The following is a 567,236-nucleotide window of genomic DNA, read 5'->3' as shown; positions in this document are numbered from 1 at the left end:
GTCCGGATGTGCAGGTGGTGTTTGCGTACGTATGATTTGAGGGCGGCATGGTTGCTTTCTGTTTGCTCTTGCCGCCAGATCTTCTCGGCTTTCCGGCATTCCCTCTTGGAGGCTTGAAGGACTGCGGTGAACCAGAGAGTTTTCTTTCTGGTGCGGGTGTTGGTGTTTTTTCTGAGTGGAGCGAGGGTGTTGGCGCAGTCGTTGAGCCATTGCTTGAGGTTGAGGGCAGCGGTGTTGGGGTCGCTGGTGTGGGGTGATTATGTCATCTGCATAAAGTAGACAGCATAGCAATCGCCCTCCTAATTTGGGGGCAACGCCCTCACACCGAGTTAAGTGTGCTCGTAAATCCGCAAGAAACAGGGAAAATAACAGTGGAGCCAACATAGATCCTTGTTTTAGGCCCGTTTTTGGTTGAAATGACATGAGATAGACCTTGTTCACCCCCTAGCAAAACTCTGCACCAGGTGGAGGAATGAAGAGCTACCACAGGGTCAGAGAAAACACTGGGCATGCCTAGTCTTAGGAGCTTCTTCCATAACAAAACACGGTCTACCTTATCAAATGTTGTGGAGAAATCTATGAAGGCTGCGTAGATCACTTTCCCCTTCAGAGAGACATACTTTTCATTAATTACTTGCAAAACAGAGATATTGTCAATTGTGCCATGATTTCTCCTGAAGCCGACTGCTCTAAGGGGATCATTTTGTACCTTTCTGCCCAATCATTAATCTGTGACAACAAGAATTTGGTGAAGATTTTTCCGACTGCATCCAAAAGTGCAATCTGGCGGTAATTCCTAGGATAATTTTGATCCCCTTTTTTTATACAAAGGGACAATGACACTACCATTCCAGGATTGAGGAACATTCCTGGCTTCATAGCAGTGCTGAAACACCGGGAATCCTACACCAGGATATATTCTGTTTTATTAGCAGTATTGGGATTTCATCTGGTCCCATCACGGCAGAACAACGCATTCCTTTTTTAGCAGCCTCAATTTCTTTTAGGGTGGGATATGAATATGAGAAATCTAATCTAGTTTGAGGGAATTCCACTATAGTCCCATTAAAAGCATAAAGGTCAGACAGAAAAGTCGACCAGCTTAATTCGCTGACGGATGTTAGGAGGGGCCTGGTTCTTGTACCACACCCCTCTGCAATCAAGGACCAAAACCGCCTAGTGTGGCCGGAAGAGGCTGCTTCTCTTACTGCAACCCAGAATCTATCTGTGGCATCCTTTTTTGGCGCACTCTTTACCTCCTTCTCCTTTTTAAGATGTCTAGCTGGGTTGCCTCACAGATGTATAATTCCAATACTGTTTTCGAATAAGAGCATTCATTTGTCTATTCAATAAAAGAGAACAGGGTTTTGTTATATGTTTATTCTGAGGCTTTTGATGGGGGATTGAAACAACCAGTTGCATGAAACTAGTAAACTCTCCATTACCTTTCCTACCCAGCTACCAAGATCATTCAGGGTACTTTCTAGGATACATTTGAGCCCCTCAAAACTACTCAGGGACCAATATGTTCTTCCATTTTTAACATTTAGCTGGGGGTGCTGCCCTGCTAAACGCCATGAATCAGTGAGTTGCGCCTTCAAATCAAGAGATACTACCAAAACATTATGATACCAAAGGGTAGTCTGTAATACTATTATGTCCTTTAACAAAGAAAAAGACTGATAGCTTGGGACCACGTAGTCCAGGATTGCAGCACCCCTGGGCCATTTATGAGTAGAATGGGCTGGGGAGTCAGAGTACAATCATTCTCTCTCAAGTATTCGAGAAAAAGCTTCCCGTGCTTATGAAGCCTTAGTTTGTGAGGAAAAATACAGGGAGGTAGTCCAAATGCTTCCTCCTTTTCCTCATCCCAGAAGGATGCAAGCCCCGGGTTAGAAATCTTACAATTTAGATCTCCTACCATGACGATTTGGGTTCCTGGATCCCTGTCACAGAGTTCCTTGATGTAAAGAAATACCTTGACTAAGAGATTATTAAAAGGGACGCCAGGAGGAACATAAGAGTTAATCAAAGTAAGGGAGGTTACCTTGTCTCTCACTCCAGTGTAGTGTAAATTTACTGCTAAAAACAAATTACTGGGATCCCTAAAGCATTCATGCTGCCAGTGCAGTCTATTCAACAGCAAACACACGGCCTTACAGCAAAAGGAATAATAATTTTTAAATTGCAACTCCCAAATAGACCAGGTTTCTTGGAGACAAATTATATCAGGATTGAAGGAGTTCAGAAAATCAATTTTTTCCCCTTTAGATTTTATACCTGCCGCATTCCAAGACATAAGGGTAAGCTCATTGCTACATTCATGGTGCTGTTAGCCTGGAGGTTGTGGTAGAACTACTTAATACTGCTGGTAGCCAATTCCAAGAATGTGGATTGATGCTCAGATCAGTGAGCGGACAAACAGGGGAGTCCCTAAATAATACTTCTCGGCCATAAGCCCCCAGGTGAATTTTTAAATCCTGATAAGTGTGAAAATTTGTGTCATGTGTACCAAAGAGATGACTGGGGAAAAGGTTTCCACACCTTATCAGAAGATTGGAGGTCACACTCGGTTAACCTTAAACCCGTCTCGCTCAAGACAGGAACTACATCAATACCTTTACATTGTAAAGACTCAAAATTTCTTAAGATTATGTTGACAGTTAATTTAGAGAAAAACGATACACGAGACATGGGACCAAAGTCAGCGACCCTCAAAGAGACCAAATGTATATCTCTACTTTCATTCTAAGGGGTTCAATATCAGAAAAGCATTTTAACAATTGGGATCTGTTAAAAAAGAGATCATTGTCAAATAAAAGCATAAAATCTAAAGTTAAGGTATCCTCTGGATAACAACCCTGTCCTCTTCTGATAAATTGCAGCCACGTCTGAGCAGGTATAAATCCTGTGGTGGCTTCAAAGGATTGTGCAGAGGGATTTAAGGATGACCTAATTGGTTGAGAGATAGTTGGCTCACAAGTCGAAATTAGGTTGACCATTTCAGGGTTGCTGATGGGTGGATGGAGTTCGTACTTTGACAGAGAGACGGCAGATACAAGGCGAGAATGTAAAACTGGAGCCTCCTGGTTTAAGGAATCTTGCAGGCCAGATTGATCTTTGGAGAATCGTATCTTTCGCGGACCCTTTTTGGGATGTCTCCGGATTGATTTTTTGGACCCTTTGACTTTTTTCCTTTTATATATTGGAGGCTGTACAGGAGTACCCAAGGTACTAGTCAAGATATTTGCCTTTGGTCGATCTTTAAAAATTGGAAACAACTGTCAGAGTTTTGGCAGACTGGTTCCAGGTCTGTCTCTGTTGTAAAGTCTCTTAATACGAATCTAATGGAATTGACTGGGCTCTCAATTGGTGTAAGATTCATAGGGGATAGTCCCACCTGTGGTGTCCCAGCCTGAGAGCAAAAGTCAGTACCAAGGGGTGTTTAGTTGTTTATGATAGTGTGATGCCGTGCTAAGAGGTCATTGTAATACTGCGTGAAAAATCCAGGATTTACTTCATTGCCATTTGCCAATTTTGTTAAAATGGTTGTTACGGAGTCAAGAATACAATCAGATCCACCAACAAATTTTTCTAAAAGGTTCAAAATAGAAGATAAAAGACGCTCTAAGTTTAGGAGCGAAGAGGAGACCAAAACATTTTGATCAGGGTTACTGTTTGAAGGGTTAATGTTTAGACTCAGGTTGGGTGTTGTTGAAAGATGAGAACAAAGAGAGGAATGGTTGGAGGGTGTGCTACTAAAGAGCTGCAGTCCCGTGTATGGAGGTAGAAGCGATGGCGGGGGAGATTTTGCTAAGTTCTAAGTCGTATCAGGGAGGGTGAAGTCCCCAGGAATATTCTCCAGGTCGGTACATGGAAAAGGAGCGTCAATGCAAGGTTCAAGAGATGAAGTTTCCTTTACAGAGGCCAGACTGGTTACGTCATGATTTAATGGTGGAATTGTACTTGGAGAGGGCAAAGAAGCTTTGCAGAAGGCTGAAGGCTCAAGAATAAAGGAAGATGTGTGAGACAAGGCTGGACTCATGTTTGGATCTGCAAAGACTTGAGGAAGGGCTGGTTCCTTTGAATAAGGACAAGAGGAAAGGGGTTCTTCCGATAAAGGAAAACCCTTACGATCTGAAGAACCAGGCTTTAAAAGATTAGAGGGGGCCTTCTCTTTGTCCCATAGGGAAAAAAAATGATTTCGGCACTTTAGGCCTAAAGTATATGCGGCTTTGTTGTGCAAGGGATTAGACTTTGTTTTAGAACAGGATCTCCCCAAAAGCAATGGACCGGATCTTAATTGTTTTGCAGTCATTGCGCCCCATGATGCAATGCTTGATGTTTCACTTGTTTTAAGATGGAAAATGTTCTATATGGTAATGCTATCTTCCATGTAGAGCAAAAAGATAGCCATTTGAGAGGAGAAAACTAATTGGGAGTTTTTTTTAAAAATCAACAGTACCATGTGGCTCCCACGGCGTCCCTGCAATCTCTCTGGGTGCCAAATTCTGTTAAAATATGAGGCCTTCTGTGGATAATTAAAGCAAATAGGGTGACCATGTGGGAGGAAGAAATAGTTGAAGTGGAATTTAAGAAGACCAACAGTACCTCGTAGCTCCCGCTGCATTTCTAAAACCTTTGTGGGTGCCTGGCGACTCAACTCTTGCAAAGCAGTCTCAAAGAAACTCTCAGCCCGGCTGACCAGTTGGAGAAAAAGGCACCTGCTCCAACTCCTCGAAGATGTAAGATCAATGAACGTGATCAGGGATTTGAGGGGCCAATGGTGGACAGGTGAGTCCTATGGTGGAACAACAGGTCTGCCTCCAACCCCCTGTGGAGTGTCCTGCAGATGTCACCAGTTCTTCTTTTCGGCCACCAGTGGGTGGATCCTGCTGCAGTAAGGAGAGGTCGGTACCTGCACGTTGCACCCCAGCCCTCTCAGTGCCGCGCCACCAGCGCCTCTCCCGTGGCCTCCATGGCTCTTAATACTGGAGGGTCCGAGTGGCTCCAGTTCACCGCGCCATGTTGTCAGTGTATCGCCCACAGCCTCTGTGAATTCCTGGCAGTTTTCTTTAACCGTGGCAAGGCGGGGCGATGGAAGTAAATGCGGCAGTTCACTGCAATCATGGTCACCAGCGTTCGTGGGTCGCTAGGCTGCGATCCTCGCTCCTCAAAGCGCAATGTGGCGTGGCATAGCACCAAAACACCACTCTGATCCATGGCAGAACGCAAGGCGGTGTGACAACTGCAGATGCAGCAGTTCGCCACGCTTGTGGACGTGCCTCGCTAACAGCGCTTCCCCACAGCCTTTGCGGCCCCCTCCTCAGGACCATAGCGGGCTCCTTGCCCGCAGCGGAGCAACAAGGCGGCAAGACCGGGCAGAGAGACAGCCGCCAGCTGGGAGCAGTAACTCGCTGCACTCACAGACCCGACCGCCGGCCTGCAGCCCTCGTGATCCTGCAGCGCAACTTGTCGTGGCGTCAGACGCAAGACTCCAAAAGCAGCTCAAAGACCCTGAAGCAGCTGTGTTGCTCAAGCTCAGAGCAGAGTAAGAGCAATCAAAGGTAACCACATAAACCACAATAATAAATCTATGGTCTTTTGCTACAGCTTCAAGTGTATAAAAAATGGCAGAGATAAGGTCCAGGTACGCATAGATGAAAGAGGAGAGGAAGGAAGGGAATCAGCAGAAATATATGTATGTTACAGCAGCTGGGTTGCAGGCAGTATGGGAACAAGTGACAGAGGAGAGCACGATTTCTGGCTCTAGGCCCTCTACAGACCGTACCATGGCCAAGGTGCACTATAAGAAGGTAGAATATGCAGACAATATTGTTAACCATTTACTCTTCGCCTGCATGCCAGGGCTTGATGCCAGTGAAGGCGAGGTTAAGACTGATGATGTTTTAAGAAGCTATCTGCAAGTGGGTGTGCTACTAGTAGATTTGCTATCTTGTTTTCACATTTCAAAAGTTAGCTAGTGAACTTTCGGTGATTCATTGCTGTAAGCCGACATTAAACAGGCAAGAAAGAGGTGAAAATGTTTGTAATGCATTTTAATGACCCAAACTGATAGACTGAGGAGTGACTTATGTCTGCAGCATTACAAAAAGTTTTCATATTTTAAAGTAATCAGCCAGGATGAAAATAAAGAGACCTTTGTCACCAAAATGTTGTTTGTCATTATTGGTAGTAATTAATATTGGGCCACAGGCAAGGGCCTTCGAAGGGCAGTTTTTTTAAAGACTGTGCCCATTTTTCTTTTTAAAACCTTTTTAATTGTTTTATTCATTCAGCGTAGCTTCACTTCTTTTCATATAGGTTTGTTTGGCAATGACATTCTTCAAACACCTATATTACCTACACAATCTATATATTTGAACTCCTTGAGGGAGAATCAACGAAATGCGTTTGGTTCAATAAAGGAATAGTGGTGTTGACAATCTGCACAGCCTTATTGAAATGGCAGATAAACGAAAATGCACTGACAAATTGCATAGTGCAAGTGATAGCTACATATATACTAAGAACCAGTAACAGAAAACCCAATGTCCGCACAATTCTGGCATAAATGAGGTCTCCTGTTCAGGAAGTTATCAATAAACTTGTTGTAGGAAGTTGGCTCTGTATGTGCTATTTCAAAGTAAGGAATAGCATGCACAGAGTCCAAGGGTTCCCCTTAGAGGTAAAACAGTGGTAAAAATAGATAATACTAATGCTCTATTTTGTGGTAGTGTGGTCGAGCAGTAGGCTTATCCAAGGAGTAGTGTTAAGCATTTGTTGTACATACACATAGACAATAAATGAGGTACACACACTCAGAGACAAATCCAGCCAATAGGTTTTTATATAGAAAAATATATTTTCTTAGTTTATTTTAAGAACCACAGGTTCAAATTCTACATGTAATATTTCATTCGAAAGGTATTGCAGGTAAGTACTTTAGGAACTTCAAATCACCAAAATTGCATGTATACTTTTCAAGTTATTCACAAATAGCTGTTTTAAAAGTGGACACTTAGTGCAATTTTCACAGTTCCTAGGGGAGGTAAGTATTTGTTAGGTTAACCAGGTAAGTAAGACACTTACAGGGCTTAGTTCTTGGTCCAAGGTAGCCCACCGTTGGGGGTTCAGAGCAACCCCAAAGTCACCACACCAGCAGCTCAGGGCCGGTCAGGTGCAGAGTTCAAAGTGGTGCCCAAAACACATAGGCTAGAATGGAGAGAAGGGGGTGCCCCGGTTCCGGTCTGCTTGCAGGTAAGTACCCGCGTCTTCGGAGGGCAGACCAGGGGGGTTTTGTAGGGCACCGGGGGGGGCACAAGCCCACACAGAAATTTCACCCTCAGCAGCGCGGGGGCGGCCGGGTGCAGTGTAGAAACAAGCGTCGGGTTTGTAATGGAAGTCAATGGGAGATCTAGGGATCTCTTCAGCGCTGCAGGCAGGCAAGGGGGGGGTTCCTCGGGGAAACCTCCACTTGGGCAAGGGAGAGGGACTCCTGGGGGTCACTCCTCCAGTGAAAGTCCGGTCCTTCAGGTCCTGGGGGCTGCGGGTGCAGGGTCTCTCCCAGGTGTCGGGACTTTGGATTCAAAGAGTCGCGGTCAGGGGAAGCCTCGGGATTCCCTCTGCAGGCGGCGCTGTGGGGGCTCAGGGGGGACAGGTTTTTGTACTCACAGTCTTAGAGTAGTCCTGGGGTCCCTCCTGAGGTGTTGGATCGCCACCAACCGAGTCGGGGTCGCCGGGTGCAGTGTTGCAAGTCTCACGCCTTTTGCGGGGAGCTTGCAGGGTTCTTTAAAGCTGCTGGAAACAAAGTTGCAGCTTTTCTTTGGAGCAGGTCCGCTGTCCTCGGGAGTTTCTTGTCTTTTCGAAGCAGGGGCAGTCCTCAGAGGATGTCGAGGTCGCTGGTCCCTTTGGAAGGCGTCGCTGGAGCAGGATCTTTGGAAGGCAGGAGACAGGCCGGTGAGTTTCTGGAGCCAAGGCAGTTGTCGTCTTCTGGTCTTCCTCTGCAGGGGTTTTTCAGCTAGGCAGTCCTTCTTCTTGTAGTTGCAGGAATCTAATTTTCTAGGGTTCAGGGTAGCCCTTAAATACTAAATTTAAGGGCGTGTTTAGGTCTGGGGGGTTAGTAGCCAATGGCCACTAGCCCTGAGGGTGGGTACACCCTCTTTGTGCCTCCTCCCAAGGGGAGGGGGTCACAATCCTAACCCTATTGGGGGAATCCTCCATCTGCAAGATGGAGGATTTCTAAAAGTTAGAGTCACTTCAGCTCAGGACACCTTAGGGGCTGTCCTGACTGGCCAGTGGCTCCTCCTTGTTTTTCTCATTATTTTCTCCGGCCTTGCCGCCAAAAGTGGGGCCTGGCCGGAGGGGGCGGGCAACTCCACTAGCTGGAGTGTCCTGCTGGTTTGGCACAAAGGAGGTGAGCCTTTGAGGCTCACCGCCAGGTGTGACAATTCCTGCCTGGGGGAGGTGTTAGCATCTCCACCCAGTGCAGGCTTTGTTACTGGCCTCAGAGTGACAAAGGCACTCTCCCCATGGGGCCAGCAACATGTCTCGGTTTGTGGCAGGCTGCTAAAACTAGTCAGCCTACACAGATAGTCGGTTAAGTTTCAGGGGGCACCTCTAAGGTGCCCTCTGGGGTGTATTTTACAATAAAATGTACACTGGCATCAGTGTGCATTTATTGTGCTGAGAAGTTTGATACCAAACTTCCCAGTTTTCAGTGTAGCCATTATGGTGCTGTGGAGTTCGTGTTTGACAGACTCCCAGACCATATACTCTTATGGCTACCCTGCACTTACAATGTCTAAGGTTTTGTTTAGACACTGTAGGGGTACCATGCTCATGCACTGGTATCCTCACCTATGGTATAGTGCACCCTGCCTTAGGGCTGTAAGGCCTGCTAGAGGGGTGTCTTACCTATACTGCATAGGCAGTGAGAGGCTGGCATGGCACCCTGAGGGGAGTGCCATGTCGACTTACTCGTTTTGTCCTCACTAGCACACACAAGCTGGTAAGCAGTGTGTCTGTGCTGAGTGAGAGGTCTCCAGGGTGGCATAAGACATGCTGCAGCCCTTAGGGACCTTCCTTGGCATCAGGGCCCTTGGTACTAGAAGTACCAGTTACAAGGGACTTATCTGGATGCCAGGGTCTGCCAATTGTGGATACAAAAGTACAGGTTAGGGAAAGAACACTGGTGCTGGGGCCTGGTTAGCAGGCCTCAGCACACTTTCAATTGTAAACATAGCATCAGCAAAGGCAAAAAGTCAGGGGGCAACCATGCCAAGGAGGCATTTCCTTACACTTGTGGATTCAGCAACAATAAGAAAAGAATGATATAAAACAAGAGAAACAAAGAACTAAACATGAAGCCCATTCCTGTCGTCCCCCCAACTCCACCGCCCAGGGGCCTCCCATTGTGGCTGCGTTGCTTTATCACCACCTGTGTCCAAAGCATGACAGATAAATGGGCTAATGTCAATTTAGCTGAAACGCTAGGACCCTATGTGAGAAAGTATGCCATTAATTGACCAAGTAGCAATTGTAGCATATAAATTGACTAAGCCAGTACTAGCTCGGTATCATGTGGAACTGCATCGTCAGTGTCTAGGCCATGCTCCCCTCTATGCAAATGTGTCAACATCTCATCCCAGCTAGCAGACGGGATATTTACGCATGCCTATAGCATCTTCGCGTCGCAGTGCAACCCCCTCTGCCTCCACCCATATCACAAAGGAGTGTTTCTGGGCAAGCACTAACGGGGGTTCAGTGGCTTTCTATCTTTTAGTGATAAGTCGCTTGGCTGTCAGAAGTCCTAAGTCCAGGAATCTTGTGGATGCTTTTCGCTTTTTGGTTCTTGAGGAGAGACCCAGGAGACAGGAGCCTCAACCCAACAGCAATGGACTTGATGTGTATTTTGATAGGGATGATGTGACTCCATGCCAGTAAATGAAGACCAGAGCGTGTGAAGGAAGTCCGCCCCCATCAAGTTGCAGTGAGGGCAAGCGGCGTCCACACAAAATATTTGTTAATGGGGCTGATAAACTGACGCCCTTCATTTAGGCACGTTGGATCAGAAAGTAGTGACTTGTCAAATTGCCATCATGGCCTCTTTACCTCCCCAGATAACCTCCAGCTGAACCATTGAATGGTTTGAGAAGGAATTTGCATAGGTCTCAACTTTACCACTTTTCAACCTCCATGATAGTAAGAAAAGGTCTCTACCGGAGGCAGACCGAAACCTGGCGGAGTACCATGTATATTGAGTGAAATCCGGATGTTTAAGGTGCCATGGATCTGCCAATGCCACATCCTGCTTGATTATATTCAAGATCCTAGCCATTTTTGGCATGAGCTGTCTCTTATCTTTATTGGAGGTGTCTAAGGACAAGTCTTGTATAAAATTAGAGTTGCCACCAAGAAAGAATAATCCCTCTGCCTTAAGAGCGAGGTTATGTATTTGCTTCAAGGCTTCAGTCTCATCTATAATCGGACCATAATAGTTGCAGAAATCCAGAGACCTTCCAGCTAATTTGGCTTCTAGCCATATCCACCTGCCTTTATTATCCCCATTGACCTCTTTCATCTCCCAATCCAAGGTGTTAGAGAACAGTATCGTCATCCCCTCCCCCGCATTGCCATTCCTGCTAAGGCATAGAATGCTCCTATGTGCTTGGCAGGAATAGAAACCCTCAGAGCATTAGTCTTAAAGCGAGTCTCCTGTACAAAAAATAACTTCTCGGTTAAGTGAAGCAATACATTTTAACAATCCACCACATTTTTGTTTGTTCAGGAGGTATTAGAAATGAGGTTTCTACATGGCAGGGGTATACACTCTTGTCCAAGTAGGGACTACAATCTTAGTCAGGGTAAGTCACACACAATCCAAATTATCCTGTGCCCACCCTCTGGTAGCTTGGCACTGAGCAGTCAGGCTTAACAGGCAATGTGTAAAATATTTGTGCAATAAATCATACAGTAACACGGTGCAAACACCACAAAAATACACCACACAGGTTTAGAAAACAAGATAATATTTATTTGAATTAAATACGGCCAAAACAACAAAAATCCAATAAGCACAAGTTGAAATATCATTTTTAAATGGTTTAAAGGAGTCTTAATCCTTAGAAATAACCAGTTGTCTCTTTGTTTCATACAGTACTTGGTATGCGTCAAAAATAATGATGCATGGGGACCGCACAGGAGGAGATGCGTGGAAAAATAGGGTGTTGCATAAAATTTTCTGGTGTGACACAGACAATGCGTCATTTCTTTCCATGCTGCATGGGGTTTGCGTCATTTTTTGGCACGCAGTCTTGGTTCCTCACTGCGGTGCGGGGATATTTAGATGCCCAGGGATGAGGCGGGAAAAATCCTTGACGTGCTGGAAAAAGACATGAGTGTTGCGTTGATCCGGTAGGCGATAAGTCAAATTTTCCATTGCAAGGCAGGTGCTTCATCAAAGTTCCTGTTGGGAAGTCGGGGCTGCGTCGTTCCGGTTGGCTGCACAACGATTTTTTTTCAGTCGCAATACAGGCTTTGCGTTGATTTCAGCAGGCAGCACATCGATTTTCGACGCACTAGGTGTTTCCAGAAGCAATGAAGTCTTTTTCGCCCTGAGACTACAGAAAACAGGAGGCAAGCTCAATCCAAGCCCGTGGAGAGCACATTTGGGGAAGGCACAGTCCTTATCAGCAAAGTCGGAGGCCACCAGGGCAACAGCAGGGCAGCAGTCCTTCTCAGCAAAGCAGTCCAGATGAGTCCTTTGCACAGCCAGGCAGTTCCTCTTGACAGGATGCAGGTGTAGGTCCAGAAGTGTCTGGTTTGGTGGGGTCAGAGACCCAGTTTATATACCCAAAATGCCTTTGAAGTGGGGGAGACTTCAAAGAGTGGTTTTGAAGTGCACAAGTTCCCCTTTCAGTTCAGTCCTGTCTGCCGGGATACCAGTAAGGGATTTGGCAGTCCATTGTGTGAGGGCAGGTTACTTGCCTTTGAAATGTAAGTGTCATGCCAGCCACTCTTCCAGCCCAGGAAGACCCATTCAAAATGGAGATGAGGGCAGGTGTGGCTAAGTGTCCTGTGTTGGAGGTTGTCTAGGTGAAATGCACAAGGGAGCTGTCAACCAGCCCAGCCCAGATGTTGACTGGAAACAGGCTGTAAGGCACAGATGGTTTTTAAGTGCATAGAAATGCTCATTTTCTGAAAGTTGCATTTCTAAAATAGTAATATAAAATCCAACCTCACCCATAAGCAGGATTTTCTATTACCATTCTGGCCATACTAAATATGACCTGGTTACCCCTTTCAGATCAGAATATGCCACTCAAAAAGTCTATGAGAGCAGTCCTAATGCTAGCCTATGAAAGGAGCAGGCCTCACAGTAGTGGAAAACGAATGTAGGAGTTTTTCACTACCAGGATATATAAAACACATATGTGCATGTCCTGCATTTTACCTAGATAGCAACCTGCCCTATGGGTTACCTAGGGCCTACCTTAGGGGTGACTTATATGTAGAAAAGGGGGAGTTTAAGGCTTGGCAAGTACCTTTAAATGCCAAGTCGAAGTGGCAGTGAAACTGCACACACAGGCCTTTCAATGGCAGGTCTGGGACATGGTTAAAGGGTTACTCATGTAGGTGACACAATTAGTGCTGCATGCCCACTAGTAGCATTTAATGTACATGCCCTGGGTCAATGTAGTGCACTTTACTAGGGACATATACATAAATCAAATATACCAATTGGGGATAAACCAATATAACCATGTTTAAGGGAGAGAGCATATGCACTTTAGCACTGGTTAGCAGTGGTAAAGTGTGAAGAGTCCTAAAACCAGAAAGAACAGTGTCAGAAAAGTGGAGGGAGGCAGGCAAAAAGTTGGGGGATGTCCACTCTAAGGATGTCAGGTCTAACAGGAGGCCATTCCAGCTACAGGTAATATTTTTTATCTGCAGCATTTTAACCCCAAAAAATCAAACCTCACCCCTAAACGCTCTCACAAATCTTCCTTGGGCCAACTAAAATCCCCCTCTAATGTCACCAAATATGCACAATGACTGGCTGTAGTTGTCCAAGTCTGTAGAACCATACACAGCACCTTCGTTGACCCATATTTGCCACTCTGCCCTGCTAATTTTCGATAAGCAAACTACCCCTGCACCCCCCTCCCACCCAAATCCCCCTTCCCAAAGCCACCTCCACTGACCCCACACTGAAAGGAAGGAGTGCCCACCTTCCTCCCGTCCCATTCCAGCACAAATTGGGGGTCCTGTAAACGCACCTGACTGCGCTCCGCAGCCTGCCTTGACCCCTCCCACAAAAAATATCTGCCACCCAAACCCAAAAATTGCCAGACATACAATGCTACATACATTTTAAACAATAAGCATATTTTGGAAGAAATTGGCGAAAAGCGAGGAGTAGAGAAGTGCCTAGCCCTCTCTGACATCTCATCATCATCCTCCTGCTTTCCCTGTAAGCTGGTGGCCTGGTAAGCCAACTTGGAAACTTAAGAATACAGTGCATCCTGAACCATATCAGCCATTTGACCCCTAAAAAAATAGGGAGGTACAGCATGCAACTATATCATGTATAAGTCTTTTAAGCAACTGCCTGATGTAGCAGGGATTGTGCTTTTTGCAAAGTAGTATACACATGAAATTTTCCTTTTACCAACACTTTTAACTATGGGTGCTGAACGAGCGAGGCCTGGACGCCAGCAGATTTAAACTGACTAATTAATCCCCAAAAATCTCTCCTCTTGCGGGCTGCTGAGGCTGGCATATCAGAAAAAATACAGAGTTGATCCCCCATCAGGTAATACAAAACTTTGCTTCTGAATAGCTCTGGTAAGAATGCTTTCCTTGATACAATAGTTGTCAAAATTCACAATAATGGCACAATGATATTTGGAATTGGGGAGGCGTTGGCTTGGGACCCTGTGCGCCCTCATAATGGTGAGATTGGGAGGAGAATCTTTGAGAATGTGTGTTCTTATTAAGTGCGACGTTTTGTCATCCTTCCCCGATTCTTCAATGCCTTCGGGGACCCCAATCAAATGTAGATGAGACCTCCGTGCATAATTTTCCAAATCATCAACTTTGTTCTGTGAAATCGTTAGTTTTGTTTTGCAGGTTTGCTTGCTCCTTGAGTGAGCGGTCCTCTAGTTCAGAAAATCCCTGCTCAGCTGCCCAACAGTCGCTCAGGCATTTGCAAAACCAGCTCTTCAATTTTGTCCAGTCTCAAATAAAGTGTTGCGATTTCGGCAGCATGTGAGGTTTTGAGTTCTCAAATCTTAGTTAAGACAGAGGCCGGAGCAAACCTGAATTCACCATAGTGCTTACCTGATTGACCAGAACAGAGAAGGTAGAGCTCTCAGGCAACTGTTGCTCCCGTCCTATTTGTGCTGGTACATTGCATTGTTCCATCTGTCCAGAATCCCAGACTTCACCCAAGGATGAAGTTGAAGTACCTGACGAAGAAGGGAAAACCCCATCTGCTGGCTGTTGGAGTTGACTGGAAGCGGGTGACGATGGAGAGTGAGTGGGTGTGTCTATTTCTTGCACTGACTTAGGCTTTGATTTTGAGGCCCCCAGTCCATGTAGACCACCCGAGCCCTATCTCACAGTTTTCAAGCATTTTTTTTTCTAACCACATTTTTATACAAAGTCTCATTTATCACACAACAAGGATAATATAGCTGTATATATAACTGTGTTTCCAGCATGTCCAGCCACGCCCAACAGTCCCTAGAAGCGAGGTACATATGTAGTATATTAGTACACATGTATAACAGATCTACAGGTTGGCTACCACATCTGTTACTTGGTTGCCAGTCCATTTAGACCAGATTCTACTGTGTTTCTGCAGGCATCCTCGCGCCTCATAAACAGGTTTCTCCATTTGGGCACACCAGTCCACGCTCCTCCTCCATTGCACAATCATAGGGGGACTGGTCTTCAACCAATTTCTTTCTTTGCTACCAGAATGGCTGTGCTCACCAGCTCCTTATCTGCTCAGGAGCCTCCCATCCCCTCCATCACTCCCAACAGGCCCATCTCCGGAGACAGCTCCAGAGTTTGTCCCACCACCGTTGCGAGTTCTGACAACACCTGTTGTACAATAATGGGACAAGACCATGCCATATGAAAGAAGTCTGCTGGTAATCCATCACAAAGCCCACACCAGGGCGTGACCCTAAGCCCTGCTCAGCGCATTCGAATTGGTGTTAGGTAAGCATAGTGTAGGTATTACAGTTGCACCAGTCTCAGTTTAGCTGATATTGCAGTCACTCATGGTGCCATCAAAGCATCCCTCCAGTCCTCCTCATCCATCGGTCCCACCCAGGCTACCCACTTAAATGTAAGGGAATGAAGTGACTCAGAGGCATTTAACAGAATCGAACTGTAGATTTGGGAGATTCTCCTTTTGCCCAATGCTCCCATCATCACCTTCGCTTCCCTGGGGCTGAATTCAGGGATTGAGGTGGCCTCAGGAATGTGGGATCTGAGGGCATGCCACAATTCCAAATATTTATGGAACTGCATGTGTGACAACCTATACCCTTGCTGAAGTTCCTGGAAGGACTGCATATGATCCGAAGTCCACACATCCCCAAGCACAGTTATGCCGATCGCATCCCATCATGAAAATCCCTCTAATGCGCTTACCTCACCCAACCATGTCCCCCGCCACAACCAAGTTTGGTGTGTTAGTTTCTTCCACCACCCAGTGCGATGCTGTGCCTCCCTCCATCCCGGAAACCCCATCTTAGTCACCTCTGGGACGATCCGTGATAATGGTCCACCCTATATAAGATCCACAAAGCGTGTCAACCCCAGAGCTTCTACCTCCAACTGATAAGCCGGGTCCGCCCATCTGTCCATGAGCCAGTCATACAGCACAAGAGCCTGAGTTGCCAGATAGTAATAAAGTATGTTGGACATACCCATCCCTCCCTTATACGTGCTTAGCTGGCAGATGTGCCTACTGAGGCACTTTCTCTTATTCTGCCTGAGGAAGGAGTTGGCCAATGTGTCCATCTCTCTGAGCCACTGGGCCAGTAATTGTATGGGGAGATTTTTAAGAATGTAAAGGAAACTGGGCAACACCAGCACTTAAAGAGAGTAATACGTCCTAAAATATTTAGGGGTAGCACTTGCCACCTCTTCAAGTCTCCTTTAACTCTATGAACAAGCGGCATGATGTTGAGCGCACATACAAGTGGTAGTTCCAATGCTATCTTTTTTCCCAAGTAAGTGAAGCTAAGGCGTCTTATGGGTAATTCAGACTGACACTCAGTTGCCTCTCGGGACCCATCCAGTGGCACCAGAAGTGATTTCTGTGGATTTAGTACCAACCCGGACGCATCTGCAAACAGGCGCAGGAGCTAGGGACATTTGGACCCGCTCTCCACCGGATTGGACAAATACAACAACACATCATCTGCATATATTGCTATACAATCTTCGTCCCCTCTAGGACAGCACCAACCCGTCATGGAGGGGTCTCCCCGGAGCATGCACACCAGTGGTTTAATGACCAGAGCAAAAAGGAGCAGGGACGATGCAGATAGGAAACACTTCCGACATCGTCCCATTGACCAATACTCTGGCCGTCGGGTTACGATATAGTAGCTCCACCATGCTCCAAAACCTCTAATCCAAGCCCGCTTTAATGAGCACCTGTCCTAAATAACTCCAATCAACGGTGTCAAACTCTTTCTTATAGTCCATTAACATCAGCACTAGAGGGCCTAGAAGGTTGTGTCTATACACCAGTGCCATGTTCAATCCTTATACAATGCCTAGTACTGTAGTTGGGCATAAACCCACACTAACCCAGGTGAACTAAACCTCCCAGAACTTTTAGCAGACTATTTGCCAATACTGTCGCAAAAATATTCAGCTCCCTGTTGATCTGCGATATCGGCCTGTAATCGGCACATGACGAGGAAGGTGGCTTTGTCTTTGGTAGGACCACTATGGTAGCTTGGTCTTAATTATCCAGGAAGGCTCCCACTTCCAGTGCTTCCTCAAACAGATCAAACAGCTGAGGCACTAAGAGATCTTTAAACCTAGAATAAAACTCTGTAGGGTATCCATCCGGACCCGGCGTCTTCCCCGTCCTTAAGGCTGAGATGGCGTCTCCTATCTCTTCCAGGGACAGAGGTTGATCTTGCACGTCTCACTCCTTCTATAGAATTCTCTGCAGGGTCAGCTCATTTAACAGTGGCTCCTCTAGTTCCACCTGGGGCCTAGGGGATGCAGCATACAGCGTTGCATCATATTGTGCAAATGTGGACGCTATCCCAGCCGGAGACGTGTGGGAGACCCCCTCTGCATCCGCCACCTCTGGGATCACCCTTTCCTCCATTGGTTTTGTGGCCAACCAGTATAGCAGTTTACTATTCTTGTCTCCCCATCCATATATCCTCGCGTGGGATGCCCACCATATCTGTTTTGCTGTCTCTAACGACTGTGCCCTTATTTCCTCCATCACTAGGCTCAACGCACGCTCATCTGCTGTCTGTTCATCCTACTCCATGCTCTTTTCCAGTTGGAGTGCCTGAGTCTCCAGCCGGGCAACATGAGCTTGCCCGTCTCTCTCCTTAGCTCGGAGAAGAGCTTTAGCTCAGCCTCTTATCATGGCTTTCCCACCCTCCAACAGTATTGCTTTCATATGTACTGTTCCGTCATTAAGCTCAAAATATTGAGCAATCTCCTCCCTCAAGTTTGCAGCATAATCCCCCTTTTGTAATAGCCAGGCATTAATGCGCCACATGGGGTGCTGCGCCTGGACAGCTGAACCGATGACCATGAGGACTGGGGCATGGTCCGATATACCCTGAGCAAGGATCTGGATCTGCTGAACCTTGGGGAGATCGGCCGCTGGCATAAAGACCATGTCAATACGTGCCTGTGTATGGTAGGCTGCAGAAGTATGGGTGTACTGCTTGGAACGAGGGTTCCAGGCTCTCCAGACCTCACACAACCCCAGATTTGCCACCCATTGACCTAGGAGTACTGAGCGCCTATGCCTGTCCCCTGAGACCACTCCTGTAGTGTCTACCGCTGGATCTAGTACTACATTCATGTTGCCTCCTATAATTCTGCATCCAGGAGGCATCTGAAGCACCACCTCCGTCAACTCTTCTAGGAATTGTTGAAGTGCCACGAGAGGAGCATAGAGACACAAGTTCAAGGGGTATCCCCCTACCATCCCTGCCAATGCTACATATCAGCCCTGTGTGTCCCGCCTCATCTGATACACAATCATAGGAAATCTCCTGAGGAGCAGTATTGCCACCCCCTCCCCCATGATACACTCAATCGTACCCATAATGAGCCAAGAAGCTACAGGACGTGCCCAGTAAATGTGTCTCCTGCACAAATAGAACAGATGGATGAAGCCCTTCCATGTGGGGGAGTACCGCCACCCGTTTGATTCTAGCTATCAACCCGTTTACATTTCAGGAGATCACCTTAACCGTCGCCATGTGGAGAGTCTGTAAGTCCAATGTTCTGCCCCTTAATATACCTTGTTTCACTGCGGACTAACCAGGGGTCCCTCTGATATCTCTGTGAATTTCTGTTTGTGTGACTTAAGAAACAAATAAATCTTAACCGCATTTCAACAGTCTTGCATACAAACCTCATCCCACCCTCCCCAACATCCCCCTACCCTATACTCCCTCCCAAACAGAAGAAGCATATGTCTGTTGCTATAGGCCAGTACCTAAAAGGCTCTGGTAGCTGTGGGAATTGTAATGACAATAAATAAAAAGTCAATAGATAAGGCCCGCTGCCAAATAAGCCAAGGATGGAGGGAGGGGCTGCAGCCATGACAAAGTTTAAACAGACCTGGTTTCCTAAAAGACGTCAGCTCTCACCCCCTATTGATCCTGACAAGTCCTAGTACTGCTGAATTGACACGTCGCCCTGCCGCCAAACAATGTCACCCTGCATGCTCTGAGCAGAATTTGCAGCTAGTTTCAGCTGTCTTGACCAAAGTCCATGATTTCCTCAGCGGACTCTCCTTCTTCCTCTTCTCACGACCTGTGGCTACTAGGGCATGTGAAACTTCGGAAGCCATGGGTCATTGCGCCATTGCAGGAAGGGGCAGAACGGAGCGCACTAGCAGCTGCGCATGTAGGCTGGCCCTGCTCAAATAATCTATACTCACAGACTACAACGAACAATCCAATTATGGAATTTAAACAGTATGAATTTACTATTTTGCAATTTACCAAAACCATTTCTGAAATTCCAAATAAAGTCTAGATGGACACATTATGGCAAAGTAAGCCTACTGATTTACTACAGAAAAAGAAGACAGAGTAGCTTGGTGGAAATTTGCTATTGATCATATTGTGGAAAACAGATAGAATGTTTGTGGTGATTAAATCGTATATTATTATTGCCTTGGGAAACTAGATCATTTATCTTTCACATGCAATTCATAATAATTTGGAGATTTACCCTATGGCTTTCAAATTACAAAATTTAAATGTATATGAAAGTATAGTAATTTGAACATTTACATCCATTCCAAGCTATTATTAGAATGCAACCTAAATCAGGAAATTTCAACCACAAGAATCAGTCTATGCACTAAAAAAAGGTTGTTTTTCTGCCGTTAGATTTAAAAAAACATTGAAACTGTAAGAGTAGAGCACATTTTGGGAAAATCTCTAGTTGTATTAGTTAATGGAGTGCCAACAAAAGATAAAACGATTGGCAAGAATTAATAAAAATTTGTAAAACATAAGATGCTATTTCATACCTATTACAAAATAACATGCACTACCAAAATTTCAAAATGAATGACTTCATAGATGCCACTGGCTTGGCATTTACAGATAAAAGTGACGTTGGCAAATTCAATAAAATGGCTTAAGAACACTCAGAAGATATATATGAGCACTATAGTATACACCCACTGTATTTTAAAGAATTAATGTGTGATGTCTTAGAACTGTATAAAATGAGAGAGGCTACAGGAGATCCAGTTAGTATCTGGGATAAAAGTTTAGAGGCTAGAAGTTATCCACTTTTATTTCTGAAAAAGAGGACAATTTGATGATTGTCCTGTTAAAATGGCTGCATTGGAATATCGTCCACAAGACTGTATACAAAAGATTCACATTTTAGGCAAAATATACCTTATATTTTTACTTTATTATATGAAAGTGAATTATCCATGACCTCTTACGCTGTTGTGCATGTGATAAGGAACTGGAACAGGATTTAATAACTTAAAAGCTAAAGATTTCTTAAACAAGGTGGAAAGCAATGATGAAAACCTGGATTATAACTTAATAAATATTAATAAAATTAATTAAAAAAAAATATGGACAATTTATAAATATTTATTGTTAATAAATATTGATGGCATGTCAGCGAGGTACAAATGAATACTGGTTGTGAAGACATGGAGATCTATGATGTATGTTGAGGAATTTGGAACCACGTACTTGTTTTTTTTTACTTTGAGTGATGCAAAATACATATGTGATGATTTATATAGTTTAATATTTGAAGCTAACAATAATCTCACAGATTACTATTTGTTCAGAACACATGGGGAATTATGTTCTTTAGATACAGCAAGTGTTTGCAGATTTTTTTAAATTCCAAATTCCAAACCATGCTTAAGTTCTTAACAAATAAAAAGCAAAATCCACTAGGAGAGGTTGTTGATTTCTTTTGGAAAAAAAGAGTGCCAAGCGAGAGGTGCACCTCATATTCAAACCTTATTATGTTATACAATGCACCCAAATTTGGGTATGACTAAGATAACTCTATCCTTAGGTTTATTGAGCAGTATGTTACTTGTGACACAGTACATCACCAAACACAAGCAAACGTTGGCAGGGCAACACCAACCATAGAGGGGAACCTAGGGCAGTACAAATGTCATACACTTGAAGCATAATACATAATTTACATCCCCATAGGTACCGCAGCCAATGTCAGTGGAGAAGAGGTGCCACCACTATCCAGTCCCCCAACAGAAGAGGCCCCCAGTGATGACAGTAACTCTGGACTTCTGGATCTGGAGGACCTACCTGGTCCATCAGGGACCTCTGGACAGCCGGTCACCCAAGCCCACTCACAGACCACCACAGAGCCTCCCCCATCAGGAACCAACACCACAGCACCCACCCAGCGTACCCAAACCTCTGTCCACAGGACACGTCAATCAGCAATGTGCCCACCTGTACAGGGATCCCAGGCCACACCTCTCCCCCAACACAATCAGGGACCTGGGGTCAGTGCCAGTGGGCACACCATTCAGGGGACAAGGGCACAGGTCCACAGGGAAACTGGGAGGACTGCTGTGTGGCAGCGGGAGGGCAGGAGCAGGGAACCGACTCTCCAGGAGGCACTCTCCGAGATCCTGGGAGCATACCAACATTCCCAGGAGACGATGGGCCAGATCCTAGACAGCATGCAGGAGAACTGGCGGCTGCAGAAAGGACAGTATCAGGGGTTCAGGGAGGACTTGCAGTCCATCAAAACCACCCTGATCTCCATAGACATGGCTAACATCATGAGGGAGGCAACAGCACATCAGTGGGCCCCTACCACTAGCCAGTCAACTGAACAGCCCTCCACTTCCACTGCCGCTAGTGGCCAGGAGGCCCCGCCACAGGACCCACAGGCCAAAAGCGCCCGTCCCCCTGCTGAAGGTAAACCACCACGCAAACGTACCCTGCGACCCAGACAGAAGCCAGAGACACTTGCCAAGACCACCACCAGGAAATGAGACTCTCCTGATTGTCTCCCTTGTATCCCACTCAGTCACCTTGTCCACCTTGAACTGCCGTTGCTCCCCTTCCTATGGCCCCTTGGACACTGCATCTGTGCTACAAACTGACTGGAACAATACCCTGGACTTTCCTCCATCATAACCCCATTCCATTGCACTTTCCCCTCTTCTTCTTAGCACTACAATAAACACCCTTGGATAAAACTCGACTACTAGTATTTCATGTATTGCAAATTTGGATTGCTAGAAAGAGCTACATACATTGCTAATGAACTGTACATAGTGAGAGCATAGAATGAGTGACCTGTTGCTGACTGTAGTGATCATATCAGGACATTGTTGTCATATCACCAACATCTGTAGAATGAAAATCCATAGGTGACAGTACGTAGAGGTAACAAGTGGGTAATGACAGCATGCCAGTGCCACACAGAATACAATAGTCATAGATACGTGAAGTTGCACTGTCTCACCTGTGTGTCATTGGAAGTACTGACGGATCAATGATGTTCTGTTGTCCACATCCTCGTCATCTGCCTCCGCATCCTCACTGTCCTCAGGGTCCACTGCTGCCACCGGGGCATCTCCAGTCTCCTCCTCCTACAGAAAAGGCACATGGCATCTGAGGGCCAGGTTGTGCAACATGCAGAATGCCACTACTATCTGGCAGACCTTCTCGGGTGAGTAGCACAGAAATCCACCTGTCAGATGGAGGCACCTGAACCTGGCCTTCAGGAGGCCGAAGGTCCTCTCAATGATTCTTCTGGTTCACCCATGTGCCTCATTATACCATTCTTCAGCCCTTGTCCTGGCATTCCTCATAGGGGTCAGCAGCCACAATAGGTTTAGGTAGCCAGAGTCACCTGCAAGTATTGAGGGACAACATTTAGCCACACACTATCCTATTTGGTTAACAGCAGAGGCATACACTAACATGCACTGGGTGGGGACCAAGGCTCACCTATAAGCCACACGCTGTGCCTCTGTAGTTGGCCCATCACATTTGGGATGCTGCTATTCCTCAGAACGAAGGCATTATGCACCAACCCAGGATATTTAGCATTGACGTGGGAGATGTACTGGTCCGCCAGGCACACCATCTGCACATTCATGGAGTGGAAACTCTTACGATTCCTGTACACCTGTTCATTCTGTTGGGGGGGACAAACACAATATGTGTTCTGTCAATTGCACCAATAATATTGGGGATATGTCCCATTGCATAGAATCCATCCTTCACTGTGGCCAAATCTTCCACCTGGGGGAAAGTAATGTAGCTGCACATGTGTTTTACCAGGCCAGACAAGACTCTTGCCAGCACGACTGAGAACATTGGCTGTGACATTCCTGCTGCCAAGCCTACTGTCACTTGAAAATAACCTGTTGCCAGGTAATGGAGCACTGATAGAACCTGCTCAAGAGGGGGGATCCCAGTCGGATGACAGATAGCTGAGATCAGGTCAGCCTCCATCTAGGCACACAGCTCTGTGATTGTGGCTCTGTCCAGTCTATAGGTGAGTATAATGTGCCTGTCCTCCAGTGTAGTTAAGTCCACCAGGGGTCTGTACACCGGGGTATGTCTCCATCTCCTATTCATCCACAGCGGTAGGTATCTAAGGGGCACAAGAGTATGCTGTCACAATTTGAACAACTATACCACAACTATACCACAACAGCAGTCCACATCATGCAATTATGTATTGGGACAGTGTAATTTTCAAAGTATGTGCCTATTCATCCCGTGATGCAGCAATTATCGATAGGCCTGTTCACCACCCCCCTGAAATGGTGACCGTCTGTCCTGTGTGGAGGGACAGGTGGAAGTAAGGTAATTCCGCCGACATTGGGCGTTGTGGCGGTAGGCGGTCGTGAACCGCTGTGGAATTCCTCATTGGATAATATTGGGCCCTATGGGTTACAGTGGCCAATGGGGATGTACGCCGGCGGTGACGGGGTACTCCGCGCGGACGTGACCACCATTTTCTCAATTATTCCTCTCTTGTTTCCTGACCTTCCACAGGAGAAATCCTACACTGCAGGTGCTGCTGTGACCTGTGTCTGGAACCTACCATGGCCCGTGTGACCGGGGAAAGGGCCCCAGCCTTCACTTTGGAGGAGCTGGAGTGACTGGTGGCTGGGGTCCTTTCCCAGTATGGACTACTGTATGGGCCTCCAGATCAACAGGTGAGTACACTGTGGGCACCATGCATGTGGCATGGATGCAAGGGGGTGTGTGTGAAGGCATTTTGTGAGGGGGGTGATTATCTGTTGGTGGTGTACATGTCGTGCGCTGGTCAATGTGTGTGCCAATGGTGATGGAATTGGGCATGGTGGGCCATGTGTGTGACAGCCTGGACTGTCAGTTTAATTGTGTTTTCCTGTTTTTATTGCTTCTGCAGGTCAGCACCTATCAAAAGAAGGGAATATGGTGTGCCATCGCCAAGGAGGTGCGGACCCTGGGGGTCTGTGGCATATGGAGCACCCACTGTTGGAAACGGTGGGAGGACCTCAGATGCTGGGTATGGAAGACCGCGGAGGCCCAGCTGGGGATGGCCTCCCAACGAGGAAGGGATGCCCATCAGACCCTGACCTCCCTGATGGCCCGCATACTAGTGGTGGCCTACCCTGAGCTGGATGGGCACTTGAGGGAATCACAGCAGCCACAAGGGGTTGAGTACCTTGGGTATCATTACAACTTTTGGCTGGTGGGGTGGTATCCGGGAGGTGGTTGTGTTTTAGTGGGTGCCCCGAAGGCCAGGCCAGACATTGCAATGTGGGTCCTGTGAAGGGTAATGGTAGCATGGCAAATACAGGAAACCTAACTTGTTAGTAGTCACTTCTAGGCAGGGCTGCGTGGGTCCCAGGTGTGCTGCATTTGGCGGTGTGTGCTCCTCCTCATGCCTTGGTGACTAGCCATTTCACTGGTAGTGCAATGCATAGTGCGTAGGCCTGTTCCCTGTGTGTGAGGGTGCTGTGTACAGCAACGGTGGTGTTGGTGCAGTCATTGAACCAGTGTATCCTTTGTCTCTTTCCCCCTTTCTTGTTTTGTCATCCTGTCCTTGTGTTCATTAGCATCACCTGGTGGAGGAGCAAGGGCAGGGCGACAGAGGGAGCTGCATTCTCATGACCCTGGAGGCAGAGTCCACCGACACTGAGGGAACTAGTGGGACGGAGAACGAGGGGAGCACCACGGCGGAGACAGGAGGAGACAACACCGACTCAGATACCTCCTCCAATGGGAGCTCCCTGGTGGTGACGGATATCTCTCTGATCACCCCAGCTGCAGGTATAGCTGCCACCCCCGTACCATCACAGCCCCTCCAGTAGCCCCTCAGCGAGTTGCCCATGCCCGCTCACTCAGGAGGGTGGGCATCTCCTTCGCCCCAGGCACCTCAGGCCCTGCCCCAGTGAGCCCTGCTGCCCTCAGTGAGGAGGCTATTGACCTCCTGAGATCCATCTCTGTAGGGCAGTCAACGATTGTGAATGCCATCCAGGGGCTGGCATCCCAGATGCAGCAATGCAATGCATTCCTGGAGGGCATTCATGGTGGATAGGCAGCCCAACAGAGATCAATTCAGGCTCTGGCCTCCTCTCTGATGGCAGCCATTGTCCCTGTTTCTACCATCCCCCCTCCATCTTCCACTTCCCAGTCCTCAACCCCAACCCATCCCAAGCACACATACAGACGAGCATGCACACAAGACAACACACAAGAGTGGCACAGGCAAACACAAGCACCACACTTCATCCCACAGGCACTCACACAAACACCATACCGTTGCAGACACAACAACATCCACTCCACTGTCCCCGCTCCTCCTCCTGCTACTCCACCTCCCTCCCAGTCACGTCCACACTCAGACCTGCATGCACTACATCTACATCCACTATCAGCATCACCACACCAAGCAGAACACACACCTCACTAGCAGACACCTCCACATCAGCCATGTATGCGTCCCCTGGGTCCTCTCCCACCGTGTCTGTCCCTCCTCCCCAAAGGACACAAACCCAAGCACTCTGACATCCAACAGCCATCCACCTCACACAGCATACAGCCCACGCACCTGCACCCAGATCCAGCAGACATACACCTCCAACAACCACTCCCTCATCCTCCACACCCATTATTCCTCCCTCCTCCTGCCCAAATGTCCCTAAAAAGCTTTTCCTTTCCCAACTTGACCAGCACCTTAGCCAAACAGTCCACGGGGACAGTGATAGCACCACCTACTCATGGCGGTAAGGATACCAGACCTACAACACAGAAGGGCTAGGAGCCAGCACCACCAGGGAAGAAAGAGAAGAGTCCAGCACCAGCTGTGAAGAAGGGGAAGGGGCCTGCACTAGCTGTGAAGAAGGGGAAAGAGCCTGCACTAGCTGTGAAGAAGTGGAAGGAGCCTGCACCAGCTGTGAAGAAGGGGAAGGAGCCTGCACCACCAGGCAGAGAGGGGAAGAGCCCATCTACCCCTGCCAGGAAGTGTAAGTGATCCACGACCCATGGACAGAAGGAGACGAGGCACTACACCACAATTTATTAGCAATCCCTCACTAGGAAATCAACCCCTTATTAATCAATAATGAGTACAAACACCTTCATTTTGATAAAAAGACAGAACTCTCTCTTTAACACCCTTCCCCCAGTACACTCTTAGCACGTTCTCCATAGCAACCCACAACAACCAATAGGTCACAAATTCAACACATTCTAGAAGGGGACTACTAATTACAAAATGAGCTGCAGCAGGTATGGTTTATTGTATCAGTTGAAAAGCATATTCAAATCTGTATTACAATTCTTTATTTGTTCCAGTCAATCATAGATCAACTTACTAAACCTTTGAAGAGACTACCTAATTTTATTCACCAGCACATTCACAGCACCCGATCAAATATGTTTTGTTTTCAACCTGAACCACACCTCCATTTAAACTGCCTTCTATTATCAGCCCCAGTCTTCTCCTGTCTGCTACTGCTGCTTCACTTCAAAATGGCTAGAGCGTGGGTTGTAGGCCACAGCTATGTCTTTTGGGCTAGGGTGGCTGCTGGAAAGAGTGGTATTGACAGAGACCCGGGTTTGGCTAATGTGGATATAAATTGGATTTGCCAGAGAAGGTTAAAATAGCTTCAACTGCTACCTTTGGTTCATATCATAGGGATTGCCAACCCACTGACCTCATGATTGTGCACTGTGGTGGAAGTGACCTGGGCACACTGACTGTGGTAGGACTGGAAATCCTAATGAAGGATAACGTTGCACAACTGATGTCACTTTTTCTTCACACTGTCTTGGTGTACTCTAACATATGCCAAAGACAGAAGTGGAAGAGGTCCACAGATTGACAAAACCAGAAAACATGTTAATAAAACTGTTTCTGCATTCCTCAGAGACCATTACATGGGCTGCATCTACAACAACACCCTGCGCTTTGAAATAGATGGTATCTATAGAGGTGACACTGTGCACTTCACAGACAAAGGCAACAAGGTGTTTCTTTCCAATCTGAAACTATACATTCGGTCTTACATGTAGCTGTCACATACTCACAATGAACACAAAGCCTCTTCTCAGGGCCACCCTATTGTCCAAACCTTTTTGTTAATTTTCTTCAGTATAATATTTAAAAAAAAAAGTTTTTAAATATTGTGAACTTCACGACAAATACAGTACTACACAAAACAAAAGTAGGCTTTCAATAGACATCAGCCCATTCAAAATTGATATAAGAAATAGTTTACATCACACTAAGGACATACGTTTCTAAATAACTATAAACACATCTATGACTACCTGAGTGTGCCTCTGACTGTGTTTATAAGAGTTAAAGTGTGTCTGTGAGTGGGCATGTCACACTGTATGACTGACACTGTAAATGAGTCTCTGAGTGGATCTCTCATTGGGTGCATGACTGTGAGTGGGTCTATGAGTGTCTAAGTAGGTCTGTGAGAGGGTCTGAGTGAGTGCGTGAGGGTCTTAGTGGGCCTGTGATTGGCTGCATGAGGGTCTGAGTGGGTCTGTGAGTGGGTATATGAGAGTCTCAGTGGATCTCTGACAGGGTGCATGAAGGTCTGAGTGAGTCTGTCCTGGGGAGTGCAAGGCCACAGTCTCTGGGGTGGGTGACATGCCCACTGGTTCTGGAGGGGACAACATGCCCATTGCTTTGTCCTGGGGAGTGCAAGGAGAGCTATGTATGTTTTTGGACAGCCGTTGCTGACTTCCACAGTATCAAATAGTGAAAAGTTTAAAAGAGTGTCATTCATGGTTTCTTTGCATGAGAGTGATATGTCATTCTTATGCTTAATTTTTGCAATTGCTGAGCATATTGAATCTAATAAGAGCAACAAAAACTATTAAAAAATGATAAAAAATATATGTCTATGTGAGATTGTTAAAAGAGTACAAAATATATTGAAAATTACTGAAAGTACCTGAGATGATCGATAGGTGACTAAGGTGCAATTTATAAATTTATCAATAGGTGACTAAGCTGCAATTTCTCTGAGATGGAGACTAGGTGTGTGAGAGGCTGATTCACAAACTGTTGCCATGGAACTTTATATTGCACATGTGCTGCTTTACTGCATGGTCTAATTGCTAGAAAAACAACTGTACGCTAAGGGTTAAACTTTTACTTAATGTATTAGTAGATGTGAAAGTTTTACATGACTGCACATGATGTGCTGTTCAGAACAATTGTTTTTCTTTAAATTCCGGGAGTTGTAGTCCTATTTATTCCAATTTAAAAGAGGATTACAAGACTCAATATTGAAAGGGAAAACATGCACTGTAGGTGTTTATGAAGCATGAGCGTGTGAAAGGTGAGAACAATGTATTAGATACTCTTTAGGGAAAGTATTAGTACATTAAAAGGCAGGTTTGTATGTGCTTAGATGGTAAGATGTATTATTTAAACTAATACTGAGTTACACGTGTAGTACAAGACTGCTAACCATTCTTAAATATGCAGTGTGTAAATATGGGTGAGCCCTAGTAGGGTAGACCTGGTCTATGGTGTCATACAGGCAGCCTCCTATGGTATGTACAAGGTGTTTGTTAGATGTAAAACCTGTATTTTAGTACCCATTATTCATTTCAGAAATATGCTGTTGGTATGTCATAGACTATGGTGCTTTGTGTTTAAAAGAAGAAAGAGTTGCTTTTGAGATGAAAAGGTTACTTATGCGCTTGCACACCCCCCTGCCAAGTACTACATAGAGAGCAGCATCCATGAAGGAATAAGTAACACATGGACTCGCAGGCCCCAAAACCAAGCACTACATACAGTACACCATCTATAAAGCAAGTGACATACATATTCACAAAAGCATAGAGCCCATATCACACCCAGTGAGTCAGCTACATTCAGGCACATACTCAGAAACTACTTATGTATGCAACAGTATCAAAGGCAGTTCAAGCCACACCCACATACTCCTCTGTTCCCTAACACAGGTACTAAGGTATTTGTTCAGGAATTTACCAATTTAAAAAGCCATAGAGGTATTAAAAAAGAGTCACATACCGGCACATTTACTGTAATATTTCATAGCACTTCTGTAGGTGCTCTCCTACATTCAGTGAGAAGTATAGGGAAGCAGTGACATAATCTTGTTATGTATGCAGAAACATACTGCTTTAATCACGGGTGATGCCTACTACTGCAAAGCCTGTGGGTACACTGTCACTGCCCAGTCAAGTTGGCCTCTAAAACCCCTTTGTCAAGTCTTAAACCCATGTTTTAGTACAAATAAGACACCTCTGAGACATGCCGTAGGTATTCCGTGAAGCATGCTGGTCTGTGCTTAAGTGGTTGAGTGACATTACCCAACCACTTAAGCACAAAGCAGCATGCTTCACGGAATACCTACAGCATGTCTCAGAGGTGTCTTATTTGTACTAAAACATGGGTTTAAGACTTGACAAATTTTAGAAACTCACTCATGCACTAGCAATCTCCTAAGCCAAGCCCTACATAGACTGTAACTCTCATAAAGGAACTAACATACATGTTTACAAAGCATAGATCCTCTGTCTCACCCACTCACTCAGCGACACAGAGACATCTACATTTACTCACATACTCAGAAAGTACTTGTTTGTGCAGCATTATCAAATGCAATTGGAGACATAACCGCATACCCCTGTATTCTCTAACACAGGCCCTAAGGTATTTGTTCAGCCACTTACATACCCATTTAGAAAGCCATAGAGATACTAAAACAAAGTCACATACCAGCCCATTTACTGTAACAACTCATAGCACTTCTGTAGGTGCTCTCCTACTTCCAGTGAGAAATATGGGGAAGTAGTGACATAATCTTGTTATATATGTAGATAAGTACTGCTTTAATCAACCACTGCTGCAGAGCCTGTGTGTACACTCTCACTGCTCATTCAAGTTGTTCCCTAAAGGCTCTTTGTCATGTCTAAAACCCACATTTTAGTAGAAATAACTCACCTGTAAAATATGTTGTAGGTATGCCATCAAGCACGGTGCTTTGTGCTTAAGTAATTGAGAGATGTCCTTTTCAATTTTAGAATCTTACTCATTCACTTGCAGACTGTAGGTGGTTGGCTCTCTATATAGTGTATGGAAATGATGTGCGCTGTGCAGAGAGTCCAAGCAGCTGCATCTTGGTGTCCAGAGGTAAAAATAGATCACCTACTGCTCTATTTTTGTGGTAGTGTGGGCGAGCAGTCAGGCTAAACCAGGAGTTGTGAGAAGCATTTGTTGTACTCACAGTATCAATAAATGGAGACACACACTCAACGGAATAACTCCAGACCAATTTACAAAAATGATATAGATTTTTATGAACTTTTTTTAAGACCAAGAACTTCATTACAAGGTAAGTACTTTTTTTATTGTGAAATTTTAAAGTTCGTAAAAATGCATTGTTTTATGCATAATTACGCACCATAGGAATCAAAGGGAGAAAATAGAAAAATTCACATAAAATCAGGCAATGCTCTCATAAGTGTCACCTTCTATTTTTAGGTCGAGGTTGTGGACAGATTCAATGGTCCAGCAGTAGAAGTCTGGGTGGTTCCCAGTTCGAGCTGAGCAGCGGCTGAAGATCCTGGACCTGGCGAGCAAAGGAGAAGAGGGCCATGTGGAAACACACTGCACAGGGGAACTTAAAGATAAGTCCGAAGGGTCTCCTTGGAGGGAGGAGGTTGCAAGGGCTTGGGAACTGTGGGAGCACAGCTGGTTGGTCAGTGCAGGGGCCAGGGAGGTCTTGTTCAGTGTAGATAGGTCAGTCAGGTATTGTGCGTCTTGGAGTCCTCGCGGTCAGGAGCAGTCAGTTTTGAGAGCAGATTGCAGATTAGCTGGGCCGCTCAGGAGGTGGATCTCAGGTATCCTGAAGTGCCTCGACTGGTGCTTGCATCTGTGCTTTTAGGAGTCCGGAATGGACTCTGCTTCTGGGTGTCCGGCGTTGGAAGTCCACTTTACAGGTTCCTTGCATGCAGAAGAGTGATACCTTCACTCTGAGGGAGGTTCCTGGCAATTTTTAAAAGGTTGGAGGTGCTCTGGGATTTTGTAGAGTTCTTCAGGTTTCCAGGCAACACCGCAGCATCAACTGTCGAGTCCTTGGAGCAGCAGGCAGTGTTTGGCACCTCTTTCTTTGTGCAGCAGTGCTTCAGTTCTCGTGCTTTGGGTCTTCTTTGTCCTGGTCTTCTTGTGTCCGTTGAATCTAAGGTCTTGGTCAGGGAATGGCACCTAAATACTGTATTTATGGGGTATTAGAGAGATTACCTGGTAGTAACCAATGGGCTACCTACCTTAGGGTGGCTACACCTACCAAGTGACCACGTTTTGTGGGAAGGGGACACAACCCTGGCCCTAATTCACTATTTTTCCTACCATCCAAGATGGAGGAAAATAAAATGGAACGGTCACCCCGCCTGCCACACCTGAGGAATGGTGAAGGCTGAGGGTGGCCACTCCCCCTGTTCTTTCTAAGTTTCCAGCTGGTTTTCCCACCTAAGGTGGGGACAGAACTGGTGGGCTGCCTTCTGCTGGTAGCAACAGAGGCTGGAGTCATATTTCAAAGGCAGCAAGGCCTTTGAAGCTGACTGCTGGAACAGGGTGCCTCCCTGGGGGAGGAGGTTTTTACCCAAGGATTCCAGAATCATGTCTGATGGTGGAAGTCTGGCTAAGACCAATCAGCAACCATGTCAGGACTGTTAGGTTTTGCTGGGGGCACCTCTAAGGTGCTCTTTGGGTATATTGTATAATAAATCCCACACTGGCATCAGTGTAGATTTATTATTCTGAGTTGTTTGATACCACACATCCCAGGGTTCAGAGAGGCCATCATGTAGCTGGGAAACTCACAGTGACCAGTGTCCAGCAAATGCATTTACTATGGCTTCCCTGTACACTTACTATGTCTAAGAATTAACAAAGACACAGTAGGGGCATACCTGCTCATGCACATATGCCCTCACATGCATTATAGTGCACCCTGCCTTAGGGCTGTAAGGCCTGCTAGAGTGGTGACTTATCTATATTACATGCAGTGTTAGTGGACTTGGTACCCAGGGAGAGTGTCACGTTGAGTTTGCAATTTAGTGGACACCTTGTTGTGCAGCTTGCAATAGCAGTTTGGATGAGGCTGGTGTGGGGCCTCTACGAATGGCACACTTGGTGCTGCAGCTTTGGGAGGCCCCTCTTCAGTACCCATGCCCTAGATACCATGGGTACCATTTACTAGGGACTTACAAAAGTGGCTGAAATGCCAGTCACAGTACAGTTTTGGGGAGAGAGATCTGGCCCTGAGAACCTGCTTAGCAGGTACCCAAAGCACTTACAATTCGAAACCACATCATGTTCCAGGCGAACAGTGGGGCTAACCATGTAAAAAAAGGCACTTTCTCACACCAGGGCCAAAAATGGCCAGGGGAGGAGGGCTGTGTGCCCGTCCCCCAAAACAATGTAGAAGGCCAGGCCCTGGGAAATGGGGTCCCCGGGGCAAAAATTGTCAGGGAGAGGGGGACCATGTGGACCGGTGGCCAACTCCCACTGCACATGGTCAAAGGTTGTGCACAGCATGAGGTTGGGTGGTTAGGGGGTTGGCAGCAGGGATTGGCTGCAGGCCAGGCCCAACGTGGCTGGATTATCTTATAGTAATGAAAATTACTTTACGTTAAAAAAAACATAGAAGTTCACTGAAAAAGCCAAAGGTTACTGGGAGATTATAGTTAGGATTACATTTTAAATGTACAAAACCATAGTAACTATAACTCATGCACTGCTAATTACCCCACAAATTATGGCACTCATGAAATCTTTGATATCATCATTGATAATATCAATGTAATATTTACAGTAAACTTTTTGACAAATAAACTATGCATGGTGGGGGTGCAAGTTATAGTTTCCTTAGGACACGAATTATAGTTACTTGAGATAACTATAACATGGAAGTTCTTTGGTTTTGTACATTTAAAATGTGAGCCTACCTATAAAGTCCCTTTAACATTTGTTTTTTTAAGTGAAAGAAAAAGAAAAAAAAAAAATATATATATATATATATGTATGTATATATATATATGTATGTATGTATATATATATATGTATGTATATATATATATATATATATATATATATATATATATACATATATTAAAACAACACCCATTCAGTGTTAAAGTGACCCATAAATTATGCAAAACAGAAGAGAGAACTCTGGGTAGTTTCCAAGTGTAGGTGAAGAGCAGCTCCGGTAAGGAGCACCCTGCAACACCAGCGACACTCTAGTTCCAAAGAAATATATATACCGCACTCCACGAAGTTCAATTATACCGTCTTTATTTAAAGTTTCACAGCCACCAACGCATTTCAACTCGTATAGAGTCTTGATCACGGTCAGTGAGTCCTTCTTTACTTTCCTTTATATACAATCACTCCATTTTGCCAGCAATTAAGCAGTTTGGATGATGTAGTGTACAAATAAATCTATACAAAGTAAAAATGGACATTAATTCTGTGGTTCATAATCTACTGTTAAATATGATTAATATACATGCTTTCCCCTTTATGTGATTGGCACCAAGACAAAGGAGTTTGCCAATTGATTACAATTAAGTGGTGGTCAATATATCAGATTTTGAGCTCAGTGCTTATTTACCCATTTTTATCACATGGATCCATACTGAGCACCACATTCCTCTTACAATTTGTTATTATTTGCTAAGTGCAATTTATTCTAAAATGAATGTATATAGAGTGCATCCCAGCATTGACATTTAAATAATGATTAATCAATCTGGTTTCCCATCCTTTCAGTTTGCTATTTACTTTTCTAAAGAAGAATTGTGGGACTCAGACCACTGGTCACATATAGGAAATCACGTTCTATTAAAGACATACTTGTGAAAAGTCATTATGTTGCACCAACCATAAAGAACTGGTTAAGTAATGAAAATACAGGCTTTCATAAACACGGTGGTGGTTGAGAAACTCTAAATAAAGATGTTATAATTGGACTTTATGGAGTGCAGTGAATATATTTCTTTGTAACTTATAAATACGAGGGTGGTCTTTTCAGTCACCGTCAGTTGAGTGCGCTGCCCGGCATATATATATATCTTTCAAAATTATAAGGTTCCACTCGTCATACAGCTGCCCACAGCTAAGATCCGCAGTTTTTGTCATACAGCAGGAAAGATAGCCAATGTTCATATTTGTCCATAATCACATCTTTTATTACCAATAATGTGCTGCTCCCAAACAAAACAAAGTGTCAATTCGTTTCAGCTGATGCCTTCTACTGAACATTCCCCACATCAACAGGGCTATCTCAAATACTACGTTAGTCCTCTATTTTTACAGCTACACACTTGAGACTACTGGTGCCACCATCTTGTAGTGTGAAAAGTATAGGGTTAACAATCATTGTGTGCCACATCCTCTGGTATTCCTAATAGTCCCATTGATTAAAATCCATACTTTTCAAGAGCTCCGCGGTGTTTAGCACCCTGCGTCGATATGCCCCATCAATGGTTTTGTTACAAGAGACTCATCTCCTCGGCACTAATTGTCCCATGCTGGCGCGAGGGGGTTATGACCAGGTTTATTATGCGGGATTCTCACGGGGCTCCAGAGGGGTGGCCATCTTGCTCCATCGCACATTACCTATGGTGGTCACGACCACACACTCGGATCCACAGGGTAGATTCGTGGTTGTGACTGGAATGCTGCATGGCCTACCGTTTAATGTCGTGAGTGCTTATGCCCCCCCCAGCCGGACTTGACGCCTTTCTACTTACGCTCCGCCGGATCCTGACTGACCTCCCTCAGGGTACCACACTAATAGGAGGGGACTTTAACTCCGTCTTGGACCCCAGACTGGATGTCTCTGGGCCCATATCTACCACTCGGTCCAGGAGAGCATCGAGCTTGAACGGATGGGCAGCCGGGCTGGGTCTATGTGAGGTGTGGAGGGCCTGGCACCCCAGGGCGCGACAATACACGCACACCTCGGCTGCCCACCACTCCCAGGCCAGAATTGACCTTGTGTTCATGCCTGCACTAGATGTCTCTAGGGTCACCAATGCTGAACTACTACCACGTGGGGTCTCGGACCACTCCTCTGTACGAATCCGAATGGGAGGTATTTACCCGACCCAGCGCCCGATGTGGCGCATGAACGCTGTAGGAGGCTGGACTGGCTTGTAGTGAGTACCAAAGGGTACTTGCACCTTGCACCAGGCCCAGTTATCCCTTATTAGTGTATAGGGTATCTAGCAGCTTAGGCTGATAGATAATGGTAGCTTAGCAGAGCAGCTTAGGCTGAACTAGGAGACGTGTGAAGCTACTACAGTACCACAAGTGTCACTTGCACAATATCATAAGAAAACACAATACGCAGTTATACTAAAAATAAAGGTACTTTATTTTTATGACAATATGCCAAAGTATCTTAGAGTGTACCCTCAGTGAGAGGATAGGAAATATATACAATAAAAAATATGCAGTATAGTCTTAGAAAACAGTGCAAACAATGTATAGTTACAATAGGATGCAATAGGGACACATAGGGATAGGGGCAACACAAACCATATACTCCAAAAGTGGAATGCGAACCACGAATGGACCCCAAACCTATGTGACCTTGTAGAGGGTCGCTGGGACTATTAGAAAATAGTGAGAGTTAGAAAATTAGCCCTCCCCAAGACCCTGAAAAGTGAGTGCAAAGTGCACTAAAGTTCCCCAAAAGACAAAGAAGTCGTGATAGAGGAATAATGCAGGAAAGACACAAACCAACAATGCAACAGCTGTGGATTTCCAATCTAGGGTACCTGTGGAACAAGGGGACCAAGTCCAAAAGTCACAAGCAAGTCGGAGATGGGCATATGCCCAGGAAATGCCAGCTGTGGATGCAAAGAAGCTTCTACTGGACGGAAGAAGCTGAGGTTTCTGCAGGAACGAAAAGGGCTAGAGACTTCCCCTTTGGTGGATGGATCCCTCTCGCCGTGGAGAGTCGTGCAGAGGTGTTTTCCCGCCGAAAGAACGGCAACAAGCCTTGCTAGCTGCAAATCGTGTGGTTAGCGTTTTTGGACGCTGCTGTGGCCCAGGAGGGACCAGGAGGTCGCAAATTGGACCAGGAGGTAGAGGGGATGTCGAGCAAGACAAGGAGCCCTCTCAGCAGCAGGTAGCACCCGGAGAAGTGCCAGAAAAAGGCACTACGAGGATGCGTGAAACGGTGCTCACCCGAAGTTACACAAAGGAGTCCCACGTCGCCGGAGACCAACTTAGAAAGTCGTGCAATGCAGGTTAGAGTGCCGTGGACCCAGGCTTGGCTGTGCACAAAGGATTTCCGCCGGAAGTGCACAGGGGCCGGAGTAGCTGCAAAAGTCGCTGTTCCCAGCAATGCAGTCTAGCGAGGTGAGGCAAGGACTTACCTCCACCAAACTTGGACTGAAGAGTCACTGGACTGTGGGAGTCACTTGGACAGAGTTGCTGGATTCGAGGGACCTCGCTCGTCGTGCTGAGAGGAGACCCAAGGGACCAGTAATGCAGCTTTTTGGTGCCTGCGGTTGCAGGGGGAAGATTCCGTCGACCCACGGGAGATTTCTTCGGAGCTTCTAGTGTAGAGAGGAGGCAGACTACCCCCACAGCATGCACCACCAGGAAAACAGTCGAGAAGGCGGCAGGATCAGCGTTACAGAGTTGCAGTAGTCGTCTTTGCTACTTTGTTGCAGTGTTGCAGGCTTCCAGCGCGGTCAGCAGTCGATTCCTTGGCAGAAGGTGAAGAGAGAGATGCAGAGGAACTCTGATGAGCTCTTGCATTCGTTATCTAAAGTTTCCCCAGAGACAGAGACCCTAAATAGCCAGAAAAGAGGGTTTGGCTACTTAGGAGAGAGGATAGGCTACTAACACCTGAAGGAGCCTATCAGAAGGAGTCTCTGACGTCACCTGGTGGCACTGGCCACTCAGAGCAGTCCAGTGTGCCAGCAGCACCTCTGTTTCCAAGATGGCAGAGGTCTGGAGCACACTGGAGGAGCTCTGGACACCTCCCAGGGGAGGTGCAGGTCAGGGGAGTGGTCACTCCCCTTCCCTTTGTCCAGTTTCGCGCCAGAGCAGGGCTAAGGGGTCCCTGAACCGGTGTAGACTGGCTTATGCAGAATTGGGCACATCTGTGCCCAAGAAAGCATTTCCAGAGGCTGGGGGAGGCTACTCCTCCCCTGCCTTCACACCATTTTCCAAAGGGAGAGGGTGTAACACCCTCTCTCAGAGGAAGTCCTTTGTTCTGCCATCCTGGGACAAGCCTGGCTTGACCCCAGGGGGGCAGAAACCTGTCTGAGGGGTTGGCAGCAGCAGCAGCTGCAGTGAAACCCCAGGAAAGGCAGTTTGGCAGTACCAGGGTCTGTGCTACAGACCACTGGGATCATGGAATTGTGCCAACAATGCCAGGATGGCATAGAGGGGGCAATTCCATGATCTTAGACATGTTACATGGCCATATTCGGAGTTACCATTGTGAAGCTACATATAGGTAGTGACCTATATGTAGTGCACGCGTGTAATGGTGTCCCCGCACTCACAAAGTCCGGGGAATTGGCCCTGAACAATGTGGGGGCACCTTGGCTAGTGCCAGGGTGCCCTCACACTAAGTAACTTTGCACCTAACCTTTACCAGGTAAAGGTTAGACATATAGGTGACTTATAAGTTACTTAAGTGCAGTGTAAAATGGCTGTGAAATAACGTGGACGTTATTTCACTCAGGCTGCAGTGGCAGGCCTGTGTAAGAATTGTCAGAGCTCCCTATGGGTGGCAAAAGAAATGCTGCAGCCCATAGGGATCTCCTGGAACCCCAATACCCTGGGTACCTCAGTACCATATACTAGGGAATTATAAGGGTGTTCCAGTAAGCCAATGTAAATTGGTAAAATTGGTCACTAGCCTGTTAGTGACAATTTTAAAGCAATGAGAGAGCATAACCACTGAGGTTCTGATTAGCAGAGCCTCAGTGAGACAGTTAGTCACTACACAGGTAACACATTCAGGCACACTTATGAGCACTGGGGCCCTGGTGAACAGGGTCCCAGTGACACATACAACTAAAACAACATATATACAGTGAAAAATGGGGGTAACATGCCAGGCAAGATGGTACTTTCCTACAAACGCTTTGCACCTACAAGAAGAGGAGTACACACTCGAGATTAGAGACCACCTCACTCAATACTTTGACCAGAACCTAGGGTCCGTACAATCTCCGGGCGCGATCTGGGCTGCAGGTAAAGCCTCAATTAGAAGCTACACCAAACACCTCGTCCCGCATTAGGGAACGCGCCCGCGACTCACGGGTGGAGAAGCTTGAAGCCAAGGCATTGTACCTTGAATGGCTTGACACTACAACCGCCTCAGCATCCACCCTGAGGCGCCTCACCATAGTCGGGGAAGAGATAAAGCAATTAGTACTGGAATCTGCAAAACTGTCCTGGAGGGCGTCTATGACCCGTGTGTACGGCTGGGGGGACAAAAATTGTAAACTTCTACACTGGTTGGCCTCACGGCCACTAGCGGATAGAATCATCCCCGAAATTATGGACGAAACGGGCTCACTTGCGAAAACACCTGGTGAAATCGCTAAGAGTTTCGCCTCTTATTATGCGCAGTTATATACTGAACGCCCCCGTCCGCAGGTGGAGAGGGACTCCCCCCTTCTAGAAGACATCGCCCTCCCTAAAGTCTCGCAAACAATCAGGGAAAACTTAGACGAAGCCATAACACTCGCTGAAATTACAGCAGCAATATCCAGCTTATCAGCGGGCAAAACACCCGGACCAGATGGCTTCCCATCAGAACTGTATAACAGGTGTGGGGATATTCTGAGTCCCCACCTGCTTAATATGTATGAGGAAGCCGAAGAGAAAGGCTAGTTCCCCTCTGGGATTGATCAAGCCACAATAGTGGTGATCCCGAAAACCCAGCCTCTGTCTCGCAACCGCTCAGCATACAGGCCTATCTCTCTCCTGAATGCCGAGATTAAGGTGCTGTCGACCATACTCGCTGCTAGGTTGAGGGTTGCGCTCCCGTCACTGGTACACCCAGACCAGTGCGGTTTTATTCCATTGCGTAGTACTAGACACTGCATCAGACGACTACATGTCGCCCTGGTACATCGAAGGACCCTGACTCGATCTCCCTTGGCCCTCTTTTTGCTCGACTTTGAGAAGGCTTTGATATGGTAGACTGGTCCTACCTGGATCACGTCCTACAGTGCAACGGCATCAGGCCTAAATTCTGTGGTCTCGTAAAATTATTATATTCCAACCCAACTGCGTGGGTTCAGGTGAATGGTGTAGTTTCTGAACCATTCCCCATCCGTCGTGGAACCCGGCAGGGATGCCCATTGTCCCCGCTACTATTCGCACTAGCGAAAGAACCACTAGCGAGGTTGATAAAGGATGACCCCCTGCTGGAGGGCTGGTCATGGCCCGCAGGTCCAGAGGACCGGGTAGCACTGTATGCGGTCGATGTTCTTATTTACTTCTCTAACCCTGCCACGAGTGGCCCGCGAACCCTACAACTGCTAGACCTTTTCTCACAGGCCTCCGGCCTGACCTTAAATCCGGGTACGTCCTTGTTGGTCCCCTTGCACCCCTCTAGAGACTGTGTCGACTGGCAACAAAATATTCGGATCCGCCGCAATAGCTTTAAATATCTGGGAGTACACATTGCCCTATTACCGGAATGGGAATTAAATATCACCCCGCTTATTAGGAAAGTTAGAGACGATCTCCAACGATCTACCCTTAATTTGCTGGGTAGGATAGCACTTTATAAAATGATGATACTTCCCAGGTTCCTATACCAGCTACAGAACTTCCCATACCCAGTCCCCCGAAAATGGTTCAAAGAAGTGGAGTCAACAACGCGCCAATTTTTGTGGCACGGCTCCCGCCCCAAACTATCCCTGGCAATCTGTCAGAGAGACATCCAGGAGGGAGGGCTGGGAATGTCCAACATCTACTTCTATTACCTGGCAACACACTTACTAGTAATTAATGATTGGTTGGGGGGTGCTGGACGGACCCGACATATAGACTGGAACTCCAAACAACATGCTATAGGGGGATTTTGGATGCGCTTATGGAGGCCCAATTTCACGGGATACCCCGGAGGTAACTAAGATCACCCTTACAGGGTGGCGAGCAGCTCAGAAGGCGTCGGGCTGGTGGAGTCGGCTCACGCAGCAGACTCCTCTCTGGTGGGGAAGGTGGTTGCCGGAGGTCTCCGCACTGGAGGGATTTCAGAAATGGGACACTATTGGAATCTCCACTTTGGGAGATGTTTGGGGAGGGTCACACATGCGATCATTTGGGGAACTCCAAGATATCTATTCACTAAACAATACCCAATTCCATAAATACTTACAACTTAGACATGCCTTGCTAACACACGTGCGGCCAGGGGACAATATTCCGGACACAGCCCACTAGAGGCGAAGGTCCTGATGGGAGGCTTGGGGAAAGGTGGAATTTCCCAGTTATACCGCTCCATACTTACTAACACCTCTCCACCTCTTGTGGGACTCCGCTTAAAGTGGGAGGGCTGGGTGGGCCCTATGGATGAGTCTCATTGGAGGGAAGCATTGATGGCCCTGCGATCATTAGCCATCTCCTCCCGATTTCAAATGCTACAAATCCTCTACCTGCACGCAGCATACCTCACCCCCAAAAGACTCTTTAAAGCAGGCCTCCAGCCCACAGCTAACTGCCCCCCGTTGCCCCAATCCGGAGGCCGACTTCTTCCATATGGTTGGGTCTTGTCCAATCATAGAGATATACTGGAAGGCAATCATAGCTGAGATTTCAATGGTCCTACAATCTGAGGTGGAGGCATCTCCTGTGCAGCTCCTGCTGGGTGCCATGGGGGAAACGGGACTAACTAGGGCAAATCGAACTTTCCTAGGATTAGCTTGCTTGGTGGCAAAGAGAGACATTATGGCGGATTGGAAGGCCGACACAGCACCGGCCCTGGCCAAGTGGAGGCGAGGGATGGACTGGTGCGCACAATGAGAAAAGCCCATATATGAAGCAAGGGGTTGCCCAGACAAACACAACAGAGTGTGGGGGAAATGGGAAAATGCGCTAAACAACTAACCTGTATATTACCATGTCTGACTAAATATCTCAGTTTCTGGCCCGGAGCCTCTGTGGCGAGGGAACTGCAGCTTAAGAACACACATTTATTATGTTAGCCACCGCATCACGGTGATCCACATATACACAATCAATGCTTGGGAGCTCTAAAGAGACCAAAAGGTCAGACGAGGGACTTGGGTTTAATGGTGCCAGTTTATTTGCTTTTGTGTTTGTATTCTCTCCTTTTGTTCATTTTCTTAAAATCAATAAAAGCTCTTTATCAAAAAAAATCCATACATTTCATTGAATACAAATCATTAAGACCATATACAAGGATAAGAAAAATGAACCTAATACACTTTCAACAACCCGTAATACATATCTCCAAATATATATACACATACGGATCCATTTACCCTGTATGATATGTATGTATACATTATGTATCCTGTTGAAATGAAGTGACGTGTGCACACATATATTTTTAATAAGTTTAAAATGTTATGACCAAAAGAATTGGTCCATAAATATTTCGACTTATGAATTTTTAAACTGAGACCATGTGGATTGTCCATAGTTAAAACATATATGTTGCAATTTATTGAATGGAGTTAAATTTGTAGATCTCATAACTGATGCTCCAAGGCACGTAGCCAATTACTAAATAAATAATGTACAACATATTTACCTTAAAAGTGTACATGCCACAATTGTCACTTTATGTGAAACATTTGAGTAAAGTGACACTGTTCTTCTGTTCATAATTCAAAATGATAAACCCAGTCAGAAAGGTACTGAGACTCCTATATGTGCGTAAAGGGAACATCAATCAATAAACCTATACATGGTGTCCTGATTGTAATTCTAGAGACCTATACTATATGGCACAGACCATAATATAATGACTAATCCATATGGGTAATAATGTCCCCATGGTGCTATATAGTGCCGACATATATATATATGTGTATATATATATATAAAAGCAAAGGTTAAAGCTCATGCTCATTTATAGTTAGGAAAATGAAATTTCTCTATACAAACCAAGTTTCAACTACACAAACTTTAAAAATTCTAAAGCTACAGTTAGAACTTTCATTCACAATTTATCAACCACCTTCAAATTATTGTAAGTACTGGACCTCGTTAACACTTTAACTCGCCCACTACCATGCACTGTGTTGTGACAAAATAATGTAATTTGAGAAGTTATAAGTGTTAATATGAATGCTATGATTTCACATTCCTTAGTGATGGTAGTATGCAAGGGGTATGAACAGTACATCGAAAAGGCACGAGTTATAGTTAAAGTAGTGTGGCGAGAGAGGTGACAAGACTGTGTTCCGAGGTGTGCAGCTTATAGGCATTTGAAAGTGGTGCATAAATTATAAAGTGAAGTTCATATTTATAACCTTACAATTGTTAATCTTTGTGTATCTTTATCGTAAAGAACAAAGACAAAGGAGGGAGACTGGTCATCAACCTAAAATAATTCAGTGGTTGGCTAGTTTACCACCACTTCAAGATAGAGAGCATACATTTTTTGAGTGACTTACTGAGACAGGGGGATGAGTTGATCAGGTTAGACCTCAAGGATGCCTATCTGTCCATCCCAATTTTACCCCTCATAGTCATTTTCTACAATTCCTTTTGAAGATGAGGTATGTTAATTCAAAGTACTTCCCTTTGGCCTTTCCTCCACCCTGTAGTGCTTCATGAAGCTTTTCAAGACGGTTGTGGCTTGGCTGAGGATGCATGGTCACCACCTCATTATATATCTAGACAACATCATTCTCATGGCACAAAACAAGGGTACTCTGTTGTGACAAGCACAAGTGACAATATCCTTGTTGGATTGCCTAAGATTTGTGATCAATCAATCCTAGTCGGATTTGACTCTCAAACAGAGATTGGAATTTCTGGGCTTCATGATAGACTCAGTCAAGGTGACACTGGAGCTTCCAATCAGAAACTGAAGAGAATCAAGGAGGAATTGAGGAGCTTGATATCAGCGGATCTTGTTTTGTTGAGACAGCTGGCCTTCATTGTGGACTTTTGGCATCATCAATTCAGGCAATCTTCCCGGGTCCTTTCCACTTCAGGGCTGTGCTATGTCTGAACATCAGACACCTCCATAAGGGACTCTTCTATAAGAAGGCGGTACCGTTAGCGGACGAGGCTCGAACAGAATTGAGTTGGTGGTTGACCCACATGGAAGCATGGAACAGCCGGGCAATTTCTGGCTACTTTCTGGAGATCATCATAGATTCGGATGCCAGCCTTTGGGGGCCTGGGGAGCCAGGTGTGCAGAGATATCCACGGTAGGGAGATGGTCACCAGAGAAGCTCAAGTTACTGGCAGGGTCTTTCGCCATTCGCAGTCTAGCAAAGGACAGAACAAAACGTTCCATCTTGCTGAATATGGACAAATGTTTCAGCTGTTCAGTATGCCAACAAGCCGGGGGGACAAAGTCTAGACTGCTAGCAGAGATAGGCAAGGACTTCTGGCATTACTGTCTGGAGAATAAACTCTAGGTGGTGGAAGTTCATCTGCCGGGGACATCCAATAGCATAGTACACTGGAATTCACGGTGCCATACAGATGCCAGCGACTGAAGAGTGGTTTCTCTGGTGTACCACATTCTTTCTCAGAGGTGTGGACACAGTATACACATCTGTTTGCTTCGAGGTTGAGAGCACAGATACTGCATTTTTCCAGATGGTCACCGGACCCAGAAGCGGCTCAAGTGGATGCCTTTCTAAGATTTGGGAAACTTTTCTCAACTATGCCTTCCTTCCGTTCATCATGTTATCTAGAGGGCAACACAGGCCAGAATGCAACAGGTGGAGCTGATCTAGTGAATCCTCTTTGGAGGTCACAGGCCTGGTTTCCGACACGTCTCAAGATGTCGTACAACTATCCAGTGCAGCTTCAGAATTTCCCAACCATAGTATAGGGCCTCGCAGGGGAACATCATCTGATGATTCGGGAGAAGACTCTGCACCCCATGGCTTGAAGAATATCAGGATCCCCTAGTAAGTGTCAGGAATTTCAAAATCAGCTTCAGCTTACATGGTGGAGGCATGGGTGTCAGGCACCCATAAGCGACATTGATTCGAATGGGCAGTTTGGAATCGTTGATGTTTGGAAAAAGGTGTTGATCCCATGGGGGCAGAAGTTACTTTCACTTAAAATTTTCTAGCTCACATGCCAGAGACAGGTAAGGCTTATTCAACGGTTCTTTCAGGTCTGCCATTTTGGCAGGAGATTTGCCTGTGATGGGGAAACTGGTGGGGTCCTATCTCTTGGTATGCACTCTTATGAAGGATATTAGGTAGTAAAATCCTCCACAACCTACATACACATTCTCTTTGGATGGCGATATGGTTTTAAACCTCTTCACTCTATGGCCAGAGCATGCAATTATTTGGAGAGAGCAGCTTTTTGCCAAATTGACCATGTTGCTTTGTCTTATCTCATGTAAGAGTGTTGGAGATGTGAGAACTCTGGACTTAAACAGGTGCTTTTTTCCCCAGAGGGTGTGCTATTTACTATTTTTCATAGAACTAAGTCTAATACCAGATCAATATTTTATTTAGCCTTTCCTGACAAACCCAGACTGTGTGTGCTGAATTGCTTAAGATAGTATGAGCAAGTGTCTGCACCTCATAGACCAGCAGGAGCATCTCAGTTGTTGGATCTCCATTACTAAGCCTCACAAACCAGTTTTGTTTGGGTCTTGCAAGAGGCTGGTATCGACACTTCTATTTTTGGAGTTCACTTGACCAGAGGTGCAATGTTCTTGAAAGCTCTCACGCAAGGGGTATATTTGGAAGAAATAGTGAGAACCAACGATTGGTCATTTGATTCTGCTTTTAAAAGGATTTAATTCAAACCGACTCCACAGTTGGCTTCCATTGTGGTAAGTCAGCTTTGAACCAGCCTAATCAGAGCCTCCAGTCCTACCATAGAATTAAAAAAATCCTAGCAAACAAAGGAAAATTTCACTTATATGGAGGCAAAGATTATCCCACCCTTTATTCTTTAGATTAATATCCCTCCCTGTAAGTTTCCAATGTTCAAATCTACATTTGGTATAAGTATTCTGCACAGGTTTTACATATTGTTTTTATTTATTAAAATTTGACACATTTTGAAAGAAATGTTTTGTACTCAAAGTTGTTGTAATGTGCCAGATAGGATTGGAACAAGACATTAATATTCTTGTCCATATACTTCTAGCAATGGAAAAAAATTTATGCAGTCTGGGTGATTTACTGAAAAAGTTGCCGAGCAGACAGCCTTCACACAAAGAAAGACGACAAGAATAGAATATAGGGGGTTATTACAACTTTGGAGGAGGTGTTAATCCGTCCGAAAAGTGACGGTAAAGTGACGGATATACCTCCAGCCGTATTACGAGTTCCATAGGATATAATGGACTCGTAATACGGCTGGTGGTATATCCGTCACTTTACCGTCACTTTTGGGACGGATTAACACCTCCTCCAAAGTTGTAATAACCCCCATAGTGTATTGTCATACCATGAAGGACATTATGAGAGGGTTATGTGCGTCATGTCATTGATGACATATTAATGGTATTCTTGGGAGTTTTATTTTTTATTTTTTTGCTACTGCTGTGAGTTTCAAGTAAAGAAGGAAAAGCATAATCTTGGCCTCCGTGTCCTTAAAAGAATTGAAATCTACCTTTATGTTTGGAAATGTTTCATTTTTCATCTTGTTGCACATGAATTGCATAGGAGAAATTTGTTTTTTTGGCTTGTTGGGACACTTTTATTTTGTGAGCCAGACAGCATGCAAAGAAAACTTATGTAGATTGAGATATATTCTATTTGTTTTGTATCTGTTTATAGTTTTCCATTAGCACCTGACCATAAATGGATCATACAGTTGTTCATATAGCAAATTTGAAACTTTACCTATGCAGTCTGGTTTATTTTTTCGACTTCTTTGCTACTTCTAGTAGAATTGTGCTACATATGAAGGCCAAAGTGAATGAAAGACAATCATTCTTAGTGTTATAAAAATTAAGATTTTTTTTTTTCTTTTTTCTGGTGGCTAATTATCATGTCCTCCAACTAGTAATGTGTGTGGCGCACTGCTAGAGTAATTTTTCATCTTGTTGCACAGGGATTGCGTAAGATAGATGTTTTTTGTCTGGTTTGTTGGGACACTTTTATTTTGTGAGTCAGAGATCATGCAAAGAAAACGTATGTACATTGATATATTTTATTTGTTATGTATTTCTTTATAGGTTTCCATTAGCATGTGACCACAAATGGGTCTTTCAGTTGTTCATATAGTAAATTTGAAACTTTACATATTCAATCTAATTTATTTTTTGGGTTTCCTTCTCCTTTTAGTTGAATTGTGCTAAATATGAAGGCCAAAGTGAATGAAAGGCAATCATTGTTATTGTTATGAAAATTAAGGTTATTATTTCTTCCTAGTGGCTGATTATCATGTGTAGCCAATTACCATGTCCTTCAAATAGTAGTTTGTGTGGCTCCCTGCTAGGTACATTCTTCATTCTGTTGCCCAGGGGTGCATAAGCAAGGTAATTGTTGTTTGGCTTGTTGGGGCAGTTTTAGTTTGTGAGCCAGAGAGCATGCGAAGAAAACTTATGTAGATTAAGATGTATTCTATTAGTTACTTGTTTTTAGGTTTCTATTAGCATATGACCATAAATGGGTCTTTCATTTGTTCTTGTAGCAAATCTGAAACTTTACATATGCAGTCAAGTTTATTTTATGGGCTTCCTTGACACTTTTAATAGTATTGCACTACAAGATATTACTAAGTTGAAAAACCTTATAACTTAAGAAATACTTGTTCTACTTATGTGCAGCACCCAAAAGAATCATCTGCGCACCCTAATATCTAGTCCAGCCAAAAGTCAGTTTTCACACTACGGGAAATACAAAGGTCTATGTAAAATGCACTGGATTTTAAGCCCGTTTTGGGACCCCCCCCTTTTTTCTTTGCACCGTTTTGACCAAACACTGCAAAACGTTCAGTACTTTGACAAGGAAACAGGGGCAGCAGGTTTTCAAAGTTTTGCAGACATTAATCAATCCTGATCTCTGGCCACCCTAACTATAACTACAGAGTGTCTACCTCTATTCTGTTTTATATCAAAATATATATATATATATATATATGAACAAAGGTTACAGATAGGTTATAGTTAAGAAAACTTTACGTACCCTTTCCATACAAATCATACTTAAACTACACAAACATTACAAACTCCAAAGATATAGTTATAATTGTTATTTTACAATTGTCACACCACCTTCACATTACTATGTCGTCCACCTATGTACACAGTGTTACTTATAACTTCCATTTTAACTTAACACACCACCTTGAAATTACTGTAAGTCTCCCAGCTTAGTACACACTGTTCTCACCTCACTTGTCATACTACATAATCTATAACTCATGCCTTCTGAATGAACTGGTTATACCTTTGCACATAACATTCATTATACCAGGTGAAAACATAGCTTTCATAACAACACATGACCTCTCAATTGCGATGATATTTTAGAACACAGCACATGATAGATTAGTCAGGTATTGTTTATGTAGTATGACGAGTGAGCTGAGAACACTGTGTACGAAGCCTCACGGCAGTACCACAGTACTACCTCGAAACTACCTCAGCCACAGATATAGCTAAAATCCTTATTTGTTAAGTTTTAATGAGTGTACTTGCCTGCACTACCCCAAAGAAGCAGCTACAACCCCTACTATATAATACTGCCAAATTTCAGAAAACTCCTGCTGGTGGTTTTTGCAATGCACAAAAGTACAAAAGTCTACGAAAAATGCATGTGATAACAAGACCGTTTTGCGTCCCCTCCCTTTTTGTGTTTACACCCTGTTAGAAATTGGATCTCTAGTTGGCAGAGGTATGCGCCCTATCCAATTAGGGACCACAATCCTAGTCAGAGTAAGTCAGATACACTCCCTAAATTAACCTTTGCTCACCCTCTGGTAGCGTATCAAAGAACAGTCAGGCTTAACTTAGGAGGCAACGTGTAAAGTATTTGTGCAACACTTAAATTATGGTAAAGCAAGACCACAACAAAAACAATCCAATAAGTAGAACACAAGTAATGAATTTGTTTATGAATAAATTGCAATGTAGTGCTTTACAGTCAATAGCACTAAAAGTTTACTTGAGGTTGCACTAGATCAGGGTAAATCCAAATTTCAGGCTGACCACGATGGAGGGCAGGCCGGATACAGTGCCTGTGCAGGGTCAGTTGAAAAAGTACCTTGGATGGAGTAAGCATCCGCACTGAAGACTTAGGGGGTCATTCTTACTTTGGCGGGCGGCGGAGGCCGCCCGCCAAAGTAACCCCGTCAGAACACCGCACCGCGGTCGAAAGACCGCTGCAGTGATTCTGAGATTTGCCCTGGGCTGGCGGGCGGCCGCCAAAAGGCCGCCCGCCAGCCCAGGGCAAATCAACCTTCCCACGAGGACGCCGGCTCAGAATTGAGCCGGCGTAGTGGGAAGGTGCGACGGGTGCAGTGGCACCCGTCACGTATTTCAGTGTCTGCATAGCAGACACTGAAATACTTTGCGGGGCCCTCTTACGGGGGCCCCTGCAGTGCCCATGCCATTGGCATGGGCACTGCAGGGGCCCCCAGGGGCCCCGCGGCACCCCCTACCGCCATCCTGTTCATGGCGGGTTTCCCGCCATGAACAGGATGGCGGTAGGGGGTGCCTGAATCCCCATGGCGGCGGAGCGTGCTCCGCCGCCATGGAGGATTCAGAAGGGCAGCGGTCACCCGCCGGTTTACCCTTTCTGACCGCGGCTGAACCGCCGCGGTCAGAATGCCCTTCGGAGCACCGCCGGTCTGTCGGCGGTGCTCCCGTGGCCGGTGACCCTGGCGGTCACCGGCCGCCAGGGTCAGAATGAGGCCCTTAATGTGTCAGTTCCGTTCAATGCAGTCGGATAGATGCATCTTTGAACCTCGCAGTCGGGCTCCGTGTCAAAACCCTCTCAATGCAGGTGATGGGTTGTCGTGGAGCTATGCAGTGATGTCCTTGGATCACGCTGCATCATTGAACCTCGCAGCCGGGTCACGCATGGCCATCGAATGTGCACTGCACTGGCATCAAGTTACACTGCTGCGGTTTCAAGCTGCGCAACGGCCTCATTGCTTCAGTTTTTTAATTTAATAAAAGCAGCTACAGAGTACCCTCTCAAGGCTTAGGACTTGGTTGGCCCCTTTTGGCAAAGCAGGACTCACAATGTCAAAGTCCAGCAGCTGAAGCAGAGTTGAGGGAAATTTTTGATGGCCTGAGACATCCAGAACAGGAGGCAAGCCACCAAGCCATTGGCGTCAATTGGTTCTGCAGAGGATGTGGAGAGCAAAGTCCAATTCTTCTCACTCCCAGGCAAGGCCAGCAGGCCAACACAGCAATGCTGTAGAGTAGAGTGACAGTCCCTCCTGGCAGCACAGCAGTCATTCTACCTGGAAGAAAGTGTACTAATGTGGTGGGGTTTGGGGTCCAGTACTTGCGCCCAGTTGAGTCTTTGAAGTGGGGAGATGGCAAAGAGAGGCTTTTGAAGTGCACATAGTCACTGCCCTTCCTTCCCCGTCTCCAGATACTCTACAGGGAGCTATGCAACTCTTTTTGTGAGGACAGGCACAGGCCTATTCAGATGAGTCAGTTCCTCCCTCCCATCTAGCCCAGGAAGGCCCATCAGCATGGTGATGGGCCATCTAGATGCAAATGTCACACCCCTGCTCCCTTTGCATGTGACTGTCTAGAGAGAATGCACAAAGCCCAGCTGCCACCCACCCCAGACATATATTCAGAGACAGGTAGAAGCACAAAATGGTTAAAGTAAGAAAATTTCAACTTTCTAAAAGTGGCATTTTCAGACCTATAATTTAAGATCCAACCTCACCATACATTGTAGTTTTAAATTGTGAGTCCAGAGGCATCAAACTCCAATAGTTTTTCACTACCAGGACATATTAAACTTAAAAGCACATCTCAAACTTTTTAAATACACTGCACCCTACCTTTGAGGCGAACTAGGGCCTACCTTAGGAGTGACATGTCACATCTCACCTTGGTTTTCTGCAGGAGCGATAAGATCATCATGAAGTGTATTCCGAAATTTCCCTACCATCCAGACAGCCCAACCATGTCAAAGCTTTTTCTGGGTAATTAGGGGAAGAGAGAATGGAAGAAAAAGAAACACTGGTCCAGTAAATTCCAAACAGGTTTACATGTGTTATCCAGTTCTTTTCTCTTTGGCTTCCTGACTGAGAAATAAAGAAATTAGAATCTATTAATTTAGAAAAAAATAAAGACGTGTAAAAATATCTGATAACTTTGTTTAGAATACCTGGGTAAATCCCCCCTTCCTGTTTGGCGAATATGAGGTTGATGGACAAGAGTGTGCAGGATCTAGAAAATACATTAAAACAACGGGTATTAAAGAGGAAAATGTATGTATCCTAGATGTACCTATTTGCAATTACTAGGATTTAAAGAATACTATGTTTCTTTTGAATAACATGCTTGGAAAGAGATTAAGTAATTTAAACTTGTAACCAACTTATGAAGTCCTTGTACTTATATCTTGGCCAATGCAGACTAAGTACTAAATATATATCCTGTTGTATATTCACAGGATGACTTCTATTGTGAACAAACTCAAAATGTCCCCAGAAACTGAGTGCTAACTTCAGGTAAGCAATTGTATACAACATTCATGAATTTGCAACATGTTTTTCCCAACTGAAATATAGAAACGTGTCTGATTCTAAAAGTGTATTTCTTTTCTTTGCAGGAATTAAGGTTAAGGGGTGACATTGGCGTAGCAGTCATTGAAATCCCTGGAGAGAATCATCGCTTAGATAAGTATATGAATCAATATAAATCACGTTATCTGCGCAGCACGTTTTACCGCTATGTAGATATTGTAGGTAGTGATACTCTAAAGTTCTTGCTCTTCCTTTGTTTTTTTCACAAAATCAGGAGCTTAGCAGGAGCAGCATCCAAGTAATATAGACAACATGAAAGAAGCGGACACAAAGCGATGACAAAGATGCCAAGAGCAGCATTTGACCCGGAAGCAGAAAGGTGAGCAAACCATTGGCAGGAAACTGCAGACACGAAACACTTGAACACCAAGCAGTTTCTTGCCAGATGGAAGCAGTTTTATACCTGCCCTGTTCCCCTTTCGCTGCACCATGGAATCGACTGTGGAATTGATGTAGTAAATGAGGGCCATGGAGGTAACCAGCAGGTTCTCATGTAAGGTCTTCAGAACACTAACCCTTCCAGTGGACCAGGTATTGGAGTCTCCCTCGCATGCTTCAAGAGTGCAAAATTGCTTCCACTTCAAACTCTGGTGCATCATGTACCATTACAGATAAAGTTTTCAAAGGATACTGGATGCCAGATGATAAAGGCTTCAACAGATAAACAGGGTGTATCCGTAGAGTTGCAGGTAGCTCCAATTTCAGAGCAACAGGATTGATCTTCTTTATGACTTTATATGGGCCAATGAAACGGAGTTTGAAATTCTGTGAGTCTTTCAAAGCAATGTTGCTAGTGGATAACCATACCATATCTCCAACAAAGTACTCAGGACTGGGACGTCGATTAAAGTATGCGTTACGTTTGTAATCTGCTTTATTTTTATCAATATTGCTTGAACAGTTTTCTATATATCATGTATGTGATCCCCTAACTCCTGGGCAGCAAAAATAGAGGAAGTGGAAAAGGAGTATAAAAGCAGGAAATGGGGGTGAAAGCCATAAGTACTATAGAAAGGAGAGAATGTGGTAGAAGAGTGCATGCCATTATTGAAAGCAATTTCAGCAGCTCATAGGTAAGTATCCCAATCAAAAACATAATTTAGTAACTGTCACCTTAAATATTGCTCAAGACACTGATTGACTTTTAGTTTGACCATGTTTGTGGGTGGTGGCTGGAAGACAAGTGAATGTCAACCTGTAATAGGTTACCGAACCCCCTCCAGAATTTGGAAACCACAATCTGAAACAACGATGGATGGTAGACCATGTAAACGTACTATTGTTTAAATATATTGGCCAGATCTTTAGAAGCAGATTGGACTTTCAAGGGTATAAAATGAGAAATTGTGATCAAGTCAACCATCACAAAAATAGTAGTAACCCTCTGTGCTGCCTTTGGCAGTTCTACAATAAAATCCATTGAAATTGTGTGCCATGGAGCAGGAGGAGTGGGTAGAGGTGTTAACAGTCTTGCAGGTGCTTGATGTACACTTTTGCTCTGTGCACATATGTGACATTTTTGGATATATTGTTTTGTATCTGTAGAAAGTGTGGGACACCAAAAATGTCTTCTAAGGAGATCTAAAATTGTTTTTCCCGGGATGACCTGAGAGCAAATGAGAATTACACCACTCTACAGTCTGTTGTTGAAAAGGTATAGTGGGAACAAATAACCCCCCCCTTGAATGTATAACAAATAATGTACTTTGTGTGCATTATGTTTTTGTACCACACATACTGTATTTCTTGGTCTTGTTAAGCTCACAACAGCTCTGTAATGAATTTTCCCTCAGAATACAAGGCCCCACAAATACTCTCCTTAGAAATTATAGGTGGATGTTCAATAGGTGTTTCAGGTGAATCTTACCTCATGCGTGAAAGAACATCTGCCTTCCCATGCTGCCTACCCACCTGGAACTGGATGACAAAGTCTAGGTAACTGAAAAAGTGGGTCCAGCGCAGGTGTCTCATAGATAAAGCAAGGCCGACTTCAAAAATTGCAAATGCCTGTGATCTGTGAGGACTGTAACAGTATGCAACGCTCCTAATAAATAGTGTCACCATTCCTCAAAAGCTTTCTTTATAGCCAGCAACTCCTTCTCCCCAACTGAATAATTATGTTCTGTAGGGCTCAATTTGTGAGAAAAGAATGTGACAGGATGTATTAAACCAGACTCTTGTCCCTTTGAGACAACACCCCTCCTACCACTACCTGAGATGCATCTCCCTCTACAATGAAAGGTTGGGTGAGGTCTGGGTGTTTGAGTATGGGTGCACTGGTAAAAGCACTCTTTAGTTGTTGAAAAGGGTGTTCTGCCTCTGGGGTCCAGGAAAACTTCACTCCCTTGCACAGAAGCTTAGTAATGGGAGAGTCCACAGTAGAAAAGTTATCAATAAAACGCCTATGAAAATTAGCAAAACCTAGGAAGTTTTGCACCTCTTTGACTGATTTCGGTACCCTCCACTGACAGATAACAGATACTTTCTATGGACCCATGCTTACTCCCTTTGTGGACAACACAACCCTAAAAAGGAGGCAGAAGACACATGTAATTCACATTTCTCTAACTTCACAGTTTATCCTTTAGTTTCTCCAAAATGGTCCTGACGTGTCTTGTATGTTCAGCTTCAGAAGAGCAAAAGATAAGGATATCATTGATATATGCAATGGCACAGACATCCAGGTATTCCCTCATAACTTCATTAATGACATACTGGAAGGCATCAGGTGCATTGCACAGACAGAAGGGTATAATCAAGTACTCATATAATCCAAACTTGGTACAAAAAGCAGCCTCTCATTTATCGCCTTCTTGTACTCGTATTAAGTGAAATGCCCCTATTAAATCATATCTGGTAAAGATTTTGGCATGTTTCTCTTGATCAAGTAGGGTCGGCATTAAGGATAATGGACACCTGTTTTTGATGGTTACATCATTGAGGGTTCTATAATCTATACAAGCACAAAGGCCTCCTTCCTTCTTGGGAATAAAAAACAGAGGTGAAGAAGCAAGTGAATGAGAGGGCCTAATAAATCCAATACTCAACATTTAGTCTAGATAGTCCCTTAAATATATGTTTTCCTTTTCTGACAAAGCATATATCCAACTACATGGAATGTAGGCTGCGGGTACCAAATCTATTTGACAATCACAGAGTCGATGAGGAGGGAGGGTGGAAACCTTGACCTTACTAAACATCTCTGCAAAGTCATTGTACCATGATGGCAATGAGGGTATAGGTTTTTTGTTAGCAACCATCATCTCTTGTTGGTTAACCTTCATTTGCATTCAATGTATATTACGAAGGGCAGAACGAAAGGTGAGAGTGTGTTTCGTGCAATCAATGTTAGGATAATATTTCATGAGCCATGGGATACCTAAAATTGTTTGGACCTGAGGGGCCTGATTTAAGTCAAACTGAACAACTTCCACAAGATACTCCTGCATAGTGAGACAAATGTTGGTGGTAGAATGGGTGATGGGACCTGATTTGATGGAGCTACCGTCAATGGTCTTTACTTTGTCTATGCAATCTTTTGGACAGAGAGGAATACCCAAGTACTTAGCTAGCTGTTGATCCATAAAATTCCCCCAGCACCTGAATCAATCATGATATATATGTCTGTAGACTCACCCTCCCACTGGATCTAGGTATACACAAAGAGGTGACAGTAGGCTGAAAAGAAATTGGAGCTAATTTTTGTGAGACTATGAGACCTGAACTACCCAAAGCACTTGTCTCAGTAGGCTTTGGGGGCATTAGTTTCCTGAATCCTCTCTTTTCTACGTTTCACAGGACAATCCAGCAAGAAAGTTCCTTCCTTTACGCAATATAAGCACAGTCCTTTTTCTCGGCGTCTATGTCTTTCTTGATTACTTAAAGGTCCTCGAATGCTACCAATTTGCATTGGCTCTGGTTCCTCTACTAGTTTCTCAGCCTCAGGCCTTCTTTCTTTATACAAGAATACTATAGTGTCTGAATGCCCTTTCTCCCTGCGTCTTTAACTGAATCTGTGATCTAGTTTTATCACTAGACTACTAACTTTGCTGCACGATTCAGGAGGATCCCCAACTTGGGCCAGTAAGTCCTTTAGCTCATCTTTTAGTTGTCTAGTAAGCAAAGCACTACATTTAGCTTCTGGCCGACCAACTTCTGCCACTAATCGGTTAACATTAGAAATATGTCATGAGATCCTTTCTACCCTGTTTTAAATGTAACAACTCAGTATCCACTGACTGCATGAATGAATGTCTAAAATTGAATTAAAGAGACTTTTCAATAAAGGCATCATAATCATACAATTAAGGATCATTGTGTTCCACCAATGGGATAGACCATGTTGCCGCAGTACCCCGTAGGTACGACAATACAAAAGGTACTTTTGCCTATTCAGTAGGGATACAAAAAGCTTTGCACGAGAAGTGCAGATGACAATAATTGATGAATCTAGTACATTTTGCGGGGTCCTCTGTAAACCATTCAAGTGGTACCAAAGGAATAGATGAAGGAGTAGAGACATGGACCACAGGGGTAGGAAACCTAGAAAAAGTAACTTGAGAAATGTGGTCCCAGAGGCTCTCTGACTAATCTCAGGGTTAGGATTAGAAGCTTCTTTGTGTTGTAATGCATCTACACTAAGAGTAAGTGCTGGTGTGTCTTTTTTTCAAATTTCCAATCATGCTTTCCAAATTAGCTAAAGTAACAGTATGTTCCTCCATATCACTTGGGCAGAATGTTTATATGGGCTTGGCATTCTGTCAGATCTCACCCTCGTTTTTTGCAGGAGTGATAGGATGATCACGAAGTGTACTCCAAACTTTCCCTACCATCCAGACAGCCCAACCATGTCAAAGCTAATTCTGGGTAATTAGGGGAACAGGCGATGGAAGAAAAAGAACACTGGCCCCATTAAGTCAATACAGGTTTATATTCGCTGCCAAGTTGTTTTCTGTAAGGCTTCCTGAGTGATAAAGAAAATAAATTAGAATCTATTAATTTAGTAGAAAATAATAAAGATGTGTAAAGATATCTTATAAGTATATTTAGAATACCTGGGTAAATCCCCCCTTCATGTTTAGCGAATATGTGGTTGATGGACAAGAGATGTGCAGGATCTAGAAAATACATTAAAACAAAGGGTATTAAAGAGGACAATGTATGTGTCCTAGATGTACCTATTTGCAATTACTAGGATTTAAAGCATATCTTTTTCCTTCTGAATAGTGTGCTTGGAAAAAGAGCTAGTAGTTTAAACTTGTAACCAACTTATAAAGTCCTTGTACTTATATCTTGGCCAATTCAGACTAAGTACTAAAAGTACTAAATATATACCCTGCTGTATGTTCACAGTATGACTTCTATTGTGAACAAACTCAAAATGTCCCCAGAAACTGAGACTTCAGGTAAGCAATTGTATGTAATGTGCATGAATTCACAGCATTCTTTTTCCAACTGAAATATGGAAAGTTGTCTGAGTCTAAAAGTTTGTTTCTTTTCTTTGCCAGAATTAAGGTTAAGCGGTGACATTGGCGTAACAGTCATTCAAATCCCTGGAGAGAATCGCTGCTTAGATAAGTATATGAATCACTATAGATCACGTTAGCTGTACAGCACGCTTTACCGCTATGTAGACATTGTAGGTAGCAATACTCTAAAGTTCTTGCCCTTCCTTTGTTTTTTTCACAGGTTCGAAAATCAGGAGCTTAGCAGGAGCAGCATCCAAGTAATCTGGACAACATGAAAGAAGATGACATGAAGTGACGAAGAAGATTCGAAGAGCGGTGTGTGACCCATAAGCAGAAAGGTGAGCAAACCATCTGCAGGAAACTGAAGGCACACAACCCTGGAACTCCACGCAGTTTCCTGCCAGACGGAGGCGGTTTTATACCTGCTGCACTCCGCTTCCGCTGCAGCCTGCAACATGTTCCCGGCAGGCACAACAACTTATATGTAATAGAAATGAAGGTTTGGGCCTGGCAATTGGGTGCACTTGCCAGGTAGAATTAGCACTTTAAAACTATACACACTGGCTCTGCAGTGGCAGGCCTGAGACATGTTTTAAGGGCTACAGTAGTGGGCTGCACAATCAGTGCCTCCTGGCCTGCTAGTAACATTTGATTTACAGGCCCAGGGCACGTGTACTTTTCTAGGGACTTACAAGTAAATTAATTATGCCAATTGTGGTAGAGCCAATGTCGAAATTTTCAGAGTACAGAGCACCTGCACTTTAGCACTGGTTAGCAGTGGTAAAGTGCACAGAATCCTAAAGCCACCAAAAACTGTCAGAACAACAGGTGGTCAGAAGGCAAAAAGTTAGCGGAAAACAACACCAACAATGCCAAGTCTAACACACCCCCTTCACAAAATGTTGCAAACCTTTAAGGACTCCAGTAATGAAATGGGGGGAACAGGTCTGCAACGTTTTATGGACATTCGTCAAACGGGTGCAAAGTTATTAAAGGACAAAATCCCCAAATTCTGTATCTCCGATCACCCTAAATATAACTATAGGTGGCTACTGCCACTCTGTAACGTACATATGTGAGAAAGTGCCTCTTTTGACATGGCTAGCCCCCCACTTTTGCCTGGAACATGATGTGGTTTGAACTGTAAGTGCCATGGGCCCCTGCTAAACAGGTTCCCGGGGCCAGATCTCTTTTCCCAAAGCAGTACTGTGATTGGCACTTCAGCAACCCTTGTAAGTCCCTAGTAAATGGTACCCCTGGTACATAGGGCATGGGTACTGAAGAGCCCACCGAAAGCTGCAACACAAATTGTGCTACTCTGAGAGGCCCCACACCAGCCTCATGCAAATTGTCATTGCAAGTTGCATGACAAGGTGTCCCCTGAATTGCAAACTTCACATGGCACTCACCCTGGGTGGCATGCAATATAGATAAGTCACCCCTCTAGCAGGCCTTACAGCCCTGAAGGTAGGGAGCACTATAATGCATGGAGGGCATATGCCCCTACTGTGTCTTTGCTTATTCTTAGCCACAGTAAGTGTACCAGGAAGCCATGATAAATGTGCTAGACACTGGTCACTACGAGTTCCCCAGCTACATGATGGCCTCTCTGATCCCTGGGTTGTTTGGTATCAAACAACTCAGAATAATAAATCCACACTGATGCCAGTGTGGGATTTATTATGAAATGAACCCAGAGGGCACCTTAGAGGTACCCCTGCAAAATCTAACAGCCCTGGCATGGTGGCTGACTGGTCTTAGCTAACCTGCCACCACCAGACATGATTCTGGACTCCTGGGGTGAGAGCCTTTGCTCTCAGGAGCCAGAAGATAAAGCTTTTCCTGGGCAGAGGTCACACCTCCTCCCCCAGGCAGGCACCTTGCTCCAGCGGTCAGCTTCGAAGGCCTTGACACCTTTGAAATCTGACCCCAGCCTCAGCTGCTAGCAGCAGAAGGCAACCCACCAGCTTTACCCCCACTTTAGTTGGGAAAACCAGTGGGAAACCTAGGAAGAATAGGGGGAGTGGCCACCCTCAGCCTGCACCACCCCTCAGGAGTGGCAGGTGAGGTGACCACTCCATTTCACTTTCCTCCATCTGGGATGGTAGGAAAAATAGCCAATTAGGGTCATGGTTGTGTCCCCTTCCCACAGAAAGTGGTCCTCTAGTGGGTGTAGCCACCTTAAGGTAGGTGGCCCATTGGCTACTACAAGTACTACCTTAACTCCCTCTAAATACAATATTTAGTTGCCATCCCCTGACCAAGATGTCAGATTCAATGGATACAAGAAGACCAGGACAAAGAAGACCCAAGGCACGAGAACTGGAGCCCTGCTGCACAAAGAAAAAGGCGCCAAACACTGTATGCTGCTCCAAGGACTTGACAATCGTTGCTGCAGTGTCACCTGGAAACCTGAATGACTCTACAAAATCACTCTCCTGCACCCTGCAGGCAAGGAATCTGTGCTGTCCGATTTACTGACCGGCTGCTGATCAACGACTCCAACACATCAGCCAACTCAAACCCGTACAACAGCTCCAGAGGACCCGACGTGCCTCCCTGCCAACTTTGGTGGCACTAGGAACTTCCAGGGCTGTGGCATACCAGTACAGGCGGTACGGGACCCCAACGGCGGACACCCAGAAGCAAAGTCCATTCCGGACTCCCTCACAGATAGAGTCTAGCAGCACCAGGAGAGTTGCAAGCAGCCTTTGATGTCCCTCAGAGTGCAGAAGAACAGGGGACAAGCCAGCAAGCCCTTAGAGACACTCTGATTTAGCAGGATGGATCCAGTCCTTGTCCTCAACAGGGCAGAGATCAGCAGGCAGCAGGGCAGCTCAGCAAAGCAGAGAAGCAGTCCTTTGGAACAGTCATTTCAGACAGAGTAGCAATCCTTACAGCATAGCCATCTTTACTCCAGCAGAGTTCTTTAGAAGACTAGCAGTGATCTGATTGCTAGGGTGAGAGCCCCAGTACTTACACCCAAAACTGCCTTTGAAGTGGGGGTGATTTGATAGTAGCTCCTTGAAGTGCGCAGGTCCCCCTTTCATTGCAGCCCTGGCTCCAGGTTATCAGTTGGGGGTAATAAGCCCTTTGTGTGAGGATCAGGCCACTACCCTTTGAAGTGTAAGTTTGAGCCCTTCCCATCCTCCCTGCCCAGGAAGGCCAATTAGTATGCAGATGAATGCAGATGCAGTTGAGGGTGTCTGAAGGGAATGCACAAATATAGATGTCACCCAGACCAGACGTGTGTTGGAGATAGGCTGTCAGGCACACACAGCAGTGATAGTAGAGAAATGCCCACTTTGTAAAGGTGGTATTTCTAAAATAGTAATCATAAATCCTACTTCACCAGTAAAAAGAAGTTATTATTACCATTTCAGTGATATGAAACATGATGCAGCTACTCCTTTCTGATCAGGAATTACAGCTTAAAGGTTTATTAAGGAATTCCTAATGCTGGCCTATGAGAGGAGCAGACCTCACTTTAATGAAAAACGACTTTGGCAGTTGTTCATTACCAGGGCATGTAAAACTTAAAAGTACACGTCCTGCCTTTTACTTACATGTCACAGGCTACCAAGAGCCTACTTTAGGGTTGACTTATATGTAAGAAAAGGGGAGCGTAAGGCTTGTCAAGAGGGTTTAAATGCCAAGTCAAAGTGGCAGTGAAACTGCACAGACAGGATCTGGAATGGCAGGCCTGAGACATGTTTTAGGGGCTACTGAAGTGGGTGGCACAATTAGTGCTGCAGGCCCACTGGTAGCATTTGACTTACTGGCCCTAGATACAGGGTATACCACTTTACAAGAGACTTACAAGTAAATTAAATATGCCCATTGTGGATACATCAATGTTACCATTTTTAGTGGAGAAGCACATACACTTTAGCACTGGTTAGCAGTGGTAGACTGCTCAGAGTCCTAAGGTCAACAAAAAGATATAGCGAAACACAGGGGGTGAAAGGCAAAAAGTCTGGAGTAAGACCACCCTAAGGCTGCCAGGTCTAACACGAGTTAGCTTCCCTTTAAACTCAAATTCAATCCTAGCCCTCACTTCCCTCATCCTCTGCACCCCATGTATTCTGAATAGGGTGAGAAAGCTCTTCAGTCTGAATTGGACCAATCCTTTCTGATGAGAAACTTCGGGTGGGTAGGTCACATTCCTGCACCTTTAAGCAAATTCTTAAGACAAATCTCTCACTTTCTTATTAATGTACTGTTTAGTAATGGAAAAATCACAGTTGCTAAGTGTTATTTTTAAAATAGTTTGGACTGCTGTGTTTTATTTAGTACAATCATACAGTGTCTAGATACTTGGCCCAAACAATGACGATTGGAAATATCTACAACAGAATATGAGACAATGTTATTTTCAAGGAGAAATCTTAATTATCAATTAGATTAGATTCTACAATGGCAGCATGAACAGGAAATAAAATGCTTTAAATATACTCAAATACATAGAGACCAACTAAATTGTAAGAATCAATTGGACAGTATAATCAATTCATGTGAAACCAGACTGAATATAATTCTGGCAGTGACAAGAGTAGAGTATGAAGCAATCAAGAGAGATAACATGATGGATAGTTAGGATGTAACAAAGAGGTAAATGACTATGGAGTCAAAAGAAGAAAATACAAGAATATGTGAGGAATGATGATATATTCTTTAGTTGGATCAGTTCAACAGGAAAGGTGCACATATTTTCAACTAGCATTTTGCACCGGGAGCACCTGTATGAGACAGGTGTTGTGAAGAGTCATATGTGATACCTTTAGTAAATCCTAAGGTTTTGCTCAGCAATATTTAACTTGTTAGGGGTTTTATTTCCATAGTTATAATGGTAAAACCAAAACTACAAGGTCATATGTACAAAGTTATGTTAGCAAAAAAGTAGGAACTGTCTGAAAGTAGTCATTTTCCAATATGGGCCACTTTCCAGGTATTGGGGTATGTCGGTGGAAAAAAACTCTAAAAATACATTTCCTTCCTCTGTGATATTAAATTGGCATTAAGATTTGCACTGCTGTACAATAATGAAGAAATGTATTGTGCAAATATGAGGACTCATACCTAAAGTAGAGAGGTTGAAAGAGGGTGCTTGGGTGCGGAAGCACCCGCATCAGTGGTGTAACAAAGCCCTCCACAGCCTCTGCGATGCAAGGGGGGGTAAGCTCCAAAAGGACCCCTCAGCACAGTACCCTGGCCTGCAAGTTCCTGGGTGATTTCGGGAGGGAGACCCTCCATGTACTTTGCAGGGGGGGCTCAAGTTTTATTACACCAGTGACCCGCATACACATTTGATCGAGAAATAACAATAAAGAGACCTTTATTTATTACTCTTCAAGCTGAGTGTTTAAGTTCAAAACCTTATAACCCCAGTACCTTTGTGTGACGTGGTGCAAATTATTTTAAGATATATCTGCTTTCCCATTCTTTAACTACATGCTTGTAATTGAGCAACTGACAGTCTTACAGGGGTACATGTGAAAATAGGAGACCACGGTACTGCAGACTTTTTCCAACTCGTTTATTAAGGCAATTATTCACATTTAAGCTGGAGCTATTGGCATTGTAAATTTATAATTGGACTTCTTTTGCCACATTAATTGGTCAACCCTGCAGCATGGTCCTTTCAACCACATAATTCCAGGGGTTTTGCATATAACTAAAGGGTTAGTAGGCCTACTGGAGTATTTTATTCAAACAAGGCCCTTAAAACACAAAATACTCCAAGGGCAAAAAAAAAAGTCCCATTCATAAAAGAGCTTACAAATACACTGAATGGTGGGATGGGTTATTATTTTGGAGTCCCTAATAACCTAGTGTGGGGAGAAAGAACATGATATGGTGAACACATTTTGAAGGTGGACCCGTTGTCCTAGGACCACCACAGGCTAAGTTATGAGCAAAAAAGTTTTGTAAAATGAATGCCCTGCAAAGAATTACAGGATGAGTTTCCGAGTGCTGTGAATATTGTAATATGTTGACTGTAATGCTCAGAACAGCCCTGTCAACATCAGGGCAGTGCGCGCTCTACGGGCGACTAAAATGCAAAAACCCAGCCTTTATGCAAGAGCATAATTCATGCATTGTGTTTATATGTAGTATGTTAACCTTTTGCATTGTTGACTTGTCATGACCACTCAAACTTGCCAAATCAAATCAAAGAAATGCTTGAGAAAAGCAAAGAGATATCCTCAGGGGAGACAGCAAAGCCCAAACTGGAAGAAGGTCCGCAGAGTAATCTTGCGCTTATTTCCAAGAAAGAATCAAGAAGAGAAGATTCAAGATGGCCGTCGTGTGTCCTGAAAGTTAGTTACAGTTCTAGTCTTGCAATCGGTTGGTTGCTAGGTTACGAGCTCACCAGCTGGAGGTCTGACAGGAATCAGCTGTGTGGAGAGAGAGCGCGCTTCAGAGCAGAAACTCCTGTGAGGTAAAATTACACTTGAAGACTATTTTATAGAAAACGTGATAAATATTGTCCAGGTTTATTTGAGGAGTTTGATAGTAGACCGTTCCAGTGGAGGTTTGGCAAGGCTACAGAGTTTAATGTATTAATCAACCTTATGTTTACAAGGTTCCTGTTTAAGATACCAAAGTCAAAAGAAAAACGAACTTTAACAAGCAAGTATTTACAAATACCAAGGTTATAAACGAAGGCCAAGTTTAACGGAGAAATGAATGTTGACAAGTAAGCATTTACAAATGCAACGGTAATAAACCAAAGTAGAGTTTAAAAGAGAAACAAACTTTAATAAACAAGCATTTACAAATACAAGTTATCGACAGATGTCGAAGTAAGAAAGGAGAAACTAACTTTAATAAACAAGCATTTACAAATACAAGTTATCAACACATGTCGAAGTAAGAAAGAAGAAGCAAACTTTAATAAATTTTAATACTTTTACAAATACAAGTATTGACAGAAGTCAAAATAAGACAGGAGAAACAAACTTTCACAAGCAAGAATTACCAATGTAATAAACGTAATTGCACTCTCTAATGTAAAGTAGAAACCAACTAACATCAGCTGATTTGGAGAACGCATTATCACCAACTATATATATATATATATATATATATAGCAACATAACACCAATCTCTAACAAAGGTTGAGAAGTTCTTCCAGAATCAGTAATAAGCATTTTTAAGAAGAGCTTATCATTCATAGAGAGAAGCAAGGCTACAGAGAACTCAGGGTGAGTGAAGAAATAATAGAATTAAAGAGAACGAAGTGTTAAGAGTAGAAAGTGTAAAACTGATGTTGTATGTCACTAGTAATTGCGACTGTGACTCTTGCAGGTGCTGCATCCAATCTTAGACGTGAAGAGGCAGACTGAGTACTGACGTTCATCATCTCTGTGGCAGTCTCTCTACAATCCCATTCCCCCTCCGGGGTACTCAGCACGAAGGATTCAAATTTGTTGTGAGTAGATCGAGTCGGGACTGAGGAGTTATCTTCTGCTTCTGAGGAAATCGAATTGAAGTATCCTGACAGATTGAAGTGCCATCACCCTAATTTTAGGGAAAAAACAGATTTCCTCCTGAGCAGAATGGCAGAAGGAATTGATATAAAAGCATTAGCCACCATTTTGGAAGGGTTACAGAAACAATTAAATAACACCATAGAAGAAACAGTCCAAATAAAACAGCGAATAAATGAGTTAGGGAACACCGCTAAATCAAATGAATCTGTGTTTTCACAAATCCCTAGCCCTTCACAGTCTGCAGGTATAGCCACTCAAGTAATTCATGCGGTTTCCCCTATTATTCCTATGGCTCAACCCGAGCGCTTCGGTGGGGATCCAAATAAGGCCCAGATTTTTCTGACCCAATGCTCATTGCATTTTTTATGTAGACCAGTAATTTTTTCCGAAGACCAGTCCAAAGTGGCATTTATATTGTCTTATCTGACAGGTGATGCGGCCGCATGGTCCATGCCAATAAGAACCTGTTTTATATAATTTCCAAAATTTCAAGGAAGAATTCTTAAGAATATTTGATCGGCGAACTGCAGCTCAAGCCACTGACAATGAACTATTGGAAATCAGGCAAGGTAATAAAGATCTAGTAGCCTATCTGGCTCATTTCAATAAACTCATTGTAGAGACTGCCTGGCCGGAGTCAAAAAGAGCCGCCATATTTCATCGTGGACTGAGAGATGAATTGAAAGATGCCTTAGCACATGTTCCAAATAGACCCACCAAAATTTCGGAGTTAATTGATTTTGTGTTACAGATTGACCACCGGTTAACCGAATGAAGAGCAGAAAAGAGAAGAGAATATCGACCATTTCTCCTGAGAATTGATCGTGTAAGAAATTATCATACGAGAGCCAGAGAAGGGATAACGATAGAAGAACCAATGCAAATTGGTTCCATCCGAGGTCCTTTATCTAAGGAAGAAAAAGAGAAAAGAAGAGTGAAACAACTATGTTTATACTGTGGTGCATCTGGGCATTTTGTTGAAAACGGTCCCAAGAAACCCAAAGCTCTTCAGTCGGGCAAAGGCCAGCTTCATCAGTAGAGGGAGTTGTCCTGATGAAAGCAGAACCCAAGACAACTCCTTTAGATGAACGAGTGGCAAATACCTTACAAACCGCAGCACCACATTTGGTACAAACAGTATCAGTTAAGACCCTTGAGAAGGAAATTCAAGGGATCTCAGTTATGATAGACTCTGGAGCTAAGGGCAACTTCAGTGATATCAAATACGCTCGTAAAATGGGTATTCGATTTATCAAGAAATCTACTTTGGAAGTAGTAAGAGCTGTGGATGGAACCAATCTTTCTTCAGGACCCATTTCCCATGAGACTAAACCAATTCAGATGCAAGGTTTTGGTGGGCATCAGGAGCAGATAATCTTTAATTTGATAGATGCTCCACAATTTCAACTCATTTTGGGACTGCCCTGGTTTACAGAACATAATCCACAAATTGATTGGAGCAAGAGAACGATCAAGATGAATTCCTCCTACTGCAAAGAGAATTGCTTTCATGATGGAGTGGAAGTGTCCACCAAGTCCCAAGCGGCCTGTTTATCATCACACTCTTCAATGATCTGTGCACTAAAAACAACAGAAATCCCAAAAGAATATGAGGATTTAGTCGCCGTTTTTGATGAAAAGGAGGCTGAGAAATTGCCGCCACATCGACCCTACGACTGCTAAATTGAACTGGAGCCAGGTGCGATATTGCCATGTAGCAGAATATACGCATTGACCGAAGCAGAGAACCAACATTTAAAGGAGTATTTGGATCAACATCTTGCTAATGGTTTTATTCGTCCTTCTGAATCCCCAGAGTCATCCCCAGTGTCATCCCCACCATTTTTCATACCAAAGAAGGATGGGGGTCTTCGAACTTTCATTGATTATCGAGCCCTCAATCAGGTTACCATCAAGAATCGATACCCACTGCCTTTAGTGTCAGTTTTATTAGATCAAGTAAAGAATGCTAGAATCTACACCAAATTGGACCTGCGAGGAGCATATCATTTGATACAAGTGGCTTCAGGGGATGAATGGAAAACCGCTTTTCGGACTCAATATGGATTATTTGAATATCAAGTGATGCCTTATGGGTTATGCAATGCTCTCGCTGCTTTCCAGCATTTCGTTAATGATATATTACGAGAATTCCTCGACCGGATTGCCGTGGTTTATATAGATGACATTTTAATCTTTTCCGACAATCTACAGGAGCACATTTGCCATGTTCGATCCATCCTCACAAGGTTGCAAGAAAACCATCTCTGTGTAAAATTGGAGAAGTGTGCATTTCATGTAGAACGAGTTGAGTTATTAGGATTCATTTTGTCACCAAAAGGAGTTAGTATGGATCCTACCAAGATAAAGACAGTGCAAAATTGGCCTTCTCCTTGCAATGTCAAAGATCCAGAGTTTCTTGGGGTCTGCTAATTTTTATCGAAGATTCATATCCAATTTTTCTCAAACAGTTACACCCATTACTCGATTGTTGAAGAAAGGAGTGAAGTTTGAGTGGACAAAAGAAGCTGAAAATGCTTTAAATTTTTTCAAGAATTCCTTCATCTCAGCTCCAATCTTGCTCCACCCCAATCCAGATGAGCCATATTATGTGGAGGCAGATGCTTCAGATGTTGCCATAGGAGGTATCCTTTCCCAGCATCATAAAGATACAGGTCAATTACACCCAGTGGCCTATTTCTCTCGAAAATTAACACCACCAGAGATAAATTATTTAATTGCAGATAAGGAGCTATTGGCAGTCAAAGAAACTTTTCGTGAGTGGAGGCTTTACATTTTGGGAGCTAAGCATGAAGTGACCGTTTACACGGACCACCGAAATTTACAGTTTTTAAAATCAGCTCTAACTCTAACAGCTAGGTAACTGCGTTGGTCCCTATATTTTGCAGACTTTGATTTTGTTATCACTTTCAGACCAGGAAAAGTAAATGGTAAGGCAGATGCTCTATCTCGAATTGATACCGGTGCAGTTAAAGAGCCTCCAGAAAAAGAATTGATTATTCCACAAGAGAAGTTCATATCTGCCATATTGTATGAAGATTTAACTAAAGAAATTCAAGAAAACTTAACATTCGAAGGAATGCTGAAGTGGTCCAAAGAAGGCCAAGGAAGAGAAATCAAAAATGGTTTGCCATACTTTAAAGGTGCACTGTATGTTCCGACTGTGGAGCTGCAAGATTCTTCGGGCTTATCATGATGATCAATTGGCTGGACACAAAGGAATTAAAAAAACTCAAAATCTGATACGAGACTTTTGGTGGCCAAAAATTAAAACTCAGATGAGACAATATGTGTCAACTTGTGACAAATGTCAAAGAGGGAAATCAAATAGAACAGCTTCACAAGGTCTGTTAAGACCTTTGCCCACTGCACCCCATGCTTGGCATACTGTTACTATGGATCTTATAGTGGACCTCCCTAGTACCCAAGGTTTTAACACTATCCTAGTTTTTGTAGACACTTTCACTAAAATGGCGCATTTCATTCCTTTGAAAGAAATCCCTCGAGCCCCACAGGTTTCACAGTTGTTTATACAACACATAGTACGCGCCCATGGTATCCCAAAAATGCTAGTTTCAGACAGGGGGTCGCAATTTGTTTCTCGCTTTTGGAAGGCTTTTAGTAAAAGATTAGGAACTGATTCTCGTTACTCTACCAGTTACCATCCTGAAACCGATGGGCAAACAGAGAGAGTGAATCAAGAGTTAGAACAGTATTTAAGACTCAATTTATTTGATCAAGAGAAGGAATGGCCCGAGTTGATGTGGGCAGCTGAATTTGCTTACAATAATGCTGTTCATTCCACCACTGGATTCACCCCCTTTTATCTGAACCATGGTAGACATCCTAATGTAATGTTGGGCAAAGAAGATGATTCAGTGCCTGCAGTAGAAGAGATGGTGATGGATTTGCAGACCACGTTAGTTGAAGCTAGAAAAAACATCATTCAAGCAAAAGATTCATATAAGACTCAGGCTGATAGAAAAAGAAGAGAGAGCCCCATTTATTCGAAAGGAGACAAAGTTTGGTTATCCACTCGTCATTTACGTGTCAAAGGAAATCGCAAATTTTAGCCACGATTTATAGGCCCATTTAAAGTTGACAAGATGATCAATCCAGTGGCAGTTAAATTGCAGTTGCTAGCTCATCTAAAGATACATCCTGTTTTCCATGTCGCCTTGTTAAACAACCGTCCTCCAAATTTACGTCAAAACTCCCCTCCAAGTCCTATCCAGATTAGCTCTGCAGAAGAGTATGAGGTCAATCAAATCTTAGATTCCAAAATCCATAATGGTAAGCTTTATTATCTAATTGACTGGAAAGGTTATGGTCCAGAGGAACGGTCCTGGGAGCCACACGAGAATGGACCTGCTTCAAGATTAGTGAGAAACTTTCATAGAACCTACCCAAGCAAACCTAAATTGGAGAACTGTTCCTTGAGGGGGAGTACTGTCCTGACCGCACAAACTTGCCAAATCAAATCAAAGAAATGCTTGAGAAAAGCAAAGAGATATCCTCAGTGGAGACAGCAAAGCCCAAACTGGAAGAAGGTTTACAGAGTAATCTTGCGCATATTTCAAAGGAAGAATCAAGAAGAGAAGATTTAAGATGGCCTTTGTGTGTCCTGAAGGTTAGTTACAGTTCTAGTCTTGCAATCGGTTGGTTGCTAGGTTACGATCTCACCAGCTGGAAGCTTGGCACTTCAACTGAGGTCTGACAGGAATCAGCTGTGTGGAGAGAGAGCACGCTTCAGAGCAGAAACTCCTGTGAGGTAAAATTACACTTGAAGACTATTTTACAGAAAACGTGATAAATATTGTCCAGGTTTATTTGAGGAGTTCGATAGTAGACCGTTCCAGTGGAGGTTTGGCAAGGCTACAGAGTTTAATGTATGAATAAACCTTATGTTTACAAGGTTCCTGTTTAAGATACCAAAGTCAAAAGAAAAACGAACTTTAACAAGCAAGTATTTACAAATACCAAGGTTATAAACAAAGGCCAAGTTTAACAGAGAAATGAATGTTAACAAGTAAGCATTTACAAATGCAACGGTAATAAACCAAAGTAGAGTTTAAAAGAGAAACAGACTTTAATAAACAAGCATTTACAAATACAAGTTATCGCCAGATGTCGAAGTAAGAAAGGAGAAACTAACTTTAATAAACAAGCATTTACAAATACAAGTTATCGACAGATGTTGAAGTAAGAAAGAAGAAGCAAACTTTAATAAACAAGCATTTACAAATACAAGTATTGACAGAAGTCAAAATAAGACAGGAGAAACAAACTTTCACAAGCAAGAATTACCAATGTAATAAACGTAATTGAATTCTCTAATGTAAAGTAGAAACCAACTAACATCAGCTGATTTGGAGAACGCACTATCACCAACTATATATATATATATATATATACATATATATATATATATATATATAAACATAAAACCAATCTCTAACAAAGGTTGAGAAGTTCTTCCAGAATCAGTAATAAGCATTTTTAAGAAGAGCTTTTCATTCATAGAGAGAAGCAAGGCTACAGAGAACTCAGGGTGAGTGAAGAAATAATAGAATTAAAGAGAATTAAGTGTTAAGAGTAGAAAGTGTAAAACTGATGTTGTATGTCCCTAGTAATTGTGACTGTGACTCTTGCAGGTGCTGCATCCAATCTTAGACGTGAAGAGGCAGACTGAGTACTGACGTTCATCATCTTTGTGGCAGTCTCTCTACAATCCCATTCCCCTTTCCCCCTCCGGGGTACTCAGCACGAAGGATTAAAATTTGTTGTGAGTAGCTCGGGTCGGGACTGAGGAGTTATCTTCTGCCTCTGAGGAAATCGAATTGAAGTATCCTGACAAGACTTTAACCTTGAAAAACACTATTAATGATGTTTTAAATAACTGTTCTTTTGCAATGTATTGCTGCAGACTTACGGAGTGTGTTAGGGTGTGGTCCCTTTCTAGGACCTTCCAGAAGTTTTCCCTGCAGCATGACTGGGTGTGACTGTGGGCTGGGCCAGACTCTATTTAAGGTAGCCAGCCCAGCTCCACTTACTCACTATTCAGAGGTCCCGGTGCAGAGCAGCAGCATTTTCCTGAGCACCTGTTCCGGAGGCCTACCTTGACGTTCCAGGCCTGCCCCGCATTCTTTTGGTGATCCTTGAGCAGGGTGATAAGGCGGAGGTCGGGCTGGGCCCCGACCCCGTTCTAAGAGACTCTTGAGTTTTGGGGCCTACTCTTGAAAATTTTCAGAGTACGCAAAACATTGCTCTGATGCAGATCTTGGTGTTCAGATCGGCAGAGACTTGCGCTATCATTTCATGGCATTTGCATATTCTTTTTTTAATCGGCACTGTGCGCGATTCATTTACCGCATTTAAACCTTGATGTTCAGATCTCTTACAGAGTGTGCAATCATTTCATGGCATTTGTATACTCTTGTTGGGATCGGCAGCGTGCGCGATTAATTCCCGCATTTAAACCTTGATGTTCAGATCGCTTACAGAGTGCGCGATCATTTCATGGCATTTGCATATTCTTGTTGGGATCGGCAGTGTGCGTGATTCATTCCCGCATTTAAACCTTGATGTTCAGATCGCTTACAGAGTACCCGATCATTTCATGGCATTTGCATATTCTTGTTGGGATCGGCAGTGTGCGCGATTCATTCCCGCATTTAAACCTTGATGTACAGATCGCTTACAGAGTGCGCGATCATTCCATGGCATTTGTATATTCTTGTTGGGGTCGGCAGTGTGCGCGATTCATTCTCGCATTTAAACCTTGTTGTTCAGATCGCTTACAGAGTGCGCGATCATTTCATGGCATTTGCATATACTTTTTGGAATCAGCAGTGTGCGCGATTGATTTCCCGCATTTAAACCTAGGTGTTCAGATTGCTTACAGTGTGCGCGATCATTTCATGGCAATTAAAACTTTGATGTGTAGTGTTTCCTGAAGTGCACACAATTATCCAGGGCCTTTGAATTTTCTGCAAAAGGTGTTAAATTCAAGATGTTACATTATTTGTGCATATTAAGTCCTTAGTACAATTCCTATTGTTTTCCAGGGAATGTTCAGATTACCTTTTATCCTCATGTAAAGATGCAATATTTGTTCTGAAGCATTATTCTAGAAGGTTCTTATATTCCTAAACAGTATGTGACATTTCATGAAAAGTTGATATGAAACATTATATTAACCATTCTTGATTCCTTCCCAGGTACTCAGACGTCTTGAGGTCTAGTTATAATCCTTTCTTAAATTATCCATGGTTACAGTATGACAACGCTTAGAATCATAGTCTAGTGAAAATCAATGTGATAATATCTTGATATAGTGTTGTTTAACCTTTTGCTTCCTAGAGGTCTCCTTCTCAGCTGCTCCCTTCCTAATCCCCTTTTCCCCACGTGGACCCTCTCAGTCTCTGTGATATTTCTATCAGAGTTTTGGAGGTGTTTAGTGGTGGACATGTTGGAAGCGTACGCAGGCCCAAGGATCTGGTCTCCCTGACAAGCCCCTCGAGAACACCACAATATAAATAGCATTTCTAAGAAACATGGTCATGCAACCATATAGTTAGCCCCAGGAAAGCATAACCACATGAAAACAGAATGGCAGAAACTAATGCAGTGCAATCATATATTTATCTCCTAGATGGTGTAGTGCATTACACATTCTCAAGGCTAGCAGGCCTACTACAATGATATTACAAACAAGACCATTAAAGATGGGCATGAGATGGGCATGGTTAAAAGCCCAGAGAATACTTACAACAGGTCAAAAAGCGCTTGCATGGTCAACCTAAAAGGATAGTTCGCCCATTTTGAAGAATATCGGCAATTGTGCAATAATCCATGTAACAAGGCCAGACAGCAAGGCGGTAACAAAACTGCCTCTAGGCGGGACAAACGTAAAGCATTTACCAATGACATCAAGGGTCTTTTTCAAAGGCAAGCCCAGAGAACGAGTGAAAGTGATGGGTGTGAGATAGGTGTGGTTAAAAGCCCTCAGAATACTTACAACAGGTCAAAAAGCGTTTGCATTCTTGACCTAAACAAGCATTTGCAATGCAATGGGTCTTGCATTTGCTTGAGTTAGAGCTTGCTAGCGCGTTAGTCCTTAATAAGTAAACTTACAAGGGGACGCGAATAGGTCAATGAACCTTTTGACTTGTTTCAGATGTTCTTGCCATAGCTCCAGTTCATAATCAATAATCAATACACAATAATCAATAATCATTAGTAATCAGTCAAATCAATAATCAATGGAGTCAGTAAATATCACTCACCATGACCTTTCAGTCATGAATAACCACACCTTTAGTAAAGTTTAGTAAGTTTATTTCCCTTATAATAACAATGCTAAAGTCAGATAGATTAATCTCAAAATCAAATGAAACATATATAAGAACAATACTGGTTGTCCAAAACGACGGAAGAAACGCATCTAATCAAAGCTTGAATCACAACACATTCTAAAGTTATGGTACATATCAATAGCAGAGTAAGTTGCAATGAAGTAATCACGTACATAGAATTCAGCATGATAACTCGTCAATCACTTGTCCCTGTAATTCGTCAGTCATTTTGTGAATTCCCTCAACTAACTTCAGATTAACATCAGCATGTTGGGCTTCATGCAAAACAATTTAGAAAACAAATTTCAGAAAAACATCTAGCTATGGATCTTGTCAAAACAGCGCAGTTGGTATCTAGAAAGAAAAGGCATAAAAATGCATTACAGCCACATTGACATATCTACCTATCCATGGTATGGGTCAGCAAGCAGAATCAGTCTTTGTCCTCAGGTCATCAATCGCTCAGCAAGGCATCAGGCTTTCAGTCAGAGAGTATGAGCCCAATGACAGAATCTCAAGTCTCTTCTTCTTTAAAAATCTGGGAAAAATCTGAATAAGCCTCCTCAGTTGCGTTGTTATATCAAAGTCACCTAAACTATCCCCTAATTCCCTATTGGTCAGTTAATCGTACATTTATACACTACCCAATAATATTTCTATGCCAAATCTATAAATTCTAATATTTCGCTCTTCTCATGAAGTTGATTGGCCCACTTTAAGATGTCAGGTAACAATATTGTTGCATCTTCTGCTCCAGTGTCTTCATTGTTCTCGTCCTGGGAAAGTACATGTGACCGGATGGTAGGGGATGAAACACTGCGACAGAGCTCCAGTTGTGACAACAAAGAAGTTTTATTTTGAGTAATAGATGTGAACAAGTGCAGGTACGTATTTATTTGTCTTTAACTGCTGGGTATAGGGTGGTGGTGTGTTTTCTGTGGTCTGGTCTTCACTCTCCTCTCTTCTGTTCCTTTTCCATAGGGTGTTCCCCGGGAGGCACATGTGGAAAGAAGAGAACAGGAGCGGTAAGTGGATTAGGCACTTCTGTCTATTTGCTCTTACTGTAAGTCTTTCTTTTGTTTCTGTCTTACCTCACTATACTTTTCAAGGTACTAGTTCTCCGAGTGATTCTTATGGTTAATCATATATGCTTTCTGTGTTTTTATTCCTTCTATAGTGCTCGTTATCCTGTGCGCGGTGTCTTCGGTGACTTATACTACTATTGTGTTCTACAGTGTTCAGTGGTAAGTTTTCTGACCCTCCCCCTCCCCTTCGATCCCGATCCTTTCCCTCCCCTTCCCCTCTCTTGTGTTGTGCTTGTGCCCCTTATTTGTCTCTCTCTCTCTCTCTCCACTCTTTCACTCGGTTTCAGGGTCGTGGTCCCACGCACCTGTACTGCCACGCTTCTCCGGAAGCGTGGCGGGATGCAGCGGCTCGTCCTCCCGGTTGCTGGGCTTCGGGGCATCCGATGCTCGTCTCCAGCCGTCTCTTCCAGGATACGAATTCTTCAACTGCCTCCGGTTATTACTTTGGCTCCGTCCTCTGCTTTCGGCGTCCGTCCTCTTTTCTCAAGACTCCTCCTTTGGGACATGGTCCACGGTTCCTCTCTCGCCTTCAACTCCTTCCTCACAAAACCCGAACGCCGTACGCTCGGGTAGCGGCGATTTTGACTTCCTGACATCCCGCCACTCCAGAGCGTCCAGCCAATCACGGGAAGGTAAACTGGGCTGCCGGGGCCCACCAGTGCCAGTATCAGCACAAGCAAAGTCCGAGTGCGGGCGAACAGATTCCACCCCGTCACAGTACATCTCACACATATTACACACAAATTGTTACACTGCTAGGAACATCATCTCCTGTGAGTTGGTTCTCACAAAAGACTTCTGTTAAGCACTTTTAACAAGACAATGGACATTTCACAGTTTAGTTCACTCTGTCAGCATTTTTATTAAACGCTAAGGAATACAGCTTCTGCATGAGGCCTGGCAAAACTAGGCCAAGACGCTTGCTAAGTTAAGGTCTACAATTAATAAGCTAAAGCATACTTCATAACCCTTAATATGACATATTACTACATTAATCTAATACATTTTCAATATTTCATAAGCATTAATCATTAATTAAACATTTCGTGAACATTCGCCGAGGTCACATTTCCCAAATGCGTGCATTATTTTCTACGTTATTCATTTTCTACATAATTCAATTATTCAAACTACATAAACACTCATTAATCATTTCTAGTTAAGATACCTGCTTCAGCAATCCTTCCTCTGATGACTAAATGTGTCATCACACTAATTTCCACCCACAATTTTTATAATTTGATTTCTTCAAAATATTGTCTTCTCCTTGAATTTTCCCTGTAAAGTCTTTCCCTTTTCTTTTCTTCCCGCCTCGGATTATTCTTAGACTTCTTCAATTTAATTATTTTACACAATTTACATACTCCCCATATCCCCAATAGACTACCCACGACAATTAATGTTCCCTGTAACATTTTCAATAGTACCCTATTGAGCCAATTTCCCACTGAAGCAAACTCCTTGCCAACCTTTTCTCAAACACATGGTTCTTTTAATTCTTTCAAAGCACTACTCGCATTAATCAGATTAGTAAGTAAGTCTCTTATCTCTTTACTACTATCAGGAATGTACGAGCAACAATGCCTAGAGTTAATCATTTTACAGACTCCGTCATCCTTCGCTAAAAGAATGTCTAGAGCAAGACGATTTTGAAGAGTCATAGCTCTAGCCACAGCTAATTCAGTATCTATCAGGAGTCTAGCCCCTGAAAAATTTGTCAGCATTTTATCCAGAATAGTAGATAACTTTCAGATCTTGATTGAATTCAGGATGACTCCCACTGAAGGAATCACCGCACCAAATATATCTCCCACTATCGCTTAAGAGGACTCCCTCCTCTGTCTCTTGTGATGTAATTCAGTCACTTTCGGAAACTTTTTCAAATCCTCCATCTGGTAAATCTTTGGGAAAACTATCCCCAAATAACATGTACCATACCATCCCCTTGGAAGACAGTAATAAGCATTAAGGCCACAAATATAATATATCCCCGGAAATGCAGGGTCCCGCCCATTCAACATAAATGTCCATTTACTCTGAAACAAAAGCACATGTGTAGGAAGTTGGCTCTGTATATACTATTTCAAAGTAAGAAATAGTGTGCACAGAGTCCAAGGGTTCCCCTTAGAGGTAAGATAGTGGCAAAAGTAGATCATTCTAATGCTCTGTTTTGTGGTAGTGTGGTTGAGCAGTAGGCTTATCAGATGGTAGTGTTAAGCATTTGTTGTACACACACAGGCAATAAATGAGGAAAACACACTCAAAGTCTTACTCCAGGCCAATAGGTTTTTATATTGAAAAATATATTTTCTTAGTTTATTTTAAGAACCACAGGTTCAAGATTTACATCAAACACTTTAAATGTAAGGTACTTCACTTAGATACTTTAGGAACTTTGAATGAAAACAATATCATGTACAGTCTTTGTAAAAATGGCAATAAGCTATTTTCAAAGTGGACACTGCAAAAATCAACAGTTTCTGGGGGAGGTAAGTAAAGGTTAGATTAGGAGGTAAGTAAAACACTTACAAGTCTCAGTTCTGGGGCATAGGCAGCCCACCGTTGGGGGTTCAAGGCAACCCCAAAGTTACCACACCAGCAGCTCAGGGCCGGTCAGGTGCAGAGGTCAAAGAGGTGCCCAAAACACATAGGCGCCTATGGAGAACAGGGGTGCTCCGGTTCCAGTCTGCCAGCAGGTAAGTACCTGCGTCCTCGGGGGCAGACCAGGGGGGTTTTGTAGAGCACTGGGGGAGCACAAGTAGGCACACAAAACACACCCTCAGCGGCACAGAGGCGGCCGGGTGCAGTGTGCAAAGCAGGCGTTGGGTTTCAGATAGGAAACAATGGAGTGACCCGGTGGTCACTCTAGCGGTGCAGGCAGGCACAGGGGGGGCTTCTCGGGACAGCCACCACCTGGGCAAGGCAGAGGGTCGCCTGGGGGTCACTCCTGCATTGAAGTTCGGTTCCTTCAGGTCCTGGGGGGTGCGGGTGCGGTGTTGGTTCCAGGCGTTGGGTCCCTTGTTACAGGCAGTCGCGGTCAGGGGGAGCCTCTGGATTCTCTCTGCAGGCGTCGCTGTGAGGGCTCAGGGGGGTCGTCTCTGGTTACTCACGGGCTCGCAGTCGCCGGGGAGTCCTCCCTGAGGTGTTTGTTCTCTGGATCTTGAGCCGGGGGGATCGGGTACAGAGTGTGAAGTCTCACGCTTCCGGCGGGAAACGTGCAGTCTTTGAAAGTTGCTTCTTTGTTGCAAAGAAGTAGCTGGTTTTGAACAGGGCCGCTGTTCACAGGAGTTTCTTGGTCCTTTAGACCAGGGCAGTCCTCTGAGGCTTCAGAGGTTGCTGGTCCCTATCAGATGCGTCGCTGGAGCAGGTTTTTGAAGTTGGAGACAGGCCGGTAGGGCTGGGGCCAAAGCAGTAGTCGTCTTCCTCCTTCTCTGCAGGCCAGCATCCTTCTTGTTTCTTCAGGTTGCAGGAGTCTGATTTCCTGGGATCTGGGGAGACCCTAAATACTGAATTTAGGGGTGTGTTTAGGTCTGGGAGGGCAGTAGCCAATGGCTAATGTCCTTGAGGGTGGCTATACCCTCTTTGTGCCTCCTCCCTGTGAGGAGGGGGGCACATCCCTAATCCTATTGGGGGAATCCTCCAAACTCAAGATGGAGAATTTCTCAAGGCAGGGGTCACCTCAGCTCAGGACACCTTAGGGGCTGTCCTGACTGGTGGGTGACTCCTCCTTGTTTTTCTCATTATCTCCTCCGGCCTTGCAGCCAAAAGTGAGGGCAGTGGCCGGAGGAGCGGGCATCTCCACTAGCTGGGATGCCCTGGGGTGCTGTAACAAAGGGGTGAGGTTTTGAGGCTCACCGCCAGGTGTTACAGTTCCTGCAGGGGGAGGTGAGAAGCACCTCCACCCAGTACAGGATTTGTTCCTGGCCACAGAGTGACAAAGGCACTCTCCCCATGTGGTCAGCAACATGTCTGGTGTGTGGCAGGCTGACAGAAACTGGTCAGCCTACACTAGAAGTCGGGTAGGTATTCAGGGGGCATCTCTAAGATGCCCTCTGGGTGTATGTTACAATAAATTGCACACTGGCATCAGTGTGCATTTATTGTGCTGAGGAGTGTGATACCAAACTTCCCAGTTTTCAGTGTAGCCATTATGGAACTGTGGAGTTCGTGTTTGACAAACTCCCAGACCATATACTCTTATGGCTACCCTGCACTTACAATGTCTAAGGTTTTGCTTAGACACTGTAGGGGCATAGTGCTCATGCACATATGCCCTCACCTGTGGTATAGAGCACCCTGCCTTAGGGCTGTAAGGCCTGCTAGAGGGGTGACTTACCTATGCCACAGGCAGTGTGAGGTTGGTATAGCACTCTGAGGGGAGTGCCATGTCGACTTAGTAATTTTCTCCCCACCAGCACACACAAGCTGAGAGGCAGTGTGTATGTGCTGAGTGAGGGGTCCCCAGGGTGGCATACAACATGCTGCAGCCCTTAGAGACCTTCCCTGGCATCAGGGCCCTTGGTACCAGGGGTACCAGTTACAAGGGACTTACCCGAGTGCCAGGGTTGTGCCAATTGTGGAGACAATGGTACAGTTTAGGGAAAGAACACTGGTGCTGGGGCCTGGTTAGCAGGGTCCCAGCACACTTTCAAATCATAACTTAGTATCAGCAAAGGCAAAAAGTTAGGGGGTAACCATGCCAAGGAGGCATTTCCTTACAACATGCCTACATTCACTCGTACCCACAAATAAAGTGTCAGTGTGCGACTTTTGCCTATATATACAAAGCTTCCCTAAGTGTAGTGCATCTAAAGCTAATTTCCCTTGTGTTTTAATTGCAGTATAAGCATAATCATTCTTGTAAGTCCTTTTCTCTAAGTCTTTTTCTAATTTTTCTTTTAACGCCTTTCTCCTGTCACCTGTATGATCTAAGAAGCTCTTCTCTAAAGGTGTAAGCAAGTATGTTAGGTTGTTTTTATGCGCATATGCTGTAACAAACATCAATGTAGGTTCAAAGAATCCTCTAACTAACACTATGTCATTATCCTTAGCTATTTTACTCAAATATCTAATTATAGGAACAAACGATAAAACAAGATCATAGTTAGAGTAGAAATACTGCATATAGTGCTGGTCATAAAACCTTGTTAGTAATGGACTACAACTTATTCCATATGTTAACGGTAAGCTACGATAGATGACTCCTTCCTCGACTGATGAAGGAATCTGCGTAAACACAAGACAATTCTTCGCATCCATCGTCTCAACATACTCACTCATTAATCGATAGAAAACGTTAGAAGAAAGTTCTCCCTGCGCATTAGTATAATCATGTAAATACTTCTCATCTAACTTAACCTTCTCTAATGCCGTTAGTGCAGTAGTCGTCTCAAAAGCAGAAGTATGGGTGCCTCCTTTCACATCAAGAACAGACATACTAACAATCAACACTACAAACAATATCCCACACATAATTGCCAAACCAATGCTCATATATTTCCAGCGCCTAGCATCTCTAACCTGCTTATCAAAATCAGCCATGATCTGTAAAGAATCAGAAAGCAGAAGTAACTTAGAAAAACTTGCACCAAAACCAAATTAGACAACTCTTCTTTTCAGCAGTTCAGTTTCACTTCCAAGAACCAAGCTTCCTTTGTCAAACTCAGGTTAGCAGCTTGTCAAAATCAAGTTTCAAAAGTCAAATCAGGTTATCAATGTCTTTTCCGGTTACTTTCAACAGTCTCTTTCTCAAAAATGATTGTCAAATTGTTTCAACCGTTTAGTTCATCAATCTTCTTCAATTCACCTCAAAATATTGACTTGGAACCTCTTTATCAAAACAAAAAGACATAGGGGGTCATTCTGACCTCGGCGGTAAAAGGCCTATACCGCCGGTCAGAACTCCGCCATACTACCGCCGCAGCCGCGGTAAACCGCCACCGTCATTCTGACCACCAACTGTGAATCCGCCAAAAACCCAAGGAAGGCCGCCTCATCAGCGGGCCGCGGAAAACTGGAGATGACCAAACCTCCACCGCCACGCCAACACAAACACGCCCATGCCATTCTGACCCACGAATCCACGCGGCGGTCTTTCAACCGCGGTATTTCATTGGCGGTACACATGCCGCGCTCAAAATACACACACAGCTCCAAAACACTGCCACATTGGACAATTTGAAATACCCACACCTGACACACATACAAACAACACTCCCACACATCCAATCAACTATAAAACACACACCCACATAACCCACAAACCCCTACGACCGAAGATCAGAGACGAAGGAGAGAGAGACACATCACAGAATAGAGAGCTACATCACACAGAGGCACACTACACCATCACACACACCACAAAGAAGCACAAAGCAACACACACCAACACACTCATCACCATATACACCACCCCACACCTCATCCACACCACCCCATGGCACCCCAAAGGCACCCACGCTTTTCGGACCAAGAACTCCGGGTCATGGTGGAGGAAATCATAAGAGTTGAACCCCAGCTCTTCGGCTCACAGGTGCAGCACACCACTATAGCCAGGAAGGCGGAGCTATGGCAGCGGATCGTGGACAGGGTCAACGCGGTGGGACAGCATCCCAGAAATTGAGACGACATCCGCAAACGCTGGAACGACTTACGGGGAAAGGTGCGCTCGATGGTCTCGCGACACAACTTCGCAGTGCAGAAGACTGGCGGGGGACCCCCACCCACTCCACCCGAATTCACAGCATGGGAGCAAGAGGTACTAAACATCCTGCATCCTGATGGCCTCGCTGGAGTACACGGAGGAATGGACTCTGGTAAGTACAATCTCAACTACTTCACCCCCCCCCCAGCATGCTAGCCCCCACCACCACCCTCACCCCCAACCCCCCATCACACATCCTCCCTGAGAATGTCTCTCCAGCACAACCCACCCAACACCAACCCCTGCATGCCACCACAAACTATGGACACCCATCACCTAAGCATGACGACTGCACATACCCCCCCCCCCCCCAAAACACCCTCACAACACCTCTCCCCCAAGGGAATGACAGCACTGGGGGACAAGGGCACCCATAAATCGCACGCAATAGCACACACAGAAACAATAACCATACTCTCTTACCCCATGCAGGACCCGAACGCCAACACACCGGTCAGGAGGGTCCAGAAATGTCAATCCCCCCCCCGGAAGAGGCCCCCAGTGATGACAGCAGCTCTGTCGACCTGGAACCTGATGACCAGCCCGGACCATCGGGGACCTCTGGACAGTCGGTTCCCCACACACAGGCCACAGCAGACCCAACCCCCTCTGGGAACAACAGCACAGCTCCCACCCAGCGGGCCCATGCCTCTGTCTCTAGGACAGGTCAATCAGCGGTGTGTCTGCTACTACAGGGCACCCAGGCTAACCCACCACCCCAACAACAACAGGGACCTGGGGCAGTGGTAGTGGGCACACCGTCCAGGGGACAGAGGCCCAGGGAAACAGGGCAACTCGGAGGGCTGCTGTGCGACAGGGGGGGGAGGAGAGGCCCAGGGAACCCATTCTCCAAGAGGCCCTCACCACCATCATGGCAGCCTACCACCACTCCCAAGAGACGATGGCGACGGTACTGGCCAGGTTCCAGGAGATCCAGGCACAGCAGGAGGAACGCTACATGGGGTTCACCAATCAACTCACCAACATCTCTACCGCTATGGGGAGCATAGTCCAGGCCCTCAACCGGATAGAAGACACGTTGCGGGACCATGTGGCACCACACAGGGCCCCTGTCACTAGTCCGGACCAGGAACAGCCTACCACCTCTGCCGGCGCTAGTGGACAGGAGGCCCCACCACAACGACAGGCCACCAGAACCCCACCTCCTGCTGAAGAACAACCACCCCGCAAGAGGAGCCTGAGATCAAAAAAATAGACAGAGTAGGATGTCAAGACCCCCGCCAGCATGAGATACCCCCTGAAGTCATCCCACTGTCCCACATTGCCACCCTGTCCAACCTTGAACTGCCCCTGCTCCATCCTTCCACAGGCATATGGACAATGCACCTGTGAGACTGAGAACTGGACTCTGCCATGGACATTACTCCACCCCCACCCATCACCGTGTTAATATCATGTACCATTATCTAGCACAAAAAATAAATCACCAATGCACTGAAATCAATCAGGAGTCAGGCTGTATTATTTACAAATATATAACACATTACAGATCAATTATGTTCTGTTAACTTTGTGCTGAACACATACCGAGATCAATAAGCATTAGTCCATGGGCTAACCAAGCAGATGTCACGCAGTGGGTCATACAGCACTGAAAAGGGAAGGGAAAATCAAACATCAGTTTAAAAGAACTGGGGGGTCATAGACAAAGTTGAGAAGCAGGAGGCTTTCAGGAAAAGTAAAATGGCGTGGGTGATTCTTACCTGTGTGCTACTGAAAATACTGTTGGATAACTCTGTCCCTGTTGTCTGTGTCGTCCTCTGAGTCTTCCTCCTCTTCACTCTCCGCAGGCTCCACAGCTGCTTCAACACCACCATCTGGACCATCCTCCTGCAGGAAAGGCACCTGACGTCGCAATGCCAGATTGTGAAGCATACAGCAGGCCACGATGATCTGGCACACCTTCTTTGGTGAGTACATCAGGGATCCCCCTGTCATATGCAGGCACCTAAACCTGGCCTTCAGGAGGCCAAAGGTCCTTTCTATGATCCTCCTAGTTCGCCCATGGGCCTCATTGTACCGTTCCTCAGCCCTGGTCCGGGGATTCCTCACTGGGGTCAATAGCCAAGGCAGGTTGGGGTAACCAGAGTCACCTATTAGCCACACACGTTGTCTCTGTAGCTGTTCCATCACATAAGGGATGCTGCTATTACGCATCACATACGCGTCATGCACTGAACCAGGGAACATGGCATTCACATGGGAGATGTACTGGTCAGCCAAACAGACCACCTGGACGATCATAGAATGGTAACTTTTCCTGTTTCTGTACACCTGCTCATCGTCTTTTGGGGGGACTAAGGCTACATGGGTCCCATCAATGGCACCAATGATGTTGGGAATATGTCCAAGGGCATAAAAATCACCCTTCACAGTGGCCAAATCAACCTCCTCAGGGAATATAATGTAACTCCGCATGTGTTTCGTCAGGGCAGACAACACTCTAGACAAACCTTTTGAAAACATTGGCTGAGACATTCCAGATGACATGGCCACTGTTGTCTGGAATGAGCCACTTGCAAGAAAATGGAGGACTGACAGCACCTGCACCAGAGGGGGAATTCCTGTGGGTTGGCGGATGGGGGACATCAGGGCTGGCTCCAGCTGGGCACACAGTTCATGGATAGTGGCACGGTCAAGTCGGTATCGTAGTATGATGTGGCGTTCTTCCATTGTCGACAGGTCCACCAGCGGTCGGTACACGCGAGGATTCATCCTTCTCCTCGCAAGTCCCAGCGGACGGTGCCTAGGAATGACAACATGGAGCACAGAGTCAAGCTAATCACTGGTACGTTCACCACAGCTTGCATAGCACACGGTTATCTATGTATTGAAAGGCGTGTATGTGTGGCAATGCAAGGCCTAGGCCTGTGTGTCGCAGTAGAAATTATGCCATGTGGGCCCTTGAAATGGCGGCTGCCTGACCTGTGAAGTGGGACAATGGGATGTGAGGTCAATGCGCTGGCAGAGCACACCGTGGCGGTAGGTGGTCGAAGACCGCTATACGAAGCCGCATTGGTTAACATTGAAGCCTATGGGTTTCAGGAGCCAATGACGATGTGCGCCGGCGGTCGCAGTATGCACCGCGGCGGTACGCACCGCCGCGGGCGTGACCACCATTTTCTATCTGCTTAATCACTCGAGACCTGATCATCCACAGGAGAGGACCTATACTGCAAGTGCTGCTGTGACCTCAGTCTGGAAGAGACAATGGCTGCTGCGACTGGGGAAAGGAACCCCTGCCTTCACGTCTGAAGAGTTGGAGAAGCTCGTGGATGGGGTCCTCCCCCAGTATGCGTTACTCTACGGTCCTCCAGACCAACAGGTAAGTACACCAGGTGCACATGGAATGGGCGATGCCTGTGTGGAGTGGGGTGGATGTAAGTTGGTGGGGGGCGAATGAGGAGTGCAACGCACGACAGATGAGAGCATGTGCCATATGGCAAGGTTGGGGAGGGGGGGCCAATCACATCTAACATGCAGTAAGTTGATGAATGTTTCCTTCCCACCCTGTACATGTCACATAGGTCAGCGCCCATCAGAAAGTCGAGATTTGGCGTGCCATCGCCAAGGAAGTCCGGGCCCTGGGGGTCCACGTCAGACAGGGCACCCACTGCCGCAAGAGGTGGGAGGACATCCACCGCGGAACCAGGAAGACCGCCGAGTCACTGCTGGGGATGGCCTCCCAACCTAGGAGGGGTGCCAGTCGTACCCTGACCCCCCTGATGTCCCGGATCCTGGCGGTGGCCTACCCTGATTTGGATGGGCGCTTCAGAGCATCACAGCAGACACAAGGGGGTGAGTATCAGCACATTCTGCTATCTTTCTGCGCAGTGGAGGCGTCTGGGTGGGGGAGGAGGGTTGTGGGTGACATTAGGCCAGGGCGCTTTCTGTAGTGTAGTCCTCTCCCTTAGGCATGGCCCTGTGCTCCCGGCCCCCACCTCTGTAGGGTGACAAGTACAGCTATTGATGGTCCAGCCTCACACATGTGCGCGTTTGTCGTCTCTTGACCTGTTGTCTTAGTCAGAAGTACTGAGTAGTGTACCCCGAATGCGCGGCTTAGTGCATGAGGCTCCTGTGTCTGTCCTCTCCGCCAACGGTGTTGACATTGCATGCACTCAACCTGGTCTTCTTTTTTCTCCCCCCACCCTTCTTCTTCATCTTCTTGTGCATGTGTGCATTAGCATCATCAGGCGGAGGAGATTTGGCATCGGAGCACGAGGGAGCTGCAAGTCACAAGGCCCCGGTGGGACCAGGAACAGACACTGAGGGCACCAGTGATCCGGAGGGCGAGGGGAGCACCACAACGGGGACCGGTGGTGAGACCAGCGACACAGACACGTCCTCGGATGGGTGCTCCCTAGCGGTGGCGGCAACATCTGGGCCCCCCGCCTCTACAGGTACAGCCACCACCCAGAGCACCAGCCCCGCCCTCCCTGCAGCCCCTCAGCCTACGCTCTGTGCCCGCTCGCCCAGGAAGGCGGGCGTCTCCTTCGCCCCAGGCACCTCAGCCCCTGCCCCTGTCACCCCTGCTGCCCTCAGTGCGGAGCTCATTGACCTTGTGAGGACGCTCATTGTTGGGCAGACTACCCTTTTGAATGCCATCCAGGGGGTAGAAAGGGAGGTGCATCGGAGCAATGCCTACCTGGAGGGCATTCATTCGGTCAGGCTGCCCATCAACGATCGTTCACTGCTCTGGCCTCAGCACTGACGGCAGCCATTGTCCCTGTTTCCAGCCTCCCTCTTCTGACTGCCTCCACCCTGTCTCTGTCTCCTGTTCCTCAGCCTATCCACACCATCTGACCAGCCTGCACACACCTCAACACCCAAGGGCAGCTCATCCAGACACAAGCACCACAGATCCCACAAACACTCACCCAAGCAACACCCAGATGCAGACATTCCAACAGTCACTACCACCCCTGTGTCCCCCTCCTCCTCGTCTCCCTCCTCCCTCCCTGTGACGTCTACACTCACACCTGCATGCACACCAACATCAGCCAGTGCTTCCATCACCACCACACCCTCCTGTACAGTCCGCACGCGTGCAGTCACCACCCCCACTGCCATTTACACGTCCCCTGTGTCCTCTCCCACTGTGTCTGTCACCCCCTCTTCCAAGACACACAAACGCAGGCAGCCACCCACCCAACAGCCATCCACCTCCCGACAGCCTACAGCACCAGCACCTTCACCCAATGACAGCACACCTGACTCTCCTACAACCACATCCTCTTCCTCCACTCCCATCACCACTTCTCCTACCCTTTACCTTGGCCCTAAAAAACTTTTCCTGGCTAATATTGACCTCTTTCCCTCCGATGACCTACCCCCTCCATCTGCAAAGAGTCCCAAGAGCACCACAGCCACCACCAGCCCAGCTTCGGGTGTCACTGTTGTGCATGGGTTCTGGAGTCCACCCTTTGCCAGCAGTGACACCTCAATCAGCAGCAAGGACACATCCAGCCCCCCCCCCGGCAAGAGGACCAGGAAACACAAGGGCCGCCGTGCGAGGACTGACACGGCTGCCCCCAAGGAGCAAAGTTCCCCCACTTCACCAGCCACAACATCTAGGGGAGGCAAGGGCCCGAGAGCCCCATCTAAGGAGCGTAAGGGCAGCAGGGCGGAGAAGTCAGGCAGCAGGAGCGCGGAGCAGGTGGGCCCCACATGCCACATCCCAGCTGTAAAGGAGGACACCAAAGGGCCCAGGACTCCGTCCCCGAAGGGTCCAGACACATCACGGTCGGAGGGCGACTGAGCAGGGAGTCCAGCCCAGGTCTGGCTCCCTTGACCTACTGGATGTGCACCGCTGAACAGGGCCCGCCGTGAAGATAGGCACCGCTGAACAGGGCCCCGCCGTAAAGATAGGCACCACTGAACAGGGCCCGCCGTGCAGAAGAGCACCGCTGAAGAGGGCCCCGCCGTGCAGAAGAGCACCGCTGAACAGGGCCCCGCCGTGAAGATAGGCACCGCTGAACAGGGCCCGCCGTGCAGAAGAGCACCGCTGAACAGGGCCCCGCCGTGAAGATAGGCACCGCTGAACAGGGCCCGCCGTGCAGAAGAGCACCGCTGAACAGGGCCCCGCCGTGCAGAAGAGCACCGCTGAACAGGGCCCCGCCGTGCAGAAGAGCACCGCTGAACAGGGCCCCGCCGTGAAGATAGGCACCGCTGAACAGGGCCCGCCGTGCAGTAGAGCACCGCTGAACAGGGCCCCGCCGTGCAGAAGAGCACCGCTGAACAGGGCCCGCCGTGCAGAAGAGCACCGCTGAACAGGGCCCCGCCGTGAAGATAGGCACCGCTGAACAGGGCCCGCCGTGAAGATAGGCACCGCTGAACAGGGCCCCGCCGTGAAGATAGGCACCACTGAACAGGGCCCCGCCGTGCAGAAGAGCACCGCTGAACAGGGCCCTGCCATGCAGAAGAGCACCGCTGAACAGGGCCCCGCCGTGAAGATAGGCACCGCTGAACAGGGCCCGCCGTGCAGAAGAGCACCGCTGAACAGGGCCCCGCCGTGCAGAAGAGCACCGCTGAACAGGGCCCCGCCGTGCAGAAGAGCACCGCTGAACAGGGTCCCGCCGTGAAGATAGGCACCGCTGAACAGGGCCCGCCGTGCAGAAGAGCACCGCTGAACAGGGCCCCGCCGTGCAGAAGAGCACCGCTGAAGAGGGCCCCGCCGTGAAGATAGGCACCGCTGAACAGGGCCCGCCGTGCAGAAGAGCACCGCTGAACAGGGCCCCGCCGTGAAGATAGGCACCGCTGAACAGGGCCCGCCGTCTCAAGCACCGCTCCGCTCGGCCCTTCCTGTCAAGCACCGCTCCGCTGGGCACCGCCGTCTCAAGCACCGCTCCGCTGGGCCCTTCCTGTCAAGCACCGCTCCGCTGGGCCCCGCCGTCTCAAGCACCGCTCCGCTGGGCCCTTCCTGTCAAGCACCGCTCCGCTGGGCCCCGCCGTCTCAAGCACCGCTCCGCTGGGCCCTTCCTGTCAAGCACCGCTCCGCTGGGCCCCGCCGTCTCAAGCACCGCTCCGCTGGGCCCTTCCTGTCAAGCACCGCTCCGCTGGGCCCCGCCATCTCAAGCACCGCTCCGCTGGGCCCTTCCTGTCAAGCACCGCTCCGCTGGGCCCTTCATCTCAAGCACCGCTCCGCTGGGCCCTTCCTGTCAAGCACCGCTCCGCTGGGCCCTTCATCTCAAGCACCGCTCCGCTGGGCCCTTCCTGTCAAGCACCGCTCCGCTGGGCCCCGCCGTCTCAAGCATCGCTCCGCTGGGCCCTTCCTGTCAAGCACCGCTCCGCTGGGCCCCGCCGTCTCAAGCACCGCTCCGCTGGGCCCTTCCTGTCAAGCACCGCTCCGCTGGGCCCTTCATCTCAAGCACCGCTCCGCTGGGCCCTTCCTGTCAAGCACCGCTCCGCTGGGCCCTTCATCTCAAGCACCGCTCCGCTGGGCCCTTCCTGTCAAGCACCGCTCCGCTGGGCCCCGCCGTCTCAAGCACCGCTCCGCTGGGCCCTTCCTGTCAAGCACCGCTCCGCTGGGCCCCGCCGTCTCAAGCACCGCTCCGCTGGGCCCTTCCTGTCAAGCACCGCTCCGCTGGGCCCCGCCGTCTCAAGCACTGCTCCGCTGGGCCCTTCCTGTCAAGCACCGCTCCGCTGGGCCCTTCATCTCAAGCACCGCTCCGCTGGGCCCTTCCTGTCAAGCACCGCTCTGCTGGGCCCCGCCGTCTCAAGCACCGCTCCGCTGGGCCCTTCCTGTCAAGCACCGCTCCGCTGGGCCCCGCCGTCTCAAGCACCGCTCCGCTGGGCCCTTCCCGTCAAGCACCGCTCCGCTGGGCCCTTCATCTCAAGCACCGCTCCGCTGGGCCCTTCCTGTCAAGCACCGCTCCGCTGGGCCCCGCCGTCTCAAGCACCGCTCCGCTGGGCCCTTTCTGTCAAGCACCGCTCCGCTGGGCCCCGCCGTCTCAAGCACCGCTCCGCTGGGCCCTTCCTGTCAAGCACCGCTCCGCTGGGCCCTTCATCTCAAGCACCGCTCCGCTGGGCCCTTCCTGTCAAGCACCGCTCCGCTGGGCCCTTCATCTCAAGCACCGCTCCGCTGGGCCCTTCCTGTCAAGCACCGCTCCGCTGGGCCCCGCCGTCTCAAGCACCGCTCCGCTTGTCCCTTCCTGTCAAGCACCGCTCCGCTGGGCCCTTCCTGTCAAGCACCGCTCCGCTGGGCCCCGCCGTCTCAAGCACCGCTCCGCTGGGCACCGCCGTCTCAAGCACCGCTCCGCTGGGCCCTTCCTGTCAAGCACTGTTTATGGTTCACTGTGCTCACCATGCCTCCTCCTTGACCAGTGGAGACTGTCATCCACCTGATGGACTGTGGCTTTGCACTCCCCAGGATGGTAAAGTGGGCAACCCACCCACTGTAGAGACTTGTGAGACTGTGGCTTTGCACTCCCCAGGATGCAGCAGTGGGCAACCCACCCACTGTAGAGACTTGAGAGACTGTGGCTTTGCACTCCCCAGGATGAAGCAGTGGGCAAGCCACCCACTGTAGAGACTTGAGAGACTGTGGCTTTGCACTCCCCAGGATGAAGCAGTGGGCAAGCCACCCACTGTAGAGACTTGAGAGACTGTGGCTTTGCACTCCCCAGGATGGCCCAGTGGGCAAGCCACCCACTGTAGAGACTTGAGAGACTGTGGCTTTGCACTCCCCAGGATGGCCCAGTGGGCAATCCACCCACTGTAGAGACTTGAGAGACTGTGGCTTTGCACTCCCCAGGATGGTAAAGTGGGCAACCCACCCACTGTAGAGACTTGAGAGACTGTGGCTTTGCACTCCCCAGGATACATCAATGGGCATGGTGGCCCCTTCGTGGATCTGGCGTCGTGGACTCATGTGGCTGTGGTGCCCCCCCCCTTCCCTTCCCCCTGAGGTGCCTGTAGTTTTTTCATCAGATGCCCCTGCAGTGTTCTCTCCAAAGGACTCAGGTCTCCTGTGTGGGCTTTGCCCTTGTGTCGCTACACTGTAGCCCACGGACTGTTCTATTTAACTGTGATGTAGAGGACTAATTGCCTCGGTTCTCCATGGCAGTGTATATAGTATCATTTTGTTATGGATATTTTGCATAGTTGACCGATACATATCAGAGTCTATTTTTTATATAAAATTTTCTTCACAATTTAATTATGTCTTTGCATTTTTCAGGGGGGTTTGGGTGGTGCCACTGTGCATTGTTGCTCTGCATTGGTGTGTACATAGTTTGGGGGGTGGGGGTCGCATTTGTGTGTGCCGTAAGCTTCCCTCCTCCCGTGTGTCGTAGGTGCAGTACTCACCGTTGTCGTCTGCGCCGCCGTTCGTACTCGTGTTAGATGAGAAGGTAGACGAGAGCAGGTAGGATGTTTAATTCGGGTTCCATGCTGTCCTCCGTACTCGTGGAGTGTGTTTTGGTGAGCGTTTTCCCGTCCGTAGTCTGTTTCCGCCGTGTTTTTATCGGCGGGGCTCCCGCCCCGGAAAAGGTGGCGGATTGGTGAGTTGGAATACTGTGGGCGGTACATTGTCTGCCGCCTGCCTGTTGGCGGTGACCGCCGCGCTGTTTGTCTGTCCCGCCGTGGCGGTCGGAGTGTTAATGTGGCGGGCTGTGTTGGCGGTTGCCGCCAGGGTCAGAATTCCTTTTTTTCGACCGCCGGCCTGTTGGCGGGTTGGCCGCCGCTTTATCACCGACCGCCAGGGTTAGAATCACCCCCATAAACTCTTGTTGGCATTAGTTTGTAGTTGCATACGCCCATTCAGGACCTGCGTATCTCCGACTTGCTATTCTCTTTCTCTTCAACTTTCGGTTGCCATTCAGCTATCCTTCACTTAGTTCCTCTTTTCTCGTAGTATCTACTTCTTCTTCTATGGTTGGTTCGACAACCACCTCTTTCCTCTTCTCCACTTGCAATTTCAACCACTTATCTCCCTTCAGTGAACCCTCTGTCAGTAATCTCTTCAAGATTGAACTTGAACTCTTTTCTTTTTCTGTGGTGTTTTCTCTTGACAGACCTGCAACCAATTCAGGAGGAGTTGGATTACTTTGACTTTGATCCACCCCAACTCCTTCCCCTTCTGGGTCTGGCAATTGATCTGCTTGTCTCTCGGAATCGTCTGCTTCTGGGAGAGCCCTGTCTTGACTAGACTCTCCTGTCGCTTCAGTTGAGATAGGTTCTCTGATAGTCTCTTGGAGGTCTCCACCCTCGTCTCTCACAGGAGTAACAGAACCGTCCTCAACAAGCTCAGATTCAGTCTCAGTTTCTCTTTGTTCTTTTTCCGGTGCTGTGATTTGTCTTACTGTTGTTGGTACTCTCAACAACACTTCCTCATAATCCAGTGGACATGCCACTTTTTTTGTGTGACTCGTGTGAATCCAGTTCGGGATCCCAGCACACTTCACACCTGGCGCAGTTGTCAGGACCACCTGGTACGGTCCCTACCAACGAGACTCTATATACGTCTTTCTCACATGCTTTCGGACAACAACCCAGTCTCCAGCTCTCAGGTTGTGCCCTGGATCATGGATCATGGCAGTGTGGTAGCCTCCACCTGCTGAGAAAAAGAGCGGACTACATCAGCCAGACCCTTGCAGTAATCCAACACCATATCATCTATAATGTTGACAATTGCATTTGCTGGTATGGCTGGCAATCTCATTGCTCTCCCCATGAGGATCTCATGAGGCGACAGTCCTGTCTTCCTATCAGGTGTGTTTCTCATTGATATCAGCACCAAAGGCAATGCATTGGGCCATTTCAAATTCGTAGCTGCACACATTTTTGCAGTTCTTGACTTCAAGGTACCATTCATCTGCTCCACTAGTCCTGATGCTTCAGGGCGGTAACTACAATGCAAATTCTGCTAAATGTTCAATGCTGCACACAGTAGTTTAATTACTTCATTGTTAAAGTAACTTCCCCTATCTGATTCTAAAGAGATCGGGAACCCGAAGCATGGTATCAGTTCTCTAAGCAGCAGTTTCGCTACTGTGAGACTATTGTTTCTATGTGGCTCAAATTAACCACTGTCCCTTTCCTCGCATTTCGTTGCTGACAAATGACACAACAATGGCAAACTGCTTCAGTTGCTTAACTTAGGATTGAACCAATCAATTTTGAACAGCTGAACCATGGCATCCCTTCCAATGTGTGCCTGACCATGATAGTACCTTGCCATTTGAGACAACAGGCTATTTGGCAGAACCAATTGACCCTCCTCAGAAGCCCACAATTCATCTTTTCTTTGAACATTTCATTTTACTCCATGAACGTTTCTCCTCTTTGTCAACATTACTCTGCAAAGATTTTAACTCTTCCAAAGTGCCAATCACTTTTAATGCATAACTCGTACATGTTGTGTATTTTTCAGGTAACAATTCCCACTTGTCCTTGTCTGAAATACAGTTCAAGGCGCAAAACCTTGCGACTTGATCCGCATATCGATTTCCCAATGACACGTAGGCCTGCAAATTTAAATGTGCACTGCATTTTACCATGGCAATTTCTTCAGGTAATTGAATTGCATATAACAGCTCCTTTATTCTCTCACCATTTCTGACTGATGATCCAGAAGAGGTCAGGAAACCTCTCTGCGACCACAATTGACCAAAATCATGAACTATTCCGAATCCATATTGACTATATTGACATATTGATAGTGACCCTCAATTGAGCAGAAACATGGCACGCTCTAGTAAGAGCGACCAATTCCGCTGCCTGAGCAGAATACACTCCTCAAATCCAGGAAGCTTCCAAGGTAACTGTGATTGTGCACACAACATATCCTGCTCTCATTGTCCATGTATTGTCTCTCAGACAAGAATCATCAACAAAAATGATTTAATAATTTTCCTCCATTCGGGTATCTCTAATGTCAGGTCTCGGTTTTGTGCAGAGCTCAGTTACTTTGAGACAGTCATGTTCAATATCTTGCTCTTTTTCAATTTCAGCAGTATCACTTGGAAGTAAATTTGCTAGGTTCAGCACCTCACATCTTTTCAATGTCACATTTGGTGCTCCCAAAATACTCGTCTCAGTTAACCTAGCGCTAGCCAAGTATTGGATTTTCGTCCTTGTCAGTAAAATCTCAACCGAGTGAGGGACCATTACAGTCAGGGGATATCCCATCACCACCCCTTCACACTGTGAACGACTCTGACCAACTGCGGCAACTGCACGCAAACAACCTGGTAAAGCTGCTGCAACTGGGTCCAAAGTAGCTGAAAAATATGCTACTGGGCGATGAGCACCTCCTTGGACCTGTGTCAAGATAGACAATGAACATGCATCACACTCATGACAAAACGATGTGAAAGGCTTCTTGTAGTCAGGCATACCCAACGCTGGAGCTCTGCACAAACTCTCTCTCAACTCATTGAATGCTCTCATTTCATCCTGATCTAACACTATGGGATCCGTAACTTCCTTATGAGTCAGCTTCTGCAATGGTCTTGGAATTCCTGAAAAATTTGGGATCTATTGGCGACAATTGCCCACCATTCCTAGGAATTCTGACATCTCTCTGTGTAGTCGGGGGACTTATCTGCAGTATCACTGTAATCCCCTCTCTGGATATTTTCCTCAACCCTTTCTCAATCTGGTGACCCAAATACTTCACTACCTTCTGACAATACTGCAATTTCAGAGGTTACATTTTATGACCATATTTTCCCAAATGGTTCAACAGGGCAATCGAGTCATATTTACACTCATCCCTTGTCTTGGACGCAATCAATAAGTCATCAATGTACTGCACCAGAGTCGATTGGAAAGGCAATTGTAATGAAGATCTGTTTGAACAAGGAAGGTGATTCTGTGTACCCTTGAGGAAGCCTTCACCAGCAATAGGCCTTATCCAGAAATTTGAAACAAAAGAGAAATTGGCTATCATCATGAAGGGGCACAGAAAAGAACGCTTATGACAAATCAACAACTGTAAACCACTCTGCATCACATGGAATCTGGAACATTATCACAGCTGGATTGGGCACTATGGAACAACACTTGACCACAATCTCATTTATTTTTCTCAAATCCTGAACAATTCGAACCTTCCCACATGGCTTCTTCAACCCCATTATGAGTGAATTACATGGACTGCTCAACATTCCCTTCAAAACGCCCTGCTTCACAAAATCTGCAAATATCTGAGCTTCTTTTATCAGGAAATCTTGTGTCATGTTGTACTATGGAAGTTGGGGAAAAACTGCATTCGGCTTTGAGGGAACTTTAATTTGCTCCATTCCTTTGATAAGACCTACTTCTTTCCCTGTCAAATCCCACATGTTCTCTTGTACTGTTCCCTGCAAATCAGAATTAAGCTCTTTTACTGTGAACATAGGGAAAAACTCAGTCAAGGGGTACTCCTCATTTGTAGTTTCACACTCTGTTTCTGGAGCTTGGTCTTCCTCATCATTGCTATTTGTCTGGATATCAATTCCATCAACTGAGCAAGTAATCATACATTTTGTCTTACATAACAAGTCCCTTCCCTGTAGGGATACCGGGCTCAAATCGCATTCTACAAACTTATGCAGTCCCTGAAAAGTGCCAATCTCAACTTGCACTGGATCTGTGATCTGGTTTGTCAGATACTGATTTGTTACCCCCACAACCTGAACTGTTCTTCCTGAAAGGGACAAATTCGGAAACTCTGCACTTCTCATTGTAGAGCGTGTAGCTCCTGTGTCCACCAAGAATGAAACTCTATGACCCATCACTTTTCCCCTCACATAGGGTCCCCTCTGATCTACTTCAAAAGAAGTCCCAAGCACATATGGCTCCTCATCTGAACTGTCACCCATCCATTCACCATTTATTCCATTCTCACTATGTAACAGAAATTCTGTCTTGTCTCTGACCTGTGACCTGTTGAGTAAGCATCATCTGTTGCTACTCCATCAGGCTTGTGGTATCTGCATTTGCTGTCTAGGTACCATGGGAACCCGCTGCTGCATCGACTGCAACTGTGACACTTGGGCACAGGGCATTCGCACCTGTTGCATAGGCTGAAAATTCTGCACTTGAGTCACATTATTCTGGAAATTTGCATTAGGACCCCTAAATCCTGGTCCTCTCACATTCTGGAATGTGTTGATGTCATTACCTTGCTGAACAACACCTTCCTGCACCATCATCGGACACTCCCGCTTCCAATGTCCACCGGCTCCGCAAATGTGACATGGCAATAGCTTCTTCATTCCCTGCACATCATTCTGAACCACAACAGTATTCAAATCTGGACCACGATTCATATTGCCTCTATGACTCCTACCTCTCATCTGTGGCAGGAACATGACATTTCCCTGCGGCTGCGGTATCTGCTGCATAAAATGTAGTTGCACTCCTGTTTGGGCTGCCTTAATCTGCATCACCATTGCCTTCTCTTTCAACTTCTTCTGCTTCAACTCAATCACATCACTACAGTATTTTGCATACTACAACACTTCATCAATCGGCTTCGCTTGCCAGCAAATCAAATGACTCTTAATCATCTGACCTATTTCAGATCTCAGTCCTGAACATAAAATGCAACATGTCTTTCGGTTCAATACCTTCTTGCCAACTATACTCCTTAAACGCCTTCAACAGTCTCTCATAGTATGCGTGTATCGACTCCTTTGCTTCCTGCACTGTCCTATCAATCCTTTTTAGGCGAAATCCTTGTTTTCAGAAACTCGATCACCTTATAATAATATTTCATTACCTCAGGAGATGGTGCACCTGTATTCTTATCTCCCTCCGGTTCACTTGTTGGTCAATCTACAGTTCTCTTACACTTGACCCATAAAATAGCTGGAACCACTATCTCTAGTAATGTGTTCAAGTCCTCCTACAGACACTTCGCAAGTTTCATGAACTTGTCTGTCTGCTGATACCACTCTACTGGCTTCTCCCTCAATTTCGGATAGTCTTCCGTAAATGATAGAATGTCACTCCTACTCCAAGTAACATGAACAAAATTTCCCCCTGGGATTTCCCTCATTGGCAAAATCTTCACTGGATCCTTGTCCTGTTGTACATTCTCAGTCACCTCCAGAGACTCTCTTTTCTTTTTGTCTCTTTTCTTTACCCATCTGCCTTCCCACTTCTCTAATGCTCCCCAAACCTGAGCATTCTGCAATAGTTCTTTAAGGTGCGCCTTCATTCTGGCTGACCTCATGTGTTCAAAATCCTTTGCCTCAAATCTAATCCGCAGGTTCTTTTCAAATGTTTTGTTTTCTCAATTTCTATGCCACGTTTCTCTGCCAAATCTGCTAATCTCTGATGTATCTTGCCCACCTCTCTGGTAATCCTTGGGCATAAGTATCTCAACTCTGCTTCTGTGTAGGACTCTAATCTATTCACCGCCATTGTTCACTCAAGTAATTCACCCGCTTCCATGCTTAGTCTGACACAATTCAATTTCTCCTCTCCCTTAGAAGCATTCTGTGGGGTATTCAGCGTGTCTAACCATTCAGTTAACTGATGTGCTGTCAGTCCCTGTAACAAAATGTTACTCGTTTGAACCGGTGGCACGTGCTGTACCACTGCACTCTGAGTTTGTGGTGTCAATAATTTCAGGCTCTGACCTGCACCGGAAGTGCAACAAGTGGACTAAGATCTAACAATGATCTTGATCCATTAAAAGTCTGACCCATGGAAGAGACTACTTGAACTTGTTCACTTGGTCCCCTCCTCATTAAATTCTGAGACATTGCTCCCCGTTTGCTCGTAATTGGTTTCTTTTGCACAAATAATGGTATTGCTGAACCAACAGAAATCGGCAGCCATATTGCACCCGGGGCTGCTCTGGCACCTACAACACTCTGTGGGAGACTAACTCCCATACTCTGATTCATTACCGGAGTCAAGTCTGACTGTGTCCCTGTCATTGGTGTAAATCACTGCATTACCTGCTGCTGCACTTGGGGCAATAAAATCGGAGTCGGCTCAGTCTGGACCAGCAGTGGTCTCTGAACCACCTGCTCCGTAGGCACCACTAAGTTCGAAGTCATCTCTAAAATAGACACATCATGATAAATTCTCTGTATCTGTGGCGGCTGCATCTGTGTCTGTACTACGGGAGTAGTCAGCACATTAGGACTGACCTTTCACCACATTCAGTGTCATGTTAGCATTAACCTGCACCGGACTCACTGTCCCCTTTACCTGTGCTGGTGCTGTTGGATCAGCACTAGTACTCGAACCACTCTCATGCACTGCATATGGTGGTGGTCGGTCTCTCATTATCTGCGTAACAAGATCTTCAGCATCTGATTCCTCCTCTACTATGGAAGGCCTTCTAGCTTCCTTACTCTCAGACAGACTTCTATTAGTCTTCCTAGACGGCTTTTTTCCTTCTGTCTCATCCTCCTGCGTATTAGCTGGAAACAACTTAACATCCTGCAAAGTCACTGATCTCCATTTCTTCTGTTCCCAATCCCATCTTGCTTCCGCTAAAGTCTTTTCCACCCTTCTCATTCTCTTCTCAAATTTCAATTGCTGTTGCTGTCTAGCTACCAGCTCCCAAACTGCTAATGCCTCAAACTGTGCTGGTCTCGAAAGGGGCTTTGATTCATATAGAGCAGTCTGTAATTGCTCCAAAATCCTCAAATTAAATGTCCTATTTTCAGGAAACGCTAAACTCCCATTTTTCTCTGTCAACCTGCACCATTGCTTTAACCAAAGACATGGGACAACACCTCTCTCCCCCATTACAATGTAAGCTGGCGTAATCTCTGGTGGTATAGGCTCCCCCACACTCACTCTAATGTACGTATCTCCCCTTAGGGCACTTTTCAACACTTTGAAAAACTTAATTTTTCTATCTTTTGTTTATTCAAAATCAAATCAGGAAATGACTTTTACTCCCAAGATTGCTTTTACCTACGTTCTCAACCAATTGCCTTTCACGGACGGCTGCCAATCCGTGCGCGACCCTTCTCACTAACCAACCTATCCCAGCGCGGCTTCAACACCTACACGTACTGCGGCTGTTCCTCCTAAACTTCAATCCACACAAAACGAATGCAAAATATTGCGAGCACTAATCAAAAAACAAAAAACAAAGCAAATCTGCTGGTTTACTACAGGAAAGGTAACACAATCCCTTCAGAAACCTTACGGATTTTCACTGATGGCTCTTTCGCTCATACAGCTATTCCTCTTTCGCAGTCTCCCAGATTCGCTAGTGAAATTCGACCCGCAAATTTTACTCTCAGCTGATCAATGGGTCTGTCTTGGTGCACATAGGACTCGCCAAATCTCAATCAAAATTTTCCTCTGGCCCACTTCAACTCACACACTGACTTGGTGACCATGCCGATCAACCTACTAAACCAGACAGGTTACAACATATAACCAAGTGTCTCATACACTTTTCAATATACTCCGGCGTCTTGGGCCATGCATCAACAACCACGTGGACAATTTTAGAGCACAAAGCGCCACACACACGTGAAGTTCAACGACTTCCCTACTCTCACACTGCGGAGTACACACACTCCTACTAAAACTTCATTTGGAGTACACAAACTCCCTAATGCGTCACAATTCACCAGTGATTTGCATAACATGTGCAAGCACGATCTATTTCTCTCACTCTATCACTAGAACACTAGGAACATAACCAACACCACTAGCAGGATCCAGGATCTGGGAAAGTCATTTCTGGGCTTAAGGGAACATCATTTCTCTCCAATTATCATTCTGAAAACAAAATCCAAATCTAAAAAATACTGAATCTTCAAAAGAACCAACTTCAAACTACTACCATAACCGTAACCATCTATCACTCTGCTCGGGACACCTATGACAAGCTCCTAAAGAGACTAACCATCAGTCTGCTACCATAACTGCTAGCGCGTCAGACCTTAATAAGTAAACTTACAAGGGGACGCAAATAGGTCGATGAACATTTTGACTTGTTTAAGATGCTCTTGCCATAGCTCCAGTGCATAATCAATAATTGTAAGGAAATGCCTCCTTGGCATGGTTACCCCTTAACTTTTTGCCTTGGCTGATGCTAAGTTATGATTTGAAAGTGTGCTGGGACCCTGCTAACCAGGCCCCAGCACCAGTGTTCTTTCCCTAAACTGTACTTTTGTCTCCACAATTGGCACAACCCTGGCACTCAGGTAAGTCCCTTGTAACTGGTACCCCTGGTACCAAGGGCCCTGATGCCAGGGAAGGTCTCTAAGGGCTGCAGCATGTCTTATACCACCCTGGGGACCCCTCACTCAGCACATGCACCCTGCCTTAGGGCTGTAAGGCCTGCTAGAGGGGTGACTTACCTATGCCATAGGCAGTGTGAGGTTGGCATGGCACTCTGAGGGGAGTGCCATGTCGACTTAGTCATTTTCTCCCCAACAGCACACACAAGCTAAGTCGACATGGCACTCCCCTCAGAGTGCCATGCCAACCTCACACTGCCTATGGCATAGGTAAGTCACCCCTCTAGCAGGCCTTACAGCCCTAAGGCAGGGTGCACTATACCACAGGTGAAGGCATATGTGCATGAACACTATGGGCCAGATGTAGCAAAGTTTTACGAGTCGCAAATGGCCCTAATCGCTATTTGCGACTGCGCAAAATCGGAAATGGGATGCAAAAATCCAATTTCCGACTCGCAAAAAGCGATGCGAGCCGTTACCGACTCGCAAAATGTGCGACCCCATTTTGCGACCCGCAAATAGGAAGTCGCAATTTGCGAGTCGCAAACTATATGCATTTGCAACTCGCAAATTGCGACTAGTCGCAAAAATCCCAGTTTGCATGTCCCATTTACCACTAACTCAGAGCAGGTGGTAATCATTACCAAAGTATAAAAGGAGACCCAGAAGGCATCTGGGTTACTCAAGATGGCGGAGATATACCTGATAGCAGTGAGGAGGAGAGTCCACGCAGCCCAGCAGAGGAGGAGGAGGAGGAGGAGGAGCCAGAGACAGGAGAAGATTTACAGAACAAGGCAGACTCTTTTTCAGCAAACTGAGGAAGAGATCTTTGACAAATACCGCCTTAGCAGCGCAGCCATACTAGAATTAATTGAATTACTAAAACCACAGCTAGAACGCCAGACTCTGCACGGCTGCGCCATCCCTACGCATGTGCAAGTGCTATGCTCACTGCACCTCTTGGCCTCGGGAGCTATCAGGGGGTCATTGCTGTGGCAGGTGGGGTATCTCAAAGTGCACTATCAAGGTTCCTCAGGGCATTCCTAGATGCCATACTCACACACACATGTCTCACTTCATATACCTACGCAGTAATGAGGCAGAAATTAACAGCACCAAGCTGGACTTTTACTGGATTGCCAACTTTCCCCATGTCATAGGGTGTGTAGATGGGACTCATATTCAAATATGCCCCCCTGCTAACCTGGAATATCTGTTCCGCAACAGAAAGTGTACCCACTCACTGAATATTCAGGTTGTTTGTGACACTCATTATGTCATCACTGACATTGTCGCAAAATTTCCAGGCAGTACCCATGACTCATACATTTTTAGGCACAGTGGGATACACCAACGCCTGGAACGTGGGGAGTTTGGAGACGGATACCTCCTAGGTAGAGCTGCATACACCTCGTAAACATACACACAGATCAATGTGCACACCAACCAGGACTTTCTAACAGTGTAATTTTTGTGCCCAACAGGTGACAGTGCATATGCACTACGGCCATGGATAATGACTCCGTTCTTAACACCCAGCAATGATTCCGAGAGGCGATACAACAGTGCACATAAGAGGACCAGGAACATGATTGAACGCACCTTCGGATTGCTGAAAGCAAGGTTCAGATGCAGGATGAAGAGCAGGAGCAACCACATCACCATCATGGGGATCGGAGCATCGCAAATCAAGGCAGACTGAGACGGGAACACATTGCAACACAATACTTTGGAAGGTACGTGTCAACTTCAAACATATCCACCTATTGACCAAAAACTCCATTTGTTAAGTGGAACAAAAAAACTATTTTGCAGAAATTGAACTATTTACAATGACAAACTGTTCATGTACTTCAAAAAGCCAACCATGCATGGGACACATTGCCGTCATGTGCCCCAACATCAGGGACAGGGTTTAGTCTATTACCTACGGCGGCCTCTGCCAGCCTGGCTGGTCCCAGGTTGTTCTGCAGTGCTCTGCCTGGTACTCCCACTCCGGAGCACCCTAGTGTCACTGGCAGAGACACTGCTCACAGTGGAGCCCTCTTCGCTGTCCTGGGGGGTGTCCCCTGGACCCCTGGACACATGCCGTGCCTCCATTAAATCGATCACGTGTGATCCGGCCCAGGCCTCTTGCCACATCCCCTGCAAAGTGGCCCATTTCCACTTGGAGGCCGATTGTCCTGGACAGGCCAGTGGTGTTGACTGCCAGTCTGCCAATTGATGAGGCCATCCTGTCCAGCCTCTGGAGCAGCTGGCGGTCCCTGCGCCGCCCACCCTCGCTCTGTGACAGTAGTCCAGCCACCAGTTCCCGCATGGACAGGGCTAGGTCCCCAGTGTTTGTGCCAATGACGTCCAATTGGGCATGGAGCTGCTGCATGCTGGTCTCATTGTTCCTCACAAAGTGGTGCAGAACCCCACTAATTCTCCCTAACGTTTGGTTCTGCAGGCGCTGACCACGGAGCAGTTGTGCCTCGGTCATGGTGGTGGATGGACGCCCGGACTCAGCCTGCAGCCCTGCTCTCCTCAACCTGCGTCGCCTGCAAAGCGGTGGATGCCCTGTGAGCTGTACCGTGGCACTCTTGGCTGTTGCTGGCGCAGCCTCTTGAACCACTGTTGCAGCAGGTGTAGACATCAAGGGGATGGTGTTGGTGGTGCAGGTGGGAGTGGTGGCAGCTCCTGTGCTTTCATCATGGGGCTGGCTGACTGTTGGCACCTGGCTGCTGTGGCTTGTGGTGGTGTCTTGTGGGAGACCTGTGGGACATGGGGAACAGACTGTCAGTGTCTACTATCTGTTGCACACTTCCTAATAAAAATGTGCCTATTGACTGCCTACTTGACTACATTGCCCATAATGCATCATTCTGGTGTTTGCTACCCTGAAATGGAGCTATCTTGGTTGTGCATGCCCCTGTGTACATGGTGGGTGGGGGTATGGCATTGATGGGGGTACAGGCATATCACATGGTACTCACCGGTTGATGTAGTGGGCTCAGAGGTGTCCAGATCTCCAAATCCTGTCACTGCCTCCTTTCCTCCAGGGGTGTGGGCGGTGGTACGGATGATGGTCCCCCTCCTGTGCCTCTCATCTCCCGGAGCCTTTCTGCCACCCTCTCCTTGGTCCGGGAGCGGGGTCATACCACCTCTTCTTGATCTCATCCACACTCCTGTGGCTGACCCCCAGGGAGTTCACTTTTTCCTGAATTTCCAGCCAGAGTTGTTTTTTTGTTGAGTCAGGCACATTGAGGGCTGCCTTTCCAAAAAGATCATCATAGTGCTGACAGCATTCTTCTGTCAGCACCCCCAGCTCCTTCTCAGAAAATTTCAGTTTTCTCTTTCTGGGTGTTTCTGCCATTGTAGCTGCTGTTCCTCCTGTTGGCTGTTCAGCAGTTTAAAATGGGTGTGGTCCTCCCTCCTCCCAGGTGTATTAGTAAACTTCCTGGCTGTGATGTCATCATCATGTGCCAGGAAGTGTTTCCAGAGAGTTCTGGAGTGGTTTCTGGAGTGTTCCGCAGCACCTGCAATCAATTTACATGGTACTCGCAATTTGCGACACCCACTCGCAAATTGCGAGTCCGTTTTTTGCGCGGTCGCAAACAGCGGACTCGCTATCTGCATTGCGACTCCGGGTGCGAGTCGCAATTTGAACACGGACATTGTACCTGCATTCCTATTAGCGAGTCGCACATGCTCGCAAATTGCGAGTCGCTAATTGTTTTGTACCTACATCTGGCCCTATGTCCCTACAGTGTCTAAGCAAAACCTTAGACATTGTAAGTGCAGGGTAGCCATAAGAGTATATGGTCTGGGAGTTTGTCAAACACAAACTCCACAGTTCCATAATGGCTACACTGAAAACTGGGAAGTTTGGTATCAAACTTCTCAGCACAATAAATGCACACTGATGCCAGTGTGCAATTTATTGTAACATAAACCCAGAGGGCATCTTAGAGATGCCCCCTGAATACCTACCTGACTTCTAGTGTAGGCTGACCAGTTCCTGCCAGCCTGCCACACACCAGACATGTTGCTGGCCACATGGGGAGAGTACCTTTGTCACTCTGTGGCCAGGAACAAAGCCTGTACTGGGTGGAGGTGCTTCTCACCTCCCCCTGCAGGAACTATAACACCTGACAGTGAGCCTCAAAGGCTCACCCCTTTGGTTACAGCGCCCCAGGGCATCCCAGCTAGTGGAGATGCCAACCCCTCCGGCCACTGCCCCCACTTTTGGCAGCAAGGCTGGAGGAGATAATGAGAAAAACAAGGAGTCACCCGCCAGTCAGGACAGTCCCTAAAGTGTCCTGAGCTGAGGTGACCCCTGCCTTGAGAAATCTTCCATCTTGAGTTTGGAGTATTCCCCCAGTAGGATTAGGGATGTGCCCCCTCCCCACATGGAGGAGGCACAAAGAGGGTGTAGCCACCCTCAAGGACAGTAGCCATTGGCTACTGCCCCCCCAGACCTAAACACACCCCTAAATTCAGTATTTAGGGGCTCCCCAGATCCCAGGAAATCAGATTCCTGCAACCTGAAGAAAGAAGAAGGACTGCTGACCTACAAGCCTGCAAAGAAGGAGAAGAGCGACAACTGCTTTGGCCCCAGCCCTACCGGCCTGTCTCCAACTTCGAAAACCTGCTCCAGCGACGAATCAGACAGGGACCAGCGACCTCTGAAGCCTCAGAGGACTCTCCTGGACTACAGGACCAAGAAACTCCAGTGAATAACGGCCCTGTTCAAACCCAGCTACTTCTTTGCAACAAAGAACCAACTTCCAAGGATGTCACGTTTCCCGCCGGAAGCGTGAGACTCTACACTCTGCACCCGACGCCCCCGGCTCGACCTGCAGAAAACCAACACCTCAGGGAGGACTCCCAGGCGACTGCGAGCCCGTGAGTAACCAGAGACGACCCCCCTGAGCCCCCACAGCAATGCCTGCAGAGAGAATCCAGAGGCTCCCCCTGACCGCGACTGCCTCTAACAAGGGACCCGACGCCTGGAACCAACACTGCACCCGCAGCCCCCAGGACCTGAAGGAACTGAACTTCGACGCAGGAGTGACCCCCAGACGACCCTCTGCCTTGCCCAGGTGGTGGCTGTCCCGAGAAGCCCCCCCTGTGCCTGCCTGCACTGCTAGAGTGACCCTGGGTCCCTCCATTGTTTCCTACCTGAAACCCGACGCCTGCTTTGAACACTGCACCCGCCCGCCCCTGTGCCACTGAGGGTGTGTTTTGTGTGCCTACTTGTGTCCCCTCCCCCCCCCAGTGCTCTACAAAACCCCCCTGGTCTGCCCCCCCCGAGGACGCAGGTACTTACCTGCTGGCAGACTGGACGGGAGCACCCCTGTTCTCCATAGACGCCTATGTGTTTCGGGCACCTCTTTGACCTCTGCACCTGACCGGCCCTGAGCTGCTGGTGTTGTAACTTTGGGGTTGCCTTGAACCCCCAACGGTGGGCTGCCTATGCCCCAGGACTGAGACTTGTAAGTGTTTTACTTACCTCCTAATCTAACCTTTACTTACCTCCCCCAGGAACTGTTGATTTTTACACTGTGTCCACTTTGAAAATAGCTTATTGCCATTTTTACAAAGACTGTACATGATATTGTTTTCATTCAAAGTTCCTGAAGTATCTAAGTGAAGTACCTTACATTTAAAGTATTAACTGTAAATCTTAAACCAGTGGTTCTTAAAATAAACTAATAAAAGATATTTTTCAATTAAAAAACCTACTGGCCTGGAGTAAGTCTTTGAGTGTGTGTTCCTTATTTATTGCCTGTGTGTGTACAACAAATGCTTAAGGCTACCCTCTGATAAGCCTACTGCTCGACCACACTACCACAAAATAGAGCACTAGAATTATCTACTTTTGCCACTATCTTACCTCTAAGGGGAACCCTTAGACTCTGTGCACACTATTTCTTACTTTGAAATAGTATGTACAGAGCCAACTTCCTACAATAATCAATAAACAATAATCAATAATCATTAGTGATAAGCAAAATCAATAATCAATGGAGTCAGTAAATATCACTCACCATGACCTTTCAGTCATGAATAACCACACCTTTAGTAAAGTTTAGTAAGTTTATTTCCCATATAATAACAATGCTAAAGTCATGAAGATTAATCTCAAAATCAAATGAAACACATATAACAACAATACTGGCTGTCCAAAACGACGGAAGAAACGCAATCTAATCAAAGCTTGAATCACAACACATTCTAAAGTTACGGTACATATCAATAGCAGAGTCAGTTGCAACGAAGTAATCACGTACATAGAATTCAGCAAGATAACTTGCCATCACTAGTCCCTGTAATTCATCAGTCATTTTGTGAATTCCCTCAACTAACTTCAGATTAGCATCAGCATGTTGGGCTTCATGCAAAACAATTTAGAACACAAATTTAGGAAAAACATCTAGCTAAGGATCTTCTCAAAATAGCGCAGTTGTTACCTAGAAAAAAAAGGCATAAAAATCCATTACAGTCACATTGTCATATCTACCTATCCACGGTATGGGTCAGCAAGCAGAATCAGTCTTCGTCCTCAGGTCGTCAATCACTCTGCAAAGCATCAGGCTCTCAGTCAGAGAGTATGAGCCCAATGACAGAATCTCAAGCCTCTTCTTTTCTCAAAATCTGGGAAAATTCTGAATGTCTCCTCTGTTACGTTGTTATATCAAAGTCAGATAAACTATCCCCTAATTCCCTATTGGTCAGTTAATCGTACGATTATACACTACCCAATAATATTTCTATACAAAATATATGAATTCCAATATTTCGCTCTTCTCATGAAGTTGATTGGCCCACTTTACGATGTCAGGTAACAATATTGTTGCATCTTCAGCTCCAGTGTCTTCATTGTTCTCATCCTGGTAAAGTACATCCCACACTTATTATACACAAATGCTTACACTGCTAGGAACATCATCTCCTGTTAGTTGGTCCTCACGAAAGGCTTCTGTTAAGCACTATTAACAAGACAATGGACATTTCACAGTTTAGTTCACTCTGTCAGCATTTTTATGAAATGCTGAAGAATACAGCTTCTGCATGAGGCCTGGCAAGACTATGCCAAGACGCTCGCTAAGTTAAGGCCTACAATTAATAAGATAAAGCATACTTCATAACCCTTAAAATGACTTATTACTATATTAATCTAATACATTTTCAATATTTCATAAGCATTATTAATTAATTAGTACATTTTGTGAACATTGGTGGCCATTATCCGAGGTCACATTTCTGAAACGCATGCATTATTTTCTACGTTATTTATTTTCTACATAATTCAATTATTCGAACTTCATAAAACACTCATGAATACTTTCTAGTTAAGCCACCTGCTTCAGCCAGCTATTAGCATTGTAAATTCCTAACTGGAGATTTCTTGTCACATAAATTGAAAAAAAAAAAAGTAAAACAGTTTACATATGAGCGGATTCAAAGCACCACACCCACCAGAAGCGGGAAGGAGAGACACAAAGGGAAAAAGAAGTTTGCCCACAGTCACACATATGGGCAATCATGTAATTACCCATGTTACAGGGTCAGGGTCCAAGGCGGTAACAAAACAGCCCTAAGGAGGGACAAACGGAAAGCATTTACCAATGATGATAAAGGATTTTTAAATGGCTAGCCCACAAACGAAAGTGGTGGGCAAGAAGCGGGCGTGGTTAAAAGCCCACAACATTTACAAGTCAAAGCGTTTGCGAGCTCGACCTGAAAACGACTAGGTTGTTAAAGTAAAGCACAAACCTCTCAAAAATATGCACCGCCAGCGTGAACATAACAAAGAAAGCTGAAATATGGAGAAGTGACAGGTAGGTGGGAAAAAAACACACAAATCACGAAACGAACGAACGGATTGGGTCGCAAAACACTTAAGGAACCGCTGCCCGGTGGCGGCTTTGCCGGGTCTCCCTCTCCAGCCGCAGCTGCCCAGCGCCCTGTCCCAGCGAGCGCTCGGTCCTCCGGACGGCAGGGGGCGCAGCGCTGCGGCTCGACGGGAGTTTGGCGCGGCCCTGCTGGTGACAGGCTGAGGCAGACAGACAGCGGCGGCTGCTGTGCGGCCTGTGTTCATGCCTCGGACCCCGGCGTGTCGCAGAGGCGCTGCGCGTGCTCTTCTCTGCTCGGTACCCGTGCTGCTGACCCTGGGGCCTGCCAGCTGACCGGCGGAGACCGCGGCAGAGCCCCTAGGGACGGATGTCGGACTGCTTTGACCGGGCCCCGGGGGCGGGCCGTAGCCTGGGGCGGGGCCGCGCGCATCTCTCGCCGGGAGGCCGGGCAGGGCCCCTGGGAAGCAGCCTGGGTCGGGCAGCCTCGCCAGAGGGCGGTCGCGGCCGGGCGGTGCCTCCGCTGGAAAGCGGTCGGGGCCCGGGTAGCCGGCCCTCGAGCGGCGACCAGAAGCCGGGACCCCAGCAGCAGCAGGAGCCCCTCCGGCCGCCCAGGACCACCCCGCCAGTGGCGGCAGAGTGCGCGCCAGGTACGGCTACCGCGGCTGGTGACCTGCGCGCGAGGGGCGCGCGCTACGGGCGGCTCCTCAGTCTGCCAGAGACTCTGGTGATGTGCAGCAGCGCGAGTGCCGTGAGCGTGCCGACAAGCTTCACCAGGGCAAAGTTGCAAGTTTGAAAAGTTGACGTCCTGTGATGGTACTGAGGGGTGTCAAGAAAAGTAGAACCAGGCACAGGCTTTAAAGATTGCCATTTGAGGCCAGGAGCAACGTTGTCAGGGTTGGCCCTCAAAAGTACATTTCTTTATTGTTCGATCTCACTCAAGCTTTCGTTGCTTCAAGATTACTCATCCAACGGTCTGTAGTATAGTAGAATCACGAGGCTATTTTTAATGCTAAGTTACTGGCAATTGCACAGTCGAGCAACCGCAGAAAGCTCGTATAGAGAAGCAGAGGCACTTGGACATCTATACTTGTGTGTAAAATATAAAGATCACTCTGAGATAAAGTGCAGTGTCCTAGGCTTTTAGTTTCCATAAAGTTCTTTTTCAGATGCCTGTAGTTTCAAGTTGTTTGCGGTCAGACGTTCACTGGCCGCTATAGTTACCATAAAACCTAGCTAGACACGTCATTTTTTATGTCTCTTGGTTTTGAATTGTCCTTTTGTTAATTTGGAATCCATAAAAAATGATTTGTTATTAGAACGCCCGGACCGACCAAGTTGTGTCCTGTAAACATTAGAGCCCCTTGTAAACCTAAGCAAGGCACCATCATAACCTAGGGTTAGCCCCTTGAAACTATGGTATAGTCTAAAGTTGATCTGGTTGCCAGACGTCATACGATTGACCAGAATAGCGAGTTAAAGCTGTTTCATTTATTGAAGGTAATGCTGGACTTACGGGAGAAATACCCCAAACTTTTAAAAAGTATGTCTTGAAGAAAGAATTGTCACCACGTTATTTTTCAGGTGATTAAAGACAGGTTTGTTTAACAGTCTTATGTCTAGTTATGTTGTGTATGTTACTGTTACAGGCCAGTATTTTCCCCCGTATATTTTTAGGAGGCCCGGTTATGAGCAAAGACGTATTTTAAATTTGATTCAATGTTCCCTAAAAAGTTTGCGCTTCAGAGCATGGCTGCCTAAATGTTTATTGCATGGAAGGCAGTCGGAATTCATGCTCCATCCAGGTGAAAATGATAGGAACGGAGCATCTGAATGAAAAATAACATTTGATTTCACTGGAGTCATGATGAATGAAACTGTTGGGTTTCTAATGACTGAATTTCCTCGCCCACGGCTCTTTTCCATATGGTGTTTTTTTATTAGTCTATGAGCACAGTGACTGCTTTAAAATTTGCCACGGTTTCTTATCTTGTTTCACACATTTGGTTAAGAGTCTCATTTTCCTACTGCCTCTTCGTTAATTTACAAGTTTTTTAAAAAAATGTATTTTTATTTTTCATTGACAACATAGAATAGACCAAGGGCGTCCAATCTTATCTGTAATAGGAGCTACTTGTGCTCAGTGAAAAACATTGCGAGTTACTAATATTAGTATTGTAATAATTACCACATGAAATACGATTATATTAAAGGCCATCATAGGTAAAATTATTAGCAGTGATCACACAGGGTTTCTCGCAGTAAAATAAAATAGGCTTTGTCAATTTGGAATACCTCTATGCATAATAGAAAGCAGCTGCAATGCCCCTGACACAGATGTAATGATAATAATAATAAGTTACCCCAAATGATTTATCACTCAGAAATCAGCTTTAATATATTTTGGATATCACGTCATTTTTCTCAAAACATCGGCTCATGAGTTCTGAAAATACACATTTGTGTTTTGCATAAATAATTTTGATATAAACAGCCAAGAAAAGGGTTCTAATTTAGTAGTCTGGGCTGCAACCGAGAGCTACTTACAAGTACCTGGAGAGCTACCAGTAGCTCACAAACTACTTGTTGGAGAAGCCTGGCATAGACAAATGATATACCACAGGTCTGTAAGTCAACCCCATTGTCCTTATGTGTATAACAGTAACCATTAGCAACCCATAACACCTTCCACCCCCTTACCCCCAACACAACAGAACAACATTACCATAAACAAGTTAACTGGTGAGAGAGAATACCAAGTGATGAACAAAGACTACAATAGATAAAAACACATTTCCTGCCACCAAATCCCGCCCAACTCTATGGCCCACCATTGTCCAGTAATTCTAGAGAATAATAGTCTGTCCCTTTCCCTCATACTTTACAAAATGTGCGGGGACAACCCCTGCTGGCGTATGGCTTTTTCAGCTGCCATGTTACAAGTTCATAATCATACTTCTTTTCCATTTCTGTAGTGTGGGACGCTCCCCGACCCCCAGTAGTGAGCTACTTCTCTCTTAGCCACCACAGGGCATAGACAGAAAAACAGAAGTTGGGCCCGGGGTAGATCAGTGTAATTGGGGATCCACAGGAGGAGAAAGGGTCTAATGGAATTTGTACCTTGAACATGTCGCTAAGTTCCTCAGTGATTTCACTCCCGAAAGTCTGTATTGGGGGGCAGTACCAGATAGTATGGAAGAAGAAGCCCTCATTAACTTTACATCTCAAACAGTGTGGGTTTTGAGCCCTCCCTATGGCGTGAGGCAATGCCTATCATAGGACACACGGTGTAAGATTTTGAATTGGACCAGTCACAGCTGTGTTTTTATAGCTACCTCCCTAGGGTTCATTTGGGCTGCCTCCCCGTTAATATTTTCCATGTCCCCCAAATCCTCCACCAATTTTTCTTGCAGACCACGCAGGGTATCAGGCATATTGTTAATAAGAGTTTTATATGTGAAATAAATCACACCCCTTCCCTATTCCTCCATTGTAACCTCCCTTCCAACGGGGCAAAATATGGGGTACCCTCTGCCCTCCACATATGTCACACTTGTGCATACTCTAGGAATTGATTCTCTTGCATTCTGTACTTTCACCGAAGCGAGGAGAACAGCATAATGTTACCACTTTCAATCAGATCTCCCACTTTGGAGATCCCTGTCAGATCCCAAGCCCCAAATACCACTCAACATTCGTAGTTCAGGAAGCCAGCGCCTCTCCCACAATGGCTTTTTTTTCGGGGGTTTATCATACGACCAGATGGATTTCATAGCTCTATCCCAGGCCGCATTCACTACCTAAGTGGCTAGAAGAAGAAGTTTGAGACCCCTGACCTCCTTATAGATAGACAAGACCTTGATTCCCATTATGACAGTTCCAGTCTAAATGTTGAGTAATGGGGTTAAAAAACAGTCATTAACATTTATGAGGTGGGACGCCCAGTAATGAGCACGCACATCTGGCAGAGCTATTCTCCCACTGTATTGATTACGCTGCAGAGTTTTTAGGGCTAGTCTAGGGTGTTTCCCATCCCACAGCAAGGTTCGCTTTCTCTTTCTATTGTGGTGAAAGCCTCCGGGGGGATCGGACAGTACATATTCTGCAGGACATAAAGTAACTTAGGAAATGACAGCATCTTAAACATGGCTGCTCTCCTTAGCAGTGTGATATGCTGTCCTCTCCATTTCACCGCAGGCTCACATCACTGTCCCAAGATTACGTTCAAAGCATATCTCCTTTTGTGGTGTCATAAATATGCCTAAATATTTAAATCCAAGGGTGGCGTGTGGCAGATGATGGGTGAAGAGGTGGTATCTTGATCTCACTCTGAGGATGGTAAAGTATCGACTGTTCCCGAATAATGTGGTAGCCTGAATAGCTCCTGTAGTCTCTCAACCAGTTGTAAAAGCAGGGGGAAGGACAGGGAGGGCACTGGGATATAAAGAATGTCTTCCGCTTAAAGTTAGACCTTCTCCTTCAAGGCAGTCTCACGCAAGATACGAAAACCCCAGGTCCTATGGTGATCGGGACCCTACATGTCAGTGGCCCTATAGTAAGGGTAAACAGGAGAGGAGACGGGGGGAACCCTACCTTATAGCCCTACTTATCAGAAACTGCAAGGACATCACCCCGTTCACTTTGATGGAGGCTGCTTGGGCTTGGTACAGCAATTTAATCCATTTCCTACAGCGATGCCCAAACCCAAATTTCACCACTGAATGTTCAAGGAAGTGGCAATGCATAGCATCAACCTCCTCTTCAGCGTCTAACGTGTCGTTCCATTCAATCTTTTAGTTCATTTAACTAGTTATGCATGCGTCTAAGATTATGTTGTGTGGACCTACCGGGCATAAAGCCGACTCGTCGCAGTGTATCACTGGTGCAATAACTTGTATAAGTCTAGTGGCTAAGATAGTAGTCAGTATTTTCATCTCAGTATTAAGCAGGAATCTCTGACCATATGAACCACAGTGTTCCCTGGGTTTACAGTCTTCGTGTATCACTGCTATAGTTGTTCGCCTAAGGTCCGGGTGGAAGAGTCCCCTGCAGATGAGCCTCCGAAAACAAATGATGGGGTTGTAGAAGAGCCATGTATGGCTTGTAGAATTCCATTGGGACACATGTTTTTATTGGAGTTGAGCTTAGACATGGTGACTCAGACTCCCACCAATGTTATCTCCATCTCGAGTGATTCTCGAGCCTCTTCATCTAGTACAAGAGACGTCAACAACTCTAAACAAGATGCTGTCTGGGTGGTGCTTGGAGCGATCTGGCTCTATCTTGGTCCTCGTAATAGCGAGTGAAGGCGCCAGAATTTATACCATTTTCAACATAAAATATACAGGTAACAAACAGGAAGACAGGCATGAGTATGTCAAACAGTTATTTTTTTATTTTTTTTATTTTTCAAATGTTATTGGTATACAACCAGTACATAATCAAGCAGACCATACCTCACCCCTTCCCCTCCACAGGAGTCAAAATCAGACATATGATACAGTGTGCAAACACTTATACAAACACTGAATTCGTAAACAACTAGAACAGGATACTTTTCTTATGTGGTCCTACATTATTATACATCACATATGTACATAAGTGAGAGAGCCACTTTCCAAACTCTTAAATTCAGCATGTCACTGGATTGATAGTCGTGGCTCATTCCATTAGTGTTTTTTTACTTTGTGCAAATTTCTTGATTCATAATCCGACGTAATTTATTTTGTAGTCACTAATTGCAACAAAGCAGATTTTAAAACAGGGTTACGTTTTGTAATGCCGATGCTTGAATTTCTAAATTTATTTGAATTTTTCTATTATTAATCCGGTATGATGTAAATATAGAATTTTTGTCATGGACTTACTGGTATATATGAATAGGAAGAACTTTTGTCATCAGTCTGTTCTGGTATAACAGTGAAATCTTTTTTTGTACCTTAGGCGGTAAATAAGCATTCAACAAGACTTCCAGTAGCGGGCATGCAAAACGAAACCTAAATGCCTTGAGTTTGGTAGAAGAGGAAAGCTACAGTTTGCTAGTAGTCCGTCCTTTCGAAATAAGTCATTGCCATAGTACTATTTTTCCGAACTAAATAATGAAACCTTTTTCAAGTGCTGTATGCAATAGATCATTTTCAGGACCCAGATGCCCTACTACGCACTCGTTGTTGATTTGTCTCTTGGCCTTGGACCCTATGTAGCTCTCCGTTTTCCTTCCGTTAGGTTTGCGCTATATAAATACAGCATATACAAATCGGCATACGATGTGGTCCCTATTTGTGAAGTGCAGCTATTTATTGATTGAGTTTGAGACCTGTAGATGTATAACTACATTGGTATCATGGTTTGTGCACATTGTTTGTATCCACTGGGATAATAACTAAATATATTTTACGTTGTTTGCCTTTAAAGCATCCCATTCTCAGTATCTGTTGCATACGAGGATAAAATAGAGATAATGAAAATGCCATGACCTGCTCACGTAAGCCTGTATATTGCCATTGAGTGTTCTCATGAACATTTGCTACACATGAGCACATTTTTTGGATGTAACTTTGTTTTTTGATTTGTAAGTGAAAAAGAGCTATGTTGGAGTTTGGAAGGATTTTTTTTTTTTTATACAGTTGTAGGAAAACTTAATTGTTTCAGCAACATAATTCAGTTTGTGATGACAGAATTGCTTTGATTATCATGGAATCCAAAACGTTTACTACAAATGTAAGACATTTTTACACCAGGGCAGGTGTAATTTTCTGCTAATGTTATAGGAATTAACAGAAGCTCTGCTTCGGCTATCAGTAACACTTTAATGATCTATTTTGTTACATATTGCTTATATTTCACACAGCATTTGCTACTGTTTTGTGCCCATATTATTGTCTTTTATTGACAAGCCTTCATTTGCTATCAAACTGATGAATGAATGTGGGCTTCAGTGGTAGTTACAATGTAAATGTGGTCCTATTTAATTTTTGTGGCCTATTTAAAACGTTTGTCCATTAATTTAATATTTAAGATATCATATTCGAGTCTAAACCTTTATTCATTTTAAGAACCATAATATCTGCAGAGAGAAACAATCTTTACTTCCGGCGAATTTGAATAGGGGTGTCCCAAACTTGGATGCAACTTTGGCTTTTCTGGTTAAATTGCGAAAATGAATAATTCCCCAGGTACAAGCCAAAATCCCTCTTTCAGTTATGGGGTACAGTTTCTCAGTAGGAGTCTTTTAAGCAAAAGAGTTGGTAGTTTCACCCCCACAATATGTTTGTAAAAGATTAGCGTCCAGATTGTTACATCTGGTGTCCACAGGTATGACAGTTGTAGTATACAGTATTGAAGTTATGTTTTCTCTGGGTTTTGTCACTCGAGAGGGTGAGCATTTTTTTGCTGCATTTTTCATTCTTGATTAAGGCTATAACTGTATTACTTATCTTTGAATTTGTCAGTTGTTAAGGTCGCTGCTGTGGCACATCCTGTTGTGGGTGGACTCTGCCATAAATTAACCTGTTTACCTTTGCTTCTGTACACTTACCTTATTAGTTTATATCTTGGAATCAAAACCTTGGAAAGAAAGGCCTAGTATCGTGCTGAAGGACTGTTGCAGTTTGTCAGAAAAGACGCAGCATCTTAAATTGCAATACATCATTGGCAACCAGTATGTCCACTGACCCTCCAGATCAATCAGTAATCTGTGTATAAATGGTAACTTCCTTCAGATATTTGGCACGGAAGGTGTATTAACCCAAACGTCGTACCTACAATCCCTAGTGAGTCCTTTTATGACTAAAACCAGTGGATCTAACCATAGAAAATTATTTTACTGACCTGATGACACTATGTTACACACAGTTTTTGATTTCTCAAGTAGTGTTATTAGATAAATTGAATCATGCACTTTTTTTGGAAATCTTCCTATTTTATTTTTAGCTCAAGTTAAAAATCTTTTTTGAGCTTTTCAATCAAATTACTGAAAAAAGAAGCACGGCTTAGATGTTTTGTAAGTGCTTCTTCAGATACTTTTTCCTGCCTCAATCAGTGATTTTTGGTGGGTGGTGAAAATCAGAGCAATTAAGAAAGTTGCATTTGTTCTGTGTTTAATTCGTCACATTTGCTGGTGATTCAAATGCAGAGGTCAAATGTCAGGTTACGTTATTGTTTTAACATGGGGATTAGCGTTTACTTATCTTTCTCTGACTGCAAAGAGCCAGGAATATTTTAAGTGCATTTTTGTGACAATGTAGGATGTTTTTTTGCAATACACAAAAAAAAATACCTGTAAATCAACTGTATACATCCAGCAGTTAGGAGTGCAAAAATGAAGCACACTTTTTTTGTAATTCTAAAGTGTGCTGGAAACAGAAATTTTAATAGCATCAAAACAAATTACGCAACTTCCTTGATGATGCACAAATAATAAATATTCACAGAAACCTGTTGTCCAAATATTAGCATTTGTGGGCTATACAGTTTTTAATCAGTAAAACTGTATGTCTGTGCAGATATAGTGTCTTTCAGCGGAAAACGTGCTGTCTGTAAATGACAGTGGGGTATCACAAGATGCATTAGTTAGATTAAAAAGAAAGAAAAAAAATCACCTGCCTCCTGTCCATTAAAGATAGGTGTTTTGCAAAAGTTGTTTGTTATGAAAAGTGGGTAATGGTTCTAAACAGTTGGGATCCACTGGTCTAGATCCAAATTGATCTGCAGACGTCTTTGTTTATCCCGATCTAGAGCTAATCAACGGGTGCTTGACACTAAGTTGTCCTCTATGAATTATAACCCCATAATATCAGTTTATAACTTTGAATCCTGGATAAATATTGTCAAACTATGTGAGTAAGGTGCACTGGGATACTGAAGCTCAATTCAATGTTTTACCTCTAATTTACATTTATTTTGCCTCCCCTGTAATATCTTTCACTATGTCAAGGCCAGTCTGAACTTCACCAGAACCTGCTTTTAGAGTAGTTGCTTCTTACATCACAAAAGGCCATTATCTCAATTATGGCCATATGAGCCATTTGCACACTTGGAGTGATAGGGGCAATAGAGCCTTTAAATTGAAGCGTCTCTTTGCATTAAAAATGATGACACTATTAGTGAGAGAGGCTCAAACACTTAGAATGTGTTAAGATGGTGTTCTGGAAAATATAAAATGTCAGTTCAGCAATGGGGAGGTGTGTTGCGATTTTTTTTTTTTTTAATTCAAAACATCACTAGCTGTAATGGCACATAGGTATTACAGAGGAGTTGCCTCCTAGTTCTAAGATTCATACAGTGGCTGAACGGTGTGTTAAGCATTTAACACTCGTATGCACTGAAGTCACCTCTTGTTACCCTTGTTATCTTGTTAGCCTAAGTTTTGCACTCCTGCAGTGTAATTTAATTGAGATCCCATTGATGTTCTCCGATGACAAAGCAATGAATGCCATATTGAGCCAAAAATGTGGCATAGTACCTGGCCTCAACTAGGTATCAGTTGATCGCTACAAATCTAAACCAAAGGTCTGAAGCCTTTTTTTTTTTGCTATTGGCCCGTGTCCTGAAACCTTAAGAAAAATAAAGCATAAAGGGGAAGGGTAGCGGTACTCTGACCCCATGGGGGCTTACTTAGAATACACAAAAATTGGGTTGCAACAATCTTGCAAGAGTCCTGCGGGATCATAAAACCTTTAAAAACAAAAAAAAAGACATTGGACATGAGTGGCTGTCGTGGGTTGGCCGCATATGGGAGATTGGCCTTGCGGTAAACAATGCTGTGCACAGCCATAAATCTTGCGTGGCAGGAGGTGGCTGCCCCATGCTGTGTACAGTGTGATGGGGTTTTTGTTGCTCTGGGGATTGGGAGCAGGACCTGCAGCCAACCCCACATCGCGCACAAAGGCCAGGCACGGCAGGGGTTGGGTCTCTGGAGGGTTGGTTGGCTAGGCCCTTTGTCAAAAGGCCATCTATGGTGGAGGGAAGGGTTGTCTTTTAGATCGCTTTTACTTTGTGTGGCTTTTAACATCAGATATTTAATTACGTTTAATCGGTCCCTGCCTATGCGTTCTGATTAGCTGTTTGTGTGAGTTTCCGCTCTCTCTAATCTTGTGCAAAGGATTATTGATTTTTAAGGCGCCTTCTGTGCTGCGATTTTCCTGTTGATTAGTATATTTTCCTATTTAGAAAAAGGAGTGTGGGCCTGTTAGAGCCCTCGTCTTTTGAACTAGGGTAACGTCCATTTTGAGGAAATTCAGGTCAGCGGTCGAGCTGCTGACCTGTGGTCACGTGCTATTTGAGCCTGCTGTTCTTATTCAGGGGAAGATGCGGCCACGCGCCAATGGTGTGCTGAAAGCGCGTCTAAGGCAAGCCTGTCTGCACCTGTCCGCGCTCGTTTGGGTCCAGGGGCCGGAGGTTCTGTCCCTTTTTGGCCCATCCTGGTCCTTTACTCCTCTCACACCCTCCTCTCATTAGTAGGAGTCCCCTCAGAAAACCTAGAAGGTTGGAGCTGTAAATATTGCAATTGGTCACCTAGTACATACTGCAATTGGTCACCCAGGACACCTTCTAATACCACCTTTCCTCATATTACCACACAGGTGGTGTGAGAAAGCCACAAAAACATACAGGCTGTCGCTACTAATTCCTTGATTTGTGACCTGATCAGTGCTCATTCTCTAGTCAAACATATGACCTAGATGGAAGCTCTGATCATCTGTCATAATTTAGATTGCCTTTTTATTACTGAAACCTGTGCTAGAGAGGACTCTAGTCCTGATTTTATAGCAGCTACTCCATTTGGTTACTCATTTCGAAGACTGGATAGAATCACAGGTAGAGGAGGTGGGTTGGCGATTATTTTTGAGTCCATTTTCTCCTGTCAGTGGAGAGCCATAAATGTTGCATCGGAGATTTGTGAGGTGTCTGCTTCAAAATGTATCAGAAAAACACTATGCTTTTTGAAGGATTGTTGGTCTATCGACCCCAGGGATCTTATTCTACTTTTCTGCATTACTGGCCATCCATTATTGAGCCAATAACTATGATTTCTAAATGTATTGTAATGGGCAACTTCAACATTAACTTTGATAGGACCCACATATTAATAAATTCCTAAATCTTATCACGAATTTTGTCTGGAATTTACACGTCACGACAGCCACTCATAGGGCAGGCCACCCACTCGATGGGTTATTTACCCATCAGAATGATCTTGTTTTGTTACAAAATAGAGCTTTGGACTGGACTGACCACTATCTCCTTATCTTTAGACTGACAAATCTATCACTCCCAGCCCGCCCCCAGGATGTCAATCCTTCTTTGAAACCAGGTAGACATTGGAACGGTAATCAGGAACAACAATTAAGACCAGCGCTGGTTTCAGGCTGGGAAGCAGCAAAGAAACTCTTTATCAGCTATAGATAGGTTCAATCAGGGGGTCAAAATAGCTATTGATTAGGTGGCCCCACTTAGAACTCCTCGATTTTCAGGGAAGACAAAGGTTAGCTGCCCCTGGTTCACCGATAACCTCAAGAATTTGCAGAGAAAATACCGCCAACAAGAACCGAGGTGGAAACTAGATTCCCACGCTAAGGAGAAAGGAAAGCTTAAAGCTACCCTTTGTTTCTACAAAGACGCGATTAATAAAGCCGAAACAGAGTTCTGTTCACGGAAAATTAAGGAAGCATCAAATGCTCCTAGAGAACTCTAAAGTAGTACGTTCTCTCACGATTCCTACTATACCTCCAGAGTTGGAGAATTCTCAAGGATTCTGCAATAAGGTTGTCACTTTAAAAAAAAAAATAAAGTTTAGCAAATTCAAGCCAGCTTTATTCAATCTGCAGAGGCACTGGATCCATATGAGTCTTTGAACAACTCCATAGATTAGGACAGCCCCATGCTGACTAATTTTCAGCCATTAAGGTTGGAGAGGATTAAAGAGCTTATGATGGGCATTAAATCTGGCTCTCCTAGGGACGCCTGTCCTCCTTACGTATTACAGCTCGTTCCTCACTTAGTTTTCACAGCTCTTGGTCTGATATTTCAGGAGGCCCTGATTACGGAAGCTTTTCCCCCTTTATGGGAGGAAGCGATGGTGGTGCCTCTAAAAAAGAAATTAGGTGGAGCAGCAGATGATTTTAAGAATCTTCGACCTATCGCCTTGCTGCCTTTTTCAAACCAAAAATCTTTGAAAAACATTAATGAAGAACTCGCTAAATTTCTTCATGATTCTGGCGGCTTAGACTCCACTCAACATGGTTTCAGTAAAGCCCACAGAACGGAATCCGCCCTCATTACCACATTTGATAGTATCCGGAGATTAGTTGAGGGGCTTGGACCCATTTTAGTGCTATTATATTTATCAGCAGATTTTGATGCCATCCCTCCACACATCATGGCACACAGTCTTCATCAAGCAGGTGTTAGAGGTACAGCGTTGAATACTCTGAAGTCTTTTCTAGAGGAAAGATCTACTACAGTAAGCTGTGGAGATTTTAGAGCTCCCGCTTATCAATTACAATGTGGGGTCCCTCAAGGCTCCTCACTTACCTCCACTGTATTCAATCTGTATGAAGCACCCATTGCCAGACTTATTTGATCTTTTCTTTTTCTAGCCACTTCTTAAGCAGACGCTACCCAACTAATTATTCCCGTCCATAAGAATTGGGAGGAGGCTGCTGATAAATTTCACTGCTGCATGAGTGAGATAAATAGATGGGTGGGTCTGAACTGGCTTAAGATGAATGGCGAAAAAACAGAGATTTTGCTCTTTGGCTCGAGTAGGGAGCTGTGGAGCTCACGCTGGTGGCCATCCCCCATTAGTTCCACTAGAAATCTGGGGATTATTTTTGACATTGGCCTATCATTTAAGTCTCAAGTTAATTCCATCACCAAAGCCTACTTCTGGACCCTAACAATTTTGATAAAAGTTTTTCCATATCTACAAAAGGAGCTCAGAATTACGGGATCCCTTGCACTGGTGATTTCCAAAATAGACTATTGTAATGCTTTAATGCTTAATATTGACAAAACCTTGCTCAGTATACTTCATTTGATTCAGAATACAGAAGCTCGTTTAATATCCTGTTCAGCTTTGGTCAGTGAAAGTCTGAGACAGCTACATTGGTTACCTGTCAAGAAGTGCATTATTTTTAAGACGATATGTCTGACACATAAGTCCTTGTATATGTGCGGCTCTGAATACCTGTCATCTAAATTACGAAGGTATGTCCCAAGTCGTCAGCTTAGATCAACAGGATCCTATCTGGTTAATGTCCCTCGCACTTGTAAGGCCAGATGGGACGATAAAGCATTTATAGTGGCTGCTGACAAACACTGGAATATGCTACCTCTGACGATTATGAGGAACATAATTATCTGGCCTTTAGAAAGCAGCTAAAGACTTGGCTTTTTCCTCAATAATCTTATCCTTTTCTCTTTCTATTTTTTCCCTTGGTCACTTTACTCACTGTTGCCTAGCACTTCAATGCCACGGCCGGAATGCGCTTTACAGATACAAATTGTCTCCCTGCCGGAGGTTGAGAGCATTGCCCACCTGATGCACCCCCTCCCCCCACCCCCATGCATGTGAGGGAACTCACTCTAATGATAGCACTAGTGCTATCCGTATTACAGAAGGGGCCGCACAAACATCTGTGGCCCCTTCTTTGATAGCAGAGTGCCCCAGGGGTGCCTGTTGTGCCTCCAGAGCACTTTATGTAATACAGCCCCAGGGTGGCCTTTGGCTTTCATCGTTCTCCACAGTACATAGATTTTTCTTTAAGGCCATTGAATGAAGTATTGTATGACATCATGAAAAGACTTTGTGATATGGCTGGCATGTTGTAGTTTCTGGTTGCTGTAGGACAGAACACATTTTTGAGGCATTCATTTTTTTTCGAAAATGAACCAAATTTCTATAATGTTAACTTAAATTGGCAGACTCTCTTTCAAGGGTTATCCCACCGCTAGCAAATGTTTGATTAATGTTCGCACCCCCTACAAAAATATCACATTTGAAGAGAAATAGTAAAATTGTATTTGTTTAACCAAAGATTGAACCGCATACGGTACTGCGGATGCACACATTGAACAAAAAAAATAAGCTTTTAACTCGGTGCATAAAATGCAAATATAAATTGAACAATTAGAAAAAAGTCTACAGTAAAATCAATCCCAACTGCAGGGGTGTGGAATTACTATAGCCTGACTCCCTGGACATATTGTTTGGGGTACTTTGGACATGTAGGCCCAACCTCCTGCAGCACAAACCCTTTGTCTGCCAGATTTGAGTACTATATTATGGAGCAGGGAAAGGAATTGTCTGCAGTTGAGTTAATATTTCAGTCCATATGTTAATGCTATTCAAAACTTGTATTTATGGTTCGTTAATGCAAAGCCTTTATTATGAGGGTTAACGTTCTAAATAAATGGTGTAAGCCCGGACTGCACTACTGACTGGTTGCAGTAAAAAAAAAAATGTGTACACCATTTGGAAAGTTGAACAATGTGATGCTATGTAAAACCCTCCCAGAACGCTCCGGTTAAATGCAAATATTTGCTGCAGAAGATTGACAGCAAGATTGTTGATTCTTTGCTTTCAAAACAAAAGCTTCACAAAAGAATGCAGCAAGGAAAAAGTTTTACTAAACCTTGACATTTTATGTACCATTTCTTTGAAGCATCATTAAGTAAAATGTGTTGATGTATGGAAACATTTAAAAAATATTCATAATGAAAAGTCAATGTAACCAGTTTCAACAAAATCATGAGAAACAGGAAAATAAACAATTATTGTTAAAGCCAATAGGTCTGGCATTGGTGGTCAGTCCTTTGATTTTGTCAGTGTGTGTCTTGTTTTGACATGGCTTTTGTAAAGCTTTGTTGTTGAGAGCTGCTGGGCCCTCACTATTGTAACAAACAAAGGCAAAAAGCAAAAATAATCTTTGGTCTCAAAAAGCACGCATTACCATAGTAGTTCATGGGACAGAACACAGCTACTGAATTCTTAGTCACAAAAATGTATTCATGGTATTGGTCTTTGCATTAGTACAGATATACGTATCTCATGAATTCACAATGGTTTACAGAAGTAGACAAGAAAATCGTACTCCTAGAAAATATTTGTAAACTATAATTTAGCACAAGCAAATACACATGTGTAGATTTGCTCATGCGAAAATCTGTTGACTATTCATTTTCCCTCCATCCACTTCTTTCCCCAACCCTGGAAGAAGTTTTACTTCTGAACCGATTCAGAGGTAAATTTCCAACCTTTCTTGGAAAACATTAGAAAAGAGCTGGTGAAAACCTTTAAAACACACAAGTTAGTTGGTTTGTCAACACAATACATGGCACCAATAGGACAAGTAGATGTTCGACAGGGCAAGTAGATTTATGAAGCAACCTGTCCCATTGACAGGTAGATATTTTAATAAATTCCACACCCTTGCAATTTGGAACATAAAATTCAATTACTTCTTTCTTCCTGCTTCTCATTCATGATTTTGTCAAAGCATGAAACTTTCTTGCTGATTGCGACCCGCAGGTCTGCCTGTGGATTCAGTCCTAGATTTTGACTTGATGGACAATAAAGAACGGAATCCAGATTCGTGCAAGTATGTAATTGCAAATGGAATGAGAACACTGAGTGCTTTTTCCACCAAGACTTGGGAAATATATCCAGTGCTGAACACCAAAACTCTTCCAAAGTCTTTCTTTTCAAGTTGAATTTCAAGAGCTTGATTTGTCCATAAATAAGATCTTCCTTCAGCACTTAATCATCTGACATTTTCTGCAAATTGTAGGAATAGGGATTCATGATCCATTCTTCGGGTCTCCAGCAGCAAAATATCTTTCAAATGATTCTGACAGCATTTCCAAATAAGTCACAATTTCTTCACGCACAGTAGGAGTTATGAATCCAACATCATCAGCCACCTCTTCAGGTGAAGGAAAATTTGAGAGATTGCCTCTTTCAATCCTTTGACGCCAAAGAGATAACTTTTCTTTGAAGGATTTTAACTTTTTGAAAGTCTTCAATAAGTTTATCCCTTTTCCTTGAAGAGAAACACTCGGATAATTTATACAAGTGAAAATGTCAACCAAGTAAGCCAGTATGTGGGTGAATTCCTGTTATTCCAATAGCCCAACCCTAATCACATTCACTCTCCTCCAGAAAAACTTGGATTTCTTCCTGCAGTTCAAAGAAGCGCATTAAAGCTAGTCTTTGTGACGACCAACAGACTACTGTATATAAAAGCAAAACTGAATGCTGACTTCCTTGATTTTCACAACATGATTTGAAGATGCCGTGGTTCAAAACACACCCTCTGATCCAGTTGATGATCTTCATACCGGTATCAAGGACTTTCTTCAAATTTGGAGGCAATGTTTTTATGCCAAAGCATGCAGAGTAGAAAGCAGTGCGTAACTTGCAAGTATGGAATCTCCTTTTTTGTCAGTGCAGCAAAGACAGATTTATTTTCAAGCATTGCTGGTGCCCTGTCAGTGCACACAGAACCAATTACTTTTATATTTAAATCATGTTTGGCAAAAAAGTCCTTCACCTGCTGCATCACATCTGTGGGAGGATGGGTCTGCACTTACCCACCACTGGGAGCCACAAACCCCATTGTAGCACTTGACTCTCACAGTGTAACATAGCAGAGCAGTCCAAGGCTTACTCAAATGAGGTGGTGTGGGTTAGTAATCCTCATTCACGAGCACAAGAATAACACTCAGTGAATGATTGTCCAGTCTGTGCTTTTCCTTTTGATAAAGCAAAAATATATTATCTCTCTCTCTCTCACACACCTCAGTACTATGCAACAATTTACAATTATACACCAGCTGATGGAATTACTTTTTGGTGACGTTGCGTAGCCATTGTTTTCTCTCCCAATGAGAGAATTAACCCAATAGCCTACATGGCAGAACATTTACTTGTACTTGTAGTCTAATACAATATTTGACTGTAACTTGACAATGAGAGCACCTGATATTTGCATTAACGTATATCGACTTGGATCTCTGGTGGCTGTCAGACTAATTACTCAAATAAGCATCAACAAGGAACATGTTTAAGCAGGCTGGAGTGGTTGGCGTTGCTAGGATTGCTCTCAGCACGATCTACGCAGTCTACCCACACCTCTAAAGGGTGTGGGCCAAAGTTAATTCTAACCTACATTGAAATATTCACGATAAAAATGACGCACCACTGACACAGCCCCGAAAGGACATAACTTGGTTGTTAATCAGAATGTAAATCCATCTTTCACCCCGTGAGGTTGTATTTCCATTTTAAAACATATTTAGCATTGTATGCTACCATTTTAGCTATAGTCTCGAAGGGATTTAATTACTGTAAACACACCTGCAGGGGTGTGGAATTTATTAAAATATCTACTTGTCCAGGGGACAGGTTGATTCTCAAATCTACTTGTCCTGTAAAAAGATCTACTTGTCCCTTTGGTGCCATGTAGTGTGGCGACAAATTATGGCAGCAATTAATAGCCTCTCTGATTATGCCAGGGCTACTACCATAGTAGGGCTTGAATACTTGGAGTTTCAATCCCTACTGTAGCAATTTCCTTATTTTGCCACCTTTCTGCAGATCTGCATACTGGGGCTGGAGGAAGCAGTAAGCAATAGTTCCAGGGCTGGAATGCCTTTGAGTCTGCAAACCTACTAACCTGCATGTTTTAAAGATTTTTACCAGCTTCTCTCTAATATTTTCCCATAATAAAAAAGGTTGGACATTTACTCCTGACAATGGCAGAATTATAACTTCTTCCAGGGTTGGGAAGAAAGTGGCTGGAGGGAAAATGAACTTGCAAATGCTCAATAGATTTTCACATGAGCAAATCTACACATCGTATTTACCCATGCTAAAATACAGTTCACAAATATTTTATAGGGGTACGACATATACCATGGGTGCACTTTTGTGACTTTCTTTAAGAATTTGGGGCCACATGAAGGTAGGTTCAGATTTGTAACCTGCAAATTGCGAGTCGCAAATCCGAATGTAGGATGGTGTCCTTGACACCATCTGTGATTCGCAAGGGCTTTGCAAATGCCCACCTCATGAATAATCATGAGGTGGGTCGCAATTTGCGACCCCCCTCGTGAATGGTGGCCTGCTGGAGACAGCAGACCACCATGTCTGTGACTGCTTTTCAATAAAGCAGTTTTTTTTTGTTTTTTTTTGTAATGCAGCCCGTTTTCCTTAAAGGAAAACGAGATGCATAACAAAAACGAAAAATGAAACATTTTCGTTTCATTTTTTCAGAGCAGGCTGTGGTCCGCAGGACCACTGCCTGCTCTGAAAAAATGTTTACAGTGACATTCACAATGGGGAAGGGGTCCCATGGGGATCCCTTCCTTTTTGCGAAAGTGTTAGCACCCATTTGAAATGGGTGCAAACTGCGATTGGTTTGCGCCCGCGTTCGCGGTCACAAAACAATCCTACATTGCAATGCGAGTTGCAATTAGGAAGGGAACACCCCTTACTAATTGCGAGTCGCAAACCCGTTTTGTGATTCGGTAACCAGGTTACTGAATCGCAAAACTGGGTTTGTGCATTGCAATGTGCTTTTTGCACATCGCAAACAGCGAAAGTCGCTGTTTGCGACATGCAAAAAGCTACCTACATGTGGGTCTTGGTCCCTAATTAGGTCTGGTGTTAACAAAGACATTTTGTTTTTATTAAACTTCTATTTCTCTCTCTTTCGGCTGGCTTTACTGTGAGTGATCGCATTCTGCTCTTCCACAAGGAGCATATTGCCACACAAAGTAGTTTTGTTCAGTGTCAGGAACTACAGTGGCAATCAGTGACGTAACGAAATTGGAGGGTGCCCCTTTGGAAAGAACATGGAGGAGCCCCCTCTCCAGACTCACTCAGGGCAGGTGCTGTGCTGAAGGGGCCCTCTGGAGGGCGGCTGCGGGGCCTTTGTTATGCCGCTGGTGGCAACGTGTGCTTTAAGAGTTCAAAAACTTTTTTGGGGGGGGGTTTGCCAATGTTTGTTACAATGTTGAGGGCCTGGTAGCTCCCACAACAATAAAGTGTTACAAAAGCCATGTCAAAACAAGACACGCATTGATGAAACTAAAAGACTTATCAAAATATGTCAGATCAGTTGGCTTTGTCAGTGTTTGTTTATTTTCATGCTTCCCATAATCGTGTTGAAAATGGTTACACTGATTTTCCATTAGAAATATTTTTGGGAAATACTAGCATGCATCAACACATTTTACTAAATGACACTTCATTTGTATATAATCAGAGAGCATTCTGGGAGCATTATACTTAGCCTCTTAGCCTAAACTTTTCAAACATGTGTGTACACGTTTTTTTTTTTTTGTACTGGAACCAACGTCAGTAGTGAAGTGTGACCTTAAAACATTTATTTACAGCACTCACCCTAATAATGAAGGCTTTCACATAATGAACCATAAATACAAGTTCGGACAGCATTATCTTTTGGAAACACATTACCTCAACTGCAGAGAATTCCACTCTCTGTAAACAGGCTGCCAAAGGGTTTGTGCTGCAGGGGGTTGGGCTCACTTGTCCCAAGGACAAAGTAAACATAAAAACTTGTTGCCCTTGACCCCAAACAAGATGTCCCGGGCGTCGGGCGATAGGAATTCCACAACCCTGACCTGTTTTTACAGCATTTCACCCTAGGTGGTGTTCATCATTGTAACAATCCTGTTAATACCATTCAGGCCACAGGAACTGCAGCCATGATCTTTGTCCCTAAGGTCGCCGTTTCATCACCCTTAAACAAAAGTTCCATCTGGGACTCGGTTAAATACATGTTGGAACTCTTGGGGGGTTATCATTTTCAAGTCCCACCCAACCTAGGGTGGGGACACAAAACTTACGGTTGGGGGGAGGCTGCGCTGCTCCTGCAGCTTCCTGTCCATTGACTTTCTGTTGGTGGTGACCTGGGGCCACCACAAGCTGAGGAAAACCACTTTCTCGGGGTGAACACGTTGTGCCTCAAGGCAATATGGGGAGCTCCCTCGTGGAGTGTACATATTTAATTAGCATCTGCCCTGCTGCACTGGGGAGAGCTGTGCTGCTGCTGAATAGCTATCACCGCCTCGGGTGTCTGGTCCCATCTGGACACCCCGCCACAAGGTGAGTGCTTCACTGTTGGGGAAGTGGCATGGGGAGCCCACGTTGGCTGCTCTTGCCGGCTCACCGCCTGCCAGCACCACAGGGTAACATTTGAATCGGCAGCGGAGCCTCGCGCATTTGCTGTGGGTCCTCCTTGGGGGTCAAAGGCTACATACATTTCTCCTGGGGGTATCTGGGCCCTCTTTGGCTGGTTTTGACAATCTTGGTGTCTATATGCTCCTGGTGGCAAGCCCTTGCCATCAAGAGCACTTTCTTTAGGCCTCCTGGAAGGTCCCAAATTGGTAGGGAACCAGTCTCACTGACTCCCTGCATCAGCCTTTCCTTTGGGTGCCTTCCTTTCTTCTGGTCAGTGCGCTCCTCTTGGGCCCAAGCCCAGTTTTTCCCCCAACTGATCCTCAGGAGGTGCGAGGGGGCAACTCTCCTGGCCCTGCAGTGTGCCCCCCTGGGTCTGTAGTCATTCAGGGGCAAAGTCCTTTCCCCAGTGGGCAGTCAGTTGGTTCTTCCGTCCAGATGTCCATAACGCTAGTCTTCAGTCCCAGTGTTCTGCAGCGAAGCACAGCCAAGAGAGAAAGCCCTGTGCAAGACCTTTCAAGTGGGTGTTCAAGTGTCCAGCAGGGCTGCGTCTCTGGCCTATCCTGATGTGCCACATCACTTCTCTGCCCCAACCTTCCTGCACGGTTTTCTGGGATAGCTCAAAATGGTGTCGTCCAGGAATTAGTTGACACATGTGCTCTGAGAGTCTCAGCCCCTCCTCCCTGACATTCTTGCCAGGGCGTCTCAGGGCCTGGTCCCTGGCACTGAGTGACAGCTGGCTTATTGATGCAAGGCCCTGCTCGGGCCGCTGGACAGAGCAGTAATTGGCCCTAATCCTGAGCTGAGTCAGAGAAAATGACATTCCTGGATGACCCATAAGCTGCACAAATGCGCTTTTGTGACCTACTGCATTATTCTTTACAGGTGACAAAGTACATTGGTGCAACTCTGGAGTCTGTGGACACTAGGGAACTAGAGTTGTGCCCTAGGTCAGCCTTTATCCATTGGCATATAATGATGTGGCACTACAGTGAAAACAGTAAAGCATACTCACTATCCCTCACATGTGTACACCTATCTCATAAGGCCTACTCCAGGTAACCACCCTCTCTGCATAGTCCTTTCTACGCCAGGCTACTCAAACACAGTTCTTGGGCTGCCTACACCAGTAGTCCTCCCCACGCAGCTCTCACAGGGGTGCACACATGATCACGTGTAACCAGGCCTGGGCTTCCTACCCTTGCTGTTTCACAGCAGCCTTTGCTTAACAAGGAGGCCCTGGCGGTAAACACGCACAGTCCATTTTACCATAAGTTGACTGTGGGTGGGTCTCAAACTGAAGCTCCTTCACAGTAAAAGGTAAAAAAACAGGTGATCCACATGTGAAAAATCAGGGCGGACCAGATGGTCAAAACTGTCCTCTCACAACATCCTTTGCATTTGTGTTTTTTTTTTCAGATCTTCACAAAACATGAAATCTTCCTTCACAGCACCATCATTTCCATACCTCACTAATGTCATGAATTGACTACAACTGGAGAAATTGGTCGTCTCAACCAGCTGAATAGAGATTTTCAGAGCACTAGCCGTTGCATCTGAGATAAACTGGCCCAGAATATCTTCACTCAAATCACTGATTCCATTGTGAATTACACAATTTGATAGAGGCACTAGTTCAAATTATTTTTCTCGCTTCTTTGCCTAGGATATTTGTTGCCATTTCCAGGGCACATGCCTCAATAAGATCTTCTGCAATTGTATGGGGCTTCTTGGATTTGGCAGGTTTATATGCCACTTGGTATGAAGCAAGAAGTAGTGGTTGTTCAACAGAAACAAAACCCAACTTTGGAAGATTTTCTCCAGAATTAACCAAGCTCTTTCGATTTTCAATGACCCACTATCATGTCCTTCAACATCATGCTTGTTCTTGAAGTGCTCTTAAAGCTTGTATGGCTTCAGATTTGAGTTTGGAAAAACATTGCTACAAAGAATGCACAGGATTTTTGCTAGTCCTTTCTTGTTGTACAGGTGAAACCAAAGCGCACAGTCATCATTCCATTTACTCCTTTTTAACGTGATGAAGAGTTAGTCTGAGAAACAGAAAGCGTAAAATATGAGCTAATTTACCCATAGTCAGACAGTGCACCTCACTCTTATACATCCAAATGCATACTAAACCACAGTTTATGATCAGTTATGCAATTGGATTGATCATATTGCAACAATTTGTAATGTATTATCCATTCTTGTAAGAAATCAGAATTTACATTTTGAAATAACTAACGAAAATAATGGAAAACATTTTGTAATATTTCATTTCAGCATCTCCATGAAAATAAGATCGTGAGACAAAAGTTTCTGTGCAATAGAGCTTATAATTGCAGGGATCGTTTTTACATACATATCGAAGAAAGCACCACAAAAAGAAAAACATGCTGACTGCAATGACAATCCCACGTACCAGCAATCAAGATGCAGAAGGAGAGGGGGAGGATCACTGACATAGCCACAGTGCGTGTGTGTTGGTGGCAGCGAGTGTGAGCGGTGGTTAGACATACCTGCAACTATTCTAGCTGAATTCCTATAACGCATACAGTGCATACTTTCCCTGTTTGTTTCACCCCCTGAAATGCCATCTCGCATCCCTTTGGGGTGCAGGCACCACAGATTGGGAACTCCTGGAATAGCTGGTGTGTCCTTTATCTGTTTTCTAGGCAAATGTCTGTGCAACTATAGAGGGGGCAAAACCAACCCACGGCATAAATATATGTAAATGATTGTTCTAACGAAAGCTGAATATTTCACTTAGCCTGCTCTTAATATAAACAATACAAGAAATGAACCTAAATTTCTAAACGTTTGCCTCCAAGATTATTCAACTAGATAAATACATTTAAAACCCTTGTTTGTCAACCAACCAAATTCAGCACGTCATTGATACTCTACACAACCTGATTTCTCCTGTGCCATGAAATAAAAGATGTGTGGCGTTCCTGAATGTAGGAGATCAACTTTAATTAAACTACTTCCTATGTTATAAATAAATGTAGGGGTAAATTTGTATTGGAATAAAGTGATTTCAGTGCTATGGAGTAGAGATTTATAGGAGCAATATTGGGAATACTGCATCGAGACTGGATTATAATGCAAATTGTAAATGAATGTTAAAATTCACTGTAGGTACTCAGTAGGAATTAAACTTTCCCCAGCTATCCTAACAGAAAGTTTCACGTTTATTAAGGACTCGAAGGCAAGGTTTATGCCATGCTTTCTTCGTTTAACTAACAGCAGCCACATCCACATGTCCGCCAAAACGTAATTTCCCATAACCACATTGAAACGTTAAGTCACAAATAAGTCTATAACCAGTGAGGTTCCTTGAGTGTCTCTAAAGGGTGCCCTCTTTCTTCCTGCAACAAAGCAGATTGTGGAAGATGTCACTCCTGCAAAGAGGACTCCGTTCCTAAAAATAAGAGAGGGTATGCTAACTGCATGATAACTCAAAGGAGAAGTAACAGCTGCATGACTTTGAACAAGCAAACGTGGGTTTGTAACTGTATGACCAAAGGTCCATCACATTATTGACCATTGATGGGAAAACATGCATTACCTGCATCCATAATCAGAGTTCATATCCTGGGTGGGTTATGATTCATCAGAGGGTGGGCTAATCCTCGCCTCCGAGTCCTTAATAGAATTGAAACTTTCTGTTACAGTAGCTAGGAAATTTTTAAGCACCCAGAGGCGAGGATTATCCCAATTTAAATTCCCCACCAGAGCTGCTATGTGGGAGACTGGTTTGAAATAGAACCTCTTGAAGGTTGAATCCGAGGACCAGTCTGCTGCGTTCAAAGGCTTTTGAGGCCGTTGCTCCTCGGTTAGTGTGTGCTTCAAATTTTTTGATATCAATACCCGCTTCCTGCATTATCCATTGCACCCTTCTAGCGATGGTTGGTGATGAAACTGCTCGAAACGGTTTCCTAAGGACAATCAACAGCTGCCTCGCCATAGAGACAGAGCTCCTCGGTCATGGTCTCGTAAGCCTTAATACATCGTAGCACTCACAACTTGGGTGAGTCCGGAAAAGCTGAATAGGAAATCAATCGCAAATTACACTTTGTCCATCAAGGTACATGAAACGTGACCCCCCCATCGGGTGTAAGTGTAATTCCTTTGACGTCTAAAGCTCTGACATCTGATACTCTTCTACAAAAGATCAAGCACAACATAATGGCCAGCTTAGCAGACAACTGTTTATTTGAGAGATATGTTACTTGGCCACAAGGAACGACCTTATTCGCATTTCAGAACGTGGCGTCCCTAGGTTCTGGTGGAATGGACAATCCAGTGCCACAAAGCAATTATTTAACCAGGTGATATTCTCCCACCAAATGTGTTGACCAGCCTGTAAGCTAAGCCTTCCGTTGCCAAGGAGGCAAGGAAATTTAGGATGTAAACCATGTCTGCCTCCACTTGATCCAAACTCTGCTGCAGGCGCCAACCCATCCAACAGGCCCAGGCCGATCGATTACTCTTGACCATACCACCAGCTCATGTGAGGGGTTCTGCAGTGTCTCTCAAAAAGCCAGGGACTTTCCATTGATGATTGTAATCCTCCATGCCGTAAGGTGGAGGTTGCTGCTCATCACAAGGTGATGGGGATTCCTGGAGGGATTGCTCAGGAGAGGGGGACTGTGGCATGGACGGATTGTAGAAGTCCAGGAAAGTTTAATCAGAACTGGAACCAAGAATTGAGACTTCTACACAGGTGTGATCACCACCAGGTCCACCCCTTGTCTGCCCACCTGAGCTGTCAGCCTCTTGTTCATCGTGAAGGGGAGAAAGCTGTATACCTGCTCTGTTGACCAGTCCTGGAGAAAAGCATTGGTCGCCATTGATCCCGGATGTGGCCTCCAACTGAAGTAACGGGGAAGCTGATGGTCGAGCCTTGACGCAAACAAGTCGTTCTAGAAAGGGCCCCAAAGGGCGGGCAAGGTCCGAAACTTCGCTGAGAACAGTGCCCCTTGCTCAAGTCTCAAAGATGTTGATGCTGCCGGTCTGCAACTTGATTGCAGACCCGGAAGGTGTTCTGCTGTTAAAGAAATGTGGTGTTCTAGACAGGGCTCTGGACCGTGCCCCTCCCCCCCCCACCTCAGATTGTAGATATATCAGACTGCTGCTACCACGCTCTCCTCACTTTGTGACATATTGTGGCCTCTTCCCGGAAGGAAGGCTCAGAGTGATTTCCGCTGAGTCAATTATGAACCAGAGGAACATGTTGGATCAGGAAAGGGAGAAGCTTGATTTCTCTTGGTTGATTACAAATCTTAGGCACTGGAGTAACATTACTGCTGTTGCTACATGGCTTGACAAGGTGAGAGGGCACTGATCCAAGAACAGCATGTCATCCATATACACGATCATGCAGACCCGAACGCCCTCAGATGTTCTATCACCAGCTTGAGCACCTTGGTGAAACACCAAGGCGCTGAATAAAGAACGAAAAGAATAGAGGTGAATTTGAAAGTTTGGCCCTGCCATTGGAACGGAAGAAATCTGCAATGGGTTGGGAAGATCAGGACCATGAGGTAAGCGTCCTTGAAGTCCAACCGGACCATCCAGTCCCTAGGTTGGAGAAGTTTGCGAAGGAGGTGGATGCCCTCCATTTTTAAGTGGCAGTAAACCAGCCACTTGTTTAATTCCCGTAGATTTATCACTGGTTGTTGGTCACCATCTTGTTTCTGACCAGGAACAGATTGCTTATAACACCCAACAGATGTGGACTGGCAAAGCAAATTGTCCCTTTTGATAAGAGTTCCTGTACCTCCCGCCTGAACCAGTACAGCTTTCTGTCCTGAGAAAAGAAGGGGGCTGGGAGGAAACGGTTGGACCGGAATTGTAAGATTCTATGTGAAATCCCAATACCGTTTGGTGCATCCATGCCTTGGATGTGCGATTCCTCCAGTTGTCTACAAAACATGCTAATCACCTCCACCTCCCCTGCTGGCTGCAGGAAATGCAAGAAAGACTCACCATGGGAATTGGAGTTAACGCCTCCACCTGTGGATCCGTTGCGGAAGCTTTGCTGACAAGACCGTCCTCTTGTGGGTTAAAAGCTCCAGAAGTGTGAGTAGTCCTGCCATTGTCCTCTCTGAGGTGGTTGGCCCCTACCGAAGGCAGAATAATGGGAATGGCCAGCCCACCCCCCCCTGCTGTGTCTGACCCCAGTGAAAACTGGTGCATTAAAAATGCGCTTGACCATTGATTGGGCCTTGTCCAGTGAGTTGAAGGTTGATACAAATTGGCCTAGCTCCTTCACGAACGGGTCTCCAAAGAGCCCACTTTGTGCCACTGGCCCTAGCTCTGATTTTGCCAGATCCTTTAATTTGGGGTAAGTCTTTGTGAGCAAGGATCTGTGCCTCTCGGTAGAGATGGTGCAGTTCGCATTACCCAGAAATATAATTGCTCTTTGGGCCCAGCTGCGAGCACCTCCTGGGGAATTGGCTCCAGACGCCTCGCGTCTACTGCCATATCAAATATTTTCACTGTGAGGCGTGTAACATCCAAGAGCTTGTCCTGGCATGACCTCTAGGAGTGGTCAGTACCCTTCCTAGGGTCCTGAATGTACTTGGCCAGGAAGGGTGTCATTCGGGATTCTATTTCTGGTGTGGTGGCTGCTTTCCCATTCAACGACAAATAGGGGCATTCCACCCGAAGTCTCTGTGAATTATGGAGGAGTCTATTGTGTCACAGAACTGCTCTGTAATGTGGAGGTATGCAACATCCTCCTCCTTCTCATAATAGTCCTCAAAATTCTCCATGAGGTCTGCTATTTAAGTGCCTTTGATAGACTAGGTAATTAGCTATATAATATAGGATGGTGGGCACCCACCAGGTAAGAGGGAATCTAGACAGGTATAAATGGTCGTCTACTACATCGGTATTGTGAGAAGGAATGTAGTAGGAAACAAGCTGCAATGGCCAAGCAGATTACAGGCCTTAGAGGGCCTCAGTGATCAGAGAAGGGCCTAGGCCCTGTTACACACTTTGCCCTTATCTTAAATTGGCATGTTATGGGGAAACACCACTGGCAGCCTGGGCCGTGTGTGCTCTTAAATAGGAGTGTCTGTGTGGTTCTACCCTGTAGGGTGTTCTGGCTCCAGGATGATGGGGCCAAATTCTTTTTGCGGTTGTGGTCGGGGGCGCTCAGTTTCTCTCGTTCTTCGGAAACTGACACATGCTCCCTGGATCAAAGAGCAAATGGAGCGTCCAAGAGCAGATTCGCACTCACTAGTGACAGCAGACGGCCATGCGCCCCGGCCCCTGCTCCGCGACCGCGAAGGAGCGTTAAGGCGTTCCTGTGGTCAGTGAATAAAAGGTAAGGTAAACTTCATACTTGTAAAGCGCACTTCGACCCGAAGATACCAAGGCGCTGAAAACATACCGCTGTGGAACCCCTCCTGGCTTTTCCCTGTGAGGTGCCCACCCCTGGGCAACCCCTAAGTTGAAGCCAGGCATCTAGGCGCTGTTGGGGCCGTTGTGGAGATTTCGCAAGCTATTGCCCAGAGTTGCAGAGTGAGACCCATGAATTATATTAGGCACCAAGGTGAGAAATAACCTGTCCAGGGAAATTGAGCCCAAGAACCGCTGAGGCGGGAATTGAACCCTGGTCCCGGGCTAGATCACTGTATCAGTGTCTGCCTCTCTAACAATTATACCACACTTCTCCACTAAAACAATGCGCAGGTGCTTTACATATGGCCTGAAAGAAGGACAAATCAGCACACAGGCATAAAATAACAAGGGGACCGAAGTCCCAACACTTAACTGACATGGGCTGCTAGCAGCGAAGAAAGAGGGTGATAGAGGAGGGACAGTATCCTTTAGAGGCATTCAGGGAGCCTGATTAGCTATAGACATGTATATTTGTGACTTCATGTTTTCCCTGTGGTTGTGGGAAATTAAGTATTTTTTGGGGGGATTTATTTATTTATTTTTTCTGACATGTTGATGTGGCTCCTCTTGAAATAAACAAAAAGCATGGCATAATCCTCGCTTCTGAGTCCTGCCTGAGAATTGTAATTGAAACCCTTTAATATATATTCTATTAATGTTAAGACATTGTATAATTTGCATTACAGTGTACTCTGTTAAAAAAGCAGCCCTTCCACAAGCTGCAGCAAATAAAAATGTTATAGTTATTGCAACCTAACAAAACAGTATATTTTTAGGGAGGAACCAAACAGCATTAACATTTTACTGCATTTCTTTTTTAGATCGTTTGAGGTCGCCGAAATCGCCTCCACCAGGAGACAGTATGTTTGTAACGCAGAATTCACAACCAAGCCCTCTACCCCCAACTCAGGATATATTTGTAGCGCAGAATTCTGGCGGTTCAGCACGGTCTAAATCTCAAATGATAAATTCTACTGCAATAGCTTCCCAGTTGTCGGTGAACGCGCCTGAGTTCTATCCCCTAGGATATGACAGTGCCTCAGCAGTAAGTAGCAACACTTTGCCCGTTAATTTATTTAATCTCTTGGTTCACCTGTAATTTGTGGCAAATTTAATGCATATAAATATTTTGCAGGCCTATTGCATACTTTTCATATCTAAATAATAATAAGCAGCCAATCAATACTTCAAATATCTGCGTCGGTACCAGTGCTTTGTCAAATGTATGTTGCTGCATTGATTTGTTGTTCAGTGAACCCAATGTGGCCCCTCCAGTGTGTTGTTAATTTGTGTTTTAAAGCACCATTGTTTGAGCTCAAGGAAGTTAATCTCCGACGCTTAAAGATAAAATTGTTGACTGGAATTGAAGGAAGTAGTGCAGTGAAGATCTATGCATGTTTATTTTTCTGAACATTTTTCTGGAGCTTTGATACTGGACTACATTTTTGATACAGTGCTAAGTAAAGAAATATTTTTTATTCATGTCAGCTTTTAATCCAACCAAACATCAAAATAGTCAGCACTGCAGAAGGAATCACAACTACTAGCTACTCCGGATTTAACACGCAAAGCCCATGAAACATACACCATCTCAACTCAGAAGAATTGTGAAAAACGCACCATGGTCCAAGGCCACATCCCTAAATAGCATACTTCATGATGTCTACCTTAATCCCACAACAGTGAGTGGGCTTTCTTACAAAAGGCTTACACCAAATATAATACAGTGCAAGTTACAAATACAACACCCACCTTCTTTACAAGACTAATGAGGACACCAACTTTGCAAGCTACGGGACTCTTACACGATGAGTGGCGCAGGAGTGGTCACAATTTCAAGACCTTGCCTCAAAGTAGAGGGAAATCACTCATCATTGAACAAAATCAAAGGCTTTACCTATAAGGATGGGTTAAGCAGCATAATAAATCACAATAAAGACATGGAATACAATTCCCTTTTCACAACTGTTCTTTTTTTATTTATTTTGGTCACTTTAAAGCAGATTCATAAAACACAACAGTCTTTAAGGAAGATATTAATGCCACTCCTGATACATTGCTTAAGCCCCTGAATTGCAACCATATAAAGAATGATATAGGATTCTAAGCTACCCCAAAGGCTATATTACTGAAACAACCCTATAATAAGCAGGCCAGTAACATTTGTTAGTTGTTAGGATAAATGTAGCACATTTGGCTGAAACATTTTTTGACATTTATATGCAGCTCTTTCTTATTCTCGGTATGTAGGTATCCTGTTTACATGAGAGAAGACCATAAACTGCTCTACAGCCGCTTTAAGACAGCTTCATGCATCATTGCAACAGTGTATGCAGTACGCCTCCATTCTTGCATGTTTATTTTTTAAAACTTGTTTTTATTTTAGGAATAAACAAAGGGACATAACAGAAACAAATACAGGTGTAGACATTTGACAGGACAACATTCAGTGGAGGTGACTTCTTGTATTGAGTAGAGTCTGCTACATAATATCCAGTATCATCTCAAAATGTGACACCACACTGAGGGCCTAATTTAGATGTTGGCGAACGGGTTACTCCGTCACACCAGTGATGGATATCCAGTCCGGGAAAATCTAAATCCCATTATTTGATATGGTATTTAGATTTTGGCAGAGAGGATATCTGTCACCATTGTGATGGAGTAACCTGTCTGCCAACATCTAAATCAGGCCCATTGTTCATCTTCTCATCTTGGAGTACCCACTAAGCGGTTCTTTACACCATCACAAGCCATATCCACCACATCCTATTGAACTTTATGGGCACCCATGTGCATTGCATACCGCACGCTCTAACATAGCACATCTGTCTATGCCCAGTTTCCATTCACACACTAGGTGGAGCTTGTGCTCTCTTTATTTGCTATGTCTCTTTCAGCTACCAGAAACCTCAGACCAATGGATATGCTTTTTGCTCTACCGCTGCCCATTTTGTACAGGAGTCCGAATGGGGCCACTTTGGGAGTTAGATTTAATGGTAGCCCAGTGAGATTCCTCAGTCACATGCATATATGTGCTCCGTTCTCTGTGGCATCTGGTGCAGTGTGGAGGAATCCCTGATTTAATGGTGGCTAGCATTTCAGGAGTGTAGTAAATCCTTTGAAAATGGTGAGGCAGAATGAGCTGGAGGTGAAAGGCGATTGCCAGTATGGGGGAGCTATATTGACTTCTCTCTACTTGTGTATCATCCAAATCCAATTACTGTCTTCCAGTAATTTTGCAGTTCAACCAGTGGGTGTGGAGTGTTTGCCACCAAAGTAAGGTACACTCTAGAGATGCCAGTGTTTTCCCCCAGTTGTTCCATCATTAGTTTGGTCTCTAAGGGACTGTTTAGGGATGTAGCATTGGTTCCAGTATATGCCTAAATTGAAGTAATCTGAGCACAAACTTGGATTTGTGTTGGTGGAGTTTGTTACACAGGTCCGTGAATGTTTTCGTAGTGCTTGCTTCCCATGTTGTTTAATGTGGAAATTCCCTTAAGATCTAAAGTCCTGAATTATAGTGCTGTTGTGGTTGGCACAAGTCAACTTAGGAGTTTCTAGTGCACATGTTTTGTCAGAAAAATAACAATATTCAGTTTGTATGTTGGATCGTCCCTGTCTTTAAGCATCCCGTCATTAACGGCTTTGAGTTGGACTGCCCCGTAAATTACGTTGGATGTCCCCATACTTCATTTTCCGTCATATGTTGCCTGCATAGATTTGGCCCAAGCTATCCCTAATTTTTTACCAACCCACCGAAATTTCCATACAGTGAGTTTAAGTTTGTTAAAAAAGGATTGTGGAATATTCTTGGGGAGGTTTTGTAGAATATATAAGAATTTGGAAAGAACAGCTATTTTAAAACGGCCTGTTATGTTGCGTATTGACAAGGCAAGCATTTCCCATTTACGGATGTTGTGTTCGATTTGTGCCAACCAGTGAGAGATGCATAGGCTCTGGTAAGAATGCACTGTAATATGTATCCCTGGATATTTGAAACTACCTTTGTGTATCTGGAGTTAGAGATATGCAAGAGCGTCCCCACATCTGCTTGGCTAATAAGTACCAATAGGGATTTATTCCAGTTAACCTCTATTCCAGTTGTGTTAGTGTGGAGACTTAGGAGTTGTATACTGTTTGCACAAATAGAGGAGCATGTCAGATAATGATAGACTGTCTTCTGGGTGATCAGCCCATCTAAATCCCTCCACTAAAGCGGCTGTCCTAATCAGATCGGCCAGAGTGTTGATTGCCAATGCAAACAAGAGTGGGAGCAGGGAAAGCCTTGTCTGGTGCCTCTCGATCGGAAAGGGGTTAGAGAGGGTCCAGTTCACCCTTACTTGAGACCAAGGTAGTGAATACAAGTTCCTAGTGCATGCCATATATTGAGGTCCAAACTTCATCTTGTGAAGAACCTACAGCAGAAACCTAGAGCCTATGGAATCAAAGGCTTTGTTGAAATAGAGTGCCAGGACCAATAAGGCCATGATCAGATGTCTCCGGAGGCACTGCTAGTGCTGTGTCCGGTCACATAGCCTTTCAGGTCTCTGTGTGTTAATGTTGTAAATACCCTTGGCAAGCCAATTAATGAGTATGTTCACTAAAATAGTGGTTCCTGTTTTGAGGAGTGGGATTGGTCGATGGGGTGAACCATGCTTGGACATTTTACTGGGCTTTGGGATAACCACAATTGTTAAGCAAAACACAAATGATGGACGGAATGCGGAACCAATCAAACATTCAGCCCCAGTCACAGATCTGGGTTTAATCCATCGTTCTTTTGCTCACCATTCCACCCCATTTTAGACCCAGCCATATGCAAATCAGTCTTGACCCTGCTCCTCACGGGAACAGTCCAGCCCGAACTGCCAGGCCAGGTCCTCCCTGGACCGGAAACAAGCATCCTGGGACCGGTTTCAGGGTTTCACCCTTCATCAGCCAGACTAGCTTGAATCCAGTGGCACAGTGAGTAAGGGACCCACGTCTGGGCATACCCTTCCTTTCCACTTAGGGCAACTTTAGCAACACAAATGGATGATGGACGGACTGTTGAAACATGGGCAGCAAAAAAGCAATGGATTTAGGCCCATATCTCTGTACTGGGGGTGAATGTTTGATATTGTTCAGCATTCCGTCCATCACTTGTTCTTTTTGCATAACCACAGTTGTTGCCCAACATAGATCTAGTGGCATTTGGCCGGCCTTAATTACTTGGTCATACAGAGAGTTCTAGTTAGGATTGATCTGTGACATGAACAGTTTAAAGAATTCATCTAGAAAACCGTTTGGACTTGCAATCTCCCTAAGTGTAGCAGTGGAATTGCCTCTCAAATTTTGACATTTGTTATGGGTGCGTGTGGATCTGCTTGATGTGTGTGATGAAGAAATTTCACCAGAAGGTCATCTGTGAGTGGATTGGCCTGCTCAGCTTTGGATGGAATACAGCATGCACATAGGGACTGGTAAAACTGCTGTATTCCTTGCTTTTTTAAAGTATATTGACATCTCCATCTATCATATGTGTGATTGTGTTTCATGTGTAACAGACCAGTGTATTAGTGTCACAGGTTTGTCCTCGGAATCATATAATGTACCTTGGCAGACAATCCAGATTTAGTGGACTTTGTCAATGGACATATCTCTGAGTTGGGCCCTTGAGAGCTCAAGTTGCCTAAGATAAAGGGTGAGGTTGGGACCAGCCACCGTATGCTCAAGCTTAAGCACCTGTGTCTCTAGGACAGCCATCTGTGGCTCTTGATAACATTTAGGACCTGTCTCCTTATCACAGTCTTGAAGGCCTCAGAACAGTGATAGGGTGATCCTGGTTAATTGCTTAATTCTTCTTATTGGCATGTCACCAGGTCTCCGTTCGTAATCTGCTTTGGGCTGAACCGCCAGTATGCCCCTAGAGAGAAAGTCGCTGATATCTTGTGTTTTTGTGTGGGACAAATATATATTCCAGACTGGAGAAAGAATTGTACTGTGGAATGATATGTATATGGGCTCCAGTCTGAATGCCATACTCTGCAAATGTCATTGGGACCAATGGAACTTACCCTGTCACATATTTTTGGATAGCATCTTGTATTCGTTGGTTCAATATGTCTAATATCCAGACTACTGTGCACAACTGCATTAAAGTATTATAAGTTTACATGGGGGTATGTTGACCATTAGTTGGTCAGGGAGTACATTGTATTGACCCAGAGAGGTGGGGCGGGCGGGTACATAAACACTCATCAGTGACCTTTGATGTTGGTTAACAGTCCTGTCGCCATAGTGTGTCTCACAAAGGGACCCAGTTGAGAGTTGTCTATTGAAATGAATAATGATTTATATATTAATATCGCTATACCGCATGAGCCAGTCATAAACCCAGTGTGTATCAATTCTGTTAAAGCCATAGCCGCCAAGGTACCTGCAATAATTGCATGTTAAGGGAGTCTCTCGCAAGAGGAGAAGGGCTGGGATGTGTTGTTTAACAAACTATATAACTGCACCCCTCTTTATCTTGTTATTAAGCCTGTTCATGTTCCAATGACATGATTTTGTGCATTGTGGGGTAGAATGAGGTATTGTCTGGTCATTGTGTTCTAGTAGCAAGACGCTGTAGTGTTGTCCTGCCTGTCTCTTCTCTTGATAACATTCATTGAACGCAGTAAACTGACCCCCTGCCCTTTCTTAACTCTGGCCACCATCCAGTTAAAGTCCAGAAGCATTTGTCTCCCATTATTATTAAACCTAACAAAGTAAGAAAAAGAAAAAAGGCAATGGTAATTTCAAGGTAGTGTCATCGTCCTTCTGGTCTAATGAGGGTTAATGTAGCAAAGGGGTCCTATTAAGCTAGGTTGTTTCCTGTCATCTGGAGCATTGCCATTGATTATGTATCAGAATGATGGATATGTCTTTGGTTCTCTGTTGCTTCTTCATTGGATTCGGATTGGTTGTCTTTCTGTGACCTATGCCATGGTTGGTTCTCTGAGCCTTTTTTATTATTCCATGGTTGGTGCCCCTCTTTCCCCTGTCAACCCTCGCCTCTACGCCCTCGCCTCTATGTAGGAGATCTAACAAGGGAACACAGTGGGTGACTGCGGTCTCATAATAATCTACTGTATTTGTGGCCGGTCCCAAACACTTTCAGGGTTGTTGAAGTGTGATTTGCAATCTTTTATGGCTTTCATCCGGGCGGTAATAGTAGCATATGTCATGTTCATGGCTTTGAGCTTTTGTTTGGCTTCTAAGAATGATTGGCACTACTTGTGCACCTTTAAAATGTAATCTGGAAACACCTTCGCGGAATTCGGCCCTAAGGATGGGACTCTGTTCTAGCAGTTTGCAAAATTACATCCTGATCTCTGATAGTAAGAGATAGTAAGATGAGTAGCCTAAGCGGAGTGCCCAGATCGGTCTAGCCATCTGGGAACGGTGGACTCCCTCAGCTATGAAACATTGTGACAATGTTCTTCCGGTATCCTTGCAGTTACACATATGGTCATAAATTGGGTATGGTTCAATCCTTTCATCCTCTCTGTATCCTGACTGTGCACACTTGATTACGCCTGGAGCAGTCCTCTGCATCTTTGGCTTGATCCTCTAGTTCTCTGGTGGTAAGTTGTGCTACTTACTTCTAGAGTGTCTCTATGGTTGCTTCTGCTGCAGATATTTTACCTTCAGTCTCTCACCATGTCCATGACATTTTGAAGATCTTGTTGAAGAAGTGTGGGATCAACACTCACCTCACTGAATTTAGTTTCCAGGGAAGTGTGCATGTCGTTGATGTCAATGGTGGCTTGCCCTCCTGATGCTCCCACCCTCCCCATATCTGAAGGAGGGAAATGGAGTAAGACTTGTCTGTCTCTGGGAGGATCAACTAGTATTGAGTGAAAAAGAAGAGCAATGATTCAAGGCGATACTGGCTCATTTACAGTAAACGTATCCAGCAAAGCCTGCCTGATGCTCACGCTGGCTGTAAGGCATGAGCAGCTCTGGCCCATCTTCAGTTGTTCATATCCACATGTTGGGCAATTGGACCAAAACCGTGTCCCAAGCCAAGCAGTGTTGATTAGTAGCTTTCACATATGTTGAGATGGATCAGTCTGGTCAGGTGGCGAGAAACACGTTGCCATCGCCCAGCGACTTGACAACTTTGTTTCAGCTGAGTACTATAGGGAGATCAATTTTCCATGTTTCAATTATATATACATTCTTACACCAGCTGGCGTTATAGCTGTTTTTGAATCCCTTCCTAGATTTAAGTGCACATCTGTTTCTTCTTCAAGGATGCAAAAGCTGCTTTAATTAGTGGGAAGGGGTTCTCTGATAACACCAAAGAGAAGCCTGCAGCCTCCAAAGGCAACACCTGGTATCACTCACTGATGCTTACCAAATTTATGGTACGTAGATAAGATTTTGAGAAATATGGAATCAGATTGAGACGTAATGACCTGAATTTATGCGATTGGGAACTTTGTCTATACTGGAATCCCTATATCACCTGTTATATTGAATAGTATATAAGAATAGATTGCTTGAGGACTTAACGCCCTGAGGAAGTTCGATGTTCAAAGGAAACACGTTGGCTGAGGCTGTGATTGTATTGATCTGTGTGCAATCAAAAACTTTTGAAAAAAAGAAATACAGAAGATACTAGAAAATCTTTGAATCAAATTGGGTTTGGACTGATATCATTTAGATGCACCTCTCTGTTTGGAAATAAATGTTGATCTGCTCTTCAATAGTACCTCTTAGCAGCTGGTACATGATAAGGTGTGCACCATACTTCTTTGAGATTTGGAAGGGAGGTGCGAGTTGAAGGACCTGGCTGCACCAAGAGTGTTTGTTTAGATAAATCTAATTGTTTTGTTGCTCGTTCCCACCATCCCTTCCTTTCAGATTGGCTAGCCTGTGCCCCACAACTTTGCCATGAAGCCATTTGCTACATGTCATTGGCTTTTTGGAGTAGCTGACCCCATAACTGCTGTCTTCGGCTTGGGAGAACAGTCATCCTGTGCATACCAGCACTTTTTGTGACCACGGGTACAACATTTTTCTAGAACTGACTGACTTATAGGCAAAATAAGAGTTCACTTATCACTCGGAAACTGTGTTTCATCAAGAGGTAAGTGCATGATCTTGGCCACTGAGTTAGATTTTGAATACTTTCCTACTGATGAGGTGCCCAAAACAGGAATTCCCCCCCTCCTTTGTGAATGCTACCCGACCATTTAAGTTCAAGTGGTTAGTTACATTGCTCCTAAATTGTCATGAAAATAAAATGTATGTTCTGCTGCTCAAACTTTAAATCTCTATCCTCCCATTGACTAGGGTTGAAGTTTAGTGTTTGGTGTTTTACTTGAATTAAATGTAAAGGTTCTTTTTTCAGCCATTTATCAAACTATGCCCTCTTTCGGGCGTAACTTACTTATACATTTAATAAATATGCATACGATGCACCAATAATGACTTACATTTTGTTCCAACTTTGACATAAAACTCACAGCTGTTAACAGATACAGATATTTCACACATCTCCAGTCATCGTTGTTTGATAATATCAGGGAATCAACCCTATTCGTGCTTACTATTTTTATAATTTGTATGTTACCTTCTGTAGGTCTTCATCCTTATTGTTTTTCAGTCTCTGTTCTTTGTGTCAGTTTTCCCCTCTTTTGCACAGTCCACAACTTACTCCTGACTATCTTGTGATTCTGTATCCTGCGTGTTCCTTCCATTCACCATCTTCCGCTCCTGTGCTGCTCATCCTCTCCAGAAATGCCACCCAGGCTTCCAAATCTTTCTCTAATTTATCATCTCTGCAAGTATGTTTCATTTTTACTTCCTCTGCTGTAGCCCATTCCGTCACACCTCTGTGCCATAGCTCAATAGAGGGTAACCTCACTCCTAGCCAGCGGCTATCTTCCTTTTTGTCAATACCATTGCCAGTTGCAAAACATTTTCACCTAATCTGGCCTCTTTTGGCATTCTTATGGCTCCCAATAGGCACACCTAAGGGGATGGCTCTAGGGCATCGGCGTCACCTTTTAGTTGGCCCATAACCTATTGCCAGTATTGTTGGAGCGCCTGACAGATACATGCCATATTCAGGAATGTGGCCCCATCTTCACCACATCTAGAGCAACATGCCCCCCTGCCCACATACATACTCCTGAGTTTGGTGTTATATATGTGCGGTACAAGCAATTAAAGTGGATTAATTTAAATTGTGCGTTGCAGGACGCACGTTTTGACTAGCTGGCACTCTGCATTCCAGTTGGAGTCTGTAAGGGGGTTTGTCAGCTCTCCCTCCCATGCTGTTCTGACAGTTGATTCCTTCCGCACTCCTTCTGCAGTGTCTTACATAGGTGTGCTACCATGTGTCTCATCGCTCCTGACTTTAACATTAATTGCAATGTAATTGGTACTTTCAGGAGCATCTGGGCAGTCGGGTTAGATTTCTCATGCCAGAATCATTAGTTTAGCATATTGAAGAAATTGCCCCCTTCCTGCCCCAAACGCTGTTTGTGCTTCACCAAATGATATGAACACCTCTCCCGGGCACAAGTCACCCAGTGTTGTGCACCCTCCTTTCCTCCATCTGACCATAGCCATGACCTGTTGTATATGGCAGAACGGGAGCAGCATCCATACGTCTAGGTCCCTGGCAAAGGGTGGTTTTTGAACACCCTTGTGACCACTCGTTAACATATTTCTGCAGTCTGCAGTATCAAGTATGGGGTATCTGGCGGAACCCGTGCTCGCGCATTAGCAACTCCATCAAGGAGAGCGTTCCATATGTACCCCGTAGGAGTGTCATCTGTTTTCCTCCCCCGTTGCCCAATGTGCAACATATTGCAGCTTAGAGGCGTAGTAATACAGTTCCAAGTTTGGAAGATTCCGGCCCCTGTTTTACAGGTTTCTCTTTAGCTGAGTGAGTGCGACCCTACTTCTCTTACTCGCCCAGACCAGCAATGTCAGAAGACTATCCAGCTGCTGGAAAAAGCTACAGGGCCGGGTATACAGTGCATTTTGAAGAGTGTATAGGCATCCAGGGAGGAATACTATTTTTGTCACTGCTACTCTCCCCATCGTGGAGAGCAGTAGTATGTTCCAGAAGCAGATCGACTTGGTCACCAAGGGGTCGGTACACAGGTGTTGTTGATCCTCCAGACTGTGGCCCACCCTAATGCCTAGTTATCTGAAAGACAACGTTTCCCAATGGAGGCCCAATGGCTCCAGCTCTGTCTCTGGGACCCTCACTAGCTGTCCCAGGAGGAATACTAGCAACTTTGGTCTATTAACACAAAGACCTGTTATCTCCCCAAATTTATCCAGTTGATGTAGTAGTTGCGGTACTGTTTACGCTGGTCTCTGCAAGTAGAAGAGTGCATTGTCTGCCTATAGGGATATCAAGTGTGTTGTCTCCCCAACTCTTATCCCTGCGTCCAGCTGCCAGCATGAACAATGGTGGTGAAAGTGGACAGCCGTGCTTCATGCTTTTTTACCACTTCCCAGTCTTCCGGCATCATTCCCCCACTGTGGACCCTGGCCCTGCGTAATGTATGTAGTATGTTAACCCAATGTCGGAATTGCGGGCCATATCCCAAGTGTTGAAGCACTTTTTGTAGATAGTGCCATTCATTAATTTTGAATGCCTTCGTAATGTCTATTGATACCAGTGTCAGGTCCTCATCCCTCCCTCTCGCAACATGCATTACATGTGCGAGTTGTTGTAGGTTTAATGCTGTGCTGCGTCTTGGTATAAAACCACATTGATCGTGTACCACTGTCCCAACAACTGCCAGAATTTTGGACAGCACCTTCACATCCATATTAAGCATTGTGAGGAGTCTGAACGCAGGCGGGACCATTGCATCCTGTCCAGGCTTGTGTACCATGCCACCATCCCTTCCCTAAGAGTCTGGAACAGTTCCCCTCTCTCCTTAGCCTCCTTCTACACTTTCAGTAGTGAACCTGCCAACTGTACTGCATACACCTGGTAGAACGCAGCCAGGAAGCCATCTCCCCCTGGCGCTTTATCCTCTGTTCAGCTTCTTAATTGTTTCTCTAACTTCCTCCAGTATTATGTCTCCCTCCAGTTCTTCCCAGTGTGAGTCAGTCAGCCCCGCTCTCTCCAAATACTCAGCTGGCTCCTGTTCCTCTAACCCCCTACCCCCTGATTATGAATCCTGCAAATGTTCTTGCAGTGTATTGTTAATCTGTTGTTGGGTGTTGACATCCGACCCATCTCGTCTACGTAACATGACTATATGATTTCTGACCGATTCTTGTTTAAATAGCCATCCTGACATTCTGCTAGGCTTGTCCACGTCCTCCTCCCCACCCCCCAGGTAGCCTCTCTTGGTATTCCCTTCTCACAAACTTGTCCAATCTATCCCATGTATCTTCCTTCCAACCTTCGCTTAATGTGTACTACAGTGCCCCCTCCAGCCATGCATCTTCTCCCTGCACCTGGGCCTCTGACAAATCACTTTCCAGGTCTCCTAGCTTAGTCTCCAGTTTTCGTTGCATACCACATACTTTACTCATGCATTCTCCTCTACTAACTGCCTTTAATACTTCCCATTCCATGCCCTTACTATTCGCTGTGTCCTAGTTGTTCTCCATGTATGCTGTGATTTTCTCACCCAGTGCCTGGCTAAATGGGGTATCTAGCAGTGCCTCTGTTTTGCATGCGCCAGTACCTCCCTCTAATCTCGATTTGATTGCCACTCCACTCCAACACCAGGGGAGTGATCAGAGAGATATCTACCCAGGTATCCCACCTTGTGTATTTCTACCCTCACATTGCCCGAGCCCAGTGCTCTGTCCAACCTACTGTATGTATTATATGTGGCCGAATAACAGGAGTACTCTCTGCGTGTCTGGTATTGTTCCCTCCACACATCTCTACATTCCAAGTTTTGCATGATTCAGCCAGCATTCTCACCATTCCTGGCTTATTCGTAGGGCCCGAGGGCTGCCTATCCATATTTTCATTCAACACACAGTTAAAATCTCCCAACTACAGCAGTCTGTCCATCATGTTACTCATTCACAGTGTTTGCATTTTTGTGGAAAATTCTGTTGATCACATTCTGCGCATATACGTTGAGTATAGTTATGTCTATTCCATCTAGTGCCCCTTGTAGCAATACATATCAGCCATGTGGATCAGCCTCTAAATAGGTCATCTGAAATGGGACCTTTAGTGCCACCCATATCGATACTCCCCAGATGTAGGAAGAGAAGGTTGACGTGTGTAGTTGCCCCCTCCCTTTTGTTTTAAATTTTACTTCTTCCTCCGGTAGGTGTTTGTCCTGCAGGCAGGCAATGCTCACCCAATACAAATATATCCTGTACCACTTAACGTAGCTGCCGAACCCCCTGATGTTCCATGATATCATCTTACAGTGTTGTCATATTGTCGGTATTGTGTCCTGTTCCCCCTTCTCGCAATTCTTTCTCCTACCTGGAAGGCACTGTGTTTCGCCCCACTTTTCCATAACCCTGTGCTTCTTAGTCTGCCCTGGTGTGTGTTGTGATGTATCCTAACCGAACAAGTAGCAGCTATAACTTTATTCCCCCACCCATCCCGCCCCAGACAATCATACGAAAACCATAACTGTAACATTTGAGATCGCCCACCACCCTGTGTAGTTTATACACAGGTTATCCCACCCGCTTTCTAATAAACTGTACAATAGTATTGTGCATCCCAACTGGGTTCCCATATTAGATCCCACACCGTGCAGAGTTGAGTATGGCCAGTGGTTCACCTGCCCTGTAAGAGCTGGGGGTCCATGCCGGGTCTCGCCTCAGCTGTCCTGACCAATCTCTACGATGGTGTTCATATAAGTTATTAGTAGTCCATGTCCTATAGAGCTAGAATATTTGCGCATAAGAGCGTCCCCACTCAGTTTAAAAAAAAATTATATTACCCTTCCCTTAACCCCCCATTACCATATTTGTAAGGAAACCATTGGCAACAGATGGTTGGCAGTCTTAGTTTTCAGTCTTCGAATCTTTATTCCCGAGAGCGGTGCGATTAGTTCTTCTCTGTCACTGTGTTCATTGTTCAAGTTATTCTTACGCCACACTTCCATCAGCGTACCATCTTCCTGGATCTCAGTTTGTGGTGTTTTGAAACACTTTTTTCTTTTCATGCTTATTCTTTTTCTTTTTTTCAGACACAGTGTGTTTAAACTACATTTTCAAGCTACAGTAATTTAAAGCTAATAGTAACATACTTTCTTTTTGATTTTGTGACGTAGGCCAGCGTTAAAAAAATAATAATAAAAAGTAGCACCAGCTTACCAAGGCCAGCACTATTTGATTAAGCCAGTGATTGTTACATTAGTGCCCCATATAACTCATATCATCAAGGAAGAGGAAACATGGAGATGGTATGTTGTCTTTTGGGGTGGAAGGTCTGTACAAAGTCCGAATATCCACATTCGAGTGATAACGAGTAAACAAATCGTTATATACACAATACACTTTAGTACAGCTGATGGGAAATTCAGGCCTAAGTTGAAAAACACGATCATTACCAAATATACTCTTATGCAAATGTACAGAGTGGGCCTAAAATACGAGTCCTTGTTGAGTGATCTGATACGGTCATCAATTGTGGTTAGGATTAGACCAGTGCTACTAGATAGTCATTCACAGTAATCATTTGCTGTATAAGCATCAATTCCTTTATAGATAGGAGCCAAATGTTCTACTGCTGTCACACTGCCCCTCATTGTCATGTAAATTAAATGTTTATCCAGGACGAAGCCTAGTGTAAGAAATCTAATCTGTGGTTGAGCTTCCTTTTATTGATGCCAGTCACAAGAGACCAACCTGGGCGATTTGATCTGGCGCCATCCCAAGAAGCTAGACTAATGGTTAACCACAGAGTGCCAGCATTGGGAAGTTACTGCACATTCCCTTTCTTGTGCCAGAACTCCCTCTGTATCAAAGTGCTGGGTGTAGTCGGAGGAGAAATTAGGATTTATGTTTCAGATATTGCAAGTTGTAAATCTGCTTTTGCTAAACCTATTTTAAGTGTTCACAAACTCCACCACATTCCGTATCTTTGTTTGCGTCACCAAGTCTGTCTCCTACTTTGCTCATACCCTCCAGAGTACTATGGTCATGGGTGGGCTATTTCATTATCATAGTGTGGAAATTGGTTTCTCCCTCCGTGCTTCCCCACTACCATTGAGTGTAAGGCTACATAAAGTGTGAATTGCTGGGATCATTGGGAAGCCTGCCGAGGAGTTCCTGGTCCCCACAGCAAAATACGTAACACATAAAAAACGCATACGTTGGTCTATATGGCAGAACCAGGCTAACATCCTTAAACATAACTGTCACCCTGGCTGTGCTTTGAAAGTAAAACGAAGTGCAACCTGGTAAGTAATCGAGTTGTTTGTAAAAGTTGCCTCACCGCATTTCGAAACACCAGTTGTTCAGGCACCCCAAGCGAGCCACTTAACTCGGTATTTTACTGACATTGGCAAAGCCAGTAGTTCTGGCTTTGGCCATCAGTCTTTTCGGCTCTGTCATTACTCGTTTTGTTGTCATGATTTGCAAAACTTAATTCTTAGAGAGTCTGCCAGACTCATCAGTCCGGAAAAAAAAATAAAAAAATTTGCTTAAAGCAAAATTCAACTATTTGGTCTCAAAAAGAGTGCATTGCCATAGCAGTCCCTAGCACTAAAGGGTAATAATTTGTGTGTGTATGTTGTCCTTGCGAGAGGGCAGAAGGTCTTTACTCACAGTAAGGTCAGCCACAAGCTGAAAGGGATGACCCGTTGGCCCGTGCTGTATGCTTTGTTGGGCGGAATTAAAATGCGAATGACATAGTAAACTGCCAGTAATTGTATTTGTAAATGTATTTATATAGCACTTGCAACCCATGACAAGGCATTGGAGTAGATAAATTGGGCTGTCTGAACGGCCCTCTAAGTACTGTATATTTCAGTAAAATCAAAAGGTCTTGGCTTATGTCAGAACTTAAGAGACCTTATTCTGAATGCACTCTCATCACATCATCACTCTTTACTAGCATATTTATGCCATAAGATAATAATGTTTCAATAACATTAGACTTTCTAGTTATATAAAATATCAATCAAAACTCGGTAAAAACAATACCGATTGGGTAAGGCTGTAGTTAATCAGTAGCTGTAGTAAGGGGAAACGCCCTTAAGGCCGACTCTGGAACAACGAAGTCCTGGTTAACGAAAGATGAACAACGTTTTCCTTAACCACGACTTAGTTGTTTTGTGCCTTAACCACGCATGTGCTGAACAACGCACGTGTGTGGTTAAGGCACAAACAAGGGAGTCGGCTGAGGAGGACGACGCGACGAGGCAACGACTCAGGTAAGTGGGGTGGGGGTTCGGGGTATTTTCAGTTTTAGGGTTGGGGGGGTTGGGGTTTTAGGTTCAGGGCCGGGGGTAGGGGGGTCGGGGTATTTTCTGGTTTAGGGGCGGGGGGGGTCGGGGTTTTAGGTTTAGGGCCGGGGGTGGGGGGTTGGGGTATTTTCTGGTTTAGGGGCGGGGGGTCAGGGTTTTAGGTTTAGGGCCCGGGGTGGGGGGTCGGGTATTGTCTGTTTTGGCGGTTGGGAGGGGGGTTTAGGTTTAGGGCTGGGGGGTCGGGGTATTTTCTGTTTTAGGGGCGGGGGTCGGGGTTTTAAGTTTGGGGGTCGGGGTATTTTCTGGTTTAGGGGCGGGGGTGGGGTGTTAGGTTTAGGGCAGGGGGGTCGGGTTTTAGGTTTAGGGCCGGGGGGGGTGTATTTTCTGGTTTAGGGGCGGGGTGGGGGGTTGAAGGTTTTAGGGGTAGGGGGTCGGGGTATTTTCAGTTTTTGGGGCGGGGTGGGGGGTGGGGGGCTCGGAGTAGTTTTAGGGGTGGGGGTTGGGGTACTTTAGGTTTAAGGGATGTTGGGGTTGTTTTAGGTTTTGGGGGTAGGGTGGGGGTCAGTTTTAGGGGTGGGTTGGGGGGTTTAGGGGCAGGGTGGGGGGCTCGGAGTAGTTTTACGGGTGGGGGTACTTTAGGTTTCAGGGATGGGGTTGTTTTCAGGTTTTGGGGGTATGTTGGGGGGCAGTTTTAGGGGCAGGGCGGGGGTAGTTTTAGGGGCAAGGGTGGGGGGTTGGTGTGGTTTTAGGGGGGGTGGGGAGGAGTGAGAATTTTTAGGGGTGGAGGTGGGAGGGCCAGGGGGGACGCATGCAGGAACAACGGATGCCTATCACTAATGCCTTTACCAGGAATGCCTTTACAACGAAAAATAATTAAGGCATTCGTGGTAAAGGCATTAGTGGTATCAACGAGGTCGTTGTTCCGACCTCGTTGTTCAGGCATTCGTTGTTCCGGCAGGCGTCGTTCCGACATACATCCCGTAGTAAGCCTTTCTATGCCCTTCTTGTTTTGAATCATGCTTCCATAATATAACTGGACATAGGCTTTTAGACGTTTGTTATTTATGATCTGGCACAAAGTGCTAGTGCTTCTCTGCAAGATGCGATCTAAAATTGTTTGAGCAGTGTTATAAACCATCTAGTGCTTATATCAGTGTTAGTCTTAGTGCAAAATAGCATAAAGTGCATTATTGACTCCTCACCCACTTTACAATAACAGAGCTCAGAGTTGATGTGGCTGTTACAGAATTTGACAGTATACGTTTTAATGGGCAAAGTGCCTCTGCAAAATTTTAGGCATGAAATGCAGCATGCCTCGGAACTAATGTCATTCAGATATTGCTCAATGCTCCGTGTATGCTTTGTGTGCAGGTAGTTGCAAGTTAAAATAGACAAGCCAATACGAACCTTGAGTTTAGTGTGCAAAAATGCTTCTTTGACTATAACAGCAGTGGTACTGGGAATGTAGGCTGGCCCTGACTAAAGATGTTTAAGACCAAGATTTTGGAGGCAGTTTCTTACGTAGCTTGCCCACGGTTTATCATGGATTTTCCCAACAGGCGGCACTTTGAGCATTGCTCTCAGATAGGACTATGCGGCATTGGGGTTTAAGCTTAGTCAGTACAAGACCGGGCAAGAGCAATGGGCTTGCAACTGGTGACCAGGCCCTTTTCCAGATACAAGGGAAGAAGCAGATGTAATAGAGATGTCAAGAAAGCACTTTCATATTGTGAAGCTACTTAATGTTGCTATACCCACATAGTTCTGCACCAAAGCTTGCTGCTGCCACTGCTTTTTGCGTGTATACTTGGCGGATGACTCTCAGTGAGTGGCTGGGAATCTTAATCTTGAGCCTCAGGATTGCATTGACCGCCCACTATAAAGTGGCATCTGCCTTATCAACATGGGCATCGTAGGACAACTTGTTGTTGAAGGAGATCCCCAGATAATTGTAGACCTTAACATTTTCTAGTACCTTGCCAGCAATTCTTTGTGGTTTTATCAGCATTGAAGATAGTACCAGCAGCATTACTTTTAGTCTTATGCATGTTATTAACAAGGTATTTTTGGCTGTCGTAGCTTTTGAAACTCCCCAACCTCCTGCGTAGCTCATTTTGTGTGCGAGATAAAATTACTCTGTCATCCGCAAAGAGGACAATAACTTTTTTTTTTTTTTTGCCCAGAATTAGAAATGGGGCTTTGGTTGGCAGTCAGGTTACCCCTTGTCCAAGCACGGACCCTCACTCTAGTCAGGTTAAAGGAGAATTCCACTCCATTAACCCCTGCTCACCCCCCTTGGTTGCTTGGCAGGCAGGCAGGCAGGCAGGCAGGCTTTACTTCAGAAGCAATGTGTAAAGTATTTGTACCAACACACCACACACAGTAAAACATTGAAAACACTACAAAATGGACACCACACCAGTTTAGAAAAAAAGAGAAAATGTATCTTAATCAAACAAGCAAAATTACAAATTCAACACACACAAGTTAAAATATGAATTTTCTAAAGAATGAGTATTACTCCATAGAAAACAATGGAAATGATGATTTTGCACAAAGTACCTGGTTAGTGTAAAATTTAAAGCCGCACGGGCGAGCGTGCTTCAGAAAAGGCAGCCATGTGTTGATTCCTTCCTTGCAAGGGAGACCGTGTGTTGTTTCTTCACCGGTCCGCGATGTGTTGTTTTTCTCCCACGCAAGAGAGCAATGCGTTGATTTCCGGAGGGAGCACCACGAATCCATGCAGGTTCACAATGACTTTCACACCCAGGGACAATGCATGGAAAATCCTGTCGCACGGTGTCAGAAAACCGTGCTGCGTGGGGTTTGTGTCATTATCAGCAGCCGCAAGTGGGTGTTGCATGTTGTTTCTCCAGCCGCGATGCGTCGATCTCCCAGCCGCAATGCGCCGATCCCCCAGCCGCAATGCAGGTGGAGCTCCGATTTTAGCCACAGAGACTTCAACATAGGAGGCAAGCTCAGTTCAAGCCCTTGGAGATTCTTCTAGAGTAGGAATGCACAACAAAGTCCAGTCTTGGTCCCCTTTCCTAGGCAGAAGCATCAACTGCAGGATAGTCCAAGGAAGCACAGTCACAGGCAGGGGAAGCACTTTTCAGCTCTTCTCCTTGGCAGAAGTTCCACTTGAATCCAGAAGTGATATAATTTTCAGAGATTTTGGATCCAATACTCATACCCCTTTAGCCTTTGAAGTAGGCCTACTTCAGAGGAAAGTCTCTGTTGTTCACAAGGTCCTGCCTTGCCAAGGCGAAGCCCCAGACACACACCAGGGGGTTATAGACTGCATTGTAAGAGGGCAGGCACAGGCCATTCAGGTGTGAGTGACCACTCCTCCCTAACACAGATGGCTCATCGGGATATGGGGGATAGACCACAGCTCCCATTGTCGCACTGTCCTGAGGGTATTCACAAACAGCCCAACTGTCAAACTGACCCAGACAGGCAATCCACAAACGGGCAGGGTCACAGAATGGTTTAAGCAAGAAAATGCCTACTTTCTAAAAGGGGCATTTTCAAACTAACAATCTAAAAACCAACTCCACTAAAAGATGTATTTTTAAATTGTGATTTCAGAGACCCTAAACTCCATATTTCTATCTGCTCTCTATTCAAAGGCAGCCCCCATGTTAACGTATTTTAGAGATAGTCCTTGTAACAGTGAAGACTGAATTTAGCAGTATTTCACTGTTACGACATGTAACACACATCAGTACATGTCCCACCTTTAACATACACTGCACCCTGCCCATGGGGCTACATAATGCCTACTTTAGGTGTGCCTTACATGTATGAAAAGGGAAGGTTTAGGCCTGACAAGTGGGTACACTTGCCAAGTCGAATTGCCAGTCCAAGACTGCACACACAGACACTTCATTGGCAGGTCTGAGACATGTTCACAGGGCTACCCATGCAGGTGGTACAATCAGTGCTGCAGGCCCACTAGTAGCATTTGATTTACAGGCCCTGGGCACCTCTAGTACACTTTACAGAGGACTTACTAGTAAATCAAATTTACCAATCATGGATAAGCCAATTGCACAAACATTTTACATAGGAGCTCTTGCACTTTGCACTGGTTAGCAGTGGTAAAGTTCCCAGAGTATCAAAAACAGCAAAAACGGAGTCCAGCACACATCAGCAACCTGGGAAGCAGAGACAAAAATTTAGGGGACCCCACGCCAAGGATGGCAAGTTAACACCCAGCTTTTGTGCATATTTGTGTCCCCCCCCACCCCCCTCGCGTGGGAATTCTTTGGAGTCATTCAAGAGGAGGGAGAACAACAGTGGGGCAAGGACACATCCCTGGCCCACCCCTGAACAGATGTCAAAATAGAGAGTATATTCTTCTCTACTTCAATAGAGAACACAAGCTCGCTTGTCTTTGCGCTGTATATAGATAACATGCAAGAGATCTTTTTCATCTCTTTGTTTTCTAAGCGTTTCCCACAATTTGGTACTATTTACCAGTTCTAAGGCCGATTTGAGATCAATAAAGGACAAATAGGGTGCTTATGCAACATTGTATATTTCATGCATATCGTGAATAGTTTATGGCTTGGCCTATAGTACTGATGCCCTTGCAAAACCCCGTCTGAGCACTGTATTCTTGTTCACCCAGGCCTGAAGTCTGTTCAAAAGGATACACCCAATGATTTTCCCAGTACTGTACTTAAGCAATATTGGCCTATACTGACACGGTAGCAACTTGTTTCCTTTTTTGTGGAAGGGGGACTATAATGGTGGATCTGCAGGAGCGTGGAACATTATTTGATCTCAGGATCGCATTAAACATCTTAGTCATAGCCAAAGACCAAGCCTTGTAGTATAGACCTCACATATCGACTGGTAAGCAATCTAAGCTGGGTTCTTTGTTGGCCTTCTGGTCCAAGATTGCTCTTTTTCTTTTGGGTGCAGAATGTTTAGCTGCTCCATTGGCAGGGGGTAACTGCAATTGACCAGAGCCGGTTGTACGGTCGCCACAGTAATATAGTCTGATAATGGTCTACCCAGGTCTGCTCTGGAATGTAGTTTTCCAGAGATCCTAGACCTTCTCTGAATATTTCTGTAACTTCCCTACAAAAGGATTTACTATCCTTTTCTTATGCTTCCTTGATCAGGTCTTGCCACACTTCTCGCTGGTATTTCAGTTTCTTGCCCTGAGTAGCACTTTATATTCTTCCTTTATGGCCCTAAAGGATTTCTCTTTTCCTTGAGAGCTATGCCACTCGTTGTACCCCTGTTTCAGTTTATTCTTGGCTACTGTACACTTGTTTTCTAACCATCTTTTGTCTGGTTTCCTGCTTTTGCTTCTTGATATCCATGGTACAGACCAGTGCTGCATAAGTTCCTTTGACGGTTTGATATAGTGTGTTAGTATTGCCTCGTGCTCTTCGCTATCCATGGTGCTGGATAGAAAGTGTTCCAGGCTCGCCTTTAGTGAGGTCTCATTGTTCAAGTAGTTCTCTGTACCATTTTACTGCTCAGCTGCTGTTATTTGTGGGCAGTGCTAGCGGGGAAACATCCAACCTTTTTCTGCTTAGTCATGGCTGCACACTTAAAGCCTAGAGGGTCGTGGTCGCCCTCTGGTCTTTGAGGTGCTTTAGTGTCCAACACCAAATCCAAGCTTTCGTTGGGAAAGAGAATGCAGCCAATTAAGCTAGATCTTCTACTGTTCCGGAATATAGGCATTTTGAAAAGTTTTATCTGTGATTTGGTAAGACAATCGCTGAATAATCTGCCTTTATTACACCTGCTAAGGGGAAGAGAACTAGTCATTTCAGGTGACGGGATACCCCAACTATTCTCCACGTATTTCGTGATCTCCCTTGGATCGTCTTGTGGATGATGTTAAAGGGTCCACAGATAAGGAGATAATGCTTGCAGTTACTGAGGGACTTATCCTTTATGCAGCAAACAATTGATTTTTAAGGGTGCAAGTTGATCCTCAAACTTAATGTATTTGCTGGAATTTAAGTACACGGTTAGGACGTCCAGTGTAATGTTAAATTTCCTCTGGTGTTTGACAAATATGATGAGCAGTGTGTTAAGTGGGGATGCAGTTGAAGAAATTTGATTTGCTGTGCAGTCTAGCTTCATTGCAATCCTTGTAGTTAGGGCCTCCTGTTCTCCCTCTTAGTTTGCTACCCTCGATGGGAAACCCTTAAAGTCCAGGGATGTTTGCAGAGCGCTAAAAGTGTTTGCTGCCCACGTCTCCTGGAAGCAACATATCTCCTTTGTGCTCAAAAGTTTTATTTGATCGATATCCTCCAGTTTTTGGTTGCAACCCGGCTATGTTCTAGGACAGGATAGTAATCCCATTTGTCCTGCCCTGGGCATTATCGCTGTCTGTCTGCTTGTGGACATAACCAGGAAATGGGGCTTTCTTTCTGTTAACGGCATGTAGGAGAAGGTGTCAGCCCGCGGCCAGATTTTGTCCAGCTGCTAAGAGCTGTTGGCAACCATTACCAATTGGCTTCCTCTATTCGGTGAGCAGACCTCTTACGTGAGGTAGAGGGAAAGCTCTTGCACAAGGACTTAATGGTACTGAGCACAGAAGAGGGGCATCCCTGGTTTCCTCCATGGAAAGGGCTGGAGTTCTTTGATCCATCGCAGTTAAGGTAAATGTTTCTTGCACAGCAGTACAGTTTGCGCTCACACCTAATGGAGGACAGCTGTTTTCACAGCCTCTGTTCTATTTTAATACATGCCTTGGGACTGTTTTGATTCCTTTCTTTTTCCTCGTGGGGCTATTTTCTGTTGTGGGATGTTCTACACTTCCTCATCCACTGCCGTTGGAGCCTTATGAATTTGTTCAGTAAATTTCCAGAATATTGGGTATAGCCGTTTTTCCCCTAGATCTTTTGTAGTAAGTTCTGCAAAAAGATTGTATACTTTATTGCACTTAGTCATTAATTGTTCAAACTGAATTAACCCCTTGGGTGCCGTGGACGTAATGGTTATGTCCTCGGCAGCACTGCTCGGGTGCCGAGGATGTAACAGTTACGTCCTGCACCCGGCCCACAGACACCACTAAGCCACTAGACATCTGGTATAATTTTGTTTTTAGGATTTTTACATGTGGTGAGCGACCCCTTAGGCAAGGGTCGCTCCCCTGGGTGCAAATTGCTTTTAGGCCATTTCTGCCTATTTTAATTAGGCTGATCTGATTGCCCCACTTGGGACCAGGGATTGGTGTGTGTGTCTGTGTGGGGCGCAGCCCCTTAGGCAAGGGTCGCTCCCCATGGAGGCACATTACTGTTGGCCATTTCAACCCCCTTTGGGGGCAGATCGGTCTATTTTTATAAGGCTCATCTGCCCTCAAGGGAGCCAGAAAGGCCACCAGACACCAGGGAAGACTTTTTTCCAAAAAAAGGGGTTGGGTGTATGTCCATACCACCACCCCAAATAAATGGGGACGAAGTTGTTCTGTCCACCGGTGGACAGATGGGGCATTTATCCCGATCCACTCCCCATTGAATGAATAATACAAATACAAATAAATTGTGGTGTGGTGACACCCATACTGGTTGGTAATGGGTATTTCTCCACGCCAACTGAACAAGGTAACAGTCTTTCAGATCTCCCCTGCACACTAAAAGATGTTATCCCAACGGCAAGCAAGAGGACATTTGATTATTTTGGGTTTTGGTTTTACGTTTGAGCTATGAGAGCTTGGCTAACTCTCATAATCGTCTCACTTGGAATGGTGAGTGCTGCACTTTTTGGACTTTGGGACTCTGACATGTAGAAAAATCTACGAGACCTAGAAACATCTGAAAACTAAATATCTGGGTTGAGTCTACGGTGGTGTGCTTCACATGCACCCCACACCATTTTCTTACCCCATTTTCTTAACCACAATGTGCTGCAAACCTCAAACTTTGCCTGAAATCAAAACACTTTCTCACATTTTTGTGATGAACCTTCCGGAATCTGCAGAAATCCACAAAATTCCTACCACCCAGCATTGTTGCATCCATACCGATAACCATTCTTCCCCACTTGTCAGTCTAAAAATGTTTATTTTTTTCCCCCAAACTGCCCTTTTGGTTCCCCTTTAATTGCGACATGTTTTTGGCTCTTTCCTGTCACTTGACTTGGCCCACCTACACAAGTGAGGTATCATTTTCATGGGGAGACTGAGGAGAACGTTGGGTGGTAGGAAATATGTGCTGGTGCGGTGAGCCCACACAGAAATGTGGGAAAAATGTCATTTTCAAGCTAAATTTGAGGTTTGGTGAGGATTCTGGTTAAGAAAACACTGGGGGATCCACGCAAGTCAAACCTCCCTGAACTCTCTCGGTGTCTAGCTTTCAGAAAGGTCTGGGTTTGCTAGGTTTCCCTAGATGGCTGCTGAGCCAAGGACCAAAAAAACAGGTGCCCCCTGCCTTCGCAATAACAGGTAGTTATGTATTTTATATTTTTTGTGTGTCCATGTAGTGTTTTGGGGCACTACCTGTTGTGGGCACTAGGCTCACCCACACAAGTGCGGTCCCATTTTTATCAGAAGACCTGGGGGAATGCTTGGTGGAAGGAACTTTGTGGCTCCCCTCAGATTCTAGAACTTTGCAACATCGAAATGTGAGGGATTTTTTTTTGCCACATTTTAATGTTTGCAAAGGATTCTGGGTAACAGAACCTGGTGACAGAGCCACAACTTACCCTATCCTGGGTTCCCCTACGTGTCTAGTTTTATAAAATGCACAGGTTTGGTAGGTTTTCCCAGGTGGGGCTGAGTTAGACTAAAATCCACAGCTAGGCACTTTCTAAAAAAAAAAAAAACACGTCTGTTGTCAATGTAAACATTTGATGTGTCCATGTTCCGTTTTGGGGCGTTTCCTGTCGCGGGCACTAGGCCTACCAATGCATGTGAGGTACCATTTGTAGGAAAGTACCATCTTGCCTGGCATGTTACCCCCATTTTCACTGTATGTATGTTTGTTTTAGCCCTCGTGTCACTGGGATCCTGCCAGGCATGACCCCAGTGCTCATAGTATGTGCCCTGTATGTGTTCCCTGTGTGGTGCCTAACTGTATCACTGAGGCTCTGCTAACCAGAACCTCAGTGTTTATGCTCTCTCTGCTTTCTAAATGTGTCTCTGCAGGCTAGTGACTAAATTCACCAATTCTCATTGGCACACTGGTGAACCCATATAATCCCCTTGTATATGGTACTTAAGTACCCAGGGTATTGGGGTTCCAGGAGATCCCTATGGGCTGCAGCATTTCTTTTGCCACCTACAGGGAGCTCAGACAATTCTTACACAGGCCTGCCACTGCTGCCTGAGTGAAATAACATCCACGGTATTGCACAGCCATTTTTCACTGCACATAACTAACTTATAAGTCAACTATATGTGTAACCCTCACTTAGTGAAGGTTGGGTGCCAAGTTACTTAGTGTGTCGGCAACCTGGCACTAGCCAAGGTGCCCCCACATGGTTCAGGGCAAATTCCCCGAACTTTGTGAGTGCGGGGACACCATTACACGCGTGCACTATACATAGGTCACTACCTATGTATAGCGTCACAATGGTAACTCCGAACATGGCCATGTAACGTGTCTAAGATCATGGAATTGTCCCCCCAATACCATTATGGTATTGGGGAGACAATTCCATGATCCCCGTGTCTCTAGCACAGAACCCAGGTGCTGCCAAACTGCCTTTCCCGGGGTTTCCACTGCAGCTGCTGCCAGCCCCTCAGACAGGATTCTGCCCTCCTGGGGTCTGGGCAGCACTAGCCCAGGAAGGCAGAACAAAGGATTTCCTCTGAGAGAGGGTGTTACACCCTCTCCCTTTATAAATAGGTGTGAAGGGCTGGGGAGGAGTAGCCTCACCTTCCTCTGGAAATGCTTTGATGGGCACAGATGGTGCCCATCTCTGCATAACCCAGTCTACACCGGTTGAGGGATCCCCCAGCCCTGCTCTGGTGCGAAACTGGACAAAGGAAAGGGGAGTGACCACTCCCCTAACCAGTACCTCCCAGGGGAGGTGCCCAGAGCTCCTCCAGTGTGTCCCAGACCTCTGCCATCTTGGATTCAGAGGTGCTGGGGGTCACTGGACTGCTCTGAGTGGCCAGTGCCAGCAGGTGACGTTAGAGACCCCCTCTGATAGGCTCTTACCTTTTTTGGTAGACGATCCTCCTTTCTTGGTAGCCAAACCTCCTTTTCTGGCTATTTAGGGTCTCTCCTCTGGACTGTTCCTCAGATAACGAATGCAAGAGCTCACCAGAGTTCCTCTGCACTTCCCTTTTCGACTTCTGCCAAGGATCGACCGCTTACTGCTCCAGGACGCCTGCAAAACTGCAACAAAGTAGCAAGACGACTACCAGCAACATTGTAGCGCCTCATCCTGCCGGCTTTCTTTACCGTTTCCTGGTGGTGCATGCTCTGGGGTCTGTCTGCCTTCACCCTGCACTGGAAGCCAAGAAGAAATCTCCCGTGGGTCGATGGAATCTTCCCCCTGCTAACGCAGGCACCAAAAGACTGCATCACCGGTCCTCTGGGTCCCCTCTCATCCTGACGAGCGTGGTCCCTGGAACACAGGAGCTAGATCCAAGTGACCCCCACAGTCCAGTGATCCTTCAGTCCAAGTTTGGTGGAGGTAAGTCCTTGCCTCCCCATGCTAGACTGCAAACCTGTGTACTGCGTGATTTGCAGCTGCTCCGGCTTCTGTGTACTTCTCTAAGGATTCCTTCGTGCGCAGCCTAGCCTGGGTCACCAGCACTCCGTCCTGCAGTACTCAACCATCTAAGTTGGACACCGACGTTGTGGGACCTTCCTTTTGTGACTCCGGTTACACCAGTCTTCTAAGTGCCTGCTCCGGTACTTCTGCGGGTGCTTCCTGCTTCTGTGGGGGATCTCTGAGTTGCTGAGCGCCCCCCCCTGTTTCCTCCTCCAAGGGTCGACATCCTGGTCCTTCCTGGTCCCCAGCAGCACCCAAAAACCCCTACTGCGAGCCTTGCAGCTAGCAAGGCTTGTTTGTAGTATTTCTGCGTGGAACCACTTCTGCAACATCCAGCACACTGTGGGACATCTTCCATCCAAAGGAGAAGTTACTAGCCCTTTTCGTTGTTGCAGAATCTTTGGCTTCTTCCACCCACAGGATTCCTTCTTGCACCTTAATCCGGGGTTTCCTGGGCTTCTGCCCCTCCCCCCCCGGACACTAGTGCGACTCTTGGACTTGGATTCCTGGACCTGAGGGCCTGTAAGGCAAGGGGACCGTCTTCAGTGCTTTGCTGGTGTTTGTGATTCTTGCAGAATCCCCCTGTCACGACTATTGTGTCCTTTTGTGGTAGTAGGGGAACTTTACTCCTACTTTTCAGGGTCTTGGGGTAGGGTATTGTTTTCTTACAGTCCCAGCGACCCTCTACAAGCTCCCATAGGTCTGGGGTCCATTCGTGATTCGCATTCCACTTTTGGAGTTTATGGTTTGTGTTGCCCCTAGACCTATGTTCACCTATTGCATCCTATTGTGAGTCTACATTGTTTGCACTACTTTTCTTACTGTTACTTACCTGTTTTGGGTTTGTGTACATATAACTTGTGTATATTACTTAACTTCTAACTGAGGGTACTCTCTGAGATACTTTTGGCATATTGTCATAAAAATAAAGTACCTTTATTTTTATTAACTCTGAGTGTTGTGTTTTCTTATATTGTGCTATATGATATAAGTGGTATAGTAGGAGCTTTGCATGTCTCCTAGTTCAGCCTAAGCTGCTTTGCCATAGCTACCTTCTATCAGCCTAAGCTGCTAGAAACACCTCTATTCTACTAATAAGGGGTAACTGGACCTGGCACAAGGTGTAAGTACCATTAAGGTACCCACTATAAGCCAGGCCAGACTCCAACACCATTTTTATCGGGAGACTTGGGGGAATGCTGGGTGGAAGGAAATTTGTGGCTCCTCTCAGATTCCAGAACTTTCTATCTCCGAAATGTGAGGAAAAAGTGTATTTTTTGCCAAATTGTGAGGCTTGCAAAGGATTCTGGGTAACAGAACCTGGTCAGAGCCGCACAAGTCACCCCATTCTGGATTCCCCAAGGTTTCATGTTTTCAAAGGTACACAGGTTTGCTAGGTTTCTCTAGGTGCAGGCTGAGCTAGAGGCCAAAATCCACAGCTAGGCTCTTTCCAAAAAACATGTCAGATTTCAGTGTAAAAATGTTGTGTCTCATGTTGTGTTTCCTGTCGCGGGCATTAGGCCTACCCACACAAGTGAGGTACCATTTTTACTGGGAGACTTGGGGGAATACAGAATAGAAGAGCAAGTGTTATTACCCCTTGTCTTGCTCTACATTTTTTCCTTTCAAGTGTAAGACAGTGTGTAAAAAAGACATCTCTTTGAGAAATGCCCTGTAATTCACACGCTAGTATGGGGACCCCAGAATTCAGAAATGCGCAAATAACCACTGCTTCTCAACACCTTATCTTGTGCCCATTTTAGAAATACAAAGGTTTTCTTGATACCTATCTTTCACTCGTTATATTTCACCAAATGAATTGCTGTATACCTGGTATACAATGAAAACCCTTTGCAAGGTGCAGCTCATTTATCGGCTCTGGGTACCTAGGGTTCTTGGTGAACCTACAAGCCCTATATATCCCGGCAACCAGAAGAGTCTAACAGACATAACAGTATATTGCTTTCAAAAATCTGCTATAGCTGCCAACAATTATAGAAGAAAACGTGGATTGAAATGGTTTTTTTCACCTCAATTTCAATATTTTCTTATTTTAGCTGTTACTTTCTGTAGGGAAACCTTGAAGGATCTACAGAAATGACCCCTTGCTGAGTTCCAAATTTTGTCTACTTTTCAGAAATGTTTAGCTGTCTGGGATCCAGCATTGGTTTCACATCCATTTCTGGCACTAATTGGAAAGAGGCTGAAAGGACAAAAAAATAGTCAAAATTGAGTATGTACCAGTAAAATGCCAAAATTGTGTTTAAAAATGTGGCTTGCTGATTTAAGTCTGCCTGTTCCTGAAATCTGGGAAGATGGTTGTAGTAGCATAGCAAATCCTATGTTGATGCCATTTTCAGGTAAAAAAACACATGCTTCTGCAGCACTTTTTCCCTTTAAAAAATAAATAAAAAAATTGCTGTATTTTGGCTGATTTCTTGGTTTCCTCCCAGGAAACCCACAAACTCCTGGGTACCTCTAGAATCACTAGGATGTTTGGGGGAAAAAAGGACCCAAATTTGGCTTGGGTACCTTAAGTGGACAAAAAGTTAATAGGGCCTTAAGCGCCATCTGCCCCAAATAGCCAAAAAAAAGGCCTGGCACCTGAGGGGGAAAAGGCCTGGCAGCGAAGGGATTAATTAAAAAGTATAGAGCAAACATGCAGATTTACTGTTGCCACAAAGAAAGCAACTGTCTTTTAACATTTTATAATAGTAAACTAGTCATATATTGCCATTGAATCCCAACTGCGCATTCTTTTTACACCTCATTTTTTGTAAATAATTGAATAGCATTACAACGCTCTCCTCCTGCTTCACATGCAGAGCGTTACCTGGCTGGGCAGAGGGTTGTATAGAAAGTTGCAGGGGGGTAGGAACACATATAGGAGTGAAGGACCGTTGCAGAGTACAAGCAATCCAGGAACAAAATATTCAGGTGAAAGAGGGGAAGTGAAAGGGGGACAAGCAACAGATAAGGCTACAAACATGACCAATTGGTTAATATCAGAAGAGCTCTGGCGACAGAAAGGGTCCTGAGAAATACCGAAGACAAAGTCACTTCTAACGTAGCTGCATCATTGTAACAACAGCCGCTTTTGTGTCTTATGCATGTCCCCTACTTGTGCCCCCATTTCCTCGCTGCGCTTTTCATAGGATGCCTTATGCTCCATCTGTGGAGACAATCCACGTGTCAATCTCGCCAGTTCCCGTAGAACGTAGAGTATTCAGCAGCCCGAAACATGCCCAGTACCCTCAAGAACATATATGATCTTCAAATAGCATTTGGCATGCAAGTGCACAATTGTGTGCCAGTGGTGAATCAATAGTGGTGTATTCTTTTGGGCCTCCCAGTTGCCCATTATTGTTTGGCAGTTAGTTTTAAACTTTGGAAGGGGGTTATCTTTTTTTGTGTCGCTTCTTTGTCTCTTTCAAAAGTTCATTGTGTCATATGTTTATTTAAGAAAAGCATAAAGGAAAGGATTGAAAAAAGTGAATTAGTCTTAACCACAAGTTTGCAAAGAATTTAACCATTTCTCTGGGTCAATATGCTGTTAGAGACAGGCACCAACAATACGCAAGTCACATTAAACTTTCTGGCAGTGGCACAGCCTAGTCCAGCCTAAACCGATAGGCAATGTAATCTTTCACAGGGAACAAAAGTAAGAGCAAGCATGGCTTGACCTTGTTTGACCGATGCGGTAAGCACTTCGGATTTTTTTTTTTTTTTTTTTTTTAGGAGTTAATTCCCTTTTACTGCAGACAATAGCAATAGTGTGTGTGTTACTGTAAAATGTATAGTATGTTTGCTAGATAGTTATCATGCAATTCTTTGGAGGGTACCCAAGCACTGCAATGCAACAATGGAATTTTATACAGGGAGTGCAGAATTATTAGGCAAGTTGTATTTTTGAGGATTCATTTTATTATTGAACAACAACCATGTTCTCAATGAACCCAAAAAACTCATTAATATCAAAGCTGAATATTTTTTGAAGTAGTTTTTAGTTTGTTTTTAGTTTTAGCTATGTTAGGGGGATATCTGTGTGTGCAGGTGACTATTACTGTGCATAATTATTAGGCAACTTAACAAAAAAAAATATATACCCATTTCAATTATTTATTATTACCAGTGAAACCAATATAACATCTCAACATTCACAAATATACATTTCTGACATTCAAAAACAAATCAGTGACCAATATAGCCACCTTTCTTTGCAAGGACACTCAAAAGCCTGCCATCCATGGATTCTGTCAGTGTTTTGATCTGTTCACCATCAACATTGCGTGCAGCAGCAACCACAGCCTCCCAGACACTGTTCAGAGAGGTGTACTGTTTTCCCTCCTTGTAAATCTCACATTTGATGATGGACCACAGGTTCTCAATGGGGTTCAGATCAGGTGAACAAGGAGGCCATGTCATTAGATTTCCTTCTTTTATACCCTTTCTTGCCAGCCACGCTGTGGAGTACTTGGACGCGTGTGATGGAGCATTGTCCTGCATGAAAATCATGTTTTTCTTGAAGGATGCAGACTTCTTCCTGTACCACTGCTTGAAGAAGGTGTCTTCCAGGAACTGGCAGTAGGACTGGGAGTTGAGCTTGACTCCATCCTCAACCCGAAAAGGCCCCACAAGCTCATCTTTGATGATACCAGCCCAAACCAGTACTCCACCTCCACCTTGCTGGCGTCTGAGTCGGACTGGAGCTCTATGCCCTTTACCAATCCAGCCACGGGCCCATCCATCTGGCCCATCAAGACTCACTCTCATTTCATCAGTCCATAAAACCTTAGAAAAATCAGTCTTGAGATATTTCTTGGCCCAGTCTTGACGTTTCAGCTTGTGTGTCTTGTTCAGTGGTGGTCGTCTTTCAGCCTTTCTTACCTTGGCCATGTCTCTGAGTATTGCACACCTTGTGCTTTTGGGCACTCCAGTGATGTTGCAGCTCTGAAATATGGCCAAACTGGTGGCAAGTGGCATCGTGGCAGCTGCACGCTTGACTTTTCTCAGTTCATGGGCAGTTATTTTGCGCCTTGGTTTTTCCACACGCTGCTTGCGACCCTGTTGACTATTTTGAATAAAACGCTTGATTGTTCGATGATCACGCTTCAGAAGCTTTGCAATTTTAAGAGTGCTGCATCCCTCTGCAAGATATCTCACTATTTTTGACTTTTCTGAGCCTGTCAAGTCCTTCTTTTGACCCATTTTGCCAAAGGAAAGGAAGTTGCCTAATAATTATGCACACCTGATATAGGGTGTTGATGTCATTAGACCACACCCCTTCTCATTACAGAGATGCACATCACCTAATATGCTTAATTGGTAGTAGGCTTTCGAGCCTATACAGCTTGGAGTAAGACAACATGCATAAAGAGGATGATGTGGTCAAAATACTCATTTGCCTAATAATTCTGCACTCCCTGTACAATGTAACTGTTTAATGAAAATGTGTGATGCAAATGTTTATCAATATCTCTTGAAATACGGTCTTGAACCAATTTCAAGTCCTCTCACCATTGTTATAAAGCAATCCGTCACTCCCCACCTCTTTGTGCAACAAACATATACATGCACCCACATAGCAGAGAAAATGTACAAATACATTTTTTAATTTGTATATTATTGCAAACACTTTTATTAACCAGATAATCAACGTACTAATCCTGTTTTTAATTTTAGGACTATGGCGATGGATATGATAATGCTCCAGTATTCCCGTATTCTAACCTTGCAGAGTATGTTCAAGATTTTCTAAATCATCTAACTGAGCAACCAGGCACTTTTGAAATGGAAATCACCCAGTTTACAGAAATCCTTAATAGCTGGGTCATTACAGAAGAGACTTTACAGGATCTTGTTGAACTTCTATATCGACAGGTAGTGTATGCTTATTACGGAATAAGTTAAGTAGTCTGTTAATGAACGTCGTCTTGTCCTGTCATTCTGGGTGAAGGGAGGTTGAAGACCAAGCCTAACCTGTTGCCAGCCTGCGCTGTACCCGACTGCATGGAGATGGTTGGTTGAATCGGAGCTGGATGTGGTGTGTCATAATTAAATAAGTCATTAAAAACACTACGTGGGTAAGTTAGGTCTTCTGATCGTAAAACATTAATGTATGGTAAACATGTAGAAGCACCGTGTTAAAGTTAACTAATGATTACAAAATAAAACTGAAACACCCGCTGAGTAAATAACAGGACTTACAAGCCCAACATAGTTAAATAACATATATAAACAAAGAAATTATATTCATATTGATAATATAAATGTTGCGTGATATGTGATGTCAACAGTGATGTCGGAAGCTCCATTTGTGATATAATTTGTCAAGTGAGGTAATGAGCATTCCATTTGGGAGAGCGAGTTGTAGTTTTCAGGGCGGCAGTACGAATTATGGTTTGTTTAGCTAATCAGAACTGCCAGTGTCGGATTTTATTTTTGGTTTTATTTAATAATCATAACCGTAACTTTAATTGAACTGTGCATGATAAGATAATGAAACATGTTTTTATAGCAAGTGTACTAATCTCATGTTTTACCGTAATAGAGTTGCATCTTCTCGGTCTTCTAGACCTAGATAATAAGAACCCACATCACTCCTTCACATGAGGGCCTATACAATCAGTTTGAGTCTGCTAAAATTATTATGTTTACAACTAATGCACATAAAAGACAGGCATGGCACAAAGTATACCTGCATGGGCACAAAGGGTAAAATGCTACATATTATTAAATTTTAGGCCTCCGGGTTGCAGCGTGGCCACCTCCCCAATGCTAATAAGTGAAAAGCCTATTAAACTTTGCACATCATTATATATTTTACAGATAAAAAAACAGTAAGGGCAAACATTCACAAGGGGACTGCTGTTAAAAAAAATAAATCCGAAGGACTTTTTTCCACCTCCAAATAAGAAAACTTAAGCAAAAGCTGAACATTTCTCAAACGTTCTGTGTTGAAAACAAAAATGGCACCTTGAATATGAAATAGCTGAACACTTATAGGAAAATTAAAACTTCAATCGGGCATTGAGTTCCTACAAAAATATACTTTCCTAAAATCTTTACTAGACTTGACTGACACAGCAAACAGATAATGGTAGACAAGCACTGTTATGGGGACATGTTTTGCTCAATCAGGGCTCAAAGCAGAGTATTCCAGCAATGGATCTTACAGATATTCAGATGCTTGAATCAGTCCGTATCATTGATCTTTGAGCCACACACTATTCCATATCATTGCCACTTGATTTGCTTTTTTATTTCATGAAACGATTCCTCTTGAGGAGGGTGTTCAGTCACCCTTCACATCTAAAGCATCCTCATGTTCTTAGAAGATTCAGCTAAGGTGGCAAAATCCCCCAAAAACATGGAGTTAGACCCCAAAGCAGCAACCCTGAATAGAAGTGTCTGAAGTGATCAGTTCCTAGTGGCAGATGTTTTGAATGCTTGTTGTAGTAGAAGGGTTCTGAACAGAGCTCTGAAAGGCGCTTGCATTGAAGCAAGGAGCAGTACAAAATCATGTTTGGCGGCATACAGAGTGAACTTTCATCCTATTGGTTGGACTTCAGATTGTCTCAAATAAAGTAATTGGGCTAATAACACAAACCCTTTTTCTGTGTATTTTTATGGCAGTTTAACTTCAGCGCTAATGAATAATCACGGTGGGGCGACTTTCAGCTTGAAAAACTGGAAATGATCAAGTGTGTGAATCCGTAAAAGAAAAAAAAAGAAAAACGAATGCCTGGAGAACTGTAGCAAGTAGCATTTTCATTCACTCCATGATCATTCAAAAGCTATTCTCAGATAATAACTTTTTTGAGCATTATTGGATGAATCACTGGAAACATTAATTCTACTAATGAATGCAAAGGAAATAGAAGCACTGCAAGCATGTACTAATTCGTGAATAGAGGCACCTCTTGACCTCTATAATTACAGACTAACTTTCAGTCCCAGCTGGTTAGTGTACAGCTTCAGATACCATCTCATTTACAGCAACTCAGTTAAACAAGACTCCTTTTGGACTTGGGAAGAAGGCAGGTACCACCCACTCAATCAAATGAATGGATTTAGGTACCCATGACTCCGTAACAGCATAGGGGGCATGCTGAGGTTTTACTGGTTACAGTGGCAAGCAGCCACCTCTGACCAATGGGTTGCTCAACATGACAAAAAGCAAATGTTGAGTAGAGAAAATTAACAAACCACTTGAAGTAAAATTAAAAGAACATTGGCGGCTGCCACTTCTTGGGAACTGAACACCGTTCTTAGCTGCCTCGTGGCACCACCGTTTGAACCTATTCACAAGTCGGAGTTGCGGTTTATCTCTTTGAAAACTGCTGCTTCCTGTCTTTACTCTTAATGAAGGATGAGTTACTTGCATGCATAAGGACACCCTTCTGTTCCCCAAGAAGAAGGTGATAATGCGTCCAAATACAAATTTCATGCTAAGAAGTCCACCTTATTAAGCCAGTCATTGTCTATATCATTTGTACCCAATTGAGCCAGTTACAGTCTGTATCTTTTGTTCTAAATCCTGTCTCCAATTCCAAAAGATCTCAGTGATGTGCACAAATATCTTAAATTATACCTTACCCACTGACCAGATTTTTGTGTTCTGTTGCTACCCTGTAAGGGTCAAGTCTCGCCCTAAGTCTCAACTGTCAAGCTGGCTGTCAGTCTGCATTGTGTTCTGCCACAAAAAGGTGAGCATACTGTAGAAAGGAAAAAGTTACTGCACTTAACAAGATGTGTTTCCACATTGTATGCAGAAGTGCCTTTGCATGACATGTCTGCCGGGTACAATGAAGAGCAGCATTTATGTACCAAGCACTACTTGGATATGGATGCACTAGCAGGTTCTTCAGTTGTAAAAGTAGTTCTGTGCAACATCTTAAAATAAGGTGAGTCGGATTCTGCTTCCTAACTATTCTAATTCAAGCATATGAATAAATGAAAGATCCAGCGCTGGAGAGGAAACAAGCAACTTACCTGTAACTTCATTTCTTAAGCCTTTGTGTCTTGCATATGCCACTCGCCCACCTTCTAGTTGGAGGCTGACTTCTTGGTATCTTTCATCCTTGAGCGTTAAAAATCTGAGCTATGATGGTCTCTACAATGAATGAAATTGCTCAGTGCATTCACCTCATATTTTTAAGTTTGGGTTCTTTTGAATAAACTAATAAATAACTTATCCAAGGTTTACAGTTGTTTTGACCCTGCTTTTAAACTACTGGGGATTCCCAGCCTGACGACTGGGACTAAGTCAACCATGTAAATCTATGAAAAATATATACACCGGAGAGCTGTTGTTACAGGTACCTAATGTGTTTCGTATACACCTGCTTCGCTAGTTGGTCACCTTGAAGCAATAACCCATTCTGTCCCAGTGCAGCATCCAAGTTTTGGTCCACCACCAGTATTGAGTCAAGAGACCTTGCATCTGTCTCCCTTAACCACTTCTCAGGCTTTGTATGAGTGTATCGCTCAACAATATTAAATATTTGGGATAATATTTTGGTCCTAACACACACACTTTCGTTTTCTGTTTATATTGTAGCCGTAACGTTTTCTTTATGATAGAGACTTCTAACTGCAGATTCCTCCCTTTTTAAATATTCCCCAGGAGTCAGACTGGATCCAAAAACTTTTCCAGCAGCCTGTAGCTGGAGTGATGTGGCTCAACACTGATGCCATTCTGCTCTGGAAATAACATGTGGAGCTTTTGTAGGCAAAGTCTAAGTAAAAAACATTACAAATCCAAATGGAACTCGGCCCCTTTTCGCCTATCCCGAACTCCTGAGAAGGTGCAAGGGTGTCACCATACCTCCTAATCTCCCTTCCAAAGGAGACTGCAAAAGATCTGCAGTGGTGGCTACTGGACTAAAATTGGGTCAGCAGCAGACCCCTCTCCCTACCCCACCCAGAGCAGACAGTGGCACCTCTGAAGGAAGCTAGGCTTCTTGTTGCAGTACCCACCTCCCCACACACTTTTGGCCTGTTTTTTTTATAAAACTTTGACTGATGGTTCGTGTCCCTAATGGAAATGCTCTTTGACAGGACTCATCTTTTTGTGACGAGTGATTGTACTCCGGAGCGGTTCAAAGAAAGCATGGACACAACAGGCTTTCTTAGCTTATCTGCCCTGCCTCGACAGCTCTCCCTTTCCAATGGTGGTTTCACCAGACAGACCGCATACCGGCAGTCACTTCAGCCTCAGCAAGATGACCTGCAGTATTGATGCTGAGACCATGGCACCCACTGAACCCCTTGTCAGGGTCAATGAGCCAGTCAGCTTAGTGCTCTGAAACCCACACTGCCTCCCATCGCGGCCCCACTGGCTCTTACTGGAGCACAGTCACCCAGTTGGAAGCAGGATCAAACGATTTTTGCTGGGTTGGCAGGCTATAAAATCATACAGGTGAATCTTGCAGCTTTTTGAGTAGGGATATACCCTACCCATCATAGCTACTCCACTCCATCATCCACCAGCCCCTAGACCAATTGATGGGGGACCATCTGGCCATCTCACGGCAGGAAGTGCAAGCATTTTTTGGGCAAAGGGGCTATGGAGAGACTGCAGCGCCAGAAGACAGTCTTGGTTGTTATTCCCGCTACTTTCCGGTGCCAAAGAAGTATGGAGACCTTCGTCCTAACTTAGACTTTTACCCTTTCAGTGCCTTCCTCTGAAAGGACAAATTTGGAAAGCTCACCCTGGCCCAGGTCTGGTTTGTCCTTGACTCTGGAGATTGGATGGTGGCATGAGGTCTGTCATATGCCCATTGTCATATCTCCATCCTGCAGGCCTGATGGCAGTACCTGCCGGTTATGGTGGAACAGGAGCATTTTCAGTATGCTGTGTTCCCTTTAGATCTCACCAGCACACCTTGAGTATTCACAAACGTGGTAGTGGTGGTAGCAGGACATCTTTGGAATTAATCAGTCCCAATCTTTTCCCCCTACCTCGAGTTCTGGCTGTTGAAGACATGCTCGTCTCAGGCAGTAGTCAGCCACCTTCAGACTACAACGAACCTCCTGTCATCCTATCAACTTGCCAAAGTCACATCTGACTCCTCGCCAGAAGCTTCCCTTCATTGGAATGACACTGTTATATGCTTTAGTCGTGGAAAGGAAAGTTTGAGACATTCAAGGTATGATCTAAATCTTTCAGCCTCTGTCCTGGATTTCAGTAAGGTTGACTCTGATGATGCTGTAATTGATGGCCTCCTGTATCCTGCTGGCCAGGCACGTCAAGTGGCATATGCGAGCACTGCAGTGAGATCTGAAGCCTTGGTCGGCTCAACATCAAGGGCTCCTCTCTGACAACGTCCAAATTTCAGAGGAGACTGCAAAAGATCTGCAGTGGTGGCTACTGGACTACAATTGGGTCAGCAGCAGACCCTTCTTCCTACTCTACCTGGAGCTGCCAGTGGTGACCGAAGGGTCACTCCTGGGTTGGGACGTCAGCTTGGATAGGTGAAGATCAGAGGTCTCTGGTAGAGTTCTGGCTCCACCTTAACCCTCTGGATCGGAGGGCCATCTGCTTGACGTTGAAAGGCTTTCTACTGTCCATTTAGTGGGGCTAGTACAGGTGCTTACAGACATCACCTCCGCCATGTGGTATTGCAAAAAATAAGGCAAGGTTGTCAAGGACCTAATGTCAGGAGGCCCTGTTCATCTAGAAATGTCGGGACAATCGAGGCATGTCGGAACGGACCAACTCCGCTTTTGATGACTAGTGTATCACGAATGGGAGTTGCACCTGGAGGTGGCGCAGGGTCTCTTCCAAGAATGGCTTGATATATTTGCCTCTGTCAAGAGTGCACAATGTCAGTAGTATTGTGTGTCAGAGTTTCCAAGGCATCGGTACCTCGGAAATGCATTCCTCTTAGGGTGGAACTTGGGGCTTCTGTATGCCTTACCACTGATGGCTCTTCTGCCCCAAGTTATGAAGATTTGGGCCACTATGATGACTTGGGCCTGGTCAATCCTGATTGGGTACGGGGAGTATGGTATCCAGAGCTCCTAGATAAGAGCGTCTGACCAGGCTGCCTTTCTGGGAGCATCAGCTGTTGCAGCAACTAGGCAGGATTCTGAACCTAGGCCTTCGCAATTTCCACCTCCATGCTTGAAGATTGGAACCTTCTACTTTCCTCTGGAGCTAGTTGAGTCGACTTGGTAGCCAGGTGTGCCACGCTACAAAAACTATTTAGCCTGCCACAGAGAAATTTGTGGCTTGGTGCTGCATACAGACCCTCTCCAGACAAAGTTAGCTGATGTTTTGTTGTTTGCTTTGTTCTTTGCTGGCAAGGCTTTGCTCAAGGCACTGCTAAAGGGTATTTTTCAGCTCTTTCAACCTTTTTTCCATTGTCGGATCAGCCCTCATTATTTAAATTACCGGTTGTGCTGTGTGCTTTTTGGAAGGCCTATAAAATCTGTTTCCTCCCTAACTCTTTGCCATGCCACAGTGGGATCTTAACTTGGTCCTCGCATATTTGATGTGTCCTCCTTTTGAGCCGCTCCACAGCTGCCCTTGAGGCTTCTCACCCTCAAGACTGTTTGTCTCATCGCCATAACATTGGCGATGCATGTAAGTGAGCTTCAAGCACTGTGTTAATCTGCTGAGTAATGACACTATTCCATGTTAGTCAAACTATCACCCTGCCAGGGCTCAGCGCTCCATCTCACCCCTCTCAGGAGGAGAGACTCTGCCATTTGGACATCAAAAGAGCACTGAGCTTTTAAATCAGTCATACCATAGAGCAACAGGTCGACGATCACCCTGTTTTTCTGGTTTAATGGATCGAAAAATGTCAAGGCAATGCAGAAAGAGGCCATCTCCAGCTGGATCATGTTCTGCATTGTTCTTCTGTGCACTGGCCAAAGAGCACCATCCGGGTAGACTGCTAGTTCATTTCACTAAAACAAAGCTGCTCTTACTGCTTTGGCAAACAGTTTATGTTCTGAACATCTCCCGGGCTATGTGCGTGTTACTCCATACATTCACAAAACACTACTGTCTGGACATCCAGGTTCACCAAGGAGGGCAGTTCGCCTGCTCGGTCCTACAGGATTTATTATTTTGAGTCCATTGACTGATCATCCTACAAATAGGTACGGCTTTGGTATTTATTCAAAAGCTGAAGAATTTGTGGTTAAAAGTCTATTAGAAGAACTACTTACTTATCTTTGGGGGAGCTCTTTCTGGTAGAAAGTCTATCTAACTATAGATTACTTATTGACCTGTTCATTTTCCCCATTATGTGAACGGGAGTATACCCAATACGAAGACCCCCCAAGTTTAGGGATCTGCACACTGATCACATCCAATTGGCTTCTTGGACTCTGCATCTTGGGGCGCAGACAGCTTTGAAAGCAACTCGGTGCACCGAAGTGGCACCTATATAGGCTCCTCCTGTCATTTCCAGAGCAGAATGGTGCCAGTACAGAGCTCCATGGAGCCACCTACTGGCGCACACAGGTACTTCTGGAAAAGGTTCATGGTCCAGTTTGATGCCTGGGAAATATATAGAAGGTGAGGGATCTGTGGTTAGATAGTCTCTACCAGAAAGATTGCTACTAAAGGTAAGTCATTACATATTATGTTTTGGATTTGTAGAGCACAGGTGCCCCCGAAGGCTATCCAGGCACTAGAGTATGTATGCAGATTGCCTGCTAGGAGTTAGTTGAAGGCGAGGTCTTCAGCCTCTTGCCTCTTACCTCGGTTGGCACCCTCTAAGTGTGCCACCTGTGCTTCTACTTTTTAATCCAAAACATGTGCATCATGTTTAGGGTTAGAAAGAACAGTGTTTGGTACCAAACACAACAGAATTTGGTTAGGCCATTGCAGAGCTGGGCATCTGAGCAGTGGTCAGATTCTTGGGCTATGATTGGGGATAAGAATATGATTGAAGTCCCCCCGCCCCCCCTTAAAAGCTGAGGCCTTAAGGGAGGTGGAAGTCCTCTGACCTCGGTCATGCATAGTATGGCTAATCAAGTTGGGTGGAATAAGTAATCAGGTGATGTAGACTGCCTTCCAAGGTGCCCTCGACCACATACCATCCCATATGGTCCAGACTCATTCTGTTAAGGAGCACCACCGGTCCATGCATTTGTGTGTGTGTACTGCATTGTAGATTCTGTTGTATCCATGGTGTGCCAGGAAGGAGCAGTTGGTGCCCAGCAGATGAGCTTCCTGCTGCAGCAGGATGGCAGGGTCAAGATGTTTGGCAAAGTGGAGTACCATCACTCGCTGAATACAGTAGTTGAGGCCATTGACTTTCCATGCTATTAAAGTGAAGAAGCCCATATTAGGAAGGAGAGGGAAATTGTGTGCAGTCCACACCGATCTGCCAACAATAATAAGACATTCTGTTAGTCAAGAGTGAGATTACTCTTGGTATAGTGGTGAGTGTTGTGGTGTGTGAAATAACAAGAACTTAACTGTAATTCAAGACGGTTGAAACTGGTTAAACCCTGTTGAACATTTGTGCCCCCCCCCCAACAATCCCCCACCACACACTTCCAACGCCTCCAGAGGAGGTCAAGCTCCACTGAATGGTCTGGGGGGGAGACCTGAAGAACTAATCACCGCCCTGGGCACGGCCTGTAAGATAAGTCATCAAGGGGGACCAGGTATTGTGTGGGCAGGAGCCCTCCAGCATCAATGCCCAATATGTCACCAGCTGCTCCTGACAATATGCAGCATTAGTCAGCCACTCAGCACATCGGTGCGTTTGCCCCCGGCCCCAGCACATCGCCATCATGCGCTTTGCAAGCAGCAACAACAATCCCACCAGCCGTCTAAAAGTTGAGGGGACCTCCTTTACATACCCCAGAATCCCCATCACAGGAGTGCGTGGCTGCCCCAGTCCCGTCATCTTATCAAGCACACACAGCACCTCAGACAAATATTCACGCAGCGCCCCGCAGTCCCACGCCAAATGCAGAAAGCCCGCCTCCAACGCCGAACAGAGTTCACAGCGAGCATCCTCCTTTAAACCCATTTTCTTCAAGCGTCTAGGTGTATAATAGAGACGCTGTGAGAAATTGAAATGTATGAGGTAGAGTCTATAATTAGGGGAAGGTCCCCGCATCTGGGCGCAACAATAACGCCACTTCTCCTCTGAAATGGGAACTCCTAATCCGCCTCCCAACACGCTTGAGCCTTGGAGTCTGCAAAAGGTTCCGTATTTTGCAAACAAACATACAAAAACGTGATAAGTTGGTGGGCAGACGGCGCCCTATACAACAACTCCAGCGCCGAACAAGGCAGGGGAATCGCTCCTGCAGCAAGCCCCGCACTCCGAAAAATAATAGGCGATAAATTGCAGATTCACCGTGGTCACCCTAAGCAGTCTCCAAGGAGGCAACGGTTCCCTCTGGAAACCAAGATCCAAGTGTGGTCATATCCAACTCCCAGAGTCGCTCAGACAGCTGGCCATCTTCCAACGGGGCAGACCCGCTATGTCTCACATCAACGGCGCAAGTAGTTTTCGCAGCCCAGCCCGCTGCAGCAAACAAGTCCAGGCCCACGCCGAGCATGCCACAGTATCTATGCTATGTCGACGGGGCCAAGGTGGCCCACCGACCCCGCCACCCAATCCATCCGGCCACACCGAGTCAGATTCAGGAGCCAAATGCGGGAACGAACCGGGTGCAGCCATAAATAAACAAAATGGGCCTGTGCACAATAATAATAAAGTTCCAGATCTGGGGCCGCCAGTCCACCCCGCTCGAACCGCAAAGTCTGAGTTTCCCATACGATTCTGGGCTGTTTCCAGGCCCACACAAGGGACACAAGTAAGGAGCTGAGCCATCTCAAAAAGCTAGCAGTAAGAACAAGAGGCAGGTTAACAAAGCGGTACAAAAACTTGGGCAGTACCACCATCTTGGCTATCGGAATGCGGCCGGGCAGCGAACACCAAAACTGCTATCATTTCCTCCACCCACGTAACCGCCGTATCATAGTTAGCTGACCACAGCTCATCCACCTTCCTGCTCAGCCAGATACCACACTAGTCCGTCCGCCCAACACAGAGGGTAGCCAGAGGGGCATCGCACAGTAGCATCAGATAAGGGCAGCACTACTGATCTATACCAATTTATCGTAATCCCGGAGGTCCTGCTAAAGTGCACAACCTCATCCAGCAGAGCGTTAAGATGAAGCTGTGGATCACGGACATACAGTGCAACATCATCCGCGTAGAGAGAGATTAGAACAGGGTGCTGCCAGAGCGCTAACCCCTTTTGATTATGATGCTGACGTAAACGTGCCGCAAGGGGTTCCATAGCCACCGTAAAAAGTAGTGGTGAAAGAGGGCACCCCTGACGAGTTCCCCTAGCAATCGGAAAAGGATCCGAAAGCAACCCATTAACCCTCAGTCGAGCAGACTGCTTGGAATACAGCAACCGGATCAGCTGCAGGAATCTGGCGCTAAGTCATACCCTAGCCAGGAGAGTGAACCAGGCCAACGAGTCAAACGCCTTTGCAGCATCTAAAAAGACCGCCTCCGCACGATCCTTAGGCCTGATCATATGAGAAATCGCAAAGAATGTACGAAGATTATACGAAGTCGAGCAACCCGGCACAAAACTCGATTGGTCCGGCAGTATCAGGGAGGGAAGCAGGGGCTGCAGACTTGTGGCAATGAGTTTAGCCAATATCTTGGTGTCTGTCTGAGCGAGAGCGGGCGATAAGAGTCACACCTACTAGGGTCCTTCATGAGTTTTAAAATTGGCACTATAAGAGCTTCTTGGAGCGGAGGCGGGAGGACACCTTCAAGCACTTCAGCGTAAACCTCAAGAAGGCGAGGTGCCAGGATATCAGCATATTCCTTATAAAAGGCGGGCGTCACCACACACTTAACCACAGAAGTATCTGGTGTCCCACCCCTCAGAACAAGATAAAGCAAACTGAGATGCAAGTCTAAAAGAATACTCCACACTCAAGATGATGTCTCCTGGTCCAGAGCTTTGGTCGGCAAGTGTTTCTGTTGCCACTCAGCGGAGTCACTGGTCTGATTTCAGGTCATCTTGAGTTAGAGAAGGAACCTGGCAGCAAGGTTTGGCTGTGGCTCTCTATGATTTCCTACATTTGGTTGAAGGCTTGGCCTCATCTTGGGGAGAGTCCAGCATTTGGTTGAGGGCTTATCTTAATCTCAGATAGGGTCCCTTGATGTCCTTCAGCCCCTTACCCCGACCTCTATATGGGTGGTGGGTTGCACTGCGAAAGTCATTGTTCTAATGCCCACTCCTAAGCCAACTCGGGGGTGTCTACGAATATGGTTTTAGATTTGTGGATAACCTGAAGTCTTGCTGGGAGCATCAACACATATTGTACATTGCCTTGAGTTTCGTTTTCCAGAGTCTTTGTACACGATTGGTGTAGTCTGGGGAAAATCATTATGCAGTGCAATTGGTAGGTGATATACCCTTTTTCCCGGCTTCCTGCAGCATTATTTACCAGTCTGGTAGTTCAGGATTCTCGCAATAGTTGGGATGGGGATGGGTTACCCTGTGGAGGATTTTGCACCAAGCACCTATGAGGTGTAGGTTTGTCATAGCCCATGGGGATGCAATCGGACAGCAGTGTTGAGTAAAGATGTTGAGGCAATGCGGGTAACACTACCAGGGTGGTTTCCACGTGTCTTTACAGTTAAGTGGGGCCCGCTTGCTTCACCAGACTTTAGGTGGGTAGCATGACTAGGTATAGCACCCCACCCCCCAGGAGCACCACTGTTAAGGCCTTGCCCAGATACCAGTCGCATAAAGGGGGAGGGTGGATCCCCATACTCACTTGCGCTCCTAGTCCAGTTCTAGTGTTGGTCAGTAGTCCCCAGTCCAGGCCTTGTCCGATTGTGCCACACACTTTGGCGTCCACCATTCTGGAGTGGAGAGGGTACAGCGGAGAGGAGGTTCAAGTCAGTAGAAGCAGTTTCTCACAGTAGGTGTGCCCCTTTTCCTGGCAAGGAGCCACCCACCCCTCTCTTACTCCCCGTGACACTGCAGCAGATAGAGGCTTTCAATGAGACCATTTTGTAGATTTTTGGCACCTTTCTGGCTCCCTCTGGTGTGCCTTTTGGGCTTCACAGAGCTGAGGAGGCCCCAAGTCTGATTCTCTTTCTCAGTCATTTGTGACTCGCAAACCCAAGCTCCGGGATCTGCCCTGACTACTGATCTGACTCCTAACCATGCGCCACAGTCCACATCGGTTCCTGCCACATCAAAGCCGGAGAAAGGGCCAATGGCATTATCTGATTTCAAATTGAATCCAGCCTGACCTTGACAGAAGTCATGTCATGTGCAAGTCACAACTGAACCGGTCCAGCGTCATTTAGACTTTGAGAGGATACTACCCTGTTAGTCTATCTATAAAACCTGTTTGGATCAAACTCTGATCAAGGGCAGCATGATCTAGACCAGGGATACTCAAAGTACGGCCTGCGGGCCACATGCGGCCCCTCTGACCTTTACATGCGGCCACTCGGGCAACAGGAGCACTGGGCAGCTGTTAGCTCGACTCCACAAAAATATTAAATACACACACAATCATTTATTTCGAACTTAATTGGTGATCAAGAAAGGAAGTAACTAGGGCCTCCTGCACTTTAGAAACGCCTTCATTTTAAAAAATATTGTAGCATAAGTGTAAAACTAAGACAGTCTCTTCAAAATTAAGTGTATTTAGTTAACATGCAGAACCTTTTCGCCTTAGTACAACTTATTTTATCAGTGCATTGAGATGTATTCATTTTAAAGTGATAGTTTTCAAACATAAATTTGGAAACATTAATTATTTCCCTTACCCTGAGAACACCACCAATAGTAAATTAAAGAGGCAAGTCACTTGGTATGTGCACTTTATGGGTGGGCCGGGTTCCTATCACACATAAACAACATTATAGATTATTAAATCAAACATAGAAGCAGGTTTTGTGCAGCGCTCACCATGAATCATGTATTTCGAGGTCATCTTAAATGTGATAATGCAGAAAAAGGAGGGAAAGTGACACTAAACAATTGCCTAGGATAACAAAATTTGGAAAAGTGGGTAAGCCGGGATTAATTCCAGGTTTTCTGGTTTCCCATTGTTTATTTCACCCACTAGATGTATATCCTTTGCTTCCCCTACACTTATCTTGCCACCAATCCCCCTAGTCACCCCACCTGACCGCCCTGGCATCAATGCGGCCCCCAGGCACATCACAAACCAAAACTTTTGGCCCCTGGGCAAATGTTTGCGAGTACCCATGATCTAGACGATGACAATAGAGATGATTGGGACGAGGACCAATATTATGATGACAATCTTTGTATGGACTTGCAGAAGGCCATTGGACTGGTCACCTTCCCAGACACTGGGTTGATCCGCTCAGACCCTCAACAGAAAAATTAGCATCTTTTTCTGTGGCCATCTGGTGTGCAGCTTTGGACATATAGCTACCATCTACTGAGTTCATGATGTAACGAGCTGCAGCCTGGGCAGACATGTACAGAATTGCTTCTTCTTTTCAGTGAAGCTTTCAGAGGTGCATTCATGTGCACCTGTGTCAAAACTTGCTTTTGCCTGCTGGTAAATAGACAAGTGGTTAGAAGCCACAGCCCCCCAGGAGACCCTGCCTTCCCTACTCAACATTCTACACCCGAAGGCCTATTTGTCCAGGCATCTGTGAACAGGCTGAGCCCGAAATCTTTCTTTACAACTCCTCCTGACAGTGTATTGAAGCATTTGGTAAACTAATGTTTTCTACTGGCGGTATCGCACTTCTTTTGGTCAGTACCTGTTGCCATTTAGAAAGGTATTGGCATGTATTGTGAGATACGGTCTGCAAGATCTTGCTGACAGTGCTTGAATAATTGTGTTCCAATTTAGCACAGATCATTTAAGATCGTCCGAATTCGGTGACGTACATCATCTGCTCCAGGATGCATGCTTCTGACTGCTTATGTAGGGCAGTTGGTACCAGTGTGGTGCCTCAGTTCCACTGGTGGATGAGATCCACAGTTTTTTGTATGTTATCCAAGTGTTATTAATCATTTTTATTTAACAGCATCCGTCTTTTCTGATATGTGGGAGACTATGCTCTGGCACACTTCAAAGAAAGCTGTGCCACAGTACACTCATTAGTCTTTTCAGTGCCCAAGCAGCATTATCACCAGTAGTTGTGCCCCTTTTGAGGTTCTTAAAGGAGTTTGTGTAAAGACAGAACCAAGGCCCACCACCGCCCCAGCAATTGACTCCACAGTCCTTTTAGGGGCTGAGGTTGGAGCAGCATGCTAACTCAGCCTCTCCCCCACCTGCTTCATCTCATAAATTGCTTTAGGTGGCCACCCTGTTGTAGGTAGGATAACCTGTTAACTCCAAAGGTGGCAGTACGTTACATCTGACAAATGGTGCATGAGGGTTTTGCCCTGCCATTCCTGTCTGACCCGATGCATATACTGGCCACACCAGAAAGGCTTTCAGAGACCCATTGGGCCATTCTTCGGCAGGAAGTCTTGGCTAAAAGAGTCAGAGAGTAGGTCCTGGCATCAGAAACTAGAGACTGGAAATTACTCCCTTTGTTACATTGTACCGAATGTCAGAGGTCTTAGTCAAATTTTAGATCTTCGCCTTTGCAACTTCTTCCTAAAGAAGGATAAATTAATAATGCTCACACTGTCCCCGGTTCTATCTCCCATGGATCCAAGAGATTGGATAGGAATGCAAAATGTTGTTTTCCATGTTCCCTTCCTGCATGTGTTACTTGTGGTCCAAGATGGGTAAGAGCATTTACAGTTTTCCATTCTCCCTTTCAGCCTCACCAGTATCTCTTGGGTGTTCATGCAAGTGATGGTGGTGGTCACAGCATATCTTCAGAGATGGCTACACCAGTCTTCCCCTACCTTGACTGTTGAATGTGGGCTTGCCACAATCAGTCATAAACCAACTTTAGACAATGACAAACTTCTTAGGATCTTTGGGGTTCTCTATCAGTGCGCCACAGTAACCCCATGGCTCCTTTGCTGAGGCTTCCGTTCATCGTAGCCATTGTGGACTTGGTGCACATTCAATGTTTCCTTCTAGTTTAACTAGTCCAGGACTTTCTGGCAGTGATGCCGATGTTTTAGTCTTGGTTGAAGGTCTTGGTTGAGAGTAACTTACACTTATTGGCTACTTGGCCTCCTGCATTCTCCTTATCTAATGTACCAGCTGGAGCATGCAGACTTTATATTGAAGAGCAAAGTCTCAGTGGACACACCACCAAGTTAACCTGTCAGATTCAATCCAGGTGCCAGAGGAGGCTTCAGAAGATCTGCAGTGGTGCTTGCTTGAGTACAATTGGATTAGTGGCAGAACCTTCCTACTCTACCCAGAGCTGACAGCGGAGACCCAACTCTGCATCAACCTGTTGTAGTTGCTGGTCATTCGCTTACCATTGAAGCGTTCCAACTGTTTGCCAAAGGGAGACTGCTTCAGACCCTCACAGACAACATGACCATGTAGTACTGAAACAATCAGTAGTGAGTGAGTGGGTTCATGAATCCTGTGCCAAGGGGCCGAAAGCCTCTGCAATTGGCTGAGCCTGTCATGCTCCTCCCTGGTTTTGAACCACCTGGTGGGATCTTTAAACTCCAGGGCAAACTAACTTAGGTGATGAAGCTTAGCAGATCATGAATAGCAGTTGCACCTGAGGTGGCTCAGTGCGTCTTCCAGAAACGGGGAGGACCCTGGCTTGATCTCTTTCCAGCTGCCAAGAACATGCAATTTCAACACTTTTCTATGCTGGAGTTTCCATGAAGAGGCTCTCTGGAACGTATTTCAGTATAATGGAGCTCAGAACTTCTGCATGCCTTCCTGTCTGTGCCTCAGTTTCTGAAGAGGACCAGGAATGACCAGATTCCAGTCATCCTAATGGTTCTGTATTGGGCCTGAAGAGTGTGATCACCTCAATTTCTGTCCTTCCATCAGGCTGCCAGACCCCAGCCTGCGCAGGCTACACCTCCATGCTTGGAGATTGAGTGCTGTCAGTTGATGGTATTTCACCTATCTCCAAATTCATGGATGTTTTTCTAGCGGTCATGTATCTGTCCACAAAATCTGTCTGGGCAGGGTGCTGGGATAGGTTTGTTCCCTAATGTGGTTCATGCCTACAAGTCAGTTGTAAGCAAAGTAATTGGTTAGTGTTTTTTCTAAGTTGTCTTTAGTCCAGCAGGAACTTGCCATGGGCACTATTAGGGAATATTTGTTGGCCAGACCAGCTGTGCTTGTTTGTCACCAGTTGTGATGCGTTTTTTTTTTTTTTAAAGGTTTTCTCCTAAGCCCTTTGAAATGCCACAGTGGGATATTAATTTGTGTTAGACCTGACATGCCTTAGGGTGGTCACCCCTAACTTTTTGCCTGCCTCCCTCCACTTTTTGGACTCTGTTTTTGCTGGCATTTAGACTCTGCACACGTTGCCACTGCTAACCAGTGCTAAAGTGCATATGCTCTCTCCCTTTAAACATGGTAACTTTGGATCATACCCAATTGGACTATTTAATCTACTTATAAGTCCCTAGTAAGGTGCACTGTATGTGCCTTGGGCCTGTAGATTAAATGCTACTAGTGGGCCTGCAGCACTGGTTGTGCCATGCACTCAAGTAGCCCCTTTACCTTGTCCCAGGCCTGCCATTACAAGGCCTGTGTGTGCAGTTTCACTGCCAGTTCGACTTTGCATTTAAAAGTACTTGCCAAGCCTAAAACTCCCCTTTTTCTACACATAAGCTATCTCTAATGTGTGCCCTAGGTAACCCCTAGAGCAGGGTGCTGTGTGGGTAAAAGGCAGGACATGTACCTGTGTAGTTTACATGTCCTGGTAGTGTAAAACTCCTAAATTCGTTTTTACACTACTGTGAGGCCTGCTCCCTTCATAGGCTAACATTGGGGCTGCCCTCACACATTATTGAAGTGGTAGCTGCTGATCTGAAAGGAGCACGAAGGTCATATTTAGTATGGCCAGAATGGGAATACAAAATCCTGCTGACTGGTGAAGTTGGATTTAATATTACTATTCTAGAAATGCTACTTTTAGAAAGTGAGCATTTCTTTGCACTTAAATCTTTCTGTGCCTAACAATCCACGTCTGGCTGGGTTTGGTTGACAGCTCCTTGTGCATTCACTCAGACACACCCCAAACACAGGGTGCTCAGCCTCACTTGCATACATCTGCATTTTGAATGGGTCTTCCTGGGCTGGGAGGGTGGATGGCCTGCTCTGACACAAAGGACTGCCACACCCCCTACCGAGACCCTGGCAGACAGGATTGAACTGAAAGGGGACCTGGTGCACTTCTAAGCCACTCTTTGAAGTCTCCCCCACTTCAAAGGCACATTTGGGTATAAAACAGGGCCTCTGCCCTACCACCTCAGACACTTGCTGGAGAAGAAACCTGAACCAGAACCTGCATCCTGTCATGAAGAACTGCCTAGCTGCTCAAAGGACTCGCCTGACTGCTTTCTACAAAGGACTGCTGCTTTGCTGTTGTCCTGCTGCCTTGCTGAACTCTTGCCTTGCTGCAGAAGTGCTCTCCAAGGGCTTGGATAGAGCTTGCCTCCTGTTCCCTGAAGTCTCAGGACCAAAGAGACTTCTCTTTTCTAACTGGACTCATTGTGCGCCAAAAAATTCGACGCACAGCTTGCTCCGCGGTGAAAGACGCTGCTCGACCCCGCAAGGAAAAGATCGACGCGACGCCTGCGGTGCGACCGGAACTTCGACGCACGGCCCGCCTGGACAACGCCGCCCGACTTCCAGAGAGGACATTGCCGTGAGGGAGAAGATTCCACTCACAGACCCCGGGACATCTGGTAATCCCGCGAGCCACAGAAGGAGACCGTCCACATGCCGGAAAACGACGCACGACTTCCCCACGTGAAAAATAACGACGCAAGCCCGTGTGTGAAGGGGCGAAACAGACGCACACACCATTTTTCCACGCATCTCCTCCTCTGCGGAGGTTTTCCACTCCAAACCAGGTACTTTGTGCTTAAAAGAGACTTTGTTTGATTTTTAAAGACTTAAGACACTTTATATCACTTTTCAGTGATATCTCTACAATTTCATATTGCATCTTTTATCGTTTTGACCTGCAAATAACCAGATAAATATTATATATTTTTCTAAACACTGTGTGGTGCATTTTTGTGGTGCTATATTGTGTTATTGTATGATTTATTGCACAAATACTTTACACATTGCCTTCTAAGTTAAGCCTGACTGCTCAGTGCTAGTACCAATTACCACAGGATAATTTGGATTCTGTGTGACTTACCCTGACTAGAGTGAGGGTTCTTGCTTGGACAGGGGGTAACCTGACTGCCAACCAAAGACCCCATTTCTAACAATTTGGTTCTCACATTTCTGGTTCGCTTCCCATTTGAGCCAATGCACAGATGTCTTTTTCTAACTTTCAAGACCATCTTTCTCATTATGATAACTAACTCTTTGCATAAGGGAGCATCAAGCTTGCCTCTTCAACTCTCATACATCTCCTTGTTCCCATATAAACTGCTGTTACTGACCAGGGATGTGTTTCTGCCACCGGTTGTGATGATTTTTCATGTCGGACAAGCCATCACCCTTTCAGCATTGTTTGCTCCGCTCCACCCTTCAGAAGATAATACTCTATTGTTTGTACTCCAAAAGAGCCTTGAGCTTTTACACTGATCATATCAAGGAACATCAGGTAGTCGATCAGTTCTTTGTGTGGTTCTTTGCAGCAAACAAAAGAAAGTAAGGTAGTGCAGAAAAAAGAACCATATTGAGGTGAATAGTCCTGTGTATTAGAATCTGCTCTGCACCGGCCAAAAAGCAGCTTTCAGAGGGGCTGAGAGCTCATTAGACAAGAGCCAAGGCTGCTGCAATTGCATTAGCTGGCGGAGTGCCTGTTGTGAGCATCTGTCTGGCGTCAATAAGGACATCAGTGTGCATGTTTATGAAACACTACTGCCTTGATAACCATATCCGGTGGGAGAGCATTCTGCCCATTCTGGCCTGCAGGACTTTTTGGTTTGGCCATTCCACAGGAGGCACTGTTTTGATATCTATTCACAAGTTGAGGTCTCTGCAGTTTGAAGCTCAATCGGAAGAACAGGTTGCCTACCTTTTGTAATGCTACTTGTGGATGCTCCATCTAACCACATATTTCTCACTACTCTGTGACCGCCTCCAACTGTCTAATGGTCTCTTTTCTATCTGAAAAGGTCCCAATCTAAGAGTCCTTATGCTGTCACATTTGGTCAGTTCTTAAACTCCATGTCTGGTGGTGCAGAGGGTCAAGAAAGAAACTGACATCTGTGCACAGGAGTGGAAATTATTTATGGCTCCAGTGCCACTTCTGGGATGAGATGAAGCAGGTGAAAGGCTGCACAATGCCACCTGCTGGATAAGTACTTGGGAGAAGCACTCAAAAAAAATCTTCCCCTCAAATCTGGTGCTTGGGGGTATCTACTAGGTGAGGAATCTGCAGTTTCCAGAAAGAGCGTTACTGAAAGTTAGTACGTTTTATTGCTTGAAGGACTGCTCTTTGTCAGGTTTTCAGATTTAAAGATGGGTAAGGTGGCGCAAAAGAGGACCTATCAAGGCAGATAGTCCTCCTTATTGAGATCTGTTATCACTTTCGAAGTGACAGTCCCCTGAATGTGTGATAGACTTTTCTACTAGATCCAAGGCAACTAGCTACAAGAGGTAACTGTTCTGGACATCTGCTACAACATGATGTTGCATCTGCGCATGTGTTTATGAAGCACTGCTATCTTGACAGCCAGATCTGGTTACAAGGTTTCTGTCTGGCTGGAAGGTCACTTCGCCTGCTTTGTTCTACAGGACTTTTTCATCTGACTCCACTACCCAGACTGTTCAGACAGAAAAGTCCGTTATCTGGTGACGGACATTGACCACCACCACCATAAAAACCATAGCCCCCCCGTCTGGCACTGAGTGACCCAGCTGCAGGGTTGTCTCTCCCCTAGCTATTGATTTTTGGTCCTGGGGCAAACACAGCATTAGTGTGGACAGGCCTTTTTACCTGTGCCACTGGAGTGGTGCTGACCAGCACATTCATGTAAAGTTCCACTGCAGTGTACCCAACTCTCACTTTCACTACATGTTGACTGTGTGTAGCGTTGGGCAGCGCATGATGCTTGCATTTGTGTAATGGAATCCATGTGTGCCTTTGCGTGGTACTTAACATTGAGGCCTTAGCGCTCCATTTTTTAAGCACAGGGAAAAAAACTCTATTTGGAGGTGAAGGTTGCAACCCACAGACTGAAGATTTGAATTGCTGACTTTCGTGAGGGCTGATATGGCACCACCCAACCTGCAGGAAGGGTAGTAGCACATCTCTGTGCATGTAAAAGGTCTCTTTTATTCCATTAAGTGTTATTGGCCTGGGGGGCCTCGGCTCACTGTAAAGCAAGATATTGGGTCTGGGAAGGTTGGCACCGTTGGACCAGGAAGCCATGATAGAGGATAATGCTTAGGCCTTTGAGGCATATTTCATTGGAGGCTGACAGCCAGGTGATTCAAATTATTCTCTTGACTGCAGTTGTGGGTTGTTAGAAATATCCATCTTTTGAGTGGTATACCCCCAGATTATTTGCCTTCTTAAGTGAACCTTTTTTTGTTGGCTTTAAGTCTGCACACTTTACTCCTGCTAGCCAATGATAAATTGCTTATGCTTTCCATTTTAAACTTGATAAAATTGGCTTACTGTTAGTTTTCAAATTTGCCAGTCCCTGGTATATGGTAAAACATATACCAGGCCCTGTACATTAAAGCTGCTAGTGAACTGCAGCACTCAAAAGTGCTACCCACCAAAGTAGCACTGTAAAACATGTCTATAGGTCTGCCATTGCAGCCTGGGTGGGCAGTTTTAAACTGTAATTTCAGCTTGGCAAAATAAAGCCTTGCCGGGCCTAAACCTTCCCTTTTAATGTAGTACTTCTAAGACACCCCTAAGATAGGCCCTTAAATGTCTGTAGGGCACGATACACAATATTTAACTTACTTGACTTAAATATTTAAAACTTTATATGTCTTGGCAGTGAAAACCTATAAAGTCGTTTTTCACAGTAGCAAGACTGGCCCTCTCATTGGAAAAGCACTGGATTACATTAAAACATCTCATAATGCTAAATTTTGATTTGAGAGCAGCTAAAAAATGATTTAAGGATTTACTTCAATAGTAATTTGAAATCAAACTTTAAAGTCGGATTTTATATTACTATGTTGAAAATGACACTTTCATAATAGCTGTGGATAAATTGATGGTGGAATGGCCAATAAATGTATAGGTATCCACACAGACAGCAAACTTATTCTATTGTTTTTCAGTGAAGGTTCCTACGATGCAGAACTGACTACCACTAAGTAACCTTTTCGTACCTCTCTTGGGTGCCAGATGGATATTAGGAGAAATCCCACTCTGAAGCCCCTTTGGCCCTTTTACCCCTGCAGTGATTAGCTGCACACCATGAAAGTACCTAGAAATTGCCACTGAGCAGTTGCTAGACATTCGGCCCTCAAAAATCCCTAGCTTAGTTTACATACAATGCTGTTGCTGTGCAGAGAACACTAGATTGTGAGAAATAGCAGCAGCAAAAATGTTAGGTTTTCCTAAAGGGATATACAGCCTGAAGAGTTGCATTTTTCAAGCCAGTTATGTCTATGTGAAGAAAGACATGGATTTCAATTTACCTCTCGAAATCTCCTAATGTATACAATTATGGAAATGCAGCACTTGGTAAATCCTAACTGTTTTCCTTTTGGAGCCAGTGTTTTATAGTTGGCACAGCAATAAATGGGAGATCCAGGTTCGGCATTCTACTCTTATCTCAGACACTTTCAAACGATGTGTTTAATTTCTGGGAGTTTTCTGTTGGCGGTGCTAGACCATCTTATTTATTAGAAGTATTGTAAAAGCGCGAATTGCCATTTCTGTCTAGGTGAAGTATTATATTGTAATAATAGTTTTATTATCTGTGTGCCAGGATCCTTTGCATGGGCATAGAGTTTATTAATATTAATGGAGGTCCTGCGAGGAGACGCTAACTGCTCAGTAGACTATCATGAAACATTTACTAAAGAATCGGCATGGCACTTAATGCAGCTGACCTAGTCACTGAGGAGTCAAGAGACGTGAAGTTCAGCCAGGTATAGTGAGTGCATGGAAGACAAAGCGTCCCCCAAGCACGACGTGCTTGCTCCATCTGTGTTTTTCAAGACAATTCAGACGTTCTTGCACCGTCCAAGAACTCCCTGGTATCTGCTTTGAATCCAATCCATTAGTTTTCTGTTGACTGAGTCATGTAGCCCAAAGTCCCACTGGTGTCAGAAATGTAGAATTTTTTTCTAACTTATGAAGGAAATTCTTAATTTTATTAAAGACAAGGAGGCGAGTATTATGCTTTCTCTTTTCTATTTATTTTAAATAGCACGGTCAAAAACTACAAATCCCAAAAGGCTAAGAACAGTAGCCAATGGGAAACAAAACGTAGTCCTTAATAGTGAACCAATCAACAGCGAAAGCAACCCCTTAGTAGTTATCTTGCCTGCAAACAGCCCGCTTTTCTTGTGCGAATGATCAAAAAGTCAAATACATAGGAACAATAGATAAGATGATACAACCAGCCATTAAAACTGAAAAAGGCCTTGTAGAAAGTGCACTACTTGATGCAGGCTTTACAGGAAACGAAGAGTAGGATTATCCTTGTGATGAAGGTTGTGTCGTGGTAGATGATGCTGTTTGGCGGGGGGAAAAACAGAAGTAAATACAATGTGGGGGGATAATACTCTCTTCCGTATCTTTATTAAAATTAAGAATTTCCTCCATAAGTTACTAGGAAAATCTACATTTTATGGCAAGAACGGAGGCTCATATTATGCTTGTTTAAAGCAAATTAATCACAGAAAAAGAAGCATTTTGAACAGGTTTGCAATAAAAGCTTTAAAAAACATTATCTTTAGACCAGTCAGCCAATTTAAGAATGTCCTCCAGACGAGAATCAGCCCAAAAGGCCTTAGAAGCCATAGCTCCTGGACGAATGGGCTCCACAAGAGGAGGTAGCAATGCCAGCCAAGGAGATAACCCACTTAACCCAACGAGCAAGGGTAGTAGAGGAAACGGGCTTAAATGGTTTCTGAAAGGAGCTAAGGAGTTGGGAAGCTGAGGATGATCTCAAATCGGCTGTCTTTTGTTCATAAATCTTTAAACATTGGCCAACACATAGCTTGGGATGGTCCGGGAAATATGGATAGAACACTGTAGACAGATTAGTTTTAGTACGTCTATGGACTGAAAATAGGACGCCTGAAGGAGTAAATTGTCAAGCAGTAACATGGAGTGCTTTGACATTGGAAAGATGTTTTATAGAAACTAGGCATAACAACATAGTAAGCTTTGCAGACAACATTTTCAATGAAAGAAGTTTATTATCAGGCCATGACACAAAAAGGTTTAACACAAGATCGACATCCCACACCGAACTATACCTTGGTAAAGGAAGATTACAAAATTTTACTCCCTTTAAAAGCTGGCAGATTAAAGGATGCTCTCCTGCTAGTTTCCGTTGATGTAAGGATGAGAAGAGGAAATAGCTGATTGTAGGAAGTTGGCTCTGTATGTGCTATTTCAAAGTAAGGAATAGCATGCACAGAGTCCAAGGGTTCCCCTTAGAGGTAAAATAGTGGTAAAAATAGATAATACTAATGCTCTATTTTGTGGTAGTGTGGTCGAGCAGTAGGCTTATCCAAGGAGTAGTGTTAAGCATTTGTTGTACATACACATAGACAATAAATGAGGTACACACACTCAGAGACAAATCCAGCCAATAGGTTTTTGTATAGAAAAATATATTTTCTTAGTTTATTTTAAGAACCACAGGTTCAAATTCTACATGTAATATCTCATTCGAAAGGTATTGCAGGTAAGTACTTTAGGAACTTTCAATCATAAAAATTGCATGTATACTTTTCAAGTTATTGACAAATAGCTGTTTTAAAAGTGGACACAGTGCAATTTTCACAGTTCCTGGGGGAGGTAAGTTTTTGTTAGTTTTACCAGGTAAGTAAGACACTTACAGGGTTCAGTTCTTGGTCCAAGGTAGCCCACCGTTGGGGGTTCAGAGCAACCCCAAAGTCACCACACCAGCAGCTCAGGGCCGGTCAGGTGCAGAGTTCAAAGTGGTGCCCAAAACACATAGGCTAGAATGGAGAGAAGGGGGGTGCCCCGGTTCCGGTCTGCTTGCAGGTAAGTACCCGCGTCTTCGGAGGGCAGACCAGGGGGGTTTTGTAGGGCACCGGGGGGGACACAAGCCCACACAGAAATTTCACCCTCAGCAGCGCGGGGGCGGCCGGGTGCAGTGTAGAAACAGGCGTCGGGTTCGCAATGTTAGTCTATGAGAGATCTCGGGATCTCTTCAGCGCTGCAGGCAGGCAAGGGGGGGGTTCCTCGGGGAAACCTCCACTTGGGCAAGGGAGAGGGACTCCTGGGGGTCACTTCTCCAGTGAAAGTCCGGTCCTTCAGGTCCTGGGGGCTGCGGGTGCAGGGTCTCTCCCAGGCGTCGGGACTTAGGATTCAAAGAGTCGCGGTCAGGGGAAGCCTCGGGATTTCCCTCTGCAGGCGGCGCTGTGGGGGCTCAGGGGGGACAGGTTTTGGTACTCACAGTCTTAGAGTAGTCCTGGGGTCCCTCCTGAGGTGTTGGATCGCCACCAGCCGAGTCGGGGTCGCCGGGTGCAGTGTTGCAAGTCTCACGCTTCTTGCGGGGAGCTTGCAGGGTTCTTTCAAGGCTGCTGGAAACAAAGTTGCAGTCTTTCTTGGAGCAGGTCCGCTGTCCTCGGGAGTTTCTTGTCTTTTCGAAGCAGGGGCAGTCCTCAGAGGATGTCGAGGTCGCTGGTCCCTTTGGAAGGCGTCGCTGGAGCAGGATCTTTGGAAGGCAGGAGACAGGCCGGTGAGTTTCTGGAGCCAAGGCAGTTGTCGTCTTCTGGTCTTCCTCTGCAGGGGTTTTCAGCTAGGCAGTCCTTCTTCTTGTAGTTGCAGGAATCTAATTTTCTAGGGTTCAGGGTAGCCCTTAAATACTAATTTTAAGGGCGTGTTTAGGTCTGGGGGGTTAGTAGCCAATGGCTACTAGCCCTGAGGGTGGGTACACCCTCTTTGTGCCTCCTCCCAAGGGGAGGGGGTCACAATCCTAACCCTATTGGGGGAATCCTCCATCTGCAAGATGGAGGATTTCTAAAAGTTAGAGTCACCTCAACTCAGGACACCTTAGGGGCTGTCCTGACTGGCCAGTGACTCCTCCTTGTTATTCTCATTATTTTCTCCGGCCTTGCCGCCAAAAGTGGGGCCTGGCCGGAGGGGGCGGGCAACTCCACTAGCTGGAGTGTCCTGCTGGGTTGGCACAAAGGAGGTGAGCCTTTGAGGCTCACCGCCAGGTGTGACAATTCCTGCCTGGGGGAGGTGTTAGCATCTCCACCCAGTGCAGGCTTTGTTACTGGCCTCAGAGTGACAAAGGCACTCTCCCCATGGGGCCAGCAACATGTCTCGGTTTGTGGCAGGCTGCTAAAACTAGTCAGCCTACACAGATAGTCGGTTAAGTTTCAGGGGGCACCTCTAAGGTGCCCTCTGGGGTGTATTTTACAATAAAATGTACACTGGCATCAGTGTGCATTTATTGTGCTGAGAAGTTTGATACCAAACTTCCCAGTTTTCAGTGTAGCCATTATGGTGCTGTGGAGTTCGTGTTTGACAAACTCCCAGACCATAAACTCTTATGGCTACCCTGCACTTACAATGTCTAAGGTTTTGTTTAGACACTGTAGGGGTACCATGCTCATGCACTGGTACCCTCACCTATGGTATAGTGCACCCTGCCTTAGGGCTGTAAGGCCTGCTAGAGGGGTGTCTTACCTATACTGCATAGGCAGTGAGAGGCTGGCATGGCACCCTGAGGGGAGTGCCATGTCGACTTACTCGTTTTGTCCTCACTAGCACACACAAGCTGGCAAGCAGTGTGTCTGTGCTGAGTGAGAGGTCTCCAGGGTGGCATAAGACATGCTGCAGCCCTTAGAGACCTTCCTTGGCATCAGGGCCCTTGGTACTAGAAGTACCAGTTACAAGGGACTTATCTGGATGCCAGGGTCTGCCAATTGTGGATACAAAAGTACAGGTTAGGGAAAGAACACTGGTGCTGGGGCCTGGTTAGCAGGCCTCAGCACACTTTCAATTGTAAACATAGCATCAGCAAAGGCAAAAAGTCAGGGGGCAACCATGCCAAGGAGGCATTTCCTTACACAACCCCCCCCCAAACGAAAGAGGATGAGACTAACCTTTCCCAAGAGAGTCTTCATTTTCTAAGTGGAAGAACCTGGAAAGGCCATCTGCGTTGGCATGGGCAGTCCCAGGTCTGTGTTCCACTATAAAGTCCATTCCCTGTAGGGAGATGGACCACCTCAACAGTTTAGGATTTTCACCTTTCATTTGCATCAGCCATTTGAGAGGTCTGTGGTCAGTTTGAACTAGGAAGCGAGTCCCAAAGAGGTATGGTCTCAGCTTCTTCAGGGACCAAACCACAGCAAAGGCCTCCCTCTCAATGGCACTCCAACGCTGCTCCCTGGGGAGTAACCTCCTGCTAATGAAAGCAACAGGCTGGTCAAGGCCATCATCATTTGTTTGGGACAAAACTGCCCCTATCCCATGTTCAGAGGCATCAGTCTGCACAATGAACTGCTTAGAATAATCTGGAGCTTTGAGAACTGGTGCTGAGCACATTGCTTGTTTCAGGGTGTCAAAGGCCTGTTGGCATTCCACAGTCCAGTTCACTTTCTTGGGCATTTTCTTGGAGGTGAGTTCAGTGAGGGCTGTCACAATGGATCCATATCCCTTCACAAACCTCCTGTAATACCCAGTCAAGCCAAGGAATGCCCTGACTTGAGTCTGGGTTTTTGGAGCTACCCAGTCCAGAATAGTCTGGATCTTGGGTTGGAGTGGCTGAACTTGGCCTCCACCTACAAGGTGTCCCAAGTAAACCACAGTTCCCTGCCCTATCTGGCATTTGGATGCCTTGATAGAGAGGCCTGCAGATTGCAGAGCCTTCAAAACCTTCTTCAGGTGGACCAGGTGATCCTGCCAGGTGGAGCTAAAGACAGCAATATCATCAAGATAAGCTGTGCTAAAGGACTCCAAGCCAGCAAGGACTTGATTCACCAACCTTTGGAAGGTGGCAGGGGCATTCTTTAAACCAAAGGGCATAACAGTAAACTGATAATGCCCATCAGGTGTGGAGAATGCTGTTTTCTCTTTTGCTCCAGGTGCCATTTTTATTTGCCAGTACCCTGCTGTCAAGTCAAAGGTACTTAAGAATTTGGCAGCACCTAATTTGTCTATGAGCTCATCAGCTCTGGGAATTGGATGAGCATCTGTCTTGGTGACAGAATTGAGCCCTCTGTAGTCCACACAAAACCTCATCTCTTTCTTTCCATCTTTGGTGTGAGGTTTGGGGACTAAGACCACTGGGCTAGCCCAGGGGCTGTCAGAGCGCTCAATTACTCCCAATTCCAGCATCTTGTGGACTTCCACCTTGATGCTTTCCTTTACATGGTCAGACTGTCTAAAGATTTTGTTCTTGACAGGCATGCTGTCTCCTGTGTCCACATCATGGGTACACAGGTGTGTCTGACCAGGGGTTAAGGAGAAGAGTTCAGGAAACTGTTGTAGGACTTTCCTACAATCAGCTTGCTGTTGGCCAGAGAGGGTGTCTGAGTAGATCACTCCATCTACTGTGCCATCTTTTGGGTCTGATGACAGAAGATCAGGGAGAGGTTCACTCTCTGCCTCCTGATCCTCATCTGTTACCATCAACAGATTGACATCAGCCCTGTCATGGAAGAGCTTAAGGCGGTTCACATGGATCACCCTCTTGGGGCTCCTGCTTGTGCCCAGGTCCACCAGGTAGGTGACCTGACTCTTCCTTTCTAGTACTGGGTAAGGGCCACTCCATTTGTCCTGGAGTGCCCTGGGAGCCACAGGCTCCAGAACCCAGACTTTCTGCCCTGGTTGGAACTCAACCAGTGCAGCCTTTTGGTCATACCAAAACTTCTGGAGCTGTTGGCTGGCCTCAAGGTTTTGGGTTGCCTTTTCCATGTACTCTGCCATTCTAGAGCGAAGGCCAAGTACATAGTCCACTATGTCCTGTTTAGGCTCATGGAGAGGTCTCTCCCAGCCTTCTTTAACAAGGGCAAGCGGTCCCCTTACAGGATGACCAAACAGAAGTTCAAAGGGTGAGAATCCTACTCCCTTCTGTGGCACCTCTCTGTAAGCGAAAAGCAGACATGGCAAGAGGACATCCCATCTCCTTTTGAGCTTTTCTGGGAGCCCCATGATCATGCCTTTTAATGTCTTGTTGAATCTCTCAACCAAGCCATTAGTTTGTGGATGGTATGGTGTAGTGAATTTATAAGTCACTCCACACTCATTCCACATGTGCTTTAGGTATGCTGACATGAAGTTGGTACCTCTGTCAGACACCACCTCCTTAGGGAAACCCACTCTGGTAAAGATACCAATGAGGGCCTTGGCTACTGCAGGGGCAGTAGTCGACCTAAGGGGAATAGCTTCAGGATACCTGGTAGCATGATCCACTACTACCAGGATATACATATTTCCTGAGGCTGTGGGAGGTTCCAGTGGACCAACTATGTCCACACCCACTCTTTCAAAGGGAACCCCCACCACTGGAAGTGGAATGAGGGGGGCCTTTGGATGCCCACCTGTCTTACCACTGGCTTGACAGGTGGGGCAGGAGAGGCAAAACTCCTTAACCATGTTGGACATATTGGGCCAGTAGAAGTGGTTGACTAACCTCTCCCACGTCTTGGTTTGTCCCAAATGTCCAGCAAGGGGAATGTCATGGGCCAATGTTAGGATGAACTTCCTGAACAGCTGAGGCACTACCACTCTCCTAGTGGCACCAGGTTTGGGGTCTCTGGCCTCAGTGTACAGGAGTCCATCTTCCCAATAGACCCTATGCGTTCCATTTTTCTTGCCTTTGGACTCTTCAGCAGCTTGCTGCCTAAGGCCTTCAAGAGAGGGACAGGTTTCTTGTCCCTTACACAGCTCCTCCCTTGAGGGTCCCCCTGGGCCTAAGAGCTCAACCTGGTAAGGTTCAAGCTCCAAAGGCTCAGTTCCCTCAGAGGGCAGAACTTCTTCCTGAGAAGAGAGGTTCCCTTTCTTTTGCTGTGTTGCAGTTGGTTTCCCAACTGACTTTCCTGTTCTCTTGGTAGGCTGGGCCATTTTTCCAGACTCCAGCTCTACTTTTTCACCCTGTGCCTTGCACTGTGCTCTTGTTTTCACACACACCAGTTCAGGGATACCCAGCATTGCTGCATGGGTTTTTAGTTCTACCTCAGCCCATGCTGAGGACTCCAGGTCATTTCCAAGCAGACAGTCCACTGGGATATTTGAGGAGACCACCACCTGTTTCAGGCCATTGACCCCTCCCCATTCTAAAGTAACCATTGCCATGGGATGTACTTTTCTCTGATTGTCAGCGTTGGTGACTGTGTAAGTTTTTCCAGTCAGGTATTGGCCAGGGGAAACCAGTTTCTCTGTCACCATGGTGACACTGGCACCTGTATCCCTCAGGCCCTCTATTCTAGTCCCATTAATTAAGAGTTGCTGTCTGTATTTTTGCATGTTAGGCGGCCAGACAGCTAGTGTGGCTAAATCCACCCCACCCTCAGAAACTAGAGTAGCTTCAGTGTGGACCCTGATTTGCTCTGGGCACACTGTTGATCCCACTTGGAGACTAGCCATACCAGTGTTACCTGGATGGGAGTTTGGAGTGGAACCTTTCTTGGGACAGGCCTTGTCTCCAGTTTGGTGTCCATGCTGTTTACAGCTATGACACCAGGCCTTTTTGGGATCAAAGTTTTTACCCTTGTACCCATTGTTTTGTGAAGAGGCTCTGGGCCCACCCTCCTGTGCAGGTTTTTGGGGGCCTGTAGAAGACTCTTTACTATTTTTAGTTTTGGTTGTCTCATCACCCTTCCCCTGGGGAGTCTTTGTGACCCCTTTCTTTTGGTCACCCCCTGTTGAAGTCTTGGACACCCTTGTCTTGACCCAATGGTCCGCCTTCTTTCCCAATTCTTGGGGAGAAATTGGTCCTAGGTCTACCAGATGCTGATGCAGTTTATCATTGAAACAATTACTTAACAGGTGTTCTTTCACAAATAAATTGTACAGCCCATCATAATTACTTACACCACTGCCTTGAATCCAACCATCTAGTGTTTTCACTGAGTAGTCAACAAAGTCAACCCAGGTCTGGCTCGATGATTTTTGAGCCCCCCTGAACCTAATCCTGTACTCCTCAGTGGAGAATCCAAAGCCCTCAATCAGGGTACCCTTCATGAGGTCATAAGATTCTGCATCTTGTCCAGAGAGTGTGAGGAGTCTATCCCTACACTTTCCTGTGAACATTTCCCAAAGGAGAGCACCCCAGTGAGATCTGTTCACTTTTCTGGTTACACAAGCCCTCTCAAAAGCTGTGAACCATTTGGTGATGTCATCACCATCTTCATATTTAGTTACAATCCCTTTAGGGATTTTCAACATGTCAGGAGAATCTCTGACCCTATTTATGTTGCTGCCACCATTGATGGGTCCTAGGCCCATCTCTTGTCTTTCCCTCTCTATGGCTAGGATCTGTCTTTCCAAAGCCAATCTTTTGGCCATCCTGGCTAACTGGATGTCCTCTTCACTGGGGCTATCCTCAGTGATTTCAGAGGTGTTGGTCTCTCCTGTGAGGGAACCAGCATCTCTGACTATTATTTTTGGAGTCAGGGTTTGAGGGACCCTGTTCTCCCTAGATAGGATTGGTAGGGGGGAATTTTCCTCCAAGTCACTATCCTCTTCCTCTGAGTTGCCACCCTCAGAGGGGTTGGCCTTTTCAAACTCTGCCAAAAGCTCCTGGAGCTGTATTTTGGTAGGTTTGGGGCCCATTGTTATTTTCTTTAGTTTACAGAGTGACCTTAGCTCCCTCATCTTAAGATGGAGGTAAGGTGTGGTGTCGAGTTCCACCACAGTCACATCTGTGCTAGACATTTTGCTTCTAAAAGTTGGAATACTTTTTAAGAATCTACAACTGGTTCTAGAATCTAATTCAAACTTTTACAAACTTTTAAACTCTAAAAGAAATGCTAAACAGGATCTAACACAAGGCCCTAGCAGGTCTTTTAAGAATTTAGAAAACTTTTCAAATTGCAAAAATGAATTTCTAATGACAATTTTGGAATTTGTCGTGTGATCAGGTATTGGCTGAGTAGTCCAGCAAATGCAAAGTCTTGTACCCCACCGCTGATCCACCAATGTAGGAAGTTGGCTCTGTATGTGCTATTTCAAAGTAAGGAATAGCATGCACAGAGTCCAAGGGTTCCCCTTAGAGGTAAAATAGTGGTAAAAATAGATAATACTAATGCTCTATTTTGTGGTAGTGTGGTCGAGCAGTAGGCTTATCCAAGGAGTAGTGTTAAGCATTTGTTGTACATACATAGACAATAAATGAGGTACACACACTCAGAGACAAATCCAGCCAATAGGTTTTTGTATAGAAAAATATCTTTTCTTAGTTTATTTTAAGAACCACAGGTTCAAATTCTACATGTAATATCTCATTCGAAAGGTATTGCAGGTAAGTACTTTAGGAACTTTCAATCATAAAAATTGCATGTATACTTTTCAAGTTATTGACAAATAGCTGTTTTAAAAGTGGACACTTAGTGCAATTTTCACAGTTCCTGGGGGAGGTAAGTTTTTGTTAGTTTTACCAGGTAAGTAAGACACTTACAGGGTTCAGTTCTTGGTCCAAGGTAGCCCACCGTTGGGGGTTCAGAGCAACCCCAAAGTCACCACACCAGCAGCTCAGGGCCGGTCAGGTGCAGAGTTCAAAGTGGTGCCCAAAACACATAGGCTAGAATGGAGAGAAGGGGGGTGCCCCGGTTCCGGTCTGCTTGCAGGTAAGTACCCGCGTCTTCGGAGGGCAGACCAGGGGGGTTTTGTAGGGCACCGGGGGGGACACAAGCCCACACAGAAATTTCACCCTCAGCAGCGCGGGGGCGGCCGGGTGCAGTGTAGAAACAGGCGTCGGGTTCGCAATGTTAGTCTATGAGAGATCTCGGGATCTCTTCAGCGCTGCAGGCAGGCAAGGGGGGGGTTCCTCGGGGAAACCTCCACTTGGGCAAGGGAGAGGGACTCCTGGGGGTCACTTCTCCAGTGAAAGTCCGGTCCTTCAGGTCCTGGGGGCTGCGGGTGCAGGGTCTCTCCCAGGCGTCGGGACTTAGGATTCAAAGAGTCGCGGTCAGGGGAAGCCTCGGGATTTCCCTCTGCAGGCGGCGCTGTGGGGGCTCAGGGGGGACAGGTTTTGGTACTCAGTCTTAGAGTAGTCCTGGGGTCCCTCCTAAGGTGTTGGATCGCCACCAGCCGAGTCGGGGTCGCCGGGTGCAGTGTTGCAAGTCTCACGCTTCTTGCGGGGAGCTTGCAGGGTTCTTTCAAGGCTGCTGGAAACAAAGTTGCAGTCTTTCTTGGAGCAGGTCCGCTGTCCTCGGGAGTTTCTTGTCTTTTCGAAGCAGGGGCAGTCCTCAGAGGATGTCGAGGTCGCTGGTCCCTTTGGAAGGCGTCGCTGGAGCAGGATCTTTGGAAGGCAGGAGACAGGCCGGTGAGTTTCTGGAGCCAAGGCAGTTGTCGTCTTCTGGTCTTCCTCTGCAGGGGTTTTCAGCTAGGCAGTCCTTCTTCTTGTAGTTGCAGGAATCTAATTTTCTAGGGTTCAGGGTAGCCCTTAAATACTAATTTTAAGGGCGTGTTTAGGTCTGGGGGGTTAGTAGCCAATGGCTACTAGCCCTGAGGGTGGGTACACCCTCTTTGTGCCTCCTCCCAAGGGGAGGGGGTCACAATCCTAACCCTATTGGGGGAATCCTCCATCTGCAAGATGGAGGATTTCTAAAAGTTAGAGTCACCTCAGCTCAGGACACCTTAGGGGCTGTCCTGACTGGCCAGTGACTCCTCCTTGTTATTCTCATTATTTTCTCCGGCCTTGCCGCCAAAAGTGGGGCCTGGCCGGAGGGGGCGGGCAACTCCACTAGCTGGAGTGTCCTGCTGGGTTGGCACAAAGGAGGTGAGCCTTTGAGGCTCACCGCCAGGTGTGACAATTCCTGCCTGGGGGAGGTGTTAGCATCTCCACCCAGTGCAGGCTTTGTTACTGGCCTCAGAGTGACAAAGGCACTCTCCCCATGGGGCCAGCAACATGTCTCGGTTTGTGGCAGGCTGCTAAAACTAGTCAGCCTACACAGATAGTCGGTTAAGTTTCAGGGGGCACCTCTAAGGTGCCCTCTGGGGTGTATTTTACAATAAAATGTACACTGGCATCAGTGTGCATTTATTGTGCTGAGAAGTTTGATACCAAACTTCCCAGTTTTCAGTGTAGCCATTATGGTGCTGTGGAGTTCGTGTTTGACAAACTCCCAGACCATAAACTCTTATGGCTACCCTGCACTTACAATGTCTAAGGTTTTGTTTAGACACTGTAGGGGTACCATGCTCATGCACTGGTACCCTCACCTATGGTATAGTGCACCCTGCCTTAGGGCTGTAAGGCCTGCTAGAGGGGTGTCTTACCTATACTGCATAGGCAGTGAGAGGCTGGCATGGCACCCTGAGGGGAGTGCCATGTCGACTTACTCGTTTTGTCCTCACTAGCACACACAAGCTGGCAAGCAGTGTGTCTGTGCTGAGTGAGAGGTCTCCAGGGTGGCATAAGACATGCTGCAGCCCTTAGAGACCTTCCTTGGCATCAGGGCCCTTGGTACTAGAAGTACCAGTTACAAGGGACTTATCTGGATGCCAGGGTCTGCCAATTGTGGATACAAAAGTACAGGTTAGGAAAAGAACACTGGTGCTGGGGCCTGGTTAGCAGGCCTCAGCACACTTTCAATTGTAAACATAGCATCAGCAAAGGCAAAAAGTCAGGGGGCAACCATGCCAAGGAGGCATTTCCTTACACTGATCTATATAGGTTAATGGTACAATAGGATTTACCTTTGCTGGCTTGTGCGGCTAGAAAGTTGACTATAGTGGATACATCCGCTGAAAGGGAATCAAGGTGTTTTCCCATGCACCAGCTATCCCATAAGTACCATGCGGTTCTGGATGCTTTGTTAGTTCCTGGAGCCCATGATTGGTTAATTAAGTTTGAAGCTTCTTCTGAAATCATTGGGACTGGATGAGGATCCCTGAAATTTTCCAGGCTGAGAGTGTTAAAAGATTGTCTGTAATGAGGTTGTGAAGGAGACCTTGAGGATTCGAGGGGAGGTGAGGGAAAGAAGGGAGAAGGTACGGAGGTTCTATTGAGAGTTCTAGAAGGGTGGGGAACCACACCTGAGATTGCCAGAAAGGGGTTATGAGAACGGATATTGCTCCCTGACGTCGGACTTGGGCCAATAATCTGCTGATCATGATAAAAGGAGGGAAAGCGTAGTTGAGAGAGTTTGACCAGTCTTGAGAAAAAGAATTGGATGCTAAGGCCAATGGATCTGGGCTCAAACTGAAAAATTGAGCAAGGTGCGCATTCAGAGGGGAAGCAAAGAGATCTATTTTAAAGGGACCCCATTGTTGATGAATAGAGTTGAATATTTCAGGATGTAGTTTCCAGTCGCTCGAGTCTTGGAAATGACGTGAGTGCCAGTCCGCTACAGTGTTTAGGTCGCCCGGTAAATACTCTGCACACACCAAGATTATGTTGTGGAGGCAGAAGATCCGCCAAGGGTTTGGACTTGGTGCCTCCCAAGAGGTTGATGTAACAGACAGCAGAAATGTTGTCCATCCTGAGGAGAACAGAACAAGAGACCGTGTCTTTTGCGAGGCTTCTGATCACAAAGGAGCCGGCAGGTATCTCTAAACAATTGATATGCAACCTGGACTCCTCTAGTGACTATGTACCTCCAGTCAAAATCGGGCCACACTGGGCACCCCAAACCGAATGACTTGCATCCGATTCCAATACAAGTTCTGGGGCTGATGCAAAAATGGTTCTTCCGTTCCAAGCGTCTAAATGGTCTAGCCACCATTGCAACTCTATTTGAGATTCTTGGTCTAGGGAAATGACATCTGTAAGTGAGACCTTTCTGAAGATGTCAGATTTTGTAGTCTTTGAAGAGCTCGATAATGAAGGGGCCCTGGGAAAATAGCCTGAATTGAAGAGGAGAGGAGTCTGACTATTCTTGCTAAGGTTCTGAGAGAAAACTGGGTTGAACGTAAAATCTGGAGGATTTCTGATTTGATAGATTTTGCCTTTGCAGGGGTGAAGTGAAGAGTTGCGGAGACGGAGTCTACGAGGAAGCCTAGGAATTCTATTTGTTGCCGTGGGATTAAGGCAGATTAGGTTGATGATGAACCCGAGGTCTGAGAGGAAGAGAGCAAATTAAGTAGATTTGAGATTGGAGGGAGGAAAGATTTTGATTTATGGTAAGAATGTCGACTTTTTTTGGAGGAGGAGCATTAAAAGGATCATCGTTGTCCTCATCTGATTTGTCAGCCTCTGAGGCTGCATCACCCAACTCGTCATCAGTATCTTAGAGATGATTATAGGGGAGGAAATATGTTTAGTCTTCTTGGAACATTTGGAAGATTATTTAATATTGGAAATCCCCTCCCTTAAGGGAGGCCTGTGAGGAGCCATGTCCTCCGCCTTTTGTGAGGAAGTGTCACTAACCATCAGCGCCATTTTTGAGGAATTTTTGGGGAGAGGGCGCTTTCTGCTATCTCCCGCAGACTGGGCCAAAATCATCTTGGACACTAGGTTAAACACATATTTTTCAAGGTTCTTTGATAATTTATTCATAGAGGCAGAAACTGCCTGCTCCACTGAGGCTTGAATAGTCATTTAAATTATATTTAACAAAATCCTCCTCCTCATTTAGGTTGTCATCCGTTGGTGAACTGTCGATTTCCATTGTAAAATTATAAGCAGACAGACATTGCCTGAAAACAGTACAGAAAGGGTTAAAATCCCCATTAGCTGACAGAAGGACTGAAACTCCGCCTATGGGAGGGGAAAAGGGGAGTGACTGATACCGGAGAAAGGGAAAACCTCCCTGAAGTAAGAGAACAGCCTCAGGAGATAACGGAGGCTAAAACCGGAGCAGAGCTGAATAAAACACTCTGTTATAGCAGGTGAGGAAAGGTGCAGGGTTAGCCTCAAGCGTTGTTCTAAAATGGCGACACGTGATGAGGGGAACGCTACAACATGGTATGAAACGCTCGAGCCGAGCGCAAAAGAAAGACCGGGGTGTGCAGCTACAAGCCGTCTAGTACGAGCGCGCGGGTAAACAGAGTGTTGCGAGCAGCAAGAAAAGAGGGCTGTTCGTGGGCAAGATAACTACAAGCTTGGGTGCTTTCGCTGTTGACTGGTTTACTATTAAGGACTAAGGGCCATATGTAGCAAAGGTTTTTACCCATTCTGTGTCTATGGGAAAAAGTGTTCGTACATATGGCCCTTAGTTTCGTTTCCCATTGGCTACTGTTCTTAGCATTTTAGGATTTGTAGTTTTTGACCATACTGCTATTTAAAATAAATAGAAAAGAGAAAGCATAATATGAGCCTCCGTTCTTGCCATAAAATTAAGTGTAGCTCATTCTCCAGTGTTAGTGGTGGGTGTGTTGTGCTCACTACACATTTAGACTATTTGAACTACAAAGCGCAAGTTCTCTGACCCATTGATTCCCTAGCCCTGTACCAGCGATGCAGAACCGATTGAACCAGCTAACTACTTGCAAAGAAGTAATATAAACCTTCTCATATTTCACACACCTCTGCTCAAATCCTGTACCAGTAACAAAACTATGAGAACAATTCTTCATAAGGTAGCATTTATCATACCGCTCTGTGTCAGAAAATCTACACTCTGCGCATTCACTGTGAAAGTGAGTTAAAGGTCGAGTCTTGTCCCTACAAAGTGGTAGCACTGTTTGATTTTGTATCCTTAGTATATTTCACTGTTCTATTTTGCAAACCAATAGAGGATTAATTTCAAACATATTCCCTGCTTACAGCGTGTGGTGTTGTGGGTTACAAGCTATGCACTATCCTGCCACCTAGTTTTGAGGTTAGACTTGCTTTTTATTTGAACGTTCCCAAAAAGCCCTCACACCATTCCTCACAAGCAGATCCCTGCTCAGATCGTTTTCTCTGGCCTGAGTGAGCTCACGTGCTGTCACTTGGCCCAATCTGTTGAAAAGAAAGAAAAGAAAAAAAAAAAAGAAAATATCTGAAAAAAAGGGGCTTGGTTTGGCTTCATTGTCACTCTTGGTTTCTTCCTTTTCATTGGTAGGTGTGTGTCTGTGCATGGCAGCTTCGCTTTGTCTTTGTGTTTTTGTTCTCATTTCTAGAGCATGGAACAAGGATTGATTGATTTCTTGTTTAGTGTTCATTCATGCTGCATGTGCTGGGATTGTGGTGCCTTTTTTTGTGAGGGTGCATTGTTTGTATGTTACTTTTAAAAGTACGTACACTACCCTATCTTGTTTCTTTGGTTGCTTTTATGCCCCTTCATTTTTAGTTCGAGCGAGCATGCGCTCTGGCCTATTGTAATCTATCTGTGGGCTTTTAACCACACCCACTGCATGGCCATCACTATCACTCGTTCATGGTCTGCCTTTCAAAGATCCTTTGTTATCATTGGTAAATGCTTTACGTTTGTCTCTCCTTGGGGCAGTTTTGTTACCTGTTACATGGATAATTGAATGTTTGCTGATATGTTTGACTGCGAGCAAACTTTTTTCCTTTTGTGTTTCCTTTGCGCTCATGCTCTTGGCGGCCGTGGCGATTTGAATCAGCTTGCTTATGTCAATTGTTTTACTTTTCATTTTCAATTTGTGGCATGAAAAGTCCAGTTAGGAATTTACAGCGCTAATAGCTCTAAAACGAGCAAACACGAGACCCATTGGATTGCAAATGCTTGTTGATTTTTCGTCTTGGGTTTGCTGCTCCCCTTGCTCGGAATTAGCGTTCTAATTGTTTTCAAAACTTTTGTTTTCAGTAATCCGTTTTTCTCCTGACAGTCTTTTTGGAGCCACATAATACAGTTCATTACATTTAGTAAAGTTAGATGTTGCAGCATTCACTAAGGGTGTGTTTGTTTGACTCGTCCTCATTTTTTTCGTATTAAGTGTAATGACATCTTCTACCCAATTTGGGAAAGCATACCCAAGTTACATGTTTGTTATTTGTATCAACTAGTAATATCGACATTTGCATAAAAACAAGTGTGTGTTCTGTTAGCAGTTTACAATTTGTACACCTCAATACCATGCCATGCTGTACAATAACAAGCCATGACATACCACACTATACAATAACAGACTATAACATACTATATTATACAATAACAAACCCTACCATAAACATACAATGCTGTGCAATAAGAACCATACCATACAATACAGTGACAGTCCATACCATACAATAGCATATTATAACATACTGTACAGTAACAGACCATATCATTACATACCATACAGTAACAGCAATACCATACTATAAAATAAGACCATCCAATCCTATATTGTACGGTAACAAATTGTATCATATCATACTATCCAGTCAAGTAGCCCTCACCTCCTTCTACCTCTGGCTACCACTGAACAGTCAAATCACCCTCACCTCCCTTTACCCCTTCCTACCCCTGAGCACTCAAGTAATCCTTACCTCCTTTTACTTCTATCCCCATGAGCCCTTAAGTCACCCTCACTTACCTTTGCCCACTCTTGAGCCCTAAATTCACCCTCATGTCCCTTTACTTTTACCCTCCCCATAACCCTCAAGTCACCCTCACCTCCACCCGCGCCATACCCTGAAGTCACCCTTATTTCCATTTACCTCTACCCACCCCTGAGTCCTCAAGTCACCCTCACCTCCCCCTCCCCTTACCTCTGCACCTGAACCCACTGGCCTTCACCTCCCTTTACCTCTACCCACGCCATAACCTTCAAGTCATCCTCGCTTACCGTTGGCTCTACCCACCCCGCAACCCACAAGTCACCCTCATCTCCCTTTACCTCTGTCCATCCTTAAACCCTAATTAATTTTTTAAATAACTTAAAAAATATAGTATTCAAGAAAATACTTAACTGCACGGTAAAGTTTCAAATACATACCTGTATGCTGCTCAACTGAGAGGTAAAGGCTGTTCCCCCTCAGGAAGTGCACAAATGTTTTGGGGGCAATGTCAGTTGTTTCATGCCCTTTGTATTGGCGGGTGCCTTCACCTCTGTGCCAGTTTGCCCCCTCCCTGTTGCACACCCATACCTATACTTCAGGTCTCCTGGAGACAGAGCATGCACTGTCACTTGCAAGACATTTTATTTACTTAGGGGGCTTGATCAGCAGGTGCCAGCTTCACTTCCTCTTCATATGAGCATAACCCAAGTACTGCTTCCCTTGCTGTGTGTTCTTCAACCGCTCTCTGCTTTCAGAGATGCTTTTTTTCCCTTTCAGTTGCACTTTCTTCTTCCCGCTACCCACATTGTTGCATGTCCTGCACCCACCCTCCTGCGTTGTTGCTTCTCTAGTCCGCCCCTCCCTCTGATGCTTGCCCCTTCCACCTTCGCAATTACTGCCCTTCTTAGTCAGTGCTGGGCACGTCACAGCTCTTTTTTTTCCTTACTTTTTTAAAAACAATTGCTGCTGTACTACATGGCTAAAAGAAATTGACAAAGCCATTAGCTTTCCCATTGGCAAAACCTATTGGCTCTGCCAATGCCTGTGTACTGTGATGTGGAACTTCACGCCATGCAGGTCTTACTTTGCAAATGTAGAGGTGGACAAGCACAAAATAGATGTAAGAAACCATGATTGGATAACTGAGCAAAACAAAATAATTTAGAAAAGCACTCTGAGCCAAATGACTGCACTACCAGACCACACTAACACTGGAATTGGTGCTGTAAAAAAATGCAATAACCTGTCATTTTGTGTTAACACCAAGGATTATTTGTTTAACTTTTTATCTGGAAAACAAACTAATTGAACATCTTTATTGTATTTCTCTTCTCTCTTAATATGTTGTAAAAGGCAACAGCTCTTCCAAATTTCTCCTACATGGGAGCTCGTTTGTGCAACTATTTGTCTCATCATCTGACCATCAATCCCTCCACTGGAAACTTCAGACAGTTATTGCTGAAGAGGTGAGTTAAGCTTATGGCTTTTGAAATCTGAGTTTTGATTGCAGTTGCAGTACATTTTATTTTGTTACGTTCTAGAGAATGTTTAAATACTATGTTGATTTGTTGCATTATAGTGTTTTTCTGGAAGTTCTTTTTCTCTCTTTTGTTTGAGAAATTTCAGATCAGTAGTACTCCTGTTTTAATTGAGTATTTATTTTGTAGTCCTGGGAACGGTATAGGGCACCTCTGTGCCTACGCAGCCGCCTCCACCATTCACCTGTCTATAAATATTCTTCCCATTTTCCTTGGGCCAAAAGCCAATCTGTAATTCCCTTGGACAATTCTCCCCCACGTTCTTTACATTGCAACTATTCTCGACTGCTAGACTGGTCTTCAGATATTCTCTAACGTCATATTTTACATCAATTACATAAACGTTTCACTTTTAACAATACTTCTATGAAGGTACTGCAGAAAAACAGAGACTTGCAGGACCCATAAAATATGTGGCAGCTCTTTTATATATTTTTTTTTGTGTTAAGTGGAGGAAACTTTTGGATGGAAAGATCAGCACCTAAGCAACCTTCTCAGGTCAGTTTTTAATGTTAAACATATTTATATATTGAATTACTATGCCATTGCAGCATTAATGGAGTCTGTTATTTTATATTCCATGTTTCAATTATTAAACCAAAGACTGGTTGACAAATGTAATTGACCTAAGTCCCTAGCAAAATAGTACAACATGTACCCAGGGCTTGTAACATAGATGGTGGTAGTGGGCCTGCTGCACTTACTGTGCCACCCCCTTGAGTAGGTTTTTAAAACGTGTCTTGGGCCTGTCCCTGCAACCTGTTTCCAAATTTAAACTTCCAATTTGACCTGGCAAAATAACCTCTTTGCCAAGCCTAAACCTCCCTTTTTAGTATGCATGTCACCCCTTACAGTAGTCCCATCACATGGGGCAGGATGCATTTTATTTAGGAAGTTGGACCTGTACTTTTAAGCTTTACAAGTCCTGGTAGTTGAAAAATCCTAAATTTGTTTTTCAATACTGTGAGGCCTACCTCTCCAATTGCATAACATTGGGCTACCTTATTACTTTAATAAGTGATTACTTTTGTTTGGTAAAAATGTCATGTGTAGTCTCTAAAGACTTAAAATTTACCATCCTCTTCAATGGTAAAGTTGGATTTGAAGTCACAATTCTGAAACAATTTCCTGGTCTAACCATTTGGTGCCTGTCTCCTGGACCACATGACTATGGTTTGCATGAAAGTTGTCCTCTGTTTTTCTCCCACATAATGACACAATGAGGGATTAAGTGTTAGTAAGATGGGCCATCCTGCCAGGATTTGTAGTGTGGAGTGGTTCCCTGCCCCACTTACATTTCAAAGGAGCTTCCTTAGCACACTCACAAAGAAGTTCACACTAGCCTTTTATGACCCCTGTCGCTTAAAGCTTATTCTTGAAGGAGGGTAATTCCAGAACCTTATATAAGAGAGAGGGGGGTTGACTCCAGAAGTTTCTACCACTTAAAGCTGGCAAGGTATAAAAATAGGACCCTCAGACCCCCTCTTAAATTCACTCCTGGACATGTGAAAGCCACTTGGGAGGCCTGTCGTGCACTTCAGAGGACTGCCCAGCTGCTGGAGGACTGCCTTGCTGCTTGAACCCAGGATTACCAGAGTAACTCCAAGGGCTGGTTGGCTGGCCTCCTGTTCTGAGCTACAGGGACAAGCTCCAACAACTTGAACGCTGCACCTGGACCCTGCTTGAAGCCAGTCCTACCCTCCAAGTGGTGCTCACCCATTCCTGGACCCCGGAGAGTGCTGCTAAAAGGTGCCCAAACAACCAAAAGGGGCCTTGAGAGCCCAGAGAAGACCAGGACCTAGCTGTTCACCGATTCACCAAAAGAGCATTGCCAGCTGACTTGACTGTGCAAGTAGCTTCTGCTACGTTCTTCTCTGCAGCAGCACATTTTATTCACTGGCTCCTTGCAGGGATGTCTGGCCTCATGGAGACCTCATCAGGAACAGCCTGCAGTTTTCTCCAGCTGGAGATTTTCTAGTGTTCTATTTTTCTACATTGGTTTGGGATTTTTCTTGTGCTGTGTTCTCACATTATTTCTGTTTAAGTGCTGCTAAATACTTTACATAATGCCTTTGCGTTCAGTGTCTGTTTTTGTGCCAAGCTACCAGAGGTTTAAACATTGGTTAATTTAGTGACTTCTGTGGTTCACCCTGACAGGCATTGTGGTTGTTACTTGAGGAGGGCTCGAACCCTCATCACTCAAAAACCTGAGTATTTGGCCATGGTGCTGTTGATTAGTGTTAAATGCTTTTGTGAGCATGTTGAGACCCAGTTGTACAGAGTCCTCTTTATTGTGTCCTATAGGGGTTGTGTTGAGTGCAATTGGGGGTCACCGTTTAATGGAAATTTTGATGGATACTTCTAGCAGCACGTTTCTAACCTTAAGAATATTCCCAGGCGTCCGACTGAATCTGGAGAACTTTCTCAGAAGTGTTGCAGCATGTGGGTAGGTGGCACCTTATAGTTCCACCATGACTCTGTACTGCCCAAAGTAAGCTGCATATAAATGCCACTCTTGTAATTGATGCCAATTCCTGTCTTTTGATGTCCAACAGTGGGGGATCTGGAGCTCCACTCCCAAATTTGTTGGTTTTCAGGTGACTTCTAACGTATGTCAGTGTGCCAGAAAGATGTCTCTCCCAAAAAATGACAGGATGCAAGCTGTGCAGTGACTGCAGGAAGTAGGTGTCAGTCACACACCCAACTTAACTGTGCATTTGGTGTTTGGGCTCTGGTAACGACTCAGTTGTGTGATAAAGGCTGCCATGTATACTCCAGGGTAATCCACTAGCAATCTGGTTTGGTTCTACATCACAATAAGTAAGAAGAGGTCTTGACCAGAACCTAGATCTTGCCCCAGCTCAAAGTCAATGGGCCTTTCACTATCCTCTTCAAGGAGTTAGTCCTCCGGGAAGACCTGTTAAGATTCTAAGTCTTCCAGTAAGTTGAAGATGCACCACAAGCACAACAAAGCCAAGCGGTACTCTACTGCAGCACGCCACTCTGAATTAGGCCACAAGGCATAAGGCCTTCAGTTGGAAGATTATACCCAGCAAGTGTCTTCTGACTCAGATGTGGTCTCAAAGTTGGTCCCGGCAGAGCCTGAATTTCCTGGGCCATTGTGTACCTGCAGCAATTTACGGCCTTCAAGGACGACATGCTGCAGCTCTTTAAGGCGCTTCCAGCTCCCTTCAGGCACCATGAAACCACAAATAGCTACAGTTGAACTTCTGCTGGTAGCCTTCCTGTAACACCAGCTGACCTTGGGGGATCCTTTCCCTAGCCCATTCTATTGCTATTTCATACTTTCACTCTGGCCCAAGGATCCATTTCAGTCCCTTCTGTGCCGACTCCACCAGTGACAACCCCCATTTTCCTTGCCCCCGAACCATAAGCGGTTCACTCCAGACCCCTGCCACACTAAAAAAAAAAAATAACAAAGGTGCAAATAGTCAATTTGCAAATGTACTCTAATCCTTGCCTTTGCACGAGTGCTATGAGATGCTAGAATCTTTATTTGGCTCAGACTCTGATACCGTTCAGGGAATGCAAAATACACCACATGGCACTGATGATCATGGGGAGGCCAACAGCCTGGTCCACCGTGTTCATACTAATGATCAGCTATACCTACATTTTCAGATCAGCTGTGGGCTAGATTCATCCCTCGGCGATTGAGCTAGAATCACCACCTGGGCCACTAATGGAAGGAGGTGTCTTTTTTGCAGTATTTTTGGCAAAGGGTAAGAGAAGTACTTGATTCTTAGTTGCCTGCTGTTAAAATCAATAGAGAATTGTTAACCAACATCCTTCATTCAGGTCCAACTTATTTTGAGCCTCTTTTTCCATTCATGGAGACTCGTACCAACACCCTTATGGCCACTTGGTCCAAGCTGTGCTTGGGACGTCCGGTCAGTCAACTTTTAAACACAGACCAGCCCCTTATGATCCCCATTTTTTGATAATATATCTTACACCGAAAGCCTGGTAGTACACGCCTTTCTGACTAACTGAGCATGAATTCTTTGGTAAATAGAATAATATTTTCTTTGCACGTTTAACCTTAAAATCCTTGAACCCTGTGCCTTCATGGCAGATGTACACTTGTTTTATGGGAAATGGCCAGCACATTTTTTTTTTCTCAAAAAACATGCATGATGGCAAGGACGTGGCCAAGAATGGCTTATGTGGAGGGTTGGACACCATGGACCATGTGGGTAGAGATGTTGGCACAAATAAAGTACTTATAAGGTTCGCCTGTATGCAGTCAACAGGCATCTCTTATGAGCATGGTTCTTGATAGGTCCAGATTGTTTCAAGAGAAGGCTGATTTGACTGTTGAAAGATTTACGGACTGTTGAGCCACAGCATGATTCTTGTTGCTCTTGTCTCCCGCCAAACAGTTCCATTAACAGTACAGGATGTTTAGGGGTTATCTTGGGGGGCTGCCTAGGGAAGGTGCCTGCCTGTTCAACCTGTGCAGCAGCAACACGGTCAGTCCTTTCAGGGTAGTATTTGTGGTGGCTTCTTAGGCCATTTACACTAAACGGCTGTCCTCAAACCCCTCTTTCTGTGTTGCAGTGGCTGCAAAGGGGAAACATCCTGCCCTTTCTTTCCACCCTGAACATCAGAGTGACTGTGGACTAGTCTGCAGTCTTGCTGCAAAAAGTCAGCTATCTGAAGGTCAAGGATGCCTTCAAGTGGGTGCAGGCTTATTAGAGAGGAGAGAGTTGCTGTTCAGGCTACTTCATCAACCCAAAGGATGGAGGCTTCAAGCTTGTAGTGAAATTCAACCCACTGGAGGCATTTCCCCAGAAAGGTACATTCAAAATGCTCATCTTGTTTCAGAATTTTTGTGATCTGGACCTAGGAGACTGGATGATGTCCAGACTAGAGTACACAGCATGTGTTTAGTATATGAAGCTCCATTGACTAAGAGATGGTCTGTTATCGGCTTTCCATCATGAAGAAAGAGCCAATTAAATGATGATTATAGATTGAAATCCAGTAATGCAGTCAGCCAGAAGATTGCAAGTTCCCTGTATATTAGGTCTGCCGTCCAGCCACATGTTTTATAAAACAAAAAAAAAAAAAAAAGAAGCTCTGCCTTCTTAATACTTTGGCCTGGTTAAATGTCATTCACATCTTTCTTTCTTCGCACACTACAGCCTATCCCATGGGGCAGTGGGTCAGGCAACTTTATGTAATGGCTGTCTTCACTTTGAGTGAAGGTAGTTTGTTTTTGTGCAAGTGCGCATCCACCTGGAAGGTAGCCACTTAAGTGCCAGGGCTGGCAGGTCAGTCGTTGCTTACATTTCTGCTTTTAATTCATGTTTTTAATTTAGTTTTGAGATGTCATTTTTATTTTATTCATTTATTTTATAATCATACGCCTTTTTAGATCGCGTCCTTCTGATTTATATTCCATTTATACTTTCAATATCTATTGCATAAATTACCCAATTCTCCCTGCCTCCCCCCAAAAATACAACACACACGCGCAAAAGCCATCTATGTGGTAAAGGCGTATGTTATAACAATATGCAACCTTTTGGTGAGGTATGGGTCCCGCAGTAAAAAATCTGTGATCTGTTTCTTTGGAGTGATATATATTTGAGGAGCTGATGGTGATGTGTGGCGTTAAAGGGAGTGTAGACGTTAAGATGATCTTTAGGCCTTAAAATTATAGAATCACCTGCCCAGGTCCATATTTGAGTGACTTTCTCATTAGTTATGTGCAAGGATTTATGGTATTGAAACTGCGATCAAAAGGTCCTGTATTAAGGGATCGGCTGACTGTATATGTTTATATCTATATTTACATGTTTGCAGCACGTCCACATGCTGTGCAAATTCCTTTAACCTAGTGTTTGGTGCCGATGTTGCAAGTTGTTTTTCTTTATAGACAGGTTTTTTGATTTGAGGGGACACCTGATACCTCTTTGGGAACCCACAATGCACTAGTACAAAGACTCCACCTTTGATTTTGTTTTTCCCGTATTTGTGAGTGCAAATATGTGTACAGGTATGAAGCTGTGAAGTCTGTATTGGTCGGCGAACATATATTTCGAAAGGACAGTCTAATGTTGTACCGTGAGGTTGTATAAGGAGAGTTGGGAAGGCACATGTGAGTCTACAGCACTGCAGATTTTTACCGGTAAGTTCTGATTTCCTCTGAAGCATGTGCTGCTGTAGATCACATGCTATGCATAAACTGTAAAGGTTCACCCCGAGTCCTAAAACAGTGGCTTGCTTGAAGCAATAGTGGAAGTTTGGAGTGAAAAGTACAGTTTGCTTGACGTAGGTGAATTGCTGGCATAAATGTCCACAAAGTGATGGTTTTGTTTGTGTACAGTGGATTGTGTCACTCCTTTACAGATGCCTGCAGCTTTAGAAATGTGTGTGAGTGGGATGTTGCCTACGAAGGTCGTAGTTGGCTCCCTTCTCCAGTATTACCATTAAATAGCAGAATAGAGAAACTTTCTGTAGAAAACAGTGTTAAAGTGCATTCACTTTCAGAGCTGCATCATTAGAAAAGACCTGAAATCCAGCCAATCGAGTAACTGCACCCTTTAGAACTCTTAGCACAGAAGCTCCAGTCTCAGACTTTCTACCACACGTCATGCGAGTCGAGTCTCCCTGAGCATTAAGATGTTTAATATTTTTTTTAAAGGGGTCTTTAGATCCTGCAGATCTTGTGGGAAGAAGAAATTACATGTGGATGATCCACATAAACACTGCCTATATTGCCTTCAACCTGACCACAAACTTTGGGATTGCAAGGAATGCAGGACTTTTTCTTCAAAGACACAAAAGACAGAGAGGCAAGACTTCTTTTGTGGCTACAAAAGACCAAGCCACAAAACAATATTTCTTCAGATTAGGGGAGAGACACCTCGGCTCACTCTTACAAAAGGGCAAGATCCCAGGACCAAGGGTCCTCTAAGGTAGCCAGAAAGGCCCTAAAGACTTCTCATCTTGGGTCTCTGACAGACAATGCCAAAAAGGAGAACATTTCAAAAGTCTCCACAAAGACTCTCATCTGAGCCTACCACTTAATCTGCAAAGTCTGCTAAACATGTTTCTCTTCCAGGGGATCCTCATCAATAGTCATAAACATTAAATATTCCTACCCACATGCGGGGACCCCAGAGCATATAAAAACACAAGTGTATATATATATATGAAATATATATGAAAAATCATATTTTTGTAGAGAATTTCAATACAAATATAATATATACATGTGAAAACAGCAATGCAGCCTCTGTTAAGAAACAGGCTAAAAATGCTTTCTTTTTTTGGAGTTTTTTTTTTTTTAAACATACATTGAAATCTGTAGTCAAAGTAGAAGGCATAGAAAGTGTAAAGCAATATATTTAAAAAAAGAAAAAACTACATTGAAAATAAAGGAGCATTATTAGCCAATAGGATGCATGTAGGTTAATACAGCAGCACCCACCATGCATCAGGGGTGAGAGTGAGGTGACAGTTGGTTCACAGTTAGGTCAGTTCTTTTTTCCGGCTTCTTCTGTGAGGATCCCGGAACATTGAGCTCTAATTTTTCTGGTTATTTGGCCAGAAAAATTATCTAAAACTATTATTATTATTTTTTTTCAGCTTTACTCAATGGTTCTTCATATTTCGTGAGTAGTGATAATTTTTTCTCACAAATATGCCTTCACTTTTTGTGAAATGTCCTCCTTGTGGGAAGAAGGTCCAGTCAGACCCACACTCTGTGTGCATGGTATGTTTGCCTCAGAGTCACTGTCCGGACACCTGCAGACATTGTAAGAATCTGTCCAAAAGAACTCTCGAGGACAGAGAAAGGATTCGGTTACATGGTCTGCATGAAAGAGAGAAGACTTCTAAAGACTCTTCTGAACAGTAGCGAGCCAGTTCGACGTCGGCCCGTAGGTAAATTCCAGTCTGTTCACCGTCGACGACATCCCTTCCATCGTTGCATCACCGGGTGTCGAAGAGCACACTGCCGTCGACGGCGACTCAAACGAAGTTGAAAGACCTGATGTCGAAGACTCAACTAGTTCTCCATTGACGGCCACACACCGATCGACGTCGAGCAGGCACATCAGTGCTCACATGCCGTCGAAGGCTAGTCATCCTCCGACGTCGGGACACCCGCCGTAGAAGTCGGCCTCAAGAACTAGGTCGAGGTCCCCTCATCATGCGGCGCCGAGACACTCTTCTCCGTCTGCCCATCGTTCTACGTCAAAACACTCAACGTCGAAGCATATTCCTGCAACGGGCCACCACTCGTCGTCGAGGCATTTGATGTCGAGACCTGAGAAGACAGGGAAGTCTCGCTCAACACTATTCAGAGTGGGTCTTCGGGGGAATGAAGAGCGTCATCGGTAGGACACCTCTCACCTATAAACTTGTCTCCGAGGTGGTTGGAAAGCCTTAATAAGACATCGGCTTCTCCAGACTCTCAATATTCGCACCTTTATTCACCATTGGCGTCTTTACCTCAAACGCCTTCACCAACGATACCTGAACGCTAGCCAACTTCGGACCAGCCCAGTCCTAGACGCCAGCGCAGCCAGTCAAGGTGATCCACCAGAAGTAGGTCGCGATCCAGGCAGCGGTCTAGAACTAGATCACGGCAACGATGACTCAGGTCTCCTTCGTGGTCTACGGCATCAGAGTCGTCCATCAAAAATTATTCGCCAGCTCTGACTAACTCCCCCCAGACATGAGTATTGCCAGTTGACGATATTGCAGCCTTCAACGAGGTGTTGGTTAGAGGGGCCCAGAAGCTTAATATAGATATTCCAGAGCCAACTACTTAATTGTCTGTACTTTTTGAGACCCTACATCATCGTGCCTTGTCCAGACAGTTATTGCCACTGGTTCCTGGTCTTCTACAACTGGCTATGGACACATTTCTGACCCCTGCTAGCCTACGCTCCGCTCCAGCTAGGATACTGAAAAAGTATAAAGCCCCAGACCAGGATCCTTTGGTTCTCAGGGTTGATCCACCTCCAGACTGTGATTTTAGCTGCTGCTGGTAAGACTCATTCGGTGGCATCATCATCAACGGTCCCTCCAGATAAGGAGAGTGAACATCTAGATTCATTGGGCAGGAAAATGTGTGGCTCTTCAGGAGCATACATGAAGGTCTCCAGTGCCTCTGCACTGTTGGGAAGATACGACCGTTCTTTGTAGGACTCTCTGAACAGGTTCATAGAAAAATTACCTAGGGAAGATAGGCAAGATTTCCAAGAGATCCTTCAGGAGGGGAGTTTAGTGTCCAACCAAGTTATTAGTGCTGCTGCAGATGCAGCTCATGGCTACGCACATGGTATTTGTGCAAGGAGGTCCTCGTGGCTACGTCTTACAGGGTTAAAGCAGGAAGCACAACACAGCATCCTGAACCTGCCTTTTAATGGGAACTCATTATTTGGATCTCATACTGATGATGAGATGGTGAAAATGCAATCAGTGGTTGACACTTGTTCTCTGTCCCGAGAGTCTCAGACCATCTGGCACGGACTAATAGCGAGGGGGATGTCTCCCACAGCAGTCCACCTTCCAGGAGAACAAAACTCAAAAGAAGATTTCCTAAGTCAAAGTCTAATAGACTCCCACGACTGGGTACTTAACGACGACGTCTAAGCAGACATCTTCCAATGGTGGAGTCAGCCTCAAATAGACCTGTTTGCAGACGACGTCAACAAAAAATGCCCAGACTTCGCATCCAGGTTCTACCATCCAGGGACGAAGGGGAATGCCCTTTTGAGACTGGTCAGGGACATTTCCCCACGCTTTTCCACCGATCCCCCTGATACCTGTGGTGATCAACAAGTCTTACAGGTCCAAAACGAGAATGATACTCACAGCCCCCAATAGCCACAGCAATACTGGTACACAGACCTCCTCCAGTTGTCAGAACAACCTCCCAAGAGGCTGCCGTGCAGACCAGATCTTCTCCACAGATTAGGGGGTAGAATTCTACATCCCAACCTTCCCTCTCTGAGCTTGACAGCATGGCTGCTGAATACCTGCAAAATGGACATCTAGGGCTTTCGCAGGAATGCATTGATATTTTAAAGGAGTCTAAAAGACCATTGACACAACGCTCCTCTGCGTTCAAATGGAAAAGGTTTTACATGTGGTGCTGGCAGCATGATTACAGTCCTATTTTGGCCCGGGGGATGTTATCTTACCTTGCCTGTTAGATCTTGCGAAGTCAGGGCTGCAGTTTTCCTCCATTAAGGTACATTTAGCTGCCATTACAGCTTATCGTAAGTCGCACTCTCAAAAGTCTTTCTTTACTATGCCAGTGGTTGAAGATTTCTTAGAGGCATTGAAAAAAGTCTTTCCACCGATTCGTAAACCCTCTCCTCCATGGGAATTGAATGTGGTCTTGTCTAGGCTTATGGCCGCTCCTTTTGAGCCCATCCACAAAGCTTCTTTACAACACTTTATGTGGAAGACCGCTTTTCTGGTAGCCATTAGCTCGGCTACAAGGGTTGATGAGATTCAGGGTCTATGTTCGAGGGAACCCTTCACGGTGTTCCACGATAGTAGTTCTAAGAACCCACCCATCCTTTTTGCCTAAGGTGGTGTCTGACTTCCACATCAACCAAACGATATCACTTCCAACGTTCTTACCTAAACCTGTTACTCCGGCGGAGAAAGCCTTGCACTCCCTGGATCTTAAGAGGGTGCTCAAATTTTACCTTGATAAAACTAAGTCAGTCAGACAATCTGATCGCTTGTTTGTTAATTATGGACATATGAGGACAGGGAAGGCTTCTTCAAAACAGACTATTTCTAGATGGATAGTTTTGTGTATTCTGACTGCGTACCATTTGGATAACAAGCAATTATCAGCTAAACCTAAAGCTCACTCCCGAGAGGGAAAGCGGCGACTGCAGCCCTTCTTAAGAATGTACCCATCTCCGAGATTTGCAAAGCTGCCACATGGAAATCCGTACATACTTTTACCAGGCATTACGGTCTAGATTCGGATGCCAAAACAGACACTCAAGTGGTCAGGCTTCTCTAAGAAATATATTTGCATACGACAAGTACGTTTCCTGCACTTCTATCACTCCGTCTGCAGGGGTGTGGGATGGGCTTGCTAATCTATTCAGTGTTTGACTATTGATGAGGATCCCCTGGAAGAGAAGGATAAGTTACTTACCTGTAAATCCTAGTTCAGTTCCAGGGATATCCTCATCCAACTCATAAACAACCCACCCTCCTCCCCAGACATGATTTTTAGAAGCGCAGCACTACTCAGTTGTCTATTCTATTTCTCCTTACCACCGGAAAAAAAGTACTGACCTAACTGTGAACCAACTGTCACCTCACTCTCACCCCTGAGGCATGGTGGGATACTGGAGGTGTTCAGAGTCTTAAAGGCACGGCGCCAATTTTTGGGTTCTGCTGTATTAACCTGCATGCATACTATTGGCTAATAATGCTCCTTTATTTTCAGTTTATTTTTTTCTCTTTTAAAATATATTGCTTACACTTTCTATGCCTTCTACTTTGACTACAGAATGTTTTTAACCTTCAATTGAAGATTTCAATGTAAAAAAAAAACACTCCAAAAAATAAAGCATTTTTAGCCTATTTCTCAACATAGGCTGCATTGCTGTTTTCACATCTATATATTATTATATTTGTATTGAAATTCTCTGCAAAAATATTATTTTTCATATATATTTCATATATATACATTTGTGTTTGTATATGCTCCGGGGTCCCCGCACGTGGGCGGGAATATTCAGTGTTTATGACTTTGATGAGGATACCCCTGGAAGAGAACTAGGATTTAAAGGTAAGTAACTTATCCTTCCTCTGACCCGTCGATGACCTAAAAAATGCACATAACAACACTGTCAATGAGACACTCCTATATCCTCGACAAGGCCATCGTCTATGAGACCATCGTCATCACTACTACCGACGACGGTACCTTTGTCAATGGATCCATCGTCGACGAGACCATCATCGTTGATACCACTGCAGTCGACCGCACCATTGGCAGGTATTCCCTCGGCAGTAACACCCGTCAACCTTTGTTAGTCAGCGAACATAGTTGAAACCTCAGGGCACCTCTCCCAACAAGGTGTCAACATACCCTCCGTACACTTTCCTTGATTTAGAAGACTCTGAAGATAAAGGCCCATTTGGCCCCTTTAACAGCCCATCTAAAGTGCAAGTAAAATATCAGGAGGAGGGTGAGGAAGGAGAGGACTCCTATTATGGACAATCATATACTCCACAAGTCATTAATAGATATTCATCCTACCATACGTACACAGAGCATCCAGACGAGGAAGTGCAAGTACCTCTTTCATTGGTTCAAGACTACCGTAGAGAATCCACCACTGCCTCCTCCGCCAACAGTCTCAGCGACACCAAGGCCTATTTCTCTACCAAGAATGACACTGGCTTCTTCTGTTGCAGTGCCACCAAGGGATGACCCTTCATCATCTGACAATGACAGAGAGGAGAGTGAGATACAAGACACCCACCCACCTCAAGACGAATGGAATGATTACCTCATTCCTACTCCATTCCCTCCTGCACAACATCCCTCAGGCTCCCCTCCTGAGGACATTGTGGCTTTTCACAAATGAATGGAAAGAGCTACAGCAAGATTTGACTTGCCTATTATGGTGAAGCATTCAGATTGCTTGTTCTGAAAGACTATTCGAGCTATTCCTACAATAGATCACATCTGGGATGAAGGCCTCAAACTGATGCAAACTCCAGCAACTGTGGCGGCTGTGATTCCATGCATTGATATCAAGTATAAAGCCCCTGAGGGTTCTCCTAACTGCTGTACAGGACTTCCCAAGGAGGACTTGGCAAGCAGCACAAAAGAGCTCCAAAAATCCTTGTATTCCGATTTGATCTTCGCCTGACAAAGAGAGCTGGCGCTTTGACAACATCAGTAAGTGCTTTTCCAGTATGTCTGCCATTACAGTTTGTGCGGCAAACTCCTTAGGCATCCTGGGTTGATACGATACACAAATGTGGTCAGATATCGGCACCCTGATGGATCTCATACTTGAAGACAGGAAGTCATAAGCATGTAAAATACTACACGAGGGGCAACGCACGTCCTCAGAAGACATGGGCTTTCGACAGTTGGCAGGAGCTGCCGTTTTGCAGAGGCAAAGCTGGCTCAAATCAACATCTTTTAAGCCAGAGGTGCGATCAAAAATCCTCGACATGGCATATGATGATGAGACAATATTTGGAAATCATCATTCATGATACCCTACTTGCCATCAAAATAGATACAGACACTGCACAGTCTTTGGGCACACTTCAGTTCTGTTGATTTCCCTTTTGAGGAGCAAGTGGTTATAGGTAGAAAAACCTTTAAGGAGGTTACCAGCGCTGCCATCGGCCCTTTCAGTCCCAGTATAGATCTCCTTACCCACAGCACTTGTACTGTCCGCCACCATCAGCAGTCTACACCAAACAGGCAGGGTGACGAAAGCAATACACACAGTCCAGGGACGCCGCCTGTAAACCATGATCTCAACTGGGTGCCAACTACCACCACCTCACCACAACCAGTGGGCGCAAATATTACAAACCATCTTCATCATTGGTGGGGAAATAACTACTGACAAATGGATACTAGATCTGGTTGGCTGTGGTCATACCCTAGAATTTACACAGACTGCCAAACAATATTCACTTATTGTAGAAAGAATCTCTCACAATACTCTCCAAGGGAGCATTTGAGAAAGTACCACTCAACCAGAGAGGCACAGGTTTCTATTCTCGTTTTTCCATGTAACAAAGAAATCAGAAGAATGAAGGCCCATTTTGGACTTCGGAAAACTCAACAAAATTCCCAAAAAACAATCATTCTGCATGGTCACCTTAATGGACATATCGCGTCTCCTAAACCATGGAGTTTATATGACCACTCTCGACTTGCAAGATGCATATTTCCACGTTCCTATACATTTAAAGCATCTCAAATAGCTCTTTTTCACCATAGCTAGTACCCATTACCAGTACAAAGTCCTCCCATTCGGCCTCAAATCAGCACACCACATATTTACAAAATACCTAGCCTAAGTTGAAGTTGCCTACAGAACACATGGTCTTCAAGTGTTTTTATACCTAGATGACTGGCTGCTAACGGGGCAAGCCCTATTAAAGCGACCAGGATGACAAGAGATTGTGTGATTTTGTTCCACAGGTTGGGACTTACTTTAAACATCTGTTCCTCTACAAAAGATAAAGTTTCTGGGCTCCATCCTAGACACCAAACAGGACAAAACTTTTCTTTCCCTGGAATGACAGCCGAAAGCATCTCCACTAGGCTTCACAATTTCCAGAAAGTCCCTTTCAATCCGTCGAGACAAGTCATTACTAGGGATGGTGTCTTCTGCCATAAAGCTTATTCCCCTAACATGCCTGAAAATGATACCTTTTCAGAAGGAACTTCAAGAGCCATGGATTCAGTCAAAAGGGTCTTTCGAAGAACTCATCAAAATAACCTCAAGAAAGATTCAGGCTCTGGAATGGTGGTCTCATATCCCTCACATCTCCAAGGGCCTCACGTTCCTGCTGTTGATACCAGACTTTACCATCACAACAGATGCCTCTCTGGGAGGTTGGGGTGGTCATCTCCAAGACCTGGAAATCCAAGGCAAATGGTCTACCTCTGAACGCTCCATGCATATAAACCGCCTATAACTCAAGGCCGCCTTTTTCACTCTCCAGGCCTTCTTACCTCGCATACAAGGATCTTCAGTGCTGGTATGCACAGACAATAGGACCAGCATGCACTATATAAACAAGGAGGTACAAGGTCACTGACTGCCTCCCAAGAAGCGCAGGACTTATGGCACTGGCTGACAGCACACATTATCACTGGCTGAGCATGTGGTAGGAACAAGCAGACATGCTCAGCAGAACACTGGAGAGTTGCCACGAATGGAGGCTGAACCAAGAAGAACTAGACCTCTTTGTCACGAACGAGAACAACAAATGCCACTTCTACGCCAGTCGGCACCCACTCCCAGAATCATGGGGGAATGCCCTTTTGATAAGATCAGGGAGATAGTTGTGTACAGTTTTGTCCCCCATCCCCATGATGCCAAGAGCACTTAGAAATATGCACTGCTAATTACCCCAGATAATACAGCACGCACTACAGTATTGGGTTGTAAGGGTGTTTTCTAGGGTTTAGGGGTGGTTGAGTGTATTGGGTGGAAAGGGTAGCTTTAGGGTTTAAGGAGGGTAAGGGTATTGGGAAAGGGTATTTTTAGTGTTTAGGGATGGGTAACGGTATTGTGTTCCAAGGGTGTTTTTAGGGTTTAGGGATAGATAAGGATATTGGGTGGAAGGGATGTTTTTAGGGTTTTGGAGGTGCATTAGGATATAGGGTTGTAAGTGTTTTTTAGGGTTTAGGGGGTGGGTAGGGGTATAAGGTAGTTAAGGAATTTGGGATTTTAGGGGTGGATAGGGGCATAGGGTGGTAAGGGTAATTAATAAAGGGGGATTTGGAGGTTTTTTGTCCCAATAAGAAATAAGATATATATTTATTTTTTAATTGGGGGGGGGGAGGGTTGGTACGTTTTAGTTAGGCTAACATTTTTATAGTACAAAACAATAGAAATTCACCAGTTAGTTATCTCAAGTAACTATAACTCGTGTCCTAAGTAACTATAACTCATGCCCTCACCATGCACTGCTAATTACCCAACAAATTTTGGCACTCATTAATTTTTTTATATTATTATTGATAATATTAATCTAATATTTGCAGTAACATTATTGACAAAAAAACTGCATGGCGGGGGCACGAGTTGTAGTTACCTTAGGACACTAGTTAGTTACTTGAGAGAATTCTAACTATAAATGGTCAATTTCTGTGATTTCGTACATTTAAAATGTGAGCCTAACTATAATGTCATGTAACCTTTGTTTTTTTAAGTGAATTTCTATGTTTTTTAATATTCTGTTTCCTAACTATAACGTCCCTGTAACTTTTGTTTTTTCTGTGAATTTCTAAGGTTTTTTTTTTTTTAACATATAGTAATGAAAATTACTATATGTTAATCCAACCGCCACTGTGCATGGCCTCTGGCCGTGCGTTGCGGTGGTTGGCCTGAGGCCAGCCCTCTATAAGCACCCAGCCTTGCACCATGCATGGCCTTCACCCGTGCGCAGGGGAGGTTACCCGCAAGACCTGGCCTGCAGCCAGACCCTGCTGCCAACACCACCTAACCACCCAAACCCATGCTGCGCACAGCCCTTTGGCTGTGCGCGTCGGGGGTTGGTCACGGCTTCTCTGGTTGTGACAAAAGGGGTGAGAGGATGTTTTTGGGGTGAGAGGGCTGACAGATTGTCTGGGTGTGAGAGTGGGTACAGTGTTTTAGTGGGTGCATCAATGTGTGCGCGGATCTGTGATGGTGTCAGTGGGTCTGTGAGTGGGTGTGTGAGTGTCTGAGTGGATGTCTGACTGAGAGAAATTGATTGAAATAGAGACAGAGCAAGAAAGTGAGAGGAAAATCGTTTTCTTAGGCTTTAATATCTCATATACTTAGAATTAGAAAATTGTGTTTGATTTAAAATAAAATATTTATTTATTATTTTTGATAAGACTATAATTTTTTTATTTAAAAAAAATAAAAGGAAATGAATACAGCTGGACTCAAACCCCCAAAGCTTAGTGTGAAGGTTTTTGACCTTCACACTGAGTTATGGTTTTCTTTTTTTCTTTTAGTTTTTAGCCCTTTATAGACTATCCAGGACTGCGAGGGAACCCTCAAGGGCTCCCCTGCGGTCCCTATATCTTTATTAAGTAAATCTTTTTCGTAAATAAAAAAAAATAAAAAAAGTTTGATAAAAAGCCCTTACGGCTACCTGCCACCAGTGGTGGTCCCCAGAGCCATCAGCGGCTCCATGAGGGGGCTCTCCAACTGTGCATAGAGCCCCGGGGAGGTAGTGGTCCCTGGGGTGTAGGGAGGAGGGGGCTTTGAGTCCAATCCCCAGCCAGCCCCCCCCCCCCAATAAAATTTCAGTGTAGCGCCGGGGTGGGGGAGTGGGGGTGGTTTACAGCCTCCCCCCCCCCCCCCCCCCCCCCCCAGCCCCACAAATCCCCCTCTGCGTTAGGTACATTTATCGCCCTCTGGAGGTGGTGTTTGTCGGAGGTGCACTCCATCCCCGCATATTTAAGATTTGTCCTGGGGATGAGGTGGGTCTCTGGCCAGAAGGGGGGCATCCTGACAGCCCCCCCCCCAATATAACTCATAAGCCTTGGGTAGGTGGCAGTCCCCGGGGCAACGGGAGTGGGCCAGGAGCATTCCCCCTTGCTTATTTACACAAAAGCCTCCCGATCTTGGCCCACTCGAGGGCATTAAAGTAACAAAGCGCTGGAGACCACGCTTTGTATTTTTTTTTATTTTATGGCGAACCCACCAGCCGTAAAATAAAAACACAAAAAGCTTTTTAGCCCTGGGGGGTGGGGAGTCCCTTTGGGTCCCCACCACCAGAGCTAAGGGGTCAGTGTTCGTACCACGGTGTTCGTAACATGGCTGTCCTAAGAACACACCTTCTTTCTTGCCAAAAGTACTGTCTGAATGTCATATTAACAAATACATTTCTCTTCAGTTTTTTTCTCTAATCCTTCAATCTTGTTTTAAGTTCATTATACTCCCTAGACATTTGAAGGGTATTAAGTTTTTGTCTAGGTAAGAGGTACAAGGAAAACTACTTAACCCTTTGTCAGTTATGGTCACATCAGGCAAAATTTATCCCCTTCAAAACAATCCATTGCTAGATGGATGGTGACTTCCATTACATTGTTATCAGCTCTCAAACCTTTACCAGGGATACCTAATGCTCATTCCACAAGTTGCAAAGCAGCTACCACGGGATGGATTAGGAATGTTCCTGTTGCAGTAGCTGCTACTTGGAAATCGGGACACACATTCACTAGGCGTTTGTAGTGCCAGCTACAGGCGGCGAAATATATCCACAGTGACAATCTAGAGATAAGCAGAAGACTAGGGTGTAGACAAAGGGAAATCCATTAATTACAGTAAAGGACCCACGACTGCACCAACCACCGCCAGGCTCCAGGAACAGCAGGCAACTGACATGTGCTTGAGATTCCAGAACCCACCCAATGCCTGATGCAATCTCATTTCTAAATAGGAATGTATTACATTTCAAAACAGTATGCATTTATGGTTTAAATCTTTTATTAGGTTTTTGATACCAACAATAGCACATTATCAAATTGTGGTTACTAGCCACAAAACAGATTTGTAAACCATGCATAATTCTCTCCCCCACCCCCTTAACAAAGGGACGTTGAGCTTAGGGCAGACAGAGGGATGTAAGTGACAATAGAGATTGTCTACGTGAACACTGACTCCCTCATGGAGCTTGGATTGAAAAGTGACAGCAGTTGTAGATATTTAGGGCATGTAACTTCTCGGAATTCGCGGGACAAAAGCAAAATGAATGGTTTCCATAACTCTGCATACAAGTCACTCTGTGATGTCAGGGCCAAAGAGAGTCTTTCCATTCCCAAGATGTTCCAAAGTCTATGCAGCCAGGCCAAGTATGTGTGTACTGTTGTCATACTCCAATGTGCCAGAATCGTCTGATCGGCTACTCTCACAGCTAAACCTATATGTCTGCCCCTACAGGATTTAAGCGGATATGTCAGCTGATTGGGAAGGCCCAGAAAGGTATAAGCCGGGAACTGAGGCAACTGTGTCCGGAAATGAGTGTTAATGTCTTGTAGCACTTGGTCTAAAAAATGGGATCTTAGGACAATCCCATAAAATGTGTAGCAAAGTGCCTACCTGGCCGCACTGTCGCTAGCACTCTGCCAAAAGTGCAGGGTAGCATTTGTGTAAGCGCTGTAGGGGTACCAGTATGTGGTAATTTTGACCGCTCCTTCCATACTTGCCACGTTGCAGGCTGTGTTGCGCTCTAAATTGTATGTCTGCCCAATCTTTGTGGCTTAATTCCCTCCCCAGCTCCCTTACCCATCTTGCCTGCCCAGGGGGTTTCAGTCGTGGAAGAGCCCCGAGTAAGAAGCAATAGATATCAGAGATCTTCCCTTTGTCAGAGTGCCTTTTAATGAGCATTTGTTCAAATGCAGTTAAAGGCCTCTGGGCCCCGGTTTTATTGTAGGGTGTGACAACCAATGCCGGACCGGAAGATAGAGTAGCGTTCATTCTCTGGCAACCCAAAGTCCTCTCTAAGCTGCTTGAAAGTAAGGACCCCGTTCTCCCCGAAAAGATGGGCAACTGATTTGCACCCAGTTTCCTGCCACTTATGAAGTGCCCTGTGGTCCAGCCCAGGTGTAAAGTCTGAGTTATCAAGAATGGGGGGGATGGGAAGGTATTAAGGCCTGAGGTTGTCGCTATTGCATTCCACACCCCCAATAAAGGTTTGGTAACCGGAGAGTAGTTTAGGCTTCAGTGCCTCAGTGTTTTGTGTAAAAAGGGCTCTTTCCATAGGTGGATGCCTGCTATGGCTCTCCATAAAAAGCTACGGCTTCTCAGACTCCGTCCGCAACCATTCCTCCAGGTAGCGGGGTCTGAGTGGCTTGAAAATATAGCATAAGGTTAGGGATTCTCACTCTTCCCTCCTCTGGGGACTGAGTGCTCTGGTTATGCTGTAGGCTAGGGCGCTTATCTAACCAGACAAAGCAACTCATGTGTGTTCGAAAGCTCTGGGAGCTCTTGGCAGGGGATCCACAGGCTGCGCCTTGAAGAAGAAAAGGATCTGTGGGAGGGTTGTCATCTTAAGCGCAGCAATCTGGCGTAGCCACAACAGTGGGTATAGACGACATCTAGCAAGATGCTGTGTGATTTGTGTGTGGAGAACGCTGTCGTTTAATTTAGTAGTGAGAGCCACTGTTGTAGCTAGTTGTATTCCCAATTAGGGGATTGCGGTGGGCTCCATTGAGTTAGGAAGCTCGCCGCAAGTGCTGCTAGCGTTTGCAGGGAGGACGACTGATTCAAAGCCTGAGATATTTAGATGTTTATCCCCTACACTGCTGCAGTGCTAAATTGTTCTTCCTCCCTCGGGAACGCTGGCAGCGAATCCCGTGGGTTATTAAGGGCTAGTATGATGTCATCAGCATAGAGACAGATGGTGTGCTCCTCTTCCACAAAGCGGACTCCTGTGATGGTCGGGTTGTCCCAAACTGGTTGCGCAAATAAAAGGAGTGACATTGGGAACCCCTGCCTAGTCCCCCTACCTATAAGGAAGGGAACAGATGTCGCCCCGGGGACTCTGTTGCTTGCTGGTGTGTGTAATTCCATAAGAATCAGTTGCGGAACCTAGGCCCAAAGCCATAGTGTGTCACTGTTGCATCCAAGTAGGGCCAGTGCACCCGATCGAAAGCCTTTTCAGCATCAACTGCCAGGAGGAGTACCTCACTGTTTGAATGGCCTGCTTTGTTGATAATATGAAGGATGCATTTGGTGTTATCCCCGCACTGCCTCGACTGGATTAACCCGGACTGATCTGGACTGATAATTCCAGGCATCAGCAGGGATAAGCGTACCACCAGGATACCCGTCAGCAACTTGGCATCTACATTAAGGACGGAAATGTGTCTATAAGACACACAGTCCCATAGATCCTTGCCGGGTTTGGGGATTACGACGATGAACGTGTCCCCTCATAACTGGAGGTAACATAAGTGGGCCATCTATAGAATTGAAGACTCTAGTCAAAATGGGTGCCAGTCCGTGACAGAAGGTCTTTTAAAAGCCACCCGAGAAGCCATCTGGCCCCAGGGGTTTATGGGGCTTTAGGCAAGCAATAGCCGCAATAACCTCCTGAATGCGTATGGGTTGCTCTAAAGCTTCTGCCAGGGACCCAGACAAGAGAGTGATATTGGCACCCTGAAGGTATATCTCCACAGCCTTCAGATTTGTGGGTTGTGCAGTATATAGATCACGGTAGAAGTCCCAGGACTGGGCTTCAGTTTTCTCACCTCTGTCTATCTTGGTGCCCTCTTTCTTTATGAGATTCTTGACACCTGAGAGTAAGCACTGGACCCTTAGTCTTTTGGCTAGGAGCATCTCACACCTACATAGAATATGTGTTTAAGGAAGAAATATTTTCGCTTATATCTAATGAAAGCAACCTGGAACTCTGAGTGCTGCAGGACAAAGCGTTATCATAAGCAACATTAGCAGACAGCATAGGATTCCTAATATCCTATTACCAACATCAGTGGATAACGTAGGAGTTCTGGTATCTTTGTTACAGTACATGTGGAGGGAAGAATCTCCTTGTGAAACAGATATAGGAACCACACTGTCTGTTCCACCGTCCTTTCCCTTCCAATAGCACATAAGCTTTACCAGATTGAATTACTTTCACAGGTAGACCTAATCCTGAATGGTTTTCTAATCAAAACCCAATCATTCACATTGACTTTGACATCCCTGACCCATTCCTGTTGTCATAACTCTTCTGTGCTTGTTGTTTATGTAATACTTCACGTTTCATGAGAGTTGCATCTTTGCCTTTGGACACATTACCCATGTCCATCAAAGTTTCTGACGTCCATTCTAGTGTTAGATTAGTCCTTGGATCCCTATCCCTGAAAAGCTTGAAAGGAGTCATGTGGAGTTGGAAGAAACACCCAAATTTCATCTTGAAGAAATTGACAAACATCGATGTTAGCTGATATTGCGGTTTAAATACCTTCATTCAAAATACGATTAGCCCTCTGGACCAAACCATTGAACGAAGGACTATATAATGCCACTTGTAAATGTGTAATGTTATATGTTCTCCAAAAATCAGTCATCAGTCTAGTAACAAAATGCATACCATTGTCAGTGACATTAATGGTCTGAGAACCCTCCACCCTGAATATACTCTCCAGAAAGAAATCACTGTCTCCGAGTTGGCAGCCTCCACAATGGAATAATAAATCCATTTATTAAAATATATGTAGCTACTACAAGATACCTCTTGTTCCAGGGCAATAGGTTAAATGGCCCTGAAAAATACAAAGCTAGTTTTTCTCAAGCTTTTTCCAGAAGAGGCACAGTAAACAACGTTTGGTGTAAGTCCTCCAATGTTTGTCAGAAACAGTAGACTGAGATCACTTTCCAATGTAGTTAAATACTTGTTTGTCTAAACCAAGCCACAAATATCTTTGCCTTAATTTCTTGCAAGTGGCTGAAACACCCATATGTTCTTCATGGGCAATTCTTACAATTCTGTCTCTAAGCTCAGTAGGTGGAACAAGCACATCCCCTCTTAAACAAATATTGTTCTCACATGACAACTCCCTGGCTACTTGTCCAGAAGCATCTGAGTTCGCCAGAAAGATTCTTCACAGAATGCCAGCTTGTTTTAAATAATTGAAGCACCTTCAACAAAACATCATCCTTAGCCATAGCTATGTTCCAATCACTCTTAGTAATATGCTTTCTACAAACTGACAACACATCTACTAAAGCTACTACACATTCATTTTCCTGCTCAACATGCCACACACCATTTTAGGGCAGTTGTATCCGAGACAGGCAGTCTCCTGCCCCTTGTATATATTTAACCATTTTAATCCAAAGGACTTGTGTCTGCAAGGGTTTGAACCCCACTCTCGGTAGCAAAATGTAGCGCTGAGCTAAAGGCAGTAAAATATTTTCACAGAACCACACCAACCACCAGCAGGCTCCAGGAACAGCAGGCAGCTGACATTTGCCTGAGATTCCAGAACCCACGCAATGCCTGAGGCAATCAGTTCCAAAGAGTAATGATTTACTTGTTAAGGCAATATGCATTTAGAAAGCAGAATACAATGATGAACAATACAGTAAAGACTAACAAGATGTAGATGCTACATCATTATTGTTTAGACGCTGATAGGCTAAGTAAGACGGGTGACTCTTGGAAATCTCTTAAAATCTTTACATGTTACTTTTCTTTATGCATATACATATACCTTTAGGCGAAGTATACTGGGTTCATATAGTTTTGTAGATTTAATGGCTTGTCACTCAACCATAATACCAATGTTAAAGCAGAAAAATATAGAATTGTGTTAGTGAAAGTTGAATACACATTGACACATGCATTCAGTGCAAAATGGTCACAGTTCTGAACTGGCTATGAATGTATTTAGGGGGCAAACAAAAAGAGCTATATATTTCAAATGGATGGACGCTTTAGCCAACATATAGTGCCTGACTAACGGTATGTAATTGCTTTTTTGATTAGTGAAATCTAGTATGCCTATACAAGATAGCCCCAAGGGTATAAGAACAGCGCTAGAGTTTTTGCAGTAAGTATTATGGAGCTCTGAGTAGATCCTGATTTGTTATCATACATCTATGACATATACATCACAGACGATGACTCCAAACTGCCCCTGGATAGGGTGAACAGAATTTTGATTCACTGAACTCCATATGGATAAAATAAACTTCCGCAGTTCTGATTGTAGATCGTAAAATGATTTTCTTAGGACATGAATTAGCCAGGGAGGGTAAATGACGGGCACCATACTTCCTACAGAAATGGGCTACTTTTCCAAATAGACTGAGAAAATGGAGTTCTTCAACTTTGGAAGAGATTACTAGCCACATTATGCTGATCAATTGAAACCCTTAAATAAATGAATGATTGACATTTTCTGAAAAGAATTGGATTACCACACATCCTTCTGTTTGTGTATTGTATGCAGACATCTTAGTTATGAAACCTCTTGAGAAAAGGGGACAACAAGAAAAACCTAGTGTTCCTTGCACTCAACTTTACTCACTCTGAGAAAACAATGGTTCAGATAGCCACTCTGAAGGAGTGTCTTGTGGTGCTGGAAAGCAAAAAAATATATGTATCCCTGTATCTTCATTTGAGGCCTCTTTTAAAGTGAGTGTCCCTCATGCATATTCTTTGCACCTGCTCTGAGCTAAGTGTACCTTGAAATCAAATTCTAATGATGTAAAATTTGAATATTTTTCTATACACAGCTGAAATTCTACAATATCAGCTTGCTATCCAAAAAACGGAACATGTATTACCTTTATGGGTCTGTGCAGCCTGCAGTTACCACTATCAACATTAAATAAGAATAGGGTAACCCTTTGTTCCTCAGAACCTGGGTATCAATAAAATTTCTCATTTGGGAAGATGAAAAACATAGGGAGCTGAACAATGCAAACATTAAAATTGTAAAAAATGTAATAAGTACAGAAAGGATCTCAATCTGAAGTGTCAAACAATTACATGAGTCAAAATCAGTTCAACATATAGGAGCTATGTAGGTGATGCATAAAAATAGTGCTTGTGCAGTTCATCAAAATGAAGAATGTAATGTAACATTTGTACACCAGTTTTGTAATTTCCATTTATGCCTATTTAATCTGCGCAAATCTGTGGTTGACTGTAGATGGGCTGAATATAGTCTCTTAATTGCACATGTCCCGGAATGTATTAGTACAGGCTTGATATAAGATAGTCGACATTTCAACCCTCTGAAAAGCGTGTATTTTTATTACATCATGGTGTGCCTTCATCAGGACTAGTTATGGACACACCTGTATGTTAACATACTTTGTGTCCAACCCCATATAACAATGAATCTTGACAAATTAATCCGTGATTTAAGTCAACAATGACTGACCTTGAAATGTTAGTGATGTGGGTGAACGTGTCTCAATAACAAATAAATCCCCCCTGTATTATAAAAATAATTGCTTTGTTAGACCTGATAGCCTTAGGGTGGTTTTCCCCACAATTTGCCTACCTCCTCACTCTTCTGATCTAGTTTCTGCTGGTGTTAGGACTCTACCAGTGCTAAAGTGCTTCTGTCCTCACCCCTAAACATGGTAATATTGGTTCAACCCCAATTGAGCTACTTAACTAACTTCTAAGTCCTTACTAAAATGGTACTACAGGTATCCAGGGCCTGTAAATTAAATGCTACTAGAGGCCCTGCAATACTGATTGTGACACCCAGTTATATAGCCCTCTAACCATGTCTCAGGCCTGTCATTGCAGAGCCTTTGTGTGCAGTTTTACACTGTTATGTCAACCTGTCAAAATACCCCTCTTGCGAGCCCCAAACCTTCCCTTTTAGACATATGTCACCCCAAGGTAGGCCTTAGACAACCCAGAAGGCAAGATGCAGTGTATTTAAAAGGCAGGGAATGTACTTTTAAGATTTTATGTCCTGGTTGTGAAAAACTCCTAAATTTGTTTTTCACTACTGCAAGGCGCCTGCTTCTCCCATAGGAAAACATTGGAGTTGCAGTATTACATTTTATAACCCTCATTTCCGAATGGGAGGAAATAATTCCTTCAGGTTTGTTGTCTTTGTAATAACAATTTAAAATTCCAACTTATAGTGAAATCAGATTTTAAATTACCATTCTGAAAATGCCACCTTTAGAAAGTTGACATTTTCTTGCCTTAGACATTTGGGGCCAGATGTAGCAAAGGTTTTTACCCATTCTGTGTCTATGGGAAAAAGTGTTCGTACATATGGCCCTTGGTGTCTGCACCCTGTCTCTGGTCACATGACTGAGTGTAGTTGGTAGCTAGACTTTGTGTATTCCTCCTAGACAGTCATACACCAAGGTAGCTTAGGTGTGACTTCATGAGCCATCGTTGGCAAAATGGTGTTGCCTCCTCCCCAGCCCGAGAGCTTATGAATAACTATGCTGCATGTGGAGCTTTGTAGCATACGTCTTTATTCCTCAGCATATGACCACACTGCACTCTTATTATATCAAAACCGTTAATAACCACACCTTAACACCTCCCAGCAAATTACGTAATCCCTCTATTGAATTTGCCTAGAACCTCAAGGGTCCTAGCTCACATACTGTTAAATTGAAGTTAATCCACAGACCAGGAAGATATTTAACGGGCTTTATTCCATAAAAAAGATTCCTCTTCAAGTAACGTCCCAGCCTCTCCTTTTCATCTCCACAACGTCCTCTGCTCGCGCTCACAGCTCGCGCTCACAGCTCTCCCCCTCTATTCTAAGAACCTCTCCAGGTTCTAACTCACGGCTATTAGGATATAACACATCTCTCCCCTTTCATTGATGACCAAATAACAGTATGAGTAAAGAAAAGATACTAAAAACTTTAAGATAACAATCACTACATATATACTGAAACATTAAAAAAAATATAAGAGAAACAAAAAGCTAGCATATATATATATATATATTTTTTTACATCCTCACATAGTTTCTTAAGTGGGAAGGAGTCCTGATATTTCTCCTCGGTCTCATACACTTCCTCACATCCATAGTTTTTGAATTCCACTCCTTTGGTCCTTTTAAAACAAAGGCTTTTAAATGTGGAGGTATCTTGATGTTCCTCTCAGATCTTCTTAGTCTCATCTCATCAGCAGAACGAGAGATTTCATCTTGCGGTCCCTCCAGAGTTTCCAAATTCGCAGTGTTACTGTGAAGCTTAACAATTCTATTCAAATTCCAAATTCGACCGTCACTAAGTTTTACAGCATTAGTGAAAAGTTTCACAACCTCCATTGGAGAGGAAAGTTTCTTTCCACAACCTCTCAAAACTGGATTCTTGACCATAACCCAATCACCAACATTTACAACAGTTTTCTTCACCGAGTTCTTCTTATCAAAGTTACATTTACTCATCAAAGATTTCTCCCGTTCCCTGACTTTCCACCCTTCATCAATAAACTTCTTTCCTTTTACCCCTAAAAACTCATTAACCCAATTCGGTTCAAGAATAGTGTTCCCTCGTCTCCCACGAAATAAGACAAAAGGAGTTTGACCTGTGGTTGAATAGGGAGTATGCCTATATACAGCCACCTTTTTCATTACTTCCTGTTTCCAATTTAGATGATTGTCTTTGGCTAATGTAATAGTTTCCTTTAAAACTCGATTTAATCTCTCAATTAAACCATTACACTCAGGGTGATATAACGCACACAATTTATGTCTTATTCCACACCCTTTAAGAAATCTCTCCATCTCTCTTGAAATCAATTGTACACCATTATCAGTAAGAAGAGTGGAAGGAATACCCTCTCTACTAATGAGGTTTGTGAGGAATTCTATCACTTTCCGAGTTTCTATTCCCCTGGTAAAACAAACTTCAGGCCATCTAGAATACATGTCCATGATCACTATGACATATTCAGCTGACCCTTCGCTGTATATAGGACCTAAAATATCCAAAGCTATATCTTCCCATGGTCCTATCGGTTTGTCCCTTATAATCATAGGTTGAACCTTAGGCTTCATAGCCTTTTCACTAAGAGCGCACTAAACACACTCACGAACCACCCTCTCAACATGAGTATCCATACCAGGCCACCAATACGATGAACGTAATCTCTCCTTTGTTTTGGATATCCCCATGTGACTTTTATGTGCCTGATCTATCAGTAGCCCTCTCACACTAGAGGGTGGTATCAACCTCATCCCTCTAAGTAACAAATCCCGATCAACAGCTAGTTGATCTCTCACACTCCAGAACTCTCTGCACTCTGTACTACATTGACTTTTACTATTCCATCCAGACCGCAGCAAATTTACCAATTCTTGTAACACTCTGTCAGACTTAGTATCCTCACGCCACTTTTCCTCAGATATAATTTCAAAACTCACCTCACATACTCTATCAAATTGTTCACAATCTTCTACTTCATCAAAATTTAACAAGTTCGGTGATACTAGTCTGGATAACACATCCGCTGAGTAATTGTCAGATCCAGGAACATACTCCACAACATAATCATATTCCTGCAAAGCTACAATCCATTTAGTAATCCTGTTCGAGACAGTATCAATACCTTTAGATTTAAAAACCTCACACAAAGGTTTATGGTCAGTTTTAACTACAAAAGATCTTCCCCACAAAAACTTTTTAAGTTTCCTAACTGCCCAGTAAACCGCAAGAGCCTCTCTCTCTATTACAGAGTACTTAGTCTCAGTTTCTTTCAAACTCCTGGAGATGAAAGCAATTGTGTTCTCTGAACTACAAATACCCTGATGTAGAACCGCACCTAACCCCTTCCCACTGGCATCCGTTGTGAGAATCGACTGTAAATCAGGATCAAAATTCTTTAGTTTGTGGGCATTGCATAAGCAATTCTTTAACTCCAAGAACTCCTTCTCACACTCTTCACTCCATATGAACTCTTTCCCTTTCTTCAACAGAAGTCTCATATTATAACAAGAACTAGCAAAATCCTTAATGAATTTGTTATAATATTCCGCCATACCCAGAAATCTCATCAACTCCTCTTTGGAAGTTGGAGAAGCCAAGCTCGAAATTGTGTCAACAAGATCTTTCTTAGGAAATAAACCACCTCCAGTAATAGTGTGCCCTAGAAAGTCAATATGCTTAACTGCAAACTTGCATTTCTCTGCTTTAATAGTTAAACCATTTTCCGAAATCTTCGATAAAACTTTTCTAAGAGTGTCATTATGATCAACATTGTCTTTGCCATAGATCAGAATGTCATCTTGATAGACACGCACACCATTAATCCCTCGCAAAGTTTGTTCCATAGCCCTCTGAAACACTGATGCAGCAGAGATTAGACCAAAAGGTAGACGAATAAACCTGAAGGTGCCAAAAGGTGTAACAAAGGCCGTTAAATTCCTAGACGATTCATCCAATATTATCTGATGATATGCCGAGGTTAAATCTACAGTAGAGAAAACTTTAGCACCTGACACCATAGTTAATAATTCAGATATGTTGGGAAGTGGATATCTGTCTACCATTACACACTTATTAAGTTTGCGCAGATCAACACAAAGTCTGATATTGCCATTAGCCTTCTTAGCTATGACTATGGGAGACAACCATTCTGTACCCTCCACTTCTTCAATTATACCTTGATCTTCTAATTTTTTAAGTTCCGATCGTAACTCATCCCTCACCGCAAAGGGAACATTCCGCACTTTGCTACAGAACGGTACAGCACCTGGAAGCAATTTAATTTTATGAGAGTATCCTTTCATGCATCCTATATTCCCACAGAAAACATTGGGAAATTCTTTACGTAAATTCTCAGTGAGATCACTGATGGTTAATACACTCTCACCATCTAAATCCTGTATTGGTTTTACTATAATGGGAGGTGAATTATTAGGGTCAAGCATCACCCCAAGATCTTTTTGATGCCACCAACTTATGATGCTATCACCTCTCTTTGAAACATAGACTTTCCCTGAAGTGAAACGATTGTCATATTCAATCAACCCAACAAAATAACCATGTAAGTCAATGGGCTCACCACCATATCCACAAGGCTTAATATCAGGTTTTAAAAGATTAACCTTACCCTTTAACTCATCTTGATAAAACATATTAGAAACTATGGAAATCTTTGCGCCAGAATCAAAAAGCACTTTGGTTCTTTTTCCCTCTACAGTGATATAATCCAGAGGGCCACACAAGCTGTCATTAGAAACTTGAAGTACAATTTGACCACAAGCAAAGTCAGACTCATCATTGTTGACATGAGAATTATCATCAATCACACTCACCGACTGCTTTGTCTTTTTAAGATTACACGCAACCGAAAAGTGACCTTTCTTTTTGCAATACAAACAAAAGCTGTTAACGGCTGGACAAAGTTTACTATTTGCAAGATGGCCTCCTCTCCCACATCTAAAACATTTCTTTCCATTATTATTGGAGAACATTCCTTTGCTAGAAGGCTGAGACACTTTGAACTTATTATTACTTCCAACCACATTCACTTCCTTTGGGTCGCAGCGTTTCACCACCTCTACACACTTAAGAGAGTGCTCAATTCTCTTGGCTAATGATAAAACTTGATCAATATGAGGATCATCTAAAAGCCATAATTCATCTCTTACTTTATCGATATTGCACCCTAGCATGAATTGATCACGGATCCTCTCTTCCAACGTTGACCCAAACTTACAAGATGAGGACAAACGCCTTAACTCTGTAACATAATTTTCAACAGTTTCCCCTTCAGCTTGTTGACGTTTTCCAAAATAGTACCTCTCTAAAATTGTGCTAACTTTAGGAAGATAATGTAAATCCAGTTTCCTAATGCATACCTCATATTCACTTAAATTAATTGCTTCATTGTCCGGAAGATCAGGAAGATGGTCAAAAACTTCTTGACCTTCCGTCCCCAAACAATGAAGAAGTAGAGCAATTCTTCTTTCATTGCTCAACGAGGTACCACACACTCTGGAGTATCTCTCGAAAACCTTTTTCCACTTTGCCCATTTGATTGGGGGTTCACCAGGAGTGGAAAGAAAGAAAGGTGGGGAGGAAACATTCTGCATTTTTAGTATGTAAGATATACTGCAGTACACCAGTACTTAATGATATTTAAATATTAAAATACAGTGAGAAAAAAAAATAGTGTAAAACAAACTTAATAACATGCGAGCATATAAGTAAAAAACAACACACTACACTACATTGTGTGAAATGAACCTAGAACCTACATTTAGACTAATTTTGAAAGAAGCATAAATAAATTCTTAGAGAAAACTTAAAGATATGATATTAACAACACAACAGTGTCTGTAGGAAATTAAAAGTCAAAACAGCCGCAAAAATAATACTTTATTTTTTTTTTAAACTACTTTTTTCAAGTAGTAACAGTGTCACGCGGAAGTAATATAAACATCTCTCGTAACAGTTCCTTTGAAATTGAGAGCACAGTGAAAATTGAGAGCCGGCGTGATAATGGCGTCTCTCGGTTGCTAGGAGATAGCGTGTAAACAGCAGAAATGGTGTCTCTCAGTTGCTAGGAGAGCAACATTAATGTCACATAGACATGAAAAAAAATGATGTTTCATAAAAAAAATCAAAAAAAAATATAGAAATCACGTTATCTAGAAGAATGCCAATGAGTGGCAACAGCATCACGAGAAACGCGATCCAAATTTAGCCCAAAACTGCTCCATTGTGCTGAAACCAATGAAGGAATGTCTTCAGTTGCTAGGAGAGCAACATTAATGTCACATAGACAGGAAAAAAAATGATGTTTCATAAAAAAATAAAAAATAAAATATAGAAATCCCGTTATCTAGAAGAATGCCAATGAGAGTGGCAACAGCATCACGAGAAACGCAATCCAAATTTAGCCCAAAACTGCTCCATTGTGCTGAAACCAATGAAGGAATGTCTTGAAGAAAAAAAAAACATACAATCCGCCCAGAGTATCGAAATCCGACACAGTGTATTCTTGTCTTGGCAGAATGCCAAAAATAGCGGTGATGAAAGAAAACGAACCGCTGTTGCCAAAATCCGGAGTTGAGACATTACTGGAATTATAAACACGCAGGGTCAGCCACCTTCGTCGCCAGTGTTAAATTGAAGTTAATCCACAGACCAGGAAGATATTTAACGGGCTTTATTCCATAAAAAAGATTCCTCTTCAAGTAACGTCCCAGCCTCTCCTTTTCATCTCCACAACGTCCTCTGATCGTGCTCACAGCTCTCCCCCTCTATTCTAAGAACCTCTCCAGGTTCTAACTCACGGCTATTAGGATATAACACATACTCTCACAGCACTACAAATGGGAGGGAGGAAGTGAACCCAGCCTCAAATGCACATGAATAGGTTGTGTCCTATCCCCACACAAAGGGCTGCACGCCCCCTGTAGTTAATCTGGAGGCAGGGCAGGACATATGTAGACTTCAAAATCGCGTCTTTGATCTCTCCCTCACTACATAGGCTCACTGGATATATGAACTGGACCTCAGACACCACCACTTCAGTAAACTCCTGGACCTGAGGATCCTCTGCCAGGAGGAACTGCTGTGTTGATGGACTGCCACTCTGCTGGACTGTACTCTGCTGCACTCCTGCTTTGCTGTGTTTACTGGTGCCTGGGTGAGAAGGACTTGACCACCATCACTTAAACCCAGAGTGACAAGTACTAGTTGGCTGCCTCCTGATCTGAAGTCTCCAGGACAGAGGGCTTCCAACCATCCTGCTCCTGCACATGGAGCCTGTCATCTGTGACTCTACCCTGCCAAGTGGTGCCACGCCAGTGCTGGATCTTTGGAAGTAGGTCGAAGGTGCTTAACCAGCAGAGCGGACAAATCCTCTCTGCTGAGCAAGGCATCCCTTAGCAGAAGTCGCACATCTCCTTGGCTGAAAGGTGCATCTCAAGCAGAATCAACACATTTATGTTATTGCGTGGATTGGACCCGCCACAAAAGGCTTGCATGGTCGCTGCACCCCGCATCTTGGGTTTCTGTGTATTGCCTTCGGAACTACTGCTGTGTGATGCTTTTCCTGGTGCATGCTCCTCTCATCTCCCATCGACAGCAGCCTCAGCGACACAGCTGAAACTCCTCATTGCAACTTCACTTCTTATCTTGTAGTGACATTGTGAAAACTCACTAAGTCCAGTAGGGATGCTGTGATCATAATACTGTGGGACATTAAAGTAAGGTATTTGAAAAAGAGTTATTAAGGAATCTTTGGCCGAATTGTCAGGATATAGTGATAAAATCATACCTTGACAGAAACTGGTTCTTCCACTGAATGAGAGCATGTATGGGGAAAGGTGGCATCTCTCATGGGAAACAGAAAAAAAGATGCTTCACTTTGACGTATGCGTGCATGCTTCAGAAATGCCAGACCTACTCACAAGATGGCCACCTGGAATGGACATTCTATACATTAAGAACACAAGGACTGATGCAATATATTCTTGCATGTGTGTATATCTGATCGGCAGTGAAATACAATGGCTTTAATAAAACTTTGTGCTAAGTAGCTGCTACATTCTCTGTTTGGATCGCAGTAAAAACTAATGGAAAAAAATGTTCATCCTTACTTATGAACGGAAACATTAGTACAGTTGACATACTTAATCATTAGAAACCACAATTTTCTGCCCAAGCACTCTTTTTCACCTATAACTTATAGAGAATTTATTTGTTGAACTGTGTTGGACTCACCTAATTGCTTGACACTTCGGATTGAGATTTGTTTGGTACTTCTAAAATTCTGTCCAAATGTAATGATTGTACCCCTATGTTTTGCAACTCCCCAAATTAGAAGATGAGTTGCATAATTCCTTTCTAAAATTGAGTTCTATTGTAGATCATAAAAGGTGAATTATTCACTTTGTACTAGATTCTGTGTGTTTTGTACTACAATTGCCCTTAAGACAGAAGTATGCAACTTGTGCCTCAGTGCAGGGAGTTTTTGAAGATAGTGACTGCAAGGCACTTCGTACTGACTCTAAAATGTTAGGTGATTCCACGGTATTAATAGCTGAAATCAGTGCCGCCTTAATTACCTTCAGAATGCTGATCCAACAATTCCCACACCTAGTTTCGCATTGAGCATTCTGTGTAGGTTACAACGTGGATTTGCAACATTGGTGCCTGAATTGATTTAGACTTCAAAAGGTAAATTGATAAAGGCAAAACAGCTTTGGGTAGAGGTGGCTGCCGTATAGATGAAGCTACCCTTGGTCTACGTACAACATACAATGGCCCATAAAAGTGAAGGAGTTAATGCTAAAGGTAACTATGGAGCTGATTTACCTGTGAAGACAGCTGTGCAAACCTACAAGTTTGCTTATGTGACAAAGATCAGTGCAGACCTAATGGTGGCTATACTTGCCAAATATTCCTACAGCGTCACCAAAGATAATGTTCCTAAGGTTTTTATTCCAAAGGGTGGGCCTAGGGATATACCTAATAGAGTTAGAGTAGATTTGTTTAGGCTTGCTCATGAAGGTTTAGTCTCTGCTCATACTGGCATCAATGATACTGTACCAATGTTTTATTTTTGTGTGTGTGTGTGTGTGTGTGTGTGTGCCTGCCTGCCTGCCTGCCTGCCTGCCTGCCTGCCTGCACATGCTATGCATAGCTCTTCCGATCTAGTGTTGGGCTCGGAGTGTTACAAGTTGTTTTTCTTCAAAGAAGTCTCTTTGGAGTCACGGGATCGAGTGACTCCTCCTCTTGGTTACAGTACGCCTAGGCATCGACTCCATTGTTAGATTGTTTTCTTTCTGCTGTCTGGTTCGGATGTGTTTCCTCTTGCTCTGAGATTTCGAATCAGAAACCTTAGATAAACTCATTTAATCATCGGTATTGTTTCAATCGCGTTCCATCTAGCCTCGTACCGACAGTACCATCGGAAAACAGATTTCACCCTTCTGTGCACCTGCGCACAAATCGGGCCTACTGCGTGGAAGCCTAATGGATCGGCCTCCATTCCGATTCTGCCCTTGGTGCCATGCAAGGTTTCCCTATACAGACCAACACCTGGTTTGTAATCCGTGTCTTTCTTCGGACCACAAGAAGAGGATTGTGACGCCTGTCGATCGTTTTGATCCAAGAAGACCTTGCATGATCGGAGAGCCGGAAGGTTAGAGATGGCGTCGAAAAGTACAGAACATCTTGACGTCATGGAAGAACAACAGGCGCAGACAGCGGTCTCCATCCAAGACACCGACCTCAAGCAAGATTCGGAAGAAGGTAGGCCTATCACTGCTGGCCAGCACGTGAGTACTTCTACCCCTACGCCCACATACAAAAAACCACTGAAGGCCTTGGGTACACCACTGCCAGAAGGCTATGGTTTGACCTGAAAAAACACTATTGTCGACCGACCTTCGGGTTTGGCACCGAAAAAGGCTACTCCTCTGTCCATTTTGGAGTCGAGTAAATCTGTAAAGACTTCTGCCTCAGACTCAAGTAAGCGTCCTTACTCCTCGGAGTCAAAGCTGTGATGCCCTGCTTCGTAGCCGAAACAACCCACTCCATTTTCGGGACCGAAAAAGATCCAAACTTCGGAGTCCAAGAAAACTTCTTATACAGAGGAACAAGGACTTTGGAGCCGCCTCAAACTAAGTTAAAAGTCAGTGCAGGAATCTTACAGACCTTCTGATGAGGACACTGAGATTTAACCTATACTGGAGGTTATGGATGAGAGGCAGTCCAGAATACACATACACAAATAGACTGGTGGAATTGTAAATTGAAAACTAAAAGAAAGCTGGCTTTTCAGGAAGAATTAGACACTGTTCAACCACCAGCAAAAATGTACAAGCAAAAGGAGAAACCAGTACCTGCCCCTACTTCTTCTCCTCCTCATTCACCACAGCTTTATTTTTCTCCTCCACACACTAGTCCACCACTGTTGCCTTCACCAACGCACTCAAAGTACTCTCATGAGGATACAGTAGATCCTTGGGATTTATATGACCCGGATCCTATTCCAGATGATGATCCTGACTTATACCCCTCCAAGCCTTCTCCATCAGAGGACACTACTGTGTACACGCAGGTTGTTTCCAGGGCAGCTGCTTATCATGGGGTGCTTATGCATACTCAGCCCCTAGAGGAGGATCTCTTGTTCAACACTCTGTCGTCCACTCACTCTAGATATCGTTGCCTTCCCATGTTGCCTGGAATGGTCAAACATGCAGGCCAAATTTTTAGTGAGCCAGTCAAAGCTAAAGTAATTACTCTGCGCATTGACAACAAGTACAAACCTGCTCCTACAGTCCCAGACTACATCACACACACCAAGTTCCTCCAGATTCAGTGGTTGTGAGTGTGGCTAGAAAAAGGGCTAATAGCCAATCCTCAGGGGATGCTCCTCCTCCGGATAAGGAGAGTAGGAAATTTGATGCCGCTGGTAAGAGAGTGGCCACGCAAGCCGCCAACCAATGGCGAATTGCAAATTCACAAGCACTTCTGGACAGATATGATAGAGCCCACTGGGATGAGATGCAAGAGTTACTTCAGCACGTCCCAAAAGAGCATCAAAAGAGAGCACAACAGATCGTAGAAGAGGGACAGGCCATAAGTAGCAATCAGGTAAGGTCTGACCTCGATGCCGCTGATACAGCTGCCAGAAGGGTCAATACTGCCATTACTATAAGGAGGCATGCATGGCTAAATTCTTCTGGCTTTAAACCAGAAATACAACAGGCAATACTCAACATGCCTTTTGATAATAAACACTTATTTGGGCCTGAGCTCGATATAACCATTGAAAAGCTGAGGAAAGACTCCGACACTGCCAAGGCAATAGGAGCATTATACACAAACCGTATAGAGCCTCCTTTCGCTGGCAACAATTTAGGATAGGATTCAAACCTTAATCCTCTGAAGCCTCTACCCCCCAGGCAAAGCATGTACAACAGCAGCCACAATATCAAAGAGGGGGATTTAGAGGGTCTTATAGAGGCCAATATTTCAGAAACGGAGGCAAATTCTAAACCTCAAAACAAGCCACTACACCATCCAAACAGTGACCTATTTCCCATCCCTCAACCCCACACATCTCCTGTGGGGGGGAGGGGGGAGGGGGGGGGGGTTGCAAGACTACAGCAATTCCACTCTCATTGGCAAAATATCACCACAGACCATTGGGTATGGTCAATTATCCGCAATGGCTATTGCCTAGAATTGATCTCCACCCCTCCAAACATCCTGCCGCTTTACCACAAATTGTCCCCAGAACACAACGTTCTGTTACAGTACTGTTACAACATGAGGTACAATCGCTACTACTAAAACAAGCAATAGAATTGGTTCCACATTCTCAACAAGGAACAGGAGTATACTCACTATACTTCCTCATTCCCCAAAAAGAGGGCAGTCTAAGGCCTATCCTAGACCTCAGGTCTCTCAATCTATACATCCTGTCAGAACACTTTCACATAATAACTCTGCAGGACGCCATTCCACTACTGCAGAAACAAGATTACATGACTGCTTTAGACCTCAAAGATGCGTATTTCCATATACCCATCCATCCAGCTCACAGAAAATACCTCAGGTTCGTCATAGCAGGAAAACATTATCAGTTCAAAGTTCTGCCATTCGGCATACCAGCAGCTCCAAGAGTATTCACGAAATGTCTAGCAGTAGTAGCAGCCTACTTACGAAGACAACACATTCACTTCTTTTCAAATCTAGACGATTGGCTAATAAAATCAAGCAATTTTACACAATACCAACAACACACTCCGTATGTAATAGAAACCCTACATTCACTAGGGTTCACTCTAGGTTACCAGAAATCTCACCTTCAACCAGCACAAGTACAACCTTACCTAGGTGCTATTTTAAATACACAAAAAGCCATAGCATATCTGTAGGAAGTTGGCTCTGTATGCACTATTTCAAAGTAAGAAATAGCATGCACAGAGTCCAAGGGTTCCCCCTAGAGGTAAGATAGTGGCAAAAAGAGATAATTCTAATGCTCTATTTTGTGGTAGTGTGGGCGAGCAGTAAGCTTATCAGAGGGTAGTGTTAAGCATTTGTTGTACATACACAGGCAATAAATGGGGAACACACACTCCAGGCCAATAGGTTTATGTATAGAAAAATATTTCTTCTTAGTTTATTTTAAGTACCACAGGTTCAAGATTTACAAACAATACTTTAAATGAACGCTATTTCACTTAAGAACTTTAGGAACTTTGAATTAGCAAAATAGCATATACAATTTTCACACAAATGGCAATAAGCTATTTTAAAACTAGACAGTGCAATTTTCAACAGTTCCTGGGGGAGGTAAGTGTTTGTTAGTTTTGCAGGTAAGTAAACCACCTACAGGGTTCAACGTTGGGTCCAAGGTAGCCCACCGTTGGGGGTTCAGAGCAACCCCAAAGTTTACCACACCAGCAGCTCAGGGCCGGTCAGGTGCAGAGGTCAAAGTGGTGCCCAAAACGCATAGGCTTCAATGGAGAAGGGGGTTCCCCGGTTCCAGTCTGCCAGCAGGTAAGTACCCGCGTCTTCGGAGGGCAGACCAGGGGGGTTTTGTAGGGCATCGGGGGGGACACAAGTCAGCAGAGAACGTACACCCTCAGCGGCACGGGGGCGGCCGGGTGCAGTGTGCAAACAGGTGTCGGGTTCGCAATAGGATGCAATGGGAGACCAAGGGGTCTCTTCAGCGATGCAGGTAGGCAAGGGGGGTGCTCCTCTGGGTAGCCAGCACCTGGGCAAGGGAGAGGGCCACCTGGGGGTCGCTCCTGCACTGGAGGTCGGATCCTTCAGGTCCTGGGGGCTGCGGGTGCAGTGTCCTTACCAGGCGTCAGGTCTTTGAAGCAGGCAGTCGTGGTCAGGGGGAGCCTCTGGATTTCCTCTGCAGGCGTTGCTGTGGGGGCTCAGGGGGGTCAACTCTGGCTACTCACGGGCTCGCAGTCGCCGGGGAGTCCTCCCTGTAGTGTTGGTTCTCCACATGTCGAGCCGGGGGCGTTGGGTGCAGAGTGCCAAGTCTCATGCTTCCGGCGGGAAACGTGTTGTTTTCAAAAGTTGCTTCTTTGTTGCAAAGTTTCAGTCTTTGGGGAACAGAGCTGCTGTCCTCGGGAGTTCTTGGTCCTTTTAAATGCAGGGTAGTCCTCTGAGGCTTCAGAGGTTACTGGACCCTGTAGAACACGTTGCTGGAGCAGTTCTTGTCAAGTGGGGAGACAGGCCGGTAGAGCTGGGGCTAAAGCAGTTGGTGTCTCAGTCTTCTCTGCAGGTTTTTCAGCTCAGCAGTCCTTCTTCGTCTTAGGTTGCAGGAATCTATCTTGCTGTGTTCTGGGAGCCCCTTAATACTCGATTTAGGGGTGTGTTTAGGTCTGGGGGGTTAGTAGCCAATGGCTACTAGCCCTGAGGGTGGCTACACCCTCTTTGTGCTTCCTCCCAGAGGGGAGGGGGGCACATCCCAATCCCTATTGGGGGAATCCTCCATCTGCAAGATGGAGGATTTCTAAAAGTCAGTCACCTCAGCTCAGGACACCTTAGGGGCTGTCCTGACTGGCCAGTGACTCCTCCTTGTTTTTCTCATTATCTCCTCCGGCCTTGCCGCCAAAAGTGGGGCCGTGGCCGGAGGGGACGGGCAACTCCACTAGTTGGAGTGCCCTGGGGTGCTGTAACAAAGGGGGTGAGCCTTTGAGGCTCACCGCCAGGTGTTACAGTTCCTGCAGGGGGAGGTGAGAGGCACCTCCACCCAGTACAGGCTTTGTTACTAGCCACAGAGTGACAAAGGCACCCTCCCCATGTGGCCAGCAACATGTCTGGTGTGTGGCAGGCTGCTAAAACTAGTTAGCCCACACTGGTAGTTGGATATGGTTTCAGGGGGCATCTCTAAGATGCCCTCTGGGGTGTATTTCACAATGCAATGTACACAGGCATCAGTGTGCATTTATTGTGCTAAGAAGTTTGATACCAAACTTCCCAGTTTTCAGTGTAGCCATTTTGGTGCTGTGGAGTTCGTGTATGACAGACTCCCAGACCATATACTCTTATGGCTACCCTGCACTTACAATGTCTAAGGTTTTGCTTAGACAACTGTAGGGACATAGTGCTCATGCACTTATGCCCTCACCTATGGTATAGTGCACCCTGCCTTAGGGCTGTAAGGCCTGCTAGAGGGGTGACTTATCTATACCTGTAGGCAGTGTGAGGTTGGCATGGCACCCTGAGGGGGTCTCCAGGGTGGCATAAGACATGCTGCAGCCCTTAGAGACCTTCCCTGGCATCAGGACCCTTGGTACCAGTTACAAGGGACTTACCTGGATGCCAGGGTGTGCCAATTGTGGAAACAAAGGTACAGGTTAGGGAAAGAACACTGGTGCTGGGGCCTGGTTAGCAGGCCTCAGCACACTTTCAAATCATAACTTGGCATCAGCAAAGGCAAAAAGTCAGGGGGTAACCATGCCAAGGAGGCATTTCCTTACAATATCCAAATACACAAAGGATACAAGCCTTCCAAAATCTCATACCACACATACAGCCAAATCAACAATACACTGTAAGATTTAGCATGAAGGTTCTAGGAATGATGGCATCTTGTATAGCGATAGTTCCACATGCAAGACTCAACATGAGGCCCTTACAACAATGCCTCACAACAATGGTCTCAGGCACACGGTCAATTACAAGATCTAGTGTTGATGGACGGCCAAACGCACACGTCCCTTAAATGATGGAATCTCAGCAATCTAATGAAGGGGTGGTCATTTCAAGACCCTGTGCCTCAGACCACAATAACAGACGCATCAATGATAGGTTGGGGAGCTCATCTCGACAACCATACCATTCAAGGGGAATGGGATTCCAAACGGAAACAATTTATCATAAACCATTTAGAATTATTAGCTGTGTTTCTTGCCCTAAAAAGCATTTCAACCCCTTCTCAAACACAAGATTGTTCTGATAAAAACAACTTGTCCACCATGTATTACCTAAGAAAACAAGGCGGGACACATTCATCTCTACTGACCCTGCTAGCCCAGACAATATGGAAATGGGCAATTCACAATCACATTCATCTTTTAGCACAATACATTCCAGGAATACTCAGCCAACTGGCGGATCTCCTGAGCAGGATCCACCAACAAACACACGAATGGGAGATTCATTTTCAGGTACTTCAAAAGTACTTTCAAAAGTAGGGGAACACCAGAAATAGACTTATTTGCAACAAGCGAAAATGCAAAATGCCAAAACTTCGCATCCAGACACCCACATCCCCTATCCAAGGGCAATGCTCTATGGATCAATTGCTCAGGGATATTTGCTTACGCTTTTCCCCCTCTCTCCCAGTCCTTCCCTTTCTGGTCAACAAACTACGCCATCTGACCATGACACTCATAGCCCCAACATGGGCACGTCAACATTGGTACACAACACTCCTAGAATTGTCTGTAGTACCTCATTCCAAACTCCCAAACAGACCAGATTTGTAAACACAACACAAAGGTCAGATCGGGCACCCACACCCCAGTACTCTCAATTTAGCGATTTGGCTCCTGAAGTAATAGAATTTGGATACCTAAAACTTCCATTTGAATGTATGGAAGTGCTTAAGCAGGCTCGTAAACCTACCACTAGACAATGTTATGCTAACAAATGGAAGAGATTTGTTTACTACTGTCAATCTAAAAACACCGATCCACTTACAGCATCAATGCAAGATATTGTATGCTATCTGCTTCATTTGCTAAAATCAAATTTAGCTTTTCATCCATCACAATTCATCTTACTGCAATATCTGCATACCTACAGACTATTCAACACACTTCTCTATTCAGAGTTCCGGTTATTAAAGCCTTCATGGAAGGATCAAAACGCAGTATTCCACCTAGAACACCACCTGTTCCTACTTGGAATCTAAATATCGTACTTACCAAACTAATGGTCCCACCTTTTGAACCTATGCACTCTTGTCGAATTCAGTTTTTAACATGGCAGGTTGCCTTCCTCGTAGCTATTACTTCATTACGAAGGGTTCGTGAAATACAAGCATTCACTGTTGAAGAACCTTTTTTCCAGGTACACAAACATAAAGTTGTGCTTGGAACAAATCCCAAATTTTTCCTAAAAGTAGTATCTCCTTTTCACGTTAACCAAACAGTGGAATTGGCAGTCTTCTTTCCACAGCCTGATTCAGTTGCAGAAAGAGCCCTTCATACTCTGGATCTTAAAAGAGCTCTTATGTACTATATAGATAGAACTACAGATTTTAGGAAAACAAAACAACTTTTTCTTGCTTCTCAGCAACTGCATAAAGGCAATCGTATCTCTAAACAAGGGTTAGCAAGATGGATTGTTAGATGCATACAAACATTTTACATTAAGGCAAAAAGACAACTTTTGATCACACCTAGAGCACATTCTACAAGAAAGAAAGGTGCATCTATGGCATTTTTAGGAAACATACCAATGGCCGATATATGTAAAGCTGCCACACGGTCTACTCCTCATACATTTACAAAACATTATTGTGTAGATGTATTTTCTAAGCAACAGGCCAATGTTGGCCAAGCTGTCTTATGAACACTATTTCAAACAACTTAAACTCCTACAGGCTAGCCACCGCTATTTTTTTGGGGGGAGATTAACTGCTTTGTAGTCTATGCGTAGCATGTGTATCTGCAGCTACACATGCCATTGAACGGAAAATGTCACGCAGTGTACATCTGTTTGTGTCATGTAGTGCTGCAGATTCACATGCACTCTCTCTCCTCCCCGGAAGCCTGTAGTAGTTCAAGTTTAACATTTGTACATATTTATATACATGTACATTGACATCTCTTTGTATTCTTATACTCTCACTCCTTCCTTCACCCTTTTTGGGAAAACAATCTAACAATGGAGTCGATGCTCAAGCGCACTGTAACCAAGAGGAGTCGCCGCTCAATCCTGTGACTCCGAAAATACTTCTTCGAAGAAAAACAACTTGTAACACTCCGAGCCCAACAGTAGGTGTCGGAAGAGCTATGCATATCACGTGAATCTGCAGCACTACATGCCACAAACAGATGCACACTGGGTAAGGACATTTTATATATATATATATATATATATATATATGTTCGATGGCATGTGTAGCTGCAGATACACATGCTTTGCACATCCCGCCATCTAGTGTTGGACTCGGAGTGTAATAAGTTGTTTTTCTTCGAAGAAGTCTTTTCGAGTCACAAGATCGAGGGACTCCTCCCCTTTCGGCTCCATTGCGCATGGGCGTCGACTCCATCTTAGATTGTTTTCTTTCCGCCATTGGGTTCGGACGTGTTCCTTTTCGCTCCGCATTTCGGTTCGGAAAGATAGTTAGAATCTCAGAAAATTCGACGGTATTGTTTGCGTTCGGTATCGGGTTAGTTACAACTGATCGACACCGAATTTTGAAGAGCTCCGGTGGCCCTTCGGGGTTTTCGATCCCCCGTCGGGGCCTGGTCGGCCCGACCACGTGTCTCTTCAAGGCTAATGGAACTGACCCCATTCCGCTTCTGCCCCAAATGTCACAACAAGTATCCTTATACAGATCAGCATCTGGTCTGTAACTTGTGTTTGTCTCCAGAACACAAAAAAGATACTTGTGAAGCCTGTCGAGCGTTTCGGTCGAGGAAGACATTAAGAGACCGAAGAGCGAGAAGACTACAGATGGCGTTGGCGCCAACAGGACAGGAACACTTGGAGGAGGAAGAAGAAACCTTCTCCATCGAGGATTCGGACTCTGACGAGGTCGATCCCGAACAGATGCCGAAAACCGTGAGTAAGACGTCGACACACAAAACTCAAAGAAAGACCACTAAAGCTCAGGGGACGCCACCGCCAGCAGGCCATGGCTTAACCCGAAAAATAGGTGACCAGTCATCGGCACCGAAAAAGGGCACGCATGTGTCGAAGACATCCGACTCCGGTCGAGATACCGGCACAGAGCAGACTCGACCCCGAGACAGCGGGTCAGAGCAAGTTCGGCACGAGAGGGTGGCACCAAAACGAGTCGGCACCGAGAGACCGGAACGCCAAAAATTTAAAAAGTGTTGTCGGAGCCGAAAAAGACTGCCGAAAAAGTTTCCATTCCGAAACATCCGGCCTCGGAACCGAAAACAGGTTCCTACACAGAGGAACAGGGACTGTCCTCACAAATGCAAGGACATAGGTTCGTACAAGAACTAGAGTCAATATAGCCAGACTACACTCAGAGAAGGCTCCACATCCAAAAGGACACAGGGAAGATAAGTACTCTTCCCCCAATTAGGATGAAAAGAAGACATGCCTTTCAAGAAAAAGACAAGCAGCCACAGGCAAAGGTGGCAAGACAAGTAACACCGCCACCATCTCCACCACACTCAATGCACACATCACCGGTAGCCACTCCACCACTGATGCAGTCCCCAACTCATACTGGAATGAGTCAGGATGATCCCGACGCATGGGATCTTTATGATGCACCAGTATCAGATAACAGCCCAGACTGTTATCCAGCGAGACCGTCGCCACCTGAGGACAGTACAGCCTACACACAGGTGGTGTCAAGAGCAGCGGCGTTTCATAATGTCACCCTGCATGCAGAGCCTATTGAGGATGACTTTTTATTTAACACACTATCCTCCACACCTAGCCAATACCAAAGTCTCCCTATGCTACCTGGAATGCTAAAACACTCCAAACAGGTGTTTCAAGAGCCTGTGAAGGGCAGGGCCATAACTCCAAGGGTGGAGAAGAAATACAAGCCACCGCCAACAGACCCTGTATACATCACGCAGCAATTAACACCAGACTCTGTGGTGGTAGGGGCAGCTCGCAAGAGAGCGAACTCACACACCTCAGGAGACGCACCACCTCCAGACAAGGAGAGTCGCAAGTTCGACACTGCGGGGAAAAGGGTTGCAGCACAAGCGGCCAACCAATGGCGCATTGCCAACTCACAGGCATTTCTGGCGAGATATGATAGGGCTCATTGGGACTAAATGCAACATTTCATTGAACACTTACCCAAAGAGTTCCAAAAAAGGACACAACAGGTGGTGGAGGAAGGACAGGGTATCTCAAACAATCAGATACGCTTGGCAATGGATGCAGCAGATACAGCTGCTAGGACAGTAAATACAGCAGTGACCATAAGGAGACACGCATGGCTGCGTACATCAGGATTCAAGCCGGAAATACAACAAGCTGTGCTGAATATGCCATTTAACATACAGCAGTTGTTTGGGCCGGAGGTGGACTCTGCTATCGAAAAACTTAAAAAGGACACTGATACGGCCAAAGCCATGGGCGCACTCTACTCCCCACAGAGCAGAGGCACATTTCGTAAAACAGTTTTGAGAGGGGTTTCGAGGACAGAGCACAGAACCCTCAACCTCACAAACAAGACCCACTTATCAGAGCCAATATCAGTGGGGAAGTTTTCAGGGACAGTATAGAGGGGGCCAATTCCAAAAGATTAGAGGGAAGTTCCAAAGTCCCAAAACTCCTCAAAACAAGCAGTGACTTCCACATCACAAATCCCCAACACATAACACCTGTGGGGGGGAGACTAACCAAGTTCTACAAACATTGGGAGGAAATAACAACAGACACTTGGGTCCTAGCAATTATCCAGCATGGTTATTGCATAGAATTTCTAGAATTCCCTCCAAATGTCCCACCGAAAACACACAATATGTCAAAACAACACATGGATCTTCTAGAACTAGAAATCCAAGCGTTGTTACAAAAAGATGCAATAGAACTGGTACCAATTCATCAGAAAGGAACAGGAGTTTACTCGCTGTACTTTCTCATACCCAATAAGGACAAAACTCTAAGACCTATATTAGATCTCAGAACAATAAATACCTACATCAAATCAGATCACTTTCACATGGTGACATTACAGGACGTAATCCCATTGCTCAAACAACAAGACTACATGACAACACTAGACCTAAAGGATGCATACTTCCATATACCAATACATCCTTCACACAGAAAGTACTTAAGGTTTGTATTCCAAGGGGTACATTACCAATTCAAAGTGTTACCATTCAGAATAACAACTGCGCCAAGAGTTTTTACATAATGCCTGGCAGTAGTGGCTGCACATATCAGGAGGCAGCAAATACATGTGTTCCCGTACCTAGACGATTGGTTAATCAAAACCAACACGCAAGAACGGTGTTCACAGCACACAAAGTATGTCATAGAAACCCTCCACAAACTAGGTTTCTCACTCAACTACACAAAGTCACACCTTCAGCCGTGTCAAACACAGCAATACTTAGGAGCGACAATCAACACAACAAAAGGGATTGCCACTCCAAGTCCACAAAGGGTACAGGCATTTCACAATGTAATACAGGCCATGTATCCAAAACAGAAGATACAAGTCAAGATGGTGATGAAACTACTAGGCATGATGTCCTCATGCATAGCCATTGTCCCAAACGCAAGGTTGCACATGTGGCCCTTACAACAGTGCCTAGCATCACAATGGTCACAGGCAGAGGGTCAACTTCAAGATCTAGTGTTGATAAACCGCCAAACTTACACCTCGCTTCAATGGTGGAACAATATAAATTTAAACCAAGGGCGGCCTTTCCAAGACCTAGTGCCTCAATACGTAATAACGACAGATGCCTCCATGATAGGGTGGGGAGCATACCTCAATCAACACAGCATCCAAGGACAATGGGACACTCAGCAGAGACAGTTTCACATAAATCACTTAAAACTACTGGCAGTATTTCTAGCGTTGAAGGCATTTCAACCCATAATAAGCCACAAACACATTCTTGTCAAAACAGACAACATGACAACGATGTATTATCTGAACAAACAAGGAGGAACACACTCGACACAGTTGTGTCTCCTGGCACAGAGAATATGGCATTGGGCGATTCACAACCACATTCGCCTAATAGCACAGTTTATTCCAGGGATTCAGAATCAGTTAGCAGACAATCTCTCTCGGGATCACCAACAGATCCACGAATGGGAGATTCACCCCCAAATACTAAACACTTACTTCCAAAGATGGGGAACACCACAAATAGACCTACTTGCAACAAAAGAAAACGCAAAATGCCAAAACTTCGCATCCAGGTACCCACAAGATCAATCTCAGGGCAATGCGTTATGGATGAGCTGGTCAGGGATATTTGCATACGCTTTTCCCCCCTCTCCCACTCCTTCCGTATCTAGTAAACAAATTGAGTCAAAACAAACTCATACTAATAGCACCAACCTGGGCAAGACAACCTTGGTACACAACACTACTAGACCTCTCAGTAGTGCCTCATATCAAGCTTCCAAACAGACCAGATCTGTTAACTCAACACAAACAACAGATCAGGCATCCAAATCCAGCATCACTGAATCGAGCAATTTGGCTCCTGAAGTCTTAGAATTCGGACATCTAGACCTTACACAGGAATGTATGGAGGTCATAAAACAAGCAATGAAACCAACCACAAGACATTGCTATGCAAATAAGTGGAAAAGATTTGTTTATTATTGCCATAATAATCAAATTCAACCATTACACGCATCTGCTAAAGACATCGTAAGCTACTTACTGCATTTACAAAAGTCAAAGCTAACTTTTTCATCCATTAAAATACATCTTACCGCAATTTCAGCTTATCTGCAAATTACGCACTCAACTTCATTATTTAGGATCCCAGTCATAAAAGCATTTATGGAGGGCCTAAAGAGAATTATTCCACCAAGAACGCCACCAGTTCCTTCGTGGAACCTTAACATTGTCTTAACACGACTCATGGGTCCACCTTTTGAACCCATGCACTCATGTGAGATACAATATTTAACATGGAAAGTAGCGTTTCTCATTGCCATCACATCTCTAAGAAGAGTAAGTGAAATACAGGCATTTACCATACAAGAACCCTTTATTCAGATACACAAGCATAAAGTAGTTTTACGAACTAACCCAAAGTTCTTACCAAAAGTCATATCACCGTTTCACTTAAATCAAACAGTAGAACTACCAGTGTTCTTTCCAGAACCAGATTCTGTAGCTGAAAGAGCACTACAGACATTAGACATCAAAAGAGCTTTAATGTACTACATTGATAGAACAAAACAAATACGAAAAACAAAACAACTGTTCGTTGCTTTTCAAAAACCTCATACAGGAAATCCAATATCCAAACAAGGCATTGCCAGATGGATAGTTAAATGTATTCAAACCTGTTATCTCAAAGCAAAAAGAGAACTGCCTATAACACCAAAGGCACATTCAACTAGGAAGAAAGGTGCTACTATGGCCTTTCTAGGAAACATTCCAATGACTGAAATATGTAAGGCAGCCACATGGTCTACGCCTCATACATTCACCAAACATTACTGCGTGATTGTGTTAACAACACAGCAAGCCACAGTAGGATAAGCAGTACTACGAACTTTATTTCAAACAACTTCAACTCCTACAGGCTGAGCCACCGCTTTTGGGGAGATAACTGCTTACTAGTCTATGCAAAGCATGTGTATCTGCAGCTACACATGCCATTGAACGGAAAATGTCACTTACCCAGTGTACATCTGTTAGTGGCATGAGACGCCGCAGATTCACATGCGCCCACCCGCCTCCCCGGGAGCTTGTAGCCGTTTAGAAGTTGATCTTGAACATTTGTAAATTTGTAAATATATTACTTTAAACCACATTATGTACATACATATTTACTCCATTGCATGGGCACTATTACTATAGTACACAACTCCTACCTCACCCTCTGCGGGGAAAACAATCTAAGATGGAGTCGACACCCATGCGCAATGGAGCCGAAAGGGGAGGAGTCCCTCGATCTAGTGACTCGAAAAGACTTCTTCGAAGAAAAACAACTTGTAACACTCCGAGCCCAACACTAGATGGCGGGATGTGCAAAGCATGTGAATCTGCAGCGTCTCATGCCACGAACAGATGTACAATGGGTAAGTGACATTTTCCATATATATATATATGTATATATATATATATATGTTCAATGGCATGTGTAGCTGTAGATACACATGCTTTGCACATCCCGCCATCTAGTGTTGGGCTCGGAGTGTTACAAGTTGTTTTTCTTCGAAGAAGTCTTTTCGAGTCACGAGATCGAGGGACTCCTCCCCTTTCGGCTCTATTGCGCATGGGCGTCGACTCCATCTTAGATTGTTTTCTTTCCGCCATCGGGTTCAGACGTGTTCCTTTTCGCTCCGTGTTTCGGTTCGGAAAGTTAGTGAAAATCTCGGAAATTTTGACGGTATTGTTTACGTTCGGTATCGGGTTAGTTACAACAGATCGAGACTGAATTTTGAAGAGCTCCGGCGGCCCTTCGGGGTTTTCGATTTCCCCGGCGGGGCCTGGTTGGCCCGAGCACGTGCGTCTACAAGGCTAATGGAACGGACCCCATTCCGCTTCTGCCCCGAATGTCACAACAAGTATCCTTATACAGATCAGCATCTGGTCTGTAATTTGTGTTTGTCTCCAGAACACAAGGAGGATACTTGTGAAGCCTGTCGAGCGTTTCGGTCCAGAAAGACCTTAAGGGACCGAAGAGCAAGAAGACTACAGATGGCGTGGGTGCCGACAGGACAAAAACACATGGAGGAAGAAGAGGAAGCCTTCTCCATCGAGGATTCGGACTCGGAAGAGGTCGATCCTGAACAGACGCCGAAAACCGTGAGTAAGACGTCGATACACAAAACTCACGCAAAGACCACAAAGGCCCAGGGGACGCCACCGCTGGCAGGCCATGGCTTAACCCGAAAAATAGGTGACCGAGCATCGGCACCGAAAAAGGGCATGCATGTGTCGAAGTCATCCGACTCCGGTCGAGATACCGGCACAGAGCAGACTCGACCCCGAGACACCGTGTCAGAGCAATCTCGGCACCGAGAGAGCGGCACCGAAGCAAGTCGGCACCGAGAGATCACTAAGCCGAAGACCAAAAAAGTGTCGTCGGAACCGAAAAAGGCAGCCGAAAAGGTTTTGGTACCAAAACATCCGGCCTCGGAACCGAAAACAAGTTCCTACACAGAGGAACAAGGCCTGTCCTCACAAATGCAAACACATAGATTTGGACAGGAGCTAGAGACAATGGAGCCAGATTACACTCAAAGAAGGCTCCACATTCAAAAGGAGACAGGGAAGATCAGTACTCTCCCTCCAATAAGAATGAAACGGAAACTTGCATTCCAAGAAAAAGACAAGCAGCCACAGGCAGAAGTGGCAAAACAAGTAACCCCACCACTATCTCCACAACGCTCACCACAACCATCACCGGTAGCCACTCCACCAATGATGCAGTCCCCAACTCATACAGGGATGAGTCAGGATGATCCAGACGCGTGGGATCTTTATGATGCACCAGTGTCAGATAACAGTCCTGACTGTTACCCAGCTAGGCCGTCACCACCTGAGGACTCTACCGCATACACACAGGTGGGGTCAAGAGCAGCGGCGTTTCATAATGTCAGCCTGCATGCAGAGCCAATTGAAGATGACTTTCTATTTAACACACTGTTGTCCACACATAGCCAGTACCAGAGCCTCCCCTTGCTACCTGGAATGCTAAAACACTCCAAACAAGTGTTTGAAGAGCCTGTCAAAGGAAGGGCCATAACTCCAAGGGTGGAGAAAAAATATAAACCGCCACCAACAGACCCTGTGTACATCACACAACAGTTAACACCAGACTCGGTGGTAGTAGGTGCAGCACACAAGAGGGCGAACTCACACACCTCTGGAGATGCACCACCTCCAGACAAAGAGAGTCGCAAGTTCGACGCGGCTGGGAAAAGAGTGGCGGCACAAGCAGCCAACCAATGGCGCATTGCCAACTCACAGGCATTGTTGGCAAGGTATGACAGGGCTCATTGGGACGAAATGCAACATTTTAAAGAACATTTGCCCAAGGAGTTCCAAAAACGAGCGCAACAAGTGGTGGAGGAAGGACAGAGTATCTCGAACAATCAGATACGGTCAGCAATGGAGGCAGCAGACACAGCTGCTAGGACTGTGAATACAGCAGTAACCATACGGAGACATGCATGGCTGCGTACATCTGGATTCAAGCCAGAAATACAACAAGCTGTGCTGAATATGCCATTTAACGGAAAGCAGTTGTTTGGGCCGGAGGTGGACACTGCTATAGAAAAACTTAAAAAAGACACTTATACGGCCAAAGTCATGGGCGCACTCTACTCCCCACAGAGCAGAGGCACATTTCGAAAAACACAGTTTCGAGGGGGGTTTCGAGGACAAAGCACTGAACCCACAACCTCACAAACAAGGCCCACTTATCAGAGCCAATACCAGCGGGGAAGTTTTCTGGGACAATATAGAGGAGGACAGTTCCCAAAGAGTAGAGGGAAGTTCCAAAGTCCCAAAACTCCACAAAATAAACAGTCACTTCAATGTCACAAATCCCCAACACATAACACCAGTGGGGGGAGACTAACCAAGTTCTACAAAAACTGGGAGGAAATAACAACAGACACGTGGGTCCTAGCCATTATCCAGCATGGTTATTGCATAGAATTTCTAGAATTCCCTCCAAATGTCCCACCGAAAACACACAACATGTCAAAACAACACATAGATCTTCTACAACTAGAAGTTCAAGCATTGTTGCAAAAAGTGGTACATTACCAATTCAAAGTGTTGTCATTTGGGATAACAACTGCGCCAAGAGTTTTTACAAAATGGCTGGCAGTAGTGATATCATATCAGAAGACAGCAAATACATGTGTTCCCGTACCTAGACGATTGGTTAATAAAAACCAACACGCAGGAACGGTGCTCACAACACACAAAGTATGTCATAGAAACCCTCCACAAACTAGGTTTCTCACTCAACTACACAAAGTCACACCTTCAGCCGTGTCAAACACAGCAATACTTAAGATCGACAATCAACACAACAAAAGGGATTGCCACGGCAAGTCCACAAAGGGTACAGGCATTTCACAATGTAATACAGGCCATGTATCCAAAACAGAAGATACAAGTCAAGATGGTGATGAAACTACTAGGCATGATGTCCTCATGCATAGCCATTGTCCCAAACGCAAGATTGCACATGCGGCCCTTACAACAGTGCCTAGCATCACAATGGTCACAGGCACAGGGTCAACTTCAAGATCTAGTGTTGATAGACCGCCAAACATACACCTCGCTTCAATGGTGGAACACTATAAATTTAAACAAAGGGTGGCCTTTCCAAGACCCAGTGCCTCAATACGTAATAACAACAGATGCCTCCATGATAGGGTGGGGAGCACACCTCAAACAACACAGCATCCAAGGACAATGGGACACTCAACAGAGACAGTTTCACATAAATCACTTAGAATTACTGGCAGTATTTCTAGCCTTGAAAGCTTTTCAACCTATAATAATACACAAACACATTCTTGTCAAAACAGAGAACATGACAACGATGTATTATCTGAACAAACAGGGAGGAACACACTCAACACAGTTGTGTCTCCTGGCACAACAAATTTGGCATTGGGCGATTCACAACCACATTCGCCTAATAGCGCAGTTCATTCCAGGAATTCAGAACCAGTTAGCAGACAATCTCTCTCGGGATCACCAACAGATCTACGAATGGGAGATTCAACCGCAAATACTAAACACTTACTTCCAAAGATGGGGAACACCACAAATAGATCTATTTGCAACAAAAGAAAACGCAAAATGCCAAAACTTCGCATCCAGGTACCCACAGGATCAGTCTCAGGGCAATGCGTTATGGATGAGTTGGTCAGGGATATTTGCATACGCTTTTCCCCCTCGCCCACTCCTTCCATATCTAGTAAACAAATTGAGTCAAAACAAACTCAAACTCATACTAATAGCACCACCTTGGTCAAGACAACCTTGGGTACACAACACTACTAGACTTTTCAGTAGTGCTTCATGTCAAACTACCGAACAGACAATATCTGTTAACTCAACACAAACAACAGATCAGACACCCAAATCCAGCGTCGCTGAATCTAGCAATTTTGGCTCCTGAAGTCTTAGAATTCGGACATCTAGACCTTACACAGGAATGTATGGAGGTCATAAAACAAGCTAGAAAACCAACCACAAGACATTGCTATGCAAATAAGTGGAAAAGATTTGTTTATTACTGTCATAATACACAAATTCAACCCTTACACGCATCGGCTAAAGAAATCGTCAGCTACCTACTGCACTTACAAAAGTCAAAGCTAGCTTTCTCATCCATTAAAATACATCTCACAGCAATTTCAGCTTATCTGCAAATTACGCATTCAACTTCACTTTTTAGGATACCAGTCATAAAGGCTTTTATGGAGAGACTGAAAAGAATTATCCCACCAAGAACACCACCAGTTCCTTCGTGGAACCTCAACATAGTCTTAACACGGCTCATGGGTCCACCGTTTGAACCCATGCACTCATGTGAGATACAATATTTAACATGGAAAGTAGTATTTCTAATTGCCATCACATCTCTAAGAAGAGTAAGTGAAATACAGGCATTTACCATACAAGAACCCTTTTTTCAGATACACAAGAATAAAGAAGTCTTACGAACAAATCCAAAGTTCCTACCAAAGGTCATATCACCGTTCCACTTAAATCAAACAGTAGAACTACCAGTGTTCTTTCCTGAACCAGATTCTGTAGTTGAAAGAGCACTACATACATTAGACATCAAGAGAGCATTAATGTACTACATTGACAGAACAAAACATATTCGAAAAGCAAAACAACTATTCGTTGCTTTCCAAAAACCTCATACAGGAAATCCAATATCCAAACAAGGCATTGCCAGATAGATAGCTAAATGCATTCAAACCTGTTATCTCAAAGAAAAAAGAGAACTGCCTATCACACCAAAGGCACACTCAACTAGGAAGAAAGGTGCTACCATGGCCTTTCTAGGAAATATTCCAATGAATGAAATATGTAAGGCTGCCACATGGTCTACGCCTCATACGTTCACAAAGCATTACTGTGTGGATGTGTTAACAACACAACAAGCCACAGTAGGACAAGCAGTGCTACGAACTTTATTTCAAACAACTCCAACTCCTACAGGCTGAGCCACCGCTTTTGGGGAGATAACTGCTTACTAGTCTATGCAAAGCATGTGTATCTGCAGCTACACATGCCATTGAACGGAAAATGTCACTTACCCAGTGTACATCTGTTCGTGGCATGATACGCTGCAAATTCACATGCGCCCACCCGCCTCCCCGGGAGCCTGTAGCCGTTTGAAGTTGATCTTGAACATTTGTAAATTTGTAAATATATCGCTTTAAACCACATTATGTACATACATTTTTACTCCATTGCATGGGCACTATTAGTATAATACACAACTCCTACCTCACCCTCTGCGGGGAAAACAATCTAAGATGGAGTCGCCGCCCATGCACAATGGAGCCGAAAGGGGAGGAGTCCCTCGATCTCGTGACTCTAAAAGACTTCTTCGAAGAAAAACAACTTGTAACACTCCGAGCCCAACACTAGATGGCGGGATGTGCAAAGCATGTGAATCTGCAGCGTATCGTGCCACGAACAGATGTACACTGGGTAAGTGACATTTTCCATATATATATATATATATATATATATATATATATCAATGTAACTTATGTCAACAAACAAATCATTCTACTAGTGTCAGACAAGTGCCTCCCCCCCCTTAGGATTTTGGATAAACTCTTTGGTGTTGTTTTCCTTGACAGAGTTGTCCTACTGCCAGCAATTTATCAATATAAAATGGTTGTGGTTTATTCCTGTTCTAAATTTCTTAGGGTGTGTCTACGGAAGACTGCTGCTGCTAGAGCGGTCATAGAAGATTTGCAGTGCCTATTAGCAAGGGGGCCATTTTATACCTTTCATTCCAACAAGTCTTAGTTTCGCTGCTAAAGCATTTGTGCGTGCTGTTTTGCCTCTGTGAGTGCCACTGGTATTATTCCACCACTTCCTTCTGGAATCGAAATGTATGGCTTAGCAAGCCAGTTGTATGTTAAAACAAACCTTGACTGCTAATGTTTTGGACTCAGGATTGTTGTGGTACCACAACCTCTGTAGGACTCGGCACACACTCTAGAAGTGTGCTTGTTGTCCAGACACCATATGAAATTCTTTTCTCTGCCGATGCACAGCCATGATTTTGAGCTCCCATGAAAGATAGCGGAGTCATCATTTGATTCATCTGTCTCATGATTACATTTGTTGCAGAGTATCCAAGAAGTAAAACACAAAACTCTTACTCTGCCACTGAAGACAACTCTGCTGCTGCTACTATACCTGGCACGAAGAAAAACAGTAAGGTGTTGACCAGTTACATAAATAAACAACATTTGGGTGACTCTGTTCAGCAGCATTCTGTCATTACCAGAGTGCCTCCAGATTAGTATGTCCTCTTCTATTCCAGAGGTGCACTGAGAAGAGTGTAGCTGAATTGAAGTCATTGGTCTCATTCCTAGGTCTGATGAACCTGCTGTGTTTCTGGCTTTACGTCAGGCATCAAGTATTGATCTAGGCAAGGTGCAAGCAACATTTTCAGTACTGGCGACATCGACTGCTCTTCCTACAACTGCAATTTATTGTGTACAACCAAAAATCGACAGAATGTTCGAGCCAGTTACCACACCATAGGTGAGGGGCGCTGTTTGGCCTCTTTCTCATTTAATCCAGAGGAGCGCTTGGTGTTGGTCTGCTAGAATTGTTTTAGTGGTGGGAGGGAATTCTAGAAATGTAATTGAACAATAGAGTAAAATAAAGATGCTGTATTTCTCCATGCATTCTAATTCTAAAATAACACATGGGTTAACTCGGTGAACAAAAATCCAGTTGTTAATAGACACAATGTGGCTTGGCCAGTATCATAGTTCGATATGTGCCCGTCCCAACCCCTGTCATATGGAGACAGTGCACTATTTCGTTATGCGATTTGGGATTGCTTTGTGGCCCACAGAAATGTTGTAATTGTAGTAACTGGAAGGATGATGGTACTACATAGCGGTACTTCTTGAGGATATATTGCAGACATAGGAGAATAATCATTTTTAACCAGGCCACTCTCTTCCAGCCACATTTAGGGGGAAAAGCTCAACACGTTGATATCTTGTTTGACTCAGGGAAAGCAGAGGGGAATATATTTAAGTCATCGCCCCGTTGTTTGCTGCCTACTTAGCAAGTTAAATTTGGTTAATGCCATGATGTGTCATGATATGGTCAGAATTGCCAGACACTGGTATGCAAGTCGATTTCATCCAGTTGACAGTCAGACAAGAGGTCTTGCCTTATATTTGCAGCATTTGGGACAATGTCGGAATAGAGGTTTCGGGCTCACAGATATAAATTAATAAATTGTCAGTGTATAATGATGATCTGTCCTCTCTCATTCTTGCTTTTCAGAATCCATAGAGCAGTGATCAATCCACTCAGCTTGTGGTTAAATGGTTTGGGTAAAAGGAAAAAGTGGGAGGGGTCAACCCTGACTTTTGTCTCTTGGCAGTAGTATTCATTCTTTATCTAAACACAGCTACACCATTTGTTCCATGACGGACTTGTTCTGTCTTAAACCTTTTCCAAGAAGATCTATGTTTGACATGGTGCATCTTTTCTGGGCTCAGAAGCTGAGCGTTTTTCTGCATTCTAGTGATAGCACTCACAATTGTTTTAGCCCCTTTTTTCCCCCTTTTGTTTAGGTGCGGTTGCCCACCTTTTGGAGTTATGTCTATCCACCTGTGATAAGCTATACACCCTGGAATCTCCTGGGTGTTGTAGCTATCTTCATTTTCTTTTTCCACCATTGAGTCAGGAAGCAAAGGTAGGAGCGCCAGAACTATTAGCAGATACTAATCTATTTCACAAAATCTTTCTTGGATATTGGTTTTCACGTTGGCACTAGTGTTCTACATATCCGTTAATGAACTCATTGTAATTAAACTGAGATAATGTAATGTTTTTATGATGACTCTTGGGTTCCAGAAAAACTTATTAAGAGGAGCAACTATATTCCAGCCCTGAGAAAGTCAAGTGACGAAACACGTGTTGGCTGAGAGGTCGTTGCAAGAAATTTGGACATTTTTGTTTTACTATGGATTTCTACTCGCATTAGAGGTGATGATAAGGATTACAGGAACATTTGTGTTTGAATTAAATGGACTTTGGAAATCAATGCAACAACCTTAGTGTATTCAGTTCACTTGGAATCATATGGACTGATGAAATTGGACTTGTGAAATTTACTAATGATTGAATATTAAATTAGATATTTGAAATAATAGGAAGTCAAGATTCAAGATATTTCTATGTCGTGTTTATCAAATAATTACTGATTTAAGTGAGTGGTTGCTCTGGTATATTTGAAGGGGTATATGTGAGTGAATAAATAAGAGTCCTTACTTTAGGGAGTTTACTTTAGGTCAACGGGTGCCACAGTATGTACATAGATAGCTTGACTGTATTTACAGTCAGTATTTGGGGTTAGGGTGTATTCCCCATAGAAGTGCACCGTTGTAGACAGTTAAGTCAGTTTTTCACCTATTGTCGAAATTCTCCTTGGTGCACTGCTTCTCCCCTCTAAATACACCTCCTTTTTGTACAAACTGTAAAGAAAAGGATGTTGTAGGACTCTTACTTTGGGGATAAGACAGCGTAGTGTAGGGCGGCAGCACCATGAATGTGGGTGACTGAATTGGTCTCACACCATCTGGAAGTTTGTAGGCCTGGATTTGTCGGCTAGCTCTCAGTGCCTCACCCGAACCTAGAAAGTAAATGTGATTTGTGGCAGCCTGGAACATGACACTCTGATTCCCCAGGGAAGTTGTGGTGAACAGATCATATCCCTTTCTGTTAGTTGCACAAAGCCTCACACATGCCAAGGCAAAGGAGGAGATGCAGAATAAGTTTCAATATATTTACTGAAGCTATGTCATCTTGTCATAAAAATCATGAGTTGCGATGACTAGGCAGAGGATAAAAGTCCCACCATCCTCGTATGATCATAAAAACTTGTGATTCCTACATAGACCCTTATGTCTAAACCCTGATAGCATAGTGGAGTTAACTCTTCTGCCTATCTGAATCTATGGGAACAGCCCTAACCCCATACCTAAAAGATGGGCAAGGGTCTGCCTATTTGCTGGTAATCCTCCTGGTTGGCTGAAGAGTCAGTGCCAGGATCAGCAAAGCTGTCAATGAAATGGTGGATGTCCCAGGACGGCCATGACTGGAATGTCCTCCTTAGGCCTTCATGGTGTTTATATAACAAAATGAGCAGTGTTCCAAGAACAGACCTTACGTGTTAATACATCTGAAAACCAAGGGCTGTCTCCATGACTCCTGGAGTGGCGGCAGAAGTTAGAATATCACATACTGAACGTGACAGCCTTGAGCAAGGCACCCAGTCAAATGTGTGTGAAATGCTGATGAAATGTGCAACGCGAACAACTTTGCCATCTCTGGAAAGGTAGCTGATTAAAATATAAAACCAAAGAGCTGAAAGCTAGCTGTGCTAAAACATATTAAAAGGAATAAAATGTGTGTATGTGCTGAAAGGCACAGGCTACATGCCTACAGCCAAAATAATGATTTCAAGCCTAGTTACTAAGGAAAACCTACTACAGTGGACAATTGCATGATGTATAGTGAGAACAATCCAATCATGCTACTAAAACGCAGGGATAATACTGGGAATGAAACCTAGGGCTCAGTTACAAATGAAAAAGGGAGCCACACTGGCATTCATTGCTAACGTTTCCATAGATGACATCTACATTACAACCACATGGCTGTCCGTACATACCTTCCCAAGCCTAAATGCAGAACTAACAGAAAGCCCAAAAAATAACTAAAGTTGCCAAAAAGGAGAAACAAATCTGAATATGATGACCATGGACAGGGGCTTATGGGACATTGTGGTATTCTGATCCTCTGCATTCCATGGTGATGTCAAACCCGACGTCGCTGTGGAATGCTGAAGACTGAGTGTGAGAGCAGCGAGAGCGGTAGTTGGTGGCGGCGCTCCTGTTCTTTCTACTTGTTATGGCTGAGCTTTATTACATCGTTGCAATAAACAAGTATCCTGTGTCTCCTGTGCCTCGGACTCACAATTCTTCAGACATTTTATGTCACAGATGGATGAACATAACACCAAACTATAGTATACAACTCCTCCCAACCCAAACAATAAAAGGGCGTAACCTGTAGAGATCCAAGCACTAGATGGCTTAATAATGCTTGTGAATCCAGAAAACTCTTGAAACTGTGAAACTACTCCTACAGGTAAGTAACAATTTCCTTCTTTCCAATTACGACACACTAAAATGTGTTTCCTGACACAATTAAGTATTTCAAATGCTTAAACCTCACAAAGTGCCTTGTTAGTTAGTAATACTGTTATCTTTTTTCATGCAATCTTACTGCAGGACAGATTCCGATCTCTAAGATGCTTCTTATTGCCTTCTCTTGATTGAACATATGGAGATAGCAGCCTTTTCTATATGGAGTAACTTAATTGCCTAACGCTGCATTTCATTTTTATGATTGTCAATAGTACGTCTCTAGGATGGTTTAAACACAGGCATATGATAACACTTTTACAGCATGTCTCGTATATCCCTTTTAAATCCTATTACTTTACTAATGAAACCCTACTCTCATTAGCACATCTTCATGTACCAATCCTTTAGGACACTCACTCCTTTGCGATGATCTAATTATCCATGGCTCTTGTAATCCTTTGAAACCCGGCCTTGTTCGCAGACTTCACCACCTGCTTCTTTCATTCACTCCTCCCTCACTATGTTAAATAATGCTAGTAATGTGACGCAAACACATCATGCTGTAGGCTTCGGGGTCATATATATTTCAACTGTTCAAAGAATAAAATTTTACATAACTACGTTCGATCCTTCTCTGTTAAAAAGCTTCTGAAAGTACTTCATAGCCTGAAATTGATAAAGTAAATATCCTCTTCACTAAATTGAATAAGCTCATTTGGGATTCTGTCACAGAAAGTGGTACTGCTGACCTCTGCTGTTCTTCAAACTGCCCGTCCTGCCTCTGAGATACAACTGCTTTGCACACTCAGTTTCAATCTCAGTTTACTGGTCTACTCCATTCTATGTTCCTCGCCTCAAACATAACTACCATTATGCATGCTTTTTAAGCTGTTTCTTCAGGCTTCTTGACTGTCTTTAAATCTATATTTGAAATCATTCCTGCCTTTTTCGGTTTTCTTTTTAAAACAAAAAAAAAAAAAAAGCTTTAGTGGAATAACAACATTTTTTCTGTTGTGGGGTGCTTTTTCATATTTGTCCAGTGGAAGCGATGAACATGAACAGCTAGGCATTGTGTCCATCTGAACAAGTGTTGCCAATGCATTGCTTTCTCTCATGGAGGAGATGCTTTCATATCCAAATATGCTTTTGGAATATTCACCCTCAAGTGCGGCCTATGTTTGAGTTGTTGAACTAGCAGTCATTTTAAACATTCCTCTGGAACAGCAAACTCTGCTTACAGCTTATCACTGGGTATTGATTTGACCAGTCGCAGAGTAGCCGCTGTTTTGTAATGCAGTTCCCCTTTTGTCAAAGCTGCTTCCTTCGAATCCTCATTGGGCTTGCAGACCACAACTGATTTTTGTTGGATCATAACTCTTGCGTTCCCATATGTGTCTAGTGTTCTTTTTCAAATGAAGACATTTGTTTCAGCTGTACCTTTCGCACTTTTTAATTTTATTTTATTAATGCTATACTCTCCTGAAACTGGTGCATTTTGACATAAGTATCTTCTACAGCTGCAAATAGTTTCACTACCTTTATTCTTTTGATTTTTCTGGTGCAGGTATGAATTATCAGATGCCATTGACTACACATATAAATTCTCTCTTAGCCACTGCAGAGTTGGAAATATCATCTTTTGATGATCCAACAGTTTCAAAATCAAATGTGCTCAGTAACTCACAAGAAGGTTAATCAGTAGCTGCTGTTGTTTGCCCATAGAGCTGTCTTTAGGCAGTGGACTTAAGCACCAGGCTATATTATGAGTGAATTATAATATATAGCAGTTTTTAGTAAATGTGCAACCTTTCTCTACATGGTTTTTTTAATGGTCTTTTTTCACTATAAACGGGTGCCTACTTTTTCTATATACGATTGAGTCACTTTTTCTTCTCACAGGGTTACGGTCACAGAGATATGTCATGTCCTTAATTAAACAATAATCTTGAATATGATCATACGTCCATTCTTGTACTCTATATCCTTGAGAAAGTCACAACAGTGACGAAACATGTGTTGGCCTGCAAATTGATAACGAACAACTGTTCTAACATGATTGAAATTGCTGTTATCGCAAGCTTACAATTTTGAAGAATTCGCTTTTCAAAGACAGATTGGTCCCGAATTTCTGTGACTTCAGTGTATTTAAAACAACATCTACTGAGATTGAGATTGACTGCTGTGGTTAGACCTTAGTATTTTGGAAAATAACAGAGTTCTAGATATGGCTCGAACCGGTAAAAGCACTGAAATCCACCGCTTATAGCTTCTGTCACACACAACATAGTCCATTACTTGTGCTACCGTGCTCAAAACAGCAGTTGCGAGCAGAGCAAAAATAAAATGAGAATCAACAGCCAACGTCTGGGGTGGGGAGTTGTGGGGGGTGTTGCTTAGGTTATGATGTGTTTAGTGTGCATTGGAAACCATAAGCGGCAAATTTCAGTGGTATGTGCATATGAGCCAGAACCATAGCTCAGTTTTTAACTGTTTTTTTTCTAGTTGCTATAGAGATGTGCTGAGTGTAATTTGTTATTGTCATTGTTGTATGTGTGGACGGGCCATGACTCAGGATTGTCGTTTCTGATAGCTATAACAAAATCATTTAGCCAGAAACTCTGAACCAAGTGTTAATAGATATTGAGATCACACTGGACAGGCCTCAAATTTCCGCAGTTGTTTTTCTGTATATAGTCATTGTAACATGCATTATGTGAGAGATAAGCACAGCTTTCTCATGTCCTGTACATTGTTAACAACATTGAATCTGAACTTTACACTTAGGTAATACATCTTTGAACATTTAATAGAATAGGTGCTCTAAAATATAGAGTCTAAATAACCCATTAATGTGTTGCATTTCTTTTCTCTAGCATAGCATAAATATTGGACTAATGTTCAGTTAGGAAAAGTGATATATAGATAGGCTGTGTGCTAACGTTCAACTTTAGTTTTGTCAAATGCATTTTTTTCTTAATGTAGTTTGTGATTGTATTTACTTTGATAACCTGCCCCTCTCAGAACTAAAGTGAAACCAGCAGAGAATGTTGGCAGCTAAAGGTATCACTTTAAAGTGAAATTCGCTATGACTGTTAAAGCGTATTGCTTTTTAATTATGTAAATGTAGAAATTAAACTGTCCCACCTGAAGAGCTGTCGTACTTCTCTGATCCCTCCTGAACTCGAAGTTGTCTAGAACTGGGCTGTCAGGCCCGTTATTACTTACCTCAAATAGTAGCTAGGTTCTCTGGCGCTGAATAACTGGGGCAGCTTTGCTGTTATACCTGAGTGCCTGGACGTCCTGCAAAAACTAATTTTTGGCATCACTGTGATTTGGGGAGAACTGAGGACACAGTCGTTCGGCATCTGAGATCATTACAACCTTGATACATGGCCCTGCAGTGCTCTTGCTGGGAAAACAATAAAACTCGGTGTTTGGGATGAGTATTGTGAAATGTGCAAGTTTTCTGTCTATGTAGGATCTGAAGAAAACACTAGCCTAACGAGTTATAATTAGACAGTTTTATATGCTCTCAAAGAGCCTTGCACCCTCAAATACTAATAATTGACTTGTAAATTGATACTCTTAAAATGTTTGAATGGCTAAGACTTATGGTAGTCCCTAATGAGAGTGTACATTGTTAGTTTAACATGATTTGTGAGCCCAGGAGGCTGTCCACAGGAAGACACTAAGTATAAGACTTTAATTAAAGGATTAATATAGAGATGTTTAACATTTGTACAAGCGTGCCACGCCCTAACATATGCCTAGCTAATCATCTGAGACAGAAGAATTCAAGTTAAATTGCATTCCTTTTCATCTCAAAAAAATTATTTAATACAATACACTGTCCCTTTATTTATAGATGCCAAACAGAATATGAAAAAAGAGATCATGCTGCAAAAGGAGATGAGACTGCTCGAAAGAGATTCCATGCATTCATTCTTTTCTTGGGGGAGCTCTATTTGAACCTCGAGGTGAGAAACCCTGTGTGTGGTTGATGTTTCTAAGGCCCATCTTGACACTTGCAAAAAAAGGGCAAATGTTAAAGTTAGTATTTTTTTCAGGTATTTGGCACAGAATTGGTAGAAGTAAAAGGGTATGCAGTATCATGGTAAAAAGCTTAATAGATTTGTTTAATACAACTTGGGTCGTTCAGCAGCAAAGTGATGGTACATTTACCTGCCCTGCTCTTAATGGTTTAAGCACTCAACAAAACAAAAAGTGACAGTAATACCTCTGATAACTCACCCTAGCATGATGTGGGGGATGGGGGTAATCAGTAATAGCTACCAAGGGCATCCTCAAAACCCATTACATCACCTGAGCCCCTGTGGCATGTAAGTGAGCAATATCACGCCCAGGCCACTATTACCTAAAAGGAGGAGGGGTTCAGTTAGGGCCTGGGCTGAGACCCACGGTGGACCTGCATTTCTTCTTGGCACCTAGGATGTCTCAAGCGTGTAGGAGAAAATGAACATAAAGGTAGCACTTTCTCAGGCCACTCAGGTTAGAAACAATCTGTAGTTCCACCACTCATTGTGAGTGTTTGAGGATCTGAAGTTTCTACCTACTTCTCTAGATAGCACTCTGCCTGTCATGAACAGCGTACTTTGTGGAATTCTAGAATCTTAAGGCCCTGGTTGTTGTACTGCGCTGATTGCGAAGAGCTCCCCAGATTGACAGTTGCATGAGCAGTGGGCCTATTGATTCTCTGTCCTCTAGTCTGAATACCTGCCTCTTCATTCCAGTGGCTCTGGTTAGGAGTGTTCTGGTTGTTAATTTTTTCGTTTGTAACTTGCTTGATAGAGGGATCATTTTGGTCTTTGCCACCACATCTGACAGCTTTTTATAGTTTTGCAGTATTAAAGGACTCGCTTGGCATCTCACTGGGTTCTTTTGCTACTGATATTTTTTTTGTTCACTTCCGCTACTTGTTGCATATCCCACTGCTTGTATCATTGATATGTTCATTGGGTACTCCAGGCTGGACTTGGTTTTGTAGATATTTCTTGACTGGTAGCTTATTAATCTCCCCTCTTACTAGGCCAAAGTGTCTTTCAAACTGTGTCCCTCTTAATAGATCGATCTCAAATGATCAGGCTGAGGGGCTCTGCGAGATGCAAACAGGGGAGCAGATGATCTCATGTGGTTGCATGTACTACTTGCAGGTTCCCTCTCACCTGGATCATTGTGTGCACGTTCCTCAGTAGCCTGTTGTAAGTTTCTCATTGTGGTTCATTAACCTTCTCTGGGGATCAATGCCCATGCTTGGAAGCCATTGTCATGCATTGCGTTCCCTTTGCCGACTCATTCCGTCTCTCCTGACATTTCCTGAACCCCAGGGAATCCATTTAAACTCTACTACTCCAGAGCTAGCCTAAAGCATGTGTCCTCCGTTGTAGAAAGCATTGAAGGTCCACAATGTAGGATCTGCAGCCCTCATTATTCTGCTTCTGTTCATTACACATTGATTCCTAGATGCTGCATAATACTATAGTGCTTTTAATATTTATTATTCGTACGTAGGAGGTACATTAGCAGTTAAGCAGTGAGAGGTTAAAAAGAATTGCAAAATGTTTAGTATTATTTTGAAGTGCAAGTTGAAATAACTGCTGATTTGAGTGAGGATCAATACATTTTTGTGAATTATCAAACAAAACCGTACATCATGACAAAGAAGAAGGCTTCATGCATGTTAGAATTACATTTTAGATGTATAAGATTTGTTTCCTTCTTGAGAATAAAGCCATTCAGTCACTGCATTAAATGAGGTGTTGCTCTGGTTAGCTGGGCAACATCGCCATCCTTATAAACACTGCATTACAAAAGACAATTATGTTTCGGAAAGTGTAGGACATGGCCCCTGCTCTTTAGAGCTCCGTGAGGCTTCAGCACTTCCTGGAAAGAAGGAGATGTTTTCACATCAAAATTATTAATTTCTTCAGCATTTTTGAGCACCGGAGCACTGCAGCTGCATTAATATGCCTTTATCTTACAGAGACATCGAGTTTTGAAGTCATTTCAGAGACTTCATGTGAGTGCCTGAGGTAATTATTTATCTGCCTCATTTGCATTTCACTCCCTAAGCCTCCACACAAACCTAAACTTTCACAGAAATGTTTCTATTTGACTTTTAACTGCTTGCCTGGATGTGATTCTACAAATCTAGTTTCCTCTGCAATGGAATATTTATTACTGTCTGACAGCCAGCTGAACCTTTGACCTCTCTCTTCAAACACATTTTGCTGAGTTTTTCAACTTTCAGTATTCACTGGCAGCTCTTGTCAAGGAGCTCTTTCAAATTGCTCTTCATAACATGGTAAATGCTTTCCTTTGACCGAGGGGATTTTTTTTCCTTTTCAGAAGGTTCCCTTAAAACTAGTCACCAATTGTTTGACTATGTGCAGTAAAGTGCTTTGCTCTTTTGGTATTCTGTCATGCCTGTTATGAGAGAATAATTTAGGATTTTCTATTTATATATTTTTTATTATATTTTGCTATGTTGTTGGAAACGTCTGGCAGCAGCTTCTCATTGTAAACACCTCACATTGCTGGCTTCCTATTACCAAATTGCTGCTGGCTTTTATGGGGAGACCACATAATTCTCAGAGTTGCCAGTCATCATCTTTCTCCAAGTCTAATAATCGTTTTCGAGTGGTGCGCACACATATAACTAAATCTTCTCTACCATCAACTTTAACAATGGATAGTGCTGCAGTCTTTTTAAAGGATGGCGCCTTTTCATCTCATGCTGCTGGCGCAGTTGCAAAAAAAACATCTAACACCTCCTCCGTCAAGCGCCCAAAAAAAGACCTTGATTCTCCCTCAAAATCACCTACACATCTTACTCTAGATGATGCCATGGAGGAATTGCGTGCACTAAAGCCCTTTATGATGGACACTAATGCCTCTTTGCAACGTATTGAGGAGCAATGGTCCCAACACGAACAACGAATTTGTACTCTGGAACAGAGAGTCAGTAGCCTTGAAGATTGTAACACTGTCAATCCTCAGATCTCTAAGGACATAGCTCAACTTAAACGGCTTACTGAAAGCTTAGAAAACAGAAATAGGAGAAATAATCTTCGCCTTTTTGGGATTCCAGAAGGTTCTGAAGGCTCTAACATGATTGCATTACTTCAAAAAGCAGTACCTTCAATTCTTCGCTTGCCTCCTACCTCTCCCCTCTCTATCCAACGGGCACATCATTTAGGTCCACAGACTTCAGCTGGCCCTCGTGCACATCCTAGAGGAATTATTATTCTCTTTCTCCAATTTACTGACTTGATGCAAATACTCTCGGAAGCCAAAAAGATAGGCTCTTTGCTATGGTCAGGTCATAAAGTATTTTTCACACAAGACTTCTCTCCTACTACAGCTGCACGTCGCAAACAGTTTTTGGACTTACGTCCACAACTGAAATCCTTGAATATTCGATATGGTCTTCTTCACCCATGCCTTTTCAAAATTACATTCAAGGACAAATCTTATTCGTTTGAGGAACCTTCAGCACTACAAACGTTTATTAACCAACACAAAACAGAAGCAATGGAACTAGGAGCATCTGCAATTACTTGAAGATATAATTTAATTTGTCTTTAATGTCCTATGTCCTTTTTTTTATTTCTGGACAGTTCTATAGTAATGGTTATGTTTAATATTTATATCCATGGTTTTCCATCTCTGCATCTTCTTATTTTCATATATATATATATATATATATATATTTTTTTTAGATAGTTTTCTTTGTGCAATCCTCATGTTCCTTTCCCAACCGTATCCCTTTCTCACCATCCAAACTGTTCTCCTACACGTTCCACTGTTAAGCTTTGATTTTTATTGTTTTTCATGTCACAGTCCTTTACTGTAGTTATTACGTTATTTGGTCTCCTGAATGGTACATTTTTCGTTTGTATGTTTTTTTTTTTTTTTTCTTCCATGAAACTCGCCTTCATATGTTTCAATATTTAATATCACTTTTCTTGTGCTGAAGCCACTCTTGTCTGTCTTTTCAGGTTTTCCGCTCTCCCTCTACCTTTCGGGGTATTCACCTTCTATCTTGTTTTTTTTTTTTAGCTTTCGTTGACTTTAGTCCCTGTATTGCCACATCCATGTATATACAACTTCTGGAGGTCATCTTCCTCCTTTTCTTTTTCTTTACTATCTTGTTTCTTCCTAATTTCTTTGCTTTTGCAAAATTGATATGCCTAGTTTTTTCATTGTTACAGCAGTTGTTTATTAATACTTCTTGTTATGCAACTTAGAACTGTTACTTGGAATGTTAAGGGGCTTAAACACCCCATTAAACGTCAGCGTGTCTTATCTCACCTAGCTCGTTTGAAATGCCACATTGCTTTGTTGCAAGAGACTCACCTCAACGACTCTGAGGCAATTAAGCTTAAAAAACAATGGGTGGGGGACATTTTCTACTCCCCTTCCATCACAAACAAAAATGGGGTAATTATACTCTGTCATAAATCTCTCAAACCTACCATAATTTCACAGCATCAAGATATAGAAGGTCGCTGGGTACTTGTTACATTTACAATTGACAATATTTCTCTTACTATCCTTAATATATACGGCCCCACACATCCAGATCCAAATTTTTGGAAGAATCTTTCACATATTGTCTCTGAACATTCCTCAAACAATTTACTAATAGGTGGTGATTGCAACCAAATTCTCAATCCATTTTTGGACAGACGTTCCACGTCACGTTTCATTCCACTTGCGTCCCACAAAGCTTTTAAAAACTTTATTTTACACCACTCTCTCTCTGATTCTTGGAGACTATGCAATCCCGACCTCTTGGAATACTCTTTTTATTCTCCTACCCACCATTCCCATTCCAGGCTTGATTATATCTTTCTGAGTAAAGGCTTATTGTAACATATGGTCAACTCTGAAATCGGTGCTATTTTGATGTCAGATCACGCACCTGTGATTACTGACCTTGATCTTTTTCTTAATGGTTCTAAAACATCTTCATGGAGGTTTAATAACTCTCTACTTTCAGATGCTACTTTTATCGCTTCCTACAGTAAGTTTATAGAAGAATACTTTCACATCAACGATAGTGATCAACTATCATTTAATTTTGTGTGGGATGCATTCATACAGCCTATAGGGGTTTCATCATAAGTTACGCTAACTCCAAAAAACAGTCTGCTCAACAAAAAGCTACTTCCATCCTTGAAAATATAAAGTCCCTAGAACATGAATACTATACTCACAAAACTAGTAAATCACATCTTGAAGCACTAGTCTCAGCTAAAATGGAGTTTAACCAATATACCACTGAACAAGCATGCAGCACCCTCCTGAAAATAAATGCCAGATATTATGGTGGTAACTATAAAGCTGGTTCTCTTCTAGCTCGATATTTGAAACAAAGAAAAGAAAAAACAACTATCAAATCTATCACAGATAACAATGGTGTTAAACACTTTAGAGATAAAGATATAGCATTGTGTTTCGCTTCTTACTATAAGGACCTGTACACTACAGAACACATACCAACATTTGAATCTCTCAACCAATATTTCTCTAATCTCAAACCAAGGGACCCATTGCAGATTGACCTCTCATCTTTAGACCAACCCCTACAACTTACCAAACTATATACAGCTTTACAATCTCTCCCCAAGGGTAAGGCTTCAGGCCCAGATGGCTTCACAGTAGAATTCTTTATTCAGTTTGCTAAGTCTCTTTTCCCCAAACTCTTTCAATTACTTAATCATTTTATAATGTCAGGTTCTGCATCTGGCTCATTTACGGAGGCCATGATATGTCTTATTCCCAAAAAAGATCGGGATGCGACTGACTGTAAAAATTATAGACCCATATCTTTAATTAATACTGATTGTAAACTCTATGCCAAAGTTTTAGCTCTCCGTTTACTCCCATATATACCTGACCTTATTGATTCTCATCAATCTGGTTTTATCCCTAATAGAAATGTAGCAGATAATTCCCGTACTTTTTTAAATATTATTAACAAGGCATCTAAACTTAAGATTCCTCTGGCAGCTTTATCATTGGATGCAGAAAAGGCCTTTGATAGGGTCTACTGGGGTTTCTTGTCGAAAGCATTGGAATGGCATGGACTAGGTACTAAATTTCCGACATTTTATATCCATTCTTTATTCCTCACCATGTTCCTCGGTTATAACAAACGGTATCCGATCTCCTTTTTTCCCTCTTAAAAGGGGGTACTCGTCAGGGATGCCCATTATCTCCTTTACTATTTATTTTGGCTCTCGAACCTTTTCTATACCAATTAAAAACGTCTGAACAATTTACGGGGTTTCAAATTAATAATACACACATCAAATTTATGCATATGCTGATGATATTCTTTTGTTCATGTCTCACCCTGACACTTCTCTTCCTGCATGAGCTCAACTTATATTCTGATGTATCTGGCTATAAACTTAATATAGACAAAACAGTGGTCTTACCACTTAATGCTCATTGCACTGGCTCTGTATTCCTTGATGCAGGATTATCTTGGAATTCTTCTAAGATTAAATGCCTGGGGGTATGGTACTGCACTACTCTCAAGGATACATTAAGGACTAATTCAGAAATCCTATCGGCAAAGCTTGTAGATCTCACACAGAAATGGTCTCCGTTATATCTCACGTGGTGGGGCCGCTTGGACACCATTAAGATGATGCTTCTCCCTATCATTAACTTCTTCCTTATGATGCTTCCTATTAAGATACCTAAACTATTTTTTAGTTCAATTGATAAAATTCTATCCAAGTTCCTGTGGAACGGTAAACCATCCCGAATCTCTCTCTCGAAATTAAAACTTCCTAAAGTACAAGGTGGAGTTAATTTTCCTGACTTTATAACTTATCACAAATCTTTTGGCATTAAGCAAATACATCCCTATTTATCTACACTCAATGATGCCCCTAAAAAGCTACACTCTTGTACGCCTTTACAAATTCAGACTTGCACAAAATGACAATTGTTGGCGCTGGCACACTCATCAGGGTACTGACTTTCACATGTTTTTTTCCTGTCCATCCCTATCTACTTTTTGGTCCTCAATATGGTCTTGCATTTCAGCAATAGCTCAGCTCTCCTTACCAATGTCATATGAATTACTGTTTTTGGGAGGCGTACACGATATCTGGAGTTCATTCAGGCCTCTTGGAAAATTGGTAGACCTTTTGCTTTCTATTGCAATCTCTATTATTACTTCTAACTGGAAATCTTCGGAGAACATTACTCTCAGACAGTGGTGGAATTCTGTATGTTATCATCATAGACTTGACAGCTACAAGCTTGATTCAACAGGAACTTTCTTCAAACGTCATCAACTATGGTTGCCATTAAGTAACTATCTCTCACGCACTGCGAAGGAAAAGGATTTTTCTCCTCCTTTTTAATAAATGTCAATATATTTCCTGTTTTTCTTCTTATATATACTTATTTCATCTTACATTCGCTGTAACTAATGCCTATTGCCTCTCTCTCCACATGGCTATCACTTGATTCCCTTTTCTATCCCTAAAGCTCTTCTCCCTCTTTCTTTCTTCTTTCTTTATTCAAACTTGGAGTCTTTGATACTATATTGCTGTATATGCCTAATTCATGTACATGTTTAAATATGCATTTACAAGTACAATATTCCTTATGCATATATATTCACAACTGCATATCTCTGTCCTGGCAAAGTTAAGTTAATGTTCTTGTATTTGACTCAATAAAAAACATCTTTAAAAAAAAAAAGAAATACATTTATTTACTAGTGTTAGAACATTTTAAATCAGCAAGACATCGGAAAAGTGAACCATGGCTCTCTCTCTCTAGCGCCTTCTATGAGATTAAACCCCACACTGAATTTGAGCCCTTTCTTAATTACCTGCTTACCTCAGGAGTCAGAATTTTTTTATTAAATTCCGACAAGGTATCTCTTATCCTTCAGTTAAAATTGAGAAATCCAATGCCGATAAAAAATACTGTGCGCCCGGTATGCCTGAAGCCATACCGGGCACTTTATCTTTTTCTTTCCTGGCTACAACTGGCCCAGGAAAAGCTGGATCATCCCGATCTGCAGACAATATCTTCCGATGCGTAGGCTGTTAAACACTGACCAAGGGAGTCCGCTGTAAATACCTTCATTGGAGCTGGTCTATCATGGCAAAAGCAGTGGAATAGCTCCTACGGGACATTACCCTTTAGTTGGGCTCCCGCCTGCTCTATTTACCCTCTCTTGTTGGCCTTGCCACCCTTTTACAAGACTACTGAGCATGTTAATCCTTCATGTCATCACACGTGCTATCCTTTTAAGTAGCTGTTGAGGCTCCCATATTTTTAACTCAGATGTTTTATGGTTTTTACGCAACTGTAATTATCATGCTTTAATCTGACCTTTTAAATGTAGATGTCTAATATGCGCACTGAACTGTTTTGCTGTATTGTTTTACAGGCTTTTATGGTTGTACAACCGAATGGAGTGATATTTTATTTGATTTATAACATGTTAAATCTTTTCATCCCAATTTAAGAGAGCTGCTAAAGTTGTATGTGACTTTACTCTGCCTGAGGTCAAATACCAAACTGCCCGTACTGTGTCAGTAAAATAAAAGCCAGATATTCTGTTGGGACTCGAGGCAAGTTTGGGGACTTCCTTTTGAAAATATTGCTGAAAAACCTCACTGGCTTTGACATACTGTTCATTTAATTTCAGTTTATTCATTCACTTGTTTGTGGTCTTAAAGGTTGTGTTTTGCTGCTAAAAAGGGACTTTTGTGCTCATGAAGCTTCATAGGAAAGTTTGAAAGGGGAAGGGGAAAAGCGGGGTGTGGTAAATTGATGACTATCGAACAAAGTAAGAAAATTATTTACGGCCAAAACTCAAATCTTTACTTTTGCAGTAAACTGCAGAATGGACAGTGTAGGTTGACCAAGAGGTAAGATAATGTGCAGAATAAGCCAAACAATATTATTTATGGTTCTGTAGGCTTTTACTTTGTTAGTTAAGGTGCATGGTAAATACGGAATGTTTAAAATTAATATCATACTTTAGATCTTGAATTCAAATGTCTATGGAAATGTCCGCGGAAAATATTTCATTGTAAATTAAATCGCACTTGTTAATTTTCAGATTAAGGGAGCAAAAGGGCAGATTGCACGAGCCGAAGTCCTTCAGGGTGCTTTGTGGGATTTACTGACTGCACTTTTTTCAAATCCAGTGGATAGTAATTTAATCTGTGCAGTAAAGTTACTAAAGGTATGGATATTTCAGCATTCTTTTTTATTCTGTATTTTAATTACATGATTTACCACCCACATTGTGATTATGACAATATATGGATTTCCAAGAGGTCGGTGGACATAACTCCCCAAATGCAGGGTTAAATTCTCATGTTGGGGCGCCAGTAGAAGTGAGTGCTTCCTTTTCTTCAGTTGCTAGGCTTGCTGCTGTGGGCTTGGATCTCAAAGTTCCTTCCCTTAAGGTTAAAACAAATGTGGTCACTGAAGGCCTTCAGCCCTGACCGACTTTTTCTGACTTTTTGCTACCATTGAACAAAGCTCCGACAGACACCTTTATTTGCACTGGTCTAAATCTTGCTCACCAGTGAACAGGCTGATGGCCAGATGCCAGAAATCAGCCCCTGGCAAACCATGTTTTCTTACACAGGATCCCACTTCTGAGTCTGGGGGTCCAAGCTTCCCCTGGCCAGAAAAGTAAATCCGTATTCATTTCCCATGACTCCCCTTGACAAGGCGTTGAAAGGGATTGAGGCATTCAGGAAACACTTGATCTTTGCTGCCAGCCTAGCATTGAGGTCAGTCAGTGAAAGTTGCCCTTTTGGGAATTATACACACACACACACTGCGGGGAAACGGCCGCAGGCCATAACCACGCATGCATTACCAAGCTTGCCTAAACCATGTCTGAACCATGCAAATGTGTGATTAAGGTACCATGCATATGTGTGGTTCAGGACCACAGCGGTATTAGCTGAGAGAGGAAGTCGGCGGCTGGGTGAGTGGGGCAGGGATGAGTAGGGAGGTTATAGGACAGGGCGGGGTAGGTTGTAGGGTTGGGGCGGGGGATTGCAGCAGTTTTTAGGGCAGGGAGGGGTAGGTTTTAGGGTTGAGGGCAGGTATTAGGGCTAGTTTTTAGGACAGGGTGGGGTAGGTTTTAGGGTTTAGCTTTGGGTCGTTTTTAGGACAGGGCGGGGTAGGTTTTATGGTTCGCAGTGGGGTAGTTTTTAGGGCAGGTTATGTTTTAGGGTTCAGGTTGGGAATGTTGGGGTAGTTTTTAGGGTAGGGTTTAGGGTTCAGGGTGGGGGGTTGGGTAGTTTTTAGAACAAGGCGGGATAGGTTTCAGTGTGGGGGTCAGGGTAGCTTTTAGGACAAAGCGGGTAGGTTTAAGGGTTTGGGGGTTGGGGTAGTTTTTAGGGCACGGTATGTTTTAGGGTTTGGGTGGTTTGGGTAGTTTTTTCAACAGGGCAGGTAGGTTTTAGGTTTCAGGGTGTGGTTGGGGTAGTTTTTAGGGTTCAGGGCGGGGGGGACCCGGGGTAGATTTTAGGGCAGGGTAGGTTTTAGGGTTCATGCTGGGGGTGGGCGTGGTTAGGGTAGTTTTTAGGACAGGGCGAGGGTTGGGGAAGCTTTAGGACAGGCTGGGGTAGGTGTTAGGGTTCTGGGCAGAGGGTTGTTGTCAGGGCAGTTTTTTGGACAGTGTGCAGTAGGTTTTAGGGTTGAGTGCGGGGTAGTTTTTAGGACAGGTTGGGTTGGATTAGGTTTTAGGGTCAGGGGTTGGGGGTAGTTTTTGGGTTTCTGGGCACGGGGGTTAGGGTAGTTTTTAGGACAAGGTAGGTTAGGTTTTAGGGTTCAGGGTGGGGTCGTTTTTAGAACCAGACGGGGTAAGATTTAGGGTTCAGGGCAAGGGGTCAGGGTAGTTTTTAGGACAGGGTGGGTTAGGTTTTAGGCTTCAGGGTGGGGGAGGATCACTGTAGTTTGTAGGACAGGTAGGTTTAGGGTTCAGGGTGGGAGGGTTGGTAGTTTTTTAGGACAGGGTGGGTTAGGTTTTAGGGTTCACGGCGAGGATGGAGGAAGTTTTTAGGAGAGGGCTGGGTAGGTTTTGGGGTTCAGGGCGGGGACGGTGGGTTGGAGCAATGTTTAGGGTAGGGCTGGGTAAATTTTAGGGTTCTTGGTGGGGGTATGGGGTAGTTTTTAGGACAGGGTAGGTTTTAGGGTGCAGAGTGGGGGTGGAGGGGTCAGGGTAGATAAGAGTGGAGTTACTTTTAGGACTCGGGCGGGGGGATGTAGGGCTCAGGGTGGGGGGGAGGAAGGGGTAGTTTTAAGGACTGGGGCAGAGTGGATTGTAGAGTATGGTATTGAGTATAAGGGGCCTGGCAGGGCACAATTTACCACACATGTTCCTTTACCAAACATGCTTTTACAATGAAATTTGTTGTAAAGACATGCGCAGTAAAGATACGGTTGTTGTTCTGACCGCGTTTTTATGGCATGCGTCGTTCAGACATGCGTGAATCCATCATACAACCTTTCTGCAACATGACATGCAAAATGTTGCCAATGATCCCAGAAGTGTTCAAAGCCTTCTTGGCTCAAACCGTTAAAGATGGTCAGGATGCACCCAGATACATAATTAAGGCTGGCCTGGACACTGTTGATAGCTGTGAGCGAGCAGCCGGATCTAGTGTGGTGTTCTGTCACCCTGTGTGGATAAGGACTATATTTTTACTGGTGACGGACAGACAGCCCTCATTAGTAAGCTTTTTGATGGATCCCACATTTTTTATGTTAAAGTTGATACCCCATGGAGCACTTCAAGCAAAGTTGGGCCACGACTTGATTTTTGGGCCTCTTGACCCCTGCCAGCCAGTTTCCTCATCAGTTTCAATCTTTCTGTAGCTCCTCTATAGGATTGCCCAGCCCCATCTCCCCACTGCATCTGAGCACTTCTATGACGTACTCCTTGACAGTGTGCAGGCCACGTGGGGCACTGACCTTCCCAGTCCCTCTCCCTGCATCGGCCTCCAAACCACTTTAGTTTGCTATTAGCTGCGCACACCCATCCTGTAGGAGTCAGAATTTGACATTTTAGCTTCCGTTCCGTTTGCTGAAGAGCACATATCCATCCTACCACTAGGTGTGCGAGTTGTATTGTCCAAATGTGTCATCAGGAGGGTGCTGGCCTGGGAAATATAAACTAATTGTTATTTCCTGCTGTCTTATTACCTTGTGCCAAATAAGTATTGAGACTTTCATCCTAGTTTAGATGTTTGCCCTCTTAATGCCTTCCTGGGGAAGGACAAATTCAAAATGCTCACAATGGTCACGTTCTCTCTGCCCTGGGTTCAGGTCGACTGGATGGTAACCTTGGACCTGCATGACAAGTACTTTCATGTGTCCATCCTGCAGTCCACAGACACTACATCAGGTTAAGCATTGGCCTGGAGCATTTTCAGTTTGTCTTGTACCCCTTCTCCCTTACCAGCTCTCGTTGGGTGCTCACAAAAGTTGTGGCAACGGTCACTGCCCATTTAATGAGGTTGGGGATACCAGTTTCCACCTACTTGGACATATGGTTATTGAAAGCGAGATCGCCATAGTCCGTCATAGACCACGTCCAGTCGTTAGAGCTGTGGGCCATTCACCTGGCGCAGGAGGCCTCCAATGAAGGGAGGCTGGTGCAGGTTCTCACAGACTCCACCAACTGCCATGTGTTAAGCCAGCAAGCAGGGTGGAATGGGGTCCTAGGTCCTGTGACCAGATGTGCTGCACCTCTAGAGTTGGCTGGTGCGTCTGAGCATGTCCCTGATCATGAACCATCTGGTGGGATCTCTGAATGCCAGGGTAGATGAGCTCAGCCAGTGTTGCCTGATGGAGGTGCATCACGGGCTGCAACTGCACCCCCAAGTTGATGCAGGGCATCTTATGAAAGTGGGGAGATCCCTGGCTGGATCTTTTTCCCATTACAGCGAAGTTACAATTACAGTACTTATGCGCATAGAGTTCCCAAGAACACTCAGGAGGTGCATTCATGTTAAATGAAGCACAGGACTCCTATACTCTGTTCCACTTCTTCCTCTCCTGTCCAGGGTTCTGAAGGAAATTAGGAATGACCAAACCCAAGTCATCTTAGTGGCCCTGGATTGGGCCAGGAGAGTGTGGTACATGGAACGTCTGGGCATGGGAGGATTTTCTGTCGCAGCAGAAGGGCAGGGTTTTGCACACAAACCTGCATAATTTACACCTCCATGCACCAGTTGACTGCACTCGATCTACCAGCTGAGGTTGTGGCTGTCATTTGTGCGGCCAGGCATCCCGCTGTCTTTAAACTAAACCCTTTACAAGACAACCTTTTGGATATTTTATTGTTGTCTCTTGTCTTTGGTTCGCAAGATCTTGCAGTTGGCACTATTAAAGGTTGTTTCTTGTTTTTTTTTACACTTGATGGCCCAACCGTCCTTGTTTGTCACGTTTGTTGTTTGGTACATTGAAGATTTGACACTTTTCTTGCCAAATCGTTCATGATGCTACAGTGGTATCATAGTTTGGTTCTGAGATTCCTAATGTGCACCCCCTTCAAGCCAGTGCACAGCTGCTTGATGTGTCTGCTGACTCTCAAAACTGTCTTACTCATTGATTTGACTTCAGCTCATTGAGTGAGTGAGCTCTAGACTCTATCAAAGCAGCTGCCCTACAGCACTTTTCCACTGACAAACTGGTGCTAAGAACAAGTGTAACTGGTCTTTTTGCTAAAATATGTGACTCCTTATCACTTAAGAAAAGTCACCACTCTCAATGTTCTTTGCTCTTCCTCATCTCTTGAGAGGAGTAAAGACTCTAGAGGCTGGACCTCGAAAGCACCTTAAGCTTTTACATCAATCAAAACAAAGACATTCAGGTGGACGATCAACTCCTTGTGGGGTTCTCTGGAGCAAAGAAAGGTAGGGCAGTGCAGAAAAAAGACTTTAGAGTAGGTTCTCCTCTGTATTAAGACTTCTTACACATTTGCAAGAAGCAACTTCTGGAAAGATTTACAGCTCATTCCACCAAGGCTGCTACCACGGTGTTGGGCCTCTCCTTGACAACCCTCAGTCTGCAGTATCAGTGTCACTTCATGCATTTATGAAGCAGTATGTCCTTGATAGCCAGGTTGACAGCAAGGGCGTTTGCCCGTTTGGTCCAGCAGGACCTTTTTTAGTCTGGCTCCACTGCACAGACGCTCCTCCTGTGGGGGAGGTACTGCTTTGGTATCTATTCTAAAGGTGAGGAGTCTGTGGTTAGAAGCATATATCTGAAGAACAAGTTACTAACCTTCTACAACACTCTTTCTGATGGATTCTCTATCTAACTGCAGATTCCTCAGCGCCCTTCCATGTCACTGTTCTGCAGTGTGTCCTCTTTTTACCATTTTAAAGGGTTCCAAATAAAGATCTGCACACTGGTGCCCCCAGTTGTGTTGTACTCCACGTCCAAGGATGTGCTGAGAGTCAAGCAAGAAACTGACCATGGCATGCAAGGGTGGTACTTAAATGCAGCACCACTCTATCACTTCTGGAGTAGAACAAAGTCAACATGGAACCACTATTGTGAAATCCTCCAGATCGAGCCTGCAGAATATTCTAAAGATGAGCAGTCCTCTGATTGGTAGAGTATCCACCAGATATAGTATTACCAAAGGTAAATTCATGTGTTGTGCATTATTCCACTGTGCTATATACAGTGTGTGTGTGTGTGTGTGTGTGTGTGTGTGTGTATATGTAAATATATTTTTATATATATATATATATATATATATATATATCAACATATATTCACTGAAAAAACAAAGATCACAGGGACGTTATGGTTTGGTTCACATTTTACCCACCCAGAACCATAGGAAGTTGCCATTAGGTAGTTATGGTTAAGACCTAGTTTCCATAGACACATTTTTGTATTGCCAATAACTTTTGCGCCGTTTGAATCTTCCCAAATTTTTCAAAAGTACTTTGCAGCTATTTTCAGCTGCTTTGTGGAAAGCTTTGGGGTGGTTCATCTAGCAGGGGCTGAGGGGGGAAAAAAAAGGGGGGGCAGGAGGGGCAAAACGTGTTCCCCATGCAATTTCCCATAGGGATTTTAGACATGACTGAACAGAATTGCACCAAATGTGGCAGAAAGCTAGATCTTTTAGGTCTTGGTCCAGAAAGAGTGTTTTTTTTGTAATTTGGTGCACACCCGTCCAGCAGTTTTGGAGTTCTTAAAGGGAAAAAGAAATATAGATATCTAGGGACATGGAGGGTCCACGGATTCCAACTGATCTTATTGGCTGCCAACCTTTCATCCCGGAAGTGTTGGCAGCCATCGTGGGACTCAGCCAAGTCCCAAGAAAAAAGGGGGGGGGAAACAGGAGGAGACCCCCTATGCTTTGTGGTGGAGTCGTAAGGGGAACCCGGCAGTACCAAAAATGTTTTTTCTTCCAAAAATAAAATCCAGCGATTCCACAGAAAATTTCAAATAAAGTTGTTGGCCAGGTCCTGCGGAGAATACACTTACATGATATTGTGACAGGGCGATGTTCATGAAGTTTCTGTCACTTTCATATTCTTGGGCAACAAATGTTTTTCGGAAATACAATTAAAAAAATAAATAAAAAAAAAGTCAAGTTTCATCTACACACATGTGAAGAGAAGCTTAAAAGCATTGGTGCAGTGTATTTGCAAAAAGTTAAACCCAATTTCATGGAGCCAGCAGTTTCGGAATTGAATAAATCGATTCCATAGCTCACACCAAACTCTCATTCATCAAGAGCACGAGCGCATCCTCATGCCAAATGCAGCGAGGGAGTTCCGTTTCTGAACCTCTTGTAGATAGAAAAGCTCCCTTACAGTTAAATAAAAAAACATCCTGTGTTGAAAGGAAAAGCTGCATTTCTGGCAACCTACACTTCTCTTACCTAGTGGAAACCATCAACATTTCACTTGGGCCTCATTTCCTTCCTGTGAAAGGAAACGCTGCATAACTAAGTGGTCCATGTGCAGCGCTGGCAGTGGGGGCAGAGGCCTAAGGCTGAGGCAGTCTACAGAGATAGTTGTCCAGCCTGCAGCTGTGGTGGAGTCTGACGGCAACACCCAGAGCCCCTTCCCCTGCCTGCCTGGAGCATGCCGTAGTAAAAGGACAGGAGGTCTTCTGCCATCTACACCTTACTGCTCTGCTCGCCCCTCTTCCCCACCTGCCAGGCCGAAGAGAATCTGCGGGTCCCCTCTGAATGCTGAACTCTTCTTCGCCTTTGGACACCCCCAGCCACCCTTTCTGGACACCCCCTGCTATTCTAAAGGAGGAGAGAACTCTTTGCGTCCATTATATTCTCTCTGTGGAGCCGAAGTGGGAGGAGTCCCTCGGTCTCGTGACTCGAAAAGACTTCTTCGAAGAAAAACAACTTGTATCACTCCGACCCAACACCAGACGGCGGACTGTGCACAGCATGTGAATCTGCAGCGACTAATGCCACGAACAGATGTACACTGGGTAAGTGACATTTTCCTTCTCTTCCAGGGGTATCCTCATCAAAGTCATAAGCATTGAATATTCCCGCCCTTGTGCGGGGACCCCGGAGCATATATAAAATACACACATATTATACATGTGTAAAACAGCAATGCAGGCTATAATGTTAAAACAGGCAAAAATGCTTTATTTCTATGAATTTTTTTTTTTTTTTTATATTATAAAATTACAATAGAGAATAAATATCTACCCAAGCCCCCAAAACTGGGCTTAGGGAAGTAAGCAGCAGTAAACTCTAGAGAAAAAGAGAAAAAACTACATTGAAAAACAATGGAGCATTCTTAGCTAATAGGCTGCATGCAGGTTAACACAGGAGAACCATAAAAACTTTGGCACCGTGCCTTTAAGACCCTGAGCACCTCCAGTATCCCACCATGCCTCAGGGGTGAAGGAAAGGTGACAGTTGGTTCACAGTTAGGTCAGTTCTTTTTTCCGGCTTCTTCTGAGAGGATCCTGGAGCATTGAGCTCTCAGTTTTTCTGAGTTTTTTCTCAGAAAAATCCTTTAAAAAGCGTTTTTTCCTGTTTCATTCAACAGATAACATCTTTGTCTGTGTTTGGCAGTTTTTTCCTGACAGAAAAATGCCTTCACTTTTTGTCAAATGCCCTTCTTGTGGGAAGAAGGCCCAGTCAGACCCACACTCTCTTTGTATTGTGTGCCTGCCTCAGAGTCACTGCCCTGACACTTGCAAGCACTGCAAGAATATGTCAGAGGACTCTGAAGGACAGAGAGAAGATCAGGCTACATGGGCTTCATGAGAGGCAGAAAACATCGTCCTCTTCACTTCCCAGGCAACCAGCAGGCCATTCTCAGGAGAGAATGGCTAGGTCGACGTCAGCAGGTAGGAAAGTACCTGTTTGTTCCCCGTCGACATCGTCGCTGCCACCGTCTCACCGGCATAGATCGCCGTCAACAGCGACCCACCCGACGTCGAAGGAGACGACGTCGAGGGAACACCATCGCAGGGGCAGATCTCCGTCGACGGCAGCCCGACGATCGACGTCGAGCCATCGCTGGCGTGCCCGGTCGCCGCCAAAGGCCGTTCGCCCCCCGACGTGAAGAGACGCGACGTCGAAATCGCCACAACGGCATGAGAGACATCCGCTGTCGACCTCCCACCGCTCCACGTCCAGGCACACGACGGCGAGTAGGTCGAGGTCCAAAGATCGCCGTTCGACATCGAGACACTCTACGTCGAGACACTCAACGTCGAGGCAAGAGCAACCGATGGGGCGCCCTTCGACGTCGACACAGCCGTCGACACAGATTTTACCTGTCCCGCAGGGAGTAGAACATCGCCCTCCGCCAGCAGACAAGGCCGCACCATCTCCCGTGGTCTCCATACCGAGCGACTCATCTCTTTCAAGAACGGCATCATCTGGGCATGTTTCGCCCATCAACCTATCTCCAAGATGGCTAGAGAGCCTTAACAGACCAGCGGCCTCCCCGGATTCGCAGTATTCGCGAATGTACTCGCCTACTGCCTCCCTTCCAAGAACGCTATCACCGACAGCAAGGGCAGGACGGGCTTGTTCTGTTCCTCGTCAACCGACCGCGAGGCCTGGGCGCTCTGCTACAACGTCTCTCAACAGGTCTCGTTCTCAACGGCGATCCAGGTCTCGTTCACGAAGAAGATCACCCTCTTGGTCGTCGTCAGGATCATCTGTCGGGCGTTACTCCCCCACCCTAACAGATTCTCCACCTGCTAGGGTCCCACCGGTGGATGACATTACCACGTTTAATGAGGTGCTGTTAAGGGGAGCGCAGAAATTAAACATAGAGGTTCCAGAGCCATCTACCTCCTCATCAGTCATCTTTGAGACTCTGCAGCATAGATCAGCGTCAAAAAAGCTACTGCCTCTAGTGCCTGGTTTGTTGCAGCCAACCATGGACACTTTCCTGGCCCCAGCTACGCTCAAATCTGCCCCGGCTAGGATTCTGAAAAAATATAAGGCTCCCGAACAGGACCCTTTGTTCCTAAGAAAGGATCCTCCACCGGACTCTGTAATATTGGCCGCAGCCCGAAAAACCCACTCGGTGGCATCATCCTCCACGGTCCCCCCCGGATAAAGAGAGCAGGTATCTAGACTCTCTGGGGAGAAAGATGTGCGGTACGGCGGCTTCGGCAATGAAAGTCTCCAGTGCTTCTGCACTCCTGGGCAGGTATGACCGTTCTCTGTGGGACTCCCTCAATAGATTCACAGAGAAATTGCCCAGAGAAGACAGACAAGATTTTCAAGAGATCCTGCAGGAGGGATGCCTGGTATCCAACCAGGTCATCAGCGCGGCGGCAGATGGGGCGGATTTAGCTGCACATGGGTACGCACATGGAATCTGTGCAAGAAGGTCTTCCTGGCTGAGACTGACTGGGTTAAAGCAAGAAGCACAACAGCGCATCCTGAATCTCCCATTCACCGGGAACTCGCTGTTCGGTACCCATGCAGACAAGGAAATGGCCCGCATGAAGACCGAGATGGACACCATGAGGGCAGTAGGCCTGGAAAGGAAGAAAGATTTCAGGAGAAGGTATAGGCCTTATGACAGGCGCCCTTTCCAGCAGAGGGTTCAAACCCCTCACTGGTCCCAGAGGCCACAACAACGGCAGGGACGCCCTCTCTTTCAGCGAAGGAACACAAGGGAGCGAGGGTCAAGTAGACCTCATCAGTCCACACCGAAAGCGCCGGCCAAACAATGAGATCTTGCTTCCCTCGACACTGTACACCACTCCGGTGGGGGGAAGTATTGCAGGTTATCTTCACGAGTGGCACTCTATCACAAGAGACAAATGGGTGCTCAATATTGTCGAAAATGGCTACTCTCTTCTTTTCAAACAGCCTCCACCACACTTGCCACCAGCCAAATGCAATCCATCTCATCTCAGCCTGCTGCGCAAAGAGGCTCTCGCCCTCTTACAAAAGAATGCCATAGAAAGGGTTCCACCTGCGCACAGAGGAAAGGGGGTTTACTCCCGTTATTTTCTGGTGGCGAAAAAGGGCCGAGAGGGCGTTTTCAGGCCAATGCTGGACTTACGGCTGCTGAACAAATACATAAGAAAACAGAAGTTCAGGATGCTAGCGCTTCACCAGATTTTCCCTCAGCTACATCAGGGAGACTGGATGTGCTCCATCGACCTGCAGGATGCATATTTTTACATCCCAATAGCTCCCAAGCATCGGAAATTCTTGCGCTTCCAAGTAGCGTCACAGCACTATCAGTTCAGAGTGCTACCATTTGGCCTGAAATCTGCCCCACGCGTCTTCTCGAAATGTATGGCGGTGGTAGCGGCACATCTTCGAAAACAAAAGATATTCATCTACCCATACCTAGACGACTGGTTACTGAAGGCTTCTTCTCCGGAGCAGGCAAGAAGCCATCGGGACTTTGTGCTCAGGGTTTGCGAGTCTCTAGGTCTTCAGGTCAATTGTCAAAAGTCAACCTTGATTCCAACACAGAACCTTCACTACCTGGGAGCTATAATAAACACAGAACTCCAAAGAGTGTATCCTTCGGAGGAACGACTATCCTCAATAGACAGGAAGTGTCAGGACCTGTTGAAAGCCAACGCGCCTAAGGCACGTCAGGTGACATCGCTGCTGGGCTCCATGGCATTATGCATTTTCATTGTCCCAAATGCCAGACTGCACATGAGGCCCCTCCAAGAGGCATTGGAGAGCAACTGGAGCCAAAGGACAGGTCGCTGGGAGGACAGAGTGCGACTACCGGCAGCGGCACTTCAGTCATTGAAATGGTGGATGCACAGACCTCACCTGTCAGCAGGTGCTCCGTTTCACCAGGTAGTTCCATCCGACACTCTGGTAACGGATGCGTCTCTTCAGGGATGGGGGGCTCATCTGGGTCCCCTTCAAGCTCAGGGCCTGTGGTCAGACAAGGAAAAGCAGTACCACATCAATCTGCTGGAACTCAGAGCGGTCCATCTGGCTCTCAAGTCTTTCACACCATTAATTCAGGGGAAAACTCTCCTAATACAAATGGACAATACAACCACGATGTATTATTTGAACAAACAGGGGGGGAACGAGATCACTACCCTTATCTCGAGAGTCCCAAACGATATGGCATTGGCTCCTGGCCAGAGGAATGTCACTTACAGCGGTTCACCTGCCAGGGCAACAAAACGTGGAAGCAGATTTCCTGAGCAGACACCTAGAGGACGCACACGATTGGGTCCTACACGGCGAAGTCGTCGAATACATCTTCGCTCAATGGAGTCAACCTCAATTGGATCTCTTCGCAGACGAAGTAAACAAGAAATGCCCAGACTTCGCATCCAGGTTCTACCGTCCGGGATCTCGAGGGAATGCCCTGTTGATCGACTGGTCAGGGATATTTCTCTACGCCTTTCCACCGATTCCCCTCATACCGGCAGTGATCAACAAACTTTACAGATCCAGAACCAGAATGATTCTCATAGCGCCACAATGGCCCCGTCAATTCTGGTACACAGATCTCCTCAACCTATCGGAAAAACCTCACAGGAGGCTGCCGTGCAGACCGGATCTTCTGAGCAGAATGGAGGGCAGGATTCTACATCCCAACCTACCCTCTCTGAGCTTAAAAGCATGGCTCCTGAATTCCTGCAGTATGGGCACCTAGGGCTCTCACAGGAGTGTATGAACATCTTGAAAGAGTCCAAACGACCTTCCACGCGGCGTTCTTACGCTTTTAAGTGGAAGAGATTCTACATATGGTGCTGTCAACAAGGCCAGAATCCCATACGGGCTCAGGAGGATGTCATACTGTCCTATTTACTTCATCTGGCAAAGTCCGGTCTGCAGGTATCATCTATTAAGGTACATTTGTCTGCCATTACAGCCTATCGTAAGTCACCTTCTCAGGAATCCTTCTTTACGAAACCTGTAGTCAAGGATTTCTTAGAAGGGTTGAAAAAAGTCTTTCCGCCCATTCGGAGACCATCTCCTCCATGGGAACTGAACATAGTATTGTCAAAGCTTATGGGCCCTCCTTTTGAACCTATACACAAGGCCTCTTTACAACACCTTACGTGGAAGACGGCTTTTTTGGTGGTCATTACTTCGGCGAGGAGGGTCAGCGAAATTCAGGCTTTGTCTTCCAAAGAACCGTACACGGTTTTTCACGACAATAGAGTGGTTCTGCGAACTCACCCATCTTTCCTTCCGAAAGTGGTGTCAGAATTCCATATCAATCAGACTATATCTTTACCGACTTTCTTTCCCAATCCGGAGACTCCGGCAGAGAAAGCATTGCATTCCTTAGACTTGAAAAGAGTGCTGAAATTTTATTTGGATAAAACAAAATCAATTAGACATTCCAACCGCTTGTTTGTAAATTATGGTCATTTGAGGACAGGAGAGGCAGCATCTAAACGAACTATATCAAGATGGATTGTTTCTTGTATTGTTAATACTTACCAGCTGGCTAATAAACAATTACTAGCTACGCCTAAAGCGCATTCCACAAGGGGAAAAGCAGCTACTGCTGCCCTCCTTAACAATGTTTCAATATCTGAGATTTGTAAGGCTGCTACATGGAAGTCTGTACATACGTTTACTAGACAATACTGTTTGGACTCAGATAAAAGAGCGGATGCCCAAGTGGGGCAGGCCTCTCTGAGAAATTTATTTGCATAATACGTATCTATTCCTGCACTTCTATTAGACAGTCCGCAGAGTTTAGGGATGGGCTTGCTAATCTATTCAATGTTTATGACTATTGATGAGGATCCCCTGGAAGAGAAGGATAAGTTACTTACCTGTAAATCCTAGTTCTCTTCCAGGGGTATCCTCATCAAAGTCATAAACAACCCACCCTCCTCCCCGGACTCACGTCTCCTAGAAGTGCAGGACAGACTGTCTTTCGAATCAGTTACACAGATTGTCACCGTAAAAAAAGTACTGACCTAACTGTGAACCAACTGTCACCTTTCCTTCACCCCTGAGGCATGGTGGGATACTGGAGGTGCTCAGGGTCTTAAAGGCACGGTGCCAAAGTTTTTATGGTTCTCCTGTGTTAACCTGCATGCAGCCTATTGGCTAAGAATGTTCCATTGTTTTTCAATGTAGTTTTTTCTCTTTTTCTCTAGAGTTTACTGCTGCTTACTTCCCTAAGCCCAGTTTTGGGGGATTGGGTAGATATTTATTCTCTATTGTAATTTTATAATATTAAAAAAAAAAAAAAAACTTCATAGAAATAAAGCATTTTAGCCTGTTTTAACATTATAGCCTGCATTGCTGTTTTACACATGTATAATATGTGTGTATTTTATATATGCTCCGGGGTCCCTGCACAAGGGCGGGAATATTCAATGTTTATGACTTTGATGAGGATACCCCTGGAAGAGAACTAGGGTTTACAGGTAAGTACCTTATCCTTATCGCCCTTTCCCAGCTTTTAGAATTACATTCCACATGTAGAACCTGCGTGCACTATAGTTGTACACGACTCTGAAATGCAGGTGGAGATGTCCTGCACAGGTGTCCGGAAAGGCCGGACAAATTACCAGGGAGAAGAAATGTTTACAGACCTGAAAAGATAAAAACTTAAAACACCTCTTCATAATTGCATTTGTATGGGTAGGAAGAACCCTCCAGGCACGAGTTATAGTTACTTGAGATAACTAACTAGTGCTGAATTTCTATGGTTTTGTTTGTGTAAAATGTGAACTTTACTATAACGCTCCGGTAACATTTGGTTTTTGAGTGCATATACAGAAACAAAGTGCACCATTACCCTTTAAAACATGGTTACAGCAGCGAAAACCGGAAAAATAGGTATACACTTTCGTTTTCTGCAAAACTTATAACCAAAAAATAGCCTTCACTTCTTTAATCAAAAGAGATGGAAAGTAAATTAAATAACAGTTTTAACAAATGACATTACTATTTACTGATTCATTGATTAATCACAGTATAATGTGTTGTATGTTCACAAGCTCAAATACTCTGAGATTTCCAAAATTGTAAAAGGCCCAGTGGCCGATTAACTCAATCATAACATAATCATAATTAATTAAGTCCATTGATCGTGTGTTAATGCACGATTATAACCCCTGAATCAGACAGTTTTACCAATGCCCTGTTGTTCCCTTAAATCTCTAGATACCCAACACATATTTATAAAACCTCTCTTCAGTTAGTATAACAGCAGCCTTCTCAATGTGAGGAGTTGTGTACATATTGTATAGTTTGAGGAATTTGTTACTGTGTCTGAATTATTATTTTTCCCATTTTTTTCTGTTTAGTCACCCTTTTTTCTGAATCAAAGATGTCTATGCAGAAAATTAATATACAGTTCTGTAAAAGTTTGTGCATGGAATTGTATGATGATTGTACTGGCTTTTTTTTTTAATGAAACCGGTTTCCCATTAATCAGTTAATTTTCACTATTTTTTATTATGCACTTCTTCTCCTTTATTCTTCTTCTGGATTGTTTTTCACATGATTTTGCAAACACATTTAATTTGCAATCTTGAGTTAAAAGATCCCTGAGAAGACGGCTAATATACTAATTGAAGGGAGGTTTTATAAATATATGATGGGGCAAATGGGTCATTGGGCTTTGGAGGCTCACGCAGCAAAACCAGAGCCATAGGAGAAACACAGGTTGATTTCAGTGAGGAAAATGAACTCTCCAGGAAGAAAGCTCACATAGGGAGGTCGATGTATGCAGGAGGTGGAGCAGGCTCTCCAGAGGACGATATGGACTCCTATCCAACAAGACTGTCCCCTCCTGATTATATCTCATAATATTATGTAGTACTCATATGAGCAACAGACATCTATAGGTTTATGCTTGGGGATGAACACGTGGGGGCTTGCTTATTACCTCAGCTCATTTTACTGAACTACAAGCGGAAAGCATTGTTTTCATCAATGCCAATATGCATACCCTTGGTTCGTTAACAGTTCTTGCGTTGTCATCCTATAGTCTCTGTCTTCTGCTCTTCTCCTTTCCACCCTTAAAGAAAAAACTAACAGGGAATTAGGATTGCATGGTATGAATTTTTTAGAATTGTCATGGATGCACAGTTAAACATTTACTTAGGAACAGGTGCCTTGCTACTGTACTGTGTGTGTTCACCAACCCTGTTATCTATGTTAGTAACTGAATTTGGAGTTACGTTTGTATGTGGTGGCTGACAAATCCATAGGACTATGTGGTCAGAGTTGAATAATTAAAGGGGCGTTCAAGTGAGGGGGTCTGAAGCAAAAGTGCTGCACCTTCTTGGGTAATCCAGCAAAGGTTTCCCCCAGCTGTAAATTTGTGTTCAGTTGTGAATCAGTTGTTCCATTGCCGTTATGTGCCAGATTTTATGGAACCAAAGAGCAATTTTGGAGGATAGGGGAATGCTCCTTTTTTTTCCAGAACAACGCTATAAGTAATATCATTCTTCAGCATGTGCAACATGAGTGAATGATCACTTGAGGTCATGTCTGTCAACCCCTCTGATTTGCTTTCAGCAGGAATACCCCCAGTTATTTTGGGATATAGAACACAGATTTCTCTCGATGTGACCTAGTACTTCCTACCAAATATCTGTGTGGGACCTCCATGTGTACAAAGGTCATTCTCTCCTTGCTACTTTGCCAACAGTTTGCAAAGATCCTACATAAATACACTAGGGTCATGAAATTAGATATGCCATCTTTTATGCTGATTCTCAGTGGGAATGTTTCAATTAATCTTAGGGATGTCTCTCCATAGCCACCCATTGGCCATCTGTAGTCTATTGTGCCAGGACAGAAAGACCATCTCAGTTTATAGGGTTGTTTTAACTGCCTCTTTACTAGTTTGGAAAGTTGTATTGATCCTGGAAAACATTCCCCAGGAGCCAGTGTAGCTAGTGAACGGTTTTTCAATTGGGGTCAGGTCCTTACTGGTAGTTGTTGCATTCAGTAGATAAAAGACCTGCTGTCTTCATTTGCAGTACTGGAGGCGGTTTGTTTTCAGTAATGTTGAAGTCGAACTTGTGTTGTTCAAAAGATTTTATAGGGCTTGGATAAAGAGGTCCCTAAGGGACCAGCTTGCTCCTATTCCCCCAGTTATTAAAGGACAGTCTCTCCATCACTGGGGTTAATGCAGGGATAAGTAAATTGGCATTTTTGGTGAGAAGAAGTTGTCCAGCCAGGCAAAATCCCACTGTGTGCAGCTTGCCACAGCTTTATAGACTAAAACACTTTTTCATACCATCTCTCACTCCATTCTGAGCAGAAGGGAAGGTGCACCGCTCTATTACCCCAGACGATTAAGCCTCCCTCTCGCTGGGTGCTATCAGAATCTTTCTAGAGACTGTAGGACATTCTCACTGCATAAAAAATCCATTATCCTGTTCTTTAGCACTTTTATGTCTCAAGCGGGGATACTTATCGACAAGGACTGGGCGAGAGAGAGGACTCTAGGGAGGGCGATCATTTTGACCACACTGATTCAACCCAAAGAGGATACATAAAGGAGGTCCCATCGTCTGAGGGCTGCCCTAATTGCCTGTTGGCTCTTCTCCAGGACTCCAGCTGGCCAGTGATGATCAGACTTTGGTATTGACCCAGTGCCCCATTCAAACAGGGAGTCCCATTGTAGATTCTGTGTTCCTCCCTTAATGATAAAAAACAATTAGGTGATGAATTATTTTGTTTGTTGTCCTTAAATCGAAATACTGCTTTAAATTGGTGTAACAAATGACCAGCTATCAGGAGTTACTTCTCCTAATCCACTAGGGTCAGGAGAACTTGGTCAGCAAATAGACTTAACTTGTGGTTCTCCACTTTGAAGGTGATTCCCCCCCAAGGCCCTCAAATGTATAAACTCTGATCCTGAATGGCTCAACCACAAGAGTGAGGAGCAAGTGGGAAATTAGGAAGCCCTACATCATACTCTTGTAACGAAGAAAGGTACAAGATCGTTGTCCATTGCCCCGCACAGCCGTTTTGGGAGGACTTGCATCCCACCAGGTTCAGCTTTTCAAAAACTGTTTTGATAAATGGTCAACTGGCCTGATCTCTTAGCATTAACTAATTTCTTCATTTCTCTGGCTGGATAAATTACTGAGGAACTTTCCTTTCTTTGCACACATAGGAATCTTGCCTATTCAGATGGTTTTAAATTATTGAATTCCATGGCGACTGATCATATTTGTCCCTAACATCCACCATCACAATACTTTTATAAGCTGTGACATCAAAGCAATGTAAAACTGGAGTGACTACTGGGAGATATAAAGGTATGGACTGAGGGGTGAGAAGTACAGATAACAAATGCCTCATTAATTTAACTTTTGTGAAACTGTGTCAATAAGTATAGAGGGGCACCATTGAGAAGTCAACATTATAGGTTCTTTGGGAACTATATTTATAATCAGTATTGTCATTGCAATTCTTCAATAATTCCTTTAGCTTGTTTTAATGTATGGTAGAGACTCATTTGTATTCCTCATCCATTTTTGTTTGCATGTCGAAATGTAAGCATGTTTGACATCTATCATCTAGTGAAGCTTTAATGACAGAACCAAAAAACAAAGCCCTCTCTAATACTATGGCAACTTTTCAGGACATTTCTTCAACAACCAAGGACACCCTACTTAACTTGGATATCTAAAACTCAATTGCGTCATTAAACAGTGCGATAACTGCAAACACTTTAAAAGTACAGTCTCTTGGCGGGAGGGTTGCCCAGTTTCAATCACGCATGCAATTATTAAATGACTGCTTCAATTAAATTGAATCACGAGCTGATAAACTTCCTCAACATAGTCAAGATAAAACAGTTGATTTGGAAGATTGTAGCAGAAAGAACAATATTAGAATTATTGGTCTTCCTGAACATCTGGAAAAGGATGACACGTTACAATTTCTTACTAATCTAATTCCAACCTTGATGAAATGGAGGGCCTGATTTATAACTCGGCAGATGGGTTACTCCGTCACCAAGATGATGGATATCCCGTCCACTGAAATCTAAGTTCCATTATATGCTATGGGATTTAGATTTCGGTGGACAGGCTATCCGTTACTGTTGTGGCAGAGTAACCTTCCACTGAGTTCTAAATCAGGCACTTAACTTCTCTCCACAGCTAGTACGCTCTAAAAACTCTACTCGTATTTCTCAACCCTACCTTCGTCATCAACAGTCTCGACAAATCCTAACAAGCAAAAAAAACATGGACTATAAACTTACGATAAAAGATAGATTATCATCACTGCAGACTTTTCTGTTTCTACAAATCTTAGAGGAAACAATTCTTGGCTCTTTGTCCTAGGTTAAGGAAAAAGGAGATTAAATATGGGCTCTTGGAACTGGCAACTATGATCATAACACATCAAGGAATACTTTGATTCACACAACTTGGAATTCGTTTTAAATGACTTGGATGAAAATGACTCTGAGATGGATCATAAATCTGCCTCTCCTTCTGCTACACAAGATCCGAATAGCAACATTACTTCTGACCTTGATGTAAGTGTCAGATGGGAAACTGTGATGGTGGTAAATTTAAATCTGGAAAGGGTTACACACCAAGGGATAAATCAAGGTCATCACTGAAATCTTGAATATGTAGACTTTCTGTATCATTTTTTAGTGTAACTTTCCACAGATTTGTAATATGTTTTTCCTTCCCATCTTCTTTTCCTCCCTCATATTTTTTTTCTTTTCTACCTCATATACCTGCATATTACTACGTTGTATTTTATAATAATTGCACTTCATGCTCATTTACCTTTGTCCTTCTTTTTTTAATTCTTTACCCTGAATTGTTTTATATTCTGCCCACCACAATTTTCCTCTTAGTAACATATTTTATGACCTTTACTTCTTGTCCCCATTCTGTACGTACAATAATTCATTACTTCCTAGCTTACTCTTCTGTAACTAGTGACACATGCAAATATACTTCCATGGAGTATATCAGATCATGATCTTATTAATATCTGCATTGACTTGGCGCTCGCCTGAACCCCAAAAGCACCTTGGAGTGAATCTCTTCTTATATAACTTGCCTCAAGAGAAACATCTTCTAAGCTCAGACATCGAACAGTTCTTAATGGATAATGCGAATTCGGTTTCTAGCTCACATACATTATGGGGTACTGGAAAAGCGGTACAGAAAAGTTGGATATTGAGAGAGACAGAGCACTTAATAAACCACTTAATAAACCACTTAATAAACAACAAGCAAAAACTGCTAGAATTAATCTTGAAAAGGAAATCTCTACTTTCACGTCCTCCTACTCTCAAACACAATCACCAGATATATTGAAGAAATTATCGGTAAAATTTGCCCTCAACAATCTTTATACCTCTCATGCAGAGTAATGTTTATTTCACAATCATCAACGGAATTATGAGCGAGGGGAGAAGGTTGGGAGTCTGCTAGCTTATCAGTCATGTCAGCAGGAATCCTCTAGAGTGATCCCTGCTATTAGATATCCTAAAGGTGACCTACTTACACATCCTCTAGAGATTCTATCCCAGTTTCAGAATTTTTATGAAATACTGTCTAGCTACATAAATTGTTCAGATCACTCAGACGATTTCTTTTTCTCCAAAATTGACACGGGGAGAGAAAGAAGAACTAGAAGGATAAATTACTAATGATGAGATAATTAAGACAATTGACTCCTTGACCTCTGGAGAATCACAAAGAGAAGATGGATTTCATGTTGAATTTGAGAAAATTATCAATAATTATTCCTCTTCAATACTGAAACCTGTTTTCAGTGAGGACTTACGTCTGGGACACTTTCCATCTGATTTCTTGAAGGCCTGTATTACGGTAATTCCAAAACAAGGTAAAGACACTCTAGAATGTTCTAGTTATATGCCCATTTCATTAATAAATTCAGATGTTAAAATTCTAGCTAAAGGTTTAGCCAGTCACCTTGATTCGGTCATTACCTCCTTAATACATCCATCCTAAGTTAATTTTGCCCCAGGTCATTCATCTACTAATCATTTGCGTACTCTCTCATTTATCATGGCAATTGCAAAATGATAGAGAAGAAAGTCTTTCTTTCCTTACATGCAGAAAACACTTTTGCTAGAGCAGAATGGAATCAGCTATTCTGCACTATGGAAAGAATGGGATTTGGTAAAGATTTCATTATTTTGACTACCTCTATGTATTATTCACCTATGGCTGCTGTAACATGCAGTGGATTTACATCTCCATACTTCACCATACATCATGATACTAGGCAAGGCTGCCCACTATCTCCGTTGTTGGTCCTCCTGGGTTAGAACCACTAGCTATTGCCATAAGGTCTAATTCTGATATCAAGTGCATTGACACTCCTGCTGAGAAAATTAAATTATTTTATTATGCAGATGATATTCTTCGACCTGTTTCACACCAAAATGAATCAGCCAATGCTTAAATCGTGCAATTATACACACTCTCTATTTTTTCTGGCTATAAAATTAACAGGCATAAATGCGAAGCCCTACCATTGAATCCTGTTACCACTAAAACTCATATCAATGACCTCACATTCAAATGGCTACACTGAAATTTGAATAATTTGGGATATTTCTCAGCAGTGGCTTGAAAGATATGTCCACAGATAATTGAAATCACATACTTGAACAGACCAAAAGAGATTTTCAAAGATAGACACTTCTAAATATATCACTTTGTGATGTCAAACAAGTTAGATAAGCATTGGCAAAGCCAATAGGTTTCCCCTATGTAAAAATGCTAAATTTATTAGCTTTGTCAATTTTTTTTTTTTACATGTTGCACAACAGTTAAGGAGCTGTGGAACATAGCTTAAAGTAAATAAAAACGCTATGTGGCCATGTCATAGCAATTTTAGGGGCGCCCCTTATTTTAAGGGGTCCCCGCAGCACAGAACACTGCTCACGGACAGCAGGTCTCTGACTGAGCCCAGGGGGGATGGGCCCCCCTCCAGGTACTTTGCAGGGGGCCACGTTCAAGTTTTGTTAGACTACTGCAGGGGTCTCCAGACAAATGGGTACAGTGGTGTAGGCATGGGCCTATGGTACTGCAAATCTCTTGAGAACTGTCAATGCTTTCCCAATAAACTCACCGCATGATCTTCAGACAAGTGAGTGGTGCTTGTACCGTCCTGTTACAAGCACTGCAGGTCTCTCGAGAAGTGCAGCTTGGCCTCACAAGAGGTACTGCAGATACCCCGACTGTGCTGGTACTGTCCCTTTTTATGCACTGCATCTCTCTGGTGAACTATTGGAATGTGCTCTGTAGAAGTACTGCCATTCTCCCCTTAAATGCACTCCATATTGCTAGAGAAGTGCCCATACTCAGTGCATGCAGATCTTTGCAAGTACTGTCCCATTTGTGTACTGCTGGTCTCTGGTGATGTCTGTTTGGTCCTAAGTGCTACAGTTGTAGAGGCGGAGCTGGTCTCTCTCATTAAATGTACGGCAGATCTCTTTAGAAGTCTGATTAAATCCAATTTAGATCTCCATAGAAGTGTCCATTAAAATTATTCTGCTGCATTATTAAAACACGTTAAAGAAACACCCAGGGGCATAGCTACAGGGGGGTTGTTGGGGGTATTATGCTCCTAAAATAATTTCTGACAAATAGTTGGTAGTTGGGTACAGATGCTTTCAGTCGTGTATGGTGAGAGGTCTCGGATTTCAAAAGAATGTTTACATAAACACAGACGAAAACGCACACACACTCTCCCTTTCTGCTTTGAAAATCTTCAAAAATGTTGGTTGTTTTTCAAACTATTGTTTTCTTCACTTAGTACCCCTACTAATCAGCATTTGTTTCCCTTTGCCCTGGCCCTCTAGTCGCTCTCATGTACCCTCCTTGTTCTAAAATGTATTTTAACTTTGTACGCCAACGTGATTGTCCGAAGCTCACATCCCCCCAATCTTACTGACCAAGCTACGCCCCGGAAACACCTTGAGAATTTTTTCTCAGTTCATTGCAGCACATTTTTGATGATTCAAGTTTTTAAAACTGTTCAATGTTCTTAATACAAAAGCATTGACAGTGCTGCACATCTCTTTCTATCGGTACTTTACTTGTCAAGTTCATTTGAGGGGAGAAGACAGGGTGGAAAGGAGACTTGGACACCGACATGATTTGTATTCCGGGAGACAGACTTGGGGCACGGGCAAGGTGGGGCATTGAACTGGCAGCTCGCATTTGTGAAATTGAGGGGGGGGGGGGACGCATGGAAGGGGCGGGCACAGCAGGCTGACCCGCGCCTCGCACTTTTCCTTTGTGTTCCTGTTGCTCTCATAAATACGTTCTTTGTATTAACCTGATCAACACACAGCAAGTGTTTTCAGCTCTGTCCCTCATGGGCTGGAGGGGGAGGAGGAAAAGCAGAGGAGATTCCCAGGTACCCCATCCAGTCTAGAAAAAAAGACAATGCATGTCACACCCCTTTCACATGCACCAAGATGCACAACTCTGGAGCTATTCATTTGAGTGGTTATACTGCACAGTGCCATCATGCTACCTTCCACCCACTTCAGGGAGCTTTGAGATACTGTGAATGTATCATGCACAAAACAGTTTTTGGCACAGACATCCATTTTTGAGACACATAAAATAATACAAGAAACCTACTTTATTGCCTTTTGTAGGGTGGAATCCGGTGGAATGTTGGTTGCTGTTGCTAACACTTCTCAGCAACAAGGACGTTGACCTACTGAACTGTCTTACTGTCAGGGACAACCCACTTAGTGGAGCTAACACATCCTACAATGACCCTTTCTGCCATTTTCAAAACCCCTCCCCGGCTAACATCTACCTCTACCACAGAGCGATTTGAGACAAACCGAGCAGACAGAAATAGACGGCAGAAACTGGGAAAGAGACAAGCAAGAAGTGGGCATCAGGGCGTCATTACTGCAAATTCTGCAAGACACCCTTTGTTAAATGTGGTACAAGGACCCCTTGATGCCGGACTGACCCACCAGTAGCCAACACTGCGTTGTTACCCTCCATAAATAACTGAGCCCACCAACTGAAAAGCATACCCATGTCTACCGAGCAGGGTAGTCATACCATTAGCCGGCAAATCTGCTACTTCAAAAACTAAATAAGAGTGCACAGGTCTTTGTGTGCTGTTTCAAGCACAGCTGGTTGAGAAAAGTAGTATGTGTGAATGCTGTGCCTGGATCTTTCCACAGTGTACAATGCGATGAGATGCCATCACTAGGCCATAACAGCGCTAAACTGGATCTTTAAAAGCAAATTTTTTAAGTTGAAGTATGAACATTTACAGACTATTTAACAAAGATATTTGTGATCCTTTTAGAGCCTCGAGGCAATCCAGCTTGAATACTTAAGGAACAGTACGCTCTGTTACTATTTATCTAGGCAGCCTTCCATGTCAAGCTAGTGGTGTAATACCGCTATTAACTCATAAAGAAAAGAAATTGAAAGTTGGGGCCCATAAAGAAAATAACTTATAAGTTGGGGCCCATGGTGAAAGTAGACCATGTCCCTGGTTGTACCCCTTCAGACCACAGATCGCAGTGACAGTTCTATCTGGGGCGAGTGCGGTATACAGAAATACACAAATAAAAAAATGAAGTCTCTGACCAGCCTTGGTAGCATGGTTTCTCTGTTGATCTGCCCAGCTCCCTAGTGCAGAAATGCAGAACACAAATGCTTACGTTGCAGACGCACAGCCCTCTAAAAAGAAAATTGCAAAAAAAGTTAAACAGGGCACAGGTAGGGGAAGGAGATTAGCTGCCAGCCACAAACTGGAAACAGTACTTAGTTCAAAAGCCACGGAACAATTGAAACCGATGAAAGAAGACATGAAATGCAGCCTGATGATCTCAAAAGCTGCTGCTGACCAGTGACAAGCGAGAAAACAAGAGTGATCAGCAAAGCTACAAGTAGTTTTTTTTTTATCACAAAAGATTTTGTAAGCATAGTGCAAGCTGTGTGCAGGTAAAATCTACAAAATTAACGCAGTTCCGAAATTCAACTATATTTTGGGAATGATCCCTCTCCCTATCCCATGATCTTTTTTTTTTATTTTTTATAAAGGCAATGACTTCCATTACTTCTCGATTCCTATGGGGCGGGAATAGATCTTGTTGCAGTGGTTCTAAGATACACTCTTCCTCAGCAAAAGGGGGCCTGCGTCTTCCCCCATTTAGAAAAGTATTGGAATGCACAACAATTCGCTCACACCCAGCTATATGTTACCTTCTCATAGAAAAACCCCACTTTGGCTTACACTTGAACAATCTTTACTTCTATCTGATAAGGAACTGGCAATTTATTATACAAAACATCCACGGTTTACAAAATCTACCAATGCCATAATTTACTCCTCCTAAATAGTCTCATAGAAAACAAATAAGGTTACGAGTACTAAAACTTGTCTACATTCTCAAGCTCCTTTATGGAATAAAGTTAAACATCACATACAAGGGGGCCGAACTTAATTGGTCTAGCTGGACCATTATCAAAATACATTGTATAGCTTGATATGTTTACACAACAAAACTTCTTAAAATCATTCTCGACTTTACAACAAGAATTGAACCTCCCCTCATCACAACTCAATTGATACTCAACTTTCATCTGTCCTTGGCAGAACGGCAAATAGTAATGATGTAACTTCCCATTCCTCAGTTGTTCATTATACTCACAGTTGGAAAAACGTATTGTCTCTGGTCTTTATGCCATCCTACTTGATTTTTCAATTTCTATAGAAACGTCCGATAATTTAAGGTTATGGTGGTCTTCATGTTTGAACACAACAGAGTTTACAGACAAAGAATGGGATATTATGTTAGAAAATTATAGTAAAGGTCTTAGAGACTCCAGTCTTAATTTCAGTTGGCTTTCGGCTAAACTATACACAGCTAAACCTAGTTCTGACTCTCTACATTGGAAAGATCAGGCGCCTGATTATGGCACTGTCCATATACTGTGGGATTGCCCGAAGATTCGTACATTCTGGCTTCAGATTGAAGACTCCTTGAAAAACATTCTTCTGTTAATTTCTTTCACAAAGCGTTTCACTTTTGCACAATACTTCAGAATTAACTCCTTTTCCAAGAATACCTTTAAATGGCTTTCCACTACTCTAAGCCGTGCTAAAGTTAACATATTATGTTTCTGGAGGACCCATTTTATTCCCATGGTACATTCCTGGTTCGAAAATATGTTTGATGATGCGAATTTGATAAAATTATTTATAAGTTGAATGATAATTTACACCACTTTAACTAAATATGGGGCCCTTTTCTAGATTCATGAAATTCCAATTTTCAAACACTTTTGGTTGATGGGTTTACTTGGTAAACTAAATGTTCACAGAAGTTTCCATGATTTGTCCTGTTCTTTTATAATTTAATGTATTAATTGATCATATGTATGCCGTTGTGGTACTTGTAATATTCTTTTATTCATTCGATCTTATTATTTATATTTTTATGTACCTTCTGCGTTTTGATTATATGACGATGTTTAAGTTACAGATCATTATTTGTGTATTTTCTTTTGAAAAATGTAATAAAGAATTGAGAGACAACTGGCCTGATCAAAGGCCTTTTTGTTCTCTAGGGATGACAAGGCAGCTGGGATCTTCTTTCTGACTGTCTTTTACACCAAATGCGCTAAGCTCTAATGTTGTCAATGTCCTGCCTTTACCTGATGCAGCCCATCTGATCTGGGGCTGTTAGCCGGGGTAGTAGTGTCTTTAGTATTTTGGCTAAGGTCTTCGTAAAGATGTTAGCATCAGTGTCAACAGTGCAGTTGGCATATGTGAGACTCATGCTGCTGTTTCCTTACCTGTTTTGTATATAAGAGCAACATCTGCTTCCCACATTGTGTGAGTGAGGCCTGTAGTGCATTTAAATGAGTTAAACAGGACTAACCAATTGCCTACCTATGTATGGAAGAAATGTTTTCTGGAATAAGACTGGGGACCAGTCTGGCCCTGGGGTCACCACTCCAGGGTCAGAGAGCGTATACCCCCCATTTGGCCTTGTTCACCATGTTCTCCTTGCCAGCTACTGTGGGAGCATCTCAGAGGGGAGTTCCCCCAGCCTTCCCTAGCATACTCGGTTGCAGTCGTAGTAACGTTCTTGCTCTGATAATGAGTGCAGTGCACACTGTTTACTGTTCCAGAAGAAAACTAGGAGGACCTTTTCACTATTTCAGAAGGAAATTAGGAGGAAGGGTTTGCCACTAATGATCTTCTTGTCTCTGAGGAATTGGATTAATATGAACTTAGTGCCTTGGATCACCACCAGTGGGTTCTGATAAAGCTGGATTTTTTTGCCTCTGAAAGTTTTGGTTTCCTTCACTCTAGTGTATTGCATTATAATTTCCTTTTCTTCAAAAAAGTGCATTCTTGTATGAATGTCAGGAGGGATGTCCTTGGCAGTCCTTCAGTGTGAACATCCCGTCCAATATGATGTGAAGGGCATCTGAATATCTGGGCACTCCTCTGATTTGAATATTACAAGTATGCTTTTCAAAATATTCTTCTAGCACTCTGATCCTGTTAGAGTTTGGCCTGTTCCTGCTCTTTCATCCTCAACTTATTCCAAGTCATCTACTACAGCCCCATTTCTTTGATCTCCCTGCCTAGTTCTTGAATGAATGTCTCCATTTCAGTCTCTATTGATCCCACTTCATAGTGGACCTCATTAACAAAGTATTACAGGTTGTCCTGGGTAATGTTTGTGTTCCTTCACAAAATGCATATAGCAGGTACTTCTGGGTTCCCCTGTTTTCAATCATCTTTTTTATAGTGGTTTGAGCTACTGAATGGTCCTTTCAGTTCCTTCCATGAGTTCTGCTTCTTTGCTTCATGTATTGTGAACCAGGAAACCTTCATACTTTCACTGTCTGCGATGGCCTGAGGAACAGTCTTTACCACACAGGACGTTTACTGTGTAGATAAGTATTTTTTTTTAACCTTTACCCCACTGGACTTTACCATGCAGGTAAGTATCTTTTTTTTTTTTTAAATAATATTTTTTTTTATATTATAAAAAATGGAGGGGTGGAATTAGTGGTGAAGAGAAGGTAAGGGTGATTTTGGTGTTTAGCAGTACTTAAAGAGAAAGGGTAGTTTTAGGGTTTAGGGGTGGGTAGTCGAAAAGGGAGGTAGGTGTTATTTTGAAGTTAAGGGATGGGGAGAGGGCATGGGTAGTAAGGGTGATTTAGGGCCTAGGAGTAGGTTGAGGTAAAGGTAAGTAAGGATGATTTTAGGAGTGGGTGGAGACAAGGGTAATTTTAGGGGTTATGGGTGGTTAGCGGTATTGGGAGCTTAGAGTAATTTCAGGGTTTAGGGGTTGGTAATGGTAAAGGAAATAAGGGTTAATTTAGGGAGGATGGGGAGGGTAGAAGGTAAGGGTGATTTTAAAGAATAGGAGTGGGTCGAAGCAAAGGAAGGTATGTGTAATTTTAAGGGTTGGGGTGGAGGTAAAGGGAGGTAAGAATGATTTTAGGGTTGTGTGGGTAGAGGTGAAGGAAAGTTAGGAGTAGAAAAAGGAGGGGAGTTGCAAAAATTGTGTGTGTGTATATATATGTATATATATGTTTATATATATATGTTCAATGGCATGTGTAGCTGCAGAAACACATGCTGTGCACATCCCGCCATCTAGTGTTGGGCTCGGAGTGTTACAAGTTGTTTTTCTTCGAAGAAGTCTTTTCTGGTCACGAGATCGAGGGACTCCTCCACTTTCGGCTCCATTGCGCATGGGCGTCGACTCCATCTTAGATTGTTTTCTTTCCGCCATCGGGTTCAGAAGTGTTCCTTTACGCTCTGCGTTTCGGTTCGGAAAGTTAGTTAAATCTCGGAAAATTCTTCGGTATTGTTTGCGTTCGGTATCGGGTTAGTTCCAACAGATCGACACCGAATTTTTAAGAGCTTCGGTGGCCCTTTGGGGTTTTCGATTCCCCGGCGGGGCCTAGTCGGCCCGACCGCGTGAGTCTTCAAGGCTAATGGAACTGACCCCATTCCGCTTCTGCCCCGAATCTCACAACAAGTATCCTTATACAGATCAGCATCTGGTCTGTAATTTGTGTTTGTCTCCAGAACACAAAGAGGATACCTGTGAGGCCTGTTGAGCGTTTCAGTCGAGGAAGACGTTAAGAGACCGAAGAGCAAGAAGACTAAAATGGCGTCGGCGCCGGCAGGACAACACTTGGAAGAAGAAACCTTCTCCATCGCGGATCCGGACTTGGACGAGGTCGAACCCGAACAGACGCCGAAAACCGTGAGTAAGACGTCACAACACAAAACTCACTGGAAAAACACTAAAGCCCAGGGGACGCCACCGCCAACAGGCCATGGCTTAACCCGAAAAATAGGTGACCGAACATCGGCACCGAAAAAGGGCATGCATGTGTCGAAGTCATCCGACTCCAGTCGAGATACTGGCACAGAACAGACTCGACACCGGGTCAGAGCAATCTCGACACCGAGAGGGCGGCACCGAAATGAGTTGGCACCGAGAGATCAGTATGCCGAAAGGCAAAAAAGTGTCTTCGGAGCCGAAAAAGACTGCCGAAAAGGTTTCCATACCGAAACACCCGGCCTCGGAGCCGAATTAGAGTTCCTACACTGAGGAACAGGGCCTGTCCTCACAGATGCAAGTACACAGATTCCGACAGGAACTAGAGGCAGGGGAGCCAGATTACACTCAAAGGAGGCTCCACATTCAAAAAGACACAGGGAAGATCAGAACTCTCCCTCCAATTCGAATTAAAAGGAAACTTGCCTTCCAAGAGAAAGACAAGCAGCCACAAGCAAAGGTGGCAAGGCAAGTAACTCCGCCACCATCTCCACAACGCTCACCACAACAATCACCGGTAGCCGCTCCACCAATGATGCAGTCTCCAACTCATACAGGAATGAGTCAAGATGATCCCGACGCATGGGATCTTTATGATGCGCCGGTATCAGATAACTGTCCCGACTGTTATCCAGCGAGACCGTCACCACCTGAGGACAGTGCTGCCTACACACAGGTGGTGTCAAGAGCAGCTGTGTTCCACAATGTCACCCTGCACGCAGAACCTATAGAAGATGACTTTCTATTTAATACACTGTCGTCCACACATAGCCAGTACCAGAGTCTCCCTATGTTACCAGGAATGCTGAAACACTCCAAACAAGTGTTTCAGGAGCCTGTGAAGGGCAGGGCCATTACTCCAAGGGTGGAGAAAAAGTACAAATCGCCACCAACAGACCCTGTGTACATCACGCAGCAATTAACACCAGACTCAGTGGTAGTAGGGGCAGCTTGCAAAAGGGCGAACTTGCACACCTCAGGAGATGCACCACCTCCAGACAAGGAAAGTCGCAAGTTCGACGCTGCGGGGAAAAGGGTTGCGGCACAAGCAGCCAACCAATGGCGCATTGCCAATTCACAGGCCTTGCTGGCTAGATATGATAGGGCTCATTGGGACGAAATGCAACATTTCATAGAACACCTGCCCAAAGAGTTCCAAAAGAGAGCACAACAAGTGGTGGAGGAAGGACAGAGTATCTCTAACAATCAGATACGGTCAGCAATGGATGCAGCTGACACAGCTGCTAGGATAGTAAATACAGCAGTGACCATACGGAGACACGCATGGCTGCGTACATCAGGATTCAAGCCGGAAATACAACAAGCCGTGCTGAATATGCCATTTAACGGACAGCAGTTGTTTGGGCCGGAGGTGGACACTGCTATCGAAAAACTTAAAAAGGACACAGATACGGCCAAAGCCATGGGCGCACTCTACTCCCCACAGAGCAGAGGCATGTTTCGGAAATCACAGTTTCGAGGGGGGTTTCGGGGACAGAGCACAGAACCCTCAACCTCACTAACAAGACCCACTTATCAGAGTCAATATCAGCGGGGAAGTTTTCGGGGACAATACAGAGGGGGACAGTTCCCAAAGAGTAGAGGGAAGTTCCAGAGTCCCAAAACTCCACAAAATAAACAGTGACTTCAACGTCACAAATCCCCAACACATAACACCAGTGGGGGAGACTAACCAAGTTCTACAAAAACTGGGAAGAAATAACAACAGACACGTGGGTCCTAGCCATTATCCAGCATGGTTGTTGCATAGAATTTCTACACTTCCCTCCAAATGTCCCACCGAAAACACACATGTCCAAACAACACATGGATCTTTTACAACTGGAGGTCCAAGCGTTGTTGCAAAAAGATGCAATAGAGCTAGTACCAATTCATCAGAAAGGAACAGGAGTTTATTCCCTGTACTTTCTCATACCCAAAAAATACAAAGCTCTAAGACCTATCCTAGATCTCAGAACGTTAAACATCTACATCAAATCAGATCACTTTCACATGGTGACACTGCAAGACGTGATCCCATTGCTCAAACAACAAGACTACATGACAACACTAGACCTCAAGGATGCATATTTCCATATACCTATACATCCTTCCCACAGAAAGTACACTATAAATTTAAACATAGGGCGGCCTTTTCAAGACCCAGTGCCTCAATACGTAATCACAACGGATGCTTCCATGATAGGGTGGGGAGCACACCTCAACCAACACAGCATCCAAGGACAATGGGACACTCAGCAGAGACAGCTTCACATAAATCACTTAGAACTACTAGCAGTATTTCTAGCGCTGAAAGCATTTCAACCTATAATAACCCACAAACACATTCTTGTCAAAACAGACAACATGACAACAATGTATTATCTGAACAAACAGGGAGGGACACACAACGCAGTTGTGTCTCATGGCACAGAAAATATGGCATTGGGTGATTCACAACCACATTCGCCTAATAGCGCAGTTAATACCAGGAATTCAGAACCAGTGAGCAGACAATCTCTCTCGGGATCACCAACAGATCCACGAATGGGAAATCCATCCCCAAATACTAAAGACTTACTTCCAAAGATGGGGAACACCGCAAATCGACCTATTTGCAACAAAAGAAAACACAAAATGCCAAAACTTCGCATCCAGGTACCCACAGGCTCAGTCTCAGGGCAATGCGTTATGGAGGAGTTGGTCAGGGATATTTGCATATGCTTTTCCCCCTCTCCCCCTCCTTCCATATCTAGTAAACAAATTGAGTCAAAACAAACTCAAACTCATACTAATAGCACCAACTTGGGCACGACAACCTTGGTACACAACACTACTAGACCTCTCAGTAGTGCCTCATATCAAACTGCCAAACAGACCAAATCTGTTAACTCAACACAAACAACAGATCAGACACCCAAATCCAGCATCGCTGAATCTAGCAATTTGGCTCCTGAAGTCTTAGAATTCGGACATCTAGACCTTACACAGGAATGTCTGGAGGTCATAAAACAGGCTAGGAAACTAACCACAAGACATTGCTAATCAAATAAGTGGAAAAGATTTGTTTATTACTGCCATAATAATCAAATTCATCCATTACACGCATCTGCTAAAGACATCGTAAGCTACCTACTACACTTACAAAAGTCAAAGTTAGCTTTTTCATCCATTAAAATACATCTCACCGCAATTTCAGCTTATCTGCAAATTACGCACTCAACTTCATTATTCAGGATCCCAGTCATAAAAGCATTTATGGAGGGTCTGAAAAGAATTATCCCACCAAGAACACCACCAGTTCCTTCGTGGAATCTCAACATTGTCTTAACACGACTTATGGGTCCACCTTTTGAACCTATGCACTCATGTGAGATACAATACTTAACATGGAAAGTAGCATTTCTAATAGCCATCACATCTCTAAGAAGAGTAAGTGAGATGCAAGCATTTACCATACAAGAACCCTTTATTCAGATACACAAGCATAAGGTAGTTCTGCGAACAAATCCTAAGTTCTTACCGAAAGTCATATCACCGTTCCACTTAAATCAAACAGTGGAACTACCAGTGTTCTTTCCAGAACCAGATTCTGTAGCTGAGAGAGCATTACATACATTAGACATCAAAAGGGCATTAATGTACTACATTGATAGAACAAAACAAATTCGCAAAACAAAACAATTGTTAGTTGCTTTCCAAAAACCTCACACAGGGAATCCAATATCCAAACAAGGCATTGCCAGATGGATAGTTAAATATATTCAAACCTGTTATAGCAAAGCAAAAAGAGAACTGCCTATAACACCAAAGGCACACTCAACTAGATAGAAAGGTGCTACCCTGGCCTTTCTAGGAAACATACCAATGACTGAAATATGTAAGGCAGCCACATGGTCTACGCCTCATACGTTTACCAAGCATTACTGCGTGGATGTGTTAACAACACAGCAAGCCACAGTAGGACAAGCAGTACTACGAACTTTATTTCAAACAACTTCAACTCCTACAGGCTGAGCCACCGCTTTTTGGAGAGATAACTGCTTACTAGTCTATGCACAGCATGTGTATCTGCAGCTACACATGCCATCGAACGGAAAATGTCACCCAGTGTACATCTGTTTGTGGCATGAGACGCTGCAGATTCACATGCGCCCTCCCACCTCCCCGGGAGCCTGTAGCCGTTCTTAAGTTGATCTTGAACATTTGTAAATTTGTAAATATATCACCTTAAACCACATTATGTACATACATATTTACTCCATTGCATGGGCACTATAACTATATACACAACTCCTACCTCACCCTCTGCGGGGAAAACAACCTAAGATGGAGTCGACGCCCATGCGCGATGGAACCGAAAGGGGAGGAGTCCCTCGATCTCGTGACTCGAAAAGACTTCTTCAAAGAAAAACAACTTGTAACACTCTGAGCCCAACACTAGATGGCGGGATGTGCACAGCTTGTGAATCTGCAGCATCTCATGCCACGAACAGATGTACACTGGGTAAGTGCCATTTTCCATATATATATATATATATATATATACATATATATATATATGTGTGTGTGTGTGTGTGTATCTATCTATATATATTGCCTAGTGGCAGTCTAGGAGCAGGAGGGGGCCGGGCACCCACCTCTTAAACCCCTCCCCCCACATTGTCATAAAAATGACCCTGGGACTTTGTCCACCTGGGGGCTTCATTTATTGCGGATCCACCGTGACTCCTGCTATAATTTAAAAAAATGCCTTTTAGCCCTTATCACCAGAGCTAAGGTGTCAGGGTGTCTGTACCCTAGCCCCTTTTCTTTATTTTTTTACATTTTTGTCTGGGACTCGGCTCAAGCAGATCCCCAACATGGGTGACAACACTTCTTTGTTGAAGTCAGCCAATCAGATCTTAGCACGAGATCGGGAGGGTTTGCGAATCCTTTGCGACTCAATATATACACATTTTGATTTCCTTAAATTTCTCAAAAACTACTGAACGGATTTACACCAAATAAGAAAAAGAGTGCTTTCTGGACCAAGAGCTACTTTTCTTCCAAATTGGGTGTAATTCCATCCAGTAGTTTTGGCGCTATCACGATTTAAAATCCCTATTGAAAAATGAATGGGGAAAATGCATTTTGGGACCCCCCAACCCTCGAAACAACCTTCTCCTCCCAGAAACAACCTCCACCCCCCACCCCCCCCCCCCCCCCCTCCCCCCAATGGATCATCCCAAAACTTTACAGACAGCAGCCGATGTAAACATTATTGGACCATTTTGTGAAGATTCGATAAGAGGTGCCAAAGTTATTAGCAAAACAAAAAATGCCTTTTCTATAGAAACTAGGTCCTAACTAGAACTACCTAGTGGTGACCGCCACTAGATAGTGTGTGTGTCTATATATATATATATATATATGTGTGTGTGTGTGTGCTATTTTTTGGCTAGTTTGTGCATGGAAAGTGTCAGGGTGATCCGTCTAGCACGGGCCAAAAAAAAAGGGGATCCCGAAAAGCAAAATCCCGATGCATTTTCCATAAATTTCTTTAAGAAGAGCTACAGCAGAAACGGCGGAACGGAATTAGACGAAATTTGCCAGGAAGCTTGATCTTGGGCCGAAGATTGTGCTTTTTGTGGTTTGGTGTAAGTCCGTTCAGTAGTTTTGGAGTAATTAAAGTTAAAATATAATTGTATATTAAGTTGGCTTTGTGAGAGCGCCAGTTTAAAAATAGAGCATTCTGATTGGCCCAATGTTTTATTTCACTTGGGCCATCTCGCACCCGCGAAAAGTGTATGTAAGAAAGCAGTAATGAGGCTTCAAATTATTCTGACCTATTTTGCACTTACTTTCATAGCTCTAATGTTATACCTGTTTATAGAGCAGTGTGTACAAAAGAAACTGATGTCATGAGTGAAGTCATCAATGATTTCATTTGAGAGGTCATCAGTGATGTCGTAGGATTTGTCATGAGTAATGTATGTGAGGTCATAAGCAGCGCATGGCAGTGTCGCAGATTATAGTTTGCACTGCTAACGATAGCTGGTGAACTTTTTAATTTTGTTGTTCAAAACGTTAATGTTGTCACTAATGTTAATAATTGTGTTTTTATTTAATAATTGTGTTTTTTTATTTTAATTTTATTTTTTTTACTAATATATATATTCATTCACTGGCACATCTTAATTGACATCATTGGTGACAACACTTTGCATGTTTGGGGTGCAAGTTAAAGTTACCTGAGATATCTATAACTATATATATATATATATATATATATATATATATATATATATATATATATATATATATATATATATATATATATATATATATATATATATATATATGTACGAAGAAAGCAAAACGCTGCACTCCCGGAAACTGAAGCCATTGAAACTTTTATTCTATTCATGAAAGAGGCAAAATCAGGTCCCACTGACGCGTTTCGACTTCCGTCTTCCTCAAAGTGGTTTCAACCATCACATGGTTCGCACAGCATGTTGGTATTTATAGTTCTTACACACCACTTGATTGGGAATCATTTCAAAAGCACCCTATGTTGCACACCTGTTTCCTCTTGCTGACTGCCAATTAGGCAAGTGAAACTCACAATTTAACATCAAACATGCTCCTTAATGATTACTACCTTCCGATATAAACTCGGCTTCCATCAATTATTATGTGACACATATTTTCCAAAAATGAGATTATTCAAAAATCTACGAAGTTCTTCAAAACATTCGTCCTGGTGAAAGTTCGCCAAATCACTCAATGTTGAACATCACAATTTGAATTGCCATTTCGCTAAAATGTTGCTCATCTACTCCATAAACACAGTGAGTTTCACTATTCATCAACATCTATTTTCAAATTTCAGCCTCCAGATTGAATTTTAGCTTTATACACCTTGTTGTGCAACACCAGTTCTCTTTTGAAACACGATCGTACAAGGTTCTTTATATAACTTCACGTTGTAAAAGTAACTGCGTTGTTATAAGCGTACTGCCTCCAATTAGATAGTCAGCCTTGCATATTCATTCTACATCGTGAAATACATCGTCAAGTTAGTTAAACGTAGTAGGAAGTAAGCGCCAAAGTGCTGACTTTGGAAAAGGCACCGTTTCATCGTAGAATAAATGGTGAGTGGATGCCCCAATCCTATGAATGCTGATGTGGCCCTGAATCTGGGGCCCGGAGACTGTAATGATTTGGAACATTGTTTTTTTACGTGCAGAGGCGCATGAACGGCATATATACTAATGAAAGATTCAACTGGGAATTTCGAGACTGATATCGTTTAACTAACTTGACGATGTATTTCACGATGTAGAATGAATATGCAAGGCTGACTATCTAATTGGAGGCAGTACGCTTATAACAACGCAGTTACTTTTACAACGTGAAGTTATATAAAGAACCTTGTACGATCGTGTTTCAAAAGAGAACTGGTGTTGCACAACAAGGTGTATAAAGCTAAAATTCAATCTGGAGGCTGAAATTTGAAAATAGATGTTGATGAATAGTGAAACTCACTGTGTTTATGGGGTAGATGAGCAACATTTTAGCGAAATGGCAATTCAAATTGTGATGTTCAACATTGAGTGATTTGGCGAACTTTCACCAGGACGAATGTTTTGAAGAACTTCGTAGATTTTTGAATAATCTCATTTTTGGAAAATATGTGTCACATAATAATTGATGGAAGCCGAGTTTATATCGGAAGGTAGTAATCATTAAGGAGCATGTTTGATGTTAAATTGTGAGTTTCACTTGCCTAATTGGCAGTCAGCAAGAGGAAACAGGTGTGCAACATAGGGTGCTTTTGAAATGATTCCCAATCAAGTGGTGTGTAAGAACTATAAATACCAACATGCTGTGCGAACCATGTGATGGTTGAAACCACTTTGAGGAAGACGGAAGTCGAAACGCGTCAGTGGGACCTGATTTTGCCTCTTTCATGAATAGAATAAAAGTTTCAATGGCTTCAGTTTCCGGGAGTGCAGCGTTTTGCTTTCTTCGTACATATTAGGGCTTGGTCCTTTGCCCTCACGCAGCACCGGCAGTTAGGCACACCACTGCTTAGGACCGCCTGTATATATATATATATATATATATGTGTGTTCAATGGCATGTGAAGCTGCAGATACACATGCTGTGCATACGTCTGCCATCTAGAGTTGGGCTCGGAGTGTTACAAGTTGTTTTTCTTCGAAGAAGTGTTTTCGAGTCACGGGATCGAGTGACTCCTCCTCTTCGGCTCCATTGCGCATGGGCATCGACTCCATGTTAGATTGTTTTCATTCCGCCATCGGGTTCGGACGAGTTTCCTTTCACTCCGATAGTTCGATTCGGAAAAGCTTAAACTCTTTATTTCTCGTCGGTATTGTTTCGATCGCGTTACACCTTCTATCGACAGTTCAATACCGTCGGATCAAACATCTTTACTCGCCCTTTGGAGCTCCCGCGCCCAACTCGGGCCTCATCGGGCCGACCACGTGGAAGCCTCATGGACTTAACTCCATTCCGATTCTGTCCTCGGTGCCACGCTAAATTCTCTTATACGGACATCTAGCCTGTAATCTCTGCCTTTCCTCAGACCATCGGGAAGAAAATTGCAAGGCCTGCCGATCCTTCCAATCCAAGAAGACGCTCCGAGACAGAAGAGTATGGAGACTCGAGATGGCATCCTGAACATCTCGACGTCGAAGAGGAGGAGATCATGCAGGCCGCTGTCTCCATTCAAGGATCTGACTCCGAGCAGGAATCCGAAGAGGACAGACCGGTCACGGCAGGACAGCACGTGAGTACGCCTGCCCCTGTCCCATCCAAGCCGAAATATAAGGACTTTGGGACGCCACTGCCTGAAGGCCATGGCTCGACCTGAAAAAAGACCTTCAGTGACCAACCCACAAATTTGGCACCGAAAAAGGCCCCTCCTGCGAAGCCATCAGACTCGAGTCAACGCTCTGTTTCCAAACCGAGCAAACACTGCTCTTCCGAGTCGAAATCTCGAAAATCTTTTTTCGGAACCAAGACCATCTTTGACTCCATCTTTTTTGATCCCGAAAAATCTGGCTTACACTGAGGAGCATGAATTTTCAAAAGTACTTCGAGAAAGCCAAAAATCTACTGCGGAGGACAAAAACAACCTATCATAGGACAAATGGATGAAAGGCAAGCCAGGATTCATATCCACAAAGAAACTGGCAGAAGTTTGACTGCATCTCCTCCAAAACCAAAGAGGAAATAAGCTTTTCAGGTGGAACTGGACACTGCACAGCCTCCAGCTAAAGTGCCAAGAACAAAGGAGAGACCCCCACCTCCTCAATTTTCTCCTTCTCAGTCTCCTCTTCACTCTCCACATATCTCTCCTCCTACTAGCCCTACACCTATGCAGTCACCATCACATTCATTTGATTCACAGCACAACAATATAGATCCATGGGATCTTTATGATCCAGATCCCATTCCTGATAACGACCCAGACTGCTATCCCTCAAAGCCTTCACCACCTAAAGATAGTACAGGGTACTAGCCAGGTCTGCAGCATACCATAGTGTCACCATGCACACTGACCAGTTGGAGGACGATTTTTTATTTAATACACTCTTCTCCACGCACACAACATACCAGTCGCTCCCTATGCTCCCAGGCATGCTAAAACATGCTAATCAAATTTTTAGCACGCCTGTCAAAGTGAGAATAAGAACTCCCAGGGTAGAGAAGCAATACAAGCCACCTCCCTCTGATCCCGTGAATATAACTCCGCAACTCCCTCCAGACTCAATAGTAGTAAGCGCTGCTAGGAAGAGGGCAAACTCGCAGTCGTCAGGTGATACACCCCCACCAGACAGAGAGCAGAAAATTTGATGCTGCAGGGAAGAGAGTGGCATCCCAGGTAGCCAACCAATGGAGAATAGCCAACTCTCAGGCATTGTTGGCTAGATACGATAGGGCACATTGGGATGAGATGAAAAATAGAATTCAGCATCTCCCCAAGGAACACCAAAATGGGGCACAGCAGATAGTAGGGGAAGGGCAAGCCATCTCCAATAAATCAAATTAGGTCTCCCCTGGACTCAGCAGACACAGCTGCCAGGAGTGTCAGCACTGCTGTAACAATCAGGAGACACACACGGCTCAGGTCCTCCGGGTTCAAACCTGAAATTCAACAAGCGGTGTTGAATATGCCGTTCAGTGAAAAACAACTTTTCGGCCCAGAGGTGGACACTACAATTGAAAAATTGCATTAAGACTTAGACACCGCAAAGCCCATGGGTGTGCTATACACCACACAATACAGGGGATACTTTCAGAAACCACAGTTTAGAGGTGGATTTAGGCCCCAGAGTACAGAGCCATCCACATCACAGCCAAAATCACCCTACCAACCTCAGTATCAAAGAGGTAGTTTCAGAGGTTATAGAGGCCAGTACCCCAGAGGCAGGGAAAAATATCAGACATCAAAAACAAGCCTCACAAGGTAAACAGTGACTTGTACCATTCCTTTCCAATTCACACCTCCCCTATGGGGGGAAGAGTGCAAAAGTTCCACAACAATTGGCTAAACAATACCACAGACAACTGGGTATTATCAGTTATCCGCAATGGCTAATGCCTAAAATTGATACAAACTCCACCAAACATTCCACCAACACCACACAGGCTATCCATAGACCATATCACTCTTGTGACAGGAAGAGGTCAAATCTCTATTACTCAAACAAGCAATAGAACCTGTGCCACAAAGTCAAGTAGGAACGGGAGTTTACTCACTGTATTTTCTCATTCCCAAAAAGGATGGCACCTTAAGGCCAATATTAGATGTCAGAACCTTCAATCTTTACGTTCTGTCAGAACACTTTTGTATGGTAACACTACAGGATGTTATCCCACTACTTCAGCAACATGGTTTTATGGCAACATTAGACCTCAAAGATGTGCATTTTCACATACCCATCCATCCTGCGCACAGAAAATATCTCAGGTTTGTCATTCAAAGAAACCACTATCATTTCAAAGTGTTACCCTTCGGAATAACACCAGCTTCAAGGGAATTCACAAAGTGCCTAGCGGTAGTCACAGCCTACCTAAGAAGACAACACATACATGTCTTTCCATATCTAGACGATTGGCTAGTAAAAATCACACAATCATACACAGTGTCAAAACCATGCGCATTATGTAATACAAACCCTGCACACGCTAGGGTTCTCAAACTACCAAAAATCACAACTACAGCCTGTGCAAATACAACAGTATTTAGGGGCAATACTAAATACTCAAAAAGCGCTTGCAAGTCCAAATACGCACAGAATTCCACAATATATTAGCACAAATACAGGCAGGTCAACAATACACTGTCAAATTTGTCATGAGACTATTGGGTATGATGGCATCATGTATTGCAATTGTTCCATATGCAATACTACACTTGCGGCCCTTGCAACAGTGCCTTGTACAACAATGGTCACAAGCACAGAGTCAACTTCAAGATCTAGTGTTGATAGACCGCCAAACATACATGTCCCTTCAGTGGTGGAATTCCACAAATCTAAACAAAGGGCGGCCGTTTCAAGACCCTGTGCCTCAGACCATAGTTTATTTTTCATTACTTTGCTTTATTCGGTGCAAAAAGACATGAAATAAATAAATAACATACAAATTTCTCAATCATAAAAATTTCTAAAAACGTTATTAATACATTTTCCGAACACCATAAGCAGCATATATAAAATTTAACACAGCCTGGATTATGTCCATATTTCCCAGATCATGTAAGTGGGAATAAGCAAGCTGGCTAGTTCTAATACTGTTAGACTGAAATAACGGACGTGAAAACCTTTTCCTTGGAACAGCATATAAAGTGCAAAAAAGCATAAAATGTAATGTACTCTGAGATGTCTTTCCATCGCAACAACAAGGAGGAAGGTTCTTAAACCAGGTTCCAGCAACTGGAAATGCTACCAGATAGTGTAAAGTATTTAGACGTAGTCTTGTGAGTAAAAACCTTTGTCGCTCATGATTGATAATGGTCAGATACAACTTTGGTTGAAGTTCTTGTGTCTCATACCTCGTCCATAGTCTCATTACACTAGAGGCTGGGTCCATGTCCTGATTTTTCTGCCAGAATATGTCTTTAACCTTCTTAATGTCCTGTCTTGTTAGAGTATCTGGTTTGAGGAAAAAGTCTCCTAATCCTAATGATAGGAGAGAGAGATAAACATATCTAAGCCAGGGTATATCTAGAAATCGTGACAAAAGGAGACAGTCCTGTATCACCTTTCTACATAAAAGCGCTTCAGGCTTCGTCCAGATTTTTACCCACGGTATGAGAGGTTGAAGTTTTATATAGCTAGATATGTATCTCAAACCTACTTCTTTATGACAGAACTTTACTGATGTAGATTGAGGGACTGATATTAACCTTCGTAAAAATTTATTTTCTATAATCTGGAGTCCTGTACATTCTGCAAGCCCCCAAACCCCAGCTCCAAATGCCGCGATAGAGAGACACTTAGAAGAGAAGACAGTCATCATTTCCTTAACAGGTTTATGCCGGAGTCTTCTTGCAAACCTAAAAACAGCTTCAATGGCTTTTTGGAATTGTATTGAACGTATATTAACTAAAAACTTCCAATTAAAATCTACATCAATGGGGACCCCCAGATACGTAAAATGTGGGACCTTAAGTATCTCATGCCCATCTAAAATATTTTTTTTCGTTTTTGCTAATTTGGGTCCAGACTTTATAACAAATGACTTAGTTCTGTTAATTTTAAGACCAAGGTTCCCCATAAAAGTATTAAAAGCATTCAATAAGATCTGGAGGCCATTTGCTGTCCTTGAAATTAGTACTGCATCGTCCGCATACAAGAGTACAGGGATTGGAGGATTATTGATAACTGGGGAATCCTTCCCTAATTCACAAAGAAATTTCTCCAACCCATTTATATACAGGAGAAAGAGAAAGGGGGCAAGAACACATCTCTGTCTGACCCCTTTTTGTGAGGGGAATTTCTCTGTCAGACATCCCTCCCGGGAATAACAGACCCGAACCTCTGTGCAGGCATGAAGTTTACTAAGTAATATAACTATATCTTTATCCACGTCCATACCCAGCATTACCTTCCACAATTTCTCCCTGCTAACTGTATCAAAGGCACAGGACAGATCCATAAATGCTAAATGTATACAACCCCTTTTGGCTTTAGTATATTTCTGGACTATAAGAGTCAAATTAAGAGTTTGTTCTACTGTGCCCACCCCTGGGCGAAAGCCAAATTGTATTTCTGAGAGGGAGTGAGAATCAGTCGCCCATTCGTCTAACTTATTTAAAATCACTCGGCCTAAAATTTTAACTGAACTATCCAGTAAAGAGATTGGGCGATAGCACAAGGGATATGCCCTATCTCCCTTCTTAAAAACCGGGACGATGATTGCTTCTTTCCAAGAATCTACTAGAGGGCCTACCACAGCCGATCTCAGGGCATTGGTTAGCAGTGGTCCCCAGAAATCTGGAAGTGCTTTATATAAGTCAACAGGAATTCTGTCTGGGCCAGGGGCTTTCTCAGAGGGCTATCTTGAATTGCTTGTTTAACGTCATCCACACTTATAATATTACTAAAAGCCAAACTTAGCTGATCATTTCCTGCAGGCTTCAGACAATTTAACATTTCTGATTGAACATTTGTCTCTATGGCGAACGTTTTTTTAAAATAGTCCACCCAAGTCTTGGCTGGAATGACAGTGTCCATGGGCGTCTCATGTTTATCATTCAGTAATAAAGAATTAACCACACGCCAAAATGCAGTTGTATAGACCATAGTTACAATAGATACATCAATGTTTGGCTGGGGAGCTCACCTCAACAATCACAACATTCAAGGACAATGGGATTCACAACACAAACAGCTACACTTTAATCACTTAGAGCTGTTAGCTGTCTTCCTAGACTCAAAGCTTTTCAGCCTCTCCTTATTCACAAGAATGTCCTGATCAAAACAGACAACATGACCACTATGTATTCCCTAAACAAACAAGGAGGGACACATTTGTCCCAACTCTCTCTCCTAACTCAAAACATTTGGAAATGGGCAATACACAATCAAATTCACCTGGTAGCACAATATATTCCAGGGATACACAACCAGCTAGCGGATGTTCTCAGCAGAAATCATCAACAGGCACACGAGTGAGAGATTCACCCTCAAGTACTTCAAAAATATTTTCAACAATGAAGAACACCAGACTCAGATCTGTTCGCCACCAGCAAAAACACAAAATGCCAAAACTTTGCATCCCGATACCCACATCCCCTATTCAAGGGCAATGCCCTATGGATGAATTGGTCAGGGATGTTTGCTTACGCTTTTCCCCCTCTCCCGCTCATTCCATTTCTAGTCAACAAATTGCATCAAAACACGCTCAATCCGATACTCATAGCGCCATCGTGGGCACGTCAACCGTGGTACACAACACTACTAGACCTGTCAGTATTGCCACACTCCAAACTCCCAAACAGACCAGATCTGTTGACACAAAACAAAGGGCAGATCAGGCACCCAAATCCCAACACACTCAATCTAGTGATTTGGCTCCTGAAATCATAGAATTTGGGTATTTACAGTTGCCAACTGAATGTATGGAAGTAATTATGCAAGCAAGAAAACCCATTACCAGACAGTGCTATGCCAACAAATGGAAAAGATTTGCATATTACTGTCAGTCTAAACAAATTGCCCTTCTTCCAGCATCAATACAAAATATTGTATGTTATTTGCTTCATTTGCAAAAATCCATTATAGCATTCTCTTCCATAAAAATACATCTCACTGCAGTTTCTGCATAATTGCAAAATATACAGTATACGTCTTTATTTAGAGTAGCTGTTATCAAAGCCTTCAAGGAAGGCTTAAAAGACATCATTCCACCCAGAACACCTCCAGTTCTTTCTTGGAATTTAAACATAGTGCTTACGCGACTTATGAGCCCGCCATTTGAACCTATGCACTCATGTCAAATGCAATTTTTAACATGGAAAGTTGCCTTCCTAGTCGCAGTTACATCATTGCGAAGAGTTAGTGAAATTCAAGCTTTCACTATTGAAGAACCATTCATACAGGTACGCAAACATAAAGTTGTACTACGAACTAACCCTATATTTCGTCCTAAAGTAGTATCACCTTTTCATATCAATCAAACAGTGGAACTACCAGTCTTCTTATATCATCCAGATTCTGTAGCAGAAAGAGCTCTACATACGTTAGACATTAAAAGAGCTCTAATGTACTACATGGATAGAACAAAATCATTAAGGAAAACCAAACAGATATTTGTAGCTTTTCAAAAACCTCCTACTGGTAACCCCATTTCAAAACAAGGTTTAGCAAGATGGATAGTAAAATGCATCCAAATATGTTACCTTAAAGCTAAAAGACAACTCCTAGTTGTTCCTAAAGCACGTTCCACAAGGAAGAAAGGTGCTACAATGGCCTTCTTAGGAAATATACCAATGGCTGAAATATGTAAAGCAGCTACTTGGTGAACACCACATACATTTACTAAACACTATTGTGTAGATGTTTTAGCAACACAGCAAGCCAAAGTAGGTCAAGCTGTACTCTGAACATTATTTCAAACAACTTCAACTCCTACAGGCTAACTACCGCTTTTATGGGAGGACTAACTGCTTCGTAGTCTATGCACAGCATGTGTATCTGCAGCTACACATGCCATCGAACTGAAAATGTCACCTACCCAGTGTACATCTGTTCGTGGCATGTTCAGCTGCAGATTCACATGCACCCTCCCACCTCCCCGGAAGCCTGTAGTCGTTTAAGTTAACCACATTTGTACATATGTATGTATATATATATATATATATATATATATATGTATGTATGTATATATATATATATATGTTCGATGGCATGTGTAGCTGCAGATACTCATGCTTTGCACATCCCACCATCTAGTGTTGGGCTCGGAGTGTTACAAGTTGTTTTTCTTCGAAGAAGTCTTTTCGAGTCACAAGATCGAGGGACTCCTCCCCTTTCGGCTCCATTGCGCATGGGCGTCGACTCCATCTTAGATTGTTTTTTTTCCGCCATTGGGTTCGGACGTGTTCCTTTTCGCTCCGTGTTTCGGTTCGGAAAGTTAGTTAGAATCTCGGAAAATTCGACGGTATTGTTTGCGTTCGGTACCGGGTTAGTTATTACAGATCGACACAGACTTTTGAAGAGTTCCGGTGACCCTTTGGGGTTTTTTCGATCCCCCGTCGGGGCCTGGTTGGCCCGGCCACGTGTCTCTTCAAGGCTGATGGAACAGACCCCATTCCGCTTCTGCCCAAAATGTCATAACAAGTATCCGTATACAGATCAGCACCTGGTCTGTAACTTGTGTTTGTCTCCAGAACACAAAGAAGATACTTGTGAAGCCTGTCGAGCCTTTCGGTCGAGGAAGACATTAAGAGACCGAAGAGCGAGAAGACTGCAAATGGCGTCGGCGCCGACAGGACAAAGGCATTTGGAGGAGAAAGAGGAAACCTTCTCCATCCAGGAGTCGTACTCGGACGAGCTCGATCCCGAAGAAACGCCTAAAACCGTGAGTAAGACGTCAAAACATAAAACTCACGAGAAGCCCACAAAAGCCCAGGAGGCACCACCGCCAACCAGGCCATGGCTTAACCGGTAAAATAGGTGACCGATCATCAGCACCGAAAAAGGGCACGCTTGTGTCGAAGTCATCCGACTCCGGTCGAGATATTGGCACACAGCAATCTCGAGCCCGAGACAGCGGCTCTGCGCAAAGTTCAGCACCGAGACAGCGGCACTGAAATGGGTCGGCACCGAGAGACCACGACGTCGAAAATAAAGAAAGTGTCGTCGGAGCCGAAAAAGGCTACCGAAAAGGTTTCCATTCCGAAACATCCAGCCTCGGAACCGAAATCAGGTTCCTACACAGAGGAACAGGGATTGTCCTCCCAAATGCAAGGACATAAGTTCGGACAAGAACTAGAATCAATGGAGCCAGATTACACTCAAAGGAGGCTCCACATTCTAAAGGACACAGGGAAGATCAGCACTCTTCCCCCAATTAAAATGAAAAGGAGACTTGCCTTTCAAGAAAAGGACAAGCAGCCACAGGCAAAGGTGGCAAGACAGACAACTCCGCCACCATCTCCACCACCATCAATGCACACATCACCGGTAGTCACTCCACCACTAATGCAATCCCCAACACATACTGCAATGAGCCAGGACGATTCCGACGCATGGGACCTTTATGATGCGCCAGTATCGGATAACAGCCCAGACTGTTACCCAGCGAGACCGTCCCCACCTGAGGACAGTACATCCTACACGCACGTGGTCTTAAGGGAAGCGGCATTTCATAATGTCACCTTGCTTGCAGAACCAATTGAGGATGACTTTTTGTTTAATACACTATCCTTCACTCATAGCCAATACCAGAGCTTACCTATGCTTCCTGGAATGCTAAAACACTCCAAACAGGTGTTTCAGGAGCCTGTGAAGGGCAGGGCCATAACTCCAAGGGTGGAGAAAAAGTACAAGCCACCGCCTACAGACCCTGTGTATATCACGCAGCAATTAACACCAGACTCTGTGGTGGTAGGGGCAGGTCGCAAAAGAGCAAACTCTCACACCTCGGGAGACGCACCACCTCCAGACAAGGAGAGTCGCAAATTTGACGCTGCTGGGAAAAGGGTTGCAGCACAAGCAGCAAACCAATGGTGCATTGCCAACTCACAAGCACTTCTGGCAAGATATGATAGGGCTCATTGGGACGAAATGCAGCATTTCATAGAACACTTACCCAAAGAGTTCCAAAAAAGGGCACAACAAGTGGTGGAGGAAGGACAAAGTATCTCAAATAATCAGATACGGTCAGCAATGGATGCAGCAGATACAGCTGCAAGGACAGTAAATACTGCAGTAACAATAAGGAGACACGCATGGTTGCGTATGTCAGGATTCAAGCCGGAAATACAACAAGCCGTTCTGAATATGCCTTTTAATGGACAGCAGTTGTTTGGGCTGGAGGTGGACACTGCTATAGAAAAACTTAAAATTCCTGGCTGTAGTAGCTGCGCATATCAGAAGGCAGCAAATACATGTGTTCCCGTACCTAGACGATTGGTTAATCAAAACCAACACACTAGAACGGTGTTTACAACACACAAAGTACGTCATGAAAACCCTACACAAACTAGGTTTCTCAATCATCTACACAAAGGGCCTGATTACGATTCCGGCGGGCGGCGGAGGCCGCCCGCCAGAATTCCGCCCTCCTTAATACCGCTCCGCGGTCAGAAGACCGCGGAGGGTATTATGAGTTTTTCCCTGGGCTGGCGGGCGGTCTCCAAAAGACCGCCCGCCAGCCCAGGGAAAAACTCCCTTCCCACGAGGATGCCGGCTCGTAATAGAGCCGGCGGAGTGGGAAGGTGCAACGGGTGCTGTTGCACCCGTCGCGTATTTCACTGTCTGCAAGGCAGACAGTGAAATACATTTTGGGGCCCTCTTACGGGGGCCCCTGAAGTGCCCATGCCGTTGGCATGGGCACTGCAGGGGCCCCCAGGGGCCCCGCGACTCCCCCTCCCGCCATCCGGTTCCTGGCGGGAGAACCGCCAGGAACTGGATGGCGGGAGGGGGAGTCGGAATCCCCAAGCCGGCGCAGCAAGCTGCGCCGGCTTGGAGGATTCCTTGGGGGCAGCGGGAAACCGGCGGGAGACCGCCGGTTTCCCTTCTCTGACCGCGGCTAAGCCGCCGCGGTCAGAATGCCCCGCGGGGCACCGCCGGCCTGTCGGCGGTGCCACCGCGTCCCGCGGCCCTGGCGGAAGTAATCCGCCAGGGTCGTAATGACCACCAAAGTCACACCTTCGGCCGTGTCAGACACAGCAATACTTAGGGGCAACAATCGACAGAGCAAAATAGATTGCCACTCCAAGTCCACAAAGAGTACAAGCATTTCACAATGTAATACAGGTCATGTATCCAAACCAAAGAATACAAGTCAAAATAGTAATGAAACTCCTAGGCATGATGTCCTCATGCATAGCCATTGTCCCAAACGCAAGATTGCACATGCGGCCCTTACAACAGTGCCTAGCATCACAATGGTCACAGGCACAGGGTCAACTTCTAGATCTAGTGTTGATAGACCGCCAAACATACACCTCGCTTCAATGGTGGAACAATATAAATTTAAACCAAGGGCGGCCTTTTCAAGACCCAGTGCCTCAATACGTAATAACTACAGATGCCTCCATGATAGGGTGGGGAGCACACCTCAATCAACACAGCATTCAGGGACAATAGGACTCTCGACAAAAACAGTTTCACATAAATCACTTAGAACTATTGGCAGTATTTATAGCGTTAAAAGCATTTCAACCAATAATAAGCCACAAACACATTCTTGTCAAAACAGACAACATGACAATGTATTACCTAAACAAACAGGAAGGAACACACTCAACACAGTTGTGTCTCCTGGCACAGAAAATATGGCATTGGGCGATACACAACCACATTCGCCTAATAGCACAGTTCATTCCAGGGATTCAGAATCAATTAGCAGACAATCTCTCTCGGGATCACCAACAGATCCATGAATGGGAGATTCACCCCCAAGTACTACACACTTACTTCCAAGATTGGGGAACACCACTAATAGACCTGTTTGCAACAAAAGAAAACGCAAAATGCCGAAACTTCGCATCCAGGTACCCACAAAATCAGTCTCCCGGCAATGCGTTATGGATGAGTTGGTCAGGGATATTTGCATACGCTTTTCCCCCTCTCCCACTCCTTCCATATCTAGTAAACAAGTTGAGTCAAAACAAACTCAAACTCATACTCATAGCACCAACTTGGGCAAGACAACCTTGGTACACAACACTACTAGACTTCTCAGTAGTGCCTCATATCAGACTACCAAACAGACCAGATCTGTTAACTCAACACAATCAACAGATCAGACACCCCAATCCAGCATCGCTGAATCTAGCAATTTGGCTCCTGAAGTCTTAGAGTTCGGACACTTTAGACATGAATGTATGGAAGTCATAAAACAAGCTAGAAAACCAACCACTAGACATTGCTATGCAAATAAGTGGAAAAGGTTTGTTTATTATTGCCATAATAATCAAATCCAGCCATTACACGCATCTGCTAAAGACATCGTAAGCTACTTGCTACATTTGCAAAAGTCAAAACTAGCTTATTCATCCATTAAGATACATATTACCGTAATTTCAGCTTACCTGCAAATTACCCACTCATCTTCACTGTTTAGGATACCAGTCATAAAAGCCTTTATGGAAGGCCTAAAAAGAATAATACCACCAAGAACACCACCGGTTCCTTCATGGAACCTCAACATTGTCTTAACACGACTCATGGGGCCACCTTTTGAGCCCATGCACTCATGTGAAATGCAATATTTAACATGGAAAGTTGCATTTCTAATTGCCATCACATCTCTAAGAAGAGTTAGTGAAATCCAATCATTTACCATACAAGAACCATTTATTGAAATACACAAGCATAAAGTAGTTCTACGGACAAATCCAAAATTTTTACCAAAAGTCATATCACCGTTCCACTTGAATCAAACAGTAGAACTACCAGTGTTCTTCCCACAGCCAGATTCTGTAGCTGAGAGAGCACTACATACATTAGACATCAAAAGAGCGTTAATGTACTACATTGACAGAACAAAACAAATTCGGAAAACAAAACAATTATTTGTTGCTTTCCAAAAACCTCATACAGGAAATCCAATTTCCAAACAAGGCATTGCTAGATGGATAGTTAAATGCATTCACACCTGTTATCTCAAAGCAAAAAGAGAACTGCCTATTACACTGAGGGCACACTCAACTAGAAAGAAAGGTGCTACCATGGTCTTTCTAGGGAACATTCCAATGACTGAAGTATGTAAGTCAGCCACATGGTCTGCACCTCATACGTTTACCAAGCACTACTGCGTGAATGTGTTAACAGCACAACAAGCCACAGTAGGACAAGCAGTACTATGAACTTTGTTTCAAACAACTTCAACTCCTACAGGCTGAACCACCGCTTTTGGGGAGATAACTGCTTACTAGTCTATGCAAAGCATGTGTATCTGCAGCTACACATGCCATCGAACGGAAAATGTCACTTACCCAGTGTACATCTGTTCGTGGCATGAGACGCTGCAGATTCACATGCGCCCACCCGCCTCCCCGGGAGCCTGTAGCCATTTCGAAGTTGATCTTAAACATTTATAAACTTGTAAATATATAACTTTAAACTACATTATGTACATACATGTTTACTCCATTGCATGGGCAATATTACTATAATACACAACTCCTACCTCACCCTCTGCAGGGAAAACAATCTAAGATGGCGTCGACGCCCATGCGCAATGGAGCCGAGAGGGGAGGAGTCCCTCGATCTCGTGACTCGAAAAGACTTCTTCGAAGAAAAACAACTTGTAACACTCCGAGCCCAACACTAGATGGCGGGATGTGCAAAGCATGTGAATCTGCAGCGTCTCATGCCACGAACAGATGTACACTGGGTAAGTGAAATTTTCCATATATATATATATATATATATATATATATATATATATATATATATATATATATATATATATATATATATATATATATATATATAATGTTCAATGGCATGTGTAGCTGCAGATACACATGCTGTGCATATCCCGCCATCTAGTGTTGGGCTCGGAGTGTTACAAGTTGTTTTTCTTCGAAGAAGTCTTTTTGAGTCATGTGATCGAGGGACTCCTCCCCTTTCGGCTCCATTGCGCATGGGCGTCGACTCCATCTTAGATTGTTTTCTTTCCGCCATCTGGTTCGGAAGTGTTCCTCTTCGCTCCGTGTTTCGGTTCGGAAAGTTAGTTAAATCTCGGAAAATTTGACGGTATTGTTTGCTTTCGGTATCTGGTTAGTTAACGCACATCGACACCGAATTAAAGATCAGCAACTGGTCTGTAATTTGTGTTTGTCCCCCGAACACAAAGAGGATACTTGCGAGGCTTGCCGGACATTTCGGTCAAAGAAAACGCTACGGGACCGGAGAGCATGAAGGCTTCAAATGGCATTGGCGCTGTCAGGACACCACGACGTCGAAGAAGAGGAGACTTTCTCCATTGCTGACTCGGACTCGGACGAGCCCGAAACGGAACAGCCGGCGAAAACCGTGAGTAAACCAGCCCGGCCAAAACTCATGCCAAAATCATGAAGGCCCAGGGAACGCCCCCGCCAGCAGGCCATGGCTTAACCCGTAAACTCGGTGACCAACCATCGGCACCGAAAAAGGGCACACACGTGTCGAAGTCATCCGACTCCGGTCGAGATACCGGCACAGAGTATACTTGACACCGAGAATCTGGCTCCGACCAAACTCAACATCGAGATAACGTCTCCGACCAAAGTCGGCACCGAGAGGCCGGCACCCCGAAACCGAAAAATGTAGCATTGGAGCCGAAAAAGACTGTTGAAAAAGTTTTGGTGCCGAAACACCCAGCTTCGGAGCCGAAAACAAGCTCCTACTCCGAAGAACAAGGCCTTTCAGCACAACTCCAAGGCCATAAATTTGGACAAGAGCTAGAAGCGGAGGAGCCAGATTATACACAAAGAAGGCTCCATATTCAAAAGGAAACGGAAAATAAGAACTCTCCTTCCTATTAAGATGAAAAGACACAGAAAAACAACCAAAAGCAACAACCAAAAGCAAAGGTGGCAAAAGAAGTGACTCCACCTCGTTTTTCGCCACAACCATCACCACACCACTCACCGCGACCGTCACCAATTGCGACCCCCCCCTATGATGCAGTCTCCAACGCACACAGGGATGAGCCAGGATGACCCAGATGCATGGGATCTATATGATGCACCAGTATCTGACAATAGTCCAGACTGCTACCCAGCAAGGCCATCACCACCTGAAGACAGTACTGCTTACACGCAGGTGGTGTCCAGAGCAGCTGCTTTTCACAATGTGGCACTGCACGCTGAACCGATTGAGAATGACTTTTTATTCAATACTTTGTCGTCAACACACAGTCAGTACCAAAGTCTTCCAATGTTACCAGGGATGTTGAAACACGCGAAACAAGTATTTCAAGAGCCCGTCAAAGGCAGAGCCATCACACCTAGGGTGGAGAAAAAGTACAAGCCTCCCCCTACAGACCCTGTGTACATCACGCAACAACTGACACCTGACTCCGTAGTAGTAGGCGCAGCACGTAAAAGGGCTAATTCACACACCTCTGGAGATGCACCACCACCCGACAAAGAAAGTCGAAAGTTTGATGCAGAGGGGAAAAGGGTTGCAGTACAGGCAGCCAATCAATGGCGCATTGCCAATTCACAGGCTTTATTGTCAAGATATGACAGAGCTCATTAGGATGAAATGCAGCACTTTATAGAACATCTGCCCAAGGAGTTTCAAAAGCGTGCACAACAAGTGGTGGAGGAGGGCCAAAGTATCTCCGACAACCAGATACGATCGGCAGTGGACGCAGCGGACACAGCCACAAGAACTGTGACTACAGCGGTCACTATTCGGAGACACGCATGGCTACGCACCTCTGGATTTAAGCCAGAGATCCAACAGGCTGTGCTTAATATGCCTTTTAATGGACAGCAGTTGTTTGGGCCGGAGGTGGATACAGCTATAGAGAAGCTGAAGAAGGACACTGATACGGCCAAGGCCATGGGCGCGCTCTACTCCCCACAGAGCAGAGGCACATTTAGGAAAACACAGTTTAGAGGGGGGTTTCGGCCCCAAAGCACAGAACCCTCAACCTCACAAGCCAGACCCACATAACAGGGCCGATATCAAAGAGGAGGCTTTCGGGGACAGAGGAAAGTTCCAAAGCCCAAAGACCCCTCAAACTAAACAGTGACTTCAATGTCACAAATCCCCAACACACAACATCAGTGGGGGGGGGGGAGACTCACAGATTATCACAAAAATTGGGAGGAAATAACAGACTCGTGGGTCCTAGCCATTATCCAACATGGTTATTGCATAGAATTCATACAATTACCACCAAATGTGCCTCCAAGGACACACAACATGTCCAAACAACACTTGTATCTATTACAACTAGAAGTCCAAGCGTTATTACAAAAAGAGGCAATAGAACTAGTACCCAAACATAAAAAAGGAACAGGCGTCTACTCCCTGTATTTTCTAATAACAAAAAAGGGCAAAACTCTGAGGCCCATATTTGATCTCAGAACATTAAATATTTACATCAAATCAGATCACTTTCACATGGTGACACTTCAAGACGTAATTCCATTGCTCAAACAACAAAACTACATGTCAACATTAGACCTCAAGGATGCTTACTTCCATATACCTATACATCCTTCCCACAGGAAATACTTAAGGTTTGTAATCCAAGGAGTACATTACCAATTCAAAGTGTTACCATTCGGGATAACAACAGCAGCAAGGGTATTTACAAAATGCCTTGCAGTAGTAGCTGCACATATCAGAAGACAGCACATACACGTATTCCCGTATCTAGACGATTGGTTAATCAAAACCAGCACTCAGAAACAGTGTCTTCAACACACAAAATACGTCATAGAAACCCTTCACAAACTAGGGTTCTCACTAAACTACCAAAAATCACACTTACAGCCGTGTCAAATACAACAATACTTAGGAGCAACACTCAACACAAAAAAGGAATTGCCACTCCAAGTCCACAAAGGGTACAAGCATTCCAAAACGTAATACAAAGCATGCACCCAAACCAAAAGTATCAGGTAAAATTAGTGATGAAACTACTAGGCAAGATGTCCTCATGCATAGCCATTGTCCCAAACGCAAGATTACACATGCGGCACTTACAACAGTGCCTAGCAACACAATGGACACAAGCACAGGGTCAACTTCAAGATCTAGTGTTGATAGACCGCCAAACACACACCTCGCTTCAATGGTGGAATCCTGTAAATTTAAACCAAGGGCGGCCTTTCCAAGACCCAGTGCCTCAATACGTGATCACAACAGATGCTTCCATGATAGGGTGGGGAGCACACCTCAACCACCACAGCATCCAGGGACTATGGGACCATCAGCAGAAACAACTTCATATAAATCAGCTAGAATTACTAGCAGTGTTTCTAGCGTTAAAAGCATTTCAACCACTAACAGCCCACAAACACATTCTTGTCAAAACAGACAACATGACAACAATGTATTACTTAAATAAACAAGGAGGGACACACTCATCACAACTGTGTCTCTTAGCACAGAAGATTTGGCATTGGGCAATTCACATTCGCCTAATAGCGCAATATATCCCAGGAATTCAAAACCAGTTGGCAGACAATCTAAGTCGAGATCACCAACAAATCCACGAATGGGAAATTCATCCCCAGATACTACAGACCTACTTCTAAAACTGGGGAACACCGCAAATAGACCTATTCGCAACAAAAGAAAACGCAAAATGCCAAAACTTCGCACCCAGGTACCCACATCCTCACTCCAAGGGCAATGCGTTATGGATGACTTGGTCAGGAATATTTGCTTACGTTTTTCCCTCTCTCCCACTCCTTCCGTATCTAGTAAACAAATTGAGTCAAAACAAACTAATACTAATAGCACCAACTTGGGCAGGACAACCTTGGTACACAACACTACTAGACCTGTCAGTAGTGCCTCATATCAAACTACCAAACAGACCAGATCTATTAACTCAACACAAACAACAGATCAGACACCCGAATCCAGCATCGCTCAATCTAGCAATCTGGCTCCTGAAGTCTTAGAATTTGGACATCTAGACCTTACACAAGAATGTATGGAAGTCATCAAACAGGCTAGAAAACCTACTACAAGACATTGCTACGCAAGTAAATGGAAACGATTTGTTTATTACTGTCATAATAAACTAATTCAACCATTACACACGTCCGCAAAAAACATTGTAAGCTACTTACTACACTTACAAAAGTCTGTTAGCTTTTTTATCCATTAAAATACATCTCACAGCAAATCCTGCCTATCTGCAAATTACACATTCAACTTCACTATTTAAAATCCCAGACATAAACGCATTTATGGAGGGTCTAAAAAGGATAATTCCACCAAGAACACCGCCAGTTCCTTCGTGGAACCTCAATATTGTATTAACACGACTCATGGGTCCAACATTCGAACCCATGCACTCGTGTGAAATGCAATACTTAACATGGAAAGTAGCCTTCCTAAGAGCTATCACATCTGTCAGAAGAGTAAGTGAAATACAAGCTTTTACCATATAGGAACCCTTTATACAAATACACAAGCACAAAGTGGTTATACGCACAAATCCGAAATTTTTGCCAAAAGTTATATCACCGTTCCACTTAAACCAAACAGTGGAACTCCCAGTGTTTTTTCCAGAACCAGACTCTGTAGCTGAAAGAGCATTACATACATTAGACATAAAGAGAGTACTAATGTATTACATTGATAAAACCAAACAATTTTGCAAAACAAAGTAATTGTTTGTAGCTTTCCAAAAACCTCAAGCAGTAAATCCAATATCCAAACAAGGCATTGCTAGATGGATAGTTAAGTGTATTCAAACCTGTTATGTTAAAGCAAAAAGAGAACTGCCTATTACACCAAAGGCACACTCCATTAGAAAGAAAGGCGCCACCATGGCCTTTCTAGGAAATATACCAATGACAGAAATCTGCAAGGCAGCCACATGGTCTACGCCTCATACATTCACTAAACATTACTTGTGTTAACAACACAACAAGCCACAGTAGGACAGGCAGTACTACAAACATTATTTCAAACAACTTCAACTCCTACAGGCTAAACCACCGCTTTTGGGGAGATAACTGCTTACTAGTCTATGCACAGCATGTGTATCTGCAGCTACACATGCCATCGAACGGAAAATGTCACTTACCCAGTGTACATCTGTTCGTGGCATGAGATGCTGCAGATTCACATGCGCCCTCCCACCTCCCCGGGAGCCTGTAGCCGTTATAAGTTGATAAAAATAAACTTGTAAATTTGTAAATATATCACTTTTAATCACACTATGTACATACATACTTACTTCATTGCATGGGCACTATTACTATATACACAACTCCTACCTCACCCTCTGCGGGGAAAACAATCTAAGATGGAGTCGACGCCCATGCGCAATGGAGCCGAAATGCGAGGAGTCCCTCGATCTCGTGACTCGAAAAGACTTCTTCGAAGAAAAACAACTTGTAACACTCCGAGCCCAACACTAGATGGCGGGATATGCACAGCATGTGAATCTGCAGCGTCTCATGCCACGAACAGATGTACACTGGGTAAGTGACATTTTCCATTTATGTATATATATATATTTACCATTCCATTAGCATGGACATCTCTTTTCTTTATACTCTATATCACTCCTACCTTTCCCTCTGCATGAAAACAATCTAACATGGAGTCAATGCCCATGCGCAATGGAGCCGAAGAGGAGGAGTCACTCGATTCATGACTCAAAAACACTTCTTTGAAGAAAAACAACTTGTAACACTCTGAGCCCAACACAAAATGGCAGACGTATGCAAAGCATGTGAATCTGCAGTGGAAGATGCCACGAACAGATGTACACTGGGAAGTGACATTTTCCATATATATATGTATATTGGTGGCATTTGTAGCTGCAGATATGCATGCTATGCATTATTCCGGCATCTAGTGTTACAAGTTGTTTTTCTTTGAAGTCTTTTTGGAGTCACAGGATCGAGTGACTCCTCCTCTCGGTCATACTGCGCATGGTCATCGACTCCATTGTTAAATTGTTTTCTTTCCGTTGTCGGGTTGGGACGTATTTCCCCTCATCTGAGATTTCGAATCGGAAACTTTAGAAAACTCCCTTCATCATCGGTATTGTTTCAATCGCGTTTCTACCTAGCGTCGAACCGATAGTACCATAGGAAACAAAATTTCGCCCTTCTGGGCACGTGCACCAGAATCTGGCCTGTTCGGGCCTGCCGCGTCGAAGCCTGATGGATCTGACTCCATTTCGATTTTTGTCCTCAATGCCACGCAAAATTTACCTACACAGACCAACACCTTGTTTGTAATCTGTGTCTTTCTCCCGACCACAAAGAAGAAGATTGTGAGGCCTGTCGATAGTTTAGATCCAAGAAGACCCTGGGGGATTGGAGAGCCAGAAGATTGGAAATGGCATCTAAGAGTAAGGAACATCTCAATATCATGGAGGAAGAACAGTTGCAGACAGTGGTTTCCATCAGAGACACCGACTCCGAACAAGAACCGGAAGAAGATAGCCCTATCACTGCTGGTCAGCACATGAGTACGTCTGTCCCTACGCTCACTTATAAAATATCATCAAAGGCTTTGGGTACACCACTGCCAGAGAGCCATGGCTTGACCCGAAAAAAGATTCTCGTCGACCGACCTTGGGGTTCGGCGTCTCAAAAGGCCACTCCTCCGTCGGTATCGGAGTCAAGTAAATTAATTAAGGGTTCTACTTCGGACTCGAGCAAGTGTCCTCCCTCCTCGGAGTCGAATCCTTGACGCCCTGCTTCGGAGCCAAAACAACCGGCTGCATTTTCAGGCCCGAAAAAGCTACCATCTTCAGAGCCAAAATCATCATCTTATTCAGAAGAGCAAGGACTTTTGAGCCATCTTAAACAAAGCTCAAAATCACTGCATGAACAATCTTATAGACCTTCTGATGAGGACACTGAGGTTCAACCTATCCTTGAGGTTATGGATGAAAGACAATAAAGGATTCACATCCATAAAGAGACTGGCAGAATTACTGCACCTCCTCTACAAACCAAAAGGAAGCTGGCCTTTCAAAAACAATTAGACACTGCTCCATCACCAGCAAAAATGTATAAACCGAAGGAGAGGCCGGTACCTGCCCATACTTTTCCCCCTCATTCACCACAACTTTATTTTTTTGCCTCCACCCACTAGCCCACCACTTTTACCTTCACCAACTCATTCGCAAAATTCACATGGCGTTACAGTTGATCCTTGGGATCTATACGACCCAGATCCTGTTCCTGACAATTACCCTGATTTATACCCTTCTAAGTCTTCTCCACCAGAGGACACTAAAGCATACTCGCAGGTTGTTTCCAGAGCAGCAGCATACCATGGGGTGCTTATGCACCCTGAGCCCCTAGAAGAGGATTTTCTGTTTAACACTCTATCCTCCCACCACTCAAAATGGGACCTGGCATGGTTAAACATGCAGATCAAATATTTAGTGAGCCAGTCAAAGCTAGAATAGTAACTCCACACATTGATATAAAGTATAAACCTGCTCCTACAGACCCTGATTATATTACCCATCAAGTTCCTCCAGACTCAATGGTAGTAAGTGTGGCTAGAAAAAGAGCTAATAGCCAGTCATCGGGATGCTCCTCCCCCCTGACAAGAAGAGTAGGAAATTAGATGCTGCTGGCAAGAGGATAGCCACACATGCTGCCAACTAATGGCAAATTGCCAACTCGCAAGCCTTGCTAGCAAGGTATGATACAGCCCACTGGGACGAGATGCAGAAACTCCTACAGCATCTCCCAAAGGAACACCGAAAAAGGGCACAGCAAATTGTGGAAGAGGGTCAGGCCATAAGCAATAATAAATTACGGTCTGCCCTTGATGCTGCAGATACAGCAGCTAGAAGTGTCAATACTGCCATAACTATACGTAGACATGCATGGCTATGTTCCTCTGGTTTTAAACCAGAAATCCAGCAGGCAGTGCTCAACATGCCTTTCAATAAAAAGCATTTGTTTGGCCCTGAAGTAGATATGGCCATAGAAAAACTGAGGAAAGACTCAGACACTACCAAAGCAATTGGAGCATTATACCCAACACCCTATAGAGGCTCCTTTCGCAGATAACAATTCAGAGGAGGATTCAAGCCACAATCCACTGAGGCTTCTACCTCCCAGGCAAAGCAAGGGCAACAGCAACAACAGTACCAGAGAGGGGGATTTAGAGAGTCTTACCAAGGCCAATACTTTAGAAATAGAGGCAAGTTCCTAACTTCAAAACAAGCCACTACCCCATCTAAACAGTGACTTATTTGCCATCCCTCAACCCCACACATCATCTGTGGGGGGAAGACTGCAGCAGTTTCACTCTCATTGGCAAAACATCACCACAGAGCATTGGGTATTGTCAATTTTGCGCAATGGCTATTGTCTAGAATTGATTTCTACCCCTCCAAACATTCCTCAAAGTTACCACAAGCTGTCCCCAGAACAGTGTTCTATTACAGCAAGAAGTACAATCGCTACTACTAAGACAAGCAGTAGAATTGGTCCCACATTCTCTACAAGGAACAGGATTATACTAACTATACTTCCTCATTCCCAAAAAGGATGGCACTTTCTGGCCCATCCTAGACCTCCGATAACTAAATCTATATATCCTGTCCGAACACTTTCACATGGTTACTCTGTAGAACATCATTTCACTACTACAAAAACAAGATTACAGGACTGCATTAGATCTCAAAGATGCGTATTTCCATATACCCATCCATCCAACTCACAGGAAATACCTAAGGTTTGTGATAGCAGGAAAACATGATCAGTTCAAAGTTCTGCCATTCGGCATAACAGCTCCAACGGTATTCACAAAATGTCTAGCAGCAGTGGCAGCCTACCTAAGAAGGCAACACATATATGTCTTTCCATATCTAGACGATTGGCTAATAAAATCAAGCAATTTTACACAATGCCAACAACACACTCGTTATTTGATACAAACCTTGCATACGCTAGGGTTCACTCAATTACCAAAAATCACATCTTCAACCAGCACAAGTACAACCTTACCTAGGTGCTATCCTAAATACTCAAAAAGCCCTAGCTTATCCAAATACACAAAGGATACAAGCTTTAAAAAATCTCATACCACACATACAGTCAAATCAACAATATACTGTAAACTTTATCATGAAAATTCTAGGAATGATGGCATTTTGCACAGCCATAGTTCCACATGCAAGACTAAACATGAGGCCCTTACCACAAGGCCTCTCACAATAATGGTCTCAAGCACACAGTCAAATTCAAGATCTAGTGTTGATGGACTGCCAAACACAAATGTCCCTTCAATGTTGGAATCGCAGCAATCTAATGAAGGGGCAGTCATTCTAAGACCCTGTACCTCAGACCATAATCCAGACAGATGCATCAATGATCGGTTGGGGAGCTCACCTCAACAATCAGACCATTCAAGGGCAATGGGATGCCCAACAGAAACATCTTCATATAAACCACCTAGAACTATTAGCTGTATTTCTTGCTCTAAAAGCATTTCAACCTCTTCTCAAACAGAAGACTGTTCTCATAAAAATAGACATGACAACCATGTATTACCTCAACCAACAGGGCGGGGGACACTCCTCAACTGTCCCTGCTAGCCCAAACAATATGGAAATGGGCAGTTCACAATCACATTTATCTATTACACAATACATTCCACTGATAGACAATCAGCTGGCAGATCTCCTAAGCAGAAATCACCAACAAACGCACGAATGGGAGATTCACTCCCAAGTACTTCAAAAGTACTTTCAAAAGTGGGGAACACCAGAGATAGATCTATTCGCAACAAGCGAAAATGCAAAATGCCTAAACTTCGCATCCAGACACCCACATCCTCTATCCAAGGGCGATGCTCTATGGATCCATTAGTCAGGGATATTTGCTTATGCTTTTCCCCCTCTCCCACTCCGTCCCTTTCTTGTCAGCAAACTAAGTCAAACATCACTCACTATGATTCTAATAGCACCAACATGGGCACACCAGCATTGGTACACAACACTCCTAGATCTGTCTGTAGTACCCCATTCCAAACTCCCAAACAGACCAGATTTGTTAACCCAGAACAGAGGTCAAATCAGGCATCCATATCCCAATGCTCTCAATCTAACAATTTGGATCCTGAAGTCATAGAATTTGGTTACCTAAAACTTCCACCAGAATGTATGGAAGTAATTAAACAAGCACGTAAACCTACTACTAGACGTTGCTAAGCAAACAAGTGGAAAAGATTTGTATACTACAGTCAATCTAAAAACACTGACCCACTTACAGCATCCATACACGATATTGTATGCTATTTACTTCATTTGCAAAAGTCACATTTGGCTTTCTCATCCATCAAGATAAACCTCACTGCAATAGCTGCACACTTACAGAATATTCAACATACTTCTCTATTCAGAGTTCCTGTTATTAAAGCCTTCATGGAAGGATTAAAACGTTTTATTCCACGTAGAACACCACCTGTTCCATCGTGGAATTTAAATATCGTACTCACCAGACTCATGGGACCCCCTTTTGAACCCATGCACTCTTGTCAGATTCAGTATTTAACATAAAAGGTCGCTTTCCTTGTACCTATTACTTCTTTAAGAAGAGTTAGTGAAATAGAAGCCTTCACTCTTGAAGAACCTTTTTTCCAAGTGTACAAACATAAAGTTTTACTTAAAACAAATCCAAAATTTCTAACAAAAGTAGTACCTCATTTTCACATCAACCAAACAGTGGAATTGCCAGTCTTCTTTCCACAGCCACACTCTGTGGCAGAAAGAGCTCTTCATACCCTAGATCTCAAAAGAGCTCACATGTACTATATAGACAGAACTAAAGATTTTAGAAAAACAAAACAACTGTTCGATGGCATATGTTGCTGCAGATACACATGTTTGGCACAGTCCGCTGCCTGGTGTTGGGCTCGGAGTATTACAAGTTGTTTTTCTTCGAAGAAGTCTTTTTGGTCACGGGACCGAAGGACTCCTCCCTCCTCGGCTCCATTGCGCATGGGCGTCGACTCCATCTTAGATTGTTTTTTTCCGCTGTCGGGTTTGGACGTATTCCTTTTCGCTCCGTGTTTCGGTTCGGAAAGTTAGTCAGAATCTCGGAAGAAAGCGTCGGTATTGTTCCGTTCGGTATCGGGATAGTTAGGTACATCGACACCGATCATCGGAAGACTTTGGGGTAGTTTCGATCCCCCACCGGGGCCTGGTCGGCCCGACCGCGTGCGACATCGAAGCCGATGGAACGGACCCCGTTTCGTTTCTGCCCAAAATGTCACAGTAAGTATCCTTATACAGATCAGCACTTGGTCTGTAACTTGTGCTTGTCCCCCGAGCACAAGGAGGATACCTGTGAAGCCTGTCGAGCCTTCCGGTCCAGAAAAACACTCCGGGAACGAAGAGCCAGGCGTCAACAAATGGCCTCCACGTCGACAAAACAACGTTTCGACGAGGAAGAGGAAACATTCTCGGTTCCGGAATCAGAATCCGGAGACTCAGACGTCGAACAACAGCAACAAACTGTGAGTAAGACGTCGAAAAGTAAATCCATCGACAAACCGAAAGCCCAGGGGACGCCACTGCCAACAGGCCATGGCTCGACCCATAAAACAGGCGAACCGTCGAAGGCGCCGAAAAAGGGCACGCCCATAGCGAAGACACCCGACTCCGGTCGAGGGACCGCCATGGAGCAACCTCGGAGCCGAGAAAGCGGCTCCGAGAGACAAAAACAAGATACCGGCACCGAAAAACATCGGCACCGAGAATCCATGCCGAAAGGAACAAAAAATCTGTCGGTGCCGAAACCGAAAAAAGATTCTCTCTCGGCGCCGAAAAATACCACACCTTCATCCTACTCAGAGGAACAAGGAATAAGTGGCCAAATGCACAGATTTGGACAAGAGCTCCAAAGTGTAGAATCGGACTACACACAAAAGAGACTGTACATCCAGCACGACACAGGGAAGATATCAACCCTTCCCCCAATCATGAGAAAAAGAAGGATCGAACTTCCAAAGGATGACGCACAACCACAAGCCAAAGTGGTTAAAAAAGTCACGCCTCCGCCCTCTCCACCACAGGCATCGCCGGCACAAACACCGCCACAAATGCACTCACCAGCGCAAACTACCATAAGTCATAACGATCAGGATCAAGACGCTTGGGACCTGTATGACACCCCAGTGCCGGACAATGATCCCGAGTCATACCCCACAAAGCCGTCACCGCCAGAGGACAGTACCTCATACTCGCAACTGGTGGCTAGGGCAGCAGAATTCCACAATGTCCAACTGCATTCCGATCCTATAGAGGATGATTTTTTATTTAACACCCTCTCGGCTACACACAGCCAATATCAATGTCTCCCAATGCTACCAGGGATGTTACGGCACGCAAAACAAATTTTTGAAGAGCCCGTAAAATCAAGAGCCATCACCCCAAGGGTGGATAAGAAATACAAACCACCACCCACAGACCCAGTGTTTATTACTTCGCAGTTACCACCTGACTCCGTGGTAGTAGGGGCAGCTCGCAAGAGAGCAAACTCACATACATCTGGCGACGCCCCACCTCCGGACAAAGAAAGCCGGAAATTTGATGCGGCAGGGAAAAGAGTAGCATCACAGGCAGCCAACCAGTGGCGCATCGCAAATTCACAAGCGCTGCTGGCCAGATATGACCGAGCACACTGGGACGAGATGCAACTTCTCGTAGACCATCTTCCCCAGGAATACCAAAAAAGGGCGCAGCAAATAGTGGAAGAGGGACAAACGATCTCAAACAATCAAATCCGCTCTTCACTAGACGCAGCCGATACTGCAGCAAGAACAGTCAACACTGCTGTCACCATAAGGAGACACGCTTGGCTACGCACTTCAGGCTTCAAACCTGAAATCCAGCAGGCTGTCCTTAATATGCCCTTCAACGAGAAACAACTTTTTGGCTCTGAAGTGGATACAGCCATTGAAAAACTTAAAAAGGACACAGACACGGCCAAGGCCATGGGCGCACTCTACTCCCCGCAGAGCAGAGGCTCTTTCAGAAAAACTCCATTTAGAGGGGGGTTTCGTGGCCAACCCACAGACACCACCAGCCAACAAACAAGAACCACACCATATCTGGGTTCCTTCCAAAGGGGAGGCTTCAGGGGATATCGGGGGGTCAATTCCCAAGGAGTAGGGGAAGATTCCAGACTCCAAAAACACCTCCACCTAAACAGTGACTTTCAAGTCACGCAACCCCTTCACTCAACACCAGTGGGGGGAAGACTAAGCCAATTCTACCAATCTTGGCAACAGATTACAACAGACAATTGGGTATTAGCAATAATCCAACATGGCTATTGCATAGAATTCCACAACTTCCCACCAAACATCCCCCCCAAAACACGCAAAATGTCACCACAACATTTAGAACTTTTAGGACTAGAAGTTCAAGCACTACTGCAAAAGGATGCAATAGAGTTAGTACCAGTACAACAAAAAAACACAAGAGTTTACTCCCTGTACTTTCTAATTCCAAAAAAAGACAAAACATTAAGACCAATATTAGATCTCAGGACACTAAATACCTACATCATATCGGACCATTTTCACATGGTCACACTACAAGACATCATTCCACTGCTCAAACAGCAAGATTACATGACCACATTAGACCTAAAGGATGCGTACTTTCATATACCAATACACCCTTCTCACAGAAAGTACCTACGGTTCGTATTCAAAGGAATACATTACCAATTCAAAGTGTTGCCATTCGGAATAACAACTGCACCAAGAGTGTTCACAAAATGTCTAGCAGTAGTAGCAGCACACATCAGGAGACAACAGATACATGTGTTCCCTTACCTAGACGATTGGCTAATCAAGACCAACACAGTAAAAAAATGCGCAAACGACACCACATTTGTCATACAAACCCTTCACAAACTGGGGTTTTCCATCAACTATACAAAATCACACCTAGAACCGTGTCAAACACAACAATATCTAGGAGCAACCATCAACACATCAAAAGGAATTGCCACTCCAAGTCCACAAAGAGTGCAGGCATTCCACAAGGTAATAAGTGCTATGTTTCCAAACCAAAAGATACAAGCAAAACATGTGCTAAAACTTCTAGGCATGATGTCATCATGCATAGCCATTGTCCCAAACGCAAGACTACACATGCGACCCTTACAACAGTGTCTAGCATCACAATGGTCACAGGCACAGGGTCAACTTCAAAATCTGGTGTTGGTAGACCGCCAAACATACCTCTCGCTTCTATGGTGGAACAGCAAAAATTTAAACAAAGGGCGGACATTTCAGGACCCAGTGCCTCAATACGTTATAACAACAGATGCTTCCATGACAGGGTGGGGAGCACACCTCAATCACCACAGCATTCAAGGACAATGGGATATACACGAAACAAAATTTCATATCAATTACCTAGAACTGTTAGCAGTATTTCTAGCGTTAAAAGCCTTCCAACCCATAATAACACACAAATACATTCTTGTCAAAACAGACAACATGACAACAATGTATTATTTAAACAAACAAGGAACACACTCAACACAATTGTGCCTCCTAACACAAAGAATTTGGCAGTGGGCGATTCACAACAACATTCGCCTAATAGCACAATTTATTCCAGGAATACAAAACCAACTAGCAGACAACCTTTCGCGAGACCACCAACAAGTCCACGAATGGGAAATTCACCCCCAAGTTCTGAACAAGTACTTTCAAATTTGGGGAACACCCCAGATAGATTTGTTCGCAACAAAAGAAAACTCAAAATGCCAAAACTTCGCATCCAGGTACCCACACCGCGAATCACAAGGCAATGCTCTATGGATGAGTTGGTCAGGGATATTTGCGTACGCTTTTCCCCCTCTCCCTCTCCTTCCATATCTAGTAAACAAGTTGAGTCAAAACCAACTCAAACTCATACTGATAGCACCCACATGGGCAAGACAACCTTGGTATACAACCCTACTAGACCTTTCACTAGTACCGCATGCCAAACTACCCAACAGGCCAGATCTGTTAACACAACACAAACAACAGATCAGGCATCCAAACCCAGCATCATTGAATCTGGCAATTTGGCTCCTGAAATCCTAGAATTCGGACACTTAGACCTCACACAAGAATGCATGGAGGTCATAAAACGAGCTAGAAAACCTTCCACTACACACTGCTATGCATCTAAGTGGAAAAGATTTGTTTACTACTGCCATGCCAATCAAATACAACCATTACATGCCTCTACTAAAGACATAGTAGGATACTTACTACATTTGCAAAAAGCAAATCTCGCTTTTTCATCTATAAAAATACACCTCGCAGCAATATCTGCTTACCTACAAACTACTCATTCATCGTCTCTATTTAGAATACCAGTTATTAAAGCATTCATGGAAGGGCTAAAAAGAATTATACCACCAAGAACACCACCAGTTCCTTCATGGAATCTTAACATCGTCTTAACAAGACTCATGGGTCCACCTTTCGAACCCATGCATTCCTGTGAAATGCAATATCTAACCTGGAAGGTCGCATTTCTCATTGCAATCACATCCCTCAGAAGAGTAAGTGAAATACAGGCATTTACCATACAAGAACCATTTATTCAAATACACAACAATAAAATAGTTCTAAGAACAAATCCAAAATTTCTGCCAAAAGTAATCTCACCATTCCATTTAAATCAAACAGAATTGCCAGTGTTCTTCCCACAACCAAATTCTGTGGCTGAAAGGGCACTACATACATTAGACATCAAAAGAGCACTAATGTATTACATTGACAGAACAAAGCTAATCAGGAAAACAAAACAACTGTTCATAGCTTTTCAAAAACCACACATAGGAAATCCAATCTCTAAACAAGGCATTGCTAGATGGATAGTCAGATGCATTCAAACATGCTATCTTAAAGCCAAAAGAGAATTGCCTATTACACCAAAGGCACACTCAACCAGAAAGAAAGGTGCTACAATGGCCTTTCTAGGAAACATTCCTATGAGCGAAATATGTAAGGCTGCAACCTGGTCTACGCCTCATACGTTTACTAAACACTACTGTGTAGACGTACTAAATGCACAACAAGCTACAGTGGGCCAAGCTGTACTAAGAACATTATTCCAAACTACTTCAACTCCTACAGGCTAAACCACCGCTTTTAGGGGAGGTAACTGCTTTATAGTCTATGCCAAACATGTGTATCTGCAGCAACATATGCCATCGAACTGAAAATGTCACTTACCCAGTGTACATCTGTTCGTGGCATTAGTCGCTGCAGATTCACATGTACCCTCCCACCTCCCCGGGAAGCCTGTAGCCGTTTAGAAGTAGATCATAAATCTTAAACATCTGAACATTTGTAAATAATTATTAGAAACTCTTAACGTACATACATATTCACTCCATTGCATGGGCACTATTTATACCAAACAACTCCATCCTCACCCTCTGCGGGGAAAACAATCTAAGATGGAGTCGACGCCCATGCGCAATGGAGCCGAGGAGGGAGGAGTCCTTCGGTCCCGTGACCAAAAAGACTTCTTCGAAGAAAAACAACTTGTAATACTCCGAGCCCAACACCAGGCAGCGGACTGTGCCAAACATGTGAATCTGCAGCGACTAATGCCACGAACAGATGTACACTGGGTAAGTGACATTTTCATTATGTTGCTTTCCAACAACCACATAAAGGCAATCCTATATTAAAACAAGGTTTAGCAAGATGGATTGTTAGATGCATACAAACATGCTACAACAAAGCAAAAAGACAACTTTTGATCACTCCTGGAGCACGTTCTACAAGAAAGAAAGATGCGTCTATGGTATTTTTAGGAAACATACCAATGGTTAATATATGTAAAGCAGGCACATGGTCAACTCGTCAAACATTTACAAATAACTACTGTGTTGATGTTTTTTTTTTCCACAACAACAAGCGACTGTAGGTGAAGCTGTCTTAAGAACACTATTTCAAACAACTTCAACTCCTACAGGCTAGCCACTGCTGTTTTTGGAGGACTAACTGCTTTGTAGTCTATGCATAGCATGTATATCTGCAGCTATACATGCCATTTAATGGAAAATGTCACTTACCCAGTGTACATCTGTTCGTGGCATGTAGTGCTGCAGATTCATATGCACCCTCCCTCCTCCCTGGAAGCCTGTAGTCGTTTAAGTTTAACATTTGTACATATGTATATACATTTACATTTGCATGGACATCTCTTTATATTCTTATACTCTACCACTCCTTCCTTCACCCTTTGCGGGAAAATAATCTAACAGTGGAGTCGATGCCCGTGCGCACTGTAACCAAGAGGAGGACTCACTCGATCCTGTGACTCCGAAAATACTTCTTCGACGAAAAACAACTTTTAACACTCCAAGCCCAACACTAGGAGTCGGAAGAGCTATGCATAGCATGTGAATGTGCAGCACTACATGCCACGAACAGATGTACACTGGGTAAGTGACATTTTCCATATATATACACACCTATACACACACCATATATATATATATATATACATATATATATATAATCAATAAAAAAAACAAAGTAATGTTTAGGTAGGTGAAAATTTTAGTGGCAACTTAACATTTTAAGCTCAAAAACTCTCTGAAATTCACTACTTATAGTTATTTCTAGTAACTGTAGCTCATGCCCTAAGATAACTATAATTCATGCTCGCGCCATGAACAGTCTTGCTATAGTATGTGGGGAAATAAGTAGTGCATGGCGTGAGATCGACTTATAGTTACAATAGGCCATGAGTTATAGTTACTAGAGATAAGTATAATTAATTTCTTTTGTTTTTTTTGTGTAAAACGTTAGGCAGGCCCAGACGTTTTCACATAACTGTAACTTTAACAATTTTTCAGGGAATTTTTGTTTGTTTTTTAATGTAAAGTAACTTTTTATTACCAAACATAAAGCTAATCCGAAGGTCATGCGCGGTGGGGCCTTGCTGCGGAGCCTATACAGAACCTCCTGCAGTCAAACAGCACCCTCCCAGTGCATGGTGAATGCCCTTCTCCCCAAGACACTATCCCCCGGACCTTTTTTCTCTTTTAAAAAAAAGAAAGGGCAAGCGAACCACATTGCCAAGTCAATTTTGGCTCCAGGGAGCAAAAAACTAATTTTTTGGGGAGGTGGGTGCAGTCCCCTCAGTGAGTACAAATGTCCCCAGGGACCCCATTATGTAGGGCCATTTGGGGGGCGGTTGCATGGTTCTCACCGAACCTTGAGAGTCCCCTGGACCCCATCCCCTGGCGCTAAATACATTCCTGAGGGCCAAATATATTAATATTAGGGGAGGGAGACACGTGTAAAGTCCCTGGTATGGGGTCCCTAAGGCTCTGAGAAGGGTGTCAGCGTGCCCCCTTCCTCTTTAGTTACTATTTGACCCTGGGTGAGGGGGTCCCCAGAGCGTCTAAAGGTTTTTGGGGGGGAATAGGCGCCCCATCACCCTTAAGATACATTTAGCCCCCGGAAAAAGGGTCCCTGGTGCCCATGTGTGGCCTCCACGGGGGAGGGTTGTCACATTTGCTCCTCCCCATAATAATATACATAATTAAACGCCAATGCGGTTGAACAATTTTTTTTGCTCTTTTTAAATACTCTAGATCCAATGACATTGCCAGGGGATCACAACTTTTTAATAAAAAAAACAAACAAAAAAATGTATATATATATATATATATATATATATCTCTAAGCTCCAGACAGGGGACTGAGTCCTGTAAAGGCTGCCTGCCACATATGTCCTCCTGTTACAGAGCCTTGCTGGGTTTGGAACAAGATGGCCCAAGGGTAAAAAAAAAAAAAAAAAAAGCCACCTTGGCTAGTCAGAAGGCTCTTTTTTTATAATTGGGTTCTAACGTCCTGTTATCTCAAAAAACTACCAAACAAATGAACACCAAATTACAAAAAACACGTTTTCTAGACCAAGATCTAGCTTCCTAACAAGTTTGGTATAATTCCATTCAGCAGTTTTTTTTGTGGTAGCGCTGTTCAAACGTTCCTGTAAAATGCATGGGGATTTTATGTTTTGGGACCCCTCCTGTTTTTTTTTCTCGGACCCCACTTGATGGATTACCCTGTAACTTTCCATGCACAAACTGGAAAAAGCACTTTTTTTGTAAAGTTTTGTGAAGATTAGTCAAATGGCGGCAAAGTAGCAAAACAAGAAAGGCATTTCCTATTGAAACACCGGCCATAACTGGCCACTGGGAAGTATATCTGAGCTAACCCCCCCCAAATATATATATATATTTTTCAATATATACATAAAACATGTGTATGTGTGTGCCCCCATGCACACACACAAAACCTCAAAAATGCTTAGGAAAAGTCTGCGATTTAATGCCATGTGTTGTAAAGGTCAACGTGTGGTATTACACACGTGGTGAAGTCGTACAGCCTAGAACCACAGATGCATCCCACCCGCCCCACAGAGTGGAGTACTTCAATGGAAGAACTCAAGAACATGAAACTGTGGACACCACAGGAGGCAGTCAAACATACAAATTTGCTGGATTTGAAGACGGTGTTTCCAGCACTAAAGGCATTTCACAAGGCAGTAACAAGGACGGTAATGCAGATTCAAACCGACCCACCCACCACAATGGTTCACCTGAAAAAGCAGGAGCTCAAAAGCAAATGCCCTATCCAATTAGTACTTGGCAATTCGAGATTAGCAATCTTAAAGGAAGCCCCCATTACAGCAATGCATCTGAGAGACATGCTAAGTAGACTAGAAGTAATCTCTCACAAATGGGAACTAGATCAAGGGCTCATAAGCACAATCTTCCAAAGACATGCAAGTGCAAAATGCTAACCTGTACATTCAGGTTTCATCTTCACGAATCCTAAGGGAATGCACTGTCGGTAGACTAGTCTGGTACATTGCTTATGCCTTTCCATTGATTCCACTAATACCAGCAGTGTTTACCAAATGCAAGCAGATCCTGATTACAAAAACACAAAAGGTGATGAGAGTAATTTGTGTATGTTATGTTGATTTATAGAGCGCTAAAAAAAACAGTGAGGGTGCTTGAGCAGGTGTGCGGTCCCCTTATGGGTAATCCAATAGCCAGGTCTTCTGCTTCTTGCACAACTTAAGGAGCAAGGAAGAGACTAATGTGCTGTGGGAGTTTGTTCCAGGCTTTAGGTGAAATGTATGTGAATGCGCGCCCTTCTCTGCTTTTGTGAATGGGGAGGATGCACGTGAGACTGAGCGTAGGTGTCTGGTTGGCTGTTGAAAGTGTATTCGACTGTTACGGTATACCGATCCAATGTTATGCAAGGCTTTGTATGTGTGTGTGAGGAGTTTGAATTGGCTGAGTTTGTGAATAGGGAACCAGTGGAGCTCTCTGATATGAGGAGAGATGTAAGGGCAGCATGGGATTTTGAGGATGAGTCTTACGGCGATGCTCTGGATTGTTTGGAGTCTCTGTGAGCTGCTTGTAAATTCCCTTTGTAGAGTGAGTTGCCATAGTTGAGTCTGCTCTTGATGAGTTCCTGTGTGACGGTTTGTCGGGTGTTCTGTATTAGCCATTCGAAGATCTTTTGGAGCATGCATGGATGTTGAAGCAAGCAGTGCTCACAGCATTGACTTATGCTGTCATGTTAGGTTTGTCGTCCAGTGAGATCCCCAGGTTTCTGGTGTAGTCGTGGGTATAGGTAGTGGTGTTAGCTCAGTTGGCCACCAGGTTGCGTCCTGTGGGGAGGTCTTCTTTCCAAAGCCTAGTACTTCTGTGTTGTGAGAGTTGAGTTTCAGCAAGTTGATTCTCATCCTTTTTTCTACCATGATCATGTAGTAGGTGAAATTGATTTTGGTAGTGTTAGTGTTATCAGACAGAGTGGATGAGCTGGGTGTCATTGGCATAGGAGAGACAATGTTGATACCTTGGAATCCGATGGTGTTGATGAGTGGTGTCATTTGGATGTTGAACAGGGTTGGGCTTGAGACACAATCCCAGGGGCACTGCATATAAGGTTCTTAGCCTCAAATGTGAAGTGTGGTAGGCTGACCTTTTGGGTTCTTCCCGTGCGGAAGGAGCAGATTGATTTGAGTACAGGTACTTTGATGCCAATCTTGTGGAGTCTTCAGATGAATATGTTGTGGGAGACACCATTGAATGCTGTAGAGAGGTTGAGCAAGATGAGGGCCTTTGTCTCCCCTTGGTCCAGGATGGTCCGGGTGTCGTCGGTGGCTGCAATGAGGGCCGTCTTGTGCTTTTTTTTCCCCTGAATCCTGGTTGAGTGTTGTACCAATGGCAATCGCTTGTGATTTTTTTAATGCATTTTAAAAGGTCTCCAACATCAGAGCTTCAGAGACTTCAATTCGCCATACTGTCAATCCTCAGAAGTTGTTGAAAACAGCAATAGACTTTAATCAGCCTATTCTCCTCAATATGAAACTTGAATGATGAAGTAAGGAGACCCAGTTCTCGAGCTCCCCACAGAGGCTGAGGTGCTTAGAATTTATACAGAAGTTTAGCTGACAGTATGAGAATCCTCAAGCTCTGCTCAACTATTTAAATCTTAGCCTTTCACTTCTTTTTGGTGTTAAGCTCTGTTCTTTTTGTTCCCTCTCACCACTATCTGCAGAAAGGTAAGCAGTGTATCCTGCTCTTTTGTTTACTGAGCCTGTCTGAGCATTTGGATCTCTGGTCAGATGGCTAGCACCTCTTTAAGGCTCCCTTGAAGAAACAGCTGTTATGTCTTTATTATTCTACCAATGTGGCAAGGAGATTCAGCGTCTGTCAGACCTTCAGTCACAAGACTGAATGACCGGAAACCAACAACATTGCACATTCTTAATGAACTATCACTGCTTAAAGTGCACCTTCCCCAAGGTTGAAAAACAAGTTGGGGCTGGCCAAGCCTCATACACAAAGATTTTCACAACCCCTTCACCGGATAACTCAGAGTCTGTACTAGAGGTTCAAACGTCTAATGTGGATAGTAGGTTTCTGATAAGGTCTGAGTTCTGAGACCTCATTCTCCTTACTGGTTTCTCCCTAGCCTCAAGATATCCTGAAAAAGCACAAGGCCAGTGATGACCCATTGATGGTTTCTCCAGCTGCATCCGCTAGCAAGCATACCTCAGTCTACAAAATTTTCAGAACTGAGTGCCTGGTCCATGGCATAACATAGACAATGACTTTTTCAACAACCACTACTTAATAGTCTGTAACTAATGCATGGAATCATATGACGATGATGAACATACCTAACATTCTTCCTCTGTCAACGTCTGTTCCAGTGGTTCCTCAAAGTCCGCCGGCTTTCAGTCTTTTTTTTAATGCCGAATATCTCTCGGTTCAAGATAACACCAGTTGCTACTGTTTCAAATTTTAAAGGGCCCTCCATTTGGCCTAGAGAGTGGGGACATAAGTGAACTGGATAGTGACCATAAGGACTCTATTACAGGCTCTGATAATATCTATGTACCTGCAGGATATTCATCTCATTCAGAGTAATTCTGAGTAGGAATCGATATACGAGCGCCCACATGATGGTCAGCCTGTCTTCCCACTACCTCCTGTGCTTTAGGTACCCACAGTCTTCCCCTAGTCTTTGAAGTACATAGCAGAGAATTGATGTGACTGGTTGTCGCCTTGTAGGTATTATGCACAACCTGCAGCTGCTAAATGCATATCAGCTCGTCCATTTCTTCCACACCCTAATACTTCATGTCAGTAGGAGCCACTGCCAATATTCTCTCGTTCACCACCAAATACACCGCAAAAACTGCCTGCTGATTTACCATCTATCCTCCTGCAAAATGGCCATGTCTCAGCCTGACAAGGCAGAACATCCAAAACTTCAAACTGCTTCTGATGTTTCTGATCATAGTTAGTGATCGCTGTGGTAACAAAGAAAGATCAGGACAATGTACTTGTTGGTGATACGGCGTCTGAATTAGATATGTGCATTAGTGGGTGATGGGCCAAATTGTGAACCTCAGGTTAGCAACTCATCTCCAGATGATGGTTCCAGTTTTCACAGTTTCGTCGAGAGAGCATCTCATAAATGTAATTTGTCAACTTTAGTTGTGGAAAAATATTTTCTTTTCGACTTCTGAATTAAGTTGAGGAAGTCAATCAGGGCCATCCCCTTGACGTAGTCATTTGTGAGAGGAGGGCTTGTCTTGCATGAGGTACCCACCCATCCACAGTCACGACTTCTTTTGGCTCACTGAAAACCAACAGATTGTGCTCCAGCTTTCCTTCTTATCCAGGTAAAAACAGAATTGGTAATTTCAATATCCGCTCAAAGGAGATCCAGGAATAGATCACCTTGCTTGGTTCCACCAGAGAAAGAGGGCAGCCACCTTGATACCATAACAAAAGCGTTGGAGCCTTCGTATCTATGGTAGTCCGAATATTTAGTGCCATTCTGCCACTTTACTTTATGCAGTTGTGGCAATATCTTTCACTATTCCTGGAAATACTACTGGTGGACTACAAAGAACAGACTAAAGATTTGTTCTGGAAAGGGGTGGTTTCTTTTCTCCTTTGATAGACACCTTTTAATATGCTTCGAATAATGTTCTTTTTTTTTTTTTTTTTACCAAATGGGAGTGTTAGGCCCATTTGAGTAGTTAAGGAGATGGGATTGAAATTATTAGACCTGCTATTTTTGGCTTGCATCTTTTTGGAAAGCACATAGATCAAACAAAGCAGACACTAGCAACCCCCCCCCCGCCCCCAGTCATCACTTTGCTCAAACAGAGCTTTAAACCAAGAAATCCATTTTACAACCATCATGAATAGACAGAATATTTCAACCAAAAACTCGACATGTCTTACTAGTATGCTCCCAATGACAATAAGGCATCCATACCCAGTGAAGGTGAGAAGGTTCTATTCTGGCATATCAAGACCACGAATGATCAGCCTGCCTTCTCATGTCGCCCATCTTTCTTGACATCCAAGCATGTGTGAGGGAAAATGCAAACAGATTTTCCACCGTAACATGTTACAGCATTGCACTGCTGGCTATTATCTGGCATGGACATGCCATAGAATGAATTTCAAAGCCGCTATAACACCACCAAAAGCACCACCTACATCTGAAAGCATTGCAGTCTGGAATTACAATATTGTAGGAAGATGGCTCTCAATATGTTATATCAAAATGAGATATACCATGCAAAGAGTCCCTGGGTTCTCTTACTAGTGGACAGGGGCTTGCTCTAGCAATCCCAAGGTGCTTTTTTAGGGGGTAGCTTGGTTGAGCAGCCTTAGGCTTATCAGAGAGAAGTGTTAGTCATCCGTAAATACACACAGTGAGTAAATGAGTTACATGACTTGAGAAGGAGATCCACACCAATTTACAATAATAACAAGTATCTCTATGTATGTTAAGGTACCAGAATCCATACGATCAGGTAAGTACGTTTTGCAAGAAAAAATCTTTATAGTTTTGAAAAGTGCTTTTTTTTGAAGCTGCAATATTATTAGGGCTCAAAATGTACACGACCTCTCGCGTTGGCGAGTCTTATTTGATGAGGTCGAGCTATTTTTAGGACTTAACTCACCCCTTCTGTCCAGTTGACACTGAACAGGTGTTCTGTTCAGTTGAAAAGTGGAAGGGCAATAAAAGATAACTTTAAATCTTGTTCTAATGTCACATTTGCTGTGTGTTCACAGACAGAGGTCAAAAATCAGTTTTTCTTACCTTCTGACTGCAGAGTTCCATGACTTTGTAAGGTGAATGGTGTGACCTGCTACTTAGAATGTCAAATAAAAGGATATATGGTGTCAGGCTTTTCCTAACACACAACGTTTAAATGACTAAGTCAATTGGGCAAACATTTCAAAATATATTTCAGTAGATGTGAAAGCCCTTTTTCATATTTGTGTGATGAAAAAAATATTTTAATAGGATGAAAACAAATCAGAATATTTTACGTGTTGATGTGCAAAGGATATGTTTTCTGTAACCCAATTTTACTTCAGTATTGGAACTTTCATAGATTCACATGCTTGAATCATTCTGCATCGTCGAGATGGGAGTCCCCCCAGTACCTTAAAAAAGACAATGTTCCAAAGACATAACATCTATCACAAAGAAATTCTCTTCATTTTCTTAACCCATCCAAGTCTTTATGTAAAAAGGACCAAACTTGAACCTCAGCCAATCAGAGAGTACCACTCTTTAGGACCCTCCTGAGAGAAGCTCCAGCACCTCAGATTTTCTACTACACGTCGTGCTAGGGAGTCTCCTCTGAGCTCTGCTCAGTTTATTCTTGTGAGAGAAGATTTTCCTGATATATAGGAATTCTTTTTGCTTATTGGGTGTGTCTGATACACACGCAGACCTTGTGGAGCCTTTTATAACAGTAGGATGTCAGACAGGGAAAGGAAAAGTCTCTTTAGAGTCTGCAGCACTTCTGAAAGGGAAAGGCTCCATTTAGAGGACACTCATACAGAGTGTATATATTGCCTGTATCCTGAACACTCTGCTGCTGAATGTAAGGTATGTTGTACCTTTTCATCAAAGACTTTGAAAGATAGAGAGGCGAGGCTGTTGATTTGGCTCCAAAAGCTGAAGACCAGAAAAAACCCTGTCTCAGACTCTGAAAGTGAGGAGTCTTCATGGTCGTCAAGGAAGTCTCAAAAGAGGCATAGATCACCTCAATCTGAAAAGGGTTTGAGAAAACCCTCAAAGACTTTTAAAAATACCTCACAGGGGTCTGGTGAAGGCTGCAGTCTCATCTTCACCTCAGGAGAAAAGATCCTCCTCTAAAACCAGCCATCGCCCTTCAACATCGAAGGAGGTCCCAAAATCCTCCTCAGAGCCTTCTACACACCCTCCAAAGGTGTTGACGTTTAGAAAGTCTACTTCAGCCTCTGAGAATAAACAATCGATGATGATTCCACCGTCGACGAGATCATCATCATCGCTGTCTCGACGAGGTCATATACGGCAGCTTCGTCAGTGGTGTCGACGACGACGGTAACTTCTCTGGGAATGGTGACTTCTTACTTGTCGACGACGTCCACGACGACACTAACAAAATCAAGACCAAAACATCGACGGTGATGACTCTGTCGATGACACCGTCGACGGGAGCACTTAGATCGGAGATTACTCCGTCGATGGTACCGTCGTTGACTCCGTCGACGAAGAAGATGATGATGCAGTCAGCGTCTGGATGGGGAAATATTACTCCAGGAGCTACATCCCCTAGAAGAGGATTCAGATGATGATGGGCCTTTCGGGGCAGCCCATAGCCCTTCACAGCTTCACGTAAAGTGCCAAGAGGATGATGAGGAATATTATCACCAGTATTATTCTCCTCAGCCGCAGCAGACCTATGTTCCAGAGGAGATGGTTTGTGTTCAGAGTTCCCTTATATCTGATCTGCAGTCTGTTGTCAGATTACAAAAGGAGATTTCCGTCAGTGCTGCATCCTGACATACAGACGCCACCACCTCCATCCATACCTGCCACTCCAGTGACACAGCCTAGAGCATCCTCTAGATCGACCAGAAGTACCCCACAAAGGTCCTTCATACAAGTTAGGGACTCTTTGGATGAAGAGAGAGAAGAAGGGGAACTACAGGACAACTCTGATTGGGGCAATTATGTATTGCCGGCACCCTCGTCTTCGTCACCTACCCCTGTGGATTCTCCTCCTGGAGATATTGGGGGTTTCCACAATTTGCTTGAGAGGGCGGCAAAGAGATTTGGGATACCCATGGCATCCAAACAGATGGACTGTTTTCTATACAACTTCAGGGAGCCGTATCAGAAGAGTGTTCACTCTATACCTATTATTGGATACACCTGGGAGGAAGGTCTCAAGGTGATGAGAAACCCAGCTACGGTAACAGCAGTCTTGCCAAGGTTGGACAAAAAGTATAAGGCCTCGGTAGACGCTCCAGCATGTCTTGTTAGTCACCCGAAACCGGACTCTGTTATAACCCAAGCACTGCAGAGGCATTCTAAAAATCCATCAACGCCACTTTCAGCTCCTCCAGACAAAAAGGGTAGAAGACTGGACAACATTGGGAAGCGTTTTTCTTCCATGTCTGTCCTCATAGTGAGGGCAGCAAATTTGTTAGCAATCCTGGGGAGGTACGATAGACAGCTGTGGGTGGATATTGCCCCGTACCTGGGTCACATCTGGGAAGAGTCTAAGGCAGAGATAAAAAAAGATCCTCTTGAAAGGTGAGCGCACCTTGGCTGAGGTGATTGACTGTGCTACGGACATTGCAACAACCACTTTCCGACAACTAGCTGGCGGAGCAGTTCTGAGGCATCAGGGTTGGTTAAGAGCAACATCCGTACCGTCCGGAGGTTCAGAACAAGGTTTTATACCTCCCTTTTGACGGAGAAGCATTATTTGGCAAGCATGTAGATGAAGCTTTGCAGGCTATAAAAACAGATACTGACACCGCTAGGTCCTTAGGGACCCTTCAGTTTAAAAAGGTTCCTTTTCGTACTTCCAGAGGTCTCGACTTATCGAGGGGGTTTTTCCAGTCCTTTCGTTACCCCTCCTATGGACAGTAGCGGCTATACATTTTTGCCATCAAGCAGCTGGAAAACTTTTACAATCCTCAGTGAGGGCGCGTTCAACGAGGACTGTCTTGGCGTCCATGGCACTGTTTGCAGGTGTACCCCTGCAGGACATTTGCAGAGCAGCCACCTGGAAGACAACTCGCACCTTTACGAGACACTATTGTGTTGATGCCATACCTAAGGGAGATGCAGCGGTTGGTTAGGCGGTTCTGCGACATCTGTTCCAGTAACGGTGAGCTCACATTTCCTCCCTCCATCCATTTTATTCTTCGCACATTTTTGTATTTGCTTTGCTATATTTACATGTTTTCCTTATACCATAAGATATGAGTGTCTATCGGAATTTAGGAGATTATACTTACGACACATAATGTTTTAATGCCATTAAGATCAGCTCTACAATCTCTGATTGAGGGGTTTATGAATGTACGTTTAATGCATTGTGCTCTTGATACTGCTTTTTAGTCTGATTCAAGTATTTGAATCTATGAAAGTTCAAATACTGGAGTAAGAAAATAAGTAACTTACCTGTAAGTTCTCCAGTATTGGAATCTTTCAAAGATTCACATGCGACCCACCCGCCTCCCGGGGGAAGCTCACCTTTGAATATCATATGTTTAAATGTCGATAGGTGCACTAGTGCTTAGAAAATCTGAGGTGCTGGAGCTTCTCTCAGGACGGTTCTAAAGGGTGGTACTCTGATTGGCTGAGGTTCAAGTTTGGTCCTTTTTACATAAAGACTTGGATGGTGTAAGGAAATGCCTCGTTGGCATGGTTACTCCCTAACATTTTGCCTTTGCTGATGCTAAGTTATGATTTGAAAGTTCTGGAACCCTACTAACCATGCCCCGGCACCCGTGTTCTTTCCTTAAACTGTACCTTTGTCTCTACAATTGGCACAACCCTGGCACTCGGGTAAGTCCCTTGTAACTGGTACCCCTGGTACCAAGGGCCCTGATGCCAGGGAAGGTCTCTAAGGGCTGCAGCATGTCTTAGGCCACCTTGGGGACCCCTCACTCAACACAGGCACACTGCCTCTCAGCTTGTGTGTGCTGGTGGGGAGGAAATGACTGTCGACATGGCACTCCCCTCAGAGTGCCATGCCAACCTCACACTGCCTGTGACATAGGTAAGTCACCCCTCTAGCAGGCCTTACAGCCCTAAGGCAGGGTGCACTATACCGTAGGTGAGGGCATAAGTGCATGAGCACTATGCCCCTACAGTGTCTAAGCAAAACCTTAGACATTGTAAGTGCAGGGTAGCCATAAGAGTATATAGTTTGGGAGTTTGTCAAATACGAACTCCACAGTTCCATAATGGCTTCACTGAAAACTGGGAAGTTTTGTATCAAACTTCTCAGCACAATAAATGCACACTGATGCCAGTGTGCAATTTATTGTAACATACACCCAGAGGGCATCTTAGAGATGCCCCCTGAATACCTACCCGACTTCTAGTGTAGGCTGACCAGTTTCTGCCAGCCTGCCACACACCAGACATGTTGCTGGCCACATGGGGAGAGTGCCTTTGTCACTCTGTGGCCAGGAACAAAGCCTGTACTGGGTAGAGGTGCTATTCACCTCCCCCTGCAGGAACTGTAACACCTGGCGGTGAGCCTCAAAGGCTCACCCCTTTTGTTACAGCGCCCAGGGCATCCCAGCTAGTGGAGATGCTCGCCCCTCCGGCCACTGCCCCCACTTTTGGCGGCAAGGCTGGAGGAGATAATGAGAGAAAACAAGGAGGAGTCACCCACCAGTCAGGACAGCCCCTAAGGTGTCCTGAGCTGAGGTGACCCCAGCCTTCAGAAATCCTCCATCTTGAGTTTGGAGGATTCCCCCAATAGGATTAGGGATGTGCCTCCCTCCCCACAGGGAGGAGGCACAAAAAGGGTGAAGCCATCCTCAAGGACAGTAGCCACTGGCTACTGCCCTCCCAGACCTAAACACACATACCTTACATTTAAAGTGTTCAATGTAAATCTTGAACCCATGGTTCTTAAAATAAACTAAGAAAATATATGTTCGATGGCATCTGTCGCTGTAGATACACATGGTATGCATGAGCTCGCCATCTGGTGTTGGGTCGGAGTGTTACAAGTTGTTTTTCTTCGAAGAAGTGTTTTCGAGTCACGGGACCGAGTGACTCCTCCTTCTGTGCTCATTGCGCATGGGCGTCGACTCCATCTTCGATTGTTTTCTTTCCGCCATCGGGTTCGGACGTGTTCCTGTCGCTCCGGGTTTCGGAATGGAAAGATAGCTGAAAACGGAAGATTTTCGACGGTATCGTTGCGATCCGGTTCGAGATAGACACATACGACGACGCGTGGAACATCGAAGCGCTTCGGTGCCCTTCGGGGTAGATTTCGGCACCCCGTCGGGGCCTAGTCGGCCCGACCGCGTGGAGAACAACGCCGATGGAACGGACCCCGTTTCGATTCTGCCCCGAATGCCACAACAAATATCCTTATACGGACCTACACTCGGTCTGTAACCTGTGCCTGTCACCCGAGCACAGCGAAGAATCCTGTGAGGCCTGTCGGGCGTTCCGGTCCCGAAAAACTCTGCGCGACCGTCGAGCGAGGAGACTGCAGATGGCGTCCACGCCAAAGGAGCGTCGACAGTTCGAGACAGAAGAGGAACAGGAGGAATCCTTTTCCATCCAGGATTCAGACTCCGACGAGCTAGACTCTACAAAAACTGTGAGTAAGACGTCGAGATCAGAACTTAAAAAAGGAAAGAAGGCCCAGGGGACGCCACTGCCAACCGGCCATGGCTCCACCCAAATTCTCGGTGACCAACAATCGGCACCGAAAAAGGCCCATTCAGTGTCGAGATCGTCCGACTTCGGTCGAGACACCGGCACGCAGCCTCCTCGGGACCGAGAGAGTGCTAAACAGAAGCATCGACACCGAGAGTTCGGTGTCGACACGGATCGACGCCGAGACAGTGGCGCCGAAGACCATAGAGGCCAAGAATTTTCGGCACAGAAAAAGAGGAAGGTTACCTCGGAGCCGAAAAAACAATCAACAGGGTTTTCGGAGCCGAAAAAAGCGACATCAGACCCTGTTTCAGGCTCCTATACTGAAGAGCATTCTATGTCTTCACAAATGAAGAAACATAGATTTGAACAAGAACTGCAATCCACTGACGTGGATCACACGCAAAAGCGTATCTTTATTCAGCAGGGGACTGGGAAGATCAGTACCCTTCCACCTGTCAAACGAAAGAGAACGCTTCAGTTTACTCCTCAGCAACAAACAGCACAAAAGGTAACACCTCCTCCCTCGCCTCCACCTGTAACTCCGGCTTCGCCAACTTACACCCCGTCACATTCGCCAGCTCACACCGCCATGAGCCACGATGACCAAGATCAGGATGCGTGGGACTTGTACGACGCACCAGTGTCTGATAACAGCCCAGACACATACCCAACTAGGCCATCACCACCGGAAGACAGCACAGCCTACTCACAAGTGGTGGCCAGAGCAGCACTATTCCATAATGTGGAACTACACTCGGAACAAGTAGAGGATGATTTTTTATTTAACATCCTCTCTTCAACCCACAGCTCCTACCAAAGCCTGCCGATGCTCCCAGGCATGCTACGCCATGCAAAGGACATTTTCAAGGAGCCAGTTAAAAGTAGGGCAGTGACGCCTAGGGTGGACAAAAAGTATAAGGCGCCTCCTACGGACCCTGTATTCATCACCTCTCAGCTGCCACCAGATTCTGTGGTGGTAGGGGCTGCCAGAAAACGGGCAAATTCACACACTTCTGGGGATGCACCTCCCCCAGATAAAGAAAGCAGGAAGTTCGATGCAGCCGGGAAGAGGGTTGCTGTCCAAGCAGCAAACCAGTGGCGCATCGCAAATTCACAAGCGCTGCTAGCGCGATACGACAGAGCCCACTGGGATGAGATGCAGCATCTCATTGAACATCTCCTAAAAGATCTGCAAAAAAGAGCAAAACAGGTTGTTGAGGAGGGTCAAAACATTTCCAACAATCAAATACGCTCCTCCATGGATGCAGCAGACACGGCCGCAAGGACCATTAATACGTCGGTTACCATCCGTAGGCACGCATGGCTCAGAACGTCTGGATTCAAGCCAGAAATTCAGCAGGCAGTGCTTAACATGCCAGTAAACGAAAAACTTCTGTTCGGTCCGGAGGTCGACACAGCCATAGAAAAGCTCAAGAAGGACACTGACACTGCCAAGGCCATGGGCGCACTCTACTCCCCGCAGAGCAGAGGATCTTATAACACCTTCCGCAAAACACCTTTTAGAGGAGGGTTTCGGGGTCAGGCCACACAAGCTAGCACCTCACAGTCCGCACCGCCCACCTACCAGGGACAGTACAGGGGAGGTTTTCGGGGCCAGTATAGAGGGGGGCAATTCCCTAGGAATAGAGGAAGATTTCAAAGCCCCAAAACCACTACCAACAAGCAGTGACTCACACGTCACTCACCCCTCCCACACAACACCAGTGGGGGGGAGGATACGTCAATATTACGAAGCATGGGACAAAATAACTACAGACACATGGGTCCTAGCAATTATCCAACATGGTTATTGCATAGAATTCCTGCAATTCCCTCCAGACATACCACCAAAATCACAAAATTTATCAAAATACCATTCACAGCTTCTACAGATAGAAGTTCAAGCACTACTGCAAAAAAATGCAATAGAATTAGTACCAAGCACACAAATAAACACAGGAGTTTATTCACTGTACTTCTTGATACCAAAAAAGGACGAAACACTGAGACCAATTCTAGACCTCAGAGTAGTAAACACATTCATCAAATCAGACCACTTTCACATGGTCACACTACAAGAAGTGTTACCATTGCTCAAAAAACACAACTACATGACAACCCTAGACCTCAAGGACGCATATTTCCATATACCAATACATCAATCACACAGGAAATATCTAAGGTTTGTATTCAAAGGAATACATTACCAATTCAAAGTATTGCCTTTTGGTTTAACAACCGCTCCAAGAGTATTCACAAAATGCCTAGCAGTAGTCGCTGCACACATCAGAAGGCAGCAAATACATGTGTTCCCGTATCTAGACGACTGGCTAATCAAAACCAGTTCGCTCACACAATGCTTAAACCACACAAATCAAGTCATACAAACCCTCTACAGACTAGGGTTCACCGTCAACTTTGCAAAATCAAACATTCTGCCAAGCAAAGTACAGCAATATCTAGGAGCCATAATAGACACGACAAAAGGAGTAGCAACGCCAACTCCACAAAGGATCCACAATTTCAACAGAGTCATTCAACACATGTCTCCAAACCAAACAATACAAGCAAGAACAATACTACAGCTCCTAGGCATGATGTCCTCATGCATAGCCATTGTCCCAAACGCAAGACTGCACATGAGGCCCTTACAACAGTGCCTAGCCTCACAGTGGTCTCAAGCACAGGGTCACCTTCTAGATCTGGTGTTGCTAGACCGCCAAACTTACCTCTCGCTTCTATGGTGGAACAGTATAAATTTAAACATAGGGCGGCCTTTCCAAGACCCAGTGCCACAGTACGTAATAACAACAGATGCTTCCATGACAGGGTGGGGAGCACATCTCAATCAACACAACATAAGAGGACAATGGAACATACATCAAACAAAACTGCATATAAATCATCTAGAATTATTAGCAGTTTTTCAAGCACTAAAAGCTTTCCAACCAATCATAACCCACAAATACATCCTTGTCAAAACAGACAACATGACAACGATGTATTATCTAAACAAACAAGGAGGAACACATTCAACGCAGTTAAGCTTGTTAGCTCAAAAAATATGGAAGTGGGCAATCCACCATCAAATTGGTCTAATAGCACAGTTTATTCCGGGGATCCAGAATCAGCTGGCAGACAATCTCTCTCGAGATCACCAGCAAGTCCACGAATGGGAAATCCACCCACAGATTCTGAACACCTACTTCACACTCTGGGGAACACCACAAATAGACTTATTTGCAACAAAAGAGAACGCAAAATGCCAAAACTTCGCATCCAGATACCCACACAAGCAATCCCAAGGCAATGCCCTATGGATGAACTGGTCAGGAATATTTGCTTACGCTTTTCCTCCTCTCCCTCTCCTTCCTTACCTAGTAAACAAATTGAGTCAAAACAAACTCAAACTCATTTTAATAGCACCAACGTGGGCAAGACAACCCTGGTACACAACACTGCTAGATCTGTCTGTAGTACCACACATCAAACTGCCCAACAAACCAGATCTGTTAACGCAACACAACCAACAGATCAGACACCCGGACCCAGCATCGCTGAATCTAGCAATCTGGCTCCTGAAATCCTAGAATTCGGACACTTACAACTTAGCCAAGAGTGTATGGAAGTCATAAAGCAGGCCAGAAGGCCATCCACTAGACACTGCTACGCAAGTAAGTGGAAAAGATTTGTTTGGTACTGCCATCATAATCAGATACAACCACTAGACGCAACTCCAAAACATATAGTAAATTACTTGCTCCATTTACAAAAAGCAAAGCTAGCCTTCTCTTCTATTAAAATACACCTTGCAGCAATATCTGCATACCTGCAAACTACCTATTCAACTTCCTTGTATAGGATACCAGTTATCAAAGCATTCATAGAAGGGCTTAAAAGAATTATACCACCAAGAACACCACCTGTTCCTTCATGGGACCTAAACGTGGTTCTAACAAGACTCATGGGCCCACCTTTCGAACCCATGCACTCTTGCGGAATGCAATTCCTAACCTGGAAAGTTGCCTTTCTCATCGCCATTACATCTCTAAGAAGAGTAAGTGAAATTCAAGCGTTCACAACACAAGAGCCTTTTATACAAATACATAAAAATAAGGTCGTCCTACGACCTAATCCAAAATTTTTACCAAAAGTTATTTCACCATTCCATCTAAATCAAACGGTAGAACTACCAGTTTTTTTCCCACAGCCAGATTCTGTGGCTGAAAGAGCACTACATACATTAGATGTCAAAAGAGCATTAATGTACTACATTGACAGAACAAAAAACATCAGAAAAACTAAACAGCTATTTATTGCATTCCAAAAACCTCATGCAGGTAACCCAATATCAAAACAAGGTATAGCCAGATGGATAGTTAAATGCATCCAAATCTGCTACCTTAAAGCAAAAAGACAACTGCCCATTACTCCCAGGGCACATTCAACAAGGAAAAAAGGTGCTTCAATGGCCTTTTTAGGAAACATCCCAATGCAGGAAATATGTAAGGCAGCCACTTGGTCTACGCCTCACACATTCACCAAACACTACTGTATAGATGTGCTATCCGCACAACAAGCTACAGTAGGTCAAGCTGTATTAAGAACTCTATTTCAAACAACTTCTACTCCTACAGGCTAAACCACCGCTTATGGGGAACTAACTGCCTACTAGTCTATGCATACCATGTGTATCTACAGCGACAGATGCCATCGAACTGAAAATGTCACTTACCCAGTGTACATCTGTTCGTGGCATCAGTCGCTGAGATTCACATGGACCCACCCACCTCCCCGGAAGCCTGTAGCAGTTCAGAAGTTACCTTCAATTTTGTACATTTGTATAGATATTATTTAATCCTTTAATAGGTACATACTTACATTTTTCATTGCGCGGGCACTATTACTATAGTACAACTCCTACCTCACCCTCTGCGGGGAAAACAATCGAAGATGGAGTCGACGCCCATGCGCAATGAGCACAGAAGGAGGAGTCACTCGGTCCCGTGACTCGAAAACACTTCTTCGAAGAAAAACAACTTGTAACACTCCGACCCAACACCAGATGGCGAGCTCATGCATACCATGTGAATCTCAGCGACTGATGCCACGAACAGATGTACACTGGGTAAGTGACATTTTCATTTTCAATGTAAAAACCTATTGGCCTGGAGTTAAGTCTTTGAGTGTGTGTTCCTCATTTATTGCCTGTGTGTGTACAACAAATGCTTAACACTACCCTCTGATAAGCCTAATGCTCGACCACACTATCACAAAATAGAGCATTAGAATTATCTGCTTTTGCCACTATCTTACCTCTAAGGGGGAACCCTTGGACTCTGTGCACACTATTTCTTACTTTGAAATAGTATATACAGAGCCAACTTCCTACAGATGGGTTAGTAAAACGAAGAGAATTTCTTTGTTATAGATGTTATGTCTTTGGAACACTGTCTTTTTTGAGGTACTGGAGACTCCCATCTCGACGACGGAATGATCCAAGCATGTGAATCTATGAAAGATTCCAATAATGGAGAACTATAGTTACAGGTAAGTAACTTATTTTCTTCACAGATTGTTACTACACTAGATAGTTTTATCAGTAAAGCTGCAAGTTAGTGGAAAGGGTTTTGGACATTTCTTGGAAAGTTACTGTGAGTAGATTACAATATGTTACCACATCATGGTTTAGTAATATATTTACCAAAATTGAGTGTTTAAATAAACTGAGAAACACTTCTGCCCTGATGGCAATGTTGTTAGCAAACTAAAAGAAGTCCAGGGTTATGTGGGCTAGACGTCGGGTATCTGGGATTGATTCTTGTGATGCATGCAGCAAACTTTAGTCTACTTAATCAAACTAGAGTTTTTTTTGTACTGCAGAAATGATGAGCTCACATATTTGAAGGTACAACCATATGTGATAATAATGAAGAAAAAGGCGACTCTGTAAACCATTTGCCTAGGATCACACAATTTGAAACCAGTTTACGGGTCAAGTACATTACAGTTAGGTCGAGTAGATTATTTAAGTTACTCAGCCAGCAGGTCTAGTAACATTTCTATGATTTTTCAACACCTGATTATCCTATGGCGGAAAAACAAGTATGGCAAACAGGTACAGTACAGCGACTTAATGGACCAATCTCCTGGGCTTAAGGTAAGTACTAGCCAAGAGTCAGGACCACACCAACAGGTTACACCGGGCAGCACTGTGGATGCCAGATGCAGAGGTGTACTTTGGCTTCTGTTGCCCAATGTTAGTCAATGGGGATCGGTCCGGTGGATAAAGGGCTGCAAGTTTGAACAGGGAGTCCGGTAGAGGAGAACCAGCATGTGGTTTCAAGTCTTGAGATGCTCGGGCGTGAGGGGCGACAGGTGCAGATGTGTCCTGAGGTGTGTCTGGTTTTCTCCACTTGGAGCACTTCCGGTTGTGGGGCCGTGCAGTGGCAGGTGGCGTCGAAAAGAGTCCACAGTGAGCAAGTCCAAGGTGGGACCTTTCTCTGGAAGGCCACGTTAGCATAGTTGGCCCACTTCAACTCAGGCTAGACGGCACGGCTGCAGTGGTGCTTTTCGATGGTGGTTTGTTGTGTTCTGGAGTCCTCTCAGGTCCCTTGGGGTGCCTACAATATGCAGGGAAGCAACTCCGCTGCTCCAAGGTAGTTCATTGGTCTTTGTTGATGTGCAGGAGGCCTCCCAGGCTTTTGAAGGCACAGCAGCTTGACGAACAAGTCTACTTTGGTGGAAATCGGTAGGAACAGCAGGGCTGGGGCCTAGTCAGGTGCTTCTTCCTCAGTCTTTGCTCTCGAGTGTCCTTCCTCATAGGTCTGATTTCCTGGTGCCTGGGGCTCCCCTAAGTACTGAATTTAGGGGCGTTGGGGGAGTGTAGGGTAGTAGCCACTGGGATCACAATGTAGCTCCCCCTCACCCCCCCCATAACCCTGTCCCAGAGTACCTAATTCGGTCAACACCAAAATGACGGATCTTTAAATGTTGTGTTCACATCAGGCACCTCTCCGTAGGGGTGGGACTGACCTGAGGGGGGAATCATACCTCTTTGAATACTAAATTTACCACCTGTCCCAGGGCCAAACGGGCCCTGTGGCAGGGGGTTGGTTCCTCTTCTTTGAGTGAAGCCAGATGTGCATACCAAGAGCAGTGGACTTCTTTGAACCCCGCTGCCTTGGAATGCAGATTTGCAGGTCATTCTATTTGGAGGGGTGTATAAACACATCTCCCACAGCAGGCTTTGTGGCTGACCACCCAAGAGCAAAGACTCTCAGCATAGGAGGTCAGAAACATGTCTGGTAGTAGCAGACTGGCTAAAACTAGTCAGTCTGCACACTGGTAGTTGGTAGGTTTTCAGGGGGCACCACTAAGGTGCCTTCTGGGTGCATGTATTAATAAATCCATCACATGCATCGGTGCAGGTTTATGAATACGAGCTACTTGATCCCAAACATCCCTATTTTCAATTAAGCCATTGTGTAGCTGGGAAACCAGCAATGACCAGTGTTCAGCACATGTACTTAAAATGGCTTCCCTGTTCACTCACTATGTCTAAGAATACACAAAGAGATAGCAGCGGCATATCTTCTGTTGGAGATATGCCCTCACATGTAACATAATGCACCCTGTCTTAGGGCTACAAGGCCTGCTGTTGGGGTGACTTAAATATATTGCACACAGTGTTAGTGGACAAGGCACACGGACTGTGTGCATGTTGTGTTTTCACTTTTAGCTGCACCAAGACACGCATCCTGCATTGGCAGTCTGCATGTACTAAGTGAGTGGTCCCTGAGGGTGGCACAATACATGCTGAAGCCTTGGTGACCCTCTTTGGCACCCATGACCTAGGGATTCACAGTGGGCAAAGGTATTGCCAATTCAGGAACAGTTGCACAGTTTTAGGGAAAGACATCTAGCACTGGGGACCTGTTTAGTTGGAACCAGTTGCACTTTAAGGCAAAAAAGTGGAGGTGACCAAGTCAAAAAGGGTCATTTTCCTAGAAACGTTTCTCCTGAAAATGCAGTTGTAGCCAGGGAAATTAGTTAGTTTATTGAAGGTCCTTTCTAGTCCAAAAACAAAATGGGAGTAGGGTGGACATGACACTGTATTCCAGACCCGAGGGTACTCAGCAAGTTTATAAAGAAATAATCCTTCAGAATGTGTTTGTTCTTTGAATACTGCTGTAGATTAGTGACTGGTAGTTCTTAGTGTCGCTCGACCTGAAAGATGCCTATTTTTTTACTCAATTCACCCCAAGCACAAGTACTTTTTCAGATTTATGGAAATGACCAGCGCTTTAAGTTAAAGGAATTATATATTGGTTGGCGTTTCACCCCAGCCCTACCCCTAGAGTCTTCACCAAATGTCTGGCTCCAGTGACTGCACATCTGCAGTGGAAAGGAGTCAGACAACTGGCTCATCAAGGGCCTATAATCCAGATGCACAAATTAAGTGATTCATTTCACCATATAACTACAAATTGAGCAAGGTCTGATTATAAACAGAAGAAAAACAATACTAACTCAAAAGCACCAGGTAATATTCCTAGGGGCTCGCATCTGCACGCTCGTCCACACAGCATGTCTATCAAAAGTAAGGCACAGCAAGCTGATGTTGGCAAAAGAACTTGGCGAACCCTTATAGTTCTTAGATACAAGACATGTTGCATAATGTCCTCTTGCAGTACTGTCTTCAAATGTGTTGTTTGCAAAAGAGACTGGATTTACAGTGGCATTGGGATGACATTTCTTTGACTTTCAAAGCAAACCAAGCACTTGCCTGGTGGCTGATCTGCCAACATTTTTCCAGGTTGGAAACTTCCTTGCTGATCCCCCATACCACCTGACAATTGATTTGTTCCTCTGTCACTTCAGATCCTTTTTTAAAAATCTTTTTACCTATGGGTTTTGGTAGACAGAAATGCATCTTCACGCCAGGATCTTGGAGTTGAGGAAGGTGAGATTGGTCCTGAAAGCTTTGCTACTCCAGTTTGCCAACCAGTGAGTTTCCATAAGGGCAGACAACATGGCAACCCTTTATTAATTGAAGAGGTTAGTTAGACCAAATTCACACGTTCTGTCACAGGAAAGACACAATCTTTGGCATTGGGTTCTTCTCCACATCATCGAGCTGACAGTGGAGGATGTCGCAAACCTACGAAATGCCAGGGAGAATACCTTGAGTTGGTGCAGTTGGGACTACCGTGAGTGGGAGTTCAACATGAATGAAGGGCAGCTAATCTCCAACAGATGAGGTGTACCCTCTTCACCTGTTCACTACTCCAGACAATGCTAAATTCCCACTTTATCTAAGCAGGTGGTACTTTCCACGGACTCAAGGGAAAGCCTTTATGATTTCCTGGTCTGGGATTTGTGTGTGCCTTTCACGCAACCCCCCTCATCCTGAGAGGTCTACAAAAACTAAAGAAAAGAATCCTGAAAACCCAAGTTTCGGCCAATCAGTTATGATACACAGACCTGTGGGAGCTGTCCGTGGAACCTTTCTTGCCAACCAGCAAGCACATTCAGGTTCTGCAACAGAATGTCTGATCTCTCCACTTGACTACATGGCTGCTATAGACCTGGAATTAGATCCCTTAACATCCAACCTGACTGTCGAAATAACCTAATGGTGATGAGAGCGTGTTAAAAAAGATATACTCTTTGAATAGGAAAGGTTGTGTATATGGGAGGCAGCTCACAATCTGGAACCTTTAACCATGCATCCTCACAATATCTTTCCTTACCTTCTACATCTGCGACAGTCTGTATTTAAATGGTCTTCCATCTGTGTTCACCTGTCCACAATCTTCAGCTACATTACAACTCCTTCATTTCTTTTTCCACCAGAGTTAGGAATTATGAATAGTTGTAACCTGCACTTAGCCACCGGTAGCCAAGCAATTACCTGACTGGTGATTAAGTACCTTCCTGCAGGCACTAATGAGAAGTCCACTCGGACCAATTCACAAATGTACTATGTAAGTGTGGTCATTGAAAACGGTCATTTCGCGGCTAGGACAAAGACTTTTGGAGACCAAGGTGATTTCTACATCCGATGGCAATACTAACAAAAGCTGTGCCTTATCAAGGCAGGGTTATAGTCCATTGAATTTCACAATAATAGAATTCTGCTATAGGAAGTCCATCAGACAGCTCAGAAGCAACATACAAGCTCACTCCATCAGACATAGCAGTCACAGCTATGCTGTGCTGCCTATTTGTTTTTAACTCACAACTTTGAAGCATTATTTGCTCAGCTGCCAGAAGACATTGGACACAGCAGTTAGTTGAGATGCATTTTGCACCCTTTTTAACTAATGTAAGCTCAATTACTGCCTCTTTATCTGCCTCTTTATCATGTGTATTTCACGGTTACTGCTAGGTAGTTACTCTTAAAGCCTGCGAATCTGATCAAATTTTGGACAAGAAAGTTACTTACGTGCTATCTTTTTTAGATTCAGTGCAACCTGCCCACTTCCCCAGTCATCAAATTTTTATACTTAATGAATATGTATTGGATGTGTAAATTTGATCAGCTCATCCTCTATGAAGAGTTTGAGTTGATAGCGTCATTAACCATATTTTGTGGGGCCTAATGAGGTGAATCCGCTGCCTATCGTTGTTTTCACTGTTACCTCACTGTACATAGATAATTGTGTTAAAATTGACCACCAAGAGATCTGGTGCTTGCCGGCATAATACTCAAGCTTGTGAATCTATAAAAGATAGCAAAGTTAGCAATTTATACTCATGTAAAAGTACCTTTTAAGTATTTTTCTTTCTCCCAGCTACCATCAGAGGGGTTAGTTTTAAGGGTTGCGTTGATATAAAATGTTCGTAAATCTGTAGGATGGGCTTGATGGAGTTAGCCCAACCAGTAAACAAACATCTACTTGTCTTTGCTTATCTGCTGAATTCTTATATTTTTAGTTGACTGGATCAGTTTTGGAAGACACTTGGAAAGAAAAAGGGAAAACTAATATGGACGAAATAATTCAAAGAATGGAAAATGTTGTGTTAGATGCAAACTGCAGCAGGTGAGATGTAAAATGTATAGTTGATTTCCTTTTCATTTCTTTTTTTTTCCACAAATCTGTTTATTGGCATTTTATCACAACAATACAACTTAGTTATAAACCACTGACATTTAAACATATTGTCTTGTGTAGCTTCGCTTCAACTGAATAACCACACGGCTGGAAAATGACAAGTCAGTGCAACAGATCAGGTGACATGACTAATGTTAGTTCAGATGCTTGGCTCGTCCTCTAAACCATCTACAAATTGGGCTCCACATCACACTTTTATCCGGATTACCCCACTGGTACTAACATGACTTGCAGCTGTGGTCTGAGTGGATAGGAAGCAGCTAAGAGCCATTTAGTGAGTGCATCACAAGACAACACCAATCATTGCACCAGTACTCCCATTACATGATTTGCAGCTCAAATGTCAGTGTAGAGAGGGCAGATGATATAAACATTTTAAAGAACAAACCATACAAACAATAACAACTGCTGGTTACTGGACATCCATACAATTAAGTCCCATATAATCACCCCCCGGTCGGGCTGAGGACTAATCTGCAGCAATCCGGTATTCTGGTAGAGGGGCTGAGCCGGGCACCCAATCCAGCAAACTGTGCCTTTTCGACTTCCAGCACTGCATAAAATCACGCAAATTCACACACGCACTCCCCCAACACAGCGCACCACGCCTTTAACTGGGTCTCATTCGTGCTAGACCGACTCCCCCTCCTCTGGGTCCCCACTTGTGTGTGTATTTTATAAATTAAAGCAGTGGAGTAACAAACACATTGTTTGTTTATGGTTCTATTTTTCCATTTGTCCTCCAAAGGCATTTTGTGTCTTTAGCTAATATTTTAAGCTGATTTTTTAAAAGTTTCTGTAGCATTTGGTCGAGTCACATGCTGGTAAATATTCTCCTGGCTTAACAACATGACACATAAATGGCATTATTCACTGTATTTGTCCAATTATGTTCCGGCATGGGTATGCAATATAGATTAATTTTCACTAGCTTGTGCTGAGTCCTTGACTCTGACTACAAAAATAGAAATTCTGGAGTACACTGTTTTGATTAGAAATTGTATCAGAACTGCTAGGTTTTAATATATCTAATCAAATCCATGCAAATAAACATTTTAAGATGTGACTTGATAAAAAAGAATACTTTTCTAAAGAAATACTCAAGTTTGACACATATTCGTTATAGGCCCTAGTGTGGTGTGGCCCCTGTAAACTGAAATTAATTGTCTCTGTACTTGTATTTAGTCGGATACCATGTATTGTATGTATTTGATCTGGACGGGGACACTATATTGATAGTGGAAGGAGGCAGGAAGACATATTTGGCCATGGGCTGAGATAACCCAAGGGAGGTGGTTGGCAGGACAGGATAACAGTTATTTTTAATCTGCAGCACAGGATGTGGAACTGTTTGAAATGTTGGCAATGACACTATTACGCCTGTGCTGTTGATCTAAACAGATGAAGAGAATTTGGGAGCCATGCAGAAGATGTAATGGAGTTCCAAGTGACATTCTTGACAACTCGTTCTTCTGCTTCACTCACAATACCGTTATTGACTGCTTAAGATCAATGACTGTCATCAGAAAACAGGCTTCCGTCACGGGGATATAAACTGATATTAAACCTAACCTTTCAAAAGGACGCAAAGTATAAACTTGTAATTTTGATCCCCAGACCGTCTGTGTGTACTCATCAAAATTTTTTTTTTGTTAAAAGGCAGTTAAGGTTTCTGCTGCTGCTCACAACACTATAAAACAGTGGTTCCTAACCTGTGGTCCAGGGACCCCTGGGGGTCTGCAAAGCCTCCTCACGGGGTCCGTGACTGCTTAGAAAATTACATAATAACAGATTAATAAAGTGAACATAAATAAGGTGTCTAAAAGTACAATTGAAAATTTTTAAATGTACTGTCAATGTCAAGGAATCTGAAACTGGAGTCTAAAAATTAAATTAGTATCCTCAGATTGAATCATGGGAGCAGTGCAGGTGCATCAGGCAGAATATAGTATGGGCAATGTGTGGCTTCAATTGAATTTAGAAAAGCTCCAACCTTCCTATTAAGATTATTTTGTTATTTATATTTGTTTGAAAATTAAATACAATTTTATCATTTGTGTATGTGTTTGATGAATGCTCGTTTTTGTATTTTTGTGGATTGTTTACATTTCAAATCATTGACAATATTTAGGCTGAGGTCCCCGCGTTCCAGTTAGAACTCAGTGGGTAGGGGGTCCCAGATTTCGGTAATGATTCAGTGGGGGTCCCCGAGCTCCAGTAATGATAAAGTGGGGATCCACAGAAGTCATAAATTGAGAACCACTGCTATAAAGTATGTTTTAAAAAGTCTATAATTCAGTTAAAAACCACAGCTGAAGTGTAGTTGTGGTCTGGAGAAAAAAACAAAAAACATCCTTGAAATTAGCTTATGGTTAGCTTCACAAACCATAACTTGCATCCTCACCATGAAAACCATAATGTGTGTACTAGACGCAGCACACAGCCTAACAAACAATGTGAGAAACAACACAAAAACAGTTAAATTTCCTTGTTTGGAGAAGTGTTGTTGTTTATTAAGTTGTACTCAGACACCACTAAGTCTGATTACAGATCCAACCACAGCACGTAAACTGCCTTCATTGCCACCACGGATAACATCCGCATGACTCTGAACGGTGTAAACACCAAAAGCCCTCATCCTCCTGTACCTCTCTGCAGCATTAGGCAGGGTATCCTACCCCACTCTTATCCAACGCCTACATGACATCAGAATGCTCCACTTGTTCCCAATACACAGAGAAGCATAATTCAAACTCCTCACCCACATTTTCAATGCGCTACATAACACTGGCCCAGCATACCCCAACAATCTCATCTGCTTTGACCAATTTTCCACACACCTCAGCTCGTCTGGACTCCTATTGCATACATCATATGAATAAAGAAAAAGAGATCTTGGAGTCGAGCCTTCTCCTAAATATCTCCTAAACAGTGGAACAACCTGGCACTACACATAAGAGCCTCCTCCTTACTGTTTGAATTCTGCAAGAAGCTGAATACCTGGCTTTTCGAGTAGTCCCACTGGACCTAATACTTGGCTGGACTCACACCTGCTCAGCGCCAGGATACTCTCCCAGGAGATATTGCACTCTACAAATCTGCATAACATAACAGGTCGCATTTTGCTGGTGATAGCAGGGCACCTTCAGCTTCATTTAACAGTTTATTCAGTTAATTTTGATGTGAATCTACATCAGTCTTGTATTAAAGCAACACCTGCAATGCACAGTCAGAGGCAAGGTTCTGCATTCAGTCCTCTCCATCGATCAACAACTGCTGCTTATGGTTACACACCACGTTTTGCACTAGACTTCGTGGGGGCACCCAAATTAGTACGCCATGCGTCCTTGGGCCTTGCACAGTCTGGGTTATGTTAGGTCCTCCGTCAAACCCTCTGCAAGAGGCCAGACCTCCTTGCATGTTTTCAGTGTGAATGTTTATTAAGTATTCCTTTTTATTCTCCCTAAAAAGTTTCTATACACTTGTATTTTTTACAATCTGCAGACAATCTGGTCTGTAGCTGCCTTCTTAAATCTTGCTAGTACCCATAGTGGTGCATCTGCAGCGAATAGGCCCTCTAATGTAATCTTCATTTTTTATTGTTGCCATTGCATGGCCACTAAGAGTGCCAGTCACTCTACTATTCCCTACTGGTGTTCCTTGAAACAATACCTGCCTTAGAACCACCTTGGAATGAAAGCCTGCCTTCAGGCTCTTGTCTTTATTCTCATTGCCTTCAAATTACCCTACAGTATACTGCATCTACACAACTAGGTATTATCTCTCTATATCCGGAATCACCTGACCCATACCGTCGCGACCCATTCTCATTATATCAAACATTACTCTTACCTCCACACAACAGTTAAATTAGCTACTTGTCTGTTTCGAAAATAGTTATTTGACAGCCTGCACATGCAGCTCTGTTAATATGTGTGTTCATCTGTGCAAGGCTATTTTTTTTGGCCAGAACTGAACCACTGATGAGAGTGGCAGCATAATCCAGAAATCAACTGATTTCTTTGAGTTCTCAATTTCAATGTCTATATTTAATTGTTGGCTTTACTCTACATTATTTGTAACTCATATTCCTAATTATTGAAAAGCTCCAGAACCCACAAATCTCAACAAGTTGTTACATCACTCCCAGCACAAAGGGAGCTGTGGTTATCGTGTCTCTACACTCACCAGTGCATAATCTCAATACATTTAGTTAATATGATCCGTAAGTCCTCTCTGTAATTCCTGCCCTATCAAAGTTTGGCTTCATTTGTTGGCTAGTAGTTCTATAGACAGAGGAAATAATAAAGGTGATAATGGGCATCCTTGCCTGTTGAGCATGACCTGTCCTGTAGGTCAGATTTTGTATGAAAAGTGCACACCCATGCCAGAGGTTTTGTTTTCCCTAATTGTACTTAGCAGAGAAATCATAGTTCATCATTCTTAACACCTATCATAAACATGACCTTTAAGTGGTATTGAATAGTTTGTCTGCTATTATGACGGCGCATATCTTTCATTAGTACAAGAGGTGTCTACCATAGCAAGTCTTCTCAGATTATGTGTTGTATTTCTGTTTGGCACAAAGGAACATTGAAATATGTTCATAAGTGCTTGATTTACCTTTTGGAGTCTCGAGACTGAAGTTTTACCCAACACCTAGTAGTCAACATTAAACATAGAATATGTTCTTTTATTTTTAACATCTCATGTATTTTTGTTAAGTTTAAGTATTAGGACTGTCCTAGCTTTCAACAATGAAGGCAGACATCTCAAGTCATCTGCCGTCTTAATCATTGTCAGCGGTTCTTCTAAAAGTGTATGGCCATAGGTGTTGTATGCCAGTTTAGACTCTAGATGGTCATATTAAATTCTGTCATGGGTATCGCTTTCTCAGTTAAGTCCATGGTCACCTGTGAGTTGGGGGGAGGACACAGTCCCTCAAAATCCCTCCAGTAAAGCTGCGCATTGCTTGAATGTGTGCTAATAACTCATCTCTATCCCTGACAGACCTATTGATAGATGAAGTAGTTTCCATTTTTAGTAATCTGCCAGATTTGTCCCCTTTGTCCTCACTGTGTATCAGCAGCCTGTATCTGATGGAGACATCTAGTTGCAGATTCTTTACCTTAGGATTTCCCTCGGGCGTCAGTCTCATTGAGCAGTACCCCTACATGCCGCTAGGTGGAGTCTATTGACTCTGCGTCCATCGTCTGTGCCGGATATGACATTGCGGGTCCTATCCAATAGCCCCATCTCGGCACACTGACATAATTTATTTTCTTTCTGCCCCAGCGAGCGCTAATCCAAAGAGAGCTACCCCGAGTCAATTGTTGATTGTTTTTCTCTCAACTTTTTGTTGAAGTTTTTTCGAGTTGTTTAACTCTTGGTGCGACTCTGATGTCATCAAGGAAGACCTGGTTCAAGCCCTGCAGATCCTGTCATAGGACGATATTCGCGACTGATCCGCATCTCGTGTGTCTTTGGTGTGTGGAGCGTGACCATGACACAGTCGTTCTCAGAGTGTCGAGCCATGCATCCGAGGGCTTTGAGAGAGCGTTCCCTGAAGCTGATGGTGGCCCAAACCTCAACTCCACCCAAGTCAAGGTCCCAGTCAAGAGGAAGGTCCGGGAGTGGTCGCAGAGTCCTCCATTGTTGTCTTTCCACTCCCAAGTCCTTGATACGATTTGTTAAGTCGAGGCACAAAAAGAGCAAGGAGTCGAAGCATTCTATAACATCTCCTCTTTCGTTGACCAATGAAGGAGCGTTGGCGCTCTACGCCTCATTCTGAGGAACCTGTGTCTAGGCTGGTTCAGTGCCTCCCTGAGTTTATGGGAGCCAAAGGGACCCCTGCCCAACTTTGTGAATTTTATAAGGCCAAACACCTCATTTTTGGGTAGCCCGACTCCACTGGAGTGCCTTTGGGCCCTCTGGACTTCGAAAGACACCTTCAGGTTCCCCGCCGGCAGCACAGAAAAGCACCCATGGATCCTAGTGCGGATCACGACTGGCGTCAGTCATGCCATACAACCTTCCCCAACCCTGGTCCTGGCGTCTACGCTCCCTGCGCTGCCCACGGACGGAGCCATCCCCATTCTCATTGCGGACTGACACAGAGCTGAATAGGCGTCATACAACACACTCCGGCCACAGCAGGAGCCTTGCCTCCTATGTCAGATTCTGAGCCCCTTTTTAAAGGGTAGGTTATGGTGAGGAATGGGAGGGGTCCCTGGACCCTTTAGAATACCATCTCCAGGAAGAACAAACACCTATGGACTGGCGTAACAACTTGGGTGAAGCCAGCAGACTGGATTCTTCTCCAGATACTCGCATGCTTTCTCCCCCTACTGTGACTATGAAGGAGGGAGCTTCATGTTCAATGATGGTGTGACGAGCAGTAGAGGCCCTGGACCTTGAGCTGCCTTAGATGGCAGTTAGAACTAACCTCCTGACAGAGGTGCTTTAACATGGAGTTTCATCCTCCAACCCCCTGCTCCTGTTTAATGAAGACCTTACAGATGTCCTACTTGGTACGTGATCCAAAGCCAGCATAGGGGCTTCTGTGGAGATGACAATTACCCTCCACCATTGCCCTGCTCTGGGCGACCCAAGTTTTGCAACCCTAGTTTTCTGACGCAACAGCCCACCCCTGAGAGCTTTCTTATTCTAGCCTCCACTTTCCAATGTGAGCTTCCTTCCGCACCCCCAAATAGAGAATCTGAAAGGCTGGATACATTTGGGAAGATGGTGTTTTCTTCCAACAGACTTGCATTGCAGTCCGTGAACACCACATGCATTATGGGCTGTTCTTCCCACACGCTGTGGGATGTGGTTGCGCAAGTGCTTCCACTAGCCCCAGAGGAGGCCAGGGCTCGCTGGACATGACCAACTCACTGGGCAGAGTAGTTTTGTCGACAGTGGTCCTGAGGCGCCACACCTGGTGGAGGACGTCTGGCTTTTCGGGGGATGTTCAAGCCAATCTGATGGACATGCCGTTTGATGGCACTGTCTCTTTTGAGACAAGGCAGACTCAGTGTTTAAACGGTTCAAGGATTCTCGTGCAACGGCCTGGCCCTTGGACATCATGGTGGCACCTTGTCCCCCTCTGTCTGCCCTTTGCCTGTTTCGTGGCTACGGAAGAGGAGCCCGCTCGCATCCGTTTCTGTCCAGTCACTCTGCGGCGCATGCTGCCCAGCTTCTGTGTGGGTGGGGATATGGGATCCACCGACCTCGTATATCAGGGAGCCAGTGGTCTGACTCTGAGGCTGCTGGGCCTCATGGCCTCCTGCATCGCGCTAGTGACACATGCCAGATGGCATATGTGGGCTCTGCAGTGGGACCTGAAGCTCCAGTGGGCACAGCATCGGGGAAATCGCTCCGACATGGGCCTGATCTTGGAGGGAACTGTGCGGGATCTGCAGTTGTGGTTAACAAGCCTTGATTGCATCAGAGTCAGATCCCTCTCCCTTCCCCAACCAGATCTGACAGTAGTGACAGATGTGTCGCTTCTGGGATGGGGGTGGCCATCTGGGAGAGGTGGAGATCAAGACATTATGTCGATCAAGACATTGTGTCTCCAGCAGAGTCCGGACTCCACATCACCTTGTTGGATCTCCGGGCTATCTTGCTGACATTGAAAGCATTTCTTCCCTCAGGCGAAAATTAGAGCAGATGAGCACAGACAACACCACCACCATGTGGTACTGCAACGAGCACGATGGGTGGGGTTTTGACCATTTGTTATGAGGCCGAGTTCATCTGTCCTTGGCTGGAACACCAGGGCATATCCCTGGTGGTTCAACATAAGGCGGGGCTCTCTGACGATCAGAGCAGACACACTCAGCCGACAATGTTTAGTTGATCACAAATGGCATCTCCATCCGGAGGTGGCGCAAGTCTCTTTAAGCAGTAGGGAGAGCCTTTGTTAGTTACTCCAGTATTGGAACTTTCATAGATTCACATGCTTGAATCCTTCCCCGTCGTCGAGATGGGAGTCCCCGGTGTAATACAGAAGCTATGCCCAATTGCATATTAAGCATTAAATGCATTAGGTCTTTAACTTAGAAACGCATTACAGTCATTTTGTAAAAAAGGACCGAACTCAAAAGACAACCAATCAGATCCCACCAGCCTGTAGAACCCTCCTGTGAGGAGCCGAGTTCCCTCAGATTTTCCACCGCACGTTGTGCTTAGGAGTCTCCCCTGAGCTCTGCTCAGTTTTTTTTTCTCTCAGACATCCTTTCTGAGAAGATTTGGATTTCTTTTTCTCTTCAGAACTTCTTAAAAGTGGGTGTTTCAACCTGGCAAACATGTCGTAGACACCTAGAAAAGGGCTTTTTAGAGCCTGTGCTACCTGCATGAAGAAAAGACTGCATGTGGATGACCAGCATAAGGACTGCATATATTGTCTATAGCCTATCCATAAGACTAGAGACTGCAAGGTATGTAGGACCTTTTCTACTAAAACTCTGAAAGACAGAGAGGGTTGCCTTCTACTTTGGCTACAAAAACTAAAATCCAGAGAAAGTCCAGTGTCTGATGAGGACAGTGCCTTTTCTTCTGTGTCTGTCTTAAAAACACCTGTGAAGAGACAGGCTGAAGATATTTCAGGGGAACCACCAAAAAAGACTTCCAAGAAATCATCTGAGGTGTCCTTAAAAATATGTAGCCCATCAAAGAAGGGGAAATCAAAGGCTTCAGATTTGAGATCTAAAAAGAAAGATCTCTCAGCCTTCAACACCACCATTCAAGTTAAAGCATACCTTCAAAAAACCAGTCTCTGCACTGTCGATGGGATCATCATCAACGCTAGCTCATGCCTTAACGCTGACATCTACTGTCATCACAATGTCTGTCAGTGGCAACAACTGAAGCTTCGTCAACAGTGTGGTCATCCTCGTTGATGGCACGCCCCATCTCTTCGCCGTTGCAGTAATCTTCGTCGATGTGACGTACCTTGTCCGTCTACGCTTCCGTCGAAAGAACACTTGTGAACGCTTCCACTGTCGACGATCAGCTTACCGTCGTAGGCCTCGTCGACGGTGCTTCAACCATCGACGGTATCGTCAGCGATGCTCCAACAATCGACAGCCTCGTCAACGTTTCAACCGTCGATGCTTCCACCGTCGACGACGCTTGATTAGTCGACAGCATCTCATCTCTCGTTGGCGACGAAGATTACACCAAAAAGACAGAGACAATCTTCCTTACCTCTGTTCTCGTCGACGGACCAGGCTGCTCAAAAGAAAGTCAAAACGTACCATTTGACTCCCTCAGTAACATCTCCTAGTAAAGTCTCGAGCCTTCTACCTTCACATCTGTTCGATGAAGATGATTCAAAAGAAGATGGCCTTTATGGAGTGGCCAGCAGTCCCTCTCAGTTATGAGTCAAATGTCAGGATTATTAAGATGATGAGGACTCCTACTATGACCAACACTATTATGAACAGCAACAACCAGGACTGGTAGGTCTCCCTCCCGGATTGGTTTTGGATTTACAAGCAATGTTGGTGGATTATAGGGAACGTTTCCCGCCAAAGCCTTCATCTGCGCATCAGCCAACTCTTCCTACTATACCACGAACTCCTCAGCAGTTTCAACAACTACAACATGTATGTCCAGCTAAGCCCCAACATTCTCCATAATCTACACCTGTGCAGGGGCAAGCCTCTTCTGATGAGGATGCTGAGGAAGGTGAGATTAATACAATAAATGACGAATGGGATGACTATATTATTCCAGGATCTGCATCTCCTGAGACACCTGTTGTAGAGTCTCCTCCTGAGGATATTGGTGGCTTTCATAATCTGCTAGAAAGAGCAGCCACACGGTTTGATCTCCCAATGCCTGCGACTCAGCAGGATTGTTTCCTCTAGGATTTCAAGGACCCTCACAGGAAATCAGTCAGGGCTATCCGGATAATTGATCATGTTTGGAGCCAGGGCTTGAAGATAATGCAGAAGCCTGCAACGGTTCCTGCACTGCTACCGAGGTTGGACAAAAAATATAAGTCCACAGTTGGTGCTCCTGCTTGCCTCACAGGCCACCCGAAACCGGTTTCTGTGATCTCACAAGCTGCCCTAAGTCATTCCAGGAATCCTTCCACACCGTTGACCACACCGGCAGATAAAGAGGGGAGACGCCTAGATAACATTGGCAAATGTTTTTCCTCAATGTCTGCTATTGTGGTAAGGGCTGCCAATTCTCTTCCGCTACTTGGTAGATACGACTGGCAGCTCTGGTCAGACATGTCTCAGTCTTTGGAGGAACTCTCAGAGAGTTCTAAGATGGAAGCAAAAAAGGTGCTTATGGAAGGACAATGATCTTCGGCGGAGATCATTTGTTGCGTGCTTGATATCACCGCCATGGGCTTTAGGCTGCTTTCTGGGTCAGCTGTCTTGAGGCGTCGGGTTTGGCTCAAAGCCACTAACTTTCGCCCCTAAGTTCAGACAAAAATGTTGGATCTTCCCTATGACGGAGAGGTGCTCTCCGTTAAGCACATCGATGACGCACTTCAGACTATAAAGTCAGACACAGAAGCAGCCAGATCATTGGGCACTGCAGTATAGGAAGGTGCCTTTTCGAGGAGCCTGGGGCAGAGGACAACCTTTGTTTCGTGGAGTATTCTAGCACTATGGGTACCCATCTTACTCTACCACATTCCAGGCTTCTAGACCACAGTATCAACAGAGGCAGCCACCCGTGGCTTACACCAGGCCCGATCACAAGAGCAAGCCGGGGCAACAATCTAAAGAAACTGCACGTAACAGTCTTCCATGGAATTTTAAAGCATCATATCCAGAGCTGGTGACAAATAACCAAGGACAAATGGGTGCTGGATGTAATTCAATTTGGACACCTCTTGGAGTTCATTCAGATTCCCCCGTTAATGCCTCCATCCCAGACTCGACAAAAACCTCTTTGTATGTTCAGCTTACAAGTGGAAACCATGGTGAGCAAAGGAGCCATAGAGGAGGTCCCATATTCCCAGAGAGGGAAGGGTATCTACTCCCACTTCTTTCTCATTCGGAACAAATCTTGCTTATGGAGGCCAATCCTAGGCTTGCGAGAGCTGAACAAGTACGTAAACATTTTGAATGGTCACCCCGCAAGACGTCCTTCAGCATCTAACCAGAGCAGACTATATGGCGTCTTTGGACCTTCAAGACACGTACTTCCATATTCCCATTCATCCACTACACAGGAAGTTCTTGAGATTTGTTGTCAACGGCAAACACTTCCAATTTAAGGTTCTCCCCTTTGGGCTACTTTCAGCACCACGAATATTCATCAAATGTTTGGCTGTAGTCACAGTCTACCTAAGAATAAAGACGCACCAGGTTTTTCCCTATCTAGACGACTGGCTAGTGAAAGCTCCCTACATCCAGTCAGCGCGCAGCTCAGTCAATGCGAGACTGCGCCTTTTCAAGGACTTGGTCATTGCTCTAAACAGGGAAAAATCATTGCTCCAACCTTGGACTCGGTTAGCCTTCCTAGGGACTATAATGGGCACACAACAGGCCAAAGCCTAGCCAACACTGGACAGGCAAAACAAGTTAATCTCCTAGCGAAGCGATTCCAAAGAAAAACATTTCTTTCAGTTCGTCAGTACAAGTCCTTACTAGGGATGATGTCGTCAGGCATAAGCCTCATACCTCACTGCCAGCTTCAAATGCACCCAATTCAAGAAGAGGTAGACAAACAATGGAAGCATGCCTGGGGATCCTTCGAGGATGCCGTCCTCATAACACCACTCATGATAGCTTCTCTTGATTGGTGGACAATTCCCGAAAACATCTCAAAAGGTCTGCACTTCTTACCACAGATTCCTCCAATGATCGTAACCACAGTCATCGATGACCGGAAGGGGTGCATGCCTGCAGCACCTTCAGGTGAGCGACAAATGGCCCCCCTCGCACCACCTCTTTCACATCAACCTTCTCGAGCTGAGAGCAATGTATTCTGCTTTGCAAGCCTTCCTTCTGAGGATTTGAGGATCAATGGTGCTTGTTAGAACGGACAATACCACCACAATGCACTATCTCATCAAGTAAGGAGGAACCCGTTCCCACCTGCTATCTCGAAGCTCAGACCATTTGGAAATGGTGTATCCACCGCTCGGTGCTCATAACAGCGGAGCTTGTCACAGGCCTGCAGAATACTATCACGGATTCGTTGAGCAGGTTAGCAACCTCTCCTCACGAGTGGGAGTTAGACCACTGGACACTGGATGGGATATTCAGCCAGTGGGGAAAACCGAATCTGGATCTGTTCCCAACTTCCCAGAACGCCAAATGCCAGTATTAGGCAAGTTGGCATCACCAACAGGGATCATGGGGGGGGGATGCATTTTCGATCGCATGGTCAGGGATTGATGCATACGCCTTTCCTCTGATCCCTCACCTCCCAAGGATGATCAAGAACATAAAGTTAGTACCCTGCCAGGTAATTCTGATAGCTCCAGCGTGGCCACATCAACCTTGGTACACAGAGTTACTTCTACTGTCTTCATGTCCTCTTATCAGGATCAGACCAATTCCGGAGCTGCTCACCATCAACCAGGGACAAGTAAGGCACCCGAATCCCAAGTCTCTGAGCTTATCCGCATGGCTCCTGAATTCAGCGAATTCAACCGCTCGGACCTACCAAGTGATTGCAGGGAGGTACTAGCTAACGCACGGGCAGCTAGCACGAATAAATCGTACCGCCTAAAGTGGTAGCGATTTTGTTTGTGGCGCGAAGCCAGAAATATACACCCTCTCTCCTCCGCCCCAGAGACAGTGTTGCCGTACTTCTTACGGCTAGCACATTCAGGGCTTGCCCATGCGTCCCATCAGAGTCCATCTGGCAGCTATTTCCCGATATAGAAGAATACCCTGGCAAACCGTCCATGTGTTCTTTGAGGTAAATAAAGCAATCCTTGAAAGGTCTCTTCAGGTCCTTTCCTCTGGTGAAAGCCCCTCCTCCAGCATGGCAACTTAACACCGTTCTCGGCCAGCTCATGAAGGAGCCCTTTGAACCCATTCACAGGGCAGACATCAAGTACCTCACAGGGAAGGTGGCTCTCCTTCTCGCCCTTACATCGGCACTAAGGGTCAGCGAAATTCAAGCTTTCACTATCCAGGAACCCTTTTTGCAATTAAAAAATGATAGAGTAACTCTACGCACCAATCCCAAATTAATTCCTCAAGTGCTTTCGGAGTTTCACATCAATGAGCCAGTAGTGCTGAAGTCATTTTAACCGAACCCTCAAACTACTGTGGAGAGGACCTTGCATTCACTCGATCTTAAAAGGCGCATCAAATTTTATTTGGACAGAACTAAGTCATTTCGGAAAACTAACAAGCTGTTCATACCCTTCAGTGCCTCTAGGAAAGGGCACCCTGTGACGAAGCGACTATTTCTTGATGAATTAAAGACACAATAGTTTTCTGCCATCAGAAGGCAGGTAGACCGTCGCATACGAGTGTGCGCGCACATTCCACCAGAGCAATATCTACATCCTGTGCACTGTTCGCAGGTGTGTCGATACAGGACATTTGTCGTGCTGCAACATGGAGGACAGCTCATACTTTCACGCAGCACTACTTCCTGGACACGGAGTCGCTTCAAGATGCAGCTGTTGGGCAAGCAGTCCTCAGAAATCTGTTCCAATGAAGGTGAGCTAAATTTTCTTCCTCCATCCGCTTATTTTGTATTTTCTCACATTTTCTATACAAGTAATGCATTTCTGCCTTCCAGGCTGTAGACCGCAGGAAAAGTTATGAGAATATTGTCACGCTCTTTCACATATAGAATGCTATGTTGCTGCCGAACATGTCGAAAATGTGTTATTCACTGCACATTATTCTGATTCAAGCATGTGAATCTATGAAAGTTCCAATACTGGAGCAAGAAATAAGTTACTCAACTGTAACTGTAGTTCTATGTTCATAGATTCACATGCGACCTACCCACCTCCCCTGGGAAGCTCACCTTTATTCCCTCAGTAGTATCTGTATTGCAGCACTTGTGCTTGGAAAAATCTGAGGGAAGTCAGCTCCTCACAGGAGGGTTCTACAGGGTGGTGTGATCTGATTGGTTGTCTTTTGAGTTTCATCCTTTTTTTTTTTTTTTTACACAAAATGACTGTGATGTGTTTCTAAGTTAAAGGCCTAGTGCATTTAATGCTTAATATGCAATTGGGCATAGCTTCTGTATTACACCGGGGTCTCCCATCTCGACGATGGGGAAGTATTCAAGCATGTGAATCTATGAAAGTGTCCAATAGTGGAGAACTACAGTTACAGGTAAGTAACTTATTTCAGCTGTTTGCATCCACAGAGAACGCATAATGTCAGCAGTATTGTGTGTTGGAGATTCCAAGGCGGCAATTTCTCGGAGAAGCTTTTCTTCTCTAGTGGAACCCAGGCCTCCTGTATACCTTTCTACCCATAGAACTTCTGACCGAGTTCTCGGGAAGGTCAAGACGTTTTGTCTCCGGCAGAGTCCGGACGCCACATCAACTTGTTCGATCTCTGGGCTATCTGGCTGGCATTGAAAGCATTTCTTCCCTAAGGGAAAAACTAAAGCAGATGCTCACGGACAACACCACCACCATGTGGTACTGCAACGAGCAGGGTGGGGTCGGGTTTTGGACCCTTTGTTATGAGACCCTGTTGATCAGGACATGGCTGGAACAGCAGGGCATATTCCTGGTGGTTCAACATATGGCGGGCTCTCTGAAGATCAGAGCGGACACACTCAGCTGACAATGTTTAGTTGATCTCAAATGGCATCTCCATCCGGAGGTGGCGCCAGGTCTCTTTAAGCAGTGGGGAGAGCCTTTGTTAGATCAGTTTGCCTCTGCAGAGAACACGTAAGGTCAGCAGTATTGCGTGTTGGAGATTCCAAGGCGTCAATTGCTCAGAGATGCTTTTCTTCTCTATTGGAACTCAGGCCTCCTGTACACCTTTCTGCCCATAGAACTTCTGCCCGGAGTTCTCAAAAAGATTCTCACTTTGAAAACTGCCTTTCTTGTGGCTATCACCTCTGCCTGCAGGGCGAGTGAGCTGCAGACATTGTTCATGTAAGCCCCCTACCTTTCCATCTATCCTGACAGTGGTGCTTTCACTGGGGCTTCCTTTTTGCCATAAGTGGTCACGTCCTTTCATGTAGACCAATCAATCACCTTGCCAACTTTTTACGCACCCTAACATCCTTCTTAGAAGGAAGAGAGGCGCCACCGCCTGGACCCAAAAAGTGCATTGACGTTCTACTTTAATCTTACAAAAAAGTTCAGAGCGGATGATCAACTCTGTCGGTTATGAGGGTGCGAAGAAAGGCCGGGCAGTGCAGAAGCCGACTATTTCCAGTTGGGGCTTCCTTTGCATTAAGATCCGCTTTGCACTGGCCAAATAGCAGCCCCTGGAGGGTTCGCTTGTTGATTCCTACCCGAGTGTAGGAAGTTGGCTCTGTATATACTATTTCAAAGTAAGAAATAGAGTGCACAGAGTCCAAGGGTTCCCCTTAGAGGTAAGATAGTGGCAAATGTAGATAATTCTAATGCTCTATTTTGTGGTAGTGTGGTCGAGCAGTAGGCGTTTCAGAGGGTAGTGTTAAGCATTTGTTGTACACACACAGGCAATAAATGAGGAACACACACTCAAAGCCTTACTCCAGGCCAATAGGTTTTTTTATATTGAAAAATATATTTTCTTAGTTTATTTTAAGAACCATAGGTTCAAGATTTACAGTTAATACTTCAAATGGAAGGTACTTCACTTAGATACTTTAGGAACTTTGAATGAAAACAATATCATGTACAGACTTTGTAAAAATGCCAATAAGCTATTTTTAAAGTGGACACAGTGCAAAAATCAACAGTTCCTGGGGGAGGTAAGTAAAGGTTAGTTTTGAAGGTAAGTAAAACACTTACAAGTCTCAAGTTTGGGGCATAGGCAGCCCACCGTTGGGGGTTCAAGGCAACCCCAAAGTTACCACACCAGCAGCTCAGGGCCGGTCAGGTGTGCAGAGGTGCCCAAAACACATAGGCGCCTATGGGGAACAGGGATGCTCCGGTTCCAGTCTGCCAGCAGGTAAGTACTTGCATCCTCTGGGGCAGACCAGGGGGTTTTGTAGAGCACCGGGGGGAGGGGAGGGACGACACACAAGAAGGTACACAAAGTACACCCTCAGCGGCACAGGGGCGGCCGGGTGCAGTGAGCAAAGCAGGGGTCGGGTTTTAGATTGAAAACAAATGAGGGACCCGGGGGTCACTTCAGCTGTGCAGGCAGGCACAGGGGGGGCTCCTTGGGGCAGCCACCACCTGGGCTAGGCAGAGAGTCGCCTGGGGGTCGCTCTTGCACTGAAGTTCGGTTCCCTCAGGTCCTGGGAGCTGCGGGTGCAGTGTTGGTTCCAGGCATTGGGTCCCTTGTTACAGGCAGTCGCAGTCAGGGGGAGCCTCTAGATTCTCTCTGCAGGCGTAGCTGTGGGGGCTCAGGGGGGGTCGTCTCTGGTTACTCAGAGGCTCGCAGTCGCCGGGGAGTCCTCCCTGAGGTGTTAGTTTTCTGCAGGTCGAGCCGGGGGCATCGGGTGCAGAGTGTGAAGTCTCACGCTTCCGGCGGGAAACGTGCAGTCTTTGAAAGTTGCTTCTTTGTTGCAAAGAAGTAGCTGGTTTTGAACAGGGCCGCTGTTCACAGGAGTTTCTTGGTCCTGTAGTCCAGGGCAGTCCTCTGAGGCTTCAGAGGTCGCTGGTCCCTGTCGGATGCGTCGCTGGACAAAGGCACTCTCCCCATGTGGCCAGCAACATATCTGGTGTGTGGCAGGCTGGCAGAAACTGGTTAGCCTACACTGGAAGTCAGGTATGTTTTCAGGGGGCATCTCTAGGATTCCCTCTGGGTGTATTTTACAATAAATTGTACACTGGCATATCAGTTTGCATTTATTGTGCTGAGAAGTTTCCTGCTACTTTCCAACGCTTTCCTCTGAAAGGACAAATTCATAATGCTCAATATGATCCAGGTCTTGTCTGCCCTCGACCCTGGAGACTGTATGGTGGCGTTGGATCTGCAGGATAACAGTTTCCAAATTCCTGTCCTGCAAGCACATCAGCGCTGCGTGTGGTTCATGGTGGGCAAGGAGCATTTTAAGTTTTCGGTGTTCCCCTTTGGCCTTACCTTCGCTCCTTGTGTTATTGAAAGTGATGGTTGTGGTATCAGCACATATTTGGAGGTCATAGGTCCCAGTCTTCCCTATCTTTACAACACGCTGTTGAAGGCAGACTTGCCCAAGTAGTCCTCCTGTCTTCTTTGGGGTTCACTATTGGCGTGCTGAAGTCACACCTGACTCCTTCTTAGACCCTCCCCTTCATCTGAGCCATTGTGGGCTTGCTTTGGTTGTGTGCCTTTCTCCTGGAAAACAGAGTCCAGGACATGATCTGTGATCCCTATCTTTCAGCCTTTGTCCTGGATTTCAGTGAGATAGACTCTCTGGCTGCTGGGACTGATGGCATCCTGATGACCAAGCATATTTGGGCTTTGAAGGGGAATCTGAAGTCTCAGTAGTTCCAAAAGCAAGGGGACCCATTTGATCACGACCAGATTTCAGAGTAGAATGACAAAGACCTGCAGTGGTGGTAACTGAACTGCAATTCAGTCAGTGGCAGAATTCAGTCAGTGTTAGACCCCTCTCCCTGTCCTGCTCAGAACTGACAGTAATGACTGATGCGTCATTTCTGAGTTGGACGGTCACCAAGGAGAAGTGAAGATCAGAGGCCTCTGGCAGAATCCCAGCTTAAAGTCAGCCTTCTGGAGCCAGGGGCCTTCCACTTGGCATTGAAAGCCTTTCTTCCATCCATAAGAGGAAGCCATGTGCAGGACAGCACCGCTGCATATGCTATTACGGCTATTGTAACAGACAGGGCAGGGTGAGGTCGTTGACACTTTGCCAGGAGGCACTACCCCTCTGGAAATGGCTGGTCCATCTAAGTATTTTCCTGGTGGTGAACCACTTGGCAGAATCTTTGAACGCCAGGGGGATGAACTCAGCCGCCAACACCTAACAGGTGGCACAAGGTCTCTTCCACAAGTGGGGAGAACCCTGGCTTAATCTATTTGCCACTGCTGGCACACACAATCTCAACAGTTTTGTGTGTTGGAGTTTCCAAGACAGTTCTCACTAGGAGACACGTTCTGTCTGAGGAGGAACTCGGAACTCCTGTATGCCTTTCTCCCAATACCTCTCCTGCCCTGAGTTCTAAAAAAAAAAATTCTATTGGCCCCTGACTTGCATAAAGAGTATGGTATCCTGAGCTCCTGGGCATGAATATCTGTCTACGATCAGGCTGCCTCTTCAGGATGATCTGCTTTCGCAGCAACAGGCCAGGGCCCTGCACCCAGGCTTTAGCAATCTACATGCCTTAAGATTGAGTGGCAACAGCTGAACACTTTCAGCCTTCCTCCGGAGGTGGTTGGTGTCATCTTGGCAACCAGGCGTCCTTTGACAAAGACTGTGTAATTCTGTTGTTGGGACAGATTTGTGGCTTGGTTTGGCACACAGCAGATTGACACCCTCCAAGTGAAGTTATCTGATATTATGTTGTTTGTTTGTCTCTTTCCTGGCCAGGCTTAGTTTTGGGCAAAGTAAAGGGTATTGTTCAGCTATTTTGTGGTTGCCGGATCAGTCTTTATTATTTAAATCACCTGATGTGTTTTTTTGTAAGTTCTTCTGTATATGTTTCCTCCATTTCTCTTTATCAGGCCATAGTGAGACCTTAACTTGGTCCTCACATTTTTGATGTGTACCCCCTTTGAGCCACTTCAATGACGTCGTTTGCAGTTTCACACCCTCAAAACAGTGTTACTCTTTGCCAACCCGCCGAATACCTTCATCTTCCCATACAAACTGGTTCTGCAGACACAAGCATCCTTCTTGCTGAAAGTTGTGATAACGTTTCATGTCAGTCAGGATATCAACTTTCCAGTGTTTTATTATCTGTCTCGTGCCTCTAGGGAGATGGAGAGGCTTTATTGTTTGGACCCGAATAAAGGACTGAGATCTTACATCTTTCATAACACAGAGTGGATGATCATCCCTTTTGGGGATCGCCGAAGCAAATAAAGGCAAAGCCATGCAGAAAAGAGGCCATCTTTGCTGGATTCTACTCTACATGAAGGTTGTTTATGTATTGGATACAAAGCAGCCTCTGGAAGGACTGAGCTCATTCACCAGGCACAAAGCAGCCTCAACTGTGTTAGCATTCAGAGTTCATGTCCGAGACATCTTCCATTACGTGATTTGTCACTCAATATGTTAACGAAACACTAATATCTGGATAACCAGCTTTACAGAGAGGGGCATTTCGCCCACCCGGTCCCAAATAACTGTTTTGTTTGAATCAATTCAGACCCACCTCCAAATAAGTTCTGCTCAGGTATCCATTCAGAAGGTGAGAAATCTGCAGTTAGAAGGCTGTATCAGAAGAACAAGTCACTTCCCTTTGGTAACACTCTTTCTAGTAGACTCTTTTATTGCATAATCCTCACTGACCTTCCCATCCTCCCTTTTCTGTGAATTCAACTCTTCCCTTTAATAAGATCCCAAGTCTAAGAATCTCCACACTTAGTCAGCCAATTTGCTGTTGGGTGTCTGTGTCTGGGGGCCTGGACAGCATCTTAAGGCATTTCTAAGGAGTAGTTCCTACAGTGGCATCCTATGTCATTTCCATAGCCGAACGGTGTAAATGTGGAGCCACCTACTGGCAAGGACAGGTACTGCTCAAAAGTCTCCTGATCCAGTCTGCTACCTAGAGAATATTCAAAAGGTGAGGAATCTGTGGTTAGATAGTCTCTACGACAAAAAGTATAAACAAAGGTAAGTAACTTGTTCATCAATACAAGCTATTACAATTTGGCCTCAAATCGTCATCAGTTCTCTAAACGGATGACAGTAGTTGCATCCTACCTCCGCAAAAAAAAAATTTCATCTACCCATTCCTGGACGATTGGCTAATAAAACCTTATACTGCAAATCAGGTACAAAAAGATTTTGACTTCAGTATGGCATTATTGGACCAACTAGGTCTTTGTGGGAACCTCGAAAAAACAACCATGTCTCCAGATCAAGTCCTGGATTAACTAGATGCATCTCTAAACACCAGCACAGGAGAAGTGTTTTATTCAAAGGTCAGCGTGTGTATTGTTTCTGAGAAATGCCACCAATTAACTACATATCACAAAGCCTTCATTGAGGCTGGTTTCTTCTCTCCTAGGGTCCAAGGCCTCATGCTTCTTCCTAGTTGCCACCACTACAACAAAGCATGGAAGATCAATGGTTGCAACACAATGGAGATTGCAAAGACAGAGATCAACTCTACAAGCCCAACAGGCTCAAAAAGTAGAAACTACTCATAGATGTCCCATTTCACCAAGATCTTCTTAGTCAGACTGTTGTAGCGAATGCTTATTTCACTGATTAGGAGCACATCTCAGCAGCCTTACAGTTCAGGGTCAGTGGTCTCCGAAACAACTATACCATTTTAATGTTCTCAAGCTCAAAGCATTTCACCTAGCTCTCAGGGCTTTACATCTAGTTCTAACCTCAAACAAACTTCTAGTACAGATGGACAATACTACCACCAACACAAAATGCCCAAGCTCCAGAATGTGGAATCCACATTCAATTGACAGTGCTCTTTTAAGTCAGTAATTATAAAATTCAAACGTTCCCCTTCAGCCGTGATCCTGAAAGCTCTTGAGTGGCTGAGGGACTGATGGTTTCCAAAGCTATTTCACCTGTCACTCAAACCCCACAAAAAATATCCATGCAACCACAGTCAACTGTCCAGGATGGGAGGAAGTGCCCTTCACCGCAGCATACAATCCTTGAATTTTGCAGTCTGGCTCCTCAGGTCATCAGTATGTGGTTACATTCACCACCAGACTGTATGAAATATTTTAAGAAAACAAAAAGGCTGTCTTCCACACTGGGGAGGAAATGTTTTGTTGGTTGGTGTCTTAACAACAGTCATGACCCTCTCTCCTGCTAGACGAATGTCATCTGGCAGTTGGCTTAAACCAAACTTCAATTTACTTCAATAATAGTGTACCTAGCCGCCATAATGCCATATAACAAAGGCTCCATTCTAAAGGGCTTTCTTAACAATCTCAGTAATAAGACTTCCTGGAAACACTGAAAAAGACGTAACTTCCAGTTAAAAGGCCTGCTCCCCAATGGGAGTTAAATATAGTTCACAGACAATTGAGACAATTCACAAGGCAATATTGCAGCATCCTTTGTAAAGTTGCTTTCTTAGTTGCAATTATATCAGCAAGAAGAGTTAATGACACACAGGCTTTTAGCTATTGAACCTTACTTAATTTGCCATTACAGTAGAGTAGTGTTAAGGACACATCTTTTCTTTTTACCTTAAATCATATCAGACTTCCATATTAATCAAACTGTCACTCCCTGTATTTTGTTTCCAATCCATCATCCTCACCAAAGAGATACTAAAATTCTTTAGATCTAAAATGAGTCCAAACATTTTATCTAGAAAAGACTTGTCGTTACAAAAGCAAGTAATCTTTTTGTAAATTAAGAACAGGATTGGCATTCTCCAAACAGACTATTGCTTAATGGATTGTATCATGCATTACATGTTGTTACCAGTTAGCAAACAGTCACCTACCTCAAAGACCCAAGGCTCATTTCACAAGTTGCCTGGGTCAGGACTGTCCCTTTTGCAGAGAATGTAAAGCAGCAACCCAGAAATCTCACCCCGTGCGTTGCTGTTTTCGTGAAGATTTTGAGTTGATATATTGGTGGGTCCGGCTGCTTTAAATAATTTAATTAGCAGACCCAAAAACTCAACTTAGCTTTACTGCATTTCTTATGGGAAGCATTTTTTGCTTACATTGACAAACTCGAATTGGAGATATACTAGCTACTGTGTTTTAAGTTTGACTATCAGTCCGAATCCTATAATGCAAAAGAAAATGTTACAAATTTGTAGTCCTGATTCTGCATCATAGGTATTGTCACTGAAGTCGTAAACAAGTCTGCCTTCTCCCAGGTTATCAAGTAATACACTCTGTATATCACCCCATTCTCCTGTTCAAAAAGAGCTGGGGCTGTAAAGCAGACTGCCAGTACAGTACATGCTGTGTATGGGAGTGCCTGGCTCTCTCAAAGTTGAAGTGTGTGATGAGTGCAGCTCATATATTTTTATTCTGACCAGCAATTTTGCCTTTACTTTTGTTCAGTTACAACACGTTTTTCACTACATAGCACATTTGCGCATTGAATGTTGTAATGTGGTTTGCTATTTGCACCACTGCAGTTTTCTAAAAACTGCTAAACTGAATTACACCAAATGTAGCAAAAATCTTAGTTTTGATTCTGAAAGCATGCTTTTTGTGATTCGCTGTGAATGTGCTCACTAGTTTTTGAAGAATTAAGATAAAAATGTAATGTATATATAGTGGTGTTGTACCCAAGTTCAAAATATGTGATCTGATTGCCTGATGTGGTACTGCCTAGTGCAGTACCGCAAGGTCCAAACACTCGATCTGACTTGCTATCCCGGTGTCTTAAAACACAAATAAAAATAAGGAACAGGAGGGCAGGGTAGAGATTCCCTGAACCTTGTTGGGGTGGTGGGTCCCAGACGCTGCAGTCACCCCACACTGCCAAAGGCAGTGCATGACAGGTTGCTGGTTGCCAGATGGTGGGGTTTGGCACAGGGCCTGGCGGGGTGTAGGCCTAGTTAGGCATGGTTATATTATAACCATACCAAACCATATTGGTGCTTTAACTTTTGGTTCTATTCAGTGAATTTTAATATTTTATATTACTTTACATTAAATATACCCTAGAAACTCAGTGAAAAGCAGAAAAGTTTAAGGTGATGTTGTAGTTAGGTGAAGATGTCAGTTAAAACATTATATTGTTAAACTAAAACACATTGAGACAACAGTTACAGTTAACTGAAGTAACTGTAATTCACCCCTTGTAATGCACCGTTTATGACCAGTTTCTCACACATGACATGTTCTATGACATCATTGATAACATCAATGTGACATCTGAAATGACATCACTGATAACACCCTTTACGACATCATTGATGTCATGATGTAATCATGGTGATGTCATATGTGAGACGATAACCAATGAATTACAGGGGTGCAAGTTCTAGTTAGCTCACTAAACTTAAACTGATTAATTTCAGTGTTTGTTTTATAAATGTTACAATTTGTGTTATTTCAACATCTGACTACAGCGTCATTTTAACATTTGTTTTTTTTCCCCCAGTGAATTTCATTTTTTTTTTTTCTTTTTAAACATTGGCTATTATCTAACTATCATGCCTTACTATAAGGTCACTTTAACCTTTGTGTTTTTTCAGTGAATTTCTGGGATTTGTTGATAATATTCAGCAATCTTCCCTGCTACGCATGACTTTTGGTCATGTGCAATTAGTTATTGGAAGCAGGACTTGTCCTCTGGTCAGTCTCTGCGCCCAGCCCACCTTGGGTAGCAAACTTCTCACTGTGAAGGCCTTCAGCGTGCACAGCAGGACGTTGGCCACAGGACCTATCTCTGCATCGTGGGCAAGGGTGCAGTAAGGTATCTTCCTGAAACTATTTTGGCACCAAGAGGCCGGGCACATATTTCCTGCAAAACTGGTCAGAAGCTGGAGACACATCCTGAAAGTCCCATCTTCAGAGCGTACAACCTTTCTCTGAAGATCTTCATTCAGCTCCATTGGTGGTGGATAATTCTAATCCCTCCATAGCTCCAGTACCTCCATCAACACCCTTTATGGGGGTAATCCACTTGTGCTGCCTTATTATTATCCACATCTCTGACATAAGAAGTGCGGTAAGGCCATCATATTTTTCCTCACGATGAACCCTCCAGGAAAAGGAGAATACTGTTTTTGTAGACGCTCAAGAGAGTTGATTTTCATGAACAAACAGTGCTACCTGGAAACATAATTTCTGATTAATTCTTCTAACTGCAGATCCTCACCTGTAGAACATTCCTCAGGCACCAGATGTTTTGTACTCGGGACGTCTTCCTCTAAACCCATTACTCCCTTTTAATGGAGCCTTAACTGACACACTTATGGGTACCCCAGCACAGCCTGTTCTTACTCATCAGTAGACAGACAGGTGACCAGGCACAATAGGCCTGAACTATGCGATCAGGACCTTCTCACACAGCACCCGGGTAGTTTGTGCTTGGAAAGTTTGGAGGTGATCCGTCAAGCAGGAGCAGAGTAAAAAGGGGGTCCCAAACGCAAAATCCCAATCTTCCTTAGGCAGGGCTACAGCAAAAACTGTGATGTTTGTAATTTGGTTTAAATCCGTTCAGTAGCTTTAGAAAAATTAGGAGACAAAAATATTTGTTTATTTGAACTGTCTGGTACGGAAGAGTCATTCAAGATTCTTGTCGGTTGCGTCAATTTAAAAATGGGTAGTTCTGATTGTCTAGAAAGCTTTATTTACCTTGGGCCATTTCGCTGCCCCAGGAGTCAGACTCCCATGGGGAGTAAGTGCTCTGATTGGCTGCCAGCAAGATAAGAAGTTGTTGCTGGCAGCCATTACAGGACTGTGGGACTAAGTCCCCTGTCAAGAAGGTAAAAAAAAAAATATATATATATGTTCGGTGGCATGTGTACCTGCAGATACACATGCTGTGCATTATCCTGCCATCTAGTGTTGGGCTCGGAGTGTTACAAGTTGTTTTTCTTCGAAGAAGTCTTTTCGAGTCACGAGACCGAGGGACTCCTCCCTTTCGGCTCCATTGCGCATGGGTGTCGACTCCATCTTAGATTGTTTTCTTTCCTCCATTGGGTTCGGACGTGTTCCTCTTCGCTCCGTATTTCGAATCGGGAAAGTTAGTTAATTATCGAAAATTCGACGGTATTGTTCTCGCTCGGTACCGGGTTAGTGTTATCGTATCAGCATCGATTGCAGAAGCGCTCTGGCGGCCTTTCGGGGCTTCCACTCGTCAGCGGGGCCTGGTCGGCCCGAACGCATCTTTTGACGAAGAATAATGGATTGGACCCCCTTTCGCTTCTGTCCGAAGTGCCACTCGAAGTATCCTTATACAGACCAACACCTGGTGTGTAATCTGTGTTTATCACCAGAACACAGGGAGGATACTTGTGAGGCCTGTCGAGCGTTTCAGTAAAAAAAGACCCTTCGTGATCGACGAGCGAGAAGACTACAAATGGCGTTGACACCGATAGAACAACTCGACGCCGAGGAGGAGGAAAGAATTTCCATCCAGGGGACGGACTCTGACGATTCCGAAAGTGAGCGAACCACGACGATGCAGAAAACAGTGAGTAAAACTGCCCCGTCCAAAACTCACACAAAGATCGTTAAGGCCAAGGGGACGCCACCGCCAGCAGGCCATGGCTTAACCCATCGAAAAGAAGGTGACCAAACATTGGCACCGAAAAAGGCCAGAGATTTGCCGAAGACTTCTGACTCCGGTCGAGAATCCGGCACGAACGATCTCGACACTGAGAGTTCGACTCACCCAAGGTGGGAAAAATAACGTCGGAACCGAGATACTTTGTCGGAAACATCGGTACTGAAAAAAGCGGCTTCGGAGCCGAAAAGAAGCTCTTACACAGAAGAGCAAGGACTTTCCAGCCAAATGCCTGAAAAACACAGATTTGAGCAGGAAATAAGTATGGTTGAGCCAGACCATACGCAAAGGAGGTTGCATATCCAGAAAGAGACTGGTAAAATACAAACTCTTCCTCCAATTAAAACTAAAAGAAAACTGGCGTTTCAAGAGTCAGAAATGCAGCCAGAGATGAAGGTGGCCAAAGAAAAAACACCACCACCAAGTTTTTCACCACAACCTTCCCCACTGCACTCACCACAGTTGTCTCCGGTGGGAACACCTCCTATACAGTCTCCTACGCATACAGGGATGACGCAGGATGATCCTGATGCATGGGACTTGTATGATGCACCAGTATCAGACAACAGTCCGGACTGTTACCCAACAAAGCCGTCCCCTCCAGAGGACAGTACTGCATATACGCAGGTACTATCAAGGGCAGCTACGTTCCACAATGTAGCAATGCACTCTGAGCCAATAGAGGATGATTTCCTGTTCAACACCTTGGCATCCACCCACACTTCCTACCAGAGTCTGCCAATGCTCCCGGGGATGCTCAAACATGCAAAACAGGTATTCCAGGAGCCAGTTAAAGGAAGGGCTATCATGCCTAGGGTGGAGAAAAAATATGAGCCCCCCCCAACGGATCCTGTGTTTATAACACAGCAACTTACACCAGACTCGGTGGTTGTAGGAGCAGCAAGAAAGAGGGCAAACTCTCAATCGTCAGGAGATGCTCCACCGCCTGACAGAGAGTAGGAAGTTTGACGCAGCGGGCAAACGAGTGGCAGCACAGGCAGCCAATCAGTGGCGTATCGCAAACTCACAAGCCCTACATGCTCGCTACGACAGGGCACACTGTGACGAGATGCAACACATTATACAATACTTGCACAAAGAACACCAGAAACGTGCCCAGCAGGTTGTGGAAGAAGGACAAGCAATATCCAACAACCAAATAAGGTCCGCATTACACTCTGTAGACACGGCAGCACGAACAGTCAACACCGTGGTAACCATTTGCAGGCATGCATGGTTACGAAGCTCTGGATTCAAGCCAGAAATCCAACAAGCTGTCTTGAACATGCCTTTTAACCAGGAACAATTGTTTGGACCGGACGTGGACACAGCAATTGAAAAATTAAAGAAGGACACGGCTAAAACCATGGGCGCGCTCTACTCCCCACATGGCAGAGGCACATTTAGAAAGCCACAATTTAGAGGGGGGTTTCGAATGCAAACACCAGAGCCTTCCACCTCGCAAACCAGACCCACCTATCGGGCACAATCCCAGAGGGGAGGGTTTCGTGGCTCATATAGAGGTGGACAATTCCCAAGAGAAAGGGGAAAGTTCCAGACACCTAAAACAAGCCAAACCAAACAGTGACTTCGATGTCACAAAACCCCAACACTTAACACCAGTGGGGGGAGACTTATCGCATACTATCAAAACTGGACTCATTACTATGGACGCATGGGTCCTAGCCATTATCCAACATGGTTATTGCATAGAATTCACAAAGTTCCCGCCAAATGTGCCCCGAGGGCTCACAATATGTCCAAACAACACTTAGATCTATTACAAATAGAGGTCCAAGCATTATTACTAAAACAAGCAATAGACTTAGTACCCAACCATCAGAAAGGAACAGGCGTCTACTCACTATATTTCCTAATTCCAAAGAAGGACAAAACGTTAAGACCTATATTAGACCTCAGAACACTGAATCTCTTCAAGTCGGATCACTTCCACATGGTAACACTTCAAGACGTGGTTCCCTTACTAAAAAAAGGAGGACTTACATGTCAACATTAGATCTCAAGGATGCCTACTTTCACATACCCATCCATCCTTCTCACAGAAAATACTTAAGGTTTGTAATACACGGCGTACACTATCAATTCAAAGTGTTACCGTTCGGGATAACAACAGCCCCAAGGGTATTCACAAAATGCCTTGCAGTAGTAGCCGCTCACATAAGGAGACAGCACATGCACGTATTCCCATACTTAGACAACTGGCTAATAAAAACCAACGCTCAACAACAGTGTCTTCTTCACACGCAATACGTTATAGAAACTCTGCACAAACTAGAGTTTTCTATAAATTACCAGACATCAGATCAGCAGCCATCCCAAATACAACAATACTTGGGAGCAATACTCAACACACAAAAAGCGATTACCACTCCAAGTCCACAAAGGGTCCAAGCGTTCCAAAATATAACATCAAGCATACAGGCAAACCAACACTACCCAGTAAGGTTTGTAATGAAACTTCTAGGCATGATGTCTTCATGCATAGCCATTGTCCCAAACGCAAGATTACACATGCGGCCCTTACAACAGTGCCTAGCAAAACAATGGACACAAGCACAGGGTCAACCCCGAGATCTAGTGTTGATAGACCACCAGACACACTTCTCGCTTCAATGGTGGAACCCTATAAATTTAAACCAAGGGCGGCCATTCCAGGACCCAGTGCCTCAAGATGTGATCACAACAGATGCTTCCATGATGGGGTGGGGAGCACACCTCAACAAGCACAGCATACAGGGATAATGGGACAATCAACAAAAACAACTCCACATAAATCATTTAGAACTGCTGGCAGTGTTTCTAGCATTAAAAGCATTTCAACCACTAATAGCCCACAAACACATTCTTGTCAAAACTGACAACATTACAACAATGTAGTATCTAAACAAACAAGGAGGGACGCACTCGTCACAACTGTGTCTCTTAGCACAAAAAATTTGGCTTTGGGCAATTCACAATCACATTTGCCTAATAGCACAATACATCCCAGGCATTCAGAACCAGTTAGCCGACAATCTCAGTCGAGATCACCAGCAAACTCATGAATGGGAAATTCATCCCCAGATCCTGCAGGATCACTTCTTCCGCTGGGGAACACCAAACATAGACCTATTCGCAACAAAAGAAAACGCAAAATGCCAAAACTTTGCGTCCAGGTACCCACACCCTCAATCCAAGGGCAATGCACTATGTATCAGTTGGTCAGGGATATTTGCTTACGCTTTTCCCCCTCTCCCACTCATTCCTTATCTGGTCAACAAACTAAGTCAAAACAAACTCAAACTAATACTCATTGCACCAACCTGGGCTTGCCAACCGTGGTACACAACACAGTTGGACCTCACATCAAGTTACCAAACATACCAGATCTGTTAACACAACACAAACAACAGATCAGACACCCGAATCCAGCAACTCTCAATCTAGCAATCTGGCTCCTGAAGTCTTAGAATTCGGACATTTAAACCTTACACAAGAGTGTATGGAGGTCATTAAACAAGCTAAGAAAACCTACAACGAGACATTGTTACGCAAACAAATGGAAAAGATTTGTTTTCTACTGCCACACTAATCAGATTCAACCACTACATGCCTCCACAAAGGATATTGTGAGCTACTTATTACACTTACAAAAGTCTAATCTTGCATTCTCTTCCATTAAAATACATCTCACTGCAATATCTGCCTATCTGCAGATTTCACATACAACATCGCTTTTTAGAATCCCAGTAATCAAAACATTTATGGAGGGACTAAAAAGAATCATACCCCCAAGGACACTACCAGTACCTTTGTGGAACCTTAATATTGTATTAACACGACTCATGGGACCACCATTCGAACCCATGCACTCTTGTGAGATGCAATACTTAACTTGGAAAGTAGCCTTTCTAATAGCTATCACATCAGTTAGAAGAGTAAGTGAGATACAAGCATTTACTATTCAAGAACCCTTTATACAAATACATAAACATAAAGTGGTTCTCCGTACAAATCCCAAATTTCAAAGGTCATATCACCATTCCACCTAAACCAAACAGTGGAACTCCCAGTATTTTTTCTGCAGCCAGACTCCGTAGCCGAAAGAGCCTTACATACATTAGACATAAAGAGAGCACTAATGTATTACATTGACCGAACTAAACAGTTTCGTAAAAAAAAAAACAATTGTTTGTAGCCTTCCAAAAACCTCATGCAGGTAATCCTATACAAACAAGGCATTGCCAGATGGATAGTTAAATGTATTCAAACTTGCTATATTAAAGCAAAAAGAGATCTACCTATTACACTAAACGCACATTCCACTAGAAAGAAAGGCGCCACAATGGCATTTCTTGGGAATATACCTATGACGGAAATTTGTGAGGCAGCCACCTGGTCTACGCCTCATACATTCACTAATCATTACTGTGTAGATGTGTTAGCAACGCAACAAGCCACAGTAGGACAGGCTGTACTAAGAACATTATTTCAGACAACTTCCACTCCTACAGGCTAAGCCACTGCATTTTGGGGAGATTACTACTTATTGGTCTATGCACAGCATGTGTATCTGCAGCTACACATGCCACAGAACGGAAAATGTCACTTACCCAGTGTACATCTGTTCGTGGCATAAGACGCTGCAGGTTTACATGCATACCATATGATTTGGGGGGGGGGGGAGGGAGGGGGGGGGGGACAAATGGCAGCCGGGCCGCATTTAGGAAGCTTATGCCCGCCCCAGGGACTGTATTAATAAAGGGGTGGGGGGACTGCATGGCCCCCTCCCTGAGCCTTGGGAGGGACTGTGGAGCCCACCCTTGAGGCTGAAATTTGTTTATATGAGGGGGCTACATGGCTACCTCCCAAAGCCTCAAGAGTCCTGGGAGAGCCCACCCCAGAGGCTAAAATTAGTTCTATGGGAGAGGAGGGGCTGTGCATCCTTCACAGTGCCTTCAAAGTCCCCAGGGAGCCGACCCTCAGGGCTGGCTCAGTAGCTATGTCCCAGGGAGCCCACCCACATAATATAGCTGGTTATCATTTTGCTGTGGCTTGGGGAAGCATTTTTCCTGTTAAGCGGGAGCAAACACCAAGACCGCTCGCAGCAGCGGGAGCTTTGAAAGTGCTCACGCCTGCTGGATACAGACTTTTGATCTCCATAAATTCACTGCAATGATACATTATACATATCTCAGAATATATACCTACATATAAAAACATACATAAAGGGTAACTGTAGTATGGGCCAATATTTCCATTTAGAGGTTTTGGTGACTAAAATTACCCTTTAGGTATTTTTTCTTTAACATGTTTAATTTGGGACAGGTAGCTTGAAAACGCTGTTTTCTTCAAAGTGCAGCTAACCAGGGGCACAGATTGGAAGTACAGTGTATAGCTTTGTTTACCTTCAATGTATGTTTATTTCTGCCAGTTAAAACCATAACGTTCCTTGCAACACAGTACAAAGATTGGAATGTTAAAATAATTAAAAACATGTTAAAAATAGATATAAAAAACGAATAAGTAGATTGTCCAGAGGCTTTTACAGACCAATAGTTTAGATTGAGGGAAAGGAAGAAGTTAAAGTTGAGTGCATGGACTGATCTTCTATGTGCCACGCTGACACCAGATTTTATAGCTCCTGGGTTTCCCATGCAAAAATGAGGGGAAGTTGGTGCAAGCCAAGAATATAAAGTGGAAAAAAAAATGGACATGAAGAACTGACACTGCTGGCCATGAGGCTGTCTTGTATTCATTGCTTCATTGTCTTGTTAGGAATTTCTCACTGCATCTTATATTGTCTCTTCCTTGCTTCCAAGTTAAAGTGCAAAAAATAAAAATTGTGCTCTAGTCCAGGTGGTATCCTCAAGACCATGCATTCTTATTTCCTTTATGTCCTGCCGTAAAGATGGAATTATTGATACCAACCGCACCTAGGGAAGCAAAAGTTAAGGCAATCTGTTAATGCTAATTTTGCTGCAAGGTTTAAAAAAAAATAACGATTGTACACAAGTACAGATGGTATCGCCACATCCATACATTCCTATTCCCTTTGTAACCTGGGGTAAGGATGGAGATATTGATGTGAACCACACCCAAGGAAGCATAAATTAAATGCAATATTACTGACCCATATTGACAATTGAATTGTGTAGTATGCTGACTGCAGAACAGTCATCGATCCTTTTCGCTGCCAGTAACCTGCCATCTTTTATAATAAGTTTTATAAAGGCTGCAGTGGCTTCACTTGGGGAGGGGGGTTTCGCCTTTCAAACAAGAAGAGTAATGCATGCCGGCATGATCTAATACAATACAATGCTGGTTAAAAATGTACCGCAACAAACCCTTGCGTTGAGTTAGTAGCTTAGTACAAATCGATAATATGAGTTAGGCTTTCTTAATGTTGGTGGCAAACTCAACACTTAGTGGTGAAAGGTTTCAGGAGCCATTTAGGCAGTCAGTTGTTTGACACAGACCAAAACAAAGATGGAGCAGCTTCTTTTTGTAAAAGGTTCTAAGTAAGACTGTTTGGTATGGCTGCAAACCGGGATGCTTACAGGATGCTAAAATCTTTTTGTCCCTGTTCCATTAGGTCCTCTTGATTTGTTTATTTAGGGCTATTTTAAAGGAGTTTTGAGGTAATGTCTGTTCCCATAGCTCTTTTACATTTAACCCACTCAGGGCCAGCTCAAAGGTCTGCACCCAGCTGTTTGTTTTTGTCAAAAGGCCAGTTTGAATTTCTTTCCATAGCTGATTGCGTAATGTATGTTGGTCTGAGAGACTTATTAGCGGCATATACTTGAATAGGGAGCCATATTGTGCTAGGTCTTGGTGAATTAGGCCAAATTCTAACCGGATCTGGATGGAGATGCTTTTTGAGGGAGATTAAAGAGAATAACTTGCTTTTGTGCAGAGTTAAGAAAATACCCAAACTTTCCCAGGAAAGCTTCTTTTCCAAAGCTAACTGTTGGGATAAATTTGGCCTTTATCACTTTTAGAAGATGTAAGAGAGTCAGACATTCTAATTTACGATGTAAAGATTGAAAGGCTTCAATCAAGGAAGCGATCCTTCGCTTTAATAATTTGAGATGTAAACGATAAGACAAATGATTTTGCAGTCAGGCTCCATGATATTTGTAACATACTTCTAGAAACGGGGAGTTCACCCAAGGACCAGTTGCCTTTCTCTTTGATCTTCCTGCTAAACACTACAACCCGAATTTTTGTAAAGTTGACAGCCATTTTATTTTCAATACAGAGGGTGTGAAGATTGAATAACCTCAGCAGTTTGATTCCAGTCAGATTCTTAAGAACTGCATCATCTTCATATTGCACTAAAGACACTCGACAGTGCCCCAAGTTTGGAGGATGAGATTTGGCTGCATCTAGATGTGAACTTAGGTCTTCTATAAAAGATTAAAAAGTATTGGGGGCAAAGATTGTGTTGGGATGTGTCCTTCGCGCGCCTCTGCGCGACTGGACCAAGGGAATGTGGAATGGGGAGAATTAAGAATGTTATGAGGGTTTTGAGTGTTGCAGGGAATCGGAACAAGGTGGTTGAAGTGGGAGGACGGAGGTTGAAGCTGTATAACATGTAACTTATAATAAAACAATACTACTTCAAAATTCCGGCGTGTGGATCGCAGTACCTTTCAGTGGCGACAAGGGTCGAAGTGTCGAGGATCATTCTTCCTGCAGCCACATGAAGGATCCTTCATCAACGTGAAGAATTCTTCTCAGCTTCTTCTTCCGTGTAGGTGTTCCCATTTAATTCCGAAGACGTCTTTAATTGAAATCGTTGCCTGCTTTTGCCGTGCCGCAGAGAGAGAGTAACATTTCTAGAAACTCTCTCTCATCCCTATGTAAGTACGTCATCGCGCCTCCTAGCGCGCGCGTATACCGCCGGCCATATTGCTGTAAGTCATGGACAGCGTGTCACGGTGACACGTACACCTTTGGCGGCCATTTTGAAGTCACTTAGGAAAAAGCTAGAGCGCGCATCTACTAACGGCCATATTGAGTAGGCCTGGCGCGTCACGGTGACACTCACACCTTGGCTTCCGTTTTTAAATCACATCTGCATACTGGGGCGCGCACTTACCGGCATCATTCTGGAACTTATGCTTGCGTGTCACGGTGATACGCTCACCTTTCACCGCTCTATTCAGACATTATGTCAAGTGAACTTGTGCATCCATCGGTGATATCCACACCGAATGCCTTTCCATATTTAAATACTTCAACAGAAATTGCGTGTCCACGGTGATACGCACATCCCAAAAAAAAACGTATTCACTTAAATGCACACCTTGTTGTTTTAATGTATCCTGTTGTGGCACACCTTGTCATTAAGTGAGGGTGAATATTTTCAGTCTGTTGGTGTCACGCTCACATTTTAGTTTTAGGTGTTTGGGTGCACATTTCATTTTATCAATTGTTGTATTTAATCGCATTAGTAATTTTGTCACCAGTGCAGCACTCTATCTCTCCACCGCCTTATCTTGTTCCCAATCCGGCCTCTCCTGATGCAGATTGGGAACAATGGAAAGAGGCATTTGAGTCATATTTAGACGCTCTTGAGGGAGAAACTTTCACCCACAAGAGAAAATATGCAATTTTACGGCATTGCCTAGGTAACGAAGGGCGGAAAATTTTGAAATATATTCCTAAGGTAACTGTATTAACTATTGAAGGTGAAGGTGACGGTGTTGAAGATGAGTATGGAACCGCTATTAAGTCTCTGGACGTAAGATTTAAAAAGTGCAGAAATGTCACTCTAGAAAGGCATACATTTTACAAAAGAGACCAAGCTGAAGTAGTATCTGCGTCCAGTTACGTAGGAGCTTTGAGACTCATGGCGGTTTCGTGTGAGTATAAAGAATTTGAAGAAGAAATATTTAAGGATAAGCTAGTGGAAAAAACTAACAAGAAAGTACAGGAGGCCCCATCATCTACACCAAATTTAACCTTACAAAAGGCATTGGAGATTGCCACCAGAATTGAAAGCACTGTTTCGTTCATGGAACAAATGTCAGTTTCTGACAACAGGAGTCAACCCCTACGACCAGACGTATTTGCTGTAAAATCTATATACAAAAAAGGTAACAAGAAGAGTGAGAGTACTTTACAATCTACTGGAGGAAAAACTGCGAAAAAACGTTTGAAACCTTTAGAATGTTATAGATGTGGTAGCACTATCCATTTGGGCAATGCTAAATATTGTCCGGCCATTGACAAAATGTGTGCCAAGTGTTATTTAAAAAAAAAAAAAAGGTCATTTTGCGAGCATGTGCAAATCAAATAAGGTCAATAATGCTGGTAGATCCAACTCCAACCGGGTCAACAGTGTGGTTGCTAGTAATTGCACTTCTTCCAGTAGCAATGAGGGGGAAGTATTTATGGTGCAAGAGAACAAGATAAAGAATTCTTACAAGAAAAGACTGTTTTGCTCGGTAGAAATAAATGGTGTTCAAGTCCAGATGATGGCTGATTCTGGGTCACCGTTCACACTTTTGAGTGAGAATAAGTGGAACGATTTGTTTAAAGGTCAAGGGGCTACTTTAAATCAGTCACACATTCAGCCAATTGGACATGGAGGTAATTCTATTGATGTGTTGGGGGAATTTCAAGCTGAGCTCAGGTTTAAGAGTAATGTCATACTAGCAACCATATATGTAGCTAAAGATGACGCATGTCTTTTAGGTTGGTTCGATCAAGGCAAATTAGAATTAATATTGGATCCGAATAACCCTGAACAAGTTATACTGAGAAATTAGTTCATGCAGGTATCTACTGTCATGAGTGATAAATGGGAAGCGCGTTATCCTGAAATTTTTAAAGGTGGTGTGGGTCTATTCAAAGGACTTGCGCATAAAGTTAAGATTAATAAGAATGCCCAACCTAAAGTTCACAAGGCACGGAAAGTTCCCCTCACCTTGAGAGATGATTTTAAGAAAGAATTGCATAATTTGTGTTCTCAGGATATAATAGAACCAATTGAATCCTCTGACTGGGTGGCACCTGTAGTCCTGGCTCGCAAGGCGAATGGCTTGTTACGAATGTGTGTGGACTTACGCAACCTTAATGATCAGATTTGGGTGGATCAGTTTCCTCTACCGAACATATCAGAAATGCTATCTTCTGTTAAAGGTGCTAAAGTATTTTCCTTGCTCGACATGACGTCGGCATACCACCAAATTAGTCTCCACCCTAATTCAAGACACTACACGGCCTTTATTACACCTTTTGGCCTATTTCAGTTTAAACGCATGCCGTTTGGGTTGGCGTCTGCAGTTTTCCAGAGAACGGTAGAAAGTATGTTTAAGGAGTTGAGAGGTGTGAAAGCTTTCCAGGACGACATTTTGGTTTACGGAAAGGATGTGCAGGAACATGATGAGAGATTGGGTTGTGTATTAGACACGTTGAAATTGAAAGGCGTAACCTTAAGTCCTACTAAATGTCGCTTTGGTGTATCGGCCGTCAACTATTTAGGCTTTGAGTTGTCGGCTGATGGCATCAAACCCAAGGAAAGTTTAGTAAAAGCCATTTTAAGATTTTGGGAGCCCAGAGAACAAAGATCAATTGAGGTCTTTCATGGGTTTAGTAGAGTTTTACACCCGATTTGTACCAAATTGTTCGGGAAAAAATGTATAATTTAAGGAATCTTCTAAAGAAGAATGTTAAGTTTGTGTGGGACGAATGCTGTAACTGTGAGTTTGAAAGTATTAAACATGAAATAGCTCAGGCAATTCCTATGAAACCATTTGACACCAGGGATCATACCATCATTATGACTGATGCCAGCCAAAAAGGTTTGGGAGCCGTGTTATTGTAAAGAAGGGACAGCAAGGAAGAAGTGGTTGCGTTTGCATCAAGGAGTCTGAAGGGAGCCGAAGCAACGTATTCGGTGATTGAACGTGAGGCCCTAGCATGCTGGTGGGGCATTAATCACTTTAAACAATTTGTGTGGGGCTCTAGGTTCACTGTGAGAACAGATCACAAACCATTGGTTCAACTGTTCACAGCCAAGAGGGCAGAGAAAGCCACTCCTAGAATCGCCAAGTGGCAATATAAGTTGTGTGAACACAATTTTAAGATGGAATATGTACCTGGTAAGAAAAATGTTTTGCCTGATAGCCTATCTAGATTGTCTGGCACTGATCCTTTAGAAGAGTCATCTGCTGATAGTAGCCCTAAAGATGAACATGGTGATATTGTTGTATGCTCAGTTAATGAACAACTGGATGGTGCGCTGAGTGAACAGGAATGGAGGGAAGCTTGTGAAGATCACGATATGAAATCTGTCATGAAGGTGGTCTCGGGATGGTCACAATGGTCCTCTGAAAGTGAACTAAGGAATAAGTATAAACATGTCTTTTACGAATTGTCAGTTATAGGTCCAAGCAGATAGTAGTACCAAGTGGTATGAGAAATAAAGTTTTAAGTTTCGCATATGAAGGTCACATCGGGATGCGGGCCATGAAGAGGAGGATAAGAGAAGGTTTTTGGTGGCCTGGGGTTGATAAGTGTATAGAACATTTCGTAAGAGATTGCATATATTGCGCTACCAGTGACAAGTTCCAAGTTACAGTACCAAGCCCGATAGAAGCAGTACATGTGCCAGACAAACCTTGGAGTAAACTTGCAATTGACATTATAGGGCCAATGAAGTTGTCTTACGGAATCCAAGAATATGGGTTGGTGCTGATTGATTATTACAGCAGATAGCCAGAAGTGAACTATGTGTAAAATCCCGGACTCTAGCAATGTCATCCAATGGTTGGAAGGTATTTTTTCTAGAGAAGGCATTCCTGATGGAATTTTGACCGATAATGGTCCTCAATTTACTTCAGAACAATTCGAAAAGTTTATGCAGTTCTTAGGTATCAAACACTCAAATACCTTGTTGTACCATCCAAGGAGTAATGGCCTTGTGGAGAGGTTCAACCGGGTCCTAAAGGACAATATTCAGTTGTCCAAGACGAGTGGACGGCATTGCAAGTCTGAATTAGCAAAATTGTTGTGGGCAGTGCGCACCACAAATAACTCTGATACACATGTTTCACCGTTTGTTCTGTTACGTGGTCGTATTCCTCCCTCAAAACTATCTAGAGAAAGGATGGGTTGTTTTAGTGTACCATGGCATAAAGTTGATGGTGTGGTGGAAAAACGTGCGACTGCACAACAGAAATATACGTCAAATTCACAGAAGACGTGCAACTGCAAGATTGAGTGGAAGGAAGGCGATTTTGTGAGAGTGAAGTTGCCAAGAGCCATGATTAAGGGCCCATCTAAATTCAGTGGTCGGAAGAGAATAATTCAGGTGGGTGACAGTGCTGTTAAACTGGACGATGGCAAGTGGTGGAACAAGAGTAAAATATCTTTATCGAAGGTTGTGAGCAAGGAAGATGTGCAGAGTGCGAATGCTGGTAGGCAGGATGTGTATGATAACAATGGTGCTTCCAGTACAATTGTTCCACCTGTACATCATTGCGTACGTTCCTCCAGAATTGTCAAACTACCCAAAAAATGTAATGACTATGTGTTGTTGCAACGTCAAGCTGAACACCTAGATGCAAACCATCACTTTTAGGTGGTCCACGATGTTATTAATATGTTAGAAGACAAAAGTTATTTATGTAAGGTATAATTTTTTATTGTACGTTTTTTGTTACTGTCATTCTATAAAATTGTTGTAAGGTAAGAAATGTGTTGGGACGTGTCCTTCGCGCGTGACTGGACAAAGGGAATGTGGAATGGGGAGAATTAAGAATGTTGTGAGGGTTTTGAGTGTTGCGGGGAGTTGGAACAAGGTGGTTGAAGTGGGAGGACGGAGGTTGAAGCTGTATAACCTGTAACTTATAATAAAACAATACTACTTCAAAATTCCGGCGTGTGGATCGCAGTACCTTTCAGATACACCCTTGCTTCAGACCCTTCTTGATTATTATTTTGGACAACAAGCCTTTATTCAGGCCAAGTTTGACCTAATATAATAGTTGGATGAAACGTAAAGAGTTTTTGGGAATGTTCTAGCCGGCCAGTTTTCTTCTCAGAAGGTTTCGGTTTACATAGTTGAAGACCTTATAGAAATCTATGAAACAGGTATACAGCAGTTGTTTTTGAAGAAGCATTTCTCAATCCTAGTGAAGGCAACCAGGTTATCTGTAGTGCTAGATTTGGCTCTAAATCTTGTTTGGTTAAATTAAATTCCAATTCAGACAGTAGCAGATCAGCAAAGATTTTGTAATCTATATCCTCAAGGGCAATCATAGAAAAACTTGTTGAGGAAGCATAAGGGCCTTTCATGTAAATTGGTTGGAAAACAGTCCCCACTTCATGGTTCTGGTGTGACCTCCACTGATGGAAATTAAACAGTGTGAAAACAGGTGCTCAAAAAATTGCAGTCTTGTTTTTATATAGTACCCAGGAGCCTATTCCGGCTGTGGGCACCATTACCTCTGCTTCCTCGATCTTCTCTTTGATTGCCCTCTCAGAGAAGGACAAGAGCATTGTGAGCTGACCTTTATGTATGGAAGAAAGATTTAGATCCTGGCTGTCATACAGAGAGCCTACATGAACCAGCCATGCTTCTTGCATGCCATTGTCTGCCGAGCCAATTGAATCTCTATCAAGACGGTTTATTAGGGACCACAACGATTTGTATTATTATTGTTTTTACAGGCATGTACAATGTCTATCCAATCCTTTAGCCACTCAGACTGCCTTTTTGTAAGCCTTTTGTAGCCCTTGAAATTTTCGGAATTTTGATGCAGGATCTGAGTGGAGATTGATGACCCTCATTTCTTTTTCCATTGCCCGACGTTTAAGCGTAAGTGTGCTCGAGTATCATTTTTGTTTTCTGGGCCATAGCATCAGCGAGTGCTGATTATTGCATTTTAGGAAGTTGGATTTCAGTCCATCCTGGGTCTTCCTTAATGCTACAATTGGATGTTCTGGGTCCCTAGTTAGATGTTATACTGGTCAGCTTCCAAACCTCAAAATGGGCCAGCAAAACGTTTTCAGCCTGACCCTTTGCCAGTAGCTACCTGTGTCTTGTGTGCCAATAGTTCTTTCATAGGGGATTTCCGTGTATAGTCATAATCATTGAATAGTCCTGCCCGCTTTTGAGGACCCCGGAGCACTTTTTCCAATATAGCTTCTTAAGTGTCCATGTTCGCTTACTTCAGGAAGGCATGCCAAGTCACTTAAGAATGTCCATATGCAGCCTAGAGGAAAGGCTACAGTGTCCAAAATTATTCATCCAGTTTTCTTTTAAAAAGGGACAAATTTGAGACACATGCATTTAAATGCCTGAATGAATGAACAATTTTGCAGAAAAATTCCTTCACAAACCTTTTTATATTGCAAAACAATGATGGAGTGCATGGCAGTTCAACTGGCACCTATGGAACGTAACCAACCTGTACATTTTTGAAAACTAGTCACTTAGGGGGACCAGGTTGCAGTGACTTGTGTGGCTCTCACCAGGTTGTATTTCCATAATCCCTTGCAAACCTCAACTTTGGCTAGAAAAATACATTTCCTCCATTTCTGTAATGGAAAGTTATGTAATCTGCGGGGAGCCACAAGCTTCCTTCTATCCAGCATTACTCTTCTGCAAAAAATGGTACCTCACTTATGTGGGTAGGCCAAGTGCCCGCTACAGGATGCAGCCTAAAACTAAAAGTGGACACATCAAATTTTTTCACTCAAATCTGACTTATTTATTGCAGTGTGCCTCGATGTAGATTTTGAGCCCTAGCTGTGGGTAATAACCATTGTGATGCTCATTCTGGGCAGCCCCCACCACTAGACTTCACTAAAAGAAATAAAAAATGTCTGGTGCCTAATGGGCTTTCTGTCACCCTGGGAGGCAGAAAGACTATATTAGCAAATATTTAGCTAAGAGAAGCACATGCTCTTGCCAAAGGGCCACTTCCCCATCCCTGTGGCTAGTGGGTGGATCCCCGCTTGGGGATTGCCCTCCAGATGTGATTCCCCAAGCAGGGAGCCATACCATTGGAAAGGGGAGATTCTCCCTTTTCCAACATAATCCCGGCCCCCTGATATACCTTTGTTTAAAAACAAACAAAAAATAAAAAGCAGCTGTCCTGAGATTTTCATTTTTGATTTGTATTTTTGGATCATTAGATAAGTATTTTAGCTTGGGTAGACATTGCTGATCCGGGATGAACTTTTGTGGATGATTTTTTTTTTTTTTTTTAAATGGTGGATGTTTTGCAGTGATGATGTAATATTTTAGGAGCCATCAGACCTATATACTTCATTTTGGTGTCAAAATATAGGCTTTGGGGGCTATGTAGTCTTAGAGACAGAAAATAACTCTTCAGAGGAACTTTTCAGCCGTTTTCTAAAATGGCTATAATAAAGGAAGAAGCGACATATAGAAATGAAACAAATAATAATGGTATTTTTATTCTTTTTTCTATACACCAAACAATGTTTATGATCTGGATATGAAAAAAATGTTTATCACTCCTGTTTTAGACACATTTTCATAGTTTACTTTATTTGTTTCGGCAAGCGCTCATAGTACATTCGCAGAACGTTGAACATTTGAAAAGAGCATATCAACAGGAACAGGTTTTGCATGTACGTGTAAGTTCTGTGGGTAGAGGCTTTAGAACTTTTGTAGAATTGAGCACCCCATCGATATCTTGCCAGCTAAGTTCACATGGATCTTTCTCTACATATACATGATCTAAAACACTTAAACATCTTCTAATGAAGTAGAGCGCTCCATTAATGTGTCCACACACAGAATATGATATTGGTGAAAGGACACTTATTGGGACTAATCTCTTGAGCTCACTGTACAGAAGGTTATTTTTTTCAAGGTCTTGTACGAGTTTGTACTTCACTGGTTTGGTTGCAACATCTCCATCAGATAATGCGTTTGTTGGAAGATCATCATACAACAGAATGTCCTTGATAACTTCACCTCTTACTTTTGCTACATCCTTCTCTGTGCTTGCAGAAGTTTTTTTTTGTAACCTGTTTTGTAGTGGCTGGTTGGACAAAACTCTTAGTATGGCAAATAAAGCGTGGCTGTTTAGCTTTAGTAATTATGTCAGACAGCTTTTTCTTTTTCAATACACGTCTCCCCTGCTACAGTTCTGTGTATAGTTTCGATCCATGCTCTAGGACATCTTGTAGACGTGTCTTTATATCGTTATCCACACATTGTTTGGTCACAAAGTTTTGTAGTCGCACAGGATCAATCATTTCTAAGGGGTTTCCATGCTGCTGCATGAAATGAAGAAGGCTGTCAGGATGTTTATTAAAACGTTCCCCTCTCTGTCCCACAGGTTTGTGGTGAGGCACAGTTTCACAGTGATTCATTAATTTTGAATTTGTCATCTCTCTGAAAACATTGCAAATAGAGAGGGCTTCATGGTAAACTAGCTGCAATTGAGCAACTTATTCACTTTTAACATGTCTGACCAACAATTCCTTTGGAGCTTTTCCCTGATCTCTGGATCATCTGTTCCAGTTTCAAAACTGAAGCCACACCATTGAACCTTCCCTTTCTGTCTTTAATCACAAAATGTCTTTGGATGAATTTTCTGTATAGGAATGGGTTTTCCACCTCTCGCTTCTCACTCTTTCCAAATACCAGGGCCCATGTCGCAGGTGGTTTATGCAGTCAAATCCACGAAACAGTAATCAGGGACTCCACAATCTTCATGTGCAGCTCACGATCACCTTCCTAATCAGCATGTACCAAGTTTTTCACTAGAGCTCTCATGTGAAAAACATTTCCCCAGTACTTGCAAAGTTCTGATTTTTCTTCACATTCTTTGTCAAACTCTACAAACTTGGTTTTCAGGTTTTCTGATTTTTAACTGAGTGTATTGAATATTGCCTGGCTTTTCATTATGTCTTTTGATTGAAGTGCACTATGTTCCTTGTTCACTTCTGAATTAAGATATGCAAAACCCCATTTAGCATTCTTGTTCCAGAAAGCATTCCACATGGGTGTGGAATTTAATAAAATACCGACTTGTCCATACAACATGTTCCTTCGTAAATCTACTTGTCCTGTAAAAAAAAAAAGAAAAAAAAAAAATCTACTGGCCCCTTTGTTGCCATGTAGAGCGGGGACATCTTATGGCAGCAATTTCACTAATAAGAGCTCTGATAATAGCTTCTCTGATTTTGCCAGGGTTAATACTATAGTAGGGCTTGAATACCAGCAATTTCCTTAATTTGCCACCTTTTTGCAGATCTACATACTGGGGCTGGAGGCGGCGGTAGGAATTCCCTTTTGAGTCTGTGCATACCTACTAGCTTGCCTATTTTATAGATTTTTCATAAGCTCTTAAAGTTTCTATACTGGGAAAGGTTGGAAATTTACTCCTAACAAGGGCAGAAGTAAAACTTCTTCCAGGGTTGGGAAAAAGTGGTTAAAAGGAAGATGAAATTCTAAACACTCAACAGATTTTTGCATGAGCAAATCTGCACATTCATATTTGCTGGTGCAAAAATGCAGTTCCCAAATATTTTCTAGGAGTTCAAATTACTGGTTTGCTTCTGTAAATTCATGTGAATTCATGAAATATGTAAATCTACACGAATGCAAAGACATATAGCATGGGTGCACTTTGGTGTCTCTTTGATAATTGGGCCCTTAATTAAGTCTGGTGTTAACCAAGACTGTTTGTCTTTATTAAAATTAATTCTTTCCATCTGTCAGCTGACTTCACTGTGAGCGATGGCAATCTGCTCTTTCACAAGGAGCATACTGGCACCCAAAGTAGTTTAGCCTGGTGCCAGAAAGTACTGAGGCAATGTGTGCTTTTTGAGACCAGAACATTTTTGTTTGTTTTTTGCCAATGTTTGTTACAATGGTGAGGCCAGGCAGCTCCCACAACAATAAAGTTTTACAAAAACTATGTCAACATAAGACACACATTCACAAAACCAAAAGACTGGTCACCAGTGTCCGACCTATTGGCTTTGCCAGTGCTTGTTTATTTTCATGTTTCTTATAATCTTGTTGAAACTGGTTTCCCTGATTGTCCATTATGAATATTTTTTGGAAAGACACGCATGCATCAATACATTTCACTGAATTATGCTTTAAAGAAATGGTACCTAACATTTCACAGTAAATTAGCAAAATGTTTTTTTCCTAGTTGCTTTTTTTGTGAATATTCTATTTTGAAAGCAAAGAATTGTCAATGTTGCTTTCAAGCTTGTGCAGATATTGGCATTTAATCGGAGAGCATTCTGGGAGCATTACATGTAGCCTCATATTGTTAAAGTTTGCAAAAGCGTGTACACCTTTCTTCACTGGAACCACTGCGGTCCGAGCTTACAACATGTATTTACAGTGCTCACCCTAATAATAAAGGCTTTGCATTAATGCACCATTTTAGCATATGGACACAAATATTACCTCATCTGTAGGCAATTCTCCTCCCTGTTCCATAACGTTGTACTATTTGGCCTACTTGTCATAAGGACAAAATAAGCATGAAATCTGTTTGTCCTTTACGCCAGACAATATGTTCTGGGCTACATGAATTCCACCCCCCGATTCCAATGCAATGTTTCCATAGCCTCAGATATGATGATTCAGCCTCAATAAGTGGATCGTCTATACCACATCCACCGAGATATCTTCCTGCACACCTCAACTCAACTTTTGTCATGTGAGAATCGCCCATCATTGGATACAGATCAAAAAATTCTACGGGATTGCTCATAGAAATGTCAGTTACAATACGAAAAACACCTTAATTGGAGAAAATTGTCAGGATAGGCTGGTCCTTAAGCTGAGCATGCACGTTTTGGACACTTTTCAAAGCTGTGTATACTGTTGTGTAGTTTGTGATTGGAGATGGTATTACTGGTAAAAACCCAACCATCTTCAGTGGGACAGTATTCTGGGAGATTGGAGCATGAATTCCAGCCCACAGATGAACTGGCTTTTCTTCATCCTTTAGTCCGCACTAAATAAGCGATATGATAAATTCAGTTAAATCAGCTTTGCAGACCACAGCATCAGGCAAAAGAAGACCCATGTCCTCAGCCTCTTTGAATGTTTCTGGTAGACTGGGGCGTGTTGATGGCTTATAGTGATTTTGCACATGTTGAAAAGGCAGTTGGATTATAAGTTTTCAGCTTTGTTTATGCCTACAGCTGACACAGCTTGTTTTCCAGCAGCTACTTCATTGGTACAGTCTTGAAAAAGCAGCATGGCAGCATCATGTGTGCTGGATGTTCCAGACAAGGTAGAACTGTCTTCAAAATCAAAATTATCAAGAGTAGCAATTGTGAATCCTTTCCTGGTAAAGTGACTTAGAAAGTAGTGTGCTGTCGGATTCACAAGATTTTACAGCATGAGCTGCTAACAAGTTCCTGCTCCGTATTATGTCATTAAAACTTGTTGATACACCAAACCTATTCATTGAAGTGATTAGCTCTCTTCTTTTGCAATTGGCATAGATTGCGTGGGCAGTCATCGTAGTTTCTTCTTGCTGTGATGTGATTCATACAAAATGATTTGGAAAAGACAGTACATTTGCACAGCATTAGCCTGTCGGTAATGGGATTGTCTTCCACGTCTTCCCTTATATCTTCAAGTTTTGTTTTGCTGTTTTTAAACAATAATGTTAAAAATGTTAACACAGTGTCAGGCATTCTTCTTGACGTGCAGGTTTTACAGAGCTCTGGGGCATCACAAAATTTGTTATTAAGTCCAAAATCGAAGTCTTTCACGATGTTTCGTAAAACGGTTCCTGCAGATTTTACTGCATCCTGTGATCCTAATTTGGCAGCAAGAACTTCAGGAGTCAAATTACCATAAGTGGTTCATTCTTTTTGTTATAGTGACAAAAACGTATTTGGCATTGTACATTCTCACCAGACCTTTATTTCTCTGATCTCACATAGTGTGAACCCGTAGCAGGCACTCAAGAGTGGCTATAAAACAGCATTTGCTTTTTCAAAGAGTGCAAAGTTAACTGAAGGCTGGCTGTTACGTTGCTGCTGGGGAGCTCATTGTACATTCATATGTTCAAATGTATGCACACATGCAAAGACATTTCTCAATTTGAACATTGATTGTATTTTTTTGTTCTTTTCCCATTTTCAATTGTAGGTAAATGTTCAACTGTCATCTGGCTTTAAAGAATTGCTCCCACTCAAATGTCTTTAATTCCCACAAATAGCTGTGGCACTGGTTCTTTCTCCTGATGTTTTGTCAGTTGAAATTGACAAGTAAAACTCAAGTTGAACATGGTTGCGAGTATGTGGATACTTATCAGAGTTCTGATACAATGTCACCATGTCTTCAATAAAGCCAGCCAAATCATCACCCCCCCCCCCCCCCAGCTCCGTACCATCATCAACAGCTCCTTCGAGACCGCCACCTTCCCGGAGAGCTGGAAACACGCTGAAGTCAGCGCCCTGCTCAAAAAACCCAAGGCAGACACCAAAGACCTCAAGAATTACCGACTCATCTCCCTACTCACCTTCCCAGCAAAGGTCTTCGAGAAGATAGTCAACAGCCAGCTATCACGCTTCCCGGAGGACAACAGCCTGCTCGACATCTCCCAATCCGGCTTCCGCAAGAACCACAGCACTGAGACCGCTCTCATCGCCGCTACGATGACATCAAGATCATGCTTGACAAAGGTGAAATCGTGGCCCTCATCCTCCTTGATCTCTCGGCAGCCTTCGACACCGTCTGTCACCACACACTTCGCACACGCCTCCATGGCGCTGGAATCCGCCACAAGGCCCTGGACTGGATCCACCTCCCTCCATTCCTGTCGAAAGCCACCAAGACCATCTGCGGAGTACCCCAAGGATCCTCTCTCAGCCCCACCCTTTTCAACGTCTACATGACGCCGCTCGCCAACATCGTCCGATCCCACGGCCTTAACATCGTCTCATACGCGGACGACACACAACTGATCCTCTCACTCACAAAGGACCCCACCACCGCCAAAACCAACCTGCACAACAGACTTCAAGCCATCGCCAACTAGATGGAGGTAAGCTGCCTCAAACTGAACTCGAATAAGACCGAGATCCTCATCCTTGGCTCCAACAAATCAGCATGGGACAACCCCTTGTGGCCTGCTACTCTAGGAGCTGCTCCAACTCCCACCACCCACGCACGCCACCTCAGCTTCATACTGGTCTCATCGCTCACTATGACCCAGCAAGTCAACACCACCTCATCCTCATGTTTCAACACCCTCTGCATGCTTCACAATACCTTCAGATGGATCCCCATTGAAACCAGAAGAACGGTCACCCGCTCCCTCGTTAGCAGTAGACTGGACTACAGCAGCGCACTCTACGTGGGAACAACAGCCAAGCTCCAGAAGAAACTTCAGCGCATCCAGAACGCCTCAGCACGACTCATCCTTAACCTCCCTTGCCACGAACACATCTCAGCCGACCTCAGAGACCTTCACTGGCTCCCCATCAACAAAAGGATCATCTTCAAACTCCTGATCCACGCTCACAAGGCTCTCCACAACGCCGGCCCTGCCTACCTCAACGAGTGTCAACTTTCACGTCCTGACACGCCAGCTCCTCTCCGCCAACCTCGCCACCGTCCCCCCACATCCACCGTACCACAACCGGCGGCAGATCCTTCTCCCACTTCGCCGCCAAGACCTGGAACTCCCTCCCCGTCAACCTATGTCTGACCCAGGACCTCCTGACCTTCAGGAAGCATCTCAAGACCTGGCTTTTCGAGCAGTAGAACCCTCCTCCCCCCCAACCCACCTCCCTGAGACCCTATTGGGTGAGTAGCACGCTTAACAAATGATTGATACCAGGCCACCAATATGGACCTAGTTATTTGGGTGGTTTTTTGGGTTTTTTCTAAGCACATGGCTCCACTCATATTTGTTCAAATGTTAGCTTCAATTGGTGCAGTTTTTGAAACTTACTTGCACCACTGATTTCCCCCACTGCAGTGCATTCTGTGGTTTTAAATGTAGCATTTTTGTGTTATTGTACTCTTTACTTCATCTAGCAAGGACTATTAAAAGCTTCAGCAGTGGAAGCTGCTGCGTGGTTAACAAATTATTACATCCCTCAGCAGAGTCAATGTTTGCTTCCTATGCCCAGTTCAGCTGCCATTTGATATCTGTGGTGCTAAACAGAATTATTGGTGGGTAACAGGAAATTACAGGGATGTTTTTTACCAAGGGGTTCTGAGTGACATCAAATAGACAACAAGAGCGAAGCTTGAGTTTTCTATAATGTCACTAAGATCTCTGAGGAGAAAAACATGCACTTAATCCACTTTTTCACATCTCTATTTTATGTTGTGTATGGCCCACAAAATCTTCTGCCCCTGTTTTCAACTACTATGCACCAACAGAGGAGTAATGGAGAAACCATACAAAACATGGCCTCTGTGTCCAATATGCAAACAAATGCCTGGCCTCCTGCCATCCAATCCCTCCACTCTCTGTGGCCTCCTCTCTGAGAGTCTTGAATTCCTTTTGGACGTAGCAACAGTGGGTAACAAGATCTGTTACCGTTTCTACATCATTGCAGTGAACTACTTGATTTAGAATCCAGCCATTCACGCTGAAGGCGCTCTATGAGAGAATGTTATGTATGGCACTCATAGAGAGCCATTAGCGGGAAAAAAATGGATTCTAATTCCAGAAATTCACTGCTATGACGTTGTACCAGTGGGTAACAGAACTTTTTAACCAATGTCACTATGTCATAAAGGAATTCAAGGCTGCTCTGGCAGGGCTCTCTGAGAGCCTGGCAGAGTGGCACTGAAAGCGAAGCTTTTAGAGGGAAGTGAAGGGAAGGCACATAGAGTGTTAGGGTTAGGTGGCTGGAGACCACGTATTTGTATTTTATTTTTTTCAGACAGGGAGGAGAGGTCATGTTACGTTGTTGTGAGGACCTTTTGGACCCAAGTTGGTTCCCCATGTTTTAGCTTCATTTTATATTTCGTATTTGATAACGTTTTAGCTGCACTACTATGACATTTACACACATTTCACGCATGATATCTTTCTGCAAATATGTGGTACAAATTGCTTATTTAGTCTTTGCATAACATCTCAGTACTTTCTGTTCAAGGCTAGGATCACTGTACACGATATCCTAGTTCTTGTGTTGTCCGTTAAGGAGACAGTTTGTGACATGTAGACACAGCATTGAGCTGTTCTTCTAACACAACATGGCTTTATTTAATAAACGGTGCACTGACACGGTCTTCAGATATGGGACTGGGGCTAATCCCTTAGATCAGGCCAGGCAGAAAAGTACACCCACTATGCTGTCAGTATAGCCTTAGTGTTGGTAGGTACCCCTAGAATCTCTAGAATTTCTAGACTTAATTTGCCATGGTTGGATTATTCACTGTCTTTACCATGTTCATCATGCTGGTCCCTTTGCTTTGTTTAATCTGCCTAATTACCGCAGCTTCTTCGCTTTATGCAAGATTTCATTTGTTTTCAGTTAATATATTGAAAACTCAGTTTGTATATCTTTTGTGTTTTCACCTGGCCATGCATGAGTAATACAATGAGAGGGTGAGATCTGTTTCCACGACTTCCCCGAATACTCAAGGGTATCATGTTTAGGTTTCCGCTATCACCATCAACCCCACTTGGTTTAGATGTTCAGGTGAGGCACTGTGAGCTAGCCAGGAATTGGGCCAACAGCTCCTGGTGGTGGGGGATGGAGTTTGTCCCCCCACATTCTGAAGTTCTGTTGTCCTAATATGCAGTCCTGTTACCTTAGTAGGAACTGCATAACAGTGTATGACTCTGCCATTACTCCTCTCCACCTTTATAGCATTTGAGAGTAGGGGCTTCGAGTTTTGGGGGCCATACATAAAATAACATTATAGTTAAGTTAATCTGCATGTGAGAACATCATAAACAACACAAGCTTTGCTCTTTTTGTCCATTTGATATCACTCAGAATCCAGTACTCACTCTCAGATTCAATTGAATGTCACTCAGAATTCAGTACTTGTAAGGTTAAAACTCTAATTTAAGGTATGCCTGCAGTTAAAATAGTATTGCTCCTCTCCTTTCCCATCGAATAAGCCCAGTGACTAAATTTATTGAAGATGGCACAGCCACTTCATTGAGATTGCGATTGTGGACAGCTTACCCTTGCCTTGACCATCACGTGTGCCTCATCACATCCACTAGTTGTTCCAATCAACAGTTGGAGCCATTACGGTCTACATTTTGCTCTCCCTCCATGCAGCACAGTTCGGTGCTTATTTATCTACCTTTTGCGCCTACATGTTTCTCTTCATGATTTTATGTCGGAGAAACAATAGGCATGTTTGTTTGAGCCTACGTTGTTGTTGTAATCCCCTGCCTATGTGTTGGTTCACATTGCATGAAATTCATGACGTTACAGCACTCCGGTGCCTGGGTAACGTTCTCTATTTTGCGCTCAAGTTTTTGTTGCCATTTGCAGTGTTGTGTTCACTTCTAGTCGTTCTTGGTCTCATTTGAGCTTGCATACGTCTAAACTAAAGGTTAAAGATTATTGAGATTTATATTCGTAATGTTTACAATAAAGCACTCTTTTTTTTTTTTTTTTTTTTTTTACTGCAGAGATGTAAAACAAATGCTTTTGAAGTTAGTGGAGCTTCGGTCAAGCAATTGGGGAAGAGTTCATGCAGCCTCCTCATACAGCGAAGCAACACCAGAAAATGATCCCAACTATTTTATGGTATGCTTGTATTTCGTCCTGTAAAATGTATGTTCTGTTAGTGTCATTCACTGATGCTTGTGCATAACTAAAGAAAAAATTCGAAATGTTCAGTTTTGTAGTTCTGTACTTTCTCGAGCTGAACACTTTAAATTGTGTACGTGACACAAAGGAAACCTTCTTCACATTTGTTTTTTTTTAAATGTGGCAACAATATTTTTGGTTGGTTACGATTGCCATATATTTCTGTTATTATTCAGTGACACAGTAATTATGTATTTGTGCTTCTGTTTTTGAGAAGTGCTTTACATAAAACATGTTTGCATGAAATCATTATTGGTCTTTGTCTATATTAACAATACTGTCCCTTTCATAAAAATCATTATCCCTCTTAAAGAACAGGAGCCTGAGACAGTCTTGCCAGAATTAGTTTGTAGCCCCAGCACATGTTAATTGATCACCAGGGTTCCTCATCATCTTTGGCACCAAATGACTCTGTCTGGCAAAGGAGTTAGAAATACCTCTCCGGTAAATTAAAGTTACAAGAAAGTTTACCTACTTTATAATTCCTTCAATTACTAATCTTGTTTGCTCATTAATTTTATAATTTCGTTATAAGAGTATTCTAATGAGTGACACAATGTTCGTTTTCAAACCTATTTTTCCACTCTATTTATGTTAGATGAGGCTTATTCCTTTTTCTTGACTCCTTTGTCTTCACGATAACATCATTTTTGCTAAACAGTATCTCAGAACAGTTTCTGCAATCTTTTCAGTTACATGCACTGTCAATCACTTTGTTTTATGAGACAATTATATGAGTTCATTGTTTTCATGTGTTATGGCATATACAGTATTGGTTTGTTCTGATAGGCAGTCCGGTCCGCATATTCCTCACCTTGAAACTTGAACCTTTTCTGGATCTCCTGAGTGCTAATAGATTGTGCTGTACTGCTCTAGCTACAGCTCATGACCCTCCTCTGTATGAGACCTGAGCCAGTCATATGAGATGCCACCCTGCACTCTTACACCAGTCCTTCTGTTTCCACACACTTGAATACAGAGCTGGAGATTCTTTCTTTACTGTGTAAAGTCCTCTGATTCTGCTTTTCAGTAAATTGTTGCTTCCTAAAAGCAGTTTTCAAGTGATGTTGCTGCTGTCGGAAACAGATATTGATCTTGGGTGCCCTTGTCTGTCTTTGGATCAAAAGCACAACTAGAGTTCCTGCGATTATTGTGACCTTATGCATTTCCAGCAGTCAAGACGAGGGAAGCCAAACTACTCATTGCTCAGGCCTGCAGCCATCAGGGTTTTTTGCTTATGACAGGTCACCAACTACAATTTAGTTATCAATAAAGAAGCACTCCAACTAGACATCCTTCCAAAAAATAACTAAAATCATCCCAAACAAATGTTGGCATACCCCCTATGCATTGCTTCCATGTGATGGGCAGGTCTTAAAGTCAGCAGTGCTGTTACCTGACTGCAGCCTCAGAGTTCTTTGAAGCCATTGCTGGTCTCCGTGAAGCCATGGCTGGAATTTGCACTAGTCGGATGATCTACAGAAAGTGGCAGTTCTTACATAAACGATGCTTCAGATCTTCTGCTCTTCTATTCCTCTCACCTTGTCTCCCTTCTAGCCACAAGGAGACTTTGGCACCCTCTAATTGGACCTTTGTCTGCATCGGTGAACCCCTTTTCGAGATGTTTCATAGCTACTTTCTTTCTGTTGCTCTGCTAATTGCTTTAGTACCAATAGGGGTGTTGGCACCACATTGTCTGCCATCACCTTTGGATCCAAAGACACAGTATGCTCTTTACAAAGCTAGAGAGAAAGTCACAGCTTCTCTCTAGGTAATCCCATGAGCAAGCCTCTGCCACGTGCCCTGTTTAACACCAATTTTGACTGTAAACATATGTCTTCAGTTGTTCCACCTACACCGATTACAGTGATAGGTGGGCAACCTCCTCTCTCCATGTAGTGATGACGGCATTAATATTGATTTTTGAGATGCTTGTGGGCTGGGGACCCTTCCTGAAGTGGCATTCTCTCAGGTCCATCCTTCTGAGGAGGCTGCCTCATTCACAGCAGTTATTGGCAAAACAACTGTACTACTGGCACTTCTTCTTCCCATTAAAGAGTTCAAGAATAATTAATTACCAGCTATTCTGCAGTCTGTTTTTCGTTACAGTGGTTCTCCATCAATAATCTTAAGCACTGAATACTCCAGCGTGGAGATCGAGGAGCACTTCTTCCTAATGTCTCAGTTGAATCTTCGACTTACTTGAGAAGGCCAGATTTTTATTTTATATATAACCAGTTCCATTAATTTGCTTTTGAAAAATGCAAATGTACCTTTAACAGATCACTAGAAAATTAGGCAATATTAAAAAAAAAAAATCTTATACAAACCTTTTTTAAGGTAAACGAAGGGAATTGAATCACGACAATGTAGCCATATAGGCTTCAGCTATGCTTAGGTGAATAGTGACACCCTGCCTTTAAGGGCTCCCACCCTCCTGTGTCCTGTCATGCCCTGAACTGCATAGTTCGCTCATTTGTTCTGTTTTTCCATCTCCCAGTGGCCAGATCGTGGAGCGCTGACCTCTGTATTTTTTTGCCCTTTTTCTTTGAAGTCTCTTTTAAACATCTTCACCCTCTTTTGATGTTTAGAGGTTTTCCCTCTTCCTTTTCTGACAGAAATTATTAATTTTCTCAAAAATGTTTGACAAATGTCCGCCAGGTCGCAGGAAAATGGCAAAGCGGATCTTCCTTGTCTCTGTATTCTTTACCTTTGCGAAACTCATGTCACCGACTGCTGTAAAAATAGCAAAAATTTGCACACTGAAGAACAGTGAAAACATTTGCCTTCACGGGATAGAGGAACTGTCAAACAGCAAGAGTCCTTGTCTCAATGAAGTGGAAGATCAGGAGAAATAGGAGAGGGACATCCCTTAACCAGTGCTCCTGTCCTGATCTCCGAGTACTCCCAAAGGGGGAAATCCAAAAAGAAGATTCATGAAAGGTGGAGGCATCCCTCTTTGACATCGAAGCAAAGTACAACACCAAACTGTTCACTTTCAAGGGCTGGGTTGACAACAATCTCCAAGAGGTCAAGGCATTAGACATTGAGGAAGTGTTAGAAAATGGGTCTCTAGTTGGCAGAGGCTCTGTCCAAGTAGGGACCAGGTAAGTCAGATACACTCCCTAAATTAACCTGTGCTCACCCTCTGGTGGCTTGGCACAGAGCAGTCAGGCTTAACATAAGAAGCAATGTGTAAAGTATTTGTGCAGCACACCACTAAAAAGACTCCACACCTGTTTACACAATAGAGAACACTTTTCTGAGTAAAACAAGACCAAAACAACAAAAATCCAATAAGTAGAAGTCGAGATATGATTTTTTTAAAGAATAAATGTGAAAGTAGTGCATAGAAGTCAAAAGGTTGGAGAACAAGATGGTTGCTGAATAAACAGCTGGTGGCCCCTCCCTCTGGATGCTGCGCAGATGGACGTTAGAGCCGAGTGAGCGCATCCGCGCTGGATTGAGCTTTGTTTTTTGTCTTCACGCCACAATCCCTCCCCCTTCTTTTGTTGCCGGATTTGGAGGTTTTGGAGACTCACGGATATTGGCACAGCGAAGGAGAAATGGGTTCATGGCAGCTGGAGGTAAATCTTTCTACTTTACGTGTTGCAGTAACACTAACTTTTTAACACAAGCTGCAGTGGTATAGATCAAGAAGCAGACACATCAGACATTTGAATGCAGGGCATGTTTAAGGGGACTCCTGAGGGGGCTAGGCCAAGCCCTTCATGGACATTTAGCAATACGTTAAAGAGTGCTGTGGACCTGTTAAAGAGAGAAATTGGGCATTGGCGAAAGTCGGTGCGAAGGAGCGGCAAATTGATTGGAGCCTGGCCTTGGTTTATGGTGATAGAAATGGCGCCAAAAAATGTAAGGAATGTGGTAGATAAACCTGAGAACGCACGCCAGGCCCGTATGACAAAGGAGGGTAGCGACAGCCACCCTTTTGGAAAACAGGCTACAGGAGGGTCAATAAGGGCAGGCTGTAAGGTCAGTGCTGGGTTTGGGGCCGTGATAGACGCGAAGGATCAGATTAGAGGTGCCCCCAGCCCGACAATAAAACAAGAGATAGATTACAGAATAAGACACAACCAAACATAACTGACTTTCTGGCCTATGGGGACCCTTTTCCCTTCTCTAAGGATGCTCCTACCATCATGGAGGCCCCGGGGGGTGGGTAAGCCGTGGGGAAAAAGACTTATGTGCTGACATAAGGCTGGCTGAGGGCAGCCTGGACTCTAACAACCCACAGGACTGTGGGGAAGGGCAAATAGAAGAAGCTAAGAATTTGGAGCAGACAAGTGTAGGAAGTTGGCTCTGTATATACTATTTCAAAGTAAGAAATAGTGTGCACAGAGTCCAAGGGTTCCCCTTAGAGGTAAGATAGTGGCAAAAGTAGATAATTCTAGTGCTCTATTTTGTGGTAGTGTGGTCGAGCAGTAGGCTTATCAGAGGGTAGTGTTACGCATTTGTTGTACACACACAGGCAATGAGTGAGGAACATACACTCAGACTTACTACAGGCCAATAGGTTTTTATATTGAAAAATATATTTTCTTAGTTTATTTTAAGAACCACAGGTTCAAGATTTACATTAAACACTTTAAATGTAAGGTACTTCACTTAGATACTTTAGGAGCTTTGATTAAAAGCAATATCATATACAGTCTTTGTAAAAATGGCAATAAGCTATTTTCAAAGTGGACACTGCAAAAATCAACAGTTCCTGGGGGAGGTAAGTAAAGGTTAGACTAGGAGGTAAGTAAAACTCTTACAAGTCTCAGTTCTGGGGCTTAGGCAGCCCACCGTTGGGGGTTCAAGGCAACCCCAAAGTTACCACACCAGCAGCTCAGGGCCGGTCAGGTGCAGAGGTCAAAGAGGTGCCCAAAGCACATTGGCTCCTATGGGGAACAGGGATGCTCCGGTTCCAGTCTGCCAGCAGGTAAGTACCTGTGTCCTCAGGGGCAGACCAGGGGGATTTGTAGAGCACTGGCGGAGACACAAGTAGGCACACAAAACACACCCTCAGCGGCACAGGGACGGCCGGGTGCAGTGTGCAAAGCAGGCGTCTGGTTTCAGGTAGGAAACAGTGGAGGGACCCGGGGGTCATTCTAGCAGTGCAGGCAGGCAGGCACAGGGGGGATGGTGGGGTATCTCGGGGCAGCCACCACCTGGGCTAGGCAGAGGGTCGCCTGGGGGTCACTCCTGCGTCAAAGTTTGGTTCCTTCATGTCCTGGGGGCTGCGGGTGCAGTGTTGGTTCCAGGCGTCGGGGTTCCTTGTTACAGGCAGTCACGGTCAGGGGGAGCCTCTGGATTCTCTCTGCAGGCATCGCTGTGGGGGCTCAGGGGGGCTACTCACGGGCTCGTAGTCGCCAGGGAGTTCTCCCTGAGGTGTTTGTTCTCTGGATCTCGAGCCGGGGGCGACAGGTGCAGAGTGGGAAGTCGCACGCTTCCGGCAGGAAATGTGCAGTCTTTGAAAGTTGCTTCTTAGTTGCAAAGAAGTAGCTGGTTTTGAACAGGGCCGCTGTTCACTGGAGTTTCTTGGTCCTTTAGTCCAGGGCAGTCCTCTGAGGCTTCAGAGGTCGCTGGTCCCTGTCAGAGGCGTCGCTGGAGCAGGTTTTCGAATTTGGAGACAGGCCAGTAGGGGTGGGGCCAAAGCAGTTGTCGTCTTCCTCCTTCTCTGCAGGCTTGTAGGTCAGCAGTCCTTCTTGTTTCTTCAGGTTGCAGGAATCTGATTTCCTGGGATCCAGGGAGCCCCTAAATAGGGAATTTAGGGGTGTGTTTAGGTCTGGGAGGGCAGTAGCCAATGGCTACTGTCCTTGAGGGTCGCTACACCCTCTTTGTGCCTCCTTCCTGTAGGGAGGGTGGCACATCCCTAATCCTATTGGGGGAATCCTCCAAACTCAAGATGGAGGATTTCTCAAGGCAGGGTCATCTCAGTTCAGGACACCTTAGGTGCTGTCCTGACTGGTGGGTGACTCCTCCTTGTTTTTCTCATTATCTCCTCCAGCCTTGCTGCCAAAAGTGGGGGCAGTGGCCAGAGGGGCGGGCATCTCCACTAGCTGGGATGCCCTGGGGCGCTGTAGCAAAAGGGGTGAGCCTTTGAGGCTCACCGCCAGGTGTTACAGTTCCTGCAGGGGGAGGTGAGAAGCACCTACACCCAGTAAAGGCTTTGTTCCTGGCCACAGAGTGACAAAGGCACTCTCCCCATGTGGCCAGCAACATGTCTGGTGTGTGGCAGGCTGGCAGAAACTGGTCAGCCTACACTAGAAGTCGGGTAGGTATTCAGAGGGCATCTCTAAGATGCTCTCTGGGTGTATGTTACAATAAATTGCACACTGGCATCAGTGTGCATTTATTGTGCTGAGATGTTTGATACCAAACTTCCCAGTTTTCAGTGTAGCCATTATGGAACTGTGGAGTTTGTGTTTGACAAACTCCCAGACCATATACTCTTATGGCTACCCTGCACTTACAATGTCTAAGGTTTTGCTTAGACACTGTAGGGGCATAGTGCTCATGCACATATTCCCTCACATGTGGTATAGTGCACCCTTCCTTAGGGCTCTAAGGCCTGCTAGAGTGGTGACTTACCTATGCCACAGGCAGTGTGAGGTTGGCATGGCACTCTGAGGGGAGTGCCATGTCGACTTAGTCATTTTCTCCCCACCAGCACGCACAAGCTGAGAGGCAGTGTGCATGTGCTGAGTGAGGGGTCCCCATGGTGGCATAAGACATGCTGCAGCCCTTAGAGACCTTTCCTGGCATCCGGGCCCTTGGTACCAGGGGTACCAGTTACCTGAGTGCCAGAGTTGTGCCAACTGTGGAGACAAAGGTACAGAACACTGGTGCTGTGGCCTGGTTAGCAGGGACCCAGCACACTTTCAAATCATAACTTAGCATCAGTAAAGGCAAAAAGTTAGGGGGTAACCATGCCAAGGAGGCATTTCCTTACAACAATGCAGTCTGAAAATCTCACCGCGTACAATAATGAGCAAGAAGAAAGGGCAAAGGAAACCCACAACTTGGTTAAAGAATGTCCTGAATTTCACGACAGAAAATGAATAGTGCGGGTGAAGACTAGAATCGCTTCGGGGAAGGATATGGATAAAGACTAGACATTTAAGACCGGAAAAGTGGAGAATGATGGGAGGAATACTGATTGGTCAAAGGAGGGGGGGTTACATTTTATTCATTAACAGAAGAGTCAGAAGCAGCTAGTAGCGGATATGATCTGAATGAGGAGGATGGCAGCGGCTCATCGGAGGCTGAGAGTTTATCCCCTGCAGTGGGACCCACAGTGAGGCCGCAACGCCGACACTGTAAGCGTATAACGTCCAGAACCGGCTCCGCTGGCATCGCAGGTTCTCCCGAGGGGTGCGCTGCGATGCTTAAGTGGGACTACTCAGGAATTAGACTGTCGCAATCTGAGAGAGATTCTAAGGCTCCCAGAGATACGGTTTTGACTCCCAATATAACTGCGCGAGAAAATTGCCCGGATGAGCGGACAGATAATATGGCTGGCACAGACACAAAAATGCTACAGCTGATATACAGTACAGTAAGGGAACTGCATACAGAGACACGTGCAGAAAGCCGAATAGCTCAGGTGGCCACCAAGCAACTACAGGTCACAGTTTGGAAGATAGCTAAATCCTGCTCCGAAATAGAAGAGAAACTGAACACTGTTGAGAGCCGTACCTCAGTGGTAGAGGGAGAGTTGGTGGCTCTGAGGGAGCATGTAGACGCTCAAGGGGGACAATTAACAGATGTCATGTGAAAGCTGGAAGATTTCGAGAATAGACAGAGGAGAAATAATCTACGTTTTTTGGGGATAGAGGAAGGGGCACAGGGAAATATTAGGGCATTTATGATTAACCTGTTACGCAGTGCCTTTCCAGATTTTGTAAACTGGGACTGGGAGACAGAAATCCAGAGTCCATAGACTTCCTTTCGGCGTTGGTAAAACATAATTGAACTAGAAGCTGGGTGGGGGAGTAAAGATGTGTGGTTGAATGAAGAGCAGCTACTCGGGGAGGGGTTCTGGACCGGCATCATCAGTTGCCATCATTCAGGCCAGTGGTGGCCTGATTGCTCATTTGGTAGGGAGGGTGGGGGAGGTTGGGTGGGGAGTTGTTGGGAGGAGGGTGGGGAGGGGAAGAGGTAGGGGATGCTGTTCGGGTAGGGGGGTGTTAGGGCAGGTGGGTGGGGATATGAAGAAAAACGGAAAATAGGAGATGTGCTGTTTGAGGTTAATAGAGATGAAAGAGATGAGAGAAGAGAGAGCTGCTCAAGGCATGAAAAAGGTAGAGGGAAGCCATCTGAAAGGCAAAACAAAAACAAATCTGGAATTAAGAAAAAGGAAAAATGGGCGTATTTGCAGAGAAGCGAGTTTAAGGGGTAAATGACAAGACTCCGAATTGCATCAATTAATATATGTGGATTAAATGATCCCCGGAAAAGGCAAAAAGTTGTTGAAGATTTGAAAACTCTTAGGGCTGATATATATTGCTTTCAGGAGACACACGTAGAATATACCAATAGAGGGATTCTAGGCTCACTTGGCATGAGGATGGCAGTTTGCACCGAACAGAATGTCAAGACCAAGGGGGTGGCGATCTTAGATGGGAGCAATAGATGAAAGTTTGCGAGGCAGAGGGCAGAAAGAAATGGAAGATGGGTGGCAGCGGAGTGTCATTATGGGAAATGTTCCTTTACCCTGTGCTCTATATATGGTGCAGTAACGGATGATCTCGCAGTGATGGATTTTCTGGTGATGGAATTGGCGGAATGGCCTTCCCCTTATATTCTCTGCGGTGATTTTAATCCTAATGGGTCCTGGGATGGCCTAAGAGACCTGTTTGATGTCACTCCTAAGATGTATCATGGTCGTAAGCCTCGGGTATATAAAGCTGTGGTTGGGTTGCAGAAGGAATTACGGTTAGTGGATGCCTGGGTAAAGCTATGTGCACCGGACCCTGGGTATACATATGATTCGGCTCCCCATGTGAAGTTGGCTCGACTAGATTATTTTTTAATATCCCCTGAATTGTTAGCAGGAGCCGGTATGGAATTATACCCACGGTTTATGGCAGACCACAACTCTATTAATACTGGAAGTTGATCTAGATGGCTTTAAGAATAAGATTAGGAAGTTGACTTTTGAGAGAGGGCTCCTTAATGATACAGAATATTGTACCTTTATGAAAATTGGATAAGGGAATTCTTGGAGTTTAATCAGAGGACTGCTCCACTTGAGATTATCTGGGACACCTTAAAGGCTGGGTTACGGGGGGAAAATCTGAGCTTTAGCCTCAGGAGACGGAGATACACTCAAGCTTTGATTAAAGACGCATATATAAAACTCAGAGTAGCAGAAAATCAGCTGATCTTGGTTATTAGGGGGGGGGAGACACGAATAACGTTTTGGAGTAGATAGCTATTACAAAAGCAGCAATAAATGAAACTTCAGCAAAAAAGAGAGCAGCGTCGCTATGTCAGTTCGGGAGTCCATGTGGGGGTCATTGGGCCCTTGCACACGTTGCAGATCGAACTCTGGCTGATGAAGTCAGGAGCGCTGGCGTGGATGGCGTCTGGCTGCAGTGCGCAGCGGGATGATGCGACGTCCGGTGCCCACAGGTCACAGTGCAGGCAGCAGCTCGGCAACAGCGGTATCGGTGAGACCAGGGCTGCAGTGTGAAGCGGGGCGGAGCAACGTGTGTTGTCACCAGGTCACGGTGCAGGCAGTGTCGTCGTCATTGCTGAAGCGCTTTCATCTGTGGACTCAAGTCAGCGGTGCAGCATGGGATGGGCTCCGTGCGGCACCCACGGGTCTCGGTGCAGACAGGGACTTCTGTTGACGACATTGGAGTTGATGGTGCTGGTGTCGGTGAACTGGGGCTGCGGTACGGGAGGGTGGTTTGTGTTCCTCACAATCGGTGTCCACGGGCCACGGTACAGGCAGCTGTGTGGGTGTCAGCAGGAGCGTCATCGTCGGGGATGTCCCAGCTGTGGTGTGAGCAAGATGATGCCGGAGTGCGGGGCCCACAGGTCACGGTGCGAGCAGCCGTTCGGTGAAGTTGTCCGATGACTACATCGGTGAGACCAGGGTCAAGGTGCAAAGCGGGGCAGTGCGGCTCCGTGCCGCGTCGGCATGTCACAGTGCAGGCCAGCGGTGTTGTTGACTGCATCACAGTGGTTTTCCTTCCAGAACAGCACAAAGCACACAGTTCCCAGTGCTGTAGGCAGATGAAACTGATGTCTTTGAGATCAAGCTCTACTCCAAGCCCTTTGAGAACTTTCTTAGGCAGGCTACACAGCAAAGTTCACCCTTTGCTCTCTTTTAAGGCTGAAGAAGCAACTGCAGAGCAATCCACCAAAGTAACACACGCAAAGGGACAGTACTCCTCCTCCAGCTCTTCACCTTGGCAGAGGTTCCTCCTGATTCGAGAAAAATTCTATAAGTCTGGGGTTTTGGGTCCAATACTTATACCCCTTTCTGCCTTTGAAGTAGGCAAAAGTAAAAGGAACGTCTCAGTTGTTTTCAAGATCCTTCCTTGTCCAGGCAATGCCCCAGTCACACCAGGGGGTTGGAGACTGCATTGTGTGAGGGCAGGCACAGTCCTTTCAGGTGTAAGTGACCACTCCTCCCTCCACTCTAGCTCAGATGGCTCATCAGGATATGCAGGCTACACCCCACAGCTCCCTTTGTGTCACTGTCTAGAGGGAATTCACAACAGCCCAACTGTCAGTCTGACTCAGACGTGGAATACACAAGCAGGCAGAGGTACAGAATGGTTTGAGCAAGAAAATGCCCACTTTCTAAAAGTGGAATTTTCAAACAAACAATTTAAAAACAAGCTTTACCAAAAGATGTTTTTTTAAAATTGTGAGTTCAGAAACCCCAAACTCCACATTTCTATCTGCTCTCAAAGGGAAACTGCACTTTAACGATAATCAAAGACAGCCCTATGTTAATCTATAAAAGAGATAGGCCTTGCATCAGTAAAAAACAAATTTGGCAGTATTTCACTGTTAGGACATGTAAAACACATCAGTACATGTCCCACCTTTAACATACACTAGACCCTGCCCTTGTGGCTACCTTGTGGGTGCCGTACATGTAGTAAAAGGGAAAGTTTAAAACTGCACACACTGCAGTGGCAAGTCTGAGACATGTTCACAGGGCCACTTTTGTGGGTGGCACAATCAGTGCTGCAGGCCCTCTAGTAGCATTTGATTTACGGGCCCTGGGCATCTCTAGTGCACTTTACTAGGGACTTACCAGTAAATCAAATAAACCAATCAACCGTATAATTTACACAGAGAGCATATGCACTTTAGCACTGGTTAGCAGTGGTAAAGTACCCAGAGTCCTAAAGCCAACAAAAACTGGTAAAAAGAAAAAAAAATAGGGGAAATGAGGCAAAAAGTTTAAGGATGACTCTGCAAAAAGGGCAGTTTCAAACAACACCTTTCCAGGTGCGAGGGGCCATGAGAACTACTACTTATTCAGCTACAGCACACATACCCACCCCCAGCCTTATTAGTGTTATTTGGAGATCCATGTCAGGGACATGTGTTATTTCGGCCCGCTGTTGCACTCCTGGACCTCCTGGTAACAGCATTGCTTGTTTGCTGTGTGTCCCCCCAACAACTCTTAGAGTTGGAGGTCATCTGGGGAGTAGCTGGGCTCATGGAGGACCACCAGTCCATCATCGTCCTTCATTTGGGGATTGCTCCACATCACGCTCCTTGTGTCTTCACAGACCAGCTTTTGCGGCACACAATCTCTTCCAGCTAGCTTCTATCTGTCCCACAGCCACAGGATCTGGCTCATCCTTGTGACCGTCATAGGCATGCGCAGCAGCAGAAATTCTCCTTTGAGAGCAGGCTCCACATCCGCCAGACCGAGCAAGAATCATCAACAGAGGACTATTCAGCTGCTCAGGAGGTGACGCCCAGACAGACATAGACATTAGGAACTTTTGGTCGAGGTGAAGACGAGTCTATCAGCCATTGATGCAAAACTGGACATTCTCACTACCCATCTGGACTACATAAAACACCTTGTGCATAAGCACAAAACCAGATTGGACCACTTAGAAAACTGGGTTTCAGGTGACAATGCCCAGGCCGACTCCAAGGAACACCTCTTGCTAATGGATAAGATCATCGAGGACCTTATAAAAGCCAAAAATTAGGATTTAGAAACCAGATCGGAATGGAACAATCTTAAGATCACTGGTCTCCCTGAATCCACCTCCATCAACAAAATGGAAGACTTTGTGAAGTCCCTGCTCTGTGAGTTCTTAGGTGAGGCCCTCTCTCTGGTTTTCAGAGTGGAGTGAGTGCACCGTTCGCTGGAGCTGCGTCCCCCTCCAGTGGCTCCAGCCTGCCCTATTGTCACACAACTTTTAAACCACAGGACTCAGGATACCATTCTGATACTTGAACAAGGCCGACGGTTGATCGCCTGTCAGGGAAATTAACTCTACTTCTGTCCTGATTTTACTCAGTCCAGGCAGGCAGTGCGTGGAGAGTTCCTACCAGCAAAATAATACTTCCAAAGGCAGATATTCCCTACTCTCTTCTATAATTGGCGAAGCCGCGCATTCCGTTTGAGGGGAAACCCTTCTTCTTTACTGACGCCAAGTCTGCCCTCAAGTTCGCAGAGCACATCACTGCAAACCAGCTGCCGCCTGGGACTTCCCCGAGTGGTCAAGCAGATAATCCCCTCATCGATAAGAACTGTTGTAATGACTGCCGGATGCTCACTGAGGGACTACTTCTGCAACATACAAATGTCTGGCTTGCTGGAAATGGTCCCCAACTGCGCAGGATGTCAGATTGTCGCCGGGCGCTTGCCATGATCACAGGTTTCACTAGGTAGTTAAAATTAGTCCGCAGTTAAGCAGTGGTTACCCGTGGTAACACGCTCAGAGTCCTAAGGCCACCAGAAAGATACAGCTAAAAACAGGCAGTGAAAGGCAAAAGGTCTGGGGTAAGACGACTCTAAGGATGCCAGGTCTAACATGAAGATTTTTACTTCATGGTGATATTATGATGTCAAGGCACTCAAACTTATTATTGTTTTGGAAAAACTGCAGAGTGGCTCAGAAGTATGAAAGCAAGAAAGTTACCAGCTAGGTCTAACTGGCTAAAAGAGCATGTTCATCATACAGGCCCTCTTCACCTGTGACCATTCCAGATTGTCCAAGTCCTGTTTCACAACCTTCTCCTCATCATCCAGTGACGACGACTCCTCTGCCTTCTCTACCACTTTAATTTCTGTACATCAACAAGCAGTGACTCCATTGTCACCGCCAGGACTATTGTGTCAAGAGGTCTTACGGGCTGCAAAGCATAGGAAAAGTACATAAAGACTGGAAACACCTAATATGACTTTAGAAGTGCTGGCAATGTTAGCATCCTTCCAAATCCATCATGGTACCCGTTTCCATCTCAGAGTTCCAAGTGTGGAAGAGGCAGTATTTAACCCAGCACAATTGAGAATACCTTTCCTGACAGCTGTGTGTTTCTTCGCTCTCATACCAGTTCACACCCTGCCTTAACTTCCCACACTCCTTCTTTGTTTTGGTCTCTCCCTTTGGTTTCCCTCTTTCGGTTTCACTGTGAAAATGTTCTTAGTCTTTACAATTCATTGCACTGGTTTGCTACCTCTACGAACCAGCACCTTGGATATCCCACTGCTACCATCTCCTATGTGTCTGTTGCTGGATTGTTTGCCCACTCTGTGGGTGACGCCTTACCAAAAAATCCAATCATATTGGAGACACATCATCCAGTCCACTTCTGGCTTCTGTTGCTATTCATCACCACCTTCTAGGTCTGTTACAGAGCAACAGTAAGTTCAAGTTCTCTTCCAGGGGATCCTCATCAATAGTCATAAACATTGAAACATTGAATATTCCCGCCCTTGTGCGGGGACCCCGGAGCATATATCAAATATACACATATCATACATGTGTAAAAAATAATCATGCAGGCTATCATGTTAAAAACAAAACAGGCTAAAAATGCTTTATTTCTATGAAGTTTTTTTTTTTTATATTAAATACTACAATAGAGCATAAATATGTACCCAAGCTCCTAAAACTAGGCTTAGTGAAGTGAGCAGTAGCAAACTCTAGAGAAAAAATAGAAAAAACTGCATTGAAAAACACAGAAGCATTCTTAGCCAATAGGCTGCATGCAGGTTAACACAGGAGAACCATAAAAACTTTGGCACCGTGCCTTTAAGACCCTGAGCACCTCCAGTATCCCACCATGCCTCAGGGGTGAAGGAAAGGTGACAGTTGGTTCACAGTTAGGTCAGTTCTTTTTTCCGGCTTCTTCTGAGAGGATCCTGGAGCATTGAGCTCTCAGTTTTTCTGAGTTTTTCTCAGAAAAATTCTTTAAAAAAGCGTTTTTTCACTTTTCACTCGACAAATAATATCTTTGTCTGAGCTAGGAAGGTTTTTTCTGACAAAAAAATGCCTTCTCTTTTTGTCAAATGCCCTGCTTGTGGGAAGAAGGCCCAGTCAGATCCCCACTCTCTGTGCATAGTGTGCCTGCCTCAGAGTCACTGCCCTGACACTTGCAAGTACTGCAAGAACATGTCTAGGAGGACTCTGAAAGACAGAGAGAAGATCCGGCTTCATGGGCTTCAGGAGAGGAAAAGAACATCGTCTTCCTCACTTCCCAGACAGCCAGAAGGCCATTCTCAGGAGAGAATGGCCCGGTCGACGTCGACAGGTAGGAAAGTGCCTGTTTGTTCACCGTCGACGTCGTCGCTACCACCGCCTCACCGGCATAGGTCGACGGCGACACATCCGACGTAGAAGGAAACGGCGTCGAGGGAACATCAGAGCAGGGGCAGGTCTCCGTCGACGTCAACCCGCCGATCGACGTCGAGCCATCGCCGGCGTGCCCGGTCGCCGCCAAAAGCTGTGCGCCCCCCGACATCAGGACACACGACGTCGAGATCACCACGACGGCACGAGAAACATCAGCCGTCGACCTCCCATCGCTCCACGTCGAGGCACACGACGGCGAGCAGGTCGAGGTCCAAGGAGCGTCGTTCGACGTCGAGGCACTCAACGTCAAGGCACTCAACGTCGAGGCAGGACCAACCGGCTGGGCGCCCTCCGACGTCGAAACAACCATCGACGTCGACGCAGGTTTTACCTGTCCCACAGGGAGCAGAACATCGCCCCACGCCAGACAAGGCGCCATCTCCAGTGGTCTCCATACCGAGCGACTCTTCTCGGTCAAGAGCGGCATCATCTGGGCATGTCTCGCCCATCAATCTATCTCCGAGATGGCTGGAGAGCCTCAACAGACCAGCGGCCTCCCCAGATTCGCAGTATTCGCGAATGTATTCACCTACTGCCTCCCTGCCAAGAACGCCATCACCGACAGCCAGGGCAGAACGGGCTCGTTCAGCTCCTCGCCAACCGACCGCGAGGCCTAGACGCTCTGCTACAGCGTCTCGTAGCAGATCTCGCTCTCAACGGAGATCCAGGTCGCGGTCAAGGAGAAGATCACCCTTTTGGTCTTCATCAGGTTCTTCTGTCGGGCGTTACTCACCCACCCTTACAGATTCACCACCTGCTAGAGTCTCACCGGTGGATGATATTACCACATTCAACGAGGTATTGTTAAGAGGAGCGCAGAAACTCAACATAGAGGTTCCAGAACCATCTACCTCCTCATCGATCATCTTTGAGACTCTACAACAGAGATCAGCGTCGAAAAAGTTGCTGCCTCTAGTGCCTGGCTTGCTGCAGCCAACCATGGACACTTTTCTGGCCCCAGCATCGCTTAAGTCTGCCCCGGCTAGGATTCTTAAGAAATACAAGGCTCCAGAACAAGACCCTTTATTCCTTAGAAAGGATCCGCCACCGGACTCGGTGATCATAGCTGCCGCCCGTAAGACCCACTCGGTGGCAGCTTCATCCACGGTACCCCCGGATAAAGAGACCAGGCATCTAGACTCTCTAGGGAGGAAGATATGCGGGACGGCGGCTTCAGCAATGAAGGTCTCCAGTGCGTCTGCGCTCCTGGGCAGGTACGATCGTTCTCTGTGGGATTCCCTCAGTAGATTTACAGAAAAATTGCCCAGAGAAGACAGACAAGATTTCCAGGAGATACTACAAGAAGGATGCCTGGTATCCAACCAGAGAAAAAGAGAAAAAACTACATTGAAAAACAATGGAGCATTCTTAGCCAATAGGCTGCATGCAGGTTAACACAGGAGAACCATAAAAACTTTGGCACCGTGCCTTTAAGACCCTGAGCACCTCCAGTATCCCACCATGCCTCAGGGGTGAAGGAAAGGTGACAGTTGGTTCACAGTTAGGTCAGTTCTTTTTTCCGGCTTCTTCTGAGAGGATCCTGGAGCATTGAGCTCTGTTTTTCTGAGTTTTTTCTCAGAAAAATCCTTCAAAAAGCGTTTTTTCCTGTTTCATTCAACAGATAACATCTTTGTCTGTGTTTGGCAGTTTTTTCCTGACAGAAAAATGCCTTCACTTTTTGTCAAATACCCTTCTTGTGGGAAGAAGAAGGCCCAGTCAGACCCACACTCTCTTTGTATTGTGTGCCGGCCTCAGAGTCACTGCCCTGACACTTGCAAGCACTGTAAGAATATGTCAAAGAGGACTCTGAAGGACAGAGAGAAGATCAGGCTACATGGGCTTCATGAGAGGCAGAAAACATCGTCCTCTTCACTTCCCAGGCAACCAGCAGGCCATTCTCAGGAGAGAATGGCTAGGTCGACGTCAGCAGGTAGGAAAGTACCTGTTTGTTCCCCGTCGACGTCGTCGCTGCCACCGTCTCACCGGCATAGATCGACGGCGACCCACCCGACGTCGAAGGAGACGACGGCGAGGGAACACCATTGCAGGAGCAGATCTCCGTTGACGGCAGCCCGCCGATCGACGTCGAGCCATCGCCGGCGTGCCCGGTCGCCGCCAAAGGCCGTTCGCCCCCAACGTCAAGAGACGCGACGTCGAAATTGCCACGACGGCATGAGAGACATCCGCCGTCGACCTCCCACCGCTCTACGTCGAGGCACACGACGGCGAGTAGGTCGAGGTCCAAAGATCGCTGTTCGACGTCGAGATACTCTACGTCGAGACACTCAACGTCGAGGCAAGAGCAACCGATGGGGCGCCCTTCGACGTCGACACAGCCGTCGACGTCGACACAGATTTTACCTGTCCCGCAGGGAGTAGAACATCGCCCTCCGCCAGCAGACAAGGCCGCACCATCTCCCGTGGTCTCCATACCGAGCGACTCATCTCGTTCAAGAGCGGCATCATCTGGGCATGTTTCGCCCATCAACCTATCTCCAAGATGGCTAGAGAGCCTTAACAGACCAGCGGCCTCCCCGGATTCGCAGTATTCGCGAATGTACTCGCCTACTGCCTCCCTTCCAAGAACGCCATCACCGACAGCAAGGGCAGGACGGGCTCGTTCTGTTCCTCGTCAACCGACCGCGAGGCCTGGGCGCTCTGCTACAGCGTCTCGCAGCAGGTCTCGTTCTCAACGGCGATCCAGGTCTCGTTCACGAAGAAGATCACCCTCTTGGTCGTCGTCAGGATCATCTGTCGGGCGTTACTCCCCCACCCTAACAGATTTTCCACCTGCTAGGGTCTCACCGGTGGATGACATTACCACGTTTAATGAGGTGCTGTTAAGGGGAGCGCAGAAATTAAACATAGAGGTTCCAGAGCCATCTACCTCCTCGTCAGTCATCTTTGAGACTCTGCAGCATAGATCAGCGTCAAAAAAGCTACTGCCTCTAGTGCCTGGTTTGTTGCAGCCAACCATGGACACTTTCCTGGCCCCAGCTACGCTCAAATCTGCCCCGGCTAGGATTCTGAAAAAATATAAGGCTCCCGAACAGGACCCTTTGTTCCTAAGAAAGGATCCGCCACCGGACTCTGTAATATTGGCCGCAGCCCGAAAAACCCACTCGGTGGCATCATCCTCCACGGTCCCCCCCGGATAAAGAGAGCAGGTATCTAGACTCTCTGGGGAGAAAGATGTGCGGTACGGCGGCTTCGGCAATGAAAGTCTCCAGTGCTTCTGCACTCCTGGGCAGGTATGACCGTTCTCTGTGGGACTCCCTCAATAGATTCACAGAGAAATTGCCCAGAGAAGACAGGCAAGATTTTCAAGAGATCCTGCAGGAGGGATGCCTGGATCATCAGCGCGGCGGCAGATGGGGCGGATTTAGCTGCACATGGGTACGCACACGGAATCTGTGCAAGAAGGTCTTCCTGGCTGAGGCTCACTGGCTTGAAACAGGAAGCACAACAACGCATCCTGAACCTCCCATTTGCCGGGAACTCTCTATTCGGTGCCCATGCAGACGAAGAGATGGCCCGCATGAAGACAGAGGTGGATACCTTGAAGGCGGTGGGCCTCGAAAGAAAGAAAGATTTCAGGAGGAGGTACAGGCCGTATGATAGGCGCCCTTTCCAGCAGAGGGTTCAAACCCCTCATTGGGCCCAAAGGTCACAGCAGCGACAGGGACGACCTCTTTTTCAACGAAGAAACACAAGGGAGCGAGGGTCAAGCAGACCTCAACAATCCACTCCAAAAGCACCCACCAAGCAATGAAATCTCGCTTCCCTCGACACTGTACACCACTCCGGTGGGGGGAAGTATTACGGCTTATCTTCACGAGTGGCACTCTATCACAAAAGACAAATGGGTGCTCAATATTGTCGAACATGGCTATTCTCTTCTTTTCAAACAGTCTCCACCACACTTGCCACCAACCAAAGACAATCCATCTCATCTCAGCCTGCTGCACAAAGAGGCTCTCGCCCTCTTACAAAAGAATGCCATAGAAAGGGTTCCACCTGCGTACAGAGGAAAGGGGGTTTACTCCCGTTATTTTCTGGTGCCGAAAAAGGGCCAAGAGGGCGTTTTCAGGCCAATTCTGGACTTACGGCTGCTGAACAAATACATAAGAAAACAGAAGTTCAGGATGCTAGCGCTTCACCAGATTTTCCCTCAGCTACATCAGGGAGACTGGATGTGCTCCATCGACCTGCAGGATGCATATTTTCACATCCCAATAGCTCCCAAGCATTGGAAATTCTTGCGCTTCCAAGTACCGTCACAGCACTATCAGTTCAGAGTTCTACCATTTGGCCTGAAATCTGCCCCACGCGTCTTCTCGAAATGTATGGCGGTGGTAGCGGCACATCTTCGAAAACAAAAGATATTCATCTACCCATACCTAGACGACTGGTTACTGAAGGCTTCTTCTCCGGAGCAGGCAAGAAGCCATCGGGACTTTGTGCTCAGGGTTTGCGAGTCTCTAGGTCTTCAGGTCAATTGCCAAAAGTCAACCTTGATTCCAACACAGAACCTTCACTACCTGGGAGCTATAATAAACACAGAACTCCAAAGAGTGTATCCTTCGGAGGAACGACTATCCTCAATAGACAGGAAGTGTCAGGACCTGTTGAAAGCCAACGCGCCTACGGCACGTCAGATGACATCGCTGCTGGGCTCCATGGCATCATGCATTTTCATTGTCCCAAATGCCAGACTGCACATGAGGCCCCTCCAAGAGGCATTGGAGAGCAACTGGAGCCAAAGGACAGGTCGCTGGGAGGACAGAGTGCGACTACCGGCAGCGGCACTTCAGTCATTGAAATGGTGGATGCACAGACCTCACCTGTCAGCAGGTGCTCCGTTTCACCAGGTAGTTCCATCCGACACTCTGGTAACGGATGCGTCTCTTCAGGGATGGGGGGCTCATCTGGGTCCCCTTCAAGCTCAGGGCCTGTGGTCAGACAAGGACAAGCAGTACCACATCAATCTGCTGGAACTCAGAGCGGTCCATCTGGCTCTCAAGTCTTTCACACCATTAATTCAGGGCAAAACTCTCCTAATACAAACGGACAATACAACCACGATGTATTATTTGAACAAACAGGGGGGAACGAGATCACTACCCCTATCTCGAGAGTCCCAAACGATATGGCATTGGCTCCTGGCCAGAGGAATGTCACTTACAGCGGTTCACCTGCCAGGGCAACAAAACGTGGAAGCAGATTTCCTGAGCAGACACCTAGAGGACGCACACGATTGGGTCCTACACGGCGAAGTCGTCGAATACATCTTCGCTCAATGGGGTCGACCTCAATTGGATCTCTTCGCAGACGAAGTAAACAAGAAATGCCCAGACTTCGCATCCAGGTTCTACCGTCCGGGATCTCGAGGGAATGCCCTGTTGATCGACTGGTCAGGGATATTTCTCTACGCCTTTCCACCGATTCCCCTCATATCGGCAGTGATCAACAAACTTTACAGATCCAGAACCAGAATGATTCTCATAGCGCCACAATGGCCCCGTCAATTCTGGTACACAGATCTCCTCAACCTATCGGAAAAACCTCACAGGAGGCTGCCGTGCAGACCGGATCTTCTGAGCAGAATGGAGGGCAGGATTCTACATCCCAACCTACCCTCTCTGAGCTTAACAGCATGGCTCCTGAATTCCTGCAGTATGGGCACCTAGGGCTCTCACAGGAGTGCATGAACATCTTGAAAGAGTCCAAACGACCTTCCACGCGGCGTTCTTACGCTTTTAAGTGGAAGAGATTCTACATATGGTGCTGTCAACAAGGCCAGAATCCCATACGGGCTCAGGAGGATGTCATACTGTCCTATTTACTTCATCTGGCAAAGTCCGGTCTGCAGGTATCATCTATTAAGGTACATTTGTCTGCCATTACAGCCTATCGTAAGTCACCTTCTCAGGAATCCTTCTTTACGAAACCTGTAGTCAAGGATTTCTTAGAAGGTTTGAAAAAAGTATTTCCGCCCATTCGGAGACCATCTCCTCCATGGGAACTGAACATAGTATTGTCAAAGCTTATGGGCCCTCCTTTTGAACCTATACACAAGGCCTCTTTACAACACCTTACGTGGAAGACGGCTTTTCTAGTGGCCATTACTTCAGCGAGGAGGGTCAGTGAAATCCAGGCCTTGTCTGCAAAAGAACCGTACACGGTTTTTCATGACAATAGAGTGGTTCTACGAACTCACCCATCTTTCCTTCCGAAGGTGGTGTCAGAATTCCATATTAATCAGACCATAACTTTACCGACGTTCTTTCCCAATCCGGAGACTCCGGCAGGGAAAGCATTGCATTCCTTAGACTTGAAAAGAGTGCTGAAATTTTATTTGGATAAAACAAAATCGATTAGACATTCCAACCGCTTGTTTGTAAATTATGGTCATTTGAGGGCAGGAGAGGCAGCATCTAAACAAACTATATCAAGATGGATAGTTTCTTGTATTGTTAATACTTACCAGCTGGCTAATAAACAATTACTAGCTACGCCTAAAGCGCATTCCACAATGGGAAAAGCAGCTACTGCTGCCCTCCTTAACAATGTTCCAATATCTGAGATTTGTAAGGCTGCTACATGGAAGTCTGTACATATGTTTACTAGACATTACTGTTTGGACTCAGATGCAAGAGCGGATGCCCAAGTGGGGCAGGCCTCTCTGAGAAATTTATTTGCATAATACGTATCTATTCCTGCACTTCTATTAGACAGTCCGCAGAGTTTAGGGATGGGCTTGCTAATCTATTCAATGTTTATGACTATTGATGAGGATCCCCTGGAAGAGAAGGATAAGTTACTTACCTGTAAATCCTAGTTCTCTTCCAGGGGTATCCTCATCAAAGTCATAAACAACCCACCCTCCTCCCCGGGCTCACGTCTCCTAGAAGTGCAGGACAGATTGTCTTTCGAATCAGTTACACAGATTGTCACCGTAAAAAAGTACTGACCTAACTGTGAACCAACTGTCACCTTTTCTTCACCCCTGAGGCATGGTGGGATACTGGAGGTGCTAAGGGTCTTAAAGGCACAGCGCCAACGTTTTTGTTTCTCCTGTGTTAACCTGCATGCAGCCTATTGGCTAAGAATGCTCCATTGTTTTTCAATGTAGTTTTTTCTCTTTTTCTCTAGTGTTTACTGCTGCTTACTTCCCTAAGCCCAGTTTTGGGGGCTTGGGTAGATATTTATTCTCTATTGTAATTTTATAATATAAAAAAAAAAAACTTCATAGAAATAAAGCATTTTAGCCTGTTTTATAATTATAGCCTGCATTGCGGTTTTGCACATGTATAATATGTGTGTATTTTATATATGCTCCGGGGTCCCCGCACAAGGGCGGGAATATTCAGTGTTTATGACTTTGATGAGGATACCTCTGGAACAGAACTAGGATTTACAGGTAAGTAACTTATCCGTCTCTGTCCCATTCTCGTCGCTCCAGACAGCCAAGGCATACCTCTTTATTAAGGCACTTATTTAGACACAAATACAGAGCTAGATCTCACTCATCGTACCTCTGGACTTCATCTTCAAGAGGAATATATTCTCTAACACATTCTGGGGGTTATTACAACTTTGGAGGAGGTGTTAATCCGTCCCAAAAGTGACGGTAAAGTGACGGATATACCACCAGCCGTATTACGAGTCCATTATATCCTATGGAACTCGTAATACGGCTGGTGGTATATCAGTCACTTTACCGTCACTTTTGGGACGGATTAACACCTCCTCCAAAGTTGTAATAACCCCCTCTGACTCTCCACCATCAAAGATTTTTCCTGTGGTCAACAGTAATACATTTCAAAATGTCCTTATTAGAGGAGCTAGTAAGCTAAGCACCCCCTTGCTCGCAGCAACCTCAGTCACTTCAGTGATCGTTAAAACCCTTCACCAAATGTTGTCCACAAGACTCCGACTTCTTCTAGTCCCAGGTCTTAATGTTCCATAGAACTATTCTCGTTTCTAGCCTCACTAAAAGTAGCTCCTTCTAGTCTACAAAAGAAATATATACCTCCTGAGCAAGGCCCTCTTTTTTTCCTTAGGATATATCCCCCCATCAGATTTAGTAATTGTGTTTGCTGTGTGGAAGTATCATGCCATTGTCTCCTTATTCCAAAAGAGATGGAGTAGGAAACTGGAGTCTGTGTGGAGAAAAGTGTGCAGCATTTCCCTCCCTAATGAGGACTGCAAGTGCCACTGTTCATTTAGGCAGCAGTGACAGATCACTGTGGGACTCACTACAGTAGTTCACCATGACGTTCCCACAGCACGACAAGATTTAATAGGGAACTTAAAGGCATGAAGACATAAAATTATCAGTGCAGCTACAGGTACATATTTTACAACCCATACCTATATATTGCCATTGTTTTGATTGTACAGGCACAGCAAAGGATTTTATATTTACCATTCTCTGGGGACACCCTGTTCGCCAGCCACACTGGTGACGAAATGACTTAAATGAAGTCTAAGATGAACACGCTCAAGATAGTAAACCCAGAAATAAAAAAAAATCTAAGGAAACAAACAATCAGACCTTATTATTGCCATTATTTCCCACAGAATGGTCAGACCCCCTCAGCGACATCAGGGTTGGCAGCAGCAATAAGAGGCCTTCTCACAGGTGTTGGTCCACAGGGAGAGGCAATCAAGCACTAGTGGTAGTAGGTAAACCTCCTGCAGGGGGCAAACAGTGACTTTAACTCTCCCTCTATTTTGTTACCCACTTCAGTGCGTATGGGTTGGGAAGTAATTAAAGTTTCCTGGAACAGTAGATATCCATCACAGACACAGATGGGTTTTGTATATTGTTTAGAAGAGCTGCTGTCTCCGATTCACTTATCCTCTCATCCGGTTTAACAAATACGTTGTCCTCTCAACATCAGCATCCTCTTACAAAAAAAAGCCCATGGAGAGTCTGCCCTCTTCCCACAAAGGATTGGGGATTTATTCCATTTTCTTTCTAGTTAAAAAGAAGGGGTCCAAACAAATTGAGACCCATTCTGACTTGAAACTAGCAAACCAATAAATATTGAAGTAAAGATTTAGGATACAGACACGCCATCAAAGCTCCCAGTAACTCCACCAGAGAGATTAGCTATGCTGCAAAGAGCTTCAAGATGCATATTATCATGTGCTGATTGCCAAGAAGCGTCACACATTTTTGATGTTCATGGTTGGAACCTACTATTTTCAGTACAAATTACTTCAGTTCAGCCTCAAGTTGGTAGCAAAGAAATTATCGAGATGCATGGCTGTTGTCCCAGCCTACCAAAGGAAGTAGAAGATCTTAGTCTATCCATACCTAGATTAACTGGCTGATCAAGGCATCAAAATCTGTGCAATCTTGCCAGAATTTCCAAATACGTTTCTATTCAACCAGTTGGGTTTGCACATCAAGAGACAACCATCAACTCCAGTACAGTTAAGGCATTATCCTAGAGCAGTTACTAGACACCTTGGAAGCAAAAGTGTATTCTTCAGAGGAGAGCCTGTTATCTATCCATCAGAAATTGTGCATCTTCTAAAGACAATCCATCTCGATAGTGAGATAAATAACATCTCACTTAACCTTAATATAGCCCTTGATCTTCCTAGTTAAGAACACCTGTCTCTATAGACACCACTACAACAGTGTCTGGAACCAGTGATGCAAGTGCTAAGACACATGCAGAGATAATCTCATGCTTTATCCTTATGCACCCCTGTCACTCAAGTGGTGCGTTGTTCCAGAGAATTTTGTTTAGAGTGAACTTCCATCAAGGCGATCCAACCTAGACATAGTGATTGATATCTCCCTCACAGGTTGGGGTGCTCAAATGGCTCACCTGCAGATCTAAGGAATGTGGTCCTCAAGGGTGGTGTTGGACCACATCAATTTGCTGGAATTGAGGGCAGTGCACCTGGGCATGATAGTCTTCCTTCCATCTTTCAGGATAAGCCCCATGCTTGTACAGGAGGGAGGAACAAGAGCCAGAGCCTTATCCCTGGAAACTACAACCATCTGGAAGCGGTTGATGGCTATGAATCTGAGAATAACTCAGTCTGCTATCCAGTGGCCAGAATACTCAAGTAAACTCCCTCAGCAGATTGATGCAGGAAATTCACCAGTGGTTCCAAAACTATTCCGTTCTTTAAGAAATTTTCTGTAACTGAGGCATGCCCCAGTTGTATCTCTTTGCATATACAAAAAATACTAAACTCAATCTCAGGATTTTACCAACTAGATATGAAAGTGAGTTGTCAGGAAAATTTCTTAAAACCTTTCCACTGAATTTCCTAATACCAGCAGTAATTATGAAGCTGACATACTCAAGAGCCAGGATGATTCTAATTGCACCAGACTGACCCCCTGTCATTGTTAGTTTCACCAACCTCCTTCAGCGTCCATTATGATCACACAGGAAACTGCAGTGCAAACCAAACCACCAGTAGGGGTTCCGGGTCCAGATTCTGCATCCCAACCTCCCTTCCTTGAATTTAGCAGCCTGGCTCCTGCATTTATCCAGGATGGACACTTGACCCTCCCAAGAGGATTGTATGGACATTTTGAAAGAAGCTACCATCCATCCACAAGAGTTTTCTGTTCTTTTAAATGGAAGAGATTCTGTACCTGATGTTCTAAGAAATGGCTGTCAAGAATAAACTTCCCTACCATACCTACAACATTTGGCCATATCAGACTTACAGTTACCTTCAATAAAATTTGATCTATCAACCACCACAGCCTATAGAAAATGTCCTTCACAAGCTTTTTTTCAAGATACCAGTGGTTAAGGATTTCCTAGAGGGCATTGAAACGTTTTCCCCTTGAAGAGAAGACCTTTTGAGAGTTGGATATTGTTCATTTCTCGACTCATGAGTGCTCCATTCAAATCAATTCATAATGCTTCTGTGTTTTGGAAAGCTGCTTTCTGTCCTCCACTGGCCAGAATCATGTTTGTAGCAAGTATTTTGCCATTAGTTGGAGGGGTGCGGGGGAATTCTAGATGTCTTGAGGATCCATTGTCTGTGGTAGCCTGTAGAGCAGAATTACAGTATGTCTACTCAAACTGAGCCATTGCATGATCTCTTGATGACATTTCTTGTCCATAGTTGGACAGTTTAGGTCCTCTTGACAACACAACTGCAATATGGTACACCAACAGGACAGAGTGGGATACTTATTCCCTGTGTCGTGAATCATTAAGATAGTGGCACTTAATTGCTGTTCACAATGTCTTTCTCTCTCTCTCTCTCTCTCTCTCTATCAGGCATCATCTTGCCAATCACTAATGGTGATTTCCATCAAGAGGTGGTTCAGTCAATCTTCGCCATCTTGAGTGTGCCTCAGGTTGACCTGTTTACCACTCAGAAGAATGCTTTGCTCCCACTTTTCTGTGGTCTGCGATTTGCATGACATGGAAAAGTAGGAGATGCATTTTACTTGTCATGGTACTGTGATTCCTATGATTTAAGGAAGCTGCAGCAAGATTGTGTGCTGTTGACACTTGGTGCAACAGACTGGGCAAAAAGAGATTGGTATCCAACGCTTTTCCACTTCAGTCTTTGCCTCCTCTTTTGTTCAAGTAAGATCTTCTCTTGCCATAGAGGGACTACACCCTCCACGTTTGATTTTGAAGATTGTACCGGACAGTTTGCTTACATACACCCAGTAAATCTGTTTATTTCTGATGCTAGTCATGCTATGACATGTCACACTGAACTCAGTCTTGAGAAAAGAAGAGTTCAAATGATGAAACTTGAACAGGTTTTGGTGGACTGGGATCACAGGAATTAGTGTCCTTAAACATGTGTGATGCCTACTTCTGTGCACCATTCCTACATTTCCACAGGAAATGCCTCTGCTTGGTTGTGACCTTTCTGTGCAGGTCAAGGATACACATAATCCTGTTCCTCTGTGACCAGAATCAATCAATCAAAAAATGTATTAAGCGCGCTACTCACCCGAAAGGGTCTCAAGGTGCTATTTGGGGGAGAGGGGTCCGTTTTACTGCTCAAAAAGCCATGTTTTTAGGTGCTTTCTAAAGGTCAGGAGGTCCTGGGTCTTGCGTAGGTTGGTGGGGAGGGAGTTCCAGGTCTTGGGGGCGAGGTAGGAGAAGGATCTACCTCCAGAGGTGGTGCGTTGGATGCAGGGGACTATAACGAGGGCGAGGTGAGCGGAGGAGTCGAGTGGGTGTGTGGAAGTTCACTCGTTCGTTGAGGTAGGCTAGTCCAGTGTTGTGGAGGGATTTGTGAGCGTGGATGAGGACTTTGAAGACAAGGTGTTGGGTGGTGGTCCGAGGGCGGTGGGCCACCAGGAGTCGTTCCATACTGTATTGTGGGGGCCAAAGATGATGATTTCTGTTTTGTTGAAGTTGAGTTTGAGGTGGCGTGCTGTCATCCATTTGGCGGTGTCGAGGAGTCCGAGGTGGAGGTTTGTCTTGGCGGTGGAAGGGTTCCTGGTGAGGGAGATAACGAGCTGGGTGTCGTCTGCGTAGGGGCAGAGGATGTTGGCAAGTGGGGCCATGTAGATGTTGAACAGGGTAGTGTTGAGGGAGGATCCTTGGGTGACCCCGCAGATGATCTTGGTTGCCGGGGACTGGAAGGGAGGGAGGCGGACTTTCTGGGTTCTTTCGGAAAGGAAGGAGGTGAGCCAGTCTAGGGCCTTGTGGCGGATTCCTGCGTTGAAGAGGCGTGCGTGTAGGATTTGGTGGCAAACAGTGTCGAAGGCTGCGGAGAGGTCCAGGAGGATGAGTGCGACGGTCTTGCCCTTGTCGACTCTGGTTCGGATGTCGTCAGTGCAGGCGATGAGGGCGGTCTCAGTGCTGTGGTTCTTGCGAAATCCCGACTGGGCGGCGTCAAGTGCGTCGTTTTCCTCTAGGAAGTGAGACAGTTGGGCGTTCACTATCTTCTCAGCGACCTTGGCGGGGAAGGGGAGAAGAGAGATGGGGCGGTAGTTAGTGAGGTCTTCTGGGTCTGCTTTGGATTTTTTGAGGAGTGCGGTGACTTCGGCGTGCTTCTAGGAGTCTGGGAATGTGGGGTCGTCGAAGGAGCTGTTGATTACAGCGCGGGGCTGGGGAGCAATGATTGGGCTGGCCTTGTTGAAGATGTGGTGGGGGCAGAGGTCTGTGGGAGAGCCTGAGTGGTTAGAGTTAATGGTTTTTTCGGTTTCTTCATCGTTGGTAGGGGTCCAGGTGTGAAGTTGGTTGGGGGGGGGGTTGTGATGTTGGTCATGTCAGTGGTGATGATGGTGGGTGCGGGTGGTGTGAAATTGTTGTCTCTAAGATTTTGAGGTGGAAGTAGTTGGAGAGGGTTTTGTGTGTGAGGGGGGTAGATGGCGCAGGATTTGGGTTTAGTGAGCTCTTTGATGGTAAAGAGTTCCTTGCTGTTATGTGAGTTACTATTCATGCGTTCTTTGTAGTAAGCCCTTTTGATGGTCCGGATGAGGTGGTGGTGTTTGCGTATGGTAGTTTTGAGGGTGGAGAATTTGTTTATGGAGGGCTCTTGGCACCAAGCTTTCTCAGTTTTGCAGCATTCACGCTTGGAGGCTTGGAGTTCAGTGGTGAACCAGGAGTCAGTCTTGATGGTGCGGTGGTGTTAATTTTCAGTGGGGTGAGGGAGGCTGTGCAGGTTGTTAGCCAGTGCATGAGGTTATGAGCAGCGATGTTGGGGTCGTTGGTGAAGGGGGTGGCGTTTGTGTGAGCTTGGCATTCAGGTGTTCTATGGGGATCCTGTCCCACATTCGGTAGGGTGTGGTGTGTTGTCGGTAGTGGGTGGGGGGTTTCGTGAAGGAGAAATGGACGCAGTGGTGGTCGGTCCAGTGGAGTTCAGTGGTGTGTGTGAATGTGATGTGGTTGCTGGAGGTGAAGACTGCGTCCAGTGTGTGTCCTGCTGAGTTATTGGGTGAGGTGACCAGTTGTTTGAGTCCTCGGTTGGTGAGGTTGTCTAGCAGGGTTGTGGAGTTGTGGGCGTTTTCCAGGTGAAAGTTGAGGTCACCAAGGAGAATACAGTCTGTGGAGGTAAGAGCGTGGGAGCTGATGGTATCAGCGATGGCGTCACAGAAAGGGTGTCAGGGGCAGGTGGTCCGTAAGTGAGGGTTCCTCTGAGGGTGGTGTTGGTGTTTATGTGAATTAAGAAGTGTAGGTGTTCTGCGTTGTCTAGGGTGTCGAGGGTGTTTGTTGTGATCTTGATGGTGCTTTTGTGTATGATGGCGATGCCCCCTCCTGGTTTGTTTATGTGGTCTCTGCGAGAGATTTTGTAGCCTTCTGGGACGGCTATGGCGGGTTCTGATGAGGGGTTCATCCAACTTTCCGTGAGGAAGGCGATGTCAGGGGAGTGTGTAGTAATCAAGTCCCAGAGCTCAATGGCGTGCTTGTGGATGGCGCGGGCGTTTAGGAGTATGCAGTTAAGGTGGTTGCGAGGGCTGTTGTGGTTGTGGTGTGTGTTGGTGTTGTTGTGGTGAGTATTGGTGCTGTTGGTGTTTGTGTGACTGGAGGTAAAACGGGATGAATGGCATGTGAAAGGTCTGTGTGTGTGCTTGGGGTTGGCCTGTGCGCAGGCGGGGTGCTGGCCTGGGTTGAGGGCATGGAGTTCTGTGGAGGAGTAGTGCTGCTTTGGGGGGGGGTCTGAGAGGCGTGGACCCGGGGGACAGGCGATGGGCGCAGACAGGCTTGCCTCTGGTGTGCCAGCGCCGCGGCCGCTATTAAGAAGGGGAGGTGGGAGGGAGGAGCAGCAGCTGGGAGGTGGGAGTGGGTGGCCAATGGGGGCACGAGGGGGGCAGGCCGCAGGCGACGCAGCTGCATGGAGGGGAAAACCGGAACGGGAGAAAGGCAGCAAACACAGCAGGGAAGACGAAGAGGGGCAGGGAAACGGCACAAATACAGATAAAATCACAGTGGGAACAAAGTTCGAAGTGAAAAAACGAAATACAATACTACTGTAGGGCACGCAAGATATTGCTATCACTGGCACTGGGGATGAGGTGGCAACGGCAGCAAGGCGGAGTCATGGAAACGCGGGCAAAATGGAGGATCCGATCCTCGAGAGGAGTCGTGCCTGGCCTCAGGGAACTCAGTGAGTCAAAAACCATTTCTTTCCAGAGACTGTACTTAATTGAGACCATTTTTGACAGTCGTCCTGAAGGTTTTTCCACCTCTAGAACGAGTCTAGGAATTTCAACCTGGGATATCATTGTTTCGTACAAGACCTGTGGGTAACACCCTGAAGGTTTTGAGACTACTTGGTCTATTACATGTTGCCTCAGGACTGTGCATTTGTGGGCCCTTTAATGGATCCTGCGTTTGTAGTGGGCTCAACATTGGTGAAGCCTCTTGGATGAGATTGTGCAGGACTTTCAGTGGTGGAGGATGGATGCCAATCTGACTGATAACAGGCTATTTTCTTTACCCTTTCAAAATCACTGGTGAAAGATGCATTCTCTGTCTCGATGGAGGTTGGCGTGAAGAGGTGGAGGGAGGTAGAATTGGGAGGAGTCCAGAATTGAGGGATACACTCCAGATTGGTTGATTTCCAGTTGTAACCCCTGCAGCCCATACAGTGTAGACTAAACAAACTAGTCTCTTCATGCACAGTTCTGACCTGATTAATGTCCACCTTTGGTGTAGCCCTTGATGCATTCTTGTCACAAAAGGCCTTTAGACAGTTCCTTCACACTTTGCTAGATGATATATAGTTATTTGGTTTCTCCATGTGTGAAGAACTTATTGCAGAGACATGGTTACTGTGTCATTAACTGTCAATGTATAACGCAGATGTCAAGCCACCTACTTTGACCTTTGGTTTGGCTGGATCTGGAACTAAGGGGTTAGTTACTAGAAGTAGTTTTTAGTCTTTAAAAAGTAATCCCAACTTTAGTAACATAATGAGCAGCTCAGAGGAAATGGTTGTGGAACTCAACCTCACCCCTTATCTCCATGTAGGGATGGCAGAGTTAAAGGTCCCTCTGTAAGCTGAAAAAGATTAGAACAGATTCCAACCCTACCAAGGTCAAGCTCCAGCAGAGTATACAAGGGACCACCCTGTTGAAGAGGAAGACCTCCACTCGGACAGGGAAGATGTTCGAGTTGAGGAAGATGACCCCCCTCCTCACCTAACTAGGGAGATTAGGGTCCCAAGACCCTTTTCGCCAAGGATAGTGCTCACAGGATCTGGATCTTGATCTTCCACAGGGGAGTCCAACGTCTCTGAGAACATTGAGGGCAGCAACAATGAAGAGGACATCCTTTTAGCAAGGATGGCCAAAAGGTTAGCTTTGGAGCAACAACTCCTAACTATAGAAAGGGAGAGAGCAGAAATGGGCTTAGCACCCATTAATGGTGGCAGTGTTATAAATAGGGTCAGAGAGAATACTGATATCCTAAAAATCCCCAAAAGGATTGTTTCAAAATATGAAGAAATTGATGATATCACCAAGAGGTTCACAGCTTTTGAGAGGACTTGTGCAACCAGAAAGTTAAATAGATCTCACTGTGAAGCTCTCCTTTTGGGATCTGTTTACTGTTAAGTGTATGGATAGACTCCTCACACTGACTGGTGCAGATGCTGAATCCTATGACCACATGAAGGCTACCCTGATTGAGGGCTTGGATTCACCACTGAGGAGTACAGAATTAGGTTCAGGGGGGCTCACAAAACCTCGAGCCAGTCCTGGGTTGATTTTGTAGACTAGTCAGTGAAAACACTAGATGGTTGGATAACTGCAGTGGAGTGCATGACTATGATGGGCTTTATAATTTGTTTATAAAGGAACACCTGTTAGGTAACTGCTTCAATGACAAGTTGCATCAATATCTGGTAGGCCTAGGTCCAATATCTCTTCAAGACTTAGGAAAGGAGGCAGACTATTGGGTCAAGACTAGGTTGACTTCCTCAGAGGGTGACCAAAAGAAAGGGGTCACAAAGCCTTCCCAGGGGAAGGGTGGTGAGACACCTAAGGTCTAAAACAAAGAGTCTTCATGAGGGCCGCAAAAACCTGCACAGGAGGGTGGGCCCAAGCCTCTTCACAGCCCAGAAGTGGGTACAAGTATAAAAACGTTGATCCCAAGAAGGCCTGGTGTCACACCTGTAAACTGAATGGGCACCAAACTGGAGACCTGGCCTGTCCCAAACAGAATCCCCCTAGCACTACTCCAGTTAGTACTGGAACAGCCAGTCTCCAGGTGGGATCAACAGTGTGCCCAAAGCACATCAGGGTTCACACTGAAGCTACTCTAGTCTCAGAGGGTAAGGTGGATGCAGCCACACTGGCTGCCTGACAGCCTAACATGGAAAAATACTGGCAACTGGTCTGAATTAATGGGACAAAGGTAGAAGCCCTGAGGGTTACAGGTGCCAGTGTCACCATGGTGGCACAGAAACTGGCTTCCCCAGGACAGTATTTGACTGGACAAACATATCCAGTTACCAATGCTGACAATGTGACTAAAGTCTATCCCATGGCTATGGTGACTTTAGAATGAAGAGGGGTTACTGGCATGAAACAGATAGTGGTCTCTTCTGCAATCCCAGTGGAATGCTTGCTTGGGAATGATCTGGAGCCCTCAGCTTGGGCTGAGGTAGAGTTCAAAACCCATGCAGCCCTGCTGGGAATCCCTGAACTTGTGTGTGTGTGTGAGAAAACTAGAGCACAAAGTGCAGCACAGGGTGAAAAAGAAGTGTGGTAACCTGGAATAATGCCCCAACCTTCCAAGGTAAGAGGACTGGAGGCCAGCCTCTGAACAGCACAAGAAACAAGACCTCTCTTCCCAGGAAGATGTCTTATCCCCTGAGGGAACCGAGTCCATGGAGCTGGAGCCTTATCAGGTAGAGCTCTTGGGCCCATGGGGACCCTCAAAGGAACAGCTGTGCCTGGGACAACAGCCTTGTCCCATTCTTTCTTGAAGGCCTGAGACAGCAAGCTGCTGCACAAGAGAAGGGAGATGTCAATGGCTCCTACAGGGTGTGTTGGGAGGATGGACTCCTTTATACAGAGGCCTGAGACCCCAAACCTGGTGCAACCAGGAAAATGGTAGTGCCTCAGGGGTTTAGGGAGTTTATCCTAACTTTGGCCCATGACATCCCTCTAGCTGGGCATTTGGGACAAACCAAAAGGTGGAGCAGGCTTGTCAACCATTTTTATTGGCCCAGTATGTACCAGAAAGTGAAGGAGTTTTGTAGCTCCTGTGTCACCTGTCAAGCCAGTGGCAAGACAGGTGGCCACCCAAAGCACCCCCCCTCATTCCACTTCCCTTTGAAAGGGTTGGTGTGGACATTGTGGGTCCACTTGAGCCACCCACAGCCTCAGGGAACCAGTACATACTGGTAGTAGTGGATCATGTTACCAGATACCCTGAAGCAATTCCCCTTAGGTCTACTACAACTCCCGCAGTAACCAAGGCCCTGATTGGTGTTTTTTTCTAGAGTGTGTTTTCCTAAGGAAGTAGTTTCTGACAGAAGTACAAACTTCATTTCACCTTACCTGAAACACGTGGAATGAGTGTGGGTTGACTTATAAATTCACCACACCATACCATCCACAAACCAATGGGCTTTTTGAGAGATTCAACAAGACATTAAAGGGCATGATCAATGGGGCTCCCTGAAAAACTCAAAAGGAGATGAGATGTCCTCCTGCCATGCTTGCTTATCACCTACAGAGAGGTGCCACAGAAGGGAGTAGGGTTTCCCCCTTTGAGCTTCTGTTTGGCCATCCTGATGTGGTGGACTGTGTGCTTGGCCTCCGCTCTAGGATGGTTGAGTACATGGAAAAGGCATCCAAAAACCTTGAGGCCAGCCAACAACTCCAGAAGTTGTGATATGACCAAAAGGCTGCACTGGTAGAATTCCAGCCAGGACAGAAAGTTTGGGTTCTGGAGCCTGTGGCTCCCAGAGCACTTCAGGACAAATGGAGTGGCCCTTACCCAATACAGGGAAAGAAAGTCAGATCACCTACTTGGTGGACCTAGGCTATAGCAGGACATGCAAGAGAGTGATCCATGTTAATTGCCTGAAACTCTACAATGATTGGGAGGGGTAGCCTGCCAGGCCACTGGTTTGCTTTGAAGGGCACATTTGGTGCCCTCCTTTCATAAACCGGTTTGCACCAGTCTTTGGACCCCTGGGTCCCTGCTCTGGTGTGAAACTGGACATAAGAAAGAGGGGTGACCACTCCCCTGTCTATCACCAACCCAGGGGTGGTACCCAGAGCTCCTCCAGGTGGCCACTTGAAACCAGGATCTGCATAGGCCCCTGGGAGCATCTGAGTGGCGAGGTCAGGCAAGTGACGTCAGCGACCCCGTCTGATAGGTGGTCACCGTGCAAAGTGACAAAGCCCCCTGGTAGGGCTGTTTAGGGACTCCCTTGCGGGTGGGTCCCAGATTCGGCGTGCAGGACTCCGCCAGGGCTACTCTGCATCAATCTCTTCTGCTCCTGACCACCGTAACCGCAACTGGACACTTCAAGAACCAACAAGACTGCAACTCCCAAGACGACCTTGCCTTGCAACTTTGTTTCCCCATCTCCTTCGAGCAACTGTAGCATTTCCACGGCTGTGCATCCCCTGGGGTCTACAAGACTTCAGCTGCACAAAGAAGAAATCTCCCTTTGAGTGAAGGAGTCACTTGCCTGCATCCAAAGGTGGCACATCCAGCTGCATATATCTGCTCTCCTCTGGAACTGCGTGGATCCTGCAACACAGGTGGTGGTGGTCCAGAGTGGTCCCCAGGTCCTCTCTGCCTGCTATCGATTTCAGGAGACTGTGAGCCCTTGCCTCTCTTTGCAGGATAGTACCCCATGCCCTGCGGCTCTTGCAGCACCCAAGGCTTCTTGACACCTTCTCCAAGGGATCTTGAGGCTCCAAGTAGCCCCGCCCCCCATGCACTTAATCCTTGCAAGGACAGTCTTTTCTCTGCTGTTCCAGCAACGTGGGACTCCTCGCCAGGTGTGCTGATTGGGCCTCACTGCAACTTACTGTGTCTGCTGCCTGCGGGTAGCCTGTGGGGGCTGAGACTGCTTCTGATGACTCTCCCTACTGTTGAGGGTCAGCCCAGACTCCCCTCTAGTGGTCCCCTGGAACATGCTGTTCCTCTTCAGCCTTGCAACTCTCCTTTTGCTCCAACTTGCATTTGCCAATTGGTGGTGGTGGTCCTGACAACATGCAACCCAGCGACCAACGTGAGACATCATCTGCACGACTCCGTGGACTTCTCTGCAGCTCCTGAACTCCACTGCTGATCTTCACTTGTCAACCCGGATCTTCATCCACAGAACGGTGGGTAGTGGCTCCTGCCCTGTGTGGGCACTCCATCGTGGACTAAACTCTGTCCTCTTCTTTTACAGGTCCTCTTCTTCCAGAATCCACCTTTGGGTTCCTCTGGTCTGTCCCTGTTCTTGCAAAGTTCCTTTTCTAAGTCCCCTTGTTAGTCCTTGGGAAGACCAGGTACTTACCTTTGCTCTCCTGGTCGCTGGGGGTCACTTAGGTACTCATCTCTCGGGGTCCCGACTTCTACCAGCTCACCTCCAACCACTCCATATCCTTAGGTGGGAGCCTTCACTTTGCATTCCACTATTTTAGTATATGGTTTGGTCTTACTCTAGGGCCATAACTATATTCAACACTTTGCCAATGCTTGTTGTTTCTTATGCTAATTCCTAACTATTAGAGAGAGAGAGAGAGTGTGTGTGTGTGTGTGTGTGTGTGTGTGTGTTCGATGGCATGTGTATGTGCAGATACACATGCTGTGCACTGTTCCTGCCATCTAGTGTTGGGCTCGGAGTGTTATAAGTTGTTTTTCTTCGAAGAAGTCTTTTCGAGTCATGGGACAGAGTGACTCCTCCCTTTTGGCTCCATTGCGCATGGGCCTCGACTCCATCTTAGATGGTTTTCTTTCCGCCATCAGGTTCGGACGTGTTCCTCTTCGCTCCGTATTTCGAATCGGGAAAGTTAGAAAAGAATCGAAAAATCATCAGTATTGTTCTCGTTCGGTACCGGTTTAGTTTTAGTGTATCGGCCCGACATCAAGACCGCTTCGGCGGCCCTTCGGGGCTTCCGCTCTTTAACAAGGCCTGGTCGTCCCGACCACACCTGTCGTCCAAGACTAATAGACCGGACCCCCTTCCGTTTCTGTCCTAAGTGTCACGCAAAGTATCCTTATACAGACCAGCATCGGGTCTGTAATCTGTGTTTGTCGCCCGAACACAGAGAGGATACTTGTGAAGCTTGCCGAGCATTTTGATCAAAGAAAACATTAAGAGATCGACGCGCAAGAAGACTACAAATGGCGTTAAAGCCGAAACAAGATCTTGACGTCGAGGAGGAAGAGAGAATTTCCATCCAAGAAACTGACTCGGATGAATACGAAGGTGAACAACCCTCGACAGCGCAACAAACTGTGAGTAAACCTGCCCCGTCCCACACCCAGGGTCACACCAAAAAATTCAAGGCCATGGGAACGCCACCGCCAACAGGCCAAGGCTCAACCCACAGAAAGGAAGGTGACCAAATAACATCAGCACTGAAAAAGGCCAAAGATTTGCCGAAGACTTCCGACTCCGGTCGAGATTTCGGCACCGAAAAAATTCGCCATCGAGTCAAGCAAGCCTCGAAAAAGCTCCTCAGAACCGAAAAAGACAATTACATTAGGAATTTCGGTACCGAAAAAAACGGCTTTAGAGCCGAAACGCTCTTCCTACACTGAGGAGCAAGGGCTTTCTATGCAGCTCAAAGAATGGCACAGATTTGAGCAAGATCTGGATGTAGAAGAACATGACCAAACGCAACAAAGATTACAAATCCAGAAGAACACAGGGAGGATACAAACCATCCCTCCACTCAAATCGAAAAGAAAACTAGCCTTTCAAGAAAATGAAATGCAACCAAAAGCCAAAGTGGTTAGAGACAAATCACCACCACCACAGTTCTCACCACAACCATCCCCACTGCAATCACCACACTTGTCACCAGTGGGTACACCGATGGCGCAGTCACCCACACATACTGGGATGACCCAAGATGATGCGGATCCCTGGGATCTATACGACCCACCTATATCGGATAACAGCCCAGAGTGTTATCCAACCAAGCCTTCACCACCAGAGGACAGTACAGCATATACGCAAGTACGAGCCAGGGCAGCTACGTTCCACAACGTAACAATGCACACGGAACCAGTGGAGGATGACTTCCTTTTCAACACTCTGGCATCCACCTCCGCATCCTATCAAAGCCTGCCAATGCTACCGGGCATGCTCAAACACGCACAACAGGTCTTCCAAGAGCCTGAAAAAAGGAGAGAACTATCACGCCAAGGGTCGAAAAGAAATATAAACCGCCCCCATCAGACCCACTGTTTAGCTGCCTCCAGATTCAGTGGTTGTGGGGGCTGCAAGGAAAAGGGCGAACTCTCAATCATCAGGGGATGCCCCACCGCCTGATAAAGAGAGTCGAAAGTTCGACGCAGCGGGCAAGAGAGTGGCATCATAAGCAGCCAATCAATGGCGAATTGCAAACTCGCAAGCCCTACTTGCGTGCTACTACAGGGCCTACTGGGACGAAATGCAAGACATCATCCAGCATTTGCCCAAGGAACACCAAAAACGTGCACAACAAGTAGTTGAAGAGGGACAGGCCATATCAAACAATCAAATACGTTCTGCCTTAGACTGCAGATACAGCAGCACGGACTGTCAACACAGCTGTAACGATTTGAAGGCATGCTTGGCTGAGAAGTTCTGGATTTAAATACAACAGGCGGTACTAAATATGCCGTTTAATCAACATCAGTTGTTTGGGACGGAGGTTGATACCGCGATCGAGAAAATGAAAAAAGACACAGACACGGCCAAAGCCATGGCCGCGCTCTACTCCTCACAGTACAGAGGCACATGTAGGAAACCACAGTTTAGGGGGGGGGTTCGAAAAGACACCTGAACCATCCACCTCCCAAACAAAACCCACCTACCAGTTGCAATACCAAAGAGGTGGGTTTCATGGTTCCTACGGAGGACAATTCCCAAGAGGAAGAGGGAAATTCCAACCCTCCAAACCAAGCCCTTGCAAGCAGTGACTTCAGTGTCACACTTCCCCAACACTTGTCACCAGTGGGGGGGAGGCTAACCAAATACTACCACAATTGGACACACATTACCACAGACAAGTGGGTCCTATCAATTATCCAACATGGTTATTGCTTAGAATTCACAACATTCCCTCCAAATGTTCTACCAAAACCACAGATTGTCTCCACAACACTTAGACCTATTACAAATAGAGGTCCAAGCACTGCTATAAAAACAAGCCATAGAGCTAGTACCCTATCACCAGAAGGGAACAGGCGTTTACTCCGTGTATTTCCTTATTCCAAAAAAGGACAAAACACTAAGGCCTATCTTAGATCTCAGAACACTGAATCTCTTCATCAAATCAGATCATTTCCACGTGGTAACACTTCAGGACGTAGTTCCCTTACTAAAACAAGGGGAATACATGACAACACTGGATCTTAAGGATGCGTATTTTCACATACCCATCCATCCATCTCACAGGAAATACCTCCGGTTTGTTATACAAGGCAAACATTATCAACTCAAAGTGCTACCATTCAGAATAACAGCAGCCCCCAGAGTATTTACAAAATGCCTAGCCGTAGTAGCAGCTCATATAAGGAGACAGCACATGCACGTATTCCCATATTTGGACGATTGGCTAATAAAAGCCAACACTCAGCAACAATGTCAATTTCACACGCAATACATCATATATACTCTACACAAACTAGGGTTTTCTATAAATTACCAAAAATCACATCTTCAACCATCCCAAATACAACAATACTTGGTAGCAACACTCAACACACAAAGAGCAATTGCCACTCCAAGTCCACAAAGAGTTCAGTTGTTTCAAAATGTAAGATCAAGCATGCATCCAAACCAACAATACACGGTAAGGTTTGTGATGAAACTACTAGGCATGATGTCCTCATGCATAGCTATTGTCCCAAACGCAAGACTACACAGGCGGCCCTTACAGCAGTGCCTAGCAAAACAATGGACACAGGCACAGGGTCAACTCCAAGATCTAGTTTTGATAGACCGCCAAACACACTCTTCGCTTCAATGGTGGAACCCTGTAAATTTAAACAAAGGGCGGCCTTTTCAAGACCCAGTGCCTCACGCCATTATCACAACAGACGCTTCCATGATTGGGTGGGGAGCACACCTCAACAATCACAGCATACAAGGTCAATGGTCCAATCGACAAAAACTACTTCACATAAATCACTTGGAACTGCTAGCGGTATTTCTAGCATTAAAAGTGTTTCAGCCACTTCTAGCCTACAAACACATTCTTGTCAAGACAGACAATATGACAACAAATAATTATCTAAACAAACAGGGGGGGACACACTCGTCAAAACAACATTCGCCTGACAGCACAATACATACCAGGCATTCAAAATCAGTTGGCCGACAATCTCAGTCGAGATCAACAGCAAACTCACGAATGGGAAATACATCCCCAGATTCTTCAAGATCACTTCTACCGCTGGGGGACACCAAACATAGATCTATTTGCAACAAAAGAAAACGCAAAATGCCAAAACTTTGCATCCAGGTACCCACACCCTCAGTCCAAGGGCAATGCTCTATGGATCAGCTAGTCAGGGATATTTGCTTACGCTTTTCCCCCTCTCCCGCTCATTCCTTATCTGGTCAACAAACTGAGTCAAAACAAACTCAAACTAATACTTATAGCACCAACGTGGGCTCACCAACCATGGTACACCACACTATTGGACCTATCTGTGGTACCCCACATCAAACTACCAAACAGACCAGATCTGTTAACAAAACACAAACAACAGATCAGACACCCGAATCCAGCATCGCTCAACCTAGCAATCTGGCTCCTGAGGTCTTAGAATTTGGATATCTAAACCTTTCTAAAGAATGTATGGAGGTCATTAAACAAGCAAGAAAACCCACAACCAGACATTGTTACGCTAACAAATGGAAAAGATTTGTTTGTTACTGCAAGGCTAATCTGATTACACCACTAGACGCCTCCACACAAAACATTGTGAGTTACCTACAAAAGTCCAATCTAGCCTTCTCTTGTATTAAAATACATCTCACTGCAATATCTGCTTATCTGCAGATTAAACATACAAAATCCCTTTTTAGGATTCCTGTTATTAAGTCCTTTATGGAAGGACTAAAAAGAATCATACCCCCAAGGACACCACCAGTGCCTTCGTGGAATCTTAATATTGTGTTAACACGACTCATGGGCCCACCATTTGAACCCACGCATTCTTGTCAAATCCAATTTTTTACTTGGAAAGTAGCCTTTCTAATAGCCATCACTTCACTTACAGGCATTTACTATTCAAGAACCCTTTATACAAATACATAAACATAAGGTGGTTCTCCGTACAAATCCACAATTCTTACCAAAAGTCATATCACCGTTTCATCTAAATCAAACAGTAGAACTCTGTCTTCTTCCCACAGCCAGACTCCGTAGCAGAAAGGGCATTACATACGTTAGACATAAAAAGAGCGCTAATGTATTACATTGAGAGAACAAAACAATTTCGTAAAACAAAACAATTGTTTGTAGCATTCCAAAAACCACATGCAGGTAACCCCATATCCAAACAGGGCATTGCCAGATGGATTGTCAAATGCATACAAACCTTCTACCTAAAAGCTAAAAGAGAATTACCCATTACTCCAAGGGCACACTCCACTAGAAAGAAAGGCGCCACAATGGCTTTTCTTGTTAATATACCAATGACAGAAATTTGTAAGGCAGCCACTTGGTCTACGCCTCATACATTTTCTAAGCATTACTGTGTAGATGTGTTAGCAGCACAACAAGCCACAGTAGGACAGGCTGTACTAAGAACATTATTTCAGACAACTTCAACTCCTACAGGCTAACCACCGCTTTTGGGGAGATTACTGCTTTGTAGACTATGCACAGCATGTGTATCTGCAGCTACACATGGCATTGAACGGAAAATGTCACTTACCCAGTGTACATCTGTTCGTGGCATGTTGCGCTGCAGATTTACATGCGACCTCCCAGGGAGCCTGTAGCCGTTTTAGTTGCATTGAAATTGTATATATGTAAAAACTTTTGACATTAATACTCTATGTACATACACATTTACTGCATTGCATGGGCTCCTCTAGTATCCTTACTTTAACAACTCCTATCTCACCCTCTACGGGGAAAACACTCTAAGATGGAGTCGACGCCCATGCGCAATGGAGCCAAAAGGGAGGAGTCCCTCGGTCTCAGGACTCGAAAAGACTTCTTCGAAGAAAAACAACTTGTAACATTCCGAGGCCAACACTAGATGGCAGGATAATGCACAGCATGTGAATCTGCAGCGTCTCATGCCACGAACAGATTTACACTTGGTAAGTGACATTTTCCATATATATATATATATAAAGTACCTTTATATAAAGTACCTTTATTTTTGCAACAATGTGTGGTTCCTTTCAGGTATGATACGTTGCTGTGTGACTGCTGTGGTATTGCAAGTGCTTTACACTTCTCCTAGATAAGTCTTGGCTGCTCATCCACTGCTACCTCTAGAGAGCCCCGGCTTCCTCGACACTCCCTACATACACTAATAGAGGTTGCCTGGACTTGGTATTAGGTGCCAACACCTTAGGTGTCAACCACACACAAGACCAGTTTCCTACACCAACGTCATTACATTTGGACCTGCGATCTCCTTCAACGATTGGGACTTCATGTAAACCACAAGAAGTCCACACCGGTTCAGACTTTACATTACTTGGGAGCCTCCATAGGCATCATGCAGGCAAAAGTGTGTCCTTCGTAGGAGAGACGAGAATCGATCCTTCAGAAGTGTCACTCTCTCATGAAGGCAGTGTCCTCTCTTCTCAGCTCAATGGTCTCCTTCATCTTCTCCCTCCAAACGCTTGCCTCATCATGTGGCCTCACCAAGAATGCCTCGAGGATCAGTGGGACCATCTAACAGGCAATTGGGTAGGAGGACAATATCAAGCTGTCCCTTCATGCAAAACAGTCCCTGAAATGGTTGTGCACTCCAAACAATCTCCTGCAAGAGATGCAGTTCCACCAACAGCTCCTCTCTCAAACCGTAGTGATGGGTGTTTCACTACTAGGATGGGCAGCTCACATGGATCATCTCCAGATTCAGGGCATATGGCTTCAGAGAGGACCTATCAAATCAGTCTTCTCGAGCTTCGTGCAGTTAACTGAGTGCTCAAGGCCTTTCGGGCATGATTCACAATCCAGACCCTGCTTGTCCAGACAGACAGTACAACTATCATCAACAAGAGTGGGAGAACGAGGTCCAAGCCCTTGTCATGCGAGACCCAGGTGATTTGCAAGTTGCTCTTAGCCAGGAACCTGAAGACCACGGTACCTCACCTCCCAGGCGTCAAAAATGCTCATGCAGACTCTCCCAGCAGAGTTCTGAAACCTGTGGTGTTATCACCTTATACCAGGTATCCCCTATTAGTGAAGTGAAGGCAGTGTCTAGGAGGCCAGGGCTCTCTAGAGTTAGCTGTCAATGAACAGCCAAGACTTATCTAGGAGACATGCAAAGCTTATGCAATACCATTGTATTCACACATTACTCTCACACATGAAAGAACCTCAGTGTTACAAAACTAAAGTTACTTTATTATAGTAACATAAATACTAGAATACGGAATAGGTAATCCCCAACAGGAGGTAAGTAAACACATTATTATAATGCACCTTAGTAAACAGTAAAGAGCATAGAAAGCAGTAACATTGCTAAGAGCAATAGCAAATAGTTAGGTCCCTAGGGGAGGGCCAAACCATATAATAAAAAAGTGGAATATGAAAGGCAGTCCCCCACCCAAGGAAGTGCAATCCGTAGAAGGGAGCTGGAGGAACTAGGAACCCCAAGAGGTGAGTACCACAGTACCCCCAGGGACCAGGAGAGCAGAGGTAAGTACCTGGTTTTCCCCAAAACCAATAGTAGGACTTTGGAAACGGATTGTGCAAGACCCAACTAACACCGGAAGAACCCAAAGGTTGCTGGCAGAAGAGGACCTGTAAAGGAAGAGGACCAAGTCCAGTTCGTGATGGAGTGTCCGGTTGTGTAGGAGCCTCTATCCACCCTTCTGTGGATGCAGGACCAGGTTGACGGTGGACAAAGAAGGTCCGCCCTGCAGCACTGGAGATGAAGAGAAGTGCCAGGAGTGATTCAAGTGATGTCCTGTGTCGGCGGTCGAGATGTAGTTGGTTAATAGTGCTGGAAAACCACCAACAAGCCTTGGCAAATGTAAAAGACGGAGAAGGTGTTTGCAAGGCTGAAGAGGACCAACAGGGTCCATGGGACTCGTCCCAACAAAGGGAGTCCGGGGTGACCCTCAGCAGCTGTAGGAGTCACAAGAAGAGGAGGCAGCTCCTCCACAGGCAACCCGCTGGCAGCACCCACAGGAGTTGCAGTGAGGCCCACTTAGCACACCTGAAGAGGAGTCTCACGTTGCTGGGCCAGCAAGCAGGAGACAGTGCTTTTCAGGAAGGGGTGTGGGAGGCCGTGGCTACACGGAGTCTGAAGATCCCTTGGAGGAGGAACAAACAACCCTTGGTAGCTGCAAGACTCGTGGTTCAAAGGGGTGCTGTTCTGCAAGGAGAGGCAAGGGCTTACCGTCTCCCAAGTTGGACAGCTGGTAGAGAGGACCAAGGGGACCACTCCAGACCACCACTTGTGATGCAGGATTCCCACAGTTCAGGAGGAGAGCAGATGCACGCAGCAGGTTGTCGTTTCAGTTGGTGTCTGCAGATGCAGGGGAGTTACTCCTTTACTCCAAGGGAGATTCCATCTTACTTCTTGTGCAGACTAAAGACTCGGCGCCCTCAGAGGATGCACAGCTGTGTAAATGTTGCAGTTGCTGGAAGGAGCCGGAGAAACAATGTTGCCGAGGGGAGTTGTTGCTGAAGATGCAGATTGTTGGTTCCTGGAGGGTACTGTTGCTATCCCAGTGGCCAGAAGATGAAGTAAACAATGCAGAGGAGTCCTGCTGGAATCTTGAACGTCGAATCTGAGGACCCACCCAAGGGGGAGATCCTGAATAGCCCAGGAAGGGGGATTGGTCACCTAGCAGGGTGACCACCTATCAGGAGGGGGGTGTGACGTCACCTACCTGACCTGGCTGCTCATATGCTCCCTGGGGCTTCTGTCCACCTTGGGTTCAAGATGGCAGAATCAAGTGGCAGCCTGGGATGGTGATGGACAGGGAAGTCACTCCCCTTTCCTTTGTCCAGTGTTGCATCAGAGCAGGGACCGGGGATCCCTGGACTGGTGCAAACCGGTTTATGCAAGGAGGGCACCAAGTGTGCCCTTCACAACATAGCAGTGGCTTGGGGAGGCTACCCTTCCCAAGCCATGTAACGCCTGTTTCCAAGGGAGAGAGTGTTACCCCCCTCTCCCACAGCAAATCCTTTGCTCTGCTTTCCTCTGCCTGAGCTATTCAAGCAGCAGGCAGCAGCGCAGGTTGCCCAGAAAACCCCAGAAGACTGCTCGGAGCAATGCTGGGGGTCCTCTAAGGAGCCCCCAGACTGCGTGGAATCATACAACCAATACTGGCAACAGTATTGAGGTATGATTCCGACATGTTTGATACAAAACATGCCCAGATTCCAAGTTACCATTATATAGATGGACACAGGTGTCCAGTATACGGGTAAAATGGCTTCCTCGCACTTACGAAGTCCAGTGTAATGGAGCTGGAGTTCATAGGGGCACCTCTGCTCATGCAGCAGTGCCCTCCCACACAGGGACCTGCACCCTGCCTTCTGGGCTAGTAGAACCTACCATAGCCGTGACTTACAGTGACCTGGTGCAGTGACCTGTGGTAAAAGGGTGAATGCATCTGCCCACGTAAGCTACAATGTTAGGCCTGCAGACACATTTTGCATGGGCTCCCATGGTTGGCATAATACATGCTACAGCCCATGGGGAATCCCTGGTGACCCAATGCCCTCTGTACCTAAGTACCATGTACTAGGGACATATATGGTTGCACCACTGTGCCAATTGTGGGGTGTGCAAAGTCCTAGGCAACCAAATTTGGAGGGAGACAGCACAATCCCTGGGGTCTTGATTAGCAGGATCCGAATGAAAACAGCCAAAGCATACTGACAGCAGACATAAAGTGGGGGTAACCATGCCAAAAAGAGGGTCCTTTTCTACATCTTGTAAGACACTGTTGTACAAAACATCTTCCAACGGTGGGGAACTCCACCTATCAACTTGTTGGCCACCGTAGAAAGCAAAAAATGCTGCAGCTTTGTCTCAAGTTACTTCTAACCAGGGCGACTGGGGGGGATGCCCTGTGGATCGACTGGTCAGGCAAATTTCTTTACGCCTTTCCACCGATTCCCCTGATACTGGCAGTCCTCATCAAGCTGTCCCACTCAAGAGCCAAAATGATCCTCATAGCTTCAGAGTGGCTATGTTAATGATAGTTCATGTACCCGCCTCACCGGTCAGAGCATCCACATCTCAAGCTGCCATGCAGACTTGATCGTCTAACAAAATTCGGAGGCCAGATGGTTCACCCCAATCTCTCCTCCTTGAATTTGGCTGCATGACTCCTGAGCTAGTGCAAAATGGACATTTGAACCTGCCACAAGACTGCCTGGAGATCCTCAAGGAGGCTAAGCTGCCTTTCACGTGTAACGCATATGCCTTCAAGTGGAAGAGATTTTGCATTTGGTGTTCCTCCAAGAAAGTTGACCCTACAACTTGCCAAAAAGATGTAATTCTTCCGTACATGCTACACTTGGCTAAATCTGGCTTGCAATTCCCTTCCATAAAGGTTCACTCATCAGCTCTTGCTGCTTACACAAAATGTCCTTCACAAACCTTTTTTTCAATGTCCTTGTAATGAAGGTTTTTTGTGTTTTTGTGACTTGCATCAGGTGTCCTTCACCTCCCTGGGAACTTAACATAATCCTTTCATGACTTAAGCAGGAACCTTTTGAGCCAATTCACAAGGTTTCTCTGCAGCACCTTTCTTGGAAAACAGCTTTCCTGGTAGCTATAACATTGGCCTGGAGAGTTAGTGAAATCTAAGCACTAAGCTCTCATGAGCCATACACAGTCTTCCACTCTAACAAAGTGGTCATGAGGACTCACCTGAATTTCCTCCCTAAGGTTATTTCTGATTTCCTTGTCAACCAGACCATCTTGTTATGTACCTTCTTTCAGAATTCCTCCCCTCTAGCTGAGAGATATCTTCAATCCTTAGATGTGAGGAGAGTTTTGAAATTATATCTCCGTAGATCGAACCAACTCTTTATCAACTATGGGCCAGTCCATACAGAGTTAGCTACATCTAAACAGTCCATCTCCAGTTTCTTGTTGTGCTATCAAAAAGCGAACAAGACCCTAACAGGTAGACCAAAAGCTCACTCCACTAGGGGTAAAGCGGCTACTTCAGCTTTAATGAGGAATATCTCTATAGTGATTATTTGCAAATCAGCCACGAAGAGATCTGTGCACACATACTTCAAACACTGCTGCCTAGACTTGGATGCTAGAGCAGATGCTCAAGGTAGGACAGGCCTCACTCAGAAATGTGTTTGCTTAAATTGGGCTCTATCTCATTCCTCTGTCTTCTCCACCGCTTTTAGTAAGGATGGGCTTGCTCCTCTATTCAGTGCTTATGACTATCAATGGAGATCCCCTACTAGAGAGGGAACAGTTTCTTTCTTCAGTTCTCTCGTAGAGGAATCTCCATTCAAGTCATAAGCAACCCTCCCACCTCACTGGTGGAGTGGACAAAGGTACACATGTCCAATACATACATTAAATAGCTGTGTGTTAGTAAAGGTAGTGCATTGTGCATTAGTTCTGAACCAACTGTGCCATTCACATGCTTCTAATGTGTAATACCCCAATTCGAAATTAAAAGGATGCATGAAGGGTCCTGGCAGCTGAGTAAATGGACAATGTTGAGCTGTAGTCAGGATCGTGTGTGCGCTCATGCTTCAAAATTCTGTCATTTTAATTTCCCTTCACCTCTAGCTTTTTCTTCTAGACTTCCAAATGATCTGAAGAGTTATACACTGACACATTGGTTAGCCACAACGTGAATTCTCTTGACATTCTAATTTATTTATTTTTTGTCAGGCTCCGTTTATTCATAGAGCAGCATTAATCTTTGTTTCTGGATTCATATTCTGTGCATTATCCTGCCATCTAATGGTCAAGTCTGGAATAGGCTTTATAGTCCCTTCTCTTTTTTTCTCTTTATATGTTTTTGACGTCATCGACCATGTGGTGCTATCTCAGTGCTTGCATGACATCAGCCCGCAAGTAAATGTTTTCCTCTTCTCCTATAGATACTATCTCCCTCTGTTGTAATATACCTGATTTTTGGAAAGGTGAAAAGGTTGCATATATATCCAGTAAGCTCCTCAAGCTTCAACTATTTAGTTTCATTCCTTTTTGACCTGCAATTGCAATTTCAAGACCAAATAATTTTGGTATAAAGGTAAAAATTATAAATGTCTTGTTAGAAGGTTTCTGATGGATATTTCTACCTGCAGTTTCCTCACCTGTTGATTAATGCCAGGCAGCAGACTGTATCTAGAAAACATCAAAGCTTTAGGATGCCAGTAGGAGGTTGCTGGCTTCATATCGCTGTAGGGTGGTGTCACAAAAGTCATTTAGCACCTCCCCAAGTGCAAGTATTTCAATTCTGTTTTTCTGCGCCTACGGCGCAGATCCAGAGCTCTCTCTGACAGTTTATGTAGATTTTTTGTAGCAAATTAAACAAGTAGCAGCGCTAAGAATTGTCTCCCCCAAAGCATTCACACATTGTAGAGACTGCGAGGGACAAATGTCCATCACTGACCCCTACTCTGGGTGTCTCTGGTGTTTGGTGTTGGACCATGACTCCCAGTTTATTGAAGGTAAGGGAGTCCAAACTGTTCATTGCTCGGTCCTGCAGTATGAAAAGTGAGGCCGTCGTTGTTTACGGGCCAGCTCCAGGTCATCTAAGTTCCACTACTTGAGTATTAGGAAAAAGCATAGAAAGCACACAAAACATCCTGATTGTAAGTCTTCTAGACCCCTTTGACTCCCACAAGATGGGCATCTTTGATACCAGAGTTTATTTGTGGTGGAGCAGTCATGCCAGCTGGCTCCCCATCCTAATTCCCCCAGTCAGCCCAACACTTACCCACCACCGCCACCAGAGCCACACCTTGAGCCACCCAATCCTCCCCTTGAGCCGGCCATTACTTCCCTGGTGTTGCTACCAGTCTACCCAGACTTTGCTATACTGGGGTCTGATCAAGCACTGTTTCACAATGCCTGTGTTTAATATTTTTGATAGGGCACCAGCCCCCTCTGACATGCCTTGAGGACCCATGGGGCCTTATGGCATGCCTGTGTTAATGTCTCTTGCCCTGGTGCCGTTCAGTATAGCCCATAGGCTGCCATTAATAATGAAGAAAAAGGAGACTGTGCCTTCAAGAGCAGCCAGTCCTCCAGTATCCAATCATGCGTAGAGAGAGGCAGTTACCTCAGTTCTTTTTGTAGGCAGTCCTAGCTGTAATGATTAACCTGAGTTAGTAATCTGTCTACTCCAACGGGGAGGAGGGGAGTGTTGCTTATGACTATCATGGAAATACCCCTACAAGAGAACTGGAGTTACAGGTAAGAAACTATTCCTTCTCTCGTAGGAGATTTCCATGTATAGTCATAAGCGTTGAATAATAGCAAGCCCATCCCATAAACCGCAGAGGAGTAGACTGAACACTCATGAAATACACTTTCAAGCAAAGAGGTTCATGAGAGAAGCCTGTCCTACTTGAGCATCTGCCCTGGCATCGGAGTCAAGACTATAATGCTTAGCAAAGGTGTGAATAGACCTCCAAGTCACAGCTCTACAGATGTCTGCTAAGGGAACATTCCTCATTAAGGCAGTTGTTGCCGACTTGCCTCTGGTAGAATGCGCTTTTGGTCTGCCAGCTAGTGTTTTGTTAGGCAGGGCAGGCCATCGTCATTACACAAATGTGCATACGTACTTGTAATGACGATGGCCTGCCATGCCTGATGATCACACGGGGAGCAAGGCCTTTTATTTACTGTTAAACAAGGACCTTGCTGTCTGTGTGATCATTAGGCAGAGCAGGTTATCATCATTACTAGTAGTACGTGTGTAATGACGATGGCCTGCTCTGCCTGATGATCACATGGCCAGCAAGGCCCTTGTTTAAAGGTACGTACTGAACATATGTACGCCTTTGCAAGTAAAGCACGAACAGCATTCTTTTTTTTCCACCCTGCAGCCATTACCTCCATCTCCTCTGGTGCATTACTCTGGCGTGGCAGCCACTTGCTCCGTTCCTGTTTACCCACCACGTAGACAGTGTTTGTAGGGGCGGGGCCACAGATTGTTTGATCGCGTCGCTGTGGGGAGGGGAGCGCAGACTGACAAAACCTGAGCGCTCACAGCTATTTACTTTACTGATTTAATGTCTACTTGCCCGTCGGACAAAATAGACATTACGTTTCATTGCCCTTCTTAAAAATCAACATGGCTCGGGCGAAAGGATTTCCCCATCCCTGGGTAGGCCCTTCTAGCCCAGAGGGCAGGGTGTAGGTTCCTGTGTGTGAGGGCACCCCTGCATGAGCAGAGGTGCCCCTACGAACTCCAGTTCAATGCACTGGACTTCGTAAGTGCACTGAAAACATTTTACCTATGTACTGATGTACTGGACCTGTACAGCTACATCATGTTAACTCAGTACCTAGGCATGTTTGGTATCAACTAATGCTGGTATTGGTGGCATGATTCCATGCACTCTGGGGGCTCTTTAGAGGACACCCACCCCCCACCTGTATTGGTCGAACCAGCCTTTCAGGGTTTGCTGGCAGCCCACGCTGCTGCCAGCCACCTGTCGGAGGTTTCTGCCCTCCTGCTTCTTGACCAGCTTAAGCAGGGGATGGCAGAACAAATGATTTTCTGTGAGAGGGGATGTAAAACTCTCCCTTGGAAATAGGTGTTACAAGGCTGAGAAGGGGTAGCCTAGCCTCCCCATGCCACCAGCATATTTGGTGTCCTCTTTGCATAATGCGGTTTGCACCAGTCCAGGGACGCCCGGTCCCTGCTCTGGTGTGAAAGCACACAAAGGAAAGGGGAGTGACCACTCCCCCTGTCCATCACCACCCCAGGAGTGGTGCCCAGAGCTCGTTCAGGTGGCCACCTGATTCTACCATCTTGAAAACAAGATGTGTAGAGGCACCGGTCCAGGGACCCCCGGTCCCTGCTCTAGTGTGAAAGCACACAAAGAAAAGGGGAGTGACTACTCCCCCTGTCCATCACCACCCCAGGAGTTGTGCCCGATCTCGTTCAGGTGGCCACCTAATTCTGCCATCTTGAAAACAAGATGTGCAGAGGCCCTGGGAGCACCTGGTCGGTCAGGACAAGTGACTGATGTCAGTGACCCCCTCTGATAGGTGGTCACCCTGCAGAGTGACCAAGCCCCCCTGTTATGGCTATTTAGGGACTCCTTTGTGGGTGAGTCCCCAGATTCAGCGTGCAGGACTCCACTAGGGCTCCTCTGTGTCAACCTCTTGTGCTCCTCGCCACCAGAACAGCTGCTGGACTTCACAGGAACCAAACATGCCTACAGCTCCTGAGACGACCTCACCTTGTAACATTGTTTCTTCGGCTCCTTCCAGTAATTGCAACATTTCCACTGCTGTGTATCCTCTGGGGTTGGCAAGACTTCCTTTGCACTAAAACAGTAAGAAGGAATCTACCTTGGAGTAAAGGAGTCACTCCCCTGCATTGGCAGGCACCTAAGGCAAGGTCTGGCTGCTGGTATCTGCTCTCCATAGGAACTTCATGGATCCTCCAACACAGGTGGTGGTCCTGAGTGGTCTTCTTGGTCCTCTCTGTCCTTTTGGAGACAGTGAGCCCTGCCTCTTCCTCCAGGACAGAATCTCCTTGCACTGTGACTCTTGCAGCAACCAAGGCTAGTTGACACCTGCTCAGAGGAATCTTCAGGCTCCAAGTAGCCCAGGCCTCCAGCACTTCATCCTTGCAAGGACAGTCTCACCTCTGCTGCTCCGGCAATTTGGGACACCTCTCCAGGGGTGCTGACTGGGCCTCACTGCGAATGCTTCTGCTGGCTCTCCCAACTGCTGAGGGTCAGCCCGGATTCCCCTCCAAGGGCCGAGTCCCCAGACCTTGCTGGTCCTTTTCTTCTCCGGAAATCCTCTTCTCCCAAGATTTGCGTTTGCCAAGGCTTTTTGGTGGTCCTCCTGACCACTGACCATCGGCGACCTGGCGTGGAAGAACTTCTGCACAATTCCAAGGACCTCTCTGCAGCACCTGGGCTTCACAACTGATCATCTTCCATCCTCGGGCTGAATACTCATCCACAGAAGGGTTGGTAGTGGCTCCTGCCCCACCTGGACACTCTTGTGTGGACTGGACTCTGTCCCCTTCTTTTGCAGGTCCTCTTTGTCCAGTATCCACCTTTGGGTTCCACTGGACTGATCCTGCAATCTTCCTTTTCCAAGTCCTCTTGTTAGTCTCTGGGAAGTCCTGTTAACTTACTTCTGCTCTCCTGGTCGCTGGGCGTCCTCTAGGTACTCACCTTTGGGGGTCCCGAGTTCTCCCAGCTTCCTTATAACTATTCGACATCCTTGGGTGGGTGACTGCACTTCTCCCATTCCACTATTTCAGTATATGTTTGGCCCCCATAGGGCCCTAGCTATTTTCTGCTATTTCTTACCAATGCTGGTTATTTACCAATGCTAATTCCCAATACTTATTGTGTATATATAGTGTGTACTTACCTCCAGCGGGGAGACTGCCTATAAGTGATTTTGTTTAGTTCTACTGTAATGCAGTATTTTCATTTTTGTAACACTGTGTGGTTCCTTTCATGTGAGATAAGTTGCTGTGTGACTGCTGTGGTATTGAAGTACAGGTTACTTACCTTCGGTAACGAAATATCTGGTAGAGACATAGTCTAGTTGCAGATTCCTTACCTTGGAATTTCCCCCCAGGCGTCAGACTGGATCCTGAGATTTTTCTTTGAGCAATACCATTGCGCATCGGTAGGTGGCGTTGGTTGACTCCACAGGTGTTGTTGGTGTTGTGGTCGCGGTGATGACGTCGGGAGTAGTACTTAGACGCAGCCCTCGCACAGTGACATCAGTTTCTTTTAACGACTTTCCACGCCAGAGCACAGAGCCACTAAGAACACTGAGATTGGTGCGCCAGAGCTAATAACCTGAAAGGGGGAAATCCCTGTCCCTATAAATCAGTTTGCAAGCGGGGAGGATGGGTGGGCAGTAAGGAATCTGCAACTAGAATATGTCTCTACCAGATATTTTGTTACCGAAGGTAACTTGTACATCTGATAGAGACTTCTAGTTGCAGATTCCTTACCTTAGAATAGATACCCAAGCAATGCCATCCTCGGTGGTGGGCTGTGAACCAAGATCATACTAGAAAGTCCTGGGACCGAACGACCAAAATAGCTGTCTCGACGGACCTGACTATCCAGGCAGTAATGCTTAGCAAACGTGTGCAGGAATGCCCACGTAGCTGCCCGAGAGAAATCCAGGACAGGAACTCTGCGTGCTAACTCGGTGGAAGCAGCAGTTGCTCTGGTGGAATGAGCACGCAAGCCTTCAGGAGGTTGCTTCTTGGCCAAAACGTAGCACATTTTGATGCAAAGAAGCACTCATCGAGAGATGGTATGCTTTTGCAACGTCTTCCCTTTTTTCACACCCACATACCCAATGAAGAGTTGATCGTCCACCCGGAAATCTTTAGTACGATTGAGGTAGAACGCCAACGCTCTTTTTGGGTCCAGACTGTGGAGTCTCTCCTCCTCATGGGAAGGATGTGGGGGTGCGTAGAACGTAGGCAAAGAGATGGACTGGCCTACATGAAAAGGGTGTAACCACCTTAGGAAGGAAGGAAGCTCTAGTACGCAACACTACTTTCAGGGTGCACAGACAAGTATGGAGGTTTTTGAGGAAAGGGTCTGAAGCTCACTTTACCCTGCGAGCAGAGGTGATAGCGACCAGAAAGACAGTTTTGAAGGTGAGGAGCCGCAAGGGACAATTATGCTCAAAGAGGGTACACATCAGATAAGTAAGTACAAGATTAAGGTCCCACTGAGGCATGATAAATGGAGTGGGAGGAAATAATTGGGTGAGCCCTTTTAGGAATCTACTCACAATAGGAGATTTAAAGAGTGAGGGCTGATCAGGTAGCCTAGGAAAGGTTGAAATGGCAGATAAATACCCTTTAAGGGTGCCCAAAATAGAGCCCTGCTGGGCTAAAGAAAGAATAAACAAAGAGAACCTCTGCCAGAAAGGGGGTCAATATATTTGTTGGTACACCGTGCCACAAATTTATTCCAATGACAGGCATATACAGTTTGTCGATGGACGCCTGGCTGCCAAGATAACATTACAGACGTCGGTTGGAAGGGCAAACGCCGACAACTGTGCCGCTCAATCTCCACGCATGAAGGCAGAGGTTGGACAGGTTCGGGTGAAGAACTGTCCCCTGTTGCTGGGACAGAAGATTCACCCAAAGAGGCAGTCTGAGTGAAGGATCGATGGACATGCTCAATAGCTCTGGTTACCACACTCTTCGAGCCCAGTCTGGAGCCACCAAGATGACTTGGGCCCAGTCGTTCTTGATTTTCTTGAGAACTCTAGGCAGAAGAGGGATAGGCGGGAAGGCGTAAAGCAGGCCGGAGTTCCACTCGAGACGAAAAGCATCTCTGAGCGAGTGCTGCCTTGGAAACTCCAATGTGTGAAACAGCTGACATTGCACGTTCTCTGCAGAGGTGAACAGATCTAACCAAGATCTAACCAAGGCTCTCCCCACTGCTGAAAGAGACCTTGCGCCACCTCCGGATTGAGACGCCATTCGTGATCGACTGTGTGTCGACGGCTGAGTTAGTCTGCTCTGGCATTGAGGGAGCCCGCCAGAAGTTGAACCATCAGGGTAATGCCCTGATTTTCCAGCCATGTCCAGAGGCGTAGTGCCTCCTGACAAGAGGTCCAGGACCCTACTCCGCCCTGTTTGTTGAATTACCACATGGCGGTAGTATTGTCTGTGAACACCTGCGCCACTTTCCCTTTGAGACAGGGAAGAAATGCTTTCAACCAAGCCTGATCGCCCGGAGCTCCAGCAGATTTATATGGAGCCCCGACTCTGCCGGAGACCAGAGTCCTCTGATCTCCTCCTCTCCCAAGTGGCCACCCCAACCCAGAAGTGACGCATCTGTCACTATAGAGAGATCTGGTTGGGGAAGGGAGAGGGATATGCCGTGGACCCAATTTGGATTTGAAAGCCACCACTGCAGGTATTTCGCAGTTCCCTCTGAGATCTGGACCAGGTCGGATAGATTCCCCTGATGCTGCGTCCACTGGAACTTCAGGTCCCACTGCATAGCCTGCATATGCCATCTGGCATGTGTTACTAGCAGGAGGCCATGAGGCCCAGCAGCCTCAGAGTCAATCTCACCGAAACCCAAGGCCGAAAGAACGGAATCATAGCCTGAATGTCTTGGACTCATTTGTCGGGAGGGTAAGCCCAAAACTGCACTCTGTGCAGACCTCGATAAAAGGGAGCGACTGAGAGGGAGTCAGGTGTGACTTTGGCATGTTGATAGTGAACCCCAGCGTGTGCAGGAGGTTCGCCATAGTCTGAAGGTGGGAGACGATTTTCTGGGGAGAGTCTGCCTTCAACAGCCCGTCATCGAGGTAGGGGAAGACTGAAACCCCCTAACCTGCGCAGATGAGCTGCAACCACCGCCATCACTTTTGTGAACACCCGAGGGGCGCTGGTAAGGCCGAAGGGGAGCACAGTAAACTGAAAGTGCTCGTGACCTACCACGAATCGTACGTAACATCTGTGGGCAGGTAGGATGGGGGTGTCTAAATAAGCGTTCTGCAAGTCCAATGCTACCATCCAGTCTCCTGGATCTAAGGCAGACAGAACCTGAGCCAGTGTGAGCATTTTGAATTTCTCCTTGAGGAAGTAGTTTAGGTCCCGAAGGTCTAGGATTGGACGTAAGCCTTTGTCCTTCTTTGGTATCAGAAAGTAGCAGGAATAATAACCACAACCTACTTCTGGCACAGGGACCTTTTCTATAGCTCCCTTGGCCAAGAGAGCCGTGACTTCCTGGCAGAGAAGCGCCGAATGATGCTCCGGAAGGTGATTGAAGGATGGTGGCATGTGTGGTGGAGCAGATTCGGAAGGGAGGGAGTAGCCCTTTCGAACGTTCTGCAAAACCCACCCATCCGTGGTGATATGTTCCCAGTGGGGCAGGTGATGCGACAAGGAGCCCCTTCCGTGTCCACGAAAGGGGCGAAAAGCGGACTGTGTTGGGCGAGAGGCCGAGGAAAGACCAAGGGACGAAGCAGTAGACCGGGAATCCTTGAATCTCTCCAAGGCTGAGTCTGCTTTGTCTCCGAAGAGACGCGTGCCATCAAAGGGCATGTCCATGAGTGACTGTTGGACATCCCCGAGAAACCAGAAGTTCGTAACCGATCTGCCCACAATGGATTGTGAACTTTGCCGCGTCTCTCCCATCGTTCACTGCTTGAGAGACGATGGCACGGGCCTCCTCCAGTATCTGTGGCAGGACTTGCGCAACCGTATCACACAAGGAGTGGGTATAGCGGCCCAAAAGGCATGTGGTGTTTACAGACCGCAGCGCTAGACTGGAAGAAGAAAACAACTTCTTGCCAAACTTTTCCAGTCTTTTGGATTCCCTATCCGTGGGTGCGGAAGGGAACGCGTCTGAAGAATAGGAAGCCTGGATAACAAGACTCTAAGGCGTGGGGTGTTGGGACAAGAATTTAGGGCCGTTCAGAGCGGGCCGATGGCAGTATGTGATTGTCCTATTCACAGGGGCAGCTGTGTTGGTTTTGGACCATGTACCCGAAAGGACATCAGTGAGGGCGTCATTAAATGGCAAAAGGGTTTCTGAAGTAGAAGCCCCAGGCTGGAGCACCTCCGTCAGGAGATTAGACCGTACCTCTACAGTAGGAAGCTCAAGGCCGAGAACCTCAGCTGCTCTTCTGACCACCATACCATAAGTTTCTCCCTCTGCCGTAGCCACGGTAGGAGGAGACAGCATGCCAGCATCTGGAGAAGTATCCAGACCACTGGCTTCGCCCAATTCCTGTACCCAGTCCATAGCAGGATCATCCTGGTATTCATAAGGGTCCAGGAACCCCTCCTATTCCTCCCCATATTCGTACCCATAGAGAAAAGGGTCCGAATCCGACCTGGGGTGAATAGGCCCCACCAAAGGCGGCATCAGCCGACACCGCTCCGACTCAGTCGTCGGGGATAAGAATTGGGTCGACGTCGATAGTGGGCACCACTGACGTCGGGAGCGTCGATAATCGACAGCGCCAGGGAAGGTCTCCAGGGTGCGACTGCTGTCAGTGCGGATCCACGCACGGATCTGGAGGTGACCTCGGTGGCTGAGGCCGAAGCCGCCGGCGCAGAACCCAAAGGCCCCTCAGCCGAACCCCTTCAGCCGAGGCACCGTATTGGGGTCGGCCTGCCCAAATATGAGGCGCATGGCCTCGTAAAACTCTTAGTTGGGCGGGGGTCGCTCTAGCTCTGGGAAACTCGGTAAAGCACGGAGCCGACCCAGACGCAGCCTCCGAGGGCGAAGTAGGAGAGCGATGTGACTTTGACTTCTTCTTGTTACCTTGACCTGAGGACTTAGAAGAAATCGAGTGGTGATGACTCCGCAACCGCTCTCAAGACCTTCCTCTCGAGCGAGAACGGGACCTACATGGAGTTGAGTGCCGGGCTGCCATTAGCTTTAGGGACCGCTCCCTCAAAGCCTTCGGGTGCATGTCCCGGGACACTCCGAGCATGACTTCGGGTCATGGTCGCTCTCAAGGCACCACAGACAAACGCGATGAGGATCCGTCACCGACATCATCCGATGGCAGTCCTCACAAGGCTTGAACCCGGTCTTCGAGGACATCTTCGACGCACCAAAGTTGCACACAAAAAACTTGACAAAACGGTCAAATTTGCCCCAAAAATAGCCATGGTAGCTCTTCTCTGGATCAGCACGTGGCGCAGAAAGAAAAGAACTGACGTCACTGCTCGAAGGCAGCATCTATGCACAACTCCCGACGTCATCACGTCGACCACGACGCCTGCGTAGTCGACCGACGCCACCTACTGACATGCAAAGGTATTGCTAAAAAAAAAAATCTCTGGATCCAGTCTGACGCCTGGGGGAAAATTCTAAGGTAAGGAATCTGCAACTAGAAGCCTCTATCAGATAGTGCTTTACACTCCTCCTAGAAAAGTCCTGGCTGCTCACCACAGCTACCACTAAAGAGCCATGGCTTCCTAGACATGGTTTCACTAACTAATAGGGGTTTCCTGTACCTGGTATAAGGTGATCACCATAGGTGTCCACCACACACAGGCCAGCTTCCTGCAGAGCCAGATCCTTAGGTCCCCAGCAGCTTCAGTGGGATTAGATACAGTTTTTTTCTCTTTCAAAGCTTCTATAGATGGTTCCTCTTTTGATAACACTAGTAAGCCCAGAAACAGTGCAACAGCCTCAAAACCCTCTGGTTAGACAAAACAGCTGCAGAGTCAGAGTCAAAGGCAGTGGATACTTCAACCAAGATTCATCTTCCCCTCTCTCTTCTGCGCCATAAGGAAAGCAGTCCTAGTTTGCTTCTACCAGCACAGCAAGATCCTGTGCGAGTCTGTGTCCTCCTTTCTACCAGCTTGGAAGACAATTACTTTGGACTAGTGAAGCCTTCAGATAGTAGAAGAGTGTATACCCACCCATTCCTACAGGCTATTCCCTTCCTTATTGGCCCCTGACTGACGACTTTAACAGTTGAGGAATCTGCATAGAGTATCCACCAGATAGATTGTTATCAAAGGTACCTGCTGCATTTTTCTTATGCTCAATAAAGATGAATATTGATGGAAACTGTTTAATTTTTAGAATGAACCAACATTTTATACATCTGATGGAGTCCCGTTTACTGCAGCAGACCCAGGTAATTTTTTTTAGTTCTTGAATGCAAAAGTCCATTTTGTAATTAGAACATGTACATAAATGTGTATAATGGAGTTATTTTTGCATTAGATGTGCGATGCAGTTATAAATCTAATATTAGAAATGTCTTTACATTTATGTACCTCCAAAGCCTGCCTTAGTTGGAGGGCATTTGTCATATAGATGCAGTTGTGCCACAGTCTCTGACAGGAATATTTTGTTCTCAAGCTTCCTGATATGTTCTGTTCTGGAGTTCCCGGACCCAACCCCCTAGTGTTTTTGTATTTGTGGGATGAGATAAGCATGCATCTTGTCAAGACTGTCTTCCTATTGATTGATGTTTGTATAAAGATCACTTCTAGAGTTTTTCAGTAAAAGGCACATGTCCCACCTTAGTAATGGAATTCCTCCTCAACTGATGCACTTTAATCTCAAGGAGTTTCTTGGCTGGACAGGTACTTGTCATGGTCATTTTCTGGATGTCAGTCATAGTCTCCGTCAAACAAAATCACAGTATCTAGAGCATTTGTTTACTGATGTCTTTATTATGAACTGTTGCGGGCTAGATCTTTGAAACAAAACAAAAAAAGAAAATTATCAACATTCAAAACTTTCTATGATTAGGTATGAAGTCTTTAAAAAAATAAAAGGAACTCTTAAGAGTACAATGATTATTAGGAGCTTGAACTGCAATTCAATAATGGATTTTGGAAAGGCCATTCACTAGTTAGTCACAGATATGACTGCTTTTGTTCAGTTGTTGCTAAGTACTGGAGAGAAATGTACTATATCACTTTAAGCTGTTAGTTCATTTATTCGGTCACACTTCTTTTTAGGTTCTGTTATGGCTGTATTTTCAACTTTGACTTTTAGTTAAGGCTTTACCTCCTCACTAGAAAAAATAGCATCCTGAAACAGGCCTTCTGATGGAGACTTCCAGCTGCAGCATCCTTACCCTAGAATAATCCCCAGGCATCTGACTGTATACAGAACATTTTCGTGAGCACTACCCCTGCGCGTCAGTACGTGGTGATGTTTGGCTCCGCATGACGTCGTCCGTGTCATCCGCACTGAAAGTGAAGTGTTTGCTGCCTATATAGGTGCCACCCCAGCACACTGACATCCGCTCTTATCTTTCTATGCCAGTCAGAAAAGATCTGGGAAGAGCAAACAAAGTCCCCCACCCCCGTGTTTGACTGACCCTTTTTTTTACTTTTTTTTCAAGACCTTGATGTCCACTAGAAAAGCTAGTTTTAAAGCGTGTGCCACTTGTCATCAACAGGTGTCTGCGACAGCCCTGCTGACTGCTGTGCCATGCACCCTAAGTCCTTGAAGGAGCGATCATTCAATCTCCTTGACCCTCAAGATCTTGGTCAAGAGGAAGATCCCAAGATCATTTGCAGAGCCACTCCAGGCCACAGGCACAAGCAGGCATTTGACTTCACCACGTCTGTTGAAGTCATCTGAGGAGACAAAGGAACTTTGGCATTCAAAGCCAAGCTCTGTGGTGGGGCTTGTGCCTGGGCCATCTCTGCACCACCATGAGTTTCCAGGAGCCAGTGACCACCACCGAGTTATGAGAATTCTGTGAGGCCATGCAGCTCATATTTGGGAGGCCCGTCCCTGCTGGACCGCCTTCCGCCAGCAGGTTTGCCCCCGGCACCAGTTGGGCCACTTGGATCCATTGATTGATTCGAGGCGGCGCTGGTCGAGCCACCTGAACCTTCACTGGCACCTGCTCCAGTGCCATCAAACTGCTGCGGCGCCTTTGCTGTTGTTATCCCTAGCTCTGACGGATGGGCGCAGCTCCGGCGCCAAAGGGGGGGCAGACTCCTCATATCAGAGCCAGTGCATTAGTCTTTTGATAGGCCTCGATTTATGGGCAAATGGAAAGGGTCTGAGAACCCTTATGGTCACCAGTACCCTGTAAAAGAAGTTATGAACAAATGGTGTGAGGAATTGGAAGATGCTAGTGGTTCTGACATCTCCCCAAAACCTGGCTTGGTCTCTTCCCCGTACCATGGGTACAGAGAAGGGTGCCTCATTTGCTATGACAGTGAGGAGGGTGAGTGAGGTCTTGGACCTTAATGTACCCTCGGTGGCAGTCAAGACAAATGTCTTGACAGAAGTGCTTCAGCCAGGAGTTACCCCCATTCAAACTCTTACTTCCTTTTAATGAAGCACTTAAAGATGTCCTTCTTGGGGCATGATGCAAGCCCTGCACAGGGTCTCCTGTAAATAGGACAATTGCCCACCTCCATCACCCTACTCCAGATGATCCCAGTTTCGTTATCCAGCACCCCAACCCAAAGAACCTCATAGTTCTTGCCTCCACATCCTGAGTTAACCCTGGCACAGTCTCTTCCATTCCACTAGAGAGGGCATACAAGAGGCTGGACATCTTTGGTAAAAGGCTTTTCTCTTCTGCCAGCCTAGCATTGCGGTTGGTAAGCACTGCATGCCTATTGGGCAATATACCCACATGATTTGGGACTTGGTTGCACCAGTGGAGCTAATGGACTTGAAGGCGGCCCAAGCCATACTGTCACAGGCAATTGCAGATAGCAGAGATGCAGCAAATTTCACCATCTGATGTGAACTGGACACGACCAACTTGCTGAGTAGAGCGATTACATCATCAGTGGCATTGAGACTCCTCGCCTGGCTGAGAAACCCTGGCTTCTTTAGGGGATGTGCAGGTTTCTCTCATGTACGTGCCCTTTGGCTCTAGTCTCTTCGGAAATAAGGTGGACTCAGTGCTGGATCGTCATTTCAAGGACAGCAGGGCTACAGCCAGGTCCTTTGTACTTTCCATGGCCCCTGGTCACTCCCTGTCTGTCTTTCATGGCCACAAGATGTGCTTACAACTGCGACTTTACAGGCCCAGCCTCCCTGGCCAGCTGTAGGCAACATATGTTGAAGACCTCTTAGAAACCTATTTACAGTTCGGGGATTTGAAAAAGGATGGCTGATCTGGCAACTGCAGAAATGCCACTATGGCAGACAGATAATCTTTTAAAGTACCTAAAGCACCTGCTGGGTTAGGGTAAGAAGAAATAAAATAACTTGTATCTGTACACCATGCCACAAACTTGCTCCAACAACAGGCGTATACCCTCTTGGTGGAGGGATGCTTGGCTGTCAAAATAACATTGCAGACTTTGGGCAGAAGGTTGAAATCTGTCAACTGTCACCGCTCAATCTCCACACATAAAGGCGAAGCAATTTCAGGTGTGGGTGCGCCCTTCCGTGTTGCTGCTACAAACGATCCTCCTGAACAGGCAGCCTAATTAGAGGACCTGTGCTTAACATCTCAGGATTCCAGATTCTCTGTGCCCAATTGGAGTGATAAGAATTACTTGGGCCCGGACTATCTTGATCTTCTTGAGAGCTGTGGGCAAGACTGGTATTAGTGGAAAGGCGTACAGGAGTATTGAACTCCACTCGAGGTGAAAAGCTTCTCCAAGTGAAAGCCGCCTTGGAAACTCCAGTGTGCAAAACTGCTGATGAACCGATCAAACCAAGGCTCACTGCATTCTTGGACGACACTTTGTGCCACCTTTGGATGGAGATATCAATCATGATCTGATAGGCATCGATGGTTGAGTTAATCTACCCTGGCATTCAGAGAGCCCACAGATATATACTCCACTACCCGACCCCACCCTGCCAGCCTTCCCATAATTGAAGGAAGAAAGGCCTTTAAGGCCAGCCGGATTACCCAGAGCTCCAACAGGTTGCTGTGTAGTCCGAATTCTACCGGAGACCAGAGTCCTCTGATATCCACCTCTCCTAGATACCCACTCCTGCCCAGAAGTGACTCAGTCCGCTCTGGTTGGAGAAGGGAGAGGGATCTGACAATGACCTAATTGCGGTTCATTAGCCATCTCTGCATGTCTTTTGCAAGTCTCTCTATGATCTGGGCTAAACTGGAGAGATTTCTTTGATACTGTGCCCAATGGAACTTCAGGTCCCACTGCAGAGCCATCATATGCCAATGGGCAAGTTTCACAAGAAGGATGCAGGAGGCCCTGAGGCCCAACAGCCTCAGTCAGTCTTACCAAAATCCAGGATAGAGGCCGAAACATCGGTATCATAGCCTGAATTTCATGGACTCTTCGCTCAGGAGGATATGCCCAAAACTGCACAGTGTCCAAAACAGCGCAGACTAAAGGGAGTGTCTGCTGAGGAGTTTGTGTGACTTTAACACATTGATAGTGAACCCTAGCCAGTTCATTAGGTTCAACATAGTTTGAAGGGGGGGGGCGGAACGACTTACTGGAATCCCTGACTGGGGAGCACAGCATGTTGAAAGTGTTCTTCGCTGACAGTGTACAGCAAGTAATGTCTGTGGACGGACAGGATGTAAGTAAGCGTCCTTTAAGTCCAGTGTTACCATCCAGTCTCCTCGGTCCCGTGCAGACAAGACTTGCGTGAGCATTTTGAATTTCTTCTTTTTCAGGAAGAGGTTGAGAAGGTGCAGATCTGGAATAAAAGAAAGGCCTCCATCCTTCTTGGGCACCAGAACATAGCAGGGGCTAGCAACCACTACCTGCTTCTGATGCAGGCACGTACTCTATAGCTCCCTTTGCCAAGAGAGCCAACACCTCCTGCCGGAGTAAGGAGAGGTTGTACTCAGTCATTTTGTTGTGAGGAGGTGGCATTAACAAAGGAGATGGAGTAGCCTCTTTCGATGAGCTGCAAAATCCAACAGTCGGATGTTATTGACGTTATTGACCTCCAGCGGTGCAGATAATGGCCTGTCCTGACACACCCCTTCAGCCACCCTCAAGATGCCATGATGGTCAGTGGACATACTAAAGGAGTTTGGGGGTTGCATCTATTAGGGGTGAGGGTGGACCATCTGTAGCAACTGCAGCCTTAGCAACAAAAATGCTGAGAGGAAATGTTTGGGTCAGTCTCCGTCTGCTCTCGGGCTCCTTCCCATTTCTTCTTATCAGCACTGGCAAAGATTAGCATATTCTTTAAGAGCCACCAGTAATAACACATTTGTGTTGCTGACTCAAGACTCCCTTGTAAATATATGCTGGCTGCTCAAAAGACACACAACATCCCATGTTGATAGTGTTAAGGCTGAGGTATCCTTCATTAGAACATTTGACCTGTTCACAAACAACAGTAAATGCAGTTGAGCCCTCGCCATCCTCTACCCTGACAATTAGTCTATTTATTCATAACAATGTGTTCAAAACGACAAAAGTAGAAGCCTGTGATATGAATGTAAACATGCCCTGCCTTCCTTTCATGTACCAGTGTGTTTTTTTTCTTTCGTTTTTAATACAATATTGTTGCTTCATATATATATATATATATATATATATATATATATATATATATATATATATATATATATATAGTGACTGCTTAATTAAACATGATTTTGTTTTAATTTTAATAACGTACTTAAGAGCGTAAGAAAACTGAACACAAAGCATTTTCTGTTCTTAACTGGTTGAAACTAGACATGGGCGGAACTCGTGAACTTTTACTCTACAGAATTCCGCGGAGTTACTTCAAAACTCCGACAGATTCTGCCAAGTTCTGTGAGCAGGTGGAATTTGGGCACGTAATACTGCTCACGATTTGTAGCGCTGGGAGGTTGTTCCAAGCTGTAAAATCACTGCAAACTTCACCACCTGGCACACAAGAGGGTGCTGCTTTTTTTCTGCCACTTTAGTAGATTTTCTACTCAAGTGGCAGCTTTCTCAAGGCGAATGGTTGACCTGCAGTGACCGCCTGCATTGAGAAATCTCACCAGGAGGCGTTCTTGCGTTCGAAAATCGCACTAGGGAACGGATATTCTCACTGGCGCTCGACAACTTAACGTTGGTGGGCTGCATGCAAAAAAAAGACTGCCACACCACTGTTGGCTGAGTTTTGCTGGAACTCTGCACTCTAAGAGGAGCCCAGAGTGGGCAAAACTCTGCTAGCGGAGAAGAAGTTTTCACCCACCCCCCTAGTGGAGACATGGAACCACCAGCTGCATTGTCTAGTGTTACCAGAAAACCTATGATCAAATTTCAGTTTCCCTACTTTACCAAATTGTGTGCCCTTGGGCATATCACTGTACTTCAAAGTGCCTCATTTTTCTTGGGTGACCAATGTAAACAGAATAGCTTTACCATACACTCAGCATGTGCGCTACATGAAAAGGTTGATCAGATATGGCTTGATAGGGAGTAGTATTGCTTCACATTTAGCAGTAACAATGGTAATTTATATGGTGCAGATGACAAACCAAAATCTTTTATGTTTGACATGCCAACATTGTCAGGGCACAGAAATATTTTTTAATATTTGCAATTCCATGTTTAGCAATGTCTACTTTCAATAAATGTCTTTCAGTACAGTGATATTGTTAGAAGCTGGCCTGGTGTGTGGTGGGTACCTAAGGTACTTACGCCAGGTCCAGATACCCCCTCTTAGTGAAGTTTAGGCATTGTCTAGAAGCCAGACTCTCTAGAGGAAGCTGTGGACGAGCAGCCAAGACTTACCTAGGACACATGCAAAGCTCATGCGAAACCACTGATGTCACACAGCACTAGCACACATGCAAGAATACACTCATTTATACAAAAATGAAGGTACCTTTTTTGGTCACACAATACCACAAAGTAATAGAAGGGCACCCTCCAATAGGAGGTAATACACAAATTGTATACACTAGTAAACAGCAATAGGCATTGTAAAGGTTAGAAAACAGTGCAAATGCTGTGAAACAACAGTATCCCTAGGAGGAGCCCAAACTATATACTCAAAAAAGGGGAGCTGAGAGTACTCGAAAACCACAGAGGTAAGTAACAATATACCCCTCAGCAACCAGGAAAGCAGGTGTATATCACTGGACTTTCCCCCAAACCACCCAAAAGGAAGAAAAAGAAAAGAAGACACCCAGACATGACTGCAAGAAACCAACAGTGGATTCCTGGAGAGGAAGACTTGTGGAGAGAGGGGACCAAGTCACAAGCGTCACAGTGGAGTCCAGGAGGAGTAGGAGCTACTACCCACCTAGCTGTATTTGCAGGAATTGGTCGACAGTGGTGAAGATCAGGTCAGCACTGCAGTCCTGGAGCCGGAGAGGAGCTCCTGATGGATGCAGAAGATGTCCCACGCTGCAGTGAAGATTGCTGATGGGTCTCGGTGCGGGAATTCCACAAACAAGCCTTGGCAAAGGCAAATTCGCTGTTAGTGGAAAAGTGGAGCTGCTGGGGACCAGCAAGGCCCAGGAGGATTCAACCCAGGAGGGAGAGTTGAAGGGAGCCCTCTGTGACACGGAGAGCCCACAGGAGTCCCACAGGATGGGGACACAGAAGTTGCAGAAGGAGCCCACGCAGCACTACAGAAAGGGATCCCACGCCGCAGGAGAACCACGCAGAGGGCTGTGCGTTGCAGTAAGGAGTGCTGGGGACTGGAGCTACATGTTGCCTGAAGATCCCTTGGAGGAGATGCACACAAGCCTTGGCAGCTGCAAGAGAGACAGTGCACAGGGGTACTATCCTGCATGGGAAGGCAAGGGCTTACCTCCACCAAAGTTGGACAGCTGGCAGAGAGGACCAAGAGGACTACTCCAGACCACCACCCGTGATGCAGGATGCACACAGTTCAGGATGAGAGGAGATCCACGCAGCCAGTCGTTGTTGCAGTAGGTGACTGCAGATGCAGTGACTCCTTCACTCCATGGGAGATTACTTTGTGCTTCTTGGTGCAGACTGAAGACTTCCCGCCCTCAGAGGATGCACAGCTGGGGAAATGTTGCAGTTGCTGGAAGGAGCCAGAGAAACAATGTTGCAGAGTTGTCGCTATAGCTGCAGATTGTAGGTTCCTGTGCAGTCCAGTTACGGTTCCAGTGGCCAGAAGTCGAAGTAAACTTTGCAGAGGAGTCCTTCAGAGTCTTGCACGTCAAATCTGACCAACCCAAGAGAGAGACACTAAATAGCCCTGAAAGGGGGATTGGTAACCTAGCCAGGTGACCACTTATCAGGAGGGGGCTCTGACGTCACCTGCCTGGCCTAGCCACTCAAATGCTCCCAGAGGTCTCTGCCAACCTTGGATTCAAGATGGCAGAACCCAGGGAACCTCTGGAGGAGATCTGGGGACCACCCCTGGGGTGGTGATGAACAGGGAAGTGGTCACTCCCCGTTCCATTGTCCAGTTTCGCACCAGAGCAGGGACTGGAGGTCCCGGAGCCGGTGTGGACTGGTTTATGTACAAAGGTACCAAATGTGCCCTTCAAAGCATTTCCAGAGGCTGGGGGAGGCTACCCCTCCCAAGCCAGTCACACCTATTTCCAAAGGGAGAGGGTGTTACCTCAGTTTCCCAAAGTGAATCCCTTGTTTTGCCTTCCTGGGCTTGATCAGATCAAGCAGCGGGAAGGCAGAAACCTGTCTGAGTGGTGGCAGCAGTTTGGGCTGCCTGGAAAACCCTTTCAGACTAGTGGTAGCAATGTTCGGGGTCCTCTAAGGAGCCACCAGAGTTCATGGAATCATACTTCCAATACTTGCAACAGTATTGGGGTATGATTCCGACTTGTTTGATACCAAACATGCCTAGGTTCGGAGTTACCATTATGTAGCTGAACATAGGTAGTGACCTATGTTCAGTACACACATAAAATGGCGTCCTTGCGAAGTCCAGGAAAGTGGAGCTGGAGTTAATGGGGGCACCTCTGCTAGTGCAGGGGTGCCCTCACACATAGGTACTTGCACCCTGTCCTCTGGGCTAGGAGGGCCTGCCATAGGGGTGACTTACAGTGACTTGGTGCAGTGACCTGGAAGTGAAAGGTTGCATGCACCCTTTGACGCAGGCTACTGGCAGGCCTGCAGAACACTTTGCATAGGCTCCCTATGGGTGGCATAATACATGCTGCAGCACATAGGGATACCCTGGTACCGCAGTGCCCTGGGTACCTATGTACCATATACTAGGGACTTACATGGGGATACCAATATGCCAAATGTGGGGTGAAAATGGTACAAGTTACCAAGTTAGAATGGAGAGAGCCTAATCACTGGGGTCCTGGTTAGCCGGATCCCAGTGAACACAGTCAAACACACTGACAAACAGGCAAAAGGTGGGGGTAACCAAGCTAGAAAGAGGCTACTTTCCTACATAACCCCCCCCCAACCCCGCCATGAAGGACAATAAGGCTAACCTTGGCCAGTTGCGACTCTATTGTCTAATTGGTGATAAGTCTAGAGTAGCTCTTCAGTAGAGTGGTTACTCCCATTATCATCCACTATGTGGCCCCTTCCCTGTGGGGAGGTGATACCCTGTTTGGTAACTTTTCCCTGAAGTATAATTAAACTGTGGACCCTGTGTGGAAAAAGTGAGAGAGCAAGGCAGGATTACTGTCCCTGGGGCTCTGTTAGGACAAGGTTGCTCTTCTAAGGGTTTGTAAAGCTAGACAGGGGTGCTCTAAGGGAAAACAGGGTTGTTGTCCTACCTGGGGTAGAGCAGGACAGGGTTTCTGTCCTAATGGCTCTACAGAAGGACAGATTTGCTGTCCTAAGGTGTTCGGGGTGGTGCAGGGTTGCTGCACCAAAGTTTCTCTGGGAGGGCGGGAGGGCTGCTCCAGGTTTTCTAAGACAGGGCAGGTTTTCTGTTCTATCTTAGGTTTCTCCCAGAAGGGTTCTTTTACCCTTGGGAGCCCAGCAGTGGTAGCTTTTGACTCCTGTGGTACAGGCTGCACCCTGGGCGTGATATCCTCCCTCAGAGGAGTGGGATCCTTAGTGTCAGGGTGGACAGGGGATAATTTGGTATCCTGCATACCTGTGTTTTTAAGAGTGTCTTGGGCCATTATTCCAGGCTCCAGGGCTCCTTCCCTACTTTGCTCTTTTGTCTGCTTAGAAAGTAAAGGGAGCAAATGTTTGGGGATGCCCAGCATGGCTGCATGGGCAAGGAACTCTACCTCAGCCCAATCAGAGGTCTCCAGGTCATTCCCTAGGAGACACTCAACAGGTAAGTTAGGAGAGACTGCCACCTGTTGAGGGCCAGTAACTCCACCCCAGCTAAAGTGTACTACAGCTAAGGGGAGGGACTGAGTGCAGTTATTCACATCAGTGACTTCCTACTTGTGAACAAGTAGGTGTTGTGCAGGTGTCACTAACTTTTCAGTTACTATGGTGACACTGGCACCTGTGTCCCTGTAGGCCTCAGCCCCAACACAATTTACCAGGATGTGCTGCTTGTACTTAGCCATATTAAGGGGACAAGCAGCTAGGGTGGCAACACCAGTACCACCCTGGGAGACAAACTGTCCTAAGAGGTCTCTACACCTACCCCAGTTTCCACTGTGGTCCCAAAGGTGAACCCAACTACATGTTTGGGCTGACTACTGCCAGTAGTCCCACCACTACTACTACTACTACTACTACTACTACTACTACTTCTAGGGACACTAGGACTGGAAGTGGGGGGTAGTAGTGGCAGAAAGCTCAGGGCCTTTACCTGGACAGCAGCTGTCCGCTGGCCTATGGCATGTGTTTCTGCACACATCACCAAGGCTTTTTAACATGTGCAGAGGAGGAGGAGGTTTTGGACCCACCCCCAGAGGAACTTCGTGGGCCTGATGAAGACTCTTTACTTTTGTCTTTTTCCCCACCCTTGTCCTGAGGCTTACCTCCTTCCTTTTTCTTGTCTTTGTCAGCCCATGTGTGAGCTTTTCTGCTCACCCTTGCTCTGACCCATTTTTCTGCCTTCTTTCCCAATTCTTGGGGAGAGGTCAGATATGAGTCTACCAAGTACTGGTGTAACAAATCAGACACACAATTGTTCAGTATATGCTCTTTCAGAATGCCATTGTATAAGCCCTCATAATCATTGACTTTGCTACCATGTAACCAGCCTTCCAAAACCCCGACAGATCAATCCACAAAATCAACCCAGTCCAGGGACGTCTCTTTCTGGTCTCCCTGAACTTTATCCTGTATTGTTCAGTGGCAAGCCCAAACCCATCCAAAAGAGCAGACTTCAACACAGTGTAATTATCAGCATATTGCTCTCTGACAGTAAGGAGTCTATCCTTTCCCTTGTCAGAGAAGGAGAGCCATAGGATAGCAGCCCACTTTCTCTGGGGGGGCTATGTACCTTGCAGGCCCTTCCCAGAGCAGAGAACCACTTGTGAATGTCATCCCCCACCTTGTAGGGGGGAAACAACTTTACTTAAGTTTCTGGAATCAAAGGAGTCCTCCCTGACCCTAGGCTCCCTGGATCCAAGGTTTCTGCTGCCACCATGGGGTGCTAACCCCAACACCTGCCTCTCTCTCCATTGCCAAGGCCTCCCTGACTAGGGCTAGCTGTTGCTGCTGCAGTCTCGGCTTGGCCTCCTCCAGCCTCAGTTGCCTGAGTACCTTATCTAGAGACTCTTCCCCTGGAGTTGTGTAGTGGGTCTCTTCAGATACTGAGGAGATGTGAGAGTGAGCAGAGGAGGATCTATTCCTATTCTGCAGCACACTCTGAACCAGCCCTCTAGGGATAAAGGTGGACCTGCTGTTATGGCTCCCCCTTTACACTACTAACAGTGCACCTAACAGGAATGTGGGTACACCTAGGCTTTGTCTGATCCCCTGAGTATGTCATGACCCACCTCAGTGGCTAAATTCTCTTTTTCTAGCAATTGGTGGGGTCAGAGTCTACATCATCCCCTCTCCTTCTCCTGAAAACCAGCATGTTCCTGGTCATCCTGGAGGAGCAGGCCTAGAAGTAGAGTCTTGTTGTGATTTCTCCTAGCCTTCAACTTTCTTTCTGCACACAATTCCCTAAGCTCTTGGAAGGTCATTTCCTCATAAGTAGACTCCATGACCTGAGTTGTGTGCTCAGGCGTCAGCTAGCTAGAGTGGAGTAGGATCCCTAACTACTATGCCTAAACCCTTCTCTTACCCAAGAGACTGATTACCTGATACTAGGTTTAGTGTAGATCCCAAGCTAGTAAGTGGTCTTTCCTGTGGAAAGTACCAAGTGACATCGTGGTAAGGCAATTGCAAGTGCTTATCCCACCGCTGCACCACCAATGTAGGAAGCTGGCCTGGTGTGTGGTGGGCACCTAAGGTTCTTACACTTTATGCCAGATCCAGGTATCCCCTCTTAGTGAAGTGTAGGCAGTGTCTGGAAGCCAGGCTCTCAAGAGGTAGCTGTGCATGAGTAGCCAAGGTATATCTAGGAGACATGCAAAGCTCATGCAAAACACTCAGTTGTACCAAAATAAAGGTAGGGTTTTTTTTGTTTACACATTACCACAAGGTACAAGAAGGGCAACCCTCCAATAGGAGGTAAGTAATACACTAATAATTATATACATTAGTAAACCGCAATAGGCATAGAAAAGGTCAAAACAGTGGAAATGCAGTTAGACAACAGTGACCCTAGGGGGAGCCCAAAGCTTATACTTAAAAAACAAACAAAAAAGAAAATGGAATGCGAACACAGGACCCCCACCTAGGTAAGTGGCACGTGTAGAGGGGAGCTGGGGGTACTAGAAAACCACAGAGATAAGTAACACAGTACCCCCCCCCCCCCAAGGAAAGCAGGAGTAAATCACTGGAATTTCCTCCAAAAGGAAGAGAAAAAAAAAAAGAAGACACCCAGACAAGACTACAAGAAACCATTGGTGGATTGCTGGAGAGAGGGGACCAAGTCCCAAGAGTCAGAGTGGAGTCCAGGAGGAGTAGGAGCTACTACCCATGTAGCTGTACTTGCAGGAGTTGGTCCACGGTGGTGATCAGGTCAGCACTGCAGTCCTGGAGATGGAGAGGAGTTCCTGATGGATGCAGATGATGTCCTATGCTAGAGTGAAGATTGCAGGCGAGTTTCGGTGCAGGAATTGCACCAAAAAGCCTTGGCAAAGGCAAATTCGCCGTTAGTAGAAAAGTGAAGCTGCAGGGGACCAGCAATGGCCAGGAGGATTCTTCCCTGGAGGGGGAGTCAGAGGGAGCCCTTAGCGACACAGAGAGCCCACAGGAGCAGAGGCAGTGCCCACAGGAGTCCTACAGGACGGGGACACGAGTTGCAGAACGAGCCCCCGCAGCACTACAGAAAGGGAGCCCTCTCCGCAGGAGATCGCAGAGGGCTGTGCGTCGCAGGAAGGAGTGCTGGGGGCTGGAGCTACACATTGCTTGAAGATCCCTTGGAGGAGATGCAAACAAGCCTTGGGAGCTGCAAGAGACTCTGTGCACAGGGGTACTGTCCTGGCAAGAGCTTACCTCCACCAAAGTTGGACAGCTGGCAGAGGGGACCAAGAGTACTACTCCAGACCACAACCCGTGATTCAGAATCCATGCAGCTCATTATGAAAGGAGATCCACGCAGCCGGTCGTCATTGCAGTTGGTGCCTGCGGATGCAGGGGAGTGGCTCCTTCACTCCAAGGGAGATTCCTTCTTACTTTTTGTGCAGGCTGAAGATTTGCCTCCCTTAGTTGCTGGAAGGAGCCGGAGAAACAATGTTGCAGAGTGGAGTCGTTGCCGAAGGTGTAGATTGTCGGTTCCTAGAGGCGTCCAGTTGCAGTCCCAGTGGCCAGACGATTTAGTAAACGATGCAGAGGAGTCCTGCTGGAATCTTGCATGTCGAATCTGAAGACTTACCCAAGAGTGAAACCCTAAATAGCACAGGAAGGGGGATTGGTCACCTAGCAGAGTGACCACCTTTCAGGAGGGAGCTATGACGTCACCTACCTGACTTGGCCACTCAGGTGCTCCCAGGGGCCACTTCCAACCTTGGATCCAAGATGGCAGAATCATGTGGCCTCCTGGAGGAGCTCTGGGCACTACCCCTGGGGTGGTGATGGACAAGGGAGTGGTCACTCCACTTATCTTTGTCCAGTTTCGTGCCAGAGCAGGGACTGGGGGTCCCTGGACTGGTGCAAATCGAGTTATGCAAGAAGGGCACCAAATGTGCCCTTCATAGCATCCCGGTGGCCTGGGGAGGCTAACCCTTCCAAGCCATCTAACAACTATTTCCAAGGGATTGGGTGTTTCCGCCCTCTCCCACAGGAAATCCTTTGTTCTGCCTTCTTCTGTCTGAGCTGGTCAAGCAGCAGGAGAGCAGAAATCTGTCTGAGGGGTGGAAACAGAGTGGCTGCCCGGAAACCCCCAGAAGACGGGTAGGAGCAATGCTGGGGGTCCTCTAAAAAGCCGCCAGGGTGCATCGAATCATACAACTAGTACTGGCAACTGTATTGGGGTATAATTCCGACATGTTTGATAACCAACATGGCCAGGTTCAGAGTTACTAATATGTAGCTGGACACAGGTCCAGTACACTGGTAAAATGGCTTTCCTGCACTTACCAAGTCCAGTGTAATGGAGCATGAGTTTGTAGGACCACTTCAGCTCCTGCCGGGGTGCCCTCACCCACAGATGCCTGCACCCTGCCCTCTGGGCTAGGATGGCCTTCCATAGGGGTGATTTACAGTGACCTGGTGCAGTGACCTCTAGTGAAAGGGTGCATTCACCTTTTCACACAGGCTGCAGTGGCAACCTGCAAACACATTTTGCATGGGCTCCCATGGGTAGCACAATACATGCTGCAGCCCATGGGGAACCCCTGGTGCTCCAGTGCCCTGCGTACCTTAGTACCAAATACTAGGGAATTCTATGGGGGCACCGGTATACCAGTTGTGGGGTGTGCAAATTCCTAAGCAACCACAGTTAGAGGGATAGAGCACAATCACAGGGGTCCTCTTTAGCAGAATCCCAGTGAAAACAGTCAGAACATACTGACAGCAGGCAAAAAGTGGGGGTAACTATGCCAGAAAGAGGTCACTCTCCTACACCAAGCCAGCCATCCTCCCATATAGTAGGCTTCTATAGAGGTTCCTCCACATCATCAAGGGACAGGAGTATACTTTCTGTACTTTCTGGTCCTGAAAAAAAAAAACTGGTCGTTAAGGCTTTTTCTAGATCTCAGGCCTTTGAATTATTGTGTACTGTCAGAGCATTTTCACATGGTAATACTACACTCCTTCTGCAGTGGTGGAATAAAAACAACCTGTTAAAGGGGCAGCCTTTCCTAGACCCTGACAGACAGGGTCAGGTGATCACCTCTAGGATCTCACAGTCTAAGGTCTCTGGGATCCCAAACATTGCAGTATGCACATCAGTTACCTAGACCTTCTCACTGTTCAACTAGCGCTGAAAGCGTTCACATCTCACCTAATCAACAAAGTTGTCCTGATCCGCACAGACATGACAACCATGTGTTATGTACGTCAACGGATGGGAGGGGAGCATTCTCTACAGCTGTCTCACCTATTGGAGACGATCTGGCATTGGGCCATTTACCACAAAATCCACCTAGTAGGAGCACATATCAACTTTGCCGACCTCCTCAACAAGCTGCGGCAACAAGTCCATGAATGGAAAGTCCACCCACAAGTCCTGCTTCCCTACTTTCAGAAGTGGTGGTTTCCAGACATAGACCCATTTACAAAAAAAAGGAAAACTCAGAATGCATGCACTTCACTTACAGGTTCCCACACCCTCAGTCCAAAGGCTATCGATTAACTGGTCAGGGATATTTGCCTATGCTTTTCTGCTTCTCCCTCTCCTTCCGTTTCTGTTTGGAAGCTCAGGCAAACATCCCTCGTGTGGATCCTGGTGGCCCCCACACGGGCTCGATAGCCGTGGTTCACCACTCTTCTAGAACTGTCAGCAGTTCCTCACAAGAAACTTCCCCTCAACCTGGACCTTCTCACTCAGTACCGTGGACAAATCCCAAGGAATTAAATCTTGCTATATGGCTTCTGAAGTCATAGAATTTGGCTATCTTAACCTGCCTCAAGAATGCACGGGCTTTCTTAAGGAAGCACGTAGACCCACTACTAGGGCATGTTATGCAGCAAAATGGAAATGTTTTGTCTGCTACTGTCTGTCTAAACAATGGGACTTAGTGTATTCTTTTCTACCTTCTTCATTTGCAAAAAGCAAACTTAGCATACACTTCCATAAGATTACATTTAGCAGCCATAACTGCCTACCTTCAGAACAGACAAAATTCTTCTCTTTTCGAGATTCCAGTCATTAAAGCTTTTTTGGAGGGACTCAAGAGAGTGATTCCGCCAAGGACACCTCCAGTACCTTCTTGGAATCTAAATATTGCACTCACTAGACTCATGGGCCCACCATTTGAGCCTTTACATTCATACTCTTTTCAGCTTTTGTCTTGGAAGGTGGCATTTCTAGTTGCTATCACAGGTGTGTTATTGAGCTTCAGGCTTTATCCGTGCAAGAACCCTTTTCCCAAATATATAAGGATAAAGTAGTACTTCGCACCAACCAAAAATTCTTATCAAAGGTGGTCTCTCAGTTCCATCTCAATCAGTCTGTTGAATTGTCAGTCAGATTCTTCTACTTTGACAGACCGAACATCTTTTTGTTGCTTTCTCGCCACCACACAAAGGCAACCCTATATCTAAATCCAGCATAACCAGGTGGATTGTGAAACGTATCTGTTATGCTAAAGCTAAAACACCATTACCTATTCCTCCTAGAGTGCACTTCACTTGTTTAAAAAAAAAAAAAAAAAGGAGCAACCATCGCCTTTTTTGGAAACATTCCCATAGCTGACGCGTAAATCAGCTATATGGTCCACACCGTCACTAAGCATTTATTGTGTGGCTGCCTTAGCACGCCAGCAAACTAATGTTGGAAGGGTAGTGCTACATACCCTTTTCCAGACCTTTGGCACACCCACAGGTTAGCCACCGCTTCTAGGGGGTGCTGCTTTAGTCTATGCAGAGCATGTGTATCCACAGCCAATCATGCCATCAAACGGAAAATTTTACTTACCCAGTAAGCATCTGTTTGTGGCATGGAGTGCTGTACATTCACATGCGCCCACCCTCCTTCCCTTACACCTGTGGCCGTTGCAGTCTCTTCAGTTATTTATATATTAAATGGCATGGACATCACTATCTTATTAATTACATTGCACTCCATTCTCACCCAACTGATGGAAAACAATCTAACAATGGAATCAATGCCCATGCGCATTACCTGGAAGATGAAGAGCCACTATACCTCGTGACTCGAAGGACTTTGAAGAATAACAACTTGCAACATTCCGGTCCAACACTAGATGGCAGACGTATGCAGAGCATGTGAACCTACAGCACTTCATGCCACAAACAGCTGCTTACTGGGTAAGTAACATTTTCCTTATCAATACTGCACACAAGTGAGAGCTGTGGAGGCCAGCATGCAGTGACCCATAGCCAACTTCGGTTTGTTGTACCCAAGGTGTGACAACTACTACTGGGAAGGGATGAATGGAGGAATAAATAGGCACCTTCCAGATGCTTTCAAAAAGTGTGTAAAGGAGCCCAAAAAAAATGTAACATCTACATTAGTTGCGCCCCAAAGGCAGTAGACACTGCTTCTTGAGAAACCAAACCAGATGGCTGTGTTATCTGCAATCAGGAGTCAGTGTTTTTTTGATAGAGAGCATCTTTTTGGCATACAAGTGGACTAGTTAGAAAAAATTGATAAAGATAGTGACACAGCAAAAGCCATGGGGGCACTACAAAGCCAGCATGCAGTCATAGTATTAAAGGTAACAAGCATACCCAAAAGCGAGGTCATTGGCCACCTTGTTTTTCTTGAAAGGTTTAAGTCCTTGGGACTTGGAAATGTCTGAGTGCAGGCACCCTCATGAACACTGACAATAAAGACTGTTCTCCATGTTCAGTTGCTAGATTATTGTTTTTCAATTGTGGTTCAGAGCTCAGTGTTGCTATATTTTTTTACTTAATAATAGTTTGCAATGACTGAGCTTCCTGCAAACGCTGGAGGTGGTGGGATGGCTGGATGTGAATCTACAACACTAAAGGCTCAAAGTGAATGTCACAGGTCACAAACGTTTTCTGCTGCAGTATGTGTTTTTAACAATATGCTATCCAAACATTAAACATATATGAATGAAGGTTACAATATTGTGCCACTGGCAAATGCAAACAGATAAAAAATTGTTAATATCATATTGCTCTTTTAACTTCTTGCATCACTATGTACCATACAACTAGTTTGGAAATGTTCCACAGTGCTTTGTTATAACCTCTAGTGTCTTTAAACACTAGTATGATTGTAATTATTTTATGAATGGTTAACTAGTTAACTCTCCTTAGGAGGCTTTCTTATTAGTATGCTTAGATGTATGGGTAGTTATGTACACTGTAACTAAAATATATACTTATATGTAGATATATATAGGTTGAGTGCCCCATAGTAATAATAAAAGGGTGTACATACACGTGATATGAACCCATCTGTACCACACTCCAAAAACTATAAATATGAGCCTTTAGTTAAAAAAAAAAAAAAACTAAGATAAAATGCACAGAGGTACACTGATCTGATCCCCATATACAAAAATGTAGACACACATCTGTGATAAAGTTTGATTGCAATAAAAGTAGTGATGTAAACATCTTGTACTTAAAAACATTGCAGGTGAGGGCACTAATACATTTTTTCACTTCAAGAAATTTTATTACAGTTTTATAAGAAAATCAGATAAATGTTAAATAGAATGCAATTCATTTACCACAATCTGGAAAAAATCATGAGATAAATGTTATCAAACATGTTTAGTGTATGCATTTTGTGTGTATATGTTATAGGTGTCCTGGAACTAAATGAGTTAGGTATTGGTTTAGCTTCTGCATTGATAGTTGAATAAGAAATGAGAAAAATGGAAGGTAGGAGAAAGGTAAAAAAGTAGAGAAAAGGTAGGAATAAGGTGGCCGGGGTGTGTAGGCTTGGCTGTGATATTTAATTGTAATTGGACTTTATAGGCAAGGGTTTGGTGAGGGCGCTTGTATTTATTCATGGTATATTCTAAGCGACGTACATTAATTTCATTGTATAGATGAGTGCGCATTAGACCATGTCTGCTTCTGTTAGTACAGGTTTTTTGATTTTCACATTTACAAGTCTGTTTTGTTCTATAATGTGTGACGATTTGAGATTAAAGTTTTTGTTGCACATAGTATTTTCCTCACTTCTACTCAAGCAGACCCACACCCACCATCTGTGATGAGATATTGTTTGAAAATTTTCATTCCCATAGGACAGTTTTAATTCCCATTGTTAATGAGTCTAGAAGAAGAATATCAAGGCCATTGGTGTTTTGAGAAGGGGTCATGGTTCCTGTTTCCAGGGTTACGTTAATATATTTGATGGTCATTTTTGTCTGAAAGAAGTTGTTTGATTTGTTCTATTTCTCTCCAGAAAAGTTTAATCCTTTTTACAGTAGAATTGCACGTTTAATATTTCCCATTGTTACCATGCAGTTCCAGAATTTGTGGGACTCTTGTATCAAAAAACATATATGTAATATCCAGTGTTTGCATTGTAACTTTGATGGACAATCTTCATGCGTCAGAACATGGCTTTGCTGAGATGGTTTGTATGTTTAAGGTAGAGCAGGAGCCATTTTATATCAGTCCTCTTTATAGTATAATTATTACAAATCCAACTTCCCCAGTGACTCGAGCTTGTAAATGTATTAAAATTAATATTATATCCCAATACTTTCTTTTGGAATAGCCAACCCTACTTCAGTCCAAATCTTTACCCTTTTCACTGTAAGGACCTGTTTGACATTAAACTTAATAAAGTCTTATTTTTTGTGCTATGGGCAATAAGGGCTACGTAGGGGAGACTTATAAATATTTATCTGATGGATACTTCTAGTTGCATATTCCTTACCTTAGAATTTCCCCCAGGCGATCCGTAGATTTTTCTCGAGCAGTATACCTACTTGCCGTTAGGTGGCATCAGTCAGCTCTGCATCTATCGTTGGTGTCTTGTGCACCGGGTATGACGTAGCAGGACCTATATAGGCACCACACCTACGCGCTGACGTCTGTTCTTTTCTTTCTGAACCAGCCACACGCAGATCTAAAGAAGAGCTAACCCTACAATCACTTTTTGACTGGACGTTTTGTCTAGGCTTTGACACTTCTTGTGCGTTGATGTTGTCACAGAAGACCAGGTTGAAGTCCTGCGACTCCTGTCATCAGATGATGTCCGTGACGAATCAGCACCTTGTGCGATTGTGGTGTCTGGATCGCGACCATGACCCGAAGCCGTGCTCCAAGTGCCGGGCCATGAAACCTAAAGCTTTGAGGAAACGGTCCCTAAACCTTCTTGTGGCCCGGCGCTCAGCTCTGCATTGGTCCCAAGAACAGTTGCGGAGCCTCCGTTCATCGTCTTCCCACTCAGTCCTCTGGCCGATCAGGTAAGTTGAAGCATAAAAAGTCATCGAAGAACAAGCGTTCTTCGACTTCATCCTGTCCATCAGCTGACAAGACGCGTGAAAACGAGTGTCGTCGCTCTAGGCCTCCTGCTTCTTCGTCAGGTCCGCACCTCCCCGAATTTCCGGGAGCCAGAGCCACCCCTTCCCAACCATGTGAATTCTATGAGGCCATGTGGCTCATATTTGGGTAGTAGTCTGACTCTGCAGGAGTGCCTTTGGGCCTGTGAAGTCGGCAGGGTCCCCCTCGGATTCCGCGCAACGTCTTCGGCCTTGGCTCCGGGGGGCACCTAGGGATGAGCATTCGTTGGTCGTGCCATCTTGACGTTCCCAGACGATGGTTGCCTCGTCAACACTCTTGACACTGCTCGCGCCCAAGGTTGGGTTCAACTCCATCCTCATTCCCGACTCCAACACGGAGCCGGACCAACATTGTGTGATACTGATTCAGACTTCGGGGACCTTGCTCCCTAGGTCGGATCCTGACCCTTACTCTTTTGGGTTGGGGTACGGTAAGGATTTAGAGGGGTCACTGGACCCTTTAAAATACCAGCTTGAGGACCCTATGGACTGATGTACGAACCTGGGTGAAGCCAGTGGTCTGCATACGTCCCCCGACACTGGCATGCTTTCTCCCCCTACCACGGCTATGGAGGATGAAGCGTTGTGGATCAGGGAGCCACCATTCTTCCCAGTCCACTGACCCTCCTGCTGCAGCCTCCAAATATTCTTAGTCTGACGCTTCCCCATCAGGGTCCAGTCGGAGGCAGGATTCGCCATCACCTGCCCCACTGGCAATCCATTGCGCCAGACAGGTGGATTTTGCAAGTGGCCAATGAGGCTACTTCCTCCCCTTCAATACTACCTCTCCATCCGTGCCACCATCCTAACATCAGATGACCGAGGATCACTTGGCACTTCTCCGTGAGGAGGTTACAGCTCTCTTGGCTAAGGGAGCCATATAGAGGGTCCCTGTGGCAGAAGTAGGTTGTGTTGGTTGTTCCTGCTACTTTCTGGTGCCCAAAAAGGACAAGGGCCTCCACCCTATCCTAGACCTACAGTCCCTTGAACTCTTCCTTCTAGAAGGAGAAGTTCAAAATGCTTACTCTGGCTCAGGATCTATCTACCATGGACCCAGGAAACTGGATGGTAGCGTTGGACTTGCAGGACGCATATTTCCTGCCCACAGACATTACTTGCGGTTCACGGTATGCCACAAGCGTTTTCAGTTTACTGCGCACCCCTTTGGCCTTACCAGCGCCCCCTCTGGTGTCCATCAAACAGATGGCGGTAGTCGTAGCTCATCTGCGCAGGTCAGGCGTTTCAGTCTTCCCCTACCTCGACAACTGACTGTTGAAGGCGGGCTTGCCCCAGGCTGTCGTCTCCCACCTCCAGACTACGGCGGACCTCCTGCATTCTCTAGGGTTCACTATAAATGTGCTGAGGTCACTCCTGACTCCCTCTCAGACACTCCCTTTCATCTGAGCTGTTCTGGACACAGTGCAGTTTCGGGTCTATCCTCCCGAGAGGCGAGTCTAGGATATTAAGGCTATGATACCGATGTTTCAGCCTCTGTCCTGGATTTTGGTGAGAATTACTCTGAGGCTGCTGGGCCTCATGGCCTCCTGCATCCTGCTGGTGACACATGCCAGATGGCATATATGGGCTCTGCAGTGGGACGTGAAGTTCCAGTGAGCACAGCATTAGGGGAATCTCTCCGACGTGGTCCAGATCTGAGTGTGAACTGCATGAGATCTGCAGTGGTGGTTAAAGAACCACAATTGGGTCAGAGGCAGATCTCTCTCCCTTCCCTTCCTTCTGGCAGTAGTGGCAGATGTGTCACTCCTGGGATGGGGGCGGCCACATGGGACGGGTGGAGATCATTGGCATCTAGTCTGTGGCTGAGTCGGGCTTCACATCAGTCTTTTGGAGCTCAGGGCAATCAGGCTAGCATTGAAAGCATTCCTTCCCTCTTCCAAAGTGAAAGTGGTGCAGGTGTTCACGGACAACACTACCGCCATGTGGTACTGCAAAAAGCCAGGTGGGTTGGGGTCATGGTCCCTTTGTGAGGAGGCTCTGCTCGGCTGGACATGGCTGGAACATCAGGGCATTTCTCTGATGGTTCATTACCTGGTGGGCTCTCTGGACACCAGAGTGGACGATCAAGAATGGTGTCTCCATCAGGAGATGGGGCAAAGTGTCTTTCAACAGTGGGGAGAGCCTTGGTTACATCTGTTTGCCTCCATAGAGAACGTGCAATGTCATCTGTTTTGCGCGTAGGAGTTTCCAAGGTGGCACTTGTTCAGCAATGCTTTTCATCTCAAGTTGAGCTCAGGCCTGTACGCCTTTCTGCCCAGACACCTTCTGCCCAGAGTTCACAAGAAGATAATGAACGACCGGGCCCAAGTAATCCTTGTGGCTCTGAACTGGGCACAAAGAGTCTGGTATCCCGAACTGTTGATCATTGCCATCGAACCTCTGATCAGACTGCCCCGTCTGGAGGATTTTCTGTTGCAGCAGCAGAGGATGGTTGTCCACCCAAACCTGCCCAGTCTCCACCTTCATGCATGGAGACTGAGCAGCGGCAATTGACAGCTTTTGACCTTCTGCCTGAAGTCAGTAACATTATTTTTGCAGCCAGGCGTCCCTCCACTAAAACGGTATACGCCTGTAAATGGAACAAATTTGTGGCATGGTGCACACACAAGGTTGTTGACCCCCTTTCTGAGGTTTTTTTGCATTTACTTCAGCGCAGCAGGGCTCTGCTTTGGGCACCCTCAAAAGCTATTTGTCTGCTATTTCTGCTTTTCTATGATTACCTGACCAACTCTCCTTGTTTAAATCTCCTATTGTTAGTAGATTCCTGAAGAGTCTCACCAACATGTTTCCTCCATCACCATTCATAATGCCCCAATGGGATTTGAATCTGGTTCTTACTTTCCTAATGTGTGCTCCTTTTGAGCCGCTTCATAACTGTCAGGCTTCTGACATTAAAAGCAGCCTTCCTTGTGGCCATCACTTCTGCCCACAGGAGAGTGAGCTGCAGGCACTGTCATCTAAGCCACCTTTCTTTTCTATCCATCCTGATAAGGTAATGCTTCGCACCAGGGCTTCCTTTTTTAGATAAGTGGTCATGCCCTTTCAGGTAGGCCAGTCCATCACCTTGCCTAGTTTTTACGCACCCCCACATTCTTCCAAGGAGAAGTAGAGACTCCACTGCCTTGACCCAAAAAGAGCATGGTGTTCTACATTGTCGTACCAAAGAGTTCCGCGTGGACGATCAACTCTTTGTTGGTTATGCGGGTGCGAAGAAAGGTTGGGCAGTGCAGAAGAGAACCATCTCCAGATTGGTTGTTTTCTGCATTAAAATGTGCTACGCATTGGCTAAAAAGCCACCCCCGGAGGATTTGCGCGCTCACTCTACCAGAGCAACTGCTGCAGCCACTGCGTTACCACAGGGAGTTCCAGTCCTGGACCTTTGTCAGGCAGCAACATGGACATCCCTGCACAAGTTTACCAAACACTACTGCCTGTAGTCACCTCTGCAGGGACTGGTACTTTGCCCATTCGGTCTTGCAGGACTTTCTAGAATGATCTTGGTTCGCAGACCCTCCTCAGAGTATTGTATTGCTTGGGTATCTATTCTGTGGTAAGGAATCTACAACTAGAAGTCTCTAGCAGATTAACAAGTTCCTTACCTTCGGTAATGTCTTATCTGGTAGAGACATATTCTAGTTGCAGATTTCTTACCGACTCACCCTTCCTCCCCCGCTCTGCAAACTGATTTCTAAGGACAGAGACTCCCTTTTCTGGCCCCTAGTTCTGGCACACCATTGATCTGTGTTCTTCATGGCAGCGGTTCTGGCGTGGAAAGTCATGTAAAGAAACCGGCGGACGCAGAGCCGACCAATGCTGGGTAATGGCGTACAGGGATACTGCTTGAGAAAAATCTCCGGATCTAGTCTCACACGTGGAGGAAAGGTAAGGTATCTGCAACTAGAATATGTATCTACTAAATAAGGCATCACCAAAGGTATGTAACTTGTTCAACAGGAAAGTTTAGGCATATCAAAAAAGTGGTTATTTTGAGAAATCTATTTGCAGGTAAAACCTGCACAGCCAGTTTACTGGTGGGCCTGGAGGCATGATTTACAGTGCCTCTGCAGTGGTTGTCAAAATGCCCACTGGAGTCTACTGGTAGCATTTAATTTACTGGCCTTGGTACATTTGGTACTGTATACTAGGGACTTAAGGGCACATTAAATAACTCAGTCAGCTTTAAACCAATGCTGTTATCTTGAAAAGCGGCGCAGAAGTACTTTACCACTGGCTAGCAGGGGTAAAGTCCACAGAGTTCTGCAGCCAGCAAAAATATGATTCCGCAAAAAGACACAATAAAATTTGGATGTTGGTCTTTTTCTTGTTATGCTATAGAAGGAGGAGATTACTAATTCATTCATAGTGCAAGGTATGCAATGGGTGAAAAACATATACATTTCCCCAAGAAGCTGAAGACTTGGCTTTTTGAGGAGACCCACTAGGCCGTAGGTGTGGCTAGACTTGCACATGCCCAGCGCCAAGATACCATCCTGGGTGATATGCGCACTAGATTTCTGCATAAAATATATTGTTTAGACTACTTGTCTCTGTGTGGCATGTGGCAGAAATAAGTCCCATTTTTTTCTTTTAATTTATCATATTTGAAGATTATCAAGAGAAATATCAGGAGCTGCTTGACAGAGAAGATTTATTTCCCGAATTTGAAGAAAATGGAACAGATTTATCAGCTGGTGGAGATCCGTGAGTTTCACTGTTCAACTGTTTGTGGGAAAGCCTATTGTGCACGTCATTGTGTGAGGTGTTTGGGAGCAAGTTCATACAGCGTGCTGCATTGAAGTTTTTTTATGCCTAGACTCTGTAATGGGCTTATGCATTACGTAGTAATGGTTGAAACAGTATTGTAATATACTTACATTTTATTTATTTAAATATCTTATTTAGAAAAGTGTGTTTTTTGTTGTGTTAAAACAGATAATTCAATATCTTTTTTTAATTCTGAAGTGTATGATGTAAACTGTTAGTTTTCCTTAGAAATTCATATTGCTTCAGTAGCATTCATCTCTTTCAAGCCCTTTTGCCACATTATCTCCGAGTACGCAGATATTTTCTTTTATACATTATTTCACTTGGACATTCTCAGCATCCTTTAATTTTGGAACAATTGGGATTGCATTATTTGTGTCTGTAAAGCCAAACACGCAGACACCCACCATTGCTTGTGAGAGGTGGCCATTTGTTGCAATATTTCTTGTTGTACATCATGCTTAAACCATACATTTTATACCTTTGTATTTGTAACGGGTCGCTTAGTACACTAGGCATTATTGAGCTAGTGCTGTGCCTATTTTAGCAAGGGACCCTCTAGTGGTATAACCTTGCAGTGTTTTGTGTACACAGCTGTGGCCACTACACTACTGTTGGTGCAATGGATGGTGTAGGAAGTTGGCTCTGTATGTACTATTTCAAAGTAAGAAATAGCATGCACAGAGTCCAAGGGTTCCCCTTAGAGGTATGATAGTGGCAAAAAGAGATAATTCTAATGCTCTATTTTGTGGTAGTGTGGTCGAGCAGTAGGCTTATCAGAGGGTAGTGTTAAGCATTTGTTGTACACACAGGCAATAAATGAGGAACACACACTCAGACAATTCCAGGACAATAGGTTTTATATAGAAAATATATTTTCTTAGTTTATTTTATGAACCACATGTTCAAGATTTACAATCAATACCTTAAATGAAAGGTATTTCACTTAGGAACTTTGAATTAGCAAAATAGCATATACAGTTTTCACACAAATTGCAATAAGCTATTTTAAAACTAGACAGTGCAATTTTCAACAGTTCCTGGGGGAGGTAAGTGTTTGTTAGTTTTGCAGGTAAGTAAACCACCTACCGGGTTCAAAGTTGGGTCCAAGGTAGCCCACCGTAGGGGGTTCAGAGCAACCCCAAAGTTACCACACCAGCAGCTCAGGGCCGGTCAGGTGCAGAGGTCAAAGTGGTGCCCAAAACGCATAGGCTTCAATGGAGAAGGGGGTGCCCTGGTTCCAGTCTGCCAGCAGGTAAGTACCCGCGTCTTCGGAGGGCAGACCAGGGGGGTTTTGTAGGGCACCTGGGGGGACACAAGTCAGAACAAAAAGTACACCCTCAGCGGCACGGGGCGGCTGGGTGCAGTATGCAAACAGGCGTCGGGTTTGCCATGTAGTTCAATGGGAGACCCAGGGGTCTCTTCAGCGAAGCAGGCAGGCAAGGGGGGGGCTCCTTGGGGAACCACCACCTGGGCAAGGGAGAGGGCCACCTGGGGGTCGTTTCTGCACTGGAAGTCGGATCCTTCAGGTCCTGGGGTCTGCGGGTGCAGTGTCTTTACCAGGCGTCGGGTTCTTTGAAGCAGGCAGTCGCGGTCAGGGGGAGCCTCTGGATTCCCTCTGCAGGCGTCACTGGGGGAGGTCAGGGGGGTCAACTCTGGCTACTCACGGGCTCGCAGTCGCCGGGGAGTCCTCCCTGTAGTGTTTGTTCTCCACAAGTCGAGCCGGGGGCGTCGGGTGCAGAGTGCAAAGTCTCACGCTTCCGGCTGGAAACGTGTGTTCTTTTAAAGTTGCTTCTTTGTTGCAAAGTTGCAGTCTTTGTGGAACAGGGCCGCTGTCCTCGGGAGTTCTTGGTCCTTTTAGATGCAGGGTAGTCCTCTGAGGCTTCAGAGGTCGCTGGACCCTGGGGAACGCGTCGCTGTTGCAGTTTTTCTTCAAGTGTGGAGACAGGCCGGTAGAGCTGGGGCCAAAGCAGTTGGTGTCTCCATCTTCTCTGCAGGGCTTTCAGGTCAGCAGTCTTTCTTCGTCTAAGGTTGCAGGAATCGATCTTGCAAGGTTCTGGGAGCCCCTAAATACTTGATTTAGGGGTGTGTTTAGGTCTGGGAGGTTAGTAGCCAATGGCTACTAGCCCTGAGGTTGGCTACACCCTCTTTGTGCCTCCTCCCTGAGGGGAGGGGGGCACATCCCTAATCCTATTGGGGGAATCATGGAGGATTTCTAAAAGTCAGAGTCACCTCCGCTCAGGACACCTTAGGGGCTGTCCTGACTGGCCAGTGACTCCTCCTTGTTTTTCTCATTATCTCCTCCGGCCTTGCCGCCAAAAGTGGGGCCGTGGCCGCAGGGGGCGGACAACTCCACTAGCTGGAGTGCCCTGTGGTGCTGTAACAAAGGGGGTGAGCCTTTGAGGCTCACCGCCAGGTGTTACAGTTCCTGCAGGGGGAGGTGAGAAGCACCTCCACCCAGTATAGGCTTTGTTACTAGCCACAGAGTGACAAAGGCACTCTCCCCATGTGGCCAGCAACATGTCTGGTGTGTGGCAGGCTGCTAAAACTAGTCCGCCCACACTGGTAGTCAGGTGTGGTTTCAGGGGGCATCTCTAAGATGCCATCTGGTATGTATTTTACAATAAAATGTACACTGTCATCAGTGTGCATTTATTGTGCTGAGAAGTTTGATACCAAACTTCCCAGTTTTTAGTGTAGCCATTATGGTGCTGTGGAGTTCGTGCATGACAGACTCCCAGACCATATACTCTTATGGCTACCCTGTACTTACAATGTCTAAGGTTTTGCTTAGACACTGTAGGGGCATAGTGCTCATGCACTTATGCCCTCTCCTATGGTATAGTGCACCCTGCCTTAGGGCTCTAAGGCCTGCTAGAGGGGTGACTTATCTATGCCATAGGCAGTGTGAGGTTGGCATGGCACCCTGAGGGGAGTGCCATGTCAACTTAGTCATTTTCTCCCCACCAGCACACACAAGCTGGCAAGCAGTGTGTCTGTGCTGAGTGAGGGGTCTCCAGGGTGGCATAAGACATGCTGCAGCCCTTAGAGACCTTCCCTGGCATCAGGGCCCTTGGTACCAGAGGTACCAGTTACAAGGGACTTACCTGGATGCCAGGGTGTGCCAATTGTGGAAACAAAGGTACAGGTTAGGGAAAGAACACTGGTGCTGGGGCCTGGTTAGCAGGCCTCAGCACACTTTCAAATCATAACTTGGCATCAGGAAAGGCAAAAAGTCAGGTGGTAACCATGCCAAGGAGGCATTTCCTTACAGATGGTTATGTATAGGTTGTGCTGGGCCATTCCAGGAATGATGCTGTAATTCCTTCACATACAGTGGATAGCAGGGGGATTATGCCTGATCAGGGTTGATATTTTGCCTAGAAGGTCCAACAAGTTGTTCTTCATACTCATTTCTCATACATGGAGGCCTTCTGATTGACAATTAATCACAAAGTGGGTGCCACTTTTCACAGCAATTGTCCAGCTGCTTCTCTGTCTCCTCTAGTTCTCCCACCACAACTTGCAATGGTCATATCTGAAAATTGTGGGCATCGTCAATCCACGAAAGAAGAAGCACCTCGAAAAAGAAAGAGGAACGAATGTCATTCATAGTAAAGGAAGTCAAAGGGGGATTCTCATAAATCTATATCTCAAGAATATAGTTCCTTAACCAGTAGAGATAAGTCTTCATTATCTGATATGCGCTCCTGTTTGGCCAGAACTTTTGATGAGGGGTCTCCAACCTTTTCTGTAGTGAGAGTTACTTCTGATCAGTGAAAATCATCATCAGCTATTAAAGGCTAAACATCTAGTGTATTTTTACCAGACACACCCACAGCCAGCTTCATTGTCTTTTAGTCTAATGTCCATAGAGCCAGATACAATGATTTGAACAAAATACTTCGACTAGGGGCACTATGAGAGGGTTGCAATGTGTGCCAGTGAGAGCCTGATCTTTGGGAGATGTATAGAAATGTGTGTGTATGAATGGGATATATGTGTATTAGTGACTAAGAGTCTATGTTGTATGTACAGGACATACTTTTCACCATATGTGGCACTGTTACATGTATAACACAAATATACAACCATTGTTTTTAAATGGTAGAAATTTAAAGTGCAGAAAAATGCTCTTTACAAATGTTACAAAATATGAAAAATTCTGCTCTTAAATTTCTCCCATTGAAACAAAATACTCTATTTTTCAGGTATACATGTTGCAGAGTGTCTGCTGGCCTCTCAGGGCAAGAGGCCTGCTGTTTTTAAATGTGACACTTTGAAATGGCAGAACATTTAAATGAAGAGTTAACTTAATCATCATGGTAACTTCATTTGAATTTTCTCCCATTTAACAGGATTCAGAAACATCATTTTGTTCTCACCCTCCGATATTGAGTTGACAAGGACTTTTATGAAGAATTAAATACCTCAGTCCTTCAGTTTTTCACCTCCGTGCCCCAGCTGCAGCCTGGGTTGTAAATCGGACTGAGCACTGCTCATTATCGGGCCCTGCTATCTGCAACCAGCTGATAATCATGCAAAAATAAGCACAGCCTTCCCTTAACTTTAAAAGGAAAATGTGAGCCTATGCTTATTTAACCCCTTCTGTGCCGCGGACGTAGTGGTTACGTCCTGCGGCACAGTGCTGCTGTGCCGAGGACGTAACCACTACGTCCTCGGCACACAGCCCAGAGGGAGCGCTCTCGCTCCCTCTGTGGGGTTCCCCCCCACCCCCCCAAGTCAGGGATGGAAGGGGAAGCCCTTCCCCTCCCACCCCCGACCCCCCCCAACCCCCCCTGTGACGTCAGCGCGCGAGCGCGCGCTGATTAGTCACAGGGTCTCCCCCATCGCGCTGGAAGCAGAGCTTCCAGCGCGATTGAAAAAGAAATGCTTTTGCATTTCTTTTTCAATCCCATGGGGGAGGCCCCGAGAGGCTTCAAAGGGAAGGAAATGTATTTCCTTCCCTTTGAAGTCTCTCACAGGTTTCAAAAGCTGGATTGCTTGCAATCCGGCTTTTGAAACCCCACTAGACACCAGGGATTTTTTTTTTTTTCTTGAAATTGGCAAAAGGGAGCGACCCCTTGGGCAAGGGTCGCTCCCAGGGGGGCATTTTTTTAGGAAGGCCTTTTCTGCCCCCCCTGGGGGCAGATTGGCCTGGGGCAGAAACCTCTAGGCACCAGGGACCATTTTTTTTTTTTTTTTTTTTTTGGTGATGAATTCTTTTTTTTTAGGTGGGGAGCGATCCCTTAGGCAAGGGTCGCTCCCCTACGGGGCAATATATATTTAGGCCATTTCTGCCCCCCTTGGGGGCAGATTGGCCTATTTTGATAAGGCCAATCTGCCCCCAAGGGGGGCAGAAACCATTAGACACCAGGGAGTTTGTTTTTGCGCGCGAATGTCACGCAACAAAGCGACCCCTTTGGCAAGGGTCGCTCCCAGGGGGGGCAATTTTTTGGGAAGGCCTTTTCTGCCCCCCCTGGGGGCAGATCGGCCTATTATTAGGCCGATCTGCCCCCAGGGGGGGAAGAAACCTCTAGGCGCCAGGGCAATTTTTTTTTTGTGTTTTTTTTTTTTTGTTCTTTTTTTTTTTTTTAGAGATGGGGAGCGACCCATCAGGCAAGGGTCGCTCCCCTGGGGAGCAAATTGTATTTAGACCATTTCTGCCCCCCTGGGGGCAGATTGGCCGATTTTAGGTCAATCTGCCCCCAAGGGGGCAGAAACCACTAGGCACCGGGGATTTGTTTTTTGGCGCCAATGTCACGCAGGGGGAGCGACCCCGTAGGCAAGGGTCGCTCCCAGGGGGGGGGGTGGGGGGGCAAATTTATTTTAGGCCATTTCTGCCCCCCCGGGGGACAGATCGGCCTATTATTAGGCCGAACTGCCCCCGGGGGGGGGCAGAACACTCTAGGCGCCAGGGCAATTTTTTTTGTGTGGTTTTTTTTTTTGTTGTTTCTTTTTTTAGAGATGGGGAGCGACCCATCAGGCAAGGGTCGCTCCCCTGGGGGGGGCAAATTGTATTTAGACCATTTCTGCCCCCCTGGGGGCAGATTGGCCAATTTTAGGTCAATCTGCCCCCAAGGGGGCAGAAACCACAAGGCACCGGGGATTTGTTTTTTGGCGCCAATGTCACCCAGGGGGAGCGACCCCGTAGGCAAGGGTCGCTCCCGGGGGGGGGGTGCCGGTTGGGGGGGCAAATTTATTTTAGGCCATTTCTGCCCCCCCGGGGGACAGATCGGCCTATTTTTAGGCCGAACTGCCCCCGGGGGGGGACAGAACACTCTAGGCGCCAGGGCAATTTTTTTTTTGTGTTTTTTTTTTTTTGTTGTTTCTTTTTTTAGAGATGGGGAGCGACCCATCAGGCAAGGGTCGCTCCCCTGGGGGGGCAAATTGTATTTAGACCATTTCTGCCCCCCTGGGGGCAGATTGGCCAATTTTAGGTCAATCTGCCCCCAAGGGGGCAGAAACCACAAGGCACCGGGGATTTGTTTTTTGGCGCCAATGTCACGCAGGGGGAGCGACCCCGTAGGCAAGGGTCGCTCCCGGGGGGGGGGTGGGGGTTGGGGGGGCAAATTTATTTTAGGCCATTTCTGCCCCCCCGGGGGACAGATCGGCCTATTTTTAGGCCGAACTGCCCCCGGGGGGGGGGGCAGAACACTCTAGGCGCCAGGGCAATTTTTTTTTTGTGTTTTTTTTTTGTTGTTTCTTTTTTTAGAGATGGGGAGCGACCCATCAGGCAAGGGTCGCTCCCCTGGGGGGGGCAAATTGTATTTAGACCATTTCTGCCCCCCTGGGGGCAGATTGGCCAATTTTAAGTCAATCTGCCCCCAAGGGGGCAGAAACCACTAGGCACCGGGGATTTGTTTTTTGGCGCCAATGTCACGCAGGGGGAGCGACCCCGTAGGCAAGGGTCGCTCCCGGGGGGGGGATGGGGGTTGGGGGGGCAAATTTATTTTAGGCCATTTCTGCCCCCCCGGGGGACAGATCGGCCTATTATTAGGCCGAACTGCCCCTGGGGGGGGGGGGGGGGGCAGAACACTCTAGGCACCAGGGCAATTTTTTTTTTGTGTTTTTTTTTTTTTTGTTGTTTCTTTTTTTAGAGATGGGGAGCGACCCATCAGGCAAGGGTCGCTCCCCTGGGGGGGCAAATTGTATTTAGACCATTTCTACCCCCCTGGGGGCAGATTGGCAAATTTTAGGTCAATCTGCCCCCAAGGGGGCAGAAACCACTAGGCACCGGGGATTTGTTTTTTGGCGCCAATGTCACGCAGGGGGAGCGACCCCGTAGGCAAGGGTCGCTCCCGGGGGGGTGGTGGGGGTTGGGGGGGCAAATTTATTTTAGGCCATTTCTGCCCCCCCGGGGGACAGATCGGCCTATTATTAGGCCGAACTGCCCCGGGGGGGGGGGGGGGGGCAGAAACCTCTAGGCGCCAGGGGAATTTTTCTTTTTTTTTTCTTTGTTTTTTTTTTTTTTAGAGATGGGGAGCGACCCATCAGGCAAAAGTCGCTCCCCTGGGGGACAAATTGTATTTAGGCCATTTCTGCCCCCCTTGGGGGCAGATTGGCTGAGTTTAGGTCAACCTGCCCCCAAGGGGGCAGAAACCACTAGGCACCGGGGATTTGTTTTTTGGTGCCAATGTCACGCAGGGGGAGCGACCCCGTAGGCAAGGGTCGCTCCCGGCGGGGGAGGGTGGGGGTTGGGGGGGCAAATTTATTTTAGGGCATTTCTGCCCCCCCCCCCCTGGGGCCGGCTGAGCTACAGGCCAAACACCACAGGTAGGCACCTTGCAAAAAACACCTCTGTTTTCTGTGAAAAAATATGTTGTGTCCACGTTGTGTTTTGGGCCATTTCCTTTTGTGGGCGCTAGGCCTACCCACAGAAGTGATGTACCATTTTTATCGAGAGACTTAGGGGAACGCTGGGTGGAAGGAAATTTGTGGCTCCTCTCAGATTCCAGAACTTTCTGTCACCGAAATGAGAGGAAAAAGTGTTTTTTGGGCCAAATTTTGATGTTTGCAAAGGATTCTGGGTAACATAACCTGGTCAGAGCCCCGCAAGTCACCCCATCTTGGATTCCCCTGGGTTTCTAGTTTTCAAAAATGCACTGGTTTGCTAGGTTTCCTCAGGTGTCGGCTGAGCTACAGGCCAAAATCCACAGGTAGGCACTGCTTTTTATAAAAAAATGTGATGTGTCCACGTTGTGTTTTGGGCCCTTTCCTTTCGTGGGCGCTAGGCCTACCCACGCAAGTGAGGTATCATTTTTATCGGGAGACTTGGGGGAACGCTGGGTGGAAGGAAATTTGTGGCTCCTCTCAGATTCCAGAACTTTCTGCCACAGAAATGTGAGGAACATGTGTTTTTTTAGCCAAATTTTGAGATTTGCAAAGGATTCTGGGTAACAGAACCTGGTCCGAGCCCCGCAAGTCACCCCTCCTTGGATTCCCCTAGGTCTCTAGTTTTCAGAAATGCACAGGTTTGGTAGGTTTCCCTAGGTGGCGGCTGAGCTAGAGGCCAAAATCTACAGGTAGTCACTTTGCTAAAAACAGCTCTGTTTTCTGTGATATGTCCACGTTGTGTTTTGGGGCATATCCTGTCGCGGGCGCTAGGCCTACCCACACAAGTGAGGTATCATTTTTATCGGGAGATGTGGGGGAACGCTGGGTGGAAGGAAATTTGTGGCTCCTCTCAGATTCCAGAACTTTCTGCCACAGAAATGTGAGGAACATGTGTTTTTTTAGCCAAATTTTGAGATTTGCAAAGGATTCTGGGTAACAGAACCTGGTCCGAGCCCCGCAAGTCACCCCTCCTTGGATTCCCCTAGGTCTCTAGTTTTCAGAAATGCACAGGTTTGGTAGGTTTCCCTAGGTGGCGGCTGAGCTAGAGGCCAAAATCTACAGGTAGTCACTTTGCTAAAAACAGCTCTGTTTTCTGTGATATGTCCACGTTGTGTTTTGGGGCATATCCTGTCGCGGGCGCTAGGCCTACCCACACAAGTGAGGTATAATTTTTATCGGGAGACTTGGGGGAACGCTGGGTAGAAGGAAATTTGTGGCTCCTCTCAGATTCCAGAACTTTCTGCCACAGAAATGTGAGTAACATGTGTATTTTTAGCCAAATTTTGAGGTTTGCAAAGGATTCTGGGTAACAGAACCTGGTCCGAGCCCCGCAAGTCACCCCTCCTTGGATTCCCCTAGGTCTCTAGTTTTCAGAAATGCACAGGTTTGGTAGGTTTCCCTAGGTGCCAGCCGAGCTAGAGGCCAAAATCTACAGGTAGGCACTTTGCAAAAAACACCTCTGTTTTTTTCCAAAATTTAGGATGTGTCCACGTTGCGCTTTGGGGTGTTTCCTGTCGCCGGCGCTAGGCCTACCCACGCAAGTGAGGTATCATTTTTATCGGGAGACTTGGGGGAACGCTGGGTGGAAGGAAATTTGTAGCTCCTCTCAGATTCCAGAACTTTCTGCCACAGAAATGTGAGGGACATGTGTTTTTTTAGCCAAATTTTGAGGTTTGCAAAGGATTCTGGGTAACAGAACCTGGTCCGAGCCCCGCAAGTCACCCCTCCTTGGATTCCCCTAGGTCTCTAGTTTTCAGAAATGCACAGGTTTGGTAGGTTTCCCTAGGTGGCGGCTGAGCTAGAGGCCAAAATCTACAGGTAGTCACTTTGCTAAAAACAGCTCTGTTTTCTGTGATATGTCCACGTTGTGTTTTGGGGCATATCCTGTCGCGGGCGCTAGGCCTACCCACACAAGTGAGGTATCATTTTTATCGGGAGATGTGGGGGAACGCTGGGTGGAAGGAAATTTGTGGCTCCTCTCAGATTCCAGAACTTTCTGCCACAGAAATGTGAGGAACATGTGTTTTTTTAGCCAAATTTTGAGATTTGCAAAGGATTCTGGGTAACAGAACCTGGTCCGAGCCCCGCAAGTCACCCCTCCTTGGATTCCCCTAGGTCTCTAGTTTTCAGAAATGCACAGGTTTGGTAGGTTTCCCTAGGTGGCGGCTGAGCTAGAGGCCAAAATCTACAGGTAGTCACTTTGCTAAAAACAGCTCTGTTTTCTGTGATATGTCCACGTTGTGTTTTGGGGCATATCCTGTTGCGGGCGCTAGGCCTACCCACACAAGTGAGGTATCATTTTTATCGGGAGACGTGGGGGAACGCTGGGTGGAAGGAAATTTGTGGCTCCTCTCAGATTCCAGAACTTTCTGCCACAGAAATGTGAGGAACATGTGTTTTTTTAGCCAAATTTTGAGATTTGCAAAGGATTCTGGTTAACAGAACCTGGTCCGAGCCCCGCAAGTCACCCCTCCTTGGATTCCCCTAGGTCTCTAGTTTTCAGAAATGCACAGGTTTGGTAGGTTTCCCTAGGTGGCGGCTGAGCTAGAGGCCAAAATCTACAGGTAGTCACTTTGCTAAAAACAGCTCTGTTTTCTGTGATATGTCCACGTTGTGTTTTGGGGCATATCCTGTCGCGGGCGCTAGGCCTACCCACACAAGTGAGGTATCATTTTTATCGGGAGACGTGGGGGAACGCTGGGTGGAAGGAAATTTGTGGCTCCTCTCAGATTCCAGAACTTTCTGCCACAGAAATGTGTGGAACATGTGTTTTTTTAGCCAAATTTTGAGGTTTGCAAAGGATTCTGGGTAACAGAACCTGGTCCGAGCCCCGCAAGTCACCCCTCCTTGGATTCCCCTAGGTCTCTAGTTTTCAGAAATGCACAGGTTTGGTAGGTTTCCCTAGGTGGCGGCTGAGCTAGAGGCCAAAATCTACAGGTAGTCACTTTGCGAAAAACAGCTCTGTTTTCTGTGATATGTCCACGTTGTGTTTTGGGGCATATCCTGTCGCGGGCGCTAGGCCTACCCACACAAGTGAGGTATCATTTTTATCGGGAGACGTGGGGGAACGCTGGGTAGAAGGAAATTTGTGGCTCCTCTCAGATTCCAGAACTTTCTGCCACAGAAATGTGAGGAACATGTGTTTTTTTAGCCAAATTTTGAGGTTTGCAAAGGATTCTGGGTAACAGAACCTGGTCCGAGCCCCGCAAGTCACCCCTCCTTGGATTCCCCTAGGTCTCTAGTTTTCAGAAATGCACAGGTTTGGTAGGTTTCCCTAGGTGGCGGCTGAGCTAGAGGCCAAAATCTACAGGTAGTCACTTTGCTAAAAACTGCTCTGTTTTCTGTGATATGTCCACGTTGTGTTTTGGGGCATATCCTGTCGCGGGCGCTAGGCCTACCCACACAAGTGAGGTATCATTTTTATCGGGAGACGTGGGGGAACGCTGGGTGGAAGGAAATTTGTGGCTCCTCTCAGATTCCAGAACTTTCTGCCACAGAAATGTGTGGAACATGTGTTTTTTTAGCCAAATTTTGAGGTTTGCAAAGGATTCTGGGTAACAGAACCTGGTCCGAGCCCCGCAAGTCACCCCTCCTTGGATTCCCCTAGGTCTCTAGTTTTCAGAAATGCACAGGTTTGGTAGGTTTCCCTAGGTGGCGGCTGAGCTAGAGGCCAAAATCTACAGGTAGTCACTTTGCGAAAAACAGCTCTGTTTTCTGTGATATGTCCACGTTGTGTTTTGGGGCATATCCTGTCGCGGGCGCTAGGCCTACCCACACAAGTGAAGTATCATTTTTATCGGGAGACGTGGGGGAACGCTGGGTAGAAGGAAATTTGTGGCTCCTCTCAGATTCCAGAACTTTCTGCCACAGAAATGTGAGGAACATGTGTTTTTTTAGCCAAATTTTGAGGTTTGCAAAGGATTCTGGGTAACAGAACCTGGTCCGAGCCCCGCAAGTCACCCCTCCTTGGATTCCCCTAGGTCTCTAGTTTTCAGAAATGCACAGGTTTGGTAGGTTTCCCTAGGTGGCGGCTGAGCTAGAGGCCAAAATCTACAGGTAGTCACTTTGCTAAAAACTGCTCTGTTTTCTGTGATATGTCCACGTTGTGTTTTGGGGCATATCCTGTCGCGGGCGCTAGGCCTACCCACACAAGTGAGGTATCATTTTTATCGGGAGACATGGGGGAACGCTGGGTGGAAGGAAATTTGTGGCTCCTCTCAGATTCCAGAACTTTCTGCCACAGAAATGTGAGGAACGTGTTTTTTTAGCCAAATTTTGAGGTTTGCAAAGGATTCTGGGTAACAGAACCTGGTCCGAGCCCCGCAAGTCACCCCTCCTTGGATTCCCCTAGGTCTCTAGTTTTCAGAAATGCACAGGTTTGGTAGGTTTCCCTAGATGGCGGCTGAGCTAGAGGCCAAAATCTACAGGTAGTCACTTTGCTAAAAACAGCTGTTTTCTGTGATATGTCCACGTTGTGTTTTGGGGCATATCCTGTCGCGGGCGCTAGGCCTACCCACACAAGTGAGGTATCATTTTTATCGGGAGACGTGGGGGAACGCTGGGTGGAAGGAAATTTGTGGCTCCTCTCAGATTCCAGAACTTTCTGCCACAGAAATGTGAGGAACATGTGTTTTTTTAGCGAAATTTTGAGGTTTGCAAAGGATTCTGGGTAACAGAACCTGGTCCGAGCCCCGCAAGTCACCCCTCCTTGGATTCCCCTAGGTCTTTAGTTTTCAGAAATGCACAGGTTTGGTAGGTTTCCCTAGGTGGCGGCTGAGCTAGAGGCCAAAATCTACAGGTAGTCACTTTGCTAAAAACAGCTCTGTTTTCTGTGATATGTCCACGTTGTGTTTTGGGGTATATCCTGTCGCGGGCGCTAGGCCTACCCACACAAGTGAGGTATCATTTTTATCGGGAGACGTGGGGGAACGCTGGGTGGAAGGAAATTTGTGGCTCCTCTCAGATTCCAGAACTTTCTGCCACAGAAATGTGAGGAACATGTGTTTTTTTAGCCAAATTTTGAGGTTTGCAAAGGATTCTGGGTAACAGAACCTGGTCCGAGCCACACAAGTCACCCCTCCTTGGATTCCCCTAGGTCTCTAGTTTTCAGAAATGCACAGGTTTGGTAGGTTTCCCTAGGTGGCGGCTGAGCTAGAGGCCAAAATCTACAGGTAGTCACTTTGCTAAAAACAGCTCTGTTTTCTGTGATGTGTCCACGTTGTGTTTTGGGGCATATCCTGTCGCGGGTGCTAGGCCTACCCACACAAGTGAGGTATCATTTTTATCGGGAGACGTGGGGGAACGCTGGGTGGAAGGAAATTTGTGGCTCCTCTCAGATTCCATAACTTTCTGCCACAGAAATGTGAGGAACATGTGTTTTTTTAGCCAAATTTTGAGGTTTGCAAAGGATTCTGGGTAACAGAACCTGGTCCGAGCCACACAAGTCACCCCTCCTTGGATTCCCCTAGGTCTCTAGTTTTCAGAAATGCACAGGTTTGGTAGGTTTCCCTAGGTGGCGGCTGAGCTAGAGGCCAAAATCTACAGGTAGTCACTTTGCTAAAAACAGCTCTGTTTTCTGTGATGTGTCCATGTTGTGTTTTGGGGCATATCCTGTCGCGGGTGCTAGGCCTACCCACACAAGTGAGGTACCATTTTTATCGGGAGACTTGGGGGAACATAGATTAGCAAAACAAGTACTATTGCCCCTTGTCTTTCTCTACATTTTTTCCTTCCAAATATAGGAGTGTGTGTAAAAAAGACATCTATTTGAGAAATTCCCTGTAATTCACGTGCTACTATGGTCACCCCGTAATTCAGAGATGTGCAAATAACCACTGCTCCTCAACACCTTATCTTGTGCCCTTTTTGGAAATGCAAAGGTTTTCTTGATAGCAATTTTTTACTCCTTATATTTCAGCAAATGAATTGCTGTATACCCGGTATAGAATGAAAACGCACTGCAGGGTGCAGCTCATTTATTGGCTCTGGGTTCCTCGGGTTCTTGATGAACCTACAAGCCCTATATATCCCCGCAACCAGAGGAGTCCAGCAGACGTAACGGTATATTGCTTTCGATAATCTGACATTGCAGGGAAAAGTTACAGAGTAAAACGTAGAGAAAAATTGATGTTTTTTTCACCTCAATTTCAATATTTTTCTTTTTCAGCTGTTATTTTCTGTAGGAAACCCTTGTAGGATCTACACAAATGACCCCTTGCTGAATTCAGAATTTTGTCTACTTTTCAGAAATGGTTAGGTTTCTGGGATCCAGCATTGGTTTCATGACCATTCCTGTCACTGACTGGAAGGAGGCTGAAAGCACAAAAAATTGCACAAATGGGGTATTCCCCAGTAAAATGCCAAAATTGTGTTGAAAAATTGGGTTTTCTGATTCAAGTCTGCCTGTTCCTGAAAGCTGGGAAGCTGCTGAGTTTAGCACCGCAAACCCTTTGTTGATGCCATTTTCAGGGGAAAAACCACAAGCCTTCTTCTGCAGCCACTTTTTCCAATTTTTTTGAAAAAAACGAAATTTTCACTGTATTTTGGCCAATTTCTTGGCCTCCTTCAAGGGAACCCACAAAGTCTGGGTACCTCTAGAATCCCTAGGATGTTGGAAAAAAAGGACGCAAATTTGGCTTGGTTAGCTTATGTGGACAAAAAGTTATGAGGGCCTAAGCGCGAACTGCCCCAAATAGGCAAAAAAAGGCCCGGCACAGGAGGGGGAAAAGGCCTGGCAGCGAAGGGGTTAAAGATGAACTTAGGGCCACAAGCTACTTTTAAGGTGTCTGTGAGCTACTGGTGGCTCACGATAGACTAGTTAGAGACACCTGCTCTAGACTCACCTCCATATAGGGTATCTCCAATGGATTGTGTCCTCAGCTTTCATGGAGACACCAATAGCTCAGTGAAGAAAGTTAAAATGGAAGCAATGCCCCAGAGTATGACACTTCGTGTATTTGATACTCTTCTTTCTAGAACTCAAGCAAGACCTCTAGTGGCCTTAATTCCAGGGTTGTTGGAACCCACATTGCATGTGTTCTTGGCTAGCACCACAGCAAAACCAGTCGAAGGCCACCCAAAGAAAGACTTGCAGGTCTCCAGATTCTCTGCTGCTCTTTCTGCAAGGCATGCCTCTTCAACACTCAGTGCCAGAGGCCAGGAAATTCTACAGTGTGTTAGTTTATGTTCCTCTACTCCACCTGAGAACAAAAGTAAAAAATGAATGCAGATGGGACAAAGGTGTACACTGCTTCAAGGTGTGGTCCGAAGAGGTGCAAAGTGTACTGCTCTATTTGAAAAGTGCAAGAGGGAGTTATAGACCTAGTCCGAATATTTTGTTGAGCTATTGACCAGAGATAATATGCAATCATTCTTAACCATTTTAATAGAAGGGATGACCAGGATGAGGCAAGCAGAGCAGTTGGATATTCAGCTGATTTGCTGCTCACGACATCTGCCAGTCTTTCCAGGAGTCCTTCCTTTTGGCTGAGACTTCCCCTTCTAGGTCAGCAACATTTTTAGCTATGACTTTCTCTGGATCGTAGTTTCCTAGTCGGATGCAGACTAAGGAGTCCAGCTGAAAAATACTGAATCCAAGGCTTTAAAGTCTAAGTCCAGTTAGAGGCAGATGGCTGAGCTTAACAGTGCTCCAGCATTCCCTTCTGTAATAAGGAACAGCAGCTGCAAAACTAGGATCAGATATCACTGCGGAAATAGCTGTTCAAAAGCTGAGAAGTCGAAGAGTATCACAAAAGGCATCTGCTGCAGCTCTTAAGGCTCCCCTCCAGACAGTGGCTCCCACTCTGTGCCACCACAATCTCCTACATTTCAAACATTTTCCCTCACTACAGAGGATTACAAAAGACAATTGGGTGCTAAATGTTGTCAAGATTTAATACCAAATCAATTGCCTTTTTTTCATGCCCTCCATATCTGAGGTTGTCCGATTTCATACTGCTGGAGTTGTGATTCTGTAGGTCTCAATTATTTTACATACGAAGGTGATAGAGAAGGTTTCCAGGCCCCCAAAAGCATATAGGCATGTACCACAGGCTGTCTGTAGAAAGGATTTTAAAGGGGCCACTGTGAGGGCCATAGATAAAACTGGTGGGGGCACCTATAACAGGCAGATCTTAGAGGATTAGTGTACATATATATAGAGGATTAGTGTGTATGTGTACGTATGTATGTATGTATATATATATATATATATATATATATATTATATACATATATATAATGTTCGATGGCATGTATGGCTGCAGATACACATGTTGTGCATTAGTCCACCATCTAGTGTTGGACTCGGTGTGTTACAAGTTGTTTTTCTTCGAAGAAGTGTTTCCGAGTCACGGGATCGAGTGACTCCTCTTCGGTTTCATTGCGCATGGCTAATCGGCTCCATTGTTAGATTGTTTTATTTCTGCCATCTGGTTCAGACGTGTTTCCTCTCGCTCCGAGATTTCGATTCGGAAAACTTTGTAAAACTCTATTTCCGTCGATATTGTATTGATTAGGTTCATATTCTTCCATCGACACACCACTACCGTCCGGAAAACAATTTGTTCGCCCTTCGGGGTGCACGCGCCAGACTCGGGCCGACCATGTGGAAGCCTCATGGATTGGACTCCATTCCGATTCTGTCCTCTGTGCCACGCGAAGTACCCATACACAGACCAGCATCTGGTTTGCAACCTCTGCCTTTCCCCAGACCATCGGGAAGAAAACTGCGAGGCCTGTCGATCGAAAAAGACTCTTACAGACCGAAGAGCAAGAAGGCTCGAAATGGCATCGAAGAGCAGAGAACATCTCGATGTAGAAGAGGAAGAATTGATGCAGGCTGCAGTCTCAGTTTGAGATTTCGAGTCCAAGCAGGAATCAGACAAAGAAAGACCAGTCACAGCAGGACAACATGTGAGTACGTCTGCCCCTGCACCCTCATAAAATTAAAAACACAAGGCCTGGGGTACGCCACTGCCGGAAGGCCATGGTTCGGCCTGAAAAAAAGACTGTAGGTGACCGACCACCCAGTTCGGCATTGAAAAAGGCCAATCCTCTGAAAACATCGGAGACAAAAAAAAAGCTTGGTTTCCGACTCCAGTAAACACCAATTTTCAAAGTCGAAAATCAGAAAGCCAGTTCCGGAGCCAAAACCTCATCCTCTTCATCTTTTTCAATCCTGAAAAAGCACGCTTCGGAGCCGAAAAAGCCGACAGACACAGAGGGGCATGGACTTTCAAAGAGACTTAAAGAAAGCCACAAAACCTCTGAAGAGGAGTTAGAGATAGAACCAATTTTAGAAATTATAGATGAAAGACAATCCAGGATCCACACCCCAAAGGAAACAGGAAGAATTATTACAGCACCTCCTTTAAAAACTGAGAAAGCTAGCTTTTCAGGAGGAATTGGACACTATGCAGCCTCCAGCTAAAGTGCCAAAGGAGAAGGAGAGACCACCACCTCCTCAGTCTTCTCCTCACTCTCCCTACCTATCTCTCCCCCTACAAGCCCTACACCAATGCAGTCACCCACTCATTCATACTATTCACAACAAGACAATGTTGATCCATGGGATCCTTAGGACCCTGATCCCATTCCAAGTAGTGATCCAGACAGCTATCCCTCTAAGCCATCACCACCTGAGGATAGCACTGTCTATAATCAAGTCATAGCTAGGACTGCAGCATTTCATGGTGTTAACATGCATACAGAGCCACTACAAGATGAGTTTTTATTTAACACTCTATCCTCAACACCCTCTAGGTACCAATGCCTCCTGATGCTCCCAGGCATGGTAAAACATGTGGATCAAATCTTTAATGAACCAGTAAAGACATGCATCCTAACACCTAGGATAGAGAAGAAATACAAGCCTGCACCCTCTGATCCTGATTATATCACCCATCAGGTTCCTCCTGACTCTGTTGTAGTTAGCACTGCCAGGAAGAGAGCAAATAGTCAGTCTTCAGGAGATGCACCACCTCCCGATAAAGAAAGCAGGAAATGCAATGCTGCAGGGAAAAGAGTTGTGTCCCAGGCAGCAAATCAGTGGAGGATAGCCAACTCGCAAGCACTATTAGCTCGCTATGACAGAGCCAATTGGGACAAGATGCAGGTCATAATACAGCATCTCCCTAAAGAACACCAAAAAAGGGCACAACAGGTAGTGGAGGAAGGGCAAGCCATTACAAACAACCAGATAAGATCTGCCCTAGATGCAGCAGATACCGCTGCTAGGAGTGTCAACACTGCAGTCACTATACGCAGACATGCATGGCTCCGATCTTCTGGATTCAAGCCAGAAATACAGCAGGCTGTGTTGAACATGCCGCTCGATTTAAAAAAAAAAAAAAAAAAACATCTTTTTGGGCCAGAAGTAGACACAGCCATTGAAAAAGTGTGAAAAGACTCTGACACGGCAAAAGCAATGGGTGCGCTCTACTCTGCACCATATAGGGGGTCAGTTCGTAAACTTCAGTTTCGAGGTGGCTTCAGACCACAGCCCTCAGAGGCATCAACCTCACAGGCAAAGCCAACCTACCAACCGCAATACCAACGTGGTAGTTTTACGGGCACATATAGAGGACAATACCCCAAAAATAGCTGGGATTTAAGTAGCCTCCACAGCACCCAAATCAGTGACTTCCCTCATTCCCTTCCACTCTACACTGCTCCTGTGGGGGGAAGACTACAACTGTTTCACCCAAATTGTCAAACTATTACCATAGACAACTGGGTGTTGTCAATTATCCGCAATGGCTATTGCCTAGAATTGATAAACACTCCTCCAAATATTCCACCAAGGTTACACAAACTATCCACAGAACACACCATTCAGTTACAAGAAGAGGTCCAATCTCTACTACTCAAACAAGCAATAGAATTGGTACCACAGTCTCAAATAGGAACAGGAGTTTATTCACTATATTTTCTAAGTCCCAAAAAAGATGGCACCCTCAGGCCAATATTAGACCTCGGGCCCCTCAATCTTTACATCCTTTCAGAACATTTTCATATGGTAACTTTACAGGATGTCATCCCACTACTACAAAAACAAGATTTCATGACAGCCTTAGACCTCAAGGATGCGTGTTTTCACATACCCATCCATCCTGCACACAGAAAATATCTCAGGTTTGTCATTCAGGGAAAACACTACCAATTCAAAGTGTTACCCTTTGGAATAACAACAGCGCCAAGGGTATTCACAAAGTGCTTGGCAGTATTGGCAGCCTACCTAAGAAGACAACACATTCATGTCTTCCCATATCTCGACGATTGGCTAATAAAATCCAACAGTCATACACAGTGTCAAAACCATACACATTATGTAATACAAACCCCTACACACCCTAGGGTTCTCCATAAACTACCAAAAATCACACCTACAACCTGCGCAATTTCAACAGTATTTAGGAGCTACACTAAATACACAAACAGCACTTGCAAGCCCAAAGAAAACAAGCATTTCACAATGTATTGACACAAATACAGCCAGGCCAACGGCACACTGTCAAATTCGTCATGAAACTGTTGGGCATGATGGCATCATGTATAGCCATTGTCCCTCATGCAACACTGAACATGCAGCCTTTACAACAGTGCCTTACACAGCAATGGTCACAGGCACAGGGTCAACTTCACGATCTAGTGTTGATAGACCGCCAAACATGCATATCACTTCGGTGGTGGAATTCCATAAACTTAAACAAAGAGCGGGCTTTTCAAGACCCTGTGCCTCAGACCGTACTTACAACAGATGCATCAATGATTGGATGGGGGGGGACACCTCAACAATCACAACATTCAAGGACAATGGGACGCCAAACACAAACAGTTTCATATAAATCACCTAGAATTGCTAGCTGTATTCCTAGCACTCAAAGCTTTTCAGCCTCTTCTCACTCACAAGAACATCATTATCAAAACAGACAACATGACAACAATGTATTACCTAAACAAACCAGAAAGGACCCATTCATCCGAACTCTCCCTCCTAGCCCAAAAGATTTGACAAAGGGCAATCCACAACAACATTCACCTGGAAGCACAATACATTCCAGGGATACACAACCAATTGGCAGATGTTCTCAGCCGAGATCATCAACAAACACAGTGGGAAATTCATCCCCAAGTGCTTCAAACATACTTTCACCACTGGGGAACACCAGACATAGACCTATTCGCCACCAGAGAAAATGCAAAATGCCAAAACTTTGCAGCCAGGTACCCACATCCTCTATCCAAAGGCAATGCTCTATGGATGAATTGAATTTCTAGTCCACAAACTGCGTGTAGACGGGTGAAGACCTTCCCGGCTACATTGCTCGCCAGAGCAGACCCGCGCTCCGAAGCTCGGGGCGAGACAGCGTCAGTGGAAACCGGGAATCCAGACATCAGGATTCCCGTGAACGTACCTGATGAAGGACGAAGGGCGGGGCAAACAGAGGAGGAAAAAACTGCCGGCGCCAGGAACCCGGATATCCGGGTTCCCGAGAGATTAAAAAGCAAAGAAAGACTACACGTGCGAGACACGGAAAGAGAGGAGGACGCCAAGGAGCGAGAAGCCGGGATTGCAGAGCAATTAGACCACAGAGGAAATGGGGAGGAAAAGGACCCATACATTGGGGAGAGGCGGCCGATCGGCGGTCAGGAAGACATCTCAAAGGGAAAGGACAGTCCCAATAAACCCGAACTCCGCCACGTCCCTTGAGGGACGTGGCTACAGCAGGTACGGTCCTGCCTAAGGGGGTAAACTACATCATATGGTGGGAAGGGAGGAGGGTGGAGGAGAGGGATAGAGGGGGGAGAGGAGGAGGCGGAAGGTGGGAGTTTTTAAAGTGAATTCCACAGAGCATGTGACAGAGTGGTTTTATGGCACTTAAAGTAGATTAGGCACACAGAGGTGTAAACACGGGATTCTCGTGACCCTGTACATTCATTTCATCTCTACTTTCTTTATTTCCTTCTCTTGGGAAAGCACACATACCCCATTCACCCCGATCTCTCTCTCTCTCGCCTCTCTCTCTCTCTCGCCTCTCTCTCTCTTCTCTCGCCTCTCTCTTTTCTCTCTCTCTCCTCTCTTTTCTCTCTCTTCTCTCAATGTTAGGCTGATGGAATGGGCTCCGTTTCGGTTCTGTCCTTGGTGTCATGCCAAATTTCCCTACACCAATCAGCATTTGGTGTGCAATCTCTGCCTGTCTCTGGAACACAGAGAAGAAAACTGTGACCCTTGTAGATAGTTTCGATCCAAAAAGACTCTTCGGGACAGAAGGATGCGTCGAATAGAGATGGCGTCCAAATCCTCAAAACACACACCACACATTTTCGGAGATGAACACGCGCAAGAAGTAGTAGAACAGCGTATAGCCATATCCATTGCAGATTCAGATTCGGATTGAGATTCCGATGTCTAACAGCCAAGCCATTCCACTGGTACAGTACGTGAGTACACCAGCCCTGGCACACCAAACAAAGACTATTAAAAAGACTCCTGCATCGGTTTTCGGGCCATGGTCGGACCCGAAAATTACCTTCGGATGACAACCCTCGGGTTCGGCACCGAAACAAAAGACTGACGTGCATTCGGCATATACCAAACAGCCTGCCACATCTGTTTCGGTACTGAGCCGAAAATCAGACTTTTCCACCTCGGAGCCAACGTTTTTGGTCTGAGCCAAGCAGTCTGTATCCACACCTTCGGAATAAAAAGCTACCAGTAGTAAACACTCTCCAGCTACTCAAAAAGTCATCGGAGAAACAACCTATTTTAGAGATTATGGATGCTAAACAGCGAAGAATTCATATACACAAGGAAACAGGAAAGATCAGAGCCTCTCCTCCACCAACAATTAAAGGAAACCTGCTTTTCAAGAGACTTAAGATGCTGGGCCCTGTTGAATGCCAACAGGTGCTGAGAGTGAATGGAATTTGGAATGGGAAGGTAGCATGGAATTTGGGCGGTTAGGTGAGACAAGGAAGGAGAAGAGGTTGGGTGGAAGAGTTGTAACAGCGTCTTGGATCGTCCTGTCACACACAATAAACTTACTTAAAAGACTCACCTGGAATCTTTATGTTGGCGACAAGGGTGCCTCAGGCTGATCCCCCATGCGTGCAGTCTGAATTGTTGCTCGACTATTCGTTGACGCTGTGTTAGCGTTCGCTGGAGCCTTGTAGGCGCGATTGATCCTTTCCCAGATCAACTTTGAGGTGTACCAGAGTTGACTGAACAGCAAAGGCTTGAGGAAAGTTTGGTAGGTGTGCTTAGAATTCCTGCGCGCTGCAGGGATGGTGACACGTTAGGAAACCGCATATGCACGCTGATGGTCTTGAGTTGTGTGTACAATTGAACTTCTGCGCGCGCAGCACATTCCGTGTACGTGAGGTCACGCTCTTCCGCATTGTCGTTGTAGTCATGAAGCCATGTAACCAAGCAGTGCACATATCTGGGCCTATCGTTGCTTATCAACTAATGTAATCCTTCTCCTGTGTTCAACTCGGTGATACACGCACCTCTGTAAATAGGCCGTGTGTCACAAGTGCCACACTGTTTCTAAGTGCCGGCATCTTCCTTTACAAAGGGTGACACGCACTCCAAACCAAAATCATCATTCAAGCCAATAACTTGGAACAAAAAATTTACAGGAAGTGTTATAGAAGTGGCGGAAGAAATTAAGACGTCATACAAAACTGCACTAAGTATTGTAACTGAATGGTGACTTGCAGCACATAGCGCTTATTTAAATAACATAGTAAGTGTAACTATAAGTCATGTATCATTCAATAATTCCACCACCTGTTTTTACTCCGGATCCTGCTTCTTCTGAATCGGTTTGGGAGTTATGGAAAGAAGGATTTGAAGCTTATCTTGATGCCTTAGATGGTGATTCCTTTACACAAAAAAATTTGCCATTCTTTCAGATTGTTTGGAATCTGAATTTCGAAAGATTTTAAAACATATACCTCAGGAAGTAGTTCAATTAGGAGAAGGTGTAGGAGATGGAGGAATTGACATTAAATCTCTTGACGCTTGGTTTAAAGCTTGTAATGGAGAGGCATAAGTTTTACAGAAGGGCTCAAATATCCGGTGAAGCTTCGTGGGTGCCTTGAGGATATTAGCAGTTATGTGCGAGTTTAAAGCGTGTGAAGACTAAATGATACGTGATCAACTGGTTGTGAAAACGAATAGTAAAAAAGTGCAAGAAACACTGTTGTCCACCCCGAATTTAACTCTTGCGATAGTGATTGAAATTGCTACTAGAATAGAAAACACAACGTCCTACATGGATCAAATGAATATTTCGAAGGAAAAGTATTCACAACAGAGTGTGTAATTCGTGAAAGGGAAGAAAAAAGTAAAGGGAAAGAAATATCTGAGTATGTATCCAAAAAAGAGAATTTCAGGAAATTAGAGTGTTATAGGTGTGGTAGCATGTCCCATTTAGGCAATGCAAATGTGCGTCCAGCAGTGTATAAGAAGTGTTCCAAGTGTGTGGAAAAGGGGCGTTTTGCTAGAGTATGTAGGTCTAAAGGCAAAATTGCATCTAGTAAAGTTCTAGGAGTAATCTAAAACAAAACAAGTGGTAATGAGGCAACAGCCAGTGACGAAGATGAAGTTCTGACCATCATTGACTTATGTGGATCACGGGAGGAGAAAACATCCAACAAAGCCAAGAGACCTTTTTGTGACTTAGTTATAAATGAGAAGGGTGTGAGAGTAATGGCTGATTCGGGTTTACCATTCACTTTGCTGAGGGGAAAGTGTGTGTTTTAATCACATTTGTCTCGAGGATTCTTGCATAAAACCTGTAGGTTAAGGAGGAAAATCAATAGAAGTTTTGGTTGAATATGAAGCAGAATTCAGTTTTCAAGGCAGTATTGCGAAAGAAGTTGTGTATATAAGCAAAGGATGACACATGTTTGTTGGGATGAAATGATCAAAAGAACCTAGGGATTTTACTTGATCCTAACAATCCTGCTTGGGTACTTTTAAGCAAGGATTATAAATGTGTACTTTTCTTTTAAAAACAATGAGTGGGAAGATGAGCATCCGGAAGTGTTTCAGGAAGGACTTGGGAAATTCAAGGGTTTTTCTCACAAAATCAAGTTGAGGGAAGATGCTACTTCAAAAATATCTTAGGTGCGAAGAGTCCCTTTAGCTGCACAAGTGGAGTTAAGGAAGGAGCTTGATAAATTGTGTGAACAAGGTGTAATAGAAAAAGTAGAATCTTCTGATTGGGTTGCTCCAATTGTTTTAGCTCGTAAGGCTAATGGATCTATTTGCATGTGTGTTGACTTGTGTGATTTTGAACGGGCAAATTTGGATTGACCGCCATCTTACTTAGCATTACTGAGACGTTATCTATTTTGAAAGAAGCCAATAGATTGAGTTTGTTGGATAAGGCTTCTGCATACCATCAGATTAGTTTACACCCGGAGTCTAGGCACCTAACTGCGTTCATCACACCTGAAGGTTTGTTCCAATTTAAATGCATGCTGTTTTTTCTGGCTTCAGCCTCTGCTGTGTTCCAGAGGGTGGTGGATAATTTGTTTAATGATATTGATGGAATTGTTGCATTCCAAGTTGATGTCTTAATTTTTGGATAGAATCAAACAACATGATGAGAGGTTGAGACAAGCGTTATCTATTTTAAAAGAAAAAGGGGTCACACTCAGAGCAAACAAATGCAAATTTAATGCAATATGTATTGATTATTTAGGGTATGAAATAGAGCATGGAGTACAACCTAAGGCTAGTTTGGTTAAGGCATTAAAGGATTTCCAAACTCCAGAAAACGAGGATCAAGTGAGGTCATGTATGGGATTGGTAAAATTCTACAGTAGATTTATAACTAACTGTGCTGAAAAGATGTATAATATAAGGAAGCTTTTTTAAAAAAATGTTAGGTTTGAATGGAGTTTGAATTGTGAACAAGAATTCCAATTACTAAAAGAGGAGGTAGCTCAGGCTATACTGTTAAAAACCATCCAACACAAAAGATGAAATCATTATGCCAGTCAAAAGGGCTTAGGTGCTGTTTTATTGCAACGGAAACTAGGTAAGGATGAAGTGATTGCATTTGCTTCTCGTAGTCTGAGGGGTGCAAAACTTACTCAATGATAGAAAGAGAAGTCCTTGCGTGCTGGTGGGGTATTATGCATTTTAAGGTTTATTTGTGGGGCAAGTATTTTACAATTCAGATGGATCAAAAAACACCAGTGCAATTATTTTCTACAAAAGGAGGGCAACATGATACTCCTAGACTGCAAGGTGGCAATACAGATTGCAAGCATATGCTTACCATATTGAGTATGTACCAGGAGCTAGGAATTTGCTTGTGGATTGTCTTTCTTGGCTTTCCAGTATGAGCATGAGTAATGAAGATGAAGTAAGGTCAAATGAGGATGATGTTGTAGTATGCTCTGTAGATTGTTGTCTGGAAGGTGTGGTGACGGAAGGTGAATGGAAGCGTGCATGTGATGATGAACAGATATGCAAGGTTAAACATGGGCTATCACAAGGAGGGGCAGAGTTGAAATATAATGGAAAAATAAGTGAGGCATACAAGCACATTTTTGAAGAGTTATCAGTGATGAACCATATTTTAATGCTCCAAAATGTATTGGTTGTGCCAGGAAACTTGATTAACAAGGTATTAACATTTGCTCATGAAGGTCACATAGGTATGTGAGCTGTATAAAGGAGTATCCGGGAGAACTTTTGGTGGCCAGGGTTGGATAAGAGTATGGAGCACTTTGTGAGAGATTGTCTGATGTGTGCTGTGAGTGATAAATCTCAGTGCACGTTACCTAGTCCTGTTGAGGAGATAAGTGTATCTAGCAAACTGTGGAGCAAGATTGTGATTGACATTGTTGGTCCCATGGTGCTGTTGAATGGCGTAATGGAATATGGGGTGGTAATTATGGCTTTTTACAGTCGTTGTCCTGAACTCGAGTTTGTGAAGGTGCCTAGTACTACTAAAGTTATTGAATTCCTGGAGCCAGTTTTTGATAAAGAAGATGAAATCTTGACAGATAATGGCTGTCAGTTTACGTCAGCTCAATTTGTTAACCCCTTCGCTGCCAGGCCTTTTCCCTCTCAGGTGTAAGTACTGTTTTTGGCTATTTGGGCCAGTTCACGCTTAAGCCCTCATAACTTTTTGTCCACATAAGCTACCCACGCCAAATATGCGGCCTTTTTTCCCCAAAATCCTGGGGATTCTAGAGGTACCCAGAGTTTGTGGATTCCCCTGGAGCAGACTAAGAAATTAGCCAAAGTACAGCAATAATTTTGTTTGGGAAAAAAAAAAAATGGGGAAAAAGCTGCAGAAGAAAACAGCATCAACAAAGGGTTTGCAGTGCTAAAATCACCATCGTCCCAGCTTTCAGGAACAGGCAGACTTGAATCACAAAACCACAATTTTGGCATTTGACTGGGGGACATACCCCATTTTTACTATTTTTTGTGCTTTTAGCCACCTTCCACTTAGTGACAGAAATGGGTGCAAAACCAGTTCTGGATCCCAGAAAGCTAAATATTTCTGAAAAGTAGACACAATTCTGAATTCAGCAAGGGGTCATTTGTGTAGATCCTACAAGGTTTTCCTACAGAAAATAACAGCTAAAATAAAAAGCAGCCATTTCTCCCCACGTTTTACTCTTTTTCCTGTCGTGGCAGATTTTCAGAAGTAATATACCTTTATGTATGCAGGACTCTTCTGGTTGCGGGGTTATATAGGGCTTGTAGGTTCATCAAGACACCGAGGTACCCAGAGACAATAAGGGAGCTGCACCTGGCAATGGGTTTTCGTTGTATACTGGGTACACACCAATTCATTTGCTGAAATATAGAGTGAAAAATGGGTATCAAGGAAACCTTTGTATTTCCAGAATTGGCACAAGATAAGGAGTTGAGAAGCAGTGGTTATTTGCACATCTCTGAATTCCTGGGTCCCCATACTAGCATGTGAATTACAGGGCATTTCTCAAATAGATGTCTTTTTTTTTTTACACACTGTCTTACATTTGGAAGGAAGGAATGTAGAGAAAGACAAGGGGCAGTAACACTTGTTCTTCTATTCTTTGTTCCCCCACGTCTCCTGATAAGAATGGTACCTCACTTGCGTGGGTAGGCCTAATGCCCGCGACAGGAAACGCAACATGGACACATCACATTTTTACATTGAAATCTGACGTGTTTTTTGGAAAGTGTCTAGCTGTGGATTTTGACCTCTAGCTCAGCCAGCACCTAGGGAAACCTACCAGACCTGTGCAGTTTCTAAAACTAGACATGTAGGTGAATTCAGGATGGGGTGACTTGTGGGGCTTTCACCAGGTTCTGTTACCCACAATCCTTTGCAGACCTCAGCATTTTGAGAACAAAACACCTTTTCCTCACATTTTGGTGATAGAAAGTTCTGGAATCTGAAAGGAACCACAAATTTCCTTCCACCTAGCATTCCCGCAAATCTCCCGATACAAATGGTAACTCACTTGTGTGGGTAAGCCAAGTGCTCGCCACAGGGAAAGCCCCAAAATACAACCTGGACACATCACGTTTTCCTAGAGAAAACTGGCCTGCTTTTTGCATAGTTCCTAGCTGTGGATTTTGACCTCTAGCTCATCCGGCACCTAGGGAAACCTAGCAAACCTATACATTTTTACAATCTAGACACCTAGGGGAATTCAGAATGGGGTGACTTGTGGGGCTCTCACTAGGTTCTGTTACACAAAATCCTTTGCAAACTTCAGACTTTGGCAAAAAAAAAAAACTTTTTCTTCACATTTCGGTGACACAAAGTTCTGGAATCTAATAGGAGCCATAAATTTCCCTCCACCCACAATTCCCCCAAGTCTCCTGATAAAAACGGTACCTCACTTGTATGGGTAGGCCTAGTGCCCGCAACGTGGTACGCCCCAAAACAAAACGTGAACACATCACATTTTCCTAAAGAAAACTGGCCTGTTTTTTGCAAAGTGCCTAGCTGTGGATTTTGGCCTCTAGCTCATGTGGCACCTAAGAAAATCTAGCAAACCTGGACATTTCTGAAAACTAGACACCTAGGGGAACCGAGGATTGGGTAACTTGTGGTGCTCTCACCAGGTTCTGTTACCCAGAATCCTTAGCAAACCTCAAAATTTGGCAAAAAAACACTTTTTCCTCACATTTCGATGCTGCAGAGTTCTGGAATCTGAGGGGAGCCACAAAGTTCCTTCCACCCAGCATTCCCCCAGGTCTCCCAATAAAAATGGTACCTCTCTTGTGTGGGTAGGCCTAGTGCCCATGCCCGGAAATGCCCCGAAACACTATGTAGACACATCAAAATTATCAAATACAAAACTACCTGTTTTTGTGGGGGGAATCTGCGTTTTTGGTCCTGGGCTCAGCAGCCATCTAGCGAAACCTACCAAATCCGAACATTTCTGAAAACTAGACACCCAAGGGAGTCCAGAGAGGTGTGATCCACATCCCCCAGTGTTTTCTTACCTAGAATCCTGAGAAAATGTAAAATTTAGCTAAAAAATGACATTTGTCCCACATTTCTGTGTGGGATCACCGCACCGGCACACATTTCCTACATAACCCCCCCCCCCAAAAAATGTTCTCCTCCCTGTAAAAATGATACCTCACTTGTGTAGGTGAGCCAAGTGCCTGTGACAGGGAAGAGCCAAAAACATGTAAAAAATTAGGGGGAACCAACACGGGTCCAAAAGGGCAGTTTGAACAAAAAAGGGAGAAAAAAAACTTTTTAGGCTGATAATTGGGGCTGATTTTGTATCGGTATTGATGCGGCAATGCTGAGTGGTAGGAATTTTGTGGATTCCTGCAGATTCCGGAAGCTTCCATCACAAAAATGTGGGAAAAATGTGTGATTTGAAGCAAAGTTGGAGGTTTGCTGAGCATTGTGGCTAAGAAAATGGTGTGGGGTGCATGTGAAGCACACAACCCTGCACTCACCCAAATGTTTAGTTTTCAGATGTGTCTAGGTCTTGTAGGTTTTTCTACATGGCAGTGTCCTAAAGTCCCAAAATTGCAGCCCTCACCATTCCAAGTGGGACGATTTAGAGAGTTAGACAAGCTCTCATGGCCCAAATGTAAAACCAAATCCCCAAATAATCAGATGTCCTCTTGCTTGCCTTGGCATAAGATGATTTAGTGTGCGGGGGAGAGCTAAAAGACTGTCATCCCCTTCAGTTGGGGTGGGGGCATAACCATTCCCATACTTGTTGGTACCCACCACCCCACTTTTTTGAGGGGGGGGATTCCCTGGCACAAGTAGGCTTTCCACCCCCCCCCCCCCCCCTCCTCCCACACACAAAAAAAACGGGAATGGATTGGGGGTAATTGCCCAATCTGCACACAAGTGGGCAGAACAACTTTTTCCCCATTAATTTGGGGTGGGGTTATGGCCATACCCCCACCCTCTTTTTAAAAAAGAAAAAAAAATCTTCTATGGTCCTTTGGGGGCAGATGGGCCTTACAAAAAAAAAAGGCCAATCTGCCCTGAAGGCGGGCAGAAATGGCAAACAGTAATGTGCCCCCATGGTGAGAGACCCTTACCCAAGGGGCTTCCCCCGCAAACAAAACGCACACACCAATCCCTGGTGCCTAAGTGGTCAATGGGCCCAATAGAAATAGGTCGATTTCCCCCCAGGGAAGCAACCCTTACCTAAGGTGTCGCTCCCAATCTGTAAATTTTTTTGAAAGAAAAATGAAAATCCCTGGTGCCTAGTGGTTTCTACCTCCCGGGGGACAGATCAGCCTAATTAGAATAGACCGACCTGCCCCCTATCACGTGCTGACGTCATCAGATGCCATGGGGGGGTCCGGGGGGCGGGGTTGGGCAATTCCCCTTCCATCCCTGCCCAGCAGAGGGGAGTGCTCATAGCAGGACGTAACGGTTACGTCCTCAGCACCCGAGGGGTTAACTATGTGGCACACATGGGCATCAAGTATACAAAAACTTCATTGTATCATCCAAGAAGCAATGGTCTTGTGGAACGGTTCAATAGTCATTAAGGATAATGTGCAGTTAGCTAAGACTAAGTTGTGGGCTGCGCGTACGACACTCAATGCTGGTACAAAGGTTTCACTTTTTGCGGAATTGAGAGGCAGGGTTTCTGCAACTAAGTTAACGAGACAGTGAATGGGAGAATTTGTCGTTAACAAAGAATTGGTTGACAATGTATGTGAAAGGAGAGGGTACAAGCTCAGAATAAGTAAATTGAGGGGCCGAGAAGGACAATCTGTGTGAAGGAGAGGGATTATATGAAGGTTAAAAGTGTCTGGGCGTTTCAGAAAGAGGAGTCCCCATTTTCATCAGCTAAAATGGTTGTATGAGTGCACAAAAATGCAGTTAAATTGAATGATGGAATATGGTGGAACAATGAAAAATTGTCAATTGCTCGGGAAATGGATGGTAAAAGTAAAGGAAGAATAAAATAAGTGGAGCAACAACATCGACAAAGAAGAAGAACCAAAAGTAATTCCAAAGGAAAGGAAATGGCCAAGAAATACGTACTCAACGTACCTAGGAGAACCTAAATGTAAATCTTCTGTTCATGTGACTGATTCTTTACGGGTTATATATGTTGTAATGTTGGTGTTCAATTTTTAGGTATAGGGATTATTTGAAGTTGTGTCTGAGGCATTTGTGTGTGACTTCTAATATTATCATATTTTTGTGTGTGCTAAGGGGGAAGATGTGTTGGGTCTCAGTAATAGCTCGGTACTTGTTGAATGTCAACAAGTGCTGAGCGTGAATGGAATTTGGAATGGGACGGTAGAATGGAATGTGGGTGGTTAGGTGAGACAAGGAAGGAGAAGAGGTCAGGTGGAAGAGGTGTAACAACGTCTTGGATAGTCCTGTCACAAACAACAAACTTACTTAAAAGACACCTGGAATATTTGTAGGCCTCCACCTTTCCAAGTCCTTAAACAAAAGGAAAAACAAAAGGCGACACAACCACCTCAGCCTTCACCACCACATTCTCCTTCCCTTCCTTCTACCCCACCACTACCACCTACGCTTTCAACACAGTTCTTTCCACAGGCCTCATCTACATCACCACATAGGGATGATTTAATAGATCCTCAAGAAGAGATAGACCAATGGGATATATATGTCACAGAACCCATTCTCCCTAATGACACAGATTTATACCCAGCAAGGCCATCTCCCCCTGAAGGTACCACTGCTTAATACTGAGTAATAGCCAGGGCAGCTGCGTATCATAACGTACAGTTACATACAAATCCCATTGAGGATGATTGTTTATTACCTTAACATCTACTCACAGAGTACCAGTGTCTCCCGATGCTTCCAGTCATGCTTTGGCATACTGAAGCCCTTTTTAAAGAGCTTGTAAAAGCAACAATCTTTAATCCCAGGGTTGATAAAGAATATAAACCTGCACTCTCTGTCCCAGTTTTTATTAGGGCACAATTGCCACCTGATTTTAAAGTGGTAAGTGCAGCAAGAAAACAAGCCAATAGCCAGTCTACAAGAGATGCTCCTCCACCAGACAAAGAAAGCCAAAATTTTGATGCATCAGGTAAGAGTTGCTACTCAAGCTGCCAACCCCTGGAGGATTGCAAATTCACAAGCACTCCTAGCAAGCTTTGATAGGGCTCATTGGGGCCAGATGGAAGACTTATTACAATATCTTCCACCGGAACATCAAAAAAGGGGGCAACAAATAGTGGCAGAAGGAAGCTATTTGTACTAATGCAATTAGATGTGCTACTGATGCTGCTGATACAGCTGCAAGGGGAGTAAACACCAGCATAATCATTAGGAGACATGCATGGCTAAGAGCTTCAGGAGTTAAGCCAGAAATACAGCAAGCCGTGTTAGACATGCCCTTTGATAAACAACAGCTATTTGGGCCTGAAGTTGATACCATAATAGATAAACTCAAAAAGGACTCTGAAACAGCTGGAGCTATGGGTGCATTATACACCACACCTATTAGAGTCAATTTTCATAGGCCACAAATCTAGGGATGGTTTCAAATCATCAACCACAGAACCATCCACCTCACCACAAAAGCAAGGGCCACACTTATATAACAGAGGTTCGTTCAGAGGCTCTTATAAATGGTCTAGTTATAGAGGAAGAGGTAAATCAGCCACTCCCAGAGGTTCCTCTACCTCAAATAAACAGTCACTTCTTACAAATCCCCACAGTGCATACATCTCCGGTGAGTGGGAGACTGGCAAATTTCTACCCACAATGGTACATCACCAGCACAGATCAATGGGTTCTATCATTTATCCAACATGGCTATTGTCTAGAACTTATCTCTATTCCACCAAACGTTCCCCCTCCTTCACACAGACGTACTCAGGGATTTCTCACTTTATTAAAACAGGAGGTACAATCACTACTACTCATTGGAGCCATTTAGATAATGCCTATATCCCAACAAGGATCCGGAGTATATTCACTATACTTCCTCATACCAATAAAAGATGGTACTCTAAGACCAATTTTAGATCTCTGACCCCTCAATCTATAATCCTTTCAGAACACCTTCATATGGTCACCCTACAAGATATCATTCCCCTACTACAAAAAAAAATTTACACGACGACCTTAGACCTCAAGGATGCTTACTTTCACATTCCAATACATCCAGCACATCGAAAATATCGAAGATTCATCATAGCAGGAAAGCACTACCAATTCAAAGTATTACCATTCGGGGTAACAATAGAACAAAAGTGTTCACCAAATGCTTAGCAGTCGTTGCAGCATTCCTCAGAAGACAACACATACATGTCTTCCCATATCTAGACGACTGCCTCACAAAAGCCACCACAATTCAGAGTTGTCAACAACATACTCAATATACCTTAGACATCCTACACAATCTAGGATTCACAGTCCATTACCACAAATCTCACCTGCAAACCATCACAGATACAACCGTATCTGGGAGCAATTCAGAATACTCAATCAGGATTAGCATATCCAAGCCCAGTCAGGATTCAAGCTTTTCACAATCGTATCTCTCAACTACAATACAACCACACTTATACAGTAAAACTAGTGATGAAACTATTGTGAATTATGGCTTCATGCATAGCCATAGTCCCCAATGCAAGACTCCACATGAGACAACTACAGCAGTGTCTTTCTCAACAGTGGTCTCAGGCACATGGGTGGCCCTTACAGGACCCTGTGCCTCCGATCACAATTACAGAAGATGCCTCACTGATAGGTTGGGAAGCTCATCTCCACAACCTCACTATACAGGGGGAATTGGACTCAATTCAACAGACTTATCACATAAACTAATTGGAATTACTAGCTGTATTCCTAACACTCAAAGCTTTTCAGGCACAGATGACACACAAAGTAGTGTTAATACAGACAGAGAATATGAGTACAATGTATTATCTGCAAAAACAGTGGGGGGGGGTCAGTCCTCTCAATTGTCTCTTTTAGCACTCACAACTTGGAACTGTGCAAGTCACAATCACATTCAATTACTGGCAGAGTATCTTCCAGGGATACACAATCAACTCTTAAACAGGACGCAGCAACAAGTCCACAAATGGGAAATTCACCCACAAGTGATTCAACAATACTTTCAAATGTGGGGTACACCAGACATAGATCTTTTCGCTGCAAAAGAAATCTCAAAATGCCTATGCTTCGCATCCAGGCACCCACACCCTCAATCCAAGGGCAATGCACTATGGATAAACTGGTCATGGATAATTGCTAACGCTTTTCCACCTCTCCCACTAATTCTATCTCTGATTACTAAAAAAAAAAAAAAAAAAAATAATGAAACAAACTTCACTCACTATATTACTCATAGCTCCCACATGGGCATGTCAGTATTGGTACACAACACTATTGGACCTCTCTGTAGTACCACATCGCAAGCTGCCAAGCAGACCAGATTTGTTAACTCAAAGGGAAGGACAAATCAGACATCCAAATCCCAGCACACTCAACCTGTAGATTTGGCTCCAGAAGACACAGAGTTTGGCTACTTACAACATCCATCTGAATGTATGGATATTCTAAAAGAAGCATGCAAACCCACAACTAGACAATGTTACGCAGCTAAATGGCAGCACTTTGTCTACTATTGTCAATCCAAAAATATCGATCTACGTAAAGCTTCAGTACAAGATATCGTTTGCTATTTGTTACAGTTACAAAAAACAAACCTGGCGTATTCATCTATAAGGATTCATTTGGCAGCTATAGCTGCTTCCCTTCAAAACTGACAACATATTTCCCTGTTCAGGATTCCTGTTACTAAAGCTTTTATGGAAGTTCTTAAAAGGCTTATTCCACCAACAGTTCCTCCAGCCCCTGTATGGAATCATAATATTGTACATACAAGACTTATGAGGCCACCATTTGAACCCATGCATTCTTGTACCATATAGTTTCTATCATTGAAAGTTGTTTTTTTAGTAGCAATAACTTCTTTAAGAAGGGTTAGCGAAATTCAAGCTTTCACTTTACAAGAAACTTTTTCAAATTCATAAAGACAAAGTAGTTTTTAGAACAAATCTTAAGTTCCTAACAGAGGTGGCTTCACCTTTTCATATCAGTCAGTGGAATTGGCAGTTCTCTTTCCACAGCCAGATTCAGTTGCTGAAAGAGCTCTTCACACCCTTGATGTGAAAAGAGCTCTCATGTACTATATAGACAGAACAAAATAATTCAAAAAATCCAAACAACTTTGTGGTATTTTCAAAACCTTACAAAGGTAATCCTATTTTTTTTTTTAAATGGATTAGCCAGATGCCTAGTTAAGTACATTCAAACTTGCTGTCTTAAAGCTAAAAGACAGTTACTTATAACTTCTAAAACACATTTCCCTAGGAAAAAGGGAGCTTCAATGGCATTCTTAGCAAATATATTATCTCACCAACAAGCAAATGTTGGACAAGCAGTATTTAAAACACTATTTCAAACTACTGCAACTCCTACTGGCTGACCACCACTTATTTAGGTAGGGGACTGCTTTACAGTCTGTGCAAAGCATGTGTACCTACAGCTACACATGCAATTGAATGGAAAATGTCACTTACCCAGTAGACATCTGTTCGTGGCATGTAGTGCTGTAGATTTACATGCGACCTCCCTGGGAGCCTGTGGCTGTTGTAGTATAATATATTGTAAATACATTGCATGGACATCTCATTTTATTTTAAATATAGACACATATACATTTAGACACTTTACTTCACTCTCCTGCGGGAAAACAATCTAACAAAGGACTCAATGCCCATGCACAGTATTACCAAGAGGAGGAGTCACTTGGTCCTGTGACTCGAAAAACCTTCTTCCAAGAAAAACAACTTCTAACACTCCGTGCCCAACACTAGATGGTGGACTTATGCAAAGCATGTGAATCTACAGCACTTACAGCACTACTTGCCACGAACAGATGTCTACTGGGTAAGTAAAATTTTTCCTTTTTGTATATTCTTGCAAGGCAACAGGCTAGAGTTGGTCAAACTGCCGTAAGGACTCTGTTTTAGAACTGTGCAAGACCTATGCACCATCCACTAGCTGGCCACCATTCAGTTGATGCAAAACATGTATCTACAGCCACACATGAACGAATGATCCTTCTTATTAGATTAGATTGGGTTAGATTTTGTGGATGAATTGGAGCAGTTGCTGGACCCTTTAGAATACCACCTCCATGAAGACCAACCTATGGACTGTTGTACAGACTTGGGTGAAGCCAGATACTGGGTACTTGTCTAGATACTGGCATGCTTCCCCCCCTTACTGTGGTGGGTGGTGAGGGGGGCTGCTGAGGTCCTCGACCTTGAGTTGGCCTTGGTGGCCGTCAGGACTAATCTAACAGAGTTGCTACAACTGTGAACTTCTATCTCAGAACCCCTGCTCCCGTTTAATGAGACTTTCACAGATGTCCTACTGTATACCTGGTCCAAACCCAACACATGGGCTCCTGTGAACAGGACTGCCCGCCGCCACTACTTATCTTCAAGGGACCCAGAGTTTGATGCAGCACCTCACCCCTGAGAGCTTGGTTATCGAAGCCTCAACCTCCAAAGTTGCCTCCCCTTTCGCTCCACTGTATAGGGAATCCAAAACGTTGGACTCACTTGGAAAGATGTTTTCTTCTGCCAGACTTGCATTGCGGTCCGTGAACACTGCATACCTTTTGAGCTGTTATTCTCACACGATATGGGATACGGGTGCTGAAGTGCTGCCACAGGTCCCGGTGGAGGCCCGGGCTTTGGAGAAAAAGCAGCCCCCAGAGGGTTTGCGTGCCCACTCCACCAGGGCAACTGCTGCCACCCCAGCGTTCGCATACAGAGTTCCTGTCCTGGCTATCTGCGGGACAGCAACATGGGCATCCCTGCACACATTCACAAAACATTACTGCCTGGACAGTCCGGTCCGCAGAGACTGCTACTTTGGTTGTTCAGTCCTGCAGGACGTTCTAGTATGATCTTGGTTCGAAGCCCCCCACAGAGGATGGTATTGCTTGGGTATCTATTCTAAAGTAAGGAATCTGCCGCTTGAAGTCTCTATCAGATGAACAAGCTACTTATCTTCGGTAATGATTTATCTGGTCAGAGACATATTCTAGTTGCAGATTCCTTTCAAACATGACCATCCTACCCGCAGTGTGAAGTGATTTCTAGGGACAAGGATTCCTCTTTCAGGGCCCTAGTTCTGGCACATCATTCTATGTTCTTCTTGGCTACTGGCGTGGAAAGTCGTGGAAAGAAGCTGCACCGGGGTGGCGCCTATATACGACTGCGACATCATCATGACGACTAGGACTGATGTGGAGTCGACTGATGCCACCTGATGGCATGCAAGGGTATTGCTCGAAGAAAGATCTCCGAATCCAGTCTGACACCTGGGGGAATTTCTAAGGTAAGGAATCTGCGACTAGAATGTCTCTACCAGATAAATCGTTACCGAAGGTAAGTAACTTGTTTGTCAAGTCTTTAGGGATGGGCACTTTGCCCTTTCGGTCCTGCTGGACTTTCTAGTATGAACTTGGTCCGCAGATCCACTTCTGGGGGCGGTAGTGCTTGGATATTTATTCAAAGGTTAGAAATCTGCAACTAGAAGTCTCTATCAGATGAACAAGTTCCTTACCTTTGGTAGTGCCTTATATGGTATAGACAATATCTAGTTGCAGGTCTCTTACCAGCCCGCCCATTCTCCCTGCTTGTGACCTGATTTCTGGGGGCAGGGACTCTACTTTCAGGGCTTTAGGTTTGATCCACCAGTAGTCAGTTTCTTATGGCTCTGCGCTACTGGTGTGGAAAGTCCTGAAAAAGAAACTGACATCACTGAGTTGGCACCATATATGTGCCTCATATCTGGCAGGGATTTGGAGCTGGTAGATGCCACCTAGCGGCACGCAGGGGTACTGCTCACGAAAATCTCCGGATTCAGTCTGACTCCTGGGGAAATTCAAAGGTAAGAAATCTTCAACCAGATATTATCCCTACTAGATAAGGCATTACCGAAGGTAAGTAACTTGTTCATCAGAAGTTCTGGAGGTTTAGACACTGTTCCCACTATTCATCACCCTCCAGCAAACATCTGAGTTGTAGAACTCGTAGAGAAGAGGCATCAACAGTGCTGCTATCCTGCAGCTACCATATCAACTACCTATAAATGCCTATTGTGTGCAAAACATAAATCAAAAACTTTGTTTATTTTTTTACCCTTTTTTCTCCCAGTTTGTGTTTCCCCATTCTGAGAGTGAATTGAGATATCATTAACGTGGGTTAAGATTCATACACCTATGAATTTTATTTTTACATTGCAGCTCAACTTGTTATTTTAATAAACTATTCTTGCTCCTAAATCCGAGTTCTAGTTGCCAGATTTAGGAGTAATTCAACTTGTTTCTAAATCCATGTTTCCTCCCATTCCCGGATCCATTATGTACTACATGACTGGTTTCTCTAAGGTGCTGTTTGTAGAAAGGTGCTCCATTAACCTATTCTAACCAGTCTGAAATAAAGTGTAGCATGTATTGGTTCTATATAGTAACTCAAATCACTGCTCTGTGATCAATGCATACACAAAAATCTCCAATGTTTGTGGGCACATAGAAAAATGTAGAAGCAGCTGGACTCTAAAATGTCTAATGGAAGACTGTAGTCTGGTTTTATTCCACAAACTTCATAAGGTGTTGATTTTGTTTGTCGGTTGTGACTCCCATATAGAGAGTCATGGGTATTGGTCAGTTTGGCATTCGTACTCCCGCTGAGAAGTTAAGGTAACAGAGTCCTTACTGCCAAGCTCAATCAGATTTGCCTGCATAGTGATTTGCAGTTACACTTCTGCAGGGTCTTATTGAGCAAGCAACAGTTATGGCCACTATTCTGTTGGAGGGCACACTCTTGGATGATTTGTGTGCACCATGAAATTAACTTCTAGTGCAACAATCCGAATTCAGTGCTATTGATCTAGTTATCCAGTTGATGGCACTTATCCAGAATATTTTTTAAAAAAAAGAAAATCAAAATTGTGTTGTAACGATCAAATAACACAAACCCTACTTTACCTTATTGTTTCAGGAATGTTATGTTACGGGCTGGAAGTCAGGCTAGAGTCACCTATAACTCAGCAAAGTTGGTTTAGGTTTACACAGTGTGTTGCAAACTAAAGACTATATCGCCAGTCAATAAAATAACTTGTTGCTAATTAATTTATGACAGCATCTGGTTTTTTGTTTGGTTGTTTCAGATTCGAAAGGAAACCAATGATTCATTGATATTAGCCTAACTATGTGGTGTTGGATTAACATAGATGCTCGAAAGGTTTACTCTCACCCCAGCCATGCTACTGCACTTCGCTTACTTGGTTATTTCGGTTTCTTCGTCTTTTCTTCAGCTCAACCATGCTTACCGTGTCCCCTTTACCTTAGTGTAGACATGCAACAATGTCCTAATATGTATCATTTTAATAAGTAAAATAATCATTTAACCTCTTAAGTGCGGGCGTCGGCCACTGGCCAACGCCCACACACCCTCCCTGGTGCGGGTCACGACCAGTGGCCGACACCAGGAAGGGCATTAATAAATCCTCGGGTGCGTCGCACCCGAGGATTTTTTTTTCCCCCCTGGGAGACACGGAAGCTACCGTGTCTCCCCCCGCCCCCCACCCGCCCCTTTGTGACGTCAGCGCGCCGCGAGGCGCGCTGACGTTGCAAAGGTGTTTTCCCCATGAAAGCAGGAAGCAGCCTTGCGGCCGCTTCCTGCTTTCATGGGGGAAAACGGCCTTTTACACGTTCGGGAAGGCCTCGTAAGAAAGGGGAGACACTCCCCTTTCTTACGAGGCCTTCCTGAAAGTGTTTCCTGGCCCCCGGTCGCAGCTGTGCTGCGATCGGGGGCCAGGAAACACTTTCAGGTTTCCTGGCTCCCCCGATCGCAGCACAGCTGCGATCGGGGGGGGTCAGGAAACATTTTGAAAAGGCCTCGTAAGAAAGGGGAGACTCTCCCCTTTCTTACGAGGCCTTCTGAAACTGTTTCTGGCCCCCGATCGCAGCTGTGCAGAAACAGTTTCAGAAGGCCTCGTAAGAAAGGGGAGAGTCTCCCCTTTCTTATGAGGCCTTCTGAAACGGTTTCCTGGCCCCCGATCGCAGCACAGCTGCGATCGGGGGCCAGGAAACCCCACTAGACACCAGGGATTTCACTTTTGGGGGGCGCCCCCCCCCCCCCCCCCCCCCCCCCCCTGGAAAACGGGACGCCCCGTCTCTCCCGGCATAATTTTCTTTTTAATACAAAAAAAAAGGTAGGTGCCCCCTGGGGGGGGGGGGGGGGGGGGCGCGCGATCGCGCCACCCCCCCCCCCCTCCCCCCCCCCCCCCCCCAAGGGGATTTTTTATTTTTTTTTCAAAAAAAAAAATATGAAATGACAGGGGGTCTCCCGTGGGCAGGGTGACCCCCTGTGGGGGCAATTTTTTTTTATAGATGTTGTAGGGTTTCCCTGGGGGCCATTTTGGCCCCCAAGGAAACCATACAACAACTAAAAAAAATATATATGTATATATCTATATATATATATCTATGTAGATAGATATATCTAGGTACATGGATATATCTATAGATATATCTATGTAGATATATATTTATATATATATATATATATATATAGGTAGATCTGTATCAAAGAGATTTATAAAGCGCGCTACTCAACTGTGAGGGTCTCAAGGCGCTGGGGGGGGGATGGGGGGGAGGGAAAGGGGCTAGGAGGTTCACTGTTCAAAAAGCCAGGTTTTGAGGCCCTTCCTGAAAAGAAGTAGGTTTTGGGTCTTGCGAATGTGGGTTGTGAGTGCGTTCCATGTTTTGGGTGCAATGTAGGAGAAGGATCTGCCCCCGGTGGTGGTGTGTTTGATGCGGGGGTCAGAGGCGAGAGAGAGGTCAGCTGAACGGACGTTTCGTGTGGGGGTGTGGAAGGTGACTCTCGTTGAGGTAGGCAGGGCCTGTGTTGTGGAGTGATTTGTGTGTGAGGATGAGGATCTTGAAGGTGATCCTTTTGTCAATGGGGAGCCAGTGGAGGGATTTGAGGTGTGGAGAGATGTGTTTGTGTCGGTGGAGGTCGAGGATGAGTCGTGCTGCTGAGTTCTGGATGCGTGTAGTTTGCACTTGAGTTTTAGAGTGGTGCCGGCGTAGAGGGCGTTTCTGTAATCAAGCCTGCTGCTGATGAGTGCGTGAGTGACAGTTTTTCTGGTCTCTGTGGGGATCCATTTGAATGTTTTTCAGTATACGGAGTTTGTTGAAGCATGAGGAGGTAAGAGCGTTGATTTGTTGGGTCATAGAGAGGGAGGAGTCTAGGATGATGCTGAGGTTGCGTGCGTAGTTGGCGGGGGTGGGTGCAGGGCCTAGCGTGGTGGGCCACCATGGGGGGTCCCAGGTTTTTTTGGTGAGGGCCAAAGAGGATTATTTCAGTTTTGCTTGAGTTGAGTTTCAGGTGGTTGGCTGTCATATATACATCACTTTTGTCAATATGTGTGTGGTTTCCCTGGGGGGAAAAGGGTCCGACTTGTCTAGTGGCAGTTTTAGTGCCATAAAGAAGCGCAGAAGGTTTATATGCCTACTGCAAAGAGCACATCTGTATTTTATGTAAATAGCTGAGTACATTAGTAAAGTCTATGGAGAGATGAAGGGCACTTTTGCTGGGTGGTAATGAGGGAATCCGAGGAGGAGGGAGTGGGAGCACCAATAATGATTGTTGGACTGGGCGCAGGAGGTGCTAAAGACTGTGACGAATGGTATGTGACAAGGTGTTTTTTGAGTGTCTTGAAAGTATGTGCTGATTGAGGGAAGAAGCGCAGGTAAGGTGGCCTCTACTGTTGCACGTATCTCACACACACCATCGATTTTGTGACTGTCTACGTAGGCTAGTGTTTTAGAGCAACAGTTTAGCCAATAGCAGAGATGGCATCTTGATGGATGACTGCTGCCTGCACTCGGGTTATAGAGGACCGCTCTGACATAGGATCAGAGACTGAGACATCAGATACTGAGACAGCATCTGAGGGATAGGACAATGGCGCAGACTCTGGGAGTGATTTTTCAGTCAGAGGAGTCCCATTCGAAAACTCCTCTTCCAGTACATTATGAGGGAGGTGATGAGGACAGTCCTGCTGTCCCTTCGCAAGCTGTTCGTGCAACTGGGTAATAGTGGGTTAGGCCAACCCAGAGAGCAGGTGAATGCGGCGGCAAGCAGAGAGAGAGTGCTCTCTTGGGAGCTCACCAATTCAGTTCAGCCCCAAATTCCACCACCCAAATCATATTGTGGAGACATCAAAATTGTCTATGGCAAAACAAACTGGTTTTGTAAGGCAGGCACCTGTGTTTTTGGTCCTGGATTCGGCGGCCATATAGAGAAACACACTAAACCCAAACATTTCTGGAAACTAGACATTCGGGGGAGTCCACAGAGGTGTGACTTGTGTGGATTCCCCAAAGTTTTCTTACCCAGAATACCCTGCAAAGCTGAAATGTTGAAAAAAAACTCTATTTTTCTCGCATTTCTGTCACACAAACTACAGGAATATGCTGGGATCCACAACATTCCTACCACCCAGTGACTCCTCACCTGTCCTGATAAAAACACTACCCCACTTGAGTGCCTACACCTAGTGCCTGTGTCAGGAATGGATCACCCCAGGGTCAACAGCTGCCTCACGTAAGGACCAACATTGACCGTTGTGTGATCTATTCCTGTCGCAGGCACCAGGCCTAACCACACAAGTGAGGTATCATATTTATCGGGAGACTTGGGGAACCGCTGGGTGGAAGGAAATTTGTGGCTCCCCTCAGATTCCAGAACTTTCTGTCACCGAAATGTGTGGAAAACGTGGTATTTTAGCCACATTTTGAGGTTTGCAAAGGATTCTGGGTAACAGAACCTGGTCCGAGCCCCACAAGTCACCTCATCTTGGATTCCCCTGGGTTTCTAGTTTTCAAAAATGTGCTGGTTTGCTAGGTTTCCCCAGGTGCCGGCTGAGCTAGAGGCCAAAATCCACAGGTAGGCACTGTTTTCTATGAAAAAATTTGATGTGTCCACGTTCTGTTTTGGGGCATTTCCTGTCGCGGGCGCTAGGCCTACCCACACAAGTGAGGTATCATTTTTATCGGGAGACTTAGGGGAACGCCGGGTGGAAGGAAATTTGTGGCTCCTCTCAGATTCCAGAACTTTCTGTCACCGAAATGTGAGGAAAACTTGTTTTTTTAGCCACTTTTTGAGGTTTGCAAAGGATTCTGGGTAACAGAACCTGGTCCGAGCCCCGCGAGTCACCCCTCCTTGGATTGCCCTAGGTCTCTAGTTTTCAGAAATGCACAGGTTTGGTAGGTTTCCCTAGGTGCCGGCTGAGCTAGAGGCCAAAATCTACAGGTAGGCACTTCTCAAAAAACACCTCTGTTTTCTTCCAAAAATTTTGATGTGTCCACGTTGCGCTTTGGGGCGTTTCCTGTCGCGGGCGCTAGACCTACCCACACAAGTGAGGTATCATTTTTATCGGGAGACTTGGGGGAACGCCGGGTGGAAGGAAATTTGTGGCTCCTCTCAGATTCCAGAACTTTCTGTCACCGAAATGTGAGGAAAACTTGTTTTTTTAGCCACTTTTTGAGGTTTGCAAAGGATTCTGGGTAACAGAACCTGGTCCGAGCCCCGCAAGTCACCCCTCCTTGGATTCCCCTAGGTCTCTAGTTTTCAGAAATGCACAGGTTTGGTAGGTTTCCCTATGTGCCGGCTGAGCTAGAGGCCAAAATCTACAGGTAGGCACTTTGGAAAAAACAGCTGTGTTTTCTATAAAAAAAATAGGATGTGTCCATGTTGTGTTTTGGGGCATTTCCTGTCGCGGGCACTAGGCCTACCCACACAAGTGAGGTATCATTTTTATCGGGAGACTTGGGGGAACACAGAATAGCAAAACAAGTGTTATTGCCCCTTATCTTTCTCTACATTTTTTCCTTCCAAATATAAGAGAGTGTGTAAAAAAGACGTCTATTTGAGAAATGCCCTGCAATTCACATGCTAGTATGGGCACCTCGGAATTCAGCGATGTGCAAATAACCACTGCTCCTCAAAACCTTATCTTGATCCCATTTTGGAAATGCAAAGGTTTTCTTGATACCTCTTTTTCACTCTTCATATTTCAGCAAATGAATTGCTGTATACCCAGTATAGAATGAAAACCAACTGCAGGGTGCAGCTCATTTATTGGCTCTGGGTACCTAGGGTTCTTGATGAACCTACAAGCCCTTTATATCCCCGCAACCAGAAGAGTCCAGCAGACAAAACGGTATATTGCTTTCAGAAATCTGACATCGCAGGAAAAAGTTGCAGAGTAAAACATAAAGAAAAATGGCTGTTGTTTTCAGCTCAATTTCAATATTTTTTTATTTCAGCTGTTATTTTCTGTAGGAAAACCTTGTAGGATCTACACAAATGACCCCTTGCTGAATTCAGAATTTTGTCTAGTTTTCAGAAATGTTTAGCATTCCGGGATCCAGCATTGGTTTCACACCCATTCCTGTCACTAACTGGAAGGAGGCTGAAAGCACCAAATGTAGTAGAAATGGGGTATGTCCCAGTAAAATGCCAAATTTGTGTTGAAAAATTTGGTTTTCTGATTCAAGTCTGCCCGTTCCTGAAAGGTGGGAAGATAGTGATTTCAGCACCAGAAACCCTTTGTTGATGGCATTTTCAGGGAAAAAACCACAAGCCTTCTTCGGCAGCCCTTTTTTCACATTTTTTTGGAAAAAACTAAATTTTCACTGTATTTTGGCTATTTTCTTGGTCTCCTCCAGGGGAAACCACCAACTCTGGGTACCATTAGAATCCCTAGGATGTTGGAAAAAAAGGACGCAAATTTGGCGTGGTTAGCTTATGTGGACAAAAAGTTATGAAGCCCTAAGCGCGAACTACCCCAAATAGCCAAAAAAGGGCTCAGCACTGGGGGGGGGAAGGCCCAGCAGCTAAGGGGTTAAGCAACTCTTAAATGTTGTATACTTACTATATATATATATATATATATAAGTGCTCAGTGTATTGAGTGAACACTCAGTGCTCAATGAATAATGCCGGCAGTGCAATAAGGTGATCACAAAACGAAGAAAATTGGCTACATTAGCATCGTTTAAAATATTTTTCAGTCTGGTAGCTGTCAATGGCGTTTCGACCTTCGATAATGTAGCAGGTGATAATTGGGACACGAGGAAGTTATAAAAGGGATTCAGTTGATGGAACCCGATGCATGGAGAGACCCCCTAAAACAACAGTGTGCAGTAGCAAAACAGGGGTTAGAGAGTTGAAAGGCAAAATTTAGCATCCAGATTGTTCATTTGAGGACTGGTAGCAGGAGGCAAAGTACTCCCTATGGGGCCTGGTGCTGGCAAATGAATTCTGAATAAATCACCCAGATTTTAACAGACTGCAAGAGAGTGTCTGGGTTTGTCTTGACGCACAGCAACCCCCACATGACATTGACCGAGATAGAACACATACTCAAAGACTGCTGCGACATGAAAGCAGGAAGTAATAATGATTTCATGCTCATGTTTGAGGTTACTCATAGAACTTCTTTCTTGTAAAGAGAGGTTGAACGGGAAACTTCAAAAGATCCTTTTTGTGCTATGATTTCCTTTAGTAATAATCTTTCAAAGGCAAATAGTTAAGGTGGCTTTAAATCGATTAAATGTAAGCGGTGGGCAGAAAAGGTTAATCTCATTTTTAACTTATTCTGATTTGTTCGAAAAGAAGAATCAGAGTCTATTTCTTCTAAAGAATTTCAAAAAGTTATTTTTGTGTAAGAGAATCACTGCTCTGCATGAATGAAAGGCAACCCTTGCTGAGTGCATTAATCTCGGTAGAGGCGAGTCGTGATTACTCAAATTAAAAATTTGAATTGTATTCATCACATGATTGAATACATCAACAGTAGTCATTCTGTTCATGGTGGCCCTTTTTTGTAGTCGCCCAGCTTTTTTTTTTCTTATGTCAACTCATCTTGCCTGTGTTTATTTTAGGACTGGGCTGATTCAAGACTAATTTGTGAGCCCTTTTAGTTTCAATGTGTCACTATGGGCACACCTTAGTGTGCGCTCAACCAACCAACCACTCACCCACCCACACGTACACTGCCAATTGTATATTACAAATGTGGTTGCATATTCTTTCTTGTCTTTCAGGTACTTTCTGAACTGGCCTTGGATATGGCCTCTACTCTAAATACTGATTAATACTTATGTAATCAATATTACAGCATGTTTAAAATTCTCCTCCTTCTGCAGCATCTGTCTTTATGCTCTTTTGTTCCTCTTTCCTGTCCTGATCGCGACATGCTAAATTAACCAAGTTCAAAACGCTGTCGCTATATACCCAGCTGAGAAAAAACATTTATTTGATTGAACTCTGTGTAGAAATAGCCTAGAAGATTTATCCTCTTGAAAACCATTATTTACACACATGTGAAAAACAACTATAACATGCTCGGTTGACAGTTTTTGTTCATTTGTGTCACCCAACACATAGAGCACTCACCGAATTCATGTATGCTGCATATAACTATGCAGTTAAAAACAAAACTTTTTTCATGCATTTAAGGAATCTCGTACTTTATCAACTTTGTGCATAAAGATACATTGTGTATTGTTTAAATTATAATTTATTCTCTAAAATTATTGCATGCTTATATTAAATACCCTAGTGCAGTGGTTACCAACCTTTTGACTCCTGAGGACCCCCAGTGAATCATTACTGGAAGCCGGGGACCCCCAGCAATTTGTACAATTTAATTTTCAAACATTAAAACAGTAATTCGCAAAAAATATAACAAGTACACACCAAACAAATACTCATATTACTAAAGATAAAATTCTTTTATATTGAAAAAAAGATGCAAAAATCGAAACATTTTATTGGGAAGGTTGACGCTGCATCTCGGCAACTACCTTTTCAATGTTGGGTTCTATTTAGAAAAGGTGAATCCTCAGGTCAGATTCTACATTCCCGGAGCGATTTCTGTTTTTAATTTTTAGGGATGCTAGATCTGAGAAAGCTTTTTCACATAAATAAGTGAAGCAGAAATGATATAAACCATAAGGGCCTCTCATCTCCCCCTAGCCTCTCTTTCACAAGTACTTCATTTGTTTTATAGCACCTCTCATACCACTGTAGGGTGTCAGGGCACTTTACAGGGGACTACAAGGTGTAGGATTCACGTCATCCACACTGGTAGGTATTTTCTAGGAGTGCTTGGTCCGGAGAAGCACAAACTTAGAATTCAGAACACAGCACAGTGATTAGCGATGACGTTAGCACAGTGCTTAATTTGTAAATAAAAACGTGCCGGTGCCCAAAGCCCTCCTCTTAAACATGCGGCTGCTGCAATTAAATGTGGGTACACAGAATCCTGAGGCAGCAGAATCCTGAACCATCTTGGGCCTCTTCAATCCATATAAAGCCACTCCCTGTCACTTCAGCTCACTCTAGCAGCTTTCTACTTTCTCCCTCTGTGACACTTTTTTTGTTTTTCCCTTCCTCCGTCTTTCCCATATGTGATTTTTACTTGTAGCAAATGCTTGAGGCAGAAGAATAAGCCCTGGCCCTCAAAAATAAGTGCCGGTGCTCAGCCACGGAAACAACAAGCACAAATTGAGCAATGCGTTAGCAATAAGAATGTATTTCTACACAAGCAAACCTTTTTTAGCAGCATAAGGAAAATGAAAGACTAGGAAAAAAACAACTTTCTAATTTGTGCCATGCGGTTTGCATGCAGCTCTTTAATGGCAGTTCACAGCTCACTGTGCTAAATTACGATTATTAACTGCATAGTAACAAAAGAATCTCTGTGACAAAAGCAGTAACCAACTGTGCCATGCTCATAAAATACTGGTTTTTGCATGATACACATTCTTTGCAGCAGGCATATTAACCATCTGCGCTACCTTTGAGTCAAAACTGCCACTGCACAAAACTCGCATCTCTCTCCAGCAGATACATTAATCACTTGAGTTAGCTTGACACTTTTATTTTTGAAGTACAAGGAGCTTTGCAGTCAGTTTAAAACTGCTCAACAAAGGAAGTAATAAATATAAAAACACGCAGAGACGTGTTTGTCAGAGGCCCCAGCTGGAAAAGTGCTTTCCTCCCAGCCCAGGCCTGCGGACCCCCGGGGAATGTGTCACGGACCCCTGGGGGTCAGCGGACCACAGGTTGTGAACCACTGCCCTAGTGGGTCTACGGGCAGCTCCTGTAGTAATTATTTGCCCTTTACCTCCGTGAACATCTCTAAACAGGGCTTCTCTGCAAAATAAATATTACTTGAAGTGAAAAAGAAGCATGTAGTATTTAGTTGTGTGAAGTCGCTATTCGTCGAAGAGCCATCCCTTCTTTCTCGATATATAAAGTATTCAGTAGCTGTAGGAAGTTGGCTCTGTATGTGCTATTTCAAAGTAAGGAATAGCATGCACAGAGTCCAAGGGTTCCCCTTAGAGGTAAGGTAGTGGCAAAAAGAGATAATACTAATGCTCTATTTTGTGGTAGTGTGGTCGAGCAGTAGGCTTATCCAAGGAGTAGTGTTAAGCATTTGTTGTACATACACACAGGCAATAAAGGAGGAACACACACTCAGAGACAAATCCAGCCAATAGGTTTTGTTATAGAAAAATATATGTTCGATGGCATCTGTCGCTGTAGATACGCATGTTTTGCATAGCTCACCATCTGGTGTTGGGCCGGAGTGTTACAAGTTGTTTTTCTTCGAAGAAGTCTTTCGAGTCACGGGACCGAGTGACTCCTCCTTTTGTCTCCATTGCGCATGGGCGTCGACTCCATCTTCGATTGTTTTTTTTCCGCCATCGGGTTCGGACGTGTTCCTGTCGCTCCGAGTTTCGGAACGGAAAGATAGCTAATTTCGGAAGATTTTCGTTCGGGATCGGCGTAGTTAGATTCAACACCGCGTCGAAAGATCGAAGAGCTCCGGTGCCCTTCGGGGTAGTTTTTCGATCCCCCGTCGGGGCCTGGTCGGCCCGACCGCGTGCAGAAGAACGCCGATGGAACGGACCCGTTCCGCTTCTGTCCCAAATGCCACAATAAATACCCCTATACAGACCAACACTTGGTCTGTAACCTGTGCCTGTCACCTGAGCACAGTGAAGACACCTGCGAGGCCTGTCGTGCGTTCCGGTCCCGAAAAACACTCCGAGACCGTCGAGCCAGAAGACTTCAGATGGCGTCCGTGCCGACAGCCCACCGAGAGTTCGAGGAACAAGAAGAGGAAGGAACCTTTTCGATCCACGAATCGGACTCCGAAGGATTCGACGATACACAAACCGTGAGTAAGACGTCGAAAACCACTCAGAAGAAGATTTACAAGGCCCAGGGGACGCCACTGCCACCAGGCCATGGCTCCACCCATAAATTCGGTGACCGACCGTCGGCACCGAAAAAGGCCCAAACAGTGCCGAGATCGTCCGACTCCGGTCGAGACACCGGCACGCAGCCTTCTCGGGATCGAGAAAGTGCTGGAGACAAGTATCGACACCGAGATACCGGTGTAGACACGGCTCGACGCCGAGACAGCGGCACCGACGAAGATCGACGCCGAGAGGTTTCGGCACCGAAAAAGAAAAAAGTCACCTCGGAGCCGAAAAAAGATGCAGACAGGGTTTCGGTGCCAAAACAAACTGCAACCGACCCAGTTTCAGGCTCTTATACAGAAGAGCAATCGCTAACCTCCCAAATGCGAAAGCATAGGTTTGAGGAAGAGCTACAATCAACTGATGTAGACCATACGCAAAAGCGTATTTTCATACAGGAGGGGACAGGAAAAATAAGCACCCTTCCCCCTATTAGAAGAAAGAGAAGATTGGAGTTCCAAACTGAACAAACACCACAAACAAAGGTGGCGAAAAAGGTTTCTCCACCACCCTCTCCTCCACCTGTAATTAACGTCTCACCAGCACAAACTCCATCACATTCCCCAGCTCACACCACCATGAGCCAGGGTGACCAAGATCAGGACGCATGGGACTTATACGACGCCCCAGTGTCAGATAACAGCCCGGAGGCATACCCTACGAAGCCATCTCCACCAGAGGACAGCACTGCGTATTCTCAAGTGGTGGCTAGAGCAGCACAATTTCACAATGTAAGCCTCCACTCAGAACAGGTCGAGGATGACTTTTTATTCAACACCCTCTCCTCCACCCACAGCTCCTACCAAAGCCTGCCTATGCTCCCTGGTATGCTCCGGCACGCAAAAGAAATCTTTAAGGAGCCGGTCAAAAGTAGGGCAATCACACCAAGAGTGGAAAAAAAGTATAAGGCGCCTCCTACAGACCCGGTTTTCATCACTACACAGCTGCCACCAGACTCTGTCGTTGTAGGAGCAGCTAGGAAAAGGGCCAACTCCCACACATCTGGAGATGCACCACCCCCAGATAAAGAAAGCAGCAAGTTCGATGCAGCTGGTAAGAGAGTCGCAGCACAAGCTGCAAACCAGTGGCGCATCGCTAACTCTCAGGCACTACTTGCGCGCTATGACAGAGCCCATTGGGATGAGATGCAACATCTCATTGAACATCTGCCCAAGGACCTACAAAAGAGGGCAAAACAAGTGGTTGAGGAGGGACAGAACATTTCAAACAACCAAATACGCTCCTCCATGGACGCTGCAGATACAGCTGCACGGACAATTGATACATCTGTAACTATCAGAAGGCATGCATGGCTACGAACGTCTGGATTTAAACCAGAGATTCAGCAAGCAGTTCTCAATATGCCTTTTAACGAAAAAGAACTGTTCGGTCCAGAAGTGGACACAGCGATTGAGAAACTCAAAAAGGACACGGACACTGCTGAAGCCATGGGCGCACTCTACTCCCCGCAGAGCAGAGGGAATTACAGCACATTCCGTAAAACACCCTTTAGAGGGGGGTTTCGGGGTCAGGGCACACAAGCCAGCACCTCACAGGCAACACCGTCCAGTTACCAGGGACAGTACAGAGGAGGTTTTCGGGGACAATATAGAGGATGGCAATTCCCTAGGAATAGGGGAAAATTTCAAAGCCCCAAAACCCCTACTACTAAGCAGTGACTCACATGTCACTCACCCCCTCCACACAACACCAGTGGGGGGAAGAATAGGTCATTATTACAAAGCATGGGAGGAAATCACTACAGACACTTGGGTTCTAGCAATTATCCAACATGGTTATTGCATAGAATTTCTACAATTCCCTCCAAACATACCACCAAAAGCACAAAATTTGACAAAACATCATTCCAATCTCCTGGAGATAGAAGTGCAGGCACTATTGCAGAAGAATGCAATCGAATTAGTACCAAACACACAAATAAACACAGGAGTTTACTCACTGTACTTTCTGATACCAAAGAAGGACAAAACGCTGAGACCAATCCTAGACCTCAGAATAGTAAACACATTCATCAAATCAGACCACTTTCACATGGTCACACTACAAGAAGTGTTACCATTGCTAAAACTACACGACTACATGACAACTTTAGACCTCAAAGACGCGTATTTCCATATACCAATACACCCATCGCACAGGAAATACCTAAGGTTTGTATTCAAAGGAATACATTACCAATTCAAGGTATTGCCTTTCGGATTAACAACCGCACCAAGAGTCTTTACCAAATGTCTAGCAGTAGTCGCTGCACACATCAGAAGGCAGCAAATACATGTGGTCCCATATCTAGACGACTGGCTAATCAAGGCCCATTCGTTAATAGAGTGCTCAAACCACACAAATCAGATCATACAAACCCTCTTCAAACTAGGGTTCACCGTCAACTTCACGAAATCCAACATTCTGCCGTGCAAGGTACAACAATACCTAGGAGCCATAATAGACTCAACAAAAGGAGTAGCCACTCCAAGTCCCCAAAGAATTCAAAATTTCAACAACATCATACAACGCATGTATCCAACACAAAAGATACAAGCAAAGATGATATTACAACTCCTAGGCATGATGTCTTCATGCATAGCCATTGTCCCAAACGCAAGACTGCACATGAGGCCCTTACAACAGTGCCTAGCATCACAGTGGTCACAAGCACAGGGTCATCTTCTAGATCTGGTGTTAATAGACCGCCAAACTTACCTCTCGCTTCTATGGTGGAACAACATAAATTTAAACAAAGGGCGGCCTTTCCAAGACCCAGTGCCACAATACGTAATAACAGATGCTTCCATGACAGGGTGGGGAGCACACCTCGATCAACACAGCATACAAGGACAATGGAACGTACATCAAACAAAACTGCATATAAATCACCTAGAACTGCTAGCAGTTTTTCAAGCACTAAAAGCTTTCCAACCAATAATAGTTCACAAATACATTCTCGTCAAAACAGACAACATGACAACAATGTATTATCTAAACAAACAAGGGGGGACACACTCCACGCAGTTAAGCCTGCTAGCACAAAAAATTTGGCGTTGGGTAATTCACAACCAAATTCGCCTAATAGCACAATTTATACCAGGGATTCAGAATCAACTCGCAGACAATCTCTCTCGAGATCACCAACAGGTCCACGAATGGGAAATTCACCCCCAAATTCTGAACACCTATTTCAAACTCTGGGGAACACCTCAAATAGACTTGTTTGCGACGAAGGAGAACGCAAAATGCCAAAACTTCGCATCCAGATACCCACACAAGCAGTCCCAAGGCAATGCCCTATGGATGAACTGGTCAGGGATATTTGCTTACGCTTTTCCTCCTCTCCCTCTCCTTCCTTATCTGGTAAACAAACTCAGTCAAAACAAACTCAAACTCATATTAATAGCACCAACTTGGGCAAGGCAACCCTGGTACACAACGCTGCTAGACCTATCAGTAGTACCCCACATCAAATTGCCCAACAGGCCAGATCTATTGACACAACACAACCAAAAGATCAGACACCCAGATCCAGCATCGCTGAATCTAGCAATTTGGCTCATGAAATCCTAGAATTCGGGCACTTACAACTTACCCAAGAATGTATGGAAGTCATAAAGCAAGCCAGAAGGCCATCCACCAGGCACTGCTATGCAAGTAAATGGAAGAGGTTTGTTTGCTACTGCCATATTAATCAAATCCAACCATTACACACGACTCCAAAACATGTAGTGGGTTACTTGCTTCACTTACAAAAATCTAACCTGGCTTTCTCTTCCATTAAAATACACCTTGCAGCAATATCTGCATACCTGCAGACTACCTATTCAACTTCCCTATATAGGATACCAGTCATTAAAGCATTCATGGAGGGCCTTAAGAGAATTATACCACCAAGAACACCACCTGTTCCTTCATGGAACCTAAATGTTGTCCTAACTAGACTTATGGGTCCACCTTTTGAACCCATGCACTCCTGCGAAATACAGTTCCTAACCTGGAAGGTTGCATTTCTCATCGCCATTACTTCCCTAAGAAGAGTAAGCGAGATTCAGGCGTTTACAATACAAGAACCTTTTATACAACTACACAAGAATAAGGTCGTCCTAAGGACTAATCCTAAATTTTTACCAAAGGTTATTTCACCGTTCCATCTAAATCAAACAGTGGAACTTCCAGTGTTCTTTCCACAGCCAGATACCGTAGCTGAGAGGGCACTACATACATTAGATGTCAAAAGAGCATTAATGTATTAAATTGACAGAACAAAGAACATCAGAAAGACTAAACAACTATTTATTGCATTTCAAAAACCTCATGCAGGAAACCCAATATCAAAACAAGGTATAGCCAGATGGATAGTTAAATGCATCCAAATCTGCTACCTTAAAGCTAAACGACAGCTGCCCATTACACCAAGGGCACACTCAACCAGAAAGAAAGGTGCTACCATGGCCTTTCTAGGAAACATCCCAATGCAAGAAATATGTAAGGCAGCCACATGGTCTACGCCTCACACATTCACCAAGCACTACTGTGTAGACGTGTTATCCGCACAACAAGCCACAGTAGGTCAAGCCGTATTAAGAACATTGTTTCAGACTACTTCCACTCCTACAGGCTGAGCCACCGCTTTTGGGGAGATAACTGCTTACTAGTCTATGCAAAACATGCGTATCTACAGCGACAGATGCCATCGAACTGAAAATGTCACTTACCCAGTGTACATCTGTTCGTGGCATCAGTCGCTGTAGATTCGCATGTGCCCACCCGCCTCCCCGGGAGCCTGTAGCAGTTCGGAAGTTACCTTCAACTATTTGTATATATATCATTTCAACCTTAAATAAGTACATACTTAGTCACTCCATTGCATGGGCACTATTACTACAATTCAACTCCTACCTCACCCTCTGCGGGGGAAAAACAATCGAAGATGGAGTCGACGCCCATGCGCAATGGAGACAAAAGGAGGAGTCACTCGGTCCCGTGACTCGAAAGACTTCTTCGAAGAAAAACAACTTGTAACACTCCGGCCCAACACCAGATGGCGAGCTTTGCAAAACATGCGAATCTACAGCGACTGATGCCACGAACAGATGTACACTGGGTAAGTGACATTTTCATTTCTTAGTTTATTTTAAGAACCACAGGTTCAAATTTTACATGTAATATCTCATTTGAAAGGTATTGCAGGTAAGTACTCTAGGAACTTTGAATCATTACTTTAGCATGTATACTTTTTACATAAAACACAATAAGCTGTTTTAAAAGTGGACACAGTGCAATTTTCACAGTTCCTGGGGGAGGTAAGTTATTGTTAGTTTTAACAGGTAAGTAAGTCACTTACAGGTTTCAGTTTTTGGTCCAAGGTAGCCCACCGTTGGGGGGTTCAGAGCAACCCCAAAGTTATCACACCAGCAGCTCAGGGCCGGTCAGGTGCAAAGGTCAAAGAGGTGCCCAAAACACATAGGCTTCAATGGAGAGAAGGGGGTGCCCCGGTTCCAGTCTGCCAGCAGGTAAGTACCCGCGTCTTCGGAGGGCAGACCAGGGGGGTTTTGTAGGGCACCGGGGGGGACACAAGTCAGCACAAAAAGTACACCCTCAGCAGCGCGGGGGCGGCCGGGTGCAGTGTGCAAACACGCGTCGGGTTTTCAATGGTTTTCAATGAGAGATCAAGGGATCTCTTCAGCGTTGCAGGCAGGCAAGGGGGGGGGGGCTCCTCGGGGTAGCCACCACTGGGCAAGGGAGAGGGCCTCCTGGGGGTCACTCCTGCACAGGAGTTCCGTTCCTTTAGGTGCTGGGGGCTGCGGGTGCAGGGTCTTTTCCAGCCGTCGGGAAATGGAGTTCAGGCAGTCGCGGTCAGGGGGAGCCTCGGGATTCCCTCTGCAGGCGTCGCTGTGTGGGCTCAGGGGGGACAACTTTGGTTACTCACAGTCTTGGAGTCGCCTGGGGGTCCTCCCTGTCGCGTTGTTTCTCCACCAGTCGAGTCGGGGTCGCCGGGTGCAGTGTTGCAAGTCTCACGCTTCTTGCGGGGAGTTGCAGGGGTCTTTAAATCTGCTACTTGAAACAAAGTTGCAGTTCTTTTGGAGCAGGGCCGCTGTCCTCGGGAGTTTCTTGTCTTTCTCGAAGTCGGGCAGTCCTCAGAGGATTCAGAGGTCGCTGGTCCCTTGGAAAGCGTCGCTGGAGCAGGTTTCTTTGGAAGGCAGGAGACAGGCCGGTAAGTCTGGGGCCAAAGCAGTTGGTGTCTTCTGTTCTTCCTCTGCAGGGGTTTTTCAGCTCAGCAGTCTTCTTCTTCTTGTAGTTTCAGGAATCTAAATTCTTAGGTTCAGGGGAGCCCTTAAATACTAAATGTAAGGGCGTGTTTAGGTCTGGGGGGTTAGTAGCCAATGGCTACTAGCCCTGAGGGTGGGTACACCCTCTTTGTGCCTCCTCCCAAGGGGAGGGGGTCACATTCCTATCCCTATTGGGGGAATCCTCCTTCTACAAGATGGAGGATTTCTAAAACTAAGGGTCACCTCAGCTCAGGACACCTTAGGGGCTGTCCTGACTGGCCAGTGACTCCTCCTTGTTTTTCTCATTATCTCTCCTGGACTCGCCGCCAAAAGTGGGGGCTGTGTCCAGGGGGCGGGCATCTCCACTAGCTGGAGTGCCCTGGGGCATTGTAACACGAAGCTTGAGCCTTTGAAGCTCACTGCTAGGTGTTACAGTTCCTGCAGGGGGGAGGTGTGAAGCACCTCCACCCAGAGCAGGCTTTGTTTCTGTCCTCAGAGAGCACAAAGGCTCTCACCGCATGAGGTCAGACACTCGTCTCTCAGCAGCAGGCTGGCACAGACCAGTCAGTCCTGCACTGAACAATTGGGTAAAATACAGGGGGTATCTCTAAGATGCCCTCTGTGTGCATTTTTTAATAAATCCAACACTGGCATCAGTGTAGGTTTATTATTCTGAGAAGTTTGATACCAAACTTCCCAGTATTCAGTGTAGCCATTATGGAGCTGTGGAGTTCGTTTTTGACAGACTCCCAGACCATATACTCTTATGGCTACCCTGCACTTACAATGTCTAAGGTTTTGCTTAGACACTGTAGGGGCATAGTGCTCATGCACTGGTGCCCTCACCTATGGTATAGTGCACCCTGCCTTAGGGCTGTAAGGCCTACTAGAGGGGTGACTTATCTATACTGCATAGGTAGTGTGAGGTTGGCATGGCACCCTGAGGGGAGTGCCATGTCGACTTACTCGTTTTGTTCTCATCAGCACACACAAGCTGGCAAGCAGTGTGTCTGTGCTGAGTGAGGGGTCCCCAGGGTGGCATAAGATATGCTGCAGCCCTTAGAGACCTTCCCTGGCAGGGGTACCAGTTACAAGGGACTTACCTGGATGCCAGGGTGTGCCAATTGTGGAATCAAAAGCACATTTTAGGTGAAAGAACACTGGTGATGGGGCCTGGTTAGCAGGGTCCCAGCACACTTCTCAGTCAAGTCAGCATCAGTATCAGGCAAAAAGTGGGGGGTGACTGCAACAGGGAGCCATTTCTTTACAATAGCATTAAAGTCAGAAGGGTAAGAGAACTGAAGGATTGCAAGATTACAAATGGTGTGTCTGGAAATTGAGTGCTAATGGAGTGTGACCCAGGAGGTTTGCCTAAGCTAGCTATTCTTCAAAGAATGTTTCAGACAAAAGTATCCTCATGAGTGGTACCTTTGGTGAACCATATCTGCATCAGCTCAGTTGTAATTTTATTTTAGATATGTTATAGTACGTAAAGACTTGAGCCAACGTGCCCCATGTGTCCAAAAAAGCTAACGGGGGGTTGTGGGGGGGGTGGGTTCTACTTTAATGTATTTTCTGTTATTCTTAATGGCAAAGTACCTATGTGCACATGTACATGAAATTCAAATATATATAGTAAATAGCTCTCTACTGGAACAGAATCAGTGATGCTTTATCTCGAGGATTGGAATATCACATCACTCTATAGCAGTGGTTCCCAAACATTTTCGACCCACGGCTCCCTTGATCTATTGGCCACTGGCTGCGGCTCCCCATTATGTTACTTTTTGTTGGCGGGTGGGGGATGTAAGCCTGGCCTAGGGAGTACATCCATTTTTCTCCCTGAAAAGAATTGGGATGACGCCAAAGAAGGTATTGTAATTCTATATATAACTGTAAAAAATAAAAATGTAACAGTTGTTTAATTACAGCATGCATAGGGTTTTTTAGTAAGGGGAAAATATTGGTTGACGGTAACCCTAGTAAAATGGGCAGGTCTCATTTTATGTAGTTATAACATAACTGTTTAAATATTGTGAAATGTAGAATCCCTTTAGTTGTGTTTAACCACCAGAGGGCGCTCAAGGACAAAATTAAAAAAGAGCTGCTACAACTGAGTAGTTTTATTTTGTACGAACTGGCCCAAGGGCTATAAATAGCTCAGTGGTTCCCAAACTGTGTGCGGCGCCCCTGGCTAGTTTTGATGGCGCACCAGCGAGCCGCGGCGCACAGATTGGGAACCACTGCTCTATAGCCTAAGGGTGCTTTATTAGAAATCCTAGATGATCTGGGTAACACCAGGGGGGACAAAAAGCTGGTGGAGTGGCCACTTTGGTAGCAAGACAAGAGATCTGCTGATGTTGGAACCACCCCCATTAATCCACGCAAGGGGTTGGACTGGTATGCCCAACAGGAAGCATCTATATCTGCAGCGAGAGGGTATTCACAGAAACATTCTAAGATCTGGGGTAATTGATGGGAATATTTCGGACTAGATTTGATGATGCTGACTGTGCCCTGATGTACATTGCTGACACCTGTTCCCAGAATGTTGTATGTGACACTGTGCGTGTGGGGCCTGTAACTGCTTTGTTTGTGTGTACGAAAACCTATTAAAATTGATTACCAAAAATATGTGTTAAAATGTAAATCAATTAAACCATCAATGAAAAAGAAGCCCTACAGTGAGACAAAATATTGAATGTTCTTTAAAACAGTTGATGGCAATGGATGTGTAAATGTTTAACAAAAATACAATTTTTAATTATAATTCTTCTGTGTTTTATAAACATTTATTTTATTGCCTTTCAGTTATTTTGATGATGATGAAATGGACCCGGAAATTGAAGAAGCATTTGAAAAATTCTGCTTGGAGTCAGAGCGGAAGAGAAAACAATGAACACTTAAATAAAATAACTTTAAAAGCAGTATGACAGAATGTAGGCCTGGTGTTTAGCAGAATATAACCCAAGGACACCTGTCACCGTTTAACACAATTAGGAATGTTCAGTTGATTCAATACTGAGGGTACAGTACTTAGCATATCTCTTTACAGAGCCTGCCAAAAAATGTACACTTATGGTCTTGTAAGTTTAAAAAATAAAAAAAAGTATGTATATAATATAGTTTATTTTATGTACAGTTACCTGAACAGGATGTTTTGATGGCAATAAAACTTGATTTGAAAGAAGTGTGTAGTTGAAAGTAAATATCATTAATGTTTACAAAACAGCTACCTTGAATTTCCTTAGTGGAAAGTTCTACAGGGTAGAAAGCAAATTCATTTTGTTAAAAAAAAAACTGAACTGGAGATTATTTGAGCATAATTATTGACTTTACTGGAGCTACTAACTCTGCAGTTTACATGGTTGTATACAGTTTTGAAAAAGCGGATCTTGAACTTTAGTAATTGTTTCGTTAGAGGACAAAATCATGAAAGTGTTTTTGTTTTAAGTTTTTTTTTACAATAAAGTCCCTTTTTTAACATACAGCATGTATGTCATTTAAAGATTTATTTAACAAAATAACTAGTTAATTTTGGTTTGGGAAATTGGTTGACAAATACAAGATTCTACAACCTAACATTCATTGTGTCAATAGATGTTTTAGCACTGGACAAATTAGTAAGAAAAGGAAGCCCAGACTTCTTTTTTGTTTAGTACCACATTCCCACATATTAAACAGTTATCCTCCTTTATCTCAAGACTTCGTTTAAGAAGTGCCTGCAGTTGTGCCTTCATGTTGCTGATGTTTTCTTTTTTCGTTACAGATTTAGCATTGCTATGTAAATGTGCAGCTCAATCGCTTGCTTAGGGGAGACACTTCCAACACTGACTGACATATTAAGTTGTATTTCAGAGAGTGACTGCGTGGGGGGTTGGGAGGGGTTGTTGTGGAAAGAATGCTCTTTCAGTTCTTCCTTGGGTACAACAACGAGCACTTGTGGCTAGAGTAGCTCAGCGAATGCAACCACTTCTGTCCTCCAGCAGTGACGAGGCCACCTTCAAATTCTGCTTCTCTCCTTTGCTGTAATAAAAAAACCTCCAATACTGAAGGCGAGACGCTAGTTCACCCAAAGCCCAACATCTTTGGACAAGAAGACTTCATCAACGTCGAGTTAGAAGAGATAGACCCTCAGCTCTTAGGCCCGCACAGAGCAGGACCTGCCCAGAGACAGTCTCCTCACAGGCCTTGTAGGATGAGGAGGTAGAGTTGAGCCTCCAACCCGAATACATCAGGACCGAAAACTGTTTACACCCAGGGCATCGGGTCCAACACTAGCTCTCAATGAAAAGGTACCTACACCTTGATCTTTCAAGCACACCCAGGCAGCAGCAGAGCACCGCTTCCAAACGAGTCTGGCAGCTAGCATAGCCTAGAGTGGCACCGACCTTAGAGTCTGGCTCCTCCAGCAGGTTCTGTTTGTCCAAGAGAGCATCCATTGACACCCCGCAAGCCTCCTCCCAAGGGTGTTGATCCATACTGCTGATGCCTCCTTGCCCCTGAGGCACTAACCTTCCACTGTCAGAGACTGAGTCTACGCCAAAAGTTCCATCTAGACATGTGCCTTAGACGCCAACATCTGAGACCATTGTTGATTCCATTTTACAGCAGTTGCCAGCAGTCCTTGATTCCATCCAAAAGACTTAGTTCTTCCACCAGCAACATCCTCACTAAACCACCCTCAGCCGAGCAGCCACACACACGTTCTGCATTCCATAGAAGCAACAGCTAACCTTTAAGGAAGAGGTAAACTTAGAAACACCCATATCTCCTCCCCCTATAAAGTTTATTAAATAGTGGCACAAATACACTCCTCCCCTCCTCCCGCCTTCCCCCCCCCCGGTCCCCTGACTCCAATGCCATCACCTCCACTACCAGCTCACGTCCTTGTACACCCCTACCACCACAGTCTGCAGAGTTGTCAGGCAGCCCTTACCATCATTAGGACACTCATGGTGAGCCCTTGGTTTCTCAGGAGTGGGAGGACCCATGGAATCCAGGGTTGACTATCTTGAGGACCCAGAGTTAGACCCTTAACCCTCCAAACCAGTGATCGAGACTGCCACCCAAGACCATAATGTGGATGTTACATATTATTTTCATTCTGTAAATTTGTGCTCTGTTTTTATTCTGATTTCACTGTTATCTCCACCCTCATTCCTTCCCCTATTATCTTACCTATTGCCCCTCATGTATGCGCCATAGGAGCAATGGCGGATGGGTAACTGCATCGCTCCACCAAGGCCTGTTAATTATCCTAATCTTTAAGCCCCGGATGGGGCCTGCGACGGCGCTGTGACTGCGGGGCATGGAGGAGAAGGCCGGAGGCTCGAATGCGACTGACTAAAACTGCAAGCGGATGGCCATTGAGTTGCTCGCCGCGATTGGGGCGCGGCCTGGCAAGGCGTTGCTGTCGGCAGCTGGCCCGTGGAGTGGGGTGCTGGGGCAGCGGAGTGGAACCCACAAACGGCAGTGGCACGGTGTGGATGGGGAGCCGGGCGGCACCACCGGGCTCCTAGGAGAAGGGCCCGAGGCCGCAGCGGTGCTAGAGGCAGAGAGGTCGCCGGATGGGAGGTGGCGACGGCATGGCGGCTCTGGGCGGTGGACGACTGCCCAGAAGAGGGGAAGAGAGAGTGCCTGGTGAAGGAGCGAGCCGGGTGACAGCTGTCTGGAGCGGCCCAGAGTTTGCCGCATCTCCTGCAGTGGAGCGCTGGGCGCATTGGAGCCAAGGTGAGCATTTAGGCCCGTCTCGGCGGTGTGGGAGGGGCCCTGCCGGGAAGTAGGCGAGAACAGCTCCGGAGCGAGTCGCCTGGAGAGTGAACACAAGCTGCTTGGACTGAGGCACCCCATTTGCACATGGCCAGGCTGGGCCCAGTATGGAGGCACAATCAGGCAAGCCCGGCAGAGCGCCTCGCAGGGCCTGGCGATTGAACACGGCCCAACTGGAAAGAAGCTGAACTGATCACGGCTGCTGCACAGCGGAAGCTGCGCGCTGACTGGGCACGGCCCCATTGAAATGCTGATAACAACTAATGGGACTCCGGGAGTGGAGAGCCTAGCTGGAGAGGGGGGAAGAGGTGAACAACGGCTGTCCACTTTTGGAGGTGAACTATTCTCTGGAGAGGGGCCGCCCATAGATTACACCTGCTCCGAGAAGACGGAGGAGTGAATCAGTGCGCGAACGCTGCTGACCCTCCGTTGGAGGTACCCAGACCCCGCGGCTGCATGTCTACCAAAAAACACAAAAAGGGAATGTTGCAGGGGAGAGGCTGCGTTGGTGACCAGAGCACTTTAGATATGGCTGAACCGGTGCGCACTCCTTGCAAGTAACTCGGGACAAGATTCTAGGGGCCATAGAGGAGTCGCGAACCACTCTCCAGTGAGAAATTGGGCAGGTATCAGTGAAACTGGACCTGCTGCGAGCGGACCACCAGAAACTGGCGGACAGGGTCCGAAGCGCTGAGACACTTACAGAATTGACTCCAGCGCACCAAGAGATACAGGCCACAATAACGCAATTATCAGACTGTGTTCAGAAGCTGGAGCGTCAGGCCGAAGATGCTGAAGGCCGAAATCAGAGAAATAATGTGCGCATTATTGGACTGCCAGAGGGAGCTGAAGGGACGGACACAGTGACTTTTCTTGAAAGATGGACGAAGCAGGAAGTTGCCCTGGGACTACTCACCCCCTTCTTTGCCTTGGAGAGAGCCCACCGAGTGCCGTCGAGAACGGCCGCACCTGGACGGCCCACACGGGCTGTAGTGGCTAAATTACTTCACTATAGGGACAGGGACATCCTGTTACAGCGAGCCAGAGAAGCAGGACCCTTCAGGGTGGACAATAGATCAGTGACCCTCTTTCCAGACTTTACTGCTGAGGTAGAGTCCAAGCGAGCATCCTACATGGCGGTGAAGAGGGCCATGAGAGATGCGGGTATCCAATACTCACTCCTATTCCCAGCTAGGTTGAGAGTGATTCAGAAGGGTCATAGTACGTTCTTTCAGACACCGAGGAGGCCTGGGAATGCCTGGAGGCACATAAGACGGAAGGGGACTCCGGTGCCCCGTCGGAGACACAGGGCAGAGAGGAGACACCGGGACCGATCCCGCCTAGGAACCAGGCCAACACCAGCACAGAGGGATCTGGACAGACGAGCAGTCCTGGAAGCTGTGGCGTCACTGAAATAAGGGGACACTGCTGAAGAGGCCAGCGGTGGGGACCCAGATCATTGAACTCACGGATTCAGATTCCCACCAGTCCGATGAGGCTCCAAGAGTGATTCCCCAAACGGCAGATGACTTGTAATGAGTTCTAGGGGAAGGTCGCTGGGCTCTCCTCTGGGGCTGCGACTTGACTAGGTGCCTGCAGAGGATCATGGCCCCTGCGCCTGGATTCTTGACCAAAAACCACTGAATGGCGAGAACTCTATATGACTTAACGCTACTGTTCTGTTTGTTAATCATTTGCTGGACAACCGCCTGTTGCGGTATTGCCCTGGGAAGAGGGAGTTGGGGTTTGATGTTTTTGCTATTTCACATACGCAGGAGATCAGTTACCTTGGAAATAACATTAGTGGCATGTGGGAGAGAGACGAGAAAGGACTGTCACCGGAGGGGGGGTGTGATGTACCTTACAGACTTAGTTCCCACATAACGATGGATTACAAGCTGATAACTTGGAATGTCCGGGGGATGGGGTCACTTGTTAAACGCCATAAGATCTTGTCATATTTAAAGAGGAGGGGGTTACATAAAGCATTGATCCAAGAAACTCACCGCAAGGGAGGCGGATAAATTGAGGCGCAGATGGAGGGGGCAGCTCTTCGCCACCGCACATTCAGCATTCGCAAGG

The 567,236-nt window shown here is 45.0% G+C and overlaps 1 protein-coding gene across 2 annotated transcripts; it reads left to right on the top strand.

The window, feature by feature from the left end:
• Positions 1-106,197: 106,197 nt before the first annotated feature.
• Positions 106,198-562,872, top strand: PAIP1 (poly(A) binding protein interacting protein 1). Of its 2 annotated transcripts, none has more exons than XM_069221535.1 (11): positions 106,198-106,333; positions 134,789-135,012; positions 166,763-166,960; positions 207,215-207,327; positions 269,758-269,869; positions 279,022-279,147; positions 370,861-370,967; positions 421,073-421,190; positions 479,172-479,226; positions 504,198-504,291; positions 562,194-562,416. In XM_069221535.1, exons 2-11 carry the CDS (start codon positions 134,830-134,832, stop codon positions 562,279-562,281), a joined length of 1,194 nt encoding a protein of 397 aa, XP_069077636.1. In that variant the 5' UTR covers positions 106,198-106,333; positions 134,789-134,829; the 3' UTR covers positions 562,282-562,416. The 2 variants fall into 2 exon arrangements, with proteins under 2 accessions (XP_069077636.1, XP_069077634.1); XM_069221533.1 differs by lacking the exon at positions 106,198-106,333 and adding an exon at positions 106,529-106,995 and having other exon boundaries at positions 562,194-562,872.
• The last annotated feature ends 4,364 nt before the right edge of the window (positions 562,873-567,236 follow it).

The sequence above is a fragment of the Pleurodeles waltl genome, chromosome 1_1 (assembly GCF_031143425.1).
Source record: "Pleurodeles waltl isolate 20211129_DDA chromosome 1_1, aPleWal1.hap1.20221129, whole genome shotgun sequence".
In the NCBI taxonomy this organism is placed as follows: domain Eukaryota; kingdom Metazoa; phylum Chordata; class Amphibia; order Caudata; family Salamandridae; genus Pleurodeles; species Pleurodeles waltl.
Note: the sequence above shows the minus strand (reverse complement) of the source record. Positions and strands in the feature narration are given on the sequence as shown.

What these genes read in the sequence shown, in the direction of transcription:
- PAIP1 (XM_069221533.1), top strand. Translation starts at nt 106,716, where the DNA reads ATGTCGGACTGCTTTGACCGGGCCCCGGGGGCGGGCCGTAGCCTGGGG. An exon ending in AGACAGTTATTGCTGAAGAG is followed by an intron (nt 207,328 to 269,757) that starts GTGAGTTAAGCT and finishes CTTTATTTATAG; the next exon opens with ATGCCAAACAGAATATGAAA. An exon ending in TTAGATGCAAACTGCAGCAG is followed by an intron (nt 370,968 to 421,072) that starts GTGAGATGTAAA and finishes TTTTTACTGCAG; the next exon opens with AGATGTAAAACAAATGCTTT.